At 43.0% G+C, this 576,716-nt stretch overlaps 11 protein-coding genes and 5 long non-coding RNA genes across 38 annotated transcripts in view; 5 read left to right on the top strand and 11 right to left on the bottom strand.

The window, feature by feature from the left end:
- LOC101158509 (nectin-4) overlaps positions 1 to 986 on the top strand; it is a 13,382-nt gene extending 12,396 nt beyond the window's left edge. The window contains exon 7 of the mRNA XM_004066619.5: positions 280 to 986. Within this exon, the coding sequence (XP_004066667.1) occupies positions 280 to 284 (5 nt within the window). The 3' untranslated portion in view covers positions 285 to 986. The remainder of the gene's footprint in view (positions 1 to 279) is intronic.
- Positions 987 to 16,359: 15,373 nt separating this feature from the next.
- Positions 16,360 to 22,940, bottom strand: btla (B and T lymphocyte associated). 2 transcript variants are annotated; one of them, XR_013647627.1, is made up of 6 exons: positions 22,528 to 22,940; positions 18,430 to 18,750; positions 18,294 to 18,347; positions 16,928 to 16,981; positions 16,726 to 16,830; positions 16,360 to 16,647 (listed from the first exon to the last, which is right to left on the bottom strand). XR_013647627.1 is itself a non-coding variant. In XM_078931206.1 (6 exons), the coding sequence occupies exons 1-6, from the start codon at positions 22,601 to 22,603 to the stop codon at positions 16,604 to 16,606; spliced, it is 654 nt and encodes a 217-aa protein (XP_078787332.1). In that variant the 5' UTR covers positions 22,604 to 22,940; the 3' UTR covers positions 16,360 to 16,603. The 2 variants fall into 2 exon arrangements, 1 of the variants encoding a protein (XP_078787332.1); XM_078931206.1 differs by lacking the exon at positions 16,928 to 16,981 and adding an exon at positions 17,432 to 17,485.
- Positions 22,941 to 24,995: 2,055 nt separating this feature from the next.
- Positions 24,996 to 29,869, bottom strand: LOC144990040 (uncharacterized). The gene is made up of 3 exons (XR_013653973.1): positions 29,559 to 29,869; positions 25,301 to 25,432; positions 24,996 to 25,222 (listed from the first exon to the last, which is right to left on the bottom strand). It is a non-coding gene; the product is annotated as an uncharacterized LOC144990040 (long non-coding RNA).
- Positions 29,870 to 30,571: 702 nt separating this feature from the next.
- LOC144983805 (uncharacterized) lies at positions 30,572 to 36,889 on the bottom strand. The gene is made up of 9 exons (XR_013647626.1): positions 36,569 to 36,889; positions 36,442 to 36,489; positions 35,251 to 35,304; positions 35,047 to 35,151; positions 34,089 to 34,968; positions 32,073 to 32,393; positions 31,946 to 31,993; positions 30,776 to 30,829; positions 30,572 to 30,676 (listed from the first exon to the last, which is right to left on the bottom strand). It is a non-coding gene; the product is annotated as an uncharacterized LOC144983805 (long non-coding RNA).
- A 4,608-nt stretch (positions 36,890 to 41,497) lies between these two features.
- On the bottom strand, positions 41,498 to 44,731 carry LOC110016498 (uncharacterized). Its single transcript, XM_020709342.3, has 4 exons — positions 44,610 to 44,731; positions 44,423 to 44,536; positions 44,305 to 44,336; positions 41,498 to 44,232 (listed from the first exon to the last, which is right to left on the bottom strand). Exons 2-4 carry the CDS (start codon positions 44,463 to 44,465, stop codon positions 43,930 to 43,932), a joined length of 378 nt encoding a protein of 125 aa, XP_020565001.2. The 5' UTR covers positions 44,466 to 44,536; positions 44,610 to 44,731; the 3' UTR covers positions 41,498 to 43,929.
- A 4,979-nt stretch (positions 44,732 to 49,710) lies between these two features.
- Positions 49,711 to 56,793, top strand: LOC101158751 (splicing factor U2AF 35 kDa subunit). Of its 2 annotated transcripts, none has more exons than XM_011485614.4 (8): positions 49,711 to 49,862; positions 51,584 to 51,671; positions 52,083 to 52,146; positions 53,225 to 53,274; positions 53,586 to 53,684; positions 53,756 to 53,889; positions 56,338 to 56,430; positions 56,502 to 56,793. In XM_011485614.4, the coding sequence occupies exons 1-8, from the start codon at positions 49,819 to 49,821 to the stop codon at positions 56,611 to 56,613; spliced, it is 684 nt and encodes a 227-aa protein (XP_011483916.1). In that variant the 5' UTR covers positions 49,711 to 49,818; the 3' UTR covers positions 56,614 to 56,793. The 2 variants fall into 2 exon arrangements, with proteins under 2 accessions (XP_011483916.1, XP_004066668.1); XM_004066620.5 differs by having other exon boundaries at positions 52,083 to 52,149.
- A 1,073-nt stretch (positions 56,794 to 57,866) lies between these two features.
- On the top strand, positions 57,867 to 66,528 carry LOC101158999 (cystathionine beta-synthase). The gene is made up of 15 exons (XM_004066621.4): positions 57,867 to 58,026; positions 61,138 to 61,423; positions 61,496 to 61,602; positions 61,711 to 61,845; positions 61,922 to 62,001; positions 62,678 to 62,882; positions 62,957 to 63,048; positions 63,123 to 63,248; positions 63,330 to 63,414; positions 63,487 to 63,592; positions 63,666 to 63,743; positions 63,821 to 63,955; positions 64,027 to 64,135; positions 64,340 to 64,424; positions 65,976 to 66,528. Exons 2-15 carry the CDS (start codon positions 61,146 to 61,148, stop codon positions 66,104 to 66,106), a joined length of 1,752 nt encoding a protein of 583 aa, XP_004066669.1. The 5' UTR covers positions 57,867 to 58,026; positions 61,138 to 61,145; the 3' UTR covers positions 66,107 to 66,528.
- On the bottom strand, positions 65,054 to 65,593 carry LOC144983800 (uncharacterized). The gene is made up of 3 exons (XR_013647614.1): positions 65,490 to 65,593; positions 65,420 to 65,439; positions 65,054 to 65,169 (listed from the first exon to the last, which is right to left on the bottom strand). It is a non-coding gene; the product is annotated as an uncharacterized LOC144983800 (long non-coding RNA).
- Positions 66,529 to 67,381: 853 nt separating the features above from the next.
- Positions 67,382 to 79,129, top strand: LOC101168526 (uncharacterized). Of its 2 annotated transcripts, none has more exons than XM_023948850.2 (10): positions 67,382 to 67,761; positions 70,664 to 70,809; positions 71,113 to 71,194; positions 71,415 to 71,550; positions 71,665 to 71,867; positions 71,940 to 72,076; positions 72,148 to 72,289; positions 72,365 to 72,646; positions 73,222 to 77,734; positions 77,974 to 79,129. In XM_023948850.2, the coding sequence occupies exons 1-10, from the start codon at positions 67,588 to 67,590 to the stop codon at positions 77,982 to 77,984; spliced, it is 5,826 nt and encodes a 1,941-aa protein (XP_023804618.1). In that variant the 5' UTR covers positions 67,382 to 67,587; the 3' UTR covers positions 77,985 to 79,129. The 2 variants fall into 2 exon arrangements, with proteins under 2 accessions (XP_023804618.1, XP_078787216.1); XM_078931090.1 differs by lacking the exon at positions 67,382 to 67,761 and adding an exon at positions 67,819 to 68,145.
- Positions 79,130 to 79,287: 158 nt separating this feature from the next.
- Positions 79,288 to 94,653, bottom strand: LOC101168772 (vascular endothelial growth factor C). The gene is made up of 8 exons (XM_004066737.5): positions 92,911 to 94,653; positions 89,146 to 89,392; positions 88,813 to 89,003; positions 88,484 to 88,614; positions 88,309 to 88,412; positions 83,820 to 83,954; positions 83,006 to 83,207; positions 79,288 to 80,262 (listed from the first exon to the last, which is right to left on the bottom strand). The coding sequence occupies exons 1-8, from the start codon at positions 93,010 to 93,012 to the stop codon at positions 80,157 to 80,159; spliced, it is 1,218 nt and encodes a 405-aa protein (XP_004066785.1). The 5' UTR covers positions 93,013 to 94,653; the 3' UTR covers positions 79,288 to 80,156.
- Positions 94,654 to 98,285: 3,632 nt separating this feature from the next.
- Positions 98,286 to 99,983, bottom strand: LOC101169023 (trace amine-associated receptor 13c). Its single transcript, XM_004066738.3, has one exon. The coding sequence runs from the start codon at positions 99,981 to 99,983 to the stop codon at positions 99,012 to 99,014; it is 972 nt and encodes a 323-aa protein (XP_004066786.1). The 3' UTR covers positions 98,286 to 99,011.
- Positions 99,984 to 124,152: 24,169 nt separating this feature from the next.
- Positions 124,153 to 133,739, bottom strand: gart (phosphoribosylglycinamide formyltransferase). Of its 2 annotated transcripts, XM_020709377.3 has the most exons (22): positions 133,437 to 133,737; positions 132,116 to 132,298; positions 131,172 to 131,267; positions 130,924 to 131,098; positions 130,745 to 130,856; positions 130,207 to 130,275; positions 130,017 to 130,142; positions 129,863 to 129,950; positions 129,708 to 129,793; positions 127,095 to 127,263; positions 126,796 to 127,027; positions 126,637 to 126,731; positions 126,460 to 126,569; positions 126,200 to 126,398; positions 125,879 to 126,130; positions 125,577 to 125,729; positions 125,305 to 125,505; positions 125,098 to 125,238; positions 124,894 to 125,024; positions 124,686 to 124,827; positions 124,507 to 124,622; positions 124,153 to 124,430 (listed from the first exon to the last, which is right to left on the bottom strand). In XM_020709377.3, exons 2-22 carry the CDS (start codon positions 132,258 to 132,260, stop codon positions 124,245 to 124,247), a joined length of 3,024 nt encoding a protein of 1,007 aa, XP_020565036.2. In that variant the 5' UTR covers positions 132,261 to 132,298; positions 133,437 to 133,737; the 3' UTR covers positions 124,153 to 124,244. The 2 variants fall into 2 exon arrangements, with proteins under 2 accessions (XP_020565036.2, XP_023804630.1); XM_023948862.2 differs by having other exon boundaries at positions 125,098 to 125,505; positions 132,116 to 132,296; positions 133,437 to 133,739.
- A 216-nt stretch (positions 133,740 to 133,955) lies between these two features.
- LOC101159248 (uncharacterized) lies at positions 133,956 to 219,646 on the bottom strand. 7 transcript variants are annotated; one of them, XM_078931177.1, is made up of 8 exons: positions 219,321 to 219,624; positions 218,890 to 218,959; positions 169,013 to 169,175; positions 168,783 to 168,867; positions 135,091 to 135,340; positions 134,757 to 135,023; positions 134,534 to 134,686; positions 133,956 to 134,445 (listed from the first exon to the last, which is right to left on the bottom strand). In XM_078931177.1, exons 5-8 carry the CDS (start codon positions 135,332 to 135,334, stop codon positions 134,291 to 134,293), a joined length of 819 nt encoding a protein of 272 aa, XP_078787303.1. In that variant the 5' UTR covers positions 135,335 to 135,340; positions 168,783 to 168,867; positions 169,013 to 169,175; positions 218,890 to 218,959; positions 219,321 to 219,624; the 3' UTR covers positions 133,956 to 134,290. The 7 variants fall into 7 exon arrangements, with proteins under 7 accessions (XP_078787303.1, XP_078787298.1, XP_078787290.1 ...); XM_078931172.1 differs by lacking the exon at positions 169,013 to 169,175 and adding an exon at positions 147,748 to 147,930; XM_078931164.1 differs by lacking the exon at positions 169,013 to 169,175 and having other exon boundaries at positions 219,321 to 219,646.
- Positions 219,647 to 219,667: 21 nt separating this feature from the next.
- On the top strand, positions 219,668 to 220,220 carry LOC144983801 (uncharacterized). Its single transcript, XR_013647615.1, has 2 exons — positions 219,668 to 219,769; positions 219,869 to 220,220. It is a non-coding gene; the product is annotated as an uncharacterized LOC144983801 (long non-coding RNA).
- A 10,873-nt stretch (positions 220,221 to 231,093) lies between these two features.
- On the bottom strand, positions 231,094 to 552,524 carry ncam2a (neural cell adhesion molecule 2a). 13 transcript variants are annotated; one of them, XM_078931083.1, is made up of 21 exons: positions 551,474 to 552,524; positions 551,330 to 551,352; positions 551,017 to 551,085; positions 511,735 to 511,782; positions 330,307 to 330,381; positions 323,779 to 323,985; positions 317,128 to 317,271; positions 314,983 to 315,120; positions 295,071 to 295,188; positions 286,538 to 286,707; positions 276,976 to 277,121; positions 271,912 to 272,062; positions 269,943 to 270,127; positions 267,737 to 267,833; positions 265,505 to 265,678; positions 262,130 to 262,249; positions 261,170 to 261,291; positions 257,784 to 257,958; positions 240,938 to 241,142; positions 240,693 to 240,732; positions 231,094 to 232,664 (listed from the first exon to the last, which is right to left on the bottom strand). In XM_078931083.1, the coding sequence occupies exons 6-21, from the start codon at positions 323,915 to 323,917 to the stop codon at positions 232,608 to 232,610; spliced, it is 2,181 nt and encodes a 726-aa protein (XP_078787209.1). In that variant the 5' UTR covers positions 323,918 to 323,985; positions 330,307 to 330,381; positions 511,735 to 511,782; positions 551,017 to 551,085; positions 551,330 to 551,352; positions 551,474 to 552,524; the 3' UTR covers positions 231,094 to 232,607. The 13 variants fall into 13 exon arrangements, with proteins under 13 accessions (XP_078787209.1, XP_078787200.1, XP_078787205.1 ...); XM_078931074.1 differs by lacking the exon at positions 240,693 to 240,732 and having other exon boundaries at positions 240,938 to 241,145; XM_078931079.1 differs by lacking the exon at positions 240,693 to 240,732.
- On the bottom strand, positions 357,348 to 363,478 carry LOC144983783 (uncharacterized). Its single transcript, XR_013647593.1, has 2 exons — positions 363,243 to 363,478; positions 357,348 to 359,832 (listed from the first exon to the last, which is right to left on the bottom strand). It is a non-coding gene; the product is annotated as an uncharacterized LOC144983783 (long non-coding RNA).
- Positions 552,525 to 576,716: the final 24,192 nt, after the last annotated feature.

The raw sequence follows: 576,716 nt of genomic DNA, 5'->3' as shown, positions 1-576,716 counted from the left end.
GGCCGGATTTTTCTTTTCTTTTTTTTTTTTTTTAATTATCTCCAGAATCTTAAATTTTTGCCTCTGTTTGTCACTTATAGATGTTTGTTTGTTTTGACCAAATAAGATTTATCCCCAAAACTAAATCATCCAAAAGAACAAATTCCAATGAATCAATAAAATCGATAATCGCCCAGCCCTACTGGAAAGACTGATGAACCACTATTTTCTTCACATTGTATTTGAGTTCAGGCTAGAATCTTCCAGACTGACCCTCCGTGTCCTTCTGTTTCTGTCCAGACTGATCGGTTCTGCCTCCATGAAGGTCTGGTGGAGATGTGACCCGGCTGCTCAGAACCGTCCCCTCAGCAGGATTGGCTCTGTGGAGACTTCTGGACACTTAAAAACACATTTTTAATGCTAGAAACCCCACCGTGTGAAGACTAGACACTGTGACATCACTCTGTGAGAGGCGTGGCCAAACTCCTCACAGGTGAGTGGAAATGTGGACTGATCTCCTCCAGAAGCACACCGAGAAGAACCAAAGTGCTCCTCTGACGGAGCAGAGACTCTCTGGAGACACTTGAGGTGTTGACGCTAAAGCAGACTCACCTGAGAACGCACCTATGGTCACTCGGAGGAGAAGGAATCCAACAAATGATAGTTTTCCTTTTGAAAGAGGAAAACCCGATTCGGGTTCAGTTCACCATTACTGTAAGTCACTGTACGTGGAAACAGCGTTATGTTTATTTTAGTGAGTGGGACTCAGCGGGGCGGGCGGGCGGGGGTCTTTGTGGTTTCCACCAGCGTAGGAAAGGTTTTCTACGTGCTGAAAGGCGAACACGTCTGTAGAAACGCCTGTTTGTGCAGCTGCTGCAGACTTGCCGCCACACCGTCACTGCACTGAAGAACACGTTTTAGACTTTAACCGCCTCCAGCTCCTGCTGCACTCATGTGTATGTGTGTGTAAATATAAAGGTATTTTTAAAGTAAAATTATTAATAAATAATCCTAAGAAATGAATTTTTTTTATGTGCTTTTGTTGTTTTAAGGGCTCAAAGGGTTGCATGTCATTACATTTTTAAGCTAGCTAATCAGCTAAAAGTTTTTTAACTTTTAAATAAATCTTTATTTAAAAATTGGTTTCAGGTTCACAGGTTTGTGTTTCTTTAAAAGTGTAGTTGCAGTGTGATAATATGATCACATAAAGTCTCTTTTGTTTTTTTTTCCCCTAAAGAACTTGGCTTTTATAGTTAGTTTGACCATTTTTTGTTGCAAAAATTAACAGCAGCTTAAAAAATAGAAACGAGACATATAAATACAAAACAGCGGCCAAATTGGTTAAATCCTTGAATTGTAATAAAGGAGTTGCTCAGATTTTTAGCTTTTATTGAGTAAACCCTATGTGCTATGATATATTTTTGTTTTGGTTTATTTTATCTTAATTGAAGCTAACATTTTGGCTTGATGCTGAAAAATGATAAACTTCCTTGCATCACCACTAGGTGGCAGCCTCGTCCAACCGTCGCCTCCGCCTCTGCACTCATAAAAATGCACCCTTCTCCTTCAACTCGACTAAAACCACAGATTACAGCAGATTACAGTTGAGGCTGATAATTTGGCTCACGTGGGTTATATATTACCACGGGGGGGTTTGAGTGTCTGAAGCTGCGTTTTGTTGCGGCCCATGAGCCAGGCAGGATCTGCTCTGACTTCTTTAAAGTTGGCCTTAAAATACTTTTTTTTTGGCAGCAAATTTTTCTAAAATGTAGTGTTTTTATTTCCTTTTACAAAATAAAAGTTGGTTTGTTTCCTTTGTGAAACTTACCCTCAGATTTTTTCCTTTTTTTGCTTTCAGAGTCGGATGGTTTCAGTCTTCATTAACCGCTGCTTCCTTAATCTGAAAAGAGATCTAATCATCTAATCAGTGCAGAAGAGGGGTTTCTAACCCACAAACATCCCTGAAAGCCGCTACAGTTCACTCTAGCACCCCCCCACCCCATTCACTTTTTTAATTTAGCTAGTAGGAATATAAAACAAACATAAATAGCTGCAGCTTTTCAGGATGGGGTGAATCCTGCATCACACTAACGGGAATCTGGCAGCGGATTGGACGAGTCACATGACCAGCCCTGCATCATCAGGTGATGTAGGGCTGATGGAATCGACTAAAAGTTGGTGGGGGATAAATGAAGATCTTCGAATAATTTCTGAGCGAAGCCTGCAAAGAATTAAGACTACTTCTAGCTGGTGGTTCCCAAAGGAAAATCCAACCAAATAATTAACTCTTTACGACTTGTTAAGTTCTAGAAACATCCAACTCACACCTGTTGTGGTGACAAAAATAAAAGCCTGCAGAGTTTCTGCTAATCTTTTTTCTTTTAGCAGTTTGTGACAGAAAACCATCCCTCAGATGCTTCATTTACTCTTCAGGGCTAAGTAACAATATATCTACGTCACTGATTCCCAAAATCCTCACAGAGACCGTGACACTGCAGGTGATGTGCAAAGGCTGAATGTTATGGAGAAAACTGAGATGAACTGCAGTGTTTAAATAAAGATTTGGAGTTTCCGATACAGTGGCGACCATCCTGACCTTCGCCGTTGGCGTTTGGCCCTCCTGCTGCTCAGAGACTGCAGAAGGTGACCAACACCTCACGCCTCAACCTGCTCCCTTCTGGAAGATGGTATCTCTTTTTTTTACATTATATTTAATTAGTCATGTGTGCATTTTAACAGGAACGGTTTTCCAGATTTAAATAAACTATGTCTATTGGGGATTTCTATTCTATTTGTCTAAATCGATCCGTCTTGTTTTTTCTCACTCTGGTTTAATTTTTGCTCATTTGTACCAAAAAACCTTTAATATACATTGCAGAGTATTCTAGTAGTATTACTTGTATTTTTAAAACACATTCAGCTCCAGCAAAAACTCACATTTTACACTAAACAGGAAAATCTGTACACCAACTGTTGCAGTTCTTCAAATGACCACTAGAGGCGGATGTCAGAAAGGAGCGATTTCCTATTGGCTAAATTTAAGGTGTTTTTTTAACATATATGTAAAGCAGTAGCCTAAATGAGTCAGCAGGGGTGCTATTGTGGTGCATGAGCTCTCTGGGTTCAGGTTTGTTTTCTATTGTATCCCTCGCGGGACACCGTATTTGGAGTTCTTGACTACTCTGTGTGGCGCGAATTCCCTCAGTGTTCGTTTATGGTTTGGAAGGTGGAATTGTCAGCATCAATACCAAATAAACGGCGCAGTCTGAGCCACGACCTTGATCACCGTGTGTCCGACTCCTGCCTCACTGGGTACCCCTAATCAACTACAAATAACACAACGCAGAGTCTTCGGGGTAGAGAGGTGTGAATCCTGCACGGAGTGGGTTACATCTTTGGTGCCATGACCCGGATCGTGGTGTTTCAAGACCGAAGAAGTTTACGCTTTAACAACGCCACGGTATTGAAAAGTCACCATCAAAGTGTGTTCTGTGATAAATTAATTTTTGTTTTGTTGTAAGAACGTGGATTTATCAGCAGTTTTATAGCAAATTCAATGGTACACTTTTATTTTTTTATTATTTTCCTGTGTGAAATATTGTGCTGATGACGTCATTTAAGCAAACATAACTAATCTCTCGTTTTTTTTTTGTGCTAAACATACAGCTGTGTAATAACATTTTGAGTGAATTTTATTTTTGAGGGAATTATTATGTAAGAATCATCACACATTTATCTAATTTTCTGAATTTTGTGCTGGCACACAGCTTGGGGTACGTTAGGCTACCCATAGTTGAAGGTACATACATTTTTATTCTTCTAACCAAATCGAAGGGAGAGAGACTTGAAGATGATGAGTGACCGTGTAGTCTCCCCACAGGAGACTGGTTCTCCTGCAGCCATATCAGGCTCCCTACCCATTCCAGGGCAGGTGATAAATCGCAGTTACAGCTCGCCAAGGACAACACACACCCCTCCCCTCAGTGAAGGAGCAATGGCGGGCACCAACAGATCATCGGTGAGGTCAAAGCTAACCACCCAATTCCTCCCTACCCAGCCATTGCAGTTCCAAACTCCAGTTCGGCAGCCCACAGAATCCACACTTTGTACACAGTTCACCCCAGCAACCCCCATTTTGTCACCCTATACTGATCTGGGTGCAGCTTCAGCTCAAGGATCCACCATGACACTGGCTGTAACCTCAAATGCAACACACCCAGTGCCCCAGACCAGCATGCACAGCTTTCCAGCATGCACAGCTTTCCTTCCACCTCCGGCCCCCCCATGTCTTAACTTCCCAGACTCAAAGAGTATACAGCAGCCCACCAGGAACCACTCAACAATCTATCCTTTCCCAACACAAGTTTATCAGCCCAGATCCCAGGTACCCACTAGCTATGATGACTTCCCTCAAGCTGAGCTGACATACCAAGGTGCAGAGCTGGGGCAAACCTCCCAGTTTAACATGTCCCAAGCAGCAGGCCACAACCCCCAAGTCCCCCCGTATTCTTTTGCCAACAATGCACAGGGGCCCACTGCAGCTATGCCCAATTCTCTGAATGTGACCCATGGATTTGGATCTCCCCACGCAGTCCCTCCCCACATCCAAACTCCAGTCCATTTGCACCCGTCTTATGCCCCCCAGGCTAGTGTACCTCCTGATGCTGTCACTCAGCCCACCCTGGTGTCCACACCCTCCGCTCATATGCCTACACCGCTATATGATCCAGTAAGAGCCACAGGGCCATCAAGTCTCCCTCCAGCCGCTTATGGTGGTTTCTTGCAAACTCATCAGGTAAAAAATGTCCAAGTCTTCAATGGTAATGCTGATAGTAGGATGCTTGTAGAAGACTGGATTCGTGACATGCAATATCTCCTGGAAGCAATAGAGCTCCCCCTTCATCTGCGCTTTTCCACGGTGGTACGTCATTTCAGTGGTGAAGCCAGGAAGTTGATTTTGAATCTACCCCCCATGACCAATATGGCGACACACAAGGGTCTTTGGACCCACTGGCCGACTTCTATGAACGTAGCCAGCGATCAGGGGAGTCTGCTTGCTCCTATGCCATATCGTTGGAGGCAACTTTGAGGGCGGTGGAGGAGAGTCAAAGAGGCGGTAAGCCATTCCCAGATCGGGATTGTAAACTCACTAGACAGTTCCTAAGGGGACTGAATGATGAAGATGTGTACATGAGAATTGCTCCAATGAAACCCAGGCTTTTGAGCTTCCGGGAGCTGCAAGCTGAGCTCAGAAATCTGACAAAAGAAACAAAAAAATTCCAGTCACTACACAAGTCAAAGAGGACCTACACTCAGGTCCAGGTGACACCCGACTGTAATTAAAAACTGATGAAAGGAAAGACTAATCCAACATCAGAGTGGTCAGAGATAACAGAGATGATAAAGAAACTAGCTCTCTGTCAAGAGGAGCAGATGACCAGATTGACCAACCTTGAAGCAAGAATTACTCCTCCACCCCGTGTCACCTTGCCAAGAGCCCATCCACCTCCAGTATCAACAACTCAGGCCCCAATTGTCACATGCTACCGTTGTGGAAAACAAGGACACATAGCCCGGGTTTGCAGAGCAGTGCTGCAAGACCACAATCAGACATGGGCTCACTACCCTCAGCTCACAACTCATGCAGAGGAGAGCACATCTCACTCAGCTCATAGTTTAAAAGAGTAGAGCCCATCGTCACGGGGGTGACGATGGGCAAGCCAAAAGACCCCATTTTGCAGGTGAACAGGGATGGTGCTACAGGAGAGACCACCCCCCTGGTGGGCCCAAGAAATGAGGGGGAGGTAGAAGTCAATGGAATGAAGTGCAGGGCGCTCATTGATTCTGGCTCCCAAATAACTAGCATAACCCACAACTACTGGTGCAACCACCCCACCCTTCAGAAACAGAAGCTGCAGCCCTCTAAGATACTCATAGTAGGTGCAGCTGGTCAGAATGTAACCTACCATGGTGTCATACACCTTAACTTGAAGGTGTTGGGAAAAGAATTTGAGAAAGTGCCAGCTTTTGTTGTCAGTGATTCTGAGTATCGCGCCTCTGTTCCTCTGCTTGTGGGAACCAATGTTCTCCGTGCCTCCAGAAGCCATCTCCAAGCAACTTATGGCCAGCAGTTCATTTACCAGGTGAAAGAGAGCCACCCAGAGTGGTACACCTCCCTGTTGGAGATTGGAAACACTGAGCGCTGTGATATTGATGACGTGGTGGGGTCTGCCATATACACTGGCCGTAAAATACACATTCCTGGGGGAAAAGAAATGGATCTTAAATGCAGGATCAAAAGAGGCCCACAAAGAAAAACCTACACAGCCCTGATTGACTGCCACTCTTCTATACAGCTTCCCCAAAACCTCTTGGTTGCCAAAGTTCTTGCAGATGTAAAGAGGGGATGTGTCCCTGTCAGAGTGATGAACCTATCCTCACATCCCATCACCATCAGATCCCACACACACCTGGCCAATGTCTCCCTGGTGGCCAGTGTTGTAGACTTTTCAAAAAAAAATGTAAGGATGGGTGCAGAGAAACATGCTTGTGTCTGGACCAGGTGGTGTCAAGCTGTGCAGTAGACCTAAGCAAAGCAGCAGTTGAGAATGAGAACCAGCGTGCCCTCCTCAGAGAGCTGGTAGAGAAGAATGTTGGTGTGTTCTCCCAGCATCCCATGGACTATGGCCATACAAAAACTGTGCAACACGATATCCTACTGGTTGATCCTAAGCCTTTTCGACTCCCCTATTGTAAAATTCCTCCATCCCAGTGGCAAGATGTGAGAAAGTTGTTGGTAGACATGGAGGCAGCAGGAGTCATCAGGCCTAGTAAGAGTCCATATGCTTCACCAGTGGTGGTGGTGACCAAGAAAGATGGCTCAATGAGATTATGTGTTGATTACCAGAAACTAAATTCCTACAGCACGAGGGACGCATTCCCTTTGCCTAGAATAGAGGAGGCTTTGGAAGCTCTGGGACAGGCAAAATTCTTTTCCACACTTGACCTCACCTCTGGATATTGGCAGGTGGAAGTGGCAGAGCACGACAATCACAAGACTGCATTCAGCACCCCTATGGGGCTGTTTGAGGCCAACCGAATGCCGTTTGGGTTGCAGAATGCCCCCTCCACCTTCCAGAGACTGATGACCTGCTGCTTTGGAGATCTGAATTTTACTCATCTATTGATTTATCTCGATGACCTCATCATATTTTCTAAAACATTTGAGGAGCATCTGGAGAGGCTGCAGCTGGTGTTCAGTCGACTCCTAGAGCATGGCCTTAAGCTCAAACCCTCAAAATGCCAGCTCATGAGAAAGGAAGTGCACTATTTGGGTCACTTAGTGTCTTCTGAAGGGGTCCGGACAGACCCAGAAAAGATTAGCCGCGTTAAGGACTGGGTAACGCCAACAAACCGCAAAGAGGTGTTGCAATTCCTTGGCTTTGCTGGCTATTATAGGCGATATGTATGTGGATACTCTGCTCTGGCCGCGCTCTTATATCGCCTCACATCCGGGGATCCCAGAATGAGAAAACGAAGAAATAAGCAAAGCCTGGCACCTGACCCACCATTCATATGGACTGATGAGTGTGAGGTGGCATTTCAGGCCCTGAAAGAAAAACTCACAAGTGCTCCAGTACTTGGCTATCCAGATTACAGCTTACCATTTGTCCTTCAGACAGATGCCTCAGGGGAGGGGCTTGGCGCTGTGTTGGTTCAGGTCCAAGCTGGGACTCAAAGGGTCATAGCCTTTGCAAGTAGAGGTTTAAGCCCAGCTGAAACTAGGTATCCTGCACACAAACTAGAGTTCCTTGCGCTGAAATGGGCGATCACAGACAAATTCCATGACCACCTCTATGGACGTAGATTCTCAGTCCAGACAGACAATAACCCTCTGAAGTACGTCATGTCCAGTGCAAAGCTGGATGCAACAGGCCAGCGGTGGGTGTCTCGACTGGCTGCCTTTGACTTTGATGTCCAGTACAGGCGGGGGCAGAACAATACCAATGCTGATGCCCTCTCTCGGATGTCCCACCAGGAGGTCACTCAGGCTCTGCAAACATGCCCCCACCAGGTGAGACCTAGTGAGCCCGGACATGGCATGGAAGAACCTACACAGGGCCCACGTGACCCCACACATCAGAGTATGCCGGTCTCTGAGAAACCTAAATGTGAATCTCGTGAACCTAATGAGGCCTACGGGGACGTGGGGATGGAGTCATTGCCTGCCATTACAAGACAAGAGATCCGTGCAGGGCAGAAGGAGGATCCTGTTATTGGTCCTGTTCTGCACTATAAGAGCCTGAACCAGAAACCAAGCCGCAATGAGAGGCTCAGTGGCGGTGGACAGGTTGTTCCTTCTCTTAAAAGAGTGGAAGAGGTTAGTTATAAGAGATGGTATTATGTACCGCCGCATCCGGGACCACCAAAGGGGAGTCGTGGAGCAATTAGTATTGCCAGAGAAGCTTCGTGAATTTGTCAAGAAGGCTCTCCATGACGACTCTGGACATCTGGGTCTTGAGAGGACGGTGCAGATGGTCAGGGAGAGATTTCACTGGCCACAGATGTTTCAAGAAATCAAGGCTTGGTGTGAGAAGTGTGAGAGGTGCTGCCTTCGAAAGACACCAACTACAGGAGTCAGGGCCACCTTAGTCAGCATTCACAGCAGCGCCCCAATGGAGCTCATATGCGTAGATTTTTTGGCTCTGGAAAAGTCAAAGGGGGGCATAGACAGACCACTTCTCACGCTACGCACAAGCATATCCAACCAAAGATCAAAAGGCCACCACGGTGGCCAGAGTACTGTGGAGAAATTTCTTCTGTCGGTTTGGTTTCCCTGCAAAATTACACACAGACTAAGGGCGCAATTTTGAAAGCGCTGTGGTGAAGGAGCTGTGTAAGTGCACGGGCATCACTAAGACCCATACAACCCCCTACCACCCTCAGGGCAATGGCGTCACGGAAAGGTTCAACCGCACTCTCATGGACATGCTTGGGACATTAGAGCCTCACCTGAAACCAAGGTGGCACGAGTATTTGGATGCAATGACGCATGCCTACAATTGCACACGACATGACTCTACTGGGTACACACCATACTACCTAATGTTTGGCCGGCATCCCAGACTCCCTGTTGATCTGATCTTTGGGTTCCAGACCACCAATGAGACAAGTGAATATAGTGAGTATGTCCAGACTCTGCATGACTGTCTGTTACAGGCATATACCCAGGCTAATCAGACCTCTCGCCATGCCAAGGGTCGACAAAAAAAATACTATGACCAGAGGGCAACGGACCAAGTCTTTTTGCCAGGCGACAGAGTTCTTGTTAAAGTGTGCCATGTGGATGGACGACAGAAACTAAGAGACAAATGGGAGCCCCAGCCATACACTGTAATAAAGAAGCAGCCCAGCATTCCTGTGTATGTGGTGCGATCAGAAAATGGCGAGACAGAAAGAGTGGTCCACCGAAATCTGCTTACGCAGTGCATGTTTTTCCCCATGAAACCAACTAATGAGGCGACAAGCAAGGAGCCAGAACCAACCACTGAAGTGGACGAGATGGAGGACGTAGAGGACATGAGGGAACGGCCCAATGAAGTGAAAAGACAGGGGGTAGAACAAGAAGGGGGGCAAGAGGTGGAGGAGGAAGAAGCAGAGGAACAAGTTATCGTCTGGGGAAATAACCTGCCGCCAGCATCCAGTGGTCCAAGGAGGAACGTACCAAGAAATCGACATCCCCCCAAGAAACTTTCCTATGACACTCGAACTATGGAGACAGAGAACATTCAACAGAAGATACGAGGATGGCTGGTCTGGCAAAGGGCCAAAGCAAGAAAGGCAGCTACACACATGTAGTCTAGTAAAGCTGTATGACTCACCTTGACTGAAAGTAAAATACTAAAAACCTTTACATGGTTCTATACTGGACTATCGTCTATGGTTCTGGGTGTTTCATTTCTTAGAGTGTCCTCCATTGGTGTTTTATTTGTCTTATTTCATTTGATCCGATGGCTGTGACGCCATCTCGTAAAGAAAAGGTTGATGTAAAGCAGTAGCCTAAATGAGTCAGCAGGGGGTGCTATTGTGGTGCATGAGCTCTCTGGGTTCAGGTTTGTTTTCTATTTTATCCCTCGCGGGACACCGTATTTGGAGTTCTTGACTACTCAACAACGCAGAGTCTTCGGGGTAGAGAGGTGTGGATCCTGCACGGAGAGGGTTACATATATATATATATATAATCTGTTATTTATGACATTCTAAAATGGCTTAAGAGTTTTTTATTATGTGAAAGTTCAAATGTGTGAATATTTTAGGGAGATGTTTTGATTGGCAGCTGGATCACGAGGGTCAAACTTTTATTTTGAAATCATATTGTTTTAATCAGTGACTGTAACATCAAATGATATTAGAACACAGAATTAAAAGGAAGGAATGCAGCAATGCATGGTGGGAAACTGCAGAAATGAAGCACTGAAAATGTTTGCATGAGTGATGTTTTTATCAGAAAACCTCTAGAACATCTGCAGAGATGGATCGGCTCTGGTTCTGGTTCTGGATCGTCCTGCACAGTCGGCACAAAATGAGACCTTTTCAGAAATCCACAAACACACCGGTCACCTGTCGGTAAAAACACTCTCACCTTTATAACATCGCTTTGATGTGAAACAAACCGCTGTCAGGACGAGGAAAAATGCCAGAACCCCCAAGGTTCTATAAAAGTTCTGACAGCAAAGGTCCAAACATGCTGGAAGACAGGAAACCAGATCTGAGCTTTTCACAATTAAAGCAGCGTCTGACATGATTATTCAGAGAGTTTAGAGTGAACCTGAAGGTGTTTAGTTACCGGGTTCAGACAAAGGTCCGTTCCTAGTTGTGACCGTAGAAAGTTCTGGGTTTTCTGAAAATCAGATCCAGGTCAGTTTCTAAATTAAAGATCCAGTTTGGCTCTTTAGTTGAAGAAAAATACGTTTTTTAATTTTGCCGTCTGTGAATCAATTATAAAGTTTACATTTTTTATAACTTTTTTACTTTTTACATTACAGTCACTTCATAAAAGTAAAAGCTTTTCTTTAATCAGAGAGCCACAAGGGAGGGGTCAAGGATTCACACGGGGCTTCAGGTTGCAGACCCCCCTCATCTAGGCGCTTCATCCTGAGTTTCATTTAAACAACAAGGCCATTAAAGGCAGGAAGTGACTGTTTCCTGAAAATTGTCAGAGTAAAAGCTTCATCTGAGCTGGTGAACATCAGATATGAAATCCCCTGTGGATTCTCTGGACTCCAAATGCATACTTAGCAGAGTTAAGGAGGTCTAAATTTAGGGAAACATGTTTTTTTAAGATTTCCCTCAGTTCTAAGGACGTTTTCAAAGATCTGTGAGAAAAGTCCTTCATTCAAATAAATGTTTTTTAACTTTCTGCTGCTGAGGTTGATGATAAGAAAGTTTTGTCAGCTTAATACCAAACATTCGTTTCAGTGATGACATCAGAGCCACATTAGGATTCTATTTGTTAATGACAATTATGTTAATCTCCTCTTTATTCTATTTATTTTTCTGTACTGACTGCGTACCATAAAGACAGCTGTTCCTGAATTTCAGTAAACAATGTAAAATAAAGGTGATCTATTCTAAGTAACTGAAACTTTTCAAAAGATAAAATCTCTTTCAAGATTCGCTAATATCTTCTGTTTTATTTGTAGTTTTTGTTGTGATGGTTTCATTTTGTCCTGTTAAAAATGAGAGTTTAGCAGCTCAAAGACTGAATGACAAGAACATTTATGAACTTCTGGTCAGACTCACCATAGACTTGAACTCTGATGTGATGTCCAATGGTGCCTTTCATTGCACATTGATACAGACCTGAATTATTTCTGTGGATCCTTTCAAAAACCAAAAAGGAGGTTCCCACAGACTCATTAGTCTGTTCCCAGACTATTTTAATTCCTCTGCTGCTGCTGGGGTTGATCTGAATCTGAGCTTCATCAACTTTATACCAAACAACTGTTGGTGGTGTTTGGCTGCAGAAAACAACAGGACATCCAATCCTGAGTTCTTCTCCTTGGAAAACGTCATATTTTGTGTTACGGGGAACTCTAACTTCACCAGAACAACCATCTTCTCCTACAGAAGGAAGCAGACAAACACAAAAATAGTAATAACTCATGTTTAGGATAAAACCTAAACAACCAAAAATGAGAGGAAAAAATGTTTTTTTTGTTGATGTTGGTATTTTCAGCAAAAGAAATATACATAATTTTAGACTACAAATTCTCCAACATGACCAAAGAGCTGTCGAAGGACACCAGGGACAAAATTGTAAAAATGACTGATTGATTGATTTTAAGCTTTGCAGTTGTAATTTACAGTTGCCAATTGACCTATGAACCATGATTTTGGACGGTGAGAGGAAGCCGGTGAAAACCCACGCATGCACGGGGAGAACATGCAAACTCCACACAGAAAGGCCCCCCATTGATGTTCTAGTTCAGGTCCCCCAGCTGGAACTTGAACCGGAGGCTTTCTTGCTGTGAGGCAAGAGCGCTAGTTTTCCTTCTGGGTTACAGAGTTTTTAGAGTCATCAATGCTGTAATATTTACAGTCCATATTAACAGTGGAAAAGAATTGATCAGGGTTGATGTCTTGCAGGTTGTTGTCATCATCACTGAATATTTTAAGGTCGGTTTGTTCACCATTCAGATCTCTCTGAAAGCCGCTTTGGCAGGTGAATGTTGAAGAAAAAGTGTTTTTTCTAGAAGCCATGGATAATAGAGCTCATCTCGTTAGACCAGCATCTTTACATATCTCTTGTTCAGACTGCAGTGGGTAAATATTTTTCCAAAACTTGCATGCTCCTGAGAGTTTGGCATAAATTTTACAGTCTTTCACCCGGGTTCTTTGAATTTTTCCCAGCTTTTTCCAATAACGTGCTCTTCTGCCGATGTCTGCATTCCTTACAGTGAGGTTCTCATTCATAAAAACCTTGGTTTCCTTCGGATTTCTTCTTTGCTTTAATAAAGCTGCTTTGTGTTTCCGACTGTCAAACTTAAAGAGCATAGCTGGTTTGTCGGTGTCTCTTCTCCTGGGGAGCGGTCTGCAGATCTCCACATTGTTTGTGTCCACAGAAATTCCTATGGACTTTAGGAACTCCTCCACTTGTTTCTCCACAGAACTCGTCTCCTGGTCGTCGGATTCCTCTCTGTATCCCGTCGTTAGATCTGGAGATGTGGTCTTGGTCATCCATTCGTTTTTCAATTATGTCCATCCTGTTGAAACACTGCTCCTCTAGCACCTCTCTGAGCGCGTCCAGAATTTGTCTGTGAACAATCTTCATAGCTCTGATCTCCTCCAGTAACAAAATCAAGCATCTTCTTCATGTCCTCGGATTCCTCCGAGACTGGGTTTTTTTGGAGGCATATTTAGGAATTTCTTTTCTCGATGTTATTGCTTTGATGCAGTAAATAGAGTTGAGAAAGGCTGGAACAAGACTGGAATGAACCGATCTACAATAGGAACTCTGGTTGAAGCACCACTCGCCACATTCTAGGAGGAAGAACATCATACCCATGGGGCAGCCATAGTGCAGCAGTATGGCGGATGACCTCTGATTGGAGGATTGCAGCCTCAATTCCCGCCTTGCTCAACCATGTGTCCGTGGACAAGACACTGAACCCCACCTGAAAGGTTGGCGCCAGTGTTCGGCAGCACAGTCGCCGTTGGAGTGTGAATGTAAATGGGACTGTGACTGTAAAGCGCTTTGGTCCTTAGATCAGTGTTTTTTGATCAGTGTGCCGCGGCTCACTAGTGTGCCGTTGGGAAATTGCCCTCATTAACTGATCTACAAACATTTTCCATCTCCAGTATATCAGCTCTTTGTTCATCAAAGCAAACCCTGATAAAACACTGAGTAGTTAGAAATATGAAAGATCATATAATACTTTTTTCTTTGTCTTTAATTGATTCTATTAAAGACAATATGATTAGAATGAGGGCACCGCGATTTAGCCTTTCCCTAAGCTCTGTTTTTGGAAAAGTCCCGCCCCTTTAACTGTCTCCTCCAATCATTCTAGGAGTCTTAATCACACGTCATCAGTCTGACCAATCAGAAGTGGTTAAATTCTTCACTTCCTTGTTCTGATTTAGCTCCTAAAGTCTCTCAGTTCCAACAAAAATACCAGCTAAAGCTCGTCTTTAGCGGTGTAGCTTTCAACAAAATCCGGTGTCAGACTGTGGAACAATTGAACAAAACAATGAAGCTCAGAGACGAGAGTCTGTCTGACATCACTACATCTCCCATGATGCCTTGGGTTAAAGTGATAGCGTACAATGAGTTTCTCCTCTTAACGTCTTAAAACAACATCGAACACAAATAAAATAGTTTTTAAATCTTCTAACTTAACTTTTATTTCATCTTTTAGAAAGAATAACTGCAGCTTCCAGCTTTTTCTGCCACAATTATCACAAAAAAGCATGTGAGTTTGTGGAGGGACTGTAGCTCAATACAGACTATGAGCGCTTGCTTTTTTTTATTTTATTTTGGATGCTGGTGTGCCGCGGGATTTTTGTCAAGGTTAAAGTGAGCCGTGGCTCATAAAAGGTTGAAAAACACTGCCTCAGAGGAAGGTAGAAAAGCGGTTTACACGTATGCGCCATTTACCACATCCACTGTGAAGCATGGGGGTAGAAACATCATGGTTTGGGTCTGGTTTTCTGCAAAGGGGAAAGGACGACTGGTCCGTATGAATGAAAGGATGAATAGATCCATGTATAGGAGGAAACCTTTGGACAGAAACTTCCTTCCATCCGTCTGTGAGAACATTGAGGATGAGGCAGGTCCGGATCTTCCATCAGGACAGGGATCCCAAACACATCGCCATGGCAACAAAGGAGTGGGTATGTAAAAAGGTATTTCTAAGTTCTAGAGTGTTCTGACCAGTTTCTGGACCTGAATCCAAAAAGAGAATCAGTGGAGGGAGTTAAAACCTGAAAAACATCACAGCTCTGGAGAAGATCTGCATGGAGGAATGGACCAAAACAGCATTTGTTTAAGAACCCAGCAACCCAGCAAATACATTTTTAAATGGATTCTTTATTTGCATTATGATTTACAGACCAAACTCAGGATTTAAAACTCTCAGTCGATACCTGACAAATGCTAATTTACTGTTTGTATTTATAGAATCAAATATCTGTAAATGTTTTCCATAGAAAAAGCATAAATACAAATTTAAAGGCATTTATAATGTTTTTTTTTAGCTAATTTAATTACAAAAATAAAGTCAGAAAAAGGAACCACGTTGGGTTTCATGTGAAAACAGACGAGTGGATGTGGAACATGAAAACTGAGCGCGGTCTCAGTCAGAGGCCTCAACCCAAACACTTCAACTCCGTCACTTTACTAACCATCAAGTAGCTGCAAACTGTGATCAACTTGAATGTTTGAAACACACAATTAAGATAAAACATGAGCTATGACACACATTTTATACTATGAATATAAAACAGCTTTTTTATTAACACCAAAGTTATTTTTTTATCGTCTGATTTGATGCTGAACTGTTGGTTCTTCAGGTTCACGTTTGTATAAATCTGTTTAAATGACTTCAATAATTTAATTTATTAGTGTTGCAGATTTTTACAGAATTAGAACGACGCAAAGCCTTCTCATATGTTCCATACAGGAAGTAGCTCTAGTACAGTGTAGTATAAATGTAGTAAAGTACTGTAAGTAACTTACTGTCTGCATTCAGACTGAGGAGGAGCGCTGCAGAAACCAGAAGGTGGATCATGGTCCGGTTCTTGCAGAACATCATGTTAGAACTGGAGCGATGGTTGGGTGAAGTGTGCGTTCTGTCTTCTCCTGTCAGCTTCTGTGGTCAACGTTACTTCCTGCTAATGATTGCAGGGGTCTGTGACCCCCCCATCTTCACTCTGTGAGCACTGGCATAGAGTAGGAAATGTTCTGATTGGTAGAAAACCCCTGCAGCTCTTTGCAGTCAGTCTGTAGGAGAACCTGTGAGTTTTGAGCTGAAAGCTGATTTGTGGGGTTTGATCTTCTCTCCTGGTGGTGGATGGAGATTTTGGAGGAAGGTCTCACCTCCATGAAGGTCTGCCACCTCCTCTTGAGGAGGTTCTACGAATGTGAACCTCCCAGATGATGCCGACGTAACCATGACGACTCAACAAAGTTTGAATTTTCCTTGTACGAAAGCAACTTTCAGTTGTTTTAAACATTACAGGCTGGTGTCAGAAGGGAGGGGTTTACAATTCACTCTTATGTTAAAAACTACAATTTTATACCAAAAATAATAAATGTCTAAAGTTTTTTTAGATATAAATTTCATTTGTTATTTATGACATTCTAATATTTGTTATAAAAGTTTTTTTTTATTATATGAAAGCTCAAATGTGTGAATATTTTAGGGAGATGTTTTGATTGGCAGCTGGATCACGAGGATCAAACTTTTATTTTGAAATCACATCATTTTAATCAGTGACTGTAACATCAAATGACATTAGAACACAGAAGGAAAAGGAAGGAATGCAGCAATGCATGGTGGGAAACTGCAGAACTGAAGCACTTTAATAAAATGTTTGCATGAGTGAGGATTCTATCAGAGAACTTCTAGAACATCTGCAGAGATGGATCGGTTCTGGTTCTGGATCTTCCTGCACAGTCGACACAAAATGAGACCTTTTCAGAAATCCACAAACACACCGGTCACCTGTCGGTAAAAACACTCTCACCTTTATAACATCGCTTTGATGTGAAACAAACCGCTGTCAGGACGAGGAAAAATGCCAGAACCCCCAAGGTTCTGTAAAAGTTCTGACAGCAAAGGTCCGAACACGCTGGAAGACAGGAAACCAGATCTGAGCTTTTCACAATTAAAGCAGTGTCTGACATGATTATTCAGAGTTTAGAGTGAACCTGAAGGTGTTTAGTTACCGGGTTCAGTCAAAGGTCTGTTCCAAGTTGTGACCGTAGAAAGTTCTGGGTTTTCTGAAAATCAGATCCAGGTCAGTTTCTGAATTAAAGATTTTGTTTTCTGTCACTCAGCAGATCAGCAAAAAAAAAATCATGAAATCGCTTGTGGATTCTGTGCTTATCAACATTTTTAAACAAATAAATAGTTTAAAGTTTAAATAAAAGGAATGACATAAATGCAAATCCAAATCCTGTCAATGTTCCTAAGTTAATTTTCTTATATTATTTTTTTAAACAAAACCAATGAGTTTGCTGCCTTTTGATGAGAAGTTTCTCCACTTTGAGGCTGTAAATCAGCATCACATTCCAACTTTCATATTAACTTCTTAGAAACTTAGAAAAGTTCTGACAGCAAAGGTCCAAACACGCTGGAAGACAGGAAGCCAGATCTGAGCTTTTCACAATTAAATCAGCGTCTGACATGATTATTCAGAGTTTAGAGTGAACCTGAAGGTGTTTAGTTACCGGGTTCAGTCAAAGGTCCGTTCCTAGTTGTGACCGTAGAAAGTTCTGGGTTTTCTGAAAATCAGATCCAGGTCAGTTTCTGAATTAAAGATCCAGTTTGGCTCTTTGGTCGAAGAAAAATAAGTTTTTGCTTTTTGCCGTCTGTAAATCAATTATAAAGTTTACATTTTTTATAACTTTCTTGCTTTTTACATTACAGTCACTTCATAAAAGTAAAAGCTTTTCTTTAATCAGAGAGCCACAAGGGAGGGGTCAAGGATTCACACGGGGCCTCAGGTTGCAGACCCCCCTCATCTAGGCGCTTCATCCTGAGTTTCATTTAAACAACAAGGCCTTTATAGACAGGAAGTGGTTGTTTCCTGAAATTGTCAGAGTAAAAGCTTCATCTGAGCTGGTGAACTTCAGATCTGAAATCTTCTGTGGATTCTCTGAACTCATGAACATATTTATCTAAATATATGCTAAGCAGATTTAAGTAGGTCTAATTTTAAGGAAGCAAACATCTTTTTTTATAGGTTTCGATCATTTCTAAGGACGTTCTCAAAGATCTGTGAGAGAAGTCCTTCATTCAGATAAATGTTTTATAACTTTCTGCCGCTGAGGTTGATAATAAGGAAAAAAAGTTTTCTCAGCTTAATTCCAAACATTCGTTTCAGTGATGACATCAGAGCCACATTAGGATTCTAATTGATGATGACAATTATTTCAATCTCCTTTTTATTCTATTTATTTGTCTGTGCTGACTGCGTACTATGAAGACAGCTGTTCTTGGATTTGAGTAAACAATGAAAAATAAAAGCAATCTATTCTGCGTAACTGAAACATTTCAAAAGATAAAATCTGTTTCAAGATTCACTGATACCTTCAGGTGTTTGATTTGTAGTTTTTGTCGTGATGGTTTTGGGTCCGTTTGGACCTGTAAAAAATGAAAGTTTAGCCTCAGCAGCTCAAAGACTGAATGACAGTCTGTCATTCTGTGAACTTCTGGTTACACTCACCATAGACTTGAACTCTGATGCTATGTCCAACGGTGCCTTTCATCCCACATCGATACAGACCTGAATTATTTCTGTGGATCTTTTCAAAAACCAAAAAGGAGGTTCCCACAGACTCATTAGTTGGTACCCAGACTATTTTAATTCCTCTGCTGCTGCTGGGGTTGATCTGAATCTGAGCTTCCTCAACTTTATACCAAAAAACTGTTGGTGGTGTTTGGCTGCAGAAAACAACAGGACATCCAATTCTGAGTTCTTCTCCTTGGAAAACTTCATATTTTGTGTTACGGGGAACTCTAACTTCATCAGAACAACCATCTTCACCTACAGAAGGAAGCAGACAAACACAAAAATATTAATAACTCATGTTTAGAATAAAACCTTTTTATCATCACTGCACATTTTAAACTATGAGATAAAAATATGTAATCTATATACATGTATAGAATCACATTTATTCTCCACAAGAATCAGATCTTTAAAAGGCACATGGTAATAGTTTTTATTTTCACCTTTAAAAAGCCAAAAAAAAAATTTAAGAGGAAAAAATGTTTTTTTTTTTGTTGATGTGGGTATTTCCAGCAAAAGAAATGTGCATAATTTTAGACTACAAATTCTCAAACGTGACCAAAGAGCTGTCGAAGGACACCAGGGACAAAATTGTAAAAATGACTGATTGACTTCAAGCTTTGCAGTTGTAATTTAGAGTTGCCAATTGACCTATGAAGCATGTTTTTGGACGGTGAGAGGAAGTCGGAGAAAACCCACGCATGCACAGGGAGAACATCCAAACTCCCCACAGAAAGGCCCCCCATTGATGTTCTAGTTCAGGTCCCCCAGCTGGAACTTGAACCGGGGGCCTTCTTGCTGTGAGGCAAGAGCGCTAGTTTTCCTTCTGGGTTAACAGAGTTTTTAAAGTAATCAAAGCGGTTATATTTACAGTCCATATTAACCGTGCAAAAGAATTGATCAGGGTTGACGTCTTGCAGGTTGTTGTCATTATCACTGAATATTTTAAGGTCGGTTTGTTCACCATTCAGATCTCTCTGAAAGCCGCTTTGGCAGGTGACTGTTGAAGAAAAAGTGTTGATTTTCTAGAAGCCATGGATAGTAGAGTTCATCTCCTCATCTGGTTAGACCAGCATCTTCAATTAACGCTTGTTTAGACTGTAGTGGGTAAATATTTTTCCAAAACTTGCATGCTCCTGAGAGTTTGGCATAAATTTTACAGTCTTTCACCCGGGTTCTTTGAATTTTTCCCAGCTTTTTCCAATAACGTGCTCTTCTGCCGATGTCGGCATTCCTTACAGTGAGGTTCCTTATTCATGAAAACGTTGGTTTCCATCAGATTTTTTACTTGCTTTAATAAAGCTGCTTTGTGTTTCCGACTGACAAACTTAAAGAGCATAGCTGGTTTGCTGGTCTGTCTTCTCCTGGGGAGCGGTCTGCAGATCTCCTCATTGTTTGTGTCCACAGAAATTCCTTTGGACTTTAGGAACTCCTCCACCTGTTTCTCCACAGAGCTCGTCTCCTGGTCGTCGGATTCCTCACTGTTCCCGGCGGTCACTGCATCCCGTCGTTAGATCTGGAGATGTGGTCTTGGTCATCCATTCGTTTTTCAATTATGTCCATCCTGTTGAAACACTGCTCCTCTAGCACCTCTCTGAGCGCGTCCAGAATTTGTCTGTGAACAATCTTCATAGCTCTGATCTCCTCCAGTAACGAAATCAAGCATCTTCTTCATGTCCTCTGATTCCTCCAAGACTGGGTTTTTTCGGAGGCATGTTTAGGAATTTCTTTTCTCAATGTTGTTGCTTTGATGCAGTAAATAGAGTTGAGAAGTGCTGGAACAAGACTGGAATGAACCGATCTACAATAGGAACTCTGGTTGAAGCACCACTCGCCACATTCTAGGAGGAAGAACATCATACCCGTGGGGCGGACGTGGTGCAACAGTATGGCGGATGACCTCTGATTGGAGGATTGCAGCTTCAATTCCCGCCTTGCTCATCCATGTGTCCTTGGGCAAGACACTGAACCCCACCTGAAAGGTTGGCGCCAGTGTTCGGCAGCGGAGTCGCCATCGGTGTGTGAATGTAAATGGGACTGTGACTGTAAAGCGCTTTGGTCCTTAGAGCAGTGTTTTTCAACCAGTGTGCCGCGGCTCACTGGTGTGCCGTGGGAAATTGCCCTCATCCACTAATTTAAAAACATTTTCCATCTCCAAGATTTCAGCTCTTTGTTCATCCAGACAGGTCCTGATAAAACACTGAATAGTTAGGAATATGAAAGATCATAAAATACTTTTTTCTTTGTCTTTATTTGATTCTATTAAAGACATGTTGATCAGAATGTCGGTACCGCGATTTAGCTGCAGCTTCAGTTGTTTTCAGAATAGTCCCGCCCCTTTAACTGTCTCCTCCAATCATTCTTGGAGTCTTAATCACACGTCATCAGTCTGACCAATCAGAAGTGGTTAAATTCTTCACTTCCTTGTTCTGATTTAGCTCCTAAAGTCTCTCAGTTCTAACAAAAATACCCGCTAAAGCTCGTCTTTAGCGGTGTAGCTTTCAACAAAATCCGGTGTCAGACTGTGGAACAAGTGAACAAAACCATGAAGCTCAGAGAAGAGAGTCTGTCTGGCATCACTACATCTCCCATGATGCCTTGGGTTAAAGTGATAGCGTACAATGAGTTTCTCCTCTTAACGTCTTAAAACAACATCGAACACAAATAAAATAGTTTTTAAATCTTCTAACTTAACTTTTATTTCATCTTTTAGAAAGAATAACTGCAGCTTCCAGCTTTTTCTGCCACAATTATCACAAAAAAGCATGTGAGTTTGTGGAGGGACTGTAGCTCAATACAGACTATGAGCGCTTGCTTTTTTTATTTTATTTTGGATGCTGGTGTGCCGCGGGATTTTTGTCAAGGTTAAAGTGTGCCGTGGCTCATAAAAGGTTGAAAAACACTGCCTCAGAGGAAGGTAGAAAAGCGGTTTACACGTATGCGCCATTTACCACATCCACTGTGAAGCATGGGGGTAGAAACATCATGTTTTGGGTCTGGTTTTCTGCAAAGGGGAAAGGACGACTGGTCCGTATGAATGAAAGGATGAATAGATCCATGTATGGGAGGAAACCTTTGGACAGAAACCTCCTTCCATCCATCTGTGAGAACACTGAGGATGTGACATGTCCTGATATTCCATCAGGACAGGGATCCCAAACGCATCGCCATGGCAACAAAGGAGTGGGTATGTAAAAAAACATTTCTAAGTTCTAGAGTGTTCTGACCAGTTTCTGGACCTGAATCCAAAAAGAGAATCAGTGGAGGGAGTTAAAACCTGAAAAACATCACAGCTCTGGAGAAGATCTGCATGGAGGAATGGACCAAAACAGCATTTGTTTAAGAACCCAGCAACCCAGCAAATACATTTTTAAATGGATTCTTTATTTGCATTATGATTTACAGACCAAACTCAGGATTTAAAACTCTCAGTCGATACCTGACAAATGCTAATTTACTGTTTTGTATTTATAAAATCAAATATCTGTAAATGTTTTCCATAGAAAAAGCATAAATACAAATTTAAAGGCATTTATAATGTTTTTTTTTAGCTAATTTAATTACAAAAATAAAGTCAGAATAAGGAACCACGTTGGGTTTCATGTGAAAACAGACGAGTGGATGTGGAACATGAAAACTGAGCGCGGTCTCAGTCAGAGGCCTCAACCCAAACACTTCAACTCCGTCACTTTACTAACCATCAAGTAGCTGCAAACTGTGATCAACTTGAATGTTTGAAACACACAATTAAGATAAAACATGAGCTATGACACACATTTTATACTATGAATATAAAACAGCTTTTTTATTAACACCAAAGTTATTTTTTTATCGTCTGATTTGATGCTGAACTGTTGGTTCTTCAGGTTCACGTTTGTATAAATCTGTTTAAATGACTTCAATAATTTAATTTATTAGTGTTGCAGATTTTTACAGAATTAGAACGACGCAAAGCCTTCTCATATGTTCGATACAGGAAGTAGCTCTAGTACAGTGTAGTATAAATGTAGTAAAGTACTGTAAGTAACTTACTGTCTGCATTCAGACTGAGGAGGAGCGCTGCAGAAACCAGAAGGTGGATCGTGGTCCGGTTCTTGCAGAACATCATGTTAGAACTGGAGCGATGGTTGGGTGAAGTGTGCGTTCTGTCTTCTCCTGTCAGCTTCTGTGGTCAACGTTACTTCCTGCTAATGATTGCAGGGGTCTGTGACCCCCCCATCTTCACTCTGTGAGCACTGGCATAGAGTAGGAAATGTTCTGATTGGTAGAAAACCCCTGCAGCTCTTTGCAGTCAGTCTGTAGGAGACCCTGTGAGTTTTGAGCTGAAAGCTGATTTGTGGGTTTGATCTTCTCTCCTGGTGGTGGATGGAAGAATCAGACATAGTTGAGAAGCAGCAGCATCAACAGCTTAACCATGGTAACCATGACGACTCAACAAGGTTTGAATTTTCCTTGTAAAAAAGTAATTTTCAGTTGTTTTCAACATTAGAGGCTGGTGTCAGAAGGGAGGGGTTTCCCATTCACTCCCATGTTAAAAACAACAGTTTTATACCAAAAATAATAAATGTCAAAGGTTTTTTTATAGACATATAATTCATTTGTTATTTATGACATTCTAATATGGGTTATAAAATGTTTGTTTATTATATGAAAGCTCAAATGTGTGAATATTTTAGGGAGATGTTTTGATTGGCAGCTGGATCACGAGGATCAAACTTTTATTTAGAAATCACATCATTTTAATCAGTGACTGTAACATCAAATGACATTAGAACACAGAAGGAAAAGGAAGGAATGCAGCAATGCATGGTGGGAAACTGCAGAACTGAAGCACTTTAATAAAATATTTGCATGAGGGAGGATTCTATCAGAGAACTTCTAGAACATCTGCAGAGATGGATCGGTTCTGGTTCTGGATCGTCCTGCACAGTCGACACAAAATGAGACCATTTCAGAAATCCACAAACACACCGGTCACCTGTCGGTAAAAACACTCTCACCTTTATAACATCGCTTTGATGTGAAACAAACCGCTGTCAGGACGAGGAAAAACGCCAGAACCCCCAAGGTTCTGTAAAAGTTCTGACAGCAAAGGTCCAAACACGCTGGAAGACAGGAAACCAGATCTGAGCTTTTCACAATTAAAGCAGCATCTGACATGATTATTCAGAGAGTTTAGAGTGAACCTGAAGGTGTTTAGTTACCGGGTTCAGTCAAAGGTCCGTTCCATGTTGTGACCGTAGAAAGTTCTGGGTTTTCTGAAAATCAGATCCAGGTCAATTTCTGAATTAAAGATCCAGTTTGGCTCTTTGGTCGAAGAAAAATAAGTTTTTCCTTTTTGCCGTCTGTAAATCAATTATAAAGTTTACATTTTTTTATAACTTTCTTACTTTTTACATTACAGTCACTATATAAAAGTCAAAGCTTTTCTTTAATCAGAGAGCCACAAGGGAGGGGTCAAGGATTCACACGGGGCCTCAGGTTGCAGACCCCCCTCATCTAGGCGCTTCATCCTGAGTTTCATTTAACCCTTGTGCTATCTTAGATGACCCCACCCTTACATTGACATGTTCTCCCTACCATGACAAAGGTGGATAAAGGTGGAAAGATTTCATGTAATCCATGGACACCAGTGAAGATCACAAATCATTGAAGAAAAAAGGTTCAGCGCACTGTCTAGTGGGTCTAGATGACCCAACTACCAATGGTAAAGTGCCTAGGATAGCACAAGGGTTACACAACAAGGCCTTTATAGGCAGGAAGTGATTGTTTCCTGAAATTGTCAGAGTAAAAGCTTCATCTGAGCTGGTGAACTTCAGATCTGAAATCTTCTGGGGATTCTCTGAACTCATGAACATATTTATCTAAATATATACTTAGCAGATTTAAGTAGGTCTAATTTTAAGGAAACAAACATTTTTTTATAGGTTATCCTCAGTTCTAAGGACGTTCTCAAAGATCTGTTAGAGAAGTCCTTCATTCAGATAAATGTTTTATAACTTTCTGCTGCTGAAGTTGATAATAAAAAAAAGTTTTCTCAGCTTAATTCCAAATATTCGTTTCAGTGATGACATCAGAGCCACATTAGGATTCTAATTGAAGATGACAATTATTTCAATCTCCTTTTTATTTTATGTATTTTTCGTACTGACTGCGTATTATAAAGACAGCTGTTCCTGGATTTCACTAAACAATGTAAAATAAAAGCGATCTATTCAAAGTAACTAAAACATTTCAAAAGATAAAATCTGTTCCAAGATTCACTGATACCTTCAGGGGTTTGATTTGTAGTTTTTGTCGTGATGGTTTTGGGTCCGTTTGGACCTGTAAAAAATGAGAGTTTAGCCTCAGCCGCACAAAGACTGAATGATGATCAGAACTCTTGTGAACTTCTGGTCAGACTCACCATGGACTTGAACTCTGATGTTATGTCCAAAGCCGTCTTTCATTGCACATCCATACAGACCTGAATTATATCTGTGGATCTTTTCAAAAACCAAAAAGGAGGTCCCCAGAGACTCATTAGTTGGTACCCAGACTATTTTAATTCCTCTGCTGCTGCTGGAGTTGATCTGAATCTGAGCTTCATCAACTTTATACCAAAAAACTGTTGGTGGTGTTTGGCTGCAGAAAACAACAGGACATCCAATTCTGAGTTCTTCTCCTTGAAAAACTTCATATTTTGTGTTACGTTGAACTCTAACTTCATCAGAACAACCATCTTCACCTACAGAAAGAAAGCAGACAAACGTTGATATACATTTACTTGTGTTCAGAATTAAAACTAGTGGGATCTCTTCTGCACCTGACTGGGTGGGTGGGTGGCCCCCCTCACTTCTGCTGTGTGAGTCCTTTCGCCAGGGGTGCCCCTGGTCCGGTGGTCTCGTGCCCCCTCTTTCCTGGTTTGGCCGGTTGGGCTGGGGAGGATCTGGTTTCCCTAATGAACACACGGTTCACTTTGACAGCATGCATGCATCTCCACGTGCACATACACGTGCACACTGCTCCCTGTCTGCTTTATCCCTTTATAACCTACAGCGCATTGATGGACAAATGCAAGAATAGTAATAACTCATGTTTAGAATAAAACCTTTTTATCATTACTGCACATTTTAACCTATGAGATAAAAATATGTTATTTGGGGCGACAGTGACACAGGCGGTTGAGCGAGTCATCCAATGATCGAAGGGTTGGCGGTTCGATCCCCGCTCCCACCAGCCAGAATGTCGTTGTGTCCTTGGGCAAGACATTCACCCTCCTTGCCTCCAGTGTGGCTCCACTGGTGTGTGAATGTGCATGAATGATCCCGGTGATGGTCAGAGGGGCCGTAGGCGCGAACTGGCAGCCACGCCTCTGTCAGTCTGCCCCAGGGCAGCTGTGGCTACACCAGTAGCTTACCATCACCAAGTATGAATGAGGAGTGAATGAATAATGGACACAATGTAAGCGCTTTGAGCGTCTGGAAAAGCGCAGAAAAATCCAATCCATTATTATTATTATTATTATTATACACATGTATGGGATCACATTTATTCTCCACAAGAATCAGATCTTTATAAGGCACATGGTAATAGTTTTTATTTTCACCTTTAAAAAGCCAAAAAAAAAATTAAGAGGAAAAAATGGGGTTTTTGTGGATGTTGGTATTTTCAGCAAAAGAAATGTACATAATTTTAGACTACAAATTCTCCAACATGACCAAAGAGTTGTCGAAGGACACCAGGGACAAAATTGTAAAAATGACTGATTGACTTCAAGCTTTGCAGTTGTAATTTAGAGTTGCCAATTGACCTATGAAGCATGTTTTTGGACGGTGAGAGGAAGTCGGAGAAAACCCATGGGGAGAACATCCAAACTCCACACAGAAAGGGCCCCCATTGATGTTCTGGTTCAGGTCCCCCAGCCAGGACTTGAACCAGGGGGCCTTCTTTCTGTGAGGCAAGAGTGCTAGTTTTCCTTCTGGGTTAACAGAGTTTTTAAAGTCATCTATGCTGTAATATTTGCAGTCCATATTAACAGTGGAAAAGAATTGATCAGGGTTGACGTCTTGCAGGTTGTTGTCATTATCACTGAATATTTTAAGGTCGGTTTGTTCACCATTCAGATCTCTCTGAAAGCCGTAGTTGCAGGTGACTGTTGAAGAAAAAGTGTTGATTTTCTAGAAGCCATGGATAGTAGAGTTCATCTCCTCATCTGGTTAGACCAGCATCTTCAATTAACGCTTGTTTAGACTGCAGTGGGTAAATATTTTTCCAAATCTTGCATGCTCCTGAGTGTTTGCTATGCATTTTACAGCCTTTCACCCAGGTTCCTTGAAATGTTCCCATCTTTTTCCAATAACTTGCTCTTCTGGCGATGTCGGCATTCCTTACAGTGAGGTTCCTTATTCATGAAAACGTTGGTTTCCATCAGATTTTTTACTTGCTTTAATAAAGCTGCTTTGTGTTTCCGACTGACAAACTTAAAGAGCATAGCTGGTTTGCTGGTCTGTCTTCTCCTGGGGAGCGGTCTGCAGATCTCCACATTGTTGGTGTCCACAGAAATTCATTTGGACTTTAGGAACTCCTCCACCTGTTTCTCCACAGAACTCCTCTCCTGGTCATCGAATTCCTCACTGCATCCCGGGGTTTGATTTTCAATCTGGTGATAATCACGTCGTTAGATCTGGAGATGTGGTCTTGGTGATCCATTCGTTTTTCGATTATGTCCATCCTGTTGAAGCACTGCTCCTGTAGAGCCAGAACCTGCTTCAGCTCTCTGAGCGCGTCCAGAATATGTCCGGGAACAATCTTCATAGCTCTGATCACCTCCACCACGAAATCACGCATCATCTTCATGTCCTCAGATTCATCTGAGACTGTTTTTTTTTTCAGGGGCATCTTTAGGAATTGCTTTTCTCAATGTTTACACTTTTAAGGCCTGTTCACACCGGGACGAATTTCGCCGGCGATTTTCGCCGACGTTTAACGCCTCGTGACTAAACAAAGGGCACCAACGAGAGTGTGCACACCGACGCGAAAAAACGCGACGCGTTAAAGCGTCAAAAAAAAAAAACGCCTCGGGTTCGTTTTTTTTTTTCGACGCGTCGCGTCGAAATCTACTCGACCAATGAGAATGGCGCTTTTGCTCACGTGTCTGGAGCTTCTGAAGTTACAGTAAAACACAACTTGGGGGCGCTCAAACACAAAACTGCCTTGCTGAGCACACATACCAGCGAAGAAGATAGACGCCAAGTAGCGTCTACACTGCCGCGAAGCAATAATGACGGACATTCTAAAATATCCCCGAACCAAGCACCAGTTGGACCTACTGGTGCTTGAAATATTCATGTTTTCGTTGTTTGATTCTGACAAGCGTGTAAATACTTGCTCTCTTCTTCTGAGTGAAAAGCGACTTTAAGAAGCGTAAAGTTGCGCAGCGCCACCTTGTGTACAGGAGTATTTCTGTTTTACATTAAGCGCCATCTAATGTCAGGGAATGAAATTGCATGTTCAATCCACTCATCGTCAGCGAAAATCGCCTGGGTGTGAACACAAAAAACGTGGCGAAAAACGCTGGCGAATAACGCCTGGCGAATATTCGTCCCGGTGTGTACGGGCCTTTATTCAGTAAATAGAGTTGAGAAGTGCTGGAATAAGACTGGAATGAACCGATCTACAATAGGAACTCTGGTTGAAACACCACTCGCCACATTCTAGGAGGAAGAACGCTGAAGAACATCATACCCGTGGGGCGGCCGTGGTGCAGCAGTATGGTGGGCGACCTCTGATTGGAGGATTGCAGCTTCAATTCCCGCCTTGCCCATCCATGTGTCAAAGTGTCCTTGAGCAAGACACTAAACCCCACCTGAAAGGTTGGCACAGGTGTTCGGCAGCGGAGTCGCCGTCGGTGTGTGACTGTAAATGGGTGAATGGGACTGTGACAGTAAAGCGCTTTGGTCCCTAGAGGAAGGTAGAAAAGCGGTTTACACGTATACGCCATTTACCACATCCACTGTGAAGCATGGGGGCAGAAACATCATGGTTTGGGTCTGGTTTTCTGCAAAGGGGAAAGGACGACTGATCCGTATGAATGAAAGGATGAATAGATCCATGTATAGGAGGAAACCTTTGGACAGAAACCTCCTTCCATCCATCTGTGAGAACACTGAGGATGTGACATGTCCTGATATTCCATCAGGACAGGGATCCCAAACGCATCGCCATGGCAACAAAGGAGTGGGTATGTAAAAAACCATTTCTAAGTTCTAGAGTGTTCTGACCAGTTTCTGGACCTGAATCCAAAAAGAAAAATCTGTGGAGGAAGTTAAAACCTGAAAAACATCACAGCTCTGGAGAAGATCTGCATGGAGGAATGGACCAAAACAGCATTTGTTTAAGAACCCAGCAACCCAGCAAATACATTTTTAAATGGATTCTTTATTTGCATTATGATTTACAGACCAAACTCAGGATTTAAAACTCTCAGTCGATACCTGACAAATGCTATTTTACTGTTTTGTATTTATAAAAACAAATGCATGTAAATGTTTACCATAGAAAAAGCATAAATACAAATTTAAGGACATTTATAATGTTTTTTTAGCTTATTTAATTAGAAGCATAAAGTCAGAATAAGGAACCACGTTGGTTTTTAGGTGAGAACAGACGAGTGGATGTGGAACATGAAAATTGAGCGTGGTCTCAGTCAGAGGCCTCAACTCAAATGTTTGAACTCCGTCACTTTACTAACCATCAAGTAGCTGCAAACTGTGATCAACTTGAATGTTTGAAACACACAATTAAGCTAAAACATGAGCTATGACACACATTTTATACTATGAACATAAAACAGCTATTTTATTAACACCAAAGTTATTTTTTTATCGTCTGATTTGATGAACTGTTGGTTATTCAGGTTCACGTTTGTATAAATCTGTTTAAATGACTTCAATAATTATATTTATTAGTGTTGCAGATTTTTACAGAATTAGAACAACGCAAAGCCTTCTCATATGTTCCATACAGGAAGTAGCTCTAGTACAGTGTAGTATAAATGTAGTAAAGTACTGTAAGTAACTTACTGTCTGCATTCAGACTGAGGAGGAGCGCTGCAGAAACCAGAAGGTGGATCGTGGTCCGGTTCTTGCAGAACATCATGTTAGAACTGGAGCGATGGTTGGGTGAAGTGTGCGTTCTGTCTTCTCCTGTCATCTTCTGTGGTCAACATTACTTCCTGCTAATGATTGCAGGGGTCTGTGACCCCCCCATCTTCACTCTGTGAGCACTGGCATAGAGTAGGAAATGTTCTGATTGGTAGAAAACCCCTGCAGCTCTTTGCAGTCAGTCTGTAGGAGACCCTGTGAGTTTTGAGCTGAAAGCTGATTTGTGGGGTTTGATCTTCTCTCCTGGTGGTGGATGGAGATTTTGGAGGAAGGTCTCACCTCCATGAAGGTCTGCCACCTCCTCTTGAGGAGGTTCTACGAATGTGAACCTCCCAGATGATGCCGACGTAACCATGACGACTCAACAAAGTTTGAATTTTCCTTGTACGAAAGCAACTTTCAGTTGTTTTAAACATTACAGGCTGGTGTCAGAAGGGAGGGGTTTCCCATTCACTCTTATGTTAAAAACTACAATTTTATACCAAAAATAATAAATGTCTAAAGTTTTTTTAGATATAAATTTCATTTGTTATTTATGACATTCTAATATTTGTTATAAAAGTTTTTTTAAATTGTACGAAAGCTCAAATGTGTGAATATTTTAGGGAGATGTTTTGATTGGCAGCTGGATCACGAGGATCAAACTTTTATTTTGAAATCACATCATTTTAATCAGTGACTGTAACATCAAATGACATTAAAACACAGAAGGAAAAGGAAGGAATGCAGCAATGCATGATGGGAAACTGCAGAACTGAAGCACTTTAATAAAATGTTTGCATGAGTGAAGATTCTATCCGAGAACTTCTAGAACATCTGCAGAGATGGATCGGTTCTGGTTCTGGATCTTCCTGCACAACAATCGACACAAAATGAGACCATTTCAGAAATCCACAAAGACACAGGTCACCTGTCGGTAAAAACACTCTCACCTTTATAACATCGCCTTGATGTGAAACAAACAGCTGTCAGGACTAGGAAAAACGCCAGAACCCCCAAGGTTCTGTAAAAGTTCTGACAGCAAAGGTCCAAACACGCTGGAAGACAGGAAACCAGATCTGAGCTTTTCACAATTAAAGCAGCATCTGACATGATTATTCAGAGAGTTTAGAGTGAACCTGAAGGCGTTTAGTTACCGGGTTCAGTCAAAGGTCTGTTCCAAGTTGTGACCGTAGAAAGTTCTGGGTTTTCTGAAAATCAGATCCAGGTCAGTTTCTGAATTAAAGATTTTGTTTTCTGTCACTCAGCAGCTCAGCAAAAAAAAATCACGAAATCGTTTGTGGATTCTGTGCTTATCAACATTTTTAAACAAATAAATAGTTTAAAGTTTAAATAAAAGGAATGACATAAATGCAAATCCAAATCCTGTCAATGTTTCTAAGTGAATTTTCTCATATTATTTTTTAAACAAAACCAATGAGTTTGCTGCCTTTGATGAGAAGTTTTCTCCACTTTGAGGCTGTAAATCAGCATCACATTCCAACTTTCACTTTAACTTCTTAGAAACTAAACAAAATGTGTCTGTTATTGTAAAACTGAATTATTAAAATAGATAAATCTCTTTTTTTTTTAAACCTGAGGCCAAATGTGGCTCTTTAACCCCTCCATTGAACACAAATGTGGAAAAAACATTTGGGACTTCAATTTTAGTTTTAAAATTGTGCGTTCAACAACAAAATCCAGCCTTAAACGCACTTAAAATGCGTTTGGGGAACGCAGCAGTGTGCCGTCTTCTCTTCTGCCCCACCTGAACGGATGTGCACGCTGGATGGGGCAGAGCCTAAATAACGTGCATGCGCTTCTGGGCCGTTGTGACATTGCAGCAGCTCATTCATTCATAACCATGGCATCTTTGCCACAGTTTGATTGACAGCAGTTTAATAAGGAGAAATACTCAGAAATGCAAAAATGAAATGATTTCTTATTACAATTGGTCTCTTTCATAATGAAAAAGACAATCGTACATGCCAAAACTCATCGCAGGGGACTTTAAAGGTTAATGTAAAGAAACAAACAACAGCTAAACCTTTGAAATCAGGAAGTGATTGTTTCCTGGTTAAGAGTTTCAGAGTAAAAGCTTGGACTTCAGATCTGAAATGTTCTGTGGAATCTGTGACCTAATGATAATATTTATCAGAATGAATATTTAACTGTTTAGTTTGTTTTTTAATATCAGGAACACAAAAATGTTTCTTTGAAATGTCCCTCACACTGGAATCACTTCTAAGGATGTTCTCAAAGATCCAGTTATTCATTTCTGATTTGAGATTTCTCAGCTTTATACCAAACAGTTGATTCACTGATACCTTCAGGTGTTTGACTTGTAGTTTTTGTTGTGATGGTTTCGCTTTGATCTGTAAAAAATGAGAGTTTAGTCTCAGCAGCTCAAAGACTGAAGGACAAGAACATCTATGAACCTCTGGTCACACTCACCATAGACTTGAACTCTGATGTGATGTCCAAGTGTACTTTCCACTGCACATCGATACAGACCTGAATTATTTCTATGGATCCTTTCAAAAACCAAAAAGGAGGTTCCCTCCAACTTTTTAGTTTGTTCCCAGACTATTTTAATTCCTCTGCTGCTGCTGGAGTTGATCTGAATCTGAGCTTCATCAACTTTATACCAAACAACTGTTGTTGGTGTTTGGCTGCAGAAAACAACAGAACATCCAATTCTGAGTTCTTCTCCTTGAGAAACGTCATATTTTGTGCTACGTTGAACTCAAACTTCAACAGAACAACCATCTTCACCTTCAGAAAGAAAGTCGACAAACACAAAATAATAATTACTCAAGGTTTGTGATAAAACACATTTTGATGAATGTACATTTTAACCTATTAGATAAAAACTATTTAATCTATACACATGTAGAGGATCACGAGCGGGGGCATCATGATTTGGGTCTGGCTTTCGGCAAAGTAGACAAGACGATTCGTCCATGTGAAGGAAAGGATAAATGGAACCACGTGTAACCCTGGTCTATCCTAGGCACTTTATCATTGGGAGTTGGGTCATCTAGACCCACTAGACAGTGCTCTGAACCTTTTTTCTTCAATGATTTGTGATCTTCACTGGTGTCCATGGATTACATGAAATCTTTCCACCTTTATCCACCTTTGTCATGGTAGAGAGAACACGTCAATGGGAGGGGGGGGGGGGGGTATCTGAGATAGCACAAGGAGTTAATGCATTTTGAGGTTCTGGTGTAAGAAGTCAGATCTCTATTTCCCCCTCTGGTCACCAGTGGAAACTGTCTCCTGGGTTCTAGCCACACTACAGTTCCCAGCATCCCCAGCGCACAGTTCCTGGATGCCGCACACCTGACTTTCTTTCACTCGATCAACCACAGCCTATTTAAGCACTGAGTGACGCTCAGTGCGTGATATTGTCTGTGCCACTCTACCTTTCATATGTTTTGGATCTGATCTGCTGACCCTGTATCTGACTCTGTTTGCCTGCCGCCTGCCCCGCCTCTCACCTGGATTTTGAGCAGCCAGTCTCTTCCTTGATGCTCTCATGCCTGTTATCGTATCCAGCCTGCCTGATCGTGATTTAGCTTAGTGGACTTTCAACTGAGCTAACAAACCTGCTGCATTTGGATCTGCCTGTTCTCATGACATCTGGAGTGTTTTAGCCAGTTTCTGAACCTGAATCCAAAAAGAGAATCTGTGGAGGGAGTTGAAACCCGAAAAACATCACAGCTCTGGAGAAGATCTGCATGGAGGAATGGACCAAAACAACAGTTGCTGTGTTTCAGAACCTGCTGAAGACCAACAGGAAACCTCTGACCAACCTCATTTCAAAGTACTGAGGTGAACTTTTGCCATCGTTTTTATACAAATCAATTCTTAAATTGATCTTTTGTTTACATTATGACTTCATGATGAACCTCACCGACCAAACTCAGCAATGCTGTTTTACAGCTGCGTATTAATAAAAACAAACGTATGTAAATGTTTTCCATAGAAAAAACATAAATCAAAATGTTGTTTTTTTTCAAACCTAAAGTTAGAATAAGGAACCACGTTGGTTTTTATGTGAGAACAGACAAGTGGATCTGAAACATGAAAACTGAGAGCGGTCTCAGTCAGAGACCTCCACGCAAACACTTCAACACCGTCACTTCACTAACCATCATGCAATGGTGCAAACTGTGATCAACTTTAATGTTTGAAACACACAATTAGGATAAAATATGACCCGTGACTTAAAACACCTACTATTTTAACATTAAAATGTTTTTATCATCCTACTTGATGCTGAACTGTTGGTTATTCAGGTTCACGTTTGTATAAATCCGTTTAAATTACTTAAATAATTAAATTTATTAGTGGTGCAGATTTTTACAGAATTAGAACGACGCAAATCCTTCTCATATGTTCAATACAGGAAGTAGCTCTAGTACAGTGTAGTATAAATGTAGTAAAGTACTGTTAGTAACTTACTGTCTGCATTCAGACTGAGGAGGAGCGCTGCAGAAACCAGAAGGTGGATCATGGGCCGGTTCTTGCAGAACATCATGTTAGAACTGGAGCGATGGTTGGGTGAAGTGTGCGTTCTGTCTTCTCCTGTCAGCTTCTGTGGTCAACGTTACTTCCTGCTAATGATTGCAGGGGTCTGTGACCCCCCCATCTTCACTCTGTGAGCACTGGCATAGAGTAGGAAATGTTCTGATTGGTAGAAAACCCCTGCAGCTCTTTGCAGTCAGTCTGTAGGAGAATTTGTGAGTTTTGAGCTGAAAGCTGATTTGTGGGGTTTGATCTTCTCTCCTGGTGGTGGATGGAAGAATCAGACACAGTTGAGAAACAGCAGCATCAACAGCTTAACCATGGTAACCATGACGACTCAACAAGGTTTGAATTTTCCTTATAAAAAAGTAATTTTCAGTTGTTTTCAACATTAGAGGCTGGTGTCAGAAGGGAGGGGTTTCCCATTCACTCCCATGTTAAAAACTACAGTTTAATACCAAAAATAATAAATGTCAAAAGTTTATTTATAGATATATATTTCATTTGTTATTCACGACATTCTAATAAGGGTCATAATATGTTTTTTTTAATTGTACGAAAGCTCAAACGTGTGAATATTTTAGGGAGATGTTTTAATTGGCAGCTGGATCACGAGGGTCAAACTTTTATTTAGAAATCACATCATTTTGATCAATGACTGTAACATTAAATGACATTAGAAGGAAAAGGAAGGAACGCAGCAATGCATGGTGGGAAGCTGCAGAACTGAAGCGCTTTAATAAAATGTTTGCATGAGTGACGTTTTTATCCAAGAACTTCTAGAACATCTGCGGAGATGGATTGGTTCTGGATCGTCCTGCACAGTCGACACAAAGTGAGACCTTTTCAGAAATCCACAAACACACAGGTCACCTGTCGGTAAAAACACTCTCACCTTTATAACATCGCTTTGATGTGAGACAAACAGCTGTCAGGACGAGGAAAAACGCCAGAACCCCCAAGGTTCTGTAAAAGTTCTGACAGCAAAGGTCCGAACACGCTGGAAGACAGGAAACCAGATCTGAGCTTTTCACAATTAAAGCAGCGTCTGACATGATTATTCAGAGAGTTTAGAGTGAACCTGAAGGCGTTTAGTTACCGGGTTCAGTCAAAGGCCCGTTCCAAGTTGTGACCGTAGAAAGTTCTGGGTTTTCTGAAAATCAGATCCAGGTCAGTTTCTGAATTAAAGATTTTGTTTTCTGTCACTCAGCAGCTCAGCAAAAAAAAAAAATCACAAAATCGTCTGTGGATTCTGTGCTTATCAATATTTTTAAACAAATAAATAGTTCAAAGTTTACATTTTTCTTTAAATAAAAGGAATGACATAAATGCAAATCCAAATCCTGTCAATGTTTCTAAGTGAATTTTCTCATATTATTTTTTAAACAAAACCAATGAGTTTGCTGCCTTTGATGAGAAGTTTTCTCCACTTTGAGGCTGTCAATCAGCATCACATTCCAACTTTCACTTTAACTTCTTAGAAACAGAACAAAATGTGTCTGTGATTGTAAAACTGAATTATTAAAATAGATAAATCTCTTTTTTTTTAAACCTGAGGCCAAATGTGGCTCTTTAACCCCTCCATTGAACACAAATGTGGAAAAAACATTTGGGACTTTAACTTTAGTTATAAATACGTACAATTAAAAACAAAATCCAGCCTTAAACGCACTTAAAATGCGTTTGGGGAACGCAGCAGTGTGCCGTCTTCTCTTCTGCCCCACCTGAACGGATGTGCAGGCTGGATGGGGCAGATCAGGGAGCTTAGATAACGCGCATGCGCTTCTGGGCCGTTGTGACATTGCAGCAGCTCATTCATTCATAACCATGGCATCTTTGCCACAGTTTGATTGACAGCAGTTTAATAAGGAGAAATACTCAGAAATGCAAAAATGAAATGATTTCTTATTACAATTGGTCTCTTTCATAATGAAAAAGACAATCGAACATGCTAAAACTCATCGCAGGGGACTTTAAAGGTTAATGTAAAGAATCAAACAACAGCTAAACCTTTGAAATCAGGAAGTGATTGTTTCCTGGTTAGGAGTTTCAGAGTAAAAGCTTGGACTTCAGATCTGAAATGTTCTGTGGAATCTGTGACCTAATGATAATATTTATCAGAATGAATATTTAACTGTTTAGTTTGTTTTTTAATATCAGGAACACAAAAATGTTTCTTTGAAATGTCCCTCACACTGGAATCACTTCTAAGGATGTTCTCAAAGATCTAGTTATTCATTTCTGATTTGAGATTTCTCAGCTTTATACCAAACAGTTGATTCACTGATACCTTCAGGTGTTTGACTTGTAGTTTTTGTTGTGATGGTTTCGCTTTGATCTGTAAAAAATGAGAGTTTAGTCTCAGCAGCACAAAGACTGAATGACAAGAACATCTATGAACCTCTGGTCACACTCACCATGGACTTGAACTCTGATGTGATGTCCAAGTGTACTTTCCACTGCACATCGATACAGACCTGAATTATTTCTATGGATCCTTTCAAAAACCAAAAAGGAGGTTCCCTCCAACTTTTTAGTCTGTCCCCAGACTATTTTAATTCCTCTGCTGCTGCTGGGGTTGATCTGAATCTGAGCTTCCTCAACTTTATACCAAACAACTGTTGGTGGTGTTTGGCTGCAGAAAACAACAGGACATCCAATTCTGAGTTCTTCTCCTTGAGAAACGTCATATTTTGTGCTACGTTGAACTCTAACTTCATCAGAACAACCATCTTCACCTTCAGAAAGAAAGACGACAAACACAAAATAATAATTACTCAAGGTTTGTGATAAAACACATTTTGATGAATGTACATTTTAACCTATTAGATAAAAACTATTTAATCTATACACATGTAGAGGATCACGAGCGGGGGCATCATGATTTGGGTCTGGTTTTTGGCAAAGTAGACAAGACAGTTCGTCCATGTGAAGGAAAGGATAAATGGAACCACGTGTAACCCTGGTCTATCCTAGGCACTTTATCATTGGGAGTTGGGTCATCTAGACCCACTAGACAGTGCTCTGAACCTTTTTTCTTCAATGATTTGTGATCTTCAATGGTGTCCATGGATTACATGAAATCTTTCCACCTTTATCCACCTTTGTCATGGTAGGGAGAACACGTCAATGGGAGGGGGGGGGGGGGGTATCTGAGATAGCACAAGGAGTTAATGCATTTTGAGGTTCTGGTGTAAGAAGTCAGATCTCTATTTCCCCCTCTGGTCACCAGTGGAAACTGTCTCCTGGGTTCTAGCCACACTACAGTTCCCAGCATCCCCAGCGCACAGTTCCTGGATGCCGCACACCTGACTTTCTTTCACTCGATCAACCACAGCCTATTTAAGCACTGAGTGACGCTCAGTGCGTGATATTGTCTGTGCCACTCTACCTTTCATATGTTTTGGATCTGATCTGCTGACCCTGTATCTGACTCTGTTTGCCTGCCGCCTGCCCCGCCTCTCACCTGGATTTTGAGCAGCCAGTCTCTTCCTTGATGCTCTCATGCCTGTTATCGTATCCAGCCTGCCTGATCGTGATTTAGCTTAGTGGACTTTCAACTGAGCTAACAAACCTGCTGCATTTGGATCTGCCTGTTCTCATGACATCTGGAGTGTTTTAGCCAGTTTCTGAACCTGAATCCAAAAAGAGAATCTGTGGAGGGAGTTGAAACCTGAAAACATCACAGCTCTGGAGAAGATCTGCATGGAGGAATGGACCAAAACAACAGTTGCTGTGTTTCAGAACCTGCTGAAGACCAACAGGAAACCTCTGACCAACCTCATTTCAAAGTACTGAGGTGAACTTTTGCCATCGTTTTTATACAAATCAATTCTTAAATTGATCTTTTGTTTACATTATGACTTCATGATGAACCTCACCGACCAAACTCAGCAATGCTGTTTTACAGCTGCGTATTAATAAAAACAAACGTATGTAAATGTTTTCCATAGAAAAAACATAAATCAAAATGTTGTTTTTTTTCAAACCTAAAGTTAGAATAAGGAACCACGTTGGTTTTTATGTGAGAACAGACAAGTGGATCTGAAACATGAAAACTGAGAGCGGTCTCAGTCAGAGACCTCCACGCAAACACTTCAACACCGTCACTTCACTAACCATCATGCAATGGTGCAAACTGTGATCAACTTTAATGTTTGAAACACACAATTAGGATAAAATATGACCCGTGACTTAAAACACCTACTATTTTAACATTAAAATGTTTTTATCATCCTACTTGATGCTGAACTGTTGGTTCTTCAGGTTCACGTTTGTATAAATCAGTTTATACGACTTCACTAATTTAATTTATAAGTGGCGCAGATTTTTGACAAATCCTAACGACGCAAAGCTTTCCCATATGTTCAATACAGGAAGTAGCTCTAGTACAGTGTAGTATAAATGTAGTAAAGTACTGTTAGTAACTTACTGTCTGCATTCAGACTGAGGAGGAGCGCTGCAGAAACCAGAAGGTGGATCATGGTCCGGTTCTTGCAGAACATCATGTTAGAACTGGAGCGATGGTTGGGTGAAGTGTGCGTTCTGTCTTCTCCTGTCAGCTTCTGTGGTCAACGTTACTTCCTGCTAATGATTGCAGGGGTCTGTGACCCCCCCATCTTCACTCTGTGAGCACTGGCATAGAGTAGGAAATGTTCTGATTGGTAGAAAACCCCTGCAGCTCTTTGCAGTCAGTCTGTAGGAGAACCTGTGAGTTTTGAGCTGAAAGCTGATTTGTGGGGTTTGATCTTCTCTCCTGGTGGTGGATGGAAGAATCAGACATAGTTGAGAAACAGCAGCTTTAGGAGGAAGGACTCACCTCCACGAAGGTCTGCCACCTCCTCTTGAGAAGTTCCATGAATGTGATTCTCCCAGATGATGCTGTCGTAACCATGACGACTCAACAAGGGTTACATTTTCTTTGTACGAAAGCAACTTTCAGTTGTCATCCCCATTTATGGTGAAAGTAAGGAGTTTCTTAATTGTTCCTTAATCTACTGTTCCTTCTTCCTGATGTTTCCATCCCATCACACAACGGCTTTCCTCTGTTCTTTGTCCACCACTACGATGTCTGGTTGGTTCTCCATTGCCATCCTATCAGTCTTTACTCATGAACATGTGTGCAGAATATGGACTTCATGCATATCCATTTGGTAATTTTGCTAAACTGGAATTTTCTAGAGGACTGCTTTAACACTTGTTCTTTGTTCCCATTGGCCTTGGCAACACATGTTCAAGCAACCACTTCCAATGAAAAGACTCAGTAAAAAAACACATACAAGCACGTTTCGGGCCTCCACATTCCAATTTTTAGGTCGGCTTTCAGGCTCTAGACACAAATCACGCAGCCAGTGAAGACCAGTTTGACCAATCAGGGACTCAGGTATGGTGGTGACATATGGGTAGCGTTTGGAAATTGATCATGAAGGATAAAATAATAGTTGAGTCTTTCAGATATCAGAAAAATTCAGGAAATTTTCTCCACTTTGCACCAGGATTCCTCTGACTGTAGGTGGCGGACATGCGCTAGTAAACATAAGTAAGCGCGTTTAGCTCGTTCTTGAACTTGTGTTGCATGTCCGCTGTGTCCGTAGCAGAAGATTTGCTTCAGTCCCATCCATGACCACCTCTTTGGTTTGTTTACCGTTTGCTGCTAAACAAACTAACAGCTACACAAACCTCTAAACTTAAAAGTGTCAGAAATGTGTTTTTTTCTTTTGTTAAAATGTATTGTTTAAAATAATTAAAGATCAGACTTATTTGAAATCACGGAGACAGATTCTGGAAACAGTGACTCATTTTTTTGAAAGGTGTTTTCACAAAGGAAGTATGCAAAGGTGTCGCCTGTGCAGAAAACAGTTTTTACCCGACCAGGATTTTTAAAAAGGACTCCTGTGTTTTCTCTCTTTATTTTACAGAAGTAAAAAAACACAAAGAGGCTTAAAATGTTCCTGCAAAAACCACAAAATGAAGCCACACCCCTGGTCTAGACTCTAAAACCAGGATGGCGAAAAGTATTTAAAGCATAAAAAAGCAAAAGCATGAAAGCAGAAGGCTGTTCTTCTTTGTGAAACATCTGTTCACAGCTGTCATGACTGATCTGATCGTTGAGCTGCAATCTTTCAGCCTGTTTTAAAAATCCTGAGGAACAAAAATGTCCCTGGCGGAAGGAGGAACCAAGTACCAGGATCTGCAGCCTTATACCCATGACAACCTATCTGCCAGAAAAGAGCTTTAAGCTGCAAGGGATGCTGGGAAAAGTGAAGGTGGAGAAGAGTTTTATCTCTAAGATTTTAACTGCAATAGCCCCGAAAGGCTAGGGTTCTGTTTTCTGCTTGAGACGGTGGAGGTGGTACCATCATGATGTGGGATTTCTGTTACTTCAGTGGAGCTTTAAGGTTGGACGGGGGGGGGGGGGGGGGGTTTCTGACAGCAGCTTTCAGCTTTTCCATTTCTTCTTTTTTTTTAAAGAAATTGTAAGATTTTGATCCAAAAATATATATATATATATTTATTTTAAATTCAAATTATTTCAATGAAAAGGTAAGGAAAACAACAGCATATTTATTGTCAAGCACACGCACACACATAAAATCACTGAGGTTGAGCACATGACCCCTTTATAAAAACCCTTATAAAAGGAAAATGTGGTCAAAACTCTTAAAGGTTGGCATGTCTCGTGTGGAGGCTGCAGCCGGGGATGATCTCGGGTTCTGCTTTCTTCTGTGCATCAATGACATCTTCAGATGACTATTTTCTCTCACAGTCAAAGAAACATAAAGTCTGCACCTGAAGGGTCTCTAAAGTGTCTCAACCTACAGAAAATCTTCTCTGAAGCCTTATCAATTATTTGTGGATTCACTCCAAGGGTCTCCTCCTGCAGCTGGATACGATTCATAAGTTATAAACAATAAATAATAAAAAAGACAAATATTTGAAGGTTCATGTCATCTCATTTGAGCTGTTTTTATGTGAAAATATAACCAAAAAAAAAAACTCTTGGGTTCCTAAAACTACGGGAGTTTATGTCAGAACCTACATTTATGTTCCAGCTTGAGAATTAGTTGACATATTTTCACATTTTTGTGCTAAACGGGAGCAGAAAACATCTTTATTTCCTCTCAGCATCCGCATCAGCATCGCTGCTGCCTCCAGAAAGGCTGCAGGACTTCAGGTCAGGCTCTGGAGAAGCCAGAAAAAATCAGGTACTCAAGGCGTTTGGCGTGCGGTTTACTTCACTTCCTGTTTTTGACGGGGTGGAGTCTGAGGTTTATGAAAGAAGATCATCCTGTGTGTGAACAGAAACCCCTCAGTGAAGATGCATTTTATTTAGCTGCTGCAACAACGAACTCTGGGAATAGTTTATTTTCAAGGCGTCGCTTCTGCTTCCACATTTTCAAACTTGGTTTCACTTCAAGGAACACAAGAGGCAGTTTAATTTAAAAAGAAAAATCAACTTTAGATGCTTGATTGCACAGAATGGTAAATGGCGTATACTTATATAAAATGACTAATCACACGTTCCCTATTCATCTATTTATCAGATAAGGTTGTAAAAAATAAAGAAGTTCTGCGTATTCTAGTCAGAGATGTGCAAAAGCATGAAATCACAGAAGGAAAATTAATCATCACCAGTTTCCAAAGTTAAAAAAAAAAAGCTTCATATAAGCTTAATATTCACATTTTTAAGCCTGATTTCACAGTTTTTCCACGTCTGGGTGTGAAAGTCTGAACCTTGTCTGGAAACACGGAGTTCTGCAGGGTCCTGTCCGCGCCCCGCTGAGTTCAGGGGTTGTCGTTTTTCTGCAGGTGACTCATGCAGGAAAATGTAAGTGATGCTGGAACCGTCAGCACGGTTTCACTTCAAAAAAAAACACAAACCGAAATGTCTCGATTCCTGTTTGTGAGAGTGAAGGGTAAAATACCAAAATATTAAGAAATGACTCAAATATTGGTCATATTCCCACGCACCAGTGTGGGATTTACAGTAACATTTATCTTTACAGGTACCTTAGCAGGAGATTTGCATAAACCTGAAATTCTTCTGACTTCCCCAGATATGAGAAATATTTTCTTAAAGATCCAGAGATGTGTGATGACATTTTATACTTTCTCCCATGAATGACATTTGAATCCCCTTTGGAGCTTCTATTCAGTTTCTTCTGATTTATGAATAAATCCTGACAGATTTGAGAAACATATGACTAAATATTTCTCACTTTTGTGGCACAAATCTGAGTCTCAAAGGCCAGAATTTTAATTTAAAGCATTTGGAGCAGAAATCTTGTCTGAAAAAGGGAATTATGTTGGCAATTTGTAATGTTTGATGCTAAAAAAGGGCCTGGAAGGCAGTTTTGCGACTTAAAGGGAACAAAAATATGAATCAAGTGCAACATAAATACTGGGAAATTCTAGTCCAAAGATTGTGATCCTTTAGTGGTAAAACTTTATGTGTTTCCTAACATTTATCTTCTCAGATCACTGAGACAGAATCTTTTTTGTTGCTGCGTGTTCAGTAGTTTGTTCTAAAAACACGTTGTAGTCTTTCAGGATGGGTTCACACCAGGACCGCCTGTCCTCAGCTGGTTCTGGCTCTAGTTCTGTTAGGGCAGGTGTGAGAGCTCACCTGAACTCTGATACACACCAAACTAGCCAATTAGGATGTCTGAAATTCAGGATTTTGCTCGGATGCAAGTGAACCCTGGTGTGGCTCGACTGCAGTGCGGCTGTAACCGGACCATAAAAGAGGAACTCACTTAAGCTGCTGTTCAAGAGAAATAAGAAGAGCTAATGTTATGTTTTGGTTTTTTGGTTCTGGGTTTCTCCTGTAGGCCCCACCCCCCTAATTTCTTTGGGAGTTGCTCCCAGCTGCCTGAAATTGTCCCATTTGTGCTCCTTTTTTAAAGCGGTTCTGTTCTATGTTGGACTGTCTTTTGTATTTGGCCTATGTGCTTTGGTTCTCTGTTATTAAATCTTTCAAATGTCTTCCAGCTCCTGGGTTAATCTCCACCAGCGACCCGTAACAGTTAAGAGATAAAATGTTGAAATAAGCGTTGTTGGCGAGCATTAGGACAACAGCATTGGGATCACAAGGATCCTGAGGAGCAGAAAGATTGTGAGGATCAGGTAATGAAGATAAAAAGGATCACAAGGAGTGTGAGGATCAAAGAGATCATCAGGGTCTATGATTGTGAGAATTATCAGGCTCAAAGGGGGTACTGAGGTTTATGAGAATTTTCAGGATCTTGTGGGGATCTTGAGGGTCATAAGGGTCAGGGGGTTTTAAAAGACTTGGAGGATCTTGCATTTATTGTTTCTTCATCTTCTTCAACATTTTTCCTCTTGTTTCCTGTTATTTGTGCTCGACTTTGTCCAGAAACATTGGTCCACCTTCAGAAGTGTAATGTGAAACCGAACCAAAGAAAGGTGTGGAAATTGTTTTTCATTCTTGCCCCAGTCAAACAAGTTGGTCAGACTCTGTTATAAAAACACCCGTTTGCCGACATGACGTGTTAACCACAACAGCAACATCTCAGCCTCAAGCCAAAGAATTATCATCAAATTTTTGGGTTTTTAAAAAAATGTCTGTGGTTTACTTTGTATCTGATGGTGGGTTAGCTTCAACTAGAAATGAACTTCCTGTGAGCTAATTTTGATCTCGTTTGAGGTGACGCACAGGACGTGTTGATCAGAAAAACGCTGCCTCCTCGTCCGTCGGCAGCGTTCAGATTTTCGGTATCCCTGCTGTGAGACGGTCCTCCAGAACAATCCCAGCTCCTCATTTCACTCGGATAGCGGCGTATTCCGACGGCGGCTCTTCTGTCCTCGCTGTGCGACCTCCAGGCCTCTGCTGCAGGTTGAGAGTCACATAAAGAACACCAGAGGTGTTGTCTTCTGTGTCCACACCCCTTTGTCTGTTCCTGTCCTGACTCATGGGGGGATGAAGCTGCTGGTTGTTTCCTGACGGGGTTGACTCCCCTGGCCGCCTCTTTGTCAACCTTCGACCCGGCGGCACAACGGGGCTTCCTCTCGCCGAGAGCTGGAGGTGTCCGGATAGTTCCACCATTGGGACGGATGCGTACTGTAAGAATTTAAAAATGTTAAACAGAGATAATAGAAGAAGATCGCAAGGTTTGAGTGTTTGTTGTCTCACCTGGTTTTCAGGTTGAGTCTCCTTTGGTTTGACTGCAGCAACAAGAACAGGAACGTTAACAAAAACTAACGAAGCTATCGCTTTTGCTATTAACAAGCAAAAGACAGAAATGTCTCACCTCTACAGCCCCTCATGGAGACGATGGATATGATTATGACCATGACGACAAACAGAACAATCCCAGGAACAAAGTACAGATAAGTCCAGAATTTTTCAGCATCTTTATTAGGTGCTGAAAAAAAGATGAAAGAAGAAAAGTTAAAAAAATCCAAAAAGATAAAATCTGTTTCAAGATTCACTGATACCTTCAGTTGTGTGATTTGCAGTTTTTGTTGTGATGGTTTTGGTTTCATTTTGACCTGTAAAAAATGAGAGTTTAGCCTCAGCAGCTCAAAGACTGAATGACAAGAACATCTATGAACTTCTGGTCAGACTCACCATAGAGTTGAACTGTAATGCTATGTCCAATGGTGCCTTTCAGTGCACATCGATACAGACCTGAATTATTTCTATGGATCCTTTCAAAAACCAAAAAGGAGGTTCCCTCCAACTTTTTAGTTTGTTCCCAGACTATTTTCATTCCTCTGCTGCTGCTGGTGTTGATCTGAATCTGAGGTTCATCAACTTTATACCAAACAACTGTTGGTGGTGTTTGGCTGCAGAAAACAACAGGACATCTAATCCTGAGTTCTTCTCCTTGGACAACGTCATGTTTTGTGTTACGTTGAACTCTAACTTCATCAGAACAACCATCTTCACCTACAGAAAGAAGCAGACAAACATTGATATGCATTTACTTGTGTTCAGAATTAAAACTATTTGGGCCTCCTCTTCACCTGACTGGGTGGATGGGTGCCCCCCCTCACTCTTGCTGTGTTGGTCCTTTCGCCAGGGGTGCCCCTGGTCCGGTGGTCTTGTGCCCCCTCTCTCCTGGTCTGGCTGGTTGGGCTGGGAAGGATCTGGTCTCCCTGATAAACACAGAGTTCACTTGAACAGCATGCATGCATCTCCAAGGTTGCACTGCTCCGTCTGCTTCATCCCTCCTCCTAACCCACAGTGTAGTGATGGAAAGAAGTCTCCCGCTTTTCTTAGTGTCAGAATTTCCCTTTTGGATGTAACATTTGTCCACCAGATCTGGCATAAATGTTATGAAAATCATAATCGTTCAAATTAGCAGCTTGTATCCCCTTACTTTCTCCCCATCTCTCTTTTTTCTGTCTTTTTCACACTCTCTCCCCTGTGCAAAAAGAAAACACATATTAAAAACATAAAATGTATTAAAAAAAATAAATTAAAAAAAGTAATAGCAACAAGTATACTCCTTGGCAATCAGAAGATGCATAACTCCTTACGTGGAGGGAAAACGTTTTAGTCAGATTGTTCCATAGAAAAAGTTGAGTTTGGTCCGTTCTCTTCATCATAGAAACACGTTAACTCTGAGAGTGCAGAGAATAGGTGACTGTACCTCCAAACATTTACAAATTCAGTCCTCACAGACCTGTTTCTTCTCCTTAAAGAAGCTCTTCTCTCCTCCACTGGTTACCTGTATTAATGTCACCTGTTCAAACTGGTTATCTGTGTAAAAGACACCAGTCTTCACCCTTAAGCAGTCTGATTGAAACCTCTTCACCGTGACTTAGACCAAAGAGCTGTCAAAGGACACCAGGGACAAACTTTTAGACCAGAACCAGACTAAAATGAGCTACAATAAGAACTGTTGGAGCAATTTTTAGACAATAGCAGAAAACTTTCAATCTTCCTCCACCTGGAGCTCCATGAAGATTTCACAGCGTGAGGACACCGGTCAGAGCAACACGGGGGAACTGGTCTATGACCTGAGGAAAGCTGAGACCACAGTGACAGAGGTTACTATGGTAACAGACTGTGTTGTCATGGATTCATATCCTGCAGAGCTCCAAAGGTTTCCCTGCTTCAAGCAGTGTGTGTCTGGACTTCTCCAAAGACTATCTGGATGATCCAGAGGAGGATTCGGAGAAGGTCATGAGGTCAGTGGGACCAAAATGGAACTCTGTGATATAAACGCCACTCTTCAAGTTTGGAGGAGGAAAAACACTGAAGAACAGCAAACCCACTGTGAAGCATGAGGACAGGATAACTGATCCGTACGAAGGAAAGGATGAGTGGATCCATGTGTGGAGAGATTCTGGACAAAAATCTCCTTTCATTAGTGAGTGCATGGAGGATGAGACGTGTTCTAGATTTTTAGGGGGTTCTAGCTGGTCCCTGAACCTCAATCCAATAGAGAATCTGTGAATGGAGTCCAACGTCACAAAACATCACAGCTGTGGAGAAGATCTGCATGGCGGAATGGACCAGAACAGCAATTACTGTCTGAAAACCTGCTGAAGATCTACAGGAAACCTTTGACCAACCAGGGTTACATTAAAAAGTACTGAGGTGAACCTTTGTTGTATTTGAAATCATTTTTAAACTATTTAAAAATCAAACAATATGATTTCTCTGATTATTTTTTACGTTCTGTCTCCGACAGTTGAAGTGATTCTTTGATGAACCTGACAGAACAAACTCAGAGTTTTCATTTGCAGAATCTGTGACTGACAAATACTTTTATCTCTCCGCTGCGGTTAGTTAATGACACATTTAATGACACTAAGATCAAACAAACAAACAAAACAAGAAGAACTCATTAAACAGTGAGAAAATTCTTATTGTCATCCTTAGTTTAGGGGACACTGCATGCAAATGATTGAGATTGAGGAACTCCAACCAAACGTCCTGAAGGTTTGTTTCAGAAGCTGAGTTCGTCTTTCCCCTACATCTGTACATCAGCCATCTGTATCTATCAAAGTCTGTGTTTCCATGGCAACCAGCTTCAATCCTCTGAAAATCTCAAACAAAAGGAGAAACATTTTCTCATTTTTGGAATTTGAAACCGCAACAATTTAAAAAGAAATTATTAAAATCTTTTATTGCAATCATATAAAGCAATTTGCCGGAACTGAATATATGCAGTTTAACTTCCACCTCCTAAAACCATCATTACAGATGTGTAAAAATATCAGAACATATAGAATTTCACTTTTGTAGGGATTTTGAAAAGCAGTGACTAAAAAATTGGACATATTTTAACACATTTAATGTTGTCGTTAAGGTTTGTGATTTAAAAAAAATACATTTTTATCAGAAAAAATACTTTTATAGGTCATTAAAAATACTTAAATATATTCAGTCATAAAAAAATATCATCATTTTAACATTAACATTACATCTGTTGACACAGTATTTATTGCTCAATCCCATTTTTTGTATATTTAAGTGTAAAAAAAGGAAACGGCTTAAGAAACTGACTGCCGGACGTCGTAGTTAACTTTGATTTTATTAAGATATTTTACATTTTATCTAATCCGATTCTATCAGGTTCCCTTTTTGCAGAGCATCCTAGAACATGTCTGAATTTATTTGACTCCAAATCCTAAAAACTAAACAACAAACATCACTGCAGCACAAACAAGAACATTTATTGTTGCTGTCACTCATAAGAGCAAGGTGAAAACTTTCTAATAAGATGCAAAAAGGTTCTTTCCTGAAAGTTTCCTGTAGGGTGACTGATAAAGAGACTCTGGTGGGGTCTTCCAACTTTTTAAAACCGTTTAAAACGTTTCAGGTCCTAATTTTTATACCTCAAACATGCGTACAAATCTTTTTGAAGGTTTTTTCGCAGTCAAATTCACAACCAATTCAAGGATTTTGAGACTATTTTGCTTTTAAAAACAGTTTTTTTTAGTTAAATTTATATTAGTATTTGAGAACATATTGTTCTTGATTAATTTTACACAGCGTTTTAGGAAAATAATGTCTTTTAAGGATAAAAATTACGTTGAAATTTTTGAAGGAAATGTTTGCTTTTTGATTGGAGGATGTGTTTTTTATAAATATAATTGTTTCCATGCAGTGCCTCCCACACACATGACAGAAAACACTGAGACTGTGAAAAATAGTACCTGCAGAAACCACATTTGTTGAATTTGACAGGTTTGGTGACGTTTTGAAAGCTGCCCTTGTTTCAGAAAGACTCCCGATCGCAATCTACCCCTCTGAAACACTCAAAAGTGTGATTTAGTAGGTGGTTTTGCTCAAAAACGAGAAAAAATGTATATTTCTTTGAGTTTCCAACTTCATCTAGATCTGAGGTTTTACATTTTCTGAAAATTTTTTGGGCTAAACTATAATTTAACGAGGCTGAGAGTCTACAAATCAATGGAAGCAATCACTTCACAAAACAGTGAGTGACACTTACCATCAGCTTTCAGGGGCAGAAGAAGCCCTGCCAGAATAAAGCCCCCCAGGACGGTCAGCCAGGGATCAGGCCTCATGGTTCAAACGTCCAGTCCTAACCAGCTTCAGTGAGAAATGCTCCATCAAACACGTTTTAGGTTAAACGGCACAGAAATAGCTAACCAGAAGTGGCTGCTTCCTCTTTCAGGTGTGAGCTCATGTAACAGAACATCACTACCCCCTTGAAAGTGGAGGGAGGGGGCGACAGCAGTACAGGTGAGCAGGTGGGTGGTCGTCTCTTACACTAATTTTCCAGATTCAGAACTCAGTGTCTCCAATCAGGGGGGGGGGGTCCCCCATGATCCAGCAGTGGCAGACATCTTACGCTGCTCTTAAATCCTCCATCACTTCTTGGCAGGGTCTGTGGTTCTTTGAAATGACTTCCTCTCCTCTCGTGCTTTCATCTTCATCGCCTGCAACTCCTGCAGAGCTGAGCGGCTTCATGCAAAGCACTGTGGTTTCTGCCGTGGAGGACATGCACTTATCTGATGAGAAGATGAAAAGGCCGTACCCTTACAAACGGCTTCCATTACCATCCCTTCCTATGCGGTTGCCTCATTACCTGTCAAGGAAATGGCTTCATTCATCTTTTTTTAGACATCTTTTTTGGCCCCTTTTTTCTTTAGATTGAAACATAAAGATGCTCTACTTTTTGCATCTGTTTAAATAGTTTAAATGTCTTGAATTGACTCATTTGTTCCTCGATGAGTCAAAATTGTCACAATAAAGTGATAAATTTAGCAACAGCTGATAAATACTTACATCATTGAGTTAGTTAATAGTATCCATTTGGTATCTGGCTTTTTGGACATTATAAACATGTTTAAAAAAACAATTTTTCTAGTATTTGTACCCTAAAATTAAATCCTAAACAAACTTCTTTAAAATATACTTTTATTTTGAAATCTTTTTGTGTTTTTCTTTTAAAGTTTTGACTAAAATATTTTTTATTTCAATTTTTTTAAATAAGACTAATTTTATCGTTAAAAATATTAAGAGCATTTAAAGTACGGATAACTATTAATATTTATTAATGTGCATATATTTCTACATTTTATATTTTCTGAAACAACAGCGCCACTGTGTGGTTTTGTCAGTGACTGCAAGGCGGGAGAAGACCGTCACTGCGCATGCGCTCTGCGAAAACTTTCAACTTTACGTTTTGACGTCATTGAAAGCGTCCACGACTGGGCGAAAATGGCGGAGTATCTGGCGTCCATTTTCGGCACAGAGAAAGACAAGTAAGTTTTATTCCACATTTTTCTCTTTTAGCGCCTAAACTCCGAACCGTATTATAGTTTTTCTTGCAGCGGGCGTTTTTGTATCATTGCTGGAGGCTTTTTTTCTTTCGCCCCGGCTCTTTTTAACGCCCCCAGCGAGGGTGCGTTAGCAAAAGGAAGCTAACAGGCAGCTAACACACATTGAATGAAACTCGTGAAGTATATTTCGGGCGTACACGAAGATGCCGTTTGTGGCCCACTCATGCCTACAAAGTTAAACAGGCCTTCAAAAAACATATTTATACTTGATGTGTGCTAGCTTGTAATTTAAGCAGATATTTGTGGACAAACATGGGTCGAGAAACATGCAGCTGATAATGCTGTTAGCATTGTGTGCTAGCTAAAAGCGCTGTTAGCATCGACGCGTTTTTGCACAAGCGGAGTGTTTTGTTCCGTTCCGCCGGTGGGGAGCAGCAATATCCTTCATTTTCCGCCAACAAGACTACTAACTTGAGCGGTGAACTAGCGGTTGTTTAGCTAACTCGACTACCAAATTAACCATCCGACGTAAGAACTAGTTTTTTGTTAATTGATTAGACGTAATAAAACCACAGACAGAGGTCTCTTATTTGGTTAAATTGTTTTTTTTTACGTCATTGTTATTTAATTAAAATTTAATTAAGGGCAGCTAGTTGTTCTGAGTCATACATCGATTCGATATAGAAGTTATTTTTTGTTTTTTCCTAAAGATTTTTTTAATGAAATGCAATGTTTTTTCCTAAATAGATAAAAAGAAATAACAAAATCCCTTTTAATAAAAAAAGGTTATATTTCTTGTGACATTCTGTTTTAATAACTTTATAATGACTAAATGATTACTTACAAACATCTTCAAACTCACTTTAGATGACTCAATAGATGCTTGATTATACAGTATTTAGCTGATTATTTAGATAAATATGCCAATATTAATGGAGTTTTTGCTGCAGAAAGACTTTTAATTTTAAGAAATGTTTGTTTTAGGTTTAGGAAAAGATTGGGCTCCTTTTTTTTTTTGGATGTTTTCCAGACAACTTCTGATTTAAATATATATAAGCTGATCCCCCAAACTAATCAGTTTTAAAGGGGTTTACTAATACTTTTTAAAATCAGAATAAACTACAGTTTGATTATAAATCTTTTATTTTCCTAAATTTTTATTCCCAAACCAATTTTGTTAGGCTTCAGAATTACTTTTCACATAAATACTGTGCACAGTTTTTTGTAGATATTTTTTTCTCCACCTACTTTTCTTTGTGATTTATGAACACTGTTACCCCACTACAGAGTTTTAATGAAGCCATTATACCCCATGGACTGAGTTACAGCTGCTTTCTTGTCGAAACAAGAACAAAAACAGCCATTAAAGAAACAGTTTTAGTGTTTAAATCTTGTGATATTAGGTGAGAGGTGAATTATTTATCTGCTGTATATATTTCTATCCTAAAAACCTACCCACCCATCAACTACTTAAGAAGCTAACTGACTAATAAAATGATCTAAACAAGAGTTTAAAGTGACTGTTTTATTTACCAGCAGCTGATTAGCCAAGAAATGCAGAAAATGTTTCTTTTGAAGCTAAACTAAGTCAGTCATTATGCTGAAGCACTTTGTGAAAGTCCTGATTGTTGTTAAATATGTCATAAATTATCATCCTAGTGTAACAAATTCTTTCTCGCATTAAAAATGAAATTTCTTTTCAGGGTCAACTGCTCCTTCTATTTCAAAATTGGAGCTTGCAGACATGGAGATCGCTGCTCGAGATTGCATAACAAACCGACCTTTAGTCAGGTGAGAATTTCCTTCACACAAACAAACAAACCCGGCTGCAGATGGACGTTTCTCTCACCATAGGATCTTTTTCTGAAGCATTTATAGTACAGTTATGGTTCATGTGCAACGTAAACCAGTGGAAAAATCCGCACCAGCTGATCCTAGAATTAAGAAATCGCAGTGTTTAGGTGTGGAATGTTATTTCGATTTTCTAAGCTGAAGCAGACTCTGTCTTTTCCTGAACTTTTCCTGCTCTGGTGAAGTTCATTCCTCCAGTTTTCTATTTATCAACGTTTGAAAGCGTTCAAGGCCTCAGCGTTCTCTGCATGCTTAATGAACAAACGCACGAGTTTAACAGTCCGGATGCAGCTGTAGAACGTCGTCTGATTATGTTCATGTTCTAAAAACTGTCTCTGGTTTCCTCTGCAGACCATCCTGATCCAGAACATCTACCGTAATCCTCAAAACAGCGCTCAAACGGCTGATGCTTCTCGTTGTAAGCCGAAGACTTGTCAGAGGGCTTCTCTGATTTCCTGCAAACCACTTTCCTTGTTTTTTAGCTTCTGTTTCATTATTATAGAACTTTCAAACTAAATATTCAGGTCTTGTTTACCGTTTTTAACCTGTTCTTGTGTCGTTTTTTTCTGGTGGAGAACATTTATGAAGAAAATTAGGCTTAAATAGCATTTCTGAGTGTTTCTTTATTCAAATCATTGTGAATCTGGGGAAGATGGTGATTGGAGAGAAAAAGTACTAAAACAAGTCAGATCTTCTACATTTGTTGCAAATCCAGGAATAAAATTCCTAGAGAGGCTTCAAGTGATCTCAATTTAGTGAAAAACACTTGTTTCAGTCTTTTGGAACATTTTCTCTTCTGTGTTGATCTTTGGAAAAGCTTTTGTTTATCCTCCACCTTCACCAGCACCACATGCCGTCAACACAGGTTCTCCTTTTCTCACAGCGGTTTTCTGTGAAATGATGATTTAAACTCACGCTTGGTGTCCAAAACAAACATTTTCCCATGTTTTTTTTTCTCTCTGCTCCCACTCCTCCGATCCTATTCTGATCTATTTTCAAATCGTTTCCAGCCGTCTTTTACTGATGATGCTGTTTTTAGCCACAATCTAAGAACCTGTGTCGTTTTCTAGGATATAGTTTCTGCAGAGCGGCAGGAGATCCATTCACCCTATTGAGTTGTGGAGTTCCCCCTGCTAGCTTACAGCCCCTCAAACGCCCAACCTCACATTAGCGGTGCAGCAAAATGGCGATCCGTATCAGATCTGTCCAGCCGTACAGTTTAGATCCAGATTCCAGCTCAGACGAGGAAAAACAAAGACGTTCATGGATCTATTTTCTATTTTTACGTCTGCTCCAGATTCACAGAAATGCCAATTTAAAGCTGACTTCTCTTTATTTAAATTCTCCATCTGAGTGGGTCTGTATCGAGTTTGTCATTTTCACTGCAGTCCTACATGCACATTTTCTGAATAGTCGTGATAGTGAAGCATGATTGTTGCTGTGTGTGCAGCGTCGCATCAACTGCTGTCCTCTGGTGTCGTTTCTCTTTGCAGGTGCCGTCAGCGATGTGGAAATGCAGGAACATTACGACGAGTTCTTTGAGGTGAGTGACCCGGGCGTCTTATCTGCCTTCAGAGGCCAAAACGCCGGCGCCTTTGAAACCTGTGATTACACCACAATAAGTGTGTGTGTGTTTGTGTTTGTGATGCCGTCTGTTCTGACCACGTTTGCTCGGGATTTTCTGTTTTTAGGTTGGAAATGTGAGGTTCAAATTTAAGATCCTTTCATTTTTGTCTGGGAAAAAAAAGTTCTGTCCAACTTTCACGCTCGACATCCCATAATTAACCATGTCACAGGGTATAACAAATGCTTTCTGCACAGGAAGTGACACTTTTTTGCTCGCTCTCCCCGCAGGAAGTCTTTACGGAGATGGAGGAGAAGTACGGAGAGGTGGAGGAGATGAACGTGTGCGATAACTTGGGCGACCACCTCGTCGGCAACGTCTACGTGAAGGTGGGTGGTCCGCTCGGATCCCCATTAGGGGGCGCCGCTACCGCTGAGTAACGTAACGTCCTGCTGTGCAGTTCCGCCGTGAGGAGGATGCGGAGAAGGCGGTCATGGACCTGAACAACCGCTGGTTCAACGGCCAGCCCATCCATGCAGAGCTGTCGCCCGTCACCGACTTCAGGGAAGCCTGCTGCCGTCAGTACGAAATGGGGTGAGTGTGACGTCCAGCCGCCAGCGTCAGGCATCAAACCCTGATTCTCTGAAGAATCTAGATCTATTTATCTGTAAATGTTCAATTAGATTTTAGTGTTGGTAAAACGCAGTGCTGCCCTCTAGTGGTAGATCTGTTTAAACTGTTTAAATCTCAGACAAAAAATCTTTAAGAATAAATAAAAGTGTATAAGTTTCATTAAAACTGGGAAATAAATATTTCAATCCATTTAAATGAGCCTTTTTGCTTGTGAATAACATGAAATGTACAAAAAAATCATGTCCGCTGTTATTGTCTATGCTTCCAGCCATTTAACACAAGCGCTTAAGTTGTATTTGAGTTTGTAATTATATTAACAGTAGGATGCAATAAAAAACATTTCTAAATGGTAAAGTCAAGATTTTCTGTTAAAGTTAGTTTATTGTTTTCTTTTTTGAATTTCCCTCATGTCGTTTAGTAGCTGAAACACCTTTTTAACTCAAATAAACAGGGTTTTTGTTAGGAATTAAACTTTTTTTATAGGTCAAAATTTAACATTAGTTGAATTAAATGTTTCCTAACGCAATTGTATGTATTTATTTGCATAAATGTCACGTCTATCGTATTCCCAGATCCCTGATTGGGTTGTACCAATCAGGTTGTTTTGTGCCGACGCTTCTGTAAAAAAGGAAAAAAAGAACAAATATAATAAAGATCCAGGTTTTCCTAGGTTTTTATCATATTAACCCTTGTTTCTTTTTTAAAACTAAAAATAAACACCTCTAGGAAGTTGCTTTAAAAACAGATCATAAGTTATGATAGAAAGTTTGTTAATTCTTCTAAACTGTTGAACATTTTTGATCAAATGTGATTCATTTCTCCATTAAAATTCCAAAAAACACATCTTTCTTTTTAAATCACAGTTGTTGCATAAACATGAAGACTCGCTCAGATCAATGAAACGTTTTAGTAGTTTTGGTTGTTTTTCAGACATTATTGATTTTTATTTTAAATTACTTTTTCCCACTTTGTCCCTTAGCAACCGTCTCACTGTTGTTTATCTGTTTAATTCTCATTTTAAAGAATCAAATGTCCAATTTTGTTTCTTTAAATGCCTTTGGCTATGTTTGTGTTAAGATAAACATAAAAAACACACTTTCTTGTCAGTTTTATACGCTTATTAAAAGTTATTGATCCCAAAAGTCTACATTTGTGAACTGTTTTTGGTTCGCCTCCTGCTCCAACTGGTGCCGCCTTCTGCTGCACTTAAAGGGAAAAAATAAGATGCGTTGATACGATATGCAGACTTCTGCTAAAGCATTGATCTGTAATAAAAAAACTTAAAATTATAAAGTGCTGATTATAATAATGAGAATAAAAGAAATATCACGGCCCTGATCAGGATACATCATCTCAAACAATGTGATCGATGTCCCACCACATGATTTGATCCAGACATTCCTGATAACCGGGAACTCAAGACCCTCTCCGATAAAAATGGTGTTTTTGCCGTTTTTGACATGTTCTTGTAGCTTTTTTTATCATAATGGAGGATATATATATATAAAGGAATTTAAGATCAAAGCTGCGTTTTCTAAGTATTTCTTTATTCAAATCGCTTAGATCAGAAGCAAATCAAAACATTTGAAAAAGCTCGGACTTATGTAGCAGGTACTGCCGTGGGCGGAACAAAGTCTTGTTTTTTACGCTGAGCTACGCTTGCAGACAAATAGATGCACATACGATTTCATTTTCTGAGCTGGATAGCTCCGATGTTGCTCGGCGTTTTTATTGTTTTGCTAACATTAGCATGGGCTTGTGAGGCACCTGTCGCTAGCGGAAAAGAGTGTAAACAAAGGCATGCTGGGAAATTAGCTTGGCTAACCTTTCTCACAAACAGCCGAAAATCTATTTTCTGATGAACTCCTGCCGATGTGCTGAAAATATGTCTTAAAAACAACAGTTTAAAAAAAAAGAAGCTGCATAATCATAATGAAAAGGAACGATTTTACAATAGAAAAATATATAGTTGGAGAATATAAATGATTATAAAAATGATAAATCTTCATTAGTATAAACATGCAGGTGCTGTCAAACTCATAAATCTACTGTTTAAATGGATTTGATTCATACATTTTTATGTAAATACAGGTGATTTGTGACCCTCTGTGGTGTTTCAGTGCAGGGAACCTCACCTGTACGGTTTTTCACCTTAAACCTGATCTAAAGCTTGCAGACCTCTAACCTGTTAAAGCATGCAGAGTCAGATCATGTTTACATTCAGAGTTTAGGTGAAACGTTTGTTGAATGTGGAGCCGCTCTTCCAAAGCTGAGGGTGTGCAGACGCATCATGAACGTGTGTCCTCGTCTGTCACCAAACCTGCTGTTTTTCCACTTTGTTACATCAGAAAAAGATAAAAACTGGGTTCTCTGGCCAAATTAACCCCTTCCTGCTTCGTTTCCTCCCAGAGAGTGCACCCGTGGGGGCTTCTGCAACTTCATGCATCTGAAACCCATATCCAGGGAACTTCGGAGGGAGCTGTACGGCCGCCGCAGGAAAAGGTGCCGCCGCGCTGCAGACGCCGCCGCCGCCCCCGATCCAGAGGATAACCGCTGTCCTTTTTTCCCGCCAGGCACCGCTCTCGCTCACGCTCCCGCGAACGGCGCTCCCGTTCCAGGGATCGACGACGAGGGGACCGCGAGAGGAGGAGGTCGAGGGACCGAGAACGCTCTGGAAGGTTCTAGGAGAAAACCGGATAGATCCACCAACACCCCCACCCCACCCCTCCTCCCCCCCAACACGGCAGTGACAACAAAATTTTCATTTGTTTTTCTTGGTGAATTGTTGGAAGTGTTTGTTTCTTTTATTCCCTTTTTTAAGACGAGCTTGTGTCGCTTTCTCAATAAAACAGATTTGCAACTCTGCACTGAGCATCAAAGTCATTTTACTGAAGCTGAAGGTAGTTCTGAGGAGGAGGTGACGACATTTAGGTCTAAAGTCCCACGCCGTCTTTTCATCTACACGCTTTTTCAAGCTGCTTTTTTTCATCTGCTCCTGATTCACATTGATTTGAATAAAGAAACACTCAGAAATTAAACCTTAAGCTTAAATTTCCTCGTGTGTCATCAATCAGAACAGAAACGTGTTAAAAATTAGTGTTACTTATTAATTAATTTTAATTTGAATGTGAACAATGATAAAATTTTATTTTTCTATCTTTTCTCTGTGATGTTTAGAGAAGCAACAAACTTTTCAGTTTAGATTATTTGAACTTGACTAAACTGAGACAAATTAATCCATAAAATTAAACTACTAATTTTTGTAGTTTAGTACTAGTTTAGTTTAGTACTAACTACTAAACTAAAATCTCCAAAAATAAAAATACATGGGAAAATTGATGCTTTTTGGAGAAAGAAAGGGTTTTCTTCATTTTTAGAAATACCATTATGTGTTAATCCTAATTTGGAATAGTATTTTCAAGCAATTAAAGACAAGAATTATAGATCTATACTTAGATATAGTATGATTAGTCAATTGTAAAACTAAAATAAAAAATTACCCTAAATAAAAAATAAGATACATTTCCATATATAAACATCCCCAAAGACGTAAATGATTCCATTATAATAACGTCATTATCAACAGACATATTTAATACATGTCACAATAAATGCAGTTTTCCCAAAATTGATAGCTTGAAAAGAATAAATTTGGTTAATTAAACGGTAGAAAGTTTTATTTTGAAGGGGAGGACCGAAAGTCTTCATCTGTGTTGGACATAGACGCGTCTTTTTCAGAGACTGCTGCGTCATCATTATTCGCTCAGGTACCGGAAGGTCACATGCTACACGTGCACTCACGTCCGCGCGCTGCGTGTCCGGTCGGTAAAAGGTAAACAGCTGCACCCTCTCCTTTCCCCTACCCAAAAAAAACCCTATCTGGAGAAATCTCTGCTCTGATTGGTCAAGCGCTCCAAACAGACGCCCTCGCTGCAGCCAATCACGTGCCGCCTTTCCGTTCGTCCTCTCCGAGTGGCACACGTGGGTTGTACGAAAACCACTAGCTTTCCGAAGCTGCTCATTCCTCCGCGAGCGCTGTCCTCCGCGACCCCCGACCGAAAACTCCGTGAAGGTTTCTGGGTATTTTAGGATCTACAGGTGAGTAAATGCATAAAAAAAGGGAAAAGAAAAAAATATTAAGAAAAACGAAAAGAAACGTAACGTTTATTTCATTGTGGAATTAGTTCAATGAAAGCCGCTTCCACAGTGGAGCTGATGCAACACCTGAACGCGTCCAGGTTTTGGTTGGAATGACTGTCCGCTCATTAGATGCTCAAAAATATTTATTGCAAACGTTTTTTTTGTGTGTAAAAGTTTAGGTCTCATTCATAGTTTCCTCTGTCAATCATCCCCACATTTACTGTTATCTCAAATTTGTCAAGAGTTCATAAAAAACTGAAGTAACCACGTTCAAACGCAGTTTTTTCTCTCCTTAAAACGTTCATAAATTATCTTTTATAGTTATTCTATTATCTTTTTATGTTTTTACATAATTTATTTTGGTTAAAACGTTTTTATGTGCAAATATATGCAACAAATTCTGCTTGCGTTGGGCACCTTGGTGCGTTCAAGGACCGTTTGAAAGTCCTCCATCGTGCCTCTGAGCTGGAACATCTCCGTGTTTCTGGTGCCCGGATGCGAACATGCACGAGCTCTTTACAGCCAGCATTCCTGCTGCTGTTGACCAAACGTTTGCCATGCTTCACTGGACCTCCATCAAACCGCCTTTGAGTTGTTCTAAAACCAAGCTGGCACCTGGCATTCCATTTGTTTCTTTTCTAAATCCCTTTAAATTGGACATACCATTGAGGATTATGAATAATCTGATTGAATAAGAATAAAAAAAAAGAGATAATCTTTTTCAAATACTAGAAAGAATGTGCCTTTTGAATCTTGCTTGTTTTTCTTATGGGACTTAAATTAGCTGGTTTAAAGCGGATCCGCCCCCTTTTCCCTGCCCTGGCCCTGGGGGTCACGTTGCCTCGCTGACCCCTGAAAGGCCACTGCATGGCCCTTTTCCCACGTTCAAAGCGGTTGTCGGCGCTGTAACCCAAGGCGTCGGTGTGTAAATAGCATCCTATTTGGACAGGCAAGGGGAGGCGACGCCTTTCTGTGGACCCTTATGGACGGCAGCACATGGAGCGCCGGCCGCCGTGCGTCCTCGCCTGTTGCTTTAGCGTCTGCGGCGAGGCGTGTGAACATCAGTTCCACCGTGGATCCGCATTAGTGAAGCTCGTTGCATTCGGGAGCTGGATTCAGCCAATCAGTACAAAGTACACGCATTTGAAATGTGCAGCTTATCATTAAATCTACATACGTCAGCAAACAAACAACCGATTTCTCTGAATGAAATCAACTTATAAATCAAAACAAGAATATACGAGATTAATTTGCTAATAATTAATAAAAGTCCAGTAAAAAAGGGATTAATCAGTTTGATAGATCAAGAGCGATAAACTTTATCTCCAAATCCACGTAGATTAATAGTAACATAACAGACTGTTACATAACGTTTACAGCCTTCCTGGCGCTTTGCAGGTGAGTCATGAGAACTTCCTGTAAACAATCACCGTTGTTTGGCCGTAGACGGACCTGTGGATAAGTGACTCTACATCCACCGTTTGCATTTTCCCTGGAAGTCAAAAGTCTTTCAGAAACTCGGATCCGTCTCCTGGATCTGCTTTGTTCAGAGCCAGACTTTCCCTCGGGCTCACATGAAGCCCGTTACGCAACCAGAACTTTATTCGCCTGAAAACTTGTCAGCACACGATGACCCCAATGTGAGGAAGATTAAATGTGTGTGGGAGGACCAGACTTCTCTGGCAAGTGTATGTAGAAACTATGACTTTGCATTATTTCTCAACTCAGACATGACTCAGCATTATGAGGAAAGATGTTGACTTAAGTCGTGTTTTTTGTATTCTGTTCTGCAGGAGTTTTGTACGGTATTTTGTATAGTATTTTGAGGGAACGCAATAGTATCTTGTGGGAACGGAATAGTATTTCGTGCGAACGACATAATAATCTGTGGGAACAAGATATATTTTTATATCTTAATGTCAGGACACGGGCTCAGTAGTTTTGCGCCAAAAGGACCAGATGGTTTTTCCAATTCTTCTTTTCTACGGTGACTTTGAGCCAAAATGAATTTGGAGCAGAGCGAACCCCTACCCCCCCCCAAAAAAAAAGTTAAAATGGTGACAAACCATGTCTGCTGGAGCGGGAGAAACCATGAAAGACATGAATGGGGGGTCCAAAAAATAATGTCAAAATCCAATAACGAAACCAAAACACAATGGTCAGGGATATCCAAAGGAAGTTTTAATGTTATTATGGGATGGCCACTGGACCTACGGCTTGCAGGCCAATTATGCAAATTGGGAGATTTTCACATTTTCCTGTAATATGGAAAAAGAAAACTTTTGTTTGAGGAATCTTCGCGAAGTTTCAATTACACGCCGCCACTTTACAACCACAACAGAATTTTCATTGACCTTTGACCTTTGAGAAGATTAAAACTTCAATCTAACCCCTCCTAACTCATTCAGCATCATAGGGAAACTACTTGGGGGCAGGGGGTTGATTTTTAAAGTTTATAGATCTTGAAATAACCCTTATTGCTCACACATTCTTTACTGGAATATTGTGAAAATGTAATGCATGAATCGTTGGCTCAAGCTGAATGAAACGATATCACATATGATATGACTAAATTAGTAATGCAGGCGTGGTGAACAAAAAAACCCTTGTTGCTAAGGAAATCCAAAAGTTTACTTTTGCCAATTCTTCTAAAAATGACATCGACCTGTTCGTCACCACCAGACTACTAAAATATATAATGGTTGCTATGGAGATAAAACCATTAGAAAAGCTGCCATCTTGGAAAAGGTCTTTTTTTCCCCAAGGACTTATCACATGCAGTTCAGAACAGGGTGCGGGCCAACCTGAAGGGGGGGGGGAAAGGGGGCAGCAAGGGCGGGGCCGAGTTCCGCCCACAAGACATATAATACTTTAATGTTGTTTTTATCTTTTAAGTTATCAAGTGACTTTATTTACTCTTATTTAGTTTAGTAGACAGTCTTGACTGTTTTTAATTAAAAATGGTCAATTTCTACTTTTTTGTCATCATTTTTTTGTCTAAAAGCTTTCCACTGCAGGGCAGGTGCTGCTTACTCTCTGTTACGTAATGCGGGATCCTGTGTTTTGCAGGCTGAACCATGCCGTCAGTTCCCTCCACCAAAGAAAAGACCCCCTTGTGCCCGCACGCTGGCAAGCTGCTGGGCCACGCCAATGGGGAGGCCAAGCTCCGCGACGCCTCCTTTCAGCTGAATGTTGCCGAGAAGCTGAGCGACCCGGAGGAGTCCGGCAGGACCATTCAGATCAACACAAAGAACAGCGTCCCCGAGAGGAAATGGATCCGGCCCGACCTCCCCAGCCGCTGCAAATGGAGCCTGGGGGCCTCACAGGCCGACTCTCCTCATCTGCAAATTCCGAGGTTGGTCTGGAGTTTAGACTTTTCGTTTCAGAAGCTGCCTTAGCCTTTAACAAACCCCCCTTTCCCTGCCAGGGCCCCCACTCCAACCGTCCTTCCCAACATCCTGCACAGGATTGGTGACACCCCCATGGTGCGCATCAACAAGATCCCCAAAGCCTTTGGACTCAAGTGTGAACTATGTGAGTCACTCGGCACTGGTTAGGGCCGGTCTTGGGTGCTGTACCCCTGCGTCTCCCGTTTTGATATCCTCCGTCCACCTGAAACGTGTCCTTTGTCTGATTTTAAAGTGGCCAAGTGTGAGTTCTTCAACGCCGGCGGCAGCGTGAAGGACAGGATCAGTCTGCGTATGGTGGAGGACGCCGAGCGGGCCGGGATTCTCAAACCCGGAGACACCATCATCGAGCCCACGTCCGGAAACACCGGTGAGTCTGCAGACTCTTCCCAAAAAGAAGATCTCTCCTAAAGCTGTGAATTACAAGGTCTGGTCCACATCCTCAGGGATCGGGCTGGCTCTGGCTGCTGCCGTTAAGGGATACCGCTGCATCATAGTCATGCCGGAGAAGATGAGCATGGAGAAGGCGAGTTCCCTGCAACTCAGAAATCACAACAAGAGCTTTCTGGCTGTTTTACAACCCGTCCAGGCTGGTTTTTCTAGTTAGAATTCCCTGTTGACTTGAATTGAGACCATACGGGAAGACTAGCTTTGCAACGGTTAAAGCTGGAATTCCTTTTCATGTCAAGTCCTTAACACACTCCTTGAATTGCCCTTTGACCATTTGCGCAATTAACATAATTCCAGTGGATTCCGAAAGCCGAGAAAAGTAGTTTTGCGCTGATATGCAAGACTACTATAGAATCTGCTGGAGTTACGTCAATAGCTTGTCAGAGAGTTGCGGTAATTTGAAGAGCGCGTGTCATTTCCTGTCCGCCGGTGACAGCTCCGCTATTTAACGATAAGTTTACTGCAAAACTGCAGAACAGGGATCTATGAAGATCCTTCATCAAACCTTCAGCTACGGGATTTTTTTTTATGCAGACGATGATGGATTGTTTGAGAGGGAACATAAATCAAAGGATGGAGGTTTTCCAAAACATCCAAAAATGTTTTCCCCTCAGTGGAGTTTAAACAATCACATGAAACTCCCTAAAAGTGTCAAATTGTTTAAGTACATCAAGGGGAAAAAAGTACTTCACATAGAGTAGGTGCATTTAGCTGTAAATGTTACCAAGCTTAAGTCGTTGTGGTCCCTGCAGGTGGATGTCCTCCGAGCTCTTGGAGCTGAGATCGTCCGCACCCCTACCAGCGCTCGTTTCGATTCGCCAGAGTCTCATGTGGGCGTGGCCTGGCGCCTCAAGAACGAGATCCCCAATTCGCACATCCTGGATCAGTACCGCAACCCAAGCAACCCCCTGGCTCACTATGACTCTACCGCAGAGGAGATCCTGGAGCAGTGTGATGGTACGGCAGGCACCGACCACGCCCCCAAACTTCTGAGAACCTGTCACGGAGCTCTCCTGTGTTCCCCCTGACAGGTAAAGTGGACATGCTGGTGGCTGGCGCAGGTACCGGCGGCACCATCACAGGCATCGCTCGCAAGCTGAAGGAAAAATGCCCAAACGTCAAGGTGCACTGCTGTTTGAACCACAGGGACCTTTACTCTGAAGGCTTGTCATCTGATCTGCAGAACTTTGTGCACAGATTGTCGCTGTTGACCCTGAAGGCTCCATCTTGGCTGAGCCTGAACACTTGAACAAAACCGATAAGACCCAGTATGAGGTGGAGGGCATCGGCTATGATTTTATTCCTACCGTGCTCGACAGATCAGTGAGTCCAGAGCTGATTTTTTTAGGAGTTTCCTCTTTCTCCCTTCATGAAACCTTGTGGTATGATTCTTCTTACCTTCAGGTTGTTGATACTTGGTACAAATCTAACGACGAGGAGTCCTTCAACATGTCCCGGATGCTCATCAGAGAGGAAGGCCTGCTGTGCGGTGAGTTCAGGACCAATCGTCACAGTTGTCCCTCTTGAGCTCCGGTTAAAATTGGCATTCTCTTTATAACAGGAGGCAGCTCTGGGACCGCCATGGCCGCCGCCGTTGCGGTCGCCAAAGAGCTGAAGGAGGGCCAGCGCTGCGTGGTCATCCTGCCAGACTCCATCCGCAACTACATGTGAGAAGCTTTCCATTCCAGCCGATCCTCTTCATGCTGCAGGAGTTTGATCCGAGGTTTTTACCGGTTTCAGGTCTAAGTTCTTGAGCGACAAGTGGATGTTTGAGAAAGGTTTCCTGAGCGAGGAGGTTTTGATGGTGAAGAAGCCCTGGTACGTGTCACACGGGGATGGGAGCCGCCGGTTCTTTTCATTTTCCAAACAAGCCGTCACTCGTTTGTCCCTCCCAGGTGGTGGAACTTGAAGCTGCAGGGTTTGAACATGTCGGCCCCCTTAACCGTCCTGCCAACCGTCAGCTGCCAGAACACCATCAAAATCCTGAAGGAGAAGGGGTTCGACCAGGCGCCTGTAGTGGACGATGCGGGGTGAGGCCCTCCCTGCCAGAGCAAAGTTCCATGTGAGAGAAGGATGCACTGACTCCTCCCACCTGTTGCAGGTTAATCCTGGGCATGGTGACTCTTGGGAACATGTTGTCGTCCATCCTTGCAGGAAAGATCCGACTGTCCGACCCCGTCAGTAAAGTCCTCTACAAGCAGTTCCGACAGGTAAGAATGCTAATGCAGTCCGTCCTAATGTTGAAAACTTCCAGATCCTTTATGATTTGGTCAGACAGTGACCTCACTGCATCAAACCTGATCTTTCAGGCGTTTTAGGTGGTTAAAAAAAATCAATAAAACACATTTATTCCTTGAAATGTGTGTGAAAGACGAATGAAGGCCCCTTCTTTTTGTGTCTTTTTCCTGTTTCAGATTCGCCTGACTGACAACCTGGGAAAGCTTTCCCGAATCCTTGAGACCGACCACTTTGCTCTGGTGGTTCACGAACAGATTCAGTGTAAGTCTGCAGACACACCTGTACGCATCTGTTTACAAAGGCATGGACCTGTATGCGCCTTTATGGGTCAGTACACACCTGAACCCACCTGTTTGCACCTACACACTCGGGGTGTAGGTCGGTTCAGAATTTCATAGGTCTTGGTTCGATACATTTTTTGTATTTTTTTTGTACAAAAAAGGAAGAAAAAAATTACTTGCAGAAGGCATTTATTGGTTTTATATAACGATAATAAAATTAACCTATGTAAGTGATCTACTCACTAAAATAAGAAAAACTATTATTCCTCACCTCTTCAGCCAAGCATATCCACCCTAATTAATTTTATGATTCCATTGTTTTGTTTGTTTTTAACTAATATGTCTTTCTTTTAATTGTATTTGATTGTTTTCTATCTGTAAGGCGACCTTGGGTGTCTAGAAAGGTGCCATATAAATAAAATTCATTATTATTAGCTGTCAGGAACCAAACCATTTGTAAACTTAACACTGGCCTGAATTTTTCTTAACTTGCACTTTTTTTTCTTGTAAACCGTTTTTATTACTGTTTTCCGGCGAACTGAGCAGCACACCCTGAACGTGCGCTCACACACACACACTCTTGCGCTGCGCGCTGTCCCCCCCCTCCTTCCTAAACGCGCACGAGCGCAGACACCATTGAGCATCTCGGTTGAAACTCGCGGAACTTGCCGTACCGAAACGGTTCTGTCTAACTATGTTTACCATTACACCCCTACTATACACACCTGTATGCACTTCTACGTACCTGTTTGCACCTTATAGCACCTGTACACACCTGTATGCACCGCTACGTACCTGTTTGCACCTTATAGCACCTGTACACACCTGTATGCACTGCTACGTACCTTTTTGCACCTTATAGCACCTGTACACACCTGTATGCACCGCTACGTACCTGTTTGCACCTTATAGCACCTGTACACACCTGTATGCACCGCTACGTACCTGTTTGCACCTTATAGCACCTGTACACACCTGTATGCACTGCTACGTACCTTTTTGCACCTTATAGCACCTGTACACACCTGTATGCACCGCTACGTACCTGTTTGCACCTGCTTACACCTGTACCTATATACCTCTCTGCACGTTTACACACATGTATGTGCTTTTATGCAGCCATTTACACCTGTACATACCTGTTTACACATCTGTTGTATGTTACTTTATAAGCTTTCTATTTGCTTTTATTCTAGTGTCAGAAATCCAGCTACAGACATTTTACCCCCTCCATTTTACTTTAACATCCCTGGTGGAGTTTTTTATTATTATTTTTTTTTTTTGGTCAATCAACTGCCGTCATTACTAGAAAGCGCCAAATATGATCAGACAACTTAAATATTTTCTTTTTGGTGTCCGGTAAACATTTACAAACACCGCTTCTGTTTACAGTTTGTTCACATATACTATCTCAGTTTTGTTACACTTTCCCATAATTCCCTCCAAGTGGCCAGAGAGTGAAATCTGTTTTTCTTTGTGGTTTTTGAGGCCTAATTTTGACCTTTTTTTTTTTTTTTTTGTCATCCCTCAGATCTGACAGATGGATCCGCCGTCCTGAAGCAGATGGTGTTCGGCGTGGTGACCGCCGTGGACCTGCTCAACTTTGTCACGGGCCGAGAAAGGAGGGAGCGCTCCATATCGGAGTCCACAGATGAACTGTGATCAGCTGACTCAAACGCAGCGCTCAGCTGTACAATTTTCCTTAAAGATTTGTTGTTTTTTAGGGGTTAATTCCTTTTTTTCTAGCTTGCATTCTGTGGTTGAACAGACCGCATCGTGCCACAGTCGCCTTCTTTTACAGTTGCTTTTTTTGTTGTTGTGTAGGTGATTTCTTATTTGTTATTGGTAGAACAACAAAATCAGGTGTAAGCTTGTAATTTATGAGCAGCTTTTTGTTTCAGATTTAAGAAATGAGACTTTGAAGGTTGTTGCTGTATATAGACTTATCCTCTGTGTTTTTTCTGTTATAGTCTGAATCTCGAGATGGAACTGTGAAAGGTTTGGAGTATTTTATCCTAGCGATGGCTGGAAAAATATTTTGTACTTTTTTTTTCTTCTTGAATAAATGTAAACAATTAAAGAAACTTTTCTTGAAAGCAATGTATTTTTTCTATCTTCAAATATCTAATTGCATCCTAAGAGGATTGTGAGCATAAAAACATTTTTTTATAAAAAAAATGTATCCGGTTAAGTAAAATGAGTAAAACTTGCTATAAATATTAAAAGTAGGATAGTTAAAGAAAAATCTGAATTTTAAAAAATATTTCATATCTACAGTTAAATGTATTGCAGGAAACATGTTTTATTTCTGTTTTATTCATGACTTTTTGTGAATATATATTGAAACTTAAGGATATAGAAGTGTTTTTTATATCGGAGACAAAAACTACACAAAATTGTTATAATTTATTATATATGATAAAACTGATAAAATAAGTGAAAAAAGTGTAATAAAAATATCCTCTAATTAATGGTTTGGCAGTTATTCTAATAAGCTAACAATAGTTAAAAGTTACCACAATTTTTAGGGTGGAATCCCTCAGGGACCACTGCAAAGCCCGCAGATGAGATAAGTTTTTTTATTTTGTTGTTTTATGCTATTCAGAGGTTTTGTTGGTTTTTATTCTTTTTATTATGAATTAATTTTTGCAGTTGAATTATTTGATGATAAAAAGGTTTTTAACATATCTTTTAAATTAACTTATTTGAAAATATATATAAATTTACATACATTGTACATTTTAAATAAACCAATCCCCTTAATTATCAAGGAAGGAGCAGTACTAGTAAATATTTTGAAAGAAATTCCAGAAATTTATTAAGATTATTTTATTGTGGAACTACGATTTCATGTTAATTTTTACCCTTTTAATGTGTAAATTTGTCATTTTGGCGATGAGAACGATGTAAGGTGAACGTAATTATTAGCTCGTTAAAGCGCTATGTTTGTGTTTGCCATGTGGTTTGAGGCGCATGTGATGAACCTCTGGGAACACCGACGTCGGCGGTGCTTCAGTGTATAACTGCATATCACGCTATCACGCCCCCGCCCCTCTGTCAGCCTCCAGCGGAGCGCCTATGTGATTCAAAGAAGCGCACCCCATCGTCCGCGCAGCAGCCAATCAGCGCCTCCAATAGTGAGGATGTATGTGTTGTGCGGTAGCGGCTACGAGCAAGCCTCGGTGGGCAGTATGGCGGAGGAGAGAACAGTGTGCGACTTAAAGGGGCTGAAAAAACAACTAGAGGGTCTGCTGGGCCGCTATTCTCGTGACGAGCTCTGCTCCGACACTGAACGGTTCTGTTCGGACTTTTGCACGGTAAGGAGCCGCCGCAGGAGCCCGCACTCGGCTTGTTTACGACGGCGAGAACGAATATGTTAGCCGACTCCCCTCCCCCAGAACTTACATGGCTAGCTGGGGAGCTCGTTAGCAACTAGCCTGCCACTTGATGGCTCTTTACAGACAAGTGTACCAACGTATATTTATTTAATAGTTCCCATAGTGACACCGAACCACACCCAGACCGTGACATTGACATATTCGACTTAAAAATAACGTCGCAGTTTGTCAAAAAATGGCTAACTGACAAGCTAAAAAACGGCTAGTCGCCATACCATCATCATGTAGCTAGCTTTTAAAGTTTACTCTGTTTACCAAACTGAACTGAGGCTTACTTGAGGAGGCTAATGCTAAAATATCCCAGTGAGTAATTTACGTGCAGCTATCTAACATCTCGTTGCCTGTTACAGGTTTTTCTCAACCCTAAAACCTGGTTTCGATATTATTTATTTCGGTCACAAGATGTTTGCCACCACCACCACACGAATATATGTCTAATCACGAAGGAGGCTCAAACATATTTACGTACTTTATTAGAGTAAATTAGAGCAGCTACACGACTTTTGAATGCATACATACATTCAACAGACTCGATCTAAATCACGGGTTTAATCTAAAGTCACGATTAAACCAATATTAATGGCTTAAATTTAGGCTTGAATTTATGTTTGAAATTGATGGTTAAATTTTTAACGTTTTTTAATAGATAAAATTAAATAAACATCATTCATATCTTTCTTTCCCCCCCCCTGTCATTTCCAGATGTTTCTACATTTTTGTTTCTTTAAAATGATGATTATTACTTTGGTTTTATTTTGAAAGCTCAAATATTATACACTATTACTGTTTAACAAGAGTTACATTTTAATAATTTGCTTGAGTTTTGTTCCCCCAAGCTTTCTTTTCTTATCAGTTGTCAGGTATTTTTAATAAATGCTCCCAAACTCTACATGAATAAGGGACCGTCTACAAAGTGCAAGCCCTGGGAAAAGAACAATAACAAAAACAAAATAGGGTTCCATTATTCTAAGCTACTCATATTGATCCTACAACAACAATTTAGCTAGAAAGTTTTTTTTAATTGTTAGGAATTAGGAAGGAGGGTCTAAGGGCAGGGATGCCCAGTTTAGTTTAGCCATTACCTATTGAATTCTATGACTTTATGTTCTTTATGATTCATGTTTATTACACAATCACTGGCATGAAGCCCATTGATATGACATGGCTATATAAATAAATTTAAATTGAATTAGGAATCACGTCTGACCAAAAATGTTTCAATCGTTCTAAAAGATCCTAAAACTACAGTCCCCAAATTTTCTTACATGATTCATTATCACTTATTTTTACCAGTTGATGGTTAACTATTTTTTCTAGTTGATAGTTGTTGATTGTTGAAGCTACTTTGTGCTCTTTTAAAGTCTTAAAGGGGGAATAAACCTAAATCTGGTCATTACATTTCTTCATCTTTAAAAAAAACAAAACAAAAAAAAAAAAACATTGTATCGGGACTCGGCACCGGCAGTTACTAAAAAAAAAAAAGTAAATGACTCGGAATCAGATCGGTGCCACAAAAGCTTGATTGGGACATCCCTAAGGCACACGCCTGTTAAATTCACACACATAAACGAGGAATTCCACATATTTTTGGACAGAACTTACCGCCACATTCAACGTTTGTTTCAGGGTTGAGAACTTCTTGATAGCCGTTAGCCTTTTTTTTTTTTTTTGTCAAACAAGGAAAACAAAACAATTTAGCGAATATTTCAAACTTTTGAGCGCAATCTTTAGCTGGTATTTCCACATCGGCCTGAGGAATTGAGGATTTTCTGTTGGTTAGAACGAAGAACGTTTATGATTGTGCCTCTGAACTCGTTTGGTGGAGACGTTTTGATTGTTTATAAATGAGAGAATTGAGTTGAGGTGATGGAACGAAGGGTCGGTCGGCGAAACTGTGCAACCTTTGATGCAATCACTGACTGATGATAAATCCTGGAGGGATCAGTGTTGGTTTCCTCATCTCTAATTATTAAATGATGTATGATTATGTTTAATACATTTATGAATACTTATGTCACTCACATCGGATTTGTGGGTTATTTTTATTTTATGGATGTCAGTTTATAATAAGTTTTTCAAAGTGGTTTAAAATGTCATTTTTTGGTGGGGCTTTTGTTGTGCAGCTAAATCCATTCAAAATGGATTTAGTCCTCTGGAAAAATACAAGAAAACTTCTTTTTTTTTTAATTGAAATTGTTTCAGTCAAAAAGTGGACGATGTCCATCTTGTTTTGATCACTGGTTTGTCCTATTTATGGGCATTTACTCTTGGATTTAGATGATTTAGATGAAATGTTTGATCCGTTTTTGGCTTTCAGGTAATTGCCCTCATTGGGTTGGTGTTTAAAGTTGCTGCACAGCTGTAGTTTATTACAGTAGTAAAGTAGATATTTTACAATCTCTCTGTTTTATCGCCAGCAAATCTCCAGCGTTAAAAGGTTGTCCTGGATGTTTTTAATTCACTCAATGGTTGTTATTATTAAGCAGCAGCACATTTAGGCTCCCCAGACAAATGTTTTCTGTCTCTGTGTTGAATTTTTATCTTCATATTCATATTTGAAGGAATATGATGAATCTTTGTAAAACCATAACAGCTTGAGTTTCTGTAAAAGTGTTTAGTTTACACCTTGACATGTGATGAAAAGCTAGAATTGCTTGATAAGAATGAGGGACGGTTATATTGATCTTATCTGTACTTGGTTTTTATATTTGATAGGGCAATGATTCAAATGATACCATTGTACCCCGTGCTGCGTAGACGCAGCGTCGTCTCTTCTCTGTCGACGGTGTCTCGGTCCTGAAGTGTTTGTTTGCATCTACAGTTGGTGGAGGAGCACGCCGCTCGCTGGCAGCTGCCGCTGCCGCAGCTCACGGTCCTTGAGATCGCTCTCTGCTACTTCGCTCGGGCCTCCAGCTGCTTCCCTTCAAACTGTGATCCCGCTCTCCAAACAATCAGTAGTCTGGCCTTGTAAGTACAGACCTCAACTCAGGGGGGCGCTCTCGGCCCTTCCTGCCATTTAAAGGTCTTCTTTTTAACTCCAGGGGAGCTCAGTTGTGTAGAATCAGTCAGAGGTGGTTGAGCACAGTTGACTTTGTGAAGATGGATTTTAAATCTACAACCACCAGGAACTCCTTCAAAGTTTAGCTTTTACTGTTTGATTTTTACAGGAAAGTCCTTGTTCAGATAAAATATTTCCGGATTCTTCTCTTTCCGAGTTCAGTTTGTCCACAAATAACATCATTTCAATTGTGTTTGATGTTTTTATCAAAGGAGTGTTTTCGAGTTGCTGCTGTTTTTCGACCACAATGACTTCAGTCAGGAGCCGCTGGAGCGCTTCGCCGCCACATTCCAGGTGAGAGTCGAAACGGAGACCCTGTAACGCACCTGTAACTGATCTGTCAGGCTACGTTGACCCCGCCCTCTGTAACGTGCGTTCACACAACCACTTCTGATGATTGAGCTATATAAACGCACGTTCATGCGGAAAACTAATCAACCAAACCAGACGGACTCTTCTGTTCACTGAAAAAAGCGTTTCTTTCTTTGAGGTTCTCCTCCTTCTCCTCTTTTAGGAATGTCATCTGGTCTTAGGAAGGCACCAGAACCTTCACCTCCTTCAGGTGGAGCGTTTGGTTGGGAGTGGGGGGCCGTGGGCCAGCCCGGTCCTACAAGCAATCCTCAGCCAGTCCAGTTTGCCTCAACATGAAGGTCAGAGGTCGCTGTCATGCGACAGCTTGAACGTCTTCTCCAGACCAGTTGAAGTCATTTTAGGGTCAAACTAAACCCTTCTCTTTTTTTTTTTTTTTTTTGACCCCTCCTCAGTGGATGCGTACATCGGCTCTGAGCTGCCCATATTTTTCGAGCTTCGGGTTCGCTTCCTTCTGTCCCGTTCTCGCTTCGGCGAGGCGGCGGCTCTGGCCAAACACTGCATCCGCCATCCCGGCGCCGGGCAGCACTTGTTCTTTCTCCAGGTCTACCTCACATGGCTTCACAAAACCTCCCAGCAGGACTGCCTGCACAAAGAGGTGAGACTCCTCCTTCAGTCTTTGGGGGGGCACTTATGATCAAAGCCAAACAGGAAGTGACTGTCCCTCCAGGTGGCGGACGTCAGCGGTAAAGATGCCGTTCACGTCCTCTGCAGTCTGGAGTCGGACGAGAAAGACGAGCTGCTGTTGGCTCTCGGCACAGCCTTCCTGTCCCAGCAGCTCCGCAGGGGAGACATGTATTACCTGTGGTCAGTACCGGAACACGCCTGGTTTTCGCGTTTTGCTCTGAAATGATTCTGAAAGTCCTCTTCATTTTCAGCGACCTCGTCCTGGTCTGGACGAACCTTCACGGTCGCCTAAAGACGTCCCCGCAGGTCTTCCTGGCAGAATGCCGACAGCTGATGAAATCCGCCACAAACGTCAAGTCCATATTCCCCTTCATCAGAGCCGTTCTGCAGACCGTAAGACGAGAACGCCACGGTTTTGTTCTGCCCAAAGGTCAATTAAAGGTCTGAATATGTCTTCCTGCCCCTCAGGTGGGGGAGGCGGGCGTCCAGTTCTGCATCGAGCTCTGCGCCAACGCCCTGCAGGCCCGACTCCCGTGTGACGTCACCACCAAGTCCCTCATCTACAAAACCGTCGCAGCGCTGCTGCCCAACGACCTGGAAGTCTGCCGGGCCTGCGCTCTGCTCGTCTTCTTCCAGGAGCGAACGGTGGAGTCCTACAAGATGGTGTACCTGCTCTACATGCTGCCGGATCAGGAGTACCACGCCGAGGACAGTCCCATCGGGAACCACGTCCGCTTTGAGACCCTGCAGGTATGGAAAGACCCCCCCCCCCCCCCCCCCCCCCCCCCCGTTACTAAAATGAATAAAAATCAGGCGAAATCGCTAATCGGGAATTACATACCTAACAAATTTTTTTGGGAACTGTTCGCAAAAAAACAATATTGGTTCAGTGTCTGAACGTCATCAGTTTTAAACAAGCGTGGGAAAACTCCAGCGCCCTCATAGATAGATAGATATAAACTTTATTAATCTCCCAAAGGAGAAATTCAGGTGTCTGATAGCAAAACACACAACCACACACAATAAACAACAGTAAAATGACAGAAAGTTAGCAAAGCCTAAAATAATTTCACTCAAGAAATTGCAGCGCTATTCTAATATCATGTTTTGGGGGAAAAGAGGAGGAGCTAAACATTTCTTTGATACTTTGTGCAGAATTTGTTGCGTTTTTCCGATTGATTTCATTATAAAACCTCTATTTATGCTCCATTTAATTGCTCAGCACGGCAATAGTAGCATCATGGTTTGGGCTCATTTGGATCCCATTAAAACAGATGAAATAAAATCACACGAGCTTGATTTTAAAGGGGTCTTTGTCTCCTCAGGTCTTGAAGAAGGATCTGCACTTCGATCCAGAGTTCTGGAACCTCATCGCTCTGCGGACAAACTGTCTGAAGCTGATGAACAAGAAGGTGGTCAGCCCGGTTCTGGAGGAAATCATGGAGGACAGGTGGATCTCAAAGTACTGCGCCAAAGACCCGGCTCCCAGATCCGTCTGCCGCGCTAAAGACAAGAGCAATGTTCTGTCCGTGGCCAAGAAGCGTCACCAGAACCAAACCAGTACCGACGCCGCGTCCAAACGGCTGAAGACGAGCGCAGGGAAAACGCGGCACGACGACCGCGCCACCAAGAGGAGAGGGGCGCGGGCTCTGCAGGAGTCCTCTGCTAGATCTTTGCGCCGCTCGTTTTGGCAGCTGGACAGAATACACGGCGGCGTGGCGCTGCGGTATGACGAGCAGAGACGCACGACCCGGCTGTCGGAGAAGAACCCCCCGAAACGACGGATCAGGAAGCCCAGGTGGCTCCTGGAGGACTCGGGGGCTCTGGAGGAAAACGTTCCCGTCAGGATCAAAAGGAATGGTTTGAAACGGGGGAAGTGCCTTCCATCGTGTGTCATGAAGAGGTCCAAAATGGGTCCAATGAAGAACGCCAAACCGTTGGTGGCCTCCCAACTCAAGGCGAACCACGGGAACCAGAATGGGTTCCCATCGGACGCCGTCTCCCCGCCGAGCCCGCCGCAGGTCATCCTGGAGCTTTCCCTGCCGGACAACGAGCTGATGGCCACGTTCACGGAGGACGCCTACACCCGTCCCAGAGGCTTCCCGCAGGTGCTCTTCTACAAATCCACCGTGAAGCGTGCCGCAGCGCCGTCCCCCGAGAAGACCGCCCACGGAAAAGAGGTGGTCCTCAGAGCGCGGGATCCCAGCATGTTTGTGCAGCAGCTGCACTGCTATGGCCGCCGCCAGAAGGACAAAGGCACTTCCTCCCAGGTTCACGCGTCCGTATCTACCATCACGCGGTCCTCGCTGCAGGGAAGTCCCCCTAAGGATTCCCCGAGAGACCAAACGGCAGAAACGGGGGCCGTCAAAGCTCAAAGTACAAAACCGCCAACGCGGAAAGGAGGTGCAACTGGGGAACCAACGGAAGAGCCCAAACTCATCCAAGAAAAAGGACTCTTTCGAGCTTCAAGAGATCTTCAGAACTGCTCTAAGGTGGAGACTTTACCTACCCCAAAGCCTCAGGATGCTCCTCAGAGTTCACCGGCAAAGCCGTGTGAAGAATTGGCGATGAACTCCACCGTCGCCTCTCTGCCTCCACTTTCAGACCGAGTCTCTGAGCCTCAGAATGTGGAGAACCGACCACAAACGACCAAAGTTTCTGAAGTGAACCATCCCATCGGGATCAACGTCCCCAACGCAGAAGACCAGGTTCTCTGTCAAGATGGAGAGGAACCGCTCAGGACTTTATCCTCTCAGGTTGGAAATCCTTCAGAACAGGAGCAGGATGACAGAAGCTCCAGAAGAAAGCAGTCTGACCCAGAGGTATCCCATGATGCTTCACAGCAGGACGGAACAGGTGACATGTCTGTGCAGCCTGAAGGAGAACAGGCGGTGCCGGAGCGAGTCCCTCAGGAGGACAAACGTGGACCTCCGGAGGACAGCGCCTCAGGAAAACCCCGACCGGAAACGGAGCTCAGCCGTCCAGAAGAAATGAGAACTCCTTTCTTGGCGCCACAGCTCCATAACATCAAAGAAGAGGCAATGGCCCACGAAATCGGCTTCGACGCTCCAGAAGGCAGCGAGTTCAAGGAGACCTTCCCCGAGTCAGAGGAGTCCAGGCTGGAGTACTGCTGCATCTTTTGTGAGAAGGACTTCCACGGGTGCCGGGTCGTGGCCCACGCCATGTTCCATTACCGCAGAGACGAGTGCATGTTCTGCGGGACCGTCTTCACCGACGACCTGCTGGCCATGATCCACCTGTCCGACCACATTGAGAAGCTGAAGAGACTGAAGGCGCCTGCAGCGCCGGACGACGACGCCAAAGATTCACCCGCCGAAGCCAAACCCTCCAACGCATCCCTCGCCTCTGGAAAGCGCGGGAGACCAAGGAAATCCTCAACCCCGCAGAAACTGACAGATTCCGGTCCGTCGGAACCCAGAACTCTCAGGTCTGATCACAAACAATCCCAAAAACCTCAAACGCCTCACAGGGTCAATGGACACATGAGCAAAAAGTTCAGCAGATCAAGACGCTCCGTGGACACCAAGGAGGAGCCCGTTCAGCAAGAGATCTCACTAGAACAGCCGGGTTCTGAAGAGGGTTCTTCAACGTCCATGCGGGCCGCCAGAAAGTCGGCGTGTTTCAAGGAAGAAGAGAAGACGGAACCTCCAAAGGTCCCAAAGAAAACGCAGAAGGAAAAGAAAACTGTGGATCCTCTGGAGAGGGCGCGCTGCGCCGTGGTCGGCTGCTCTTGGTCCGCGGACATTTCCAAGAACCGGGTCGCCCCTCTGTACCACGCTCTGGAGGAACACTACGGCGACACCACGGCACTGCAGCTGGCTTTCCGCGTGGCAAACGGCAAATGCGGCATTTGCTCCAGGGTCATGTTCAGCTTCGAGCACTTTCTGCACCACGTCGGAAGACACAGAGACTCTCCCCGGCACCCGTGCCTCCACCAGGGCTGCGGTGCCAGGTTCAAATCCGGCATGGAAATGAGGCGGCACGCCCGGAGGCACAGCCCTCTGCAGGCCGTGTGCTGCCTGCCCGGATGCTCCCAGCTCTTCATCTGCCTCTGGGCGCTCAACCTCCACGAGAAGGAGCACTTCTCCGCCAGGCCCGGAAAGCCCACAAAGAAGGCGAACGTTCAAACCGGCGACAAAACGCCGGCGGGAAGGACGCGCCGCAGCTCAGGAGACTCTTCTGGAGATCCAGCCGCCAGCGAAGAACCTGCTGTGAAGATCAAAGAAGAAGGAGCACCCGAGTCGCCTTTGAGGGAAAACGTCAAAGCTCAGAAAGACGACAAAGATCCGAAGGTGCTGAAGAACCTCTGCAGCCAGGAGGAGCCCGAACAGCCTTCTGCTCCCCGCCTGAGGCTGAGAAGAAGCTCGTCTGAAGCTCACAGAGCTCCTCCGTCGCTGATGTCTAAACACAGAAGCAAAGCCAGGAACAGGCTCAAGAAACTTCAGGTCAGAGCAAAGTCCAAAAGAAGAAGAGGGCGTCCTCTAAAAGTGAGCACAGCCACCACCGTCGAAAACATCCACGCAGCCAGAAACCCGTCTAAGGTCAAAACCACGAAGACTTCAGCGGGTGATTCCAACGCCAACCTCCGGAGGGTCACGAAGCTCCGAGATCGCAGGAAACCTCTGTCCAACGCGCTGAAGCTGGAAAAGCCGCAGACGAAACTCCACAAGATCAGAGACCGCCACACGCTTTCCAAGACCAAGAAGAAGAAGACGACCAGATCTGATGACGGATCATCTGCAAAGAAACCCAGCGGATCTGCAGCCCCTCGCAGTGACGCTGAAGCTTCCAGCGTTGATGCTCCCCCCAGCCCGACGCCAAGGACCACCGCGGCGGAGAAGCAGCCTGAGGGGATCGCTCCTACAACGGAGAAGAAATCTGGTTTGAAAGAATCCAGTGAGGTCCAGAAGGAGCAGGAGAAAACATCTGCCCCCCAAAAAATGAAACTCAAGCGCCGCCACCAGGCAGACTCTACGGAAGCTGCAGTGGTCCAAAAAGGAGGCGTTGGAGAGTCCAGGACTCCCCCGTCTGCAGACGCCCTGCCCTCTGCAGACGCCCTGCCCTCTGCAGACGCCCTGCCCTCTGCAGACGCCCTGCCCTCTGCAGACGCCCTGCCCTCTGCAGACGCCCTCCCCACTGCAGAAGCCCTCCCCACTGCAGAAGCCCTCCCCTGTGCAGACGCCCTCCCTTCTGCCTCCGCCCTCCTTTCTGCCTCCGCCCTCCCTTCTGCCTCCGCCCTCCCCTCTGCCGACGCCCTCCCCTCTGCCGACGCCCTCCCCTCTGCCGACGCCCTCCCTTCTGCAGACACTTCCACGTCTTCTGCTCCTCCAGACATCCAGCAGAAGAAAAAGAAAAAATCAGCAACACGTGAGAAGCAAACGGAGACTAAGTTGAAGAAAAAGGGCAGAGGTGGCGCCGCCTCCACCGCAGTTCAGACAGAGAGCTCTGCAGGCCACGCCCCCGAGACAGACGCTCCGGCCTCCGCCCACACCATGAACGGGAAAGCGTCAGCCCAGCTGCAGAAGACCTCGGTGTGCAACGAAACCCTCGCTCTGTACAGCAAGAAGCCGTACCTGCGGGTGCCGCCCACGGCGTACCTGGACGAGAAGTACACCGCCATGCCAAAGCGACGGAAGACGTCTTTCCCGCCGCCGCCTGACAATGCGGCTTCCCCAGAGCAGACGGCCGCGGCGCCGCCGCAGAGACAGCGATGTGCCAAGTGTTTCGCCACCTTCACCTGCAGCGAGGAGCTGCGGGGTCACCTGCAGCGGCAGAACTGCTCCAAACTGTTCGGGTTCGATTCCGACGAGGAGGAGGGTGAGTTTGAGGCGTTCCGCTAGCAAATCAGGAACAGCTGCATTCCTCACAACAGAAAATAAAGAAAACTATTTTTACAGGAGTAAAATGTTAATTTATTTGAAAAAGTTGTAATAATGCTAAGAAAAAGTTTTTTTTTTCTTCTTCAAATTTTCGAATTTTGGAATTATTGTCTTCTTTTTGAAACTTTTTATCGTAAAATTTAGACTTTTTCTGATTCTGGTTTTGTTCTGTTGCAGCCCACAGCTGAGCCTGAACGACTAAAGGGAAAAAAGTTCTGGATTCTGAACAGACCCCAGTTCTGCCTGCGGATCGGACCGGAGCAAAGACTCGTGACCCAGAGCTGCAGGGTCATCCGACTCTCTTTGGGGGGAAAAAACAACCTTTAAAGGTCTGGAAAACTACTGACATGAACGGAACCAGGTCCGGTTGTTTGTGGGACGGTCCGTATTGAAGTGCCTGTTCTGGAACCGCCGTGCTGTTCTCCACCTGACGCTGTGGCTCACAGACCGGACGTATGGAAACTGTGAGATTAAAAAAAACAAAAAAACTACTAGCAACCAAGCCATACGGTGATGTTTGCTTTTTGCACTCGTGATGCTTTGAGTTCTGGTCGGGGACAGAACCGGTCCTGGAGGTTAGGTGATCCTCCTTAAGGTCTAAACTCTGAGATTGCTGTTCTACGGTCTTCTTTAAGAAGTTTTTAATGTATAGTCCTTGTTTAAATACTAATTGTATTTCTTGTATACAAAGACTATGTTCCCTATGGGTCTCATTAGAGCTACGCTGCCTGTTCTCACAGTGAGTAACCAATAGGGGGCAGTGTGCACCAATTTTAATATTTTCAATATTATTTCCTGTCTGCAAAAAAAGTTGATGTGGATTTTTTTCATTTCATCAGAATGCAGAGCAGCCGTATTTTATTTTATTTAGGGGGGTAACGGATTCATTTCACTTGTTTTTTTCCCTATTAATAATTACATTTTCATCTGAAATTCTCACTTTTATCGTTCCTCCTCTTCCTCACAAATATCGATTTTTGCCGTCGGTGCAAACGGGCTAATTATCAGTTTGAATGTCGATGAAAGAAAAGACGAGGAGGCCGCACGAGTCTTTAGAGAGCAGCAGGTTCTATTTATTTATGTTCTGTTTTCTATCTTTTGTAAATAATTAAACCGTTTCAATGACTTAATTGTATACTGGGGGGAGGGGGGTGTTTATATTTTTTTTCTTGGAAAAAATAATAAATGTTTGAAAAATCAAAATTGTTTTGGGGTGGAGGAGTTTTTTTTTTTTTACTTTTTTGTTTTGTTTTTTAAAGATAAGCAAACGGAGAGATTAATGCGTGGAAAGATGGGTCGAGACTTTCAAAATAAAAGCTGACCTTCGAGTGTTTCTGCGTGTCATTGTTGCAGTTTTTTAAGATTTGAAAGTTGTCACAAAGGCCAGACGGAAATGAGGAGGAGGAGGAAGGAGATCCGACCCAAAGGGAACCTCGCCCGTGCAGGAATTCATCCAGCGGCTCCAACGGAAGAATTCACTCAAAGACCAGGAAGTGCGACAGATTTTAATGCATAATAATTTAAGCATGGTTGGAGGTATTAAAGATTTTCACTACATAAATCACAAACATCAAAAGTCTTCATCTGTGTGACGGGAAGTAGTCGGAACGGCACAAGCAGTCGGGGTTTCAGTAAAAACGTACAAGGATAGAAGTTATACTTCAAAATAATACCCTTTAGAGTGACAAATACAGTATTTGTGCAATAATCGAGATTTTAAATATGAAATCTATATGTACAAATAATGTTAGCTGATTGTTGAAGGATAAATAAGATGCTCAGCTGTGACTGGCCTGGTGATTTCAACGTTGAGCTTTCTTTGTCCAAAAAAAAACCCACCTTTTTTTTCTAGATCTAAAGATCTACGCCACCTCCACATGGCATGATTTATTTAAATGAATACCTCCAGGCTCTTTTATTTCAAAAGGGGGGGGAGGCTGGTCTGTCATTATCTTATTCCACATTCCAGTTTGCACAGACGTGTGTGTGTGGGTGTGTGCGCCGCCTCCGCTGCAGGTCAGAGGTCGACCTGCTTGCTGCAACACGCCGCAGAGGGGAACTCAGGCCCATCCAGACCATCTCCAGGTGTGATTGGTTCTTCCCCGTTGTAATTATGATCAGGCATTCCCAGAGAGTAAATGATCCCATTTTCTGGCCTTTTTTCTTTTTTAAGACGGCTTTTTACCCTCCGGAGAAGTACTCTGATCCTCCTTGGGAGAAGTGTGTCGGCTCCTGTGCCAGACGGTTAACCACCTTCTTGTCAGACAGAACACTCTATTGTCTCATGATCCAGTCCCAAAAAAATGGTAGATGTCCGGGTGAACTGAAGGAAAGCATCCGCCTCCGTCCACTTCTGCTGGCTAGTTCCACTTCATGAAGTTGGGGATGCACTGACACACTCGGTAGTTGTAGTAATATTCGGGCTGGCAGGCGCGTTTGGGGCTTCTGCAGGGCCGCCTGTAACAGCTACACAAAGAAGAGACGTGGTTAGGCGAAAGGAAAGCTGCAAAAGGAAGACTTGAAAGGAGAGATCCAGCACTATGAATTATTCACGTCACAGCTCTTGTGGATCCAAATGTCATCCGGGCTTCATTTGCATGAGCATCAATAGATTCTGTGTGTGAGCAAAAAGGGGGCGTTTGTCAGGGGGGACTGTGCAGGTGAGCTGCTGCCTGTGGACTCATCCCTGTGACCAGATGTTGAAGGAAACAGACTAAAAAGGGATTATAAATGTCTTCTGTTGTGAAAAGAACAATACCAAAAGCTGGCTTCAAAAGGCTTTTTTTTTTAAATCGTAACAAGAAATCACCATTTCTCCTGCTCCTCATGCTCGAATTTTGTTCAAAATTAGGTCAAAATCCACTTTCTACTCTTAAATTTTCTGCTCTGTTTTCAATTTTTACTGAAGTTCTAGAGAAAATCTTTGAAACTGATTTTAGAAAAACCAAAGCAATTGTGATTAAGAAAACCAAAAACATATTTAATGTGTAATTTATTGTGACACTAGATCAGGGTTCTGCAACTTGAGGCCCCGGAGTCACTTATGTCTCTGAAGAAAAATGCAAACATTTTGAATAAGTATTGTAGTTTTGGTGAATAAAGTTAGTTTTTATAGATGTCAGATAATAGAGCAAAGTGATGATTGACGGTTAAGTCTATTGTAATTAGAATAAACTAGACCTCTGCTGCACAACAGTGTCTAGGTGTAGCTCAGAGGGAAAGTATAGATTTTAAATGTAGGACGTCATTAAAAAAACTGTTGTCATGTTTATATTCAATAAATGAAGGTGCACCCAAATCAAAATGATAAAAAATATTTTTGATCTTTCTTGCATTTTTAACTGAATTAAATCTGCTGCAACAGCGAGATCCTATTTGTGTCTTATTTTGAAAGGAACTGCTGTCAAAGTAAAATAAGTTATTTATTAAAATAAAAAATAAATATATATATATATATATTTATAAAAATAAAATAAAATAAGTTATTAATTAATTAATTGACAGAATAAACTGTAGCTTGGTCATTTTCCCAGAATCCTGTTCATTTGGTTAGCTTGTTAAGCAGATTTAGCTTGTTGAACGTGATCTTCAAACCACATAATAAAAATAAAAATATTGTAATGTCTTTTTAACGTTGTCTTTAGTTTTCGTTTCAGGTTGATAAGAATGTTTTTGTGAACTTTACATGTTCTTTTTTTTTTCACTAGACCATGACTATGCAACTTTCTCTGGATATAGAAATACCTCCTAAATCATTAGCTCATTCCCGCTTAAATATTTAAACTGTAACACAGAGAGAAACATTTTGCTAGCTAACTCTGCGATACCTGGTAGTTTGTAATTGAAGGTAATTCTAAATATCCTCTTCAATAGAGGTGAGTAATGTTGAAGTTTCTGTAAATATATACCATTTGGGCTTTTTATTTTATACTTTTGGAGCAAACAATATAAAATTGTTTAGGCTGTGACATAGTATGCTAACCTAGCAAGGCACGTTAGGCTTTTTATTTTAATTTTTTTAGCTGTGGTAAAGTCTGAAAATGTTAGTCTATTACTTTCCTTAACAGCAGATTTACACAACTTCATGTTTCTCTTTTGACATCAATGTTTGGTTTAACCTTATACCTGTGCTGCTAGTAAACCGTCTTTAGTTTAGCAGAGCTGTTGTTGGTTTGTTAAGTTTTCTACAAACTTGTTAGGAGTGTCTGATTGTTTAGGTCTAAACGGTTTGTATTAACGTTTGACTTTTTCCCCCCAACCCAATTAGACACAAATAGACCTAATTGGGTTTTAGACTAAATTAGCTTGTTTGTCCTTTATTTTGAAAGGAGATCTGGAGCTACAAGGGTCTTTTAGTGACTTTATACTTTTCTTTTTTGGGATCAAATTGTTTTTATTTTCTCTGTTTGGTCAGATCAAGAACTGCATTCATGCATGTTTGACAGGGATAAAGAAGAAAGCAGATTTTTGGCAACAATCACATCTCCTTGTGGGACAAACATCCACTTCATCATAGTAAATAATTAAGGATTAAGAATATAAACAAAAAGGTAAACTCTATTTTGACTCTTTTTGTGCAGGTTGTAATTGATGTAAATAACATTTAGGGTAATGCCAGGCATTACAAGGGTTACCTTAAAAAAATATAGGATTTATTAACATTTTCTTATGCTGAGAAAGTTTAGGAAACCACAGTTAGAGGTCACTCAATTGTATATTCTAGTTTTTTCTCATGTCTGAAGTTAAAGTTAAACATTTATTCTCTTGTCTGCTAAAACGTTTTCATACTGCGTGTTGCTCCATCCGTCTCTGAAACCGTCTGCTTTGCCAAAAGTCATGAAGTTCACGCAGTCTCCCCTCTCTGTCTCTGTTGGCCTCTGGGGGCAGGAGAAGGTTGATCTTTCCTCGCCCTCTAACTGTGGGAACCATGACACACATGCTAAATGCTTCGGATGCCTGACGTCCATAAAAGGTTGGATGGAAACATTCAGCTGAAATGACATGGATGGAGAACTTTTTCTCATGTGGAATGCTTGGCGTTCTTGATGTGATGACTCCTTGGAGACCCCACTTGCACAACCCTTTCAGTATAATCCAGTGGTTTGTGTATATGTAGTTATGTTGGCACATTTGCTTGCTTTTAAGCCTAAAGGAAGCTGAAGATCTATTGGAGGTGATTTGATTGTTTTTGCCCCTTCTTAATTCCCACCTGCAGGTACTGGAGTTGAACCTCATGCCCTGCCGTAGACAGGACTGTGGACTCTCCCTGCATTCGCACAGGCAGGTGTCTGGGTTCAGCGGCTGGTTTCGGGGGCAGTCCGCCGCGCACACGCAGCCGCACAGCTCATCGTCCCACCGCTGGCCTGCAGGACAGAACTTCCCCTCGCCTCGTCCTTCACACTGGCACTCACCTGACGGAAAACCAGCAGGTATGACGTCCGTGTTAAAGACAAACAGTGGATTTGATAGTCATGTTCGTGCGTGTTTCAAATTTGCATAAGGAGAGATTTCACAGAGCTTCTTTCATCTTTAGATTCGATTCTGTCAGACTGAAAATTGACTCGAGGCTGTTTAGAGTCAAAAAAGTCTAAATGAAAGCAGAGACAAAGAGCCATTCTCTGTTTTTTGTCTGTGCTGAGATGGACCGGCTGAATGTTGGTAGGAAGTATAGTTTTCCTCAGTTACCATGGTAACAGATGACCACATTAAATCAATTTAAGGGGTCAACCATGTGGGTGACCTTCAAGGATTACTCCAGGATCGTGTCATCAGACTTGAAATGAGAAGTTACACCTTTAAATGAAAGCGATCAATAATTTTGGAGACGTATGATGTCCGTCTGTGGAGCAGCAAGCTCCTTCGTTAAACCCAAATGGGTTCATGACTCCACTGAACCTGCATGGTTCTTATTTGCTGAAGCTCCTCAGATATTTAGTGGCTCTTCTGTTTATATTGGTTCTTAAACAAATGTAAGTTGTAATTTGTTTTTGCAGAATAGTCCATATTTTGGAAAAGCTCCTTACAGCTGTCGCGGTCCAGTTTCCAGCCTGGATCACAGCTTTGTTCCGTGAGTCCGTTTTGACAGATGCAGTCACAGGTGGATTCATCCAGAACCCTGTTTGGCCCGCAAAGAGCCAGGAGGCTAGAGTCCAGCATCTCTGCAACAGACAAAAAGTGGAATCTTAAAGGTTCTGGTGAATAACTTTTTTGCAAATATGTAAACAGCTCATTTCATGGTTGTAATGTGAACAGACTCTAAAGAAAAAGTCAATTTTTTGGTGCTTTAGTCAGCTTCAGTTAGCTTTTAACAGGAGTAGGTAACGGACTACCCTCGTAATTAGTTTATGTAAAAATCTGGTCCAGGGAAATCTTTTAATTAAAAAATGTATGAAAGGATGTTTGTCCATCAGGGTTTTTTAAAAGCAGAAAACTGATCAAATGTTGGTGAAACCTACCCTGAAACCCTTGAATGATCTCATAGAACGCTGAAGAGCAGTTATCGTTCATCTGTTCAGCTGATAACAACTGACCTATTGGTTGGAGTTATTCCAAAGAGCGATAGCCTCAGATTTAGTCTCATACCAGGTTACAGCAACGCTCATCATTTTACAATAAGTGGAAGCTATTCACTTTGAAATGCGATCAAAAAAAAAGATAGAAAAAACAGAATCTAAATCTCAGACTTTAGAGGCTTCAGGTGGCATGTTGAAAGTCAAAGCATCAGTTTGGTTTGGATTGGTTACCCGGAAGGTTTTGTGTGGCTCAGCTGAGCTTTGCAAAGCCCCTACAACCCGTTGAGACCTTCAGGAAGCAAAGTGTAATGTTGGTATAGTTCTTTGATTTGTATTTTAGTTGGTTTTTGGTGTTTTGGCAGAATGGTACACCTGAGTTTTGACCTATCTAAAGTGGGTAAATATATGCTGTATATATATTTTTAACTTGTCCTCCTGTCCAGGAGCTGGGCAGACAGATAAGGGCTGAAGGCATCTTGTGTTGGAAAGATGTTATAATAGAGGATTATAAATCTTTGGTCACACGAGGTGTATATTTGGATAAACCCCTTTTGTATTTGAGGCTAAACTTACCACTGTAGCTCTAAAATAAACAACATGGTAAAGAACTGCAGAAATATACCATAACATTTTATCAACATATTTAGAAAATGTTTATTTTATTTATTTTTCCATAAATTAGCATCAAACTTAAAATTCAAATTCAAAAAACCCTTTATTTGGATCGTGTGATGAAGTCTTGAACAATGATGGATTTTTAAAAATCTTTTTATTTACTTGTTTATGTAATCTGGTATTTGTATTGTTACTTGTTTTTCTCTTAAACTGCCATGAAGCGTGAATTTCAGTTAAATTAAAAAGATCCCGAGTTCGGTTGTGGCGAATATCGTAAACTTGCATCTTTTTACATCGCACACGTGGTATAAAGGAACAAACCATTCCCAGAATTCCCACTAAAATCAAACGAAAACAAAGGCAGGTTGTGTCTAAATGAAGCATGAGATCTGCTATACTTTCTGTTCTACATACATGTTTGTATTTGTTGTTCACCGGGGTTCCCAAAACAATGCAGAAATTCACAGAAATGCTCATATTTTTTCTGTAACATCAATTTCCTTGTTTAGTTTTTGAAAATGTAGTTATTTAGAGAGCTGTGGTGAAACAGCTTTCATCAGAACAGTTTCTCCATCCAGAATGTTATTTAAAGTAGCGAGCAGACAAGTAGGCTGGAGAGTTGACTCTAGTAGACGCTGTGCATGACAGTACAAGCTAAATGCCACAAAAACATTCCTGCCACAATTAAACCAACATTGCGTCAGGGGCTTTTATTTCAAGTCATCGGAATCACCTGATTGGTGGAGTCGGAAAAATCTGGGGTCCGTTCCAAAAAGTCTCTGCCTTCTCTGTAATTACACTCTGACTGGCACTCAGGACAATTGCGTTTGCCCGAGGGTCGTTTGACAAGTTCAGGAATTGAACCACCCCTTTTCCAACTAATTGAGGTCTGTGACGACTAATCTTAATCACGAGAGTTCCTTCTCATGACACGGCAGACCTGCCTGCTGCCCAAACAGGACGCAGAAACCACAGAATCTAACCTCAAAACCTGAAACCCTATTGGCTGTCAGATCGCTTCCCAAAATCTAAAGTAAAGATTTTCAGTACATAAGAACCTCTGAAAGTCAGATTAGACAGACAGACAGATAAATAGATAGATAGGTAGATAGATAGATGCAAACAATAAATAACAATAAAAAGAATAAAATTATAAATTAAATAAATGGTGATTATAGGAATAAAAGCTAATTCCAGCTAAAAACTGGAGGACAGGATGTGTTGGTATGTTAAAATGTTTTTTTCTTCTGAACCACCTGCCATATTGTATGAGTTATCATGTGTATTACATGTAGCCACAAAAAGGGTTTCCTTCATGGCTCTTTTAAAATAGAAGTGAATAGTTACTGGCTTGATAACCTGTGTCAAGCTAAAGATACTTTCGTTTTATTTCCACCAGTTTAGATGTGGAAAAGACTGAAACTGGGATGGACAGAGAGTAATGTTTGTCGTTGGCTTGTTTTGGACACAATTGAAGTTTCTGTTTTTATCAATGTATGGATGGAACTTCAATGAACCTCTAAGTCAACAGGACAAGAAAAAGTTTAAAGAAAAGTTATGCCCAGAGGTTCTATTTTGACCGTAAATATCCGTAAAATGAGGTTTGTTCTGTGTTATAACAGAATAAAAGTCATGGACTTTTTACAGACCAAACATGTTTTTAGTTCACTGTAAGTATTGCCCCCTCTTTTTTGGAAGTGTCCATTCACTATTTGAGTGAATAGGATCCAACTTGCTTGTATTTGAGGCCTCCTGGTGGTTACTCAGTGAATTGACTTGGCTCCAGTTCATTTGGTTTCTGTTTAGTCTGCATTTTGCTGAGATGCCTGAGCTCTGTTCTCTGCATAACAATCACTCGTTTAGTACATTGTCTTCTCTGCAGTAAAGGTTTCCTACAACACAAAGCAATGTACGGTTAAGTCGTAGTCACACGCACATGTATGGGGGGTTATCAAGGTCTGTGGAGGGTCATAGAGAGGAGCGGTGGCATCTTAAGGGGGGGGGCACAGTTCCCCTGGGGCTCGTACGGCCACCTCGAGGGACGTCATGAAAATGGAACGTACCTTTGTTGTGCGTGTGGTTAGTGTATCGTGAAGTACTTGCAAGGCTGATGGGTTACAATGAAGTTACAATCACTTTTGACACATGGGAATCCGCAAATAAACGGCAAACAAAAACCCTTCAGTGCTGAGCCACGAGATCGTCATCCAGAACCATCCAGATATTGTTTCTTTTGTGGTGTCCTTACACCACAATCTGTACAACACGCCTGCGTCTCACTTACTTCACCCTTACGAGTTGTATAAGTGTTCCCTACGATGTGTTGCATGTCCATAGAAAGACATAAGTATTAACATGTTCTCTCTACGGGTTCCTCAAGTGGTGTACGACCTTGATATTTCGTGCAGACCACCTGTGTACAGGTTTGATCATTTTTGAGACCCTCCCCTTACCGACCCAAAAGGGCAGTTGGAACTAAGGGCCGTGTCACACAGCCGCTATGTACATTTTGTGGATATTGCACGGGGGAAAATTGGTCATACGTGGAAAAAATGACAAAGAAAAGTGGTCTTTACGTGAAATTTTCACAGATGTATCAAGAATTAACGTTAAAATCACAGTAGAAGTACGAATAAACCACACAAAGAACACGTAAGTCAACGTACAACATAAACCATTGCGCTGTTTATATCCAATTCATCACTGATTCATGAGTCAATTTTGTGATTTTATCGTGATATGTGCGCCGTATATGCGATATAAAAGTCATCCATGCGTGAAAAGTCCATTAGACAAATGTGGAACAGGCGTGGAAAGACACACATTTGTGTATGCATTTTGCAAAAATTACGCACAATTGTGTAAGATTTATTATTATTGAGAATTATTGCATAATTCTCAATCAGCCAAAATTTTGACCAGCTCAAAACCAAATTCGCGCCAAAACCCTTGACTGACATCTACGCACGACAAATGACAAACACAAGACATACTTATAAATTATGTATACCACGCGTGTATCGCCAAATACAGAAATTTCATAAGGGGACAATGCCCAATATGTAGTTGTGTGACACGGGCTTTAAGATTCTTGCCAACGGACACAATGAATGTCAAACTTGAGATTTGAACCTCCAACCAATGAGCAGAGAGCAGCTCAGGCTCTTTTACCAGTTTGATGTTTTTTTTACCTGGAGTATCAGAAAAGCACTTCTCCAGTTTTCAGCTGTAGTGTGTGTACAGTGTATCAGATGAAGCTGTTCCATGTAGATGTTTGTGATTTTACAGAATATTAGATCACAGATTTATCTGCAGAAAATGTGAGGAAAACTTTCAGGCGTTTTCCAAGTTCAAGAATGCCCGAGTTCATTCACGAAGCACTCACCCATTTCTCTCTGAGAAAAGCCGATTGCGTCCACGGAGACGCACATGCAGTTCAGCGGGTCCCACAGCGACCCGGACGCGCACGGCCGCTCAGGTGGGGAGCACCTGCACACACCTGGAGGTCACTAAGCCGCACACACAAGAGGCGGAGATTCAGACATAACGCTGCAACTCACAGGTGATCCGGCGCCGAACGCCTGATGATGGAGTGGAGCGGCCGCTTGGAGAGGCACTCGCACGACGTGTGGTTGACGAAGGTTACCATGGCGACGGATCGGTCCATCCTGGGCGGAGACAGTTCCATCAGCTGTTGTAGAGAGGTGAAGGTCAGACTGTATTTTCCTTTTCCTTCTCTGGGCGTTGTTGCGTGCGTTGATGTCATCGCTCAGCAGTTGTGCAACATGTGTCTGACTGCTTAAAGCGTGGGTTTTGGTCACAGCCTCGCCCCCGGGGATGGGGTGGCGTGATCCACATCCACATGAGCACACTCATGGGTTTGACTCACCGTCTTGTTGACCAGAGTGAAACTGGTGTTGGTGCAGTAAAACGCCTCGTTGGTGCAGCAGCCGCCGCAGCGGTGCAGTGACACGCAGCGAGGGAGGTAGAACTGGCTGGTGGATTGTGGGTACTCTTTGGCGACCTCCACGCACACTTCCCTGGGCAGGCACGACGTCCTCTGGATCTCCTCGAGGATGACTGACAAAGGCAGACACAGTTTTGTTTACTGACCTTCTTCACACAATGTGACCTTTTGAATCATAGGACTTTTTTTCTGCCCCGCCCTCTTTTATGCGTCCCCGCTGCCATAAAGCCAAATCCATAAAAACGTCAAGATTACCTCCCAAAGTCCCATCCACCCTGTAAAGAGCCTCCTCCCGCAGAGGAACCCAGAAATCCTCGGAGCCGGGGCGGCTTAAGGGGCTGGTGGAGGAGGTGGAGAAGGAAGGGGAAGAGGAGGAGGCGCGCCATGACTTCTTCCTCATGCAGTGCTGTACCAGGCTGTGTTGGGGGTAGAAGAGCTGGATGAGCTGGTCCATGCTCGTCACCGTCTCCAGGCTGGGCTGGTCATCTGACAGATCTGGAGCCTGAAACACATTTTAGTTGGACATAATAACAATAATAACAATAATGGATTGGATTTATCTGCGCTTTTCCAGATGCTCAAAGCGCATAAAGTCTGCATCAAATATTCAGAGGTGAAATTCATGATAAAAAAGCTCAGATATTCAAACCATTGAGATAAAGTTCTACAGTAAATGGACCCAACGTCTACAAAGGACGCTTTTTCTGGTGTCAGAAATTGGAGAATGGACGGTGTGGGCTTTATTGCTTTGTTTCTTTGTGCTGCGTAAACAGTGAATACCTCTGCCCCCAATGTGTTGTAACACGCCGCTCTTGGCTACTGGTAGTTGTGGAGGGCACACGTGTCTCAGAATGCTCAAAGACTCAGCAAAAGGAAGAGCTTTCTTTGCTGCTGATTTTATCTTTTTACTTTTGTGAGCACCTGCGTGAAAAACTGAGAAATGACAGATTTTCCCCCCAAAAAAGTCCTGTTTCAGTGAATGCAGTGAGGCTGAAGCTAACACTGTAATTATACAGGCCCACATGGGTTGGCACACAGCATGTTTATTGTCCTTTTTTCCTCCTTGAAAGGGAAAGATGCTAACTGTGTATAAAGCCGGTCAGCAGAAGAAGCTGCTGTATAATGTATGAACGTCAGCTGAGACTTGTTATTGTGTCCTGAGTGGCACTTGTAAATTCTTCCTTGGGGAAGCGGGGCGGGGGGGTTCAGTTTCCCAGGCCTGAGGCGGGCACAGCTGGCATTACCTAAACAGAAACCAGATCCCAGAGCTCTTATCGTTCTCTCTGGTGGTCTCTGCACACGTCTGTCTGCTGCTCTCCTGCTATGGGGCGACATTTTTCCCCCAGAATACCAAAGACCGAAAGCTCTACATACAAATTCACCAATTAACTTAAAAAAAAAAATCATATTAACCGGTCACTGTTCAGCTAGTGTGACGGCCTTAAAAAACACGAGCCCAAACCATAATCAGTCCTCTTCTGTGTTTCACAATTAGACAAAGACCAATAATGTGCTTAAGGACCCTCTCCGATAAAAATTGTGTTTTTGGATTTTTTTAACACGTTTTTTCTGCATTTTTCTGATGATGGAGAACGCATACAAGAAAAATGTAGGCTAAAAAAAATTCCAAGTATTTTTTTGTTCAATGAATCGGGAGCAGACGAAAAAATGCAGCATGAAAAAGATTATGTGGGCGGGGCCACAAGCTCCATTCGGATGCGTCCACCTGCAGACAAATGGATCAGAGTACATTTCTGTTTTCCTCGTCTGAACTGGAACCTGGATCTAAACTCCAACATTGCTCACCATTTCTGGTGCACCGGTGACGTTAGCTTGGGGGTGTCAGGGGCTGTAAGTGCGCAAACAGAGAGCTCTCTTGTTTACACACTCTGCACAAACGGTCCCGTCCACAACTCAGAGGCAAATTTCCAAATAAACTCCTGCCGCTCTGCAGAAGGTATGTCTCAGAAAACGACACAGGTTTTTTACATTTTGGCTCAAAAAAAGCATAATCAGAATTAAAGAAAAAAAAAATCTGGAACGTTTTAAAAACAGATCAAAAGAGGTTTGGAGACGAAACTAAATGTTCAGCAGATTTTAGTATCTTTAGGATCTTAAAGGACAAGGAACTTCCATGAAATCACAACTGCAGATCATTTACCAGTTTCTGAGTAAAAATGAAATCATTTCAGTTTAACAAAGACCAACTTTGGAGGTTTTTCGGTAAAAATTCACTGCCAGACAATTTCCCTCTGAGATAAGAAGCAGCAGACGGATCGGAGGCAATTTCTGTTTATGGACCATTTTGAAGCCTAAAAGAGGAGCATGAACCTGATGTTCCAACTGAAAAACTCAAACTTGAATGTTGAGTTTATGCTTCAAAGTTAAAAAAACAAAACGAGAATAAAGCTGAAAGTGAACTTAAAATGCCAACAATAAGAATTAAAAATGGAAAATCAATTTGGAGTAAATTGCTGAAAGATCAAGCTAAAATGTGAATTTTAATAGAAGAAAAAAAAGCTTGTTTTAGAATTTGGTTAAAAAAATGTCAACAAAAATGTAGGAAGGTCATGAAATAAACATGTGAAGATCACAGTGGGAAAACACATGGACATAAGCTGAATTGACCAAATATTTTACAGCAATCTTAAGAGAAAACTCAAACTGATAAGAACTAAACCGATATTGGACCAAATTTTCTGTCATTTTGAGTTTTTTATTTAGATTTATTGGATTTGAGATGTGAGTTGTGATTCTGGTTCAAAGACACTCTTGGCAGACCTTCTTGTCATTGCAGGATGACTCTACATGTGTCAAGATTCAGCTGCCTGAATGTCTGTTAAAGATAGGCGTTGAACCCGCAACCGTCCATTTTCTCAGTCCAATGTTTTTGGCAGCAGTATGGGCTGTTATTGCGTAACATTTACCCCCCACTCAGGAGAAGCTGGTACCAGGAAAAACAGCTGATTCCTGGGAGTAAACTGATCCCACTATCTGTGCATCGCTCCTTTGACCCGCTGCTGATGCTTTCCTTTTTGTTAACAGATACCCGTTAAGGTAAGGGGCATTATGCAACAGGAAGTTACAAAAAAGTCCTCATTAACGAGCATATACAGCTGTACATGTATTTAAGCAAGTTTGACTTTACGCAAACTGTCATTTTTCTGCCATGCATACTCCAGGAGGTCAAAGGTGTTCTTCAGTGCTCAGTTGCGGGTCCACATTATGAAACTTCCACCTCTGTGCTTCACAGCAGGATTTCTAAACAAGCTTTGGAACTAATTTCAAAGATTTTCACACAATCCTCTAGCAGGAGTTGTTTTTTCCTGATATTTCTTCACTTTCAACCCTTATTTGTGATTGTTGATGTTGCCAGTTTCCAGAGTTTTTTTGTGGTAATAGTAGGTGCTCACAGTCTAAATTTCAGGGATGCCATAAGTCTTTCCACCTGCATGTCTGCTGATCAAAAGTTGGATCTGTGTCAAACCACAGACGACCTTCTCAAATCAAATCCAGCTTTAGTTGGTAATCTCTTCATGGCTGTACGATCTTGAACGTCACCCAGGATCAAACTGTTCCCGTCCTTCTGACGCCATATCTGCTGGTTGAACCTTCGCTGAAACATAGCAGATCCTCTAAAACCTCCATCACTTTATGGATGCTTTATTTTATTGACGCCATGGCAACATCCACTGAAGCCTTTTCTACAATTGTTTTGAATGCAGGTCACATTTGTGCGGAAACATGGAGGAAAACATCAATTAGAGGTGGCAGAAGTGCTTAAGGACTCGGGTCATAATGACTACCCTGCATGCAGTAATTTGTTTGTCTTGTAATAGAGCTTATCTGCTCCACGTAAGTGAGGAAGGACACCCATCATTTGGGTTAAATCCCTCTTTAAGGACAAACATCACTTTAAATCTCTGTTCCTTCACTCATTCACTCATCTTTTCTGCTGGGGTTTCTCACCGGCGCGTTGTTGGCTGTAAACATTTGGGGGCGACTCTTTGCTAGCCTTACCTGCGTGCCCACGTCTCCAGTTTGGTAATAGTCTGTGTAGTCCTGTCCTGAGCACAAGCTGCTGAGATTAAGCATCCATAGGAGAGCAGCTGGTATCCACATAGTGAGGGGATGGGGAGTTGGGGGGAGAGGAGAGACCAGGGAGGAAGTTCTCAAGCGCAGGAAGTCTGAGGAGGTGCAGAAAGGTTCTCACAGGTATCTCTGCGCTCCTCTCTTCATTCTATCCGGGGACAAAGTTGCTCTTCCCACGGGGGTTACTGGAAACTGGGAGGTCTGCTGAATAAATCATGATGAGAAGTCTTCTCCTCTCCTTCAAAGGCGACTCCTTCGTCTTCAGAAGAGACAGCTCTGTTGTTGCCGGACCTCCATTCCTGCACTTAAAGTCATGTCAGGTGTCTCTGTTTGGGTTTCACCTCCCTGGCCTTCGACTGGGATTGCTCCCTTTTATCGCCTCCCCCAGCCTTCGTCAGTCTCCTTTTGTCGCCCTTCACACTTGTGCGCCTCCTCTCTGTGTGTTTTTCTTCTCCTTGTGGAACAGCTGTGCAGATTATCTCTGCCTCTCGTTTCTTTTCTCTATTTCTTTTTTCTTTTTTTGAAGGAACCCCCTTCAGGGCGAAGCTCTCCTTCTCCTGGATTCGTCACAACTTTCTGCGTTTTATCCTGTCAGAGAGAAAAGAAAATCCCGTCTCCGAGTAGACTTTTTCTTTTTGCAGTTCCTGTCCGAAGGTTCTGCTCGCAGTCGTCCCGCTGGAGTGAATGAGAAAGAAAAAAAAATCCAAGAATGGAGGGTTTGTATCTGGTGGGCGGAGTCAGGAAGCTGACGGGAGATGGTTGGTGCGTTTCAGCTGATTTTACTGGCTGGCGTTTAGTTTTGCTCTGAAATTGCAGGCTGCAGAGGCACTGGCACACTCCTTCCCGTCACGGTGGACCACCTTCCTCTTTCTGGAGGATTTCTATTCCTTTTTGAATTTGGGCTGCCTGCAGGTCAGCGCTCGCCTCTGTGGCAGGGCAGAAATTCGGCCTCACACCTGCAGCTCAGCGCCTTTTCAGGCCTGTTTCCTCTCACACTTCATCTTTGTCTTCCTCCCTCCCCCCCTCCACTTTCTTCCTCTGGTCCTAAAAAAAGACAAAATACCTCATTAACTATTCTGCCCCCAAGGCAGAAGAGGAGGAGGTGCTCACATCTTTGTTTAAACTACATAAAAAAAGCCTCCTTTCTCCTCAAGGCAAATGGCAAATGTGAAGCCAGCGATAAGGAAGAGGAGGGAGAAGGAGGTGTGTCCGGGAAACGCTCGGATGAGAAAACATCCGATTTTTGGGCCAGTCACTGCCAGCCCTTTTTTTGGGGGGATTAAAGACGCACAAATGCATGCATGCACACACACGCTGGCAAGTGTCTGCATGCAAGTGCGCTTTATGTGTCGAAATCTGCACCGCCAAATCCCACATTCCACGCTTCGCTTTCCCCATTTCATCCGGGAAAGGAGTCGGAGTTTATCGATACTCGCAGGAAGAATCGTCCTCATACCTGTCGCTTTCAGATGAATTCAGTTCCCCGTAAAACTGTGAGGAAAAGGCAAAATCTGTCACCTTAAAGCGGGCACGTTTAAAATAAACAAATGAGAACTTTTTCATACTTTATTCATGAAAACTAGAGCGAAAACAAAGTCAATACTTCATAGGAAATTGATTGATTAATTGATTGATTTCAAGCATTGCAGTCTAAGCAATAAAAAAATGTAAACAGATTTATCAAACTCATTACAGAAATGATGAAATTCATAGATTGAAACAGAAAATAAAAGACACTTAAATAACATTTGCTTCGTTAAATCTAGTGATCATTAAAGTTAAGTAAAACTTGAAAAGGAGAGGGAAGAAGCGAGCCTGTATAATCCCACCCCTACTGAGTTATTTCATTTAACAGTTTTGCATAGTTTTTGTAATCCGGTTCTGATTCCAGAGAACCGGATTTAAACATGATGGAGGAAACCAAGGAAACCACAGCAGTTACTCGAGACCCACTCCAATTGGATGTTTTTAACATGTTCTTGTAGCGTTAATGAAGCTCAAAATTACATTTATGGGCATTTCTTTTCTCTATATGTTGTCAAAAAATGTATTTGTGATGTACAAAATAGCTCCCTGCTCTGCCCCTTTCTAATGCATCCACCTGTAGAAAAATAGATCATGAACGTCTTTGTTTTCCTGGTCTGAGCTGAAAAGCTGGATCTAAACTGGACGGATGGATAGATCTGATATTGATCGCCATTTCTGGTGTACCGCTAATGTAAACTAGTAGGAGAGACTGTAACAAAGACCTCTCAGGAATGGGGAGGGGAAGAGGGGATGGGGTTGCTCCGCTCAGAACTCAGAGGTGGATTTCTAACTCCTGCCGCTCTGCAGAAACTATGTCCGGGATGTCTATGTCACAGATTTTTAAATTTCGGCTAAAAACGGCATCATCGTCATTTCAAGCTTTGCAAATAGATCAAAAGATGATCGGAGTTTGAAGTACTCCGTTTACAGAATGAAATGCAGGATAAAAAAAAGGCAGGCCTGCTCAACAAAAATGGATGAATTCCTACTTTCCTTCGGTTGATAAAGAATCAGGTCTTAAGTCCCATCTGTCAATCGGAGGATCTTTTCCCAGCTGTCCTTGTCCACCGTCGGCTCTTTCCATCAAGTCTCCTGTGACTTCCTGTCCTCAGTAGCAGATAGAGCGCCCTTTGAACCGGGGAGTCCACACAACACAGCTATTGTGCTCCATTGAGGCGGCTTCCTCTATTTTCAGCAGCTGCTGTGGCAGGAATGATGATGGTGCTGATCAGACGCCACAGAACTATTTTCTCTGCTGCGGTGGAAGTTTGATAAGGATTTAAAGCAACCTTCTGCATCAAAACACACATTGAAATAGAGTGGATGTACAGGGAGGAGTTTATTTAAATGTAGCAGCAGCCTGACAAAAACTATCGACTAGGACATTATAGGAAACATGTGAAACCAAAGAAAATAAAAAAGTATCCACATTTTGACGGGAAGTGAAGGTCACAGTAAAAAGGTAGACTTCTAAAAGCAGAGGTGATACAAATGGACGTCACAGTGGTCCCTCACTAAACCGCGGTTCCTCTTTCATGGTCTTTTGCTGTTTCATGGATTAATTTCTTTCCGTGCAGGTCTGGATTTTTGGATCCTGTGCAGAATGCCCTCAGTTTGCTTAATTCACATGAATCTTCGATCACATCACATTTTTTTCATACTACAATACCAGACTCATTTCTGTGAGGGTTTAAAGTTTAAGAGTTTAAACAAGACAGAAAAGTGTGACAATGTTCATGTCTGTCTGAGAAAAGTCTATATAGTGTGAAGTGAGGAGTTTTACAGCCTCAAAACGTCTAGAATAATTGTGAAAAAATGAAGTTGACATCTTATTGCAAGTTTTTTTAGAACGTTAATCCCGCAATAAACAAGGAAACTCCGTACTCTGAAAAGAAATTATTTTCCTGCTTTTCTTTCTCCCTATACATTTGCATCTGTGATCTTGAGGGTTACTTATAAGTTGACTGTATCAAAGACCTGGAGTGAGTGAGACTGACGTCACCCATACATGATGATTTACTTCTGGCTCCAACCAAGAGAGGTGAATTGAGTCGCCATTTTTTTTTCGTGATACGTACACCGCCATGTTGGAGCCAGGCGTCGTCAGTAAGAGGTGAATGGTCTGAGTGAGGCTGAGTCAACGTTTCTATGCCAACCACTCTCACCAATCAGGTTTGAGTTTGTTAAAAGATCACACCCCTACTTGAAAGTGAGTTACACAAAATCAGTCAAACGTTTGGAACATTGGACATTGGGACCAGCAGGCTCCACCTACTTTTTATTAAGGCATCTAATTGGTCAGTTTATTATTTGAACTACAGAAAAAAAATGTTATCAAGAACGCATTGAAAAAAATGGTTATTCTGACCAATAAAATGAGTAACAGCTGTTTATTTTTCTATAGAAGTCTATGGGATTTTTGGCTTCTTGGAGCCACTTTTTGTTTGGAAAGCCAGGGGGGAGGGGCCACCCAATCCAGTTCTCATATACAGTCAATGTTTAGAACCTATAACTGCATAGTTCCCAGGATATACTTGTTTGGAGTTGGGATGCAATTGTTTCAGCAGAAAAAGCTGAAATAGTAATTTAATACAACTGTTGTGGGACCTGTAAATAGCTCAGGTGGGGGGAGTGGGACCACAACGCCAGGGTCTTTATTGATGCTTTTGTCCCTAAAATGAAATCCATTTGGTGGTAGAGATGAAACATTTGAATTCAAGTCTTTTTGACCCCTCCCCTCTGTCCAAACGGATTTTTTATGTATTCCCGGCCTCACCTGGATACAAATAAATGAACAACACAAACAGACGGGTTCTGGATTTAGACTCATTCAAGCTGTAAATGTTCTTTTCAACATCCTTCAGGTTGTGCTGAACCATTAATGATGTTGTGGGAGTGTAGTGGTGCTGAAACAGTGTACTCTGTGGATTAGGGTTAAGTCTTACATTAATGCGGGTAGACTCCTCGTTCAGGTTTTCCCTCAGCAGAATGTGGTCTTGTTTGTCCCAGCAGATTTCTCTGAATTAAGGATTAGGACACTCGTGACCTCCTAGGACTCTGCTCTGCTCCTGTTCCCATCTTCCGAAGAAAACTTCATTTTCTCCTCACGTTTCTCCCACATTCACACAGACATTTGTGTAACCTCCGAGTGTTCATTAGCTCACTTTAAATCTATTTGCACAGGCGTGTATGTGGTAACATAAGCTGCTGCCACTCATGTGAAGGAGGAACCAGCACGGCCTTTGATTTGGAAACACGGTCGGATCATGAAGGATTTCTGTCGTAGAGACTCTGCAGTTTTTTCATGGGGAGTCCGTCTCAGACCAGATGGTGGTTTGTACAAGTTCAGCCGTCAGAAATGACCTGGAAAGATTCCTGATGAGACCTCAAAAAGCAGATTTGATCTAGAAAATTAGGTTCTAGTGCCACCTAGTGGCTCAGGAGCAAACTGAAAAGAGGAGACTTTGACGTGATACTCCAAAGCAGATTTTGGTATAACGTTTATATTTCTTAATATTTCAGTGTTTATAAGTTCTCTTTTATTCTCAAACATAGTAAGTGTTATTTTAATAAACCACACAAGCCTTCTAAAGCTAAAACATAAAGGAAAATACACACCATGATAGCACCACCACCATGCTTTCACAGAGAATGCTTCTGAAAAGAGACGAGGAAGCTTCTCCTTCGTCCCGTTGAGTCATGGCAACTTCTGAAACATTTCTCATCCAAGTGATGGAGATGAGTGATGATCTTCACTTCCTGAAATGACTCCAAACTCACCTCCTTATCTTTTGCTTTTTTTTTTGGGATACTTCTTTTTTGTAAGGATGATTTAATGTAGGTTCTCTATACTTTCAATTTTCATTTGGTTTATGAATATTTGGAGCCTAATAGCATTTTTTGTGTTTGCTTAACTTAACTTGCTTAACTGCTTAACTACATGCAGATAAACTGTTAAAGTACATCGATAATTAAGCTTCTCTTGACATTTTATCGTTGTTATCCCAGGATTTATAGTATAGCTCCTAATATTTAAAGTTTGTGGAGATAAAACATTTTAAAATAGTTTAGAGATGTGGAAGTTTTAGTTGACTTGGTTGATTAAATACTTTGATATTTTTTCAATTTAAAACAGAACATCATGTGTACAGAAATGCCAAATGTTCTTCCACATTTCCTCATATTGTAAAAAAACTTACGACTAGTGTTCTGGGTAAATCAGTGTTTTCTATGTTAATGGTTGTTAACTGTTTACTGTTTGAACATTGATCACAAACAAGCGAAGGAGTAAATCTGAGCGTTATTGGGGCTAAAGGCATGGACTTAAAAATTCTGTGTAGTTCATCACTAACCAAAAAACAATAATGATGCAGCAGTCATCTGTATACATAGGGTTATTTGCGCATTGCCTTGTGGGTAAACATTTATCATTTGTTTGTCTTTTCTCTGAATGAACGCTGACTTTAACAGGTTGGAGGAGCTTGGTTTGTGGTAAATTTCACCTACAGGATCTTGGTCTCGCTGGAGCGAAGCTGCAGTATTTTAAGGGTGAAGATCAGTCTGGTGGTCTTCCTGAACCAGGGATAGAACAAGGCATAGATGAGGGGATTCATGCAGGAGTTCAGCAGCATGACCCAAGATAAGACGGCATAATACGACAGCTTTGTGGTGGTGTCTTCGCCTGCAAGGGAAGGGTAGTAGTACGGGCAGAAGCACATGAGAAACACTGCGATCACGATGCCCAGAGTCCGGGCTGCTTTCCACTCCGACCTTTTCACCATCGAAACGGAAGGGACCGTCTGCAGGCGCGAGACCTGAGACACGGCCGCCACGAACACCCGGGCGTACAGCACCAGCATGACAGAGCAGGGGCCGACTAACGAGAAAAACAGGTCGACAGTTCCTGATGTGTGGCTGATGACCACCACGCACTCGCCGTGGCAGGTGTGGACCCTGTGCGGCCGCTGCAGGTGTCCTATCAGAATGCAGCCGTTGTAGAGGGCTGAGCAGCCCCAGCACAGGCAGATCAGGAACACCACCCGGCTCAGGGTGACCCTGCTGGGGTACAGCAGCGGCTGGCAGATGGCCAGGTACCGGTCGACGGATATGAGCACCATGTGGCCCAGGGAGCCGGACAGCAGGCAGTAGGAGAGGAAAGGCGTCAGGGTGCACATGAGCCGGCCCAGCAGCCAGCACGTCTCCAGGTAGCGCACCCCCTCGATGGGCATCACCAGCAGCCCCACCACCAGGTCTGACCCGGCCAGGGACAGCAGCAGGGCGTTGGTGGGGGTGTGCAGCTGCCTGAAGTGGGAGATGGAGATGATAACCAGCAGGTTGAGGGTCACGGTGAGCAGAGAGACAAAGGCCAGCAGGACGTAGAGGAGCGCCGTCTTAAAGCTAGGCAGCAGCAGCCGCCTGCAGGAGGAGTTCAGGTTGGGAAAGCAGAGAGAGGAGCCCCCGCCGCTGTCGTCCATCAGAGTTGAAGTGGGTCAAATATTCCAGCAGGAGGGTTTTTATCCTCCTTCAGCGACACCCACAGGGGTGATGCAATTCCCCCTTCTGACCATCATCTTCATCAGACCCCCACGTCTCCCCTGGTTTCTTCCAAACCAAACAAAACAAAAAACACGAGAAAATATATATATATGTATTTTTAAAAAACAAACACATAAAAAAACGTCTAAGCAACAAATGAATCAGTATTACTCTGTGGGCATATTGGAGATGTGATGGGAAAAAGGGTTAGAAGAAATCCACTTTGAGCAGCAAAAAAGGTTTTATTTTATTTGTCTTATTATTGAATTTTCCTGTTTGAAACCTCCTTTAGTAAACTCAATACAAGCACGCCGAAAAAATACCCCTAAGTCAATCAAAGCTGTTGTGAAGGAATGCGGTTGTCTCCTGGAAGACAAACAAAATAAAAGAAAAATCCTCTCATCAAGAAAGTCTTCAATAGAAAAATAATCTTAGTTTAGGAAATAGTGACTGGAATTTTTCATCTTGAAGTAAGAATTCTTGGTTAGACCATTTTTCTTATCTCATTCGCAGGTTTTTCTTTTACTTATGTAAGGAAAATCTGCCAATGCGGTAAGAATTTTTTTTTTTTTAATTACTTTATTTTTATTAGTTTTTGTTACATGTAAACAAAACCCAAACCACAACAATCAAAAACAAGGGTCAATTCTAGGTGCTTCTTGTGTCTATTTGTTGTAAAGTGTCCATTTTTCCCATTTTCGGTGTAATTGTGCCTCTTGCAATCTCAGCCTGTATCTTATTTTTTCCGTTGAATAGATGTTGTTAATTGTTGATGGGATGGACGTAGTGCCCTAATTCCTGGTCAATGATTTTTTTAGCGGCTAGTGACATAACTTCAGATAAGTATTTGTCGCTTTGGTGGACAGAGTTTCCTGAGAACATGTACAAATAAAACAGTTCTGGTTCCAGAGGGATTGTATATCCCAGCACTTTGCTTGTTATAATAATAATAATAATACATTTTATTTATAAGGCGCCTTTCTGGGCACTCAAGGTCGCCGCACAGCATGTATACAGTATAAAATACAATAAACACTTAAAACAACAACAACAATTTAAATAAGTACAAAATTAAATAAAAAATATATAAAAAAGTGAAAAGGTTAATGTTAAAGTGAATAGGCCATTTGGAAAAGGTGAGTTTTTAGCTTTGATTTGAAATGTGGGAGTGTGTCAGTGTTGCGGAGGTCAGGGGGGAGTGAGTTCCAAAGCCGGGGAGCAGAGCAACTGAATGCCCGGCTCCCCATGGTGACAAGACGGGCAGAAGGGACAGAAAACTGAATAGAGGAAGAGGAGCAGAGGGAGCGAGCAGGAATGGAGACATGAAGGAGGTCAGAGAGATATGGAGGTGCAAGGTTGTGAAAGGCTTTGAATGTGTAGACCAAGATTTTGTATCGAATGCGGTATGGAATGGGTAGCCAGTGAAGCTGTTGAAGGATAGGTGTGATATGGATGATGGAGGGAGTGCGTGTGATGATACGAGCAGCTGAATTCTGAACCATTTGAAGTTTATGGAGGGTTTTTTGTGGGAGACCAAATAGAAGAGAGTTACAATAGTCCAGGCGGGAAGTAACAAGACTATGTACCAGTACAGCAGTGGACTGAGTAGTGAGGGAGGGACGTAGACGTTGGATGTTGCGTAGATGGAAGTAAGCTGATCTGGTGACGCTGTTCATGTGAGAAGTGAAAGAGAGACTACTATCGAGGATGACACCCAAACTCTTTACCTGAGGCGAGGGAGAGATGGTGGAGCCGTCAATGGAAAGAGAGAAATGGTTGGTCTTGCTCAGGGTGGATTTGGTGCCTATCAGAAGAAGTTCAGTTTTATTGCTATTGAGTTTTAAAAAGTTTGAGGTGAACCAGGATTTGACTTCATTGATGCAGTCAACCAGTGCTAATGGAGGCAGTGTGGAGTTGGGTTGGCTGGAAAGATAGAGCTGGGTGTCATCCGCATAGCAGTGAAAATGGATGTGGTGTTTTTGGAAAATATGACCAAGCGGGAGAAAGTAGATAATAAAGAGGAGTGGACCGAGGACAGAACCCTGAGGGACACCAGTTGTGATGGGGACAGAATGAGAAGTGAAAGATTTCAGTTGGATAAACTGAGTACGGTCAGACAGGTAGGAATGGAACCAGGAGAGGACTGTGCCAGAGATGCCAATGGAAGAGAGTCTGTTCAAGAGGATAGAATGAGAAATGGTGTCAAAAGCTGAACTGAGATCAAGTAAAAAAAGGATGGATAATAAACCAGTCAGCAGAGAGGAGAAGGTCATTAGTAATTTTTAGAAGAGCAGTTTCAGTGCTATGAAGGGGACGGAAGGCAGATTGGAAAAGTTCATACAGATATCTCACACACCACCTTCCAAAATCCTGTTACATTCGAATACTTCCAAAATACATGTCAACATTTATTTCTCCACATCCACGCCAACAGCTCTGATTTGTTTTTAACTGTTTGTTCTTCAGTTTCGGTGTTATAAACAATCTGATCGATAAGAATTTTTGACTTATTTCTGAGCGGCCTGTTTTTTCCAGACTCCAACATCCTATGATGTGATAGAATCAGGACTCGTAAACGGGTCAAGTTTGAAAGGATTGGACCATTTCTTTCATCTTTAGTGGTTTTTAGAGATCAGGGGTTTCCAACTCAGTTTACCAGGGGCTCCAAGAAGCCAAAAATGCCATAGACGTCTATGGATAAATAAACAGCTTTTACTCAGTTCTTCTATATGTCAGAAGAACCATTTTTTTCTATTTTGTTTTAAATAATCTTGATAATTCTGTGCAAAGCTATTCAAGTTATAAACTGACCAATCAGATGCTTCAATAAAAATAGGTGGAGCCTGCGTCTAACATTTAAAAATGTTTGACAAATTTCGAGTTGCCCGCTTTCAAGTGGTAGGGGCGTGGCCTTCCAACAAGCTCACTCCTGATTGGCAAAAAAGTAGTAGCCTTGACTCAGACCGACTCGGACCAATCACTGCTATGACTTGGAGCAGGAAGTGAACCATCTTCTATGGGTGATGTCTCACTCTTAAAGGTCTTCATGAACAGTTCAAATCATTTCTTGTATGAAACATTGAATATCATGATCATTTCTCCCAAACATGGCTCTTCTTGCCTCCTTTCTATCAGAGAATTGGCAGCACTCCTCCTCCTCCTCCATTGCTTGAAGATCCTCACCAGTAAATCTGGACCTAAACTTGGGACTCGTTGGATTTCAAGGAGAAGTAGAACCTTTAGCACAAGTATGTGCTCCCAAAAAAAGGCCCATGGCTTCAATATTTAGGAAAGCAGAAGCTTACCTGAGCTTGACTCCTTTTCCTGTCACTGCCCTGAGGTCAGAGCTGCATTTGAAGCACAGGAGGAGCATCTTGCTCCAGGCTCCTCAGGACATGTGCAGATGAACTATGCAGCGTTATGCTGTACATGTTTAGTCTGAGCCTGAAGCTGGGGAAGGTGCCACAGCTGTGGAAGACATCCTGCGTGGTCCCGGTTCCGAAGACATCCCGGCCGACTGACTTCGAGGACTACAGACCGGTGGCGCTGACCTCTCACCTGATGAAGACGATGGAGAGGCTGGTGCTCACACATCTTCGTCCCATGGTCAGCCAGTCGATGGACCCGCTGCAGTTCGCCTACCAGCCCTGTATCGAAGTTGAGGATGCTGTCATATTCCTCCTGGACAGAGCTCTGTCACACCTGGACCAGACTGGTAGCTCTGTGAGAGTCATGTTTTTCGACTTCTCCAGCGCTTTCAGCACCATTCAACCGCTGCTGCTGAGGAACAAGTTGGTGCACATGGGCGTGGACCAGCATCTGTCTGCATGGATGCTGGACTATCTCTCAAACCGACTGCAGTATGTGAGGTCTCGCCACTGTGAGTCAGATATGATTGTCTGTAACATAGGAGCACCGCAGGGAACAGTTCTGGCTCCGTTCCTGTTTACTGTCTACACCGCAGACTTCATGTCCAGCTCAGCATCTTGTCACCTGCAGAAGTTCTCGGATGACTCTGCCGTTGTCGGACTAATCATGGATGACAATGACAGAGAGTATAGAGAACTGATTCAGAGCTTTGTGGACTGGTGCCAACGGAACTACCTCCAGATTAATGCAGGGAAAACCAAGGAGCTGGTGGTAGACTTTCGCAGGCACACTCACTCTACATTTACACCAGTGAACATCCAAGGAAGGGACATTGAGAGAGTGGATTCATACAAGTACTTGGGTGTTCACCTCAACAATAAACTGGACTGGTCACACAATACAGAAGCACTGTACAAAAAAGGACAGAGCAGGCTTTATCTGCTGAGGAGACTGAGGTCTTTTGGAGTGCAGGGACCACTCCTAAAGACCTTTTACGACTCTGCGGTGGCATCAGCCATCTTTTATGGATTGGTCTGCTGGTGCAGCGGCATCTCGGCAGCAGACAGGAAGCGACTGGAGAAGCTGGTGAAGAAGGCCAGCTCCGTTCTGGGGCTGCCTTTGGACTCAATACAGGAGGTGGGAGAGAGGAGGATGATAGCTAAGTTATCATCCTTGATGCAGAACGACGCCCACCCCATGTATGAGTAGCTCCGTCAGCGTCAGACTGAGACATCCTAAGTGTCTGAAGGAGCGACACTGCAGGTCGTTTCTACCTTCTGCCATCAGACTTTACAACCTTAGCTGCTCCCAGTGAACAACGTCAAACAACATCATCGACTCGATCTTATCTTACCCTGTGCAATAACCGATCATATGATCATTCTGTGCAATATTTTGGAATGTATGTGTGTATATTGTGTATATAGGTGTTTATACTTATTCCATAGTCTTTTTCTTTTATATACTGCTCTCTGCCGCAGTAAGGAAATTTCCCCATCGTGGGACTAATAAAGGAATATCTATCTATCTATCTAAAGGTCAAGAGGTCAGGGATGACAAACAGCTGTCCTGCTGTTGTTGCAAAGAATGCACACAAATCTTTCTTTTTTTTTACACTTAAGGCTCCTTTCCTGTGTTTCTCTGGCTGTAGCTCAACAGATTGGGGCCCAGATCCATTTTATACGGCCTGAACATAAAAACATTGAAATACTTTTTCAATAAATCGGCTTTAAACTCCCAACACTGCAAAAACAAGCCTCCTAGAAATGAGTCAAAAATTCTTAACATTTAAATTTAATTCTTTAAATAAGAAATTTTCAAATATTTTTCTGTCAGTTATTGTCTATTATTGGTTCAATACTATAAATCCTTCAACCTATTCTTTTCCTGTTTCTCTTTCTTTATTCTAGTATTTTCCTCCATTTTTTGCCGCTTAACTCCTCCAATGTTTCAGCTATTTCAACCATTCAACTATTCAAATGTTTCAGCTCTTTCAGATTTTTCCAGCTATGACTTTTGCTCCTTCAAATCCTTGAACTTTTCGAGATATTCCAGGATTTCCGTTTGCCTCCATTGAAATAAATGGGGAATCCTTGGTGCAGAAGCTCGCTGGTTTGATACCCGGCTCTGGCTTTTTTCTCAAAAATATCTGATTATTAGTTATTGTGCTGTTTTCACTTTATTTATGGTCAATATTTATTTATGCATTCCAATTATTATCCTTTAAGTTTCCTTTTCATTCAGCAATCTACCATTCAACCCTACAGTTTATTCTAGAAATTCAGCTCATTCTAGTTTAAATCTACAATCCTGTTTCTGATCCGGATTTGACTCCACATACAGTGGATTTTCTTAATACTTGAGCAGAAGTTTTCTTGATCTATAGATAGCGACGGACACACCGATGAACCTGTTTACTGATCAACATGTTTACTGTACAGCTGCAGATTCTCCTCTAATATTGCATCATGGAAGTTTTTCACACCTCAGATTGGTCCGGGACCGGAGGAGTTCCAGACCAACTAACGGGTTTTTCCTAATGAGGAGCTCCTCTCAGCCGCTGAGCATCATGGGAGTCCTTCCTGTTGGGTGATGAGCAATAATTTGATCTCAAAGGGATCACTGTTTAGTTTTAGGACAATGTCTGCGTTCTTTCTGACAATAATAACAGTCATTCAGAGATGAATGAATCTTTTTCTGAATCAGAATAAACAAAATTAAATTGTTAGTTTGACGTTAGTTTAGATTTATGGTAATTAATTAATATAGCCTTAGAAAAGGCAAATTTTTAAGACTGTACAATTAATATTCATGGACTATACTATACAATTCATAAAACTAAAATCTAATTATTTTTCCATCATACAGATTATTTTGCAGTTCAACTTTGAACTTTTTTGAACTTTTCATTTGTCACAGCTCAGCTGCTCTGGTTCTCCTTTTTTCCCCTGTTTTACTTTAAATAACAGCTGATTCAGTTTGAAAACATTATTTATTGTGTTTAGGCTTTGGATTAATACAAAATAGAAAGCTTTATTGAAATCATGTTTGGAACATTTTAATGGAACAAAAGGGAAACTCTCCCTGAAACTGTTTATCGTAAGAAAATAATTATTAATTTAATTTATCAACTTTAATGATTGGTGTTATTCATTTAATTTATATTTTTATTTTATTATTTTTCTGTGATAAAATGTATTTTCTTCTGTCATTGTTAGTTTTTTTACCACGTTTTTATCTGTCTCTTAAAATGTTTTCATTTATAGAATGTTTTCTATAAATTAACCTCTAGTCGTGTCTGATAAACATCTGTTAAAAATTGATATTTTTCAAAAATATATTTATTTGATTTAATTCCTGGTTTGAAATGGTGTAAATCCTGAATATTGATGTTTTCAAGCATGTCAGTGATGGCTGAGCGGGTTTTTTCTCTTTAATGCTTTTGATTGACAGGCTTCCAAACACAAAGAACTTTGATCAACAGCCGCTTGATGAGAGTTCATAGAGAAAGAAACAAAAATGTGACATCACAAAGGGAAACCCGTTTAAAAAAGGTGTTTTTTTACTACATTACAAAAATCTATACCATTTGTTGTAAAAGGGAAAAAAACATGAAAAAAATCTGTTTTTCTGGATGAAAAATGTGCTGAATATGAAGATGAATAAACCAAAATCTCATGTTTTCTGAATGATTCTTCTTGCTTGGTAGATGCTTCTACTGGCTGTGTCTCTTTTGCCTTTGGGTCAAAGCAGAAATCCTTTTCTGTCAGAAACATTGAACCAGCTAGGGTTAAGTTTCCATTGACTTGAGACTTTTTCCAGATCCTGAGATCAGTGAACTGATCCATGTCCTTTGGTTGATGTTTCTCCAAATGTTGAACTGTTGTCTTCACAGCTTTCATTTTAGACCCAAGGCTTTCAATGAAAACAACTGTTGTTGGAAACATTTTAGGAAGTTGGTTACCGTTTTCATTACAGACTGTGACATCAGCAAGTCGCTTTCATTGAATTCTTTTAGATTTTCTAAATGACATTTTTGAAACAAACCTACTTTATTCCTTTCTTAACTGGGAATCTTAGGGACGTTCTTTGTGGAAGGACGGTACTATTGGGAACAAAAACCAAAACAGAAACTGAATTCATTCTATTATTAAATGTTTACCAAATCCCAGAAACTCTAATGTACCAAATAGAAACTCCTGTTCAATCAGATCAAAGGCTCAATAGAGTAAATGACCCCCCCTTCTTTCAATTCTATTCCATTTGATTGATGTAGTCCAATATTCCAACAATAGTCGTCTCAATTCTACCGGTAATTGTAAAATAAACACAAAATCCTAAAGAACATGAAGTCATCAATTCAATAGGTAATGGCTAAACTAAATGGAACAGACTAAAGTGACCTTTGACCCTCCTTCTCATCCAGTCCCAAACCAGTTCCCCTCTGGAGATCCAGGATGTAGACGAGTCGGCTCAGGACGCGTTCACCAGGTTCCACTCAGTTTTTGGAACCATCTGATGTCAAGTGTTCTCTAAAAACCAACAGTGGAATTTACCAATTCATTCAGACCAAAGGGAGTAGAGAAATTGCTGCCTTTTATTGTCTGGATGCATTTTTTTTTCAAATGTCTTCTGTTTTTACCGTCTCTATGTTGTTTTTTCTCTTCAATTGGTGGTGACTCATCACCATGGAAACACGTTGCTGTATTTGTGCATCAATACAAAGTGTCGTCTGGTTCAAATCCCATCAGTGTCTCCAATGTTCATCCAAAAAGCCTTTACTAGGGTTTGAACACTGATTTAGCAATGGTTTTCCATAAGCTGCCACTGAATTTCCCAATCTAAAAAGAAACTCATTTCATGCAGACTGTTGGAGACGCTGCTGCTAATTCAAACCACATATTGATACTAGTGCTGTCATGCCATCCATTTATTAATCAGGACCTAGAATGATTTCATCTGTTTGGAATCTAACCTCATATTTGCTGTGAAAAGCCTCATTTGTAGATATTTTTGTTCAGATTTGTGAGATTGTTCCAAATACAACAAAAAAGTGGCTTTATGAAGTTTTCATTGTATCACTCTACCAACCTATAATTTTATAGCAAGTTCAGAAAAAAATATAACAAAAATCAGAAAGAATACAGTGACAATTAGAAAAAAACTTGTAGCAGAAAAAAATCAAAGAAAAATGGCAAAATGTAGAAAAAGAATACAGTGAAAATTAAAAAAAATGTCACCAAAATTAGAAAGACATTGCAGAGAAAAATCTTTGATAAACTCTGGTTGACCACACTTAGAACGTGAGCATCCAGCAGGTCACCCACACACTTTGCTGCTTTGTGCTCAATATTGTTGTGGGGGTTGACTCCCAAACAAAAATGAAGAATAAAACTGCTCCTAATTGTCAATATTGAAGACTTTCCCAACATTTTGCTGTGTCATGTTTGTGGATAAAGTGAGGAAGAAGAACCAAACAGACTGCTGATAGTTGGAAATGAGTTTTTGGGATTCTGCACAGGAGCGTGGTTCCTCTTCCTCACCACCTCCCGCTGGTTTGCCGTCCGGCTCCATGGGATCTGCGTCATCTTCATCCCCATCACCACCTTTGGCGTCCTGCTGCTCCCAAACCCTGAGAAACACTGCTGGTCTCCACCAGGGGGCGCCACAACTTCTCCTGAACGCCGCCTTTCTGTTTCCTCCTCAGAACTGGACGTGCCACTGACCTACGCCGTCACGCTGATGGGCGTGTTCCAGTGGGGCGTGAGGCAGAGCGCCCAGATGGAGAACATGGTGAGGAGCAGCGCAGACGGCTGCACAAGCATCTGCAGCTGCAGACGTTTGGCTCCGCCTGTGTTTGCAGATGACCTCTGTGTAAAGAGGACACCCATCTCCAGAGCCAGCCCCCCCTGGAAACCCAGAAGCAAAGGTTTGGTGACCTTTGACCAGGTCAGCTTCACCTACAGTGAGGACAGCCGGCCGGTGCTGGTTTCTTTTGGATTTCATTGGTAATCTGAGATTAGAAGAATAATCTGGCCCAATAAAACAGAGCTGCTGTTTTACAAAAAGAAGAGGTTTTTCATGGTGGCGTTAATCCACTGAAGATGCAGATTGACACCTGGGAGGATCCAACATGTGGAAAGGCTTTGAATGACATTTCTGTAGAAGAAATTCCAAAATAAAAGCTTCTGTCTCCACGGGAACTATGAGGAAGAACCTGGATCCTTTCCACCAACACTCAGATGAAGCTCTGTGGAACGCTCTAGACCAGGTCAGAGGTCAGAGGCAGCTGCTGTGTTTGAGGAAGAACCGCATCGTCATCATGGGCGAGGCCGCTGCCAACGTGGACCCGAGGTGCAGCGGGACTCCGGGTCCATTTGTCCAAAGGCGGCCCACCTGCTCCTAACCGTAAGCGCTCTGTGTCCCCGCAGGACGGACCAGCTGATCCAGAAAACGATGCTCGCCATCACTCACTTGTCTGTGTGTGAACATTTCTGGAGCCAACGGGTATGTTTATAATGTTTGAGTGTGTGTGGAAAGACAGGCCCCGCCCCTTCTAGATCCGTATTACATCTGAACCTGTAAACATGCTGCTGCTTCATAGTTTAACCCCACTTCTACAACCACCCTCCAACTACCCCCCCTTTAACATCCCTCTGTCTTCTTCCCTCCTTTTCTTTTCCATCCGGTCCAACAGAAAAATGTTCCAAATAGAAGTCAGATGAATAAAGTTGAGTCTAAATTCCAAAAGGAGTTTCTTCAAATCTCCACCTAGTGTGTCTAAAGATTCCTGACCCAGATTCATCTGTTTGCTCAGCTGTTGGACAAGTTCACAAACAGAAACTAGGAGTCCATCTGCTGCTGTGCTGCAGACACAACGGCTCAGTGGAGGCACGGCTGACCTTTAAATCAAAGAGAGAGGGTTCAAATCCCACAAAGTATGGTCCAAAAAACTGTTTTTTGAATAGAGTGTGGAACATCTTCACTTCAAAACAGAGACCAGCTGCTGATCTGCTGCAGACAGATCAGCTCAGTGGTAACCACTTGATCCTGGGAGCAGAAGACTGAGGGTTCAATTCCCTCCTAATGTCTTTCTAAATCCATCAACAGTTTTTTCAGAGTCTGGAACGTCTTCACCTCATCAGAACGAGGAGCTGCAGCTCCAGTCTAGGTAGAATAGCTCAGTGGTAGAGAACAGGTTATTAACTAGGAAAAGGGTTCAATTCCCAGCTTGAGACAGAGGCAGTAACTTATCTCTGTCATCTAGAAACAAGAACTGAAGAGAATTCAACAGGAAGAAACAAATGATAGGATTCATTGGTAAGTCAGTGTAGGGGGGGATTAGTGGAGGGGGGGTGGAAACTGGCCACAAAGGAGGAAATGAGAGAAAGACCATAAATGTGGCCAGTTTCCAAAGGGAGCATGGGGGAGAAGATGGGATGGGAGAGTGAAGGAGGGAAAGGAATAAGTGGAGATAGAGGAAGATGTATTGTAAAAGTTTATAGCTTTTGTGAAAAACTGTTACCAACCTTCCTCCCCCACCCTGATATGTCATTGGTTTAATATAGATGCCTTATTAGCTCCTATTTATTCTACATACCCCAGTATCCCCCTTCTCTTCTTACCTCCTTCCCCAGAGGGGCTGGTCACATGTTTCTGTTGTTTTCCATGTTTCTTTTCTGTGACCAGCCCCTCATCCTTCCTCCATCTGTGCTGCTCTTCTCTATCCTCCAACCTTTTCTAGCATCTGCTGCTGCTTTCTCCCATTTCCTTGACCTTTGCCAACCAGACAAACTCCACTGACCTTGATTGACCTTCAGTCTGACAGAGGGAAGTTACTGCCTCTGTCCCAAGTTTGGAATTGAACCCTGCACTCCCACCCATAATAGCCTCTTCTCTACCACTGTGCTATACTTCCTAGACCAGAACTGCAGCTCCTCGTTCTGATGAGGTGAAGATGTTAGACTCTCTGAAAAAACTTGGAGAGTTTCTTTCCAAATCCATGCGGTGGGATTTGAACCCTCACTCATCTGCTTGTTAGATCAACTCTACAACGCTGAGCTGTTCTGCTTGTGTCAAATCAGGTGCTGGTCTCTCATTTAAGGTGAAGATGTTCTCCACTTTGAAGAAAATGACAGAGATACTCAGTGGGATTTGAACCCTCACAGTTGGGAATTGAGGTCAGGCATCATTTCCCTGAAGCCATCAGTCTGTCTTAGAGGAGCGGCTGGTGGTTCTGATGAGAGAAGATGTTCCACACTCTGAGAAATGTTTTAGATGAATTACTAAGATGAAAGTTGGGATTTGAACCATCAACCTCATGCGTACTGGCCAGGTGTGTATTTACTGAAAACTATCATCTGTACCAGACTTGCAGCTCGTAGTTCTTATGAAGATGTTCCATACTCTGAAAAACTGTTATATAATTTACTAATATCAAAGGCTGGATTTGAACCCTCACTCTTCTGCTCACTCTGCCTCCAATTCTTCTGATCAAGCCAAGAACACTAAGCTGTTCTGGCTGCATCAGAGCTGCAGGTCATCTAGATTATGAGAAAAACTACACTGAAACCAGAAAGTCTCTTGATTATTAATCAAGAGACTTAGCGGGACTTGAACCATCAAAGTTTGAAATAATGTCAGGCATGATTTCCTTGAACTCTTCTGTCTGCGTTAGAGCAGCAGCTCTTTGCTCTCATGAGGTGAAGATGTTCCATACTCTGAAAAATGTTTTAGATGAATTACTAAGATGAAAGTTGGGATTTGAACCCTCACCCTTCTGCCTGTAGATCAAGTCACTAACACTGAGCTGTTCTGTCTGCATCACATCACTGCAGAAAAAGCAGCAATGATCATTTTAGAGTCCAGAAAAGCACATTTACTGATTCATAGCTGAGAAAAAAACTTCTACTGTCAAAAATACCAACAGAATCAAAACATGAAGTCTGTGACAGAGATGAAAATATTTGGGTCTAAAACAAACAAAAATACTCCAAGTTTCTACTTTACAGAGTTTTTGGGGCTCACTACAAACTTGTGCAGGTTGGTGGATATTTTGACATCTTTTCTTTCCAAAGCTTCATATTTGGAAAAAATAAGAAATAAAAAAGGATTTGGATAAATTATTAACACATAGAAGCAGAAATAGAAGGTAATCTTTGAGTAGGTCATAAAAAAACTTTAATTTCCAGCTTTTTAAAATAAGGAAATCTTTGGACTCATTTAGAAGTTATAAAAAATGTCCTAAATTTAAGGTGTAAAGAAGAAAATTCCTAATAAATATTGTATTTCTGCCATTTGAAATGTCATATTTATGTCTCAAAGTGAATCAAATGTTTGCTGATAGAAAGGAAATGGTTTGAAAACATTGGTCTGCTTCACAAAGTGGAACGACCTTCTTTACCTGGGGCCTGTTTCAGAAAGGAGGTTCAACCAACTCTGAGGTTGAACTTGAACTCTGAGTTGGTTAATCGGGAGATTAACAACTCTGAGTTTTCTGTTTCAGAGAAGCTGATCAGAGTTAGATCAATCAACTCTGAGTGGACTGATTCGGAGTTTAGCGTGAGCACCGCGACTATAAGAAGCCATTATCAATGGAGCGCAGATATCACGAGTCACCATGGCAACCGTGAAAAAAAGAGGCCTGCGTATTTTTCGCCAGCTGAACTTGACGTGCTGCTGCAGAGTTACAGTGAATATGAGCACATATTCCAGAAGAAAAGCAACACCGCTGCATCTGCAAAACAGAGACAGTTAGCGTGGAAAACATAGCTGCTCAAGTTAATGCCTAAGTTTGCATTTAAATCATTGTTATAAAATATTGACTGTAATAACTTTTTAAATAGCGTAAGGTGTGAAATAAAAAATGGCGATATTTTGGTGTACTTTTGAAGTGTTATTCCTGGTGTAATTTTATGAAATGCTGCATAGTGAACAGAACCAATCTGGGGAAAAATGCATTTAACGTTGATAATGTTTAGAGGACTTTTTTGTTAACCTTCCCCTCTTGCAAACGTTGGTCAGTTTAATATTAATACATGCAATTGTGTTTTTAAAAGTGAACTTTTGTCTACTGTTGAACCTTTCGCTGCGCGAAGACTTCTCCTTTCTTTTCTCTCTTCTTTCCTTCAGGGCCGAAGCGAATTCTCCTTCGGGGTTCACTTCCCGTTGGAAACCCTCAACCTCCAGAGCGGATTAAGAATGACTCCAAAACAGTTATTCTGGGAATGACACCTTCTCTTTATTTAACTAAGTGCTCCGTCCTCCGAACACACAATAATTACCACGCACACACCTCTGCTCCGCCCCCCCCCCCCATCTGCACCTGCACTCGCCCCTCCCCTTGTCTCTCGTGGATCGCACCCCGCTCAGCACACACACACTGCAACACTACCCTTGTATTGATCAAGTGGTGTAGGTTTATATGGGATTAAGAAATTAAGCAGTGCTAGCAAATTGTGTTTCCAATAAGTAATTGTTACATTAATCTAATTCAATGTCCCTGATTTCATTTTCATGTAGATGCAATCCTGCAGGAATTAAAAGAACATGGCAGCAGCTAAAAGTGAAAAAGAAATCGAGTCTAGGTCTCAAAATCCTCGTACGAGGTAAATATAATTCTCTAGGAATTAATGCAGCCTCCTCGTCTATTGGGTCCTCCAAAAAAGAACAAGCCATTCTTGTCACTTGTCTCTGTGTGACGGAAATGTGGGCAATGAAGGTTAAAGCGAAAAATACGTCGTTCGTCTTTAAAAAGGGGAGGGGACCAGCAGAAACTTCGAGTTTGGAGAATAAAACCTGCTCCCGACCAGGTTAGGTTCACAGCATAAGTAACCATGGACACTGACTCCGAGTATAAGTTACCTCTCTTTCAGAAACGGGTTTGACTTACTCTGCTTTCTCTGGTTTAACAAACCTCCCATTCTGAAACGGTAAACCCAGGGTTTCCCTGATTTCAGGGTTAACGCACTCAGAGTTTACACTTAACCTCCTTTCTGAAACAGGCCCCTGAACTCACCTGGCAGAGCAATTATCACAGGTGTTTGAGATTGATGTCAGTGGTTCAGAGAGACACAATATCATCCATCAGTTTAACGGAAAAAGAATGTTTTTCATCTCACACAGAGGTTGGAAATGGAATTACTTTATATTTTTCTATATAAAGTGAATTACTGCTGCAAGCTGGGAATTGAACCTTCACTCCCACTCTTATCATAAGTTGAATTGTACCACTGTGCTATTCTGACCAGACTAGACTTGAACATCAGCTTTTTGCTCTTGTAACCCTTGTGCTATCCTAGGGACTTTAACATTGGGAGTAGGGTCATCTAGACCCACTAGACAGTGCTCTGAACCTTTTTTCTTCAATGATTTGTGAACCTCACTGGTGTCCATGGATTACATGAAATCTTTCCACCTTTATCCACCTTTGTCATGGTAGGGAGAACACGCCAATCTAAGGGTGGGGTCATCTGGACCCCATAGGATAGCACAATGTGAAAATGTGCCACAATCTGAAAAAAAATATTTGTTTACAAAGATCAATGCTGGGATTTGAACCCTCACCCTTCTGATCAAGGCAATAACACTAAACTGTTCTGGCTGCTTCAGAGCCAATCGCGGCACGACAAACCCTTTTCCCTTTTTTAGCTTCTATTGTTTTTCATTGAACAATTGGAACTTTCAAAAAAACATGACTGAACATCAAACATTTGAACAAAAGAAGGTTTTTTTTGGCTCCTCTACCAGTTTGAATGATTCCAACTGGATTTGAAATTCACTAATAACTATTGTAAATTGGGGGTGGGGTGGGGGGGCTATACATTAATATTTATGCATATTGAATTTGGCATAGAAAATAGTTTTATTATATTGTGTTTTTCATTATGAGACCAAAGATGATGATGAAAAGAGTAAATGTTGGTCATGACGGGTTTCTATTTTTCTACTTATGTTTATTTTTGTCCTAAATATTTGTGTTTGGGGACATGACCCCCCCCCCCCCTAAATCCTAACCAATGTCATTTAGTTTGGGGGGAAACAGAATCTTTCATTGGTTTGTTTTTGATGAACTTCTTTGCATCGGCAGCAGAACAGACTAAACTCTGGACAAACATTTCACTTTAGTCCAATAAATAGACTGAAAAATCTCAAGTTGAGATGAATATGAACTAGTTTGGATTTGATCCTTTACAGAGATGGATTCCTAAATCAATTCTTTCTGATTTGAAAAGGATACGACTATTTCATTCAAAATGGATTGACTTAGTTTGAACTTGAAATCTAAGGTGTTAGAGATTCATTTGACTTTCTAAAACCTGGAGTGCCACACTAAACCCCTCACGCCTGAGACTTTCCTTGAAGTGTCCAGTTCAATCCTTGAAGTGTCAAAGATTTGGGCTTTGACAGCAGTCTGAGCTATTCTTCTGTTATCTTGAATTGTCTTCTTGACACTTTTCTGTTTGTTCTCTGAGTTCCTAGAAGAAAAGCTGTTTGTCTCTAGAAGACGTGAGCAACAGATGGGATTTGAACCTTAGAGCTTCACACTAACCCACTACACCATCAGGGCCACTCACACTGAAACGTCTTCTCGTGGTGCTTTGAACTTGACATTTTTGTCTGTCAACTTTCAAATGTTGCTATAGGAGAATTGAACCAGCAACCTCTGAGTTAGATGACAGTTCACCAACAGTCTGAGTTATTGCACCACGTTATCTTCAGCACTTCAAAGAGTTTCTGTTTCTACTTTGACTGAGTTCCTTTGAAGCTGAAATGAATCCTGAGCAACAGACGGGAATTGAACCTTTCACGGTAGAACTTCACAGTGCAACACTAACCCACTGCACCACAGAGCCCTTCAGCAGCTCTGTTCTCATGGAGCTTTTGACTGAACATCTGGAAGAGATCCATCAGCTAAATGACAGAAACAGAGTCGAGGACATGATGGAGCTCCTCCTCCTCCTCCTCCTCCTCCTCATCATCAGTAGAGCTCCTCCTTCTGTCAGAAATTGAAGTTGCTCTTTCATCCCATGGTCCCACACAATGAATAATGTAAACATGAAATAAAAAGTCCAGGTGATCAAATCTTCTCCCTTCATAAAGTTCTTGAAGGTTCCAATCTGCTCCCAGAAACTAGTGATGTTGACACAGAAGCGTCTCCACATGGTTACAATGAAATGTCCTTCCACACCATATGAGGAAAACTTGCGATATGCGATATTAGTGATCAATATTGCGATAACGATATAACTTGAGGTATATGAACAAATAACAAAACTTTTATTTAATAAAACATTTATATAAAACATTTTGTTGCAACAGCAATAAAACTTATATTCCAAATGACCCTCGTCGACACAAGAGACGAACATCTGAGATAAAAAGGCTCCATCCGATTGGTCAAATGCATAAATGGATTTATTTGATCCGTTAAATAATTCAAGGTGCCATAAAATCGTTTTAGCACATTTAAAGTAACCATTTATTGTGATTTTCACTGTCTTTAGCGATATGCATATTGCACAGCTTTGTGTCGCGATATCAATAAATGTGAGATACATTCTGCAGACCTATTCCACACAAATCTCACTACAATGAAATAAAAAAGCCCAAACATTCTATTTTATTGACTTTAGCATTTTTGAAAACAGGTTTTTAGCCATTAGATGTCACTGTGGTCCAATGAGATCAAACCATTTAGAACAACAACAAAAAGACTCAATCTCCCAGTAGTTTCATTATTGCCATCACTATTCACACACTTTCACATGATATTGTTGAAGAAATGTGAGGAAGCTGTTTTTGTTTTTGCTCTTCAATCACATTTATTTGCTGATTTTGTTTACACCTATACAGATGAAGTGACTGTTCACTCAAACCGGACCGCGACTCTTCTGGTCCTTGTTTGCAACTAGCAAAGCCCTTCGTTGGTAAAGAACTTCTCTGTGAATGATCATCATCATGAGCATCGTCTCGGTCCAGCAAGCTTAGCAGTCCCGGAGCAGCTGAAGCGAAAGGAAATTTTAGAATTTGAATAATTAAAAACACATTTTATTTTGACAACCAGAAAGCTTCGTTTGGTTTTAGATGCTGTTGATTTTTATTGTTTATAAAACGTTTACAGAGTTTTTTCCAATGAGTTATATCACTAGAGGAGACATCACGTGGTTCCTCATGGGAGGAGAGCACCGCCATCTTGGTGAGGTCAAGTTACTGCTGCAGTGAATGCATGTGAACACATTTTTTGCATAATACCAATTCATTGTTTGGGTTTCAACTGACAAAATTAGAAAAATTAGTCCATGAAGGAGGAAGGTATATCATTTCACAGGTAAGTATTTTATTTTTATTTTTTTTAAGGCTGCAGGGGCTTCATTAATCATACACATGTTGACATGCATGATGCTGCAGGGGTATTATCAACATGCTGCATGATGTACATTTATTTTGCTATCAATATAAATGTACATTTTATTTTGCTAAACCTGTATACAGCATACTAGGCTATTTATACAGATTTATACATTTCTGACTCAGTGACTGAACTTTTTTTGCAGGTATCCAATGGATTCAGACTTAAGGAAAAAGTGGATCTTGGCTATCAAAAGAGTTAACCCAGATGGATCACTGTGGTACCAACTAGTAATACAGTCTGGCTGTTCAAAACATTTGTGGAAACAGATTTTGATAAGAGGCCAGACTGTTTTTTTAGGGTAAATCTATTGTTCACTTTTGGACTTCTTTTGATTATTATTATTATTATTATTATTATTATTATTATTATTATTATTATTATTATTATTGTTATTATTAATAATAATAATAATATAATTATTTTTATTATTATTTATTGACTTATTTTTTATTTATTATTTATTGTTTGTATTGACTTACTATTGATTTATTAATACTATTATTATTATTATTATTATTATTGACTTATTGTTGGGTTTTTCTAAATAATTTAAATTGCATGTCAAAGAGGTCTAAAACTTCTAAATGTTTAGAAATTAATTTTAAAAATTCTTTCTAATGATTTTTTTATTTGTAAGAAGTCCTGCAACAATGCATTTTCATTCGAGTTTGAGCTTTTAAGGTTGACTGTTTCTATTCTTTAACAACAACAAATGATGTATCTATATATATATTATATACATAAAATATAATATATTTATATATATGTATAAATATATTTAAATCTAAAAATATATACAGTTTATAAAAGCTACTTAGACACCACTAAAATCAATGGAAATCAATGTCATGTGGGCGTCGTCGACCTCACCAAGATGGCGTCGCGCTCCGCCACCGTCGGCCAGGCTTCTAAAGCGGGCGTGTCTCCTCTAGTGATATAACTCTTCGGTTTTTTCCCCCACATCAGTTCACAAATATTCCATATTTAAAATTAATTTATTTTTTCAATATTTCATCCAAACCGTTTGTATAAAACATATATTTATAATTTAAATTATTCATAAATTGTATAATTATATAATGATGTCCTCGTTTTGAAATACTGTATCGATTTTTTTTTGTTTCAGAAGTTTTTGTTGCGGATCAGGAAATGACGCAATGACGTCGACGCAAACACGGAAGTTGTGGAGCACCTTGGTGAGTTAAGCTACGCGTTTAGCTGCACGAGCTCTGGTATTAGCTGAGAAAAACAAATAAACTGTTCTTTTTTCTCTTTTACCGCTTTAAGGGGAGCGAACGCGAAATGTGCAGCAATTACCCCAAACCATTCCCCAGGCTGGATTTCCAGGATGTAGACGGGTCTACGGAGGACTCGTTCACGCTAAATAACGCGCTAGAGGGCGGCCAGGCATCAGGTTAGACATTTTTAACCATTAGAAATCAAGTTTCCTCTGAGTTATTACGTAAATTCAACTTTTTATGCAGCCTTAACGTCTGTTTGGAGGCGAGGTCTGTCGTCATTTCCGGTATGAGGGATCCTTCCATCTGCGCCGTAAGTAACAGTTAAATCTGTATTTGGTGTAATGCTGTAGAACCAACTACAGAGCTAATGTACAGTTTTGTAGTTCGTGTTAGTTTCGTCTTTGTCGCTACCATACCTATTATAAACGTAGTCGCCTCACGGACGGTCTGACAATAAAAAAAAATAAATAAATAAAAAAATAAAAATAAAAAAAAAATAAAAAAAAATGTACCTGCGCGGCCGCCATCTTGGATGGGTCGCTGCGCGCGCACCTCCAGTGCCTTGATTTTTTTTTTTTTTTTTTTTTTTTTTTTAACTTGTCCTGTCCAACAGCTAGGCAGGCAGATGAGAGCTGAGGGCCTCTTGTGTTGGACATATTTTACTTTAACAATAGGGGTTATTAATCTTCAGACAAACCAAAGGTATGACTGAACAAACCCCTTTTGTAATTGAGGCCAAACTTTATTCATTTCAACCATGATTGAAAATCTTCGGTGTTGGACCGGACGGAAAAGGAAAGAAGGGAAGAAGAGGGAGGGATGTCGGGGGGGGGGGGGTGATAGTGAAAGGGGGGGTAAGGCCATGAAGCAGCATAGAGCAGACAGGTTTACTGGTTGTTTATCGTTACGGTACTGTTCAAATGTAGTACAAAAAGGGCGGGGCCTGTTCACACACACTCAAATATTATCAACACACCTGCTAGCTGCAAAAAATGTTCACATGTCAACATGTACACAAAACAGATAGTGTTCACACACGCATACTTATGCCTTTAAACCAACTAGTGTGAAATCTTTCATTCATTCAATCATGCAAACTATAAGTGCAAAGGTGAGCTAACACCTGTGCTCAGGTGAGTGTTTATGTTCTTCTAAAATGGATGGTGGAATGTGAAAAGAAGGAGGAGGAGCGCCCAGCCATCCCCACACCCAGACCCCCGCCGCAGCAGCAGCGGCAGCCGGAATTCCCCCAACGCCACACGGGAACAGGCAGGGAACAACCGCCCCCCGGGCGACCAAGACCGCCACCCAGGCCAGGGCCAGCAGGACTGCCGCGAGGCCCCCAGAGCCAGAGAGCAGGGAGGCGCGTAGCGAAAGAGAGCGACGCCCCAGCCCAGCCAGGAAAGCAGCCCCCCCGCCGCGCCGGAAGAGCCCAACGCAGGGCCCCACCGGAGAAGGACGCCCACAGCCCCAGACGAGCACCCCACCATCACCCAGGAGTTCCGGGCATCCCCCCGCCCCAACCCCAGGTACGAGCCAGGACCCCCCAAGGGAGACCCGCTCCGCACTCCAGGCAGCCACCCACCCGGCCCATGGTTGGTCCAGGGAGGAGCAAGGCAGGGGCCCGCCGCCCCCGCCCAGGAGGGGGGAACCCCGGGGAAAAAAGGGTAGCCCACAAGGGGTGTTATAAATATGGCCCGACCAGGCTCGGCCATGTTGGAAGTTTGGCGGGGACAAGTGCTCAGGGGCAAGGACCAGGACCCACCCCCCAGGGACACGAACACCCCCGGCTCAGGTGTAATATGAACCCCCCCACCGTGCGGAGAGAGCACCGCCGGGCCCAGGGAGCCGGCACCCAAGGGACACGGCCGCCATCGCCAAGGGGCCCGCACCCCCCACCAGGGAAGGGGTAGGGGACAGATGGACCCAGGTCCCACCTTCCTTGCAAAATGTGTGTGTGTGTATGTGTGTTTGAGAGGGTGTGTGTGTGCATGTGTGTGTGTTTATGTTGGAATGTATATATTGAAGGGGGAGGGGTGTGTGTACTAAGGAGGGTGCAGTTAAAATTGGCGAATAGGGCACTAAGGGGACATCTCCTGATTACTCACAGTGATGTCCCCTCACCCTCCCCACCAAGGGGCCCTAAATGTCTAAGGTGCGGTTAAAATTGGCGGGTAGGGTGCTAGGAGGACATCTGCTGCTTGCTGGCAGTGATGTCCAAGCACCCCCCCTACCAACGACCCTACATGTCTAAGGTGCAAATAAAACCGAAAGAGGGGGGGCCCACTCCATACGGCAACCATAGGAGGGGCCCCCCCAAGGCGCATCACATGCTAGACCCCCCACCCCCTCACCCTAATATGAGGTTATATGAGGAAGGGGGTAAGTTGGGGACAGCTGGTAGACTGTCCCCCGGTGGTCAAACAGCTGTCCTTGATTGCTTTTGATGACAGTGTAAACTCAACTACAAAAATGTATATTATTAAACATAAGCTGACATGTGGTGTGGCGTTTTATAAAAAAATAATTTTATATTGTAATAAACAAAACAAGTTTGTTGGTATAGTTTATTTTATTTTTTATATTTTTTAACAAAATCAGACATGAGTGATTTGGCATCTTCTTAAAAAAGGATTTTAAAATTTGTAATAAACAAAACAGATCATGTCTTCCCCTCTATTAAACTTTTAATTTTTTTAAAAGCTTTAGCATATTGATTTGATGTCCACTGATTTAAACAGCAAACGGTTAGTGTCCTAAAACTAAAAGCCTTCACAAAGACATTTTCTGTCATCCTGGGACTTTATGAAATACAGAAACAACACAAACATAAAACGATGTTCCCTTAAAGAATAGACATCTTTTGGACTAATTTCACCTCAAACAACATAATCATCTTGCTCTGAAACGTAGACCAGGCAGAAATATTCATTTCAATTCTTATTTATTCCTCAGAACTCGTCTGCAGATGACAGGAGCGTCTCTTCTCGTGCCGCCATGCGCCCACCTGGTAAGAGATCAGTTCCCTTCATAGAACCTGACCGAGTGTCAACAAAAATTCATTCATCTCACCCGAGTAGAAGTTCAGTCTTTCATTCAACTCCTGACATATGTGTTTATTTATAACTGGTCAAAGTAAAGTTATGCTAAAGTAAATCATAGCATAACCAGAGTATAAAAACGAGTTATAGTCGAGGTCCATATTCAGCTAAATAATGCCAAATGTCCACCAGAGGGCGCTCTTCTGCTTCCATTGCAGTTTTGGTTTCTGGCTAAGATGTAAGAAATAACATTTTAAAATAACTACAAACAATATTTACTCGAGTAATTTGGGGGAAAATTTATACAAACTTTAAAAACACTTTTAGGAATGCCATTTAACTAAAAATATTCATTTCCATTAACAGGTTTTAATTTAATAAACATTAAAACTTGCTGGAATCAACATAAAACATCACGATTCTGCAATATGGATTTAAACATTTTCTTTAATGTTAATCTCAGCTTAAACTTCTTAAAACCAGAGTCTTTAGTTTGATGTTTAACTGACGAACAGCTGGTTTAAATCTAATAGATTTTCTAAAACAAATATCATTAGTTTTTTTCTGTCATTTAAAAAGTTAAATATGATACTTTTTTTTTAACGAAATTATGTTATTTTAAGTCAAACACTGGTCTTTTTTATATATAGAAACTATATTTTCTACTTATTTAAAAAAAATCTAATTAAAAATTTAAAGGCTTTTAAGAAGTTGGTGATATTTTAAATTAAACTAACTTTTTTAGACCTTTTTTTAATTACAAAGAGCAATTTATATGTTTTATATATCTTTTTAGTCTTTCAGGCAAAACAAAAACAAACTAATTTTATGCTTTAAATAAAAGAATTTCTGTGGCTTTCATTCTTTAAAACGTCCTAAACAACCACTTCAAAATCCGAAAAATGCCTCCATCTGGTGGACATTTCATAGAATTACATCAGACTTATTAATTTCCATCTAAAGTAGGACTTTGTGCGAAACGTTTTCTACCTAATTTAATAAGATAAAAATGAGAATTGAAAAAAATGTAAAACTTAAAAATGTAAACTCTAAAAACTTTGTCTTCTAAACCTTGTTAAGGAATGATGGGATTTAGCTTTAGTTGCATTTATCATACTTTTAAATGAATCAAACGTCAAATATGGTTTAAAAATAAAAATTCTTCATTTAAGTAGAAAATATCGGTTTGGCCTATTAAATAACAATCTTGGGTCACAGATTAGGTGTCAGTCACCCAAATCAGTCTTTTCAGGTTTATTCAGCCGCGTTTTGCTTCCTAGTAGTGAAAAAAACCTACTTTTTCTGGGAGTTTACACCCAATCTGCAAAAAATAAACCATAATATAATGCATAGCGTTTGAACGATTTATTTAAAAAAAAGTTATATAATTAAATAAAATAAACTGTCCAATCATCAGAGTGCAATAGATTCATAAAGTTTTTGTAAAATGTTCCTATGAGATTTTGATTTCAGTTTGGTCACATGTGGCGTTTAAAATAAATCTAAACGTGTCTGTGAGGCGTTAAGTTACAGCGCCAGTGTTCACGTTCTTCAGTTACTCTTTAACCGTTTTCTCCAGTGGATTTTCTCCCAGAGAAAAGCAGCTTTGATGGAACGTAAAGTGTCAGAAGCTGCTGCATCCACTGGGTCATTGAATAAAACGGTTCAAGACTTACAGAATGTGAACACTGGAACTGAAGTTATTCAGTATAAAGTGATGCATCTTTGTCATTTTCCTACAGTTTTTAGACACTTTCAGGTCATGTTGTCTTTCTTTGAACCACAACTAACCTTCTGCTCCGGTTCTCAGGTATAAAGACGGCGTCTCTGCGGTCGGTGAGTTTCTTAAAGCTGGCGCTCCATCACACCTGTCTATTATCAGCGTAAACAGGTGATTATGCTGATTAAAGGCTGGTGTGATGGAGCCACCAGGGTTGGAAAATCCAGATGTGGCTCAAGGTAAACATCTGACCTGGAAGGTCCTTAAGGTGAGATTTGTCTTCCAGGACTGTAGCTTCGTACAGAATCCACACAAACATCTCCATCATCCTCAGCAGGATCTTTATTGGGAATGTTACAGTCAAGTCTATCAGGTAAACTACACGGTTCACATTAAAGGACCGTCCGTCCAGGTCTTCAGCTTTTCCAGAGGATTTGTCCATCTCCTCCTAACTTCACAGAACCACTGGACACCAGCTCCATGGCAGCAGGAAAGGCTCTATGCTCCGCCTCCCTGATCCTCTCTGACAGCGTCTCCTCTGTGTCTCCAGGAAGGACAGGGACCGCCTCCTGGACGACGATGGCGCCGGCGTCCACCTCCTCCTGCAGGACACACGGTCAGTCTTTGTCCTCATCACAGGTTTACTTAGAGTTCAGTGATAAATAAATATGTACTTACAGCCACAAAGTGCACCGTGCATCCCGCCACGCGGACGCCAGCCTCCAGCGCCTGTTTCTGAGCGTTCACTCCTTTGAAGGACGGCAGCAGCGACGGGTGGATGTTCAGGAGTTTACCTGCAGCAGAAGCAGAAGTAAGTAGACTGTGACAGCTCCATCCAAGACGTCAGTGATCATCACCTGTCCACTTCTTCACAAAGGTTCCAGTGAGGATCCTCATGAATCCGGCCAGACACACCAACTCCACGCCAAACTCCTCCAGGACGCGGTCGATGGTCCCGTCAAACTCTGCACGGCTGCCAAACAGTTTGTGGTCGACCACCTGGAGGACAACAACCAGTGACATCACAACATTCACATGTTAAATATACTTTATACATGAACGTACCCGTGTCTGGATGCCAGCAAGCCCCGCCCTCTTCAGTCCCTGGACGCCTGGTCTGTTAGAAATAACGACCACGATCTGCGCCGAGCTGGACGCACGTCTGGTCTGTTCGATGAGCGCCTGAAGGTTGGTTCCTGCGCCGCACAACAACAACCGTCATCTTCTAGAAACCTTCCACCAAGAAAGACGCTTAGTGGCCGGACTCACCTGTGCCGGAAATGAGAACGCCGACTCTGGTCTTCTTCTGTGGCGGGGCGCTGCTGTTGCCGTGGTAACCATCGTTTTGTTCTGCTGGTCCCGCCTTCGTCAGGCTTTGGTTCAGGTTGCGGACCAGCACAGGTTGAGAACCTGCAACCCAGAATCTTTTAGGAAAAGCGAAGCTGTGGGCTGAAGTCACAAAGTTCTCCGTCTCACCTGGCTGCCTGTCAATCAGAGACCCCACGATCCAGGCCGCCTCCCCCTGGAGCTGTCGCAGCACCTGCTGAGCATCCGGGGGCGCCACAACCAGCACCGCCCCCAAGCCACAGTTAAACGTGCGGGCCATCTCCTCCTCGCTCAGGCCCCCCTCTTTGTAAAGCCACGAGAAAACGGCGGGGATGCTCCACCTGGTGGCGTCTGAGGAAGAGGAGGAGGAAGAAGAAGTGAGCTCCTGACTCCAAACCGCGGGAAAACCTCAGCTTCCTCACCTAGATCCGCCGCCAGCTTCTCAGGCAGAACCCGGGGGAGGTTCTCCAGCAGCCCCCCACCAGTGATGTGGGCGTAGGCTTTGACGGCGCCGCTGCGGAGGACGGGGAGGAGGAGGCGGCTGTAGATCTTTGTGGGGGTCAGAAGAACATCTCCTGGAAGCAGAAGACCGTCCACAAGACGACTTTAAATAAAGTTTTTCTGACATGTGTTTGAATAAAAACTTGATTTGAACTTTGAACTGGAAAATACTTCCGTTGTATTTTTTAGCCTGACCTTTGAACCTTAACAAACCAGAACTCACCGACGGTCTGACCCGGTTCTCCAAACGGGGCGGGGCAGCTGTAGCCGAGGTCGGCCCTCTCCAGAACTTTGCGGACCAGACTGAAGCCGTTGCTGTGGACCCCGGAGGACGACACCCCGATCAGCAGGTCTCCCTCTGCGATCTCCTGCAGCCGCGGCAGCAGAGCGCCACGCTCCACGGCGCCCACGCAGAACCCGGCCAGGTCATACTCTCCCTCAGCGTACACGCCCGGCATTTCCGCCGTCTCCCCGCCTAGGACGGAACAGCGTTAGAACCCCAAACCAGAACCTAGAGCGGTGCGATCAACCCGGGCCTTCTCACCCAGCAGAGCGCAGCCGGCCAGCTCGCACGCTTTGGCGATGCCGCCCACTACGGCGGCGGCCGCGTCCACGTCCAGGTGGCCACAGGAGAAGTAGTCCAGGAAGAAGAGCGGCTCGGCGCCCTGAGCCAGGACGTCGTTCACACACATGGCCACCAGGTCCTGACCCAAACTTCCATGCTTCCCACACGCCTGTGCCACCTGAACACACCAAACGGTTAGACCGCCGCCAAAATGCCAGGATGGCGCTCCAGCGACGGACCTTCAGCTTAGTCCCGACTCCGTCCGTCCCAGAAACCAGGATCGGGTCCACAAAGCCGGCGGCCTTCAGGTCAAAGAGCCCGGCGAAGCCTCCGAGTTCTGCGTCACATCCTGAAAAGACACAGGGGTCAGTCGTCCACGCAGACGCGGTCTGAAGTGGCGGCTCCTCCTGCGTTACCGGGGCGCGCCGTGGCTTTGGCCAGAGGCTTGATAGCGTCCACCAGCCGGTTTCCTGCGGAGACGTCCACCCCGCTGTCCCTGTAGGTCAGGCCTCTGTGGGAGAGCAGAGCTGTAGACGGACCGCCTGATGCGCAGACGCCACATGGCGCTCGCTCACCTGCGCCGCTTCAGGAAAGCGATGGCCCGGTGGCCGATGTCGCGCCGGTACACGCCGCCCTGGAAGCCGATGGTCGCCACGCCCTGGCTGGCCGCCTGCAGAGCCGCCTCGAGGGTTGGGCGCACAGCCGTGACAGTCAGGACCCGTCCGCCACTGGAGACCACGCCCCCTTCCTTCAAAGCGGTGCCGGCGTGGAAAACCTGCAGCCCCATGTCCTGAAGCAGAGACAAACCTGCAGGACGGACGCGCCGTGAGGAGCCTGCAGACACCTGAGAGCAGACCCCGGACGCCGGCCTCACCTGAGATCTCCACGCCCTTCCTGTAGGAACCGGGGTATCCAGCGCTGGCCAGGACCACCGTCACCGCAGAGGCGTCCTGCCGCCACACGGGGGCGTTAGAGGCCAGCTTCCCCTTGACGGTGTTCATGATGACCTGATAAAGGTCGCTGTGCAGCAGCGGCAGCAGCACCTGGAAAGGTGAAGGTCAGAGGTCGGCAGGCTGTTGAGTTCAAATGATCAAACGCTAAAGAGATAAATAATTAAACTATTATAGTTTATTCTAGAAGACAATCATTTTTCTGTTCCTTCATTAATGCTTCTACCTAGGAGAAACGGTTCAGTTTTTTCCGTCACTTGTTTCAGCAAATATATTTTTACGTACAGTAATTCAACTTTTTAAAATGTTTTTTTAGCTTTAACATTTTTACCTTAAAAAAATTTCTCGACCTTTAAGGCAAGTAGAAAAAAAACAGCATTTTTTAAGCTATTATAAAGTGACATCTAAAAAATTGGCTCCATCTAGTGGGCATTTCTTAGAATTACATCAGACCCCAGCGCTCATATATTCCATTTAAATTCAAACTCTAGTCTGTACTGTGACTTTTTATTTTCATAAACTTAATATTTTATACCTTATTTAATAAAAATATATTGTCAAACTTTTAAGTTTTAATAATAGACATTGATATATTATTACAAATAAAATTAGACAATTTTATAAAATGTTTTTAAGTCTAAATATTTAAATAACATACAAAATGAGGATTTTAGGACATTTTAACTCCCCTTTATCTGGACTCCATCACAAAATGATACAAAGACTTTAACTGCCCCGAAACTGCCCTTCCGGATCAGAAAAGCCCCTCCAGCCTTCACATCACACCGGTCCTGGAGGAGCTGCCTCTTCAGATCAACCCTTGATCTGACCCTCAAAGCCCTCCATATCCGTCTGACCTTTTCCATGTTGCTCCACCCACCCCGCTCCCTCAGGTCTGCCTCCCCCCATCGCTCAGGCCATCTCCATTGGGGGCCGAGCAGATGCCCCTCAGCTCTGGAACTCACTCATTTGATAAAAAAATCTCAACACCCTCTTCTTGAGTCAAGCATAACCACCAGGATTATTTCTGTTGTTTTTTTTAAATTATTTGATGAATTTAAATCCTGCTTTATTCCTGAAACTGTGTTTTATGATTGGTTTGTACCTGAAAGGCGACCTTGGGAGCCCAAAAACGCGCCATATAAATAAAATGTATCATTATTGTAATAATAATAATGATCATTACCACAGCTACAATTAAAAAGTATTTTGAAAATTAACAACAGCAGTTTGGAGATTTTCTTTTTATCTTTTGGCAAAAAAAAACATAAGTTCTTATGCAAGACTTAAAATCTTTTATATGGCCATTAGATCCAAAAATATCTCCATCTGGTGGACATTTTAAGGAATTACATCAGTCACCAGCGCTCCAGTTTATTTAAACACTGGTCTTTTTTATGTAACCCTTGTGCTATCCTAGGCACTTTAACATTGGGAGTGGGGTCATCTAGACCCACTAGACAGTGCCCTCAACCTTTTTTCTTCAATGATTTGTGATCTTCAATGGTGTCCATGATTTACATGAAATCTTTCCACCTTTATCCACCTTCGTCATGGTAGGAATGACACGTCAATGGAAGGGGGGGTCATCTAAGATAGCACAAGGGTTAAGAAACTTTAAATTTTTTACTTAATTTAGTTTTTTTAAATTACTAGTAGTTTATACTTATTTGTGCCAAAAAAAAGTTTTTATGGTTTGAAAACCAGTTAAAACGTTTCTTTTTATAGCTTTTAGATGTCTCACTATTTAATGGAACTACATCCGTTCATAACAAAATTATTTTATTTTAAGTCAAACACTGGTCTTTTTTTTATATTTAGAAAATGTATATTTTCTACTTATTTTAATAAAATAAATATACTTAAACTTTTAAAGAATTTCAATAAGTAGTACATATTTTAAATTAAAAATAACTTTTTTAGACCGTTTTTTAATTACAAACAGCAATTTATATATTTTATATATCTTGTGGTATTTCAGGCAAAAAAACAAAACAAAAAACAAACTAATATTTGCTATAAATAAAACAAATTCTTTGGCTTTGATTGTTTATAACGCTAAAAACAACCACTTTAAAATCCGAACAATGCCTCCATCTAGTGGACATTTCATAGAATTACATCAGACCCCTCAACACATTTATTCCTTTTAAATTCTAACTCTTCTTATTTTTTTGCTAATTTAATTGAATAAAAAGTGTTATAATAAAAATTTAAGGGGCTATGAATAATATATATTTTTCTTCTCAAAGTGAGTTAAAGCTTTTAAGTCCTAAATAAAAAATGTAAATAAACTTATTCCTTTTTCCAATTCATGATCTGTTGACAAAAATAATCAATGTTTATGCTTTTTATTTAAGTTGGATCTGTTTTAATGGCTTTTATTGTTTCTAGTTAAGTAAAAATCCCATCAGAGCCTGGTGCTCCTCTTTTTTAGCTTAATATATTTTAATTGACTGAATAAAATGTGTTTTTGTTGCCATTTTAATTTAAGAAGACTAACACACTAAAACTGGTTTCCATTTTTCCAAACTCACCTGACATTCAGGGTCTCCAAAGCGGCAGTTGAACTCCAGCACCTTGGGCCCCTGCTTGGTGAGCATCAGCCCCGCGTACAGCACACCTGTGCAGCAGGTGAGTGAGCACATGCAGCGTTTGCACACGTGCAGATGCGACAGGAAGCAGGTCTCACCCACGTACGGAGCTCCCTCCTCCCGCATCCCGTCAACGGTCTTCTGCAGGACGGACTCCGTGATCTGCTGCAGCAGCTCCTGGCTCACCTGCAGAGGACAACGCTCGTGATTGTCTGTCGTCCTGAGGGCCAAAACCCACCTGCTCTACGGCACCTGGGGGGTGGGGCAGTAGGCGCCCATGCCGCCGGTGTTCGGACCCAGATCCCCGTCCTGCAGCCGCTTGTGATCCTGAGCCGGAGGCATCGGCGAGACGGACGTGCCGTCGCTGAAGCACAGGCACTGCAGGAACACGGAGGATGAGCGCGCTCCAGCACAACCGGACGCCGCCGTCACGAAAACTCACCGACACCTCCTCCCCCTCCAGGAGCTCTTCCACCACCACCGTCTCTCCTGCCGATCCGAAGGCTCTGTCCTTTAAGGAGAAACTGCAGCCGTAACTTTTCTGCTCCAACCCGTTACGAAGCCTCTGAAAGGCTTTCCTTTATAATTTTATAAATTACATTAAATATTTTAGTCCTTTATTTCAAAGTGGATCAAATGTTCATTTTCAGATTTTATTTTGTAGGAATGACTGTACTAGAAGTTAAAATGTTTGTGATCTGGCTACTAGAGTGCCCCCTTGTGGACACATCTGGTACTTGCAGGTCGGAAATTTGTCCAACATCCAGAAATAATAAATCAATAACGTGTGAAATTTTATAATAAAAATGTACATTAATTTATGTTTTTACAATGCATTTTATTTGTTTTCATTTTGTTTTTCTGTATTATAAACATTTTATTAAAAAAATTGTAATCAATAAAAATCTTTTTATGTGCATTTTTTAGACAAAACACCATTTTTTTTACATTAACTTAAAGCAGAGTGGGCGGTTCTGTACCTTCATGATGTCCATCACAGCCTGACACGCCTCCTCCTGGTCTTTGGCCACGATCACGCCCTTTCCTGCCGCCAGGCCGCTGGCCTTCACCACCAGAGCGGGAAAGTCCGCCCTGCAAACGACCGGGAGAGTCACGGCCTGCGGAGCGTGGTTGCCATAACAACAGAGGGGCTGAGGACCTGCGGATGAAGCTGCAGGCCTCCTGCGGGTCGCTGAAGGAGCCGTAGCGAGCCGTGGGGACGCCGTGGCGCTCCATGAAGGCTTTGGCGAAGCTCTTGCTGGCCTCCAGCTGAGCCGCTTTGGCCGAAGGTCCGAAACACGGAACCCCCGCCGCCGTCAGGTCGTCCACGATTCCTGCCAGGCGACCCGTAGCTCAAGATCCGAGGTCCGACGAAAGAAGAGGAGCAAACGAAGCGGCGCCACTCACCTGCCGCCAGCGGCGCCTCGGGCCCCACCACCACCAGACCCACGTGGTGATCCTTGCAGAACTGAGCCAGGATGGCGTGGTTGCTCACAGAGACCTCTGCCGGCGCCGAAGAGCGACAACAATTCAGAACAAACGGAAAACAATTTCCCCTCAGCAGCAAATATTAACCCTGGTTTGCTCCGCCCACTTTCTATTCCAAAGCAGTGAAATTGGGCAAATAGAAGACATTCTGATATGTCCTATAAAGCTGCGAGCAGCACTGTATGGCCCCCCAGGTACTACCCACCCCCCTGCCCTCCGCCATCTTCTGACTCACCTTCCCCTTCTGCCCCCACAGTCAGAGCAGACGGGACAATTTCTGTTTTAAAAACAAAACAGACCTTTTGTTTGAAATGGCAGCTTTTCTGTTGGTTTTATCACCATAGCAACCATTTTATTTTTTGGTCGCCTGAGGGTGACGAACAGGTCGATGTCATTTTTAGCGGAATCTGCAAAAGTTAACTTTTGAATTTCCTTGGCAACGGAGTTTTTTTTTATTAACCACGCCCACATTCCTAATATTTTTATATTTTCTTGAAAAAAAATTTCAGAAAAAGTGAGAGTGACAGGGGAAGACCACGATTGTGAATGACTTTACATTCATAGAGGGGACAAAAAGTGACCTTTCCTGAGGTCAAAGGTCAAACAAATTCAGTTCTGGTTGCAGATTTAAAATCTCATGAAAAATCGCTCAAATATTTGGGAAAACGTGGAAGAGGGAAATAAATTTGCCAAATTGTTCACTTTGCCATAAAAATGGCCGCCAATTTGTAGGTCCTGTGGCCATCCCATAAAAATTTCATCAGATCCTTTGTCAGCAGCCCTTCGTTCTTCATAGGAACCAACACGACTCATCCTTCAAAATAAGAGCAGCTGGCGTTTGGGACCTTTGGCCTCAGATTTACCAGAGTTGCTGATCTTGCCGCAGGCGGCCGTCCCCGCGTTCCCCGGCGCCACCAGGACCTGCTGAGTCTGCGGCGACTGCGCCAGCTTCCAGGCCAGCGCGTGCTCCCGTCCGCCGCCGCCGACCACCAGCACCCGCTCTGCCATGGCTGTGTTGATCCGGCCTGTGTTGTCACGGAGACGCTCTGTCAGAATAAATCGCGTGAAGATTGTTAAGAGACGATTTAAAGGGAAAACAATTTCCCATCATTCCTTTTGACTGCACATAAAGTCAGCAAGTGACCTTTTTCTCAGATGCAATCACGTCCGGCGTGGAGCCGGCTCCATAAAGGCGTTTGATCTACAGTAAAGGAGCCGCCGCTTCATCCAGAAAAATCACTTTATACCTGAGAAACGTCTGTTTACGTTTAAAACATCCAGCGTGTTTATTTACACTAAACAGAGGATGCCTGTGGGGGGGGAGGGGCCTACATTCATCAATGTAATCAGAGTAAAACAGAGATAAATGCAGCTCTGCAGATAAACACTTCAGGAGTTAGACGGATCCCAATCATTTTATGTCTCACAGGGCCAGAGCGAAAGAATGAAGGAGGAAAAACTAAACCTGGTTATGAACTTATGTAAGTTAATGCATGTAAAATTAGAATACTTCTGTTAAATTATTCAACTAAAGTTTAAATCAAAAGGCTGATGAATGGGACAAGGGTTACAGCGGCTCACATGTCTGTGATTAGTCTCATCCCTCTGATCATGTGACTCACATTTCAAAGACAGACGATCAATCTTTAGAAAAATCAAACACGGATAAACTTTACCTGCAAGAAAGTTATTAGGAATAAATCTGCACTGAAATATATGAATACCCCACTTTGGCAAAAGTTATGGTTTAATTGAATTCAAAGTTCAAAAGAAAAAGAAAACTCTACTTGCAGATTGATTCATTTTTGATGTGTAACCATGACGACTCGACAAAAGAACTCAGCAATAACTTTAAACTGATTTTAACAAAGCATACATTTTTATGTGAAAAATGTTATCAGTCATAACAGCAAACATAAATATTACAAAAATGTTTTAAAATAAATAAAACTTCTTGTTTAAAATCTCTCTAAAAAAAAGGCAATAATTGCAAATTGTTGTTAAAAAACAAATAAGTTCCCTACAGATTTTAAAATACACTACATTAGAAAATGCGTTTATTTCTACGGTTATTACAAAAAAAACACATCTAAAGTAATTTAACACAAACCTCTGTTTACAAACAAATGTAAAACACAAACAACTAAACAATCTTTGTCAGCGTCTCATCACTCCAACACCAACCTGAATGTATTCCTGTCCAGGAAATAGTCGGAGCTCAGTAGTGGATCCTCTGCTCACCGTCTGCAGACTGAAGCTGCTGCAGACAAACGTCAAGTCTCCTCGCGAGCACAAAGCACGTGAGCTCGGAGCGACACAGCGCGGGAAAAGAGAACCAAGTGAAACGCGAACTTTGATGAAACCGCGACAAACAAGAGAAAGAATTAACGTGAAACTCTGCGAGGCTTCGAACCTCACGTGCACAACGTTTTGGGATAACTTTTTTGGAAAACTTCCTTGGGGCGTGGCGGTCGATTTGCATCATGGGAGTTGTAGTTACGGTTCACGCTAGAGCTAGCAAATATGCTAAAAAAAACAGATAAAAACGTTCATTTCAGTTTCAACGTTCTACTAAAAAAACGTACAGTATATTATTAAAAGATAAATTACCAATAAAAACATATTTAAAGATTGAAATGAAGCCACTTTTATGTACTTATTAAATTATTAGTTTTATTATAAAAAGTTACACAAACAATGAGACCACGTTTAAAATTTTATTAAAATAGATTTATAAATTATAGACAAACACAGTTTCTATTCATTTAAATCATATCCCTATATTGATAAGGGTTTCTCCTTAATTGAGTCGTTCTTACAGTATGAAATAACTCAGTTAATTTAATTTAATCACATAATAAATAGATAACTTGTCACATCACAATAAAGTGATTTCATATGTTGAGAGTGAACCCGAATCACCGAAAGATTATTTTATTTGTTTAACCTGAAAAATGACGTAGAACCAAAAGACACAGATCCAACCACACATGTTCTGGTTCTACGGGCTTGTTGGAGAACCTATCACAGTTCCTGCTTTAGAGCAACGGCAGCTCTGCGGCGGCGAGGAGCTCCTGGGCCAGTTGTGACTCGTGGAGGACGAAGAGCGTCACCCCGGAGCTGTAGGCTGCAGGGATGCGGATGTGGCTCTGCTTTGGTTCCTCGTCCTCCTGGATCATCTTCCTCACCTGACCTGAAGACGGGAGAGGAAGTTTTAGGGGGGGGGGGGGGGGGGGGGGGGGAAGAGTTTGTCACGGGAGACGGAGGTGCAGCCGCCTCACCTTCCACATCCAGGTGTCGCCAGCGCTGGTCTGACGGGTGATGGGAGAGGCCGGACAGGCAGCAGTCGGGGGTGAATCTCTGCAGGACGTCTTCACGGCGGATCAGGAGGACCGACTCGCTGCAGAGCCTCTGCTGCAGCTCCTCCTCACTCACTGGAAGAAACTAGAGCGATGAAGACGTCCCACCCCAGAAACTGCCTCCTCCTCTTCTTCAGAGACTCACCCACATCCAGGGGATTCGTCATGAAAACAGCGTTTGGAGCAACTCCGAATATGAGCTGGTGGTGCCAGGCGTCGGGGACCTCCTCGCCCTCAGGAACGCCCACCTGCATGTTCATGGTTGCCACGGGGACGGCGCCTCTGCGGATCCAGCGTGCGAGCCAGGGGACCAGCCTGACCTTCCTGGGAGGATGGAAGTGGAAGAATCTGCCCCTCACCCTGCCGCCGCTGGCCTGCTGCGCGCCCGTGATCAGCTGCTCGTGCGTCGCTCCTGTCGGAGAACCGCAGACTCTTCAGTTTCTGCCTTCGGCTCGGCGGGAGCCGGGGACTCTTCTTACCAGCTTCGCTGCGAGACAGCAGGTAGTCGGGCAGCGGCGCCTCGTTCCTCCTCAGACGGGTTTGAACGCAGCGGTCAGCCTCCTCCGGAGCCACGTCCAGACCGAGGGCCCTCAGGACGTCCACCACAGCCGTGGCCCCACAGACGGAGGCCCCGATCTGCAATGTCTGCTTCTCCACAGCCTCCTGGATGGACCACAGCATGGCTGCAGCTCCTTCTTCCTCTTCCTCCTCTTCACACTCCATCTGACACTGACAGGTCAGAGAAACGTTTTCAGAACAAACACAAAACTCAGATTTAACATTTACTCATCAATAGAGTCTAATCTGGGCTCAGATTCACTCAAGTTGTCAGTTTCAGTTCACAGTTCACTGAAAAAAACGGAAGATTTGCCCCTTTTCTGTCCCAAAAGAGGCGATTCAGTCCGTATACAACTAGAGGCAGCAGTGCGCATGCTCAGACAACACGTGGTTGTGTTTTGTTGCTTCCTTAGCATGCAGAGAAAGAGACACGACGCGGGAATAGCGCCCCTACTGGCAACAACCGGAAGTTTTAAAAAATGCATTACAAAAGACAATTTTCTTATTTTATATAAAAAAGAAGAAAAAAATAGTATATTTTTTATTTTATTAACTTCAGTTTAAGTTAAATATTTAATGTTTTGGAGATCTGCAGGTTTATTTGATGCAAGTTTTTAATATATTCATGATCAAAGACACTTGATTATGTTATTGTGTTTTATCAGTTGTTTTCATGATCAGTTAATCAATTGTTGGTTCAATTAAAACTTTTTTTCCCTTAAGTGTTTCTACTTTAAACCTAAATGTAGTTTTCATCAAATTTATATATAATAAAATCCTAAAGTTGATAAAAGTAATGATTATATTGAAAAATAAATTAAAAGAAAGTTTTGTTAAATTTCAATTTGTCACCTTTAAAAGCCTAACGTCGTTAAAGCTGACTGGCATTATTTAGGTTAAATAAAGTTGTGACTAACTGGAAAAAAATTCTAAATAAACTTTAGAAATAGAATATTTAAACTGATTTTAAAAAATGATTTTCATTAAAAACGTTATCACCGAAAAACTCAAAAGAATTAACTAAACTGATCATATTCAACAACACATATTTAAGAATATTTAAAAATAATATTTATACTGTTGTGTGTTGGTTAAATCAGTTTCATTTACCAAATCGTGTTGCAGTTCCTCATTCCACCAGCAGATGTCAGTGTTGCCGCATGGAACTGAATCTCCATCATGGGGCTAAAAAAGCCTGAAGGCCTCTTTGTTTCTGTCCTGCTCAGTTATCAGACGATCGTGTGCAACGCAAGCAGAGAGGCTGAACTCGTGAACCCCTCCTGCCGTCACAGAGACAACAACTCCTCCATGTTTCCACATTTATTTTGTAAAACGATCAACAAAAAGCTTCCTGCAGCCCAAACATGCTTTAAAGGAGTCCAGCTGCTGCAGGACAGACTTGACAAAAACAGGACATCTCAGAGCAGAGTAGGTTCTGGATCCTTCTCTAAAAGTGCTGTCAACATTCTCCTTATGTCAAGCCAAACCTAAACTCCGCCCCCTCCCGTTCACCTCGACTGACTGGATCCCTGGCGATCGTCGTGAACTTCCAGCAGGCTGGTTTGTATTCCCCTCAGCTCTGCTTCTCCCTGCTTTTTTTTACCCTCAGTAACAGTGATGGTGGCTGAAGCACAGAGTGATTAGAACTGACTGGACTCTGAGGCGCGTGATCAGGCAGCCGATATGAGGGGGGACGGCTTCACCTGTCTGCCATGAAAGACAGAAGCAGTGGAGGTGTCTTCTCACCGCCAGCCTTCACCTCAGCATCACCTTTAGCATTTACAGAGGCCAGGAGGCTGAAAAGAAATCCTTTGACTAAAGTCACCCGACGATGGAGACGTCCACAGGTCTCATCATCGCCTCTAATGGTCGTCAGCAAACACACCGATCAATATCAGCCACAGAGGGCTGTGAATATTATGATAGAGTTATAGCAAAAGATCATTTTTCTTGATAAATAAATTAGTCTCCAGCTGAACACAAATGACCACATTTATTTCACAATAAAAGGACTTCCCTGAATCCTTCAAAGGTTTTTTTTCCTTCAATTGTCATTTTTGAAGCTGGTATCTTTTCATTCTGCTCTCTGCTCTCTTGCAGTTGATTTAAGTGCGCCTTGGGTGTAAATGTGTTAAATTCCTCTTTCATGTGTAAGCCGACACAGACACAACGCCTATACATACAGACATGCTCTCCATTATTAATAAGGCGCTCCCATTGGTGTTAACTTTACTTAAATCGATCAACAAAAGCCGGGAGAGGGAACGCCGACAGTTTAACGCAAGAAAAACAAAGACATGTAAGATGACAGAATGGAAAAAAATTAAAAATTGATCTTTGTGCAGCATTTGATGGCTTCTTTGATTGAGGAACTCACTGCAGGATTCTGTATTATTTCTGTGCATTTATGCTAAATGTGTCATATTCTTTATAATAAAGCTGCACAATTCACCACTTTGAGTAGAATTTGTGTTAATACTCCATTGTGGCTCTATGACCCTCCATTGTGGCTCTATGACCCTCCATTGTGGCTCTATGACCCTCCATTGTGGCTCTATGACCCTCCATTGTGGCTCTTTGACCCTCCATTGTGGCTCTTTGACCCTCCATTGTGGCTCTTTGACCCCTCCATTGTGGCTCTATGACCCTCTTTTGTGGCTCTGTGACCCCTCCATTGTGGCTCTATGACCCTCCATTGTGGCTCTTTGACCCTCCATTGTGGCTCTTTGACCCCTCCATTGTGGCTCTATGACCCTCTTTTGTGGCTCTGTGACCCCTCCATTGTGGCTCTTTGACCCCTACATTGTGGCTCTTTGACCCCTCCAATGTGGCTCTATGACCCTCCATTGTGGCTCTTTGACCCCTCCATTGTGGCTCTATGACCCCTACATTGTGGCTCTTTGACCCCTCCATTGTGGCTCTATGACCCCTCCATTGTGGCTCTATGACCCCTCCATTGTGGCTCTATGACCCCTACATTGTAGCTCTTTGACCCTCCATTGTGGCTCTATGACCCCTACATTGTGGCTCTTTGACCCTCCATTGTGGCTCTTTGACCCCTCCATTGTGGCTCTATGACCCTCTATTGTGGCTCTCTGACCCCTCCATTGTGGCTCTATGACCCTCCATTGTGGCTCTTTGACCCCTCCATTGTAGCTCTTTGACCCTCCATTGTGGCTCTTTGACCCCTCCATTGTGGCTCTATGACCCCTCCATTGTGGCTCTTTGACCCCTCCATTGTGGCTCTATGACCCTCCATTGTGGCTCTTTGACCCCTCCATTGTGGCTCTATGACCCCTCCATTGTGGCTCTTTGACCCCTCCATTGTCGCTCTCTGACCCCTCCATTGTGGCTCTTTGACCCCTCCATTGTGGCTCTATGATCCCTCCATTGTGGCTCTTTGACCCCTCCATTGTGGCTCTCTGACCCCTCCATTGTGGCTCTTTGACCCCTCCATTGTGGCTCTTTGACCCCTCCATTGTGGCTCTATGACCCCTCCATTGTGGCTCTTTGACCCCTCCATTGTGGCTCTATGACCCCTCCATTGTGGCTCTTTGACCCTCCATTGTGGCTCTATGACCCCTCCATTGTGGCTCTTTGACCCCTCCATTGTGGCTCTATTACCCCTCCATTGTGGCTCTTTGACCCCTCCATTGTGGCTCTTTGACCCCTCCATTGTGGCTCTATGACCCCTCCATTGTGGCTCTATGACCCCTCCATTGTGGCTCTTTGACCCCTCCATTGTGGCTCTATGACCCCTCCATTGTGGCTCTATGACCCCTCCATTGTGGCTCTTTGACCCCTCCATTGTGGCTCTTTGACCCCTCCATTGTGGCTCTATGATCCCTCCATTGTGGCTCTTTGACCCCTCCATTGTGGCTCTCTGACCCCTCCATTGTGGCTCTTTGACCCCTCCATTGTGGCTCTATGACCCCTCCATTGTGGCTCTTTGACCCCTCCATTGTGGCTCTTTGACCCCTCCATTGTGGCTCTTTGACCCCTACATTGTGGCTCTTTGACCCTCCATTGTGGCTCTTTGACCCCTCCATTGTGGCTCTATGACCCTCTATTGTGGCTCTCTGACACCTTCATTGTGGCTCTCTGACCCTCCATTGTGGCTCTTTGACCCTCCATTGTGGCTCTTTGACCCCTCCATTGTGGCTCTATGACCCTCCATTGTGGCTCTTTGACCCTCCATTGTGGCTCTTTGACCCCTCCATTGTGGCTCTATGACCCTCTTTTGTGGCTCTGTGACCCCTCCATTGTGGCTCTTTGACCCCTACATTGTGGCTCTTTGACCCCTCCAATGTGGCTCTATGACCCTCCATTGTGGCTCTTTGACCCCTCCATTGTGGCTCTATGACCCCTACATTGTGGCTCTTTGACCCTCCATTGTGGCTCTATGACCCCTACATTGTAGCTCTTTGACCCTCCATTGTGGCTCTATGACCCCTACATTGTGGCTCTTTGACCCTCCATTGTGGCTCTTTGACCCCTCCATTGTGGCTCTATGACCCTCTATTGTGGCTCTCTGACCCCTCCATTGTGGCTCTATGACCCTCCATTGTGGCTCTTTGACCCCTCCATTGTAGCTCTTTGATCCTCCATTGTGGCTCTTTGACCCCTCCATTGTGGCTCTATGACCCTCCATTGTGGCTCTATGACCCTCCATTGTGGCTCTTTGACCCCTCCATTGTGGCTCTATGACCCCTCCATTGTGGCTCTTTGACCCCTCCATTGTCGCTCTCTGACCCCTCCATTGTGGCTCTTTGACCCCTCCATTGTGGCTCTATGATCCCTCCATTGTGGCTCTTTGACCCCTCCATTGTGGCTCTCTGACCCCTCCATTGTGGCTCTTTGACCCCTCCATTGTGGCTCTATGACCCCTCCATTGTGGCTCTTTGACCCCTCCATTGTGGCTCTTTGACCCCTACATTGTGGCTCTTCGACCCTCCATTGTGGCTCTTCGACCCTCCATTGTGGCTCTATGACCCCTCCATTGTGGCTCTTTGACCCCTCCATTGTGGCTCTCTGACCCCTCCATTGTGGCTCTTTGACCCCTCCATTGTGGCTCTATGATCCCTCCATTGTGGCTCTTTGACCCCTCCATTGTGGCTCTTTGACCCCTCCATTGTGGCTCTTTGACCCCTCCATTGTGGCTCTATGACCCCTCCATTGTGGCTCTTTGACCCCTCCATTGTGGCTCTTTGACCCCTCCATTGTGGCTCTATGACCCCTCCATTGTGGCTCTATGACCCCTCCATTGTGGCTCTTTGACCCCTCCATTGTGGCTCTATGACCCCTCCATTGTGGCTCTTTGACCCCTCCATTGTGGCTCTTTGACCCCTCCATTGTGGCTCTTTGACCCCTCCATTGTGGCTCTATGACCCCTCCATTGTGGATCTTTGACCCCTCCATTGTGGCTCTCTTACCCCTCCATTGTGGCTCTTTGACCCCTCCATTGTGGCTCTCTTACCCCTCCATTGTGGCTCTTTGACCCCTCCATTGTGGCTCTCTGACCCCTCCATTGTGGCTCTTTGACCCCTCCATTGTGGCTCTATGATCCCTCCATTGTGGCTCTCTGACCCCTCCATTGTGGCTCTTTGACCCCTCCATTGTGGCTCTCTGACCCCTCCATTGTGGCTCTTTGACCCCTCCATTGTGGCTCTATGACCCCTCCATTGTGGCTCTTTGACCCCTCCATTGTGGCTCTATGACCCCTCCATTGTGGTTCTTTAACCCCTACATTGTGGCTCTTTGACCCCTCCATTGTGGCTCTATGACCCTCTATTGTGGCTCTCTGACCCCTCCATTGTGGCTCTATGACCCTCCATTGTGGCTCTTTGACCCTCCATTGTGGCTCTTTGACCCCTCCATTGTGGCTCTATGACCCCTCCATTGTGGCTCTATGACCCCTCCATTGTGGCTCTTTGACCCCTCCATTGTGGCTCTATGACCCCTCCATTGTGGCTCTCTGACCCCTCCATTGTGGCTCTTTGACCCCTCCATTGTGGCTCTATGATCCCTCCATTGTGGCTCTTTGACCCCTCCATTGTGGCTCTTTGACCCCTCCATTGTGGCTCTTTGACCCCTCCATTGTGGCTCTATGACCCCTCCATTGTGGCTCTTTGACCCCTCCATTGTGGCTCTTTGACCCCTCCATTGTGGCTCTATGACCCCTCCATTGTGGCTCTTTGACCCCTCCATTGTGGCTCTATGACCCCTCCATTGTGGCTCTTTGACCCCTCCATTGTGGCTCTTTGACCCCTCCATTGTGGCTCTTTGACCCCTCCATTGTGGCTCTATGACCCCTCCATTGTGGATCTTTGACCCCTCCATTGTGGCTCTCTTACCCCTCCATTGTGGCTCTCTGACCCCTCCATTGTGGCTCTATGACCCCTCCATTGTGGCTCTTTGACCCTCCATTGTGGCTCTTTGACCCTCCATTGTGGCTCTATGACCCCTCCATTGTGGCTCTTTGACCCCTCCATTGTGGCTCTCTGACCCCTCCATTGTGGCTCTTTGACCCCTCCATTGTGGCTCTATGATCCCTCCATTGTGGCTCTTTGACCCCTCCATTGTGGCTCTTTGACCCCTCCATTGTGGCTCTCTGACCCCTCCATTGTGGCTCTTTGACCCCTCCATTGTGGCTCTATGACCCCTCCATTGTGGCTCTTTGACCCCTCCATTGTGGCTCTCTGACCCCTCCATTGTGGCTCTTTGACCCCTCCATTGTGGCTCTATGATCCCTCCATTGTGGCTCTTTGACCCCTCCATTGTGGCTCTTTGACCCCTCCATTGTGGCTCTCTGACCCCTCCATTGTGGCTCTTTGACCCCTCCATTGTGGCTCTATGACCCCTCCATTGTGGCTCTTTGACCCCTCCATTGTGGCTCTATGACCCCTCCATTGTGGCTCTTTAACCCCTACATTGTGGCTCTTTGACCCCTCCATTGTGGCTCTATGACCCTCTATTGTGGCTCTCTGACCCCTCCATTGTGGCTCTATGACCCTCCATTGTGGCTCTTTGACCCTCCATTGTGGCTCTATGACCCCTCCATTGTGGCTCTTTGACCCCTCCATTGTGGCTCTATGACCCCTCCATTGTGGCTCTTTGACCCCTCCATTGTGGCTCTCTGACCCCTCCAGTGCAGGGGGGGGGGGGGGTGTTAAACAGTCAGTTCAATATAGTACATCTGCTGCCCATCCTCCAAATGTTTATAGATCCAACTCCAAGAAGTTAAGCGCAAACAAAGCTCATATCATAAATCCACCAAATCGACATATGGAGGTGTAGGTGTATATGCCTATGCCTAGTTCAATGTTACAAAGTTTTCAGCTTGGGTAGACCTGAAATCAACAAACAGCATCCATCCTCGATAGAACCTGGCCTGCACAGAACCAGCAATAACTAATTCTTATAATGGAAGAGGACATTAAAGTGGAACTGAAGTTCAAAAGAGTACTCTAAAACAAGCATAATTAATAAATTCATTGAACATCAACCAAGAGGTGCATCAAATCCCATACAACAGCGGCAACACTCTAAATCCATTGTGTAAACAAAACACCATATAACCCGTTTACCCAGAGGAGCTCAGCTAACGCCAGCATCAGCTGATCTGTCTGGACACATCACTGAGTGTTTAGTAAAAATAACCCCCTGATAGCGCTTTTCACCGCCGTGCCGTGTCTCATGAATGCAGTGACATCTCGTCTGACCTCCCTAAAACAAACCCCCTGAGCTTGCCCCTTTACAAAGCCCAAGTCTCGCGATAATCACACAGAATCTGGCGAGAGCTTTACGACATAGCATTGGATGGGGCGAAGCTACAAAGCATGTCAGGGTTACAGTTTCCACATGGTGGCGCCTGTTTCAGGAAGCACTGGTACTTCCTGTTTGGGAACACGAGAAGGGAGGGGGTTCTTCCAGTCAATGGTACCATCACACTTCTCCAGCAGCATCTCACCACCATAAACATTTAAATTTACTGTTTTTTTAAATTGTTTTCTAAATGTGAGCTTAATAAACACAAACATCAATTTTTATGGTTCTACATTAAAATAATATTCCTTTTTTCCCTCACAAAACACACATCAACACCGTCGTATCACCCGAGACGCCATCATCGTTTGGATCAAGTCTTTATGGCTTGGAAGCAGATTTTTCTAAACTGACATTTTTGAATTGTTCTAGATGAAAAGTCTGTCTAGGCATTTCTTTTGGACAACTGTTTATAGATGTAAAGTAAAATAAAAAAAAATCCACTTTTTATTTGCTGCCATCGTAAAAAAAATCTGGTTTAGGAGACGTCATACCATTAGAAATGAATGGTTATCCCTCCTGAGAAGGACACATCTGGAGTTGGATTCACAATTTTCTTAGCGTTTGAGTAAAAACAAACCTGAAAACTTCCAGCGGAGTCACAAAGCTGGAGTTGGTCTCCCTGCTGACGCTAAATGACGTCCATGTCCTCCTCCTCTGTTGTCCTGTTTGGAGTCATTTTCCAGCAGCCAAACACCATTTTCCGTAAACAGCTGGAGGCCCTTTGAGATTGTTCCACATTTCTAATACATTTCATTTGGCTGTTATCTATTCAGGGCCAGAAAAAGACGCCGTTCCTGGTGATAGCTCGGCGTGCACCTCGAAGGTTGAGAGTTCACGAAGACGCAACGACGCCCGCCGTTTAATCCCCCGTTCTCCAGCATATGTGCGGAAGGAGATCAAGAAACTGTCATCCGTTTACATCCCTGTGGTCGTCCCCTCGGAATAATACCGGAGTCTATTTAAACATTATCTCCATGACCTCTGGGCGCGCAGACGCTCCGCAGGGATCTGCAGGATTAACCGCAGCCTCTAAGGTAACCAGAATCATTATGAGCAGCAGCGGCGGCGCTTTGAAAACAGCCATGACAACACATTAGCATTGAAATGAGGTAGCACTTTGTCAGAAGGTAGTTCTGGGTCACAGACACCAATGCTGAAAGCTGCCGGGGGGGGGGGACTTGAGCGCACGCGGCTCGGCGACATCACGGATATCAGTGGTGGCGATGCCGCCACGAACGCCGCAAACATCTTCAGCTGTTCATCCTTCACAAACATGTTCTAACCGACTGTGGAGGCTGTGAAACGGCTACAGGAGGCAAAAACAAACACGAAAACCACGAAAAAGGTTTGGAATTCAATGGAGAAAAAGAATAAATGAAATGATAACATTTAACTACTGTAGTTTGTTAAGCTCCCGCTAGCAGATCGACGCTAAAGACAGCTGCATCATAGATCTGCAAAAAACAAAAGTCATGGCTCCAAAGAAAAGCCCCACTACTTTATTATTATTCAGTAATCAAGCAGAAAAAGTTGAAATAACTTTAAACAGATATTAAGAACTGGCTTATGGAAAAGTTCTATGCAAAAGGAAATAGCTCAACACAATAAGGGTGGGATTATTTACGTTTGATTTGTCCCATTCCTTTGTTAACAAATTAATAAAACTCAAATCACAATTTGAATCTCTAGGAAATGAAAAGACTTTTAAAAACTAATTTAAGAACCAATTGATTTACTTGTATTCATATTTTCTAAACACATTTTTAAAATAGAATATGAAACTAATAAAGAATGCAAGTATATTTATTATTATTACTCTAGTTTTAACAATTGGAACAACAATTGTTGCAGCATTACTTGTTTATTTGAACATGAATACTTGGATAAAATATGAAACTTATCTATATTTGTATTTTACAGTCTTAACAGTCATTCCTGCTTCTCCGTAGGATGCAGGATTCCTGCAGGGAAAACCTGCTGAATTGGTGATTCTCTCAGAATCAGGATTTGAACGTCTCCCTGTGAGCCACTCCAGTCCTGGTTCACTCAAAGGAAAATGATAGAGGGGCGTCTTGTACCTGCTAACCAAATAAAACCAGATTTATTAAAAAGCAGCATCCAAACCTGCCAAGGACGGGTTGCTGTTCTGTTGTGCTAACAACAGGCCGACTCCGTTTGCTGTTCTTTTGTTTGGGAACCTGTCATTGTGCGTTCAAGCAGATGGAGCATCTGGAGTCCCAATGCTGTGAGTGAAATTTAATCACTCAAGGCAATTGAGGCCTTCATTTTCTGTATTTACTGCATTCATGCGGAATCAAATTAATTCAACCGCTTCATCTGAAGATTGTTGACTCGTCTCTGGATGACGTCCTAATGAGCTGATTATGCTGCATGCAGTCGCTTCCTGTCGTCCGGTCAAACACTTCAAGTGAACTCTGCAGGAGCGGGAGCAGCAGCAGCAGCTTGCGACGCGCTCGGAAAGCAGCTGCACAACTCCTGCATGAATGCTAATCCCAACCGTGCGCCACTTCCAATTACGTCTGGGAGGAATTCTTCACAGAGGAAAAGGGGGTTTTGTTCCCGGTGAGTCAGGAGCAGCAGCAGCAGCAGTCGTCGTCTGTAAAGGTGTTAAACAGACGTTTGTGTCGCTGAAAACAAGATTAGATCTGCTCGATGACCACCATAAACAAACGATGAACACCACCACAACAACCCGTCTGAGGCAGATAACGCTCCGCCAGGCCTCTGGACCCGACTTCCTTCCCGGCCGACTTCCTTCCCGGCTCGCACGTGGCGCCCTAAGGGTGATGAGTTCGTCCGTGAGGCTGACAGCGCTAAATAGCCGCGGTGACATTCCAAATCATACATGACATTCAAAGAGCGACACGGAGCGCTGCCGCCGTTTCCGACACGGCCGGCTGGCTGGCGCGCCGCCGCGGCAGATGGGATTGAAAGATGCTCTTTAGGTTCAGACACCTGCATCGACGCCGGTAATGATGCTTTCTGTGCAGCCCCCCCTCCCTGTGGAAAAACTGCACCCCCCACCATTAAACAGCAGCAACTTTACTTGAACGAGAAAACAAAAAAAAAACAGGACGGTACTTATGTATACTTCTATAAAAGTTATTTTTTAAATGAATGCTTGTCTTTAGCAGAGGAGGGGCATCAGTAGGTTCTAAAACTGTAAAACATAACTTTTCCTTTGTTGTTGTCGATTCCTCACTACTTTACTCGGCTTAGATTAGCGTTATGTTAAGATACAATATGGAAATGACCTTTTTTTAGCTTTTCCTTTCTTTAGTTTCATGTTTTTCAGGCATGTTTTTCTGGAAAAGTAGTAATTAATCAAGAAAGAACCCAATTAAAAACCCAATATTTGGAGAATATGTAGATGCCATCCAACAATCATATTTAAAGTCCCCTTATAACACATTTTTTATTTTTATAAAAACGTTTCCAGTTGTGTTTTAATTATGATTCTGAGGTTTTAACCTAAATGTCTGAAAAAGCAACATTTCATGTTTATCTGAAGACGTTGGTGTTAAGCTGAGTAGCCCCGCCCTTGGAACCCCCCCCTTTCTGCATGACACAAGACGGGGGAGGGACACCAACGACTGACAGTCTCGATTCTCCAAAGTTTCTATTTAGCAATAAAGAAACGGAGAAAACAGACATTTTGTGTTGCTGTATGATTAAACTACACACTTTCATTTAGGCGACATTGCAGCAGCAACTGTTGCTCAGAACTGATGCGATGCTACATGCAGATTGTTGAATTAGTTTGAACAGCAAACGGAAGGAAACGACAGAAAAGAGAGTGACAATTAGCATGTAACTTTCCAAATCTCAGAACTGGACTGATGTGGTTCTACTTTTTTGGCACTTGTGAGATTAGTTTTAACCATGAATGTTGTGAGAGTTTTCTCTTTTTTTCTGTGTGTTTTGATTTCCGTAATCCTGTGGAAGCAGTAAGGCAGGGGTTCTCAAGGTTTTTGTAGTGGAGGGCCAAATTAGGAACTCGACATTGGACTGGGGGCCAATTTTGGTGAAAATAAATGGGTAAACAGAAAAAGTTGTTTTTGATAACTTTAATGACCAAGTGTCATTTATACTGTTAACCAGGCCCTCCAGATGTTTTCCCAGATGCTGTTGGAGGTTGCTGTCCAGATCTTCTACACGTCTAGTATTTGTATCATTTGACAGACTTATTTCTTCAAACTTTTTCTTATGCTCTGGACAAACAGTGTCAGCTACTTTCAGCATTTATTGTTTTACAAACTCCCCGTCACTGAAGGACTTGCTTTGCCGGGCCGTTTCCAAAGCCACAACGTAGCTACTAGCTTCTGTCAAACATTATCTGCTGTGCAGCTTAGCCTCGTTGTAGTTGTTGGACCTTATTATTGCGCTCCTCGCTGGTAAATTTTTCATAGTTTTTATGATTTGTAACTTTGTGACGATTTTTATTGAGCTCTTTGTGCATTGCATTTACCTGCTTACAAACAAGGCACATGAATTTATCCATGAGGTACGACAAAGGAAGCATTTGTGCACTTAGCTAGAAAGCGCTAACGCCAACACAACCTTTTGCCTTAAAGGAGCTGTCTGGGTCTCTTTTACTGAAAATCTCTCCACGGGCCGCACTTTGAGAACCCCTGCAGTAAGGTAATGTTTATTATTGTACATCAAATGCTGGTAATCTACTTTTGCATTTGTTTATTAGAAAAAGCAGAAGGAAAGACAGTAGTACATACCTGCAGACGATGACCTTTCTTCTAATAAAAGCAGCACACTGAGGAGGAGTTCCTACACAGCATGGATTTCTTCACCATCTCCGTAAACATGATGCCGCTGATCTGGTTTTCCTCTGGAAGATGGTTCGCGGTTCTGATCCGACCGGGTCTTAAAGGAACACTTTATTTGGCGTTTGTTCGACACTGAGAGGCAGAGGCGAAGAGAGCGGGTTTTCATTTTCACAACCAGAACCAATTTCTATGCAAATGCTGTGAAGGCAACGTTGTTCGGCGCGGACAAAGAGTTTGCACGGCGCTGTCTGATCACAGCCGGTGCTTTACACGGCCTCGACATAACCACTACATCAGAACTCAGTGATGGAATAAAAACAACACAGAACACTGATGGTGAGATGTTCCTCCTGCAGATAATTTCATCTGCATGTTTGAACAGAAAACCAACCTGAAGAAAGCGGAGAAGTTACTGGCAGGTGAAAAGAAGAAGCAGAAACGCTTCATTTCTAGGAAGCCTTGAAGGCTAAGAAAACAAATCAGTTCCAGTAATTTGCTGGGGTTTTTTTCACCTGCTGCCTTTATTCACTGAGAGCGCATGGCCCCCGTGTTCCTGGAAGATTTCTAAACATAAAAGGTTTCGTGCTTTTAGCTCGGATTTCAGTTCAAACCGTCTGCGTCATTTGAGGTAAAAGCTGCATCTCACCTTCAAAAGTACATTTCTTATCAGCATGAAAACAACTATAATTAAGACCAAGAAAAGGGAGGGGGGGGCTTCTCCTCCAGCTAATTACCTGCTCAGAAGTCCTCATGGATGCAAGCTGCTATAGATCAGTGGGGCTCAAAATCCCGCTCGGGGGGCCACTGGCAGCCTGCAAAAGGCATCTGAGTGGCCCTTGAACATTTTCCAACATAAAACACTCCTATCCTGAGCTGCTGATACACCCCCCCCCCCCCCCCCCCAACTTTCATTACATCCATTATTAATGTCTAACAACTCCATCTACTCCATAATTATTTCAACAAATTTCTGTTTTTCTTCACTCTAATGATGATTGCACCAAGAAGCCAATTAGACTTGCTGTTTTAAGAGCTCTCCAGTCTGCATGGATGGATTTCCTCAGAGGAGCTGAGCCTCAAAGGGAGGTGTGCATTTGCAATGACGGCGGCGTAAACCTGAACCAGGAAGCATCAACTGTGATCTGCAAGTGTTGCTTTGCTGGAAAAAAAAAAGAATGAATGAATGGAACTGATTTGGATGGAAACTCTCCAGGCGATTAAAGTCAGAGACGTTCGTCTGCACATAGCAGATCAAAGTTAAAGTTGATAAAAGCAGATAAAAGTTGATTTTAAAAAAGTGGGGGGAAAAAAATCAATTTAGTTGTTTGAACTCTGAGGAACACAGGTCCAAATCTGAGAAGAAGAAAAAAAACAAGCTTCACGGATTAACAGTAAAACTGAGCGTAACAATGGACACAAGACTGTACCTATCGTTTTATCTCTGTTTCTTCGGTCCCAACATGTTTACAGCTTATTTGAAACAAACTCAACTGACTTTATTTTATTTAAAGAAACCTCCATCTCCTTTCTTCCTGCACCAGGTTGTGGGGGCAAAAACGCCCAGACGTCCCTTTAAGACATCTATTGTTAGGTATCTTTTAGGTAGATCCTGGACGGGTCGCCAGATACAACAGATTAGATTGTTTTTTTACATAGAATGGATGAAAGTAACATCAGAACTGATTAAAATAATTAAAAGCTTGCAATATAATCTTTGAAACAGTTTGATCTTACTGACTCACATTTTTTAACCAGGCAGCAGTGGATGCAGTTTATTTTTCACAAACAGTTTCCCTCACAAAACTGCCACTGAGGTCAGGTGATGTTTTAACAAAACAGCAGTTTCTGCATTTGTTGTATCACTTGGACTCAAGGCTTAACACAAAAACCACTCATAATAGCTTAAAATATATCAACAAAACAACAACTGACCACACAATATTTTTGTCTTTCATGAACTAAAGTAAAAGATTTACAACTTTTTCTGTACCATATTGTCCACACTATAGGGCGCACCGTCAACAAATGGTCTATTTTCAAACTTGTATCATATACTATAGGGCGCACAGAACTACAAGGCGCATTAAGCGAGACAAAAGTCTGAGACACGTCTGTCGGTCAGATTTTAAAACTCAAAACTTGTTTGTAACCCGCTACCGGTTAGTCCCATTAGCCGCGTTAGCACATTCACAATACCTGTAACTCCTAAACTAGTTAGCAACACGTCAAAAAACAGAAAACCCAGAACAACTGTTACTGTTGCAATGCCAACTCCCAGCCTTGGTAGTGTTACGTAAATATTAGCATATTTATAATAACAGCCAACCTTGTTTGAAACTCGTAAAAAACAAAAAAACAGAGATATTTGATATTTGAGCGCCGTGTGCCTCTCAAAATCGCTTCGACATCTGTAAACACAACCAGACTGAATCCATATACAAGCCGCTCTGGATTATTAGTCATTTTTGAACAACTACAGTGCGGAAAAAACTTAATGCTCCAAGTTTCTATAAATCCGTCATACCAAGAACTAAAAAATAAAGCAAGAGCTGGTTCAAGAATTACCTGTCAAGGCCGTGCCACAAAGCAGCTACACACTGTTGGGCATTTACCAGGTACAACATTTCAGTCTTTCGTGATCCATGCATGATTTACGTAATTCAAAAGGGTTTCTTGCATTTGTCATTCATAGTTGTGCGCAAATGTCAGACTAGGGTTTCGGCTAACGGGTCTTTACATAAATTGGGTTTGGAGCTGTTCAAAATTTTTGGTCGGTTGAGAATTACGCAGTTTGAGCAATTTTTACGTAGTTTATACGCAATTATTATGTAAATCTTTTGTGTGATTTTTGTGAGATGCATGCGCAAAGTTGTGTCTTTCCACAAACGTTTCACACATTTACCACCAATGTTTAGGTTTTTTTATTACGTATGCGGCGCACATATCACGTTCAAGTTACGTAATTGAAGCACAAATCACCAATGAGTTGCATATAAACAATAATCACACACAGAGTTCTTTGCATGGTTTACTCATACTAATTCTGTGGTTTTCACGTGGTTCATTCGTGATACATCTGTGAAAGTTTAACGTAAAAACCACAATTTTCTCCCTTTTTTCTCGTACATTCACATGTGACCAGTTTGAATCTGTGCACGTGTGGGACACGGCCTTAACAGACTAAACAGACTGAGGAAAATACTTTTAATCAGGACAAAACGGCAATATAAAACGAAATAGGAAATAAATTATCTTTAGCTGTACCAGTACTTCAGTGACAAAGGATTAGGAAGGAACGTAAATGATGCAAAAAGACCCTCGGAAATGGTTGGATTCCACCAATCAACAGGATGGAGAATTACAACAGTTACAACACAAAAGCAGCAGAGAACAAAACTGATTTGATCCATAATCATTTACAATATATTGGCTTTTTATTCAGACGGAGGGGAATTCTCTTAGACAGACCGTAAACCCCTTGAGAAATCTATACAGTCTGCTCCTCATAGAGACAAGACTGAAAGGAAATACAAACAAAAGGTTCTCAAAACACTTCAAATACTTTACACTTGCAGCTTTAACCTTCATGTTGTTTTTCTGTTTCAGTCTATTGTTGACTGTAACTGCCAGACTTTTTGATGATGTGAGCTTTTCCTTCTAAAGGATTTACCTTCAAGTGTTTTTGTTGCCGCCTAATGAGACAGAATAAATCTGATGTGAATTTCAGATGAGAAACATTGAAATTCATGGCTTCTGCAGCTGCTGTGCCTCGTGTTGCACGCACCATATTTCTATTTACTCAGGGGCTTAGTTAATGTAATTACACGTATTGGTTACAGGTGTTGGTGATTTCAGAAATTAATTTCAATGTTGTGTTTCGCATTTTCTCACATTACCATTGATTGCCTCACAATGATTTATTCAGAGAGAGAGTTGCTCAGACCCAAAACTCCACGTTTGCTTTCATTGTGGGGAACCTTAACTTTGAAGGAACACTACAGGAAGAGCTTCTCTTTAAAGACGATGATTGGAGTTTACTAAAACTTTAGAAAGGAACTGAATATAACGGAATATGTGTCAGAAGAACAGGCAGACTGCTGGAGCCAAATGCAGCAGGTTTATTAGCTCAGCTGAAAGTCCACAAAGATAAATCAGGATCAGGCAGGCAGGCAGGAGTCGATAACAGGCATGAGAGCATCAGAGGAGAGACAGGATGGTCAGGATCCAGGCGAGAGGCGGGGCAGGCAAACAGAGTCAGAAACAGGGTCAGGAGACAGAAGATCAGGTCCAGATGTAACGCTAATGAGGGTAAAGTGGGACAAACAATACTTCACACTGAGTGAGGCTCAGTGCAGTGTTTAAGTCTGCTGTGGTTGATTGAATAAATGAGAGTCAGATGTGCGGCATCCAGGAAGTGTGCACTGAGGGTTGCTGGGAGTTGTAGTGTGGCTAGAACTCTGGCTCCCGCCGGTGACCAGAGGGGGAGACAGAGATCCACATCAGCCTAAAAGATTCATCTTTATTTTTAAAGCAGGAGGTAGTTTCATGGTTTGGTGCATTTTGGCTCATGATTGTAATTTGACCAAATTGTTTTTTGCTTTTTTTAAGGAAAACCCACAAGAGAACTATTTTAAACAAAAGTGATTTAAATTTAATGTAAGGGAAAGTTGGTTTCATTTACATTTGTAAATATCAAACATATAAGATTCCACCTAATTTGTTGAAAAGTATCCATCTGCGTCTAAAGCCTGTTGTGCTTGTAAAAACCTGCTACTGCATTCAATAACTCTAAAGTTCCTCCCAAACGGGCCTTCATTCGAACCGACGCTCTCGACAAACTTCATCTTTCTGTCACACAGTAGTTCTAGAGGCATAAAAGGCGAACTGATGAGCGACTCGCCCGCGCTCCACTGGATATCAGGCGTTAAATAAAAACAAATAACCGAGACGCATTAGAGCATTAAAGAAAAGCGTGAAACGTATTCTGACACTTTGAAAATGAATTTTACTCTTAAACCCTGAGTCGTCCATGACAAGAAGATTGGATTAACGGAGACAATTATAGGGGGGAGGATGAGCGCTTGTGACGCATCTGGAACACAACGTGTAATATTGAATTCATATTTCAAACCCTGAAGATGGAAACTGGCCTTTAACTTTGCCCTGGTTTGACCGTTTCTTAGGCAACACGACAGACAGAGTAAAAAGGGAATAAGGTACATAAACACATAAATACTGTCCAATGACAAAACTATTCTAAAAACAATCCAAAGGAGAAACCATCACAGGTATTAGCAAATGAAAATACACCATACTGTCCTTATAATGCAGAAAACAGTTATCATTGTAATAAAAATGTTTATCCCTACTCTGATGAAAATAATTTTTTGGTAGTTTTTGGCATTTATCCAACGATGGAGGACATATAAAGAGAAAATTAAGATTAAAACTGCATTTCTTATTTCAAATCCTTGTGAATCAGGAGCAGATGAAAGAAATGCAGCTTGAAAAAAGATCGCATTTCATTTGATTTGGCCTAAAAAGGGAATAATTATAATTTAAAAGACCAGAGGGAGGGATTTTAAATAAAGCTCCATAATGTTTTTTTAAACCTGAAATGTCACCAATTAATAGTTATAAATACTCTGTGTAGGTTTTTGTGAAAAAAGGTCAATAGAAAAACATGAATGTAGACTGAAGCCTGCATTTATTTACATTCAGATCCCAACAAAAAGTTTTCAGGTTGACGAAACCACAAAGCCTGCAGCCGTTATTATTATTCTGTTTTTATTTCTGTTGGTGCTTTCAGATAACTTCATCTTACATCCCATCATACAGGTGCAGGTGTCCCAAAGGTATAGGGTTTTTGTTTTAGGGACAGTTTCTCTAAAGCTTATAAAGGCGTTTGCTCCCTTTTCAGACAGAAAGAAGGACTAAGGACTCCTCGCACTGTTGCTGGTGTTTAGTGGAAAAGCTGCGTCCTGGAACCGCCTCAGGCCCGCCGTCTCACCGCGATGCCACTCCGACTGGAATCTCGTTCATCGTCTGTGACTCTTTTTAGAAACGTCTTGATAATTAGCGGCGGCAGGTGAAGCTGGATTTGTCAGACTGAAAATAGCTTCAAGCGAGGACGAAGCCCTTTTAACATTAAGCTGTTAATCAGGAACAAACAAACAGATCAATATTTGTTTGGAGAGAGCGATAACGACGGAACGTGTGGGTTTACACGCTTTACAGGATCAGTTCAATCAAAACCAAAGTATGCAGATCAGAAACACAAGTATAGGAATCTAAGACGTGATTAACACTACAGAAGATTGTCAAACCCATAAGAAGGGTTTTGAACAGACAAAGCTATCTATTTCACATGTTCACTTTTATATCCGTAACCTAAAAAGTATGACAAGTCATTTTCATTAATCCATGTAAAAAAATAATATGAAACAGAAGCCTAACAAAATAAAAGCTCTTAAGGCCACTATGTACATTTTGTGGATATCGCACAGATGTAAATTGGTCATTCGTGATTAAAGGTGGAAAAAGTGTGAAAAGTTGTGGTCTTTTCGTGAAATTTTCTCAGATGTATCAGGAATAAACCACTGAAGAAGTCTGAATAAACAAAGAGCATGTAAATCAATGTAGATCACGACGTGATTGTTGTGCTGTTTATATGCAGTTCATTAGTGATTTGTGCGTCAATTACGTAACTTGAAGGTGATCTGTGCGCCGTATACGTGGAATAAAAGTTATACATCAGTGGTTCATGCATGAAAGTCTGTTAGACAAACGTGGAACGGTCGTGGAAAGACACAAATCTGCATCTCGCAAAAATTACGCACAATTGCGTAAGATCTATGTGATAATTGTGAATAAACTACGTAAAATACACCTAAACTGGGTAATTCTCAACCAACCAAAAGTTTAAGCAGCTCAATACTGACTTCACGTAAAGACCTGTCGGCTGAAACCCTCGACGGACATCTGTGCACATCAACAAATGACGAACGAAAGAAACACTTATGAAAATGACACAAATCACGCATGGATCACTAAAGACAGACATTTCGTACACGAAGAATGTATAAAATGTACGTAGCGGCTGTGTGATAAAGCCTAACAGCTTAGCATGAAAACTAAAATCTAGAATTCTCTAAATTATCAAGCAGCATGGAATTTCTAAATCTATCTTTACATGTTGCAATTTGATGAAATACTAAATTGAATATTTTTCACAGCTGCCACTGGATGTTTTACCAACGCTGTTTCTTTGTTTTTTCTCTGATTTATTTGCTTGCAAATATCAAAAACTACATTTTCAAACCACTGCAACATCCACGGTGGAGCCCAGCAGGTTGTTTTCACGCAGAACACTTGTTATTTGAAGACAGATTCAGGAAAATCCTGAAAGGCCTCCTTCTGAATCTGGTAAATACCGGTGAAGAGCTTCCATCTGAAAAGCCTGCAGCTGCTGCCACGAGAGCTGCTTAGCCGACTCGGTAATTCGTTTCTCTCTGCTGGACTCCTGTGGGACTCATTCTGCACATGGATGTGTCCGCAGCCAAAAAGGGAGCCCAGGACAAGAAACGGGGATAAAAAATGAGTTTATGATTCACTCTGGAAGGTCACGCGTTTAATTAGCTGTCATCCAGTTCAGTGTGATTGGAGTCAAAGTCTCCAGAAGTGCGTAAATTGTTTTATTTGGGTCCCTGGGAACCGCCTTTTTCGGTTATTTTTCTTCAGTTGTTGACATTTTACAAGTCTGCTCCAGATTAAACATTATTATTATTAATGCTGAAGCCTGTACAGGAACAATGTGCAGGAGGAGAGGCTTCCAGAGACTCCGAGGGATAAACGGGGTTTATTTACTGTGTGCTGATGTGGGGAAACAGGGACGGCTGGGTTCCAAACTCACAGCGCTCACTTCTGGGAGAAACTAATGAGGTTTCGCCTCTGCTGATAAACTTTATGGTTCTGTGGCAACAAAGAAGTTGTCCCTCTGGGAAATCATCTCCCCTCTTCCTCTGAGCACTAATTATCATGTCACTCATGTCTCTGTGCAGCACCTACAAGCTATAGATTGGCCAGAATATGCCCAAACTTCTATATATTTAAGTATAATCTACATTTTTCCAAACACAGTCCCTCCTGGCAGTAGCTATGTGAGACTTCCTGTATATCTGATCAAATCAAGGTGATTGAACTAACTAACTTGTACCCAGAGTTTCTAGAAGACGTGGAGCCTTTAGAAAACAGACGAGAAACAGAACTGAGTTTTTCTTTCTCCCTTACCAAGTCAAGAACCAGCTCAGCGGCCTTGTTGCAGAGTGTCCGCCCTGTAGCTGCAAAGTTTTGAGTTCAAATCCAAGCTTAGTCATACCAAAGACTAAAAATGGGATCCAATGCCTCCCTGCTTGACACTCTGCATGAAGGGGTTGGATTGGGGGGTTATACCACCAAATGGTTCCTTAGCGTGGCTGCAGCTCAGCACTCCCCCAGGGGATGGGTCAAATGCGGAGAACAAATTTCACACACCTAGGTGTGATAATAGGACTTTAACAGTTTGATCCAGAGTCCTACAGAGTCCAAGAGAATCGTTCGGTTCAGTCTCAGACCCAAGGACACTTCACACACACACAAGGGGGAAACGGAACCTGTGATGTCCTGATAAAAGGTCGACCGCTCTACCTCTGCACCACGACCGCAACATGACGGCCGCCATGTTGAAAAAGTAAAAGACATTGTCCAGTATAACTCCAAGAAACTTTAAGAAGTGCACAAGGAGCCTGTTCGTGCCGTAAGTACTAACAAGAAATGAGGAAATTCAACATCACTTGGGTATCACGTGCACACCCCGTGCATGCATGTGTGTCGCCAGTAAGGAGCTAGTGCTCACACCTTAGTGTGGCGTGAGGACACCATACGACTGCATGACCAGTTCGCCATAAGTTTGTGTAGCTTCCATTATCCTAAAGAATACTTTGATACTCTTAACACACACGACAATAATACGTTCCATTTTCGTGACATAACTGCGCTCCCCCAAGATGCAGCCACTCCTCTCCGTGACCAACCACGGACCCGGACAACCTAAAAACCCGCAGAACCCCTTCGAGTCAAGAGAACATGTGTCTAAGACTATAAATGTTTTGCTTATCTCATGAAAAGAAGAGGAAAAACACAACTCTCACCTCCATACCAGCCACTGGCCCCTCCCACAAAAAATCCACTGGGTAGCGGTTTGCATGGACACTTCCTGTTTGTAGAGGGTGTGCCTAATGGCCCCCCAAACACCTCTGCCAATTAAGCCTCAAGCTGACACCGAATGCAATTCGTGCTTCAAATCCACTTCAGGTGACTCTATTTGGACACGTGGAAAATTCGTTGCTGTCCAAAAATGTGTTCATAAACTTCACACCCCAGATGCCTGTGGGAGGAGCCAAATGTTTATAGCCTGATTGCTACATAGAGCATATACTGTATGTCTCATTTACAATGAAAGGAAGACACGGGATCAGGTTGATTTGCTTTGAAGAGCTCTACAGAAACATCGGTTAACACGTCTCCGTGTCTGGGTCCATGCAGGAGCTGTGTCGGACTGACGGCGCTCTCAGCCGTATGTACGTCTCTCTGTGACACAGTTTGGCGACTTTCTGTCCCACTTTAGTCCGAGGAGGGACTGAAGTGTGTTGACGGGGTAATGGACTCCAAGCGCATGGGGTGAACGATTCTTTGTACAAGATTTCTAGCACAGCGCCTGACTAAACACTAAAACTTGACGGCTGTGATGCGCAAATCGCGTTCGGTGTGAACATACCTTAAAGCTTCAAATGCTTTGTTCTGTCATGACACGTCGAGTGTGTCGACAGTGGTAAACTGGAGTGAGGGGGGGGGGGGTAAAGATCTATGCATTAGCTCCGGGGGAAGGTACCAATACCAAGTGGCTTGACCCCCAGCGTGAGCCCTAGGCTGACCCCATCAAACATGACCTGACGGACTGTTGCATCAGAAAGGAGGGCAGTTTGATAACAGCCCGCAGACTGTTTCCAGAGCTTGAAGCCCCTCCCTCTTAAAGCCCTTCCACACAAGGAGCACCAGGCCTTCCAGCAGGCGACTCAGACATTTTTTGTTCTTTTCTTTGGGTCGTGTTGACTCCGTAGCCGGTTTTGATTCCTCTGGTGGTTCATCTATCCGGGAATCATTTCAGGTGCATCAGAAACACTTTGCCAACAATTTCCATCAATGACACCAAACATCTGGCACTTCAGGCTCCCTCCAAACGCTGGGTTATTATTCAGAGCATCCATTGGCAACAGAACAAATGCTGCCACAATGATGGCCGTTTTGGATGTAATGCTGATGACAGCAGTGTCAAAAGTGTTCGTTTATTCCTGCTAATTACATTTATGTTATGCTTTCCTTCCAGTTTGACTCACCTACAGGTTCCCCTCATGTTCAGGCTGCTCCACCCGCAGGGTTTGATTAATGTGCCTCAGCGTGGCTTTTGGTTTTTAACAGCACGCCTCAGCAAACAATAGCGAACGGCTTCAATCAACACGCATCACCGCCGCGGCGCTGACACACCCCCCTGGAAAGGCTTCAATCAGTTCTGCATGATTTTTGAAACGGCGAGATAACAGATTTGCAAGCAAATGACGTTTTTAGTGGAAAAACAAAAACGCTTAAAGGATTTCTGTTCCCCAAACAGGAGATTTACAGCAGCCAGATCATTTTCCACCATCAACAAACAAGTCCTTCTGCTCCGCCTCCACGCGCTCTGATCTACACCAGAAAACAAACTTTGCAGATGAAATATTTAACAAGATCTTTGGGTTCTGAACATGAAATAAGAAATTCTGCATCCAAAGCACCAGGAGGCAGGTTGCCGTGGTCACCGTGGCGTACAGTTTTGCTTGACCGATTGTCACTTTCCTCCCAAAATCCAAAGAGAACCCTTAGTTATGGATCCTAATAAGGTTATATATTTTATTACTGATAACATTTAAAGATTTCCTTTAAAGAAAGTCAGACTTTTTAAAAACAGTCTTTCAAAATAAAGACTCATTTTAAATTGATTGATTGATTCAAACACCTAAAGTCTTGCTCTGAAACCCTGAATCCACAGCTTTTTTCCCTAAAAGAGAGGCTCTTGGAGTGGATGTACAGAAGCCGGATTTTCCGAGCCATCCACCCGAGTAACAGACTGTTCACCGCAGACATAACTTTGTGTTAGTATTTACTCCCAGCTGATGGGAGATAAATAAAACAAGACAGAGAAAAAATCCATGTGTAGTGATTCCTAGAACAGCATGGCAATTGCTCATCCACAATAGAGGACGGAGAGGGAGAGGAGAACTGACAGAGGTTTGCTGTTCTTGCTGAAAGACGGAAGCCAAAGGTCCGGATTAAAGCCTTAGGGACAACTGGGTGGATACGGGCGAAGATGCCAAGACCATCTTTACCATGGAAAACCTGTTCCTGATCTGCTCGGACCACCGAAGCCTCGTCTACCTCAGGGATCCCCCACCTCACAGGACTGGAGACCAGTACTGATACCAGAGGAAAAAAATGATGTCGGAAAAATGTCTTAAATAAAGCGGATGATCGGGCTAATAAAGTGAAACCTCCAGTGAGTAAGGTTAATAGGTCAAACAAGAAGAACCTTTGGAGAGTCGAGAAAGAAAAGAGTCAAAGAGGAAACAGAAAAAAACCTTTTAAAATAAAAGAAATCTGCCTTTACAGTGAATATCAGGAGTCTTTACTCTGGATCTTTTGGGACGAGTGTTCCCGCACATCAAACCCTGTCATGCTGCCTCATCACACTATTTTGAAGCCAGTGTTCAAGCGTCCGCTCAGGCTCCTGAACTGTATAAAAGTACTGGAGAAGCTCCGTTTAGCACTGAATATTTCTTGGTTATGGAGCATTCATTCTATGCTTTTTCCTGATACATAAAATAGTTATTTTGTCGTGGAAATCAGACAATATTGACTGTTCTCTTTAAGAACAAATATAATAGTAATAATAATTAATAATTGATACTTTATTTATCCCACAATGGGGAAACTCTTCTCTGCATTTGACCCATCCCCTGGGGCAGCGGTGAGCTGCAGACAAGCCCCCCCAGCAGGCAGTAGTGTTAAGGGTCTTGCCCTCACTGGGTGATGTTAATTGCTCGCCATTGATATGGTAATTGCCCCATTACCATTATTTATCCCCTCCGGGAATCGAACCCTGGATTCCTGGCTTCCCACCTTACCAACCGAGCTACCCAGCCATTTTGTAAAATATAACATTTTAAGTTACTAAAATTAGAGGAAAACTCACAAATGCATGAATGGTGTTTAGGGTTAAAACTCCCTGTAGATATTTTACAAAGGATAAAGATGAACTTTTCTTCTAAGAGTTAAAGGAAAGCGGAGTCTTCAAAGACGTCGGCCTCAAACAGGGCGGTCTGTGATAAAACACTTTTACACACTTCAAAGGATTCCCTTCCAATCTCGTTCAATTGTGTATTCTGTTGTTTGTTGGCATAAATCATGCATGATCACTAACTCCATTTCTTGTTTTTTTTTTTTCTCTGATCAGCCGACTTTTAAAGGTTTTCCTCCAAGAAGACTGTTTTTTTTAATGTTAGTGCTGTTCTCTAACCCTATCGGAGGAAAGCTCCCCTTTGTCCTTTTAAACGAATGTTCTTACTGCTTTACCAGCGTCGGCGCCGCCCGCCTCTGGTTACTGTGACACCGCGATCTGGAGGTGAAGTACCACAGTGAGGACTCTCCGCCTGAGCCACGCATGAGGAGGTTGTTGACTCTGCAACAATCCGCCGATCCAACAAGGCCAGCGTTGTGAGCGGTGGCTCGGGTTTGTGCGTGCGCGCTCGTGTCCGTCATTGACCTGTGACTCGCGGCGTGGGACGATGTGGACACAGCTGAAGAGGCTAAAGCGACGGCGAGGACGTCCCACTGGGAAAGTGTGATAGTGAAGTCTATTACAGAAGGAGCAGAGGGAAATGAAAAGGAGCCAAGAAGAGCGGGAACAGGAAAGATGAATGTATACGTGAGCATTATGAAAGTAATAGGGTGTCTATATGGATATATGAAGTGGAGAAGGGAGACTTCTGCTCAGTATTAATGGCTTTTGTCACGAGCAAATTACAAAAGGCAAACAAGCCACAACTAAGAACATAATTCAGTTTTTACTCGGTCTGCCAGAGAGCCACGTTTGGGTTTGAGGGGAACAGATAAGCTCCATCACTTCTCTCTCCAGAAACTCTTCATTTCCAGCTTTGGATTTGTATCACTTTTGCTTTTATTCTTCTCAAGAATTAATTCAGAAATGCTAAGTTGAAGCCCACCTGCACGATGACAAGCTCATTTTTCACATGGAAACGGTTTCATTCCAACTTGTTTCAGATTATCTAAATTATTTTTTGCAAAACTGCAACGGTTGAACTCCTTTTTCTTCACTTACTTTAATTAAATATTTACATAAAAGTCTTAAGTACTCTCAAGACCCTTTTTAGCGTGATTGTAGGTGGTTAAATACACTTAACCTAACCACTGCCAAACAGCGCCTGCAATTACAGAGGAGCAGAAACTGTATTTTTTTTCTTTACTTCACTGCAGGAAGCTGATGAACCAGGTCTGAATCTTTGAAATGCTCTTAAAGAAGCATATAGTATAATGACAGAGTGAAGAAATGAGAGAAAGTGTTTCTCTGCAGGGATTCAGGCCCACCTCATCTCAAGCTGTTATGCTGCAAAACCACTTTTGATGCTGCTATTCTATTTAAAACTCTTCACCCTAAAGCAAGAACATAACATCGCTTTAGAAACATATAACATATAAACATATAAATTATTGTTTCTGTTTTATAGCAGCATAAACTCTTCCACAAGAGCAGCATGACATGTTCTACTGTCGAACAGCTTTATGCATAAAGGGAAATTCTATCAAATCAAACTATTTTCAGGTAAGAGCAAACATTCAATGAAAAATGTAATCTGGGTGTCAGAGTAACCATCAACTAAAGATCCAAAAAAAAGCCTCTGGACAAACAGAAGGCGGTGATGTTTGTAACAATACGTAAATACAAGACAGGACAGGATGGCAAAAACACAAAATTATGTAATATATATATATATATGTATAAACAATTTAAAGAGATTTGTATGTCAAAACATTTTCAGCTGTCTTAAATGTCCACATTTTTGAGCTTTTAAGTGTTTTATAATCATTTCTAACAAAAAAAAACCCTCTCTGAGCACCAGCCCCTCCCATCCCATAAAAATGAGTGGGTTCTCACATTGTGACATCACAAAGTGAGGAACCGCCCCTTCCAGGAAGATTCTGCACTGCCAGCCCCACCCACAGGCTAACAAACACACCCACTTTCTCAGTGGAGCTAGTGCTGATTGGCTAAAAGCTTTCCTTTTATATGAACAACATGCTCATCCATGTTTGCAAAAGTTCCAATGTTTTTTTGTTTTGGTGGGCGAAACGCAGACATGCTGGTACGACCGACTCTAGGATGACATCATGAAATGGGCGGAGCCTCAGTCAGAGATCGAGGCATCTTGGTTCCAGGTAAAAAACTGAAAATAACCTATATTTTATAAAAATATTTCTTTAGTGTGCCAAAATCATATATATGGATATATTTCTCTTCCTGTTTAGAACACCAGGAGGGAAAAATCCTTCATCAAGCGTCTGAATCCAGTGGTTATTTCAGAAATTACAACATATGGGGTGTTCTTTATTTTTTTTTAAGTTTCTGAACATTTACCAGAAACGGACCAAACTATGAGTTGATTTATGCTTCTATTTTCAGCTGATCTCCATTAACCGCTGGACAAACTGAGTTCTGTAATTACTCAATTGCACAATGACAGTCTGGGTGTCCTCCACTGTGCAGCCCTAACAAAAACATAATTGAGGAGTCTGTTGTGTTATGTAAATGATGACAATTTCACCTGGCGCGAAACCATTAAAACCCATCTTTAGCCGCCCATTTGACATTTAAAGGGACACAGTTACCACAGCTTTTGCTGTCCACATAAATGGAGTTACAAACTAAGCCTGGAACACATTTTTCTAGACTTTCGGTGGACTTTTCACCTGTTAAATGATAGACGGCGACTGGATGGAAAGCTGAAGTAGTGAGGGGAGCAAGCAGCTGCTCAGCCAATGTGGCGGAAAGAATGTGGAGCATCGACTGGAAAAGTTCATGTTGTGGATTTTGCACAAACCGGGTTTATCACAGCTGAAAAGTGCATTGACATTACGGGTCAATACGGCGCGTTGTGCCAATTTTCTGCCAGGCTGCACGGCCAAAGTTCAGCTAAACGGGCTTCGACTCCACCGCTGTGTCCAGTCAGACTGCACCGCAGTGGCAGCGGAGAAAAAATGACCAAAGTTGTCATTTCTGCACAGAAACTTTTCAGAGGCTTCAAAGAACTTTGTTCAGCTGAGAGGAGACATAAATGAACTTGTAGGCAGAAGGTTTTTCCCTCTGAAATGTCCCGACTCACGCTTGGAAAGCTTTCTGAAGCAGCAATAACTTCTGTGCTGCCTCACAGTCATCTTTGGGACATAAAAGGCTTCCTCATAGGTATTTAATAAATGTTAGATTTAGAAAGAAAACTCTCCACGATGGGTTATTTTCTCAACAGGGGAGACTTTTTCCCCACAAAAGCTGCCAAAACCTACAAATTATTACGTCGTAGAGATTCTGACTTAGACAAGACCAAAAGAATGAAAGATTTGAAAAAAGCAGCTCTGGGTCTGTAAGAACAAAGCCTGTATTTAAACCAAAAAGATTTAAAAACTATAATAAGTCCTACAGTTGTCGTCATCAGCAAGACAATCTAAATCTTAAACAGTGTAAAAGTGAACTATTTTACAATAATAAGTACAAGCTGGTTTATTGAGAATTTCAATTTGGTGTCAGACATTTTGAATTTCTCTGTTTTTGGAAAAAGCTGTCCTCCAAAGTTTTGTTTATTGTTATTCCAGTGGTTAAGAAAAATCTACATTTTTTTTTTTACTTAGGTGTCAACATGCGCTCTTCTTGTGTGGTTCAGGTGCAAAATACATTTTTTGGACAGAAGTGGGGTATTTATTAGCCAAAATCTGGAAGCCTTGATATCACTGAGTGGTACGGTCCAGTCTGGTCCAGTATTTTTGAGCATTTGCATTATAAAAATAGACCCATTAAACAGGACCGAACCATTTTTGGACCCTCGTTGCTTGTAGGTCCATAGAAAAATGGAACTGGAGCGACTGTTGTCACACGACGGAAGGTCATTACGGCAAAAGAAAGTGCAACACCAGCGAATTCCTCTTTGCCGTCCGGTTCTTGAATATTCGAAGAACCAAAAGCCAAGCGGGAAAAAAGGATCTGCTGGATGACTGCCATTGTTGTTGAGAACTTCCTTTTTGCTGTAGTCACACTACTATTACGCAAAGCTACACAATCGGTCTACACCCTGTATGCTCCGTGACGGTCCAACTTTGAGTAAAAACACCTGAATTGCCTGGACCATTCTAAACTGGACTGGACCGGACCATACCGTAGTGTAATGCTTAGTGGAAACAAGACTAAAGCGAATTCTCTGGATTGACAGTGTGCCCCTAAAACCCACTTTAAAAGCAAAGATCCCAGCCAACAGAATGAGTAAAACCTTAGTTCCAACTGTCCTTACGGGTGGATGCAGGCTTTCTGCAGGTGAAAAATGGTCAAACCTGTGCGGCTCATGTAGATGGCCCCCAGAAGATATCGAGGTAGTAGTAGGCCGTTCTGGGAACCAGAGCTAAAGTGTTCATGCACATTTTTACTACAGGTATGATGCAGGCGATAGGTCGTACTGAACACTTCTACAACACGTAAGAGTAAGAGTGAAGTATGTGAGACGCAGGCCTTCCAGAAGCAAGCGGGCTGGGACTGATGCATTACTATCGTCAGCCGAACGTCTTAAATGCGAGCAACAAATACTTCACGTACCACACGTACAAGAATGGTACATTCCATGCTCTACAGAACTGCTAAACACACCTACGCTTCCCTTAAGATGTACCTTAAGCAACCGCTCTTCTTTAGGACCCTTTACGGGTCCTGACAACCCAAAAACCCTCTCAGACCTGTCCAGGTCAGTCCCCATACGGGTGCATGCAACCTCAAGTCACTATAGGCCTACGACAAGAAAACATTAAATGTACTCTTTAAGAATCCATGTCCTTATTGACAGTGATGGCAGCACAAGCCAAGTCCTCCACAGATTTGTTGTTTACTTAACTTTAATCTGATAACCAATGTGCACCTGACGCAGGGATGCCTGTGCTGTCGTTTGTCATGTGTTGGTGTGCGGTCAGGTTCCCTGTCAGCTCCATACATCAGCTCCACGTCTATACATCATGTCGGGGCACCTCGTCTTGTTTGGAAATCAAATTCTTTAATATTGATCTTGGCTCGGGCCGTACATCCGTCTCCAATTTGAACCCCATCACTCCTTCACTGAAGCATCAAGCCAAAAAGGTGTCTCTAAACTTCACCCGTGTGCTTTTCTTTTGGATTTAAAGCCCCTTTTAAAAATAGATTTAAGTACTAAGCAAGCTGTTCATGAAAAAGCTCATTTATTAAACATCCTTAAATTGGCATGTCCACTTATGTATACGGTCTTAAGGCCGTGTCACACAGCCTCTACGTAACTTTTGCGCACATTGAAGGGATGAAAACTGGTCATACGTGAAGATTTGTGGAAAAAGTGAGTAAAGTTGTGGTTTTTACGTGACATTTTCACAGATGTACCAGGAATAAACTATGTCAAAACCACAGAAGAAGTGCGAATAAACTACGCAAAGAACCTGTACACCCGAGCTTTATCAGCACCATGGACAGCACCCGCCATGCCACACACGTATAGAAACATAGAAAATGAACCGTGTGTGATATTTGCACGTTTTTTATGCAATTCGTTAGTGATTTGTGCGTCAATTACGTAATTGTAACGTGATATGTGTGCTGTAGACATGATATAAAAGTTATACATCGGTGGTACAAGCGTGAAAAGTACATCAGACGTGCGTGAAAAAGACACAAATCTATGTCTGCATCTCACAAAAATAAAATCACACAATTCCGCAAGATTTATGTAATAATAACGTATAAATTCTGGAAGAAAAATACAAACCTTAAGACTGAATTTACGTAAAGACCCAACGGGTAAAACATAAATTGGAAAAATTATTTGAGATAATTATTAATAGTTTGATATTTATCTTCACAGTAACTTTATTTGCTGCCTTGAGGAGATGATTTCATACTTTAACAGAATTTATAAAATCTTTATAATTGTGTTCAACACAGGACCCATTCATCTCAATAAAACCAGAGATAATTTAGTTTTTTAACTCCCCCAGAAGAACAAATCCAGTTGTTTTCAACCTTCATCCGATAATTCATATAATGCATACAAGTATAAGTAACTTGATCTTAATCACAGAGGGTCTCAGCTTGTTTAACAAACACCTGTACACTGGTGGGTTGGTTTCCACGGTGATTTCACACTGAAGATGATTACTGTGACAGACGCAAACAGGTGTGAAGAATCCACTGGGCTTTCCAGACGCTGCACGCTCTTATCACTACTTGATGGGGTCATTTCATTCATGTCAATGCTTTACTGATTATTATGCTACGGTTTCTGTTGCAAGTCGATGGGTGCAGAAGACAAACAGGTAGGTTTGGCTGGTCTGACTGAACTTTGTTCTTCTGGACACATCTTCTAGCTCCAATGAATCTGTTTCCAACAAACCCTAATCTGTCTTTTTGGAAGGAAATAGACCCAACATGTTTTTATTTATTACTGAACTCATGCTTGGTGGAGTTGGAGAGCAGCTTATTAATCAGACATCACTAAGATTGCATTAAATTTAGATCACAAATGAGTGCACTTAATTGAGCTTTAATGCAGCATCATAGTTTTGCAAAGGAGGAGAATACTCTGCATGCATACGTTACAAATGGAGACATATGGGGTGTGAGTTTGGCTCTTTCTCTGTTTTTCTGCTGCTCCCTTTAGGGGGCGCCACAGTAAGTCAGCCGTCTCCATCCAACGATATCCTCTGCATTCTCACATTAGTCACATGCAGCTCTGTACTCAGGCTGCTGTAGGTTTTTTGGGTTGGAGGGTCGTAGAGAAGAGCCACCCCAATGAAAATACTGTTTTTGGTGTTTTTTTTACCATTTTTCTCTCAATTTATTTCTTTATTCAAACCGCGTTGGATCGGGAGCATGAAAACGGATGTTTGAAAAAAATCGGACTTTTGGCGCAGGCACTGGCCCGGGCGGCTAAAGTCTGTTTTTTTCCCTCTCCAATTCTAAATCCTCCACTTGCAGACAAATAGATCCATGTACAATTTCCTTTTGTTTTCATCTGAGCTGGAATCTGGCTGTAAACTGTGCGGCTGGATGTTGCTTAAATATTTTTACAATACTAAAATATTCAGTTGGACTGGAACCTTAAGGGGGGGTGCAGGTGTGTTCTGCAGTTCCTTTGTGGCTCGTACGGCTGCCTAGAAGGACATCATAAAAATGGAACGTACCATTGCAGTGCGTGTAGATGTTTTCGTAAGGTTAAAGCAAGTTAGACACACTTATGATGTACGACTGATGCTGTGGGTTGATGTTGTGCAACGCTTTACATCAGTGAGTGTTAACTTTGTAAACTATTGTACAAAACGTCTTTTCTCCGCGTCAGAATCAGCTGATTCCCATGGATTGTGTAAACGGTCCAGGAGTTTCTTTGGGTGACTTCTCTGGTATGAAATGGTAAAATTCCACCCAGTCACCTTGTAGTTTTAGAAACGTTTCCCCCGTTATTTCAAACGCATTGCTACGCCCCGGTTCGGTGCGTCTGCACAGTCAGGAGTCCTGTGTAGAAACATGCATCATGTTTACTCTGAGAGCCTCTTCCTGATCACAAACCCTGACGGTAATTTGTCAGGAGATTCCATCAGCGTTCGGAGCGTTGCGGCCATAATTGGTCCCGTCTTCCAATCAACTTCTTCTTTTCCCCTCATCTGAACACTCCCCGGGCTGTAAGCTTACTCTAATTACTTCCCATGTGGTTTTTTACTTTACACTTCACCATCTTGTGGTGGAAGTTAGCTGGTGCCAAGGGCACGGAGAAAAAAAAAAAATTTATACGACAAAGGAGGGAGAAGGCTGGAACACAGACCCAATCTGCGATGGCATTTCCCATAAAGCACTGCTGCGCTAATGGCTTTGAGGGATTAACCTCTTCAGATGTTTCCTCCAAACAATCGAATGGCATCATCTTTTGTTTATGAAGGCACCCCACTTGTCCTTTCTTATTTCTGCTTTATTTAACGCTGAGGGAGTTAATGGAATTGTTGTGATGATGATGTATGGGGGATTGTGTGAGGAGACAGATGGGGAAATGTAATTATGGACGTTTCAGGGCTTTGGGAGGAAACAAAACGTGTCACAAAGGAGAGCTCGAGAAGCAAAGACGGCCCCATTCGTCATGTGGAACTATCATCAGGCAAAATTCAATCAGAATTTTTACATAAACCACTTAGTTTTCCATCCAGCATGTGTCACTTTAAGTCTATATTAAAACGTAGGATTGATTTATACTAATTCAGATGTAAAGAGTTAACATTTTCCTTTTTTCCCTCCAAATAATTTAAAGCTTCACTCTGATTTAAAGTTTTTGTCCAGGTTCTACTAACTTTCTTATTGGTTCTTAAAGTTAACTGTGGAACCAGCCACGGCTGCAGCTTGAAATATCATAAATCGCATTAAAAAAAATGAATTTGTAATTGGAAAAAATATTTTTTTGTACAAATCTCAGCAATAAAATGATTTTTTTTTGGTTTTGCTAATATAAGAACAAACGGACAGTAACTACAATACATGACCTCTGGACCCCTGACACCCCCACACAACCATTCACAGCGTTCACCTCCTCCTCCAGCCGCTCAGTCTGCCCGCCGTGTCCTCTTCACCTTCCACCGTGTTTCGTGGCGCCCGGAAGGAGCCGTCAGAAGCTGCAGGGGAGCAGAGGAGCTGTCAGGTTGCTTCCAGGGCAAACGGGTTTTACTGTGGTTTTCTGGGAACGTCATGCTGAGCTGAACACAGATGTTAGGACAGGAGCAGGTGAAGGTGAAGCAGAGGGAGGATCCAGGAACTGACCTTCAACTGATTAATAATCATCACACCGAGGGCTTCAGGACAAAACAGCCGATTCTGTTTTGGTGAGCAACACTTTTTAAATGACCCAAATTGAACTTCAGCTTTAGTGCTACGCGACCTTACGGGTGGATCAGGGCTGTCTGCTGAGGAACAGCAGTCAAACCTGCACGGGGCAAGAAATATTTAGGTTGTAGACCGTGAAGAGAGAAAATGTTCAAAGTACAAAACATGTTTTTAAAACAGTTGATTTATAAAATAAAAGTGTCAATATCACACATCGGTATCTTCCAATGTTAATTTGAAAATATCTGCATGTCCATAATTAACAAAAATGGAATATTTGGTATTCCTTCAAGAAAGACATTTTATGGACTGGATTTCCTGTGGAAAACTTTTATTCCATTAAAAAACAGATTTTTCAGAAATTCAGTTTTTAGGAAAAAGCTATGTTGTTTGATGCACATTAAACCTTTATATGTATGCAGGTTGTTCCAGGACACCAAAGAAGCTCAGATATGGAATATTTCCACAGTATGTTAGCTTTATTTCTTTTTCTAAATGTGTTCCATGTGGAGAAACTGTAGTTGTAGGTTTTTCTGACCTGTCTTTTTATGTATGTCCCTCCTGACTACTCTATCCGTAAACCTGCTGATGTTTGATGTCTTTGCTGAAGGCCGTGTCACACAGCCGCTTCATACGATTTGAGCATATTGCATGGAGGAAAATTGGTCATACGTCTTTACGCGCAATTTTTACAGATGTATTAGGAATGAACCACGTACGAAACACGAATACACCACGCAAAGACCACGCAAACCCGTGCTTCCCTGAGTTTTTTTTTCATTTTGACATTCAGTAACACGGAGCAGAAATCGCATCGCGTCAGCACCATGGTCAGCTACCGACGCGTGTTGTTTTGATTAAACAGCTGGATTCTGTTGGTTCGCACCAATACTCAGGCCCCTCCCATGACCCGCCTTCCGCTGGACACCGCCCCGTGAAAGACATGGCCCCCGTCCAGTGATTCGTGTGTCAATTAAGTGATTTTAACGTCTTCTGTGCACGGTATATGCGATATAAAAGTTATGCATTGGAGGCACGTGCGTGAAAAGTCTGTTAGACCAACGTGGAACGATCGAGGAAAGACACATATTTGCATCTCACAAAAATCCCACACAATTGTGTTTGACTTGTGTAGTAATTTCCTACAAACTACGTAAATTACGCATAAACTTTATTCTCAACCGACCAGAAATACAGTAACATTCATGTAAATACCAATTTGCCAAAACCCTCGATGGACGTCTGCACACATCGACGAGTAAAGAACGCAAGAAACACTTGAACATGTATATCATGCATGGATCACGAGAGACGTTGAAAACGCACAAAATGTACGTAGTGGCTGCATGACACGGCCTTAAAATCAAAGCAAGGTGCTAAAGTCACATTTGAAACTCATCCTAGAGGGTAAGAATCAGGGCTCCAGACTAACTTTTTTCACTAGGAGCACAGTGGCCCCTAACTGAAAATTTTAGGGGCGCAACCAGAAAATTTAGGGGCGCATACCGTAAATCAACATGCTAACCAGATCTACTAATTTCTACTGTATTACTAATAAATACTTTAATAATAGATGCAGAAATTACAATGTGCTGTTTCAAATTCAGTGTCACATTTTATTCTGCACTTTTGAAGATGCAACAAAAGGGTAAACTGACAAAAGCATCGCTGTCATGACAGCACAAATAGTAAAGAAAACGGATGGAAATTCATGTTGGCGACACCAAATATGTGCAGCCAAGATGGACAATAAGTGTGTTTGAGATCACCCAGGTGAACACAACGCTGCGCAGATCACCTGGTGTGTGACATATATTTTTGTTTTTGCTCCAACATCAACTGTCAATCATCACAAAAATATCACGAGAAAGGGGTGGGAGCAAGGGGCAAACCTACCCGGACACAGCTGAAAATTTAGCACTGAACTGAATGAAAGCTGCCCTACAGACTACAAAACAATGCATTATGGGACATGTGTCCTGATGGGTTTTTGTAGTTGAGTGATTAATTAAAATAATTTAAAATACCAATTCATTAAAAAAGGCTACATACATTACAAAACATTAAAATAATCAAAAAATATATAATAACACAGATCATACTGAGGGGGGAGAGGAAGATTAAAACTAAATTGAATGTTAAGGACAACTCCAACTTCCTGTTCTCCTTTAGTCTTGCTGCAGGTTCGCCTCCCCCCCGGTCTCCCCAACGATCCAGGCTGGTTCATCTCAAACACGTCTATCGTTGCATTTTCCCCACGTATTTTCAGTGTGTCTAGGCTAATCTTGTTGTTGCTCGCACGTGTTTAAAGTTCAAGCCCCGTTAGCTGTCACGCATGTAGGTGCGGGACATTTATTCTCCTCAGCTGACCCGACTCCCGCGGGAGCGGTGTGCTGCCGTAACAGCTGTGGATGAGAACAGTTTGGTTAGGGGTGATGCGACGCCGTAACCGTAACCAAAACCTAAACCTTCCTCCGGGTCTGTGTGACCCAGAGAAAAGTTTAGCACGGACTGCATGTATTTAGAAAATTACGAGCGAATAAATACGTTCTAAAAAAGAAAGTAAGGAACTCCTTCATGTGGTCCGGGGAGGGGGCTGTCAGGTTTCCTGCTTTCAAGCCCGGTCATTGTCACGCCCCCAAGAGTAATTTACCCCACTGTGATTGGTTGGTCAGCTCAGCGCACGACAATGTAAAAGTTAAGCCCCCGGCTTAACTTTTACATTAAGCCGGGGGCTGCAAAATATCATCTTGGGGGCCGCAATTAGCCCTATGCCGCGAGTTTGAGACCCCCGCTGTAGACTCGGGCACTGGTACACTAGCCGCAGGTCGGAAGAATAGTTCACTTACTCATAGTTCAGACGCACATATCAGGTTGTGATATTTGTCTCCGTTTCCTTCCCACAGATGTTTACGCGCGCGCGATTATCTCTAGGCCCCTCCCCCTACACAGATTTTAGCCACTTACAGTGACTTTCCCTATTCTTCTCACACGCATTGGCCGCCTCACAGACAGGTATCACGCGAGTGTGTGCTCGCGTTTCATGAATACGTGCATCAGTGTGTGTGTCTGCCTGCGTGCGTGTGCGCTCGCGTCTCATTGATTATTTCATTGATCATTGACGTGCCCCTTTCACGTTTAATGTATAAAAAATACATAGGGTAGGGGAGGCAAATTTACTGGTCGCACATGTGCGACTGGATGTAAAATTCAGTCGCACACTCTCAAATTTTGGTCGCAAAATGCGACCATTTGGTCGCAGTCTGGAGCCCTGGTTAGAATTGTCCTATATTTATGATTTTTGGAGTACATTTTGATCAATTAAGTCATCATTTGTTGGCTGCCTTGCATATTTCTGTGGCAGTCGCACCGTCCCCAGACAAGCCCCCTTTTCTGCAGTGCTGACTGCAGTCCATCTGACAAAACAAGATTATTATGCACCATAAAAAGGTATTAAATAAAAACATGATTTATTTATGATACTGAGAATGGTATGTAGTGTTTCTCTGTGCTTTATAGTTGGGGGGGAAAAAAGAACTTATACCCTATATATATATACCAGGAGACGATGTCTTCAAAGAAGTACAAGGTATGAAATATAGAAGTGTTTTTTCTGAGCAATATTTTGACACATTCATAAAGAATTTATTGAAAATGCTCTGAACGCTGTGAATAGCAAAACTGCAGCTGTGTGGGACTCAGCAGGAGCAGGTTCTGTCCTTTTTAGCAGGATGATCTGGGCTCGGTTCCTCCTGCTGACAGCTCAAGTGTCTCTGAGCGAATCGTAGCCGCCGACTTCAGTCTGCCAACAACATCCCCGGAGGAAATGTGGAAACAAGCCACTGGCGGTTTACTGCTGATTGTCTGAGGGATGAGTCTTTGTCGACATTCAGCAAAGGCCCCTCAGGATGCATCTGCGTCTCACCTTGTTGGGACGGTTTATCTTCTCAAACACTTGTAGATGCTCCACTGGCCGGTTGGACAAACAAAGCTGCTGCTCTCAAGCACAGCAGGACAGACGAGGAAGGAAGTCACTCGCCGCCGTTTCAGCTTCATCATCCTCAGCACTTGGTCACAGGGCCAAAAAGCAGAGCGGAACGTGACTTTAGCCTCTAAGCAGCTCCACTGGCGCTGCGGGAACAGAGCGGCTTTAGCAAAGCCCAGAGTCAGTGAACTTATGGGGGCAAATACGCCTCTGCACTCATCCTGACAGTTTAAAGAAGCCACGCACTGCAGTCCAGATAAAGGAGCTGGCGCGCTGAGGTGTATTTTTATCTCGTACGGACCCCAGGTGATCCAGTGGAGAGTTAGAAAGGCCATCAGATGAAACTGATTTGTAACTTTCACCTCAAAGCTCCAGAAATAAGGATTTGAGACTGAATTCTGCCCACAAGCACTGCAGAGGAGGAGTCTGATTGGAATTCAGAGACTTGGTTCAGGCCTGCTGCATTTATTTATGAACAGGAGTTCTGAGGTGTGCCGAGAGAAACAGGGCATCAGTGAGGACAGAGTGCAATTTAGAGAGCTGCCCTCCTCCTGCAGCTGTCCAGCCGCCGCCAAGCCGGCCCGACTCCTCTCAGCGGGCCGATGCGGTGCAAACCAGCAGTTCTTATGTCCGGCTAATCCTCCTTCAAATGCACAGACGGTTCACAGGAGAATAAGCTTCTCCTTTGAGTGGTAAAAACGGCACTGGGGTGTTTGGAGATGCAGTAGAAAGGAGCAATAATTCTTAACCCAGTGGGAGGGGCGAGGTGCAGGACTGCAAAATCCATCTCTGTCTTGTCCCCCTTGAGAGCTGAAAGGTCGCTCAGCTGTCAGGAAGTAAAATTCAATACCTCAACCTTTCAAATGTGTCTCTATCGTCTGTGTCGCCGTCCGAGCCGCACAATCCCTGCCTGACGCGGCTCTGACAGGCCGGCTTCTGGCGCTCGCCGCTGCGAAAAGCCACATGCTCGCTGACAGCGGCCGTCACTGCTGACAGCCCCAAACACACAGCCTGTAATGAGCTGCGTTACCACAGGAAGCTGCATCCAGGAGCCACTTCTCCAAAAAAAAAAACCACAAGGTTTAGACCTTTCTGGCAACAAATCTCTTCTAAAAGCTCCAGTTTAAATCATGCCAACTAAACATTAAACGTAAACACCTTCATGCCAACATTTATGTTTAGGTTCACAGGCTCAGATTTTGTTCAGGAGTCGCTGGGTTGATGCTACGTTCACAACAGGCTTGGCAAAACACGTTAAAGCAACAACTTACAAAGAAAAGTCAATGTAAAAGCGTGTATATGTTTTTGAAAACTGAAGGCAAAAGGAGATCCTCATAACTCATTGATTATAGATTTATATTAAATGACATATAACAAAAAGAATTAAATGGAACGATTTCCTCAAATGAAAAATCAGCTGGTGAACACGCTTTCACTCTGCAGGATCCTGCACTCAGGTTCTCAGACGACTTCTTTTTCTCAGAAACCAGACCGGAAAGCGCCGACCCGTCAGCCGGGAAAAGTGCGGTCATGTCGAGCAGCCGGGAAGTCGCTTGTTGGGCGGCTCTAAAGAGCAAAAATGACAGCAGCCCAGCAGAGAGCCGCCCTCTTTGATCAGCAGCCGTGAAAGGTGCGACTTTAGAGGAAGGTTAGGAAGAAAAACACAAAGACGCACAAAAAGACACAACACCTCCAGTCTGCTGTGACAGGAAGCCACTGTGTCGCCCAAAGGTTTTCCCAGAAACCTGCAGAGAATTAGTCTTTTACCTCAAACACCTGATTACAATGATTCATTCATTCTTCACTTTGATCAGAGGTTAGTGGTAAAATCTGGAGGAAATTAGAAATTAATTAAACAACCTACAGTTATGTAAAGAACGGATTAGAAATAAAATTAAGTTGCAAAAAATATTTCCAATTTAAAAAAAACATTATACCATAATACCAGTCTAGTTTTTTGTGGACTTTATGAAGCTTTTGATCCTCTCTTTACAAATTATGGCCATAAATAAGCAGAGTCTCCAGTTTTTCATGTGAGAAACAGTATTTAGTTCAAAAAGAATATTAATAAAAGCCGAACCACTGTGGGTCTTAGATACATAAAGTTTTAAATAGTTGGTTTTACATTCAGTAGAATGTGATAAAATTATTTTGACTTCAAAACAGGTTTTTAGTGAGAGCAAGATTCTCTTTTGTCCACATCAGTGTTCAGATTAACTTCTGCTGCACAAATGAAAGGAAGAATCCAACAAAAGGTTTTGTAGCCCAAAAGAGTCCCTGTCTAAACGTGGCAGTCAACTAGAATAGCCATTCCATTAAAGAATCTGCATCTGATTGCAGATAAAAATGCTTTCAATACTCAGTCAAAAGCTACTGGTACTAGAGTGCTGACTGGTGAACAAGAAATGCAAAAAGGAGGATGATAACATCATATGAAAATGTGTGAACCTATTCTAAAAGACTCAACAAGTTCCTTAGGTAAAAGATGAAAGGTTTGGAACATTTATATAGAAGTCATTGCTTCTCTACCCCTCTGGCTCCTCCCCATTGCTCCAATTGTAGTGGTATTTAGAGCTGTAGTGGTGTCCAAAACTATTTTTTTAAGGAGACGTAGCGACTTAGGACAGGCTATCCCTCTGATCTGTGTGGGTGTGGTCTGAAGAACAGAAGTTTAAAATTAAATGTAAGTAATGACTTTTTGTTTGTGCGTGACCTTTTAAAGTTATAAAAAACAATGTTATGTGTTTTCCAGGCACTGGCAGCTACACACTCACATTGATGACCAGCAACTATTGATTGCATTGCGGTAGTAACATCCAGATTTAAAGACACTTTTTTCCATAACTCTCAGCTTGGAGGATTAAATGTAGGAGTAGGGAGAACCCGAATGGTTAGGGAACAATTTTGGATTTGGCCATAGAGTTAAACAGGTAAAATGGGAAATTCTCTAGAAGTTACCACCAGGTGGCGCTGGAGCTGGAGTTTATATATGCTATGCAAGACCTCAAAAGCTTTATGTCCAATTCTGAACCTCTAGCTACAATAGTTGTAGAAATATGGCAACAACATCAATTGCAGGAACACCTATAGGTCAATTGGTATCAAACTTGTTGAGACCATTCATCACCCATACATGAACTACTGTCCAAACTTTTATGAAGTTGAGTTGATCTGTTGAAGAGTTGGAGGATTGCCAAAATGACGCACACACACCGCTTATTTTAATCTATCGGCAACGACACGGTTTGCAGCTCCATCTATGAGTCAATTAGTATCCAACCTTATCAAGTTTTTTGATCAAAGCAACTTTGGGCTCTTTTGTTTGGGAACAAAATATAAAATCAATATATAAAAAATCTCAAATGTTCACTACTCTTCCGTTTGCAGCAGACAGTAAAGTTCTGAAGTTCTGAAATGTTCACCCTGGATATTTCCTAGATGTCTGTGAAAAACAAGTGTGCATCGATGCTCACTAGATTGGCAAAGGCAAATTCCAAAGGCAATAACCATCCTCAATTCCCAAATGCACAGATGAAAAAAAAAACATTCCTGTTTACTCCAACTATCTACCTCATTGCCACCTCTGCACTTTTGACATGTCTACGCACAGTTTTTTTTTTTTTTTCATACGCAATTTTTGCACAATTATCTCTGCACTCTTCAATACAGTTTACAGCTTATATTGCACACTTGTATATACTGTTTGTTCGCTTTTTTGATTTTATTATATTACAATGTTTTATTTACTACCTTTCCCTCCCTTACTGTTCTTGCACTGATGGTGAAGCTTAAATCTCATTGTACTATGCACAATGACAATAAAGCCATTCTATTCTATTCTTCTTCTATCTATTCAAATATAGACCACAATGCATTGCATTTGAGAAATGTCATTTAAAAAGCTGTATGTGAATTCGTTGTAGATAAATCCTCCAAATTTTTACCATTAGATCACAGTGGATTCATGAACAGTCATTGTAAAATGCTCACATTTATTTGGTTTTTACTTAGCAAAATAGGTGAGCTCATATTTGCTATAAAGTCTTTCAGGGTTTAAGGAGTAGTGAGTGAATTCGGACATAGCCTTAAGGTTCACGTTTTTCTTCTTCCCAGAATGCCCTGAAGTCAGGCCCTCATCCCTCTGATCTGAGACTGTGTTGGAGCAGCGTCTCGACAGACAGGCTGAGCATCAAACCTCAGAGTCTTTGCGGACTCGGGGGGGGGGATGTCTGTTCAAAATCAAGACTTTTCCTATTGTTGCTGTGACCATGGAGGGAGGCGTTTAGCTTTAGCACTCTGAGCTGTGCTTACATCGATATTAGTTTGTGAAAGCCACAAACTGAAGGACAGAGAGAGAGAGAGAAAAAAGGCGAGATTGAAGAAGAAAGGGCAGCGATGAGGTGGAGTGAACATTACAGGAAATGAGGAAATCATGCATCAGATGAGAGAGCCAGATGGGGAGGATTGATCCTGAGGTTTCATGCTGAAGACGAGGGAGGGAATACGGTGGAGTTAGCAGCAGGAAAGGAAAGAGAACGTGGAGATGAAAGGCAAAGAAGACACGAGGACTTGACTGTTGGGGGGGCACTAAGAGGCACTGACAGAAATCCTCCAGGAAGTGAGCCAGCTCCACCAAACAATGGGAGCATAGAGGTTCTGATTAGTGTGGTGAGGTGGGAGATGAGAAAACGCTTGCCGCTGTTCTTTATCCAGACGTGAGCTGAAGGCACTCCACACTCAGCGAGACTCTATATCTCCAACGTGCACCATGGGCAATTAACCAACCACCTGCTGCTCTACAACAAACTGCCTCCCTATTCTGCTGCTCCTGCTGCAGTGAGGAAGAGGAGCAGCAGAGCTGAAACATTAAGACTGAGCAGCAGAGGCCCTGAATGCAGGCGAACACGGCCGCCATCTCTTTATTACACCAAGTTTGGAAGGATCTCTGAGGATCTGGGAAAACCACTCCATCCATCTTTGAGTCAGAATGTGGACAGAGCCATCCGCTGTAATTGATGGGGGCAGATATGAGGTTAGGAAGGGGAACTGAGGAAAAAGAATCCAGCTGGCAGCTCAGCCATGTGTTCTCTGATAGCTGATAAAGTGAAGAAACGACCAATGTGCTGAGCTTTTCTGCTAAGATATCAAAGTCTGGATAGAGCTGCATTTGGAAATAAAACTCAACATTCTGCTTTACTCAACAGAGGTTGAGTGGAACCACTGCGTATTGTCTGACAAGGAGGTTTAGATGTAAATCAGTTTTCAAGATTGTTAAAAAAAACAGTAAACAACACGGTTGGTTTGTCCGGGTCCGTAGAAGGTCATAGAGAGGAGCTGCCGCAGCTTAAGAGGAGCGTAGATTTGTCTTAAAGTTCCCTTAAGGCTCATACAGCCACGTCATGGGACGTCATGAAAATGGATCATACTATTGTCATGTGTGTTGTAAGTGTATCTTTAAGTATTTGTAAGGCTTAAGGAAGTTACACGCACTTATGTGATACATGTGATGTCCTTACGCAACACTCGTTAGTAAAGTGTGAGTACTGGCTCTTCACTGACCGCCCACGAATGCAGTTCACACGGTGCGTACAGGTGGTACATAAGTGCCTATATGACACCCAGAGGGTATCCACACAAACTACAATGTGAGTATTTAATTACCTAATTTCTTACAGTCAGGCTGCAGCAAGGAGCACATGCTTACCACCAAGGTTATTATAGTTAACGAAAACAAACGAAAAAACTAAAACTAGAACTGAAAAAACATTTTCGTTAACTGAAATAAAAATAAAAACGAGAGTTTTAAAAAAAACGAAAACTAACTAAAACTGTTTGTTGTGTGTATAAAACTAACTGAAACTAACTAATATTAACCCCAAAAAATACTTCGTTTTCGTCTTTGTTAATACATAAGTCTTTTGGATTGAAATAAAGTCTATTTACTTCACCCTGCTAGTTTTACTGTGTATCTTCTGAACCTTACGGCATCACGTAGTCTGTGACGTCACATGATGTCTGTCGGACACTGCCGGCTAGCGTGGTCATAGACATTTACATGAGCGTGATGGCTGCATTAGAAGTTGGGAGAAAGCGGGAGAGTCCTATTTGGGACTTTTTTGAATATAACAGCGTCGAAAACTAAAGTAAGTGCCTTGTAGTCGAAGCAGGAGACAAAATTTGTGGAACGCTCCTCAAAGGGAAAAACCCTACGAAAACTACATTTAAAAAGCGCACACAACAACGCAAATCAACAGTACCTAGACAAGCTAGCCTGTCGCCCGCCCTCCCCTGAAAAAGAAGCGAGAGCAGGGAACGTAATGCTGTTATCGGCTGTAGTATTTTAATTTAAGGATGCTTGTCCTCCATAAGTGTTTCAAAATGTATCTTTGCGTTTTTATCATACAATACTTATTCTGGTGATTTTGAATCATGCACCTGACAAATATCCTAATTTACAAAAAAAAAAAGAAGAAAAAACTAAAACTAACACTAAAACTAATAAAAACTAAACTAAAACGAATCAATTTCAAAAAATAAAAACTAATAAAAACTAGTAAAGCAGCCTCTAAAAACTAATTAAAACTAAATAAATTTAAAAACAAAAATTCAAAACTAAATAAAAACTAAAACTAATAAAAAATCCGAAACTATTATAACCTTGCTTACCACGTGAACAGCACTATCAGACTCCTTCAATAGGTTTTGGATAAAAGATCCATACAACATACCCCTACTATCCCTATGTGTTGTTTAATGCTACTTTAACACCAACCTTGGCAACGCGCATTCAAGCGACCATTTCCAATGAAATGTCTACGCAAACGCTCATACACGCACATTTCTAGATTCTACGTCCAAAACTCGTATAACCAGAGCTCTTGCTAGGGTGGTGCTTGGGGGGGGGGGGGGCTGCCCCCCTGGGACTAGCTTTGTCTTAGCCATCTCTGTATGTATGGGGTGGAGGTGGCTGCGTCTCTTAGGGATGGGGAGACTTTAAGCCCTATGCTAGGGGGTCTGGGGGAAAGTTGTTTTAAACATTGAGGGTCAGTCAGGAAACTGTCCCCAAACTACCCTCCTTCCTCAAACAACAACTCTTTATTATCTTATTATAATTATCTTATCTTGCTATGATCTTTATTTATTATCTTATTAAAGTCAGTTTGTTTATTTATCTGGTTATGTACCTGTTTAAACTATTTTATTCCTTGGGGCATTGTATGGGTTTTAGACAAAATATTTGTGTCATGTGACATTTGTCTCTAGAATTACATGTGTTTATGTAAAGCGCTGTGAGTAGCACGGGTTGGAAAAGTGCTATACAGATATGCGGTGGTATCGGATAGCGACAGTCCAGTGTGACCGTATGCTAGAAGCACATTCAAGAGTCCGTGTTCGGCGTGTTCTTGAAAGCGCCACACGTGCACATAGAATAACTGTTCACTACGACCTGTTGCCAGTAGCCTGGCTATAAAAACAATGTGCATGAACACTTTCTCTCTACGGGTCTACAGAGCGGTCTACAACCCAAATATTTCCTGTGATCCCCGTACAGGTTTGAGCATTTTTTTGCTCGCAGACGTCATGTCTGTATCCACCTGTAAGGGCAGTTGTGACTAAGACTTAAAGTGTTGACCACCTCCTTCAGGCTGTAGAGAAATGGCTTTCATGGCTCTCCTGTGGCCTTTGACACCTCCTCGCCTGTTCAGTTCCACCCGCTGATGAAACATAAACCGATCTCTATCTCTGCTCAGCTCTCTTTCACACCAACTCAAAATGTTCCGATCCAATTTCCTCTTTCTTGCTGGAACATATATTTTCTCTTTTTTCTCTCCTGCCCTCTGCACTTCAGCTTCCTCAGTCCCAGAATTTCTTATTCCATGTAAAAACAAGTAGAAGCTCACCTTAAAAAGACTTTTTGCTTACTTGTGTTCATCTTTACTTCTTGTCATTTGAAATGTAACATATTTCAATCTACATGTCAGGGTCCTATGCATACTCCCTCCACACCTTTGAGATTTTATGGCCAACCTCATGACTGATTGGCACTGGTCCGTCTGCAGTGCGTCTCCCTTAACGTTGCGTGGGTCTCACGCATTCAGCTTGCGTTGAGGGACGGATGTCAGATGCAGACATGACGGAGGTGATGTCAACATTCTGATTCATGTACGTTCTACTTTTTTTGTCGCATCGCAGATGGACCAGTGGAAATCAGTCTTTAGCGGCTAAATCCAAAACTTACAATAACTTCCTTTGAATAAATCTGTCAGAAACAAAGGTAAACATGCTGATCAAGATCTCAGGTCCACCCATTTGCCTCCATTGACAGATAGTCAAAACCGGAATCTGGAGACAGCTATAAATCATACGGAAAAAGTGAAAATGTTCATGCACATTTTTTCTATGGATGTCTTCAAACGACATGCAAGTGGATGTTAGGTAGGAAAGATAAAGATGTGACGTACAATTCCGTCTGAGTGCACAAGAAGTCCATAGGAGCTGTACATGTGTTACAAGTGACGTCCAATGGTGACTTCTGTATCACGTGCACATCCCAAGTGTATAACATTCATGCGCGGTCAGTAAAGAGCCAATACTCAAACCTCACTAACGACTAGAGGGTGGCGTAAGGACGACATCATCACCATGTGTCATAACTTCAATTATCCTTACAAATACTTTACAATACCCTTAAATGGTAAATGGCGTATACTTATATAGAGCTTTTCTACCAACAAGGACAAAGTGCTTTACAGTCACAGACCCATTCACCCAGTCACACACTCATTCACACACTGGTGCGCTGCCAAACACAGGCGCCCGCCTACCACCAGAGGCAAGGTGGGGTTCAGTGTCTTGCCCAAGGATGCTTCGACTCATGGGTGTGAAAGGCGGGAGTTGAACCTGCAATGATACAATTGTGGGTCACCCGCCCTACCGCTGCACCACGGCCGCCCCCAAAACTTACAGCACACACGACAATGGTATGTTCCATTTCTGTGACGTCCCTTCAGGTGGACGCAAAAGCCTCAAGAGATCTGCAACACACATCTGTGCTCCCCTTAACCCTTGTGTTATCCACTAGACAGTGCGCTGAATCTTTTTTCTTCAATGATTTATGATCTTCACTGGTGTCCATGGATTACATGAAATCCTCTTCACCTTTAACTAGTCAATGTAAGGGTGGGGTCATTTTGACCCCATAAGACAGCACAAGGGTTAAGATGCTCCTCTGTACGACCCTCCACTGACCTGGAAAACCCAAAAACCTGCAGCACCTGTACAGATCAACCCCCCTCCCTCCTTACAGGAATCAGATATTGTCAGCCTGGGAACAAATGCATCCCAGCACCCAATGAGTTATATCACTAGAGGAGACACGCCCGCTTTAGAAGCCTGGCCGACGGTGGCGGAGCGCAACGCCATCTTGGTGAGGTCAACGACGCCCACTTGACATTGATTTCTGTTGATTTTAGTGGTGTCTAAGTAGCTTTTATAAACTGTATATATTTTTAGATTTAAATATATTTATACATATATATAAATATATTATATTGTATGTATATAATATATATATATATACACATCATTTGTTGTTAAAGAAGAGAAACAGTCAGCCTTAAAAGCTCAAACTTGAATGAAAATGCATTGTTGCAGGACTTCTTACAAATGAAAAAATTATTAGAAATAATTTTTAAAATTAATTTCTAAACATTTAGAAGTTTTAGACCTCTTTGACATGTAATTTAAATTATTTAGAAAAACCCAACAATAAGTCAATAATAATAATAATAATAATAATAATAAATCAATAGTAAGTCAATACAAACAATAAATAACAATAAATAAATAATAAGTCAATAAATAATAAAATAAATAATGATATTATTGTTATTATTATTATTATTATTACTATTAATAATAATAATAATAATAATAATAATAATAATAATAATAATAATAATAATAATAATAATAATAATAATAATAATATTCAAAAGAAGTCCAAAAGTGAACAACAGATTTACCCAAAAAAAACAGTCTGGCCTCTCATCAAAATCTGTTTCCACAAATGTTTTGAACAGCCAGACTGTATTACTAGTTGGTACCACAGTGATCCATCTGGGTTAACTCTTTTGATAGATAAGGCCCACTTTTTCCCTAAGTCTGAATCCATTGGATACCTGCAAAAAAAGTTCAGTCACTGAGTCAGAAATGTATAAATCTATATTACTATAATAGCCTAGTATGATGTATACAGGTTTAGCAAAATAAAATGTACATTTATATTGACAGCAAAATAAATGTACATCATGCAGCATGTTGATAACAGCCCTGCAGCATCATGCATGTCAACATGTGTTCTATTAATGAAGCCCTTGCAGCCTTAAAAGAAAAATAATTAAAATACTTACCTGTGAAATGATACACCTACCTCCTTATTAGACTCATTTATCTGATTTTGGCAGATGAAACCCGCACAATGAACTGGCATTTTGCAAAAAATGTGTTCAAATGCATTCACTGCAACAGTAACTTGACCTCACCAAGATGGCGGTGCTCTCCTCCCATGAGGAACCACGTGATGTCTCCTCTAGTAATATAACTCATTGCCAGCACCCTTCAAGGGTTTAGGAAAGTTTATGCAGCTTTCACCACAGTGAGAAGTTTTAAGTTGTTTTCATCGGTAAAACCGGCTCGGCTGGCATCAGAAACTGCTGAAATAAAAAGTTGAATAGATCCTAAGAGTGAAGTTCTGGAATCCATTACCAGCTCCATCCTGCCATTAGCCCGCCCATCCACATGGCTGTTCATTTTTGGTAGTGACTCAAATCTGCACCTCACACCTCCCGGCCCTGAATTCCCTCCTGCGTCACTGACGCAGCTCTTTGACTGGGATCTGAATGGCGTTGACGAGCTTGCTGACTGTTCGATGGAGTGATTTGCCTGAGCGAAGGCGCACACATAAAACCTCACATCTGGCCTGTTAATCCGCTCCACGGCTTTTGGCTTGAAGCGTGTCAGTATGTAGAGTTTGAAGGAGGCTGTCAGCAAACCGCTCTTTCAGGCTCCTGAAAATGTGGTTCTGCTTTGCTGAATTGGCTCGCCATGGCGCTGAAGACGCGTCAAAACAGCTCGCCCGTTTCTCTGCAGCTCTTTATCTCCATCGTGCAGTTTGCAGAATCGTCCCTGACAGACGTCGTCCACACCTAAGGCCATACATGAGTGGACAGCAGAAGAAAGGAGGGAATTTTTATCCAATATTTCCAGCACAGTGGCACTGCAGTGGAAAATTACTGGGCCTTTTTATTTATTTTTTTTGCATGAGGGAGATCAAAGTCGTTGGCCTTTTTCCGCCTTTGGTGCTTTGGATTAAAGCTACCCTGTTTCCACGGACTCTTGATCGCACAGTAACATTAAAGCAAAAACACACACGGCATCTGATTTTCAAAGACAGAAAAATCAATAACTTTTCTCTGAAAATCCTCCAAACAAGAAGGATGGGGGTTTCAGGAATCAGGAAGTGGTCGAATAAATGGCGAGATAAGAATAAAAACTTTCAGGAAGTTGGCAGCGGCTACTGTTCAGTCAGCTCCTCCAAAGGCTTAGCAAAGATCCAGTTGGCAGCAGACTGTCTCTGCAGAGCACAGATGGATTAGAAACCAACAGCCCAGACCATGCTAGCAGACGTCAGAATGACAGATGTGTTGCTAAGGCCCAACACATGCTTTATGAAGGTCTTGGATTAGCCAGAACTCCTCGATGTGGCGGGGAGAAGCCAGCGTTTCCCAGGGATCCCATGGCTTTTGTCCGGATGAGGCCGGAATGCTGAGAAGCGTGACTTAATGGTCAGCGCTCTGCATCACCGTGAGCCCACTCCTCATTTGGAAGCCCAATTTGGAGCAGCAGCAGCAGCCAGCCTCGTGCTTTTACACAAACATTTACAGGCAATTTCATGTAATTCTTGCATCAGTTTTCTAATGCACACTAGCAAAACAGCAGAAATGTTGCTGCTGTAAAAAGAAAAAAAGTGATTTCGTTCTGATGAGTGTGAAAGGTGAAATTAGTTTTTCCACCCGTCACATCCAGCAGGGAGACAGCTACAAGTAGAAACTAATATACAAGGAAAAAATGTATTAAAAGTACAAAAATATGATCAACTCTGGGGGGGTAAAAATTACAGCACCTGGTGGAATAAACAATAATGGAGACAAATAAATAGCCGAGGCTGAGTAACACGGGTGTAATCTCAGAAACTCAGACGCCAGTCATGGCACACATGTGGCTCGGCCAGCTGTGACCCATTGGATTTCACATCGCTCATTAGCGGCGTCCCCCCTCATTAACCCACATGTGAATCTTAATTAGGTGGAAGAAGAAAAGAGCAGATGCAGGTTGGTATGTGGGGGGGGGGGGGGGGGGGGGTCCAGGCTGGGCTTCAAAATCACCTTTTATTTTAGGATTTCTTGTATCTTTTGCTTCGCTTCTTCTTATCAAGATACAGTGAAGTAGAGAAGATGATCTGATAACAATTTACAATAACTATCCATTATAGCTGGTAATTAATCATTAGTAAACTGTTAGTTAATGAGTTAAATAACAGGTGTTTAACGGATGTGCCTTATATCTACACAGCCAGTAGATAACTAACAAACTGTTAGCCAGTTTTACATGATAAGTGATGCTAATGACACACACGACAAATAGAGAGAAAAATCTAAAATTCTGCAGAAATTGTGTGTCTGAGCACAGTCAGAATTGGTTGATATGAAGACGAATGGTAAAATCTCCATCCTCTTGATGCTGCATTCGTTACAAGACAGCTTTCATCCCTTCTCCAACCTGTTAGTTTACTGTCCGTGTCCACAATGTCCAATTTATAGATAATATAACAACTAAAAACTGAAAAGTTTGGCCAAAATTTCCCATAAAGTCAACTGATGGAAGATCATGATCCTATAAGGACAAAAAGAATCACTCCTGCGCCTCTTATTGTGAAAAGGTGTTAGATGCTGGATCCATTTTATTGTGAAAAGGTGTTCCATGTGTTTACACGGCAGGACTTTATGTAGTTAGAATAGCTGTGGATCCATACGATCTGCATTGGCCTCTATAAAAAGGACTGAGCTTAAAGGCTCCTGTTGAATTATTTAAACTTTATTTTTTCTTTGAGTCCACCAAATATTTAAAGGGATTTAAAGGGTGCTCTCTTCCAGGAACACAGCAGAAGTTTCTGCACAGAGAGCATCTGAGGTGCTAATCAGGCAGTCCAGTTTGTGAAGTACTAGGTTATCTGTTCTGTTTTGGTCCTTCTATTATTTATAACATGAATGCAGTTTTCAGGAAAGCAGAAAAACCAAAAGCAGTTTGCTGAACAAACAGACGCAGATTCACCTCTTCTTTTGAATCTAAAAAGCAGCAGAAGTAACTTCTGATCCAAACGCCTTCAACTTTCTAACCCAGAAAACACAAATACAAAGTTGTTCTTTGTATGTTTGTTTTATTTTGAGACTGGGGGGTGATATGTAATCTTGGTGATGCTCCTCTTCCTCAGTGGATGATTTTAACCATCTTCCCCACTAAAGTGTCCCTTCTTCTGCTAATAATTCACAGAAACGCAGCCTCCTTTGTGTAGAGGGAAACTGCTAAAGGCCCAGCCAATTATGAGCTTACCATTTATCTATTATGCATAAGCAATTAGGGTTATTAATTATGCAAGCAGTTGGAGAGCAGGGAAGCAGGTCGTGCTGATGTTGGGCAGTGTGGTCTCCATCCACAGGTCTCTTCATTTGGACGGTTGGAAATTGGTTTTGTGACATTTATTTTGGGCAGTTTGACCAAAGGAATTTACTGAATAAAGAGGCGTAAAGTCAGGCGCGTGGGTTTATAATTGGAGACAGACGCAGCAGCCTGGAGGACAGTTTGTACTCGGGCAGATGGGCTCACTGTTGTTCCGGCTTTAACAGCATCGTAACAAATACTGTCATTTCTTTTTTAATGACATTTTTTCAGCTTTTTTAAATGTTTTTAATGACTAAGTGTAATAGTTCACTGAAAATAAACACATAAAATAGATGGTTTAGAGCCTCTGGCTGACATGTATGCTTTTAAATGTTGAATTCTGAATAGCTCAGGGTCAATTTGACCTTCCCAGTGCTTTGTGACCATTGCCAATTCTCCAACAAATACTTTGAGTTTGGTGGTTTTTATCATCCTTCTCATAAAGGAAATTTAAATCCTCTAACTTTCCTGTTTTAGTGAATTAATTAAGTTTCATTTTCATGAGGTTCCTCCAGGTAATACACAAAGACACACCTCCTGCTTTGTAATCGCTAATACACACAATCATGTCGCTTGAAAAGTATAAACGCCACTCAGAGATTTATCGCAGTTCTTGTGGAGAGCTGCAAGCAAAACCAGCCGACAAGATTATGAACCAGACCTTCTGCATACGACAGATGCGATGGCCGATCGCTATGGAGTATAAACCGCTCTTTAACATGCAGGCGCTCCTCTCTACCATCCTCCACGGACCCGGACAGCCCAAAAACCCTCAGAACCGGTATGGGTGCGTGTCACTACGTTAACATCGGGCTCGGTGAAGCTTGTTTAAGTGACCAATTCCAATTAAAAGTCTATGTAGACTGTCCCTACCGGTAGGGACATATGGATGGCGTCCCTTACAAACCAGTCTTTCATATATCGGAACAGAGCTGTCAAAGAAATAGCCTGGACCAAGGTTCGCATTGCTTCCACATTTTGCACCAAACCTCTTCCACCTTCAGGTAGACGTGCCCTAGAATCTAGCAGCAGCGTGAACAACAGCGTGTTCTTGAACGTACCACACATGCCCGATGTGAGTGTAACATGGTTTCTAAGTAAAAGGAATTTGTAGTTTGATTGTCCTCGTGGAGATTCTTCTGTAAAACCACGTCTCTAGTTTAGGTATTGTTGGATAACAGATATTTGTTAACCCGGATCCTCACACGTCCGTCTGAACGTTTGCAGCTTCTGTGTTGCAGAAAATGGATGAAGTCTGTGTGTTTTTGTCTCCTGCAGCTGAGTGACGCTGATCAGATGGAGATGACGCTCTGCTCATCTCTCATCAGTCCTGGCCGGATCTGCAACCCCCCCCCTCGTTCCTGCAGTACGGCTCTATCGACATTCAGTCATCCTGACAGATGCTTCAGTCACCTGGGATTAAAAATGAGGCCAAGGTGATAGATCGCCATCGTTGTGAGGGATAGGCTTTTAAAACGGCTCAAGATATTATACATGGCAACCAAACCACAATAAAATTTACTGTGAATTGAAATCAGCTGGAGACATTTTATGCTGTGTAGCTTTTAGTGGGAGTTAAACTGAACTGATGAGCCTGACTTATGGAGTCCTACATGAAGCTGTTTCTCTGAGCATCTTCAGAGACGCCGGACCGTCCCGTCATCTCACTGAAGGGACGTAAATCAGGTTCTTCACCTGGAAGGATCTTCTCTGCACAACACCTTAGTCTTTTCACTGGAACTTGGTAATAAAAGTGAAAGCAGCATGAATAAAGACTTTAAGGAGTCATCTGCAGAGACATGGTTCCCTTTAAAAGGAATCTATAACTCGCTAAGATGAAAATTTATTATGAAATTAAACTTTAAAAGCAGTTTCTTATCATTAAGCATGTTGTAATCTGCATTTCAGGGCATTTTGATAGTTTAAAACAAACGAAAGTTTCGGTTTTTGTAATATTTTATCAAAGTCATGACCTTTAATATACTAGAACAATTGTATGTAATGGTCTTTTCTTGTTTGGGATCACAGAGCAGCTCTACTGACCTAAATGTTTACTGAACGTGATTTGTGCAGCAGCAGTTCCAATGTTGAGTCTATGGACACACACGATCTGAGGTCCTGCTGCGCCTTGTGATTGTCCAGTGCAGTGAGATCTACTGGCTACAGCGCATTCTGAGAGGTGCGGCAACCCAGCACAGCAAAGAATTCTGAAGTGATGTTCCAAATTTTAAATTTGGGTCATGTCAACCAAACAGGCCCATGACGTGTTAATGATGTGGTCAGCGGGTGGAGTCCAAAATAAATGCAGGAGAATCTGATTATTCTCCTGAACTTTAAATATTTTTTTATTTGCATCAAGACAATAACACAAAGACTGTCCTATTTATTCTTATTTTTTCCCTCCTCTGACTAATGCGTGACAGCCAGTCGTCAAACTGGGTCACAGAGACGGAAGTACCGCTGAAAGCGTCCGTCATTCAGACGTGGCTCCTGCAGTAAACGGTGACACTCACGGTACCGGGAGAATCTCAGAATGATGTCATGAATCCAGACATGGAGACGGGTTTTACAAATCTTTTGTAGAGCTCTTTATAATACATCTGATCTCTGAAGTTTGGAACTTGAGTCTGAACGGAGGGCATCATGGGAAACAAAGTGAACAGAAGAAAAAAAAATTAAAAAAGGTTTTTCATAAACTTTACCCTATGTAATCCATAGGGATCAAAACGGCTTCATTTTAGGGCGGCAGGGGTTTCATAACGTTAGGAGGGTTCTTAATCTTATTCATGGTTTAGATAACACCACAGATAAAGCCTTTTTATCTTTGGATGCCGAAAAAGCGTTTGACAAGGTTGAATGGCCTTATCTTTTTGACGTTTTACATCGATTTGGGTATGGCAAAAACTTCCTAAAATGGGTGCGCTTACTATATTTCAGTGATGAAAGTCAGGCAAGGAAAAAATCCCTGAACTTTTCTTTGAGCGATATGGCGGGCACAGAGCGAAATTTTGGAAAAATACGTGGTCTTAGATGCATTCTGGTGCATTCTGGCAGCTAGTTATTCACTTCTTTATCAAGAAACTAAGACTAATTGGAGCATCATGATTTGTCATTCAAACCCCTAGTTTGACTCTCCATTAAGGACTTGCTGGTCCTAAAAAAGAATTTGGAAAATTGCTCAAAGTAACACAATCCTACAATCTACGCTTTTCCTTAAAGCTGCAAAACATACAATTGCTAAAATATAGTAACATCAAAGCCCCAAATGGCAAAAAGAACACCAGTAACTATGATATTCTATGAAAATACCTCAGTTATTTATACATTATTTCTGCTTTAGAAATGACTGATGTACAACATCCACTTGCACTGTTTTCTCAAACTATAACTACATCAAAATATGGGATCTGCTTTAAACTATAATTCTATAACATAATACATCAATTCTTTAACACCAATACTAAGTAATCTGGGAAATATCAAAACAAACATACAAACTAAACTAAACATTGTAAACATTATTTTTTAAGGGAGTGCGGGTCCAAACCATCAAATACTTATAATTAATGTCAACTATACTGAACTAAATCATGGTAATTAGGAAATACAAATAAATTAGATAGAGAAATGTATTCAAAATAAAAACTGAAACTCAAAACATAAAATTGAATTTTTTCAAAATGTGGTTTTGAGATTATTTTACACAAAAAAGTATTTGACCTACACTACCTTAAAAATCTTTTTTTTCCAGCCAAGACCACTTCAATTTGTTTTTTATCGTCTTCTCACAACTGAGGTCGTGACCACGCTCAATAATGACGATGCCTGCCATTATTTTAACACAAATTTGATCGCAAACTCTTCAGATGTGTTTGTGAAAGTTTAGCGTGGGTCCGCTAGTTTTGGTCTCTAGGGAAGCGAGTCACGCTGACCATGTGGTGCAGACAGAGCCAATCAGACCCGTCGACGCATCCGAAAGCAACTAAAACGTCCCGTCATTGGTCAATTAGGCCGGGAAGACGAGAGATGGCCACGACCATAGAGGAAGCGATCTGCGGAGAAATATAGAAAATAAAGCTAAAATTAGCTGATTTCAGACCATTTTTTAATCCGGAAAGCGATTTGTCCGTAGAGATCAGGTCTTTATTTCCCGGAAAGTACGTTCGGTTTGCTCAAAAACCCGGATTTCCGGGAATTCCCGGAAGACTTTCATCACTGAAATGCTACTGCTGAGGTGGTGACAAACAAAAATGTCTCGCAGCCGATTACGATAAAGAGAGGATGTAGACAAGGTTGCCCTTTGTCGCCCCTCCTTTTTACATTGGCAATAGAACCTTTTGCAATTGCCATAAGGAAAAATAAGGATATAGCAGGAATAACAATCGGGCACGAAGAACACAAAATTGCATTGTATGCAGATGATGTTATCCTATTCATCTCAAACATGAGTAAAACAATTCCAATTATCTTAAAATTGATAGAAATTTATTTGCATCAAGACAATAACACAAAGACTGTCCTATTTATTCTTATTTTTTCCCTCCTCTGACTAATGCGTGACAGCCAGTCGTCAAACTGGGTCACAGAGACGGAAGTACCGCTGAAAGCGTCCGTCATTCAGACGTGGCTCCTGCAGTAAACGGTGACACTCACGGTACCGGGAGAATCTCAGAATGATGTCATGAATCCAGACATGGAGACGGGTTTTACAAATCTTTTGTAGAGCTCTTTATAATACATCTGATCTCTGAAGTTTGGAACTTGAGTCTGAACGGAGGGCATCATGGGAAACAAAGTGAACAGAAGAAAAAAAAATTAAAAAAGGTTTTTCATAAACTTTACCCTATGTAATCCATAGGGATCAAAACGGCTTCATTTTAGGGCGGCAGGGGTTTCATAACGTTAGGAGGGTTCTTAATCTTATTCATGGTTTAGATAACACCACAGTTTTGGTCTCTAGGGAAGCGAGTCACGCTGACCATGTGGTGCAGACAGAGCCAATCAGACCCGTCGACGCATCCGAAAGCAACTAAAACGTCCCGTCATTGGTCAATTAGGCCGGGAAGACGAGAGATGGCCACGACCATAGAGGAAGCGATCTGCGGAGAAATATAGAAAATAAAGCTAAAATTAGCTGATTTCAGACCATTTTTTAATCCGGAAAGCGATTTGTCCGTAGAGATCAGGTCTTTATTTCCCGGAAAGTACGTTCGGTTTGCTCAAAAACCCGGATTTCCGGGAATTCCCGGAAGACTTTCATCACTGAAATGCTACTGCTGAGGTGGTGACAAACAAAAATGTCTCGCAGCCGATTACGATAAAGAGAGGATGTAGACAAGGTTGCCCTTTGTCGCCCCTCCTTTTTACATTGGCAATAGAACCTTTTGCAATTGCCATAAGGAAAAATAAGGATATAGCAGGAATAACAATCGGGCACGAAGAACACAAAATTGCATTGTATGCAGATGATGTTATCCTATTCATCTCAAACATGAGTAAAACAATTCCAATTATCTTAAAATTGATAGAAAACTTTGGCAAGATCTCTGGTTATACAGTCAATAATACAAAATCTGCCATTTTAGTACTTGATGAAAAACAAGCTAGCAATCCTAACTCGCGGGCTTTATCATTCAAACTTGTGGATCATTTTACATATTTAGGTATAGAAATCAGACGTAAACTAAACGACGTTGTTAGGGTTAACTATGAATCTTTGATAAATGAAACTACAGTGTCTGTTGATAGGTGGATGTCCTTACCTCTGTCCTTGATGGGAAGAATTAATGCTATAAAAATGAATATTCTCCCCAAAATGTTGTACGTGTTTCAGAATTTACCATTGCCCCCACCTGATGATTTCTTTTCAAAAATCAAAAAACAATTTCTTGCATTTATTTGGAAAAATGATAAAGCACGAATTCGGTTATCCATGATGCAACTGCCATATAACCAGGGCGGGTTAAAATGTCCAAATATAATTTGGTATCATTGGGCTACACAATTAAGATCAATAAAATTTTATTTTGAAATTATTGATGCCCCCCAGTGGAAAGAAATGGAATCTGTTGGTCTAGATTTACCACTGCCATATTATCTTTATTCAGATACGATTTTTAATTTGATTAAGAAAACTTCAAATCCAATTGTTAAATACATGATAAAAATCTGGTCTAGGGTATACAAGCATACTAATGAAACTAATAACTTATCTTTGTACACCCCAATTTGTGGAAACCAGTATTTTATCCCAGGGAGGGCAGATATTATCTTTCAAGACTGGTCTTCGAGAGGATTAAAATCAATACAGGATCTATATTTACCAAATTCAGAATCACTAATGTCCTTTGACGAACTGACATGCAAGTATAACATTGATAGGAAATGTTTCTTTAAATTCCTTCAGTTACGGAGTTTTATTAGAGAAAGGCAGGGTAATCAATTAGCTAAGCCAAAAAAAACATCACTTGAAAGAATGCTTACTAAAAATAGTCGGAATAAAGGTGCCATATCCGAATTTTATGATCTTTTGTTGTCCAACTCTAAGGAAAACTCTGATTTTAAATTTAAGGCCTGGAATGAGGATCTCAAAACAACCTTGTCAAAGGAAGATTGGGAGTTAGCTTGTAGCAAAGTTCACAAACAGATAATCAGTACTCGGTTTAGGCTTCTGCAATACAAGTGGCTTATGAGAACATATATAACACCAGCGCAACTGAACCGATATGACAGTCATATCCCAGATATCTGTTGTAAGTGTGCTGAGGCTAAAGGGACTCTCTTCCACTGCATGTGGCAATGCCCTGAGATAAGACTTTTTTGGGAGGAGGTTAGAAAAGCAGTGGAGATGATTGTTTCAAAAACTGTTCCAACAAATCCTGTTATGTTTATTCTAGGTATATATCCTTCAAATCCCAAGTTTAGTAAAAGCGAACAAATTATGATTGACATGTGTTTTTTACAAGCAAAAAGAACCATTGCAATGTTTTGGAGAAGAACCTGTAGGCCCAAATTGACTCACTGGGTGAAACAGATGCTCGTAGTTTTTCCATTAGAAAGGATGACATGTATTAGGAAAGGAAAGTTGGAACTGTTTGCAGAAATGTGGGGTCCTCTAAAAAGTTTTGTGAGGAGTCTTAATTTGGAGAATGGATCTGTGGATGACCAAGACTAACTAAGAATACTCTGTAAACCTTCAGTATTTAAAAAAAAAAAAAAAATGTATTTGAAAAATGTATCAAAAGATGGCTTTTTTTTAATTTCCTGATTAGTAAAGGTTGATCTGTTTTTTGTTCTTCTTGTTATTGTTTAGTTGTTTTTTTCTCTGTTCTATTTTGTTTATTCTATTTTAGTTCACATATACAAATTGGATGTAAAGCTTGTGATTATGGTTGATAATGTACCAAAAATCAAAATAAAAACAATATTACAAAAAAAAAAAAGGTTTTCATTCTCTGTCATAAAAAGGTTTGTTTCCCTAAAAATTTAAAGTAGAAAAAAAGTTTGTAGTCAAAAAACTCAACAGAACAGTTGAGGACATTTTCAAGGACAAAATCAATGTGAATTTTCTATTTCTGCTTCTGAACACAAACCTCACAGACAGTTTCTTGGTCTTAAACTGAGTAAATGTTCCAGCCCTCTGTCAGCAAAAGTCCATAAACTCTGAACAAACTTGTTACCTTCAATGTTCTCCACCGTTCTGCTTTGAAAGCAGCGAGTTAGTAGAGAAAAGAACCGTGGCAGACATGAATGCAGCATCGCTCAGTATCGTTTTTGCTCTCTGCTAGTAGAAAAAGCCGTTTAACCAAGTTGCACCAAAGTGCTGCTTGTGGATCCATGAGAAGGGAATTCTTTCCTTGGTTTGTGGAAATGAGCTCTCCGCTCTTGAAGGAAACCGTCATAAAAGGCAAACGCGTGATGGGCAGATCTCTGGCAGCAACAACATGCGCCTCTGTTTACAGACATGAGTGTAATAGACCTCTATGTCATTAACCACTCCATTGAACTGGCTAATAATATGACTTACATCAGGGAGACCAAACACGGAGAGCCAGTTAGGTTTTCTGTCGGAATCAATTTCACAGTATGAGTTGTCGGAAGCTATACCCCCCGCCCCAAAATATAAGTTATTTTAGTGGCACACATGACTATATTTGCTCAAGAAAACCTCCAAGATTCAGATTCTTTATAAACAGAAGTGTGTCTTTGATTGGCAGGCGGCTTTAGCTTAGTCCAAGCAGTCCTCACGGGTGGATACGGGCTGTCTGAGGGTAAAAAATGGTCAAATCTGTACGAGGCCAGGACTCCAAACCTTAGTGTGGCGTAAGGGCTTCACACGCCAGCATCACTCAGACGCGATAAACTCTGCAGGAACTGCAAGAATGTAAGGTTCAAAAGGAGCACGTGACAAGAAATGTATTCAGACTGTAAAGTCCACTGATCCGGACAGCGACCGCTTTATTTGGTCCGAATTGAGTCCTTAAATTTGTGTGTTCTGTTTTCAGAGGCTGTGTCTGAATTCCCACCCTAACCCCTAACTACTAAACAACTATATAGTGTGGCACTATGTTGTGCACTGGATTTTAAAACAATTTGGACACCATGCTCACTACTTTTTTTTTATAACATCATCCAATTCAAGAAGTTAAAATCTAATTGATATGAGCATTTTGTGACTCATTTATGAGTCTTATGAAGATGAAAATGTTGATGGTTTACTTAAAAATAAATTTAAATACATTTTTTGGCAAAATCTGTTCCGACACAATCCATTGTGGTCTATAATCGCCAATCTAGTGAGCATCTATGCACACTGGTTTTTCACAGAAACTTCTGGGAAATTTCCAGGGCATTCGGTTTTATAATTGTAGATTCGGACGGCATTTTAGTGTCTTTAACCAGACTATTCAGTTACAAACCAAAGCTTGAAAACAAAACCTACTCTATTTGCATCCCATAATTCCCTCAGAGCCTATTCAGACTGAGGAATCTCAGAGCAAACCGGAGCTCAGTCTGATTGGAAACGCACCGAGACCACCTTAAAAGTTTGAGCGGTTCCTGGTCCTGGACCAGGGTCTGCTTGGGTGAATGAACATTTGTTCCGGATTATCCCGGGAAACAAACTCTGGTTCCCGATAGGCCAACCAAACGTGTGCTGTCTGAATACACGCTAAGACTTTTAACGTGAAGCAACTGACCTGCTGTAGACTGACAATCAAATGAAGCTAAAAGGCACTTCTAAAAAGACTGAAACAGACCTAAATTCTGTTTTGGAATCCGTTTTTCTCCTCTAGCCCTTTCAGCCACGGAAACACAGTAAGTGACTCTCTGCTAATTGAAGCTTTGTAGACCAGAAACACCAGAAAAAAATTCATCTGAACAAACCGAGTCCACCGCTCTGATAGGAGTCTATTGGTTCTTATTTCACTTAAAACATCGACAAGTCCCAGACGCAAGAACTAAAGAATCAAGGAAGCCAATATATCTCAGACTGAGGAGTTTGGGGGACGAAAACAAAAAGGCTTGTTCCACTGTGATGCATCATCTTCTCACATCTTCCCTTCTCCACTCAAAATTGTATTTAAACTAAACACCGCAAAGCATTGGATCATAAAACGTCATTTTCTGCTCGGCTTGGCGAAAAATCACGGATTAACAAAAAAGTAGATGAAAACAGAGGATAATTCTTTTAATCCTGAAGAGATCTGGAGGCCTGGCTCCAGATCTGAAGCTACAGGATTTCAAATCTTTAACCATTATCCTTCCACAAGGCGTGCCGTTTGGAAGAACCCAGGACGACTCAGGAATCATTTGGCACTCACTGAGATTCGTCAAATACTGTACACCCATGCTGGCTTTGAAGCTTATCAGGATGCTTCACAGCAGAAGAAGCTAAAAAGTGATTCATTTTACGCTCTGCAGTGAAGAACTATGAGTCCACTCACTGTAAGGACTGACGCTTAAGAGGAGAAATGTCTCTCCTAACCTCAGTGATCCATCTGGTCCACAGCTGAGAAGCACAAATACATCTGGAGCACCAATGTAACAGACAAGACTCAAGCTTTTAAGAGCGCATGCAGGTTCCTGAAGATCCACACGTCCAGTCTGATCAGGAGAGTCAGCAGTTCCTCCTCTTCTTCAGAGTCTTTTTCTAAGAGCGTTGAAAGCTCGTATCTCAGCATTTGCAACAAAGTCTTTGGAGTCCAGAAAGATTCTAATGCTGAGACACTAAACAAACCAAATACACCATTAAAGTGATTCTTATTTTCAAAGTGTTCAAGTGTTTTTTTGTGGATAAAAAATGAGTCGGAAAAACTGATTTTGTTTCAAATATAGTCGACAATTTGAATAGAAAAGTTAAGAACATGACCAAAATGTGGTGATCAACTACATGACGAAGAAGGAGAAACCATATCGGAACGCGTCTGTAAAATAGTTTTAAGGGGACATTTTGGTTTTTCCACTAAAGATGAAGAGTAGGGTTGGGCGATGTCCCTTAAATTGGCAGTTGACAAAGTTTGCAGTAAACCATCGGGATGGACGATGATATCGGGGGGGGGGGGGGGGGTTATTTTTAATTTTTTGCTATTATATAATCATTATTCGTTATTTCGCTTTCTTACTTTATTTTATTTTACAACTAATGAATCATCCGCAATGATCCAGTATAAACTCAGGGAAAAAAATAGAAAAGGAGTAGTACGCTCCTGCACTTAATCAGTCAAGTGGACCGAGCGACCGTGTCTCTGAGCAGAGCAGACGGACTTTGTGTTTGAGGGGAAGGGAGGATGCTTTGTTACGTGTGTGCTATGTGTGGGAGACTTCGGACTGCGATCCGTCCCAAAGCTCTAGGTGAACGAGCTACCGAACTCAGGAGAACTGGGTCTCCCGGTTAAAGTGTGTCTCCGGGAAGAGCTCGGACTGCCGGCTCACACAGCGGCTTTGGGGCAGTGTGTAGCAGAAATGTGGCTCAGTCCTTAGAAACCGTTCAAACAATCACGTGGAATTTTGTTTCCAGTCGTGTCCCGACAAAATAAAGGCTGATGTTATTCCCACAAATTAACGTTCAGCCAAGCTGCAGATTGCAGCATTTCCCGCATGGATTTATGATCATCAAAGGCTAAATATTGTTAGCGAGTGTTAGCCTCTCTTAGTCCTGGCTTCTTCTGGCTCCGTTCTTCCACAGAAAAAGTACTGACCACACAGATTAAAATAAAATGATGAGCTAACAGGCCCTTCATAATAACCGTAACATTAATAAAAGCACATTTAGAAGATCATCTCGTATATTATGGAGATGCCAGATATCTTTGGATGTAGCCTCTCAGCAGAACTCATTTCCTCTTCCTGTATTTCACACACTACTGCGCATGTGCGAATGATTTATTCAGACTCAAAGTGTGACCCATGTGAACGTTTGTTATAAAAACGTTTTTCTGGGCCCATGTACACGGTTGAATTCTAATCTGATCATTGGTACGATCAAGATTTTTTGCACATGTAACCGCGGGTTATGGTGTCGACTTGAAGCGTGGCGGGGGCGTGGCATCATGATGGTGTCTGTCCATGGTGATGTCAGTCAGCCATCGTCCATCGGCACAACCCTACTGTGGAGAACATTTTCACCACTTGTTCTAAAATCCAAAACCGAAGTGATGTTTGTGTTTTGTTTCCTGTTGGAGTTAACCAGGAAGTTGACAGAAAAAATGTTGTCTAAAGTGATGACTCTCATTTCTTTTTAAGTCTTTTCACTTGTTTTGTTGATTCTAATCTTCTGTTCTAAATAAACGTTTAAACGATGGTTTTTGAATTAATGTTATTTTATTTTTCTTAAACAATCATAGCGCCGCAATCAAGTGCCACTCAAGTAATGATCCTGCGAAATAACAAAACATCTGAAGTGACAAATGTACCACACAGTTTACACACGAGGTCATTGCTGTTTAATAATGATCACATTTATATAGTTCATTTTGGAGAAAATAAAGTACAGGAAGAAGAATTCCAGGAGCTACCTCTGCTTCAGTCACTTCATTACCGTTATTAAACCTTTATTTAGAATTACCTCTTGAGACTCGGGCTTTCATTTACTGAAATGGCAAAAGCAATAAAGAACTCACTGTGACTTACAACAATACAGGCTTTTACTTTGAAAAATAAAAATAGACTAAAGAAACAAAGCTGCTCTCTAGACGTTAACCTCCAACAGGACAGACATCAATTCTGTAAAAAACAACTTTAACAAACACAAAGATGATATTAATTATCTATGAAGCCAAGCAGGAATTTTTTTTAATCTCAGTCTGTTGGGGGGGTAAATCTGTTTCTGAACAAATAAAATATTACTCGAAAAAAAAGAAAAACAACAACACAAAAAACGAAATATTGAACACTGACCACAAAAGACACAACACTAAGGTCAGACAAATGGAGAAATAAGCAAATCAATCAGACAAGTATAAATTCCTGCAGTCGTTTTTCACCTGCGTTTGTGCTGATGCGCCTCACAGCTGCCCTTTCTTCACAGCACATGACAGGAGGCTCTGACATTTCTCATCATATCTGCTGTGAAGGCTGCTCGCTGTAGCTTGGCGACTTAAATGATTACAGGAGTGAATCCACTGCTGGGAAATGGACTCCAGAAGGTCACTGAGCATTGTTCACGCCCCCTGGCCAGAGGTGGCGGAGGGCGCGGCGGGATGTCCCTCACGCCATGCCTGGCAACGGTGAGATTAGCAGCAATGTCATCGGATCGCCAATTTTTCCAGTAATAGAAGCCGGAAAGAAGCAATCCATACGGGTCACACAGAACCAGAACATTTGTCTCATTTGAAGCTAGTTATGGCCTTTCTGACGGCGTGCTCACAGGAAGTTGTGATGCCATTTTAATTGTCATGTAGTCTTTTCTGAAGCAGTTCCAGATAAATTGAGACATTTGGTTCTGGAAAGCAGGAAACAAATCCTCCGCTGATGAGAACCTGATAGTCCTGCAACCACTTCATCTCTCTGCCCTTTTAGAGATGCAACTCCAGCTTAAAGTCACTGTGCCCAGCTGTCACCTGTCTGCACAGTTGCCATGGCAACGGTACCGGACTCCTCTAATAGAGATGCGCCGAAGTTGGAGGAGCTGAAGACGCGGCGCTGAGCTTCCTTGAGGTGTCGCGGGAGGACAAAGCGCTGGAAATGAAATGAAAGCCGCCGAAAACAAACACCACGGACAAACAGAGCGGGCATCAAAAGTCTGCAGCGGCGCCGCTTGGGTTTGGGGGGGGGGTAATGATACAGCAGAGGAAAAAGTCTAACAATTCAACTCGCAGTGTTTGGAGCAAAGGGGATGAAGGGCTTAAAGCCGGAAACCTGAGATGAGGTGTGAGGATGAGGAGCGGCAGAAGGGAGCGCCATCGCCCAGAAACCGTCTCCAGTCGACCCACAGATTTGTTTTTAGCCGTTTGGTTTTAAACCACAGAGAAATGAACGAAGACCCACGACTAAGAAGATCTCACAGTGGTAACAGCACACAGACCAAAACCTCACTGAGACGATTCGACCCAACAACAAACAGGATTTGTTTTTCCTTATCAAACATTTTTGGGCTGCATTTGTGTTCAGTGGTTTCACAGTACATGAACTTTTCTGATATCATGCTAATCGTAGGGATCCTGTGAAAACGTTTTTTTTAAATCAATTTTTGTCAGTTTGATTAAAGACGGGAATACGGCAAAGATAAGTAAAGTAAATTAACATTAGGATGTCTTTTTATTTACCTTAGAAAGAGAGAAAATGCGAGTGCTGTGGTGGTAGTGTAGTGGTCTGGGGTATCAGCTTTAGGACAGTAAATATAAGCTCGTCTTAGCCCAGATTCTTTTTGGGAGGAAGCGTAGTGACTTAGGCTATCCCTCTGCTGGTAGGTGACCTACGTCGTGCTCTGTGTTCATCCAAACAGGCCCTGATAAAACACTGAGTACTTAGGAATATGAAAGATCATAAAATACTTTTTTCTTTGTGTTTATTTGATTCTAATGTCGGTACCGCGATTTTGCCGTAGCTTCAGTTGTTTTCAGAAAAGTCCCGCCCCTTTAACTGTCTCCGCCAATCATTCTTGGAGGCTTAATCACATGTCATCAGTCTGACCAATCAGAAGTGCTTAAAGTCTTCACTTCCTTGTTCTGATTCTGCTCATAAAGTCTCTCAGTTCCAACAAAAATACCAGCTAAAGCTCGTCTTTAGCGGTGTAGCTTTCCACAGAATCCGGTGTCAGACCGTGGAACAAGTTAACAAAACACTGCGTTCGGCGGATGTTTGCACTACATCTCCCATGATGCATTGAGTTATACTGACAGCGTCTCAACGTACAATGAGTCTTCCCTGTTAAACGTCTTAAACCACAATGAACACACATCAACCAGTTTTTAAATCTTCTTGGTGAAATCAGAGGTCAGAGGTCAACAGTTTAGTTGTCCTTCAAGGTTTGTGTTTCTTAACAGCCAAACATCCCAGAGTTTGGTCCAGTCATCTTTACAACTGAAACACTTTTGTAATAATGTCTGGATTATTTTATATGTTAAACTTAAGAAGAAATAATAACATTTAAGAAAGAGGATTAAGGTGAAGTGGCCGACAGACACGATTAAACTAAACTGAAACAATTTAATCATCTAAAAAGAAATAAAACATTTTTGTTAAAGTTTTCAAGACTTCATCTTTGATTAAGACAAAAGAAAAACTAATTTTGATCATATAATTGTTCAAAAATTACAGTTGCCTTTGCACCAACATTGAAATAAAGATTTAAAAATAAATCACTATTTAGAAAGAATTTATTTGTTTTTTTGTGAGGTTACATCAAATTTCATGTTAATAAACTGGAGGGAAAAACAACTACCAGGGTAAAATGTCAAATATTTTAGTTGAAAATTATTACTGAAAACTAACTTAACTTTTATTACAACTTTTAGAAAAAACAGCTGCAACTTCCAGCTTTTTCTGCCACAATTACCATAAAAATGCAGGTGAGATCATGGAGGGACTGAACATCAATACAGACTATAGAGTTTCTACTTTTTTCATTTTTGGATGCTGGTGTGCCGCGGGATTTTTGTCTAGATTTTAGTGTGCCTTGGCTCAGAAAAGGTTGAAAAACACTGATCTAAAGCACAGAAATGTACACTTCTATGTAGTGGTGCATGATCATGACTTTTTACAACCGATACCAGATATTTTCCTGCCTCTTGAAGTCGATACCGATACTCAACCGATGTATTTTTTTAAACTTAAGAAAAAAATATTAGTAAGTACTAGGGCTGCACGATATGAGGAAAACTTGTGATACAATAACTTGCAATTCTTGAATAAATAGAAAAACAACAAAAAAGATTTCCATTTCACTGCAACAGTTACATTTAAATAAGAGTAAAAATATCTTAAATTATTCTCCAAATGGCCCTCGTCTACACAGGAAGCACCATCTGATTGGTCAAATGCATAAATGGATTTATTCGATTAGTTAAATAGTTCAAGCTGCCATAAGATTATTTTAGCACATTCAAGGTTTACCATTTATTGCGATTTTCGCCAACTGTTGCGATATGGATATTAAACAGCTTGAAATCGCGATAACGATAAATTTGCGGTTTGTTGTGCAGGCCTAGTATGTACAAAGTAACAACGGATGGCTCTCATGAATTCAACACATTTGCAGAACCAGTTTTACCCACCAATAAATTGAACAACTGATTGTACAAACATTTTGTTTCATCTTAAAGTGCAGAAATCTTGGCTTTGTTTGAAACTAAGGTGCTAAATAATAACAAAACTTTTTTAACTGATATGCAACATAACTGGTTGCTCATAGAAATAAACTTTTCAAAAACACAAGTATTCAAGCATTTTACGAACCAGAAAGACAAAAATAAATAAATGAACCTCCACAACTAAATTTCGTTTTTTGTTTTTAACCGTGGTTGGATTTTTCCTGACAAGTAGCATATCTGCTTTCCAAGCGGTTAGCTGTTTATTTTTTCATCCAGCACATTTGCAGCAATGACAGCAGCTTCGTGTTCTTTCTACACATTGCGGTGGTGAATTTTTAAATGGCTTGTGAGATTTGTGACGTTAAAGCTCGACCATTTTTCCCTCTTTGTGACCCTTCTGTGGAACAGCGAGTGGTCTCAGACACGGTCAAACAAGCCCACGTGGGTGAGAGCTGCGCCATGTTGCAGACAGAGCTCTCTAGGGGAGGCGCCAAGAGATGACGTCACTTACATGCGACAGAAGCTTGCAGGATGGGCGGGGTGAGCAGACACCTTGCTGACACAAGTAAATACAGAGTGGTTGAGTGAGGAAACGACGGCAGTTTAATCTGTTAGTTATCTGTGAATTTGTTTTCTTATCTGCATTATCAGCATGACGTCCCACTGTGCACTATTGGCCAATAATTATCGGTAACTGATAATTATTATGCAACCCCCTACTTCTATGCAAGTAATGAGTTTTTCTTCTTGCATGACTCTTTAAAGTTATAAAACTGTTGTTGTGTATTTTACAAGCGCTGGCAGCGACGCGCCAACATGTACGACCAGCGACTGTTGATGACGTCATCAAGCGCTAGTCACGTCTACTTGGGAGGGATAAATGTAGAGGTAGCGAGAAGCCAGAGGGGCAAGGAAGCGATTCCTATTCAAGCTTGGTTTTAACCCATTAATATCAGAGCTGTGGATTCAGTGTCGACATCCTTTGAACTATCGTAACCGATTATGCAGATACGGTTATTCCAATCGATTCTGAAGCGGAGAAAAGCAGCTTTACGACACTTTACAGTAGCACAGCTTTTACGCAATTGACGTAATTCCAACAGACCCACAGAAAAGTGGAGAAGCAGCTTCGTGCCGACACCCTTTGCATTTCAGGACAAAGCTGCTCAACTATGGGTCAGAATCCGTTGGAATTTAGGGATATTGTGTAAGCATTGGAGAAGTTCCAGTAGTTCAAAGAGTGTGTGCTATCAGGTTTTCTTTTAGTAAACACAAAACTATGATAGAAAATAAAAGTTAAAACTTCTGTTTATTGATGGGAGATTTTTAAAATGCAAAATAAACATAACCGATGCTTCGTCTAAGAAGTAAAAAAAATATCTCAAAGGTTATTAAAAGGTCACCATCAAGGCTGCTTGTGTTGTTTCGATTTTATTCTTCTTCCTCGACTCCTCATTTAACCAAATGCAGGCGGTGGAGCAGAAAGTCCAAACCAACCATAAGGAGGGAGAAGAGAAAAAAGCAGGTTTGGGCGGAGATGAGGAGGTTGGGAGCTGTGGAGAAGGGAGCTCGCACCGGGGAGCTCAGTCTTCCAAAAATGCTTGTTGACCTCCATCTTAGCGGGTGTGAGTGAGTAACGAGGCCTCCAGAGAGGAGAGCCTGAACACGGCATCTGTTTCCTGTTCCTTCACAGGAGGAAGGATTTGCACGGTTTTTATGAAGAGCGCTGAAATAGCTGCACCCGCTGACCTGCTAGCATTTACAAATGCAGAAATTATCATAAACAATCCCGGTTTCTCTCACAATTGTGTTTTTGCTATGCAAGAATACAAAATGTACCTTTTCAAAAAAAACTAAAATATACTCAAAGTACAGGGGAGTCTAAGAGGAATGAAAAGTAGAGAAGCAGAAGGAAAAACTAAGCAGACAAAAACAACCCCATACCATGAAACTCACCCAGCCATGCTTCAGCTTCAAACTGAACCTATGAAAGTGTGAACTTTCCTTCAATCAAGAGATCCCTGGAAAAGTGCAGCGTGTGTAAAGTGTAGCTTAAGTTCGTAAATTCAAACGCCGTCCGATGTGCAAAAAGGTTCTGCATCCAAAATAATCTACATCGATGACAGAAAAACTAACATTTCATTGAAATTTAAAAAAATAAACAAATCAGCTCAAATCCACATCACGGAAGAACTTTTGATGTGATCTTTATTAGAGCTTTTGGAGTAATTTCAAAAGTAACCTTTTGGGTTTTGTTTTTTTTAGAGCTGGGTGTTACTTTCAGTCTTTTTGTCCATCTCTAGTTGCCGTAGATCCAGAACACAGGCTGGGTTGAATCCATCCTGTAGACTTTTCTTCTTTTAAACATAGTTTGGCATGAAACTGGACTGGATTACAAAGCGACACAGCTGTAAAAGGATCCGTTAATCAAAAAAGCAGGAACTGCGTTCACTCAGAACTGAAAGGGCTTTTTGCCTGTTAATTTAATTTCAGACAGCGTCAGCAGCTGCATTCATTGTGTGATCCGGGTTAATGATCTGACGATGTAAAGCGGCGAAGGTAACTCATTTGTTTAGCGTGATTACAATAATTATCAGAGGATTCATGTTTCTCGTGTGCAGCTTCACAGTAATTCTGCTTTGGGGAAGAAGATGTGGGTCATAAACACATGTGACATTATGCCATCGACACCGATGCTTAGATTAAAGCCAAATGAACAAATCAGAGGCTGCTTTTCAGGCATTTACTTAACCTCATTTACAGAAATTACACATTAGCTTCACTTTTACTTAAATGATTTGTGAAACCGATCTTTTCATCCTCAGATATCTGGAAAAGTTCATTTAAGCTTTCATCAGCAAACAAACAAAAAAATACTAACATTAAATGCAATGATTGGTTTGTTTGTCCAGATAAAAGAACAGCTTTCTCAATAATTTAAGAGAAAACTGAAGGGCTGAACGGTCAAATCTGATGCGGTACGCAGGTCAGAGCTCGCTCTGTGACAAAACGTTCATGCATATTTTTTCTACGGGTGTGCTGTGGACGACAGGTCATAGTGAACGCTTGAACCACACGTAAGGGAAGTAATAGAGGGGCGCAGGCGCGGCGTATGGATGTTTTTTTTAATATCCTTTAAAACCAAGTCCTGCAGACTCTTTACAGAACCCGTTGGTGCTGTTCACGTGAAAGTGGACGGGTCAATGTTCTGTACTGACTAAGACTTTATATCAGGAGCTTTCTAATAAAGGAGCAACTTCAGATTTACAGGAGTCATTCAAAATAAAGTTGATAACACATTTCTCTCAAAGTCATTGTTCAGACTGATTCTAACCTCTAACCTAATCCCTCAGATACATCAGAGTCATAATTATTCCCACTTCCCGCTCATATTTCTGGATAACATATTTTCAAACTATTCCTATATTTTGCTGCACGCTTTTTTCCAGCCCTCAATCGGTGGAACCACGGGTGGATGTCCCGGTTCGGCGGCGCCCTGGCACACGTTACAAGCGCATAGGTGGCATTTTGTGGGTCTTTAAGGCAGAATAATATGTGTTTCTATGTATTGTGATGTTATTGTGTTTGTAAAATAAAAAAATACACAATTTCTTTGACATTACATCTTCTATTGAGTCGGTTCTCCTAAAGTTCCGCTTTCTATTCCAATGCGGTTCTATCTTTACAGAAAGTATTTGGTTCTTGTTTTCTTAGTTCTATCATAAAAAATTGATTCAGTTATTTTCTTCAAAAACAGGTAAAAATATCCAAACAGCTGCTGTGGAAAAAAGGATAAAGATTAAAAGAGTATTTCCTGATTTCTTCCACATTTTTTTGGTGCATCCTATTTAAAAAAAAAAAAAAAAGTTCAAAGGATATGAAACCTTCCATGATAATGTGATAGAAGTGGCATGTTATGCAGCTTACAGTGACGCAGAAATACTAGAATCTATTTCTTATTTACTGGCTGAAAAAGTGCTCTGGAATTTGATTATTTTAACAGCGTTCCAAGGCTGTTTTGGAAAATCTCATTAATGCAAAACTGCAATCTCCCGCCGCGCAGCATTAGGAGGAAATATTTGAACACGAGGCTGATAAACACATAATATGAATATCGGGGGCTTTTAAAACTCCAAGCGACCCAAGGCGGCTGATGCGAAAACCGATGCTAACCTAATTTTGTAAACGGCTACCTGAGAAACGCTTTAATTTGGAATATCAGAGGGGAAGGGAGCCCAACACTCCAAAGACGCACAGATTGCATCGGACGTTCAGTCCACAGTGAAGCTCTGACATTGCCATATAAAATCTATTTGATTTGACAAGTCCCCCCCCCACCCCCCAGCCATTTGTAACAACAGCGGTGGGAAGTTCAAACAGCAACGTGAGATTGGAGCCGCGGGGCACAAACTCCATCTCCACAGGAGCAAATTGGGAACTAAATGAAAGAAAAATAAATTATGCTGAAACCTCTTCTCAACAATTAGTGCCGGTGAGGGGCGTTTCTGCTGCGACTGATTGTTTGGGAAATGCAACCCGGGCGCCTGTGCTTGTTTGTTTCCCGGCTCTGTGGTCTCCGTCTCGTAAGGAGTGATGTCTGGGTCTGCAGGGTTTATACGGACAAACTACCGGTGATGCATCCACACATCCAGGGACTTAACCCCCTTTTTTTCTGCAATGTTTGACTCTGCAGCTGCAATATTTCAGTTTACTCAGGTTGGAAAAGAAAATCTTTAACTAACAATTGCTTAAAGAAAAGACTAACTGAGAAATAATTGGTTCTGTAATTTCAGAGTTATTTAATAAACACACTAAGTTTGCTTTTTATTTTCTGTATTTTCTTCATCTATAACATTTTACCAGGAACAACAGTCTCCAGCTAAAGCCCATAGGGAGCAGCAGTGAGTCATATCTTCATGGTAACGCTGCTGCTTCCGGATTGAAACTTGTTTGAAAACAAAAGTCATATAACTACAGAAGAGGATTAGTGTATTGTTGGAAAAAAGGGCATAGAAAAATTCTGACTTGTGAGAAATAACTCAGATTTCTGAGATTAAAGTCAGGATTCTTAGAATTCTGGTTCTCTGTTCCGCAAAGAAGAAACTTGCTCGACTTGACCATCATGCCAGCCAACTTGATGTTCTTCTGAAGCTTTCCCAACAGCCCTACTGTGCAAGTCTTGGTCGTAAGTCAGTGTGGTGAGGTCGTGTGGCGAGTCCCTGACCAGTGGAAGCCTCAGCCCAGGTCTTCTTCGCTGTCCACCAACCACGCATAAAAAAGCCTGAAGGATGACGTCTACAACCAGAGTGAATGCCAGTGGAAAGACGGCCATGATTCCCACTTCCAGACGTTGCACATCTGGTTTTTAGACATCAAAACTACTCAGTTTTTCTCCCTTCCTCTGTCATTTATGTATTTCATGCTCTGCCACCAATAAAATAAACGTAAAAAAAATTAAGGAATGTCACTATGGTACAGACCATAAGTCAGTTGCCAATTTGTTGTTTGTCTACACTTACAACAATAAATAAATAGAAGTAAAAAAAACCTTAATTGATTTATGGAATCCTTTTACAGGTCCTCCTTAAATCAACAGTGATTTCTGTCTGTAGTTTAACGTAAAAAATGACGCATCAGATAAAAACCTTTAAACATGTCTTTGGCAGACGAGTATCTGTTGGACTTGTCATTTAATTCAGTTAAGAATGAGGTTTTTTGAAATTATGTATTTAATTTAGTTAATTAAAAGATTTTTTTTTAATTGAAAGGCAGTTAAAGGAGTGAATATGACCAAGGATCTAACTGGAATAATGTGAAAACACATAAAAGGTAGTGTTTCACTTTCCTGGTGTTTTTTTAAACCTACACTGACATGCTGGTCAATGATAAACAGATAGAATGTAACTTTGCAAAGAAAAAACCTGGAATAAAGCACGTCCTCTTAATATTGTTTCCATTCAAAGATGCTCTTCTTCTTCTTCTTCTTCTTATTCCTTTTGCGTCTCTGACCTTCACTGTCATGAACTGCTCTGTTCCTGACTAACACAATAAGACTGTGATCGCCCATTTCAGCACTGAAGCGTCTTCAGTTCAGCTCGCCTATTAGTGTCAAAGCCATGGCTGATCTGCCCCCAGGCCCCTGCAGACCTGTTTGGCGACCCCTTACATCCAATCACAGCTGGTTAGGCAGCGGCGAGCATCTGGCTGTGTCACATTAGCAGGAAACAAGTGTGACCCAAAGGTGGCGTGGCTGCCTGCTGTCCTACCAAGAGAGCTGAGGAGAAGTGAAGGGGAGAGGGCTGATTTCACGGCAGGGACGCTGCTGGACAGCGAGGACAGGCAGGTGAACCTCCTGGGCGCTGGACGGCGGCCAGCTGAAGCAGATGTTTCAGATCAGCAGTTAAGGTGTTAACGTTGTCAAACCACAGAGAAGGAGTTTGCTTTATGGCTGTTGGAGCACGAGGTTCAGCTGTTTCAAGAAACTGAGATCTGATGAAGATGTTTGAATCCCAGGAATAAGTAGAAATAACCTCTGAGCTGCTCTGATCTACGTACAAAGGACAAGAGCCAGAAACAGCCGGACCTAAACCTGCTGAAAGCTGTGGAGATGACTGTGGACTTCAGAAGGAGCCTCCCTTCATGTCCTTCACTTCCAGAAGTGTCCCTTCAATGGACGTTCAAGAAGTTCAACCTGCCTCAGGAGCTGCTGATGACCCTCTACTCTGCAATAATGCGGTCGGTTCCAACCACGTCCATCACGGTCTGGTTTGGATCAGCAACCAGACACGACAGGGCCCGACCGCACAGAACCATCCGGCCTGCAGAGAGGACTCTTGATCCCAACCTTCCCTCCATCCAGGACCTGGACCGGTACCGGTACAGGGTTAAACACAACCTGTTTAGACTCCTCCCCCCTAGACGCCACAAAGGCAGCTTCCTGTCTCTCTGATGAACTCTCAACATTCACAGTATTCTAACTTTTTGTTCATCAAAAGTCTCTGTTGTATAAAACAATGATAATATTCTCAGCTATAATTTGGCTTATGAAAAACAGCAATGAAGTATTATGGTCTGGGCTTTCACTGCTGCCTCATGGACCTCTTCAACAGCTAAACTCTCATACATTCAGGTTTCTCCCTCAGAGAAAAATCACAGAGTTCAAAACAGTTTTGATATTAAGCTAAACTTTGAGTCAATTAAACATCTTGTTACAGTTTAGGCTTTTCAGTAGAAAATGAAACGGTCTTTAAAAGATTTTACCTTCCTAAGCTCTGTCTATCTGAACAGTAAACGCCTTTAAGTTTCAAAAACACATCTGACTTCAACCATATGGAGTTGGACGTCTTAAGTGGTTCTTTCAATTAAAGTCAAGCTCCCACAGGAAACAGAACAAAAGGGAAAAGAGTGAGACTTCATCACAACAACAGAGACGCCCGACAAATCCTTCAGTGCAGAAAAGCTCAGATTAAATCAGAGAGCTTCAGGTGGGATTTCACACTGAGAGGAGAAATAAAAGCATAACTCTGAATGTAAATGATTACATTAAGAGTCAAAATTAAATAAAACATAGTTATTATGAATCTTTGCTCAAACAAAACATTCATCTTCTTTTCCTCCAGCTCCAGCCAGCTGTTATTCAGAGAACATGTTTCCTGAAACGTCAAACTGCGCCTTTCTCCATCCCCACAAAAGGGCGAGCCTTTTATCTATGTATCACGCAGGATTTATGTAGCGACGGCTGCAAGCGGACCAGCTGTACTTACGAGTAAAGACGGGCTTTACCTGCACGAATCAAGCTTATATTAACATTTCAAAAGGGGCAGCAGCTCTGACAAAGCACCAGGATGGAGGGAGTGACCAAGAAACAGCAAGAATTCTTGTTGGATAACAGAAAAGAAGAGTCATGAATTATAAAGCTTGACGGGACGGCGAGGCAGTAAAGGAAAGGATGGACTTCTGATGAAAGCGAAGCCATAAAACCGCTGCAGCGAGAACACAACGTGCCAACATGTCTGAGGATGCTTTTTCCCAGGTGAACCTCAGAGTGGAGAGCACCCATCAGCCATTTTTACTTTACTTCAAGTCATTTATTTTCAGTCTGACATAAGGCGTAGTCTTACGTGGATTGTAAATGAGATATACAGTCAATGCTTCCATGTAGCGATGATGTGAAAACCTTGGCGATCGCTTCGTCCACACGTGACGGGAGCGTCTAGTTTATGAAGACATTTTTGGGGCTAGCGTTGAGGATCAAATTTGAATGCAGTATTACGCCGAGACTTGGCGTTTTTGTTCAGAAGCTTGGCAGAGTTATACTTCGGAACGGCTCGTTTATGTTTATTTCTTCTTAATTATACATTTTCTTTGCTCTTGCGACTTATTCTATGGAAAATACTAGAGGAACACGTTGGGCATTTTGGCAAAGTTAAAGGGACTGACTTGGTTGTGTCTGTACGACTGATCTGCCCTCCAATGACCTGTATCAGCAATTACTCGTAACCAGCACCCGTCACCTCCTCTTCAGAGGACGGGAACGTCTTCTTTAAGGTACCGGGCGAAGCAGCAGACCAGTGTGTGCGCTTCTGCTTCAATGGGTTCTAAACTACAGCTAAGCTCCTTTACAGCTTTATCCAGCAGTCCATTGCATTTCCCATCACATCTCAAGGTGACAGCGCGATACTCCATAATACACTTTGGTGTTTCTTTCAGACTGGAGGGGGGGCAAAGATGCAGCATCTGTGTTTGCTTTGTCCTCTGCTAATACTCAGTAGTGCTTTATTTGACACAACCAGCTATCACAGCCTCTCTAATCAGATCTGCTGAGCGTGGCAGAACGCTGGGCTCCTATCTCCACCGCCACGACTCCATGAAAGGGGTAAGCCATCAGAACCCTATTTGGATAGGCAGCTGGAATAACAGTGATCAGTCCTGACAGCGCTGTGTGAGTGCAGACCGCACTCCCATTTGGCACAGCACTCCAAAGTCATTTCATCCATCTTGCCACCTGCGCAGGTTGGCCGTGCGGGTGCACAAAAAGCCGACGGCGTGCCGCAGAAGCAGAGCCGATATGGTAATGACACACAGTAAGTGTTGCTTTATTGGCAAGGCGGCGCCGGAGAATTTCGGGACGCTAAACTGCCGTGTTGATGGGATAATGTGACTGAAAAAAGACAGCAATAACAGGTCTGATAACAGGTTAAGTATCACCTGGAAAATGACAAAAAGCCGTTCTGCTTTTTGAGAAAGTCACCGTGCTGCCAGAAATGATTTATAAATACCAGAGACTCACAGAGTTTGCAGAACCATTTATCAACTAGCAGCAGGTTTTCGTCTGTTAATGTTTTTGTTCATTCCTCTTGTTTTTCTCTGCATCTTGTCAGACTTGTTTTTCCTGCCAGCTAGGGTTTCACGATATGAGGAAAACTTGCGATATGCAATATGATCAATATTGCGATGACGATATAACTTGCAGTATATGAACAAATAACAAAACAACCGAAAACACAATTTATATTTCACTGCAACAGTTTAAAAATTATACTCCAAATGACCCTCGTCAGAACCCTGAGCGTCTACAGGTGGGGGTACCACAGGGCTGGATACTGGGGTTCCTTTTGTTTCCTTTGTATAAAAACTTTTCAGCTTTCCTCTACAACACATGAATGAAGGAAGAACTGGAACTACACTCATGCAATGCACTCCGACGTCTAGCAAAGTCAGGTCTTCTAAATCCAATGAACACTACTAAACATCACGGCCGTGTCACACGACCACTATGTACATTTTGCGCATATTGCACAGAGGAAAACTGGTTATATGTGAATATTCGTGGAAAATGAGAAAAGCTGTAGTCTTTACGTGAAAATTTCACAGATGTGTCACAAAGGAATCATGTTAAAACCACAGAAGAAGTACGAATAAACCACACAAAGAACACGTAAGTCAACGTACAACATAAACTGTGCGTGATTATTTTGCTGTTCATATGTAATTCATTAGTGATTCGTGCGTCAAATAAGTCATTTGAAGGTGACGTGCGCCAAATACGCGATAGAAAGTGGAAAGCCACAAATATGCGTATGCACCTCGCAAAAGTCACGCACAATTGCGTACGATTTACGTTACAATTGCGTACAAACTACGTAAAATATGTGTATAAGACGTCATTCTCAACCGACCAAGTATTTTAAACAACTCAAAACTGAATTCAAGTAAAGCTAAAACCCTCGACGGACATCTGCGCACGTTGACGAATGACGAACGCCAGAAATACGTATGAAATGCATCTATCACGCATCACTACAGACCGAAAATGTCATACGTGGAAAATGCGCAAAATGTACTTAGTGGTTGCCGGACACGGCCTTTAACGATTGCTCCTTGTTGTGTCTGTATTATCTACCGTTTGAAATGTTTTTCTGTGAGGTTATTATCTGAAATTCTAAGAAAAGCTTGGTTCACAAAAAGGTTTTTTGTACTATCCCAATGTTTACATATAGATTACATATGTTTGAACAGATCATGAAGGGCCACTTTCCCTTCAGGTGTCCTTGCACTGCTTTCTGCTCATTACCTGGATGGCCTGTTTTCACAGAGAACTGCAGGACTCAATAGTAACAGGCAGATTCTTGAGATCTTATGCTGTTATTTCTAAACATCTGAGTCATTCTCCAGCCAGAATAAATGTGATGCGTTTAGAGACAACAGTTCCTGTTTACATTTTAGAGACATCGTTGAAAGTTCTGCCCTGAATTGAAATATTTTACACTCAAATGCAGATTTATTCAGCTGCAAGTCAAAACTGTGTTCAGATGCTTCTTCCTGCACGTTTGCTGGGCGCTCTGCTTGCTTAAGGACCCAGGATTCCTGTCAGAATTCCCCTAAACTGGGGTAGAAATGTTGCTAAATGAAGTGTCGACCTGTTTCACCTTCTAGGAGCTTCTGGCACAGAAGGAGCTTGATGCCGCTCCGACAGGGAAGCAGTCAAGTCCAATAATACTCCCATTTGGTAACAACGTTTTACAAAGGCATTCTAACTTGTTGGCAGAAAAGTACCTTAAAAAAAACCTTTAGAGCACATGTGTCAAACTCAAGGCCTGGGGGCCAAATGTGGCCCTCCATGTCATTTTATGTGGCCCTCGAGAGCATAAAAGTTTTTAATTTCTTAAGATAAAAAATAAAATTGGTTTGTATTTGTTCATATCTAGGGGGAATTGGACTTTTTGGGCAACTATACATTAGGATTTAAACACTGTCCATATAACCTAACCTGACAGAATCAAATGTCAAAGGATTTATGCTAAAGTAACAAGCAAACATATGTTTTCAATGCAACTGGAATTGTCACTTTAAAAAGTTATAATAAATAAATAATGAGTTATTTCACATTAAGTGACATTTATTTTTCATTACATTTACTTACATGTATAAGTTATATCAGGCCCTTTGAGGACAGCCGCTATGCTGATGTGGCCCTCAGTCAAAGTGAGTTTGACCCCCCTGCTTTAGAATAATTCTTTAGAATCTTAACAGTATATTTGTTCCCAAAACTAAAAGATTTAATTAAACTAAATGCTTGTGAAGTGGGACTGTTCTTGTGAAATGTACCATTTCAACCTAAAAGTCCCAGAATGGTCCAAAGTTTTTAACTTATGCCTAAATAAAAACAATAGAAAAATAAATGTAAAAGCTAAACAGTAGCAGAACGAAGGCTTTAGCTTTCATATTTAAGAAAAACTCACTTTTAAGTGAGGTAAATCAGAAAATCTGCAGATAATAAACGTAACAAATTGAAACAAAAAAGATCCTGGATGGTGATTTTTAACACGAATGTACATCATCCAGAGCTGAACCGCTTAACTGAATATTAAATATGTTTAACCTTCTGCTGCTCCCATTAATGTTCAGCCGTGGAATTTAGTTCAGACCCGTTTAACACGGGAAGATAATAAACCCTCACACCTGCAGTCAGGAGCATTTCTACGCTCTTATCTCCCATCTGCTGCTTGATAACGTCTGTGTGGCTATTTATGGTGTTTTAAACACACCATAGTCTTTTAATAGGCTGAGTTCTCTTATAGCTTACATCCAAACATAGAAAGGGTCGCTCTGCTGCGCACATGTTAGAGTCAGAACTAATCCCAATAAAAACGCAGATTTCAAAAATTACCTTAAATATTACACAAAACACAAAGGTAACCTGCGCTGTCGAGAGGCAACACTACACACATTTCTCAACTTCTCTGTCATTTCCTGCTCCTGTTTATTCTGAACACAGTTTGAAGATGATGGATTTAAACTGCAGAACAGTTCTGGATAGACTACAGCTGGAACCTGGAGACCTCTGGCCCCTGAAGTTTACCTTTATCGCTCCTGTCTTTGTCAAATGAAAGACATGTGGGGCTGGAATACGACGTTTAAGACCCACTCGGATGAAAATGGTGAGTTTGGTGTTTTTAACATGTGGCATTTTATAAAAGAAATTCAGATTATAACTGCAAGTCTGAGTATTTTTGTATCCAAGTCATTTTAGTCACCTAAAAACAGAAATGGGCGGGGCCAAAGTCTCCCTGCTCCGCTCCATTCTGATGCATACGTTGTAGAAAAATGGATTTCCTGGTCTGAGCTAGAATCTGGATTTGAACTGTACGACTGGATAGATATAATATTGCTTTTAGTTGCACCTCCAACGTTAGCTTGGAGGATGGGAGGGGCTGTAAATTAGTGGGAGATCCCATAAACAATGGTAAAAGGGGGGACAGGCTCACTCTGCCCCCACAGTTCTGCCCAAAGTGGGAACGCTTTGAAAAACAGTTAAGAAGATGAACGGAGCGGGATTTTGAGAGATGCAAATAACATTTGTAAATAAATCCAGGTCTTTTATTGTGAAATCTTCAAAGCTGCATGGATCTGAAAGTCGCAGCATAAAGCAGGTGAGGCAGACCTGATTCAGAGGCATAACTACATTTAATCCCAAATCCTCCTGCCGGCTGCTTACCATACAGACCCCCCCCCCCCACACACACACACACTTCTTCTAAATGTGCAGATTTATCTGCAACAAGCTGCACCCGTCCACACACGGCGCCGTTCGCTCTTCCTACAGTATCATCTGGTGTATTTTGCTGTGAGTCTGCGGCTCTGCGGCGAGCATCCGTCATTAATCATCCCTGAACTACTTCTCCACACGGGAGTAAGAGCTGCAGCAGGAACAGGTCAGTTCAGCTGGAAACATCAGTGAAAACATCAATGCTGCAAAAGGCCGATAAGCAGCTGATCCAGACGGCGGGGCAGCGACTCCATCACGGATCTGAATATAGATATTTCACGTTGGCTGGATGCTTCCTCTTTGATAGTCTTATGCATATTCATTAGCCGCGATACCAACCAGAAGGTTATTATCCATAAATGTCACTCCATAATTAATTAATCCTGTCTGCTGGTTCCTCTCCCTGCCTCATTAATGAGCCAAGTCGAGCTGATTGTATTCATATTCATGTGTCCAAACATACAGCTCTATTTCAGAGTCAAGACGCCAGGATATTTCGCTTCATTAGCAGCCGGCAACGCCGCAGGCGCGTTTGACAGGCGGGATCTGCATTCCCCGCTGCGCGTCGGCGCGGGAATCCCGCCCGCCGGCTTGGGGCTGTTACAGTAAGGGGCAAACAGGCGGCTCCGAGCTCGGAGAGGACACGTTTCCACCAGTTTTCCAAAGACGAAGGCCTTCCAAGGAGACAATCACGGCACGGATTCTGCGCTGTTTAGCAAATTGATTTTTAAAGCTACTCCAGAGGTGCTGACGTCTGTTACCTTTGCTTTGAATAGAAGCCCCGCTCTGAATTAGCACAACGCCAAGAGGAGTAACGCCGCCGCATTAGGCTAATAGAGAACGGCGGCTCCAGAAAGAGAACGGTTGACATTTAGCCCACCGCGCACTCTATTAAGGGCCGGGAATTTCCTCCTCCGGCTGCGCTCAGCTATGCGAGGTGCGTTCTGGAAATGGTGATATTTAAACAGGCTTTAAGGGAAACACCGTGATATGAGCACAAAACGCAGTCTTAGCAGAATATGTTAGCGCCGCACAAGATACCATCATAATTGGACAAGCCTCCAAACAATGTTGAAGTAGAAGTGCTCTTGACTAAAACATGAATCCCTTCTTGCCCTCCTGATCTGAGTAAATGTATTTTGCTGTGTGTCCTATAAATGTTAGACTTTGGTGACAGTTTGTCTGACATTTAACTGCAGCCGCTGCAGTTCATGCAGCTGCAGGCGCAGCTGGGGAACTAGTTTGACCGGTTTCTAGTCTGAACTGCGACACGGTGCGCCTCAGCAGATATGTTATTAATTGAAACATGTCGAAAGCTCATTTTTCAATGTAAGATAACGCAGACAAATACAAAAATATATAAACATCCAAAGAGGCCGGTTTAACGTCTTCTTTAGTTTAACTTTAAACATAACACTTAACCACAAAACTGACTTTCTGACAAACAGAGCGTCAAAAAAGCGGTCAAAGATCCGATGTTTAGTCAGAAGTGTGACATTAAATCCTTAACTTCACATTCCCTCTCTGGAAAAAGAGTTTTTTCTGACGCTGAACCTGCTGAGAAGCTAGCAACAATTAGCTTTGAAGCTAAGCTAATGTTGATCTCTGTGACTTTTAGTAAACGTTGTAAAATATCAGCTGACTGACTCAAAACTGGAATTAGGTTGTGTTTCCGATGGGCCAATGAGAACATTTAGAAATAAATATTTAATCAAAACAAGAAATCTTTCAGTTTCAATGAAAACTTGTTTTGTTTAAAGTGAATTGAGAAAAATTTACTTATTTAAAAATTGAGATGAAGCATGAATCTTCCTCATCCTCATTTTAAGCCATAGAAGTCTCTGAACGTACCGGTGCGTTTGCCAAAACCACATCAGCTCTCAGTATTAATACACTTCTCATTTCAAATATAAAAGTTTCAAAAAGGTTTTTAACTTATATATTTTTTTGTTTTAAATAACCACAACAGGAGTTTTGACACATAATTAACAAGGATCTTTAACTTAAGATGTTTGTAAATGTGCGACTGTCTACTTTTGACTTTACGGGCCGTAAAAGACGCCGCCGTTCTCGTTTGTGTTGTTATTATCAGCCAATAGGAAGCAGGGATTCAAATAAATACAAACACTTTCATCACCACCTTGTAAGCGAGCAAGAACGGCGAGCAATGTTTCAGTTTTTCTGTGTTTGCTCAGACCAGAGCCACTAGAATGTGGATAAGAAAAAATGACTTATGAATGACTTTTTTATATTTTGTTATGGATTTTTTTTGTGTCTTTTTTATGTATCTCTACACTTTTGAAGTTTGTTGTAAGACAAAGACATTTTGTGCAGTGAAAAATTTGAAATTCTTCTACTCTGAATTAGGTTTTTTGTATAGTTTTTGGTTCATTGTGTAACATAAGGAAAAAATATCTAAAAGTAAAAAATAAATCAAGGGTTGTCCTAAAAAAAGGATGTCAACCATTCCCACAAAAACTGCATTAAATTTAAATTATTGAAGCTAATTGTAAAATAGAAAAAAACGCTCAAGAACTACTGATTCAGGCTATGAGAGTTTTTAACTGTCTACAGTAACAACAAACAATTATTATTATTATTAAGTACAGTTGTTCACCAGACCAGCTGTCAGAATATTTAAATCAGATTCATTTCATTTGGTCAACAGAATTCCACTTGATGTTATTCACATTTTTCCTTTTGAAGTGCCGTATTTCTAGAGTATAAGTCGCACCAGTGGCCAAACTGCGACTTATACTCCAAAAACAATACAGTAAATAAAGTATTTTAAAGATTATATAAGAGTACATGTCTATTCACCTCGATTCAACTGAAAACTGATCAGAAATGTCCATATTTTGACACACAGCAACTTTTTCCCAGTAATTAAACTAGTTGCTTTTCCAGGTAACAAGTTACTTTTATCAAACAATAAATATGTTATTTTTTTTGGGCAAAATCCTAAACATTGTCATATACATTTTAGTAATACAGACATCATAATCACCTTCATTTCACGTTAGACCACCACCTATAGGTAGATTTTAGGATAAATAATAACATTTTTATAAAAAAAATAAAATAAATTAATATACAAAATAATATGCAAAACGATATTGTGTGGATCAATAAATTTTTTTTTTTTAAAAACATATATTGCACGACATCTTATTTTAACAAAATAAGTGTAAAATCAACTAAAAAAGGGGGGGGAAAAAAACCTGCCTGTTTTTTAAGGAGCCAACTCTTTTACCTGCTCCATCCAGGTGAGGACGTGAAGCTCCTTCAGACCTTTGCAGAAGTCCCTTCAGGCTGAAGTTCTCCTAAAAACAAATCCATGTGGAGAACATCGTGTCATTAGATTTTAAGTCAGATCACAGACTTCATTTATGTTGATCCTATTAGAGCAGAAAGCCATGCATGCTCAGGATTAGCGGTGATTATCCATCTTTAATTAGGCTTGGCATTTCATTTACTTTTAAACAGCTCCATGTAAGGTCTTTGGAAACATAGCTGACCTTCACATTTCTAAAGTCACCACTGAAAAGTGTGTTTTAAACGGTTAGAACATTCTGGAATGAATGTAGCAGCTAGTTTAGCCTTAGCTTCCCGCTAGCTTGTTGGCTAGCAAGCGAACATTAAAAATAAAAAGCTAAAATTGGACAAAATATGACAAAAACTCACCTGGGAAAAATCAGAACATGCGATTATCATCAAAATATCCTAAAACATAGAATTATCCTGCTCGTGTACATTTTTTCCGGTTCTTTATGAGTTTGTTGAAACTTGAAACTCTATGGAGCCGTCCATCGACGCTCGTGTCTGTCTGTGTGCACGCGCGCGCTAAACTCTCTTAACAGTTGGTCCAAAAATGAAACTTTACTTTAAGTTTAAATGAAGCACAAAACCAGATTTTTGAAAAGGGCTTTTCTACGACGGAGTATTAGGGCCACCAAAAAAAAAAAAAAAAGTAAAATTACGAGATTTTATCTCGTAAATTTAGGAGATAAAAACTCGTTAATTTAGGAGATAAAAACTCGTAATTTTAGGAGATTACAGTGGAAGTGAGCAAGCAGAGCAGCAGGTGAACGCCGTGCAGCCGCAGAGAAGACCGACTAAACTTTGTTGAACAGGTGAGCTGAATGTTAATTGATAACTTTCCAAATGTCTGGAGGCTCATTTGTTTGATTTACGATTCATTAAAGTTTTATTTATTGATGGTTGGTTTGCAGGATCTCTGCAGCCCGACGAAGCCGTCGTCGGTGTCCCTGCAGCTGTTCGCTTTAATCCTTTCTCCACCAAAGACAAGACTCTACGTCTGTGTGACGCTTCCGTCACACAAAAGGAGGAGCACTTTTTTTGGCATGTTCAACGTTCCAAAGCTAATAAAAAACACTATTTTCATTCCTCTTTATTGTTTTATGCTGAAACGGGACATTTCATCTGCAGGAGGGGGCGTTTGTAACACTGTTTACTTCCGCATTGGTGTTCGGATGACAGGTTCATGACGTAATGAGACAAATGAACTTCAGAAAATGTGAATGAAAAGGAGAATAAAGGCTGCAGCGATCATCTGCACCCAAACGTGTCTCTGAGCTCCTTATTTTACATATTAAACTCCGCTTTACTGACACTGAACCCCGGAAAGACTGCTACACGGAAAATAATCTGATTTTAAGTCGCCAAAAGGTTCAGAATCTCTTTGTTTTAAACCTATAATAATCCGGAAATGAAGCTTCACAAAAGGCTCCACATACTTCATCTTCAAGACGACGCTGAAGTTAGCTTCCGATTCACAGCTTCCGATTCGCGAAGGCACTAAAGAAACATTCCGCTGCATTTTTCGCATTAAGATTACCCAAAACCGGGTCCTGTTCAAAAACCGCTGGACCTGGACTGCTCAAACCTGGATTAAATTATGCATTAGATACTAAAGAATACATTAAATACAGTTTCTGATTTGTGAAACCTTCCTCTGATTTGTGAAAATGTGAAATGGGTTGATTTTTATAGCATTTTACGCACTGAGTCTCAAAATCTCAACATACAAAAGAAACTGGGAAACAGATGTCAGATTGGACAAATAGTTATGGTCATGGTTAGCATGTACCACTGACTTAAGTTTTGTTTTTTTGTTCAATATTTCTTGGTTTGTTTTCTGATTTACTTTACAGTTCCTGTTATAGTGTTTTCCTTTAAGTTGTCCTTCCCTTGTCCCCATTATCCTTAAATTGCATAAAATTCGATGAAATGATACCATTTCACACAGCGGTTTTTGAACAGGAGCTGGTCTGACGTGGACTCAGTGCGTAAAATGCAATAAAAAAATCAACCTATTTCACATTTTCACAAATCAAAAACTGTATTTAATATGTTCTTTACTATCTAAATTATTATTTAATCCAGGTTTGAGCAGTCCAGGTCCAGCGGTTTTGGAACAGGACCTGGTCTAAGGTGGACTCAGTGCGTAAAATGCGATAAAAATCAACCTATTTGACATTTTCACAAATCAGAGGAAGGTTTCACAAATCAGAAACTGTATTTAATGTATTCTTTAGTATCTAATGCATAATTTAATCCAGGTTTGAGCAGTCCAGGTCCAGCGGTTTTTGAACAGGACCTAATCTGAAGTGGACTCAGTGCGTAAAATGCGATAAAAAAATCAACCTATTTCACATCTTCACAAATCAGAGGAAGGTTTCACAAATCAGAAACTATGTTTAACGTGTTCTTTACTATCTTAATTATAATTTAATCCAGGTTTGAGCAGTCCAGGTCCTGCGGTTTTTGAACAGGACCTGGTCTAAGGTGGACTCAGTGCGTAAAATGCGATAAAAATCAACCTATTTGACATTTTCACAAATCAGAGGAAGGTTTCATAAATCAGAAACTGTATTTAATGTGTTCTTTAGTATCTAATGTATAATTTAATCCAGGTTTGAGCAGTCCAGGTCCAGCGGTTTTTGAACAGGACCTAATCTGAAGTGGACTCAGTGCGTAAAATGCGATAAAAAAATCAACCTATTTCACATCTTCACAAATCAGAGGAAGGTTTCACAAATCAGAAACTGTATTTAATGTGTTCTTTAGTATCTAATGTATAATTTAATCCAGGTTTGAGCAGTCCAGGTCCAGCGGTTTTTGAACAGGACCCGGTTTTAGGGTGGTCTTAGTGCGAAAACTGCAGCGGAATGTTTCTTTAGTGCCCTCGCGAATCGGAAGCTGTGAATCGGAAGCTAACTTCAGCGTCGTATCTTCAAGCTAGGTTCCGATAAACGGACAACTTCGGTGTTTTTTCCTTAATCTACGACTTTTTTCTTGTAAATTTATGAGATTTTAAGTCGTAAATTTATGAGATAAAAAGTCGTAAATTTACGAGTTTTTATCTCCTAAATTTACGAGATAAAATCTCGTAATTTTACTTTTTTTTTTTGGTGGCTCTATTTTTTTTTTTTTTTGGGTGTCCCTAATACTCCGTCGTAGTTTCAGTCCAAAATGTAAGTATTAAAAATGTCCTGAAGAAAAGGAGAAAAGCTAAACAGAAAAAGCTAAATGCAATCTGAAAAATTAAAGATTCAAAGGGTTTGTTGTCATGTTTGCCTTCAATGAGATGCTTACCTTGCTGTTTGCTCTGAATGCCATAAGGTTCAAGGTTACAGAATATTTTTAAGGTTAAATAAAAAACAAACAAAGGGAATATTTACAGAATCTCTGAAACATTCAGACAAAATTTAAAACATAAATATGCACCACTAAGGGTCAAAGCATCAGTTCAGAGTCATTTCTATAATAATAAAAAATAATAATAAAAAGAAAGTGTCTTTTTGAAATGCAGGCGTCCGACCATAAACCTTTTTCTTTGCAGCAAATATGTGCAAAACATTAGACACACAAAAAATAAATAATAATACAATATTGTTTTCTTATTATCAATATTTTGCAAAAAATTTGTTTAAATATCTTTTTAATTTGAGCAAACAAAGACAAATATTTTCTTTTAAGCATCTCAGGGGTTTTGCTTTACTTTGATTAGTGATAAAGTTCTATAGTGTTTTAAAGAAATATTTAAAAAACATTTTTAATCAATATATAAATGTTAAAACTTAAGCCACAGAGAAATATTTAGCTGGATGCTTCCTCTTTGATAGTCCTATGCACATACATTAGCCTTGATGCAAAGAAAAACTTTATTTTCCACATTTCCATAGCTTCAGGTGAGTAATCCTCACAATCCTGTTAAAGTTTTTTTTTAAAGTATTTCTTTGTAGGAAAAAAATTTTTTTGTGTGTGTTTGTAGAAAAATTACTTATAATCTTCCATAGAATTCTGTTATTTTTCTAATGGAGGGTTGAAATACTATTTTGTGTCAAGAATTAGTTAATTAGGTTACAAAAAGTTTTGTTTCTGAAACAAAAATTGTAATTTGCATCACAAAATGTACTTTATTTAAATTAAAAATACTACTCAGGTATGATATTCTGTTATGCAGTTTTGTGGCATTTATGTAACAGCAACAATTCATTTGTATAAACTTCTAGAACAAGAAAACTTTCACCTAAAAGAAAAAACTTGGAAGATATTCAATAAAATATGGTTGAAGGTTTAAATGCAGCCATGTTAGTTATTTCAGTTTGGAACAGTTGAATGTAGATTTTTACCTGTGATTATGGGATGTCGGCTGAATCGATGCACAGAGAAGATCTCAGGACGGAATCAGAGAAGACTGAGAACGGATGAGGAGATCCCTAAAGTTAAGAAAGGCTGCTAACACGAAAAGGACACACAATTCAGAGATGTCTAGATAAATTCCGTAATCTTTATGAAGTTTAGTGAAAGCAAAGAATATTATTGCCGGAAATTGTTCCAAGAGTTTGTTTTATTATCGACTCCGACAGCTGAAAAACTCAACATCCACTCAAAGTTGAATACTTTGGAGTCACAGCATCTCAGTTGATCTACACAAACTTCCTGGTTAATGGCGTCAGAGGTTGGCGTTCTCACAGGCGGAGATGCTTCTGGAAGCAAAGGGGGTCCAGAAGAAGGTTTTAGAAAGAGGTCCGAGATGGCAGGAGACCCCCGATGATGATGAGGAGGGTGAGGAGAGCTTCATCCCTCCACACGGAAAGGATCAGAAATGATGTCTACACGTGACACTTTTCCTCCATCAGGTGTGAGTCATTTAAGGATCGGACTATAAACGCTGCCAACGTTTGTTTCCTTATCACGAGTGGGGACAGAACGACCCGACTTGTTTGTTTCTTGTAAAAAAGAAGTCCAGTTCTGTTCCTTTCTGGTTCTGCGTTCCTCTCGTCTTTCTGGCAGCGGTCTTCTTGTTTCATATGATCAAGGAATGTCATGATAATGGAGCGTACCATTGTCATGCGTGTAGTAAGTGTATTGTGAAGCATTCGTAAGGATAATGGAAGTTCCACGCACGTATGACGTACGGGTGAAGCTGTCCTATGGCGTCCTAGTCGTTAATAGGGCGCGAGTACCGCCTCCCTACTGACCGCACACACGAGTTGTGCACGTGATACTGAAGTGCACGTAGGATGTCCACTCAAACTACACTCTCACTGTCTAGTTGTCTAATTTGCGTCTCACCTACTTCACCCTTACGTGTTGTGCAAGTGTTCACTACGACCTGTCGCCTGCAGGTCTACGACCGGGATACTTCATGGCGGTCACCTGCGAGCCCTGTTCAGGGTTTGACCATTTTTCACCTGAAAACGAACCCGCATCCAGTCTTGGGACCAAGACTTTAGGATCAGAAAAGACTTCACCCACCCTGAGTACACTGAGTAGAGTGTCCGCCCTGTGACTGGAAGGTCTCGAGTTCAAATCCAGGCCGAGTCAAACCAAAGATTCTAAAAATCTCTTCCTGCTTGACATTCAGCATTAAGGTTTGGGGGGTTAAACCACCAAATGGTTCCCGAGGACTGCTGTGTCCGCAGCTCACTGCTCCCCCAGGGAAGGGGTCAAATGTGGAGGACCAATGACACACACCTAGGTGTGTGTCGGATAATGGGACTTTAACTCTACCCCTCCATTTTATAACTAACCAACCCCTTTCCTCGGGCAGGAGGTTGAGGAGCAACGGGAGCAAAACTACCAGGCTCAGGAACTAGTCTGAAGCGGTCAGACGGTTGAACCTGGTCATTCTCCATAGATAGCAGCTCCATGGGTGTTCTCTGTAGAACATGGCGCCTCCTCAGAAAGCTAGCGTTGGTACCTGGGTCCAAACTCTCTCCATCGATGAAGTCTCTGCCGCTTTCAGAGCACCAAACGTCCACTTCTGCAGCTCCTCTTCCTCCCTCACAGGGATGTTCAAAATAAAGCGTCTATATCGTACGATGAGTTCTCCGTCATCCACCCTGTAAAGCTTTTTCTCGCCGCAGACTTCAATTATGTCTCCCGTGGCGGTGAGATTTGTCATGAATAAGCCCTGGGAGAGATGAAGCGACCGGCGTGTCCGACGCCTTCACTCAGGATTCCCATTCCGGTTTGTCCGAGCTGCATATCAAACAGGCTTTTATTTTCCTAACGCTTTGTGTGATTCTCCGTTCAGACGCTCTGAAAGGCTTCTGCAGAGGTAATTTAGGACCATTTCACTGGAATCCCTCCTGATGTGTCCTTCGTTCTCACCTCACGCCTGAATTCTTTTTTGTGGGGACACAGACGGGACTCGGGACGTGCTGAATGACCTCGCAGTAAAAGGGCGCCCTTTATCGAAACTTCTACATCTGGGTGTCCAGAATAAAGCCTTTCCTAGTTTAAACATAAACTACTCTCAGTAAGTTAAAGATGTTGTGAAAACTCTCCCTCACCTTTCCTCGCTCGTCCCTGCGCTCCGTCTACGGCGGCGGCGCCATGTTCCTATCTGAGCGGCCTGCCTGTTTAAAAACAAATAACCCGTAGAAACCTACACTAATTGTTACTTTGCTGCTCAGATAGAAAAGCTTTCATGTTTGCTCCTCTAAAGGGAGAATTCATCTTCTGTTCAGGATTAAAGGAGGCAAAAAGTTTCTTTTAGAGAGCAGGAAAAGATGGAGGCGGTCTCTGTGCTCAGAGGAATGGGCCGCGGCGGTCTTTGTGACGGAGAGATGAAAGACGCCGCCGTGTGAGGATCGTTACGGAGCGGGAAACCAAAGTGAAGAACTCATCAAGAAAATAACCCACAACGTTAATGTAAGGAAACCCAGGAAACCGATAAAAGAGGAACAACAGACACTTTAGAGCAGAGGTCTGCAGCCTTCAGCACTGAAGGAGCCATTCAGGTCCATCTATCAGCGACGACAACCCAGTAGGAGGAGCCACAGAGTCCTCTATAGGAAAATGAGGACACAGATTTGTGTTTGTGTTCATGTCATTGTGATAAATATAAATGAACTGGTTTTATTTGCTAAATAAAACATAAACTTTAAGAAAAAACAGCCTTTTATCAACACATGAAATAGTTTATGTTTGATAGAGGTTCATGATTTCCTTTCAAAATAAAAGACACCCTGTGTCCTCTTGTTGCATCAAAAGGTTATGTGACGTCAGCAGTTATTTTACTGTTTGTGGTGCATCACACCCACAAATTCCAAGATCTAACTAATCAAAATTAAATTAGAGCTAATTAAATTACTGTTTATCGTTTTTTTTTTTCATTCAAAAAAGCGCATTTAAAACCCTAGAATTTGTTCAAAAATAGAAAACTTATAATCCTTTCTCTTAAATCTGGATCTGATTTACTGTGAGTCATAATGGAGGGGTAAAAGAGCCGTAAAGGAGGGGTAAAAAAGCCATAATGGAGGTATAAAAGAGCCGTAAAGGAGGGGTAAGAAGAGCCATAATGGAGGGGTAGAAGAGCCATTATGGAGGGGTAAGAAGAGCCATAATGGAGGGGTAGAAGAGCCATTATGGAGGGGTAAGAAGAGCCATAATGGAGGGGTAGAAGAGCCATTATGGAGGGGTAAGAAGATCCATAATGGAGGTATAAAAGAGCCGTAAAGGAGGGGTAAGAAGAGCCATAATGGAGGGGTAGAAGAGCCATAATGGAGGGGTAGAAGAGCCATAATGGAGGGGTAGAAGAGCCATAATGGAGGGGTAGAAGAGCCATAATGGAGGGGTAGAAGAGCCATAATGGAGGGGTAAAAGAGCCATAATGGAGGGGTAAAAGAGCCATAATGGAGGGGTAAAAGAGCCATAATGGAGGGGTAAAAGAGCCATAATGGAGGGGTAAAAGAGCCATAATGGAGGGGTAAGGGGGCCATAATGGAGGTAAAGTTGCCATAATGAAGGGGTAAGGGGGCCATAATGGAGTGGCAAAGGGGCCATATGTGGCTCTGGACCTGCAGGTTCATGACCCCTGCTTTAGCTTTAGAGCCTAAACGGTTAAAAACAAACCCAATATGACTTAGGACCCAATGAGCCCTAAGTTACTCTCAAATGGCTTGAAAATGTGAAGCTGAAGTCTTTTACCCCTAACAGGGGGGGCAGTGCCATGAAGACTGAACTGATTAGTAAAAACAGTCCCTTTCTTTGATTTGGTATGCTGCTAATGACACAGGAGTTGCATCACGTCTCTTCCTGCAGAGCAGACCTTCTCCTGGGAGAGCCTGGAATGAAGCAGATTAAGGCCTGAAAGCTTCCTGCCGGCTTCACCTGCGCCGTCTGGAGGAGGAGCTTAAAGTTTTGCTGGAAAACTTCAGCGGAGAGATTGATCCTCAGACTTCCCAGAAGCCGTCTCACAGCTGGGATTAAGGTGCTGTCGGTGTCCTGGGAGTCTCTGCAAATGGAAAGATTAGTGGAGAAATATCACCTGAGAGCTTCGTCTGCCGCCCCCCCCCCGTTGGTGTGGGGACGTGGACGTCCACCGCCCCTCCTGTTCTCTGTCCGCCATTGTTTCAGGCCTCCTCCCAACCCCCAGAGCCCGGATGGCGCTCCTCCTCACCCCGACGAGACGCTGCGTTTGATGTGCAGCCCTCCTTTAAGCCCCTGAGGGGATGAAGCTGAAGTTTGTTCCTCTTGTTAGCGCTGGCAGGCGGGGTCCTGATGCCGGAGGGATTCGTCTGAGGATCGTTATCTGCTGGCTCGGACTGAAGGCCGCAGACAGGACGGATTTGTTAGGAACCGCTCCTTCCCTTTTTTAGCTCCTCTTCTTTAATCAGCAAAGTGTTTCAGAGAACTGAGTCGAACATTAAAAGCTGGAGTAATGACGGTTTGCCAGTGACCTTGATGAAAACAGGAGAGCGTCCTCTGGAAAAATGAGCTGTGTCAACTTTAGCCGAGACGGAAAATTAGAGGCTATTAAAGCAGGATCTTTGTGGATGGACACGGCTTTTATCTCGCCACGCCGCCGCAGCGTGGCCTGGACGAGCTAACGGTCATCCTGATACTTCCTACTCATGGACTTCTGACAAAATGAGTGTAATTTTAAAAAAATGTATTTAAAAAATGTAATTAAGGGAGAATTATGAAATAATATTTCTGAAAACGTCAAAGATGCTCTTGAATCAAATATTTGCACGACTTCCAGCAATTTAACAATTTAAATATAAAATAATTTTGAAAGAAATCTGTCAGTGATTACAGTAAAAAGCTACAACCTCTGGATCAGAAATGATGGCATCATACTACCACCACCATGCCTAACAGCTGGAAGATGAATACTCATAATTCTGTTTTGCATTTAAAATTGTAACTTTTGAGCTAAATGAACGTCTGGTTAAACTGTAATAGATGGAGGACTGGTAAACAGTAGAAAAAGAAAAGAAAGAAGAAGTAGCCCCTCCCTGCTTGTCCAATGTGAACCCCAGGGGCGTTCAAAAACCTACACGCTAAGAACACTTGGTGTCAACCTAGCTTGAAAGTGAATTAAACCACTGAGTTTGTCAGTATTTCTGAAGGAACTGAAACATGTGACCTGTGAAGGGTTACTTCTCATGACACTAGTGCTGTCCTAGGCAGGTTAACAGTGGGAGGTGGGTCATCTAGACCCACTAGACAGAGCTCTGAACCTTTTTTCTTCAATGATTTGTGATCTTCACTGGTGTCCATGGATTACATGAAATCTTTCCACCTTTATCCACCTTTGTCATGGTAGGGAGAACACGCCAATGGAAGGGGGGGTCATCTAAGATAGCACAAGGGTTAAATGAACCCCAAGGAACACATGGAGCTGCAAACTAAATGAAATCAGCCTTCAAACCCTACATCAGTACTTTTCCACTGAAAACCATCAGTTATCTTTCTGGCAGCAGCAGAGGAAGAGGCCATGTACAACGCACATAATGAAGGGTTTCTGCTGTCCTGCCAGACATTGTCCTGAAGCCCCCACAGGGATCCCCCCCGAGTATGTGGGCAGTGTGTGCATCTCTGTACGACTTTGATCCAACCTTTCCTTTAAAAGCACTAAAGTCCGGTTTTTCTCTTTACTCATCAACGTGTAACGAGCTGTTTCATTGACACTCTTTTTACAGAAACTAGGGTTGTACTCATTTACCTTTTTAATCAATACGAACTAAAGTCAAACCTCTAACACATTCCTCCAAAACAAAACAAAAACAAGTCCCCTCATTCTCTTCTGTCTCTTTAGTCCCTCTTCCAATGTGCACAAGATGTAAATCCACAAAGAAATGTAAGTTAAAAAGAAAATGGATTGATCTCACCAACATGTGTTTGTTTGTAGCTTCCATCCTCAATCCGGTTTTCTTAGGTAGATCATATCTTATTTCTTCCTGGGGTCCCTTGTAGCCTTCCCCAGCCGTTTTTCCTTATTTCCTCCTCTGTGTCCTTTTCTTCCCTCACTGATGACTCCACCCACTTCCTCCAGAATTCACATAATCCAACAAACAGCATTCATACAAACAAACAAAGTGTTTCTACTTGTGTTAGAGCACATGTTTTCTCCAACCCTTGTGGACGTTATTCATTTCTGAGTTCAGCTGTCATTAAGATTTTCTTTTTGTCCACTGGATACCTTTTGTGGCACTGCTACAAACGCACACGCAGAGGTTAGCAGGGGCGACCGCACACCTGCCGGGACTTTCTTTGAGCTTAAAGCTGGTTTTAAGATAACGCCGCCTCCACTTGATGTTAGAGAAGTGAAACACACCCACTTTCCTGGTTCCTGACCCTCCAAATTGTCCACAACTGCAGATCCCAGACTCCGTTTTTCTCGCAGACCCAAGGAAAGTCGGTGTTCTTCCAGGTCGATGAACGTCTGTCGAGCAGCTGTGGTCAGTTAACACTGGAGACGTCGCCGGCGCCGCCTGAACAACGGGGGCTCTTCAGCCGCTCACCTCAAACATTTCTAACGTAAAGAGACACAAAACTGCTTTTCTCCACAAATGCGATGAAGAGTCAGAAGGATGCCAACACCAGAGCCAGGGTTAAAGGGTTCAAGAATTCAGCAGGTCTGGAACGTCTACAATCCTCTGCAAGGACTAAGACAGTAGTTTCAGACCAAAAAGGATCCAAGTTGCTTTTTTTTTTGGGACGTTGGGACCACATGAGGTCAAAGCGGGTTGATTCTATGGTGACAGTTGGTGATGCAGGTACAGAAATTGTGTGGTGGAAGTTTCATGGTATGGGTTTCCATCGCTCAGTTACTCAAAATACTCAACCTGTTGAGAAAATAAAAAATAAAAAAGCCAAGAAATCTTCTGGATCAGGAGAAACACTACTTTAAACTTCTGGGTATGTCTATGAATACTCTCATTCATCCAGGCTGATTCCATCATAGTAGTAGGTTTAGGGGCTGTCATCTGGACTTAGTTTGTAAAGTTAGAAGACGTTTCACCTCTTATCCAAGAGGCTTTGTCAATTCTGATTTAGCTGGTAAAAGAGCTGGTATATATGCGCTCATGGGGGAGGAGTCAGACCTGAAACTGGATGGTATTGCCCACTTAGCCTTCATGGTTTCGGGTCGTTAAGACCAAGGATGGTGGTCTCAGCTTATTCTTCCATCCATCTATGGCAGTGTTCTGAAACCCAAACAAACCGAACCGGTTCCACCTGGGGCGTTAACAGCTGAAAGAGATGACCAGTTTGGGGAGGGAGTCACCGGCTCCCCAACCCCCAGCTGATGACAAAGGACTCTTAACGACCCAAAACCATATATACCATATATACCATACGTACCAGCTCTTTTACCAGCCAATTCAGAATTGACAAAGAGGTGAAACGTCTTCTAACTTTAAAAAACTAAGTCCAGATGACAGCCCCTAAACCTACTACTATGAACTTTTGGTTATGTTTTGACGCCAGCGTGAACTTAAAGAACGCTTCAGAAAGACGAGGCATGGGATCAAAAACCGGCGTCTGAACTTCTGGAACTTCCTGTGAGCAAAACTTTAAAGGATAAAAGCAGCGAAGTGGGGGAAAGGGAGGCGGGGCTGAATTCCAATTAAAGTCTCCTGTTTTGGACGAAAAACACCCACCGCCACGAAAAAAGACGACGACGTGTCACTGGCTTCTACAGGACATGTTTTTATTTACAGCGGCAAATGGGAGGAGTCACGATAGTCCACAGGTAACGTACAGACATCAATAGATCCCACCTCCTGCACAAAGCACATCCAGCGGGGGGACAGTCTGAAGGGCAGGGGGGGGGGCAGAGAGGACACACACTGTACACTGAGCTCAAACATTTGGTTTTGCACCCCACCCCCCTCCCGTACAGGAAAAAAACAGGACTGTAGGAAAGAGGGGCGGGGCTTTATAGACATATATCCAAATACAAAAAAACATGTACAATTTGTTTGGCCTCCAGGCACTGTGTTCCCCTATTTACAGGAAGGGGGGGCTCCACGGCACGACCGTTCTCTTCTGAATGTGGGGGGTGGGGGGTTTGCAACACATGCACAGAGGAGCAGGCCCCGCATGTAGGCGTCCCCCCCAAAGACGCGAGGAGGAGGGAACAACGAGGAAAAACAAACATGAAGATACATTCAACACACGGCGCAGTGTCACAAAGCTGCAGTCATCCAGCGGCGGCGGCTTCAAGACTACATTTCCCAGAATTCACCATCAACGTAGGAACGACACAAAAAAAAAATCAAAGATGAGGAGATGGAGGGGGGGGGGGGCTGCTGGAGGAGTGCAGTAATTACTGCCTCCAATGAGATGTGAGGACGCCTCAGGGTCGGGTGGGGGGGGGGGGGGTCTTAAGGAAAAGCAAATGAGTGGAAAAGCAATTTTACACCATCACTGAACTTTAGACCAAAACACAACGGGGGGAAAAAAACAACAAAAGGAGGAGAAACGCTGACAAAAGAAGCTGTTTGCATCAGGAAGGAGAGACATCCTTTAGAGTATATTTACATAAAAGCTCTGTAAAATATTCTTCTTTTTTTCCCACCTATGTACAACACACAACACCAGAGAGAAGAGAGTGTTTCCCAAATCAAAACGAAGGAGTGTTGCCGTATCTCGTGCTCTTCGGCGCCATCGTCCTCCAACCTCCGTCTCCGTGACAACAACATAAAAGTTTGTTTAATTATTTTTTCCCCGCTCCTCCAAGAAAAGCAGGTCTGCTTGACCTGCCGCTCACATTCAGTCCGGCTGTTGAAGGCAGACGTTTTTGTTGCATCGGGCGTGGAACCTTCACCCTTAAAGGGCTTTATGGGGGGGGAGGGGGTTCACAGACATCAACTGGAAATCTTCTATGGGCAAAAACAAAAGCAGAACTGGAGAATTCACCCTCAACAGACGAATAAAGGCGAAGAAATAATGTACAATCATCCATCAATAAGCTCCTCCCACTGACCCCATGAGAACAACGTAAACACTTCCTATTTTCTCTGTAGAACTTCTTATTTACACGTCCGTTCCTCCAGTGTGGTAGCTTCTCTCGGTTTTGGTCTCGTGGTCCGAAGGTTCTTTTAGTGGCACCGGCAGGACTGACTCCTCCCCCCCCTTTTTTTTTACGCTTTGCTGTCGTCTGGCTTTATGTGGAGGCTGTTGTCGCCGTGCACCTTGATTTCAATGGTATCTGGCTTGAGAGACTCTTTTCCATTCTCTTCCTTCAGCGGTAGCTTCCTGCAGCAACAGAAGAAGCAGAGCACACGGCGTTGGCGGACGCGCGGCGCTTTCACGGCGAGCACAATCACGCGACAAAGACACAGAGTGACGCTGGCTAAGGTGGGCCTGAAGTGTGGCCCTGACAGAGTGTGGACTAATGGTTTCTCCACAGAATGTGCTCTCTCTTGCTTTAGTGCCCACCGATTATCACCTCTTTAGACCTTTGGGCGCATGAATCCGTCGCCTCCAGTGGGATTCATAAAGCAGGATCTAATTGAAGAGGCAAAGCGGCGGGATATTAAAGGAAAGGGCTTTTACTGGGCCACACAAAAGCCCCACAGAAGAGGGGAAAGGTTGGTGTGGGGGCCGGTCTGGGGTCTGAATGGTTGCAGAGCAGGTCAGCTGATGTTCTGTGGATGTCTGATGGGGACACAGCTCTAACGATGACTTGTGTTGGCGTTTCTCCGTCTGTCCGTCCAGTGAACGACGGCGTTGATGACGGTGAGTCTACAGTAAATCTGGTCTCGGCGCAGACAGAGAGCTGCTACTGACAACGTCAGAGTGAAGTTCACAGGTTCAATCCCTAAATATTATCACTGCTCATCTGTTCGAGCTCAGAACGTCAGCGCGATGCTGGACGACGAGGTTCTAGTCTACAACGTTCTGTGATTCAGGTGTAAATTCAACACATCTTTTCATGACTAGATGACGACACGAGACTCCTCCTCCTTTTGTGGATGACCCGTCCGCGGCACGAACCTCCTAACGTGGTTCAATCTACAAACATCCTTCCCTTACAGGGTCCTGACTTGGGACTGAACGGGTATTGGACGGACGTCTGATCAATCCAGGTTCCTTTTTTTTTTAGATCCGGTTGCTTTGAGCCATCAGCTGATCTTGTCCGTGCTAAACCGTTTCATTGACCCTATATCATAACTGGACTGAGTGAGTGCGACGTCACCCATGGAAGATGGTTTGTTCTAGCTCCAACCAAATATAGTCATTTCTGCCGCCATTTTTTCAGGATGTGGGCGCCGCCATGTTGGAGCCTGTAAGCAGTGATTGGTCTGACAAAACGTTTCCATGGCACCAATCCGTAGTGAGCTTATTGGAAGGCCACGCCCCTACCGCCTAAAAACAGGTTGTTCAATATTTGTCAAACATTCTGAAGGTTAAACGTAGGGTCAGCAGACTCCACCTACTTTTATTGAGGCCTCTGATTGGTCAGTTGACTGAGGAACAGCTGAGTAGACCTGTGGGTCGGAGAATGCCGATACATCTCAGAACTTCGTCTGGTTTCACACATAGCAACCCTCGAGAACGAACCGAACACGGAAGCGGAGCAAACTTCAGGAAGTAACCAGTTCCAAAGGATCTTCCATCAGTGGTGGTCTCAGCCTACCAAGAACAAACCCAACTAATCCTCTGAGCATCACGTAGGATGCTTCAGCGTCTTTATAGCTTCACCAAGAGTCCTCGCTGTTTTTTTATTTGCTGCACTAACATCGTTTACTGCAATACTTCCACACCCAAGTGGACACTAGGAGCCTAACTTACAAATGGACTGGGGTTCGTTCGTTTGGTCCCTACCTGAGAACAGAAAATGTGGAACGACTTTGATCGTTTTTTTAGACTCGATTTTGAACCGGTTTCAAAATTGGAACAACGACCAAAGCCCAGCAGCTGGATGTAGAGTAGAATCCATGCAGACGATTCAAGACATTCAGTGGAAAACGAAGACCTTCTGAAGTGAGGGGTGACGACACATGAGGTTTGGTAACTCATGCACACCTGGACCATGACGGACGGCGGGTTACCGATGGAAACAGGGACTCCTCGTGAGCTCATGCAGATGTTTAGTCAACATAAATATGGTTGGAAAACTGAAACTCCATGTTTCCTTAAAGGACCACGATGAGGGATTTACCTGTCAAAGCAAACGCAGCCTCGCACCACAAACTTACCGTAACCCCTCCCCACCCCCAACACTCTTTAGTCTAATAGAAACAGCGACTCATTACGGCTCTCAGTTGTTTTCCTCAGAGCCAGCAGACCTACTCTTCTGTCCGTGTGGTTCATCAGAGGAAGAAAACGGGCCGCTTTCACGCCTCCGTGTTCCCTGATGGGTTCTGGGAATCCTCCAGAGTTTCTCTGAACCATCTGACAGAAGGCCGTTGGAGCTTCAGCTCCACGTTAACGTCATCCAAATGAGAAAAACAAGGTTTGATACAACTAAGACTAAAAGAGGGGAGGGAGCCGTAATGTTTGGCGTCAAAACAAAAGCCTTTAAATCGATGCAGCTGGATGTTTTTCTTTTATAGCGACGACCAACAACGGCACTAATAAAGAGGCTCATGATTAGAGGAAGCATTCGACAGAGATCCCGGGAGTCATGTGTGACCTTTAGAAAACGATACAGGTGTAATAAAGGAAATCGATGAGGACCTCTGGCTTTTATCCGCATTCACACCATGACTTCAGTCACTTTGTCTTTATTAGAAAATCATTTAATGAGATCTGAGTAGCAAGCAGACGAAAAGCTGCTTCCTTTCCTGATGAGGATTTTGGATTTTTTGCAGGAAAACACCAGCAGGTCTACAGCAAAGCACATACAGACCATAATACTCTGTATGTGAATCGTGATGCTGTGTTTGGAATCACGGATGCAGAAAAATCACACAAGGTAACGACAGACAATAGTCTAATTCGATGTATGTGTTTGTAAGTCTTGATTTGTAACTAACTTGAATGCGGTTTTGTGTGTGTGTGTGTATCAGGTGATTGGTGTGTACTTTTTTTATAAAGATTTGTATGTGTAGTAAGTTTCAAGCTGGTATAATTTTAAGTTCTATTTTGTAAATGTGATTACACAACTGCAGGTGCACACACTTAGAAATCAAGAATAACACACACACCAATTGCATGAGACTATTTTCTCTCCTATTTCAAAATAGCTGCTTTTCTCTAGGTTTATCTCCATAGCAACCATTTTATTTTTTGGTCTCCTGGTGGTGACAAACACGTCTATGTCATTTTTAGAAGAATTGGCAAAAGTAAATTTTGGGATTTCCATAGCAACTGAGGTTTTTAGTCAACTGCGCCCACATTTTTAATGTAGTCATATTGTAAAAAATATTGTTTTGTTTATGTTGAGCCAATGAATAATGTATTACATTTACACTATATCCCGTTAAAGAAATGTGGGAAAAAACACAGAAATGCTACTTTTGTTTCCACGCAAATGTCGTTCCAAATTGACAAACATTTTTCCCCCAAACAGCTTCCCCATGATGCTCAGGGAGTCAGGAAGTGATAAATAAAAAGATCTCCAGGAGTTTACATGTGAATATTAAAGATGGCCGCTCTGGCTGATAAGCACTGGCCCGTACTGACCACGTAACCATGGAGATTGTTGTCCCAAACAGTTCTGAATTAATGAGCTTCTTTGCCAGAGGCTTTAGGAAACTGCGGCAGGAGCGCGTCTGTTGGCGTTAGCGCTGATCCGGTCAATAGGAAGACGTATACAAACATCAGCTGCCCCCCCCCCCCCCCCCCATCCCCACCAGTGGCGGTTTTCTTTCTCCAAGGGCAGACCAGCCCTCCAGGAGGAAGGCTCAGATGTTTTATCAGGGAAACGGCAAACATCCACGCACGCCGTGGTCGACTTTCACCCAAACATAAACACGCGCAGTTTCTTCCACTGTTGATGTGGCTTCAAGAAAAATCAGGACTGTGGCGGGAGATAAACCCACGAGTGGGCTGGCGCCGATAAACATCCATCAGGATCTTGGGATTGATGTTAAGGCCGTTTTACTACGCCTTAATGCGGTGCAGACACGCAGAAGGAGTAAATAAACAACAATGGTGTTTCTGGGGGGATTTTCTTCTTGCTTTTGTTTACTGAAGTTGTTTTTATGTCTTAAATGCTGATATTTCACTCAAACATTTAAGGGAAAACCTCAGATTGGTGAAACATTTAGATTAGAAACATGTTTGTACAACAAATCCAAGAGTAATTGAACTCAATTCTAAATTCAAAGCTGTTCAAAGGCGCCTGACCATGATTCCTGGCAGATGTGGAACCTGTTTGAAAACCTGTTTTCCTTCAAACATCAACAAACTCCTTTAATGGGATATTCAGAATCCTTGCTTCAGGGAAGCAACGTTGGTTGCCATGTTGGGCTGACAGAAAGCAGGTTATGCTAGCTCCCATGGTAAGTTTGAGGCTAAGGAAGTTGATAACCTCAGCTTTCGGTTCCAGAAATGGAGGTATGTTTCAGGGTAGGTCAAGTTGCCATAGCAACTCATGCTCTGAACATAACCTGGTCTGGTGCAGGTTTAGTTGAAGGTTAGTTTGTTTACAGAGAGGTGAAGCAGCATGGCGTGTCCATTTGAAGATGATTTAGTGGATGAAGAAGCTCAGATAATACTTTTTCCAGCGTGACAGGGTGATAAGACCACATATGGATGTTGGAAAGATAAACTTTATTACACTGGTCCAAAAAGCTCCAGCTCAAACAGACCAATAAGAACACAGTAAAGGTTTTGGTTTGGTCGGGTCAAAGTCGGGTTTGGATCAACCCAAAAAAACCACTGATTTACGAAGTTAAAGATGAAAAACCCCTTAGTGCGGCTGCATTCTAGCTCCTCCATGGACGGTTCGGTTGGAGGTAAAAGGACAAATGGTGGCACTATGGGTCAGGGTGCAATAACCTTTTGGTCAGGAATGCTTGGCAGCTTTTCTCTATTTGGAAACAAACCCGTCGTTTAAAAAACTTCAGACATTTTGTCCTTAACCACAAGATACTCAGGAAAGGGGGCAAATACTTTCTTGCTCATTCAAACATACTTTCTGTTTGAAATAGGAGCAAAAATTAGATGTACTAACAGAGTCGTTAAAAGTAAAAATCATCCAAACTCGCTGGTTAGCTTTGGCGCGAGGATGAGCAGAAAGTTCCAGTCTTCCGTTTGAAACCTCGACCCTTTGCAAAGTCACCGTGAAAGATCCATTTGGGACTTTTATCAAACTCCCGGAGAGTTTTCCAGCGACTCAGATTCAGCAACATAAAGCAGCGGGCCGGCGTGACGCTGTAAATACTAAAGCTACTACATTACCGCAGACCGGAGGGGGCTGATTGGTGGATCCTAAAGTGCCGGCACAGCCGAGCCAATTTCATGTCTCATTAGCCGCATGCAAACCCCGCAGATTGGAGTCATACTCCGATGGGGAGGTTGTCCTAACTTCTTGCGAGATGCCACTGGCATCCGTAGACGGAGGCATCTAAACACGCCCACACCCCCATCAGACGGGGGTTTCATGGAGATTGGTCAAATGAGGTCATTTGCTGGTTCTTGCACGCAAAAAACTGCAGTTCAGGTAAATTTATGGCTCACTTTTGTCAGAAGTTTTTTATGGCAGAAACTGTAGTTCTGTCTGAATTTAACCCCTGAACGGCTGGAGAGTGTGGGATTATCCAGTGTTTAGAGTCATTCAGGGAAATTCCCACTACTTTTTAAGTGTAAACGCCAATTTTGACCTGCTGAAGTAAAAACCAAATACATTTTACAAAGACTTTTTTATGAATCTACGACAGAGTTTTAGGGCCACCAAAAACAAAAAAAAAGTAAAATTACGAGATTTTAAGTCATAGATTTATGAGAAAAAAACTTGTAAATTTACGAGATAAAGTGGAAGTGAACATACAGAGCAGCAGCAGGTGAACGCCGCGCAGCAGCAGAGCAGACCGACTAAACTTGTTGATAACGTTCCAAATGTTTGGAAGCTCATTTGTTTGATTTACGATTCATCAATGTTTTATTTATTGATGGTTGGTTTGCAGGATCTCTGCAGCCGTTGATGAAGACGTCGGTGTCCCTGCAGATGTCCGATTGAATCCTTTCTTCCTCCACCAAAGACCAGATCTCTACGTCTGCGTGATGCTTCCGTCTGAGGAGGAGCACGTTTTGGCTTTTTCAACGTTCTAATGCTAATGTAACAGACTATTTTCATTCCTCTTTATTGGTTTATGTTGGATCGGGACGTTTCATCTGCAGGAGGGGGCGTTTGTAACACTGTTTACTTCCGCATTGGTGATCGTTGACAGGTTCCTGACGTAATTAGACAAATGTACTTAAGGGTGTGTGAATGAAAAGGAGAATAAAGGCTGCAGCGATCCTCTGAGCTCCTTATTTTTTATTTTACAGATGACACTCCGCTTTACTGACACCGAACCCCGGAAAAAGACAGCTACACGGAAAATAATCTGATTTTGAGTCGCCAAAGGTTCAGAATCTCATTGTTTTTTAAACCTAACCTAAATAAAGCCTCACAATAGGCTCCACATATTTCATCTTCAAGCTAAGCTCCGATAAACGGAAGACTTTGGTGTTTTTCCTCGTTAATCTAGGACTTCTTTTCTTGTAAATTTACAACTTAAAAGTCGTACTTAATTTTTTCATTTATTTAATGTAAACTGGCCCTAAAACTCCGTTGTATGAATCCACTCTGTTCTGATGATAAATAAACGATTCCTAAAAGACAAATGGTTCAAACACAATGCATTGTGGTCTATATTTGTGACCATAGATGAACACTAGCGTTTCATAGAGACTTCTGGGCGCTGGATTTTGGAATTCTAGATTTAGACACGCTGAAAGTATAGTGCAATGTGGACACGTCATGTCACTGAAGCTGAAGAGTGCTTGACGGGACGCACCAAGGCGTTTGGAGGAAGTCCCGCCCCCAGGTGGAGGACTTTCCAACGCTGTGGGGAAAGCTGGCTGGACGTGAGGATAACCTCGGACTAACTCTGAAAGACGGGTCATCGCTGTGGCGATTGCACCCCTCTGGCTCCTCCCTATTGCTCCACCTGTAGGGGCATCTGGAGATGTAGCGGCGTCCGGAAGAATTTTTTTAAGGAGGGGCCGTAGTGACTTAGGGTTGGCCAGTAGAAAAAAGAATCATATTTCTTCACATGGGAAAATGCAAGTATTGACTTTTTTTTGTTTTAGCGTCACCTTTTAAAGATGTATGTTCCTCCTTGATGACATCATCAAGTGGTAGTAACGTCCCAACTCGAAGACACTATTTTTCCATAACTATCCATTTGGAGAAGCTGGAAGGGGAAGGGAAGAAGTCGGATTTGGCTTCACACTTAATTTCTGAATTTTCTCTAATGAGTTGATTTAAATCTGCTTTTTTTTATTTTTTTGTGAAGAAAAGCTTTGGTGATTTGGTTTGGGATGGTGGGGGGTTCCTGACCCAAGTAGGTTTTAAATGGGGACCAACTTATTTCTGGGTTATTTTAATTAAAACCCCAGGGATAAAACCATCACTTGGGTGAAAATGAAACAAAAAGAACCCAGAAAATGAGTATTTCTCCAAAAAGTGAAATTCTAAAAATATATCCTCATATGCTTGAAGAGTTGAGCTGCTGAATGAGGAAAGTTAGAGCGATTAAAACAAGACAACACACTAAAGTAAAGAAAGCAGGCCAAACAAAACAACAATAAACACAAGATAATAAACCAAACATGTCTGAATAGACACTGAAGAAGAAACCCTTTATATGAAATATTTTTGGTTATTTTATCGACTTCCTGTTCTGTTTGCTCCCCTGTGGACTTTTTAAATGTTGCTGTTGATTTATTTTTGTCTTTTTTCTTCACATCTTTGTCTTATTTCCTTTGTATTTCATGTAAATATATTTAATGTTTACAGTTTTTAAACAAAAACAATGACTTTTATTCCCAGACATGTCCTGCGGCGACGTTTCCGCTGCAGATTTGGACGCTGGGCGGCGGTGGAGCGGGCTCAGAACGGAGGGCTCCAGCCCCCCACAGGGTCTGCAGCTCGGTGGGTTTTAGCGACTCCGCACAGGTCGAGGCTCCTGGAATGGATCGGGATCACCCGTGTTTGTGCAGGGAGGGGGGGGGGCTTCAGTGAGACATGCATGCTCACAAACACACGTGCACGAGCATGCAGATGGACACGGCGGACACTGCATGGAAGCTGGTCGCGGTGAAAAGACGTAATCAGAGACATACTGTGGTCGAAAGGGCGGTGGGGCGGCTGTTGAAGGTGTACCTACGGTAGACGCAGACACAAGTCGCCTTTTCTCATCCAAACACACAGAAATCACTTCAGAGAGGCGGCGTGTGGCGCCGTCCTCCGCTGCTTTCAGGCGTGGAGGAGCTCCTGACTTATGAGCGACGATGCTCCAACCACACAAATCCGTCCAGCAGGGATTCAGCCCACTGAAAATCAATAGGTAATAACAGAGGATACTCACAGGTAGGCGGCCTTGCCCTCCTCCATCTCCTTGCCCTTGCTGCTGGTGGCGGTCTTCTTGCTGCACAGCGAGCGCGTGATGCACATCAGCAGGCCGCAGTGGCGCAGGAAGAAGCAGCTGACGTCCACCAGCACCAGGAGCAGCAGCAGCGCGCCCAGGCCCAGCCCAACCACAGCGCCGTAGCCCAGGCCGCTGAACAGGGATTCTGCTAAGGCGCCGCACAGATCAAACAGGCACGGATTAGAGCGGGGGCCGGGAAGCTCCTCCCACTATCGGGGTTAGCAGTTTGGATCCTTATTTATTAGTCCGTTCAAAAAAACGTTTTTGGTAAAACAGAAGGTCAGAAAACAAACACAGACGTTAACACATGTTTACATCAGTTCACAAACTTTCAAGAAACTAGAAAATGGCTTTTTTTCATTTTCCAAATCTTTTCCAGGTTTATCAGGAAAAACTCTGCTATTACCAGATCAAAGGCATTAATAAGACATGTGGACATGCTATCCCATGTCTTTATAAGTAATATATAAAGCCTTCTGAGGCTAAAACAATTACTTCTAAAAGGTTATGAACACATTACTAATGTTTGACTATGTCTACATTTGGGAATCCTTTTAAAATACATTTGAATATGTAACATAAAACGCTAAATTCTTTTTATTTGTTCTAAAAGGTTCTGACTAAAGTGCAAAGCGGTTTCGTTCGACCATCACTCCAGTAAAAAAAGGCCTGGCTAAGGTGGCTGAACTCCTGCAGGAGGATGGATGCTTCCCAAACTAATCCTGGATCCTCAGCGGAGCTCGGAATAATCTCACTTCTACGCCGAAATCTCCTCCTTCACAAATCCATTCTTCCTCTTTCTAGACTGGCGTGAAACGCAGAAGGGATCTACAGAATTCCTCGTGCAGAGGTGAGGTAGGCCTGCACGATGGGAGGAACACTTGTGATATTAGTGATCAATAGTGCGATGACATCATAACTTGCGACACACGAACCAATAGCAACACAACTAAATACAGTTTAATTCAAATAAGAGTCAACAAAACTTCAATTCTTCCATCTTTTAGACTCAAACTCAAACTTTATTTATTTAGCGCCTTTCATTTCAGTTAAAAAAAACAGAAACATAAAAGCAGATGAAATAATCATAAAAACTGAAAATGATTAAAAACAGAAACCACAGGACAATCACACACAGATGGGACCCCTCCCTCACCAGATTCCTCCCTCCACCCACCCGGTTCCCCCAGTAGAACCCCGAACACACAAAGAACTGCAGCTAAAAGAGGGTCTGGCTCGGTTCTCGGACCACGGGGGTCACTACCACAGCGCCCCCCAACACAGAGCAGCCCAGGGCCCCCTCCATGGCTGTTAGACCACAGGTTAAGCTGCTGGTGTCCAGGGAGTAAAAAACATCAGAATAAAAATTATAATAAAATGACAACAAAAAAAAAAAAAATAGGAAATAGCAATATTAGTTATCAAAAAATAAGATGCGTAAGATGATTAAAACATAAGTATAATAACAATAAAGAGAGTAGGATATTAAAAACATAAAGATAATAATAATAGTCCTTAAAAATAAATAAATAAATTATATAAATGAATAAATAGATAAATATTAAAAGAGCTCCATCTGATTGGTCAAATGCATAAAGGGATTTAATTGGTTCCTTAAATACTTCAAGCTGCCATTAGATTGTTTGAACACATTGAAGATGACCATTTATCTCAATTTTTGCCGACTTTTGTGCGACGCTTATTGCACACTTGATATCGCAATGACAATAAATTTGCAATATCTTGTGCAGGCCTAACCCTTGTGCTATCCTATGGGGTCCAGATGACCCGATCCTTACATTGAGGTGTCCTCCCTACCATGACAAAGGTGGATAAAGGTGGAAAGATTTCATGTAATCCATGGACACCAGTGAAGATCACAAATCATTGAAGAAAAAAGGTTCAGAGCACTGTCTAGTGGGTCTAGATGACCCCACTCCCAACGCTAAAGTGCCTAGGATAGAACAAGGGTTAATGTGAGGCTTCAGTTCAGCAGAAGTTTGTGAACCCGCTCACTTTTCTGCCGTTGTCGCTCACACAGGCCGCATTAGCATATTCCTGAGTGGTTTTTTTTTTTGTCTTTCTCTAAATTTAACGGAATCATGCAGGAAAGAAATGGAGGATTTTTCCAGCCAGAGGTTGAAATGTTTCCCCCCTTGGAACAGAAACCCGCTGGGCTCCGAGCGCCGTCCAGAACAAGCGACCCCAGGTTGAATTAATGAGAAAATGACGGCGGCGGCGGCGGCGCGGTGAAGTGTGGGTCCCCGGTGGGCGCGGCTGAATAGAGTCCTGGCCATAAGTGATCCTGGGGTTGAGCAAATTGAACATCCACGCTGTCCAATCAGTGCTGACAGCTGGAGGTCAGAGCTCGTCAGGAATAATCAGCGACGCAGGAGCGGACGCACCTCCCTGCTCCCGCATGTGGAGGAGGTGGAGCGCTCCGAGTGGAAGTCGCCACCGGCTCTCTCCCGGTTCCACCTCGCTTCAACGTGCAGCAGCTCTTCCCGCGCTGCTTTTTCTACACTTTCTGCCAAGAAATTCCACATTTATTACAAAAAAAAACAACCTCATTACGAGGGTTGGATTTCATCCAAATGAATCCTCCCAGGACAGACGACCGTCGGAGTCGTAATCGGCGTTAAAGTATTCACGCTGCTGACTCAACAAGAGGAAACACAAAGGTCAACATTTGACCTACAGAGGAGACGTTTGCCAGCAGATGCTGACTTGACCGGGGCTGAATTTCACTTGTAGGAATGAGAATCGAACTACAAACTGACCAAAAAATGAGGCTAAAAACCCAACCGAAACACTTCAATCACATTCATCAGGACTTTTTCCAATGCTCCAACGTTTTGACACACACTGAATGTTGGTCGCTAGCAGCTGTTAGCATCTGTAAAACACTAAATGTATCTGACGGAACAGCTTTACTGGTTTTAGCGGCATCAATCTGGGTTTTTACGGGTTGTAAACAAGTTTAGGAGTTGCAGCTAACCTGGCTGACATGTAGCGGTCATAACAGCTTCTAGAAGAACTCTGAACACAGTAAATGAAGGCTTGATCCCAGACTCATAGTGCCTGGAAGTTCACATAATAAGTTCAAAAACAGACCATTCGTCCTGTTTCTCACTTGAAATATTAACACAAAGTACAACTTCTTACATTTTGAGAATTGTAAACACTAGTTCCATGTGCAAGAAGTAGTGCAGTTAAAAAGTTTAAAAGCTATGGATTTAAATTAGGATTATTGCTATAATCTGGCATATTTACATATCCTGATAGAGGCTCATTAATGTGCATTTTTCCTTTATATAAATACATGAATACAATAAATCAGAAAGAATCACTAATGTTTGCACAAAAACAGAACAATGAGGAAATTCCTTCAGTTCAATGAGAAGCAATGAAAGAGGAGTCAACAGACGAAACAACAAATGAGGAGCAAAAAGGATCAGAAATAGCAAATAAAACCTGCAGGAAGGAAAGAAACACACAACCACAAAGAAGTGTTACGAGTATCGAAATAAAATGAACAAAATGTTGACATGTGGAATCAATCACAATGAAAAAAGGTCAAAACTGTCTAAAGGCTATTTAAATGATTAAATAAATAAATTATGATAATTACAAAAAAGTTTTACAATTAAACACAACGGTTTGAAGAAAAGTAAAATAAAAAAATTAAATAAAAAACCAATTCTGACAGAGCTTTAAAAAAAGCCTCATTGAATGTGAATTTTTAAATGGTTTGGGGGGGATTTTATTGTGTTAGATTTTAATTTTTGAATATTTTATTGATTCATTATATTTATAATTAATATTCCTAATAATTTGAATGAATAGATTTAAGACTTTGGTCGTTTTTATTTTTTTTATGGTTTATTTTTTCAGATGCTCCTTAGTGGTTATGAATGTCAGCAGCTGGACACTTGAATTTCTATCAGGATTAGAAAAGCTTCTATTCTATTCTATTCTATTCTATTCTATTCTATTCTATTCTATTCTATTCTATTCTAAATGAACACAGATGTGTGACATAACTTTAAAAAGCCAGAAAGATGCCAAAAAGACCAAAAAACGTCTGTTGAAAGTGGTAAAAAACCAATTTTGAACTCAAAATGACCAGAAGCGGATGTTTTATAGACAATGCTAGATGATCATGGAGCTGTGCGGCAACGTCCCGCCCACCGAAGCCACAGACGTACTGATCCGACAGTTGCTTCACGTTCAGCCTGGACAACGCCGGCGAGTTTCCACGTACTTCAGCAACGGCGAGGACGCCGCCTCTTTTGCCGCAGACTTTGTTCTTGGAGCGGTCCAGAGCGCCGCAGCTCATGGCAGACTTAATTAAAACACTTTTTCTGTGTGTGTAAAAGTGGGATTTAAAAAGCTGCTCGACTGGATCAATATCCGCCAAAGGCGACTGTTCTCCGTCTTACCTTTAGAAAGCTCATTTGGCTGCTGAAAGCACAGATTGGAAGGCAGTAAACAACAGCTCCCCCCCCCCGGAGCACTCACCGGGAACGCCGAACCCTTCCCATCCACTCTGCCTCTTTAGTGTTTGTGCCGGTTTCAGAAACCAACCAGAACGCCGCTGATCCGCTAATGCCTCCAACAGAAAAGTAATAAAGTGCAGGCATTTGCTGGTGAACCCAAAACAAGCAGAAACCCTGTTTCCACTCGCGGCGCATCGGAGCGTATGGATGGAGATTTCATTAAAGTGGCGTTCCGGAAAAAATAAACCTCCAGAAATCCATAAACATCCAGCTTTCATCCGAAAAGTCGTCACTGACAGGAGCTGTGCAGCCGCCGGCGCCACGCCTGTTTACTCGCAGCTACTTTGAGGAGCGTCTTACCAGATCTATCTTCAGGTTCGGCCCGTTTAGGAAAAGTTCAGAGGAGCGTCGGGTTGTGCAGCAGTGTTAGCCTGGAGGTGGAAACACTTAAAGGAAAAGAATATTTTACAAGATTCTCTGCTCTGACTGAAGGTCTGAGGAGTCACTTGTGTCTTTTTCTGACCTGTGAGGTCAGGTCTGCACTTTATCACACATTACATCATGGAAACTTTAGATTCTTAGTGTAGCATAAGAATCTTTGATTAAAAAATATCCTTCAATCATAAAAATTACAGTTAGCTAACACTGGTGGAAATGTTTGGAGGGTCGCCGTCATGCTAAAGGCCGTGTCACACAATTGGCGCATATTGCACGGAAGAAAACTGGTCCTACGTGGATTTGGACAGGAAACCAGAGAGAAGTTGTGGTCTTTACATGAAATGTCCACAGATGTTTCACAAATGAACCCCGTTAAAACAGAGCCATGAGCAGAGACTACATCCCGACAGCACCATGGTCAGCTCCCGCTGCTTTGTTTTAATTAAACAGTCCGATTCCCCGTCACACAATATCCTAATCCTAATTAATGTCAAATTATCCTTAGTCTATACGTCTTTGTATGAATGTGTTACTACTGATTCTATTGTCTTGTGCATTATTCTTGCTGTGATTGCTTGAAATAGTCGCACGTTTTGTACGCAGAGCCCAAAAACGGACTTTAAAACTTGCGAAGTGACGCGTTAACGCAAGAGTTCTGAACTCGGAAACCTGAAACACACATAAATATTATTTCATGACTGAACTCTTAGGTTTTTTTTTTTATAACTTTGGACCGTCAAACATCTGTTTTTTCCTAAATGACCTGGTTTAGAGAAGTGTGTTTAGTGAAAATACAGTTTTTGTTCTCACTAAGTTTCAACCAGGCATAAAGAAAACGGCACACACAGCGGTTTACAAACTTCCTAAACGTTTTCAATGCTTTTCATGCAAACTGTAGAGGAAAAGGAAAAAAAAAACATTTTCCTGTCAAATCGTCTTTTAAGGAGATCAAAGGAGTGATTTTTTTTTACTTCTCAGACTAATTTGATATCAGAAGAGATGCAGCAGCTCGGGACAAGTTGGAAAAAAATGAATAAATGAGTGACAGATTTCATTAAAGCTGTTTTAAAACTACTGTCAGCTGTCATTTATGGCTGCAGGTGAGTTTTTTCATATATTTATTCATCGTTTTATTAAAAGATACGAACGAAAACAGGTTTGATGACAGAAACCTGAAGGTTAGCAGAAGTGAACCACCTGCTTGGAGGGAAAAAACGCTTAACTTTATGTAAATCTCGCCGTTTGTTTCCCTTTTTTCCTCAAAAGCTAGTTTTGCAGTGACAAACAGTAAATGTTGAACATTATTTTGAATCCATCCAGAAGGGGTGTGAGTGAAACGCTCAGCAGCTGCTTTCCCATTTCATGCTCTCCGCCTGGATGTCAGTCTGGCGGAAACATCGCTCACAGCGGCCGGATCGTTCATCCGCTTCCCGACATACGCTGCTGTTGAAGGACGTGGACGCTTCCCAGCGGACTGAGGTTCCTGGTACGGGCCGTCCTGAAGGAGGACGCTGGCGGTCTCTGTTCAAGTCGCCTGTTGGCTGATCTCCAACGGAGAATTGTACAAGGTGCCGTAGCGACAAACAGAAACAAAGCACACTTTGTTCCAACTCAGTCAGATAGGTGAGATTTTTGTGGAGTATCTGAAACTCTGGCACACTTAGTGATTCAGTTTACAGTCTAGGAAAACTGTTGTCACGGGTTAGGGGAGGTGTTCTCCTTCCCAGTGTTTGTTTTTAGCTCCACGTATACTGTTTAAAAGAAACACTTAATTTTGCTTTTGTAATGGCTATACTTGTAATTGGGTTAACGAGAAAGAATTGGCTCTGTGCTGGTTGTGTGGATGTTCCCTTCATGTTTTTGTCTCTTCTCTGTCTCTATTTTAAGTCCACTAAAAGGCCAACTTTCTCATAGAAATAAACATGCAAATATATAAATCAAAGTACATGTTTGCATTTTATGACAGCGGACTTTTTGCAGTTTGCTTCACTGCACATTATATTTAAACTTTTGTTTGCTATGTTTTGCAGGTTTTACACCTGGAAACATCTGGATCAAAGTTAAATAAACACAAAAATGAAAAGGGTCCTAAAATCGACCCTTGTGGAACTCCTAAGTGAACGACGTTGAAGGAAAAGGACATCAGCATGGTGATGCAACATCCTGATAAAACGAATTGGAAAATATCAAAATATATCTGCAGATAATTCTAAAAAAAGGAACCATAAATGTAGTTTACTGTCCAAATATAGAAAAACATTCAACCTTTTTGAAGCATTTGTCAGACACACTGTGCTCCCTCCTCAGATCAAAACCCTGTTGAACCTCACTGACATGTTTTCCTGAAGGCGTTCTGACAGTAACTGACTGCCTCTGCAACTTTCCATGAAGTCGGCCTCATTTATTCCCTTTTCCCTGCTCTATTAACCCTCATCCGACTGTCCGATCCCTTGTTGATGTATGAGGCCATTAGTGGTATTATTTAGTGGCTTGTGATCCAACCTGAAACGCTTCGTATACATCTTTGACGACAAAAACTCGTTAGACCTGACCAGTGATTGACCACCACCTAGATTGGATCCGCGAGGGAGGGGCTCATTTAGCGATAAGCAGACGGCGCTCATTGATCGGAACATTAGCGGGGGGAGGAAGGTGATCATTTGTGGACACGAGGCTCCACATTTGGAGGACTCGAGTGAAAACTTTTAGATAAAGTTCTTGATTCAAATGAATGTTTTTCATGCCGGTTTCCTGGCTGAAAGCAGACAATCCCTGATAGGTCAGGTGCACTCTAGGGCCAACAAAGGGGTGAGAAAAAACCCATGGGAAATGACTAAGTTAGGAGAATTTGGCATTCTTATAAATCTACATCAAAAGACATCAAAGAGAAGTGGCCTACTTTGGTCTGGTAATTGCTTCGGTACGAGGCTGCGACCTATTCAAGGGTAATTTTGGTGTCTCCCCCTTGATCTTCGTAGTTAGTATTCATGTTTGGGACTGGAGAAAAGTAGAGATTTGAAAGTACGATAAGCCTTTATAGGACTTTAGTTCACCTGAATCACAGAAAATAACCTAAGAAGTCTTGTTGGAACACATCTGACTTAGGGAATGAAAATGATACCAAGAGTATAGATTAAAGATGGTGGAAGAGTTTGTGTTTGCCAAAGTTTCATCCGTCTTGCTGAGTTAAAAAATGAAGTTCTCTTGAGGTGGGTCTGAAATCAAACTCACACCTGACATGTTAGAGTCGTACCTCTCATTAGAAACATCGACACAAATATCCTTAGGGGATGTTTTTTTACAGAAAATGACGGATTTGCTCTTAAAGGTTGTGTCACACAGCTGCTTCGTACATTTAGAGCATATTGCACGGATACAAATTGGTTTATACGTGAATTTAAGAGACAAACGTGAAAAAAGTTGTGGTTCTTTACGTGAAATTTTCACAGATGGAGTTAAAACCACGGAGGAAGTACGAATAAATCACGCAAAGAACACGTTAACCAACATAAAACTTGAACCATGCTGGATTATTAACCTGTTTATATGCAATTCATTAGAGACTCATGGGTCAATTATGTCATTTGAAAGTCATATACACGACATAAAAGTTATACATTGGTGGTTCCTGTGTGAAATGTCTGTTACTTGTGCGTGAACGGCAGTGGAAAAACACAAACTCATGTATGCATTTGGCAAAAATCCCAACCAAACGTGTAAGATTCATGTCATCAAAAAAACCTTGGCGAGTGACGAGCGCAAGAGACACTTCTGAATGACGTCCATCACGCATGGACCACAAAAGAACAACATTTCATCCAAGAAAACTGCACAAAATGAGCGCAGCGGCAGTGTGACACGGGCAGCAACGGCTTAATGACTTTGTTTCGTAGTGTGCAGGTTCCAATCCGTTTCTATAGAAACCAATGGGTCTGTTGGTAGCAACCCAAACTTTTGGATGTTGGCTTAAACAAAAGAACCTTTTCCTGACGTAAACAGACTTGAACACAAGTTTCTGATCCTCTTCCAACACAGAAATCTTTGCTTTAATCCCGGCTAAACAGAACAGGAAGCTGTTTAATCCATAAAACTAAGCCGCGGCGTTTGCGGACTGGCAGGACGGACTGTCCCATGGGGAGCGTTGCCGCGGCGTTAGTGGGCTCCACGTGAAGCGCTGGGCTCTGGAGGAGCGACATTCCAACTCAGGACGTTTATTCCTCAGAATGCAATCACTGGGACAGGTTGCATTCCCGTCTGGTGCATTCAGGGCCTGCGTGTACAGCTGGCGCTTGGTGTTGCGTGGCGTGGATGTGTCCACCGTCTGTTGAAGAAGCGTGTCCCCACTCTCCCCGCATGGCGTCGGTAATCTATCGTCAGATCTCTTTGCTCCATAAATAAATAGAGGAGGAAAAGCAGCAGCAGAGATCCCGTAGGAGGAGAATTACAGCGGCGGGTAATCCAGCAGGTATTATGTTGACTTTGCTCCAGAGAATTTTCACAGAGAGCAAACGAAGGAAGGATTTGCGTGTTTACATTCATTGAGCCGTCATTCGAATGACTGAAGGAGAAATGTTTACCTTCTTCCCCAACAATGACAATAAAGCAAACAGGAAAAAGCAACAGAGCAAATTAGGCTTTTGTTGTCATTACCTGCGTTAAAAATGATGACTTTCATTTGGAAAATTGACTGGTGAGTTGACTGATGTAATGGGGGGGGGGTCATAAAAGTGTTTAGATTGGTCTTCCAGGAAACAGGAAGAAGTTTTATTGGCCGAGAACAGACGTCAGCGTTACTCTGCCAAGTGCTTAGATGAGATCATGACGATTGCGGACTATAGGCTTGAATCAAAGCGCAGGGAGATACTCAGCTTAGCTCCTGTCTGAGACTGTTTGTGTCCACAGAGTGAAAAGCCTCAGGACCAACTGTCCTTACAGGGGGGGGGGGGTTGGGGGGGGACACGAGGGGTCTGTGTGGGTGAAATGGGCAAACCTGTACACGACAAAAATATCCACAATATACTGTGTAAACATACGAATACGACATTCACCACGCTGTCAGCATTTAGGGGCCAGTACTAGTCACTACAGTACTAGTACGCCAGTACAGTACCCTAACTCTTTTCACCAGTACAGTACTAGTCACTACTACTGACTGGAGTGTGATGTAAGGTTGCCGTACGCCGTGTCATGGCTGCGTACAACTTATATACCTTTAAAAAACGTCGCGATAAGGCCGTGTCACACAGCCCCTAACTGCATTTTGCGCATATTGCACAGATAAAGAATTGGTCAGACCTGAATATCCGTGGAAAAAGTGAGAAACGTTTTCACAGATGTATCACCAATGACACTAGAAGGAGCTGCATTTCCAGAAGAAACTGCAGGGTTGAAGGTTTTAGTGCTGAATGAAAAGGAAACTTAATGGTACTAATTGGCAAAGAATAAAAATAAAATAAAGAAATGATCAAAGTTGACCATAAATAAAGTGAAAACAGCCCAATAACAAAAAAGATATGTTTGTGAAAAATGTCAGAGCCGGGTATCGAACCAGCGAGATTCTGCACCAAGACTTCCCCATGGATTTCAATGGATCCTGGAAATTCAGGAATATCTTGAAAAGTTCAAGGATTTGAAGGACCAAAAGTCACAGCTGGAAAAAGCTGAAAGAGCTGAACATTTGGATAGTTGAATGGTTGAAAGAGCTGAAATATTGTAGGAGGAGTTAAGCGCAAAAAAAATGGTGGAAAATACTAGAATAAAGAAAAAAGAAACAGGAAAACAATGGGTTGAAGGATTTATAGTATTCCACCGATTATGTTAAAACCCCAGATTCACGATATAATAGTTATAGATCGGTGGTTGATGCGTGAAAAGTCTGTTAGACATACGTGGAACGGTCTAGGAGAGACTCAAATCTGCGTGTCGCAAAAAGCATGGACACTTGCTTAAGATTTACAGAATGCTTGTGTATGAACTTTGTAAAATGCTCGTAAACTGCGTTATTCTCAAACGACCAAAACTTTTGAACCGATTTCACGTAAAGACCCGTTTCATGCGTGGCAAATACGCTAAACGTACGTAGTGACACGACCTATCCTCTTACCACCCCCACGACAATGGTTCGCTCCATTTTCATGGTAACTGAAAAACACATCTGTGCTCCACTTAGGGTTAGGGAGGGGAACCGAAAGTACCAAGGTGGTCCTATAAGAATCTGAAAACAGAGATGCAGCGCTGCAGGGCCTACGGGAAGAAGGAAAGACAGCGTCTTAGACACATTCAAGAGCTGTCCTTCACCCTGCCACGCTGCTTCATCACACTTGAATGCTTTTGAAAGAAATTGGCGCTTTCTTACATTCTTGGAGCGACGGTTCGAGCACAGGAACCGTTTCCAAACCTACCGGTTTGGCTCTGGACAAAATTCAAACGGTACCCATCCCTACATCTGCTCCTCACTATGACCTTCCATGGGCCAGGACAACCCTCATGGATCAACCCCTCATCGACTAAGTCTTAACGTCTTAAGAATTTTCACGATTCTGTTGTGCTACAACTAAAATGAGGAGCAAACTTTTTTGTCTATCCGTCACTGAACCACTGATAAAACTCATAAGAATGGTTCATGCGCGTTTTAGCAATTATTCATTTGTGGTCTAAACAAAATGGTCATTAATTTGATGATTATTTTCCACAACATCCTGTCTTTGAAGAACAAGACGCTGAGGTGAATGATGGGCAGAGTCGACATTAGACCTTTTATTGGCAGCAGATCCGGCAGAGGGAGAGTAAAAACAGAATTCTGCCTTTTTTATTGGAAAACGAAGACGAGTGAATCGAAAGGGAAATAAGGACGGCGTTCCAATCAATGAGTTGTTCATAATAAAAGCTTTTCTGTGAGCGGGAGGCGGAAAAGGTTATGCACCCTGTTAGGAAGTGAAATAAGATGGAGAAAGGAGAAGGGAAGGTGTCAATTCAACTCTCTGCAGATGCATAACACACACAGAGGGAGAGGAACCGGGCTGCTGACAGACCGACGGCTCCTGTATCCATTTCAGGAAGAAAAATACGTTAAAGCCTGAGAGGAGAGCGCTGCAGTTGGAGTGGAGCTCATAATTGGGACGGACAGTTATTTCACATTCAATAGTTTTGATTGAGCCAAACTGGTTCCAATCTCAGGTTCCAGCAGGAGCTGCAAAAAAATGGTTAAAGAAAAAGGATGGCGTTCATAAATGTGATGCTTCAGCTCAAAGAAAAGGTGATGTGTTTAGAGTGGAGATGGGTTTTAGGCTGCTATTAGCCAAAGTTGGTCACAGGAGTTTGACGATGTTCTTAATATTAGTGACACAGCTTTACCTAAACAAGGACAAAATCCCTTTCTTTACATTTCCCAGAGATTCTTAGCTTTTGGTTCCGGCCATGCGCTGAAGCCTCCTTCATGATCCTTTATGGCAGGGGTCGGGAACCTTTTTGGCCAAGAGAGCCATAAACGCCACATATTTTTAAATGTAATTTCCAAAGAGCCATACAATAATGTAGTGTCTCTTTCCCACACTGAGGCACGGAGACTTAACCTCTTTTAAGGTTCTTTATTCCGATTACTGCAGACCGCAACAAAGGCCGTTCATTCAATTAATTCAGCAACTCCTGAATCTCTCCCGCCGAGACGAGAGCGCGTCTCCCAACTTTATATTCACCTGTTCCCGCTCCAGCCCTCCCATTTCCCTTATTCGGCCCATAGCTGAACCCCATTGGTCCAAACTACCTAACAACAGGCTGAGCGACAGAACTGAGGGCCAATCAGATCTCTGCTTGACGCGTTCAATGAACTCCAGAACTTTTAACGCGGCCCAACAGCCATCCAACTCAGTCCGCGACAATTTGTTTAAAACTAAATATACAAGTGAATGTGTGCATTTGATGTAATTTCAACATTTTTAAAGTACAATAAGTCTGTGGATCCTTTTTAATAACATTGTTATGCTGTTGCTAATAAATGATGAGTATTTCTCGTGGTAGTTTTGCTGATGGTCTAATCTGGTTGATACGTGGTGAGTTTCTGCTTCATGCAGGCGTTGAGACTTTAAACGTGATCTTAGGTCTGAATGTTCTGTATATGTGAGACAGACTGATCACATGCAGACGGGGAGCCAAACACACACTCACACGCTGCAGTGAGTGACGGGCAGCGGGTTTTACGTTTTTACAATCCCTGCGCGATTCACCTGCTGCCTGTCCACCCCACCCCCACCCTCTGCTTTCTTCCTCTAACATCCCGTCCCCGCATCTGCGCGCTCTTTCTCAGAGACGGGAGCGCGTAGTTTTAGGCACGGCAATTCACAGGTTTCCAGCTGGTACAAACTCTGTGAAATAATAGATAATAGTAACTGATAGCGCTGGCGCAGATTTCTCTCTCCAAGCACCGCTACTACTGCGCGCCTCTGGCATCGCATCGCGCCCGAGAAGGACTGGTCTAATGAAAAAAAAAAACTATAATTTAAGATTTGTCTGCGAGCCACATGTGACCATCAAAAGAGCCATATATGGCTCGCGAGCCATAGGTTCCCGACCCCTGCTTTATGGCAAAGGAAAAAGGGTGAACGACTGATTTCCCATTTTATCTCATCCCAAAAATCGAGTTAAAGTGATGAAAATTGTCATTATGAGTGACATTATTGTGGATTTGCTTCAGTAATCATCTTAAATAGAAATGCATTTTGAAGACGCGACAAAAAGAGGATCAAAAACTGAGTAAGACTGAGGTCAGAAGATGTATTTTATAATAAATGAAACAAGATTTTTTTGTTTTTTATCCAGAGGAAAAAATCTAAACCTTCAAGACTGAACATGAAACAGCTAAAGGCTCAATATTTGCTGGAGCCTCCAAAAACTGTCAGCAATTTGGAGGAACTTTGGCTATTTTTCTTCTGATCTGTCATATTTGAAGGTTGTGACAGCAAAACCGCTCCAGATCATCACAGTCCCACCACCGTGTTTGGCTATGGGCGGATGTACTTCTCTCAAAATGCAGCTTTTTTTTCCCAAAGTGTCAGAACTGAACAGACGTACGTTAAATCCTCTAAAAAAAAGAAAGAAGAACAAAATCTATAAAAGAAAAAGTTCTAAAATGTTGGTAAACAAAGCAGCAAGTTAAAAGAACTGTGAGATTAGAAATGTTAAAAATGCCGTTTTCATGTTTCAGAAACATTTGAGGCTAGAAGGAGCTGCGTCTCCTGAAGAAACTGCAGGGTTGAAGGTTTTAATGCTGAATGAAAATGAAACTTTAAGGGTCATTATTGGAAAAATATAAAGAAATGATCAAAGTTGAGCATAAATAAAGTGAAAACAGCAAAATAACAAAAGAGATATTTTTGTGAGAAGTGCCAGAGCCGGGTATCGAACCAGCGAGCTTCTGCCCCAAGGATTTCCCATGTATTTCAATGGATTCTGGAAATCCTGGAATATCTGGAATATCTTGAAAATTTCAAGGGTTTGAAGGACCAAAAGTCATAGCTGGAAAAAGCTGAAAGAGCAGAACATTTAAATAGTTGAATGGTTGAAAGAGCTGAAACATTGTAGGAGTTAAGCTGCAAAAAATGGAGGAAGATACTAGAATAAAGTAAGAGAAACAGGAAAACAATGTAATAAACTCAAATTTACTGATGACATTGGAGGTTTGACCACCCAGCCAACAAAATGTTCAAGACTGAAGAAGTGTTGCTAACAAATTCACTGTCAGACCAAGAAACTGAAGATTGTCATTCATAGTAAACATACAGGTAAGCATGGTGGTGGTAGTACCATGATTATAAGCAGATAGAAGAAGAAGAAGAAGAAGACAACTAAAATCAGAAGTTCCATCTGAACGTTTGCTTCGCTGCAAAAAGAAATACTAAAAAGCAGCTAAAGAAACTTCACTTTTATAATGTTTTCTGATTAAGCCAAAAAAGCTTTTACGTTATTCTACAGTAAAACATAAAACATTTCTTGGTTGGGGTTTCTAAGAATTTAGAGAGAGATGCATCCATCAAAAGTCTGAAATGTGGGTCTGAAGGCAGTTTAGCTCAAGGCCCTGGTTTGCATTTCTGCAGGTGTTTGCATGTTTACGAAACCAGCCGTGACAAGCTGGATATGAGATTCTGCAGAACCTTCAGTGCAATGTTAAACCCCGACTGAACAACAGGAGGGAACGGCGAGAGCTGGAGAAGACACAACGTAACACTAACCACGACCTGAGGCCGTGAAAACACTCACACAAACAATGGAGCTGTTCTTTCAAAATAAAACCAGACCTTGGTGTCCTGCACTGGATTTGTGTTCCTGTTCTTAACCACATTTTTTTTAATGACTTTGTTTTTAAAATGTTACAGCATCTTTAATCTTTTAGGATTTGAAGTCCCACACCTTCCTTTATCTGTCACGTCTGCTATATTTAGAATCTGACGTACAACAGGAACCAGATTCTTCTGCTCTAAAATATGACATTTAAATGGGAGACGGTTGTTTAGAAATTCAATTAAAATCTTCTTTCAACCATCTAAATATCCAAAGTTAAACATTTGTTGCCGTCTATTTCTGTAACAAATAATGAACCGTTAAATAATTGTATTAGTTTAAAAAAAACATAAAAAGGTTCTATTTACTTTCATTTAATAAGAAGATCCGTGTTTTGTGTTAAATATTTGTAAAAAGGTGGTAAAAACAGCATTTGAAGTAAGTACTGTAATCATTTGTACAATCCCTGTAAAAGCTGTTGGATAAGTTGAGATTTAAATAAACAGCAACAACTTTAGATCTAATGAGATCCAGGAGATCCAGCTCTACACCATCCCAGACCACGTCTTTGGTGCTTAAGGCGTTTTAGGTGATGCCCTTTATTTAAGAGTCCATCTGCACCTCTTCCAGTCACACAAAGGACTCTGAAGGTTAAACCTCGAAAACCAAGTGTAAAGTCCTAAAAGCAAGAAAAGTGCAGGAATCTTTAGAAATAGTAAACCAAGTTTCTATTTCAAAATAATTATAAATGCTCCTTTTCGATAGTAGTCTAAATAATAAGGAATAAATCTTCTAAAGTGTTGTGGATGATTCGCATGGTTATTTTGGCAATTTTTACGCCGGATGCCCTTCCTGACGCAACCCTCTCTATTTATCCGGGCTTGGGACCGGCACAGAGGCAACTGGCTTGCAACCCCTGTGGCTAGATTAAATAATAAGGAATAAATGTGACTCGAAAACTGTCCTTAAATGTCTGCTTTTATGCAGATGACACTGTGATGTGCAGCTCGGCTCATTATTCCCATTTGTTGTACTTCATGTAACTTTTAAAATCCGAAAGGCAAAGAGAAGAACTGGTGCTCTAAGCTTGTAACTGTTTCATTAATTCCAAAAGCTTTAATAAAACACGAAGGAACTCACTTCAGAGAGTCACTTCAATTCCAATCTTTTTAGATGTAAATATTTCATAAAAAAAAAGGCTTGTTCTGGATGCACTTTGACCTTGACTTAATGCTCTTTTCTCTAATATTTTTCTGCCCAAACAGATTTGGAAACCAAGGTTTCCAAACGTCTCCAGAAAAGCTTTAGGGCAGAATTTCATGAGAACAGAAGATGTTTGATTTCAGGAGAAAAAAAGGTACTTTCTCTAAATGTGAACAAAAAACTGTAGTATAGAAATGCATTCTTCACAACCTACTGGTCTCTTTTATGAGTCATCAAATAACAGCCAGACTAGTGTATACTATCACTATCTACTACTATTGTGGAATAAATACATCCCATTAAGTTGGATTCATTTTTGTGTTGAGCAGCTGACTCCAACAGGTCACGCGTGTTTTCCTCTATCACGTTTTTACCTGTAACGTCCGGCTTCTGCGGCATGAAGAACTGGTAGAAGGTGGGCTCCGACAGGCCCTTGACGTTGCGCGCTGTGATTTCCACTTCATATCTGGTGTTCCACTGCAGCGACTGCAGCATGGCGAAGTCGTTGGCGCCGGGAACCAGCTTGGTCATCCACTGCTCCTCTTTGTCCTGAAGGGGACAGGGAGACAGTCAGAACTACGCTGCCAGGAGGGGTTCTAGGACGTGATGTTCTAGGACGTGATGTTCTAGGACGTGATGTTCTACATGTCTGCATTTTTTATCACGCGACACCTGTGCACAAACTCCTGCTCTGCTAGAAGCCCGAACAATCCTGTTTCTGAGTTTCTGAGGACTGAAGGACCAGATGGTTTCCACGTTCTTTCTGTGCCTCTGAGCAACAACTTCACCTCCCGCCACAACGTCGGGCGAAAATCTATTTTAGGGCTGAAAATTGCATTTCAAAATCCAAACCAAAACACACGTGTCAGGGATATCCAAAGGAAGTTTTTGAAATTATTATGGGATGGGCGACTCACCCACGTCCAAAAACATGCTTCATAGGTTCATGGGTTGCTCTCAATTGTCCATAGATGTGAGTGATTGTGGTCGTGCGACAGACTGGTGACCTGACCTGCCTTGCTTAAGATTTCACATAATACTTGTGTATAAACTACGTAAAACACCTCTCTACATAGCTCTACGCTTTCATTTCTCTTGATCTTCTGATGAAAATGATAAGTGAATGTTGGTTTCTGTGCTCACTTTTTGGAAAAACTAACACACTGACTCATGAAATGTGAGGAGTCAGACTGGGAAGAGTTGAATGCTTCTGTGAAGTGCATTCTGTCGGAGGAAATGGTTAAAACAGGAGCATTGTGTTTGTTTTGTCATCGGCTCAATGTCAGAAGAGACTCATCATAAATGCAAATGCGTCTCCTTGAGGTAAACGCCGCTGTCAGCTGTACGAGCACCTACCTGAATAATAACACAAGCGACTCCAGCTGCTAAAAAGGGCTGTGGCAGGTGAAAGCATCAAGAAGGGCTTTCATTACAATCCCTGCAGGCCTCCGGTTCACTTTCAGTAAAACTATGAAATAATTAGGATTTATGAAAGGCCACAGAGACATTTCAAGTAGTATGAGGTTTTAAACAAAGGAAAATCTCCTTTTCTAGAGTGGATTCCTCTTTTTTTGTGTCCTCAGCAGATGTTTACTGATGAAAATGTGATGTTCAGCAGCATGTTCGACAGCTCCTTCATGTTCAAACAAGTCCAGAATCCCAACAGGACTCGGCTCCGGGCCCAGCGGTCCCTCATTAAGACGCCAGGCTTTGAAAACAGCCACAGAAGCACAGTCTCTTCTTTAAAAATTGAGAACTTTCCTCAAACAGCCCCACGGTCTAGTAAATATTCATCAGTGTTTGCAGCACTTCCACGGCCAACGTGGTTTCAGACGGATGCGCTGCTCAAAGTTTGTTTGACGTCAGAAGAAGGTGAAGAGATTTCCAGAACTCTGCATCAAAGACACTGGGAGGGATGACAGGATTTGGGAGGAATCTGGATTTTTGGAAAGAATTTTGACTTCATATGACAATGAATCAAGTACTATATTTAGAAAACACACATTAAAGTAGCGCTTTGTTAAAGATTCTGCCCCTGAAGTTGTTTCACCAAGAAGACAAACAAAAGGGGGAAAGTAAAAAATGTTAAACAATAACAAATATGTTTAAAAAAAAAGGAAATCTTTGTATAGATCAAAAAAATTGAAAAGCCTAATTGGAAAAGGTACAGACAATCACGAACTGGAAGTTTTCTTGGTACCTAGATACTTTTTGTTACAGCTTAGTCGTTTTTTTCCTTTATTCTTTTGTGTTAATGCAAATTATTATGTAACTAATTATATATATATAATTAATTCCACTCCTCTTTTGAGCACTTTATTGTTTTATGTTTGTTTGTTATATGTAACTACTTTATTTCTATTGGAAAATCAAATCAAATCAAACCAAATCGAACCAAACCAACTCAAACCCAACCCAGTCAAACCTAAACAAAATAAATCAAACCAAACCAAATCAAGTTAAACTAAGTGAAACCAAACCAAACCAATCCAAATCAAACTAAAACAAATTAATCGAAATCAAACCAAATCAAACCAGATCAAGATTTCTTAGATTCTTAGTATACAAATCTCCTCTCCACTGTCAATGCTTTATTCCAGTGTTTTTCAACCTTTTCTGAGCCAAGGCACACTTTATTCTTGACAAATCCCGCTGCAGACCAATGAAAAAAGTGGAAACTCTATAGTCTGTATTGATGTTCAGTCCCTCCATGATCTCACCTGCATTTTTATGGTAATTGTGGCAGAAAAAGCTGGAAGTTGCAGCTGTTTTTTCTAAAAGTTGTAATAAAAGTTAAGTTAGTTTTCAGTAATAATTTTCAACTACATTATTTGACATTTTACCCTGGTAGTTGTTTTTCCCTCCAGTTTATTAACATGAAATTGGATGTAACCTCACAAAAATCAAATATATTCTTTCTAAATAGTGATTTATTTTTAAATATTTATTTCAATGTTGGTGCAAAGGCAACTGTAATGTTTGAACAATTATATGATCAAAATATGTTTGATACATTTTCCATAAAAAGATTAACATTATATTTCTATTTTCTGTTGCTACACAAAAAGTGAAAATGTTGAAGTTTTTAGTTATTATCTTGTCTTAATCAAAGATGAAATCTTTGAAAACTTTAACAAAAATGTTTTATTTCTTTTTAGATGATTAAATGGTTTCAATTTAGTTTAATTGTGTCTGTTGGCCACTTCACCTTAATCCTCTTTCTTAAATCTTGTTATTACTTCTTCTTCTTCTTGTGTGTTCGTTGTGGTTTCAAGACGTTTAACAGTTTAACAGGGAAGACTCATTGTACGTTGAGACGCTGTCACTTTAACCCAATGCATCATGGGAGATGTAGTGATGTCAGACAGACCCTCTTCTCTGAGCTTCATTGTTTTGTTCACTTGTTCCACAGTCTGACACTGATTTTGTTGAAAGCTACACCGCTAAAGACGAGCTTTAGCTGGTATTTTTGTTAGAACTGACAGACTTTATGAGCAGAATCAGAACAAGGAAGTGAAGACTTTAACCACTTCTGATTGGTCAGACTGATGACGTATGATTAAGCCTCCAAGAAAGGTGGAGACAGTTTTTCCAAAAACAGAGCTGAAGCTGCGGCTAAATGGCGGTACCGTCATTCTTATCAAAGTGTCTTTAAGTGAGAAACAACAAACATGCCTCCTTCATGTCCCGTACAAGTTTGAGCCTTTTTCAAGCAGCTCGCATCCACCCGTATAGACAGCTGGGCCTCATCAGCACTCACCGTTTTGTACTTGACTATATATTCCAGGATGGGCATCCCGCCATCATCCTGCTTGACCAGACCCAGCCGGTATGTCTTCCCAATCCCTTTCTGGCCGTGGACCGCCGGTGGACTCGGTTCTCCTGAGGACAGAAATGAGGGAGGGTTAATAGAGATTCTGTGATTCTATCTTTGTTTTCTGTGAGCAAATAGGCAAAAGATGCAAAGAACGAAAGGAGGACGGAGCTTGAAGATGACTCAAATCAACCTGCTTTTAATCCATGTTTAATTTCGGCCTCTATTATTCACAATGTGATCTAATTGGGTTGTCTTTCCAACACCGTGTTCTCGGCTGCACAGCAGGAAAACTTTCAGTCAGAACACTTCCTTCATGGCCTTGCCTGGCTTTCCTGCAGAGTCAGATTGCAGGAGCAAGTAAGATGCTCATCACGAAGGCCCAGCGTTACGCGATTATTAATGCAACAGTTTTACGCAGTTTGACAGAATCTATTCTCAGCAGAAGTAATCTAAATTCATATCACTGAAAGGGGAAAAGGTTTAATCACGCTCAGAGGAGAAGTGCCGGGGTTGCACAGGACGGCAAATATGACTCATTTTGCTCAGATGCTGAGACTTTTAATAGATTTTGGAGAAACTTTTGCAACTTTTCCATAAATTCAGAGTTTAAATTTAATCAGATATTTTTCTGTTGCATCTTTTTTTAGTTGCTTTAACTTGGTTTCTGTCTTAGTTTACAATAAATGACATTTTTTATTGGACACTTGATAAAAACTGATCCCAATATTTGTTTTTTTAGTAGTACAGCACTAGAAATCCAAATAGAGGTTCTGTTTTTTGTTGCTCATGGACACTTTGATGTGTGACTGGGATATGCACCCTCGTTTTTCCGGCTAATACTTCCCCCTCAGGACTTCTCTATTGAAGGATGAACTTTTCAAAGATAACAGGCAGAAAGCTTACGGATGGCTAAAGTCTGGAAGCTCTCGGTGTGGCTGAACTCGCCCTGACCCTTCCCGTTGACGGCGGCCACCCGGACCTCATAGGTGGTGTTGGGCTCCAGTCCCGTGAGCACCACCGTGGCTGCAGAGGAACAGAGGTTAAGGACACCAGAACACACACAGGCGCTGCTCCTGGACCGCTAGAACACAAACAACAACGTCTTGCAGGGAGACTACAAGAAGAACAGCAAGAAGCTGTTTCTCTGATCAGCATTTAATGCATGAAACGTAGTTCCGGTTAAGCACGGCACAGCAGCACAACCACAGTCACAGCTGGAAAGCTCTTTGGCGTTTCTTTTAGTCGTGTTTTTGTGTCGGAACAAAAGGAGAACTAACAATAAAGATGATTACAGGAGGCACGCAAACCCAACATTCATAAAAATCAGCCTCATTAGGGTTGAAAGGACTTAATGAAGCACAGACTCTGTTAGAGACCGCTACCAGAAAGCAGTCAGGAGTGTGTTCATTAAAAAATTAGGATAAATGAGAAAAATGACACCAATTTTCATGATCAACATTTAATCAGTCGATGTTTTGGTCCAAAATGTGGAAACGAGAAAAAGCTGCTTAAAATGCGATAGAAAAACTCCCAAAATACCCACTTTTTACTTCCATTTCTATTCTGTCCTAATGTGTTGTTTCCTGTTGAGGCTTCTTTAGCATTTATTTTGAAAAAAACATTTCAAATGAAAACCCGAACGAGAAACAAACCTTTGTAGAGGCGCCAAAATGAAGATTAAAAACAATAAAAGAAAACTAGAAGGAGCTGCATTTCCAGAGGAAAATATGGGTTGAATGGGGTTATAATTGGCAAAGAGTAAAAATAAAATAAAGAAATGATGATAAATAACGTGAAAACGGCACAATCACAAGAGATATTTTTGTGGAAAAATGCCAGAGCCATATGGAACCAGTGACCTTCTGCACCAAGAATTCCCCATTTATTTCAATGGAGGCAAAAATCCTGGAAATCCTGGAATATCTGGAAAAGTTCAAGGATTTGAAGGAACAAAAGTCACAGCTGAAAAAAGCTGAAAGAGCTGAACATTTGAATAGTGATTAAAATCATTGAATGATTAAAATAGCTGAAAAATTGTAGAAGGAGTTAAGCTTTAAAACATTCATTAAAATAAACCCACCCTCTGCCCCAATACCCTGGTCAGAGGGCAATCTTCTGTCAAAGAGTGTGAGAGGCACGGAGAAACGCCACATCTACAAATGATAGAACCAACTTTTTTCTATTTTTGATTTTTACATTTACGATGGCAGCCTGTTCCTGAGGTGAAAGGTTAACAATCTTTGGTCGTGGTTGTAGACCTAAGCTGGTGGTGTCTATATCAAATTTGCTTAAACAAAGGTATTGGTCTTTTCCCATATGGTGGTTAAAAGTAAAAAGCGTCAAATTTCACACTGTGGCATGAAACTGGCCTTCAAGCCTTAGGTCATTCGGCCATCCCAAAGAGGAAAGGTGAAGACAATCTGGTAGCTAAAGTTAGGGGAAGCCACGCCCCCTTTATCCAATAATAATGAAAAGAGAATATGTTGTACAAACTCAGCTCCGTTAAGATGATACTGAACAATGTTTAAAGAACATGAATCCCACTTTAGTTCTGACTTCCTCCACAGTCGTTACTGAAATTGTTCTTTTTTTCCACAAAAACCGTAAATGACTTCCCTTACTGACACAAACTGGATGTCCTTATTAAACAGCCCCCATTCCAGGATCCTAATTAGAAAAGTACAGAAACCAGAGCCTCCTCCATTCCTCCAAAAAGTCAACAGAGTAATAAACCCGAGTGAAAGTTGTTGTTTTTGTCAGTCTGCGCAGATTAAACCCTTGAATGGTGATAAGGTGGTTTGGCAGTCCTGCGGTTTAAGAACGGAGAACAGATTCGGTCATTTGCAGTCGCGTGCCGGGTCCGTTTCTGTCAACAAGCAGACTTTTCAATTTGGCCGAAAGCGTTCGCACAAAACGACTCCATGCATCTCATTACAATGGAGAGTTTGTGGTGGGAGGAGGTTCTGCTGAGGGGCATCTAAGTGGCTCTGATGGTTATATGCGCTGCCACTTAGTGCTCTGAGCGCCACACAATTTTCTCTCCATAAGTCCTAATTCTACCAAAGAGAATCCCTTCATCCGAATGATCTGTACTTTGCTGCTTTGTTCTTTTCTAGCCTTTGTGTGTTGCTGTGTTTTACTTTGAAAGCACCGCCTCCTGTTTGGTATTCACCTCACTGCACCTCCATACTGTAATTGACTCTGAAATGAGGGATATTAGCGATAAGCCCTTCAGGTTTGTTGGAGCTGCTTATCAGCCGACCATTCGTCCTTTGGCTTTCATTTTCCACCATCCATCCTTCAGCCCGCGCTGTACTTTCCAACAGGCTCAGAAATCAATTTGGAGTCGTAAAGCATTGGAGGAGGAGGAGGAGCGCGCTCCTTCGGCTCAGACCGGTCCTGGCACTCTCCCCCGTAAGGAGCATTGGTTACGCTGGGACCCAACAGCACCTGGGGGCCAAAGCTTTGAAGGATCGCACGGCAGATCATGCAATTAGGTGTGTGCTACATGCTTGATTGGAGTCAGGGCGGGTGTGTGCGAGGGTCAACACATAGATATGATTGGGTAAATGCCACGGGGAATGCTATTCTGATGGGGAAAAACTTTCTCTGTGGTCTAGACAGAAGGCATAAAGGCAAAAAGTGTGACAATGTACACAAAAATGGGCTTTTTGTTGTTGAGCCAACAGTCTTTATCGTATGCCGACTGATGAAATCTTTGGAAGGATTTAGGTGTTTTATCTAAATCGACTTTTTTAACCACTTTTTTGGGACCTCCAGAGACTTTTGTTGACAGGAATCGTGACCAACCTAAAATAACAGCAACACGCCGTCAGACTGACGATTCAAAAAACAATTAAATGCGCCGATACAAATCACTAAACGCTAGTTTGGCGTACTTAAACGATGGGGAGCTTGTTGTCCTTATCCCCTTCTTTCGAATTACCATAACTCTTTGCCCGTTTGCGCAAATAACGCAGTTTCAACGGGCTCTAAAAGCTGAAAAAATTGCCTTGCATCTTTAAAGTGTTACACGGACATGCAACACTTTACTGCGATAACGTGTTGCATGTCAGATCAAAGCTGCTTTTCTTTGTTCGAAAATCTGCTGAAATTATCAGTGCAAACAATGGGATTTGGCTCCAACCAGTGGGTTAAGTACCGGGTGTGTGCATTTTTGCTGATGACACTCTGCTGTTTCAATGAGGTCTGTGTAACTTCTTCTAATGTAGATTTGTAAGACCTAGTAAAAAAAAGGCTAATCAACTTCACACTTACTCTGAACACTGTGTGACTTCACGTCCCTCCAGTCCTGAGAACCCACTTCTTTATACTGGACCAGGTAGTAACTGATAGGCACTCCACCGTGAGAGTCTGGCTTCAAGAACGTGACCGTCGCCAAGCGCTGTGAGACGGCCGACAGACGCACTGAGTATGGATTTGAAGGGACATCTATGGGTAAAGAAACACACACACTGTAGACAGTTCAAGAGCATATTGTTTTCATTTCATTCATAAAATGTCAACTTTTCCTCTACGGTAGTACAGAAAAAGTTCAAATGATGAGTATGGACTAAACCATCAGATGTTACCATTAAACCATTTCAGCCCTTAAGCAATAAGCAGTAAACGGCCACTTCGCATCAACAGAAAAGTCATGACTTTCGTCCCCGTTCTGATTACCGATGAGGTTCCATCCACTGACGGCCAAAAGACATTTTCTGTGATTCGGCACAGAGACGGATGTAAACTTTACCAATTCTAGTGTGTGAATTCATCTTTCGCTGGGCTTCGGGCTGTGGGAGAAAATGTTTAAATACAAAACAGTTGTACTTCTACTGTCAACCAAAGTGCCACCTGGGGGAACAATAAATCATGTTTATGTGGAATAAGCTATAATGTCAATAATCTTTAGAAAATGTGGGTTTGAAACAAAATCATCTAAAAACCTTTGATAAACGTAAAACAGTACAGGCTGCTAAAGAGTTAAAAAAGCAAAACAAACTTCAAATTTCCTATTTAAATAAAAGAAACCATTAGAAACAAGCCAGTTCTCTGCCTCGATTTCACCTTTATTCTCCTTAAACCCTTCGGCCTTTACAGCTTTCCACTTTGAACTGGTGATGGGATAAATGTCTCTATTCCACTTCCTGTCCTGGTTCCACCTTCTACGCCGGAATACAGGAAGGATTATCCCAACAACTTCAGCAATGACAGCAGACAGTAAGTTATAAGTAAGGTAAGGTAAACTTTGCCGTCCTCAGAGAGGACATTTGTTCTGGGCCACAGAGCTACTTCCATCATTCACACATCACATACATAGAGTGAGAATATTAAAAGTACATGAAACAAATACATAATAAATAATTAAAAACCAGAGTATTAAGAGTTTCCCCCAGACCTGACCCTCACAGTTAAGAGTAATAAAATATCGAATTGAAACCTCAAAACCACAGGACTGACAATAATTTCAGTAAAATGCATTATCAATTCACAAAGGAAAGCATAAAAAATACCTTCTCAATAAATATAAAGCAAGTATTAAATCTAGGGACTAGTACCCAAAATAAAAAATACATACATATAATTATGTTTCTTAAAGCAAGTAAGAAGAACGCCGATTTTGGAGCTCAACCGCTGCAGGAAATACAAACTGTTCTGTCTGAGGCTTGAACAAAAACAAATTACCACTACAGTTTTAATGGAGTTAATGCAAAACCCACTTTAACTGCCTCCTGTACTGGTATTTAGAGCCAGTCAGTTGATAAATGCAAAAACATTTTTTCATAACAGCCTTTATTCCTTCTTTTAATGTTAACATGAGGAAAAAAAGTGAGAGATTTTAAGGTTGCTGGGAAACTCACGGAACAGAAACATACTTCAGAGGTTGACGTCATAAATGACAGCAGGTTCTTAATGGACTTACCTGCTTAAAACAAACTGAAACTGAAATGCTAAACACTTTCTTTTAAACTCTTTGGACCGTGAACCCATAAACTGCCACCATGACTTTAGCAGCCCTCGAGAATCTACATTCCATCTAAAGGAAAGCAGAAGAACCCGAAGTTCTCTGTAAGTTCTTGACACGATCGGCTTCATTCACGGTTACTTCAAAAGCCAGATTGTTTTCTGTAAGACTTCATGTTCGGTCAGCTTTTTCGCAAACTACTCCTCTACTCGCCAGAGCAATTCCATCTGCACTAAAGTTAATTGGACTGCGCTATTGTGTAGCAGACTGGGCTTCAGTAAATTAGGGGGCACTTCAGTAAATAGTGAGGGGTATGGTAAATCAGCCAGCACTATTTGAGATTAGGCCATTCTGAACAGGAGATGGGAATTGGAGTAGAATTTATATTCCTGTGAATTGCTAATAAGGCTATTACCATTAGGACCGAAGTAGAGGGTTACAGTCTCTGAATGCTCGGGGTCGCTGTGAGGAGAGAAGAAGCACTTTTTCCTGGACATTAGAGTGGAAGTCATCAGTGGGGTTTTGAACTGTTGTGGACTCACCTGCCTGGGCCAGAATGAACTCTTGGTATCGAACTCCGATGTTGTTCCGGGCTGTGCAGTTGTAGCGGCCAAAGTCTCTGTCGGACATGGGAGTCACCTGAGAAAAATACCAGGAAAGAAACGCTAAAAAATCTTTTTCTCTTCAAGAACCATCCTGGTTTTGCTCTACCAGGAACAGAACTCAACCTAATCCAGACCGTGATTGAGGTGAGACGAAGATTTGAGTTTGACCGAAACAGAAAATAATTTCAGCTGCAGAACCATGCACGTCCACCATTAAAAACCTGGCGTAGTCCCACGTGCCCGTATGGGGGGGGGTTGACCTATGGAGGGTCGTAGAGAAGAACGGCTGCTGTCTTCCAGTCACCTTGAGACTCATATGGCCACCTTAAGGGACGTCATATAAATGGAACGTACCATTGTTGTGCGTGTGGTAAATGTATCTTGAAGTATTCGTAATAATGATGGAAGTTACACGCATTTATGACATAAGTAGTGCTGTCATACGGTGTCCTTACGCTACACTCTAGTCATTAGTGAGGTGCAAGTACTGGCGCCTTGTTGCAAATGCTGCCTGTACGACGTTGATGTTTTGTGCAGGTCACCGGCGTTCCCCGACTGGTTTGTCCATTTGGCACCCCAAAACACCCCATATCCCCCCATAGTGGCTGATTTACACTGGTCCGTCTGTGATGCGCCTCCCTTACGTAACGTGGAGAGTCGGGCTCCCGACCGTCAACTTGTCTATGTAGTCTCCATTGCATCTCCGGTCCGTCCGTCCCCCCCCCTGCCTTCCAGAGGAGTGGTTTGTCCTGCTATCCCCGTGTCATCAACATCCAAAACGTGGTCAATCAGGCTCAATGCACGCTTGTGTCATAAAGGACGCTTTTGTGTTGTTATCGCAGTGTTAACCTGCGTTACTGTGTAGGCGCATCACCCTTAATTTAAGACAAAATTTAACAGATTTTTATAAAACAAAGATGTTATAAAGTTTTATTTTGAAAGTACAATGAAAGTTTACATTTCAAAACCATAACCCGTCTCCCGCTTGCCTTGGGTTGCAGAGGGACGGACGTCAGACACAGCTATGACCGAGGGGATGTCAACATTCCGATTGATCAACTATTGAACGATCTACTTTTTGTGTCAACGCAACAAAGACGCACCGCAGACAGAGCATTGGAAATCAGACGTAAGCAACAATCGGACAAACAGACTTACGTCTATACGTGTGAAGTTACTGCAGTTAAGGACGCTTGTGATAAACTCTGTCTATTCAAAGTTCTGTGTTTCGTCTGAAGTTGTGTTTGTCCATTTTCACACCCGATCAAGGTGACTTTTTTTTCTAATAATGTCAATTAAAAAAACTTGAATTTTTACTTTTAGCATTTTTAATAGTCAACAGATCTGATGTGGAATCCCAGGCTAACAATAAATCAGCTTTAAAGTGAAGAATTCTAGTTTTCTTTGTTTTTATTTGGTCAGTTTATGTTGTAGATAAGTTTAAAAGTAAACTAAAGGCCGTGTCACATCGCCACTATGTACATTTTCCACTGATGAAATGTCGGTCTACCGTGATCCATGTGTGATCTATATGTCATTTGTTCACGTTTCTTGCGTTTGTCGATGTGCGCAGATGTCTGTCTGGGGTTTCAGTGTGAGTTTTGGTTTTCAGCTGTTCAAGATATTTGGTCGGTTGAGAATTAGGCAGTTTAAGCGCCGTTATTACGTATATTTTACACAATTGTGCATCATTTATGCGAGATGCAAATTTATGTCTTTCCACGACCGTTCCACGTTTGTCAAACAGACTTTTAATGCTCGAACCACCGATGTATAACGGCGCACATATCAGGTTTAAATTACGTAATTGACCCACTAATCACTAATGAATTGAAAAGAAATCAGCGCATTTAGGTGTTCTGTGCGTGGTTTATTCGTACTTAGTCCGTGGTTTTAACGCGGCTCATTTGTGATACAATATAAGGACCAGAACCTTTCTCACTTTTTGTATGAGCAATGTTCATCTGTGTAACATAAGCGGCTGTGCGACACGGCCTTGAATTACAAGGTTCCTAAAAATGGAACCTTAGCGGAACAGAGACGTGGCTAACAATTGCGTCGTGAAAACACGGATTGGAGAAGACTTCTTCTCTTTGGCCACGCCAAACAAAAGCATGTGGACAGCAGACGGCCAGCTGCTCACCTCCAGCACCGAGCGGCCCTCCGCTCTGTGAATCTGCATGTTGGGGGTGACCTCAGAGATGGTGAAGCGTTCCCTCCTCCACAGCATGGTGGCAGGCGGGTTGGACATCACGTCGCAGCTGATGTTCACCGGATTTCCCTCCCAGGAGTAAAAAATGCTCTGGTTGGTCAGGAATTTGGGAACATCTGTTCAAAACAAAAACATGTTTTTTATTTATGAATTTGACCAAAACTGGTACAAAAAATGTGTTTGAGACATCAAACAAAACACTCCGAAGAATTTCTGGATAAAGGCAGAACAGTTGGTTGCGTCTGCAATGGGAAACAGGGGAACTTAATTAAATGTTGCGTTCAGACGAAGGCGTCAGAAGTCTCTTTGCTGCGGTAAACAGGAAGGACAATAATGAAGCGATCCGCCGCTCAGATGCTCTGCGGTCCGGTCCGCCGGGCTCAGCCTCAGAAGCATTATGGTTGTTTTATGCTCTCTTGCAGGATTCCATTAAAGAGATTGATGGCCGGCTCTCTGTCACAGCCCAGACGTGCCATCGTCCATGCAGCCCGCAGTGACTTACTAAATGAGTTCATTAGTTTGGCCCAGACGAAGAGCGCGCTGTCAACCTGGGCTCCACCAAGTTTAGAATCAACATTAGAGGCGGAAAGGGACAAATGCTCTGCCGTGCTTCGCCTGGCCTCTCATCTTTGTTCCACCCGCTTTTTTAAAGGCGGACACTGAGGTGGCGGCGGCCGTCTGCTAATGAACCTCATCATTCCACGGCCAGAATGAAGATTTTTGCTTCAGAGCTCATTAAGCAAAGGAAGAGGCGCCCCTTCCAAATAAGCCCCGACCAGTGGCGCTGAGGGATGGCCGCGCTCGGCGGGAAGCAGCGGCGCTGTCACCAAAGGCGATGCATGATCTCCACTCTCTAATTGACCCTTCAGGAGTCCGTGTGTGGTGGAGTGGGTGTCGGGGCGCTAAAGGAAGATGATTTGTTTATAATAATCTAATGTTCTGCAGGAACAGAGAGCATGAAGCTCCCTGGACTGTGAACTTTTGAACTGTCACAACATCTGTGGACTGTTTTTGCTTTTGGCCATAAAACGGTTACGATTTCTCATGCTTCTTATAGAAAGATCTGGAAATAAAATGCAGAACAGGAGTGAAAAATGTGTTTGTATAGGATTCCAGGACAATTGTCCCAAAAAGAGTTTAGGATTAAAAAGGAGTTGCCGGTCCTTTGACTCCAGCTTCATGTGGTGTTTGGCATCACAGCCTGGAAGGAAGCCAGGTTTGGAGCCAGAACTTAAGACTGAAGAATCTTTTTAAAAATATTCCCAGAAAAGCTACAGAGGGGTCAGAAGTAAGCCTGGATCCAGGTTTGGATGAATTACAGAGTCTCAATGTTTCATTCAGAGAAGGTAGAACTAATCCATTTGACTTTATCTGCTGTGTAGTTCCATCGTGGTGACGATGAACTACAGGAGACCACACTGATGAGAAACGGAACACTTACTGTAAGAGCAAAACATGGGAGTAAATGCAGCTACAGCCAGAAAAGACTGCAGCACAGATGTGAGCCCCAGCAGGACAAACGTTTTTTTTAGGTTAAATGTTTGTCCCTGTAGAGCTTTAGGGTTGACCGGGACGAGCTCTGAGGGTCTTTGGGTGGTCGGGTCCGTGGAGGTTCATAGAGGGGAGGGGCAGGTGTGTCTCGCAGTACATTTGAGGCTCCACCTTAACCCTTGTGCTATCTTAGATGACCCCCCCCCCCCCTTCCATTGACGTGTTCTCCCTACCATGACAAAGGTGGATAAAGGTGGAAAGATTTCATGTAATCCATGGACACCAGTGAAGATCACAAATCATTGAAGAAAAAAGGTTCAGAGCACTGTCTAGTGGGTCTAGATGACCCACCTCCCAACGTTAATGTCATTTTAGGCTTTTTCAGTAGATGGAAGACCTCGATACTTACATTCAATGTCCAGAAACATGCTCTTCTGATGACCTCCTATCCTGCTCTGCGCCTCGCAGTCAAACCGACCCAAGTCCGTGAGCCGCACGCCGCTGATGGTCAGCACCGATTTACCGTGACGACCTCGAACCTCAAAGCGCCCGTCTCGGTTCTGAAACACAAACAACAGTCCTGTCTTTGGAACCGAGCTCCCAACTTGTAGAGATTTTGGTTTGTGGCTGAAACCTCAAACCCTGAGAACCTGAAAAGAAAAGAGAATTTTCAAGAGGAAAGGTCTTCAAACCGTTTCACTTCCTTCTAGCAGCCAGCCCCTTCATCTGTTTGGAACTTCCTTGGGAGCATCTGTCACGCATCCCGAGCTGTCACAGTTAATATAATAAAGAGTTCATAAACGACAAAGTCATTCCGTCTGCATGAAGACAGATGTCTCACTCTGAAACAGCGGGTCAATTACCGCAGGCCGGCCTATCCTTCTGTAATCGACAAGCTCTGGTAATTAGAAAACAACATCTCAGCTGCATCCCGGTGAGCGGATATGATACTGCTGCCACCCCCCCATCCGATGACCCCTGTGACCCCATGAAGCGGCTTATTACCACGCCGTCTGGATGCTCCGGCAATACCAAGAAGGTTGACGGTCACACGGCAGTCTGAAGGCGTTAGAGACGCTTCAGTGATCTACTCACAGTCAGAGGTTAGTGTGAAACCAAAAACCCTTTCCATCACGGACGGGGTTGCTCTTCCCACACGTGTGTGTCTTCTGGACCGCCACACGGATGATAAGATCCACTTCAACAGTTGATGTCAGATTACTTAACGACTGCAGGATGTTAATTAAGTTAAAGTGAATCCAGATACACCTTGGTGTTCATGTTTATCCCACTTATCTGCTTCAGACTGATGCCAGTGCATAAATGACTCACTGTACAGGTGCTTATTGATCACTAGATTTCAATAGTTTGTCCTAAAACATTTCCTTTCATCTCAGTTCTCTGGAATTGCTGTAACTTTGCCGACACACCTGAGCCGATCCTTTTCTCTCTGGAAACGCGTCCTCTAAAGTGCAGTTTTTCATAGTAAACGTTAAATATTCATCGGCGTTTGGCGGGAGCTGCTCGTCTGTTATGGAGGTGTGATAAACAAACGACTGAAGCGCTGCTTTGTTTTTAATGCACTGCGTTAGTCCTCACTCGCGCTCTGAACTGCTGGCCTCTCCGCTCAAACGGCGTCTCTGTGTGCACGCCTTGAATACTTTCTGCAAAGATTTGCCCCATAAATCAGCTCCCTCTACAGCACCCCCCCCCCTCCTCCAAAGTCGGCTAACCCTCATTATGTGTGTCTACACCTGGGCTGTGGAGCTCGCACTACTCAAACAGACACTTTATTCTTGTTGCTTGTAGACTGCCCACGCATTCTACTCCTGAAAATGGCTAATCTTTCATCTTACTGTCACGGGGTTATCAGCTAACGAGGTGAAGCAGCGTATTAAGGCCCCGCCTCTTTGTGCTGCTGCAGCAGGCTGGGCTCCTTTGCTTCCCGGTGAGGTCAGGTTGTTTGGGGAAACACCGAGCATGCTGGGAAGACACAAGGTCAGCTTTTGAGGAGTCTTTTTGGGACTTTTTTGCAGACCGAACAAGTCAAACTCCTGGATGAGAAAACATAAATATTTATGACTGCAAATCAAAGGTGGTGAAAAGCCAGATTGTTTTTTCTTTTGCAGATGGTAGCTGATTGTTCTCAGCCTGGAGAAAGCTGCTCCTCTGATGTCCAAGAGCTTCAAACATTGATCAAAGCAGGACTGCTCCCATCATGATTTCAGTCATAGACTGTATCAGAGAACTGGACTGAGTGAGTGTGAAGTCATCCATAGGAAATGGTTTCCTTCCAGCTTCAACCAAATGAAGATGATTCAGTGGACATTTCTTTATGGGGCAGATGCTGCCATGTTGGAGCCAGATATCGGCAGTAAGCAGTGGGTGGTCTGGTCAGTTTGAGTCATCGTTTATATCAGGAGTGAGCTTGTTGGAAGGCCACACCCCTACCACTTGAAAGCAAAATCTGTCAAACATTTTGAACGTTGAACATGGGGGCAGCAGGCTCCACCTACTTTTATCAGGGGATCGTATTGGTCAGTTTATAACCTGAATAACTTGAGCTACAGAAAAAATATAATGTAAAAAAATGGGAAAGATGGATGAAAACATGGATGGATGGATGGTTAAATAAATAATTAGATTGGTAGATAGTTGGATGGCTTGACGGTTAGATAGATGGATGGATGGATGAAAGGATTTATGGATTGAAGGATGGAAAGATGGATGTTGAACAGTTCAATAGATGATTAGATAATAGATGGATGAAGGAGGGATACATTGATAATTAGATGGACAAATGGATGGAAGGATGAATGGATAATTAGGTGGATGGACGATTAGATGGATTAATGTATTGATGGACTAAAGGATGGAAAGATTGATGTTGGATGGTTCAATGGATGATTAGATAATACACAGATGGACGGATGGATGGAAGGATGGATGGACGGATACATTGATGATTAGGACAGATGGATGGATGGATGGATAGGTGGAAGGTTTTATGGGTGGAAGAATGGATGGATGAAAGGTTGGATGTTTACCCACCAATCATAAGAGAAATCTACACAGTGACTACAGCATTCAGGCTTTAATGTTAGAACTGCAAACATTAACCAAACTAAAAATCCCAGACTGGGGTTCTAACCCTCCAACCTTCCGCCTCCTTGTTCACCTCTGGGGGGGTTGGGGCGTGGTACCGGGGGACGTCTTAGCGGTGGATGAGTGCGTGCAGACCGGATACGCAGGTTGGAGGGCAAATTGAGAGAAGAACCCTAAACGGCTTAAAACCACATGACTGTTGCTATCCATCACGCCACACAAGTCGCGTTTGTCTCTGCAAAAGGCGAGGTGTGTTGGTTTGCATTTCCATAATTGCATTTGGTGAGGGAAGAGACGCACTTACTCCTATTTCCAGCTGCGATTTATCAAAGCGAGCGACTCGAGTCGACGCACACACTCATTTATCTCTGCGATGACCTTTATCTGGGCAGAAGAACGACTGCCATCTTTGTTTTCCACCTTTAGCTGCCTTAGATCTCCTTTAGTGACGTTGTGCTTATGTGATCTGACAACAATAGCATATTTATGGAAACAGTTGATTTTTCTGGTAAACAGCAGCCAGCGTCATATTTTTGAGTTGTTAAACGGTTCAAACAAGAAAATTGACGAAAGCAAAACCATAAACTCTTTTCTTTAGCTTCTGCAGCTGAGGATGGGGAAAAATCTCCACCTGGAACTTCAAGGTTCCTCCTGCTTCATCATGGAAACAAAAAAAAAAATACACACTCTGGAAACATACATAATTATGTCAATTCTACACAAAGAGACAAAACACAACCTTTTCACTCTTACTCTGATGTGATCTATTAACTCTCTTGGAGATTTGTTTTAAAACCAAAAATATTTGCACTACAAAAATATTGATAGCTTAAAAGTACATCGAAAATATTGCGTTCTTTTAAAATAGCAGCATTTAGACATAACTACGATATTCACAGAAAAAAACAAAAAAAGTACAAAAATATATTTTCTTAGTTTTAGCACAAAGGTATTTTTAACAATAGGACATATTAAAAGGCACTTTTATTAGATGGAAGTCCGTCTTGTTAGTGTATTTAAACTTTTTTTTTATAGGTTTGATTATGAAAATGAAAATCACTTCTGATTTTTTGTTACTTCAAATATTGATTACTTTTAAAAAAAAAACCTGAATCAAATATTTCTAGAAATTTAGATTTCTGCTTCACTATTTAATAATAAAAAAAAGATTCTAAAGAACAAAAATGATAAATAAAAAGCAAAAAAAATTAAGATTGTATATATAATTCATTTTTAAATATTCACTAAAGGTAGTGAAAAAATATACAAGTACATAAATAGATGATAATTAGTCTACATTAGTTTAAAAAAATAAAAATAAATTGCACGCAAAAGGAAAGGTTGTTTATATGAATAAAGTTTATGCAATGTCATGTCACAGTAGAAAAAAGTGGGCGGAGCCACCAGTGAGTGGACAAGGGGAAATGACCCTAAAAGGGGGCGGAGAAAGTAGGAAAGTCTAGAGCGGGGGTGCTCATTACATCGATCGCAATCGACCAGTCGATCTTCAAGGACATGAGGGAAGATCGCAGGCTAGCAAAGATAAATAACCCCAAAATGTATACATATATATTTATGTGTATAGATATAAAAAATCCGTCAGCAAATCAAAATCCTTACAGAAAAGTACGGGACTTGATTGACATACAGTACGGCCAATCGAACATCCTCTGATTCCTACGTCACTGCACATGCATGTTCAAATAAAATGAGCATAAATTCTGTCTATCATCAGAGTGGCTTCCTGCCCCGCGGCACGTCAATGCGTATAATATCAACTTAAAAAAAAAACATTGCTAAAAATGTTAATTATGCGAGCTACGCTACAGCGAATAAAAGTGCTAGCATTGCGTTCAATGTCATCAACTGTCTCAGTAAAACAATGCTAATTATGTCAACTATGCTAATGCTCTGTGCACACAGAGACGCTAGCATCAGGTTCCACATCATTGACGTCTCAGAAAAGCCCATTGCTTAAGATGGTTACTATGCCGTAACAATGGCCGTCGTTCACCTTTTCGGCATTTCGCATCAGGGGTCGCCACAGCAAATCAGCTTCCAATGCTAATGTTGCTAAAAGTGCTAGCTTCATCGCCTATCTCAGAGGAACTCACAGCTAAAGATGTTAATTATGGTAGCTATGCTAACCTTATCGTATTTTGCTGCTTAGATAAAGTCGATCGTTTTGGGAGTCAGTTTGAGATGTGACAGTCATTCAAAACTATTTTTTTTCCCAGGAACCCCTTTGAGTCAGATTTCATCCAAGAAAAAAAAAAAAAGCTTTAGACAAACTGACTTTCTGCTTTTTGACAAACAGGACACGGCACACGCCGACGCGGAAACAGATGGACAAGCTGGCAGTTTGTACCTTGACTCCATCCATGAAGCTCTGCCCGTCGCTGGCCCGTCTCCAGGAAATATCCGGCAGAGGCTCGCCCTCAGCCACGCAGGAGATCATGGCGGCGCTGCCCTCCACCGCCGTCACGTTCTTCAGCTGGGTGATGTGCGGCTGGACTGCAGGCCACAGAGCAGACAGATCGTGAGCAACAGGTGGAAAATGAAAGGCCGTCGGTGCGCATTTGAAGCCCGGACACGTGGAAAAGGCCTCGGCTGGAGCCTTTAGGGGCAAAACTGCTCCCTCTTTTTGTTCTGAATAAAAACAGATTTTGTCAGGGAAGGTGCCTCTCCAGGATGCTGATTTGCTTTGGACGCAGAGCGAGCACTAAAAGCAGATAAGTGCTGTGCCGAGGCCCCCGTCCCCGCTGATAAGATGCTCCAAGCTAGCCCTGACACCCGGTGCATGTCAAGGCTACAGAGCATGCAACATGAATCATGGATTACTTTTTCAATAACACACACTGCTCGTGACAGGAGGCAGAAAGGGGGACTTCTGTACCAAGGGTGTACTGACCACCGTCAGTAAACATCCATACCAAAGCAGAGAGGTTACACTCAACCCAACGTTTGTTTAGGACAACATTTTTTTATCTCTTCTTTAAATAAAATACATGAAAATACGAAAGTCATGTGTGGAAATTCCCTGAGTCTCAAATGCTAAAAGAGTTTGCTTTTGTTGCAACCATCAGGTGAACGGTTAAACGTCCTCAGAACAGAAAAAACAACAAGTACAAATGCAAAAAGTTTTGCCTGATGGCAGATTTGGAAGCAAAACTGACACTAAAGACATCGCAGCTTTCAATCCATCGATGAAGGTTTCAACTTCAAGCTCATTGCAGGAAGTTAAGTTCTAGTTATCCACCTAACAGGGAGTTTTCTGAAGAGACATCAGAGTCTGGGAGGAGAAAAGAGGAATTCTACTGTTAGAAACAAATTGATGACAAAGGCTGTGAAAGTAAAACCAGAAACACTAAAAAGATCAAGAGATTGTCTCTAAATGAGCTAGAATAAAGTCTATTTATCTCAATATTGTTTTTATTTAACAAGGCAATTGTGCATTGATGTTTGTTTCCAAGTTTATGAGTCAAAAAACCCCAAACTTAACACTTAATCTGGGTTCAGAACAGAACAGGATGAAGGACATCAAAAACGGTCGTCAAAAGCCGTGTCCATGACTTTTGAACGCAGACAGTATAGACTTTTGTTGGAAGTGGCCTCTTGAACAGACGTTGCAGAGGCCGTTCTGAACGTAGCATCAAACAAAAATTACAAATTAAAAGGAAAAAACAAGAAAAATAGTTTCATTTTTGATTCAAGGTTTTGCTAAAACATTTAAGTTATTTAAAGTTTGCAAATAATTTTTATAAAATCCACTGTTTCAAGACAAATCTTTTCAGAATTTTCTTTTTCTGAATAAGTGAATTTACGTTTCTGCGTGCTGGATCCTCTCAATAATCAATACTGATCAAGATCAGCAAACATCCGAATCTTGTGTGGAATTTTTGAAAAAGGAGCTTTGTTTGATGCTCAGACATGGAGACCTGCAGTTAGCATCAGAAGCTGTATGGAGATGAATGTTTATGCAGTAACTGAAGGTTGTCTTCAGCGGCTCTTCATCACCACCTTATCTGTGGCAGCTGCGCCCCAGGTACCCTTCATCACGCGGACTGCTAAATGGAAAACGTCTCATTTTTCAACGGCGGCACCATTTGCAGCGAACATTATTAATAAGGGATTATCCGAAACATTCTGAGTCTAAATGAGAAATGGTGAAGAAACATTTGTGTGACAAAAGATTACATCTGGAATTAATTCAACCTTCCAGGTCTCTTCTATGAGCCAATTACATAAACTTTAATGTTTTTTTTAATGAAATCGTTTAGTAAAGGGGTTTTTATCACACTTGATGATCGTTGTTACTACACATTAAGAATTAAACTAAGGTATAAGAAAGGATTTAGTGGTAAATGTTCCACTTAGAAACCTCCAATCTTAGATTTTCTTTCAGGGACATTTTTGTTCCTAAAATAAATAGAAGAAGGGATAAAAATCGTTTAGCCAAAGCTCTCAGCTTTGCTAAGACCCAACATTTTACATGTCAGTTCAGCGAGAGCTTATTTCCTAAAAGAAACATGACTGATGAATTATTGTGATGAACAGCAGAGTCGGCATATAAAAGTTAAAAGACTGGGTAACAGTAAACTGAATAGTAGCTTTTATTTTGGGGCAATGTGACCGCGTTAGCTTTAGTCCCAGCCGTCCTTACAGGTGGATACAGGTGAAGAAGGGTCAAACCTGTCCGGGGCACACAGGTGACCCACACCAAAAACCAAGGTGGTAGACGGCGGCAGGTCATAGAGAACACTTTTACAACACATTAGGGTGCAGTGGATGAGACGCAGGCGTGTTTTACTAAAGATAAGGTTGTTTTCTCCGCCTCAGAATCAGTCGGTTTATGTTAATTGCATAAGCACTTTACTACTGTGAAGTGCTGCATATCAGAAACCGCTAATAGCGTCAGCGGTGGGAAAGCTACAGTATCTCAAAGAACACTGGTGTTAATCCAACCAGCTGATGCGTTGCAGCCTCAACATCCTTTAACCGTACACTTTATTGCTGGACTATTCTAGGAAAACTCATTTTAAGAAGAAAATAAGGCCTTGAGGTTTTCTAGTCCAAACTGAAGAGTAAGTTCTGATCTTCGGCCTTCCCGCTCCGTCAGACGGGGAAAATAAAGCGCCGGGGTCAGACAGGTAACCGTTAAGCCGATTGTCAGCGTAGCCCCTCTTCTGACGGTGAAATACGAAGCATTAATGGCTTCATCGATCTGGTAAAGCGACAGTCATCAGTCATTTAGACGTTGCAGAGTTTTCCATTAATGGTCCTCAAGGCTTCCTTAGTTGGAGTCGGGGAAACAGTTACAGATCAGCTGCTGACTGATCGAGGACTCTAATACGCGTTTGAAATGAAATAAACTCAACTGATCGAATCGACTTGAAGAGAAAACTAAAAACCAAAGCAGCCATCAAAGATAGAAATTGGATTTCCGATCTTTATGAGACACAAAGCATTAGGCATCAGCTCATTAAGAAAATTCTGACAGTCCAACATGGTAATGGGAGCGTCCTGCTGTGAGGATGCTCTTTAGGAATGGCATGAGCATGGAGGACAGAAGGAAGGAAGGAAGCGTGCAGGAAATGCTGGATTAATGAGTGTAAATCTTCCAGCGTGCACACGGCTGAAGGCTGACATTTTAGCACAATAATAGACGGAAGAAAAAAAAAAAACCATTCCTGCTGCCAAAAAGACTCAGGTGGTCTTTCAAGAAGAAACACCCAGACAGATTATCGACCCAAAACTCGCAGAGCGTTTCTGAATAAACCTAAAAATATTTGCTCCACAAACAGCCTTTGATGACGACTGCAGAAAAACACAAACAAGAAATCATTTGGGTAGGAACTGGAAACTCCTTTGATTATCAGGCTTCATTTTAGTATTGATTAAAACCATAACACTGTTATGTGTGCCGAACACAGGTCATTTATTTTTGGTTTGTTCTTTAAAAACCATTATGTTGGGTTTGTCTTTATTTAGATAAATCTGGGAATTGTGTTGTTGTTGTGATTCGCAGCTTGGAGTGGGCTGGGACGGCAATAACACTAAACGTAGGGAAGGAAGGATTGTATGCAACACAACGGAGGATCAACAAAAACAGCCGTTTATTTACATCCAACATTCAGGAGAGCTCAATAACACACCTATGGAGTTAACTAAGACTCGATAATCACAAAAAGGAACACAACCTGTTACACAAATACACACGCTCTGATTCACAACTGTATTTCATGCAAACGTGCATTATAAGGGGCCATTCCATTGGCTGAAAGCGAACACCCCTGCTTTGCTGATGAGTTTGGGGACTTTATTAACTTTAGGAGTGCAGAATTATACTGCATACATGCTTTATGTTCCTAGCCTAGTTAAAAACCTTAAAATAAAAAGGTGATTTAACATATTTTTATAATTATAGCTGACGGGGCTGCATGACCATTGGTTACCTTCAACATCATTTGTTTTAGTTCTTGGGAAGAATTAATGTCTTCCAGCAGAAACTAAACTAAATGGTATTCTGTTTTCTCCATTGACATGAATGGATTTAAAATAACTTGTTGTGTTTCTTTAACAGGGTAAACTAAAATAGTGTCGTTGTGCTACAACTCCATATTAGCAGCTGCAGACTGTGGGTCTGTATTGTTTTTTTGTTTTTTTTTTGCATCAGTAGCTCCATTTTCCAAATGACCTCATTCCATAAGTGAACACCAAGAAGGGACACGCCTAAAGACGGGTCCTTTGCAATAACCGCTCCACACAGGGACATTAAAGATGAAGAACCGCTGTGGGTCATCTGCATACGCGGGGGAACTCGATATAAGCTTTTAAGCAAATCTCATCCAACCTACAGTAAAAACAGGCATGTTTTCCCGCTTTTTGCCCCCTGGGGTAGTAAAACTGACTTACTACTGGCGTCAGAGGCAGAGCTCCTCCCTTCCTCTGATCATCTTCATCTAAATGTGCATTTTGAAGAACAAGTGCTTGTCAAAAGGAGCTCAATGACTAGAGAGCTCACGTCTATATATTTTCATGAGCAGAATATCAAAGTGATCTGTGAGGAAATAGCCAGCAGGTTTATGAAAATATAAATTGAATTTTTTTTTATGAGCAGAGCAGCGATTGAAATAGGAAGCAATAAATGATTTTTCTTTTTTTTTCCAGGACAAATTTATCACAGAGATGCAGCTGTTATTGGTTTGGGCCGGAGGCCATATTTGGACGTTTATGCTTTTTTAAAATGTTTTTAAAGTGAGAATAGAATTTGTAATGTCCTCTCGATAAAAAGTTTATGGATCAACATAAAAGACTGTACAGAGTCAGGAAATACACGGTTACAGCAGCAATCTCTAAAGGTAAACAAAAGAAAAGATCGCTGGTGGAGTTATATGGCTCATTTGGAAGCTGTGGGTGGAGTCTGTAGGTGAAAGGGGTGGGATCCAGAAGGTTTGAGACATTCTTGGGGGTGTGGCCCTAACTCGTATGTCATTCAAAGTGTCTCCTGCTCAAAGGATGGAGAGATGTTGTCAAACTGAACGCCCCACTAGAAGATGGCGAGAAGACCGGGGTAACAGAGGGAGCTGGTGTTCATGGCAGTTTGGAATTTGGGGACAAACACTGTGATCATGACTTATGAAAGCAGGACTGAACGCGCCGTGTGTGGACTGAGGTACAAGTCTTGGGTGTGTTCGGTTGGAAAAATCATTTCGTCCAGATCCAGTCCTGAAACCTGCGTTTGGTCTGTATTCAGACTGTCGTCAAGCAGACTTTCCTGTTTCTAACCCAAACTTGTAAACACAACCACGTGACTAAAGATCTTGTCAGTCATTGGAATTATGAGGGCGGGGCAAAGCACCAACAGACAGAAATTATGGAAGTCCTGCACTTTGCAGTCCTTGTCGGGATAGTTTTCTTATTCAAACTTTATATTTCGTTGATCGATTTTGAACGTCTGTATCAACGTCAGGTACAAACCTTGTTACTTTGGTCCGGTGGAGTCGCGCTGCAAGGTGGTTACTGAGGAGACGACGGTTAAGAAGGTACACTGCTAAGTGTTTATGACCTTTAGATTGTCGGGAAAAACGGTCAGAAGCCTAGTGTGTCACTTTAATAGTTGTTTTAGTGAGCCTGCATTCATCTAACCACATTTCAGTGAGTTGCTGTTTCTCATTGTTGCTTTAGATTTATCCGTGGCTCTCTTTACGGGCTACAGTGACCGTTTCTGTTTGTTTGTTTCGCTCAGAGGACGGATTGCATTCAGACGGAGGAATCTCCGACTGAAATGAAGGGTCAGTCCGACTGGAAACGAACCGAAACTACCTCCAAAGATGGGTCTAAGAGTGGTTCCTGGTCCGCTTGGGTGGGTTTTCTTCATGAATTATCAGGGAAATTAACTCTGGTTCAATTTTAGCAAATCAAATGCGTCCAGTCCGGATACAACCCAAGTAAATGCAGAGGTATGCCCACACTTTTTATTTTAGTCTCATGCACCTATATGGGGGTTGATCTATCTGCATGCTGCAGGTTTTTGGGTTGTCTGGGTCCGTAGAGGGTCGTAGAGATGTGAGGCTGCGTCTTAAGAGGAGTGCAGGTGTGTCTTGCAGTTCTCTTGAGGTTCGTATGGCCACCTCAACAGACGTCATGAAATTGGAACGTGCCATTGTCCTGCATGTGGTAAGTGTAATGTGAAGTATTTGTAAGGCTAATGGAAGTTACACGCACTTATGACGTACGGGGGTGATGCTGTCATACACTGTCCTCACACCACACACTAGTCGTTAGTAAGGTAAGAGCACCGGCTCCTTACCAGTGATGAAAGTCAGGCAAGGAAAAATCCCTGAACTTTTCTTTGAGCAATATGACGGGTGCGGAGCGTCATTTTTGAAAAATACATGGTCTTAGATGCATTCTGGTACATTCTGGCAGCTAGTTATTCACTTAATCAAGAAACTTTAACTAATTGGAGCATCATGATTTGTCGTTCAAACCCCTAGTTTGACTTGCCATTAAGGACTTGCTGGTACTAAAAAATAATTTGGATAATTGCTAAAAGTAACACAATCCTACAATCTAAGCTTTTCCTAAAAGCTGCAAAACATACAATTGCTAAAATATAGTAACATCAAAGCCCCAAATGGCAAAAAGAACACCAGTAACTATGACATCCTATGAAAGTACCTCATTTATTTGAATGATTTCTGCTTTAGAAATACTGTTTTCTCAAACTATAATTACATCAAAATAAGGGATCTGCTTTAAACTACCTTTCTATAACATAATACATCAATTCCTTAACACCAATACTTAGTAATCTGGGAAATATCAAAACAAACATACAAACAAAATTAAACATTATAAACATTCTTTTTTAAAGGAGTGTGGGTCCAAACCACCAAATACTTATAATTATAATTAATGTCAATGTTTTGAGCAAAACTGAACTAAATCGTGGTAATTAGGAAATACAAATAAATTAGATAGAGAAATGCATTCAAAATAAGAAAACTGAAATAATTTCAAAATTTGGTTTTGAGATTATGACCTACACTACCTTAAAAATCTTCTTCCTCCACCCAAGACCACTTAAATTTGTTTTTTATCTTCTTCTCACAACTGAGGTCGTGACCACGTTCAATAATGACGATGCCCGCCATTATTTTAACACAAATTTATTTTTTTTAAATTTTTTTATACACTGTATTTTATCCCACAAAGGGAAATTCTTTCTCCGCATTTGACCCATCCGCTTGGGGAGTGGTGAGCTGCAGCCGAAGCCGCGCTCGGGAGGCAGTAGCGTTAAGGGTCTTGCCTAAGGACCCTCACTGGGTGATGTTAACTGCTCGCCATTGATATGGTAATTGTCCCCAGTGCCATTGCTCATTCCCCTCTGGGAATCGAACCCTGGTTTCCTGCATGGTAGCTTCCCACCTTGCCAACCGAGCTACCCAGCCGCTAATCGCTAATCGCAAACTCTTCAGATTTGTTTGTGAACGTTTAGCGTAGGTCCGCCGGTTTTGGTCTCTAGGGAATCTGTCACGCTGACCAAGTGGTACACACAGATACAGTGGTACACACCAATCAGAGCTGTCGACGCATCCGAAAGCAATTAAAATGGCCCGTCATTGGTCAATTAGGATGGGAAGACCAGAGATGGCCACGCCCATAGAGAAAGCGATCCATGGAAAAATATAAAGCTAAAATTTGCCAATTTCAGACAATTTTTTCATCCAGAAAGCGATTTGTCCGTAGAGATCAGGTCTTTATTTCCCGGAAGGTACGATCGGTTTGCTCAAAAACCCGGATTTCCGGGAATTCCCGAAAGACTTTCATCACTGCTTACTGATGGTGTACCAAGGCTGCATCCATGTGCACATGATACAAAGCGTCCAGAGGATCTCCTCACAAACTACGCTTTGAGTGTCAAATGTCCTCATTTCTAACAGTCATTTAACACAGGCGTCTCTAGTCTAGTTTATCGGCTAGCTGGAAGTGGCTAGTTTAGCGCCATACATACATACGTATAAAAACAGCAATGTGATGGGTATTTTTTTGGTTTAAATTAGATTTGAATACAAACAGACAGTTTTAAGTAGAAAACCTCACATGTTGGTTTTGATGTTTCCCACAGAGGTTTTTTTTGCTGTAAAATGCAGATACATTTCTACTCCAAATATGCATTATTGTTATTACCGTGTCTAATAGCATTATATCATCTATAAAGAAGACATTTACATTCACTGTTCAACAAAATTCTAAATCTTTAGGATGTTTTGGCTACGATACATGAAATTGTTTTTACACTTTTATTTATCAGGATTTCTTCATGTTTTATGGTCAAATGAATACAACTAGAAGATGAGATCAAAGCTGTTGTTAGTGTGTGTGTGCATTGTGCTTGCTTTGACATGTCTCCATGTGGGTAGATCAAACGAGGATCATCAAGAATTTCTCCCTGAACATTCATTTGTGAATCAGACCATCACCATAGTCCCAACACGCTTATGGAAATGTTTAATCTTTAAAGATCTGAAGCTTTGAGACGTTTGATCATGTTTACCAAAGATTTCATTTCAGTTAGGTACCTACAGACGGTTGTCCAAACCATTTAGTGGGTGAGCCACATCTGCAAACATGAAGATGTTTGAGGGTCGGCTCTTCAAAATGCAAATACGAACTTTATGTTTTCACATAGAAACTCAGGGTTACCTTTTTTTAATCCAATATTTTTACTTTTCTACTTGAAGGCCATGTTAACCCTCTAACACTGGAGCTTGCACACCTTTGCTAACTACCATTGTTACATGCCCTTGTTAGGTAGCATTGTTGCCCACCTTTGCTAGCTAGCATTATTGCACACCTTTGCTAGCTACCATTGTTACATGCCCTTGTTAGGTAGCATTGTTGCCCACCTTTGCTAGCTAGCATTATTGCACACCTTTGCTAGCTACCATTGTTACATGCCCTTGTTAGGTAGCATTGTTGCCCACCTTTGCTAGCTAGCATTATTGCACACCTTTGCTAGCTACCATTGTTACATGCCCTTGTTAGGTAGCATTGTTGCCCACCTTTGCTAGCTAGCATTATTGCACACCTTTGCTAGCTACCATTGTTACATGCCCTTGTTAGGTAGCATTGTTGCCCACCTTTGCTAGCTAGCATTGTTGCCCACCTTTGCTAGCTAGCATTGTTGCCCACCTTTGCTAGCTAGCATTATTGCACACCTTTGCTAGCTAGAATTGTTGCACACCTTTGCTAGCTAGGATTGTTGCACAGTAGACCAGAAATAGCGGGAAAGGACTCTGGCCACACCTTCAGGTGTTTTAGTGTGGTCCACACTTTGGACATGCTGAAAAGACATAACAGATCCCACATTTATCCAGCATTGGAGTTTGTAATCCTGGTAGAAATGCCTGAGGGATACTCACCAAACACTTTGAGGAAGAGCTCCCTTTCCTGGGATCCCGCCTTGTTGGTGGCCTTGCAGGCGTAGGCTCCTCCATCGGTCTGGCGGATGTTGCGGATGGTTAACGTACTCCGACCGCCCTCCTTCTTGTCGAAAGTGTACTGCTCTGATGGCTCTAGCTGCTGACCTTTTCTGCTCAAATAAAAAGCAGAGGAAGGCGACATAGATGAGCGAGGAAAAGTAATCACACATGACAATGACCTATGCAAAGGTCATGCTGTAGCACATGCTACAGTTGCAACTTCTTCACTCTTGGTGCCATACGCTCTTGTACCAGAACAGCTGGATTGATAAAGACAACCTCATGAGGAATGATCCAGCTCACTGCCTAAAACTACTCAAACTTTGTTCTCAGTCGGTGCTTGAGAACCGTCAAAGACCGTCAGAGTACATTTCCTCACACACTGCAGCATTTCCCACATGACTCGGCGGTGGATTTGAATGTATTGTTCTCTTTATGTCTCACCATATTTCAATTTGTGGGGAAACTGATCAAACACAAATGCAACAGCTACACTAATCCATCTTCATATTTAGGCTTGAGAGCAGAGAATTATGAGTAGATCAGGTTTCTTGCCTCCCCAGGCAGGTTTATTTGCAGCTTGCTAACCTGCTGTGTTTTCGCTTCAACTGCTGCCTACTGAATCTGCCAGAGAACAGATTTAGACAAACTCAATGAGGCTTTTTCTGCCAACGGTAAGTTTTTTTTAAACGAGATCAGTTACTTGACTGAACTGGATTAAAACTGCTTTCAATAGTCGGACAGGGGTTGACGTGTACGGCTTCTCCGATTTTTGGGTTGTTAGGTCCGTGGAGGGTCGTGGAGGGGAGCACAGGTGTGTTTTGCAATTCCTTTAATGTTTGTACGGCTACCTCAAGGGTCGTCATAAAGAAGGAACATACCATTGTCGAGTGCGGCTAGTGTATGGTGAAGCATTTGTGGCTATAAGGGAAGTTACAAACACTTATGATGTCGTACCAGGAGCTTTCACTTATTACGTGAACAGCACCTGCGGAATGCGTACGATTTGGGGGAAGGTCAAAACAATCTGTAAGACACACCTGCATCTCACCTACTTTGATTCCTTATGCACGTTCAAGAACGCACGTACTTAAACATGCATGGTGTGAATGTAGCTTTACAGTTAGGCTGCACAAAAGGAGAGCGCAGTTATGAGGTGACCAGAACTAACACGCAATCAGCAGGATTTGGGGGCTTGGAAAAGTGTAACATCTGTACGACACACCTGTTTCTCACCTACTTCACCCTTACCTACCAGCGTTTGAAATAAGCGGTTATCCTGTTGTCAGAGACAACCAGATTTCACGGAGGACAACCAAAAATGAACCTGATGGTTGTCCGTGTGACAACCTGGTCTTTTATTCAACATTTTGGTATTTTTTGACTATTTTTCATAGTTTTTGGGAAACCGACCTCCGACTTTTTAAGATAAAACGAGTGTACACGAATGATGTCACATGACTTCCGAACGAACCGAGTACCGTACGCCCGAAGACGTGAGCGGCATCAGCCTCAGCAGACTGAGTCGGACGTTGATGATGATGATGACATATCCCTTGAGGAACTTGTCTGAAATTACTTGTCAAAAATGACAACATTGCACCTGCATGTCTTGTTTAGGAGATCAGGGATATTAGTCTTTACTGCTACTGCAGCGCACAATGGAAACATGGTATCATTTACACATGTGTTTATTTGAAATAGATGTTATATCATATTATAACTTTTCATCACATATAAATATTACTTTATATTTGGAATTCTGTACTAGTCCCAGTCCATACAAGTGTTCTAAATTATAAAAATACTCATTAGGTTACAGTGTTGGTTAATGTAATCAATTTTCTGATAGATTATAGGGTAAGATAAAGTATTTTCATTTGACCGTAACAGTATTTGATTTACATGGCATTTACTTTGTGTAACCAAATGCTTTAATGTTTAGCAAAATATTTGTTTTTAATATTTAAAGAGTGTTTTAAATATCCATCATAAGAGGCAGTTGATATTAGATGTATAGAAGAATTAAAGATGTAAGTACTGACATCTGAGTAGGTTTCGTTGCTGTTGAATGCTGGTATCGAAGGACAACCAAAAATTGGGGAGGACAACCAAATGTTCCTTGCCGGACAACCATTTTTTTCCCCTTATTTCTAACGCTGCCTACCCTTATGCGTTCTGTAAGTGTTCACTAAACATTTTGGGTCTACCTTGCAGTCTACAACAAATTGTGCACAGTACAGGTTTTGCCCCTTTTTTTTTAACCTGCAAACAGCCCGTATCCACCCTTAAGGACAGGTGGTACTAAGGCTATAGAGCAACCATCTTGACAAGAAAGGGCTCCATTTGTTTCAGATTGACAGGATGACAACATTTAAAGGCATCAATAGAAGGACTCCGATCTTTTGACGGTTAAACGGTTAAAGAAAATTTCTGGATTCATTCAATCCAGATAGTTAGCAGCAACAAGAGCAGGGACGGCTGGAAACAAGCAGGTGGTACATCTGAAGGAATGGGGTCGCTGCACACCCTTTACATAGTGACCACGAACACCAACCTAAGATTAATATAAATTTGACTAAGCAGAAGTACGTTACTAAATAAAACGAAGAGGTGCATCAGGACCATTCTCCCCAAGGAGCTGGAGAAGGCTGATATGAGAGACGGGATGGGAGGGCGATACATCAGCACAAAAACAGGCCTTGAGAACAGAAGCAACAAAAACAAAAAACACCATGAATCAGATGAAGGCCATAAAAAAAAGATGTCTCAGCAGATACAAGAAATCCTGCAGACATGAAGGAGTTGAAGGGGAGAGTTACTCCCAAAGATGGAGGCTGATGAAAGAACGTGGGACTGTTCCCATTCATCCAACAACACCAATGGATGACAAGGAATGTCCAATCTGGTAGATTCCTTGTAAAATCATAGTAAAAGGTGGAAAACAAAGTATAAACATACATTTATATGCATATATTTGAGACTTTCAAGGATGTTTCTCTTTCCACTGAGAGTCAATCTTGTAAATTGTTGTAAACACTCATTTAAGTCTCTTACAAAAGTCTTTTTTCCCAGATAATTTTCACTGATGGCTTTTGAAAAACAAAAACTTTTTTTGCTTAATAACTTTAATAAATCAAACTAAAAACACAACAACTTCTGAGTCGTCTCCAGCTGGAACATTAAAATGGAATCCATTAAGTCGTCTGTTCTTGTTTTGGTAGCTTCCTTCAGCAGATAACTGCTTCATAATTTGAAGGATACGTTAGTAGATTTGGAGATTTAGGAGGCAGACGGAGACACACGGGCGTATTGTCTCATTCTACTGTAGCTTAGAAAAACAGGCAGGAAGGATAATTGAAAGTCGTCACAGGAAACTCTAAAGCCGAGTAATAACTTCAGCGAGCCGAAGAGGAAATGAAGAGAGGCCTCGTCTTCTGGTCCAGGATGTGCTGCAGCACTGAATGTCATTATGCTGACTGACTGGCGGCAGCGAGTCCATTACCAAAGATGCACCGTGGGTGAGGTGAAACCTCACGTTGACAGCAAAGGCGGCCGGAACACACTGCGAGGTGTGAGATCAAAGCAAAAACCAAATTGGATTGTGATTTGTTGTTTACGTCTCGGATGACTTCTCTGCTGATAGGTGTGCAATTTAATTCTGGAGAATCTCAAAAAATCTAGTAGAGACACAGATGGTGTCCCTGTGTCTCCTAGAAGTGAGAAGCCTGTTAATGTTTTTATAGAGATTTTTAGAGGTCTGACCTTTGAAAGTTTCTCATAAAGACCCTGAACATCAGCAGGACCTATTCACCAAATTCCCCAAAACGCCTCCAAACCTCCAGAAGCAGACCTAAAGGGCAAAATTGGATTATTGTAACACTGTTTTTTCTTCTATACGATGAGCAAGAAACCACGAACAATCACCAAGACCCAGCATTCTGTTTCTGGATTTAAAACATTCCTCAAAAACACCACTTATTGACGGAAGGGAATGATCAGGAACCACAGATGCGATGACTGGATGACTAATGGTCTCCAAACCACTGATGATTGCTTTTGCTACTTTTAGACCCCAGAGGCCACAGAGGCTCATCCATGGACTTAGATTGTCCCAACCATTGACTGTATATACAGCACTGGACTGAGCCAGTGCGACGTCATCCATAGGAAATGCTTTGCATCTGGTTTCCAACAAATGAAGTCACTTCAGTCGGCATTTTTTCACCACGTGTCAGTCGCTATGTTGGAACCAGATGTCCTCAGTATGCTGTAACTGGTCCATGTTGATCTTAGTCTACGTATCTATGGGAACCACTCTCTCTAATCCGGAGTGAGCATGTTGGAAGGCCAAAGCCGGACACAAACAACAATTATTCATTTCTTCCCCGTGAGGAATTTACAAACACTTGGTACTTCTGTAAATTTAAGAGGACGCTAACCATACATCACTACCAAATCCGAGTCCCTAATTGGTCAAAGTTCAACTGGTTCAACGGTGGCGCCTTTTGGAAGTAGAGTCCGAAAACGCTCTTAAAAAACTTGGGTAGTGTAGAGTGTAGTTTGTGTAAACATCATCCGGGCACGTTCGTATCACGTGCACATACTGTGTGTGCAGCACTAGTCATTAAGGGGCGGGTACTCTTACCTTACTAACGACTAGAGCGTGGGGACACCGTAGGACAGCATCACCTGAACGTCATAAGCGCGTGTACCTTACATTACCCGTACGAATACTTCATGACACACTTACCACACGCATGACAATAGTACGTTCTATTTTCATGACATCGCTTGAGGTGTCCGTACCACACCTGTGCTCGCCTTAACCCTTATGCTGTCCTAGGCACTTTACCATTGGGAGTGGGGTCATTTAGACCCACTAGACAGTGCTCTGAAACTTTTTTCTTCAATGATTTGTGATCTTCACTGGTGTCCATGGATTACATGAAATCTTTCCATCTTTATTCACCTTTATCATGGTAGGGGGAACACGTCAATGTGAGGGGGGGGGGGTCATCTAAGATAGCACAAGGGTTAAGAGTGCATGTGACAAAGACCTAAAGTGATCATACTTCTAGTCTAACAGAGGCTGATTACAACAGAAATCTAAAAAATAAATCATCTAAACTGTAAAGTGTAGCTAGCTAGTTTAAAAAGTTTTATCGACTCAAGCTGGTTTAAAGAACAGATTTAATTATTTTTTCTATTGCAATTTAGTCTCTTAGATTTAACAATCAGGCCATGTTGATAAAAAAAAAAAAGCCCAAATCAAGATTTCTTTTTCTTCAAGATTAACAAGCTGCTCGTTTCTGTTGCTTTCCCGTAAAATTACCATATCAATCACACCGCGGCTTCCCATTACCGCAAAAAACAGAGACAGGTTCCAAAGTAGTTAAACCTGGAAAGTCAAAATCTGAAATTACAAATGAATTGGCTCTCCTTTATTATCACTGCGCATTTTACAGCCCAACATCAGCCATCAAATCATTAAAACTCTATTTTCCTGCTCTGCTGGGAGGTGAAAAAGGAGGTGAGACACACAGGAGTAAACACAATTCCTTTTGTTGGGCCTGAAAAGTAAAGAGGAAGATGAATGGGGTTTATAAAGTTGAGGTTTCTCCCTGCTGTGCGGCATCTTCACTGCTTCTGCGTACGTCTTTCTTCCCCTCCTCGCCACGATCGACTTCCCTTTCAACGCCTCAGCTCTCATTATCAGACGGAGACCAACAGAATAATGGAGCGATGCGTTCCTCTCCCCGTAATCAGGCTGCCCACATCCAGGCAGAGCTGCAAACCTTTTGTTATTCAGAGTCGTTCGACGGCACTTCGTTAATGCGCTCTTTGCACGGCGACCTGCTGAGTAACTCTGACCGGAATCCACGGCGCGTGGAAAAGACGCATCAGGAAATATCAGCTGTTAAACACGAGGAACGGGAATCTAGCAATAAAAACGACAAACGTCTGACCGTTACTTGTTAAAAATCACTCTGATACTTAAAGAATTGGACAATGTGGGTGTTTGAAACCTCACACTACGGCTGAAAGCTGTTTTCAAAGCTCACTTTGACTTTTGAAAGCTTTGTGGGGCTCATTTCTCCAAGGAAATGATTGATTTCTATTCAACTCCAGACAAAGAAAACAGAAAAAAAAACAGGGAAGGAGACTGTAGCACGGCTACAACTGTGTCTGACATTTTTTTATTGCCAGTTGTGCTTCATTGATCTGATTTAAATTGATTAAAACACAAGAGCGCACGTGAAGGCGCTCCACAAACAAAGACTCAAGGAATTCTGTTGGCAACGGAACGAACAAAACAGTGCAGCAGATGCCAATAAAGTGCAACCGAGGGAAGGACGGACGGACGGCGAGGTGCAAAGAGCTCGTCATCATTGCCGGGTGGGTGTGAGCTAATTACCTCATGTTGAGAGCGTACAGGTGTCAAATGCTCTTCAGGTGCACATTCCTGCTCTTTTTTCAGTGAGTTTTGTGAACTGATTGTGCAGTTTCCATGTCAATTCATTGACTTTCTGCTACGCAGCACTTTAGCTAACATCTGTCTAACTTGCTGAAACTATAGGAGTAGCTTTAACACAAACAAAGACCCAACCAGACCCCACAGAGCAGAGCAGGTCTGACTTTGACTATTTGTTGAGGCTGTTATTGATTACAAATGCTGCCAAAGTAATTATTTATTTAACAATAATTATTTATTCATTTAAGCAAACATGAAGTTTTGTGCCCCCCTTAATTAAAATAGATATAATAAACATTATTTATAAAGTACCTAAATAATCCATGCAGGCCCAAAGTGCTGTAAAGAGACAGAATGAAAACATAAAGAAATGGATCAAAATAGAGTACACGATGTGTTTCACAAACGCACACGATGTGTTTCACACATGGACAATAATTGTTTCTCACAAATGTGCACCCTGTGTTTCACAAAAACACAGTAGATGCTTCCCAAACATAATTTTTAGGCGCACTTGTAACTTGAACTCACAGATCATGTGAATTATGGTTGTGAAGCATCTTTTGTTCATTTCTGATCATTGAGACTGAATTAGCTCCATAGCACACTAAGGCTCTTCCACCAGCTCTGCACCAAAACCCATCTGTTGGTAGATGTTCACTCCTCACGGTTGTCGTTCCAGAGCTCAGTGAGGCATTTACAACTCAGTTTTAAAGAGGGACGGGCGCCAAAACTCACTGAAAAGGTGGCATCTTTACCGTTGTATATGGAACGGAGTGTGGAGCTTCGTTTCAGACACGTCAACACGTCGTGACCTGTATTCTAGTCAGTTTTGCTGGGCATTTCTAGCCAATTTGACCTTTTCGCTGTGATAGGGGGCGGGCTCATATAGGAATAGGTGGGCGGAGCTTCAGTCAAAATCCCAAAGGCAAATCAAGCAACTTCAGCAAAAGACTCTAATTCACCGACCAGAGCGATGTGCACAAGTACCGTCGTCATGGCGATGAGCCGCCTGTTTACACCAGCGTGAGTGCAAACGGACACATTCAAGCGCTCTCCTTCACCCTGCCATTGTTTACCTTCCTTCAACATCCGTCACTTTCCAACCCTCAACGTCATCAGGAATCAGCGTATTCTGTCGCGGAGAAAAGCAGCTTTGTGCCGGAGTGCAACACTTCAAACGCATATCGGTGAAAAGCTGCTTGAAAGTGTTGCTGACTGTAGCAAAGCTGCTTTTCTCTGCCGATCAGCTGATTCACGTCGATCGCTTAAGGAGTTACGGTGGTGGAGCAGTTTTAACGCTTCAAACTGTTAGGGTCGCCAGTTAAGTTTGTGTTTTAGGGACCAAAAACGATAGTATTTTCCACAAAAATGGGGATTTAGACCCAAACAAAGGGTGTTTTTTTGACCAAAGTGGAGGTGGGGGTCGTAAACCTTCGGTTCCGGACAACAAACGGTCCTGGCTAATGAAGTCTGAGTGCCATGTTGTTGTCTGCAGCCAGGTTTTGTCATTTTTTAATCCTCGGTTTAAGTATCGTTCAGGCACCAGAACCGTTTTAGGATCAGTCCAAACGGTTCCCATCCCTGGTTTGAACTGAAATGATGTTGGAGATGGTTCGATGTTTTGGACTTTTAGCCATTTTGCTAAATTCATAAAGTACATACAGGCAGTGTTGGAAATACATAATTAACCCAACTTACTTCACTTTATTGGTTAAAGCTATTTTTTTTATACAAACAATATTTTATTGTGAAAAGCAGACAATTTAGAGATTTAAAAAAATGTTTCTTAATTTACCAAAATAAAAGCACAATGATTTTGCTTCGGTAAAAGTGACTATTAGTGCTTAATGCTGATCATGACCTGATCATGTGAAAAGCGTATTCAAAGTCATCCTCTGCTATTGCCTTTGGACATACATGGTATATACACAGCCGTAGTCTGAATTGTTGGGGCTCGGGTTGGGGTGTGAAGCGTTTCAGGAGTGTTGGGACTACCTGTGCCACGTGACGGCCGGTTCAGGAGAACCTGAAGTGATGCAGGTGAAGGTGACTGACTCCTGGTAGTCCGCCGTGGCGTTAAAGGACTGCTGGAACACCGACAGCACCGGAGGCACTGCAATCACAAACACAGGAGAAACAATAACACAGATGCAACGAAACTAAACGCTAAACCTAATACAGACTGTAGGAAAAAGCCTGTTTTTAATACAGCCGGATGGACGGCAACACCTTCACCAGGATGAACTGCTTCTGAGAGCAAACCAAAAGAGAGGCTCCTGTCCAGAAGGACTTCAGACCACACTTTGATCCTTCTGTGGTGGAGATCGACACAATCTAAAACTAATTATACAATTCACAGATACTGAAGTGCTCCGCTGGGTCCGCAAAAACAAGGACGAAAGGGAAAGAAAATGCCTCCACATCAGAAAAACCTGCAGCGTCAGGGAAAACCAGCCGACAGTCGTGACATGTGAAGCGCTTTAACCGTTTTACTGCTGAAGTCACAAACAATTCCATCACAGGACTTGGAATCAAATAGAGATTTGAAAGACTCAGTTGTCAGTTGGAGGAGGGTTTTTCTCTCCAATATACACACAGAAAGAACAAAACGGAAAATCAAATTTAGAGACTTTTCCGAAGTAAAAACCAGCCTGGAAGCTGGATATTGTTTGGAAACCATCTAATGAACCCCTTAAACTGCAGACGCAGCTTCTCTGATCTGTTGTAACTCTTTATTCTTTGGCGCATTTAACCTAATTCCATTGGATTCTGAAAGCAGAGAATCGGTTTTGTAGGATTTGCAACACTTTGAAAGCTGTTTTATTTGTCCAAATAGTTGATGAACTGCAGCAGTTCACAGAGCGTGTTTTCATTTCCTGTTGGTGTTAAACTAAAACATACACAACAATAATTCTAGGACCCATCTTTGGTTTTTCAATCTAATGACCAGGCTACTGCAGGTTTATTTTTTAATCATTAAGTCAATTATTTTTACTTTAGCTATACATATACTTTCATTTTAGTCTAACTAGGTTTGTGTTTCACTTCCAGTGAAATGAAAATGAATTTTATTTTTTCTTATAATTGGACCACAGAAAAAAATAACATTGAAAAAATATATAGGTTCCAAAATTGTGCCCTGAGGTACTCCACAATAAATTGGTTCATAGTAACATAGTTTATACCTAATAAAATCTGGATCATAAACGTAATGTAAGTCTGAACTGCTTCCAGCTTTATATGACTTTCGTTGATTGGAGCTTTTATAAACATGATCGACTATTTTTTTGTAAAAGACTTTTAGTAGACAGCAAGATTTAGGATTATACCTTAAATCAGATCCTACACCATTCTTTCTAATTTAGTTTCCGTACATTACCACAGTAAATTTGAAATAAAACAACTCAGATGCCATTGAAGTGCAGACATTCAGGTTTTATTCCATGGGTTGAACAAAAAGATTGTATAAAAATGTTTAAAACTGAAGCATTTTTTAAACACAATCCCTTCATTTCATGGTAAGTAATTGGACAATTGACTTCCATGCTATTGCATGGGCAGGTGTGGGCAATTCCCTTGTTATGTCATTATGAGTGAAGCAGATAAAAGGCTTGGAGTTGATTAGAGGACTCGTGCTGCATTTAGAAGATTTTGCTGTGAACAGACAACATGCGGTCAAAGGAGCTCTCCATGCAGGTGAAAGGAGCCATCATTAAGCTGAGAAAACATTTAAAAAAAACATGCCAGAAATTGCTACAGTATTAGGAGTGGCAAAATCAACAGTGTGGTACATCCTGAGAGAGAAAGAAAGAAAGCTCTGGTGAACTCATTAACACAAAAAGACCTGGACGTCCACGGAAGACAACAGTGGTGGATGATGGCAGAATCATTTCCATGGTGAAGAGGAACCCGTTCACAACAGCCAACCAAGTGAACAACCCTGTCCAGGAGGTAGTCGGATCAATATCCAAGTCTACCATAAAAAGAAGACTGCATGAAAGTAGATACAGAGGCTACACTGCAAGATGCAAGCCACTCATAAGCCTCAAGGATAGGAAGGCTAGAAATCAAAATCAACCTCTACCAGAACGATGACAAGAGAAAAGTATGGAGAAGAAGTAAAACACGGTGGAGGCAGTGTGATGGTCTGGGCCTGCATGGCTGCTAGTGGCACTAGTGTTTATTGATGACGTGACACGGGACAGAAGCAGCCCAATGAATTCTGAGGTGTTCAGAGACAGACTGTCTGCGCAGATCCAGGTGAATGCAGCCCTGTCTGCGCAGATCCAGGTGAATGCAGCCAAACTGATTGGACGGCGTCTCATAATCCAGATGGACAACAACCCAAAACATACAGCCAAAGCAACTCAGGAGTTTATTAAAGCAAAGAATGGAATATTCTTGAATGGCCAAGTCAGTCACCTGATCTGAACCCAGTTGAGCAGCATTTCACTTGTTGAAGACTAAACTTCAGACGGAAAGGCCCACAAACAAACAGCAACTGAAAGCTGCTGCAGTAAAGGCCTGGCTGAGCATTCAGAAGGAGAAAACCCAGCATCTGGTGATGTCCATGAGTTCAAGACTTCAGGCTGTCATCGCCAACAAAGGCTTTTCAACCAAATATTAGGAATGACCATTTGGTTTTCAGTTATTTCATTTGTTCAATTACTGATGAGCCCATGAAATGAAGGGATTGTGTTTAAAAATGCTTTGGTTTTTCCCATTTTTATACAATCTTTTTGTTCAACCCATGGAATAAAATCTGAAAGTCTGCACTTCAATGGCATCTGAGTTGTTTTGTTTCAAATTTACCGTGATAATGTACAGAAACTAAATTAGAAAGAATGTGTCTCTGTCCAAATATGTATGGTCCTGACTGTATTTATTAGCCCGCTGTCAGTATTTTCCTGTTTCTGTTTTACTTTAGCTCCAAAATGGGATTTTTATTTTGATTGGCAGGTGGGTTGAAACTGTCTAAATACAACTTTTCAGCACATTCTTGGGTTTTGAGCGAACAGGTCCAACTTTCTTTGCGGTATCGCAGCACAGATGTATTTAAATAAGCTTGATGATTTGGCAAACTCAACAGAATTTAGTAAAGTGGTATATTTATGATGTCTGAGTTGAATCATTTATATATATCTATGCAGAAATAAATGGTTACACTTCACCTTTGATGTTGACAATTTAATTGTTGACTTGTGTGTTTTAGATCTTTGTGAATTTTAAAATTGAAAACATGTTTTTCTTTCAGTAAAATTCTATCGGTGTGTGGCCATGTAGAAAAAACCTAGACGGGTTTCTGTCACACACCGTCAAATCATTTTATTTTTTCTGCTTTGATTATTTTGGTGGGCAACAATGTTCTTTATAAATGTGTAAATCAAATCAAACTATATGTGGGTGGAGTCAACGTGCAACAACCTGGAAGTAGAACTAGACATGATTCTAAAAATCACCTCCTTTTGGTCCCTTTGACTAAAATATTGCCACCGTTTTTAAAGGTCATCCTGTGCTTGTCTCATCTTTACTTGATGATGTCTAAATATTAGGTTTAATTATTTCCATAATGACTTATGAAAAGCATAGAGGATGGAATTTGACGGTGATTCAGTTTGTCTCAGAGCTTCCAAAGTAAGAACGGATCGGTTCCATCTGAAATTACTTGTGCATAAATGCATAACGTTATGTCCATATACCCTAAATAAAGCCTCCTTCTGCCTAAAACGGTGCAGGTCTGCATAGGTTTATCAGAAGAATCCAGCCAGCGTTGTCAGCAGCGTTCAGCGTGTCTCTGTCAGCAGCAAACGGAGGCCTGTCACTTTATTATTCAGAACGACAGCAAAGGCAGAGCAGGGACACCCCATCTTCATCCACCCTTCAAACTGACGAGGGAGTGACAGCTTCACGGCACAAACATGTTTATGAAGCAGCTCAAGGCCGTTCCTCAGAGCTCTCTGCCTCCAGAGCTCCCATAAGGCGGGCTGTCCACTCTGAGGAAGCCATGGCGGGCTTTGGAGAGCCCGTCTGGAGCTGTGGGGGCTTTGGTTGCTCAAACATCAACACTAGAGAGTCTGATCTTAAACTGAGGCAGCAACTGACCTATTTTCTACTCTTCACATCCAACTGAAAAGGGTTTGGAAGTCAGAAATATACGCAGCTGAATAAATATTCCTTATTCTACAACAAAGCACCCCTGTTATTTGTTTGTCAGAACTCCAAGCTTGTCCAGTTTTTTTAACCAATGATCTTAAAGTCCCGTGAATATCAGAAGATGTTCTATTTTGGTAGCTAATGGCCGTGAACCAGTTCAGGTCCCATTGGGGAGCTTTGCAGCAGAGCAGCATCCGTGCAGCAGGTCCTCTGCTTCATCATCGCTTTATATTCAGAACAGAAGTGGAAGCTTGTTTTGATGAACGCACGTTTGCTGTGGCAATGAACCAGAACACTTTAACCATCAAGCAAGAGCACTAAACCTCTGGGTCTTTTTGCAACTTGAATAATAAATATATATAAAAAAAAAAGAAACCAAAGCCTGGTCAACTCACCAAATAACCACTTAGTAAGACAATCATGTTGGTTATTAGTTAATGCTAAGTAACTAAGAACTCTTAAATTTACAGGCTCAATTTTTTTAAGTGGGGGATCAGACATGCCTTCAAAGGGGATGTGGTCTTGTGATTGACAGGTAATCATGTATCAACTGGCGGCTGGCGAGCTTGCGTCGCCTTTTGGTCTATTTTTGTTCCCTGCCATGGTGGCGCTGACCGTGGTGCTGAAAAGTTACAGAAGGTTTTGTTTTATAAACATGTTTTTTGTAAACCAATTGTTAAAAAAAAAGAAGAAAGAAAAAACAAACGAAGGAAAAATGTTTCAAACATGGCAGGATATGACATCACAGGACATATTTTGACAGAAGCACAGCTGAAAGCGGCCGTCATTCAGACGCAGATCACCGTACTGGGAGAGTCTTTGAATGGTCTCAGACATGGAGACGTGATAGAGCTCTAAAAAATAAATCCACCTGATCTCTAAACATCATCCGTGCCTTCCATGATATGGCGACGAGGCGTAAACGTGCCGCGATGGGCATTCGGTGGAAATGCATCATGAAAGTTGACGTTCATAGTCGGGTTTGCGATTCTCCTTTCAATCCGAAAAGCAAGGAAACCATCTTTTTGCTGAACTTCCAGCTCAAATACGTTAAATAAAGATGAAATCAACTTTAATAGTTTTTTAAACTCAAAGACAGACTTGATTTAGTGCGAAACAGACCCCTAGTGGCAAAGTGTTGGCTCAACCTGCTTTTGTTTTTACAAAAACTATGAACAGAAACCAAAGATTTGTTTTTTGAAGTTAAGAAAAATGTGTTTCTTTAACAAAAGATTGATCAGCCAGTATTATGGCTTAGTGTTTTAACCCAAGTTAAAACTGCTGTTGGTCAGTCTGTAGTCTAAACAGTCATCAGTGACGTTGTTTCAAGAATCATCAAAACAACGCGTGGTCATTTCTAGCTGGAATCAGCATAAAGGCTGTAAGAAATGACTCAACATCAGTCGCCTTGTTGGCTCTCTGCTCTCGCATAGAGAAAGGTAACGTCACACCCTCCTTCCTTTGTTTCTAAGAGTTTCCTTCTCAAAACACTGCATCTGTACGTGCTGAATTTGTCAACTAGTCAATCAGCTCCACCTTCCACATTTGCATAATAATATCTGATTACAGTTTGAGCAGAATCTGGAGAATATAAAGGCTTATTAATGCCAGCTGCCAGAGCTGAAGCCTGTGATCAGATGTCATTATCTAAATAATGCATCTTAGTGCACAGCAAACCATTACAAGCTATTAGAGCAAATGAGATTCCAACCTGAAGGAAATGAAATGCCATTGTGGTAATTCCACAACAGTGTACTAAAACAAGGAGGCTTTTGTTAACAAGGAACAGTTTGCTGGTAATTACAGTCACAAATCCAAACAGATGATGGACGACGTCTCCCCTTCAGGTTAAATTTAGGTTTGATTGGTTTAAAGTCTCCTCTGAATCTGTTCATCAGGAGTTAAATCCATCCATGAGATCAGAAGTTCCCACACTGGCTACCGTCAGCGGGGAACTCCTTCAAATCTCATCTAAGAATTCCAAATCTTCCCGTCCTCGCAGGTGTTGATGTGACCGGACGCTGCATTTGTTTTCCTCCCACCAAACGCTATAAAAGCCAATATGGAAAACAGTTGGAAGAAGCTGGACTGCTTTGTATTCAACAGATCAGCCAGTTCCTCTTCTGATTTTTAAAACATACTTAACCCTTCAACACCAGTGCCGTCGCCCCCAACAGGATATGACACGCGCTCTTTGAAGTACTGTAACGCTCCGCCCATTTACACATTTAACCTGGTTCCTACCGATTCTGAGGCTTTGCATCGATATGTAGCTCCGTACTAACGTGAAGCTTCTACGCAATTCACTTTCATCGACGATACAGTAATTTGTAAGGTGTTTATAGCAGTAAAGTGTAGAAAAAAAGTATTCAGTCAAATGTTATTAGTAGTAAAGTATTGTGATTAAGTATTTAGTCAAGTGTTTATAGTAGTAAAGTATTGTGATGAAGTATTTAGTCAAGTATTTATAGTAGTAGAGTATTGTGATAAAGTATTTAGTCAAGTGTTTATAGTAGTAAAGTATTGTGATAAAGTATTTAGTCAAGTGTTTATAGCAGTAAAGTATTGTGATGAAGTATTTAGTCAAGTATTTATAGTAGTAGAGTATTGTGATAAAGTATTTAGTCAAGTCTTAATAGAGGTAAAGTATTGTGATAAAGTATTTAGTCAAGTGTTTATAGTAGTAAAGTATTGTGATGAAGTATTTAGTCAAGTATTTATAGTAGTAGAGTATTGTGATAAAGTATTTAGTCAAGTCTTAATAGAGGTAAAGTATTGTGATAAAGTATTTAGTCAAGTGTTTATAGTAGTAAAGTATTGTGATGAAGTATTTAGTCAAGTATTTATAGTAGTAAAGTATTGTGATAAAGTATTTAGTCAAGTGTTTATAGCAGTAAAGTATTGTGATGAAGTATTTAGTCAAGTATTTATAGTAGTAGAGTATTGTGATAAAGTATTTAGTCAAGTGTTTATAGTAGTAAAGTATTTGGTCAAGTCTTAATAGAGGTAAGTCAAGTGTTATTAGTAGTAAAGTATTGTGATGAAGTATTTAGTCAAGTATTTATAGTAGTAGAGTATTGTGATAAAGTATTTAGTCAAGTCTCAATAGAGGTAAAGTATTGTGATAAAGTATTTAGTCAAGTGTTTATAGCAGTAAAGTATTGTGATGAAGTATTTAGTCAAGTATTTATAGTAGTAAAGTATTGTGATAAAGTATTTAGTCAAGTGTTTATAGTAGTAAAGTATTTGGTCAAGTCTTAATAGAGGTAAGTCAAGTGTTATTAGTAGTAAAGTATTGTGATAAAGTACTTAGTCAAGTGTTTATTGTAGTAAAGTATTTAGTCAAGTGTTTATAGTAGTAAAGTATTTAGTCAAGTCTTAATAGAGGTAAAGTATTGTGATAAAGTATTTAGTCAAGTGTTTATAGTAGTAAAGTATTGTGATGAAGTATTTAGTCAAGTATTTATAGTAGTAGAGTATTGTGATAAAGTATTTAGTCAAGTCTTAATAGAGGTAAAGTATTGTGATAAAGTATTTAGTCAAGTGTTTATAGTAGTAAAGTATTGTGATGAAGTATTTAGTCAAGTATTTATAGTAGTAAAGTATTGTGATAAAGTATTTAGTCAAGTGTTTATAGCAGTAAAGTATTGTGATGAAGTATTTAGTCAAGTATTTATAGTAGTAGAGTATTGTGATAAAGTATTTAGTCAAGTGTTTATAGTAGTAAAGTATTTGGTCAAGTCTTAATTGAGGTAAGTCAAGTGTTATTAGTAGTAAAGTATTGTGATGAAGTATTTAGTCAAGTATTTATAGTAGTAGAGTATTGTGATAAAGTATTTAGTCAAGTCTCAATAGAGGTAAAGTATTGTGATAAAGTATTTAGTCAAGTGTTTATAGCAGTAAAGTATTGTGATGAAGTATTTAGTCAAGTATTTATAGTAGTAGAGTATTGTGATAAAGTATTTAGTCAAGTGTTTATAGTAGTAAAGTATTTGGTCAAGTCTTAATAGAGGTAAGTCAAGTGTTATTAGTAGTAAAGTATTGTGATGAAGTATTTAGTCAAGTATTTATAGTAGTAGAGTATTGTGATAAAGTATTTAGTCAAGTCTCAATAGAGGTAAAGTATTGTGATAAAGTATTTAGTCAAGTGTTTATAGCAGTAAAGTATTGTGATGAAGTATTTAGTCAAGTATTTATAGTAGTAGAGTATTGTGATAAAGTATTTAGTCAAGTGTTTATAGTAGTAAAGTATTTAGTCAAGTCTTAATAGAGGTAAAGTATTGTGATAAAGTATTTAGTCAAGTGTTTATAGTAGTAAAGTATTGTGATGAAGTATTTAGTCAAGTATTTATAGTAGTAGAGTATTGTGATAAAGTATTTAGTCAAGTCTTAATAGAGGTAAAGTATTGTGATAAAGTATTTAGTCAAGTGTTTATAGTAGTAAAGTATTGTGATGAAGTATTTAGTCAAGTATTTATAGTAGTAAAGTATTGTGATAAAGTATTTAGTCAAGTGTTTATAGCAGTAAAGTATTGTGATGAAGTATTTAGTCAAGTATTTATAGTAGTAGAGTATTGTGATAAAGTATTTAGTCAAGTGTTTATAGTAGTAAAGTATTTGGTCAAGTCTTAATAGAGGTAAGTCAAGTGTTATTAGTAGTAAAGTATTGTGATGAAGTATTTAGTCAAGTATTTATAGTAGTAGAGTATTGTGATAAAGTATTTAGTCAAGTCTCAATAGAGGTAAAGTATTGTGATAAAGTATTTAGTCAAGTGTTTATAGCAGTAAAGTATTGTGATGAAGTATTTAGTCAAGTATTTATAGTAGTAGAGTATTGTGATAAAGTATTTAGTCAAGTGTTTATAGTAGTAAAGTATTTGGTCAAGTCTTAATAGAGGTAAGTCAAGTGTTATTAGTAGTAAAGTATTGTGATAAAGTACTTAGTCAAGTGTTTATTGTAGTAAAGTATTTAGTCAAGTGTTTATAGTAGTAAAGTATTTAGTCAAGTCTTAATAGAGGTAAAGTATTGTGATAAAGTATTTAGTCAAGTGTTTATAGTAGTAAAGTATTGTGATAAAGTATTTAGTCAAGTTTTTAGTCAACTCGTTGCATATTGGGGCAAAGTAGCTTTTCTCCACATCAGAATCCATTGGAATAATTGATGTTAGGGTTCATGTGTCCTCCAGGTGAGATCATCTGAAGGAGAACTAAGCCTAACTTAATAAAGTTCAGTAAAGCCTTTAATGAAGAGTAATCCGAACTCCACGGAGTCTAATCTGTGAGCGATCTATTGTTTTGGGATCCATTTATTAAACACAATGAATTACTTTTTGCTTTTTGGCTTCAAAGTCGGGGCAGCCCAACCCTGGTTCCTTAGAGTTACCGCCTTGTAGTTCTTGGCTGATGCCGATTACCTGAGCCAGGTATGTCCAGTTACCGTTAATCAAACCCTCAAATTCTCCAACAGGTCTGTTCAGCACAGATTCAGAGTCCAGCAGGTCCAGATCTTTGCAGAGTAAACCCACATGAGCTCTCCATGCTAGACCCCATAATGAGACTTCACGGGCTTTGAGTCTGTCGAGTTCCATGAATGTCTAATGCATGAGTCACATCCTTCAGAGTGGAGATAATGTCAGCTAACTTGAGTCTTTGTGCAGTAAACATATTTAAGGTGTAATAGCTTGGACTGACCTTAAAGCATCCCTAAGGAGCTAAAGAACTTGTTTTGTGTTCCCCGCTAATGGGCTTCAATGAAGCGGAGATCAGCCGTGAGAAACATTCTCGGTAAATGTCATAACCGCATTATGCCTACTGGAAACTCGGCAAGTAAATATTTGGAGACAAGACCTTTGCTGGGGAGCTTGTTAAGGGTTTGTTTTGCCTTTTGGATTTGTGCGTGAGCTGGAATGAAACCGGCTGCTGTTTACAGCGGGGAACGTAGTGTAACTGAGAGGAGTGTTTACGCTCCGTTCTCCGGTTGTTGTGAGGGAGGAATGATTGTAGAAATCCTGACGGACACATCCTGTGATTTGGACTGACGGCTGAAGGGAGGAAAATTGCAGGTCTGAGGTGTGAGCGACTGAACCAGCAATTAAGTGCAAATTGAGCAAGGATTTCGGCTAAATTAAGAAGCAGTTTCTTTTCTGCATAATGCCAAGGATTCAGAATAAAAACGGTGGTGGGGTTGTGATGGTGGCCTGTTTAATAAGTAATAGATTAAAAAGACAGTTAACATCTTTAATTTGATCAAATGAGTAGTCAGAAACACTGTAACGTTGCAGAGATTGTAATCCGTTTGGACGGTTCTTTAATAACCAATTAATGAAAGGCGAACGCCAGAACCCATTTTTCATTGCAGTTCCTCAAAAGACCACTAGAGGAAGGGTTCAGAAAGGAAGCATTTCCCAAAGACTCAAAAGGGTTTTGATTTATTTCAAGCAATTTTAGGCATAAAAACAAAGAAAAAGAGGACAAAAATATAAAATAAAAAAGTGTTTCATATCTATTTAAAGACCCACTCTACCAAGAATTGTTTTTTTGGTTTTTTAACATTTTTCTGATGATGATGTCCTTTTATAAAGATACTTGGGATTAAAATTGCATTTCTGACTATTTTTTTATTCAAATCATCTTAAATCAGGAACAGTTGGAGAACAATGCAGATCGTATTTGTGACACACAAGACATTCCGGGCTTAAACAGAGAGCTCTTAGCAATGAGGAGGAAAGGGGGGTTGTGACATCACAATGTGAGGACCCACTCGTTTTTCTGGATCGGGAGGGGCTCAGAGGTTAAAACCTTTGGTTAAAACCAAGATTAAAAGTGTGTACAGACTTTTTTATGCTTCTTTCTGAATTTAAGACAACTGTTGGTGAATTTCAAACATCTGTTGTTTTGGATTTGATCGGAGCTCAAGTGTGTCTATTATTAGAGCCGTGTCCTTTTGAATGGTGGTGGACTTTATCCACTACAATAAATGGTAAACTAAGTGTAATAAAAAACCTGATGGTTAAATGACAGAGGTGACTCCAAAGGATTTGGCTTTCAATAAATGTCAAAATCATGAATTAAACTTCAAGTAATGGTTAATAGCTAAGTGGGCAAATGTACTTTTTATTACAAGGAAGAAATATTTTTAAAAAGGAGATTATTTGTGAAACCTAAACACGTCTTTCTGCTTTTGGAAATAAAACTCTGTTCTTTATAAATCACATCAACAACCTACACTGGAATTCCAGCCCAACTGACGGTCAAAAACACCCAGAAGAACAGAAAAAGTATGAATGTAAAGATTCTTTTTTTTGACTATGACAGAAGAATGATTTTTTTCCAATAGAATCCACTTTCTTACTAAACTCAAGTCCTTGAAATAAATGCAATTTAAGCATCAACCTGAGGAAAAAGGTGGAGATGCTCCACTTCAATGAAACCAACTCTGTTTTAGATGGAGAGTTGACTGAATTCAATGCTTTGTGTTTCGTTACTGAGCCTGCAGCTGAAACTCCACCACGGTCATTGGTTGGAATCAGAGAAGACAGGAACCTTTTTTCCTCTGATATTTACGAAGAGCGTAAACATGTATGTTTTCTGTAAGTCAGACATCGGGAGGCGATGTGGACTCCGTACAGCATCGGTCCCAGCTTTGACATGAAAGCGGCGAGCATCTTCTCCGGCGCACTCAGCATCATCCCAGGCTTTTCTTTTAAGCGATCTGGAGAGCCGCGTTGGTGTCGGGGAGTTTGAGTCTATCTGCTCTGCATACGCCTTCGGGGAGTATCTGAAATACGTCTCGTTTTATTAGATAACACTAAGGGATGAAAAGTCGCTGCGCGCCGGGAGGGGGTGGTGTGCTAAGAAGCGTCACCAAGCTGGAACTGGAACTACTGTGCGACGGCTGCAGAGAGCACGATTAAATTTGCCAATTACCTAGATATGTCAGCTTTCCAGCGTGTCAAATCGCTTCTCCTCTCCCCGCAGAGCGCTAACATGCGGCAGATGAAAGGCCTTCACCGCCAACTTTTGAGGCCTGAACTCTTGAGCATTCTCTCAGACATCAATCTGTTTGGCCCTCGGGTTTATTAGCCAATCGGTGGGTGGCTCCTTCACCTGATCATTCTCATCCACCGTCCGCTTTGATGCCCCCCTGAAGACACTGCAAAGCTCCTGGGCTCCAGAGGGTCAGTGGAGCCGCTGCCTGCTTACCAAAACATCCTTTTATGGAGTGTCTCATGAATATTGATGACTTCACGGTGGGAAAAAATATACAGTAAGCCATTTCAGCCTCGCTCCCAGACAAAATGAAGTTCTGCATGACTGGTTAAAGCATAAATAGGCACAAGTGACGCTCCCTGCTCTGTATCAAAGGAACAGCGTGAGTTGGCAACGCTACAAGCTGAATATAACTGTCGAACACGCAACTCAGATATGGAGATCAAGGGAATTTGCAGGCCTCAATGAAAGTGCTGTCATAAAGACCTCACAGCGTTCCGACAGGCAATCAAGTCAGACGGTAGCTGGCTTTGCAGACACCAAACAATCTCAGGTTTAGCCGCTTTGGACGTTCCTCATGCAAACACACAACATAATTAAAGCCGCGAGCGGTGTTGTACGGCCTGCAGGCGCTACTCGCACTCGCCACCCACCCATTACCCCCCCCTTTACCTGCCCTCACTGGCTGAGTGGCTACTACACACCCCTCACCCTCTGCCTCTGCCACCTTGGCTAGAGCTGCATTTGACAAATTAATCAAAGAAAAAGACTTTTTTCCAACATGGCAGCCTTTCTGTTGGTTTTATCTCCATAGCAACCATCTTATTTTTTGGCCGTCCGAAGGTGACCAACAGGTCTATGTCATTTTTAGAAGAATCTGTAAAAGTAAAATCTTTTTATATCCTTGACAACAGAGGTTTTTAGCTAACCCCGACCACATTCCTGTTCCGGTTCATGCATTGAACTATTACAAAGTTCAAGTAAAAATGTGCGAGCAACAGGGAAATAGCCCTTTTGCTAGCTCGCCATGCTAGTGCCCCTAAAAATCTACAACTACGAATTCCAACATTTTTCCATAACTACCTTACCAATGATGCTCGGAGTTAGGAGGAGTTAGATCAAAATCCTTAGGAGGAGATTAAATCTGTAGTTGGTACTAAAGATGAGGCTTTTTTGTTATTTTTTGTTGTTGTTGTTGTAATTCAAGATGGCCGACTCTTCCCGAGGTCAAAGGTAAACAGAACTTCAGCTGTGGTTGTAGACTTAACCTGATGGCGTGTTTGTGATATTTCGTGACGATCGCCAGATTTCACACTCTGCCATAAAATGGCCACCAAGCCACAGGTACTGTGGCTTTCCCATACTAACGTTTAAACCTCCTTTGGATATCCCCGACTCGTGTGTTTTGGTTTTTTTAGTGGTTTTTAAAATATTTTGGATTAAGCACCATAAGAAATTTTGGAACCAATCATGTTTTAATCAATTGCAAAAATATTCTCGCCGTCCAGGACCGCTGTGGCACAGAATAAAAGAGTTAAAAGGTTAAAAGAAAGAACTTAACCTTAAACTGGTTCAGGCTCCGCCCACCAACTATAGCTCAGTGTATACCAAACTTAAGACCGGTCTATTTGAAGGAGTGCTTAGCTACAGCTAAAATTTGTTTAGCAATGTTGAACTGATTGTCGTTTGGTCATTGAATGTAAATTGTTGTCCTTCAAATCAAACTACTTGTGAACTTTGTTTCATTGAGACAATCTGTAGCTTCATCGTCTGGACAATAACAAATGGATAGAGGTGAACTTTCTCCCTAAAATGTTGCTTTGGATCACTTTTCATGACGTTCAGCACACTTTCTTCCACTGGTTGCAGCACAGCAAGCTGCAGGTTACCTTGACAACGCATCACGCAGTGTATCGGAGTACACACATGTAAATAACAGCGTTCAAAATGAACACGGTTAAGGCACTAAGTAGTGTGTTTCTTATGGTATAAGTGGGATAAAGCCAATGGAGATGTACATTATCAGATTGGACGGTTTACGTTTTTGCATCGTCCATTCATTTCCGATAATGGACACGTCCATTATCCCTTACTAGTCTTAAGATGAAAACGTCTTTAATCTATGGGTCAAGGAAAGTCTACAAATTAAAAGCTGAATCGTGGAAAGTGTTGGAAAGACTCATCTACCAAACGACCACTTATCCAGAAACCAGCCTCATTTTTCCCAACATCGGTTAAGAGTTTCAACTGGACCGTCTCCAGAAAAACATTACCTTGGAGAAAACCTGAGATGGAACGCTTTAGGCCGTTGGAGGTGAATAATGTGGAATAATCAGAAGGTCTGACTGCGCTTGTTGACGTAAAAATCAATACCTGATCTAATTTCCCCTCAAACAGAAGTTTGAGTGGCATATTTAACACCGGGAGACAAAAGATCCACCAAGGCTTCATCGCTCCACTTCTAGTTTTCAGTCCTTTGGGGTCCAACAACAGAGGAAAAAAAAGGTAATTGTGTTTGTTTCCGTGTCGGCTTGTTTATCTTGCTGGGCTCTGCCGTGGCCCCGAGCGTCTGCAGCTGACTGATAAAACACGTAGCCGGTGGTGCCGGTCGACACACCTTCTGCCAATCCGTTCCATCTCCATCTGCTTGAGCTGTTCGACCATCAGAGGCTCGATACTGCTTGTGGTCGCTCTCCGGGAACGCATCAGACGTTTTCTGTTTGTGCCCGTGGCGGGAAGGGGAACGACCCCGGTGACCTGCTGTGTTCATGAAAGTCCGTTTGAGAACAGGAAAGGGATCCGGCTCCAGGGCTGAAGCCGGGAACGCTTTGCTCGTGGAAATGTCGGATTTCATGGTTGAAGCTCACCAGCAGACAGAGGTGTTGGTGCTTTATTGAAGCTGCAGGGGATTTCTGCGGGCGCATGTTTCTGCAGACAGGGAGGTTATGTGGCAGCAGGTGACATTTACCTGAATGTCCCTCCCCATCTGTGAAACCTTCAGCTCAGTTCTGCTGAATGCCACAGACAGAAGTGAAAGTTTCTCATCATAAACCTGCAACAGAACACTGTAGTAAGGTGGTTTTATTTGGTCTGATGCCATTAAAATGAGAATTTCTCTGAGCATTTCTTTGAGCTACAATTTTTAAAAACGTTTTGGAGGAGAGGAAATGCTTTTTTAGTCTAAAGCAGTAATATGTGGTTTAGTGTTGATTTCATAGCTTAATCAAAATCAGAATAAACCAGGAAAAACACTAAAGCTGCGGATCGTTTCTTTTATTTTTGCTGTTTAATGAAAAGTTAAGGTATTCCCACTGGCCTCAGCAACACGTGTTTAAGCAACCACTTCCAATGAAAAGTCTATGCAAACGGGTTTCCACGTCCAAAACTCTGGCGTTCCAGCATCGCCACACAAGTTTTCCGTCTGCTGTCAGGCTCTATGTGGCCATTGAACGCATTTCAACATGTAAACCAGTTGAACTTGGGGACTTGGATTTGTTAGTGACTTATGGATGGCCTCCGTTTTTTCACAGAAGTTCTAACCATTTGAAAAATGGTCATGAAGGAGACATTGATAGATTTATTCTACATGTCCAAATAGAGCTGTTAAGAAAAAGGCTGAAGGAAGATTTCCCAGATTTACATCGCTCCAGCTCCGACCAAATGAAGTCAATTCAGTCGTCATTTTTTTCAAGGTACGGGGTCCGCCATGTTGAAACCAGACGGCATCAGAAGAGCAGAGAGTGGTCCGAGTCGGTCTGAGGCAACGTTTCTATGGTAACCGCTCTCGTCAATCGGGAGTGAGCTTGTTGCAAGGTCACATGAAACGTTTTAAACGTTGGACGTGGCATGCCAGCTGGCTCCACCTACTTTTATTGAGGCATCTGTTTGGTCAGTTTAGAACTTGAACTACAGAAAAAATATCAAAGATTATTAAGAAACACGTTAAAAAAAGGTATCGGAGCAAAAACGGTTGTTCTGACCAATAGAACGACTGAGTAACTGCTGTTTATTTCCCAATAGAAGTCAATTGAGTCAAAAGGATTGGAAACGGGGCCCTTTACAAACCCTTTAGGACAACAGGCAGTGAAAAGTGGGTCTTTAGTGAATTAGGCTCCAAAACCGGAACCATGAGTCTGGCGGCCTTCTCTGTGTGTGGACTTCTTAAAGAGTCTCCCCGTAGGGACGCCGCCCCCCAGAAAGGCGCCACATGGCGAAGGTTGTGTTGCGGAAATAATAGGTTGCGGCTCATTGAGCAAGCTTATTGGATCTTCCACAGAGGTGAGCTAAGTGGTTTGCTAAATTTACTGCGATTCATACTTTTTTGGGTGGAAGCGCGTTCTCCTATTACGTTAAATGTGAGGGAATTACACAGACAACGGCGTTCTCGCTGAAAACGAGCTTCAATCGAGCTTCAATCGAAGTCTCGGGTGACGCCCTATAAATTAGGACAAATAAAGAAAACTAAAAAGCCGTTCTGCAGATTTGGAGCAAAACCTTAGTTTGTAACGGAACATTTCAATCTAACTGGAAAACAAATGGAAGCAGAAAGAGCAGACAGCCCAGTAATCATTAGTATATTGGAGTCGGTAAAGCCGGAGCTGTCAAAGCTGACAAATCTGATGTGATTCTACAAGCGGAGGTTTGTAGCTTTGACATGAATTTCAAGCTCGGTTTGTGCGCATCAGAGTCAGAATCGCTGCGCCGACTGCAAATGATCCGAGCGCCGCAAACAAGCTTTGAGACGTGTCAACCTTATGTTACGGGCTCAACAAGCCCTTAAGGAGCCGCTCCAAACCGACAGCTTACAAACGTGCAGCTATTGTAGTGAGCGACGGCAGCGGGCTGCTTGTTGGGGGGAAGAAAGCTTCTTTTGAAGCGCCAACATTTCAAGCTAAAAGGTCAAGGAGCTGCTTTTAATTGAGAGACTTATTGCAGTTTTAACCCTGGGATGTGCGCTTCCACGTCAGCTGCGGTGCAAACGGAAAAAACAACAAGTTGTGTATGCAGAGGAAGTTCAATCCCTCATGCATGCTAATCTGTTGACACTGTGCAAGATGAGTGTGTGGGGAATCAGAATGAGGATGTTTGAGGGGGAAGTCTGCAGCTGGTTGGGAGTTTTGGTTAAAAAAAATAAAATAAAAAATATCCCAGATGTAAAATATCCCAGATTTATAAAATAGATCTTTTCTTGGCCAGTATTTCCATTTAGGGTTAAAAATTCTATCTAAAGAAGAGTTTGATGTATTTATTTAGGATCCAAGAACATTTTAGAAAAAGTGTGATAAACTGATTTATGATCAAACAAAATAAAAAGTTGGGATGTCCTGATCCAATCACATAGTATCAATCGAGATCCTATGTTCCATCCCGTCCAGGGATCGGATAGTGTGATCACCGCTGTATATTTTCAGCTTAATATTAACGATAAATAATCTAGTAGAAGTCTTCCCATCGTGAACAGATTGCAACATTTTATTGCCGTAAAGCAGCGGAATACGACAACAGATGTTTACAGGATTCCCACTCAATAACTCTTAATAAATGTTTCAAACTGACTCTCTATTGGTTTGTCTTAACTCAAACAACAAACGTTAAACGACCCATGAAATGTAAAATCAACTTTATGAGCTGTTAGGGTATTATAATGTTTATTACTCACAAAAACAACCCCAAAGTGGTATTTTGATCCATTCATGCATTTATGAGTATTCCTCTAGGAAACTGCTCCCTGATCACCAGACCTTTCCAACCCATAAAAATGAGTGGGTTCTCACATTGTGACATCACAAAGTGAGGAACAGCCCCTTCCAGGAAGAGTCTGAGCTGTCAGCTCCGCCCTCAGGCTAACAGACACACCCACTTTATCTGTGTAGCTAGCGGTGATCAGCTTTCCTTTGGCCGACGCAGACTCAAGGTTGACGTTATGAAAGGCGGAGCCTCAGAGATCAAGTCGTTTTACTTCCGGGTAGGAAAATAACTAATGCGTAATAAAAAGATGTATTCTTGAGTGTGCCAAAGGTAATATCATATATTTGGATGTAGTGTACTCTGAAAGGCTTAAGAATAGCATGATGTACAGAATGCAAAAATACAAAATAAAATAAAAAAAATCAATGATGTCTCAAAATAAATGAAATCATGAAAACTCATCACCGTCTTTATGCTACAACCATGTTTGGAAGAAAGCCATTGACTATTTTTCAGACATCATTCAAATCGTATTTGATCCAAAATGTTCAATAGTTTTAAAGATGCTAAAGCTACAATTATCTCACATTACTATCGCCTACAATACAGACCAAAGGTTTGGACACACCTTCTCATTCAAATGAATGGGAAAGTGTATGTTACTAGTTGATAGTTGCACCAATATTACTTATGCCAGAGAAGGGCTCTGTTTAAGTATCAGTGAAGGTTAATACAATAATAAAGGGGGAAAATCTAGATTTGTTCAGTTTTTGAATGGGTTACAAAAGTATCGTATCAGTACCAAGAAATATATCAAATGTAATATAACAAATGAAGGACTTGTGATCTTTTGACAAATTTATTTATTTATTTTGCCGTCATTTCCAAAATGACAAAAAAATGAAATTATGATATTTTTTGCTTTTATTTTAAAGTTTTATTTTTCTATTTAGGTTTTCCTCGTTTATTTAGAGGAGAACTGAAGGGCTCTTATTTTGGTGGGATTTTAGATCCCTCCTAATCACCTGTTTTTTAAACTATTTTAATTCCGTTTTATGTGATCCTTTTTCATAAAGTACTGGAATTTCAGTGGCTGAGGCACAGAAAACTTCTGTAAATTTTAAGTGAAGCCCAAAGGACTTTTTGTCTAAATGTAGCAGTGAATCAAATAGAAATGGTCCTTCCGACTCAAAATTAAAAATTCACCTAATTTGTGTTTATTTGACGGTTTGGATGTGAGAGAAGAAAATCTGATCTGGATTTACACCAAAAACAAGAGCAATTCTTCCTGTTTGAGGTTTAAAGATAGTTATACCATGGTCTGGGTGCATACTCGATTCTGACTGGCTGCTGGGTGTGCATTAAAAAGTGATATACCACAGGATAACCGCACAGTGAAAAAAGAAGTTCCGGTCACCTAGCTTAAATGTTTTGTGTCACTGCGGCAGCTTCTTTAAAACAACCTTTTGCTTCACCACGTAACAAATAGTCCGCGATCCAAATTGGAAAAAAAACAAGAATTAAGGACTATAAACTGGTTACTATTTATTTCTTTTGTAAGTGACCATGGTATAAGTGGGTTAATGGCCTTTGAAGTGTGCATTATCACTTTTTAATGCACTTCCCGTGAACCGTCCTCCGGTTCAGGCTTCCACAGTGTGCGTTATAAAGTGATAATGCGTACTTCGTTTGCCATTAACCCTTACGTAATCACTCACTAACAGAGATAAACGCAATTAACAAAACTGAGGTTAGACAGCAGTAAATGGTTGTGAAGCGTATTGTGCTCTAATGCTCTAATAATTCACGCGTTGCCAATAAATATTCAGCTCTACATTGGTGCTATTAAGAGTAAAATGTCTCGTTTGTGCCGCCTCCAAACCAACTGTAGCACAGCGAAAACCTAAAAACAGTGGCTTGATGATGTCATATTCAGCCAAGATGGCCGACTCCGTGAAGAAGAGCTACCTTTCCCTCAACCCGATACAACCCAGCGGGTGAAATCAGTCACAGACATTGAGAAAATAACAACATACGAGGATATCTGCATCATTAAGCCAAAAAAGTATGAACCCACCGTTGACCACCACGGCGATGTCCACGAAGTCGATCTCGCCACGGGCCTCCACACTAGCTTCGCAGCGGTACACGCCCTCATCGGCCTTGGTCACCTGATGGATCTGCAGGTTGTTGTTTGGCAAAACCTGAAACCTGCCTTCAAAACACGGAGGAAGGACAAAGAGGAAACCGTCAGGAAAACGGCGGGAACCTCCACATTAGGGCTTTAGATCGTTACTTAGGCTGCCATCCGATTCACAGGTCAAATTCTAACCGTCCCATGTATTATGTCTGAATCTGTTTGTCTTTTTTATTGAATCAATGAAAATGAATCTGATATGTATTTAATCCCCTTCATTTATACGTGTATTTAGAACAGGAGATCAGAATCAACAATGTCACGTTGCTGCATTCCTGCACATCCTAGATCTATGTATGTTTGGGAACTGAATGCAACCTGTACTGCAGAGACAGCATTGGGTAGACTGACTGACAATGGTCTACAACCAATCAGGACGCAGAACACAGTTGGCTGTGACACCCGTTATAGCTGTACTCCACATGGAGAACAGAGACCTACTGACTGTATTGGCTCTCAGGTTGAGGCCTGCATCTCTGAAGTTACAGGGAGGTGATTAAAGAAGCAAAGGAGAATCTCTGCTTGCACGCTCCACGTCTGAATTTCAATGACCAAACGAGAAGGATTCCAGGATTCAGGGCGACTCTAGTCTAATCAGTGCACAGCCACGCGTTTGTTCTGAAAGGACGGAGAGGAAGCCGTGCAGAGACGCTGTAAATCAAGGAGCAGGGCCGATAAAATGAGCCTCATGCAGGAACATGGAGTATCTCTCCTCTGAGTGCCTCCCTGTCTTTTCTCTGCAAATTAAGTCGACTATCCTCCAGATATTCAATACTATTAAAGCTGAAAAGAGTGAGATTACCAGAGAGAACTCCATAAATGGTATAAAACACCCGTGCACACAGGGAATGGAAGGTGATCGACAATAAAAGTGGAATTCTTGTTGGGAGCATTTGATGGCGAGTATAAAAACAGCCATTTGTCGGGCCTGTTTTTCTCTCTCTTCCTGAGAGGCTGGTTTGTCTTCTCGTCTCAGGGGAGGCAGCGTTTTCCAATGCCACCATCCAGCCGCTCTATAATCCATCCTCTCGATGGCTTGTTAGCGTGGTTTCTGTCCAAATTAGGTGCCTCCTCCAGAGCTGATGGGGTTTCTATTCATAGGTTTTTGTCTTACGGTGAATCCTAACAAAAGCAGGAAAAAAATGCTTCCCAGAGAACTGTGATACTGGCACATGAGAAGTCCAGCCCTGGAGCCAACCTCCGCCAATAAACCACAACTGCTTTCATGGAAAAGAATGTTTTCCTCTGAGATTGTTTCTGCTTTTAATACATTCATGGAAGTATGAGACTAAAATGCATCATGTTGTGTGTTGATCTTTTCCTTGCTGCTACACAACAGAATGCTGTGAAGGATCCCACGTTCTCTAGCATTTCACCGTGACGTCTGGATGTCTTGAAGGCCGTGACAAGCACCTTTCAACGCTGGCTCGTCTGACTTTAGGCTCATAAGTCAAAGGCTCATCAGGTGTCACACACCTGGGTGTGTACATTTTGTTCTTGGGATTTGACCAATCCCCTCGTGGAGCGGTGGGCTGCTTTGTTTGCCAGTGCGACCATGGATTTCTGTTTTCAGGCACACCTGCCGACATAAAGTATCGTAACGTAAATCAGCAAAAAGTGACGTTTTGTTGCAATGCAGGACTGTACCAACACCTCATTATGTGTCGCCGGGGACGGCTCTGGTTGTTAAAGGTTTAAAGCTTGAAATTGGGTCACATTAGTCGACTTTTTATGAAGTTTATGCAAAAAAAAGGATGTTCATAACGTTCCTGAAAAATGACAGAAGCAGCAAGACAACTGCACTGATATTTCAGAATAAGAGCTGGAGGCGACAGGCAGCAAATTCCCACTGAAAGGTTGGTTGACTTTGGAGTCGGCTGTGACCTGCTGCTAGCAGCCCAGTGCGGCGCCGCAGATCACAGGTTCCCACAGATGGATGCTGGGTAAAGGTCAAAGTCCAACCCAAAACATCCAGTTCTCCTTATCAGCACAGCAGCAAAACCTGAAGACGGTGCGTTCACTTACTGTGGTATTGGTCTGTGATTTCTCGGTCCTGGCGGTACCACACCACCACTGGCACAGGGGAACTGATGACATCGCACACCACCTCCGCCGTGTCGCCGTGGCGAAACTCCTGCGGCGACTCGACGTCCCGGAAAGTCAGCCTCTCTGTGGCATCAAACAGAACGGAGGTTTAAACGCTTTTCACTCGCTGCTTCTCCGTCAGGCAGTTTGTGGGCATTTGAAGATCAAAGAGAAAAGCAGGAGGAACTGCTGAGCGTCTACTGTAAACCATCGAAGCTTTGAGAAAGGCGTTAAGGCGGGAAAAAGACCCTTTAAAAAACCTGCATCATTCAGAGGAGCTGTTACATTCTAAAAGCAGTTTGCAGACTGGACAAAATCACTGGATAGCTGATTGGACGTTTTTCAAACCTCAACTGAAAATCAACAAAACGTCTGAAAAACAAAGACAACACAATCCTCATGATAAGCTCCTGTGTTGTGAGGTGCATCAAAACACAAAGATTCAGCACAGAAGAACAAATAACTGCTGTGTACTTTGTTTTTCTATTGGAAAAGGCTTTGTGTTGAACGTTCTGGCAGACTTTGTTGTTTCTGCAACAACACACTATCTGGTAACGCAACACACTGTCTGGTAACGCAACACACTGTCTGGTAATGCAACACACTATCTGGTAACACAACACACTGTCTGGTAACGCAACACACTGTCTGGTAATGCAACACACTGTCTGGAAACACATCACACTGTCTGGTAACGCAACACACTGTCTGGTAACGCAACACACTGTCTGGTAACACAACACACTGTCTGGTAACGCAACACACTGTCTGGTAACACAACACACTGTTTGGTAACGCAACACACTGTCTGGTAACGCAACACACTGTCTGGTAACGCAACACACTGTCTGGTAACGCAACACACTGTCTGGTAATGCAACACACTATCTGGTAACACAACACACTGTCTGGTAACGCAACACACTGTCTGGTAACGCAACACACTGTCTGGTAACGCAACACACTGTCTGGTAATGCAACACACTATCTGGTAACACAACACACTGTCTGGTAACGCAACACACTGTCTGGTAATGCAACACACTGTCTGGTAACACAACACACTGTCTGGTAACGCAACACACTGTCTGGTGACGCAACACACTGTCTGGTAACGCAACACACTGTCTGGTAACGCAACACACTGTCTGGTAACGCAACACACTGTCTGGTAATGCAACACACTGTCTGGTAACGCAACACACTGTCTGGTAATGCAACACACTGTCTGGTAACACAACACACTGTCTGGTAACACAACACACTGTCTGGTAACGCAACACACTGTCTGGTAACGCAACACTGTCTGGTGACGCAACACACTGTCTGGTAACGCAACACACTGTCTGGTAACGCAACACACTGTCTGGTAATGCAACACACTGTCTGGTAACACAACACACTGTCTGGTAACACAACACACTGTCTGGTAACGCAACACACTGTCTGGTAACGCAACACTGTCTGGTGACGCAACACACTGTCTGGTAACGCAACACACTGTCTGGTAATGCAACACACTATCTGGTAACACAACACACTGTCTGGTAACGCGACACACTGTCTGGTAACGCAACACACTGTCTGGTAACGCAACACACTGTCTGGTAACGCAACACACTGTCTGGTAATGCAACACACTATCTGGTAACACAACACACTGTCTGGTAACGCAACACACTGTCTGGTAACGCAACACACTGTCTGGTAACGCAACACACTGTCTGGTAACGCAACACACTGTCTGGTAACGCAACACACTGTCTGGTAACGCAACACACTGTCTGGTAACACAACACACTGTCTGGTAACGCAACACACTGTCTGGTAACGCAACTATCTGGTAACGCTACACACTGGCTGCTAAGCGCTGGTTGAAGAATCTTAAACATGACAGAAAGGTGTCACCTGTGTGGTAACCAGACGTTCCTCTTGTTCGTGAATTCACTTGATTGTTTGACTTTCATAAAGGAATCAGCATTAATGGAGCCAACTGGCAACTGGAATTTTAATAAATATTTATTTGTATTTATTGGATGAAAATGGATCAAGTTTCACTTAAATATCAGAATTACCAAAACATGTAGAAAGAATTTATAGAGAATCCTCGAATAGTTGAAATTATATAAAAGAGTTCAGTTCTAAGATATTTAAAGGAGGTTAGAGGTGACACCATATCATTGCAAAAACTACATCATAAAAACATGTAGGTTACATACAAAATAACAGAATTAAAGCCATTATTGTTTATTTAATGAAAAATAATTGAGATTAGAGCCACAGCACCCTAACCCTAGAAATGAAAGATATTGAAGGCAAATAAATAAACACAGCTATAGACAAGTACATACTCATCTCGATACATTCACACACATACATATTTATAGGTATATGCACAACATGAACACATCAGCATAGAGCGTAATTGGGATAGTTTTCCCAGAGCTTTAGACATTAGCCATAACTTTAGACTACAGCTCCACCATCATTCTAAATATTCTACATTTACTCTCATAAATAAGCAGAAAAACAACTAATTCTGTAATATTTATGCTCAGTTGTTTCAAACGGCAAATATTCAGTCAACCGCTCCTTTTTCCCCGAGCTTTGTACTGTCGAACCCTTTTGAGAGGCGGATTTTTTGGTGAGGAAAACTCACAAACTCAAACAAACTCCGGCTAATTTTCAGGCTGTATTGCAGGACGGACACCAGCGTGATGAAAGAACCTGCCGCATTTATGAACTCAGCAAGAATAAATGAGCAGAATTATTCCACAGTCTTTCTTCCTCCTGCACAATTATGACAGGAAGCTTTTGATTCCTCTGCAGTTCAACCGCTGGTTTCACGCGGGGCGACCCGACCCCCCCCCCCCCCCCCCGACCTACATCTTTATTTATTTACTGGACGCCGGTTTCAGATTGGCCCTCCTAAAGAGGCAGCACGCCACCTCCCGTTCTCCATCACATCCTTTGACGTGTGCCAACACCGGCTACGCCAAACTCCGCTATAACCACCTTAACATCAAACCTTGACGGATTTGCCCCCCCAAAACAAGCTTTCAGCCCCGTCGTCATGGAAACGTGCCGGGCATAGCAGAGTCCACATGGCGCTGGGATGTCCTTGCATGGTTTTCTCCATCTCTCTGTAGCTTTATTGTAGTTCAAACGATTGTTTGTGTTCTTGTTATTTCTGAAATTCCCACTCCCTGAGCTTTTAATACTTCTGCTGTCAGCTGTTTGTTCGGTTGGTATCCATTCCCCGCTCCGCCGCTCGCTCTCTACCAGAGAGTCGCTGAGGGAAACGGCGTCTCTGGGGTAACACTCTGCCGCACACTTGACACCAGCAAATTGAGAACAGAGTCGGCGCTGCAGTTTGTGCCGGCTTGTCGCAGATACACACTAACCTCCTGCGTCTCACATGAGCCAATTTCCACGGGTCTCTCTCCGGCACAATGGCGAGGAAGGCCGGGGCGTCATGCGTGGATGTAATGGGCTCTGATTCCTTCAGAAATCTGACCTTAATGGAAAAGTATGTAGGGGTTTTTTGGTGCTGTTTTCAGCTCTGCAACATGATGTTGAGGACTCTGACTTATCTGTGTGGTGTTTGGGTTAAATTTTAATGGGGACTATTCCTAACATTCCCATATTAGGGGATTCCCATCCGTGTTGTCCATTGTACCGCCGTTGTGTCACACAACCAACCGCAAACGTTTATTTTGTATTGGTTCAGCACGATATTGGCTCAGGTGAGCATTTCCACGCAAATGGTACCGTCACGGCGCATGCGGGGTGTAGACCGATTGTGTAGCTTTGCATAACAGTCATACGACTACAGCAAAAGCGGAGCTATTGACGCTATTGACGCTTTTGGTTCTTTGTTTACACAAAGTATTTAATGTTGTTTGAGAGAAGATTGTGGGTGGTAAAGACGTGGCGCTTTCTTTTCTTGTAACGACCTTCCGCCATTCAACGAGTTTCATTGTGGGGCAACAGTAGCTTCGCCCTAATCGTTCCGTTCCAATTTTTTCTATGGACCTACAACCAACGGGGGCGGATCGGTCCTGTTTGATTTGAAATATAATAAACACATTCATCTTTGCTAATAATTTACTTATTCTGTGTTCAAACTTCCAGGGCCTCTGGGGGAAAAGCCTGCATCCTCCTGCGCAAGGAAGGGACAGTCCATTCTACATATTATAGGGGACTTTTTGTGTGTGTCTGATTTTAATTAACTGCTTGCCATGTTTCAGTACTTGTATTGTTTAAAGATAATGTCAAATTAAATACACACAAACACAGGCATAAAAGACAATAGCGTAATTCAAATAGTTGGAGTTAGTTATATTTTAATTGCAGGTATGCATACTGGTAGCTACATATGGTACTGGCAACATAACCGTTAGCGGCGCTCGAGAAAAATGGCCACGAATTTAGTGTCTAAACCAAATACTGTGTTGGCTATTTGGGCACACTTTGGCTTTGAGGCAGATGACAAGACACAGCTGATGAATTTGGACAAGGAAGTATTGAACCTTTCCTGCGCTGACTTTTCTCTTCCTGACCGTGGTCGGAAAGACGCAGGGGAGATCCCCTAAGGAGGACGGATCTTCACTTCACTTCGTTCACTTCCTCGTTCGGACCCTCAGACCCTCCAGAGCGGGCCAACAAAGAATCATTCACCATTTTTCTGCGGGAAAACTTCTTTCATTACCGTTCTTCTTCCCTGTAACATCAAACATGAACGCGCACCCCCAAGGACTTTGTGTTGGGGGGGGGGGGTTAAGTGTCCCGACACCGCGACTCCTGCTGCTTCATCACTGTGGTGATCAAAAATCCCACACCGTCACAGCTCTAGTTTGATGGGTCCATTTTATAATAGAAATGCTCAAAATAACAGATCCACAGCTCAGTGGAAATGAAGCCTTTGTTTCTGTGAACCCGATAGCACCGTGTCTACCTGCCGTAGCCGACCGCCGTCTCACACTAGCTATAGTCTACGTTGACCCGAGTGGAAGGGGACTGGTTTCGGGCTTTTCGGGCTTGTAGTACCTTTTCAGTGAGTCTGTGAAATGGTTGTTACATGCTCTCAGTGACCTAACAAGGGTCTGTAAAGATACTAATTAACATTTAAAAACCGCTAAGAAAACCGGCAAAGACCGACTTGGACATTTAAGACTCCAGGAGCCCCGGAGAGGTTAACTCTGAGATTATGCTGGTATTTGTTCAGTGGATGTCAGATGTACTCCCTGAAGATGAAGTACTGTAACACGAGTGAGCTGCAGGTCTAGCAAGATAATATGCAGAATCTGCACCAGTACTCCACGTTGACATTCCTTTTTAAAATCTGAAATTAAACTGAAATGAAATGAATACTAATTATTTACAGCAAAGATGCGATGGTTCCATCTCCATCACCTCTACCTGCATGTCTGTCTTCCTGCTGCTTGAGGAAGATTGCCATCTCTATGCTGCTCATGTAACCCACACTGCAGAGAGCGGCAGTGGTCGTCATGGTAACAATGGTTTACGAAAGCTGGTTATGTGTGCAATGAATGAAGGGATGGAGGGGGGCAGGTGTAACTGAGGCCAAGATGACTCTGTTTAAAGACAGTGGAAGGATAAAAAAAAGAGGTTTTGCAGCAAAGAAGGCCTCCTGTGTGTCTTAGTGTGTCTGCTTAGGTGTGTGTGTTTCTTGTAAAACCTTAAATTTGAGATTATACTGTAATAACTTGCTTACAAACTTATAAACTCGAATAAATCATTGCTTTTCATGCTGGAAATTCAAAGTACTGTTTTTTTTTTAAAGAACTGTTATTTTAAAGTACTGTTGTATTTTTCCCCCTTTATTTTGATACGATAAATTTAAGATTGTTTTTTAAATTTTGCTGCAAACCAAATCCTGCAGATCCTCAAACGACCACTGGAGGCAGTGTTCTGAAGGCATTTTGTCACACTGGGACTGTAAAATACTGCTTACTGATTCATTTTCTATTTATGAAAACTGTTGTTTCTTAACATGTGTCGGTAGAGGAATGAATACTTTTGGAATTTAGTGTCGATCTAAAGGTTTCTGATTCAAAAGGGGAAATAGTCGAATAATTTCTGATTTTAAAAATGCTAAAATCACGGGTTTTTTTTTTTCTTTCTTGCTGGTTTCACTTATTGCAGGATGGAGGTGGTGAAGTAAGCGGAGTGTCTTGCTCAAGGACACGTTGTCGGGGCAAATAGCAGTTAATTTAGTGCTAGCTGTCAGATCCAACAGTGATGGGACTCTCTCTGAGCGCCGCGCCTCCAGACATTAGTCTTTACCCAGAAGATGGCCCGGGTCAGTGAGGCGGGTTAGCTCGGTGCCAGTCTGCTCATTAACCGTGGCAGGATGGGAGCGCGGCCGTCATTATCCTTCAACAGTCTGGATGAGTGGAACGAACACACACTCACCCAGACTGAGGGAAAGTCAAAGGGTCACGTGCGCTTCAGGGGCGTGAACTCACAGATGGAGGCGGCGGTTCTCGCGGCCGGTCAGACGCTAACGAGAGACTTCGATTCCCCCTAAATCTGTAGGTAGAACCGTGTTTTTCAGGCAAAGCTTACGGTAAATCTCCAACACCACTGAGGCCTCGGCCGTGAGCCCGCTGGCCTCTGTGGCCTGGCAGCGGTAGATGCCCGCGTCCTCGATGATGGCGTTGTAGATGACCAGCTTGGACCGTGACGGCTCCGTGTGGAGCATCATGCGCTTGGACGCCACGATGCGTTCGCCCTGGGGGTTGAACCACTCCAGCCTTACCGGCTCACCGATGGCTGGAAGAGAAACAGAAGTCCATTCAGCATAACCACAGACACAGGAAGTACTATACCTTCAAAATAAAATACAACCTTCCTGAATCACACATTTAATCATTAAACTTTAAACAAATATCAAGAAAAACAAATAAAAAGACTCTAAAGCAATAAAAAAAAACTGTTTTCCATTTACCATCAAACAGTTTTCTATTTGTGGTTGATTATTTTTGTCGAATACCCACAAGTTTGCCAAATATTATGGAAGAATTTTTAGCAAATACTGTTTCCATCCCATCACTTGAGTGATGTTACAGTGAGAAGTGGACAAAAACAGAGACGGAGGACAGAGGTTTAAATAACGCTGAGGTTCTTTTAGTGCCACCAAACTGGGGTCTTTTATTTTGAAAGGGATCCCCACATGTACCAGGCGTTTCTGTCCCGCTTGTTTGCACATATTTGGAAAAGCAGAGCTGTTGTGTGATTTAAAGACCAAATATATGAAAGCTTGAAATTAAAAACTAAAATTAAAATAGAAAATTTAACAGAAAAGTCAAATCTCTAAATCTTTAGATTTAGTATTTTTGTTGTTGTAAAAATGTAAGAAAGTCTGAAGGTTTTTCAGTAAAAAATCATTTACATCTAAGTTTAACTCAAAGAGTCAAACTACATCCAAAATGAATAGTCGCTTTAGTTCCCTTTAGTTAACTGAAACCTCTTTAAGTGGCTGACAGTTTACATCAAAGGTTGTTGGTGAAATCCCTCAATCCAGGCAGGAACAGAAACGGCCAAGAGTCGGGCTATGGATTAAAAATTAAAATTAAAACCATATGCGTTATATCACCATCATTTATACTCAACAAAACTGATAAAAACACAAGGATGTAGATAGAAAGAAATGGGGTTTGTCACTTTAAACTAGTTCTTTGTCCCATCAACCGTCTGTTTAAGTTTAGCAGGAACATAAACAACCATCTCTAGCTGTGTTTCCGTTAAACAAGAATGTGCACCAATTGGATTTGCGATAATACATTTGCCAAATGAAAGCATGACCATATTTGGAAAAAAACAAACGCATATATAGAAAACAGGCACATTAAATCGTAAATTTAGTGTCATCGCGATATCAAGATGTGCAATATCGCGAAAATGGCAATAGATGGTTACTTTGATGTGCTAAAACAATCTTACGGCAGCTTGAAGTATTTAGTGAATCAAAAACATCCCTTTATGCATTGGACCAATCAGATTGAGCTCTAGTATGTTAGATGTTCACCTCCTATGTAGACGAGGGTCATTTAGAGTATAATTGAAGTTATATTGACTCTTATTTCAATCACACTGCAGTGAAACAGAAATGATGTATTTAGTGGTTTAGCTATTTGTTCATATATCGCAAGTTATGCCAGTTTTTGCACTTGGAGGAGGTGATATTTGAGGCGTTATTTTGCAAACTGCAATGGAAACACTTTTCAAGAATGAAATGAGTCACGTGACCAACAACCGGATGGCGATGCGCCTCTTGGTAGGAACTGGCGGCCTTGGTCGCTGCACGGCGGGCGCCACCAGAGGTCCCACAGCGTATCAAAGGTTGAGCGTGTCATGTGGGAGTGTTGGATCCACAGCTCCTCTGGAAAACCACCAACCACCATTTCCCACTATGGTTTCATCCGTAGCCCCTTCCACATTTAAGGAGCTCGCCGCTCCACGGCCTGAAGAAGACGCCGACGTCTCCTTTGATCGATGATGAAGAGCGCTAGAGCCGTAGCAGAAATCTGAATGTATCTGCTGTCAATCAAAGTATTGATCACATCCACCGCCGTGTTCCTGAATGCGTCAGTTGGTTTGTGTTTATTCGCATAATTGTGTTTTTAAGGAAATAATGTAAATTGTGTATTTTCGACATTTTCAGAAGTTTTTCGCTTCGTTTGAACGGACGTTTGCTGTTTTGGGTCATTTAACAACAAATCCTGAAAATGTTCTCCACAGTTCCCTCATCCTCAAAGTCCTACAACACCTTCATTCCAAAACGTTTCACGTCGGTGCAAAACCGCCATGAGAAGCGGCTTCTCTCTGCTGCAGACTCTGCGTCATCGGTTGGAGAGTTATCGTAGTTAAAAGAATGTAAGCTCTGGTGTTTAAGGGTTGAAGCAAATTCCTTTTTTCTCCAGAACTCTTATCAGTAAACAGAACTTAAGTGGCATTTTTTCAACTACAAAAAATAAAATAAAAACACTCAATAGTTTTACTTTGAAAATGGGAATCTTCCCCAACACTTTATTTTGAAGGTTTGTTAACTTGCGCTGACAATAGCGCCAGTTTTTTTTAGTTTATTGACTGAAAGTTAAAAAACAATGTGTACCTGCCAAAATACTGAGTTTGTTCGAAATAAAAGTTGATAATTATGATTTTCGAGGTAAAGATATGTTTAAAAAGAAAGTGGTCAGAACTAACGCATTAAGAAATAGTGTTTTTGTTCAGGGGGTCAACATGTGGAATTTATTATCAGACGAACTGAAAAATGCAAAATCCATACTGCACTTTAAGAAAATGTATAAAGTTAAAATGTTTCAAAAATACCTTCTGGACTGAGAGACTTTGGTGGTTGTGAGGTCATTTTGAGAAGTGTTTGTTTTGTTTTTGGTTTTTGGTTTTTTCATCTTTTTTCTTTTCTGATTTAAGGTTCTAACAGTTTGTAGGTAGATGTAATGTTTGTATTCAGGGTTGGGGAAATAAGCCTTGGCTTCACCCAACACCTTTTTCGGTTAATTTTGTTCAATGTTTATGTTATGTTTATTTATTATTATTATTATTATTATTATTTTCAATGTTTATGTTGACATTGATCAGTGTCAATGTTTATGTTGATGTTTTTAAGTTTGTTTGTTTAACTTAACCGAAATAAAGTTTCTCACAAAATCCAACATTATTCTACATTTCAGAGGAATAAATAACAAAAGGTATTTCTCCTACACTATACTATATTTAAAAAAAAAAACAAATCTGTAATCTGCTAATATTCCGGCTTGAATTTTTCGGCGAGTGTTAAGCTAAGTGTGATTTTTACCAGAGAACTGTGTCTGAGGTGAGTGGAAGGTAAAGGTCATGACCGTTGGGAGTTTTCCGTGAGCTCAGATACAGAAAGCGGGCGCTCTGGCATTTTACGAGGCCCCCCTTCTGGTTGTAGAGGAGGACGCAGCCATCTGGAAGCAGCAGGCGAGTCCTGGCGGCGCCTACGCCTCGCCATGAGGTGGGATCCATCAGCTGCAGCCGTAAACGAAGGGAAACCGTGAATGGGGGCTTGTCCGGTTACCCACAGACCCCCAAACTGGAGAAGACTTCAGCAGCACAAAAGTCAAATCAGGCAGAGCAGCAGTAACTAGAGGCATAAAAACGCTGCTAACTTGAAAAAACGTGCCCTTGAGCAAAGCTTTTAACCTCAGCAGCAGAACCCTGCAGTGAGCAGCAGAAGGCTGAGCTCAAAAGCTTCCAGGTGAAGCTACGAGTCGATGGCGTCTGAGATGAATAGCAGCGCAGGCGGGCGGATGGTAGCGCCTCCTGACGCGCCAACTCTGATCATCTGGCGGGTTTGAAAAGAAGGCTCTGCGCTTCACGTGGGCACCAAATTGATAAGAGGCCTTCGGGCACATCCTCTGACAATGTTATCTCCTCTTTGCATTGTATATGGGCTGACAGCGCCGGCGCTTGTTGGTGGGAGCTAACGCAGCTAGCATGGTGACAGGCCGCTGGGTGCGCAGATGATGTGAGAAGACAGCGATGTGCTGCGAGCTGGCCTGCTTTCCACGCTCAAGCCAGCCTCTCTCTTTGTGTTCTTCTATCTGCATGAAAGCCTGGTCTGAAAATCTGCATAAGCTCCAGCTTTATGGAAAATTCTCCAAAAGAAAGGAGTCACCTTGCCTTTTCAGAGGCTGAATTGTGAGAAAAAATCACTTCTGCAGGAGCAGAGGGCGACCACAACTGTCGACTTAGTTTTAAGGCGGAAGGCTGGATTAAACTTCTTAATTTGAATCATTTATACCTTTACCCTAGCTTTCATTTTTCTTCAGGAGCTCATACATGACGGTGTTCGTACCAAAACTCTTCAGCCTGACACTAATGATGGCGTCACACTACGGTGACCCCACAGAACCGCTTGGGCTCTACATATTTTCCTTTAGTAGCCCAAAGTCTGACATTATCCTTTGCAATGTTTATGGAGAGATTTTGCCACAACCCACTTAGTAAAAAAGATCTGTGGCTGTTAGAATGAAAAAAAAAAAAGTTTACAACGCCCCTTCGTCTCACCTACGTCACCCTTAAGGGTTGTATTAGCGTTAGCTACAGGCCGTAGAAAATCTGAACATGAACAATTTCTCCCTACACGTTTGATATGTCGCCCGTATCCACGCGGTAACACCGTTGGGACTAAGATTACTTTTTGTCACAAGCCTGTCTTACTAATACTTTGAAAACCAAAGGACAAACTGGGAATAGTAAACTGCATCCACTGCAGCTACTCAGTAAAAGGAACAGCCGCTGTCAATTTTTTAGCTAAAAACAAATACGTTTTACTGTAGGATCACATTTAGCAAAAGAAATGTGGTACATCAAAGACACCTAACTTTAGTGAGGGGGGGGGGGGTCGCCAAATTAATAAGTACAACATTTATATGAGACTATATGGCTCCAAAGAATCAATGCTCCTCATATAAAGGGCACAGGTGACCCAGTCTGATCTGTTCAGGAAGCGTCAGGTCATGTGTGCTCTGCAGACGACAGTCAACATAGAATTAGATCCAAACTCTGAGGCACGGAACGGAACCTCAGGGGAGCAACGGAGAAAAGTGGGGCGATCAACGGGTCGGTTATATTTAGGACCCTTCCCAACGTTGATAAGGGGCGTCGTCCTGAACAGTTTGGTGGAAAGACGCCAAAAAGATCCTAACGAGGACACCAAGTACTGGCCTCTACCGGAGCCTTGTCTGTAGTTAGCCTTAAATCTCAGGGGGGGTAATCTGTGCAGGCGGAGGATCTCACCAGCCAGGACGTCCAATCCCTCCGTCCATTCTGTCTGGCTCGTGGACAGAATGGACGGCGGTCGCAACCTTCCAACAGTTTCCGTCACAAACGCCTTTAAAGCCAAAGCTGCTGTATTTCATGTTTCCCGCTTCAGCCAACACTTGTTCTGGGTTCCCTCACACACTTCACTCACACGGGGGGGAGGGTTAAACACACACCTTTTACCCCGCCTCCTCATTTGTCACGGTGCTGGGGGGTCGTACCACCACACGGAAACCCTGCGCCCCGTTTTGTTTGTGTCTGAATCAGCCCTAATGGCACATTTTCAAAAACAGAACACAACTGCTCCTGAAGTCCTGCCTGTTTTGCTGCCATTGCCCAGATTGGCGGGGAGGTTTCTGGGGACTCGGTTGCCATGGCGACTGCATTTCTTCTTTTTTTTTTTTTTTTTGCCTAATACAGGGGTACTGGGTGAGCAGAAGAGCAGAAGTAGTTTTTAAAACACTGTAGTTTCAGGACAAATTGAGAAAAACAAGTCTGTGGTCTAAACAAGAATGAACTGGAGATGTGTTGTTTAACATACTGCTGAGATGATGAAATACCAATGCAGAGGTTGGTTTAAATGTTCAAGCATCCACATGAGCGGGTGGAAGGTATTTTATTTGGGGGGGGGGGGGGGGGGTTATCCTTTCATCTACCTTTGCCACAGCTCCTCTGTAAATCAGAAAAACTGCCGTACCGCATTAAATATTCCAGCAGGACCGCACTCCTAATTAGTCATTAAGATGAAACATGACTCAGAGCCTCATATTTTACCTTTGAAGATCCAATTTAATTTTTCTGCTGCATCCTCACAGTTGTGGCCTCATTGAAATGAATGGGAGGGCTGCATGATGACTATTAGTCACACCAGAGGTGAGAGGGAAGACATATGAAGCCCACAGGAAGCCGGTGGCCTTTTCTGCTTTTAGGAAAAGGAAATCATACTAAGACGGTAGAAATAAGAAGTTATAAGGTGTTCCATGTCCATAAAGAAACACAACTTTTTCCACGTTTATTCACGTATAACCATTTTTCATCCATAAAATCTACGATAAACGGATGTAGTGACTGTGTGACACGGCGCTCAGCTTTATCATTTTGTATAAACTGTGTTAACTTGGATGAATTTAACCTAAAAAAAGTAAAAACTCTTTTCATTTTTAACTTTTTACGTGGATTTTGTTCGTCTTTGCACTCCGGAACATGTATGTTCCTTCTGCCACGCAGACACCTGGACATAGATCTGCAGCTAAAGGAAGACAGAAGAAGAAGCCATCGTACCTGTGCAGATGAAGAACTTGGACTCTCCAACACTTAACTCCACTTTCTTCAGGGATATGGAGACTTGCAGGGCAGCTGGAAGAGAAACGAAACAGAGGAGAAGGTTGTAAATGCATCCATTTTATCACAAACGCTTCAGCGAAGAATCACGAAATTAATTACGACCTCCTCGGGTCGCCATCTCTAAGCTTTCCCTAAACATCCGTTAGACTGAAGCCTGTTTGAGACCAGCTCTTCATCTTCCTCAGCGTTCGTCTTCCTCCTGATCACTGTCAATACAGGTGATTAGATGGAACAGGAAGCGAGGAGGCTCAAACAGGAAGTCAAAGTGGAGAAAAAAAGTGTCCTTCTGCTCAGGTCAAGCTCCGCCCCCTCTCTGTCAGACTCCAGCGAAAGGAGACGTTCGGAGGAGACTTCAAAGGGAAAAAAAGGAGAAGAGGACAAGTGCAGATTTCTAATTTGACGAGTAATTATTGGCAGCTGGGGGGAAGTGGGAGGGGCTTGGAGGCCGCAGCCTCCTAACGCCGCGCTGCTCGCTGCTGACTGAAGCAGCATTTTTGATGAGCCCGTCACATCTCTGCTCGTCACCCGCCGGAGCTGTCACTCTCGTTAGGATCAACATCCCGCCGTGCGCACACATGCGCGCACACACACACACACTAAGACGAGCTGGGAATGAATATTCTAATGGATGTTAATTTGCATTACAACACCGGGAAGCTGATAGCTGAGCTCAGGGCTTCCGTCAATAACGGAGGAAATGATGAAATCATCATCTGTGGTTTCTTAGGGGGGGCGAAGTTGCATCCCTAAAACGGCGTCACACCCCCTCCAGCCGCCTCTAGTCCCCCAACGCAGCCTGTAGATGGCGGTAGAGGGGCACAGGGAGGGGGGAGCTGGATTCCCTCCACTGATGGTCAGCAGATGGGAAGGGTGGAGACTAGCAGCAGAGATGTTGTCACACAACCGCATATGCAGCACATGGCTGTGTAGACATATGGTAATTAGATCTGTAAAAATATCAAGTGTAAGAGCCGCCTTAAGGCGCCTTCTCACCATCTTTAGGTTTCTACGACGTCGTCGTAACACACAGGAGTCAGTGAACACCATACAGGAATAAAATCAATATTCAGCGTTCTTAAGAGGAGGCGCTGAAGTTCCACGCCAATCCTCTTTTGATCTGCTGTCAGTCTTTTTATGAGGATGATGCCGTTTTCTAAGACATAGTTGCTGCAGAGTGGCAGGAGTCTTGTGAACGCGACCACTGAGATGGGGCAACCCCGCCCCCCTCCCTGTTGCTGAGAACTCAGGGCAGGGTAGCTTGCGGCCCCGTCCAGCGTCTTTTCTACGACCTTTTCAAACAGCATTTTTTTTAATCAGCCTCTGATTCACAACGATTTGAATAAAGACAAAACACATTTTCCGCTCTTTAAATGACGACTTTTCAAGATTGTGTCAAATCAGGGCGGAGCTAAAAGGGGCCCAGCTAAAAGCTTTGCCCCACACTGGCCCCTCCCCCGGTTTTTACATCAATAATAATATCATTTTCGACAAAGATTCATAAATCATCAATACAGACTTCTTCAAGCACTGCAAAAATGAGAAAAGCAACCTTTTAAAATAAAATAAAAACACTATTGATGGCAAAACCGTTAGAAATACACATTTTTAATCCTTTTATTTGTTTTGGCCTTCCATAAAAAAATTTCTATCTCCCCCCCCTGTCCCGTATAAGACGCACTGAGCTATAAGGGAGACAATAACTCTTGCACGTTAGCATATTCCGACGTTGTTTGCTAACGGATTCTAGCGCATGTCCGCCACCTACAGTAGAAAGACGCCCAGGAAAAGACGTCTCCTAAATTTCTCAGCTCTATTCCGACAAATGAAAGACTTGAAGTCGTAAAATTCAGCCGGACACAAAACGATTCATTTCTCCTTCATGATCCATTTTCAAACACTTCCGAGAATTAAACCTCACTACCAAATCTGAGTCCCTGACTGGTCAAAGTTCTACTGGTTTCATTTTTCCGTGGCTGCACGTTTTGTACGTCGAGCCTGAAAACAAACATAGAAACTTGAGAAGCGACAAGTGACGGCGGGAGTTTGTAGCGTGGAAGCCAGTCGAAGCGGCGCCTTGATTTTGTTTCCTAGCCTGGTGTGATCGCGGCATTACTGTGACTATGGTAGCCCTTTACCATGTTAGGAACACGTAAAAAACAAAAATATGTTAGCTCCATTGGCGTGTTCACAATTACACCCAACCAAACGTGTTGATAGAGCGCCGTGTTTCTCTCAAAATCGCTTCATCGTCAGTAAGCACAACCAGAATTGAGTCTTTCTGGAAACAAAATATTTTTAAGAACACGTTATAGTGTGGAAAATACTCAAATTTTGACCTTACTTTTCTTTATATACGTCCCCCATCATCCCAAAAATGCCACAAAACATGTTAAACACGCCAAAAACACAATTTTTAAACAGAACAGCCTCTTACAAATGCCCCCAAATGAATGCAAATGCTGCTCTTGATTAATCATGTCTGTTTAACCCAGTGCCCTTCCACACTACCTGCAAACTCCAATCACAGCTTCAAGTAGTTTAATGGTTTTCAATTATTAATTGATCCCAGAGTGATTGATCGCGTAATAAGATGCTGAGAAAACATGGCAGGAAGGAGAAAAATGGCCGTAGTCGGGTCTGTGTTGCCCAAAGCGTCCGCGTGCATCATGTAATTAAGTTCACCCAAGTGGGTTCGTTTAGGCTAACATGCACGTCAGCCAAGGGTAAATAAGAGTAGGTGTGTGAGGGTTGGTCTGTCTGGCCTGCAGGGGGACAAAGAGACCCGCTCATTAGATGCCTTTCCAGCTGCAAACTCTTTGGATGTGGACAAGCAGCTTATTATGGAGCTGATGTCGATATGTTAGGAGCCGGGAAGCAATTATCAGCTTCGGTTTTTAGCCCCTTTAGGAAACATTGAGAGAAAGCAACAACCAGACAAAAAGCGGGCGAACAAACAAAACTATTGATCAAGTGTCAGGGATGGTGGATGACCGAATGGCAGCTTTTCATGAGGCATAAATATTCCAGCAGCAGTCAGAGAAAAAGGAGAACAGCCGTCAAAACCAAAATAGAACCATAACAAAGCTTAAATTTACACTTATAGGTAACTTCATTTTTATAATATCATTTTATTCATACCTCAATTTTATATAAAAACAAAATTATGTGTTACAACCGGAAATGACGTATTATTCTATAAATATTTTAGTTGAAAATAAAATTATGTAACGGGTAGAAAAATATTATTTAAATACAGCTAATTAGTTCTTAGTTTATCCTGGTATGTATTTAGGGCTAATGCTAGCACTAGCAAAGAAAGCTACAGTGTTAACGTGTTAGCATGCTAACTAAGACAACCGGATATTACGTATTATCATATACATATTTTAGTTAGAAATAAAATTATGTAACATATTTTTTAAAAAGCATTTTTATGGCTATTTTCTGATATATTTTAAGTTTTTTTAAATTAAAACTAATATAAGCGTTAGCTAAGACAAGCTATTTTTAGTAGAGTGTAAGGTAATGTCTGGACAAAAAAACTTCTGCGTTCAAATCAGTTTCTATTTAAATTTATCAAAAATAAAAATTACTTTTTTTAGTCCTCAAAGGGAAATTTGAAGTTACGGCCAGCTGTGGAGATAAGGATTTCCTGCAGTCTGAAGTCTCTGACAGAAGAACTCTTCTTAATTTTATACATTGACGATAAATGAAATTTGACTGATTGACTCCGCCCCGTTCCAAACAGGAAGTATTCCAAAAGCCAAAATCCCATAGAAGTCTATAGAGAAATAAATAGCAGTTACTCAGTCCTCTATTGGTCAGAAGAACCATTCTGGATCTGATACCTTTTTTTAAACATCTTTAGAATCCTTTTTTTTTTTATGATTTCTTTTCTGCAGTTAATCATTTTACAGATATGATGATTGGCTACAGTGGTTGGCTTAGAAACTTGGATAAATTACTGCTTAATGATGTTGTCTGGCTCCAGCATGATTTGAATCATGTTCATTGTAGCTGCAGGTGAACCACTTTCTACGCATTACGTCACATTCACAAAAAACAAATTATTGGTTGTTTAAAGCCCCACACTAATGATAATCATGTTGAAGTTGTTTTGGTGATTTTAACATGTTCAAGTAGCATTTTTCTGATGATGAAGGACATATATTAAGAAAACTAAGATTAGATTAAGATTTCAAACATACTTTAAAGGATAGATTGGACAAATAAAAAAATTTAAATATCCAAAAGGACATGTCCATGGTGTCCCACAGGGATCAATACTGGGACTTCAATTATTTATTCTGTGATTTATTTAAGGAATCCAGTTAGTATGTTATTTATATATAATTGAAAGTGGGTCTTTTTTTTTTAAATGTGGCACTGAAAAATCAAAATGGTGTTGCTGGTTTGACATACAGGAAGCTCCATTTTCTCATGACTATCACAACCAAACTGCACCTATTTGTCATTGTTGGTTCTTTGTTTTCTTGTTGTTTCATCTGCTGCCTCCTGAACCTGACTCTGTCAGCAAATATTCTTAGAAGTAGGTCTGACTAATGAATCACAATTTAGGCAAGAAATTACATTTTTTGTTAGAAATGCTGACTTCTACCCTTTGATAAGAGCCGCTGAAGGAGAAGAATACCAATGAGAGTTTAACAATTCTGCACTACTTTCTGTTTCTTTGCTCTGTATCTGTAATTGTGATGAAAACCCGATACGCTTCCATCCTCGTCCTTTATTAATTGAAGGCCAAGTTAATAACAAACACAGAGTGCTTTGCATCTAAAGACCAATTTAATGGCAGAGACCCAAACTGACCTAAAACACTGAAGGAATCCATTAGGAGCAGAGAGACTGAAGGCTCAGGAATCCATATAAGTGACTATAAATCCATCTAACAGTGTCGAAATGTTCATTTGACTCCTAAAACCGTCAGCAGAGCCCGTTACATTCTCAGAGTTAAGTTGGTGTGACTAAACGCCTCGACATGCCAATGCTTTTAGCGGCAGCCATAATCAAAACGTTTGATTGGCAGCGAGTGCAGCGTCCAATAAACACACAGGAAGAGAATAATGCAATCCCATAATCCTGTATTCCATAAAAAGCTCCATTAAAGCCACAGCCACATCCAACACAGCCAACAGAAAGTGGCTTTTGTGTTTGCACATGTAAGAGTGTGGGAAGGTGTGTGTGTGTGTGTGTGTGATCTTTGTGTTTATGAGTGTGTGGGCGGGAGGAGGTTGCATGTAAATGTTTTATCGTGTGTGTGTAAATGTTTTAAGCACACAGAAGCACCTAGGCCTGCAGGCCAAAAACGCTCTTCTTTAATTGTGTTTGATTTTCCGGGGGAATTAAAGGGAATTATTCCCCTGAACCACAAAGACGAGCAGAAACACGAGAGGCGAACGAGAGCGCCAGATAAAATACTAATTACTGCGTTTTGTATTTTGCACAACCTGAGTGTTACACCTTTTTTTTTTTTCTTTTCTTCAAAGATGGCAACAAACTTCACCAAAACACGTTTGCTTAAAAAAAACACAGCACCCCTTCAAGCAGCAACAGTCCTTCATTCGGCGTGGAGCGGCGTGCCGCTTCAGGATAAATAAGCTGGTTGTATTAAGATGGAAATCCTCAAATGCGGTTTACATTTACAACTGGGATTCTGATTTCTGCCGGAAGAACACAGTTCTCCTGTTCTTTCTGCGTTTGGGCAGAACTTCTTCAGAGTTTGAATTTAATAAAAAACCTGAGACGCACTCCAAACATCTCTAAAACAACTGGAAGCAGCTGCATTTCCAGAAAAAACTGCCGGGTTGAATGTTGCTGAATGAAAATGAAACTTAAAGGGGAATAATTGGAACAAAAATAGATAAATAAATGATCAAAGTTGAGCATTAATAAAGTGAAAAAAGCACAAAACCAAAAAGTTGAAAAATGCCAGAGCCGGTTATCAAACCAGCGAGCTTCTGCACCAAGGATTCCCCATTTATTTCAATGGAGGCAGAAATCCTGGAATATCTTGAAAAGTTCAAGGATTTGAACCCTCGTCTACATAGAGACCAACATCAAACGTAAAAGGGCTCCATCCAATTGGTCAACAACGTGAAGGGATTTATTTGATTCACTAAATACTTCAAGCTGCCATAAGATTGTTTTGGCACATTTATTGTAACCCTTTATTGCCATTTTCACCGACTTTTGCGATATGCATAATCCACAGCTTGATTTTGCGATAATGATTAATTTGCGACTTATTGTGCCGGCCAAGTTTACGTCCAGTTTTTCAGGATACGGATGCCGCCATGTTGGAGCCAGACGTCATCCGTAAGCAGCGATTGCTCCGGATTGGTCGGATTCCCTCCATCTGCTATAACCATGCCAGTGTCGGCCGGGGGGGGGGGACATCCTACCGCCGCGGCTTACATGTCAGCCCTATGAAATGATGTTACTTGCATGAGTTACGGTAACAGCAACGGCGTGGCTCCGGCTCCAGTGTTAAAGGATTTCAAGCATTAAAAGAAACCCAACGAGTATTTTTCATAGATTTCAATATTTCTTACAAGAGCTGCCAGATGTTTGTCCCTGAAATGTTTGGAAAAAACAAATAAAGATTCGTGACCATCAAAGAAAGAACATTTGACAAAAAGAAGAAAAACTCCAATGTACGGCCACAAAGGCAGGTAGAAATGAAAATGTGGGCATTAGGAGAATCTGTCAAACGTGTTTTGCGATCTGCCTCTGAAAGCCCACATGTGTTCTTTCCTCCATTTGTCCCTGAAAACAGCAGGCGTGCTTTCATGCTGGCAAACAGAGGCTCCTGTCAGCCAAGCGTGTCCAATCGTGCCGACGTACAATATCCGTCCACGTGGACCATCTCAGCGTTAATCCACGGCTCCTGCATTATCTTCCCGCTCTCCCGCACACCTTCCCCCGTATCTCTGCCTCCTCCAGCCTCCGTGACGGACCTCTGCAGGCGCATTAATGCAGCCACATGCAAACACACAGATGCTTGTGTTCACACAGATGTGGAAGCTGTCAGGAATTAGCATGAAGAGGCGACTCGATCTTATCCAGCAGGTGGCTGAGATGGCATATTTGCTCATTTCTTGCTGTCGCTCACATCCTTTGGAGACAAAGAGCACTTCCATGTAAAAACGAAAACAGCCAGAAGCTCGTTCTAGGAAAACCAAAGCAGTCAAAGTCATTCTCTCGTACAGGTTCATTTCTGCAGCACTAAATGCCAAATTACAGCTCATGCAGGATGGAACGGCTCTGAAATACCAGAGCGTGATCCAGTGGGACTCAGGCTGCAGTAACACACGTCTATTTCTGATGGAAGGACCCACAACCCTGCTGATCCTGAGCCAACAAGGGCCTCTTTATTTACCCTTTAGTGCTGGTGACGGCAAAAAAAACCCACACGCTCTGTAAACTAGAGATACTCTAACGCAGTTAACGTAATTCCAACCGATTCTGATGTGGAGAAAAATATATATAAAGTATTACATACTGACACAAAGTAGGGGATGTGTATTGACCAGAGTCTGGCGATACGATACGTTCAAGATTCTAGTTTCAAGATTTATTCATGTCCTGACATCGTACCAGAATACATTTTCTTTTTTTTTTAAAGTATGACTTAGAAAAAACTACCATCTTCCATTGTAATAAAATTGTAAAATTCAGTTCATTTAATGATCACAATGTTAAGCACTGCAACTGTATCTCACATATACGTTGCTTTTACCCAAATTCATAGTGCTTTTATTTTGGTAACTTAAAAGATAGGAAGGGAACAGTCAACATTGTTTGATTTCCACAATAAAATATTTTTCAGTATATGAAAAATAAAAATAGAATGAATGTTTCTTAACCAATAATGTTCTAAAGTGTGATTGAGGGAATAAAGTTCTGTTTCTTCAACATAAGGTAGATTCTCCAGAACTTTTAAACGGTTCAGGAGTCTGAACGCTGCTTCACAAATAACGGGAAAAAAAAACTCCAATTCTTTCCAGAATAAATAAAGTGATGATGATGAGGATGACTGGATGAAGAGCTTTAATATGGCAGCTCCACTTTCTCACACGTGGAAGTAAACACGGATTTCACCGCTCATCGCCACGGCGTTGGCCTTTTTTCAGAGCGTTGGACACATCAATCTGATCCATCAGAACTAGAATCTGTTGCTGGGACGTTCTGCAGAACTTTGGCCCACTTTGCAGACAGCATTTTGTCTCTGTGCATTAGCTGCTGTGCAGCTGCAGAGCTTCACTGGTTCTGATCTGAGCTACAAAGAACCACAATCCGTGTTTTTATGTGATACTGGCAGCAACACGGAACAGAGTTTCTGTTCTGTACCATCCCAGTAAATCTAAGTAGTTTATGTCTCACAAAACAGAACAAGCTGCTTCTCTGAGATCTTCTTGTTGTTTTGTAGAGCTGTTCGAAGAGGCTCTGTGTTCTCTGCTGCCACCTAGTGGTCAGAGGGTAAAGTAGAAAACAAGAGTCAGCCGCTGAAGAACGCTCAGAAATAATTAGATAAATATCGTCCTGACAGCATTTGGAATCCATACAAGTATCGCGATATATCGCCGAATCGATTTTTTTCCCAACACCTGTAACACACGATTCAAGAGTTACAAAAATTCGGTATGGTAAAGATAATGTTTTTCCTCGTTTTTAACCATCAGCTAACATTGCAGCGGTGACTCCGCCCCTCCCACACCAGCTAAACCCTGTATTTCTGCTGTGGCCTTTGGGAGACACTGGTTTAGCATAACCACGGTTTTTTTTATTGACAGAATGTCAAAGTGACAGAGTCAGACGACACTTGAACACAACCTGAAACTGCATAAATGCATTCAAGAAGAACCTGATGTGGGGTTGGAGAGCACTGGGCGGTGATGCCATCATGCTAAAACGCAAACCGGGACAAAGTATGGAGCCGCAATTATGTCAATGCTACAGAGTAATCCTCCTCTGGCAGCTGTTAGTCCAGAAACGCACCACTCCAGGCGATTGAAGCCGAATGGGAGGGCAGATGAGTTACCCGCCGGAGGAGAGCGGAGCTCCAAGTGTCAGTGCAATCATGGGCCGTGATGGAGGTGAAGGGCGTAAACAGAGCGGCTCGGCTTCTCTATTGCGGCGGCACAATCAGAGCTTCTGGAGATGGGAGGTGATGGAAGGAGCACAGACGGCTTTGGCTGAATGAAATCTAGAGGTGGGGGCACACAAATATTCACCCACATCCCTGTTTTACAGTGCAGCTGTGATGTCTGCGCAGAAACTTTGTCATCTTGTGTCGTCAATCAGACGTTGTTGTCGGGTTTTGCTTTGTGTGTTCACAAATGTACACAACCTCATCATCTGCTCACATTGATGGAAAATAAAAGAGGAAAATAGAAACTGGACAGAAGACTCCGCTGCCTCGACCACAAACATTTTCCAGCTTTTATCAGGTTTCTCAAGCTTGTCACTAATCTTTCTTATCCTCCTGCAGCCTGAGGTCTGCCGTTTCTTCATTCTTTCCCTCTTTTTTTATCCTGTTTTTTTTTTTAGCCTCTTTTCCGCTGTGAAGATCGAAGGTTCATACCTGACAAAGAGGGAGAACCGAGGCGGTTTTATCGCGTCTTTCCGGGCTGAACGTCGGTGATGACATCATCGGGGATGACGAGTGAGGCAGCTAGTCGGCCTCTCACGGACGATCAGACAAACAGCCGCCGCCTCTTCACCCGACCGAGTACCGGTTCAACAGCAGACTCTGGAATGACGGGATTCTTGTTTATTGAAGGTTTTTCCTCACGTAGGTCAGCCTCACTGCTATTCCGGCTTCCCTTCTCAGGTCAGACGGCATCAGAGGTCAACAGGCAGTGGAAGCTGCAGCTGATTTCAGAGGAGAAGCAGCTGCAGGCGGTTTATTGATGTGCGGCTGCAGCCCAGTCATTTTCAGTAAACGGTCGGAGACTACCGTCTCGTGTCAATAACTTTCCTGGAGATTCTCCAGCGGGCCGGGGACAGATTTTCTTCTGATGATGTCAGAGAAGCTCCAAATTTCCCCCAATTCTGTCTGCACAGACGACTGGCTCTCTGAAAGCAGAGCCGGGGCCTCCTGCCTCTGCGGGAGGGGTGACTCCAGGAGAGACGGGGAGGTAAATCCTTCAGGCTTTGAAGGCGGGATCTTGTTTTCTGCTTAGACGACTCGTGGGCCGACGGGACAGACGAGCAGAGCGGCGAGCGCCGGGACAAAACACAGAACAGCCGCCGTGTCTAAGAATGAGCCCATAACTGGCCTCATTTCACCACCTTTGTGGTTTAATGGCAGCCGTGGCATGTGTGTGTGTGTGTGGGGGGTGGGGGTGGGGGTGCATACAGAGGATTGTGTCATGAGGAGTCATCGCAGCCCCGAACAGCAGGAATGAGGCTGAGCTGCTGTCAGCAGAGGGAGCGTGGGCGTTCAGCCTGTCTGCCGTCATCTGGCTCTCCCCCATCCCTGTCAGGGCAGCCCAGCCGCTCTCCCCCATCTGCAATTATACCCCCATTAAGCATCTTTAACCCTCGGAGCCCAAATCTGCCAGGAGGGTTGGAACCGAGAGGATAAATCACCAAGTTTGAGAAGAATTCCACTTCAATGGAAGCTGCAAGAAGCCCTTGCGGGGTCATCCGGACCCCACAAAACAGCACAAGGGTTAAGGTTGTGTAGCAGTGACCCGCCCAGTAGCCTGGCGGTGTCTAAAAACCTGCACACATTATACATTTTTGGACAACACGACTTCCAAGAAACATAGCAAGGGAAAAGCATTAAGCCCCCAAAACGAAGGTCCAAGTGATCCAACCACAGCTGGAGTCTTCGTCGGATGAAGAGCATCACCGGCGTCTCCACATTTGGACCCAAGGTGGCCGGGATCGCTAAGGTGGCGCCCAGTAATCCTCATCAGAGTTCCCACGCTGCTACCGTACAATTTCCAGCAATCGGACGGGGGCGTGGCTGGAGGTCTGAAAGACTTAAATCGATGATCAGGCGATTTCGGGGACCTGAGAGACCCGCCTAGTGGTCAATCGTCGCGCTGTTGCCTTCCTGCCACCGGACCGCCACTGCGCGACCTCCAACTGTGGCCAGGCGGTCGCTGACCGACGTCAAACAAACCATCGGGTCGCCGTAACTATGTAGACATTCACTGCCTTTACTCCACACCCGTTTGACCTCAGTCTCTATGTGGGAGCACCCCCCCCCCTTTTTTTTTTTACTGTGTCACATTGTCTATGAATCTCAACCTATGTTTAGCTCAGGACAGAGACGGCAGCAGATTCAGCTGCTTCCTGGTAAAAGATGTTCATCAGTTTAGCTTTCAGCCTGTCAGAATCGCTCTGACAAGGTGCAATTCTGCCAGTCAGATCACCAAAAAGACTGAAAATGCAGCTTCTGTTTCACTGTTTTCACTTCCTCTGTTGTTTGAGTGGAGTTGCCAGAGAAAAAAAGAAAGAATAACAACAACAAATCTGTGAGAAGAGGGAAAAAACCCAGAAGAGTTGATCACTTTTCTCCCTAATCGCTGAAACTTTGTCAAAGTCATCTTCAGCGTTCCCAGTGGTCTTTTAAATGTGATTGTGCGTTTTTTTATTCCAAAAATCCCCAAAAAAACTGTTCTTTTTTTAGGACAAAGTTTCTGCAGAGCGGCAGGAGTTCATCAGGAATTCACCTCAGAGTTGGGTTGTGGCCATCTTTTAATCTAAATCACAACAATTGGAACAAAGAAATACTCAGAATTTTTAACTCAATTTTCCTAATAAATGTCCATCATCAGAAAAAAAGCCACAAGAACAAGTTAAGAACAAAAATCGGGTCCTTAAAGTTTGGGTCCATCACCTTTTTCTCTTAAACTTTGAAACAACTGCAAAAAACGTAGGAGGGACTATCATGGTCTGGGAGTGTGTTGGCAGATTTGTGACAAAGATTTTTCTGTCATTTTCTGAAAAGTTTCTTGCTACTTTGTTTGAGAAAGAATTACCGTGAAATTATGAGATAAACAGTCTGCTATTATTGTGTCGTATGGGTTTGTGCAAGTTATTAGTTCTTGGTCTTAGATTTTGTCAAATAAATTTCCCGTCAAAATGCGACTTATAGTCCAGTGCGACTTATCTGTGTTTTTTTCTACTTTATAATGCATTTTTGGGCTGGTGCGACTTATACTCCGCAGCGACTTATAGTCCAGAAAATACGGTATGTGTACAGACTTTTCTGTCATGTATCCGGCGCACACATCACGTTAAAGTTACGTAATTGACGCACAAATCAGTAATGAACTGCGTAAAAAAACAGCCCAATAATCACACGGTTCATGTTCTACGTTAGTTCTGTAACATGATTACAAATGTTGTCATTTTATTCTACTTCTACACTTCTTGCATCCACTTGGTTCTTTATAGACATGAACATTCTGTGAAGTAGGTGCTGAAACCTGTTATTTACACGTCATTTGCACATCTGCACATCTGCCTTGTGATGTCCTTAACCATCCGACCTGGGAAGGCCTCACGCGCCCGCAACCATTTCCGTGTTCTTTGCGTGGTTTATTCCTACTTCCTCTGTGGTTTTGAGGTGGTTCTTTCCTGATACATCTGTGAACGTTTCACGAATGACCAATTTTCATCCTCTAAATGGACGTAGAGGCTGTTTTTATGCGGCCTTTAAAAGCTACAGACAGACCGGGCATTTAACGCGTGTTCCTGAACGCACGTCTAGGTCATTGTGTTCACACTGGGCGAGCAGGGAGGGGCTTCTTCTGCTTCTACCGTTAGTGCTGGTGTGAAATGTCGACGCGGTGTAGATTTTGTCAATGTTACGCGTGAACGCGAGAGTTTTGAACATGGAAGGCCCAAACGATCGTTTCACCCTCCTATTTCATCTTAGTTCAGAGTCAGAGAGTCTTGTCAGTCGGAAACATTCAAATCCTCTCAGGCCCCGCCTCTTTTCTCAATGTTTTCCTGCATTTGGATGTTTTACTCTGAGCCGACTTTCAGAGCAGGACGTTCCCAAATTTACCAACTGTACTAAATTCTCCTCGTTCATCGGAATGCCGTGCAAATGGAGGATGGATGACGACTCCGTGCTGCGTTCCTGTAATGCCGAACGGAATGTCGTTGTTCTGACAAAAGCAGACGGATGAAAGAATTCCTCGTCTTCTTCTTCTGTCGTTCTCTGATCTGCAGATCAGTCGTTCCGAGCGTTCATTATTCCCTTTTCTCCCATTCCTCCCACTCCACCACCTTTGTCTTTCCGTGCCTCCTTTTGGCACTCGCTTTTTATTTTCCTCAAGTCTGCCTTTCATCCCACCCCATTGTGCTGTGCGTCAGCGGCCCACCTCTGCCGTCTGATCCCTCGTATCTCCAGCTGCGGTGCTCCAGAATGAGCGTGTGACGTGACGGGGGCAGCGGCTGCTGCTCCGACCTCGGCCCACCGGCGGCTGCCGATGCCGGTGCTGATATCGGTTTTCTCTGATCCCAATTTCCTCATAAGCATCAGAGGTGGTGGGGGTCTCACATCCATGTGGATTAAAGAAAAAGACCCACATGAAACCCGTGTGAGGTTTAAAGTCTCTAGTCATTACTAAGGTGTGAGTACTGTCTCCTTGCAGACCACGCCCAAATGCTGCACGCACGGGGCGTGCACGTGACCCGTCCGTGCTCGTAGGACACTGTAGGGGGTCCACACACTCTGTCTAACTTTCTCATTTCCAACAGGCTGCAGCGAGCAAGGAGCCAACAGGACTAACGGGCTCCCGGTCCAGTCCGCAGGATTTGGGGGGTTGAAAAAATGACAAATCTGTACAAATATAGTGTTCTCGCCGAACACGATTCTCGTGGCGTCCAGTTTCAATGTTAGGTCAACGTGCAGACGGGCGTGACCCGTTGTTGGCGGTGTGATTCTAGTGTGTTGTGTGTTTACAGTAAAAAAAAAAGATGATGATGTTGATGATGTCATCAGTGGGTGGAGTCCAAAACCTACCAAGAGGAGAATGTGATTTTTCTTTTCTTGGAGACAATAAAAAAATGTTCCTCTAATTTTATTTTCTTCTATGGACTAATGCGGGACAGCAAGTCGTCAAACTGGGTCACAGAGGGACGGAAGTCCCGCTGAAAGTGTCTGTTGCTCCTCCCACACAGTTTGCCCCTCCTACACAGTTTGCTCCTCCCACACGTCTGGCGGAGTTTCTAGATGCATTTTGGGGCGGATGGCGTTTGGTTTGAACGCTGCATTGCCAAATGTGAGAAAACTCTGGGTCTTTCTGAAGATCCAACTTCCAAGCAGCCCAAACAATCGATGATGCCATCGCGACCTCTGACCCCCTGCAGGAGGCCAGTGGCTTCTTCAGAAAGAGGGCAAAGGTCGCTCCGCCATGCTGGACAGACCAGCAAACGCGCTCAGACTTAATGCAGCTCTATTAAATATTCATCGTTTTCGACCAGCGTTCGTTGAGTTTGTTGGATCGGGAAAACCTTGGTCGCCGTGTACAGCGGGCTGCCTGTGCGGCATTGAACGGGGCAGAAAACTCCATGTCATGAACTTTTATTGGGAATTGATGAATGGATCCATTAGATAATGGATTATTTACAACAGCTACAGGAACTGCTTATGTGACTGTAGCAAGCAGAAGCCCAAACCTGATCAATAGACACTTGTACATTGAACAGAGCAGCAGTGTTCAGTCCATTTTGAAAAAGCCCTCCGTTAGCATCCATCGATTCGCTCCTTTATTTATTCAAACGTTGTTTTTGTGGGGGTGGGGGGGGCCTCCCTGCAGAAACCCGTATCGAGCATCGGCTCAGCCATCAGTGCTCCACGCCGCATCCATCCCAGCAGCTTATAAAGGAGCGCCGTGACGCCCCCGAAAGGGCACGACAGACGCCACACACCAATCATCTCACTTTCAGGCCTTTCTGGAAATATTGACCTTGATTGTGGCTACAGATTCCAGCTGGTTGCCACGGGAGACGGGCATCTCCTGCAGCGCCGGCTGAAGGTCAAGTCATTATCTAACATGAACTGTATTCATAAACAAACAGACTTTGTTGAAAGTCAGGGAGCAGAAGGCGCCGGGGAACGGCGGCGGACTGGATCGGGGGTGGGGGGAGCGCCACTGAGCGGCTTTTTGCTGACACATGCAGTAATCAGGACGCCGTTCGATGGGTTAATTAATAGGCTGTCATGATGTTGTATGTGACGCCGCCGTACACGACGCTCTGGAACGCTGAGGTAAGCGCATTTTGGAGGAATCTGTCTGCTGGCGCGGGCTGACGGATGATAGTGGCGAACTGACATGCACGAGCCGCCGCCGCCGCTCTGCACGGCTCAACAACAGCTGTCAGGGCCTGCAACAGATAAGGGTCTGCCAACACGTATGTTTGGGAATGCTCAGCTCTGGATATGGATCTGCACTCCTGAGGTGTAGGAACCAAAACAATCAGACTGATTAGGGGCGTGTCGCACAGCCGCTACGTACATTTAGCGCCTATTGCACGGATGAAAACTGGTCATAGGTGAAATTTTCACAGATGTATCACGAATAACCACGTTAAAAACCACAGAAGTACGAATAAACCACGCAAAAAACACGTAAACCAACATAGATCATGAACCGTGTCATTATTCTGCCGTTTATTTGCAAAATCAAAGATTTGAAACGGTTTCCTCCTTTCTGGATGGAGAATGGAGGCACAAAGGAGACGGTGAGCTAAACTAGGACTAGTTAGCAGGTTAACGGTGACGGTTCTGCTCTGCAGCAATGACTTCATGGTCACTGATGTAACAGAACCGACAGATTCAGGAACCACGTTCTCCAAACAGAGACGGCTGTCATCACTTCCTGTCTGAACGCAGAAGGGCGGCAGATTGTGACGGAGCGGGAGCTGAGACTCGTCAGCGTTCTACATCACACGGTGTGAGATGTGCTCGCCATTCTGCTGTCATGTGGTTCAGGCTGATGACACCCTGTCAGGGCGTAAGTCTGGCTCTGCTTGATCCGGGTTGGGGGTGTAAAACCTGCGTCGGCTCTCTTTTCACAGGGGAAGACGCAGGATGGGCTAAAGACGTGGAAAAATGACTCAAACGCAGGGAAAAACCAGGCCGACACGACCTCGACGCGGTTCCTGTCTGGTGTTTTTTTTTGCTGATTGATGTCAACGTGAAAAGAGGGGCGTTTAACTGCAGGAAATGGGAGGGAGGGGGGGCTGTCACCAGGCATCAACCAGCAGCGTGCTAAGTGTTCCCCCCACTGTGTTCTCCAAAGCGCTGCTCACAGAAAACCGCTGGAGTGGTGAAGTGACAGCTGACCGGCCGTAAAGAGCCGGCGTGCTGCTGTGACGCCAAACGCCGCCAACCCTCCACTCAAACAGAACTTGAGCGTTCTGCAGCTTCTTGATGTTTCATAAAAAAAAAGATTCTATGAGTCCGTTTGGAATGACACGCTTCTAGACTCACCGGTATTTAATCCAAGCAGAAAAACTTCTAAAAGCCCCCCCTCTAATCGTCTTTAGATCTATTTTCAAAGCGCTTCCAGTAAATTTCCAGTAAAACTGTAGCGGCTGGGTTGGTAAGGGGAGAGGCTACAATGCAGGAATCCAGGGTTCGATTCCCGGAGCGGGACAAACAATGGTACTGGGTCAATTACCATATCAATGGCGAGCAATGAACATCACCCAGTGAGGGCCCTTAGGCAACGCCCTTAACGCTACTGCCTCCCGAGCGCGGTTAGGCTGCAGCTCACCCCTCCCCCAGGGGATGGGTCAAAATTGTGGGATCAATAAAGTATCAATTAAATATGATGGCACCGTTTTGAGCCAAAATCAAAAAACCCGCAACATGGCATTAAAAAGCCCCACGCCTCACCTCACTGTCGCCGAGAGCTCTCCGTTTACACTCTCTCCTGCTAGCTTACAGCCCCTCACACCACCAACCCCCCCATCAGCGGTGTAACAGATATCAGATCTGTCCAGCCGTCCAGGTTAGATCCAGACTCAGTTCAGACGAGGAAAACAAAGATGTTCATGGATCTGTCAGGATCTTTTTCAAACAGCATTTTTTTATTCATGTAAGTAAAGAAATGCTCAGAAATACGGTTGAAATCTTAATTTTCTTTCTATCTGTCCTCCGTCGTCAGAAAATGCCACAATAATATTTTGTGTCTTTAAAATAGATCACAATGTGTTCTTATTTATTAAAACTTTCACATATATTTGTTTTCATTACTTTTTAAATCCAAAATTCTAGTTTCCTGAAAGTGTAACTTCAGGACCCATAGGGGGCGTCACTGAGCTGTACTTTGGCCTGGCGTTGACGTTTTGCTAAATCAGTTAGCTTACCCATAATTCACAGTACGTGTGTAGCGTTATTTTATTTTGAAAATGAAGCCGATCGTCATTCTTAGTCTTTTTTTGGTGAAGCTTGCCGAGAGAAATGCCATTTAAATCTGAATTTTCTTTATAAATGTCGCAGAAAAACATGTTAGATCGAGCTTTTTCATCGGATCTTGGAAAATCCCAGAGGCCAAGGACAGCTTGATTCAACTCGGACACCCGATTCCAAACACAAACCGATTCCATCGGATTGTGTTTGGAACCGGGTGTCCGAGGCTGTTGACACTTGACCGACCCAGACCCACAATGATGAGGGGCGGGGTTTGCTCAGACAGTTTCAACTGCACTAAAACTACTGCTGCAGGGGGTAAAACTGTCCTATCCAGTCCTCCCCCCACAGTTCTTTAGCAACGGTCCACATATTCGGAGACCCTGTTGAAACGCATGGCAGGAACGTGGTGGTAGGTTCATGGTGTGGGTTCAACTCCTTGCTTTGGGTTGAATAAAGGACATTCTGGTATTAATAGGCCAAACGTGTAACTTCAGGGGCTGCATTTCCCAATCTAAAGGCTGAATCTATCGGATTTTGACGCACGACCAACAGAGGATTCAACACGATTAAAATCGGTCAAATATTGACGAGTAAATGAAACGGTAATAAAGAGGAAATTGGACTAAAGCCCATGTATTTATATACCTACATTTTGCACCTTTTTTGTGTATGAAATGTCGGTCTGTCATGATCCAGGAGTGATATTCGTCATACGTGTTTCTTGCGTTCGTCAAATTGTGTCGACGTCCGTCGAGGGTTTCAGCCATTTTAAACGTTAAAAAATTTCGTTCGATGGAGAATTACGCATTTTACACATAGTTATATACGTATACACAATTATTACGTAAATGTTGTGCAGTTGTGCTTGATTTTAGCAAGATGCAAATGTGTGTCTTTCCACGACCGTTGCGCGTTCGTCTAAAGGACTTTTCATGCATGAACCACTGATGTTTATCTTTTAAATCACGTATCGGTGTGTTAAAATGACATCATTGAGAATTGCATATCAACAGGTTAATACTCTCACGGTTCATGTTCTACGTTGGTGTACGTGTACTTTGAGTGGTTTATTCGTACTTCCGTGGTTTTAACGCGGTTCGTTCCTTATACATCTGTAGAAAATTCACGTGGAGACCCCAACTTTTCTCATTTTCCCCGTATATTCAAATATGACCGATTTTCCTCAGTGCAATATGCGCTAAATGTACGTAGCGGCTGTGCAACACGGAGTTTAAGCTACAGACAGACCCGGCGTTTGACGCATCTGAACACACATCTAGGTCGTGTCATTCACAGTGTGCGAGCAGGGAGGGGCTTCTTCCGCTTCTACTGTTTACCAGCTCATATCTGCCACCTACAGTTGGAACGTGTTAAATATGATGTGTTTTTTCCCCACGTAGATTCACGTATGACCAGTTTTCATCTGTGCAATAGACGCTATATGTATGTAGCGGCTGTGCGACATGGCCTTAAGGAAACAAACTAATTTCATTCAAAAACATCTCTGTTTAAAGCCTGGATGATAAACAGGAAGAAGCGTGAAAAGCCTCGCCGTCTTTCCCTGCTGGCTGAGGAGGAGATGAAGATGCCTCTGTGGAGGCTCTGTTCGCCGTTGATCGTCGTGTTTGGTGTTTGGTCGGGGCGGAGGGGTATAAAGCAGGCTCACACAGCTGCTGTGCTGCAGTGGTTTGACGGTAACGAGCATCCGGGGCGTCCGAGTCGGAGAGAAGGGACGACAACCTTTGAGTTTACAGAACGGCGTCTGACTCCAGCAGGTCAGACAGCTGACACGCCCGCTGCATCAATTAGACGGCGGACTTCCAGGTCTCCGGCCGTCTCACCTGTGTGCGTTGATGAGCTGCCGGTTCTATTGCCGTTGCAGCGCTCCTTCCATCTCTGTTGCTCTTTTTCCGCCTTTAGTCGTTGTCTAGCTGCAGCCTGGAGGCGTACGATGTCTGTCTTGCTAGCAAAGCAGCAGCACCCGCTTGCTGAGCGGCTAACGCTCTTGATCCGGCGGTGGAGCGCGGCTCTTTGACGCCAAATCCTTGCATTTAGTGACAGGAGGGTGTGGGTTCCTGCAAGCCGGCGTCACAGCCACGAATACATAAGAATGGCTGATCAGTTTCATGATCTATCGTTCCATCCCACCCCCTCTGTTTCTGTCATCCCTCTTTCTTCACCCTCAACACCTCCTTGAGGTTTCTTTCTTTTGTTTCCATAGAAACTAGGTCTCGTCCCGTTCCTTCTCTCATTGCTGCTCGCTTTCCCCGCTGGATAGACTTCTGGAAAAGTGTTATTGCTTCAGAAACACCAGAAGCTGCTGCTCGCAGTTTCAAATGCGTCTCAAAAACACAGCAGTCAGACGGGAGGAAGACGTGGAGATGAAGAGGACCCAGAAAGACGCGCTAAGCAGCTCGTTAGGGATGTTTGAGAGGCGCCGAGTCGTCAATCAAGATTTCCTCTTTGTTTTTTACTGATCAAATGTAGATTCTTCTGCAGATTTCTTTCTTCCACTAATGTTCCTGCTTCATTCACTTTTTGGCATTGAACCCTAAAAGTGTTTCTTTGTTGATCGTTTAACTATTGCAAACTGAGAAATAGATATAAATGACCCAACCGGGGGTCAAATGTCTGCAAGCGGGTCATATTCAGAAAAATCTCTGCATTCTTCATTAAGAAAACGAAGGACGAGAAACAAATCCATTAAAAAAAAAATCATGATGCACTGTGAATTATGGGTAAACTCAAAATGATCATGCTAGATTAATGTGTCGCCCCCTATGGGTTCTGGAGTGACACTGCAATAAGCAAAAAAGCTCCAAATGTGTTTGTGCTTTAGGGCTAAATGGTGAAAAATGTGCACAAAAAATGTTGAATTTTGGAAGGGATGAATATAAATAGAGTATTTTGTGGAGTTTGAGTCAGGGGTGCGACTTATACTCTGAAAAATGCTGCATATATTTCATAAAATGTGGCAGTTTTACTTGGTGAAAGACCCACTGGAGTGAAGTGAAAACTGCGTTTCTGAGTTTTTCTTGAGGGCTGTAAGCTAGCGGGACAGCTTATAACCAGGGAAATAGGGGCGGGGTTGCTGCATGCAAATGGTCCCCCCCACCTCACAGGTGATTTTCTAAGTGTTTGTTTTAGATCTTCCTGAAAAGCTAAAGGGAAATCATCGTTTATCGTCGTCTCACGGTATCAGCGTTGATGTTGAAGAGCGTCTCTCCACACATGCAGAAGCTCTGATTCATTAGCAAAGTCTTATTTACAATCATGCCCTTTACCCAAAAAGGCCAAGGCTGAAAGGGAAAGCTAACGGATGAGGTGGAGGATCTGCTTTCAGGCCAAAATGGAATCAGGAGTCTAGTTTGTGCATGGAACTGGATCTGCACTGGAAAACTCCTGTCTTTATAAAGAAAACAGCAGAAATACAGACAAAGGTTTGGACTCTACGAGTTCACTACATGACCACGCATTTCCATCACATGTACAGAAGATCTTTGGATGCAAACGTTTAACCAGCCGTCAGCAGCCATTGGACAACACTTCAGGGCCAACGACCCTGAAATATTATTTATCTGTCAAAATTAAGAAAAAAGCAGAAAAACTCGCGGCTGATGTACGAACTAACGGTCCACTTCAGTCAGACAACTCATGCAGTAATAATATTATTTATTGTCACATCTTTGTTTTGCTTTCAAATTCTTTGTTTGAATTTAGATTCCTTTAACTTTGCATTTCACATTCCTCCAGTTGGCATTTCACATTCCTTTAGTCAGCATTTCACATTTTTTTAGTTTTGGCATAAGACTCCGTGCAATTCCATGAGACAAATTTCCATAAACTTTTGGGTAATAACTACCCCTAACGGAGCTCACAGATGGAAGCCGGGGAGGAGGGTGGGGCGACAAACGCAGCGCTTCAATAAAGACGGATGAACAGCTTACACACGCTGGACAGGTGAGTTGATTAACTGAACCGCCCTAGGGGAAACTGAAGTAAATGCCTGCCTGAGTTGCCTGCCCGAAATTGCTCCCAAGGTCGCTCACTTTTGACACCAAATGCTGATGGAGACAACATGCAACACTACGATGTTTACACAATAAACGTCACTTAAGACTCAAAGACGTGTGTCCTAAGTCTATTAAACCAGCAGAGGCCGATGCGCAGAAAAGCAGCCGATAGAATTTCGTTCACTGCGTAAAAACGGTTAAAGAGTTACGGGAGTTCAAAGAGCGTTTGTCGTTTTGCCGTCACCTGTGACTGCTATGGTGTTAAAGGGTTAAAGGGTCAATTTAACAGAACTAAATCATTTCAAAGCCAATCAGGCGCTCGTACCAAACAATATAAGATAATTCAGTCCCTAAAACGCTGCTCCACAGCGGGATTTGTCTGAAAGAAAGAGCATAAAAAATAAAACACAATCAAACGGAAGGAAAAGTTCTAGTTACTGACATCCAGTGAAGCTGAAGAATCAAAGCCGTGTCTCTGTACAATGATCTATCAGTGACGGATGACTTTGAAGAACTTTAGAAGAACTCTGCAGGAAGTTGGTCGACTGTGGAGAGACGAACTTCTTCAAACTGATGTAAAGGAGGAAATGATCCAAAGCGGAGTGTCAAACACTCAGAACAGAGCCGCCGTGCACGCAGTCATCATTTCATCATCATCGAGCGCTACGTCTGGTGGCAACAACGGCGTCCGTCCATGGGGAGCATCAGAAAGGTCAAAGGAGCAGAGTCACAGACAAGCCAGTAAGGACGCTAAATGCCCAAGCACGGTGGTGGCAGCACTGTTATTAGGGGAATCTGTTAGCTGAGGATCCTAAATTAAATTCTTATGACTGAAACCACAGATGCAGGCAGAAGGGGTGTGTCTTAAGTCCAGGTCACGCCGCCAAACCCAGAGAGACATCTCTGGAAAGATCTGAACTCGTCTGAACGTTCATGTCTCCTCTATGCAGATGACTTCAAACATTTCTGCAAAGAACCGAAACAAACGTCTCTAAAGAAACGGAGACGAAGGTTTAAGGGATGCTAATAAAACACCTGCAGACTCAGATAACAGAGGTTTTTTTTTTATCTTTTAGTAATAAATGACGCGACGTAACAGATCCAACATTTTCTGTTTGGCTCCTCCTGTTTGGTGGTCTCCAGAGAAGTTTGGAGGCCGCTTGACGTGGATTATTTGCTTAAATGACACTCGTCAAAACACAAGCCTGCTGGCAGCGCGGAGCTGCAATTTAACCAGGTTATTAAAGCTTTCATCCATTTCACTTCTGTTTATACTAAATGGATAACAGCCAAAAAGACGGATTTCCATTTTATTCTAATTCACTGGCTCATTCCGACGCACTCATTTTCTCTGACGCTCCTCATTCCACAACATCCATCTGCATCAAGCGCTTCTCTTTCATCCTCTGTTAGCTTCATTTCATCTCCCTCTCTCTCTCTGAGGACCGGCAGAAAACAGGAGGCTGCTTTTTGAGTCGCAGCGCCGTTCATGTTTGCAGCAAAGTGGAGAGTAATGGGGAAACATTCACGTAATTAAGGGAAAAAAATTAATTACTGCCTGCAAACCGGGTTACTCTGCAGGATTCGACGTGCAACGACGCTCGTCAACGAGGGACCAAACGGGTTTTCGTTGGTTGAAGGATTCGGCCTGTTGAGCTTTCGACTAAAACTGATATTGCTCGCCATTTTTGTTGCACTGCTGATGTTAGCTGGGTGTGTGGGGGGGCTGTAAGCTAGCAGGAGAGAGTGTAAGCAGAGGAATGATGGGAAATAACTCGCCTACAACTCAGAGGTGCGTTTCCAATGAACTGCCGCTCTGCAGGAAAAGGGTCACATTGGGGGCGGGAGGGGCCACTCAGTCCAGTTCCCATATACAGCCATTGATTGAAACAGTCATAGGTCCTGATTAATGCAGGTTGAGTTCTATGAGTTGAGTTACTGGTTCCAATCCTCACAAAGAGTATGACAGAGTTCAGGATTCCTGACACGCCACGCCCACCAGGTGCCCCCAAACCAAAGATCACGCAGCGGCAGCGCGGCGTTCCTCGCCTCCGTCAGACGACAGCAAATGTTTGCCTCTCCCTGGAATGTCTAAAGCCGTGGGATTATTGATCGCCTCTGCCACCTCACACCAGCCGTTGAGCTCAACTCCACACATCTCCCCACCTCCAGCGGCTCCTTAGGAATTCCCCGCGCTCCCCACTGCAGTACCTCCACCTCCAACAACACTGACCCCACATGCCCGGCGACCCCGGCTGCCGCCGCACTCCTCTCATTACGCTCCCGGTTCCTCGGCAGAGCCCTGAGCTCCTTCATTACGGGCTTGGCCGGCGCTCCCCGGAGAGCCCGGCAGGACTTGTTACCGACGGCGCCAAGCGGTGCATGGAAAAGACTACCTGCACAGGAGCAGCAGGAAGTCATGAGGACCCCCAAAGAGGAGGCAGGAAGTGGACATGTTTACTGGAAATCAGCCTTTTCCCTTTCTACGGAGTTAAAAACACCGTTTTCATCTTTAAGAAAGTGGCAGATGAAGCCAAGTCATGTGACCGAGGTGAGCATCTCTACACCCACCAAGAGAGTTTCTCTAAATAAAACAAACAGAATTATTTAAAAAGAAAATTGTTTGTGTGGTTTGGTTTCACGTGGATCGGAGCCAGTCTGAGGTTTGAGGTCTGAAACTCCCTGAAAAAGGCTCAGCAGAGGTCAACCTGCAATAGTCTGGTCTGTCCGGACCACATCCATCCGTCATGGTCTGGTTTGGATCAGCAACCAGACACGACACGAACAGACTGAAGAGAACCATCAGATGTGCTGAGAGGATTACTGGTTCCAGCCTTCCCTCCATTCAGGACCTGGACCTGGACCGGTCCGGGGTCAGGAAGCGGGCTGGGAGAATCACAAAAGACCCCTCTCATCCCGGAAACGACCTTTTCAGCCTCCTCCCGTCAGGGCGGCGTTTTAGGACAACGTGCACCACAACCACTCACCACAAAGTCAGCTCCTTCCCCTCAAGCCGTCACTCTGATGACCTCCTGACCAATCACAGAGCACGGAACACAAACACGAGAACGGTCACACCGGAACCACTGTTGCATTTTTATTTAGTCATGTTATGTATCCTTATATCTATCTTTCTTAAAAGCACGAGAGCACAAGACTCCAAAGCCAAGTTCCTTGTGTATGAACTGTACTTGGCCAATAAAGCTGATTCGGAAGTCACTAAACAGTCAAAGTGTTTGTGTTTCCACAGAAAGCTCAGCTGATGGATCAATACAGAACTCAGAGTCCTCTCTGACGCCGTGCCTTTAAACCCGGCATCGGCGTTTCCATGCGTTCCTCTCTCAGCTCTGTTGTTGTGTACGATCGGACTTGTTAAGCCTTCCTGGTGACGTTTACTGCTGCGTTTGTGCGACTGAAGCCGGGCTTTGACCCAAGGACAAAGGACACCGTGTCTCTGTTTAAGGCTGCTCTGCTCTGTGACAGCCCCCCACCCCCACCCCCCAGCGAGCACAGGCAGCGTCTTCAGCGCCGGCCTTGAATGTGTCCTCTGGCTGAAAGGCCTATAGAGCTTTTGCTGGGGTGAAAGGCAACAATAGGCGTGCGACTGTGCAGCGCCGCGGCCCTTATGAAGTTATAAGAGGAGCCGCGTGCACGGACACACTCCGTGCACGGACACACAAGCAAGCAAGCAAGCGGCTTGCCCCCTTCACCCCAATTTCTGTCACCGGACTGGCTTTCCGTGCAGAATCTCTTCCATCGATCCGTCCGGCCCCACTACAGTAAATGTACTATTCACAATCTGTCTCCTCGCCGCTCATTTCCATTTGAGCAATTGGCTGGAGCTCGGCCCGGAGGCTGACGCTCATGGGGAGTGACTCTATTGTCTGCTGCTTTATTTATTCTTCTCCGGGCCAGAGAATGCCCCCCCACAGGTCAGAAAGAGTGGATGCTGCAGTGCAGGGTGCTATCTGCATGAATTCTGCTAACAGAGAGCTGCATTCCTCTGGTCTTCTGGGCATTCAAGTGGAAGAAGAGGTCGGGATGAAACGACGCGGATCCAACCGTCTCAGATGTTTGGCTAAAAACTTTTTCACGTTTTTATATGAACTAATACAAATATGCCTTTTTTGGTTTGTTGTCGTTAGTGTTCGTCTAAAAGATACTAGTCGCACACAAGTCCCACACATGTGCTGTGTCGTACGGCGTCCTTACGCCTCACTCTAGTCGGTGGTAAAGTGTGAGTACTGACTCACATCAAAATGTCCCCAAAAGGGGGCGTGGTTTTGTGACTGACAGACTTATGTTCTAACAACTGGTCAGGTTCTTTGTAGCAAAGATGGAGAACAGGCCTGGAAACCATGTGGTGACCCATCAACAAGCGCTCACTGACTTCACCGTTTAGACCTACAGAGGGGATCCAGACCGGTGTTCCTGACCGTCAACATGCTGACGCCTCATTTCTGCTCACAGATCAGGGATCACGTCAACTGAGAGTCCAACCTGGTTTGCTGACCTGACTCTGGTCCAGACTTGCAGAGGCCCCCGCGCTCCAAACTGCTGGTTCCGATGCCACGGAACGACCAGGGTGATGGGATCCACGCTGGATTGGGTGGAGTGACCACCAGCTAAAGACGGAGGCGGCAGCTGCTGCTCGTACAGACGTGACGGGGCCCCTTATGTGGCCCCATGCTGCTTTGCTCCAGGGACGCATTACCATTTAGAGTGGGGGTCCAGCAGAGCCGGGCAAAGATGGGGCTCATGTGGGGGCCGCTCCCTCCCCAGCCTCCGCCTGCTGTTGCCCTCCATTCTGGTGACAACAAACCATTAGCTGCAGGACGATCCATCATGACGGCTTTGCTGCTGCAGACAGGAAATTCATCTCCTCCATCTCTGTCTACAGGTTCTGGCGGCGGCTCACATGAGCCCGGTTTGGACTGCAGGAACACACCTGACCCGTTACAACAGAAAGGCAAATCCTCCAGACAGACCCGGGAGATAGAAATCAGAAAGCAAACAGATACGAACACAGTGAAACAAATCAGGTTGAAGAAGGGTAAGTTTGTCCCTCTCACAGGAGTGGATCCTGTAAACTAAGAAATGATTCAAACCAAAGGCGGAGTTGTTTGGCCCACCGGCCCCACTGCCCCCCGCTCTGCCCCCCGCTCTGCCCCCTGCCACCCTGGTCAGAGCTGTACCTTTTTTCAAAGCTGCTGCTTTTCTGTTGGTTTTATCTCCATAGCAACCCAGGGCTCGACATAGCCATTTGTCCGCTGGCCCGGTCCTGTTTTTCCAGCAGTACGGACCACAAGACTTTATTTTTTACTTGTCCGCTCGGGCCACTAAAATATCTAACAATTAATAAATTTTTCACCTTTTACAATAAAGTATATTTTGCGAAAACGTGTAGATTTACCTCGTCTTTATAATTCACTTTTTCTGCTAGTCCTGTGTTCAGACTTCAAGGGTTTCTATGGGAAACCTTTTATCACTCTTCTCCTCCTCTCCCGCCTGTGCGCGCGGCTGTCACTGCCGAGCACCACGCGGCACGCGCTCACTCAATTTTTTTTTTCAAACTTTATTGAATGTAACAATTCAATACTAAACAATGTTAAACAGCAACAACGAAGGAACAAGCCAGTGGGTTATTATTACATTTTAGGCAGATATATTTAAACTGACACACATATCAGCGCCCCCTGGTGGTTTTTCACCGCGATGATCATAAATCCAACACCGTCACTGAAGAGAGACTGAAGCATGTCAGAGATGTGGAAGACATGGCAGGAATAGATAGGAATATGTTAGTAGTTATTAATTAGTAGTATGGACAGCAAGATATTTAATGAATGCATTGAAGATGAAACTGTATGCACTAAGCTTTAAGCTGAATGTCAAAGAATCAAAGGCAACTCCAAATACCTGAATCTCAGACTCAAATGGAGTATAAGGTCAAACTACTTCATTTTGTTTTTCTTTACAACACTGTAAGCAGTAAGTATTTCTAGTTAACTGAATGATCTCAGTAATGTAATTGTATTTAATTTTTCAATTATTTAATTTAATTAGGTAACTAAAGTAACTAAAAAGTAAATGTAACTTTGCAACAGTAACAAAAAGCAGAACCTTAAGGCAGTCAGGGCAAAAAAGTCAATAAAACTTCTTAACTATTGATTAGGAACAAATGTGAAATAGCAGTGATTAGAAGCAGCATGAAAACTTCTTAACTAGTGTTTCCTACTACACTGCAGCGCTCTCTTCAAAACATCTGAAACAGACTAGAGCAGATTTAAGTTTGATATGCTCTATTTTTAGTCATTGAAAAGTGTATAAATAAGTGCTAGATGTCACCAGAATGCACCAAGTTGCACCATATTAAAATTTTCCGGGGGGGCATGCCCCCGGACCCCCCTAAAGTTGCAAGCACCTGCGGAGCGGCGGGTCTCGCTGTGCGTGGTGTCGGGCCAGTAACTTTCAAAAACTACTGGCCCTATGGGCCAGTGCAAATTTCTGGGCTATGTCAACCCCTGCAACCATATTGATTTTTACTCGCCTGGGAGTGACGAACACGTCGATGTCATTTTTTTGAAGAATCAGCAAACGTGAATGTTTGGATCTCCTTGGCAACGCAGGTTTTTTGTCAACCACGCCCACATTCCCACTATATTCATATCGTATGTTATATTGTTTTGTTCAGCTTGAGCCAGCGATTCATGCAGTAAATGTTCACAATATTCTGATGAAAAATATGCGACCAACAGGGGAACGCCACTTTTGCCATGTCGCAATGCTAACGCCGTTCAAAAGCAACGACTTCTAATTCCAACATTTTTACCAAGTAGCTTCCCATTGTTGCTCAAGGGGATCGATGGAAACTTTGTAGAATGCACTAACGGGGATTTTTTCTTTTTTTTTTTTTTATTCAAAGCGCTGCCCCTCCCCAAAAGGTCAAAGATCAACTGAACTTTGGCTTTGGATGGTTTGGGTTTAAAGTTTTCTCCAACAAAACTTTTCTTTATTCCATATCATGCAAAAATGTGAAAAATATCCACCGCTTCACTATTAGCTAAATTCATTTGGGTCAGAAAGCGTCTATCTTTTGATGCAAATCAGGATCAGTGAAGTGAACGTACAGCATCACATCGTCCATCAAAGCTGAAACTTTAGGTTCTTCTCCCATAATGTCTCTTCTTTTGATTGATGTTTGCTCAAAGAGCTCAGGCATTCTCTGTAAACCTTTCAAGTTGATGATCATAAACAGAGATTGTGACGGAAAGTAGGGGCGGGCTCACTCCACTCCAATGGTTCCTGCCCACTACTCAGACGATACGTTTCTGCTGACCTACGGCACATGTTTTTAATATTCCTAATTAAAAGCTGTGAAAACAGATCAAAGATGATCGCGGTTTGTTTGTTCATGCAACTCTGTTTTTCCAGTTAATGTCTGAAGCAGAAGAAAAGATCTAAATTACTGAAACTTTGTGACAAATCAGACCCAAAAAGATGAAACGTTTGAATCCAGGAGAGTGGTTGTTGGTTGAAAGCCTGTCCGTGCTGACGGTTAGACTGTTGCTTATCCTGTAAACTCCGCCCCCTTTTCCCGTAAAAAAAATTCCCCCAAAAATGGAAATAAAACTAAAAAATCTCAAAGCTTCCAGACAAACACAGACGTTCCTCCACTTCCTTTCTCGGCTCCTTCCAGCCGGCGTGAGGAGACGAGGCCCCCGCCTGCATCCTTATCGGGGGCCGGCAGCGGAGGACCGTCACGCCTCCTCGAGCTGCCAGGAGAGCGCCATTATCACCAGCACGCCACGGCCGCCTGAGCCCCTATCTGCGCTCCACACGCCGCCTCTCATGTGTTCGGGGGGCATTTGTGTGCAGGGGGGGGGCAGAGGGGAGAGGCATCAAAGCTGGCGTCAGAAGAGGTTCTTGATACGGAGATCAATACTGATCCGGGGTCTTTGAGGTCCTCCGGCTCATGCCCCCCCCCCTCAAACATGAACACAGCAGGCTGACGGGGGTCAAAGCCCCCCTCCTGGTTTCCTGTCGACGGAATCAAAGATTCAGCTTTCAGAATAAGAGCTTATGAATCTGAAAATATTCAGTCCTGCTTTATTTTATCTTGTTTAACCTGGAAAAGCTGAAATGTTTCCGTTCTATTCAACTGTTCAAAACTATTTCTTTAGCGTTTCTGAGGATTTGAACCCAGATGCCTCCAAACAAACTCCCTTCATCCCATGTTCTCGTCTAAAACAAACTTTCTCGATTAAAAACCCATTTCTGTCTCTTTCCCTCATCAGTCAGACAGAAGCGTGTTCTGACACGACGTCCGTGTGACATCGCATCATTCCCGTCACGCCTCCGTCTTCAGGCGAGGAGATAATTAAAAGCAGAGTTCGCCGCTGAACACGGATGTGGCACAAACAAAAAAAAACAAAAACAAGAAAATGAAGGAGTTGAGAGAATCGGGGTCCAGATAGAGTTTTGTTTACGATCAGCCGCAGAACTTTTGTCCGTACGCCGCCGTTTAAATTCCAAAGGATTCCCAAACTTCCATTCTGACTAAATGAGCCTCATTTCCTGTAATCCGGTTGGTTAAAAACAGATTTGACCTTCAGTGGTGTCCAAAAAAAGGTGTTTGCTTGTTTGTTGTCAAGTTCCCAACAGCAGGGCGGAGCCAGAGCATCAAGCCACTCCCCCTCATGCTGATGTTTCCTCACAGCTTTGGGGGTTTGTCACCGGCAGGCTAATCTCTGTGAAATGGAACAGAAAGTGTCGTAGGAGCGCCTGGTTTTCTTGCTTGGTGTTTTTTCTTCCCACGCTGTTGTTTATTCGTTGCATTAACTTTGCATAAACTCCTCATTTTGCTCACCTTCGCTGCAGTGAGACTCCAGAGTTGATATTCCAGCCATAAATCTCCGATGGTCTCCAGCAGCCATTAAGCGCGTAAAGGAGGTTTCCTGCATGGGCGTGCACGCACGTGCACGCTCAAAGCCATCCATCCTCCTCCAGAGTCCAGGAGCTGCTGGGCTTTCTGCCACCAGGGTGACAGACAGGTGGACGACTCGCCAGTCAGACACCGTTTAGATCCTCTGACTCATTTTCATCATTCTCAGCTTTATGAAAGTCTCATCCCTTAGTTTACATTAAATATATGTGAAAATGTTTCTTCAGTTTCACGGTCAAGCAGGTTGCTCCATGAAACTATCCAGGTTCGTCTCTGGCTGCTGTGAGGAACAGGAGCAGATGAAGGGTGGAGACTATCAGATTTCCTTTTCCACACAGTGGAGCTTCCCAAATGTTCTGTAGTATCAGCTGTTGCTGCCGCTCTGTCAGATGACTTGATGCTGACTAAGATGCTGCGGCTCCTGCGACTCCTGCAGCTCCTCCTTCATGCTTCCTTTGTCATCTTTGCAGCTCCCTTCTATAACCAAACACTGGAGGGAATATTGAGCAGCTCCACAGAAGTCTGGTCCTTATGGGAGCAGTAAAGTGGTTGACCAGGCCGATAGTTGCAGCTCAATTCCCCCCCAGAAGGTGGATTTTTCTCTTTAAGGAGGTTTGAATCAGACAAACGGATTCAGAACTGACATGTGGTGACTTTGGGGGAGGAAGGTGCGCTCGTACGGACGGAGCGGCGGCACGCGCCCGGCTGTGCAGACAGAAGGCCAGCTTTGATGACGGTGGCGCCGCCCGCCACCTGACAGCCATCGGGATGTGAGAGGAGAAGACAGCAGAAAACCCAAACGCTCAGCAACCGAAAGGAGTCATCAGTCTGAGCATGCTCAGTGGGTCCTACGACCATTTAGGCCAATAAACATTGGAGACAAAACCGGCACAACCACGCCGCTATGACATCACAGCAACAACCAGGAACCAACCAGACACCAACCTGCTGCAGCCAGGACTCAGATGGACGCCAACAGAAAGGCGTGTCTGTACTCTGTTTGGTCAGACACGCCCCTTTTTTCAGGTCAGTTCCAGAACAACAGAATATCCGGCTTTTCTCTTCGTCTGATTCCGCCTCAAATATTGAATGACTAAGCGATTCAACGGCGCCCTGAAATAACCGTAGGTCCGCCGCAGACGGATGAACGCTGGAGGAGCGGGAAGTGCAATAAGTGCATTTCCTGTTTGTCACACAACACCTCAGAAGGTGAAAATGGTTGTTTTCTCACTTCCTGTGAGGAAACGGTTTCCTAATCCTTCTCATTTAAACCTAGTCCGCATCGAAAAATTGACTTTTGTTGGTGGTAACCATGGAGACGAGACGGTAAACATTTTAAATCAAGTTTCAGGGGGGCCATAAACCAGTGACCTTTCACAATAAAGGAGTTGAACATCTTAGGACTCAACGAGGCCAAAAAACATGCAGAGCACAGAGGTTGTTAGTAGTGTTTTAAGATTTTACTGAAAGCTGAGGTCAAACCACAGAGGATCTCACTTCCAGTCAAAATGTGGTTATGAATGAAAACCCACATTTTGACGTATTTGACCAAATTCTTTTCAAAATCATTTAAACTTCCGATCTTTTTAGCCGAGCTTGACCAACCGATGGCTTCATTACGTTAAATGTTAAAAACGATTGAAGAAGTTTGATGTTTCTAGCTTCAAAATGCAGTTTTCAGCTCAGTAAGATGTTTTTTTTTTGCTGAAACAAACCCTTTTTTTCCAAACAACCTTTGAGTTTAAAGCCAAACAAAAGAAATATTGACTTTTTCAGAAACAAACTCCACCAAAAAAACATTTTTCTGTTCCACTTTTTCCACCCAAAAGCTTCTGAATGTCAAGAAAAGACATTCTGACAGAATCAATCCATATTTTTATGTGTTTCATGACTTCATGTCTGTGAGGCAGAACCTAAAAAAAGACTTTTTATTAATATTTTAAACGACATCCATTGGGATTTTTCCTGTTAAGCTGTTGTTGTCCCAGTTCCCTCTGCTAATTTACATAACTTTAGAATATTCTGGTAATTATAAACAAAGAAAAATCCAACTCTGATGGAAAAATCCAGTAAAAATCCAACTTTCTGCTATTTTCTGTCCATCCTATCTCCATAATGTCATGTCGTGGTCAGATCTCCTCACAGGGGGGCAAACTCCTCCTTCCAGGCGTGAAAATGCCAAACAGCATCCATTTAGTCCTCCGAACAGCAGAAGTTGGACGTGGAGAATTATCCGAGCATCTGAGGAGAATCCGCTCTCATAGATCTCGTCTCTCCGATAGCGATCTGGTAAACCGCCTTAATTAAATTGTGTCAACCAGACTTGGAGCACTTTCATGTGCCGCGGCGTTGAAAATGGATTAGGGCCGACCGTGATGGATCCTCCCGGCAGCGGCCGGGGTTTGCACCGGGACGGCGTTGGGGGAGCGGGGCAGACTCTCTGATTAATCTGCCCCGCTGGCTGAAGTGTTAATTAAATCTTTCCAATTGGAGGCTGCGATCTAACCTGGAAGTGTCGGCGCCGTCCAGCATATCGAGCGCCGCAGACCGTCGTCTTACAGGCCGACGGGTCGACTCCTGCAGTCAAACTACAGAAAAAATGCCACCGTTTGGATTTTTGGCTCCTCTAAAGTCTTACAAGACTTTCTGTTGGTTTTATCTCCATAGCAACCATTTCACTGTTGGGACGAACAGATCGATGAACGTTTTAGAACACAAGTACATTTTTGGATTTCCTTGGCCACAGAGGTTCTTTGTTAGCCACGCCCACATTCCTATCATGTTCATATCGTATGTCATGTCTTTTTGGTCAGCTTGAACCAATGATTCATGTACTTATTTATCACGATATGCGAGGGGAACGCCACTTTTGCAAGCTCGCCATGCTAACGCCGTTCAAACTTCTTTAACCTTTTTTTGATGCTCAAGAAGACGATAACTAGAATTTCCCCAGTAATGGGGAACTATCACTAAAATAGTCGTGCATTTTGTGGTCCAGGCACCAAACGTGGCTATGATGTACCGTGTAGTTCTAAACTACACGTAATATACATCCCATAGTATTCTGTAGGTACTGCTCCATTTTAGAGCATCAACTGCTCATATTGTTGGGACTGGAGCAAACAGACTTTGAATATTTTTGTAACAAGTGATTGTATGGCCGCCATCTTTAAAAATGGCGGATCTGAAAACTCAACCAAACTGGCTCCACTATAGGAGGAGATTCTTTGTTTTTGTTTTTTCTACGGTAATATTTGAGATGGCAGCCTGTTCCAGGGGTCAAAGTTCAATGAACTTGGGTTGTGGACTTAACCTGATGGCGTGCGTGAAAAGTCTGCTATTGTAGGAAAATGTGAAAAACGTTAAATTTCACACAGGCTCCTCGGCCATCCCATAATAATTTTAAAACTTCCTCTTGATACATGTAAATACTTAATGATAGTTTGTTTTCTTGGGAATCCGTGAATCCAAAGGAACGTCCGGACGCCTTTAAACCGCCGCCACACGTCGATGAGAGCTCCTCTGCGCTCCAGAATTTGTTTAAAGACCGGAAAGTCGTGGTGAAAGCGCGCTGTGGACACCGGCGTTCAAAAGCCCCACTGCCTTTGAACGCAACGCTGTGTTGTCACTGCTGGAAAAACAAACTTGAGACGGTTAATGGCGGTTCTGTACGAGAAGACGCCGACCTCAGAGAATAACAGAAACGCTGGTCATTCACGCCTAAATGCTGAAGGTTCATTATGGGATGGATTACGTCAATCAAAGCCTTCACTTTCATTCTTAAACAACCCACATTTACATTCTGTTTCTCCCATGGTCAATAAAAAACCAGCTAAAGGTTGATTTACATGGCAGCAGGTGTCAGGGATCCTCCCATCCAGCCTCCCAGATCCTGAATCTTAGAGATCTGGCAGAGTTATGGACTGGCGATGTGCATTATTTGTGGGTCGGGCCCGTAAATGCGGCAAAGGCCTGATTAAATCTGGCATAAGCCGCTGCACAAACAGAAGCGTCCCATTGTGAGATATTGTACATCCTGCAGATTCCTGCTGACAGCTTTATGCGGCGGTGGAGCCGAGGCGCCTGCAGGTACGGAAACTCATTTATGCTCTGTGCATATTTACTCATGTTTGCAATAAGTCATGTTTGATGCAGAGTAAACCTTTTGTTGGTCTCATTACTGAACAATCATTTTAAGCGCGTCTCACACAGCCGATCTGTACACTTTATGCATTTGTTGGACTTTGGTGGTCCATGCGTGGCATTTCACGAGTGTTTCTTGTGTTCGCCATTCGTCAATGTGCACAGATGTCCATCGAGGGTTTCGGCTGAGGGGTCTGTAAGCCGTCAAACTTTTGGTCGGTTGAGAATTACACATGTTTTTCGTAGTTTATACCCAATTTTTTACATAAATCGTACACGATTTTGTAGAAATTTTACTTTGTGCCCTTCCACAAGCGATCCACTTACGCCTAACAGACTTTACACGCGTGAACCACTGATGGATGACTTTTATTTCGCGCATACGGCGCCCAGATCTGGTTCAAATTACTTGCACCATGGTCCAGGTACATACTCCATTCTGATTCTGATCAAAAGTGATAATGTACACCAAAAAAAGTAGTTCCGGTCACATAGCTTAAATGTTCTGTATCACTGCTCTGGCTTCTTTAAAAAAAACTATCTTCATCCTCTGGACAAGAACCAGCGGTAGGAGGAGAACTTTCTCTCTGATCTGATGCTTTATTTATTTTAGGTCAAACTTTTCTCATTTTCTCCCTGTCTTCCTGTAAGAACTCTGTCTATTAGTACTCCGTCTAATAGAACTCCGTCTTTTAGTACTCTGTCTACTAGTACTCTGTCTAATAGTACTCCGTCTTTTAGAACTCCGTCTACTAGTACTTCGCCTTTAGTACTCTGTCTTTTAGTACTCAGTCTAATAGTACTCCGTCTTTTGGTACTCAGTCTAATAGAACTCTGTCTAATAGTACTCTGTCTGTTAGAACTCCGTCTAATAGTACTCTGTCCACTAGTACTCTGTCTAATAGTACTCTGTCTCTTAGAACTCCGTCTACTAGTACTCTGTCTAATAGTACTCCGTCTTTTAGAACTCCGTCTACTAGTACTTCGCCTTTAGTACTCTGTCTTTTAGTACTCAGTTTAATAGAACTCTGTCTAATAGTACTCTGTCTGTTAGAACTCCGTCTACTAGTAGTCTGTCTATTGGGTGTTAGGTTTAGTTTTTTTTTGTTTAGATTTTTGAGTTGTCAAAAATAATATTTTTGTGTTTTTGTGGTAGTTTTTTTCCTGAAAATATTACTCCAATATTTTATATCTGGGAAAAAGGGGCGGCAGCGGCTCAGGCGGTTGAGCAGCTCTTCCAGTGCTACCGAAGGGTCGGTAGTTCGATCCCCGCTCCCCCCAGTCAACTGTTGTTGTGTCCTTGGGTGAGACACTTCACCATCCCTGCCCCTGGCACGGCTCCATCAGTGTGTGAACGTCCCAAACACCCAAAGCCCTCACTGCCTATTTGTTATGAACTTTTCAAGGTTTTTTCTAGTCGTTTTTTGCACATTTGTTAAATATTGATATATCTTTTTGTTCTTTTTTTATCCAGATATTTGTTTTTTGCTTTTTGACAGTTTAATTTTAAAAATAACAAAAGCCTTCCACGGAAAACTATTTTGTTTCGACAACTAAAAAAATAGTAAAATTAAAACACCCAAGACCCGCATTTTCAAATCAAGACCTGGAACTGAAATGAAATGAAAAATAATTAGTGTCTCGTTTTAAAATAAAAATCTTTTTTGGGAAATCACAAAAAAATATTCCAAAAAGCAAAAAAAAAATAAAATAAAAAAAATTCAAAACAACCAAAATAATTTTCTGGGGAAAAACTAAAAACTAAACGGTTTGAAAAAACAAAACACTGAAGGGAATATTTGAAAAAAAGCATAAATAAACAAACACCAGATTTTTAGGGATTTAATTCAATAAACGTTCACAGCTTGACATAACTGGTCCTTTGAGTCCTAACCTTTGCTCTCATAGCCTCTCTTGTCTTTTCAGGATAACATTCCAGGTTTTTGTACATCAGAAATATTTTTACTGCTGAAATGTGAAAAGTTCTACATCTGGACGTCTGAAAGCATCCAGAGGAGGGCCGGAGCATTCCCAGACCAGCCAGAGGGTAAAAGAAGCTTGTGAGGGTAATTACATCATCACCCGTCTGTTCAGAGTCTCAGGACCCTTTAAATGCCCCTGCTGGACCCTGTGACCCCGACCTGTCTAAATGTTACTGCAAACGCCTTCCATTCAATTTGTTCTGCAGCAGCAGGCTGGTCTGAGGAGGAAGAAAAGCCCTTTTACCCTCAGTCAAGCGTTTTGATCAAACTCGTCGTGTTATTGATTATTCGCCGGCGCCCGGCGGTTTGATTCCGCTGTCGGTTGAACGTTTCACCACAGGAGGTTGCAGGGAGATTCGGAGATCCGGGACGTCAGACCAACAGGCGATGAGCTCGTGAGGTGAGCGGAGGAGCACACAACTCGGTTGCTGCAGACAGAGTCAGCGCCTGAACGGTCCAACGCCACATAAAAAAGGGGGGAGGGCGGCGGTCATTCACGGCCCTCGTTTGCTCCCCTACCTTCCCACACCTGCAATTAGCCGCCGCGGCGCTTCATTTGTTTCAGCTAATTTCAGGGAAATGCATCACGGTTGTGCAACCCGAGGATTTCTGCCCGGGACTAATGAAATCTGGTGCCAGTTGGAACCGGTCACGTGTGTTGCCATGGAGACGGCCAGCCTGCCACAGATCTGTCCTTTTGTTTCAAGGCATCATTCAGACACAGTTTCCTCTCCGGTCCTGAAAAAAGAGAAAAGAATCCTCCTTTTTCCTTCGGTCGCTCCTAGGGCCGGCCGACACTAATGCATCTGTTTACCCAGCATGCCTTGTTGCACGGCAACATCAGATAATCAGATAAGAGGCCGCATTGATTCCACACAAGCGATGAGGACACTGGCGTGGGAGCTCTCCTCGCGCCGCCATAAAAGAGCGTCTTCTGGTGTGCGTCGGCGCCATTTATCAAGTGTGGCGGCGTTGTGAATGCCCCCCCACCCCCCACAAGGCTTTGTGGATCGATCGTGGTCAGCTGATGTACCGCGGCCGTCTGCGGCAAAAAGGTCCCCGTCGTCCATCAGGTCCGACCTGTAAACGAACCGGACGCCAAACGACACAAAGAACAGATCTATGGACCAGAATCGGTTCTAAGGTCGTAAGGTCAGGAAAAGTGCTGGACGCTTTCATCAGTGTCTGATAGAAACCCCATTTCTGGTTTCAGACGGCTTCTGACGGTCGGTACGGGACTCCAGGAAGGACAAAAATAGAAATCAAATGTTTTTAGTATTTTCCTCCTTTATACACAAAAAAGTAGAATTATGGGAAGAAGATGATTCTGGTTCTAGTGCAGAACTTGCAGAACTTTGAGTCTGTTCTTTACACAACACACTCGCACAGTCGACATTCACAACACAAGAGACAAAATGTGAACACAAAACACAAACTCTGTTCCAACACAACAACCGTTATCGACACACAACGGATCAAAACTGACGACACTTCCCTGCAGTGAACAGAGGAGCAGTTCTAGAACAACGGGACGGGCCTGTCAAGGATGGACAACAGAGCAAGGCTATTCAGACCAAGACCCGGACCTTCAACAAGACCCGGACCTTCAACAAGACCCGGACCTGAACAGAGATGCGGACCTGCACCAAGACCCGAACCTTCTCCAAAACCTGGACCTGTAACAAAACCCGGACTTACGACAAGATCATGACCTTCACCAAAATCCACACATTTTCCAAGACCTGATCCTGCACCAAGACCCAAACACGCTCTAAGCACCAGACCAGCACCAAGTTCCAAAACCAGACCTTGACTGAGAACCTTACCAAGACCCAGACCCATGGTCCAAATGTGGCCCGTTTAAAAATTCCTGTCATCAAGTTAATAATATGTGGCCCTGGACACCCCAGTACTAGAAACAGACCTGAACTCGTGACCAACACCGGGGCCACACTTCCTGACCATGTGTTGGCTCATGGAATGACCCTGGGACGCAGGTCAAAGGTCAGTGCATGTACCGTGGCGTCAGTCATACCAACATTCATTCAGTTCCTGTTGTTTTCTGGGTCCGTTTTCAGTAAAGTGCACTTTTTTTCTTACACCTTGGTCTCCATCCGTCCTGCTTGGCGTCGGAGTTTGTGTGTAGTGTGTTGCGTTTGTCGTGTGTAATAGTGTATCAGCCAAAACTGAAACCAAACTCCAATGTGCTTTCATTAAGCAGGACAGAGAAAACATCCCATAATATGACGCTGTAGCTTAGCGAGATAGGCAAATGAGAGCAAATGAATTGCTGCTCGCCTAATTAACACAGAATCCGTCTGTCTTCGGGCTCTGACCGGGCCAGTTTGTGGGCGTTCAGCCGAAAATGTGGGGAAATGATTAATTAGGGCGGCCGGAATGGAAGGAAAAGTCAACGTTTGACCCCCGGAAGGGAAAGTAACGGCCTCTGCGCCTCAGCCTGGAAGAGCGGCGCAGCGGGGATGAAGAGCGTCCGACTTTTGGGGCAAAGGGGGGGGAAACGATTGATGGTGTAGTCCCTTTTTAAATGACTGAGACCAAAGGCCAGGCTATAACAGCTCTAATTACACTCTGGAAATTGCAGTCATTGTGCAGTAAATAAAAGAGGCAACAAGGTCAGACGACGGCGATGTGTGCCGGGATCCGGCACGCCAGCTCCCCGTGCATCACATTTTCTGTGAATTAGGCACAAATTAAAAGCCGAGCAAAGAGAGGAGCACGACAACGATCTGTGGGGGACATGGAACCCCGTAGTTAGGAGCCAGCAAATAGACTCGTCCCGTCCGGAGCTCATTGACGGCGAGGCGGTCTATTTGCTGCATGTCAAACGCCTGAATGCGCTTTGATTTTCCCGTGATGAGCTGCTTGGTTGGGAAGTGGATGTTAGAGAAATTTGACAGATGCAAAGGGGAGATTGATGCAGCTTCAAAGATGCTTTGGAAGCTGTTTGTTGGAGTGGGAGATGCTTTGAAGTCGTGAGTGCAGGTAAACGCCTCGTCTGCGTGTGTTTGAATGTGCCGGGGAGGGAAAAGGGGCCTCGTTATGTGGCCTTTTGAAGAAGAAGGTCAAACCATCATATCTCAGCGTTATTACAAATGCAGTCTGCAGAACACGGCCAACAAATCTGGAGCCGACGATTGGCTAAACACCGCCGGCGGTTTCCTTCACACTTTGTTGATGCTCCACCCCGGACAGAACGGTGCTGTCGGTGTGGACGCCACGTTTAGATTTGGTTTTGGTCGTGTTTTGCTCCAATGATCAAAAAGATTGTCGGTTCTTGAGTCCATTTTCTAATAAAAGCAGCAAAGCAACGTCCCTGGATCTTTTAAACTAGCATCTAAAATAATAAAAGTAACTCATTTTGTTCTCACTTTTGCAGAAATCTTTTATCAGTTGGGATAAATACACTAAACATGGCCAAAAAATGCAGTAAATGTCACTAAAACTGGACAGAAGATGTATTTTTTTAACTTATTTTCTGTCTATAGTAATCAATGTAACCATGACGACAACCAAACCTGACCTGTTTGTCGTCATGAGTTTTCTTTGGCAACCACTCTGCCCAATCAGGAGTCAGCTTGTTGGAAGGCCACACCCCTACCACCTGAAAGTGAGCTACATGAAATCTGTCAAATGTTTTGAACGTTGGATGTGGGGGGCCTAGGCTCCGCCTACTTCTTTTGAGACGTCTGATTGGTCAGTTTTTAACTTGCACTATGGAAAACGTGTCACGGGAAGGAAAAAAAAAGGTATCAAATAAAAAAAATGGTTCTTCTGACCAATAGAACGACTGAGGAACAGCTTTTTATTTCTCCATAGACGTCTACGGGATTCACTTCCTGTTTGGAACGCCATGGGGGAGGAGCCACTGTGAGCTCAATCTTTGACCGGCACTGAAATAGTGATAAGTATTAAGAAAGTATTGATCTGAAATCAGCATCCGAACTGGAACCTGCCGGATGACTGGACATCTCTGATTTTGCTCACTGTTTTTTGTTGTACCGCTAATGCTAGCTTGAAGGTTGTGATGGGCTGTAAGCTAGCAGGAGAGTGTAAACGGTGAGCTCTCAGCAACAGGGATGGGAAGGGGAGGCGGTGATTTTCTAATGAACTCCTGCTGCCAGTAAAAACATACCAACCTGGTGTGAAAACCTTTTTTTACTCTCCTCAAAAGCTTCTGGGCTTTTAAAAAATTATTTATTGTAATATTGGTCCAAAATCTGATAATTGATGAAATATTCTTCTGTGGGAAATACTATCGTGATTAAAGCGGGTGAATCCTTCAGTATGAACTTGTCAAACATTCAAAACCTTTTCCATTACAGCAATTTCCCAGATTACGCGCTGAGATTGATCTTTTTTATCAGGCTAAAAGAGCCCGGAGCAGCCGGCACATCTATTTACCGAATAAGCGGTTGGACAAGCTGTTCTTTCACCGGCCGGCCGCCCAACAACGGCCCGTCTAATCGCTCCAGTTTGTCTCAGTTAAGGACAACACCTTCCTCCCTCTCCTCAGACGACAAGCACAAAAACCCATTTCTGCTCGTCGCCGCGTTCACAGGAAAACAGGCTCGCTTGTCTGGCGGTGGTGCCATTTTATTCTGTGTTTTAGTCCAACAACGACACAAAGAAATTCCCAGAACCAACGCTTCATTTCATGCTGGGGTTCTAATCCATGAACGAGGAGCGAGCAAAACTATTATTTCTCTCATTACAAGAAAGCCATGAAGCATGAAGGTTGATGACTCCACAACCACTGTACTTTACATTTTATGTCCATGGCTATCAATGTTTGTTTACTGCAGCGAAAATGTATTAAAAGTATCTTTAAACTGATGGTTTTTGGTTTATAGCCTTCAAAAATGAACATTTTTACACATTTAGTGGTTAAATACTACAAGAAAATTGAATGATGGGTAATTTCTCGGTTTAGTCCCACATGTATCAGTGTCATTTTCTGGTCCCTGAGGACGGAAACATGGAAAACAAACTAAAAAAGAACAGAATTAACCCATAAAAAAAGAGACATTTTCAAAAATAATTACACCCAGAGGGATTTGAAATCTTTGTACAAAAAGTCCTGACGCCGTGATTGGTCCTCATCGGTTTGAGTCGATGTTTCTATGGCAACTAGTCCCACTAAGCAGGAGTGAGTTTGTTGGAAGGCCCACTTGAAAGGGAGCTACACCCAATCTGTGAAACGTTTTGAACGTTCAACATGGAGGCCAGCAGGCTCCACCTACTTCTGTTGGTTAACAACTAGTAACGACGAATTATTTCAGAAAAAAAATCCACATTAAACTATCTGCTCCCCAAGACGGAAGAATAGAAAATAAAAGGACAGAACTAATCTATATAGAAGGGGAGCACCTAAAGTAAATAAATAAAGAAGTTCTCAGGTCTTATTGATGCTTTTTCTGTCTTATAAGTCTGTGATCCGGATAAAATAAAGGGTTTGTGTCTAGAAAACGGGCTAAAATGTGTTAGTTTGGGTCCCTGACGCCGACATGAAGCTCGTCTTTGATCAGAAGTCATTATTGATCGGCGCTCAGGAAGCTTGGAGGCTCCACCAAGAGCCCACAGTGGGTCTAGCTGCTTTGGTGGAAACAGAGTTTGACATTTCCAGGCTGCAGCAGAACAACTGCTGGATGCAGACTAATTGACAGACAGCAGCACTCCCCCCCCCCCCCAGCACCACACACCCCCAGCCTGCAGAGTTTCAGGCGGCTTTAGCAAAGGTGAGTGAAAAGTAGGACGCAGCCGACGTGACAGGCAGAGGAACGCAGGGAAGAGACAAACCAATTACGCGTTTCAAGAAGCAGCAGCCGCTAAAAGTCAACGTATCCGTGCTGTTTGGAGGAAACTACACCGGGAATCTGGATCCCACCCAAATATTCAGGATATCTGAAGTGAGAAGGCATCAAAAATGAAAAAAAGAATGTGATGGTGATTCATGCCTCAGCCTGAACTGTCCTTACAGATGGGTTTGGGCTTTCTGGGAGTAAAGGTGACAAATGTTCTACCATCGTAGACCAATCGGTGAACCCGTAGAGTAAAAAATGTTCAGGCACGTACTTTTTGTTTGAGTCCGCCGTAGGTGACATTCTCTGTCAGTAAGGCTCCAGCACCTTACAACTACTAGAGCAAGCATGTCCAAAGTCTGGCTACTGGGCCAAATGTGTTGAAAGTTTCCACGGACCAAAGGCTACTGTCATGAAATCAACACTATGTGGCCCCATCACCTTCTAAGAACTGTCCTGATTGGGATTGGCTACTTTACGCTACAGACCATGTGGCTACTTGACCTTCAGAGCCCAAAGGTCTTCATTTGTTCCTGTGATTAAACTCTTTTGCTCTTGTGAACTAGATAACTATTTTCCTTATCTTCCTGTTTACATGATTCACATTTAGAAGAACGAGTGAGCATTTAATCGTCAATAATGTGTAACATTTATTGTCGGGTTGACAAACTTTTTATTATTTCTGATCTACAAATATTCTCAGTAGTTTTGGTAAAAATGTATTTCTGTTTTTTACGAAGAAATAAAAAACATCAAAGTTTGAACATTTATTGATTAAATGGTTCATTTCTATACCGTGTTATCATAAGGCTACATGTAAACACATCTTTAGTGTAAGGCGTTCTCACTGGACGGTCACTACTCCATTTTTATTTACATCTGTATTTACATTTAATTCATAATTTGCCTTTCATGATCACTTTTCAAACGGACAGTTTTAAATGTTTTAAAACGGACGCCACCCATATGTCGCCACTGCTTTAACGTTAATATTTTGCTCATATAGCCCAAAAACGATCGTAGAATCTCGCGACACGTGACCAAAAGAGCTTGAAACATGCAAGCCTGAAACACGTACATACGTGCGTTTACATGGACTTTTCTTTGAAAGTGGTCCCTTGAACGTAGCCGAGGGCGGTGTGAGTGCGTGTAACTCCCATTATCCTTACGAATACGTCACACTACACTGACCACACACACGACAATGGTACGTTCCATTTTCATGAAATCCCTTGAGGTGGCCGTACGACTATGCGTCCAACTCATAATGATGTCTGCAGCCTCTATGGACGTCCACACGGATGAAGACGTTGTCTGCAGAGATTTTCAGGCCGGGCTTTTATTGACGCTGAATTTGCTTCTTTGATCTCTCTGATCCACTGTGAGCAATCTGGGTGTCAGTAAGCCGCTGTGCTTCAGTGGATGAGCTCAGGCCGCCTTCATCGCTCAATACCTTGATGAAGACAGCACCCTAAAGGTGTCCCGTCACAACCTGATGGAGGTTTCCTTTGCACGTTTGGTTCATTTGAAGATGTTTTATCTGAGAAATGTACATACATGTGTTTTCTGGTGAAACTACCAGCATCCTTCACACTCATGTGTTTGGGCTGCAATGATATACAGCTGGTTGGTTTAGATCTGGTTTTAGTGAAATCCATTATTCATGGATGATTTGGCTTCAAGTTGTAGAGCCAGCGGTCTCAACAAGGACGTCCGGGGCTGATCCGACCTGTGGGCGGAGCTCCAGGTGTTCCCAGGCCCTCAACGCCTCACGCGACATTAGGAAATGATACAACTTAAGAAAGAGAAACACCTTAAAGAAATAACACAACTTAAAAAAATTACTCAACTTAAGGAAGTGACACAACTTAAGGAAATAAAACACCTTAAGGAAATGACACAAATTAAGAAAATTACACAATTTAAGGAAGTGACACAACTTAAGGAAATGACAACTTAAGGAAATGACACAACTTAAGGAAATGACACAACTTAAGGAAATTACACAAATTGAGAAAATGACACAACTTAAGGAAGTGACACAACTTAAGAAAGTGAAACAACTTAAGGAAATGACACAAATTAAAAAAAATGACACAATTTAAGGAAATGTCACAACTTAAGGAAATGACACAAAATAAAAAAAATGACACAATTTGAGGAAATGTCACAACTTAAGGAAATGACACAAATTAAGAAAATGACAACTTAAGGAAATGACACAAATTAAGAAAATGACACATCTTAAGGAAGTGACACAACTTAAAAAGTGAAACAACTTAAGGAAATGACACAAATTAAAAAAATAACACAATTTAAGGAAATGTCACAACTTAAGGAAATGCCAAAGCTTAAGGAAATTACACAACTTAAGGAAATGTCACAACTTAAGGAAATGACACAACTTAAAGAAATTACACAAATTGAGAAAATGACACAACTTAAGGAAGTGACACAACTTAAGAAAGTGAAACAACTTAAGTAAATGACACAAATTAAGAAAATTACACAATTTAAGGAAGTGACACAACTTAAGGAAATGACAACTTAAGAAAATGACACAACTTAAGGAAATGACACAACTTAAGGAAATTACACAAATTGAGAAAATGACACAACTTAAGGAAGTGACACAACTTAAGAAAGTGAAACAACTTAAGGAAATGACACAAATTAAAAAAAATGACACAATTTAAGGAAATGTCACAACTTAAAGAAATGACACAAAATAAAAAAAATGACACAATTTGAGGAAATGTCACAACTTAAGGAAATGACACAAATTAAGAAAATGACAACTTAAGGAAATGACACAAATTAAGAAAATGACACATCTTAAGGAAGTGACACAACTTAAAAAGTGAAACAACTTAAGGAAATGACACAAATTAAAAAAATGACACAATTTAAGGAAATGTCACAACTTAAGGAAATGCCAAAGCTTAAGGAAATTACACAACTTAAGGAAATGTCACAACTTAAGGAAATGACACAACTTAAAGAAATTACACAAATTGAGAAAATGACACAACTTAAGGAAGTGACACAACTTAAGAAAGTGAAACAACTTAAGGAAATGACACAAATTAAAAAAAACGACACAATTTAAGGAAATGTCACAACTTAAGGAAATGACACAAAATAAAAAAAATGACAATTTGAGGAAATGTCACAACTTAAGGAAATGACACAAATTAAAAAAATGACACAATTTAAGGAAATGTCACAACTTAAGGAAATTACACAACTTAAGGAAGTGACACAACTTAAGGAAACTAAACCACTTAAAGAATTTTCAAGACTTCCACCTTGTTTACCAAAATGGGCAATAAAACCAACTAAAGATGACTAAGCTGGTGATGTTTCTGTTTCTGTAACAGCAAGCGAGCAAAAGGCAGGCTCTTTCAAAATAAGAGCGTCATCTGGGGAAGAATCGTGCAATTAACGAGCCCGTTCAATCAGTGGAGTCAGATGACCAGCGAGAAATATGCAGTCGTCCCTGGGCGCCGCAGCTGATTGCAAAGACGCAAATCCATCTGAAAACTTGCTTAGACTATGTTTTGGGGAAATGGGAGACCCTAAAGCAAGGCATTTGCAATTTGAAGTTAATGGACTAGAAAGTGCTGGCATGCACATTCCCATAACTTTATCACACACAGACTGAGGGTTCTGCTGGTACTTGTGAAGACTGGATGTTTGGACGATCTGCTTCCAAGTTTGAAGCTTTCCTTTCTTGAGGATGAAACGGTTTCATTCCTGTCTCTGCAGATCCAGATGAAGAGTTTTACGTGATTATTTCTACTAATGGACGTCTTCTGATACGATGGAGGTCACCAGCAAAGACATTTTAGGTTATAAAACCTTGAATTTAAAATAAAAAGTCTTGGCATGTACCAAAACCTTCTAAAGAGAGGGGGTTACTTTAAAAACAGTCATGTTGGCCTTTGGGAAAACATGTCACATGAAACGCGACTAACAGGTTTTAGACTGATCCGCTCTATTGACGTACAAGGGCGTCTCTGCTACCGAGATACGTGACGGGAACAAGCCAACAAAGGACAATCCAGCTGTAATCCTGTTAAAGGATTGGGGCTCGGCTGCACAAGCACGCGCTCGTGCACGCGTTTGGGCACCCTTTGACTTAACAGTTGTTCAATAACCCCCCCCACACACACTCTCTGGCTTAAATGCTTTTAAGGCTAACAGCCCTTCACCTGACGATGACCCACAACCACACAAAGACGATTCCAAAGAGTCAAGTTTCCTGTGACCTGGGTGTAAGACGCCTTCAGGTCACTGAGGTCACTTCTCTCACAGAACATCCCGGAGCTCAAAGCGCTAGTACCTGCTCTACATTCTGAAAGTTTGGAGAAGCAGTTCCTCCCTCTGCGCTCCTGCAACGCCACCGATGGAAAACCGCGGAGCGGCGGACGCCTCAGGCGTCAAAAAAACTATCCTCTGAGGAGCTGCAAAGCCGTCTTATGGAGAGAAACGGCTTCTGGATCCTGAACTGCACCTCCAATCGGCGCCAAGCAGGGTTTGTCGGCCCGTTTGCCAGAGGTGATGGGATTGTGTTGTAGCCCAAAGCAGTACACAACGTCGCATTGAAGAAGCCTTATGCTGTGTAAATACAGAAGTGAGAGTCATTTACCCTCACTGAGGTTGTTCATGTGATAAGTGGGTAGTTAATAATTCATGTTAGAGCGGTTCAACAGCCTCCGATCCCTGCAGCCAGTGACGTCTTTTAAGGTGGCTCATCTTCTATATATTTACTTTAAAAACGTTTCTTTTCATCTCACTTTTGTTGTTTTTCTGCCTCTCCTGCTTCTGTTTGATATTTCACGAAGACAAACAGTGTCGTGTCGAGAGAAAACGACAGCAAAGCAAATCATCTGAGCTCCTCAGAGCTCCACCACAAGCTGCACAAACGCCACAGCAACTCCCCAAAAGTGGAAATCTGACCGCCAGCGGGCGGGTCAGTGTTTGTCTGTCTTACCTGTTGATGCCAGACGATGCAGAGGAAGCAACGGAGACACCGGATTGGTCACATGTGAAGAGAAGGAGACAGAGGAGAGGGATGCACGTTAGAGACTTTACCTTAAAGAATTCAAAGAACAAAAGCAACAAAACGAGGAGCTTTAGAACCGCAGGTTCTGTCAATAGGAGTCAGGAAAGAACCTGTATGTCGGGGAAGAAAAAGTATCTACCTTTCTGGTCGTACCAAAACTAACATGGGCAGCAATCAAGAACAGTGTTGGTGGTGAGCGCTTGGACTTTTTTAAAGACGCTCTTTTCCACTATGCGTATCACACCAGCTGATATCGCAGAGTCAATACATTTAGGATAGGGCTGCACGATATGAGGAAAACTCGCGATATGCGATATTGGTGATTAATATTGCGATAACGATATAATTTGCGGTATATAAACAAACAGCAAAACAACCAAAAACATCATTTCCATTTCACTGCAACAGTTTAAAAATTCTACTCCAAATGACCCTTGTCGACGTAGGAGGCAAACATCAAACATAAAAGGGCTCATCTGATTGATCAACAACGTAAACGGGTCCTTCCGATTGGTTAAATGCATAAAGGGATTTATTTCATTTGTTCAATATTTCAAGCTGCCATGAGTTTGTTTTAGCAAACTTAAGGTAATCATTTATTGCGATTTTTGACGTCTTTTGCGGTATGCATATTGCACAGCTTGATGTTGCGATAACGATAAATTTGCGGTATATTATGCAGGTCTAATTTAGGATTTATCCTGCAAGCCTAGACAATGGTACGGTCCAATTTTCAATTGACTGCAAGACACACCTGTGCTCCCCTAAAGATGCCGACGCTCCTCTATGACCGTCCACGGACACGGCCTACCCTTCACACGGGTACATGTGGCTAAAAGCTGCCCAAACACCTTAACGCGGTGAAGAGGAGTTGAAATGAAAAACAGGCGAGGAGCTGAGTCAAAGACACCCTAGGCAGAACAGAAATCTCACCAAAGGCCTTGCAGTCTTTTTCTTTGCTTTTGAAATGACACCAAATCAAAGTTCCCATGAATTTGTGTTAAAAAACCGAAAACGCAGACTGACATTTACGGCGGCGTCTTGATGAACGAGGGCTTTTTTTTGCAGAGTCATTTGGAAAAATGGCAGGTTTGGGGTCCCGGGGGGGAGTGGCATGCTTTCATTGGAGGTGTTTGATATTCCAGAGCAATAACCTCTGATTATCCTGCATTGAAGTTTCAGCCTTTCAGCATCTCAGCTTCAATAGAAATTCTGTCACTGTTTGCAAATCAGACTGGAACGTGGATTACAGCTTTAGACGCGGATGACAGCAAAAACACAAAGGACAGGATTTTTGTTTATTTACCAAATGAAGTTTTTACAAAGCTACCACCCTTCCAAACCTGCATTATTTGATGAAATAATGCAACTGGAGGCTGAGCTGCATTTTATTTGGTTGAATCCAAACAGGAAGCTGCGTGAGACGCGCCATAGCTCGGTGTCACCATCAGCAGACCAACGCGCCAGAAGAAAGGCGGCGAAATGAGCTTCCTGTCAGCATCACTTCCACTTCTCGACAGCACAAAGCAGAAGATGTAAGCCGCACTTCAAAGCCAGCTTCACATCCAGCTAATCCGACGCTTCAGCCACTCGCTCTCATCCTAATCCTGTGACTGATGCCAATCCATCGCCCGGCGCCTCGCGTCCGGCCGTCAAAGCCACGCCGGAACCGCTCCGACGTCGCTCGTTTCCTCAGGATGTAATTGGGGCCAGCTTCACGTTTCAGACTGTCACCACCACACCACGTGAAGAGAGAGGGATAATGCCCCACGAGGTGCTTACACATGCCAACACCTCGGCCACTTACGAAATTTATGGACCAATTTATAGCACTTTATACCATAGTCCGGGTAAATCCTCAATTCTGAATGGCTGCATTAAAAAGTGATAACACACGCCTAACACACAAGTTCTGGTCACATATCTTAAATGTTCTGTATCAATGCGCTGGCTTCTTTAAAACAAACGTTCGCTTCATCATCTGGACAGAAACAAGCAGTTAGAGGTGAACTTTCTCTCTGAACTGATGCTTTATTTAACACATCATGATCATCAGCATAGATATCGTTTTCCTTTGCCGCTGCAGTCCAGGTACGAGCACCACGTAACAAATAGTCCGCTTTTTATGGAAAAAAGTAATCCAAACCGAAAGAAAAACAACAGTAAAGGACTAAAAACTGGCTGAATATTTATTTATTTTGTGAGTGACCATGATATCAGCGAGATAATGGCTGACGAAGTGTCCAGTTTTTAGATTAACATACTTCCACAGTGTGCGTTAATTTCTGACAACGGACTCTTCGTCGGCCATTATCCCTTTCTGAATCTTGTTCTTCTTTTTCACAGCAAGTGGACTTTCTGGTGTACACCGTTGTCTTGGTAACGGCGGTTTAAAAACAAAAAACAAAACAAAAAAAGTCAGTTCAGAGAGAAAGTTGACGTCTTACTGCTCGTCTTTAATCCAGGTGATGAAGTAAAAGTTGGTTTCAAAGTCTAAATGGTAACCAATCAGATTAAACTATAAAAATCACTCGTCTTTACTATCGTCTAGCTCAGTGTTTTTCAATTTTTTTTGAGCCACGGCACACTTTAACCTTGACAAAAATCCCGCGGCACACCAGCATCCAAAAAAATAGATAAATAAAGAAAAAGCTCAGTCTGTATTGATCTACAGCCGCTCTGCAATCTCACATGCATTTTTGTGATAATTGTTGCAGAAAACGCTGGAAGCTGCAGCTGTTTTTTCTAAAAGATGTATTAAAAATTAAGTCAAAAGATTCAAAAACTGTTTGATGTGTGTTCGTTGTTTTAAGACGTTCAGAGGAGAGACTCATTGTGCGCTAAGACAGTCACTTTACTGCATCATGGGAGATGTAGTGCCGATAATCCGCCGACCGCAGAAAGACCAGCGTCTTTGAGCTTCATGGTCTTGTTCACTTGTTCCACAGTCTAATACCAGATTCTGTGGAAAGCTACACCGCTAAAGACGAGCTTTAGCTGGTATTTTTGTTAGAACAGAGAGACTTTTTGCGCTAAATCGAAACAAGGAAGTGAATACTTTAACCACTTCTGATTGGTCAGACTGATGACATGTGATTAAGCCTTCAAGAATGATTGGTGGAGACAGTTAAAGGGGCGGGACTTTTCCTTACACAGTTATAGCTGCAGCTAAATCGCGGTACGGTTATTCTTATCAAAATGTCTTTAATAGAATCATATAAACACAAAGAAAAAATAATTTTATTATATTTCATATTCTTAACTTCTCAGTGTTTTATCAGGGCCTGTTTGGATGAACAAAGAGCTGATTTCCTGGAGATGGAAAATGTTTTTAGATCAGTTAATGAGGGCAATTTCCCACGGCACACTTGACCATCTCCCACGGCACACTAGTGTGCCGCGGCACACTGGTTGAAAAACACTGACCTAGCTGTTGTAAAAAACTGTGGAGTAAGCAATGATAACCCATGATGTTTTTGTCTAAAAGAAATTGGAATACATCAGCCAATTAGAATCGAATATTCCCCCAGACAGACATTATTATTATTTTTAATTGCTATAATGGTCTTTCAGAGAGTAATCTGGTCGTTCATAATAATAATAATAATAATAATAATAGATATTTTATTTTTCCCACAATGGGGAAATTGTCCTCCACATTTTGACCGCTCCCCGCAGGTGGCGACAGCTGGATGGGGAGAGCTGGGATCGATCCGCCAATCCTTCGGATGTTGGACGACCTGCCATAGCGCCTGAGCTAAACCGCCGCCCTATAAACGAAGCTGCGAGTTCCACCAACAACAGTCGCAGAGTTTTGTCGGTAAACGTGGCATTTTCTGCAAACATTTATCACCTGAATGACAATGAGTCAGAGTGTAGCGGCTGTTGGGGAACCGAAGCCAACCATTCACTCCTGATAAGAGCTTTGCACACTAGGAACACCCACAAACACACCTCCCTTTGAATATTAGGGCTGGAAGCCGCTTGTTGTCAGCAAATAAGCTCTGGATGGAGGTAGACAGAGGTGCTCCGGCTTATTTAGCACAATGGCTTTCTCTGACGGCTGCGCGCCCACACACGGTGCTCCCACTAAGGCTCCTGTCACTGTTAGTCGCCCTGAAGACGCTGAACTGCAGTCAAAAGTACCACGGAAGAGGGAAACGTGGTGGCGTGATCCGTTTCTATCGACAGCAGAGATAATAGCAGCTAATGAGAAAGCCGTCCGCCGCGGTGTTCTTCAGTGTGACTCCAGGAGTGACACCAAGGTCAGGGAGGCGTTGGCGCCAACTGAAGTGCTTGGAAACTTTGTCCATTCCACAAAAAGTCGATTTTACTTTGAAAGGATGTGGATGAGTCGTGTTTTGAAGCACCGCTGATGAGCGTTTTATGGCTGAATTCTTGTGCAGGCAGCAGACACAATGTGTTCACTTAGGCGGATGAAAGAGTAAATCATTGGCGTGTTAGCAATGATGCTACGTCTGCAGGAACATTACAGCCTTTTGAGCCAACCTGATACCAGTCAAAGCCAAAAAAAAGAAATAAAGGAAACCGGATCCAAAAATAAGGTCTTCTGAAGGCCGTGTCCCACCGCCACTACACTACATACGCATGAAATGTCCGTCTCTCGTGATCCATGCGGGATTTCCGTCATTCTTAAGTGATTCCTGCGTTCCTCATTCGTCGATGTGCGCAGATGTTCGTCGAGGGTTTCTGCTTACGTGAATTCAGATGTGAGCTGTTCGGAATTTTTGGTCAGGTGAGAGTTCAGCAGTTCAGGCGTATTTTACGTACTTTATATGCTATTATTATGTAAATCTTACGTGATTGTGTGTGATTTTTACAAGAAGACACACGTCAATTTCCATGACCGTTCCACGTATGTCTCTAACGGACTTTTAACACAACAATGTATAACTTTTATATCACGTAATTGATGCACAAATAACTAATGAGTTGCGCAATAGTCACGCACGGTTCATTTACGTGTTCGTTGCGTGGTTTATTCATCCTTCTTCTGTGGTTTAACATCGTTTATTTGATATAAATCTGTACACCTGACCGTTTACCTCGTCTCTGCTCCTGCCCCTACACTTGTTGTGGACCTCGCCTCTGGCTCGTCTGGTGCCCCCAGCCGTCTCCCCACTCGTCCATCTGCTGGACTATTTAAACACGAAGTTGTAGCGTTAGATAAGCTAATTCTTCTCTAAGAGTTCTGGTCCTTAGGTGTTAAAGGGTTAAGGGCAGCAATTTGTTGCATTTGCTTCTTGTAAAGAAAGTGGGTGTGTCTGAATTCCTTCCCTACTCACTATGAAGTGCGTTTTCCGTTTTCTAGTGCTGTTCGAATCTACAATTCCACAAAATTTCCCACAAGTCTCTGGGAAAAACCAGTGTGCATCGATGTTCACTAGATCGCCGAATATAGACCACAATGCATTGCGTCTGAACAATTTTTGCCAGAAAATTGTATTTAAATGCATTTTTTTAATAAGCCATCAACGTTTTTTTTTCTTCAGAAGACAGTGGATTCACAAATAATCATTGCAAAACCCTCATTTCAATTGAATTTTACTTTGTGAAATCGATGACATCATATCCGCCGGTAAAAAAAAATTGTCAGCAAGGCGTCTGAATTGCTTTGAAAATTCAGGGCCACACTATATAGTTTTATAGTAGTTAGGGGATAGGCCGGGAATTCATGCACAGCCAGTGTCAACTACAAACTAGCATTAGCGACCAACTAGCCAAAAACTAAAAAAAGGTGTTCATACGTGAACTAAATAAATCAACTTCCACGTGAAGAGTGACTGGACAAGCAGGGTAAACTGAGGACGCTCAACACTTTTGAAGTATCACCGCACCTCTGTAGTACTTGTCTTGTTACGCATTACCATCACACATCGCTGCTGTCTGGTCCCGCCCCCCTGTAGCTGCCGCTTATGGAGCCTGTGGCGGCGTGCTCGGTCGCTGCGCCCCTGCCTCTGATTCTAAAACAATGACATTTCCTGAGCATTTAAACCGATGCATTTATTGACGTTTTTATATTTTTCCCCGCTTTTCAACAGACTATCTGTGGATGTGATCCTCATTTCAATCCTCGTCTGATCTTCGTGACCGCATAGAGGCGGGAGTGGCATCAGCATGCAGAGGGTGACGCCGCCTGCGCTGCCGCCGCCGCCGCATGCATTTGGAGGTTCCTCTTCGGGCCACTGCAGCTGTGCAGGCTTATCGATGTTTGAAAGCCACAGCCACATAATTACAGCATGTTTTGATTATCTTGGAAGTCGTAATGGAAGTTGCATTTTAAAGAAGAGGCCAGCTTGAATAGTAATAGCCTGAGTCTAATGGCTTCTGCAGAGAACACAGTCCATTAATTAGTTTCCTCGCTTTGTAACCGAAAGAAGAGGCACCAGTGAAAGATCAGAGGCTCTGAACACGGGCTCCGTTCATCTATCAGCTTTTAGTTTTTAGGATGGTAATACGATTCAGGGACAGTACGGGCCGTTTGAGGAGTCTAACCAGACCATGCAAAACACCTGATTCTGCTCCATGTTTATTTGGCTCCAGCTGCCACGGCGGCTCTCAGGAACCCCAAACCGTCAGATCACAGGCGGCGGCGCGGAGCAGCAGCTGCTATTTTTAAAGCACCTGGTCTATAAGGACGATTTTCCTCCACCAGGAAAGGTGGAGTCGAAAAAAGTGTGGCCTGTTCCTGCCTTAAAGAATCTGAAACTAAAGGTCAAAAATAACTAAATACGCTTTATTTTTTTACTGATTGTTACATAAATCAAACGCACCTACTTTATTAATTTGAGTTCTATGGTTTAACATTGGAAAGTATGTTGATGTACGTCTGGATTGTAAAATGTTTGGTCTGCAAACATAACAGGTGACAGAAGTATGCCCCTTTGCATGATGGGTAGAAAGGTTTTGTATTTGGAAATGGTTTTGAGCAATCAAAACAAAAACTAAACTAAACAAAAAGCAGAAACATGAATCTTTAAGCAGAGATACGAGTCTTAGGATAGTCGTGATATTGATGTCCAATAGTAAATAATTCAGTTGTTAGACACATTAGCTCTTATGCATACGAAATATGACACACGAGACTCTTAAATATTACGTTTCTCTAAAGGAATTTTATTAATTGACCATTGTAAACCAGACCGGACCGTACCACTCAGTGGAAACGAGGCTATAGTCGAGTTTGCTCCATCCTATTAGCGCCTGTCCAGCCATGACAGTACTAAATAAACCCAATCCTTTCCTGATTTTTAATTTAAATAGTTTCGCTGGGGGAACACAATTTACCTAAAGCGCTTCTTAAAGCACTTTGAGCGTCTGGAAAAGCGCAGATAAATCCCATCCATTATCATTAATAATCAATGTATTTACAGAAGAAGTACCCTAGTAAATATGTAGCTTCTACCTTTAGAATTCGAGTTAAGACCATAAGGCCATAATTTGGTTTGTTCCATTAACCTAAACAAATCTATTAAGTGCTCTTCATGTCAAAGCAACATATTTACAGTAAAAAACTTTATTGCTATATCAAAACATTTGACTTTCCAACAAACCGTGTAATTTCAGTGTAGCGGTGCATTCACATCGCCCTTGGAAACGTGCTTCCAATGAAAGTCTATGGAAACGTGCGTGAATGCCCGTTGCTGCACATTTTTTTTAAGTCCATTTTTCCGAGCCTCTTCCAACTGTCTTGAACGTGCATCACATGCGGACATAGCTGAAGAGGAGGGTCGCTTTTGAAAAAAAAATGTCAGAGACGGAGTGGCGGTACCGGCATTCCCCTCCGTGTTGGCAGAATCTAAAGCACCTCTGCAGGGTTGACAGAAAAATTCCCATCAGTTTTGCTCAAAAGCCGGGCCGTCTGTTCTTCTGGAGACTGTTTAACATAATGGGTCATTTTCCCCGTCACAGCGGGGAAAGCTGATAACTCTGCAGTACTGAGAGGCATTTGAAGGTTAAAGGAGACTGGCAGTGATGTACTTCTCTGGCCCGTAGAAAGGACAAGGGGTCCCTGGAGTGTGGGGGGGGGGGCAATGTTCTGCTTTAATAAGTTGAGCTTGGACTGACAGGCAGAGAGGCTTCAAGAAGGGAATTAGGATATTTCTGGAGAAGTGGAATAAAAAAATCCAAAGCTTAAGGTACAGGAGCGGCTGAATAATTGATGTGGGAGGGGGGAAATTAGACAAAAGGCAGGCGGGACAAACAAGAGAGCAGAAGAAAGGTTGAAGGCAAAGAGGCGAGGCAGAGATAATATTAGAAACAGGTCAGTAAACAGCGGCTCCGTCTTCACCTTCCCTTCCTGGCCTTTCCACCAAAGACTGTCAAACCTCACCAGCGAAGACCTTTGTCCTCCCCTTCCTGCTTTGTTTTCACCTCCCTGTCCATCAAGTCATTCCCTTTTTCTCATTTCCTCTGATTCCTCTGATATCACTTTTTTTTTCCAGTTTCCGCTGTTTTGGTCATCTTTTCTTATTTTTCACCCTCATCAAATACTGTCGGTTAATAACCTTTTTTTCTTTCCTCTGGTCAGGTTTGGCCTAAAGATTTTATGTTTTTGCAATAATGTCATCAAAAAGAAATGTATTATTAAAAATATGTTGTTTTTTTTGTGGCTTTAATAGAACATATTCTGAATTAAGTTGACATTTATGGAGCTAAAAATGTTCACTGAAAACACTTTTTTCCCTCACCAAGCCCCCCTATGAGAATCCCCATCCCACTCTAAAAAGGACATTTTCACCACTTTGATTAAAAAAAAACTTCACAATAAAGGTGTCAGCCCATAGCAACCATCCTGTTTTTTGCTCGTCTAAAGCTCCTAAACAAATTTCATAAATTTGTATAACTCCAGGTAAATCTAATCTGATCATTTCCGTGGTACCCAGAGGTTTAGGCAGCCTGGGCCTGTTTGTTAAAAGGCTTTTTTTGCTTTTTTTTTGCTTTTTATACTAATGTCAGCAGCCTCACGCTAATGTTAAAAGCCACATGCTAATGTCAGCAGCCTCACGCTAATGTCTGCAGCCTCACGCTAATGTCAGCAGCCTCATGCTAATGTCTGCAGCCTCATGCTAATGTCTGCAGCCTCATGCTAATGTCTGCAGCCTCATGCTAATGTTAAAAGCCACATGCTAATGTCAGCAGCCTCACACTAATGTCTGCAGCCTCATGCTTAGGTCTGCAGCCTCATGCTAATTTCAGTAGCCTTACGCTAATGTTAGCAGCCTCATGCTAATGTTAGCAGCCTCATGCTAATGTTAGCTGCCTCACGCTTAGGTCTGCAGCCTCATGCTAATTTCAGTAGCCTTACGGTAATGTTAGCAGCCTCATGCTAATGTCAGCAGCCTCACACTAATGTCAGCAGCCTCACGCTTAGGTCTGCAGCCTCATGCTAATTTCAGTAGCCTTACGCTAATGTTAGCAGCCTCATGCTAATTTTAGCAGCCTCACGCTAATGTCAGCAGCCTCATGCTAATTTCAGTAGCCTTACGCTAATGTTAGCAGCCTCATGCTAATTTTAGCAGCCTCACACTAATGTCAGCAGCCTCACGCTTAGGTCTGCAGCCTCATGCTAATTTCAGTAGCCTTACGCTAATGTTAGCAGCCTCATGCTAATTTTAGCAGCCTCATGCTAATGTCAGCAGCCTCACACTAATGTCAGCAGCCTCACGCTTAGGTCTGCAGCCTCATGCTAATTTCAGTAGCCTTACGCTAATGTTAGCAGCCTCATGCTAATGTTAGCAGCCTCATGCTAATGTTAGCAGCCTCATGCTAATGTCAGCAGCCTCACACTAATGTCAGCAGCCTCATGCTTAGGTCTGCAGCCTCATGCTAATTTCAGTAGCCTTACGGTAATGTTAGCAGCCTCATGCTAATGTTGGCATCATCATGCTAATGTATCTTGAGTTTGTTTGCATTTAGAGGCGAGAACTACACCAAAACAAATAAAGTTTAAAATGTTTGGCTTTACATCAGGACCACCTGCAGCCCTCATGCCCCCCCCCCCCTTTTCGCCCCAAGGTCGCCTTTTTCGCCCCCAAAGGTCGCCTTTTCACTGTAACATACGAAGGCGCTGTTTGTGTAACAAGAACCTGAATCACCTTCACACAAGCTTCACAATCAATTACGGACTTCCTCAGTGTGACGACTCCAGCCGGTGACCGTCACGTCTGCTTTAGCGGCGGATGAAAAACACGCCACGATGAGGTAAAGGGTCACAGGTGAGCGCGTCGCACTTTATCTTCACTTGGCCTCTGCAACCCGTTTCACTTTGGAACTTCATCACCGTCTCAGACAATAAGTGACAAATGTATTAGTTATTCTCTCTCCATACTTTCCTACATTACCCAGAATGCCTTACTGGAACTCTTCTTGCTCTGTGAGGCTCTGGGGCAAAAGGATGTCTCTTTCAGTTAAACTGTCGGCTGGTGTTTACCACCTCACCTGAATCAGAGAGACGTCTTTAGGGAGTTAAGGACGCTAGACTGGACAGAGAGACGAGTCCATCATGGCCACTTCACAAACACGTTGTGGCGTGGCGAAAACGTTTTGGCAATTTAACAATTCTGCGCTTCAGTGGCTCAGCACAAAACATTCAATTTACAAGTGACTTTATCAAACAGTAAATTATACTTACTCTCTCTCTCTCTCTGAAAGCCTCTTATTTTGAAGGAATTATTGAGTTGTCTTCTTTTTGTTTTTGTTTTTATTAGAAACGTTTTAATTTCTCCTAAAAATCCAGAGTTCTGTAAAGATTTATTCTTTAAAACCATGATAATTTGGTGAGACTTTTGTCCTCCCGCTCCATTTTCGATCGTAGATGATTGTTCCTCCCTCAATCTAAGGCCGTTTTTTCCTCCAACAAGACGAGAAAAAATGCAGGAATTCTGTGAAAGTCTGGCACAAAGGACAGCTGAGGTGGGAGTTGGTAAATTTTAATCAACCCTTCGGCAGCAGCAGCAGCCCAAAAGGAGCTTCTCAAACCAAGATAAAACTCAATAGAGCGAGGAGCAGAAATCCATTCCAGCTCCATTCTCCCGCCTCCATTTGTTGATGTTTCTCCAATCTCATCAAGTGTCGTGTCAATGATGGAGGTCACAAACCCACTGACAAGCTAAAGGTTATTTTGGTCCTTCCAACAATCAGCCGCCCCACGCTCTGACCCCCCCGTTGCGCCGCTGCTGGCCGGCCGTCGATCGCGCCGCCAGCTGCGGCAGGTGTCCTCCTCCTCATCCATTGTCACACTGACCCCCTAGAGAAAGGCCAGGGCGAAAATTGCCATTCTGTGGGTGCAGGTGGCATTTTGAGGTTACATATGTTCTAGGCTCCTCTTTCTGGGCTCTGATTGTTTGGTCAGTTTGGAGCTGATTGGGAAGATTTCTGATTTTAGAAGCGACCTTCAGCATCTCTCTCTACTGCAGCTCCAAAAGTTTGACTTCTCCTAAAGAACAGGAAAACTCCTCGAACTGAAATACTTTTTTAGAATGACATAACTTGAGCAAAACCTTAGGCCAAATTCCAAACCCCTCGGCTCCTTCTTATTGTAGGGGCATTTGAAGCTGTAAGTCGTGTCCGAAAGGTTTTTTTTTTAAGGAACCGTAGCGACTTAGGGCTAGCTACCCTCCACCGGTGGTGTGATCCATGTTTTCCGCATATGGGAGGAGCGCATATGTTCACGCTGAGTTTTTGTTTTACCATGACAGCATAAAGCGATCCTTCTACTAGACACTATTTTTCCGTATCTCTCTGCTTGGGGGGTAAATGTAGGGGTATGGAAAAGCTGTAGAGGCAGGGAAGCAATCCGGACAAATTCTTAACGGCTAGCTATAGGCGGCCTACAAAGGCAAAAGGGTCAGACTTGCGTGTGACACGAAGGTAACCCACTCAAAATATCAAGGTCATAGATCGCTCAGTGAAGCTGTAGAGAGAAAATGTTTGTTGTTTTCTACGGGCTTGCCACGGCGGACAGGTCGTAGTAGACGCTTGCACAGCACCCAATGGTAAGTAGCATTACGTGTGCATTACTGTAAAGCAGCGTTGGAGCCGCCCTCCATAGCACATGTTCAAGTGACCACTACAGATAAAAAGTCTACGTAAAGGTGTGTAAAAACAGGTTTCTGCATTTAAAACTCTCGCATTGACACGCGGATACACAAGTTTCTGCAAACATTTTTGGATTCTAAAGCCAGGTACAAAACACACGTTGAAAGTTAAACCAACTTGGTTTTGGTAGTTTTGGTAGTGATGTATGGATGGCATCCCTAACGATTCACGGAAGCACCAACTATTTGGAAATTAGTGATAAAGGAGAGATTAATAATTGTGGTTTGTTGCCGGCTGGAATTCTATAACACCAAGTCTTTCATTTATCTGAAACGAGCTTCCACCACTTTGATATTTCACAATAAGACTCTTCCGACTGTTTGTGGCCGCCACATTAATATCTTCTTTCTCTTTCGGCTTTTCCCATCAGGGGTCGCCACAGCGAATCATCCTTTTCCACCTCACTCTATCATGAACATCTTCTACCCTAACGTTAGCCAACTTCATGTCCTCTGTTAAGACATCCATATATCTCCTCTTTGGCCGTCCTCTTGCCCTCCGGCCAGGCAGCTCCATCTCCAACATCCTTCTACCAATATATCCACCGCCACATTAATATACAGTAGAAAAAGTAAAAGCGTGTTTCAGTATGCTTGTTTAGCACGTTCAAGAACGTGCGTCACATTAGCCATTTAAAGTGTAGTGTGTGTGGACATCCTACGGTGCACACCCTGTGTGTGTACAGTAAATTGCAGTCCGTACTCACTAGAATGTGGTGTAAGGACACCGTATGATATCACCACCAGTACATCCTGAGTGTGAGTAACTTCCATTCTCTTTACAAACAATTCACAATACAGTTACGACACGCACGACAATGGTATGTTCCGTTCTCACGGATTCTCTTGAGGCGGCCGTACGAGCAAGACACACCCCTGCTCCCCTTAAGATGCAGCCACGCCTCCATGGGCCCAACCCAAAAACCCACAGCACCAATCCGGGTCACATGCACATACAGGTGCATGTGAACAACGCTTGAGGAAACGTGTTCATTTCCCCCAAAATCAAATGTTTTTACCATCATCCACTGCGCTTCAGAGCTTCATCTCCAAAGTGTTTTGTGTGCAGAATGATTAATGGCATTACTGCAACCGTTATTATTTTGCCTGTGAGAACAAATCTATCTCCAGACTAATCCCATTCAGGATCTTCAATTCAGGCGGCAGAAATTACATCCATAATTATTCCTCGGCTGCTTGAATACAGATTGTGAGAAGCTGTTGAGCCTGTTGTGGTACAGAAGGAAAGAATAGATGAAATTATGAACAGCGTATCGATCTGAAAGGACAATCCGATGACGTGTGCATGTCGGTCTTTTTGTCACCAAATCCCACAAAGCAGACATGGAAAACAGGGAATTGTTGGGAGTAAATCTGAGAGGGAAGACATTTATCGGCTCCATTTGGGGATTCTTCCGCAGAGACAACCAGACATGGTGCTGTAGGGAAATCAGTTTTCTTTTGCATTTCTTTTGATTTCTTTTGGCTCCAACACAAAGTGTAGAGTTGTAACAATATCAAAACAGTGAATCCATTCACAGCCGAGCCTAAGAGCACGCTTACATAAAAGAAGAGCTTTTGATCCAAACGCTGCCATAGAAGTCCTAATTCCAAAGATCTGCTTTGGTTTTCTCCACAGCTGTAGAGCGAACGCCACACTCCTGTGGAGTTCATTCAGTCTCAATAATCAGAAATGCACACGTGTTTCACAGATGAACACCAAATGTTTCACAAATGCACAATAGATGCTTCACAAACATAACTTTTAGGTACGCTTGTAATATGAACTCCCAGATCATGCGAAATGTGCATTTACAAACCCCCCCACATTTGTGAGAGAAATCCCTGCAGTGAAATTTGAGACTCTCCTGACGCAGCGGGTCAACTAATGTCACCATTGGCTAATGAATCTGTCAATCACACTCATCAGCAAAGTGGGCGTGTTCGCTTTCAGCCAATCCAATGGCCCATTAGACTTTCTCTACCGTTGGAGAAGTTTTTTTCCTGAGAAAGTTTGACCTTCAAAGGTTTTGGTGAATAGCTTCCAGTCTAAAATAGAATTTCACCTCATTTTTATCCAGTCATTTTCTTGTTTCACTAGAACTAAGGTTTAAGACGATGGTTATAAAATTGATCCTGGACCTATCCATAGCTGTACTTCCGTCTGATTGGCTCCAGACAAGCCAGTTCTCACATTGAATCAACTTTTCCTAACCCTTTAACACCAGGGGCGTCGGCAAAATAACACACTCTCTTGGAATTACCGAAATCCTTTGACATCTTAGGCAAAATTCCAACTGATACTGACAATAGGTTGGTTGCTAAAACATTGTCACTAACGTGTTCCACATCAGCGCAAAGCTGCTTTTCTCTGCTTTAGAATCTGGTGGAATTCTTGCGTAAACGGTAGAAGAGTTCCAGTCGTTCAAAGAACATCAGCGGGCAACAGTTTTGGTGTGAAAGAGTTAACCCCACAAGGGATCCAATCCTTTTTTATTGATCCGTCACACTTGTTTGGAGGATCAGAACAACAGAAAGAACCTTTGAAGGAGAACAGCTGCTGTATGCAGACATGGACAAACGGTAAAAGGCGTACGTAGCGGTTTTCTACCCTCCTTTAGGCCGGAAGCACTTAACAGTCTTAGTCCCATTCACACACTGATGGCGCCAACCTAGAACCACCAACAACGGGGTTCAGCTTCTTCCCCAAGGACACTTCCACACCAGGGCAGGAACCAAACCTGCAATGTTCCGATCAGTGGTCGACCGATCCAGTGCCCACCACGACAAACTGAGGGCACCTGACCAACAACCTTGGGCTCTTTTGTGTAAGATATACATGAAACAGACATAGCCATGTCCTCATTGTCCAAATTTCCTTTAATGTTTTGTTTTTGTGTCAATTTTTATCGGATTACGTTGTTTCTAATCGAAGTCTGTAGGAGTTCAACAAACAGCGCTAAATTATATGGCACATTAGTCTACAGATTACACAAAAATTAGCAAAAAAAACAAAAAGAAATGTGTAGAATTAGCACCAAATATGAAAAATGTTTGGCTTGGTTAAAGTAAGCTAACATATTTGTTTGACAGCGATCTAGCATTTATTTGAACGTTGCTAATTCAACGAGCCACCCAGAGATTCCTGTGCCATTTCTGTGTTTGTAAACCTCTATCAAGCAGGAAGTACAAACTTTGGCCCTTTTTTGGAGTTCATTAACAAAATAAAAGCATCAACAAGCCTTGAATTTCCACCATGACACTTCCACTGCCAGCTAAACATTTTAAAGGCTAATTGTACAGCCAACGACAACATTTTTAAATTTGTCAATCACAGACAACATTATCCCTGATGGGTGGCACTTTTAAAAATCTTTCACAATAAAAGCCTCCTGTGTTTTTCACACGGAAGCACAGAGGATAAAGGGTAAAGACACGTCACTTTCTAATGTTTGGGAGGAGTTAGCTGCTTTGAAGACACTTCAGCATCTCTGGTTCCACCGTTGCTACGCCTCTAAATCTTCCCGCCTCGCATACAAAGGAGCCCCCCCCACACACACACACTCCATTATCCTCCAAGGTTGAACCATGAAAGAAGTGACATAGTATCACTACTGAAAGCTAATCATTTATTTGTCGACAGCCTGTTAGAAGATGTAATTACATTGTACACCAAGACAGTCCTCGGCTTTGGCGTCAACAAAGCCGGGAGTTTTCCCGGTGGAGCGGCTCCTGCGGCGGATTTGGGGCGTCGCTCTCTCGGGTTGCATTGTTCTGTCTCCTGAGTAATTTATGACGGTGTCACACAAACAAATTCCAGTCAAAAGGCAGAGTGGCTTTTTTCTTTTTTCCTGCACCAACTGACACCTCAATTTTACAGCTCAGACTCAACGTGGTGAATGTTGGCGGCAGACAAACTCCTGCAGGCGGCGGTTTCTGATACCTTGAACTGTCATGAAAAACCCATGGTAACGGTGTTTTTGACGATTGAGGACATAGATAAAGAAAAATGAGCTCAAAACTGCCTTTCTGAATCTCTCTTTATTCAAAACAATCAGGAGAAGCCAAAGATTGTTTTCTTCGTCTGAGCTGGACTCTGGATCAGAACCGTACAGCTCACCATGTTTTTCTTGCATTGCTAACGTCAGGCTACGTTCACGCCAGCGTCGCCTTGGCGTTCAAGTGGCAAAACTCTTTGCAAATATGCTTCTGCGTTCAAAACTGCTGCATTCACGTGTAGCCACGCGAGTTTGTACGACCTTTTTTAGGCTTTTGAACATGACAGTTAAACCAGTTGAACCAATCAGGGACTCCGATTCGGTAGTGACTTATGGATGGCATCCGTTTTAATTCACAGAAGTGCCACCTGTTTGAAAATTGATCATAAAGAAGAAATAATGCTTCTGGTTTGTTACCAGCTGGAATTCTATGACACCGAATTCCTACCCTAGCCCTCCTGCTCCTCCCTATTGCTTCAGTTGTAGGGGCATTTGGAGCTGTAGCGGTGTCCAGAATTATTATTATTATATTTTTAACGATGGAGCCGCAGTAACTTGGGGCTGGGTATTCCTCTGGCAGTTTAAGTTTATGGTCAAATGTAAGAAATTACTTTTTGTTACTGCGAGACTTTTTAAAGCTATAAAATTGTTACGTATTTTCCGAGTGCTAGCAGCTACACGTTAGCGTAGATGACTGGCGAGTTGCGACTGTTGACGATGTCCACACGCGCTAGTAACTTCCGGAGTTTCCATAAGTCTGCACTTGGAAGACTAAATGTAGGAGAACAGAATGAAAGTTATATTTCGCAGACTTTTCCAACTGTTGGTGGCGGACATGTGCTAGTACACAGTAGAAGAAGAAGCCCCTCCCTGCTCGTCCAGTGTGAACGCCGTGCACTAAACGCCTCTTCAGGAATTAACGCATTTCTGAACATGCGTTAAATTCCCGGTGTATTTGTAGTTTTAGACTGGGTGTTTGGGGGGGGTTTGTCAGCTAGCAGGACAAAATGTGTGTGTGTGTGTGTGTGTGTGTGTGTGCGCGTTTGCTCCACAACTCAGAGGTCTAGTGAGCTGCTGCCGCTCTGCAGGAACTATGACCAGGACTGTTGATTTGGTCTGAAATCCTAATTAAAGGAGACACTCTGGAAACGGATCCGGAGACCCTCGGAGTGGGACTTTGAAGTCTCGGGGACGCGCTTAGGAAAGCCTCCACCTACACGGCGCTTAAAGAATGAACAGCATCTGCAGGCTATTATGGAACCGACAGAAGCAAAGCGGGAAATGGAAGGAAGAGGAGCGCGTGTGGGCGAGGGGGGGGACAAAAGCAAAGAGGATCCGGGGGGGGGGGGCATTCTTTGTTGGGTCCTGCAGGCGCCTGATTTAAGGCTTTGTGGGAAAAGTGCGGAGGGTGTTTGGCATCCGGAAGACGCTCACTTTCCCCTCACGGTGCTCGTCGCCCGCCTTTATTTATCACAGTCCCCCCCCCTCCCCTCCAGCAGGGCTTTTTGGCTGTAAACCTGAGCTCGCCGTCCCCCCCCGCAGGTATTACACGAGATCTGTGCAGACAGACCAAAGACGGCAGAAAGCCGGCAGCAGAACCGAGCCCAGCGGAGGAAGGAAAGAGGTTTTCAGGCGGCAGATCCTCCTCTGATGCCAGACGTGGAGATTACAGCCTCAGAGGAGACCCCCAAATCTCTGAAATCCTTTACGTTCTCGATCCAATCCGCATTTCAAACTCCTGTCTGTGAGCACGGGTAATTCTTCTGGGAGGCCTTCACAGTGTCGTCTGGGATCCAGCTGAAGGAAAGCGGATATTTGGGATTTCACCTGGAAGAATTCTTTCTAAAATGAAGGATTCTTTTTCTTCTATAGGTGCTGTAACATCCTGAAAATGTAGCCGAAGCACTAACTTTTGGAAAACTTTTGTTTTGCCGGTCTCATCGATCTGTTTATTGGGGTTTTTTGGCAGATGATCAGAGTGAGAGCGTCAGCTGAAGGTTCCTCACTGTCCGGTCCCGACAAATCCGTCTGATTGGATCTTTGATCCCCAAACAACAACCTACAAGGACACATTTTGCCGTTATTGTATTTTTTATTTTAAAATGTTATTTTTTTCTTTCTATTTTTTTATTTAAATATTTTAAAATGTTGCCTCATTTTTCAATTTTTTGTTCCCATTGATTTTATTTTATTAATTCACTTTTTCCAGGTTTTTTGGGTTGGCCTGTTTATTTTAATTTTTTTTCTTCAATTTAATTTTATTATTTTGGCCAATTTTTAAACTATAGATTTAATTAATTTTTTGCTTTTGCTCAGTTTTTTTTCTCTGGTGTTTCCTCAAATTGTTTTTTAAATTTTGTTTATTTTTCTGAATTTTTTGGCAGGTTTTTTTTTGGTCACTGTTAATTGCTGCCACTTAAACTAAATAAACAATAATTATTATAATTTTCAAAGCCTAGAAGAAAATTAATTTATATTTATTTTTATTTTTTTGGAAAATGTTTTTTAATTTTTACTTTTATTTTTGTGGTCACTGTTATTTGCTGAAACTAAAAAAAATAAAAGCCCAGAAGAAAATTGTTCTTAGATCTTTCAGGTCTAAAATAATCTTTCAGCTTCATAAACGTCTCTCCACAGATCCTCTAATCACTCTGATCAGCAAAGAATTGTGGGAAGGCGCTGGACTCCTGGAGATACGATCAATTCATGGAGCTTTTTTTCTTGTTGCTACTTTGATGCTTAAATGAGATTTTAAGGTTAAATTGGCTGAAAACAGACTACAGAAAAAATGTAAAAAACGGAATAAATTGATACCAAATTTGTTTCTAATTGGAAACAAATATTTAATTAAATCCATAAAATTAGTTTTCTTTAAAGAACGTTTATTCCTTTTAGGTCAAAATCTGTTTTCAGTTTGCTAAAATCTTAAAATTTCTTTTATTTTGTGCTTTTGTTTGTGTGTAAAAACAGAAAAAGGATTTCTTCACGTCGGTGAGTTTTAAGCCGTTTACTCGTCTCCTAGTCAAGTCCAGACAGGAAGTTCTGGACGTTTGTATTTCTTACTAATTCAGACTCACATTAAGACCATTTGCACAAAATATCTCAACATCAGAAATCAGTTTCATGTAATCTGACCATCAGATTCACCTTCAGGTCCGTTTCAGACTCTAATGAGGTTAAACCGGCGTTCTCAGCATCGCTGCTGCATCTTGAAGTGGTTGATGTTTTCCGTCTTCGTCTTGTTCTTCGTGCGTCAGCGCTGACGCAGAGTCTTTCCAACAATAGCATGAATCAGCGGCCGTGTTGAGAAGAACGGTCTGATGTTTGTCGGCGTGCGCGCAGGTGAACGTCGGCGCCAAGTAGACGGCAAAGGCGCCACCGGTCGGGAACGTTTCGGGGCCCGATCCCACCTCGCCATTGAATTCCTTTGTGTTTGTTCCTCCCTTTGTGCCCGATGTCACCGTGGCGACGGAGTAGAAAGCCCCCCCAATAGATCAGTCCATAAGGACTTCTTTCACCAAGTGAGTTCTGGGATGCCGCAGGACTGCGGCGGCTGACAGAACGGGGACAGGCGGCCGGCGCTTGGCGTCCTGTAAATCATCCGCGTGACAAACCGGGAGGTAAAAAATCTCTGCAGCAAACCGTGTTGGTGGCGATCAGGAACACACCTCTGCGTGGTGTTAGCCGGATCTAAACGCGTCTTACACGTCTGACTCCAAAAGTTGCTGGATTTGGCGTTTGGAGACCGGATGACAGAAAGGGCGTCCATCACCACGAACGTCCGGGAACGGCGGCTTTAAGCCCGATGAGCTGAAAAGTGTCTGCAGACGGGGACATACACCCATCGAGCATCTCCCCTACTTCAGTGCCCTTCAGCAAACCTGGAGGCAGGGTGTGAAACCCTGGTTTTCCCTGCCGTGTGGTGACCCCCCCCGGAGCGTGGCACCCCGGGCCGGCCTCACATTCATTCTGAAGGCTCGTCACAAACCCATCAGCAGCTATTCTGCATTAGTGCACCAAAAAGAAGGAGCGGCCCGCCAGGCTGCACGAGCCAGGCTGCACGGATCCCATAAATACTCCCAGATAAGACGGGCCGAGGCCCCCGTGCATCATCCCCACACGGAGAAGTCAGCGGAGAAGACGGAGCAGAGAGCGACAAACCGCCGGAACTCTGCAGGAAACTCATCACAGCCCGTTTTTAAACCCACAACCTCACCTCCAAACCAGAGCGACACCGATCCCAACATCCTTTTTGGATTCCAGACAGCAGCATTCACAGCTGGAACCTGGAGATTCTTGTGTTTTGGTTCCAACATTTCACCATGAAACATATGGACTGATGCTGGTGACCCCCCCTCCCCTTTCCTCCTATAAATATAGTTATTTACTCATTTTTATCTCCTTTTTTGGTAACATATTTGTGGTTAGTCACTATAAAGTCTGACTCACCCCTCCTCATTTGTTATCCGGGTCAAATTGACCCCAGAGGAACACTAATGTTGTGTTCAGCACATTGACAAAATATCATTAGGATAACATTATGGTTGATCAGTTGTGCCAATCAAATTAGAAAAAGTTATGACACATGAAGCAAAAAAACAAAAAAGTCAAATATTTTTTGAAAAATAATCACTGAGTGGGGTCAAATTGACCCCATCGAGAATAGGAGGGTTAATCGCATGTTAGAAGTGAAATCAGGTTGAACTTTGACCTATCAGGGACTTGGATTTGGTGGTAACCGGTAGGAGAAATCAATACTGACGGGTCTTTCATATATTGGAATCATTAGTACCTGAACTACATCCAACCATCCATACTTTCTATTGGTCACAAAGCGGCGCTTCGATGATCACAGCCATCCTCACTGCGGACCAGAACCCGTCCAACAGAACACAGTCTGAAAAGTGCCAGAGGGCTTCCCAACCGGATCGACGTCTCTCTGGGAGGAGAACGTCCCTCTGGGTTCCACAGACGTCCAGCAGCGGTTCTGCCAATCACTTCTTTGGGAGACTGACCCAAACTGTGGGGCAGAGGAGGACGACCACTGATGAAGCAGCAGACAAACCAGCTTTCCAGGCTCTCCAACAGAAAGCACAGGAGAAATGAGAGGAGGAGCAGAGCCCCCGCCTCCCCCGTCCCCCCAACGCTAATGAACTTAACCAAATGAAATTCCCTTTGTCTCGGTTGGAGTCTTAGCGCTCCACACTGATTCCTTGAAGGGATTGATTCTCAGAGGAGCTGCTGATGAGTTTGTGTGGATTGGCAAAGATGTGTAACCTCCAGCTATCAAAACTCGTGTTGTCTTTTTCACACAAAAAAACTTTGTGTTGTATTGGAAAAGCCAAGGCCGCGTGGCGTTTTGACAGCAGAGGCGAGGCAACAGACCCTGACGGAGACGGAGCCGCGGAAAAACACCGGCAGGACGTTGGAGCAGATGCCGAACCGAAGCCACGGAAGGAATCAGGATTCAAGGTCGTCTGGCAGCATCATCATCGTTCACAACCGAAGGAACGGAATTCTGTTCTGAGGTCAACCCCACAGAATGAAAGGACCCCACTTGAAGCTTTCAAAGGCAAACCATGAAAGATGGAGTCATAAAGAGGCTCCTGCGGGACAATAATGTCGGATTTAAATACCCGACGTTGATGACGAGCCATAAAAAGCTGTAAACAAAGACATAAAACTCCCCAAAAAAGCAAGTCATCTTCCTCTAACCAAGTTTCTAGTTCTGGTTTGTTTCAGTGACAATCACAGGAAACTGATTTTGCCTCAACACGGACAAGCCCCCAAGGTTACACGGTTAGCTGAGAAAACAGGCGGTTGGTTTTAGGGATCCATCTTTCTAGCTGTGTCTGACAACAAGTTTCTCCAGGAACCGATGGGAATGCTGTTTGTGAACATGAACACAGACAAAAGCTTTCCTTCCCTCACCGTCTCTCCTTCTCTACACTCTCCTCCTGAACTCTCGCTCCTCCGGCAGCAGGAGGACGCAATCAGCAGATAAACACGGAGGCGGCTGTTCTGCCCTGTTGGCCTCGAAACCAAAGGGCTGCTGGTTTCAAGAGCGGCGTGGAACCAACAGCCCGGCAACACAGTCAGGAGGTGGTGGGTGGTCCGCGCGGCCGCGTCCCCCAACCCTCCAGCTCGTCAACTCAGCGCCTTCAAAGAGGCTTCAGCGGCAAACGTCTGGACCTTGACCCGCCGCCTTTCATTCAGCGCAACAAAAATATGAAAGTAGCAGCATTTCCAGAAGAAACTGCAGGGTTGATGCTATAATACTGAATGAGCATACAACTTAAAGGGTTATAATTGGTAAAAAATAAATAAAGAAATGATCAAAGTTGACCATAAGTCACAAAAAAATATGTTCCAGAGCCGAAAATGAATGGAAGAAGGCGGCCTGCTGAAGAAATATTCAATATTGTACACATTTTATTATTAGTCTGAACTATCTTTTATTTAGAAAAATCTTTTATTTTATCAGTCCAGTATGAAAAAAACATCAACAAAAGCTGTGTTGGGCGGTGACTCTATCTGGCAACACTGGCGCGAACTCTCTGTCTGTCATCAGCGAGTTGGCCTCTGCCCCGCGGTACGTCAAGTTCCGCCAGAAGATCGGAGTGTTTATTGAAGCCGCCCCGCGTGTCTCCTCCTGCTATCAGCTCTGCAGGTCTCGCCCGATAAATACGAGCTCATTACCAAGCTGTTTTTTACGCGCTTCGTGCGGAGCCAGCAGCGTCTTTTTTTTTTTTTTTTTTTTTTTTTTTTTTTTTTCAACTTGTCCTGTCCAACAGCTAGGCAAACAGATGAGAGCTGAGGGCCTCTTGTGTTGGACATATTTTATTCTAACAAGAGGGGTTATTCATCTTCAGACAAACCAAAGGTATGTCTGAATAAACCCCTTTTGTAATTGAGGCCAAACTTTATTAATTTCAATCATGTTTGAAAATCTTTGGTGTTGGACCGGACGGAAAAGGAAAGAGGGGAACAAGAGAGAGGGACGTTAGAGAGAGGGGGGGGTAGGAGGGTGATAATAGGAGGGGAAGGGGGGTAAGACCATGAAGCAGCATAGAGCAGACAGGTTTACTGGTTGTTTATCGTTACGGTACGGTTCAAATGTAGTACAAAAAGGGCGGGGCCTGTTCACACACACTCAAATATTATCAACACACCTGCTAGCCGCAGAAATGTCCACATGTCAACATGCACACAAAACAGATAGTGTTCACGAACGCATACCTATGCCTTTAAACCAACTAGTGTGAAATCTTTCATTCATTCAATCATGCAAACTATTAGTGCAAAGGTGAGCTAACACCTGTGCTCAGGTGAGTGTTTATGTTCTTCTAAAATGGATGGTGGAATGTGGAAAGAAGGAGGAGGAGCGCCCAGCCACCCCCACACCCATACCCCCGCCGCAGCAGCAGCGGCAGCCGGAATTCCCCCAGCGCCACACGGGAACAGGCAGGGAACAACCGCCCCCCGGGCGACCAAGACCGCCACCCAGGCCAGGGCCAGCAGGACCGCCGCGAGGCCCCCAGAGCCAGAGAGCAGGGAGGCGCAGAGGGAAAGAGAGCGCCGCCCCAGCCCAGCCAGGAAAGCAGCCCCCCGCCGCGCCGGAAGAGCCCAACGCAGGGCCCCACCGGAGAGGGACGCCCACAGCCCCAGACGAGCACCCCACCACCACCCAGGAGTTCCGGGCATCCCCCCGCCCCGACCCCAGGTACGAGCCAGGACCCCCCAAGGGAGACCCGCTCCGCACTCCAGGCAGCCACCCACCCGGCCCACGGTTGGTCCAGGTAGGAGCAAGGCAGGGGCCCGCCGCCCCCGCCCAGGAGGGGGGAACCCCGGGGAAAAAAGGGCGGCCCATAAGGGATGTTATAAATATGGCCCGACCAGGCTCGGCCATGTTGGAAGTTTGGCGGGGCCCAGCGCCCAGGGGCAAGGACCAGGACCCACCCCCCAGGGACACGAACACCCCCGGCTCAGGTGTAATATGAACCCCCCCACCGCGCGGAGAGAGCACCGCCGGGCCCAGGGAGCCGGCACCCAAGGGACACGGCCGCCATCGCCAAGAGGCCCGCACCCCCCACCAGGGACGGGGTAGGGGACAGATGGACCCAGGTCCCACCTTCCTTGTAAAATGTGTGTGCGTGTATGGGTGTTTGAGAGGGTGTTTGTGTGCATGTGTGTGTGTTTATGTTTGAATGTATATATTGAAGGGGGAGGGGTGTGTGTACTAAGGGGGGTGCAGTTAAAATTGGCGAGTAGGGCACTAAGGGGACATCTCCTGATTACTCACAGTGATGTCCCCTCACCCTCCACACCAAGGGGCCCTAAATGTCTAAGGTGCGGTTAAAATTGGCGGGTAGGGTGCCAGGAGGACATCTGCTGCTTGCTTGCAGTGATGTCCAAGCACCCCCCCTACCAAGGACCCTACGTGTCTAAGGTGCAAATAAAACCGAAAGAGGGGGGGCCCACTCCATACGGCAACCATAGGAGGGGGGCCACTCCCAAGTAGCCCCCCCCCCAAGGCGCATCGCAGGCTAAACCCCCCACCCCCTCACCCTAATATGAGGTTATATAAGGAAGGGGGTAAGTTGGGGACAGCTGGTAGACTGTCCCCCGGTGGTCAAACAGCCGTCCCCCAGCCCACCCCCAGCAAAGGGGCCAGGGCCACCCAGCCCAGGGGCCCACCCCCGGAGGCGCCGACACCCCAGGCCCGGCACCACCCACCCCACACAGAGAGAGAGGAGCCAGAAAGCGTCGCCCCCCCCCGGAGCAAGCCCAGGCCCCCACCCCCAGACGCCGGCCCTAGAAGAGCTCTGGTCAGGCCTCGACGGGACCGAGGAGGCCAACCGGCCGAGGCAACCACTGATTGCCTCAGCGGAGACCCCGACCCGCTAGCCCCCCCGACCCGTACTAATAATGGGCCCCCCCTCCCCCCCAGAACGCCCCCCCACAGGACAGGGCCGACAAGCCCCCCACCCCACCCCACCCCAGACCCCGCAGCCGAAGCGGGTGATACCCAGAGCGACCGGGGGCCCCGAGAGGGTTGTCCCGTCCCGTCCCAGAGCCAGGGAAGGGCCGATCCCAGCCCCAGGTGCAGATGGGCAGCCCATCCGGCGCCGCTGGGCCCCCCCCACCCGAGCAGGGCCCCCCGCCAACCCCCCCCAGCACAGGCAAAGGGACCACCCCCCCAAGCCAAGCCAGACCACCACCCCACCCCCCACCACGCACCCCCACACCCAAGCCCAGAGGACCACGCAGCGCCCCAGCCCGCCCCACCCAGGCACCGGACCCGACCCCCCGACCAACGGAGCCCCCCACCGCCCCCGCCAGGCACCGGAAGCCCCGACCCCCACCCCAAACCACGGCAGAAGGGCAAGGAGCAGCGACGACCAAGCCCTCCACCCCCTAAGTCATGGAGTCAACCACAGGAGACCAGAGAGACTGAATTCTTTCAAAGTTACTTGAGCTTTGGGCTGACATTTTTTCCAAGCTGATATGATCAAACAGCAGATTTCTGTGTTGACTTATGTTTATATTTTTCTTGTTTTTCCAATTTATTAAAATAGTTTTTTTGGCAATACAAAGAGTTATGAAAATGATAGATGCTAATCCTTCTTCTATATCGATGGCACTCATGTCACCAAGCACACAAAGTGACGGTGAGGCAGTGATTGAAACCTTAAGCCAGACTGATAAATCGGCACATACCTGCTGCCAGAGAGCCCTGACAGGAGTGCAGAACCACAGTGCGTGCATGTAGCTGTCGGGTAGATTATTATCACAGTGCTCGCAAATGTCTGAGTTACTGAGACCCATCTTGAACATCCTCTGTCCAGTGTAGTAAATTCTGTGAAGAGTTTTGAGATGGATTAGCTGCAGATTTGAACTTTTTGTCAGTTTAAAGGTGTTTAGACAAAGTTCTGACCAGAAGCTTTCATCTGTGCTGATGCTCAAATCTGCATCCCATTTTTTTGTTGGAAGGGCAATATTGTTATCTAAATTGCATAAAAGTTTGTATATTTTGGAGAGAGTTCTATTCATTGAAAAATTAATCAGAGTGGTAACTACATCTGGTAGCTTTAAATCGTCGTCTTTAATTTTATACTTTTTAGTAATACTTGATTTAAGTTGCTGATATTCCAAGAAGTTATTTATTCCATGTTTGTCTTGAAGTTCCTGGGGGGTTATGAATCTTCTATCAATAATTACGTGCTCTAGTTGTTTTATGCCCCCTGCTTGCCAAGCTGGGAAGTGAATCATTTTTTTGTTAATAAGGATGTCCGGGTTGTTCCAGATGGGTGTCATTTTGCACGGTTGAATTGATGATTTTGATATTTTGAGAAATTCCCACCAGGCTGTTAAGGTGGCATTTATATTAATGCTTTTGAAACAATCCTGTTTTTTAACTATTTGGCTAATAAATGGTAGCTGTGACAGGTTGATCTTTCCACATAACACCTGTTCCAAGTCTAACCATGAGTTGGTTTCTGGATTATTTTTTAACCATTTTAAGATATATTGTAATCTATTTGCAAGAAAGTATTTGTGGAAATTAGGTAGTTCTAATCCTCCACAGCTTTTTGCAGATTTTAAAGTTTTTAGACTAATTCTTGCAGGTTTGTTGTTCCATAGAAAGCTTGATATGGATGAGTCTAATGTTTTGAACCATTTTAATGGCGGTTGTGTGGGAATCATTGAGAAGAGATAATTAACTTTGGGTAAGATTTTCATTTTAACCGTGGCTACCTTGCCCATAAGGGACAGAGGCAGGTTGGTCCAGCGTGTTAGATCGTCCTGTATGCTTTTCAGTAATGGGGTGTGGTTTAGCTGCACCAGTTCTGATAGTTTGGGGGAAAAGTAGATACCCAGATATTTGATATTTCCTGTTTTAACTGGAATTGTGAGTCTTTGTTCCATATTCCTGTTGAGTGGTAATAAAACAGACTTATTCCAATTAATGGAATAGTCTGATATGGAGGAGAATTCATTTATGATCATTGCTGTTTCATTTACAGAATGTAAATTCCTTAAAAACAGTAATATGTCATCCGCATAAAGACTAATTTTATGATGGCTGTGTTTGGTTTTTATTCCTATAATGCTCTCATTCTGTCTTATTGCTGCAGCTAAAGGCTCAATGAATATAGCAAAAAGAGAAGGAGAGAGTGGGCAGCCCTGTCTGGTTCCTCTTCCAAGAAAAAACCTGTTTGAAGTCTGTTTATTAGTTCTAACTGATGCATTGGGGTTGTGATATAATATTTTGATCCAATTGATGAATGCTTCTCCAAAACCAAACTTATGGAGGGCAGCAATAAGGAACTTCCAATTAACTCTGTCAAAGGCTTTTTCAGCATCCAGCGATAGTACCGTCATTTCCTGGTTTTTAATGGTGGCAAAGTCTATTATATTAACTAGTCTACGGACATTATCATCCGAGTGTCTGCCTTTGATGAATCCAGTCTGGTCGAAGTGGATTATGTGAGGAGTGATTTTTTCTATTCTCTGTGCTAGTGCTTTGCAGATAATTTTTACATCTGCATTGATTAAAGAAATGGGGCGATAGCTTGAAGGACTAGTGGGATCTTTGTCTGGTTTTAGAAGAAGAATTATGTTGGCTGAGTTCATGTTATGTGGCATTGATTGGCTCTCATTAATAGATGTGACAGTTTTATAAAATGTTGGTGCCAGTTGTTCCCAGAATTCTTTATAAAACTCAGCAGGAAAGCCGTCAGGCCCTGGTGCTTTACCATTAGGCATTAGTAATAGAGCTTCATGAAGTTCAGACGGCGAGAGCGGAGAATCTAAGTTTGTGATTTGATCCTCATTTAGCCTGGGTAGGTTTACATTATTAAGAAATGAGTCAATACTTTGCTCTGACGGATTGATCTGCGGTGTGTACAGGTTTTTATAAAAGTTTTCAAATTCGTTATTAATTTTGACCGGGTCATGGGTGACATTTCCTGTTTGGTCCATAATAGAGGTGATTGATGATTTTTCTCTGTTAATTTTAAGCTGATTAGCCAGAAATTTGCCAGATTTATTAGAGTTTTCAAATCTTTCAAGTCGCAGCCTTTGTATTTGAAATTGTGTTTGTTTATTGATGATGTCATTTAACTGCAGCCAGCAGCGTCTTTGAAATGCCATGAAAAATGAACAAACTCAAATAAAATTTAATTATTATAAAATACTCATTATTTTCTAAAGTCACAGGGAGCAACAAGAGATGGATGAAAGAGCCACATGTGACTCCGGAGCCATGGGTTGCCGACCCCCTGGTCTAGACACACGTTTACGCAGAGGGAAGCCTACTGACTTCCGTATCGAAGCCTTTCCAAACTCAATCACAAACAGACTACATTCAAGTGCAGTCGCTTTGGTTCCAACTCTCAAACTTTACGACCTTTCTAAACCTTCCTTAGAGCAGACACAAAGCATGATGCTTCCACCCCCGTGCTTCACAGTGGGTACCTCTATTCCTTCTCCTCCAGACTCCATTATACAACTTAGTTCTTTTCAAATCAATAATTTGTTTATATTCCATCTCACACAGGCGGCGTCATGACGAACGTTACAGAGCAAACTCAACGTCTGAACTCTCAGAATCTCTGGAATAGCATTTTTTTAGCAGAATTTGAGTTGGAACTGAACTTCAGAGGCTTGCTCATGATCATCTCTTCCCGCTTGGCGTGGACTCTGATGCGACTGAGCGTGTGCAGACATGTCAGGCAGATGGGAGCTACAGAGGTCCGCGTACAGTCGCCGCGGAGACGCTACCTGACGCTCACAAGCTCCCAAAGACCAGTTCTGCTGTTCTTTCCCGACTCTGCATTGAGGTTCAGTCTGTTATTAGAAAAGAGCCTTTTGGTTTATAAAAACATCTCTCCTAAATGTGCAGAATTAGCCAGCTGTTCAGTCTAATAACAGAAAGTGACTCCATTAGGCTGAGAGCTGCGGCGCCCGTAAATCACGCCGTTCCTGCTCCGCGCGGGTCCGCCTTTGTTCAGCGGACGGCCATCAAACTGCAGAGACGCAGCGCCGTGATTTCAGGTTCCATCGCCGTCATTGGCACCTGCCCACACAGTTTCAGGCGTTTACGGCGAGAAGTGGAACATTAGACGGTAATTATTCCAGATATATACATTTATGAGAGCCCAAGCACTCGTTTGATTGGCATTTACCCGCCGGGCGGTTTGAAACCTTTATTTAAATGCTGGCGTTTCTGCAGATCAGATGGTTTATTGGTGAAAAAGTGTCCATCAATCAGAATCAGGTTTACTTTGCTCAGACTTTCATTTTATGAGTCATAAAAACAAATGACGTTTTTTTATTTAGGCTTTAGATAAATCTTCTGAAGTCTTAAGTTTTGATACTTTCTCTTTGCAGCAGTTTCCCAGCATCCAACCGGCTTTTCTGCTTCTGCAGCTTCATTAAATTAATATTCATAATGTCTTGAGGGGAAGAAGTGGGGTACAGAGTCCCCCCGTAAGGTCCTGGTTCTCCTTTGGCGGTCTCGCTGCTCCACAGATTTACTTCGGTGAAGTTTTTAGAAATGCCTTACAGTTCATTGTGTACTAATTGGCCGTGGACCACGTCTATCAATCTTCTTGTACACGTGTATATGAATTTAACTCATCACGTCATCATCGTGTAGAATTCTTTGATCACATCCTGGTTTTTATTCTCTAGAATGGCTCCTATTTTTCTCCAAAGGTTTGAACTCAGAGTTTAAAGACTGACGCTGATGAAAAAAACGACATTTTGGGTGACAGTGACAGACGTGGTAGGGATGAGAAGGAGCGCCGGCAGGGTGGCGAGGACGGGACGAGGGCAGAGGGACGGGCTGAACGTCTCTGTCCAGTCGGACCATTATCGCCGGTGTTAGCAGGAAGCCTTTCTGACAGTTTTATCGACGTGGAATACAACACCTCGTCCTCGCCGAGCAAACGCGGCAGACGTCTTTGTGAGAAACGTGCGTCATATAAAAATAAAAATAGAGCCAATTAAAGGCGTCCCGGTACAGTCTGTGCCCAAAGACCGATAACTGGAAAAGCCTGTTTTGTGTTTGCAGTAAACTCATTTCACATTAGCTTTTCCAATTATTTGAGTGGATTGCTTTGAACTGATTGCCTCCAAAAATGTTCTGATAATAATAAATCACAGTGAAAAGAGGTTTTTGTTCCTCCAGCAGAGCGGCGTTTAGGCCCAAAGCAGATAGTAGATCATGGTTCAGGTGGCCTGTTGAACTCCACCCAGACTGTAGCAGCGTCTTCTCCTTCCAGGAGCTTCATTCCAGGCACCAGCTGCATGCTTCTCCCTGACAAATGAACATTTCACCTCCTGAATTAGATCAACGCAAGATAAATCGCTGCCATTGCAATTCTCTACCCACAATGCCCTGTGCACTCCACAGTGCAGGTGTGGACAGACTCCTGATGCGGTGGCGATTTCCGAGAGAGGACCGTGTTTGCAGCACCGCCGCTGAGGTTAAGCTGGTGAGAGGCGGCGTGAGACGCATCCGCCATCGCTCGTCTGATCACGACCAGGCGTGCGGAGCGGGAGTCATGGAAACCGGACGTGTTTATATTCCACTGCCTTCACTTCCTGTTCCTCAGCTCTGACGGAGAAAAGGAAACCACAGAGTTTCAAACGTGGAAGAAAAAACGAAAAGTCAGTTAGGGCTGGGCTGATCAAATTGATTAATGGATCCGAATTGATCCAAGGTTGATAAATCAAAAAATCCATAAAAGTTGAGATGGATCTTTTATGCTTTTCCTTTTCCGGTGACCTAATGCATAACGGCAGAAAAGCCAAAGTCTGCTAGCTTGATGCTAACGCATAATGGAATTTCCCATAGGGCGGCTAATGCTAAAAGTCTGTCGACCTGAACATACGTTGCTGACTAAATGAACAACTTTATAGACTCACAGGCAGGAAATTACCAAACTATTTTAAGGAAAGATTTTATTAAAAGTAACCATTTGTGGTTTAAAGCACCAATCTTTGCTCAAAACTTCTGGAATAACTTTTATCGCTTTAGCGCCAGCTCCACCTAGTGGCCAAACTTACCAACAGGAGAGGCAGAACAGAATCATGGTAAATGGTAAATGGCGTATACTTGTATAGCGCCTTTCTTCCTACAAGGACAAAGCGCTTTACAGTCACAGACCCATTCACCCAGTCACACACACATTCACACACACATTCACACACTGGTGGCGGCTCCGCTGCCAAACACAGGCGCCCGCCTCCCACCAGAGGCAAGGTGGGGTTCAGTGTCTTGCCCAAGGACACCTGCAATCTTACGATCATGGGTCGCACCACGGCCCCACGGCCGCAGAATCATTTGCACATTTTTGTTGGAGCTTCTCCAATTAAAAAACCATGGAACGCTGTATGGTGTTGACGATCTGATTTAGGGTTGGGCGATGTCCCTTAAATTGGCCGTTGACGATGTTTGCCGTCAACCATCGGGATGGACGAGGACATCGTCGGGGGGGGGGGGGGGGGGGGGGGGGTATTTTTACATTTTTCGTCCTTATATAATTGCTATTCGTTATTTTGCTTTTTTCATTTTATTTCCCAACTAATGACTAATCCGCGATGATCCAGTATAAACTGAGGGAAGGGACTTTAACAAAAAAAGTAACAAACAAAATAGAAAAGAAGTAGTCCGCTCCCGCACTGAACTAGCAAAGTGGACCGGCGGAGCGCGGATAACAGCTTTGTGTTTGATGGGAAGGGGGGGGGTGCTTTGTTACATGAGCGGTATGTGTGGGAGATTTAAGACTGCGATCCGTCCCGCAGCTCTAGGGGTACAAGCAACCGAACTCAGAACCGGGTCTAAAAGTGTGTGTCTGAGCACAGCTCGGATCGTCAGCAGACACACAGCGGTTTGAGCTTCAAAGCAGAAATGTCGCTCAGTCCTTAGAAAACATTCAAACAATCACGTGGATTTGTGTTTCCAGTCGTGTCCCGACTAAATAAAGGCTGATGTTATTCCCACATGTTTACGTGCAGCCAGCAATCAGCACCACCACCCAAAGCTAATGTTGTTAGCCCGTGTTAGCATACTGCTCCTGGCTTCGTTCAGAAAAAGCACTGACCACACGGATTAAAATTCAAATGATGAGCGAACAGGTTTTTCATAATAACCGTAACATTATTAAAAGCACGTTTAGAAGATCATCTCGTATTTTACCGAGCTGACATGTCAATATATATAGTCGCTCGGCGCTGTTTAACATTGTTTTGTATTGAATTGTTACATTCAATAAAGTTTGAAAAAAAAGCCGCTCGGCGGAGTTTATATCCTTCCGGTTTTCAAACCCTACAGCGCATGTGCGAATGATTTATTCCGACGGAAAGTGTGACCTTAGTGAACGTTTTTATATTCTGAAAACATTTTTCTGGGCCCATTTACATGGTTGGATTCTAATCCGACCATTGATCCCATCAAGATATTTTGTACATGTAACCGCGGCTTATGGTGTCGACTCGCAACGTGGCGGGGGCGTGGCATCACGATGGTGGTCTCTCCATCGGGATGTCAGTCACCCATCACGATGGACGATGATATCAGTGCCATCGGCACAACCCTAATCTGATTGGTTTATTATTTAAGTGAAACACCATTGCGTCGCCTTTGACCCTCACGTTGAAGGCCATCTTTGCTGGTGACAACGTCACCTTTGACCCTCACGTTGGAGGCCATCTTTGCTGATGACAACGTCACCTTTGACCCTCACGTTGGAGGCCATCTTTGCTGATGACAGCGTCACCTTTGACCCTCACGTTGGAGGCCATCTTTGCTGATGACAACGTCACCTTTGACCCTCACGTTGGAGGCCATCTTTGCTGATGACAACGTCGCCTTTGACCCTCACGTTGGACGCCATCTTTGCTGACGACAACGTCACCTTTGACCCTCACGTTGGAGGCCATCTTTGCTGATGACAACGTCACCTTTGACCCTCACGTTGGACGCCATCTTTGCTGACGACAACGTCACCTTTGACCCTCACGTTGGAGGCCATCTTTGCTGATGACAACGTCACCTTTGACCCTCACGTTGGACGCCATCTTTGCTGACGACAACGTCACCTTTGACCCTCACGTTGGAGGCCATCTTTGCTGATGACAACGTCACCTTTGACCCTCACGTTGGACGCCATCTTTGCTGACGACAACGTCACCTTTGACCCTCACGTTGGAGGCCATCTTTGCTGATGACAACGTCACCTTTGACCCTCACGTTGGAGGCCATCTTTGCTGATGACAGCGTCACCTTTGACCCTCACGTTGGAGGCCATCTTTGCTGATGACAACGTCACCTTTGACCCTCACGTTGGAGGCCATCTTTGCTGATGACAGCGTCACCTTTGACCCTCACGTTGGAGGCCATCTTTGCTGATGACAACGTCGCCTTTGACCCTCACGTTGGACGCCATCTTTGCTGACGACAACGTCACCTTTGACCCTCACGTTGGAGGCCATCTTTGCTGATGACAACGTCACCTTTGACCCTCACGTTGGACGCCATCTTTGCTGACGACAACGTCACCTTTGACCCTCACGTTGGAGGCCATCTTTGCTGATGACAGCGTCACTTTTGACCCTCACGTTGGAGGCCATCTTTGCTGGTGACAACGTCACCTTTGACCCTCACGTTGGACGCCATCTTTGCTGACGACAACGTCACCTTTGACCCTCACGTTGGAGGCCATCTTTGCTGATGACAACGTCACCTTTGACCCTCACGTTGGACGCCATCTTTGCTGACGACAACGTCACCTTTGACCCTCACGTTGGAGGCCATCTTTGCTGATGACAACGTCACCTTTGACCCTCACGTTGGAGGCCATCTTTGCTGGTGACAACGTCACCTTTGACCCTCACGTTGGACGCCATCTTTGTTGGTGACAGCGTCACCTTTGACCCTCACGTTCGACACCATCTTTGCTGATGACAGCGTCACCTTTGACCCTCACGTTGGAGGCCATCTTTGCTGATGACAACGTCACCTTTGACCCTCACGTTGGAGGCCATCTTTGCTGATGACAGCGTCACCTTTGACCCTCACGTTGGAGGCCATCTTTGCTGATGACAACGTCGCCTTTGACCCTCACGTTGGAGGCCATCTTTGCTGGTGACAACGTCACCTTTGACCCTCACGTTGGAGGCCATCTTTGCTGACGGCGTAACGCCTTTTAAAAACTCAGTTTAGTCGTGAAGTTTCACAGCCGCATCGGCGTCTATCGGGATCACATCCATGCTCTCCGGTCCGTCCCAGAACAAGGTCACTGGCAAAACACAGGCGCACCAGAGAACCAGGTCCAACCGACCACCACAACGACAGATCCACATAAGGTCCGCCCACCAGACAGACCACGCCGGCCGACTCAGAACCCAGACCACAGGCAGACGTGGCGTTCTCCACCCGACGACATTTCAGAAGACCAAACCGATAAAAGCAGGAAGTGTCAGTCTGTGATGACTGGACTCCCTGGAGCTGGTCGGCGTGACACAAGTCTCCAGGTCCAGATGTGATGCTGCTTTTGACTTTAGAAAGAAAACTCCACATGCCTCCCCTCCAATAATACTTTCACCAACAAAAGGATTTCAGATGTATTTTACGTTTTCAAGCACTTCTTTCACAGTTATCTCCCCGTCATTGCTAATGTGGAATTATTTATAGTTTTGTCCATCTTTAATGAGGCAGAAATATGTGTTGCAAAGTAATTAAAAGCAAAAACAGACATAGATCTGCAGCGTTTGTGCAGAAAAGAAAACACTGCAGCTGTTCTCAGGCTTATTAAAGTCAGTGGGCGCAGCGTGAACACATCTTCCCAAATAATCTATTCTGGACTTAATTGGAGTAAATGCAGCCTTTGTGGATTTATAAATTAGCCAAGTGATGCAAAAAATATGTTAATTAAAATGTATAAATAAAACAGAGCATGAGATTTAGTCAAAAAAAATCCTGTAACTAATCCCACAGACGTTCTCACTTTAGGAACAGAAACTAGACGGGATGTTTGTTAGACACGAATGTTGTTTTATTATACACTGACCAAAAATATAAACGCAACACTTTTGTTATTGCTCCCATTTTTTATGGTATGAACTCAAAGATGTGAAACATTTTCCACATACACAAAATAACCAGTTCTCTGAAATATTGTTCACAAATCTGTCTAAATCTGTGATAGTGAGCACTTCTCCTTTGCCAAGACAATCCATCCCACCTCACAGGCGTGCCATATCAAGATGCTGATTAGACAGCATGATTATTGCTCAGGTGTGCCTTAGACTGGCCACAAGAAAAGGCCACTCTGTAACCTTCAGTTGTATCACACAGCACAATGCCACAGATGTCGCAAGTTTTGAGGGAGCGTGCAATTGGCATGCTGATAGCAGGATTGTCCACCAGAGCTGTTGCTAGGGAATTGAATGTCCATTTATCCACCATAAGCCATCTCCAAAGGCCTTTCCGAGAATTTGGCAGCACATCCAACCGCACACCAAGTGTAACCACACCAGCCCAAGACCTCCACATCCAGCATGTCCACCTCCAAGATCGTCTGAGACCAGCCACTCGGACAGCTGCTGAAACAATCGGTTTGCATAACCACAGGATTTCTGCAAAAACTGTCAGAAACCGTCTCAGGGAAGCTCATCTGCATGCTCGTCGTCCTCATCGAGGTCTCGACCTCACTCCAGTTCGTCGTCGTAACCGACTTGAATGGGCAAATGCTCACATGCGATGGCGTCTGGCACGTTGGAGAGGTGTTCTCTCCCGGTTTACACGGTTCAGGGCAGATGGCAGACAGCGTGTGTGGCGTCGTGTGGGTGAGCGGTTTTCTGATGTCAATGTTGTGGATCGAGTGGCCCATGGTGGTGGTGGGGTTATGGTATGGGCTAAGAAGACAGGTGCATTTCATTGATGGCATTTTGAATGCACAGAGATACCGAGACGAGATCCTGGGGCCCATTGTTGTGCCGTACATCCAACAACATCACCTCATGTTGCAGCATGATAATGCACGGCCCCATGTTGCAAGGATCTGTACACAATTTGGAAGCTGAAAACATCCCAGTTCTGGCATGGCCAGCATACTCACCGGACATGTCACCCATTGAGCATGTTTGGGATGCTCTGGATCGGCCATTGAAGAAGAGTGGACCAACATTCCACAGGCCACAATAGACAACCTGATCATCTCTATGCGAAGGAGATGTGTCGCACTTCATGAGGCGATTGGTGGTCACACCAGATACTGACTGGTTTTACTGAGTCCCCTGACCCCCTCAATAAAACAAAACTGAAGATTTCAGAGTGGCCTTTTCTTGTGGCCAGTCTAAGGCACACCTGTGCAATAATCATGCTGTCTAATCAGCATCTTGATATGGCACACCTGTGAGGTGGGATGGATTGTCTTGGCAAAGGACAAGCGCTCACTATCACAGGTTTAGACAGATTTGTGAACAATATTTCAGAGAACTGGTTATTTTGTGTATGTGGAAAATGTTTCACATCTTTGAGTTATACCATAAAAAATGGGAGCAATAACAAAAGTGTTGCGTTTATATTTTTGGTCAGTGTAATTATGCTTCTTCATGGACTTTTAATGTGTCTTTGTTTATATTGTTTAAATGTTCAGTCATAAGTTTGTCCACATGTATATGTAAACATGGAATTCTGCACTAACGCTAGGATTTATTTACTGTCAAAAGTGATATTAGTGACTCTGCCTAGGATATGATGACATCACTGAAAGTCCCCTACGTTTTATATTTAAAATTAAAAAAGAAATGACATTTAAAAAATCCATTACTTTCAGATATATAGATGAATGAATATGAGAAAAGATTCAAATCTTCTGTACGTTTATTAACCTATTTGTAATGTATAACAAAAAATGTTGTATAATACAAAAAACTAATAAAATGTATTAATTTACTAAAACATAATGTACTACTTCACAATAATATAATGTTCTACTTTACAAAACTATAATGTACAACTTTACAAAAATATAATTTACTTTTTACAAAAATATAACGTATTAGTTTACAAAATATAATGTACTACTTTACTAAAAATATTTTACTACTATACAAAAAATATAATGTACTTTTTTATAGGAAATAAATATTAAATCAATATATACAATGTAAATATGTACAATTTTCCCAAAATAACTTCTAAATATAATATAATGTACTACTGTACTAAAAATACAATGTTCTACTTTACAAAATATAATGTACTACTTTACTACAAATATAATGTACTTCATAAGAACTAAATTACTTCTTTACTAAATTCTAATCTGCTACTGTACGAAACATAATGAAGTACTACTATACTTATATAATGTAGTGCTTTGAACAAATATAACATACTTATATATATTTATTTATATAATATGTTAGTATTTTTCTGTATAAATAGAAATGACCAGCAAAAGCATTTTTGACACCTGGATGAAAAACATTTTTAAAATTTTTAACATCGCCTCTTTTGAAACCATTTGAGGACCATTAGCTTCCAGTTCAGGAATGGAAAGGGGGCGGGGTTTAGTGCCCCCCCTTAACCAGCCGTGGGTTTAAAGTTTCAGCGTCGCAGCCATGATGGCGTCTTACGGTTTAGCTTGTAGCTGACGGATAGTTTATGTAACCGACGACCCAACAATCTTAAACCTGGACGCAGACTTCCACACAGCACGACCACATGTTTAAGGTGGAATCACAAAAGTCTTTCCATCAGACTCGTGGAGCCACTTCCCGCTAAAAAGGGGGATTCCCCTTCACCTCCTCAGCGCCAGCCAGACATGGAGCTGGGATGTTTTCCACAGACACAAGGGGGGCTAGAGGGGTGCAGCCTCACGCCTGCCTGCCCTTTGCTCTGTTTCTTTAGGTTTCTTTATTTCCCCTGGAGGTCAGAGAGTCTGGTTTCCCTGTCAGGACGTACCTGCAGAGGAATGAGTGCATGTTGGGGATTCGATCAGATGCTCCCACACTTCTGTGGCTCCTGCGTCGTGGTGCTGTTTGCATTTCGCCCTATTAGAGCTAAAAGGCCACCTTTTGTCTGCGCAATTTCAAAAAGCAATTTGTTCTCGTGGTCTGTTTGCACTGGCGGCGTTCTGGCCCGCCGCGCTGGGACCCCGGCTTACATAAATTACTCCACTGCCTATGAAAATGTCAACAACACGAGGCCTCCTCGATGAAGAGGGCGGCTGAGGGTGTCGGCGGCGTGGGGAGGAGCGCCGCGGCGGCTGACGAGGACGGATGGATGAATGTGAACATCTCTTTCACGCTCCTTTCCCAGCAGCCCCGGCTGATGCATGTGTCAAAGGGGCCTTTGTCATTTTGCTTGTCTGACGCGACTCCCACCACTCGCTCTGATGGATCAGCCGCTCCGCTCAGCGCCACGACGGCCCGGTGCATCCGTCAACGGCGCCGCACGTCCAGCCTCCCCTCCTAAAACGGCTGTGGCTTTTAAAGGCAGAGCCTTGGAAAACAACAGGCAGCGTTCTCCCATGCTGCTCTCGTCCTTAACCAACGGTTCCTCTCTACAGGCGGGAACTCTCTCTGCCTCCCGCCTGCTGTTCGTCCCACAAACTGCCTCTTAAGCACCTTTTCTGTAGAGCTTCCTGCTCTCCTCGGTTCACTTTCCTACGAAGAGCCACCGAAACAACAGCCGCTGGGATCTCCACCAAAAAGCTGAGGCCGTCTTTGGACAGAGCTGCTGCGATGGAGTCAGCTGCAGATGTTTCAATCTTCTCTGTTTAAGTCTGAAAACATCTCATTTTATTATCAAATTCAAGTCCTTTAGAAACATTCTTCCAGTGTTTTCCTCTCACAGGGAAAAGTGACAACCCTGCATATTTTATTCATGAAAGCATTTTTGCAAAGACGACATTAAAAAAAATAAAGAAAAATCCAGATTTAAATCAGCTAAAGCGGCTTCATAAAGCCAGCATAACCTTTGCAGGTTGTGTCCTCAATTAACTGCACATCTTCATATTTATGAGGCAGCTTTCAGGTGACATTTGTGCTGAGGTTTTACCACAATATACAGAGGAATTCAGGAGCTTTTCTTTCAAATTCTAACACTTTATGTTGAGTTTTAAATGGACAGAAGCTTCACAGATCAACACAAAACCTATTCTGAAGCAGCACAAATAGTTATGACGCATTTCCAACATAGCAACTGATAAAGATAATGACATATCCCGCATTTGTTTTTCTATTGTTTCCAGATTTGAAGTTCTTTCCACTATTTCAGTGTCAGACCTTCTAGGTTTTTAGTACAAAAAGACGGCAAAACCACGTAAAAGTAGAAAGTTGTGCGTCTCCTTTGTGTGCTAAATACCCGTGAGTCACACTGGAACATGAATGTATTCAGCTCACGCCGCCCTGAAATAACCGTCTCGGCGGAGTGACGGCTGGAGTTTTGACAGGTGCCAAACGCCGACGTGGCCACAGACAGTAAGGCTCTTTATCCAAGACGAGTTCAGGAGGAAAAACTCCGTTAATGCGGCCTGCGTGTTATCCGACATGAAGCTTTAGGTAAAGGTAAGACACTTCAGCACCACGGACAGCTCTCAAGGACGCTGATGGGCCCCATTTAGGAGGATTTAAAGGAAATTTAGTGGAGGCGGGAAGTTGATCGCATTTTCAACGCGTTACGTAATCTGCACAGGTGCTTGAGGATGAATATCCTTGATGGTCTTTGAGGGGATTCTTTTCTGCCCAGAAGGAGGAGAGGACAGAAACGGCCAAAGTTGCAGGTAGGAAGCAGTTTTGGTTTAAAGCTAGAACAGATTCTGGATCATCACCTGCACAGGAACTCCTAATGACACAGAGGAGCAAAGAACAAGGTCTGTAAGTAAGCCCCCCCCCCCCCCCCCCCTCCCCAACACACACACACACACACACACACACACACACACACACGTTGAAGCATCATGAACGTAAGCGCCGGGGGGGGTCAGGGACACTTCGTCTGTCTGCAACTGGATTGGATTGATTTAATGCAGCAGCTCAGTCTAAACAAACAAAAAAAGCCCATCCGTCTGGTTGAAGGTCCAGAGGGAGGGGGTCCAGAAAACAGCCTCCCAGAAACACCAGACATCAATGATTAATGAGTGAAAAGCAGATCAGCTGCAAACCAGAGCGGATTCTGTTTCTCACTTCAACATCAGGGACGCAGGAAGAAGCGCAGAGATTTCTGGTGGTCACTGGCGCTCTGGCTGAACCTGGTCTGATCAGAACCTGAGCGGAAACGAGCCGGACCGCCGGTGAGGCGCCAATTCTGAGCCCATTCCTCGCCGAAGCAGAAGCAGCGTCACGCCAGACACGGGGGACTTAAGTCAGCAGAGGACAGGAAAGCACAGCTCTGAAGGAAGAGGTTCAGCCTTCAACACGGAGCTTTGGCTCCAAGCTTTAACCTTCTTTCCATTACCGCCACGTTTTAACTCAGACGACCAATTCCAGCAGATTCTGATATGCAACACTTTACAGAAGTGAAGTCAAAAGTTTGGCCAAGCAGTCCACAGTCTTTACCACAGAAAACGATTAACGTGACAAAAGTGTAGTTTAACTTCACATTAGTAAAAGAGCTCCCAATCAGAATCAGCTGATTCTAGTAGACTGTGGAAACAGTTGAGTTACGGCACATCAAAGGTCTAGAAAAGGGGTTAATGTCCTGTTTTTAGCGTCATCCTGCCTATTTTTCTAAAGAAGGGCTTCAACCAGGAAGTCAAAAGTTTGATCCTTTCTTTTGGCATTTATGAAGTTCAAGCTTAAAAATGAACCAAGCGTCCTGGTTGGTCCCTGAATCTGGTAAACAGCTGTTTTTGTAACAATCCAACGGTGGCAAACATTCCTGCTAACGGTACGGCCTCTTTCGTGGTCGTGACCGCCCCTCCGTATATTCTGACATTCATTCATTGGCCTTGCAACAAGCAAAAAATCTGCCTGAGGATTTCAAGAATAATTATATAAGAAGGCTTTAAGTTCAGAAGAAGTTCTAAAGAATAAAGGAATTGAATCAGCAGCCCCTCCGTTTGTAATTCTGACGCAATGGAAGCTGGGAAAGCGCCGTTAGCAGTGAACCAAAGCTTCCAAAGAACTGGATGCCCCTCAAGTTTACCAGCACACAATCAAAGACCCTTCTAGCCCCCTCAGTGGGGCCCGTCATGAGAAGATCCACATGCCTCCATCCCCGCCGCCCCGCCAGCTTTTAAGAGGAGAAAATGAAGCAAAGGCGAACAAAGGGAAGTGCACAAAGACTCCATCAATGGCAGCCTCCAGTGGAGCCACATCAGAACAAGAGCTGGAGGAGTCTGCAGGAGATCAATCACAGCGGTCCGATCGGAGCTGGAGGAGGCTCGGCTAAACGGACACTGATGAACATCTGCAGTGGCGGCGACCTGCTGCTGCTGAAGACCACTGCAAGCCGTCTTTGTTCGCTGCCAGACAATCCACCACAAAGAGGAGTTCAGGTCATAAAGATGTTAGCTGTCAGATGGGAGACTCTTTTTCCACTGTTAGTCTGGTTTTCGCTGCTTCCTCCTCTTTTAAGCACAAGTTTTAGGCGACCGCATTCTGCAGTTGCTGCAGTCCATCATTGGCGCTAACAAGCCAACAATTCTCTGAATGTTTCTCTCTTAGAAAACACAAAAGGAGCGTGAAAGCCGTCAGATGGATGACACGTGCTAATTGGCCGGCTCGTCTCTGCTTTGCTACAGTTAGCTAGAAATGAAGGTGTGACTTTCAGCAACTTCCTCTTCCTCGCCTGAAAGTTTCTGACATTCAGAGGAAGCGCGCACACACACACACACACACACACAGACACACACACAGGTGCTCGCTGACGGCCAGCAGGGACTTTCAGGTCGGCTGAGCAGGTGCATAAATGATCCGGAGCTCTGCATGGAACAGTGTCAAAATGCGAGCAGGGGAAAGAGCCGAGGCGCCAGTGTGTGCCTCTGCCTTTGGTGGCATTTCATTCGCCGCTCAGGTAATTGCATTCCCCCCGCTGAGCGGACGGCGTCCTCCTGCGACTCCGATGAGTGTGTTTACGTCGCCCCACGTCGGTCAGTCGGGAGGTCTTCAACGCCGTGTTTGCGCCGTTTCCCAGAACTCAGCGGAGCGTGGAGATGATTGCTCGCACTGATAGCGGCTCGACCTCACAATACAAGGGAGGAAGTGGCCGACCGCCAAGCCAAAGCCGAGCCGTGGATAAGACTGTGAGGTCCACACCTCTGACTGCTCTGTGCATCCAACACTACACTCTCACCTGAGAAAGGCAGGCTTCAATAATTCCAAAAATGCTTGTTTGACATCAAAACGTTTAAAAAAAAAATTGAATTGTAAACAAAATATAAAGCAAAAGCTTCAGTTATAAATGACTATTTTTTTTGGCATTTTTGAAGCAAAGTCAAAAGACTTAAGATAAACTTTAACAAGAACAAAGATTCAATTCCCAACATTTATTCCTATATCTCAATTAGGCCTGCACAATATACCGCAAATTTATCGTTATCGCAAAATCCAGCTCTGCAATAAGCATATCGCAAAAGACGGTAAATATCGCAATAAATCGTAAACCTTAAATGTGCTAAAACAATCTTATGTCAGCTTGAACCATTTAACGAATCAAATAAATCCCTTTATGCATTTGACCAATCGGATGGAGGCCTATTATGTTTTGCCACCTATGTCCACGAGTGACATTTGGAGTATAATTTTTAAACTGTTGCAGTGTAATGGGAATGGTTATTTAGTTATTTTGCTATTTGTTTATATACCGCAAATTATATTGTTATCGCAATTTTAATCTCTAATATCGCATATCGCAAGTTTTCCTCATATCGTGCAGCCCTAATCTCAATTATCTCTGTCTATATGCAGATGACTGCCTGTTTTTCTCACATAAACAGACAAATCCTTCTGGAAATCTAAAAGAACGGCACTGAAACTTAGAGAACTAGCAAAAAAAAAACTGGTTATGGGGACATGCTGTCCTTTAAAACTCAGAGGCTTTTACAGTTTGGACAGAAAAAAAAAGACATCAACAGCAGAGCTGTTTGGCGAAAAGACGAACCTCCGTGACTTTTTGTTGTTTCGCGCGTCATCATTTCCAGTTGAGGAAGCTCCAGACCCACAAAATAAAAGAATAAAAACTGAGCGCAGTCCACAACAGTAATTATCTCTCAGTGGAACTCTTTAATATATTTAGTTCAGAACAAATGACTGCTTTTAATTGAAATGCTGCTCTTTTCTCCGAAATGAAAAAAACAAGAAAAACCATTTTCAGCGCAGAACAATATCAGCAGATTCATTAAGCATTTATTGTTGGCTGAATAATTGATAAGGCTGCCCCCACAGAGCTTTTCCACCAGCAGAAACATATCGATCGAGGACGTAGGAGCATGTAGTATGTTGGATTCTGTCTCAGGTACGCACACTTCATGTCCAAAGTGTGGCGCCTTCAACAGCAAATGGAAAACATCTGCTTCTCGTTCACCGCTGATGGGCTGGAATCGCATTTTATGACAGACTGTGGACTTTCTGTGTAATTAAGTGTTAAATAGTTTTTAATTTAAAAAAAATTGATGGTGCTGTAGCGGAAACGGTGCCACAAACTATTACAACCGCTATTATTCCAAGTTGGAGGGCCGCATGACGAGAAACACGCCGCTCTGCCAACATGTGGAAGCCTCAGAGGCGAGAATCCTCGTGGAAATGGCGGTTTGGGCCTGCAGCCACAAAACAAAGAGTCACTTTTCTGAATGACTGCGATGGAAACGGAATAAAAACAAAACACACACAAAGCTACGCAGAACAAAAGCTGCCGCCAGCTCAAAGCTAATCACTGGGAATATCAGACACTAAAGCCATTCTGGCGACAGCCTCTGAATACAAACCCAGATCACCTCCTGAATGTGAGTGAGGAGCTTCAAAAGGCCAATCAGCTGGATACCCACAATGCCCTTCCTGCTCCTAATTAACCACCAGAAGAGGTCGTTTTAGGAAAAAATCCCCCTGATGAAAAGCAAACGCCTCCTCCAGAACAGGCAGAACCGTGTGGACCAACATTGTTCCGTCATGAACAGACGCCCCCAAAGGAAACCCACAGAGAGGAACCGGCACAGCAGCCGGCACAGCCCTGGGCTCCGGGGCCCCCGCGGCTCCAGGCTCTGTGCTTAAAACTCAACGCCTGGGGGCTCGGCTGAAAGCACCTGTCACTCAAAGCCGCAGGGGAGGGGCTAATTGACCTGAGGGAGATGATGTCACAGATTCAGACTCTCTTCAGGGGAGCGGGGCACCCAAGCCCACGATGATGCTGTGTTCAGGTCAAATAAAAAAGCACCAAGTTCAAGAAGAACCCGTCCCTGATTCTGCAGAATCCAGCTGCATGAGAGCCGGTGCTGGTCCATGCTGGAGGTGTCTGCATCATGTGAAGCGACTGTAATGCAGCTTTCACAGCCATCGAACAACAAACATTTTAACCCCGAGCACGACTTCATGAGATTCCTCACAGACGGAAAAGTGGAGCTTCGGTCACTCAGGACCCAAATCAGGAAGGAAAAGTCCTCCTGCTCAGTTTCTCTGTAACTGTAGATTCACCCAAAACTAACTAGCATTTCAACTTTTTAATCCTGTTGAACTTTATTATAATTCTGTGTTTTTTTTCCAGAAACTCGAACTTCAACTTTTTCCAACGTAGCTTTGTTTTTATTTCACGTTGCTGTTTTTCAGAATGCCTTCTTTATTTCGTAAGAAAAACGTCTTAAAAATCTTTTGTGCCTCAACATTCAGTTTACCTCTTTAACACCTAAGCTGTCGCCGGCGACGGCAAATAACACACTACTGTAACTCTCCGACGATTGGCGCAATTCCAACAGAGAAAAGCAGCTTTGGAGAATTAATATTAATATTAATATTATTTTATAAACTAGCTTTTAGCTTCATGATCTGTCAGAATTACGGTTGAAGAGTTTTGATGATCTACATCAACACCGGAGCTTCAGATTAAAGCTGGTCAAACAGATTCCTCCACACAAACCAGAAAAACCTCTGAAACCTTCACCAGAATTAGCGGCGTGAGTGACGGCGCCGATCTGCAAACACGCTGTACGCTAAAATTAGGCGTCACGTTTCATTATCGTCATGACGGATGTCCCCCCCCCCTCCTTTAAACCCCCACTGGGAACAAGAAGCAGGAATAATGAGCCACTGCAGCGAACCTCCGAGGTCCGTCAGCCTCGTCTCTCCACAGACGTCACAGGCACACCGACATTTCCCACGAGACTTTACGGCCAATCAGAGATCTAGGATTACAGCCTTCCTAAAACAGAGTGTTATTTCTGTCTCCATCCCAGAATAGTTTCTTTTAAAGGCAGATGTACGGGACCAAAGCTGGTCAAGTTGTCCATCACCTGGTCAGCAGGTGCTGCTAACCTTGCTTCAGGAGTGTGAAGGTCGCCCCGCCTCCCCGAGGGGCCCCGACACCCCCGTGGGGCGCTTTGATTCATCACCAGCCTAATTAGGTCACATGAGGCTGCGATTCATCTGACAGGAAGCAGAATCAAAACTGCATCTTTCACTGGCCTCCATCTCTGCAAGTCAGTCACTCGCCGCCGCCGCCTCCTCAGCCCCGTGCTCATAACTCCTATTAGCCCTGGGTGCTCCGGCCTCTTTGTGAGACGAGGAGATCCCCTCCATACATATGGAAAGCTATGCTAATTGGAGTCTAAAGCCGCACAATTACATTGGTAAAGCTGGTGGCGCAGAATGTGCTACAAATCAGCGTGTCGCAGCGACACTAATGACCCCCGCCGGGGGGGCGGTTGGAGGAGAGCTGCAGGAACCACAGCGGCAGCCTCTGAGGTGTATCTGGCAATCTTGTTTATTTATGTTTTTACTCACAGTGGCATCCGTTAAAAGAGAAGCGTGCTGCTAATCTGCCAGCTGACACGCATGGCGTTTGTCGCTGAAGTGGTGTGACGAGTGCAGACCAATGCAGCCGGCTGCTGAAATCTGCACCAAGTGCAGCCTGGATGGACTCTCTTATTCTGCATGTGTGGGTGATGCAAGCTCGCCGCTCGGTCCCCGCCTCCTGCTCTGCGATGATTCTGTCACTGCTCGAGCCGCCGCTCATCAATAACCCTCCCCGAGGCTGCGGTGGCGCCTCTGCTCCTACCTGCCCTCCTGACCGACAGGCTTGGACATCTGTAGCCTCTGCAGGAGTTTCCTGCTGCATGTCTGACCCAGACCAGGCTTCGTTCTGTAGTCACCGTCTCCAGAACACGGATGCTTTCCATGTTGGCAGCTCCAGCCGTTCCCTTCAACACCCTGGAGATGCTTCATATGGTGGCGATGAATGTTTACTGATAAAACAGAGAGGCTGTTTTATCACCAAAGACGAGCGACGAAGAGACAAAGCTCGCCTCTTTTCTCACCGTCTCTAAGGTGTTAGTCAGACGTACTGATATGGAAGGCTGACCCGTACGGGTTCTGTACGTCTTTGGGTTGTTTGGGTCCCTGGAGGGTCGTAGAGGGGAGGGGCTACCTCTTAAGGAAGCACATGTGTTTATTGCAGTTCCCTTGAGACTTGTACAGCCATGTCATGAAGAGGGAAGTGTATCATGACGTTTTTGTTAGGATATTGGGAGTTCCACCCACTTGTGAGGTACGTGCCACAATCTAGTCGTTTGTTAGGTACCAGGACTGCGAGTACCAGTGACTGCATGCATGCTGCACGCACAGAGTGTGCACGTGGTCCGTAATGCCCGTAGGATGTCCACACAAACTACACTCTACCGTCTCAACACTTCGACTAATTCTAGGGAGCAACATATCTGTTTTAAAAAAAGTATTAGCTCATAAATTTGTTATACTTTGCCCATTAGCGGTTGTTTCCTGCTAGCAAGCGCTAGAGGGCGCTGTAGTTCTAACAGTATTTGCTACAGACAACAACGCAGAAGAAGAAGCGCTTTTCAAAGCAAACATGGAAGAGAATCTGAACCTTATGATATTTTTCTTATTAGCATTGAGACGTTTTTATTCTTATCCTTGCTCTGACTAACACGGGACAGCCAGTCGTCAAACTGGGTCACAGATAGACAGAGGTACCGCCGAAAGTGTCCGTCGTTCAGATGCAGTAGACGGTAGACGGCTGAGCTCACGGTACCGGGAGACTCTCTGAATGATGTCATGAACCCAGACACGGATCACTGAGGTCTTTGTAAAGCTCTTCAAAATCAACAAACCTGATCTCTAAACATCATTCGTGTCTTCAATCTTTGAAAATGAGAAATGTACTCAATGCCGTCATTTGGCTGTAGCTCCTCCCACATGAATTTGCCACGTAAATCACGTTCGGTGTGTAGGCAGCATTACGCCGGGTTACGCAAATTTGTCTGGAAGTTGAGCCTTTTTCTCCCTAAACTGTGACTTCTAGTCCAGAACGACTTATAGTCAGAAAAATATGATCAATGTTGGTTTCTAAGAAGAAAAAATGTGCATGAACGTTTTCTCTCTACGGTTTTACCGAGCGGTTTATAACTTTGATGTTTCCTGCGGGTCACCTGCGTGACCTGTACAGGTTGGACCGTTTTCCACCTGTAGACAGTCGGGGCTACGGCGTGAAATGGGTTGATCAACAAAGATCCTCTGTGAGGACGGACGCTCCAGCAGCTGCTTTTCTGCTTCATTTCAGCCGACTGAAAAGGAACAAGACACAGACATTAACCGCAGGTGTTGAGGAGTAGAGGGTTATTGACCTCGTAATTAGACGGCAGAGAAATACAAGCCCAGATCAGCTCAACACTTCCCCAACGCAGAGTCCAAACGCAGAGATTGTGACCCATCAAAGCATAGATAGAGCTTAAAGAGGTGAAATCAGGAGAGGACGTCCCATCCTTCCATTATGAAGCACTTCAGACCAAAAGCATCCCAGTGACCCCAGCAGGAAGTGACAAAGCAAAAGCGAGGAGCCATTCATGGCACGGTGGCCTGCAGGTCAAGAGGAAAATGTGATTTTTTCCTGAAGGAGACTCAAACCAGCATGTCTGTATTTAACAAAAGAGAAAAGAAACGCAAAGGAGATGTCGAGGAAAAACCGTACAGACACGTTTCCGTTTCATTTAGTGAACACAAAATCCTTCATTCACTCCTTTAAATCCCCACCTCTGCACAGGAAACATCCCTGACGGAAGGGAAATAACTGCATTCCAGAGCCGCAAAGTGCTGAACACGGCACCAAATGTTTAAACATTTACCAAGACCTCCACTGTATGTGTAGTATTTACTCAGGATGCACTGAACTGAACATTTGTGGCCAAATAATAAAACGCCGCGCCGCATACAGAATAGTTATCAAATATGAATGTTGAGTGATTCATAGTGTCTTAAAATACATTTCAGACGTGTTTTTGGAAGACAGTAAATGTTTTGATCGCATCACAACATCTATTCAGACAGTGACAGCAAACATGTATCCATGTACACAACACAACCCAGGACCGGTCTGTCAATAACAGTGAATTAGCTCCATGATAAAAAGAAAGGAAACTATAACTGAAAAAAACATCTGCTTGGTATCGTGGAACAGGGTTCAGTACTCCCCAAGCCGCCAAAAGGCCAATGTCTTCCACAACACTAAACTCCAAGACCTTATTTGTGATTCCGTTCGCTTTGGCACCATTATATGCCAACTTTTTTGTTTTTTCAAACAGGTCAGCCACAGACTGAGTGCTGCTAGCTTTCCTTGTAGCTGCGGGAGGCTCTCCGTCTTTGTATTGGTTCCGCCGTTCCGGGTGTTTGGCTTTTAAATAAAGCAGCGGCGCTAAACCTTTCAGCAGACGCAGCCCCTCTTGACAATTTAGACCACGGCCACATTGTGAACACCATGAAAGACTTTGAAAAGTGTTTGATCACGGTCGTCTGAAACAACATGGAGTAATAAACCAAAGAACTAAATAATTTGAAGAAATATGACACCTGGAATCATCACTTTCTCTGTATGTCTGACGTCACCTGAATAACAGCAGAGTTCTGACCTGCAGACAACTTGACCTCAACTTTCAACGTCGCTGATATCAGCTGAAGAAGGACATAGACCTGAATCTAATGTCTGCAGACATAACATGGAAGAAAACTATTAACTCTGTTTTGAACCCAGGAGATCAGCTGTTATCAGTAAAAGAAGAAATACCAACCTTGGACAATCGACAGTTATGGACCCTTTTTATTTTTCCCCTACAGCATTACTTTATTATAAAAAAATAAAATAAAAATAAAAATAAAATATTAAAATAAGTAAAACAAATGATTAATCACTTATTGAAAATTGTTAAATTGATTGACTTTTAATGATATTACTTCACTTTCTCCAAAACTTGATAAATTGATTCAAAAATCTTTCCTAATGTAGCATAATTTTGGACGTTTTTAACTTTTGATACTTGATGAAATTTTTTGCTATGAAAATTCCTGAAACAGTGTTGTCTGCTTTAATAATATAGTATTATGTTTTATTCATATGAATGGCTTTTATAAGTAACATAATCTGCATATATTTCAGATGACTGATCTGCATTTGCCATGTTGATTTCTAAAATAGTTATTTTTGACGTAATACTTAAGTAATTCATCTTTGTCATGTGCTTTATCGATATCTTATGATTTTTAATTCTGTCTGATGAAAACTGGGAACCGGATATTGATAAATCATGAAATAAAATGGTTATAGTATAACGGGGTGGGATTATATAAGGTCGCTTCCTTCCACTCCCTTTCAAGCAATATTTATTAATTATGTCTAATTATCCTAAGTTTGATTAGTTACTGTATGAATGTATAACTGATGTTTATATTGCTGTTGTGTATTATTTCTACTTCATTGCTTGAAATAAACCATTTCAAATCAAATCAAATCAAAAATATGCCACAATGCCACTGCGTGCCAAGATTTTTAGCAAATTCTGCATGTGGAGGTTGTAATCAGGTGGTGGCAGGTTCAATTTTCACAAGCCGCATGGTGGTCGCAGAGGTTTTTAGTAGTTGCAGCGTGCACCAGAGGCCTAAAGGAGGCTGTTGTGGTGATGTCTGACTACAAAGGGGTTCCGTCTTTTAGTGGCGGTTCGTCTCAATCGTCAGCGAAGAAACCAGCCGAACCCAACATCCATTTGAACTTGGATCTTTGAAGTGACCCTGCAACCTAGCAGCATGGAAGCCCCACTGCTGGGAGACCGCAGCAGGTGGGCGCGGAGCTGCGCTGTGACTGTAGCATGTCTTCTAGTCGCACTGACTTTCCTAGCAATGGAGAAACCGGGAGAAGGTGGTATCAACCTAGCTCGCCGCTCATGGGATCTGTATGAAAAGACAACTCACCTCAATATTGCCACCCACGATCATTCCTACAGTACCAATCTCTGGTGGCAACTGATGAACAGAACTGCACACGACAGCAACATCACCAGCTGTTATGTGTGTACTTTCATGCCGTATGCTTCCCACAATACAGGTCTCCGTCCAGGCAATATCACCAAAAGACAACAAGATTGCCTGTATGAACTTAACACACACCCTGGCTACAACCGAACTAACAGGAGGACATTCAACTCCTGGAGCAAAAGGAATTACTCTGAGCGGTTTTGGGTTCCTCCCAATAACCCCCCGTGGACCATGTGGCCCGATGAGAGACCTGTTGCCACTACCACAAGACCCCATTAAGCTCCCGGAGGTGATATCTTTGTTCGATCTAACTACTCAGCTTGTATGCAGAAAACCAACAGGATCAGAGGAAGCTGTGGATTATTCCTGATCAAACGGACATTTGACATAACAAACCAGACCAAAGGTAGGCAAAACCTAGCAGGTTGCAGTACCATAGTGCCTGGGGACCGAGGATCCAGGGTCCTGGCTGATTGGTACTTCCTGTGCGGACACACTGCCTATGCATCCCTTCCTCCAAACTGGGGAGGCCTTTGTGCTCTGGTCCCTCTGGTTCCACCTGTGTTCTTCATGAACAGAACCGTCCGAACACCCCACCCCGCACGACGGAAACGTGCTGCACCAGAGTTCCACATGAACGTCCTACAAATGACTACCACTACTGGAGTCCCATGGGAGTTCCGCACCTGGGGTGGAGGAGCAAAATTCGGACAGTCACTCTTTCCATGGATCGGAGTGGGAGAAGTAAGAGACCACATTGAGATCAACAGGAGGTGTGTGCAGAATGGTTGGAGACACCTGCTGCACTTTCATCCTGGACAGCACCAGTGATGGACAGGACATTTCTACCGCACTGCATGACTTAACAGAGCTGCAAGCCTACGTTAAGTCTGCAACTCCTGGCGCCAGTCCCACCAGTGACATCTGGTCCTGGCTGACCACAGGCCCATGGTGGCACCTCCTGCTGAAGTTGTTGACCCCTATACTCATCGTTTTGTGCCTATTTTGTCTTTTTACAACATGCGCTCTGCCTTGTGTCATGTCCATGATCGCAAAGGCTACCACGCAGGCTTTCATTCGTTACCAGCTTGTCCAACAAGCTGAAGAGGACCCCTCCCCATGTGAATACTCCTACGTCAGAGGCATTGTATGAATCTCTCACCGAAAGTGCCAAAAGCAAGTGGTGAAATGATGTTTGATGCTCTGTTCTTAAAATTAAAAACCCAACAAAATAAAAATAAAAATAAAAAAAATAACATTTTTCACGTTTGTACCTTCCCCTTATAGTGTTTATGATGTGTTTGAAATGATAAAAAGGGAGGGATGTTAGACTTATATAATTATCATTTGCTTGCATACTATAATCTCCATAATATGTTTGTCTCATTTCTATCTTTCAGTAAGAAAACAATGACTGAAAAGCTCTGATTATACGAGAATAGGATGTTCTTGTTGTTTCTGATTAAATGACCCACATTCATGTCTGCAACCTTCAGTTTTCAATAAAAGAAGGCTCCATGCACTAGGATGGCAGAACTCCTCTGTGACAGTTCGCGCTGTGACAGACTGATTCTCCTTCTGCAGAAATCTAGCAAAAGTTCTCATCTCCTGTGTGGTTCTTCTCTTTATTAAGGAAAAAGTCAAAACCCTGACATAAACGGTGACCGTAACATTTGTTTGGCATCGTCAGTGGTCGTCCAGACACATTTGGAGGTCGCGTGGTGGTAGTCCAGTGGCAGGAGGGCAACAGCGGGATAATTGACTGATAGGAGGGTCTCCAAGGTCCCCAAAATCGTCTGATGATCTGCCGATTTCAGTTGACTGGAAGACAATCTGGTGTTCCAAATGGACCCACTGATGCTCTTCATCCGATGATGACACCTGCTGCGGTTGGATCACTTCATCTTTGGTGGTGGGGCTTTGCCCTTGCTGGGTTTCTTGTAAGACGTGTCTAGAAACATGTTTTTTTTTTTTCATATACCCCCTGGCTACCTGGCGGCTGGTAACCGTTGGGGTACTTGATATGGACAGCCAGCGTCCGGTAACATTTACACATCGTCCAGTGGGCCAACCAATTTTGTAATGGCGTCATCCCTGCCTGACTCCCGCAATCTACATTCCTGACCGTGCCAAAGATTTTTTAAAATATCGAGCGGCGGCACCTAATCTGGAGGATTGTAGCAGTTGTAGCTATGACCATGCCATTAGTTCCACATTTGATGCAAAGTGTAGTTCTTTTGTGGCTCTCCCTGACTTTAAACTACGGTGCTGGATCATCGATGCACGCTGATTAACCAACGATCCGTTAGTGTGTCACTATTCCGTCTTACTTCAACCGAAGGCTGAATGTGATTTTCTTTGGCAATATTCAGCCAAATATATACGGTGGCCAAATATTCCGTGCATTCCTAATATTTACCGAACATGAAAGTGTTTTTAAAGTCAGGATGTGTAGGAACTACTTCTGTCTCTTGTTCTGCTGATTCATCCAATATTTATATATATATTCTAACTAGGAGAATTATCTTTTTATTTGAATTTTATACATTCTACAAAATGATCAAATAAAACCTGCATCTCTAAAAAAGACCTTCCAGTCGGGCATGAATGGGGTTGGAGGGTTAAGTGGAGATCTTCATCCCTGCTGCTCCATTTGTCTGCTCAGCATCATTTCTCTGTTTCATCAAAAACCTTCAGCCTTGTGTTTGCTAAACGCGTCTGTAGGTTGGGACTCAAACCTCCGTCTGAGGCCTTCGGCTGGATTTCATGTCTCAGAAACACAAAGGCGTAAATGTTCTGCTAAAGCCTGACTTTTCCCAGGAGGGTCCAGGCAGCAGAGTGTTGCACCGAGCTGCGGTAAACAGGCATATCCCATCTTTCAAGCTGCCCCTCAGGACTGCAGCCTGGCTTGGCGGTTGGCGGTGTGTGTGGTGGTGGGGGGGCTCTGAGGAGCTGCTAAAGCAACAATACAGTCCTGACTGGAGGTCCCTCGCTAGCCTCACTCCTCCATTTTTCTTCCCCTTTCCTCTAATCACCACCCTCTGACTCCCACCTCCTGCCATTGGGCTTAAGCCCCGGGTGGGGGAGCTTTGCTTACCCCTCCCAAAGGGGAGGGGGCGAATGAGGCAAGGTGGACCCCCACTGTAAGGATGGGGGGGGCATCACCTTCCCCTCTCCGGGGAATGGACAGGAGGAGAGCGACACACCAGTATCCCTGTCAGAAACAGAGCCTGTTCATTCTTCCCCACTGCAAAGCATGCTGGGAGGCGCAGAGGCGGAGCACATCTGATTACACTTGTTGTGACCGTTTGATTGTGATTCCGCTTTAGTCAGCCCCGGAGGACAGAGACGCAGAGGAACAAACTGCTGAGCGTCGTCATGCATTATTCACCAGCTTGCCTAATGGACATTTACAGAGCTGTGAAGTCTGGCTCAAAGGCACCGCCAGAGCTGGGCTTCACTCCCACAGCGCCTCCGCCGTGCACAAGTTATTCATGCCACCACAAACCACTTCAGGACGGCGCTCTCTGCACGTTTGTTGATGGCTTGAAAGATAGCTGTTGTGAATCTGAGAACTTGGTATCTGCAGTCTGATTTACAGATTTATTCATTAAGAGACAGAGTGATCCAGGTCCCTGATTGGTGTTCAAGTCCATGATGGGTGTTCGGGTCCCTGAAGGGTGTTCAGGTCCAGGATGGGTGTTCAGGTCCAGGATGGGTGTTCAGGTCCAGGATGGGTGTTCAGGCCCAGGATGGGTGTTCAGGTCCAGGATGGGTGTTCAGGTCCCTGAAGGGTGTTCAGGTCCCTGAAGGGTGTTCAGGTCCCTGAAGGGTGTTCAGGTCCAGGATGGGTGTTCAGGTCCAGGATGGGTGTTCAGGTCCCTGATGGGTGTTCAGGTCCAGGATGGGTGTTCAGGTCCAGGATGGGTGTTCAGGTCCAGGATGGGTGTTCCGGTCCAGGATGGGTGTTCCGGTCCAGGATGGGTGTTCCGGTCCAGGATGGGTGTTCAGGTCCAGGATGGGTGTTCAGGTCCAGGATGGGTGTTCAGGTCCAGGATGGGTGTTCAGGTCCAGGATGGGTGTTCAGGTCCAGGATGGGTGTTCAGGTCCCTGAAGGGTGTTCAGGTCCCTGATGGGTGTTCAGGTCCAGGATGGGTGTTCAGGTCCAGGATGGGTGTTCAGGTCCAGGATGGTTGTTCAGGCCCCTGATGGGTGTTCAGGTCCAGGATGGGTGTTCAGGTCCAGGATGGGTGTTCAGGTCCAGGATGGGTGTTCAGGTCCAGGATGGGTGTTCAGGTCCAGGATGGGTGTTCAGGTCCAGGATGGGTGTTCAGGTCCAGGATGGGTGTTCAGGTCCCTGAAGGGTGTTCAGGTCCCTGAAGGGTGTTCAGGTCCCTGAAGGGTGTTCAGGTCCAGGATGGGTGTTCAGGTCCAGGATGGGTGTTCAGGTCCAGGATGGGTGTTCAGGTCCCTGATGGGTGTTCAGGTCCAGGATGGGTGTTCAGGTCCAGGATGGGTGTTCAGGTCCCTGATGGGTGTTCAGGTCCAGGATGGATGTTCAGGTCCCTGATGGGTGTTCAGGTCCAGGATAGGTGTTCAGGTCCAGGATGGGTGTTCAGGTCCAGGATGGGTGTTCAGGTCCAGGATGGGTGTTCAGGTCCCTGATGGGTGTTCAGGTCCAGGATGGGTGTTCAGGTCCAGGATGGGTGTACAGGTCCAGGATGGGTGTTCATGTCCAGGATGGGTCTTCAGGTCCCTGATCGGTCTTCAGGTCCCTGATCGGTCTTCAGGTCCCTGATGGGTGTTCAGGTCCAGGATGGGTGTTCAGGTCCCTGATGGTTGTTCAGGTCCCTGAAGGGTGTTCAGGTCCCTGATGGGTGTTCAGGTCCCTGAAGGGTGTTCAGGTCCCTGAAGGGTGTTCAGGTCCCTGATGGGTGTTCAGGTCCAGGATGGGTGTTCAGGTCCAGGATTCTTGTTTCTATTCTTCAAAGGCGGGTACATAACTCAAGATCCCTCAGTGTTTTTTTGTTAAATTGGTTTTGGTAAACACATGTTTTACCAAATATAAACCACATAAAACTCATGTAGTGTCCACTAAAGCAGACAAAGTTAAAGTTCCATCTCAGAGGTTCCTAAGCTGACCTGCAGGGTCTCATAGTACATTTGGAATAGTTCCCACTTCTTCAATTACACAGCAACAACTCTAGAACCGATCCTCTGAAGGAGCGAATGTGCGTCTGGAAGAATTTCAGCTGAAACTGAAGAAAATACAAACTTTTGGCAACCAGATCAGTGACCTAAAGACCTCTGACACTGGAACCTGATGTCCTCCCTGTTCGGCCTTAAGGGCTGAGTTGGAGGGGGTCTACACGTCAGCTCAGGGGTCGAATGAGTCCAATCATAGGAAAACAATGGGGACTTGAACTTTGTAAAATATTCCAGCTTTTTAGAGGATTTGGTGATGTCATTTCCTGTTTAGACAGTGAAAACCACCTGGTTCAGGACCGTCAGTGTGACCAGAGTAACTCTCCATGTAAATGCATTTTTCCTTTGTCGCAAATGTGGCGACCAACAGCTCCAGAGACTCTGGACTAATCAAGATCCATTACCCGGCAGAAAAGCAACGGCGCATAGCGCTGGAGGCTCGATACTGCAGGTATCGACACCATGACTGCTCATTTATAGTCCTCAAAGGCTTTTCTCTGTTAGCAGTCTGGATTAGCTTCCCATTTAGCCACGCTCCACCGATCTACTGGATAGACCACGGCCCACGTCAGTAGAGTAAGTCCTGCATCAACTTATCAAAAAACACCTTCCTTCCTGCGAAGACAGAGTGGGGTGTCAACCAATCAATATTAATATTCCCAGTTCAAACTGCTAAAAATTACCATCACTAATCTTTGACGCTCCTCTTCCAACTCTTGGCCTTTTGTTGAAATAGATTTTCCATCTGCTCGCTCCAACATCCCATTTTTCACATTAACGGTGCGACACCCCTGTAGTTAAACCTAATAGGAGCGAATCAGTTGATTGATATGGTCCTGTCACGAGGAGGACTTCCAATGTGACAGAGATGATGGCTAATTCCACAGAACAGCACTGCAGGAGTCAGCCGAGAGGCTGGAAGAGCCCCCAGAATGCAGAAAGGGGGGCTTCCGTTTGCGGCGAATTCCCGGCCACCAGTGGGACTTTGTCACACGTCTGACTTTGTGGCGTCCTTTGTGCGGTCTGCAGCTGTCAGGGAAAACAGGCGCCTTATCTTCGCTCGTCTGCCGCCTTATCTACTGCTCACCTACACATCGATGGAAAATCAATGGGAAGCCTTCAGAGCGCAGTCAATGTAACAAATGGCCAATTCAGAGTGGCACTTACAGCACTCCTGGAGCAGCCGCAGAGCCTATGAGCAGTGGCAAGAGCAGGTTCACACTCTGACTCTGAGGGGGGGTGGGGGGGTTGCAGACAGAAAAGGCTGAAAAGCTGCTACAGGAGCATGGAGTCCACAGAAGGCCTGAGGCTTCAGCCGTTCATCATTTCCATCATTAAGGGCTTCAAATACGAGAAAAAGCAACCAAACCTGGATTTAAGCTACAGAGAACAACAACGAATGACGACACTGAAGCTACCTGCACACCGCCCTCGGGAGCGCGCGTTCAAGTGACCACTGAGAACCAAAAGTGCTTGCACGTTCAAAACTGTTGCTCTCACGCGTCGCTACACAAGTTTCAACGATTGCTTTCAGGCTCTACACATGAAACGTGCGTTTAAGGAAGAACGTTTTTAGTCACCGAAGTACCAACCGTTTGGAAGCTGATCATGAAGGAGAAATGACAAATTGTACTTTGTGTCCGGCTGGAATTCTACGGCATTTATCAGAATAGAGCTGGTAAAAACAAAAAGCTTGGAGCGAGATTTGCACCAACATTTCACAGTGAAAGTCTGCTAGTAGACAGTAGAAAAAGAAAAGAAAAAGAAGAATAAGAAGAAGCCCCTCCCCACTTGTCCAATGTGAACACCACAGGTTAAACATGCACCTTTATTGTGAATACGTTAATATGGCTAATGTTGTAGTCCAGTGTGAACACAACAAGCTAAATGAGCGTTCAGGAACGCTCGTCAAATGCCTGGCGTGAACGTAGCATTAAAGATTACAGAGGTTGTTTAGTATCCTTTGTCACATGCACTAGTGCACGTTCTCCAGGCTTTTGGGTTGTCCGGGTCCGGGGAAGATCGTAGACAGGAGCGGCCACATCTTAACGGGATGGGGGGGGGGGGTCTAGTTGCTCCTATGAGTTATTTTCTTTGATAATGGAACGTATCATTGTCCTGTATGTAGGTAGTGTATTGTGAAGTATTTGTTAGGCCAATGGAACGTCCACGCACTTGTGACGTACGGGTGACGTCATCATACGGTTTCCTTGAGAACTGGGGGGGTGGGGCTTGACAATTCCTACAACACGCCTTACTTACCCTTGTTTCATATATCAGCGTTCACTACAACCTGTCGCCACTCTACAAGATCCACGACTGATCATTTCATGCGACCCAGGTTCAGGTTTGACCATTTTACCCCCGAAAACACGGCATATCCACCTGTAGGGACAGTTGGGACTAGAACCTCAGACAAAACCGGACAGAGCATGGATGTGCGATAGGTCTGATTAGGTCAGAGTAAAGGAGGTTTCCTTCGCTGACGTTCATTTTCTAACAGAAACGCCATTGTCTGAGTGTCACGCCAACAATGAGAGAATTTGCAGCTCAAAGCACTTTCAAAGAAATGTCACAGACCCTGAGGGGCCCGTCAATTTCCAGAAGCTTCCGCGGTGAAATGTGCCCTTCATTAAACCCTCTCCAGCTCGCCGCCACGTCTCCCAAGCCTTCCGTTTTTGTCACGGACGGCTTTTCTTTCTCCTAACGTGGCGAGGGGGAGATGTGTCAGAAATTGCTTGTTTCAATCCGTCCATCTCTGTCCTGAAACATTCCTCAAATAAACGTGGCGGATTCAGAAAGTCAGGCGCCATCGCGGTTGACCTTCAGAGGAAAAAAAGAGAGGCCCACACTCAAGCTGAGAGTGTGTGGGAATAAAGAGGAGGAGGCGGTTTTACTGTCTCAGAGGTGAGCGTCTCGACAAGACGCCGCGGACGCTTTCACTCACACGCTGAGCGGCGCCCAACAGTTGACGCGGTTTCCAAGCTTGCAATTACACTCAAGATTGCAAAGGAGGTCAAGAAATGCTTCTGGCCAACTTTTGAGTCGTGTTTTTCAGGTGTTTTTGGTGAAAGAACGTTCCCACGGATCCAGATTCCAAAAAAAGGCGAGTTTGTATTCGGAGCTCGGTGATCGAGTCCACCTTTAACCTGATCAAAGCTGACGACTGGGGTCATCTATGCATCAACCAACACTGACGGTTCAATCCAATCCATGTGGGATTATATTATTCCCCAAATTACTCCACATTTACTTAAATGGGATTTCCCATTTTTAGGATGCTCTGATCTCTGGAGACTTTTCCCTCTCTAGAAACCAGAAAAGACGGCGTGTTCTGATGACATCAGCTACTATAAATGTTTAAATCCTAAACAGAGAAACTATAAAAGTACCGGACCTTTCTTCTTGTAAACCCTCATCCATGGAGCCAAAGCCTGAAGCTACGTTCCCACTAGGCTTTGAATCGTGCGTTTAAACCACCACTTCTAATGAAAAGTCCTCTAAAAACACGTGCTTGTGTGTGTTTTGGCCCGTATCCACCTGTACAGCGGTTGTCACTGAGACTTTAGAGTCTCCCTCTAACTCAAAGAAGTGACTGAAAACCCAGAATAGAGGAGAACAAACAGCATCAACGATGGAGAAAACGCTGCACAGTACAATAAAACATGTCTGCCCTGTAGAAAAAAAGATAGATAGATAGATAGATAGATAGATAGATAGATAGATAGATAGATAGATAGATAGATAGATAGATAGATAGATAGATAGATAGATAGATAGATAGATAGATAGATAGATAGATAGATAGATAGATAGATAGATAGATAGATAGATAGATAGATAGATAGATAGATAGATAGATAGATAGATAGATAGATAGATAGATAGATAGATAGATAGATAGATAGATAGATAGATAGATAGATAGATAGATAGATAGATAGATAGATAGATAGATAGATAGATAGATAGATAGATAGATAGATAGATAGATAGATAGATAGATAGATAGATAGATAGATAGATAGATAGATAGATAGATAGATAGATAGATAGATAGATAGATAGATAGATAGATAGATAGATAGATAGATAGATAGATAGATAGATAGATAGATAGATAGATAGATAGATATATGAACATACATTTTTTCCTTCTTTTTACTGTAGTCTACAACAAACGGATTTGATCCATCAGTTTCTCCCTCGGTACTATAATCAAAGTATCTTTAACACAACAATAAATGCAAAGATGAAACAGGAATAGTCGCTTCTGAACAAACACTGATTCAAAAATGGAGTTTATCTTTTATTTCTGCATGTGGGAGTAAAAACGATGAGCAAAAGTATATTTCACTGGTTAGGACGTCGAGGTTTCACCAGCATTTCTGTTGCGTTTGCCTGACATGTTTATTTTATCCCGTGTGTGCAAAAACAGGCGTAAAAACGGTCACAACTTCAGCTTTGAGACTAAAGACCAAGAACTGAAGAGGAGCTTCTAAAACTCATGGATGAACAAATACTGTGGTTCAAAAGCATCACTTTTGGCTTTCATCGTCCATCTGAAGCCTTTAGCGTTTCCCTATTAATGCTACCTTCACACCGGGCTCGAAAAAGTGCGTTTCAGATTGATTTGTGCCTCCGAGGTCAAAGCTTTTGCTTGTCCCAATGCAAGATTTTGAGTCTACGTACCAAAGGTTCGTAGGTAACAAAAGTCCATTTTAGGAACCGCCGTTCAGCGGAACGCACATCCATGACCGGATGGTAAGTATGGCATCATGCAAACTGAAATTCAAGCTGTGATTGTTCACCAAAGAGCAGATTTATTCCAATCCTGGTTGATTTTTTGTTGTGAGGGAGGCGGCCTTGAAAATGTTAAAGTGTCGTTCTTCGTAAAAACGCCTTGAAGACGCCTTCAAATGGTTAAATGGCGTATACTTACATAGCGCCTCTCTTCCTACAAGGACAAAGCGCTTTACAGCCACACACACATTCACACACTGGTGGCCGCTCCGCTGCCAAACACAGGCGACCGCCTACCACCAGAGGCAAGGTGGGGTTCAGTGTCTTGCCCAAGGACACTTCGACTCATGGGCGTGCAAGGCGGGAATCGAACCTGCAATATTACGATCATGGGTCGACCGCCCTACCGCTGCACCACGGCCGCCCTGAACATACAGTTCACTGTACTACTATAAAAGAACGCCAACCTTTTCTACACTGTGGCGACAGTGATCTATTTTTTCAGGTAGAATACGTTGGCTTGACCGTTGAAGTTCACAGCAGATTGGCACTTGAATCCAACAAGCAAACTGGTCACCTTTTCCAAGGAAACTCCAGGAAAACAATGGAAGCCCAGGATCGACGGGATCGAGGGTCGTCAGGGCGGAAGGCCGGGTTTCTACCCGACGTCGCCATCAAAATGTATTTGCTCGTGGAGGATCCGCCGCTTGGCTTTGACAGATGGGCTAATGAAGGACGAGGAGCGTCTCTGCCGACCCCAGAGGAAAAAACAGCTGAAGTGCAAAGAGAAGCGGCTTCTCTAAAGACCTTTGCATCATAACACTTAAAGAGCTCGTAATATCTCAACGCTGGTTTTAGCCCGAATGATAGCATGTGGCAGTAAAAAAAAAAAAAAGCACTTAGCAGTGTAATGTGCGATCTTGGAGGATAAAAGGTAACCTCTCCTACTCCTGGGGGAAGGAAATTACAGCCCCGACGATAAATTGTAGCCTTGTAGGATTAGACTGCCTGTTTGAGTGAGATATGGCACCATAGAAATGGAAAGAAGACAATAGGAGATTCCACTGAGGACGTCTCAGTCCTTTAGACGCTTTCTCTGCTGCTCTTTGTGTCCCTAAAGACACCGATGTGGACCTCATGCTACCAGAACAGCTCCTAGGCTCCACCGACTGCATCTATGCACCCATTTTTGATCCTAAAGTGGGAAAAACTCCAACAAATTCCAGAGAGCCTGGCTCCTCCTCGCCGCTCCACTCCAGGCGTCTCTCCACGCTGTGAGTGAGATCATGACACCACTGATGTGGGTAACTGCTGGCTGGTAGCTCGTTTGGCAAAAAGCGTCGAGGCATCGTGTGCAGCTGCTCCGCGCTTTTGAACAGAAATGAAGGAGACGGCCGCCCTAACAGTTGCAGGCGAAATGAGACGAGGTCGGGCGAGCGGCGCTCGGAAAAACATGGAGATGTGTGCTCCGTGATTAACACATTAAAAAGACTTTCTTATGGGAAAATCCATTCATTCTAAAATATCCAATTAAGTAAAAATGTTTGTCTACTAAAAGCCAAATTCTGAAAGTGGACAAACATTCAAACTGGTGTGAATTAACATTATCTAAATGTCTGCCATATTTCATCAATAGAAACTCTTTTTCAAACACATCAGTTGGATTTTTCCTCTTTTCCTCACAATGCTGCAGTCAGTGACTCGGCCCCTCCCACAGGTAAACCTGCCTTCCATTATTGCAATTTCTGCTTTACGTGCTTTTTACCCACTTATTTGTCTTAGATTATTAAACTATTGTGTATGTTCTCACTTTTAAAACAAGATATTTAAATAAAAATCATCAATTTTATGTTTTATGTCTGATGACTTCATCAAACAAGAAAAAACAAAAATTTCTTCAACTAAGACTGCCAAAAATGAAAAGTTGGGTTTACACTGAAGCCTCTCTCCCACAGCCATAGGAAAGTTTTATATTTCTAGCGGTCAGTGCAGTCAGTGACTTGGCCCCTCCCACCGCAGTGGCACAGCTAAATCTGCCTTGTTTTTTTTTTTCAAAATTCCAGCTTCAGGTCAATTAAATCACTTGACTCCTCTGTTACCCGACCCGCCATTTTAACCGCCTATGTGCTACATGATTAATTAGCGTGTTCAACAGGCTCTGGCTGTTTGAGGTTCATGTGTTGGATTTATAAGTCAGTGTGTCATCAGCAGAAAAACTCAGAACATGCTAAAAGTTTCTGTCGATATTTAAGATTTACAGACAACAGGGTTCAATCGTGTTGAGCTAATTATATTTGTAATGGACTAATCTTTTATTTTTTACTTGTTCTGTCCAACTATGGAGCGAACAGATGAGCTGAAGGCCTTTTGTGTTGGACAGGTTGTACTGTTACAAAAAGAGGTTATGATTCTTCGTCTCGTTTTAGTTATTATTTGTTAAATGTTTGTTTTCCTTAAAGCTTTCTTTGGTTTGGACGTAGGTAAAAACCCTCCTTACACATTAGCAGAGTCTCTCAGAGACGCTTTATGGAGACGTCAACTGAAGCGCCAAAAGCACAAAAAGACAAACGTTTTCATGGATTCGACCACATCCGTAGGCTGCTGGACCTGTGAGGGGCAGAGCAGCGTTTGTTTCTGACCCGCAGCTCTCCGCTGGGTTTGTGAACATCAGTGATGAAAAACAACTGCAAGGTTATAAACTAGCAGATTTAAAATGAATCCTATACTTATTGGCAGGGAGTGGAAGGGACCTGAGAACAGACAGTTCTCCTGGTTCTGGTCCAAACTCCATTAGCAGAAGTTCTGAATGAGCTGCAGCTTCAAGTCCAAGTCTTTTTAACTTGGATACACAATTCCAAACTGGGACGATGTTTTGCCTTTGTCGTGCCGAACCAAACATACGCTTCAATAAAGCGGAGTGTCATCTGCAAATTATAACATACTGTCATTGTCCTGCATAATCTGACCTGAATAGATTTTTTTTAAACTTCTTTATCTGCATCTTTTTAAAACAAAACTTCCAATTTTGTCCATTTTTCTACTTAAACATGAAAGGAAACATCTGTGTGGCTCAACAGTACAGACTGCTACAACTCCCTCCTATCACTACAGACATAAACCTATAAAAAGACGCAGCTGTAAAGTTCCAGGGAGTTTCTTTCTGGGCTGTTTGAGCTCTTTTTGTGAGACAGATGATAAAGAAAACATCTTTTCTCTCTGCTTTCCTGGTTATGAGTACGTGTTTGAAGACCAGCTATATGTGCAAACGCCCTCCGTACATCATCATCCCTACTCTGACTGCTGAAGGATTAAGGAAAGATGTGCTTCTGAAGCCTTTATCAATAAAGCTTTTTTTTTTATTTTTGTAGCAGAGCCCTCCCTGGAAACCGAACAAAAATAGCTTCAGCCGTCTTCCCTCCTCGCTTGTGTTTGTATCTGCAGAAAAACACTTCATTCCCGCCGTCTGAAGCGGCATTAAACGGGAACGCAAACATCACAGCGGCAGCTGATTTGTCGATAAACTCTCCTCCGCCCGCCTGCCTCTAGACTCCGAACACATCCCAGCTCCTGCGGACCCTTTCTACCGGAGAACAGAGAGCGACCACGTCAGCAGCTTCAGTCAAAGCCGAGCGCGGCGGCAGACGCCGGCTTTGAAGCCACGCGTGGCGGGGAAGGCATCAGCTGGGAAATGCAGATGTTTGCAGAGCTGACAGCTGCTTGATCCCGTTAGCACAGGGACAAACAACAGCTTTATGAGGAGGGGGGGGCAGGCTTACCTGTGGGGGGGAAGGAGGCGGGACCAATCCAGAGGAAGCATGAAAGAAAAAAAACAAGAATTAATTCTGATTTAAAGCTATTATTAATCGATTTCTGCTCATCTTCAATTGAAATAAGTCAAATAAATAATAAAGCACCCCCCCCCCCCCCGGTCATGATAGATGGAGGTGGGGGGGTGTGTGTGCACGAATGCTAATGAGAAAGCTTGTAAAATAAAGCCTGGCAGACGGCGTAATGATTGTTGATGTGCTTCTGCTGACAGATGGAGGACAGCAGCGGCGATGCTCAGAGAAACAGCCGTTATCAATCAAAAGTATTCAATCACTTAAGACGGTTTGGGAAGAAGCTCTTCACATGAATGAAGACACTTAAAGAAAAAAGAAACAGGAAGAAAGGAGAAAACAACAAATATAATAGGACTTTTCTATTTTAGCATCATACAAGGAGGCTTTTATTTTGGAAACAGATCATGTTTTGGGTGTTTTTAACGTGTTCCTGTGGCGTCTACATGATGATGAAGGACAGGTATAAAGAATTTCTGAGTATTTATTTTATTCAAATTATTGTGAATCAGGAGCAGAAAAAAAACCCAGGAAGTTGGAATAAGATCATAGAAAATAAACTGGGCGGGGCCACCGGCTTCCTGCTCCGCCCCTTTCTGATACAAGATTGTAAACAGAAGGATGTCGGGAAGCAGGGGCGGGATTACTCCAGGCCAACGACCCCGCCCACAATTTACAGAGACAGATTTCTAATGATGCACTGCTGCTCTGCAGAAACTATGTCCTAGAATACAGTTTTATTTAGTTTTTTTTTATAAGAACCTCAGAATTGTAATTAAAAAGAAAAACAATGAAACGCTTTCAATATAGAGCAAAAGAGATCTTTAGGACAAATAATATCGTAACAGGACAAAATAAAAAAGTAACAGGACAAAAAAAGTATATTTGTAATGTTTCTATGCAAAAGAAGGACTTTTACATATTTAAAACTAGAGATGAAAGAGAAAAAAATCTAAAGTTATAGCCCCACTATCAGATGATAGTTTCTTTTTTTAACAACAGGATCCTGTTAGACTTTTTTATTAATCTCTATAACAGGAAATCCCTGAAGCCGGAATTTAAACCAGAATCATCTAATATTCAGACGGTTTTCTGTGCTGCTGAACGTCTCTGGAGGAACTGATGTTTCTGTGAGTTTATAGAAGCTCCTCAGTTTTGATTAAAAACTTTCAAAATAAGAAGGTAAAGAAGCTGCACCCTTCTGTCTCTACTCAAAACCCAAATTCAGCTTTTATTATAGCTCTACATGCTGGTGATGTGGGGACACGGCGGAGGAAGGAAAGGCGGCCTCCCCTCAGCCCCGCCCCCCGTCTGAGGTCCAGTCAGACCGCCGGCCTTTAAATCACCGACATGACTGACAGGCCGAAGACGAACGGCGACCATCACGACGCGGGGAGCAGGGATTATTGCGGGACGCGTGCGGTCACGGTCGGGACGCCATGGACACGTGCAGCGGCTACGCCTCACTTTGATCGTATGTGAAAGGGTCAAGAACACCCCCCCCCCCCCCAGACCCTTTCTGTCAACCATTTCACCTGGAGGCTTTTAGTTTCCACAAACAAACAAAGATATTTTTAATACAACTATGTTCACTCCATTTATTTCCTTGGAAAGAAGTTTTAGCACCAATTTAGCTGTCATGTTGGATGCATAGCATTAACCACATCAAACCATGATACCACCGCCACCGTTTTTAATTTTTAAAAAGAAATAAATATTTCAGTTTTCAACGTTTTATTTTATCTTTTCCCGAATGGCCGAAAGACTCATCAACAAAAACTAAACGTTTGAATCCACCGAGACTGAATGAAAATAAATTTTCCCAGGATGCACCTCATTAGTAAATACCCGACAGGATTATTTCAACACAAACTCTGGTTGGCTCCTCCGGACCGGATCCACTAATCACTGCAGGAGCAGACGGGTCAGATGAAGAGCAAACACCCAGAAGCCTCTCTGCTCCGTAGACGTCTCACCTAATGGGGCCGCAGAGCAAACCGTGTCTCCGCCGTCGGCCGTGTTTGCTTCCCCAAAGCACCGAAGGGTTATTACAAGACGAGCGCTAACCGATCTGCGAGGACGCGGACGTCCTCCAGAGGGAATTCTAAATGAAACCACTGACAACATCTCATTCCCTCGCAAGCATCTCGTTAGGCGCCATCGATCGGCGGCGGATAATTGGGGCCATAATGGAAACGGCGCCGCAGGTGCCGCTCTGCTGGGACCTGGCGGACGATGACGTCCTTTCAGTCCTCCTAGAACAAAGTCTGAAAAGATGGAAATGCTCAACCAAGGCGGCTTTCAATCAGCTGAAGGACGACATCATTGTGTCAGGAACAATCCTCCTGATTACTGGGAAGCACCATCTTCCTCATCATTATCATCATCATGAGCAGAAAATCTGACAGGTTGACAGGTTCAGCTAAGAAAAGCTCCACCTGCAGCACCTCTGGACATAACCTCACTTCTTTAAGAACGTTGCTGTTTTTTTGTTTGTTGTTTTTTATCGTCTGAAGTTCAGAACAAACAGGAACCAGAGTTTGACGATGTTTTGCCTCCATTTGGACCCGTGATGGATATTCATTTCTCCTCCATGATCTATGGGCACTAAATGAAAAGGAGGATTGGTCAAAGTTCAACTGGTTTTCGTTTCAACATGAGCCAGACGATGGTCATGAAATCGTGGGTGAACGTGACAGTTTTGAACATATTTTTGCACGCGTTTCATTGGTAGAGGCGTTTCCAGGGGCGGTGTGAATTTCACTTTATCCTTCATTTAGACGACTATTCCTCTTCTCAGTTGGACAAACATGTTTATCTTTATGTTTTGGAGTTTAAGCTCTTTACTTTACTTTTAAAAGTGAACATTTGACTGTAAAAAGGCGCTCAAGTCTTTTTCTGAAGCGGAGAAAAGCAGCTTTGAGCCGACATGCAACACTTTCCGTTAGTACTAATCCACCAGAGTCTTGTTTCGTGTCACTGCCGGAAAGTCACCTGGATTTCTTCCTCTTAAACACATCAACACATACAATCAAATCAATGTTAAAGTTTTTGGCAGCGCAAAATGAAATGTTTAGATTTTTGGAGCAAATTTATTCCTTTTCCTTGAGTTTTTACCCTAAAAATGGTTTTAATTTTCTCCTGTTTTACGGACGCATCTCTGGTGTTTTTCAGAGGAAATTAAACGTTTTTCTGCATCTGTCGTCCATCAGCAGAAGAAAAGCGAACCACAAAGAAATCGAGCAGAGGCGTCATTTCTGCGGAATTCAGGCAGCAAAAACAAAACCGGCCTTTCTTCTGCAGCTGCTAGATGTTTCAAGCTTGAAGGTCTTTTCACTGAAAAACCTTTAACTTTCACAAAACCTTCAATCACAAAAACAAATGTGTTATTTACTAGAGTGAGTCGATGCAGAAAGCTTTCTACAAATAACCTTCCACAAATATTCAAACCTTTCATTTCACGTCTTTCTATTCATTCCAGAAAAACGTATAAAAGGATGGACAGAATATGTGGTCACATGACCTCAGGGCGAGACGAGTCCCTAGATTCTGCTCTCCAGGAAACCAGGACAAAAGTTGCAGTTCTTCAATTGGACACCAGGGGGCCGGTTCCGAAGAGGAGCAATGCCCAAAAAAACCCAAAATGCAATAAAAACATAGTATCCTGTGTATTCAAACAGGAAGTACACCCACTACAGTACACTAAAAAAAGGCTGTATCATAATACCCATGATGTCATCGAATTCACGAAGTTCAAATCTAATGAGAATTAGCATTTTGTGATGATCATTTGTGTCCACGGTCTTCTGAAGAGAATACCATTGATAGTTTATTAAAATAAATACATGTAAGTACATTTTTTTTGGCAGCAATTGTTCAGATGCAATGCATTGTGGTCTATATTCACCGATCTAGTGGGCATCAATGCACACTGGTTTTTCGCAGAGACTTCTGGGAAATTTGGACGCAGTTGTTCCCACTTTTCTAACTAATTAACTATGGTTAATTATTGCTTAATCGATGCGTTAATAAGGCTATTTTTTTTAAGAAGTAGGTCAAAAAATGTGTTAAGCTTACTTATTACTTCTATTTGTAGTAAATGATTACTTCACATATTGTTAGCCTTTATAGGTATATCAACTAATTTGTAATTAATGCACACGTTCTTCTAAACAATCACTTTTTAATGTGACATAATGCTTTGAGAAACATTAACCACAAACTGATGCACTGAGATGGATGTTAACGTTAGTTAAAAGGTTATTAATGCTTAATTAACAAACCTCAACAATGTGTCTGTTGGACTTAAAGATCGTTTGTCACCCATCAATCAAACCCGGACCCCAGTCGAATCAAATTATTTTAAAAACCAGTTTGTAACAACTGCAGCAAAAGATGAACTGTGATTCCGGAACCAGACCAAACGTATTTCTGTTGCACTGTAACTAGTATCCACTAGGTGGCCTGTTCCTGCAGTGGATTCTCAACGTTAGCGTAAACGGTCGTTTGAAGTATTTGTATGTTTCGACTAAATGTGACATCACATCTGGTCAGGATCAAGCCAACGAAGATCCAATGAGAGCCTTGACAAACGGCTGGCTCCGCCCACTCGCATGCAGTCGCCGAGTCATCATGACTTCAGCTCCCATCGGGTTTTGTACCAACATGCAGGAGCGTCGCCTGTTAGGACCCCAAGACACTGATGGAGATCAGGTGAACATGTCGTGTTCATGCTAAACAGCCGCCAGAGGCCGGCCTCGACCTTTCAAAGGCCCAATCCTCAAAATTGGTTCGCTTGCCTTCAGAGCGTGAGCGCTCTTTTAAGAGAGTCACTTAAGTATGACTCAGCAGCCCGGAGGGGCTGAAGCAGCGGACTCAGAGGGGGACGAGGAAGAGGAGGGTCCTTCGGGAGACTCTGCACCTCACACAGACGGATGAAGACTTGGGCTACGTTCACACTGCAGGGCTTAATGCTCAATTCGGATTTTTTCAAAAAATCCGAATTGTTTGCTAGACCGTTCACATTTCCAAGTAAATCCGAACTTTTGTGATCTCCAGTGTGACCGTGACACAACCCAAACGAGACCCGCATGCGCAGAAGCCAGAAGAATACTCAACGGTGAACGACGTCACTTGTTTGCGGAGCAGATGTCAACAACAGTGTTGTCAAAAGCGGAGCTCTTTTTGTAATATTAAATTTATTTTCACGAAGGAGCAGCACAATTACAATCTTCTCATTTTAAGAAGGCAATGGAGTCTGGATCGTCTGTACCCACTGTTGTGGAATGGAAATGTGTATGTGTTGGAGCCGCTCGCCCGCGTGTGTGCAAGCGCGTGCCGCGATAGAGAATAGGGGGGGGGCAGTGTGGGCGCGCATTCATGTTGTGTGTTACGGAGGACGGTAATAAAAGAAGGTTTCCCCCAGAATAAATGCTATGGACTCTTTATTTACCCGTTCTGGAGAATCTAAGGATCAGAACAGGGAGGACGAGGAGGAGGATCGCCTCGGGTCCCCCGCGCTTCTGAGCACGGTCAAAGGGGAGAAAGAAAAAAAGTTATCGCGGTAAAGGTTCAACACCACGCTCTGCCATTTAGCTGGAATCTTTTTCAAAAACCCCCCAGTTGCGATCAGAGCCCTGGAGTTTGGCCTGAATAGAGCGATCACCCCAAATATTAATCCAATCGGGGATCTCGCTTCCCGTCCACTGACTGATCTCAGCAGCATCGTCCACCATGGTTAATGTTTACGTTCTCGTTCCCGCCTACTTTAACGCAAAATGATGACGTTTGTTGCGTGTCGATGACGTACGGTTCGGAATCAAGTCGCCTGGCCGGTCAGACGGCGGTCGCAATTGAAAAGAACGGCTACAATTCGGAATCAGGACGGCAAACCCACGGGGCCTGGGTCGCAATTGAAAAGATCGGATCTGTGTCATTCAGACTGTCATGAAAAGATCGGAATTGGGCCGCTTAGGGGCAAAAAATTCGGAATTGGGTCGTTTCAGCCTGCAGTGTGAACGTAACCTTGGAAGACACAAAACAAATCTCTCGATTCAGGAATGGCAAAGTGAGAAAAAAGTGTGTGTGTGTGTGGGGGGGGGGGGGGGGGGCACAAACAGCCATCAAAAGCTTCAAAGCTCCGCCCCCTCAAAGGCCTTTGAAGCATCAATGGATGAGAGACGGCTTTGTATGCAGATGTGGGGGGGGGGGGGGGGGGTGTTAAGTTAATTACAGCCCCCGCCTGCCAAGAGTCCGACTGTGAGTCCAGCAGGGCTTTGGCTCTTGGATTCGGGCCTGACGCTGAATCAGAACCAGAAGCTTCTGCACAATTCTGGAGAACAGCTCTGCCAAATGTGGATTAAAAAAAACAAAAACAAACGACGGATGTGGATTATTCATCTGGATTGTTACTTTTAGGATTAAATTGTGAGAATTTTGTGTAGAAAAGACACTAATGGAACAAAGTGAACTATCATTTACATGGTTGGCAACACTTTTAATGTGAATTTAATTCAGATTTTCTCTTTATTTCCCACAAGCCTCACAGTTCCTCTGCAGGGAGAACTAAAGTCTTCAGTCAACCATCAGTCATTTCAGTGGAACAGAGGACTGAGATGAAGATTAAAAAGAGTCTGCTTTAATAAAGCTAAGGACTTATTAAGACAATTATTTAATTTTAGACATTACTTCACACCGTATTAGATTTTTATTTTAAAAAGTTTTATTGATATAAAAGTCATTTTATCAAACGTATTTAAATTGTGTAATTCTGTCGAAGCAGTTACGATGGTAGAAACAATAATATCAGTTCAAAGTAACATTCAAAACTAACAAAATTTAAAGAAAAGAAGAGACAACGAAGAAAATACTGATGCAAAGGTTCCAAAGAGGTTCAGACCAGTTTGGATTTGCAGGCAGGAAGTGAGGCTGAGTTTGTGATGGCTGATGGGAAGAAAAATCTGCTCTCCGTGGTGCTGAAGCAGACAGAGGAGCATGCAGAGTTGATGACGACACCTAACCCCATCAAAGGGTTTCAGGAGGTCGTGGAGCCACGGAGCCGAGCTTCATCGCGGTTTAACTCGAGGAAAACTTGAGGCAAGTCAAGACGGAAACTCAAGTCAACAGCTGATGAGACAGGAAGTGACGCTGCTGGTAGACAGAGCTGGGCAGCATCAGCAAACCAGTACAAAAAAAATAAGGTAAAAAAGTGGAGAAGCCCCAGGATCGCGCCTTGAGGCACACCTGAGGTGTTAAAGGAGGCTTTTAGGTGGAGAAACTCAGAACAATCTGAACTTGAGGCAGGATGGTGGTTTGTGGGTGGAGATCCAGCTCTGTCGGTGGAGGACCACAGGAGCTCCACAGCTGGGAAACGTTGTTGGTGAGAGAAAATAATACCAGGGGTTTTCTTTATCTCCAGACGGCCCAATCCTGGTCCTGAAAGTCTACCTCCCTGCCTCCTTTCTCATTTTATTTTCCCGATTCAGGCCAGAACAGAAAATCTGACCAAAACTAGAATCAGGAAACGTTACAGGAAGATCTGAGAGGACCAACGGTTGGTCATCAAGGCGGGTCAAACCAACTCAAAGGTTGATCCTCCATGAAGATTAAAAATCTACATCGTTTGTTCAAGGGGTTCCTTTTTTATTTTAAATTTAAAAAAGAGAATAAATGTGGCAAAATAAATAATCTGCTTGAAAATTCCTAATCTTTAAATATTGATGGTCCTCTCTGTTGGTTTGAGGCGGTTTTTTGCTTTTTCCCTGCAGGTGGCTCCACCTGGAATCAGGTGAGATTCAGAGCGACGGTTCTGCCCTCAGCTGACTTTCATACAGGAGGGGGGAAGAGATCTTCACGACGGGAACTTTACAGGGAAACTCCCCGTGGAGTCAGAGCCACTTCCCTTTTTACAAATACTCTAAACTCTCACTGCACCTTCACAGACGTTGGGCCGTAAAAAATGAAAGTTTTTCCCGTTAAAAAAATGTTTTTTTCATTTTCCCTTTGGCTTTCCGTGGAGGGTTGGAGTTTGTGGGGCAGGAAAAGTTTGACGTTCTTTGAAGTGAAGTTTAAGTAAAAGCTTGGTGAATAAAGATGGAAAATATCGACTGCAGTTCTGCTCCAATTCTTCCTGCAGTCAAAGAAGTGAAATCTTGGGTAAATGTGTCAGAAGGAAACTAGAGGAACCTCCAGCTCATCTCAGGAGCTTTTCGCCTTTAAAACCTTGAAGAAGGAAAAAAAGAAAAAAATCTGTTTTCCCCTAAAAAGTTTTTCCGTTTCGTTTTTTTCTCCTGCAGATCTGGTAAATGCGCCTGTCCTCCTGCTTTGTGGGAGACGTTTACAATTTTTACTGATTTCACTCATAGAAGAGTTGACGAATGACTGGAGTCCAGAATTATCATCCAGGAAGCTGAACGTTTGCCTCTCGTGGACTAAAATAAGACAAAAAGCTTCAATCTTTTTCACCTTTGGACCTGATCAGCTTTTAGCTACTGTAAACTCCTCTAAGGCATCATGGGAAATTTCAAGAGGAGGGCTAAAGGGGGGGCCCAGGGTTCACCATCTGTGGGGGAGACGGTGGGAACTGAACCTCTGCAGTTTCCTGGTAGAACCAGAGGGATGCTGGGTATTTCTCTCCGCTATATTGACGTTTTGTTACAGGAAAACTTATTAAAAATGCTCATCTATAAAGTTGCAAGAACAACAAGCCGCAAATTACCAGGAACTACCCCCCCCATCCCCCCCCACCCCCTTTGGACCCGCCCACACTGACTGAGTGGCTGCTATGCGGCCCTAACTCTCCCCTCAGTGCTGCACTTTTTTCAAAATGGCAGCTTTTCTTCCGGTTTATCTCCATGGCAACCATTTCATTTTTTGGTTGCCGTGGTGTGACGAACAGATCAAAGTCACTTTTAGAAGAATTGGCCAAAGTACATTTTTGGATCTCCTTGGCAACGGAGGTTTTTTTTGTAAACCACGCCCGTATTCCCTCATATAGTCACATCGTACGATGTATCATTTCATTAAGCTTGAATTAGGGATTCATATATTGAATTCTCACAATCTTCCCAGAAAATATGCAAGCAACAGAGGAAAGCAACTATTGTGAACCCCACAAACTTTACAACTTCTAGTTCCAAGAGTTAGGAGCCAATAGATCAACATCCTCAATGTGATCATGTCTGGGATGCTTGCAGAGTCACCTGAGCCAATCTGCAGCCCCCAGCCTTCCTCTCACATGGTCAGAGTTTCAGAAAAAGGATTATTTGTTCAGAATATAATTCACAAAAACACACGCAGATTCATACTAGGACTAAGATAAGTCAGTTTAGAGTGTAGAAAGGTTTGATGCATCAAATAAGTAGAATTTAGGTTAAGAAAATGTGATTAACAAAGATTAATAATCCTGGGGCTTAAATAGAAAAGATATTCATGTTACCCTAATAAACAAGCTATATGTGCTTCACTACGTCTTTGCTTTAATTAAGTAGTACTGACAAGAACGGCTAATCCTGCTGGAATAAAAGCAAACGTAGGTATAAATAGAGAGACCGCTTCTCTTCAGAGTAAAATGAGGTTTTTATTCCCTAAAAAGGTCAAATGTTTGTAGGAACTCAAGGTCATTTGAAGGTCAGCAGCTGTTTGTTTGTTTGAAGTGATCCGGAGTCCGTCTCTGCATCCGACGTAGTTCCTGATGTTTCCACACAGAAATCCATGACAGGAGCTGCGGTTACAGAGGAACCGACACGCAACTTCCTGTTACATCACCCAACCGCAGGGGGGGCCGCCACGACGGCGGCGACCGCCGCCGGACAGAAACAACCTTTGCTGCATCAGAACTTAGAAAGATGCGCAGAAGAAGCATTTTATAGGTTCTGTTTAGGAGCAGAATCAGGACAACCTCCTAATTTCATGTTTTTCAGGTGACCTGCTCCGACTAACCAACACCTTCATCAGCATGAACTCTTCCTTTTTGTGTGACGTTTGTGTCCGGCTGGAATTCTGTGAACGAATGACGGGTCATTTCCCTCCATCACTTCCATCACCTGCAGCCGGTAGCAGCGCCTCAAACATCTCCTGACGCTCCGCTGCTAACCTGGAGCCGAGAGGCGCCGTGTGGAACCACAAGCAGGGCAGCATCGCCCACTCAGGACGGCCCGCATGCGTGCAGCAGAATATTTCAGGACAAATATAGCCGATATCTGATTCTATGGCCGTGCAGGAGAAAACACATCATCTATTCTGACAGAGAAGATAGGAAATGACAAAGACGAGCCGCAGAAAGAAATCAATCTTTGGTTTCCTTGGCGGGGTGGAATTGGGTTTTGGCGGAGAAATACAGAAACAAAGAAAAGACCTTTTCGGATCTCACCTTTAATGCTGGGGTTATTGTGGAAGTGGCAGCTCGTCAGGCTGCTCTGTTGTTATTACAGGAGCGTGCGCGCGGCGTGCGTGCGGCGTGCAGAAACTAAAGGGATTACGTATATTACAACACGCGCCGTGTGAGCGAGGAGCCGGCATGAAAAGGAAATATTCCTCAAAAGCTTCTCTGCAACGCCACAGCGGTGGCGAGGAACGCTCCAGCTCCCATGATGCACTTTGAGTTAACTTTGTTCTGACATTAATGCCTCACTCCCCCTCGTCTCTCTCTCTCTCTCTCTGGGGTGGGGGGGGGGGTTGTTTACAGCAGCAGCGATGCTTTTCTGCCTCCAAGTTTACCCAAACCAGAGAAGTTTGGGAGACAGCAAAGCCGTTTCCATGGAAACCTACAGGTTTGAAGCCCTCTTTTGTATCAGGGCTGCTCCACGGGGGGGGGGCTTTGGGGACCCCCGTCATCCATGCATCCATCTCTGTCTTCCTCATGGAGGCTTTAGACTCTGGGAGCCACCAGGACTCATCTCAGGGCTCAACGGAGAAACCTGAAGAGCTCCAGTCTGGACTGATCCACTCGCCTTAGGATCAAAAATCCAAACAACTACGAGAAATAAAAGATCGTCAAGTCCAACAATTTAATCAAGTAAAAGCGGATTTGTGATTTAAAGACTGCGCTCCACCTTTTTTCAGGATTTACATTTGTTGTTCCTCGTTTAGTCTGCTGGAAATGCTAATTCACAAACCAAACAACTGACTGTATGTGACTACTAGGAGTGGCCCCGCCCCCCTGGCGTTCCAGACAGGAAGTACTTGCAAGGTTGCAGAAAACCAATATCCCTGTAGTTCTGACTAATCAGATGCCGCCATAAAAGTAGGCGGAGCCTGTGGGCCGCCACGTCCAATGTTTAGAGTAGCCCGCTTTTAAGCGGTAGGGGTGTGGCCTTCCCACAACTCAGCCCTGACTGGTGAGAGTGGTTGCCATGGAAACTCACACCCACTCAGGCCAATCCCTGCTCCCCGACAGCTACAGCTACAAAAAGTCCAGGTGGTCTGGACCAAACAGCTCAGTGTGAAAGTGCTGCCGACATCAGCATCAGAGAAGACAGAAGTATTTAAAAAAATCTTTATTTAAAATATCAAAGATAACAGACGGCAAAGTCTTCTGTAGTACAGGGATCTGAAACCCTAAAAGAGCCGTTTGGTCCAGTTTCTAACCGACCAAAACCGCTAAGACCCGCTTAGCCTTCAGCCCAACATACTTTTTTTATGTTCATGTGGAAATATATGTAACAATAGACAATGGTTGAGTTATAAAGGTTTAAATCAATATTAACTTGAACTTCTTTACATTTGAAAGCAGCACACACAAGTTCCTTTCAAAATAAAGTACAGCCTGTGTCAAATGCAGCACACTTAATATAAGAAAGCCAGATCAAACGGGACATTTTCCGTCTTTTTCTCCGTCTACTATCAAAACACACAGGACAGCATCTGTGTCAATGCAACTCTGGGCTTTAAAAACGTTATCTCTAAACAATTGGACGCTGTTGAGCATAGATTAAGATCATTTCACTCTCAAACTTCCTTCTTTTGTTTTTATAGAGGGACAGATGAGCTGCATGTGGCTCCAGATTCTCCTGGTTTAGAGGAAAAGAGAAAGGGGGGAAAAAGTGGCTTGAGACGCTTTTTAATGCATATTTTAGGGAAAAAATGAGCAACATCCCAGGCATCTGAACTGGAAGAAACAAATGCGACTGTGGTAACTAAAAGGTACCAAACGTCTGCACAAAAACAAGTAAGAACAGCAGGTTTTTGCTGAACAAATCCAAAGATATTATATATTTAAAAATGCGTCTAATAAAATCTGGTTTAAACTTTAAAAAAAAGGACTTTTTTGGACCAACTTCACATGTTTTTCCCGCCACAATCGTCAGCTCTTCCTGCAGCTTTGTCATCACTTCCTTCCTAGGAATCAGGATGGAATTGAATCTTTCCATTTCCTTTTGATTAAAACTGGCTGCTTTTTTACAATGCTACCAATACTGTCACTATCCTGTGGTTAAAATGTTATTTCCTAAAACGTTTCTGTTGTTTTCTATGGTCCTCATTACCACAAAGAGGTTCTCTTCCTGGTCAGACGTTCCACCTCCATGACCGTTAACGGGACGTGAAAGCCACCATCACAGTAGGAACGGCGACGTTCCGGCGTCTCCCGTTGAGTCCTTCAGCACGTCTAAAAATCTGTGATTACAAGGGTCCTCGTCTCCTGCTGATTCCTGATCAAATCATGGCGCCGCCCTCTCAGCGCTCTCCTTCAGAGCGGCGCCCTAAGTTTCCTGAAGGGCTTTCCAGGCCGTCCCGGCGGCATCAGCCGCTCTTCTTCCCTCCGCCTTCATCACGCGCCGCAGCCCTCAACCAGGAGGTGATCATCCCCAATCAGGCCCATTGTGCGGCCGCCATCAGACGGGGACGCTCACGACAGAGCGGGGGCTCCGGAGGGTTCTCAGGAACCAACAACATCCCACATCTCAGCTGGGGGTGCAATAACCCCCCCACCCCCCCAAACAGACACAGTCCCTGCTATAGGAAGAGTCCATGTTCTCAAAAATCTTTAGGAATAGTCTTTAAAGACCTTTTGTACTAGTTACTCTCAACAAACAAGTAATTTAGTTACTAACTTGGTTTCTTTTTATCAGTTAATTACTATGTCTTACTTTTTTAAAGTAACATTCCAAAAGCTATTGACAAAAACCAAAAACTATGCTAAAGGAAAATGTGTTTGTTTAATGGTTTTATACTAATAAAGTTTTTCTTTTTTCATGAATCCGTTTTATTTATTAGACAAATGTTTAAATTTTTTTCTTTGTTCTAGGAAAACTCCTAAAAAGTTTATTTTACAAAAATAAATTATAAAAAAACTCAAGTATTCTTCCGAACTAAACTATTCTACTTGTCTTTACTCCGTTACAGAAAGTAACCAGAGCAGCAGGAAGTTCAAGTCTGAAAACTGAAAGCTGTAAACATTCAGTTCGACAGTTTAGATCCGTTTCCTGGAACGTCCAGAACTCGAAAAAGAAGAAAAACCATCTGAGCTTCTGGAGGAACATAGCAAAGTTTCTGTGACACTGAAGATTCTAAGAAGAAATGAGAAAATCTCCAACGTTTCAGCAAAAATCGGATGTAAAAAATGCTAAAAGAAATCCCAGAATGACACCTCTAAGCCGTTCAGATCAACAGTTCTCAAGTCTTCATGAAGAAGTAGGAATAAATCAACGTTAAACCACCACAGAAATCCTCTCCTCCATCCACCTGCATGTCGACTGTAAACCTTTAAATGAAACTCTTTGCTGGAGTTCTTCTGATCCCGTTTCTACGTTTGGCCTCTTCCTTCTGAGGGCAAACGAAACCCCCACCAGCAAAAGCCCCCCCCCCATCACAACAGACCTGCTTCCTAAAGCTTTCCTGAAGACTGAGCTTCATCTCTGACACTGTGTCTACTTTCATCTTTGAACCACAAAGACTCCTGTTCTTTCCTGATGTAGGGCATGCTGTCAGCACAACTTTAGATGAGTTGGGACTTTTCTTTCCAACAATCAAAGCTGCAAACATTCAGCTCTATAAAGGAATAAAAACACATTTTTCTTTATTTAAAAAAATTCCCTTATCTGCTCAGAGACAGCTGAGCAATTAAAGGCGATGACCTCTAATATTGGAGATGTTTTATTGTTACAATCAGGAGTATATTTGTATAAACCCCTTTTGTATTTTAGGGTTAAACTTTAGTTCTATTAGGCTTGTGTGTATTTTCTTTTAACCAGATGGAACATATTAGGGATGGAAAACAACTATACAAACAAAGGAAAATGTAGGTGGAGAATCTGAAGAATGATCAGTGTAGGGTACAAAAACTTCTCAAGTCTAGCAACCGAGTACAGAGAAAATAAGGTGAGGACGTCTAGTGTTACCCTAGATGGTTTTGTCACTTTGGACAGACAAGGGGTATATTTGTACAAACCCCTTTTGTACTTATTTATGTTTGTATACAGACAGAAGACAGATAGAGAGAGTGGGTTATTAGAGATGGGGCATAAGGGTACATGAAGGGGAAAAGGGGGTAAAGGGGTTGGAGGACAAAGGTTGGGTGCAGACAGTGTTTTTTACTTGTCTTGTCCAGCAGCCAAGCAAACAGATCAGAGCTTGTGGCCTGTTGTGTCTGAGAGATTTTACTTCTACAACATGAAGTCTTTGGACACACAGGGAGTATATTTGTATAAACTCTTTTTGTATTTGAGATTAAACTTTATTTAAAATGCATTTATGCTTTTTTCTTTTTGCACCTGATGGAAGAGAGATTGAGATAAGAGACGGAGGGTCTATGGGTACATGATTACAATCGGGTCCAAAAACTTTTTGGGGCCCTTTTTTCGAAGACCCCTCTGGGGGCGGAGATCCAACGGTTTCAGGAGCTTAACGGTTCTGGTTAACGGGCAGCACAGTATAAATGTGGGTCAGCAGTGAAGATGGAAAGGTGGCGTTCTGATTATAAACTTGGCGCCGCTTGCCGGCTCCATTCACATCACTGCTGGGACTTTCACATGGGGGGGCACAGCCATCAGAGATTGGTCGTCTTGACTAAAAACAGTGATTTTGTCCCCGTGAGGCTAACGGAGGGCCAGGTGAGGAAACTCCTCAGTTGCTGCACGCCAGCGTTTTGGTCCTTTCGCCGCTCCGTGCACCAAGCACGCATCCCGCCGCCTTTGATGGTTCACACATCCGACTGTTTGCCATCTCGTGGGCTACTGCGTGCCTAACAAGGATTTTCCTGTGAACATTTATAGCAGTGGCAGGCCTGTCAGAGCGGCACGGAGGAGCTGATCTATCCGTCCTCGCCGCAAACTCCCCATCACAGCCTTCAATCACACGGCGGCGGCGGCGTGCCACCGAAATGGAGCAGAGCCCTGCAGCTCACAGCTGGAGCGCCTCCCTTCAAGACTGAGCGCCGTGCTGACAGCGTTGTCAACATGTGGCACTAATAAGGTTATTTAAAACATGGCTTCACACAGACGACGCTCCCATATGGAGAAATCCTCGCCGTTCTAACCGGCAAAGCAGGGGAAATCTCCCCCCCACACCAGGTTTATTATGGAAAATATGTTAAACATTGACTTATGTCAATTACTGTCTTTACTAGCCACTTTTACAGGAAATAATTAGATTTAAAGGGTTAAGAGAACCAAGAGTCCAATGAAAAGCCTCCATTTAGCTGAATGTAACTTTGCTGAAATGGTCGTTGTGGTCTGGATCATCGTCTTCATGCTGACGACTTTCTACTGTCCTTTTAAAGATGATGGAGTCTCTTAATGTTTGAATATTTTTCAATGAGGACAATCATTCAATCATCACACTTAAGGCTAACGATGATGTGGATGTGTGGCCAACCTTTGGAGTCGGACAATGTTTTTATTTACCAAATCAGATTTAAGTATAAATTAACCAACTTAACCCATAAGAACCCGCAATGACATCTGGGAATGATGGAGACATTGGAAGAGCTTTGAGCGTCTGGAAAAGCACAGATAAATCCAATCCATTATTATTAATTTATTATTAAAAAAGATCAGAAATTTGTTCTGTGGTCCACTTGGTTCTGTGGTTCTTATGGGTTAATCTCCTGTTTATTCCTTTAATAGTTCGGCACTAAACTGTTTTTATGGAAGTAAAGCGCTGACTATGCATTCCTATTACATATTTAAAAAAAACAAAATCATTTCATTCATTGAGTCAAATGCTAGAAAAGGTGATGCTGTTTTTATTACTGTTATTTTAATATATCTTTAATATTAAAGCAGTTGAAGTTTTAATGCAGAGTAGGATGACGTTCCTTCTTCTCCGTTTCAGTTTATTAACTGTTTTTTGTTTTGATTTGTTTGTTTGCTGCTATTTTTTTTTTAAATCTTCCACATTTTCCACCGGAGAACCAAAAACGGAAAAAAAACGAAGAAGTTTTTCCCGCTGACGGACAGAACGAACGGAAGCAAAGTCAGACCAAGAAGAATGGAAGCAAACGGAACTGAAACTCCAAACCAACAAACACCGATAGCAAACCACCTCCATCCGCTGCTGATTGAATATTTCAGATCGCGCCACAAACAGAGGTGATCAAGATCCAACCCTGTTTCCATGGAAACCATGGAAAATACATTGGAGTTTTGTTGTTTTTTATCTGTAAACGATTTTATAAATCTGATGGGAGGTGGTTTCCCCGAGTCCAGAGTCCTTCATATGATCTGGTTTTTGGGGTCTGGCTTCCTCCCTTCAGGGTCATTGGGGATGAAACGTCAACGTTTCCCTGCGCTGAACATCTCCCATCCCAGTTCTGATGGAAAAACGTGTAGTAGAGAAAAAAATATAGAAACTTTTCAGCTTCATTAGTGTCTCCGAGCTTCAACTTCAACAATGTGACGAGTTTTTCCAGCAGAAATAAGGAAAAGAATCAGAGAAAACAGAGTAAAAGAAACTTCAAAAACAACCGCAAACACGCAGAGAAAGAATAAAAATAAACAAATAGAGGCAAACATTTTTGAAGATTTGAGGATATTAAAAAAAAAAAGAATGCAGACAAAGAAAAGGATGGATGGATGGAAAGAAAGGAAGGAAGAACATCTTTAATCATCACACTATATCCCAAACAAACAAACTAAATTCAGCACTGAACAGTCTCTGCTGACAGAATGGGAGACACTTTGCACACAGTTTGAGGAAAAACATCAGAAACGTGTAAAAACCCAACCGAACCACCAAACGTCTTCAAACGCCACGTTTCCTCGTCCTCCAAACCGTCAACTTAGCCTGAAGAAAGTTCAACAGCAAAGCGTCCGGTCCATGAATGAAGAAATGAAAACCGTTCCCCAAAAAGTCCACAGCACAAATCAATGCTCAACCCATGTACTCAGCACCCCCTCCCCCGCACCAGGGTTAAGGTGAACCAGAGAGAGAGAGAGTGATGGATAAAGAGAGAGAGAGAGAGTGATGGATAGAGAGAGAGAGAGAGAGTGATGGATAGAGAGAGAGAGAGAGAGAATAATTTCTGGTAAAACTAAAAAAAAACATCCATCCGAAAATGTTTAAATATTATTTCCATTTTCTATACTATTTCATTTTCCTTAAGTCTAAGCTCTACTGCTATGTTTTCCTTCTATCCAGTAGCAGTTTATCTCCATGAAACTCTGATGTTTTTGACCCTTTGACTCTTAAATAAATCACCGTTTTCTAAATTACAGGAGCAGAAAATGAGCTTCACAGAAGTGAGTGAAGACGACGATTCCATGGCAGTTAATCACTGAGAAGAAATGTCCTCCACAGAGGCCGTGAAAAACGGCGTTCGTGCCGCCGTGTCACGGCGCCGCCTTGGAAGAAGAAGCAAAAATAAATAATCAGCCGGTTAGGATCTCTTTGGAAAACAGGAGGCCGGATCGGGAACGTCAGAGGAACGTCCAGGACCAGGTCTCAGCGCCGGGGAGGAATGAAAAATAAAATAAAATATATAGAGGATGCTGAGGTGGAAAAGGAAAACCAAAGAGATTTAGAAAAAAAATAAAAAAAACAATGTCAGCACACAGAGAGGGCGGGGCTTAAAGAACATGTAGAAAGTTTTCATATGAATGTTCATGGTTGACATCTTGTTCTACATTAAAATGGTAAATGTGTTCATGATGCGGCCATAACGCTGAAAACAAAAACAAGGATCCAAACCGGAAAACTCAAACATTCCTGAACTACAATAGTCTGAAGTTCCTGGAGATCTGCTTCCTTTCAGACGCTCACCAACACCACTCCTGCCATCAACACGAACCACAACCGGTAATTGCGGTCACAGATGGGATTTTGGAGCTCCGCCCCCTCCCCCCCCCAGCTCGTCTGCGTTCTCTCTGGGTTAATTTAGAATCTGAACCCTCCTCTTGGTGGGTCAGGACATAAACTGCCCCGCCGTCAGCATCAGCGGGTAAATATGCACACAGCTTCACCCGCCTCCATATTTGTTTATGCTAATGACGGTGGGAGGGGGGGGGGGGGGGGGGGTTGACTCCACACTACAGCAGCTTTCCAGGAGGAGGAGGAGGAGGAGGAGGGGGTCCTGTGTGTCCAGGGCTCGTCTGTGTTTGCAGAGAGGAGAGAGAAATGGATGGAGGTCAAGTCCGTCTGAGAGCGGATTCCATGTGTTTGTTCTTCAAAGCGAGCGGATGGAGGCCGGGAAAAGACGCCAGGAAATGAGCGGCGGCGTTCCAGCAAAGGAAAACTCCGTCCACACAAAAAAACAAGACAATAAAATCACACAAAGAAGGTTTGAGGACATCTGACAGATTCACACAGCTCTGGCTCCTGCATGGAGGACCTCTGATTTGGGATCAAAGTGATCGACGAGTTGGGGGAGTTTAGGGCCACGTTCGTTCCCCTCACCAGGGGGGGCGGGGGTGCATCGCTTCCAGAACATCCGTCTGGAGCTTCAGACGCACTGAAGTAATGGTGGAGATGATTGAAGGAAGCGTAAAAATCACTTTCAGACGATCCACATGGTTCCCGTCATCCTGTTTTTCCATTTATAGTGTAGATCATGAGATGCTGTTAGGCTGTTTGGAACATGTCACAACAGTAAAGTCCATTCTACTCTATTCTTTCGTGGAAAATGTATGTAGCTAATTAAATGAATGAAAGCTCAAAAATAGAAAAGAAAAAAAATTAATCACATTTTTTTTCTTTTTCCAAATGGTAGTTTTTCTATCGATTTATCCCCATAGCAACCATGGGATAATTCTGTCTCCTGGTGGTGACAAACAGGTTGATGTAGTTTTTAGAAGAATTGGCAAAAGTAAATTTTTAGATTTCCTTAGCGACGAAGGTTTTTTGATTAACCACGCCCACATTCTTAACATCTTTATATCATATAATATATCGCTTCATTCAGCTTGAGCCAGGGATTCATGTGACACATTTTCACAATATTCTGGTAAAAAAAAAAAAGTGGGAGCAACAGTGGAACGCCACTTTTCCAAGCTCGCCACACCAACGGCGTTCAACAGCTTTAAAATTGACGTTTTTCCCCCCAAGTAGCTTCCCGATGATGCTCAAGGTGTTAGGAGGTGATGGATCGAAACCCCCTCGTTTACATTTGTAAAAATGTTCACACCTTGCCACAAAATAGCTCCTGCTGCCATCCCATAATAGTTTTAAACCTTCCTTTGGTTTCGTTAGTGGATTTAAAACTTTTGAGCCCCTTAAGAGATGTTGACCCGATTCCATTCTTTTTGATGGTTTCTCCCGCTGTGATGTCATCATTTATTTGGGGGGGGGGGGGGGGGGGTGCTCACAATGCCCCAAAATCACAGAATTTTGTGGTTTTTTTGAGTTTGCAGCATGAAAGAAAGGCGTAGAAAGACAAAAACATTCTGCTCCTCGAGTCCAGGACGGCTGCAGGACGTGAAGGAACCCGGTTCTACAGCCAAGTCCGGAAGAGTTCTGACTCACTCATCCAAGACACTCCTGAGCTTCATCTGCAGAAGAATGGAGCAAAAGGTGATGAAGATGAAGATGAGTGGAATCTCACAGACAGCGTTTGGAACCTCGTCCTCACATGAACCGTGGAACATCCACACCAGGGGCCTCATTTATAAACGTTGCGTACGCACAAAAGAAGGCGTACGCCACTCTCTACGCAATTGTTGAGATTTATAAAAAGCAAACTTGACGGGAAAATGTGCGGTCCTCCACGCAAGCTCTGACCCAGGCGTACGCACAAAAACGGGAGAAATGAGAAACGGCGACACCGTCGGCAGATGGAAGAAACACGTGAAAGTGTTTCCCAAATCGTGCTGGCATGTGCTGTGCTACACAATGTGGCACAGCTTAAAAACGTGCCTCTACCCCCTGGCGCTGATTGCTGTGTTGGCCCCGACCCTGAACCCCATCCCCACGCATTTGAGCCATTTGCTGCTGCTGTGCGCCAGCGTTTGGAAGTGATGCGTCGCTTGTAAAGAAAAAGAGGTGTGGAAAATATTATTTATTTAAGAATTCCCTCATCGTGCAGTTTAGTTCAGTCAGGGCGATCTTGATTTCGCCCAACTCCTTGGCCACCTCTCTGATTGAACTACTGACTTCCCTCTGCATTTCAAGGACTGCATCGGTGAGGACACGTCCACTGCTGGAGGGTTGAGAGCAGCGTGTCATGGAGACGCTGGGGCCAGACGGCTGCTCAGCTGCAGCATCGTAACCACTGGAACACCCAGCAGCTAAAATAAAATTGTTCTATATTAATAATCTGTAATTGTGTAGCCTGCATACATGTGACTTGACTGCATTCATTTGAATTATTTCTCTTACCTGTGTCACCCTGACCCTGGCGCGTCGGCGTCCCCTCCGTCTCAGTCAGGTGACTGAGGCGGAGGAGGACGCCGATAAGGGGGACTTAATAGGGATTCCCCAATAATAGCGGCCAGTTTCTCATCAAGAGGGGTCAGCTCCGGTCCCCCCCACCCCCCCACCCCCCCCACCCCCCCCGTGGCGGACACACTCTGCCGATGCAGCGCTAGACGTTTTTTTGCCTCGACTTTGATGTCCGATCATTTCTTTCATTTCTTTTTTATTTCGGCCACGGTCCGAGGTTGTGAGGCTGCAGCATTTACGGCGTCTGCCACCGTTTGCCGCTCACGTGCCTTTTTGGCATTAGTAATGTCCACACTGTGCCCTCCAAACAACACTTTTCTCCTCTTTTCCACCTCGCCAACGATAACTTCTACTTCACATTGAGTGAAGTTACGTTTTTTTCATTTCCTCTGTGTTTGCCATGGTTTCGCAATCAATGAATATTCATTTGTGGGTGTTTCACGGACTATTTATGGGCAACTATGGGCGTGTCATGTAGCCGCAAAAAGCTGCGCTGCATTTAGAATTGGTTGTGATTTATTAAGGGAAAGATGCGTAGGATGTGCGTGCGCACGGTTTTATAAATCCGAATATTTCTGTGCGTACGCACGTCCTATGTTTCATCCGTACGCCACTTCTGACGCAAATCCTAGGCAAAGTTTTATAAATGAGGCCCCTGAACACTAATCTCCTCTCTGCTTGATCTTGATTAAACAACTTGTCACACTCGTGCGATTATGTTAATCGCGGCGACTTTTGATTACAGCGCGAGGAGCCGAGCACACAAATAAAGAAAAGTGACGGTTTCCTTGAAGACGGAAACACATCCAGATCTGGCAGACGACACAAGACGCTGCAGATCTGAGAGGAGCGGTTATTAAAAATAACAGATTCCTGCTAAAACGGCTGATGGAGCCTGAAAGGAAAATCAAAGTCTCTGCTAATGACGTCCTGGGAGCTTGAAAGGTTTGATTTCCAGCAGGGTGCTGATCTGTTGCTCTCAAATCTACGTTCAAACGGCGTCTCCACTGAACTGAAAGTCAGACGTTAGTCAGAAACTGACCAGCAGCGGCTGCTTGTCCTCTAAGGCAGCCAGGAAGCGGACGTTAAACCTCCAAAATAAAGCGCTTCCCTTTCAGGATGAAGCTGCCAGATGAGTGGCCTGTTCTCCACCTGCCGCTCTCCTGTCAAACCTTTGAGCCTCTCCTCCCACGTTTGATTCCTCCTGTTCTACTGAGAGGGAAATCAGAGGAGGACACAGACTGTGCCAGGGTTCCTGGTGTGATGCGCCCGCCCCCGCCCCCATCACCCCATCTGCCGTCATCTTTGACAGGAGCTGGAGTTGGGAAGGCTGTTTCAGCACCACAGACAGCGCCAGGGACACACACATGGGGTGTCTCAGCACCTCCCAGCTCGCTGACAGCAGTGGTAGAAGCCCGTCTGGGGCCAGAATGTGAGTTGTTCCACCTGCCGGGGGCCCCAGCAGGAGCCCACGGATGAAAAGACGGATCAAAGATGGACAACAAATCCAAAAAAAAAAACCATCACCCTTCCTCTGAACTTCCTCTTCCTGAAAGATGAACCAGAAAAAAACTTTTTCTCCTCCAATTCTTTTCTTTGAAAATTATTATATTTTGGAAGAATCCATTCAAACTGGTTTGGCGTTTTATTTTGGTGCTAAAACCAAATCCTGTTTTTGTTTTGATCCAAACAGATTCAGTTTGACTTTAGAAAAAGATTCATTCACGATTTATAAAAGAACTAAACTGTTTCTTCTTCTTATTTTATCATTTTCTGCTCTTAAATGTCAAGCAGTGAGTCAGGGGTTATTTTGATTGTTTTATTTGACCCCTTTTAATAAAATGTTAGAGTTTTACTATAGAAATCTATGTATGAGCTTGCTGTGGGAGGGGTCGAGTTACCAAGTTACCTAAATAAGGGCCCCCTGCTGTTTTACTCTTTTTTTGGGGGGATGTTTGAAACCCTGACCTGTAGGCTGTAGGATTAACTACGGTGGCCTGAAGGTTCAAAAAACAGCAGTTTGTTTATAGGGTGGGTTGTGGCTCTGCTGACTGGACTCTAAGCGAAAACATTTAAGGGAAAAAAATGAACTAAAGTGTCTTTTCTACATTTTTATTGCCGATAAAGATAAAAGTCTCAAAGCTAACGATGTATTAAAAGACGGCTTTAGAGTTCAAAGTATTTTACTATTAAGCAGCATCTCAGGCAGAAATGTGTAAATCTAACCAAACAAAATTAAATCCTAGCTAATTTAGTGATTTTCCTAATCTGTTCATTCTCAAAAATAGAAAATCAGCTCCATGAGGAATTCTGGTTTTGCTTACGGACCTTCAGCTGACCTTCTGTGATGTCAAACATCCGTTAAAGTGCTTTGGTACAACGTTGGAAATCTACGATGGATTGTTAGAGGATTATGGGTACTGTAGTCAGGAAGCATGCAGAGTGATTTCTATGAAACGACAACTGTTTGTAAATGAGTTAAATAAAGTTTGTGTTGGTTTATTTTATTTTAGGGTGCAGCTACGTTCACACCAAGCTCCAATAAGCGAGTTCAAGCCACCGCTTGCAGTGAAAAATCTGTGTAGACGCGCCTAAACCTGCGTTTGGGGTTCAAGTCTTGCGTTGCTATGCCAGTTTTTAAGACTCTACGTAGAAAAAGACTAAAGCAGGGAGTGAGATTTGGAAGTGCCGTGTGGACGGTGACTCTTTGAAATCAGATTTTTAAAGACCGCTCCATCGTCCAGACTGTCGTACTAAATTAATAAACCTTTTTTTAAGGGACAATTCTGTCTTGACTGTGTTCTTAGTCCAGATTCCTCAGCTGCAGTCCTGGTTAGAGCAGAACCTTAAAGCCGGTTCCCGATTCCATGCAGTGAACAAACCGACGGCTTCGTTTTCCTGCAGGAATCTGGTTCACAGCTTCTGGAACCACAGTCTGCACACTCGCTTCTCCACGCAGGACGAGTGTCCTCCCTGTGAACCCCGCCGTTCCACTCTGGGGAGGGGGCCCGCAGGTTCAACAGCGAGCTTGTTACTCCGCCGCCGCCCCCCTCCTCCCCCAGCTCCCAGACCGGGCCGGCTAATCTGTGAGGAGGAAATTGGGTGAGAAAGGTTTTCCCGCTTCCTTCAGATCCTCCGCAGAGGTGCCCTTGAGCAAGACGTGGAACTGCTCCTCTCTCTGGGGGGGGGGCAGCAGACAGACGCTCTACACTGTTGAGATGCATTAAGGCTAGCGGTTGTTTTTTCTGATCACAGTCGGCCAATGAGATGAAGGCGTAGAGCCTCGGAGTGACTTCCTTCAGCCAGCTAAGACGGACAGGAAGACGGACACCAGAGAGCCCCGCAGAAATAAAAGCTCAGGGTAAAACTGCAGGAATAAAGAGGAAATGAGGGTCCTGCTTCATTAGTTGCATCAGATCTGATCCTTCCCGTTGTTGTGGTTATTCGGTATAAAAATGTATTTTTCTGCCCCCCCGCACAGGATCCAACAAGTCGTTGTGAACGGGTGAAATTGAGCGGAGCAGACTAATCACCAGAGGCAGTTGGACAACGGGAGGCCGTGCACGCCTTGATGCGAGCAGACAGGGCCGTCCCCGAGGCTTTCACATGAATTAGGCTCAAAGTGAGTCTCGTGGTGAGCTGGCACGCCGCCTCCTTCTCGACTGCCGACGCCCCCCAGAGCGCAGTCAGCGACTGAATGCAGGTGCAGCCAGAGTCAACACAAACACCAGATTGACGAGGTTTTAGGGCGTTTTTATCTGGTTTAACCCTTTGATGCTCTTTGGACTACCGGAACGCTAACAGTTGACACAATTAACGGACTTCCAACTAATTATGTGAAACCGCTTAAGTCAGAATTCACTGTAATTACGTCGGTTGCACAAATGGTCGTAGAGCTACGGGGGTTCAAAGATCACGCGGAGATCCTTAAATGACCATTTCTCTTCAACCGTTTACGCCATCAGCATGATTCCAGCGGATTCTGAAAGCTGAGAAAAGCAGCTTTGTGTTGATATGAAACACTTTACAGTTGTCGTGTGGTTACACAATCAACGCAAATCATTCTGACATGGAGAAAATCGGCAACAATTTACGTCCGAATCCGTTGGAATGATTTCATTTAGGTCGTTAGATCAAAGACTTTTATTTTGTTACAACAGCTCCGGTGTCAAAGAGTTATCATCTTTTTCTCCGACTTAACCCTTCAGACGACTTCAGTTCTTCTAACAACCATAACTCTTCAATCGTTTACGTGACTAACGTCGTTCCAGCCGATTTGGAACTAATTAGCCTCGTTTTTGTCTTTTCCCCCCATGTCAAAAATCCTGTTGATCGCGTGTCAAAGAGTTGGCAATACCTCAAACGTGTTATTTAGGTAGTTTTTATAAAACGTTGCAGTTATTCTTCGTCAAACGTTCGTCTGAGTTTAAACCACTAAACTCGTGACTCTATATTTGTCCAATGGTCCTGACGGGTGTTGGAGGCAAATGTTTATGATATTTACCTTAATCTGGGAAAACGATTATTAATAATACTTTTGTACTTTGGGTTAGTAGTAAAAGAAAAAGTGGTTGTTAAAAAGAAAAAACATTATTGCACCAACTTTGGGGGAAAAAGGAAATTATTTACTTAGACAAAATTACTGAAATAAAGATTTCTGTTTTCAGCTTTTCTAAACACATGGGGGCATTTCCTCGTCCACTGGAACCCCTAGGGGCATCATGATGCCCAAAAGGGAAGAATTTGGCGACACTGAGCGCATCATCTGTGTGTTCCTGCTTTGACGTCAGAACATCCCATCAAGCAGCAGGCGGCCGCCGCCTCCCAGCATGTCCGACCCTCAAACGGCTTATTTACGAGCCAAATCTGCTGCTGATGTGATCTGACCAGCACACTGTACTGGTTAAATGTAAGATTTCCTCCCAACACACGACAGCAGGGAGATCCAACAGACGACGTGGGGGAAAAAACGTAGAAAGAAAAGCTACAAGGTCAGGAGCTCTAAATAGACCAGTTCATGAGGAAATCCTTTCCCAACATCATAATTTACTCTGTTTTTATTAGAGATCATCAAATTGGGACATTTAGGGGTTTAAACCAGCAGAGTGTCTGAAAGTTCATCAACTCTCAAAGGAAAGACTTCCTCTTTGTGTTTAGACGGCGACAAAACAAGCAGCTCCCACTCTTCCCTTTTATCACTTCAGTGCTTCAGATTCATGCAAATGTTGGCAAATATAAGAATCCAGGGAAAACAATAGACACTTGCAGCTTTGACGAGTCTTTTCTGCTTTTTATGTCTTAATTGCGTTGAGATAGATGCTGCTGAAGGCTCTTAATGAAGCACAAAGCAAGGCGTTTTATTCATCTGTGCTTAAAAATGTGACGGCGTTAAAATGAAACCACTTAAGACACAATGCAGGTCCAGAAATAACAAACAGGTGAGATAAAACCCAGACAGGAAGTGGAACGGTTAGCGCTTAGGCTACGTCTACACCGACAACGGTAATTTGCGGTAAATGGGCGTGTGTGTGTGTGTATTCAAGGCTTCAGCGTTCAAAACTCTTGCATTCGTGTGTCGCTGCGCACGAACAAAACACGCCGTCTGTGAAGGCATGCTGAAAGTCTAATCAGATCAAACTCTGATCAATCGGAGCCTTGAATCCAGTAGTGACGTATAGATTTGGTCTATCGCCGTCGAGCTCGACGTTTGATTTTCAGATGAAGATAAGCCGGGGCCACTTCCTTGACATGATAGTTATGTGCGCTATCGGGATGACGCTAGCAGTGAACCCAACCGTTTTGTGACCAAATCGCAAAACGTTTGCACCAAGCCTCTCCCCAGTAAACGAAGAGGAAGCCCCTCCCTGCTCGTCCATTGTGAACACCAGTGGCTAAACGTGCGTTAAAATACCCGGCGTGAACGCAGCTTTAGTCCCGGCTGTCTTTACGGAAGGACACGGGCCATCTGCGGGGGACATTTGGTCAAACCAGTACAGGGTTCGCAGGGGTCATGGACCGCTCAGTGAACCGTAGAGCCCCCCTGGAGTACGACACCATCATTGCTCAATGTTCTTACAAATACTTCACGATACACTTACCACGCGCACGCCAATGGTACAAGCATCGAGGGAACTCGAAGGCACACCTGTGCTCCCCTTAAGATGTGACTGCCCCCCCTTCATGGACATCCTAAAAACCTACTGCCCACGTGCGCGCTACAACCATGACACAACGTTACACAAGTCTGCAGTAGCGCCCTATCCTATCATAATGTAACCTGTAGCTGGTGGACAACGATGGTTTGTTGCAGAAACACAAGAGAACTTCATGGAGAGTGAGCAGCGTCACATCAGTCTGTGGTTTTAAAATGGAGAGACTATAACCACAATTTACCGTTCTTTTACTGCAAACAGCAAAAGTTCTTCAATCTACATTAAAAGTATATGGAAACTTGAGCTCAATCAAAAAAGTCTCACACAGTGCTCTTCTACCGGAATCTGGAAGGAATTAGCATGAAGGAATATTACACTGTACTTAATAAGAAAAGGCAACGGTCTGGTTGGAGACACTGTGGGAGTCAGGAAGGGAATCATCCACACATATGTTGGTCATGTCCTTTTTGGAATGTTGTAAACAACTGTTATAAAGAATGTTTTGGGATTCACAACTCTGTTCCTAGGGAATACTGAAGACTCTGTACTGGATGAAGATCTTTACCTGGTAAGAATATTACTTATGGAAAGCAAAAAAGTAGTGCCAAAAAAAGAAAAGGCACAAGGTGGACGGACCGCTCTGTGTCCAAATAAAAGTGGGAAAATGGTGCCAATGTGGAAAACCACTCAAATTCTAAGAATGATTGTGTGTTATGTCTATTTTTGTTATTTGTTGTAGTTGCTGACTCGTGTTTGTAAAGACTGACAACTGGAAAAAAAAACCTATCCATCAAATGAAGTCGTCCTGAGAGTTTTCCAGGATTTCCAGAGGTCTAACTTTTTCACTCGTCTTCGTCCTCCTGCCGGTTTGTTTTGCTTGTTAAACCACAAAAATAGCTCAAACACACTAAAAGCATCTGAATGAATGCATGGAGAAGCGTCTCCATCACTTTTGAGGCCTGCTGCTCGTTTTGGGCTCCAGTTTCTTTTTTTAAGGACGACTCTCCATAACAGGCTGACAAACAGACCGCTCATCTAATGCTTCTCTGTGAAGAACCTTGTTAGCGCCAAAACGATATTTCATGCCTGTAAGGATGGGCTCCAGGGTATTTCTCAAAAAAGATGCAACAAAATTGGAACAAATTGCACATTTTTGCAACGAGCTGCTTGTGAAATGCCGAAAACACAATTTCAAAAATAGCTTTTTGCCAACTTGAATAGCACTGTTGTGTTTGCTTTTGGATGATTAAAAAAGGACAATCTAAGGTCTTAACTGTCTCCTGACACCCAAAGGTCACCTCTGACCTCAGCCAAACGATTCTGAGGAGCAAACCGGGACCTGAATTTGCTCCGACAACGTCTACTAAAGGCTAACCGGGCGGGACAAAGCAAATCACAAAAGTGTCCACTGACGGAGGCTGTGACGAGGGATGGGTACTGTTAGAAGTTAATCAGATCCAAACCAGTACTTTCAAAGTGGTACCGGTGCCTAAACGGTCTTTGAACCGGTGCTTCAAAGACTAAAGAGGCACAATTTTCTCACAAAAACATTCAAGATTTATTTCCTTCCTTCTGACAATCTGCTCTGCAGCGCTGCATCTTTGTTTCCTCACCGCTCATCGCCACGACAACAGCCTTTTTTCCCAGCGGTGTGCAGATACGTCACTTTGGATCTCCAGCCACGGCAGTTATATGAATTTAGCCCTTGTGTTCACAGTGGGCAAGCAGGGAGGGGCTTCTTCTTCTTCTACTGGTTCCTAGCGCATGTCTGCGACCTACAGTTGGAAGAGTCCGTGGTTGGTCAAAATTTGACCTCCTTGAACTTTCAGCGCTTGTTCAAAGGCCGTGCGGTTTGTGCGTAGCGCCCGAAAACGCTCGTAGAAACTTGAGAAGCTACGCGTGAACGGCATTTACAGAGACTTCATTGAACGAGTGTTGCCGAGGTTCCACCCTCACAGCCACACCCATTAAAAAAGCCCGCCCACATTTGCTAGACAGGGAAATTGATTGGCTAGATGACAGGAAAACTAAATAGAATCCAAGCGATCGATACGTCTGAAGCCAAGCAGAGAAATCAGCATTTTTATACAACACCGGTCGCTCTGCAAAGACCGGTACCGGTACCATTTTTCAAGCCCAAAACAATCCGAACAGGATTCATTTCCCATCATGCATTTCTTTGGGACTGTTTCCGTGGTGCTGGTTAGCATGCTGGAATCTCCATTCGGAACTGCAGATGCCCCCGATAATGAGAAACAGAAATCCCGCCTCGGAGCAGGAAAACACAATATTAATCTACTGCTGGACCACCAGCGGAATGGAGGATTAGATTTGGGGATTAAATGTTTTTGCTCAAGGGCACGTGCACCAAAAGTTGCTGAAGGAGAGCAAAATCTTCTTCCCGTGACCGGATCTCCTCATCCTCTCTGGGGTTTATCCCATGCCTCCAAATGCAGGCGGGAAATGGAAATTTCTGTTTACAGCGGCCAGGTTCTGCCCCCCTGGAGAACTGCTTGAATATCAATGTCGGATCCGCATCTGTTGGAACCGCAGTCTTCGAGAACAACGGAACGCGGCGCGTTTGGAGGGAACGTGGAGATAAGAGCGCCGTACACGAGTCACATGAGTACATAAGATAGAGGCGGATCCGAGGAAACCCGATTAGGAGCAAGACGGTGGGGAAAGGTTGAGCTCTGACAGCAGAGCGAAGGCTCGCTGTGAAGCTCGTGGTTAGCGCCGTCACTCCCCGCCGCCTCCTCCTCCTCCTCTTCGTCACTCACATCTGCATCCGAGCATCTAAACGATATCGAGCGGCCCTGGGAGCTGTGAAGCAGAGAGGACGGCGGGAATTGCTTTCTAACGCCTCCGATTAAGATGATCAATAACAGGGGGGGGGATCCTCCTGAAACATGGCAGAGATGGGGGGAGGGGGGTGGTGAGACTGAGCATGGGGGGAGTAAAAGGAATGGTGTTAGAAACAGCCAGACGAAGAAAAGGGCAAAAAGGAGGAGAGTGTGATTAAGGCAGAGGGGCAATTATTATTGTGCAGCAACAGGGGGCTGCCGGGGGGGGGGGGGGGGGGGGGGGGGGGGGGGGGGGGAGACAGGTGGACAGGAGACGGAACGGCACTCGAGTGAAAAAAGAACCAAAACAACAACATCCCTCCTCTTCCCTCCCTCCAGCCGTTGATTTCCCCGGAGAGCGCTGGCGAGCGGCGAGCGGTGACGAGGAAGGAACTCGTCTGCCTAACTTCCTCCATCACAAGTTTTCCACAAGTTCTAAAAACACATCAGATCAGTTTCTGCTTGGAATAAATGATAACTTTCAAGACTAAACTAACTTCCTGGTAGCTTTCAGTCGGATGGAACGACCTGTTTTACGACAAAAGTTCTCAAATATTCTCGATCCTGAAAACATCTGATTTTAAACGAAATATCTAACAATACGACCTGTTTCTATTTAATTACAGCTTGTGGTGGAAAAACACAAAAATGTGTGTTTTTTAACCCCGGAGAACCCATGGGGTCTACTTTATATTTTTATTTTTCATGAGGACAGTTGAGGCCGTTAAAATAGAAAGAATTGTTTAAATTAATCCATTTCGGTGAAATCAGACAGTTTTTGAGAAGTACTTTTCTGGTAAAGACAATATGTTTATTTACCAGAGGAGTATACTTAAATATGCGTCTTTTTAGCCAATTTTAAGATTTTTTTTTTTTAATGTTTAGTTAATGTTTTTATGGTCTTCTTTTCAGTTTCAGTTGTTCCTAAGGTGAGAACCAAAACAACGGTCCTCTGGACGGACCGGCCTGCCGGAGAACCTCAGGGCTGCAGACGCTTTCAGGAACCCACCTTTTTAATTTATCCAGTCATTTATTTCAAGGATTTAGTCGTTATTTAATTATGATTTTTTTTTGTATTTAACTTTTTTCTTATAATTACTTAAATCTTTTGAATTTCGGCATGAAAATTTTTGTTTAAATAAAGTTTGAATTTATTTGATATTAAATGAGCTGAAGATCAAAACTTATTTCCACAAATATTCAAAAACTAATTCTTCTGCAGTTTTTCACTCGATACAAGAGAAAAACATTTACGCTGAACTTGCTCTGAGAAGAACATTTATTTTCAGACATTCCCGGCTTTTTGTTTGTTTAGTTCGAGGACCGTGGGATAAAACCAGAACAAACACGGGGAAAAGGCGTGGAGGATAAATGACAGGGAGCTGGCAGCGAACGCCTCGCCACGGATCCCTGTTTGTAGAGTGATAGGCGCCGCTCACAGAACGTGCACGGCGCCTCATGCATCCCCAGTGCAAGTCTGCCTGCATGAGTAAACGCACCACGCCAGCGACAGGTGTCGGGCTGAATATGCATGAAGGCGCGCTTCCGTGTCGCATGCATAAATCAGGAGGAACCAAACCCTAAATTAGTGGTTGCAGCTCGTGACGGAAGCGTGGGAACCGTCAGAGCTGCTGTGTTTAACAGAGGAGGTGGAGAAAGTGCTGCATCAGCTGCACGGTCGCTCTTTAGGGAGTATCATTATGTGGGCTACGTTTGGGGGAAAAGCTGCTCCTGTTTGTGATTGTTTGGGCAAATTACATTGATGTTCGTTTGATTGTCGGGTGACTTTTAAAGATTTAACCTTTGTTTTTAGAAATAAATGGTTACATTTACGTTTCATTTCACACGATTTTTGCCTTCGTCAAGTCAACTCGTGTTTCTGTCACTGGATTTAATCCAAGCTCAAAGCATGATGGGAGAATCACGTGTCACAGACGGATCTGCTACAGTACCTAAAAGTAATGGTTTAACAAATGTCAAATATGTACGTAAAGGTTCCAAGAATGGCTCCATCGTTTCTTCTAGCCCTTGTGCTGTCCTATGGGGTCCAGATGACCCCACCCTTCCATTGACGTGTTCTCCCTACCCGACCAGTGAAGATCACAAATCATTGAAGAAAAAAGGTTCAGAGCACTGTCTAGTGGGTCTAAATGACCCCACTCCCAATGTTAAAGTGTCTAGGATAGCACAACTAGCAGTTCTGAAAGTTCAACTCATGGAGGTTTTCAGGTTTTCTAAACTGCCTTTAACTCTTTTGAATGTAGTGATTATCTATTGCCATAAGTGCTAGAAGGACACATTTTATCACCAACTGCCCCATGCTTTGTCTCTGTTCATTCTTTTTCGCCATGAAGGACAGCAGAAACTGTTCCCGTTTCAGTGAAAATAAACTCCAGCCAGCAGTGGATGCAGTTTATTTTTCACAGAAACACACCAGTGAAGGTTTGAGTTGGATCACATGACCAAACAAGCCGTCTATCTTTATAACCCTTGGTGGTAAAAACTGATGGAACTCGTCGCAGAACCTGTTTTACAGTTTCCCATCTCTAGGCCTCTCCTTATGGTTCTGGATAGTTCGCGGCAAGGAGGCTTGTGTGAACCGATGACCCAGGGAGTGATCTCGTCTGGAGCTTGCTCCTGTTAGGGTCACCCTTGGCAGCCGATTCACCTAGCGAGGTTACAGACAAACCCGCAGCTTGTCAGAATGCTGTAAGGCGGCAGCCCCACTATCCGACTGTCCTGCGGAGGGCCAACAACCCAACCAGGAGAAAGGTATTTGTTACAAAACCGATCCGTCGGCTCCACGCAAGAGCCTTGATGATGCTGACACAGTGCGGACAGTAGTTTGTGCGGACATCCTACAGGTCATTCTACGGGCACTTGGGTTCCTAGAGAGCCATTACTCACACTAGTGACTAGAGTGTCGTGTCAGGACGCTGTACCACAGCATCACCCGTACATCATAAGAGCATGTATCCATTATCCGTACGAATACTTCAGGATACATGTACCACACACATGACAATGGGTGCACGTGACTAGACTTATGAGGAGTTATGAGGAACTTTCATAGAGGAGGACTTCAAATTAAGGGTATGAATACGTCAAAGGACGTTTTATCCTGAAGGACGTTTCCCAGGAAGGTTCCCATTTATGGACTTTAGCAACACAGATGACTGAACACGATGCTAATGAATACTTTGGAGACAAACATAGACTGGAACAGATCTAATCCCAGCAGGATTTACTGGAGTTGCAGATCAGTACAGGTTCCCTTTATGCTCTAGATGAGTGTAAATCCATTAAACGCATGCGTTCCACCTGGATTCTGGCTCCGATCACCGCTGTTCTGCTGCTTTCATCAAAGCGGGGTCCTCTGGAGAACTCAGAAATGTTGTTTTTCTCTGCAGGTTTGTTGAAGTAAAAGCGCTAAAATTAGGATAAACCTGTAAAAAGTCTTTGGAATCGTCGACGCTCTGCGAGGAAACACGCCGTAGGTCAAAACGTCAATCCAGAGCGCCAACACAAAACCTTCTATAAGTATTTATACATTTCTGCTTCGGCTTCACAGATCACCTTCCAAACATCTAAATATTTGGCTCCCCCATGGCTGCTTTGGGTCTGTACATAATCTGTAAGCTGCTCTCCTTAAATCCTTTTCTGTTATTTTTGAAAGACATGCTTGGAAAAAGCTATCAAAGTCAGATTCAGAGTTGTAGGAAAATAAAACCCATTTTCCAAACACGGTTTACAGGTCTCTCGGACTCCTGCTGACAGAAGAGCGCGGGCCGGTCGATGAAACGCGTTTGCAGGACTCGTGGCTCTCCTCCATTTATTCCATGCTAAGGACTCTGCAAAGTAAATCTGGAGATTTTTATTTATTTATTTATTTATTTCCAAGGCTGATATGCTTCAGTGAATAAGAACAAGCTTTCAAAGCGCAGCAGGCGGCGGCAGCCGCTGCAGATGGCTTTTTCAGCAGCGGCCTCCATCACGCTCCTTTAGAAACTCTGATGCCGTCAAGAAAACGAACATTTCTGCTCCGTCTGTCCAAAGCTCTGACAGTTATTTATTCCCTACAAAGTGATTTAATGCATCGGTTCTACAGTGTTGTCCATTATGCTTCCTTAAACGTGAGCTGTTGTCATGGCAGCCGGGGATCAAATAAAGACATGACTTTCTCCTATTTTGATCCATTTTACTTTGTTTTTTTATGTTTGGAAGAAACTATAAAGCTTTTGTCAAACTAATTTATCTTTGTCAAGAAACGACGGCACAAACGAGAAATCTTTTCACCCAGAAAACAACCTTTCAAACTTCAGATTAAATCGTTTTTAGCTGGAACCACCAGGTTTTGGGGTCTTCAGACCAGAATAAGTTACTTAAATCACATTAATGAGGTTCAGAAGTGTTTGCTTTCACACTGCACTTTTGAGAGAGGAGCAAACCCGCATGAAAAAATCCTCTAGTTACAATAAAAGCTGACAAAATGAGAACAAACTAGAACTTTTCAAAAGCTGCAGTTCCTGCTAAAAACCATTGGAGGTAGCAAGGAGCAATTCTTCATTGACTGGTCTTTTTTTTAATGATGATTATGCAAATTCTAGGCTAAAGCCCAAAAAATCTGTCGTTTTCTAGGACAACGTTTTGCAGGAGTTCATCTGAAACTTCACCTCTGAGTTGTGGGCAGGACTGTGGAGCAACCCCGCCCCCGTTCCCCTCTCTGAATCCAAGAGCAGAGAGCTCATCTCCCACCCAGAGCATTTATGACGTCACAAATACGATCTTTTACAAACGATGTTATTCTTCCTCTCCATATTCAGAGATTTGTTAAAAAAAATACTCTGAAATTCAGATTTATGCTTATTTCTTTTAGAAAAATGCCCCAAGAACATGTTAAAAACACTATTTTTATGGGCGTGGTCTACTTATAAAATAAACCAATAGACGTTCTCCTGTCTGACGCTTTTAAATGTATTGTTTTTATGACAACGTTAACATAACATATTAGAAATCTGGCCTTCAGGGCTTTTAATTGTCTCTTATATGTTTTTTCATGCATGTTCATTTTTGAAGTGACCCGTTTACTCTTCAAACAACGGTAGACGACATTGTTATCCCTGACCTTCTGCTAACCCTTAAATTCTAAGACTTTTGTTTTTAAAAACGGGCGTCCGAACCATTTAAGGCAATGTGGTGTATTTAACACTCGTATTTTTGAATGTTGTTGTCGGCCGTGGTGCAGCGGTAGGGCGGTCGACCCATGATCGTAATATTGCAGGTTCGATTCCCGCCTTGCACGCCCATGTGTCGAAGTGTCCTTGGGCAAGACACTGAACCCCACCTTGCCTCTGGTGGGAGGTTGGCGCCAGTGGTCGGCAGCGGAGCGGCCACCAGTGTGTGAATGTGTGTGTGCATGGGTGAATGGGACTGTGACTGTAAAGCGCTTTGGGCCTTCGAAAGAAGGTAGAAAGCGCTAAATAAGTATACGCCATTTACTATTTATTTACCATTTAAAGGCTAAATGATGCAGTTTTTGGTGTTCGTACGTTAGGGATACGAGGAAAACTCGCGATATTAGTGATCAATATTGCGATGCCATAAGATTGATTTAGCACAATTTTTTCCGTCTTTTCCGATATGTGTATTCCACAGCTTTATATCGCGATAACAATAAATTTGCGATTTCTTGTGGCGGCCTCTCGTAGGTGAGGCCGCCACAAGTCTCGTGCATTAAAAGCCCTTTTTATAACGATCAGAGAGTTAAAGTTTCGACTGCAACAAATTTCTTCAATCTTACGATTTCACGTCAGTTTTCGTGCTAGCCTTGGGCTAGTTCTGCTTTGCTAAAAATATTAGTCAGAGAGACAAAAGTATTAAATTAGTTTTTCCTCTAGTTTTTCATAAAGTTTTAATGTAAAAAACGACACTTCCTGCTCTAAAACACTAATTAAATCTAGTTTTTTTGAGGCACAAAAAGAAAGAAAAAGTTATTTTATGCTTTCTTTATGGCTAAATGCATGTTTATCTTTGAACATCAACTGCCAAAAGCATCAATCTTGGAGTAATACCTGCACGGCGGCGTCTCGTTTACTCTTGGAATGGTATTTTATGGCTCCTACATGTGATTGTTCTTCTATAAATTGATTTCTCTTTCACTGCTGAACTTTCAAGCATCATTACTGTATTAATTTTTTACAAGAACCTCTCCGCATTTCCTCTTTTCTGCTCCAGCGACGAGGCTGCCTCATTTGCGCAGAGATGCCTGAGCGATGATACGGTCTGTTAATCACCAGACGGCCGCCACCGGGGACGCCGTCTGAGTCAGACGGAGAAAGAGAGATTTTAAAGTCAAGTGGGAGGAAGTGAACAAGCAGAGGAGCAATCATGGAGAAATTTCTGAGAAAAAGACTTGTGTAAAAGGCGTTCAAGGGTGAGACGGATGACACCTTCCAGCTGCTGGATCAACCTGCTGAGGAGAAATTCACATGTTCTTCAAGAATCTGGAGAGAGGAAGAAGCACCAAGTAAGCAGAACAAATGTTTGGTTTTTAATCCAAAAGGGGGATTTCGTGGTGAAAGGATAGAGAGGCTCAGGGATGAACATAAAGATGTTGAATTTCAGGAGCCAAGTTTGCTTCTTTTATTTACAAGTTGATGTAAGAATCCAGCAAGAACGGAGACAAGAGCTGCAGCTCAGCTGTGACGGAGAAACAGAGAGACGAGCAGGAAAACGCCGACACCGACACCGACAGCGGTTTAATGCAAACGCCGGGCAGAATCCGCAGTGCTTGAATATTTCAGAAGGCTTTCACCGGCCTGTCAGGAGACGTCTACGGCAGCTTGTTAGGTCCAGATTTAACCCGCAGACACGAACACAGAGAGCCTGGGGTCTCATCAGGAGGAGCGAGTTGGAAGGTGAGCAGATGGAAGCAGGACGGATGAGCGAGGTGTGATTTCATTTGACTGTTGATATTTACCGTTGGTGTTCAAAAGTCGGGTGTAACTGTCGATTTAGTTCACTATTTGAATTGTTTATTTCCACTTCAAAGCATTTTTACAGGCCTAATGTATTTATTTCGGACTATAAGTCGCTCTGGAGTCAAAGTCGCACCAGCCAAGTAAATGCACAGTAACGAAAAAGTGTCAAAAAAAATCAACGTTTTTTTGTGTTGCTCTTCTTCTGCATTGTCAGTGACTCACCTACAGTGCCCTCTAGTGGCTGTTGCTATATTTAAAAAAATGAAAAATCATATACAACCATCAGGTGGGAGGCATTCATCTGGGATGACTAAAATATAATAATATAAGAAAAAACTTAGAACTTTTCAGAGGGAAATATGGAAACGATTGAAGTTGGGAACATATTGGAGGGAACGTCTGTTCCTTTGCTCCATCCTTTCTCTAATTGATTCCCTGCTAACACAACCCATTTGATGGGTCCTGGTCATCACCAGGAGGAAACATCAGAGTTCCACTTGGTGAGCTGCAGTAACCAGACTGAACCAAAACCAACAGAGTGTAGACGTCCATCATCATTCCAGTTTCTGACAGAGGAACCACCACTTAGGGCTAAAACTGGTCTGCTGCTGCGGGTTCAAGAGTATAGAGGAAGTGAGGGGAATCCACCCAACTTTCAAAATAAAACCCAAAGACATTAAGCTTCAGTCACATGAACCAGTTCAGGTTCTGCAGGTTTGTTTTGGTTTTCTGGGTCCGTGGAGGGTCATGAAAATGGAACGTACCATTGTTGTGTGTGTGGTAAGGGTATTGTGAAGTATTCATAAATGTAATGTTAGTTTCACCCACTTATGTCGTAATGGCTCCACACATGGGGTGTGTACGTGACACACAAGTGCCTGTAGGATGAAAAACTGAACAATCTGTACGACACGCCTGCGTCTCATCTACTTCCCCCTTATGTGTTGCATAAGTGTTCACCACGCCCGCAGCATGACAGTAGAAAAACCGTACACGAACCTTTTCCCTCTACGGACTCACTTTGCAGGCTACAACCTTGATGTTTTGTGCGAGTCACCTGCGTTCCCCAAACAGGTTTGACCATTTTTCACCCACTAAACAATCAGCATCACAAGGACTTCTGGGACTTTAGCTATGTATGTATGACACACTTTGGGAACGCACGTTCAACCGGCCACTTTTGATGAAAAGTCCATGTGAACATGCATGAAGCCTGTTTTCAGGACTCTACCTTCAATACCTCGTTTGAGCACACAAGTTTCTACAACCGCTTTTGGGTTCTACGGACAAAAAGTCCAGCTGAACCAGGTTGAACTTTGACCAATCAGGAACTCAGAGTCTAGCTGGTTTATCTGGTGAACTAGATGGGTAAGCTTATCAGTCTCCTGACACGACGGTAATCAGTATCCGCCACAGAAAGGACACTAGCAATAAACCCAGCTGGACTTGCACTCCTTCCACATTTCACATCAACCCTCTTCCAGCTGTAAAGGCGGACATGCGCTACTGTCAAGGGTTTCCTTACTTTAATAGGACTGAGCCTCCAATCATTTTTCCAATCTTTAATTAGTTTCCATTTGATCAGTCAGCAGCCGATAGGTAAAAACCTTAAACACACAATAGCAATAAATATTAACAAATTCCACATTACCAACAAAACCTTTATGTAATGTGAAGTGTTTCAGTTAATTAGCAACCTCACTCATTTAATTTAATTAAATTTGTATATCAAATCCATATTCATTCAAGAATTACTTTAAAATATAAAATTAAATGACTTAGAGTCCGATCACATCCATAAAAAAACTTCACCCTCTAAATTTACAGAAGTTACACCACCTGCCGTGACGCAGTCAGACGCTCAGAGCAACAGCTAGTGAAGAAGAAGAAGCCCCTCCCTGATTGACCAGTGTGAACACCATTAGATGAATGAGCATCAAGGAGGGTCCACAGAGGAGTTGAGTCTGGTTTTTCACAGTCAAACATGAGTCAGCAGTTTCCGCCTCCAAGAGCTTCAGATCATCAGGAGGTTCTGGATCCAGAGGGTTCAGATCATCACACGTCTCCTGATCCACTTCTCTGTCTTTGCTTGTAACAGTTGAGTTCCCAGAACTAATTAGAGTCGGTGCGGTCAGGGGGTGCAGCGGAGACCGGCTTTAGAACGCTGTCTACCAACCTAACCTAAATACAAACGCAGCATCCATCACAAACACACAGACGGACCTCCTAAAGTCCGGTCCAGGAGCAGCACGGGCCGCCAAACAACGCAGCCGTGGGTTTGAGTCCGTCCACACGTGCGCAGAGAATCCCTTGATTTTTCATTTGCACTTGCATGATGAGGCAATAAAAATGCAAAGAGGAAGGCGTAATGACCTGCACTCCAGGAGTTTGAACAAAGGGAAATGAAGAAATTGATTTGATGATGAGCGCAGAGGCCATTAATGACCCCCCACCCCCCACGCCACATTCACATGCTCGCCGTGGATGAGGCGTGTCTGGATTCTTGATGTGTCTGAAGTGGAGAATAAAGACGGATGGACGACGGAACGAAGACAAAGATTTTTTTTTGGAGTCTTTTGCATTCTTTTAATCCATAATTTATCAAATGTTCCTCTTTATTTAAACTTGAAATGTGAAAGAAGAAACTTAAAAACTGGTTTTTATTCCATCATAAAACTCTGAATGTGGAATATTTGGGCACAAATGCAGGAAAAGCTGTTATAAATACGGGGCAACATGGTGTCGAATCGAAGCTGCAGTCTAAGGTTTGAATAAATCTGTCTCAGTTTTTGTTTTTCTTGCGAAACGGAGAAGAGCCGCTTGAAGGCAACATCTGCTTTTTAGGAACTTTTACACAATAAAAGTCGTGCCACGCAGGGCACATCAGCACATGACCCCCTCCTACTCACTCTTTTCCCTTCCTGTGATGCTCCCTTTTGAATGATAAGCCCCTCCTACTGGGCGTTGCTCTTCATTACCTTACAGGTTACATCCCAGGAAACATAATATAAACAGTGTGAGTACCACCACCAGCTGACGGTGCCGCACCGTCACAAACCATCAAACCAGAACCGATTCGCTCCGAACAGTGAAAGTCATGTGACAAATCGCACCCTTGTCATTGGCTCTCTAAGGTCGTCATCAATGGAGGTCAAGTGACCCTCAGACTGACACAGAACCAGCCTCTTCTGGAGGACAGCAGCCTTCGCTGAAATGTGAGGCTGGCGCTCGTCCCTCTGTGCGTCTACGGTGGCCCAGAAAGGACAAAAAGAGACAAACGGGGCTGAATTACTCTTTAAAACGGCCCCTTGTGTGGCGTTTGGGTCAGAGCGACCCCCACTTTGTTTTTTGTGGGCGGCCGTGGTGCAGCGGTAGGGCGGTCGTCCCATGATCGTAAGGTTGCAGGTTCGATTCCCGCCTTGCACGCCCATGAGTCGAAGTGTCCTTGGGCAAGACACTGAACCCCACCTTGCCTCTGGTGGTAGGCGGGCGCCTGTGTTTGGCAGCGGAGCGACCACCAGTGTGTGACTGTGTGTGTGAATGTGTGTGTGACTGGGTGTGTGACTGGGTGAATGGGTCTGTGACTGTAAAGCGCTTTGTCCTTGTAGGAAGAAAGGCGCTATATAAGTATACGCCATTTACCATTTTGTTTTCAACATAAAACATCTTTAACGGATATGAGGAGACTCCGCCCACCGTTGGCTTTCTGCTGGCCTCGTTGTCGTGCGACGTCACACACAGAAAATGGTTTATTCCGACTCCAACCAAATGGGATCATTTTGGTCGCAGCGATGGGTTTGAGTCGGTTTGTGTTACCATGGCAACCACTCCCTCCAATCAGGAGTGAGCTTGTTATGAGGGCCACGCCCCCTGCCACTTGAATAGTTAGGATAAAGGTATCAGAGCCAGAACGGTTCTTCTGACCAACAGAAACAGTAACAGCTGTTAATTTCTCTGCACAAGTCTGTGGGATTTTGGCACTTCCTGTTTGGAACGCCAGGGAGGCGGAGTCCAGTTCTCATGTAGAGCCAGCAGACGGGTGTGTGGACCCCTCCCCCATCCCCCTAACAGTGAGATTCATCTGCTGCGGCGCCGTTGCTTCTGGCAGCAGTGACTGTGCGAGCAGCGACAAACAATGGCGGCTGTGTCTCCACGGCGATGCGGGGCATTTGCATGAGCCTCGCTGGCTCCTCTAAAGCCCCGAGGAGCTTCTGACGGGGCAGGGGGGGGGGTCGTTGTGGTGAAAGCACGAGCTGCAGAGAAGGGAGGACGGGAACTTTCTCGACTTCACACATCCTGGAGGCTTCAAAGTGGAAGATGCGGAGCTTCTGTCAGACGCCGTCCTCGCCGCCAAACGCAGCGGGTGATGGAGCGTTCCACCAGGAGCGCCGCCAGAGTGAAACCTGCAGCGACTTATGTCGGAGCTCCAGCAGAGGGGGGGGGGTACGGCTCAGGTGTCAGCTGCTTTGAGAGGACGCATGGCGAGCCAGGCTTCCGCCGCCGCAGAGCTCGCCGCAGATCAAATCCCTCGGCCTGCTTTTCAGGGATAACTCTGGGGTTTGGCCGAGGCCTCACTAGCATTTAGCGTGTAATCCCGCCCCCATTGCCGGCAGGTTAGCCCCTCGCAGCTCCGTCTGTCGAGCAGATGGAGAACCACTTCCTGGAGGGGGAAACCCCGCCCACACAGGACAGCCATGACCACTTCCTGGTAGAAGTCGCACTTCAGGAATGGGTGACTCCAGGATCTGCGAGGCCTCGTCAGACACTTCCTGCTTTGTGCATTGAAGTTTGCTGACGCAGGAAAAAAACGGCGTCTTCTCTTCTGAGCCTCCAGCTAGAGAGAGGCCGACACCAAAACAAGGAAAAGCGGCGCGTAAGCAGAATCCTGAAATAAATATGCTCCACAAACACATGTGGGAAGCGTTCTCCAGTCTCTGCAGACACCGATTGGTTCTGGTCTGAGTGACCCTCCAGAACCCTCAGAGTCTCCGCCTCCTCACCTGAGAGGCAGAGACTTCATCCGACCCTCGTGAAATATTCCCGGTGGTCAGACGTGTAACAAACACGTCGTTTATTTATCTATTTTATTTATTCAGTCGTTTATTTATCCGGCTGAAACGTCACGTTCCGTTTTTCGTCACAAACAGGAAGTGAGCGCTCCTCTTTCATCAAGTCCGGCTCATTTCCAGGACGGCGGTCTGCAGCGCCGCAACGACACACACGAGCGTTTCTGTGGCAACAACACACCTCTGGGGGGGGGGACAAAGAGGAGACCAGGAAAGACGCACGACAACCTAAAGCTACAGCAGTGTGTGTGTTTGTGTCGATTCGGTCCATTTTTGTTTTGCAAAACAGTATATTCAAACGTCACAACCAACTTTCTTTATAATTGAATGAACACAAAAAGAAAAACCTAGTTCCATGTGATGAAACAATCAATAATCAAAGCAATCGATCGATCCTTCCTCCACAAGTGATTGACACTTTGAGTGTCAACAGTGGTCTGCAGGAGACGTTCAACCCCGCTAGCATCCCTGCTGTTTGTGTGTCTGTGTGTGTCTGTTCATCGAGGTGTGTGTTTGTGTGTTTGTGTCTCATTATAATCAATAAAATTGTTTAATTAATATCAGATTTATTTACAAATAAAGTCCATCAAGAGAACTTTCAATGTCAATGTACATAAGACTAAGAAATATCCATCCGTCCATTTATCCGTTTGTCCGTCCGTCGTTGAATCCAGAGTTATATCAAGTAACAGACATATTTTTAAGTTCCGTTTAATAATTTCTATTGTTCGATTTTAACTTTTTAAACTTTTCTAGAGCCTTGACTGAAGTTTTTTTTGTTTTTTTTAATGCCGATAAAGTTTCTCTTTGTTTCCTCTGAAGTGTGTGTGAATTGTCGTATCTGCATGTTTGTTTTTCTTTTTAACAAATGTTTGAATCCGTCTCACCAGGATCTCGGTTCTGGTCCAGGTTCTCCTAAAACAAGCGTCTGAAAAGATAAATATCCTATAAAGTTACTGAGAGTTAAATAAGTTTGAATAAAAAATTAGTGAAGCTCTGAAAACAACAAACTGTGGAGTTTTCCTGAAAATATGTAAAGAATGTAGTTGTGAGCACAAAAAGCCCCAGCGTCTGCGTCGGCCTGAACTCCTGATGGCCACATGTTGGGATTACCGATTTCCATCTCGAGGAGCTCAGACACGTCACGTTTAGACGGCGTCTGCGTCTGATTCCAGGCCGGTCTGAATGTGCATCAGGGTTTGGCGTCCGGAGAGTCCGACTGATTAGTCTGAGCTAATCTGGGCTCCGAGGCACACTGGCGATCCAGAGCTGGTCTGTTGTCACTGACAATTTCACGCCGTCGTCAAAGAGTACATGAAAAAAAAACAACCTGATAGAACGCCGCACTCCCAACATTTAAAAAGCCGACGCCCCGTCAGAGACGTTCAGGAGCTTCACAGGAGCTGCAAAGGTGAGGAGCTCACAGGTTCAATCCCGCAGGTTGTGTTTGGACTCTCGGGGAAGCGGAACGGCTCATTTCTGAGCCGCTTTATGTACCATGACGGTTCCAAATGAAACTCCACCATCACGCGGGAGCACTCTATTAATTTGTGGCTTGGGAGGGGAGCGGGCCGCTGGCAGCACAGCTTCTCCTGGCTTATTGACTGTGGGGACGCGCCGCAATGTTTCTCCACGTCTGCGGCTTTCGCCTCCAGTGCCGAGACGATCCATCATTCCCTCGGCTGACCACTCCAGACGCAGCCGGATGGATGAAAAGCAGCGTGAAATAAAAGCAATCTCGGCTCTCGGAGCAATATACGGGTTTAAGCTAGCAGGAATTCAGCCCGTCCCCGCAACAAGGCACGCTGGGAAAAATCTAATCAAGGCCTGTTGCAGGAGTCCTGGGAGCCTTGCTGAAGTATGACCGGACATTTCAGGCCAAACAGATGACAGAGGAGCCATTCCTTTGGAGGAATCCAACTAGCGGGCAGCTTTAAAGGCCCCCTCCCCCCTACTGTCGTAGGTTCTGAGAGGCCCACTAGCTTCCCGTCGCGCTGGCGTTTGTTAGAACACAAACAGCCTCTTTCAACGAGAACCTGGCTGCTGAGGCATGTGTGAAATCACAAGGTCGTCCTGAGACTGGCGCCCCGGAGCCAACGCCGCCATGAAAGAAGGACACTTCTCCTACGGCGCCTCGCTCTGCGTCAGCGCTCATCTGCTCCCGGCTTTGATCCCGCCTAGAACGCGCGCCGCCGAGGTCAGGGCGATGAAGAGGATTCGTTTGACAAAAGGGAGAAAGCGCGTCTGGTGGAGTGTGCATCCTCTGAAGGGAGTGAGGAGAAAAGGCGGGAGGGCAGTGAGGTCCATCCCATAATATCCTCTGCTATGTGGGACAAAGTCGACCAAAGAGACGGAGGAAACTGAAGTGACCTGGAAGGCAGAGGAACATCCAGGATACGGATCCAAACCGTCTTTCTTCTGCACACCAGAGGATTATGATGAACTTGTCAAACACGTTTAGAGCTAAACGTGTGGATTTATTATTTCATGTTTTGTTACATCACACCACACCTTAGTATAAGGCTGGGGGGGTCATAAAACATCAAATTACATTTGTACCAAACTTTCTGGGAATTTTTATATTCTGTTAACATTAAATCTGGGGTCACTAGAAAGGTTACACATAATTCACCGTTAAAGGTTCCTTTCACTGTCAGAAGTACAGACTACTGCGGTTCTTGATGAGTTTTGGATGACACCGACAGACACATCTGTGTCCGTCCAGGAGAAAACAACCACAAAGGGGCCGACTCCACGTGACAAACTGGACGCCAAGAGGATCAGGAACAGCCTTGATTCAAGAGCTGACATCTTCTGTACAGCAAGAACAGACTGAAATGATCGGTGTGCTGGTTCAAACGCCAAGACAAAAACAAAGGGATTGGAATCTTGGCCAAACGTAAAAAAGGTCAGAGAGACGCCGACCCAGCCACGGCCATGGTCGGAGTCCACAGCTCCGTACGAAACCACAACCTTACTGTTCTGAAGAGACAAAATCTGTAAATCAACACTACCAAGGTCCAACCCCTAACTAAAATAAAACCCAGCAGTGGAAGACGAAGGACAAAGAGGTGAACAGGAGACAGAAACCAACCAGCACAGGCCCAGCCTCCTATTGACAATGACACTGTTCAAATTGGATTTGCGATCATAAATTTGCCTGATGGAAACACGACACAATTTTGGAAAAAAACGTATATATTCAACAAGAAAAAAGTGTTTTTGAGGTGTATCCAAATTGATGTTTTTTCATAAAACTGCAAAGGAAACACTGATTTCCAATTAACCGAGTCATGTGACCAACAACCGGATGGCGATGCGCTTCTTGGTAGGAACTGGCGGCCTAGGCGGGCGCCACCAGAGGACCCACAGCATATCAAAGGTCGAGCGTGTCATGCGGGAGTGTTTTATCCACAGATCCTCTGGAAAACCACCAACCACCATTTCCCACAATGGCTTCATCCGTAGTGGTTTGTGTTTATTCACATTATTAGGATTTCATGGAAACACCAACTGTAAAAATGTGTTTTTCACTTTGACATTTCAAGAACTTCCATAAAGTATATTGGCAGATGTGTAGTGGAAACGCAGCGGATGGTTTTATGACAAGGTTGGTGGGAATTTGAACGCAGGCTGCATTTGGCCTTTGTGCCGGACGTTGGACACCAGTACGTTTATGTCAAACATGTTTTACTACATCACACCAACTGGAAGGTTTTTCCTGTTACTCTTATTATTCTTTGTGCTTTATTTTCAAAAACCCTTGTGCTATTCTAGACACTTTAACGTTGGGAGTAGGGTCATCTAGACCCACTAGTGCTCTGAACCTTTTTTCTTCAACGATTTGTGATCTTCACTGGTGTCCATGGATTACATGAAATCTTTCCACCTTTGTCATGGTAGGGAGAACACGTCAGTGGTCATCTGGACCCCATAGGAAAACATAAGGGTTAAGTAAATTTCCTCACAGGTTTCTTCTGTCATCTTTCTTAAATTAAAACCCAAAATCGTCGGGGAAAGTGAATCGTTTCGGCCCAAATAAACAAACGTTTTTTTCTCCTCTAGACTCTCTGGAAGTTTTCACATCTTGGCCGAGGGAGCAGCAAACCCAGAGTTTCAGGCTTTGAGAGTCGTCCAAATGTTGAATAATTAAGAACACGCCTACAGTTTTCCTGCAATCAGAAGTTTGAGAGATAATAACACGCCTGACGGAGCAACACTGACACGGCGAAGCTTAAAAAGTCCTGTTGTTGTTTCACGGAGGCCCGGAGGAACAAAAATCCATAGGTGTTCAGAACTCCACGGAGCGGCAGAGCAACAAACACGTAATTAGCTTTCCCTGAAAATAACATTAAAGCTGCTGGAAGAGCTTCCCACATCGGGGAGAAGAGGAGATCTCCCCCCCCCACACAGACACCTCCAGTGAGACTAGTGTGGGAGGTCCACGAAAATAGAGCGGAGGAAATGAAAGGCAGGAGGAGGGAAAAGAAAAAAAAATGTTTTTAAAAAAAGGGTCGGAACAAAAATACAGGCTGGCCTACATCCCCAAAAGAAGAGGAATTCTGTTTGAAGGTTGTGGGGGGGTTCACAAGCTCCACAGTTCTGCTGCATCACGACCACATGGGCAGACCCCCCGCCCCCCACCCGCTCATCCATTTCTCATCAAACACTCGTCCGTCCACCAACAGCAGCTGCAGCACACAAGACGTCCGACCCAAACACCCCCACCGACGTCTGAACTCTGGGAGGAAGAGGAGTCTGCAGAGGAGAAGCTCTCAGCAGGAGCTGACGCCTGATTGACAGGCGGCTGGGCGGGGCTCCCTCTAAAGGTCACACGCTGATATTCAAGTCGCTTTTTGATTTCATTGACCAGCTGGAATGACGAGCCAAAGGCCCATGAGGGCGACGACAGACGTCCCTCAAAGCACGTCGGAACAAGGCTAAAAAAACGTGGCGTAGCCCCTCCCACACGCGTCTATGACCATGTTTGTCATCCGACTGAAGGCTACGTCCACACAAAACCATTTCCTCCTTTCTAACAGCCCGGCTGCAGGGATTACGTGAACGGCACACGTGGCGGTCGGGTCTGAGGCTTTACTGTGACGAGTTCTGGCCGCTCTGGCGTGACAGTCCAGGATGTGGGGTGAGAACAAAGACCACGTTTCGACTAAAACCGTCCTAAACAGAACTGAACTGGCAGACAACGCTGTGGAGCCCCTCCCTCGGCAGCGCTTCCAGCAGCCTGAGCTGGTCTCTCGTTAGTGTCTACACCCTCACATTAAGCCCTTCTCCATTAGGGGGGAGGGACTCGGTGCTGTCGCTCCCACTAACCAAAGCTGGATTGAGGATCCAGCAGCGGCAGAAACTGCTCGTCAGCTCTTCATTAGACTCCTGCGACTCGCCGTTTTAACTGTCGGTTCACTGTCACGCAGACGGCCCCCTTTTTGCCATCCGTCTGCCCGTCTCGCTTTCTTCTGTCCAAATGTCAGCCGTCAGGATGCCTCTTCTTCCTCACCTGCCACCCGTTCCTCTTCCGTTCCTTGTGTGTTTTTAATAAGCAGGAATTCCAGTCAGGAGCCGTTCCGGCTCTGCTTCAGGAAAACAAGGAAAGAGATTTATCCAGCAAACCTGGGATTTTAGGATGTTTGCTTCTGTCTCATCAACAGGATGTGATGTCACTCCTACAACGCTCAGACAAACGAGGATGAAGGATCACCGAGTCCTGCTTTTCCCGCTCTGGTCCCCGTCAGACCAGCTTCCATCCGTTTTCTCTACAGACCTTCTGCCGACTCGGCACATTTATCATAACGACAGATCAAATTAACAATGAAATCAAAAGGCTGTGTGAACACATTGTAAGGTGGAAAGTACTACTATAAGGTGCAAAGTACTACTGCAAGGTGGAATGTACTAATGGAAGACGGAAAGTACTACTATAAGGTGCAAAGTACTACTGCAAGGTGGAATGTACTAATGGAAGACGGAAAGTACTACTATAAGGTGCAAAGTACTACTGCAAGGTGGAATGTACTAATGGAAGACGGAAAGTACTACTATAAGGTGCAAAGTACTACTGCAAGGTGGAAAGTACTACTGGAAGGCGGAAAGTACTACTATAAGGTGCAAAGTACTACTGCAAGGTGGAATGTACTAATGGAAGACGGAAAGTACTACTATAAGGTGCAAAGTACTACTGCAAGGTGGAATGTACTAATGGAAGACGGAAAGTACTACTATAAGGTGCAAAGTACTACTGCAAGGTGGAATGTACTAATGGAAGACGGAAAGTACTACTATAAGGTGCAAAGTACTACTGCAAGGTGGAAAGTACTACTGGAAGGCGGAAAGTACTACTATAAGGTGCAAAGTACTACTGCAAGGTGGAATGTACTAATGGAAGACGGAAAGTACTACTATAAGGTGCAAAGTACTACTGCAAGGTGGAATGTACTAATGGAAGACGGAAAGTACTACTATAAGGTGCAAAGTACTACTGCAAGGTGGAATGTACTAATGGAAGACGGAAAGTACTACTATAAGGTGCAAAGTACTGCTGCAAGGTGGAAAGTACTACTGGAAGGCGGAAAGTACTACTATAAGGTGCAAAGTACTGCTGCAAGGTGGAAAGTACTACTGGAAGGCGGAAAGTACTACTATAAGGTGCAAAGCACTACTGCAAGGTGGAAAGTACTACTATAAGGTGCAAAGTACAACTGCAAGGTGAAAAGTACACCCATACAGTTTAAGGTAGTACTGCAAACTGTTGAATATCAGCATAAACCTATTACCAATGTGCAACACTTTACAGTGGTACTTTACACTTTGTAAAGTGTAAAGTAAGTGTAAGTACTACTGGAAGGTGGACAGTGGTACTGCAAAGTGCTGTGAATTGGCAAAGCTGTTACTATTGCAGTAGTACTATGCTCTTCGTAGTAGCACTTTACACGTAAAGAATAAAGTACTACAGTGAAGTGTAAAGTACTACTATAAGGTGTAAAGTACCACTGAAAGGAGGTACTGCAAGGTGCAGTGTATTGGCAAAGCTGTTGCCTTTGCAGTAGTACTATACACTTTTTGATAGTACTTTACACATAAAGTATAAAGTACTACTGTTACGTGTAAAGTACACCCATACAGTGTAAAGTACTATCGCCAAAGTGTTGTATTTTGGCACAAACCAGTTTTTAGTTGTGTTGGTAGTTTGCACTAAGAAAAGTGCAAAGTACCACTGTTACTTGTCAAGTATTACTGTTACTTGTAAAGTACTACTGTTACTTGTAAAGTACTACTGTAAAGTGTTGCCTATCGCTTCAGTATCGGTTGGGATTAGGTTCATTGCTTACATGGTCAGTGAGTTAAAGTAGTTCAAAGTACATTTCAGGAGAAAGGTCAAGTTTCTCCCTTGGAGCCACTTCAGCTCCTTTGTTGCTGTTTTTTTTTTAAATTTCTCTCCCGGTCCCAGACTTGGTGGGGAGTTCGAGTCACAGTGACTTGTGGGTCGGGGTTCCTGATCAACTGCAGCTTCTGATCAGAACACGAAGAACGTTGGATAAGAACGATGATGCGTGCAGAACGACTGAACTAGGAAGTAAAACAGATTGTAGGATTTTTAGACAAAAACATGTTTTCTCACAAATGTTTGGGACTCAGCAGAGATCAGAGAACGCTTTTAAAAAAAAAACAATAACAGTCCGAACCCTCGTGGTTCAGAGGCCCACGCAAATCCTCCCGTTCATTCACTCATGGCGGCCCAAAGAGGAAGCTCTCCAGGGCAGAGAGCGAGCTGGCGGCGCTGCCGCCGCCCTGGCATCCTGGTGCCGCGCGTCAGCCGGCTCGTTAGTCTGGCAGGACAGACGCACGCCGCAGCCAAGGGGTTTCCCGCCCAGCTCGACAGGGTCTAATGTCAAACAGTGTTTGAGTCCAGAAGAGCGCAGGAAGCTGCCTCCTCCAATCACATCCCTCCGCTCTAATTTGATTCCAACTCGACAGGATTCGATTGCTTTTTATTAATTTTGGCACAGCGCGGCGGCGTGGAGCGCCGTTCGATTTCTGGCAACACGATTTAACTCCATGCAATCAGATTGACTGGGAGTGGATGAATTTTTAAACATAATCTGCATCTCTCTCCATACAAGTCCTCCCATCGCTCCCATTTTCCTCTTTCAGGGGCTTCAGAACGCAGAATTAATGAGCGATGCCAAACTCCGTCTGCCGGGTCCCAAAGTGCACCGCAGATCCAGATTCCTTTGGCTTCTGCTCGGGAAAAAAAAAAAAAACAAAGCTCCCTGAAGATCACATTAGTCATTATGAAGATAAAAATGAGCAATTGAAGGGAAAAATGAGCTTTTTGTGCATCACAAGTGCAGAAAAAGATAAATGAGGCGCGCTTATGTAGCACCCGTCAAGCCGCGTTTAACAATCCACACTCATCCGAGAGAATTCCCTTTTCACTCCGTTCATCTCCGCACAAAAGCAGAGGCTGCTAAAGAGGAAAATGAAAAGGTTCACGCGCTGTTCAGGGGTGCTGCCGAGGCCAGAGACGGAGAGGCAGCAGCGTCACGCTCGCCACAAACCCGCTGATCCACGGAGAAAACACGCCTACCTGCAGATGAACCCTGCTGAGCTTCACTACAGTCGGACTGAGGGGGGAACGCCACCAGAAGCTCCAGCGCCGAAACGTGAATTCCCAGACACGTTTGGTGATCCAACCAAAAGGTCTGAACTCCCACGAGGCTGAAGTTGGCGTCTGATTTGTACCTTTCTTCCAGTTTTCCTCACCTTTTGAGGCTGAAGTTCCATCTTGGTCGTCTGTCAATCACCTGCAGCCGCTTTAAATCTCGTTTGTTCACCAGATTTAACGGAGGAACCGTTTAGAATGCCGTCTAGATTTGAACCCACAACTGTCAAAGTGGAAGACACAAAATCAGACGTCGACTTCAGCCTCGTCCGACTTCTACGTTGCAACAAATAAATGCAATAAAGAAAAGCAACCAGTCTGGTATTTTTGTAAATATCAGAAACGTGAACAACTTTATTAGCAGCATCCTGGTATCATTACACAGCCGGGTTGCTGAATAATCTCCATGATTGTCACAATAAATCCATATTTGGAGGGAAGACTCCAGGTTTTGTTAACTTTGCTAGCTTGAGGGCTTCAGTTTGGCGGATTTTGGACACTAGAGATTCATCAAGAATGAGTCGGACGTGGAGGAAAGAATCCAACGGATTTCCAAAATAAAACCATCGTCTCATCTCAGGCTCAACAGCTGCTAAACTCACTACAGTTGCATTTAAAAGCACAACAAAAGCAGGTTTAGACACAAAAGTATTATGGGATGGACATCAGCTAGCTGAAAGAAACAAGTTTCAAAAGTTTTATTATTATTATTTGTTTTCCAGCAGCAGTTTTCACTAACTTGCTCCATGACAACAATCCTTTGTTGTTAATCACCATGGATACCGTGGCTAGTAGAAACTGGAAAACTTTGATGTTCTAAGATGGGATGGGGGGGGGGGGGGCGGGTCAATAATCCCAGTTCCACAGAGCCGGATGTTCTCCAGACATTAGTGTCCTGAATCGCAGCCGAATACCTGGATCAGGTATGACCACAGAAAGAAAGCAGGGACGACCTCTGACCCCACAACACTCCTACACTGCAGAAAATTATACAATAAAAAAATGGCATTGTTTCAAGAGAAATTGTCTTGCAGAAAAGAAATTATATTAAATGTCATTTAAATAAGAACTGAGATCATTTTTTTAATGTCAGATTGTTTTTTGACTTATTTCGACAGGACTTGTTTTTACAGTGTACAGAAGAATGTGTCCATCACCCGGAACAACTGAGACCTTCTTGTCCTTCGTGCTGAAGCGTCTCCCAGAAGTTCAGACAAACTAAACCTGACCCCTCCCAATATTGACGTAATGGTTTAGCCTCAGGGTCGTCAGCTAAAAATGACAACTCCTGTTCTCCTGACGAACAGATGTTTGGAGAACTTCTGCCGTCAGATGTCATCAGGAGGAACCCAACATGGAGAACCAATGAAGCTTCACATCCGACTCAGCAGTTTCCGTTTGCAGGGAAGGAAACTTCTGACTTCTCCTCACCCATCTCCCCCAGTCTGGATCAAGTCCGTGTTCCAGAACTTTAACAGGAACCACAAATCCTTTGGAAACCCTGGAGATCTGCCGAAACATCTCAATTACACCACTTAATGTCCCACTGCAGAGCCTAAGCAGGCGTGTAATCCACCGTACGCGTGCGTCGCAGCCGAGCACAGGAACCGGCGACCCCGTGATGACAGAGCAGTTGTGCTGCGGAGGTTCTCCAGACCTGACGGAACCCTGAACGGGTGAAGTGATGCAGCGCTGCAGCAAGCAGCCTCCGTTCTGACCCGTGTCTTTGTTTGCAGCTGTAGTTGTCTGCTGCACCTCCTCCGTGTCAGAATTTTTTATGCGCCATAAAAAAAGTGGAAAAGTCACCATCGGAGCAATAAAAAGCGCTGCTGCCCCCGTAGGAGCAGCGAGCAGCGGCTGTTCGCAGCGCAATACCCCCACCTGCCGATGTGCGCCAGGACGCCCTCCATCAGATCCTCTACAAGTCCATGTTTGCGCTTTAATGACCGGGGGGGGGGGGGGGGGGGGGGGGGGGGGGGTAATTTATATTTTCTAAATGCCCCCCTTTGATGTAGATGGGATTGGAAAATACAAATTAAAACACGTGAAGCGCGCACGCGCGCGCGGCTCCAACAGCTGATTGGGTCTAAACTGACGGACATTTATTTGGACGCTGCTTTTCTCATCAGGGGCTCTGCGCTCACGCGCAACTACCCCCCCCCCCCCCCCCCCCCCCCATGTCAACTGTCACCGCACGCGCCCCAACTTCAGGATGCATCATTTGAGAAATGTTCTCGCGCTCCGGACACGGCGAGGAGGAGGAGGATGAAGGCGGGGGTCTAAGTTTTAAACAGTTCTGTAAATGACGATGGAGAAAACGTTACCACCCCCCCCCCACCCCCCCAGCAGCTGCGGGAGAACCGGGCTCGGAGAGGGGAGTTCATGGGGCCGGCCGCCCCTTTAAAGAGGGGACCCCCCCCATCATACTGCCCCCCTTTTTTCCAGGGGAGAAGCGCGCGGGACGTGCCTCCACTACCAATAGAAGTCCGCTCCAGCCCCCCCAGCCCTCCTTGCGCGTCCGCACACAACTTCACCACAAAGTCGCCGCGCCTCCGCCCGTGCGCGCGCGCGAAGGAGCGCTCACCTTGGCCGCTGCAGACCAGCACCCCGAGCAGGTACAGCAGTCGGAGCATCATCGTCTCGCAGGTGAGGGGCCGCGTTCCGCTGCTGGGGGGGAGGGAGGGAGGTAAGCGACGAGCGCGACGCCGCTCCGTTCATCCACCGTCCGGGGCTCCGCTGGCGACTGAGCTGCCTCCGCTCCTTCCCTCCGCTTCCTGCCTATGCGCGCGCTCCCGCGGAAGGCTCGTGCCCGCGCAGAGATGAGGACCCCCCCCCCCCTTCCAGCTTTCTCTGTGCTGCTGGAGGCTGTCAGCGATCAGACTGGAGACGGAAGAAGAAGACAAACTGCTTCTGACTAGATATTTACACCCAACCCTCAGATTTCAGGGCTTTGGGGCTGTAGAACCTCCACCTCCTCCCCCAACCTCCACCTCCACCACCAACCTCCACGTTCTCCTCCAACCTCCACCATCCCGTTCTCCACCAACCTCCACGTTTTTTGATTCCTGAATCAGTTTTTTTTAACCTAGAAGGCGGGTCAAAGGGCAGAGATCCCCAGTTTAGTTGTGTTTCACATAGCAGCAACTTTAAATAAGATAAACTGTATTTACATCCAAAAACCGTTTAAATCTTTCTAAAAGGAGCATCTGATGGTCCAGTGAAGCTCCGCCCCCATTACAGAAGATGCATTGAAAGGTGAACAAAACGTCTAACTGACTGTTTTCCATCAGGAACCTCCATCCTTTAGACTCTTGGGATGTTCAGACCGTCCTCTCACTGGTCACAGCCTCCAGGATCAAGCCCCTCCAGAAGATCACGGTTCTCCTGTGTGTTGGAGGTCTTCCTCCTGCCAGAGCCTTCTCAGTTTGTAGGGATGTTCAACGTGGAGGTCAGGCTGCTTCCATCCATCCATCCATGAAGGTTTCATGGAAAGGACTATCACTGATCACGCAGACATTCTCATTTCCACCTTAAATAGTTACAATGAATCCAACCGTTGGTACAAGTTTCTGACCACGTTCAACTTTGGTTGAATTTAATCATGCAGGAATCCTGGTTGGCATCTAAACATGTCGGGTTCTCCAGATCAAAGTCCTGGGGATAAAACGAGATTTCCTAGATCTTGATGGATTTATGTGAACCTCAGAAGAGACAAAAACAAAACAGAAACCCAGCAGGACTGGAAATATGTCATTTCCAGGTTTCAACAAACAGACACGTTACACGTATGATCAGAGTTTTGCTTCTAATGAAGGTTCTGGTTCTGTTCATTTCTCAGGCAAAGCAAAGACACAAAACCATAAGTGTCCTAAAAATCATCTACTGAAACTGCTTTCATTCCACCCATGTGCTTCTGGTTCATGTGTCCGGACGGTTCTGGGCTGTAGATCCCAAAGAAGGCTCAGGCAGACGGATGCAGGCGGGATAACCGATGCTCCTCCCATTCCTAGTTCTGCAGGTGAGCTGCAGAACTAGGAATGGGCTCCTTTTGTCCCGGTTGATCCCTGAACCTGTAGAGAAGCTCCTGGTTTTTGCTAACTGGCTCTCTTCAGCCATCCTCACCGTAAGGATGCCTCCTCCTTCCTCACAGAGCCCTTGATAAATGCACGTTTTTTATGCCATAAATGACGTTTTTGTCTTTCCCCACATTAAACTTCACGGTGATGTGGTGCCTCAAGTCAACTTTAATATAAGTTAACATTTTGACCCGTTTCCAGTCCTCTGGCTTTGTCCGCGTCAGACACAGAGCTCCTGCTGAAGCTCGCCGTACGGAGAAACACATGTCAGACACAGATGTCAGACGCTGCCATGGATGTAATGAACATTGTGTTTCATGTCGTTGTGAACTTTGTGGGTTTGTGTCAACCGCAAACGGACCAGATCAGGACTAACTAGTGAGGCGCTTGGTCACTTTCTCAGTCCAAATTCCAGCCAACTGAAAGGTATCTTTGAAATGACTAAATTCAGTTTCATACATGTATTAATATTTGGCTTTTAACAGCAGAGTAGATGAGAATCAGGCCAGCTCTATCAGTGTTTTTATTAGGGCCCGAGCACGGAGTGCAAGGACCCTATTGTAATTCGAATGTTTATTAGGGCCCGAGCACGGAGTGCAAGGACCCTATTGTATCTGTTAGGTTTATTATTATTAGGGCCCGAGCACGGAGTGCAAGGACCCTATTGTATCTGTAAGAGTTATTATTATTATTCTTTTTCTTCCGACGGAAGAGTCGCCTTTTTGAGGCCTTTAACATACCCCAAAACTCACCAAATTTGGCACACACATCAGGAGTCGCGAAAAATTTCGTATTTTACAGGAGATTGGCATGGGCGCACAAAAACGGCTCGACAGCGCCACCTACAGTGACATTTGTCCCGAGCCCCCGCATATGCTTTGACATACAAGCTTGATTTTTTCAGGACATGTTCATCAGATGGAAACCTACAAAAAAGTCTCTTGGGACCAAGCTGTCAGTCGCACAGGAAGTCTGCTATATTGGTGTCAATATGTCATTTTTGCTCTATTTTGGACATTTGTAGGCCTCGTTCTAGAACGAACTCCTCCTAGAGATTTATGAATAATGACTCCAAACTTTGGTTTTGTAAACTAAACACATGTCCGATGTTAAATTGCGAAGCTTTAAAGGTATTACGGATGTTTGTGACCGTGGCGGCGCGTCGAACTTGGAGGTCATTTTGAAAACACGCCATGAAAAGAAAAATGGCCATTACTCAGCCATGCAAAATCCAATCTGATCCAAAGTTGATATGCATGATTGTAGTCTGACTTTGAACACATCTGCAGTGGAAGAATCTGGAACAAGTGTAGCGCCACCTGCTGGCAGCAGGAAATGACATGTTTGACTTGGAGCATCACTGCTCCAAGTAGGATGAGCCGACACACCTCAAAATGACGTCCACCTGTTGAAAAGCCATTGAAGTTTACTCTGATAAAAAGCCATAACTTTCAACGCAGGGGTGTGGTCGTGACAGAGCGGCGAAGTTGGGCGTCTCGCCGTGCACACAAAAGTTGCTCTCACGTGCACATTCCTTGTCCAATCTCACTGAAATTCAATGGAGGTAATGAGGCTTCCATTCTGAACCCATGGATATGACAATCTTGGACGAGCTCTATAGCGCCACCTAGTTATTGCATTGGGCACATTCTGCCCTGTATTTTCTCTTTGCTTTGTCCGATGTGCATGAAATTAAAACTGGAGATACTCAGAAGGGTCCTCTCTCATAATCTGAAGTTTCATGGGTGTACACCTGACGGTGCCTGCGTAACAGGAAGTGGTCGATTATGTGCACCCAAATAATAGAAATTTATTATAAATCAGCCGTTTGTCTCAGGAAGCTGAGATTTCAGAATTAGATGCCTTTAATAACCTCCAGCTTTGATATGTAACACTATAGGGTCTACGAGAAACTTCATCACTTGATTTTTTTAATGAAATTTTGGACTGAACAAAGATTTTTAGCATAAATTCTGTTTAGGTTATCAGCACCAAGAATTCAACTTTCATAGGCATTTATGTGCTACTGCTTCCTAAAAAAATTCAGAATGATTGAAGTTACAGGTGAACTTTTAGACATCATTTCATCCAAAAAGGTCCGAAAACGTCTTTTTAGGCAAAACTGCAAACACCTATTTTTTTGCATAACTTATCTTTCAAATATCAGCACAAAAAAATTAAAAACGGTAGGGATCTGTGTTTGCTGCCTTCCATATTTTTTTCAGACTTAAAAGTGTAACAGATGATTTATAAAAAATCCTTTTTCATCCAAAAACCTGTGTTAAATCTGTCTAGACTCCAAACAAACATTTTTTATGGTAACTTATGTTTCAACAATCGACACCAATTTTCACAGACCTTTAGCTGAAGATGTCCCATAGCTACCTGAATATTTTCATAGATATAAAATGAACTGGTCATTCTAACATCTGGCATTCTAACATCTAACATCTTACATGTCAAAGCCTCTCTCAGCCTGGCTCTGCTGAAGGAGTCGTGTTACAACCCCGCCCCCTCCTGCTGGGACCCCTGCTATGTAAATTAGCAAGCAGTGAACAGAGAGATGAGAAGTAAGAATGGCCATTATTCAGGCATGCATAATCCAAAGACAGCCAGTTAAACACTGAAAGACATATTTTTTCGGTATGTCTTTCATACATCTTTAGTATTAAAAACTCTCCAAGATGAATGTGCCTGACTCCACCTGCAGGTGGATCACAGACTTCCTGACGGACAGACAGCAGTATGTGAGGCTGGGGAAGCTCGTCTCAGATACTCGGACCACAAGCACCGGATCCCCCCAGGGCTGTGTCCTTTCACCCCTGTTACTCTCCCTGTACACAAACAGCTGCACAGCTGGTCACCTGTCTGTCAAACTCCTGAAGTTTGCTGACGACACCACACTCATCGGCCTCATCTCTGACGGAGATGAGTCGGCCTACAGGAGTGAAATAGCCAGGCTGGTGTCATAGTGCAGCGCTAACAACCTGGAGCTTAATGCTCTGAAGACAGTGGAGATGACAGTGGACTTCAGGAAGGCCCCAGCCCCCTCCCCCCTGTCATCCTCTGTGACTCCCCGGTGACCTCTGTGGAGTCCTTCTGCTTCCTGGGAACCATCATCAGCCAGGACCTCAAGTGGGAGCAGAACATCAGCTCCATCACTAAGAAGGTCCAGCAGAGGATGTACTTCCTGAGGCAGCTGAAGAAGTTTCACCTCCCTGAAAAGATGCTGGTAGACTTTTACACCGCCATCATCGAATCCACCCTCACGTCCTCCATCACAGTCTGGTTCGCTGCGGCCACGGCCAGAGACAAGGCCAAGCTGCAACGCGTCATCCACTCAGCAGAGAAGGTGATCGGCTGCCACCTCCCGTCTCTCCAGGAGCTGCACATCTCCAGGACCTGGAGGCGGGCAGCCAGGATTGTAGCCAACCCCTCTCATCCAGGACATAATCTCTTTCGGCCCCTCCCTTCTGGCAAGAGGCTCCGGTCCATCAGGACCAGGACCTCGCGCCACAAGAACAGCTTCTTCCCCACTGCAGTCAGCCTGCTGAACAGTACCCCAACTCCCCCAGGTGACCCCCCCTCCCGCCCACCAAAGGACTGTCGGTGCCACTTTACAGGCCCCACCATCCCAGCCCATCTGTGCTCCCACTTTAATTCACCTTACTCTACTATATATAGTGTGTTGTTGTTGTTAACTTAATTTTTAACTTATTCTTAATTGCACTATACACCAAGTCAAATTCCTCGTTTTGTAAAGTGCGCTCTACTGAACCTGGCAATAAAACTTTTTCTGATTTCTGATTCTGATTCTATTAATCATTGTTTTTTATTCATTCAAAATGCAATTAAATCAATATTTTATCTTTTTTCTTTTCCTTTTTCTTTTTTTTTATCTCTTATATCCTTTTTTATAATCAATGTTTGAACTTCTTTTCCTTTCTATTGTCATGGTTTCAGTTTGTTGTCTTGTTTTTCGCTTTAGTTCTTGTTCTGTCTTGTTTGGTTCCGTTTCCTGTTTTATTTTGAAAGGTTTCCTGTCTTGTCATGTTTCTTGAGTTTTACTTCCTTTGGTCCCCATCTGCCCTAATCGTGTTCACCTGTGTCTTGTCTGCCCTGTCTGTATATAAGTCTTGTCTCTGCCTTCCTCCTGTGCTGGTCCATTAACTTCTGCTCATGTTGATCACGTCTTCTTGTCTGGCGTCCATGTCCCTTGCCATGCCACAGTAAGTTTTTGTTTTTAGTTTTGTCATCCTGCTCTGCAGCGCTTTTTGTTAGTTAAATAAACCCACTTGCCCTGAACCCGTTTGCCTCCCGTCTCTGCGCCTGGGTCCTACCTGCTCTCGAGCCTCCCCCCCACACGACATCTATACATCCAATGAAATTAAACTACAAATCAACAAACACAACTGATAACAAATGTCTCTAAAAAATGATGTGTATATTTGCAGAACCTTAAAAACACCAAACAAATAACAAATGCTTCCCAAATAAAGCACAAAAAATGGAACACAAAATGTAAAACCCAAGTTAGAAATTGCAATTTGAAAAAGATACTTTTTTCAGCAGCTTTTCAAAATCAATCACCAATTCTACTCTTCTGTGGATGAAACAAAGAACTCCAGAACAATGAAGCCATTTCTCTAAGTCTCTCTCACCTTCAGTTTTAAACAAGGTCTGTGAAAATCCACCATACATTGGTCACATGAACTCAGAGACCTGCTAAAAGTGCACAATTGTAAAAGCTCTTTTATATAGACAACTGTTTGTTTGCTTAGAGCTCTAAATATAAAAAAAAATGCTTTTCTATCACCTAGACACAGATGGAGAACCATATCAACTGGATTAATAACAGGGTGGCATGTTTAGACAACATGAAGCTGTCCATCACATTTTTGACCTAAACATGTAAACACATCCTTGGCTCTGCGGTTAGGAAATGGTATTTGGGAATCTCTTTATACCAGGAGCCAGCCTGGCCATTGGAACATTACCACAGTGCCCATCCAGACTGGGACAGCAACGGGGTCCACTTCAGAGCCGTGAGCTGCTGTGTTTAACTCCAGCTGTCCCAGCAAGGGAGACAACTGCAGCAACATCCACTGACCAAGCTGACAAGCCCTGGCAGAAAAGATCCCCACAAGAAAAACACTGGCTCAGGCAGGCTGGTCAAAAAAAAATAGTTTTGCCATTGTCTTGCAGCTCGCAGATCAAGTGGTTTAGTTTTCCAGTAATGTCAGTCAAGAATGCAAGTTCAGATTCACAATGTTCATATTCACCATATTCAACAGACATCTCCTCCAATAGCACCTTAAAAATCCTGTGCTGTTGTTTACGATTTTCAGAATAAGAGTCATTATATGTCCAGAGCCAATCACTTCTGCACATAAGGCCTGCTGGTGAATGACGCAGCAGTAATGCAGACATTTTGGAAAGTCTGGGTCAGCTTTACAGTGAGTGATGAAACCTGTTTGTCTATTGATCATAGCAGGAGCCCCATCTGCAGTCACTGCTACCAGCTTTTCTAATTGTACCTTTTTCTGCACAAAAACTCCTTCACCGTGTTATACATTTCAACTCCTCTTGTAGTTGTCTGTTAGGGCAGATGTGTCAGGAGTTCTTCTCTTGTGGAAACCAAAAGCTATGCTGTACTGTTGCCGTTCACAGACTCATCACACTGGACGTTAACCACCTGCACTTTGCAAGATCCCGGTCCAGCTAATTGGCCAAGTTATCAGACATAGCTGACACTCATCTAGACATTGTAGTGGAAATTGAATGAGTTCTATTGTTCTCATCCTTAGGGACAGTGATAGCAATTATCATCATTGCTTGAATTTTTTTCATGCTATATGCAAAAGTCTTTGTCCCTTAAGGCAACAGATTACAGCCCCCCCCCCCCCCCCCCCCAGGCTGCTGTCGTATTAACATTAGCTTGGAGCTCCAGAATGGACAAGAAAAAACGACGAGAATGGCTCGAGCAGGGCGTTGCTCACGGGGCGGTCGCTCGTGCCAGGCGGTCGTACGTGCTCGGGCCCGCTAAATGCTACTTGTAGCTTTAATTATTATTATTATTATTATTCTACCGGAAGAGTCGCCTTTTTGAGGCCTTTAACATACCCCAAAACTCACCAAATTTGGCACACACATCAGGAGTCGCGAAAAATTTCGTATTTTATAGGAGATTGGCATGGGCGCACAAAAACGGCTCGATAGCGCCACCTACAGTGACGTTTGTCCCGACGCCCCGCATACGCTTTAACGTACAAGCTTGATTTTTACAGGGCATGTTCTTCAGATGGAGACTTACAAAAAAGTCTGAAAGGACCCACCTGTCACTCGCACAGGAAGTCTGATATATTGAGGTCAATATGTCATTTTTGCTCTATTTTGGACATTTGCAGGCCTCCTTCTAGAACGAACTCCTCCTAGAGATTTGTGAATAATGACTCCAAACTTTGGTTTTGTAAACTAGACACATGTCCGATGTTAAATTGCGAAGCTTTTAAGTTTTTACGGTTGTTTGTGACCGTGGCGGCGCGTAGAAATTCGACGTTGTTTCGAAAACACGCCATGAAAAGAAAAATGGCCATTACTCAGCCATGCATAATCCAATCTGATCCAAAATTGACATGCATGATTGTAGTCTGACTCTGAACACATCTGCAGTGAAAGAATCTGGAAAAAGTGTAGCGCCACCTGCTGGCAAGAGGAAATGACATGTTAGACTTGGAGCATCACTGCTCCAAGTAGGATGAGCCGACACACCTCAAAATGATGTCCACCTGTTGAAAAGCCATTGAAGTTTACTCTGATAAAAAGCCATAACTTTCAATGCGGGGGTGTGGTCGTGACAGAGCGGCGAAGTTGGGCATCTCGCCGTGCACACAAAAGTTGCTCTCACGTGCACATTCCTTGTCCAATCTCACTGAAAATCAATTGATATGATGAAGCTTCCATTCTGAACCAATGGATATGACAATCTTGGACGAGCTCCATAGCGCCACCTAGATAGTGACAAATCCATTTTTTGTCACATTCTGACCTATCTTTTCTCTGTGCTTTGTCCGATGTTCATAAAATTTCAACAGGAGATACTCACAAGGGTTTTCTGTCATCGTTTAAAGTTTCATGGGTGTACACCTGACGGTGCCTGTGCAAGCCACCGCCAAACAGGAAGTGGTTGATTGCGTTGCAGTCAGATAATTAAAAATTCATAAAAAATCAGCCGTTTGTATCACAAGGCTGAGATTTCAGAATGAGATTCCCCCATACATATCTCCAACTTAGATATACAGCACTCCCACGGGTGCACAAAAACGGCTCAATAGCGCCACCTACAATGTTTGTTTTCGCAAGCCCCGCCATGTTCTTTAACATACAAGCTTGATTTTTCACAGGACATGTTCATCAAATGAAAACCTACAAAAAAGTCTCTTGGTACCAAGCTGTCAGTTGAACAGGAAGTCTGCTATATTGGTGTCAATATGTCGTTTTTGCTGTATTTTGGTCATTTGCAGGCCTCATTCTAGAACGAACTCCTCCTAGAGATTTGTGAATAATGACTCCAAACATTGGTTTTGTAAACTAAACACATGTCCGATGTTAAATTGCGAAGCTTTTAAGTTTTTACGGTTGTTTGTGACCGTGGCGGCACGTCAAACTTGGAGGTCGTTTCGAAAACACGCCATGAAAAGAAAAATGGCCATTACTCAGCCATGCATAATCTAATCTGAACAAAAATTGATGTGCATTATTGTAGTCTGACTTTGAACAAATCTGCAGTGGAAAAATCTGGAAAAGGTGTAGCGCCACCTGCTGGCAACAGGAAATGACATGTTTTACTTGGAGCATCACTGCTCCAAGTAGGATGAGCCGACACACCTCAAAATGATGTCCACCTGTTAAAAAGCCATTGAAGTTTACTCTGATAAAAAGCCATAACTTTCAATGCGGGTGTGTGGTCGTGACAGAGCGGCAAAGTTGGGCGTCTCGCCATGCACATAAAAGTTGCTCTCACGTGCACATTCCTTGTCCAATCTCACTGAAATTCAATGGATATGATGAGGCTTCCATTTTGAACCAATGGATATGACAACTTTGGACGAGCTCTATAGCGCCACCTAGTTATTGCATAGGGCACATTCTCCCCTGTATTTTCTATGTGCTTTTTCCGATGTGCATGAAATTAAAACTGGAGATACTCAGAAGGCTCTTCTCTCATCATCTCAAGTTTCATGGCTGTACATCTGACGGTGCCTGCGTAAGGCACTGCCAAACAGGAAGTGGTCGATTCCGTTGCAGTCATATAATCAAGCTTCATAGGAAATCAGCCCTTTGTCTCAGGAAGCTGAGATTTCAGAATTAGATGCGTCTTACAAAGCTCCACGTTTGAAAAGCAGCACTATACGTACGAGAAACATTTACCCACCTTAATCACCCTATTGTGCTAAAAGCAAATTTTTGGACATTTTGACTCAAGCAAATATTTTTATCATAACTTCTGTTTAGTTTATCAGCACCAAAATAAAAAATATTTACATTTAGAAAAAGGAACTGGTCAACTTCAATCTTACATCCTCAAGCTTTTCATCAGTCTCCCCTGCTGCAGGAGTGGAGTTAGCCCCCCCCCCCCACCCCCCGGCTGTGTGCTCACATGTAAATTAGCCAGGAGTGGAAGACAGAAAGTAAAACAGTTAGAAAGCCTGGTTCAACACTAAAATACAGCAATTTCCTTTGTTTTGTTTGTCTTTTATACATCCTTAGCACTAATCATTGCTTTTTTATTCATCCAAAATACAATTAACTTTATATTTTATCTTTTTTTTTTTAACAAACAAAACATATGAATGTGCTCCAAAACAAAACCCAGCCTCAGTACACTCCTACAGATGTAACATCAGACAGTAAATGTCTCTTTTATGCTTTTTTAATCAATGCTGCAACTTCTTTTCATTTCCTTTCAATACATCCAATAAAATTAAACTACAATGACAACAAACACAACATATAGCAAATGTCTCTAAGAAGATTGTGTATATACAATATGTACCACCTTTAAACACCAAATAAAACACAAATCTTTCTAATAAAATCACAAAAAATGGAACACAAAATGTAAAACCTAAATTAGAATTGCAATTTTCAAAAAGATACATTTTTCAGCAGCTTTTCAAAATCAATCACATATTTTACTCTTCTGTGGATGAAACAAAGAAGTCCAGAGCAATGTAGCCACTTCTCCAAAGTCTCTGTCACCTTCAGTTTTAAACAAAGTCTGTAAAAATCCATTATACATTGGTCACATGTACTCAAAGTCCTGCTAAAAGTGCACAATTGTAAAAGCTCTTTTATATAGACAACTGTTTGTTTGCTTAGAGCTCTAAATATAAAAAAATGCTTTTCTATCACCTAGACACAGATGGAGAACCACATCAACTGGATTAGTAACAGGATGGCATGTTTAGGTGTAAACTTACATCAATAGACAACATGAAGCTGTCCATCACATTTTTGACCTAAACATGTAAACACATCCTTGGCTCTGCGGTTAGGAAATGGTAATTGGGAATCTCCTCATACCAGGAGCCAGCCTGAACATTGGAACATTACCACAGTGCCCATCCAGACTGGGACAGCAACGGGGTCCACTTCACAGCCGTGAGGCTGCTATGTTTAACTCCAGCTGTCCCAGCAAGGGAGACAACTGCAGCAACATCCACTGACCAAGCTGGCAAGCCCTGGCAGAAAAGATCCCCACAAGAAAAACACTGGCTCAGGCAGGCTGGTCAATAAAAAAATATAGTTTTGCCAATGTCTTGCAGCTCGCAGATCAAGTGGTTTAGTTTTCCAGTAATGTCAGTCAAGAATACAAGTTCAGATTCACCATATTCATATTCACCATATTCAGCAGATATCTCCACCAATAGCACCTTAAAAACCCTGTGCTGTTTTGCTTTGCAGCTGAGGTTTTTTTATGATTTTCACAATAGGAGTCATTATGTGTCCAGAGCCAATCACTTCTGCACATAAGGCCTACTGGTGAAAGAAGCAGCAGTAATGCAGACATTTTGGAAAGTCTTGGTCAGCTTTACAGTTAGTTATGAAACCTGTTTGTCGGTCAATCATAGCAGGAGCCCCGTCTGCTGATATGGCTTCCAGCTTTTCTAATGGTACCTTTTTCTGCACAAAAACTCCTTCACCGTGTTATACATTTCAACTCCTCTTGTAGTTGTCTGTTAGGGCAGATGTGTCAGGAATTCTTCTCTTGTGGAAACCAAAAGCTATGCTGTACTGTTGCCGTCCACAGACTCATCACACTGGACGTTAACCACCTGCACTTTGCAAGATCCCGGTCCAGCTAATTCGCCAAGTTATCAGACATAGCTGACACTCTGACATTGTAGTGGAAATTGAATGAGTTCTATTCTTCTCATTCTTAGGAACAGTAATAGCAATTATCATCATTAATTGTTTCTTAATCTGATAAAAAACCTTCTTCTCCTTAATGAGAAAATGAGCAGGTCTAAACGAGGCTTAGATTTAAGAATTTTTTTCATGCTATATGCAAAAGTCTTTGTCCCTTAAGGCAACAGATTACAGCCCCCCCCCCCCCCACCCCCCACAGGCTGTTGTCATATTAACATTAGCTTGGAGCTCCAGAATGGACAAGAAAGAACGACGAGAATGGCTCGAGCAGGGCGTTGCTCACGGGGTGGTCGCTCGTGCCAGGCGGTCGCACGTGCTCGGGCCCGCTAAATGCTACTTGTAGCTTTAATTAATGTTTATTTTACTGTTACTGTTAAATTTAATGATCTCTACTTGTAAATGTATTTTATCCACCTCTGCAGCACTTTGGATCTCTAGTGGATGTTAAAGGGCTTTACACATAAAGTTTGGATTGATTATTTGATTGATTGACAGTTTGTTTGAATCATTTCCGGCATGAAACGACTTTCACTACAAGGATGGTCATTTAAATGACCCAATTTTTCTTTTTTTAACTTTTATCAGTATTCATTGTTTGTGGGGTCATGGGTCACGTGTGTTAACGGAGGGGGGTGGGACGGGCAAAGGGTGGGGTTGGGTTTTTATTGTAATATTGTGAAGTGTGAAAGCGCTTCGAGTTGCGCACCGTTTTATAAATAAAGTTTTATTTGGTAGTATCAATGAGATTGTAGAGGTAGAGTAGTACGGTGTTGTCCACGGATAGAAAAATGACCCCAAGGCGTTCGGAGAAGCCCAAACGTGATGTAGCCAAAACGGCGTGAACGCCTGGAGCGGCGCCGTTTCTCACATGATGGAGTCGTCAGGTTTTCATCTCCGGCTAGCTGCAGGATGACACGTTAACCTCCTGCACGGACCTCCACAATAGATTATGTGTGCTTGTAATTCCACCGTCAGGGCTGCTTTCAATACAGCCATTTACCGGGGTTTCCACGGTAACCGGGCCGGCTGTGACAGCAGCGATGACGGACCGATCGCTGACAAGGTTGACTTAAAGGCTGCGCGTCGCTAGGATGGTGCAGACGGAGCTGCAGCAGACATCATTAACACGGGCTAAAAAGTGGTTTCTTTTCATGCCTCACCCCCCACCCCCCACCCTCTACACGCCACGGTCGCATCACGCCATTTAAAGCATTATTGGAATAGAAATACCAGCATGTTTTCCATTTCAGGGTTTGTCTTGGAAGCTTTAGTTTGTGTTCTATGAACATGAACCATCCAGAATTCAATCCGCCTCTTTTGTCGGCTTTCAGTGGAAATAAAGAGGAAAATAGCTTTTGAATGGAATAATTAAATGTAATAGCAGTCTTTGGCCGTGAAGATTTGAAGTTGGAGCGAGCGAGGGTTAAGAGATCAGCAGAAGCAGATAAAACCCGAAAACAAACCGCCATTCAGGGGTTGACCTTAGTCCGAGTACACATGACCTCCCAAATTTCCCAGAATCCAGGTTGCCCAGGTTTAAACAGTCAGTCTCCACTGAGACCAAAGAGCTGTCGAAGGACACCAGGCACCGGACTGGGATGAACTAATCTACAATCGACTTGGAGAGAAGACTTCAACTGTTGGAGCAATGATTAAAAAGAAAAGGCAGATCACTGAGAATCTCCTTCCACCTGGAGCTCCGTGGTCCATGTGGAGAACGCCGGAACGGACCACAACTATAATGTGGGGAACTGCTCAATGACCCGAAAAGAGCTGGGACCACAGGTTACCACGGTAAGACGCCACAACGTGCGCTCCCGTTTAAGCCAGAACGTGCCCGGAGCCGTCTGAACGTCTCCCTCTGGAAGATCCAGAGGAGGATCAACGTGGTCAGATGAAACCAAAGCGGAACTCTTTGGCAGAGAAAGCTCCTCGCCGTGCTTTGAGTTAGAAACTTAGAAGAACGCCACTGTGCAGCACGGGGGTGTAAACATCATGATTTGGGAAAGGAAGCCTCATCTGTATGAATGGATCCATGCATGGAGAGACCTTGAACAAGAAAAACCTCCTTCCATCGGCAAGAACGTCGAGGACGATACGTGTCTGGATCTCCCCGTGAAAAAGGACCCCAAACACGTCGTCATGGCAACCGAGGAGCGTCTACATAAGAAGCATTTCGAGGTTTTCTGGGGTGTTCTAGTCATTCTCTGGACCGCAACCCCAAAAAGAGAATCGGTGAAGGGAGCAGAAAGTCCCAGGGGAGAAGATCTGCATGGAGGAATGGACCAAACCTGCTGACCTTTGACCTCTGTCATTGAAACCAGGGTCACACATTTGGGTGCATTTTCTGCTCCGTTATACAAATAAATTAGTGTTTCTACGATGAGCCTTGCAAACCAAACTCAGGGTTTAACTGGGATTCTGTCTAAAACCTTTTTACTTTTCTAGAGATCTTGGCGAGATCTCTAGAAAATACTTCTTAGGTTTCAATTCAAGCAAAACAGTTTCACGTTTAAACTTTTTATCTGCAAACAATTATAGAAACGTCTCTTTCCCTTTCGTTCCATTCGTTTCCCGTTATTTCCTTTGTTTTCTGAAACACGTTGACGAGTCCTCGGAGATGAGATGAAATGTTTAAAGCCACTTTTTTCCATCATCAGTGGGGAGGAGGAACGGTGATTCTGCTCTGTTTTCCATTCCACTCAAGTCCATGTCAGAAAAATAACACGCCGTTTCTCCTGGGATGTGGAGCCTTGACCTGCAGACACGGTGATACGGAGAACCATAACCACCATCCCCGTCCTCAGAGCGTCAGCTCTCCTGACGATGTGACATCATGAAGGCAGGGATGGAGGTGACCCACGCCTGTAAAAGCCAGCGCTCTGCGCTCCGGCGAGGCGGCACACGGCGAGATGGAAACGTGCAGACCTTCTGGTTCTCCAGCGTTAGGACGAGTGACGGGAGCGAGCGTGGCTGCATATGCATGTCAGCGTTTACACAGGTATGAATCCCAACAACTGGAAGGGCTTTTCCACACACACACACACACACACACACACACACACACACACACACATGCGGTCACACACACACCCCACATTTCACTGCTTCTCCATCCCACAATCCTTAAACCAGACTGGAGCGTTGCAGCGATTCTTTTGAATTCAAAACCAACCACCACAGTTTATTCTGCTGACTTTTCTGTGACGTTTCTATTTTTTCGGCCTTCAAGTAAAACTAAAATTGTTTTAAAGATACAGAGAGGTGGGGAGGATTGGTTTACCCATGAGCCTTTGCTCCTTATTCAAGGTCTAAATGGAAGCTATAACCCCACCCAATGGTTCTTGAACAGCTTGAGAGAGTCCAAAAGACTCCTCTAAACCAAAGATCAAGTGTACTTCAACCTTCAACACCAGAGAGAGGAGGAAAGACAAAGTACTGTAACTCTGATGATTAAGTAACGTAGGTCCATTGGGCTCGGATGTAGAGAAAAGAGGCTGGCTCTTCGCTAACTTTGCTAGTAAACTTTACGTTTATAAAGTTAGTGACCTTTACGTTGGTAAAATTACCCAACTTAACCTGGGTAACTTTATCAGCATGAAGTTAGAACGTCACTAACGTTGCTAATGTAAAGTTTATCAATGTAGAGTTAGTCAGGTGACTTTAACAAGGTAGATTTTACCAATATTTAGTTTGTGATGTTACCAACTTGTATATGATTATATATGACCTTTTTTATGAATTATTTTCACATGCTGTTCTCCTACCCAGAAAGTAAAGCGACTCGACCTCTGAGGCTCCGCCTTTCTATCCTTGTGGCTGGAGCCCATTTCATCATGTCATCCTAGAGTCTAAAGATGGATAAACATTTTGTGATTATAAAATTAAAGCGTTTAGCCAATCATCGCTAGCTCCACCGAGAAAGTGGGTGTGTCTGTTAGCCTGGGGGCGTGGCTGGCAGCACGGAATCTTCCTGAAAGGGGCGGTTCCGCACTTTGTAAATGGATCAGAATACCACTTTGGGGCTGTTTTTTGTGAGTTATGAACATCATAATTCACATAAAAGCTCAGAAATTGGGTTTTGCACGGTATAGACCCTGTATCTAGATGTGTCTAGAACAAGGACACTTCAACACCTGAGCAGGCAAGGCAGGGACCAAACCTGAGGTCAGTCTTACCTCTGTACCACAGACGCCCATGAAACCCTTGTAGCCCTTAAACTCTGTCAGAGAGAGAATGTGGAGAACACATTTGGGACTTTAAGGGTGTATTCAGACGGAAACAATGTTTTGTTTCAGATCGAGTCCTGAATCTTGTATTCAGACCGCCATCAAGCGGCCCATTCGTTTCCGGACAAAAGCTTGTAAACAAAACCAGTGACTAAAGAGCACTTCAGTCATTGGTCAAAACTACAAGAGAAAGACAGACGTGCTGCTCTTTACGATTCTTATCAGGACAGGTAACTTATTAAATGTTAATGTTGGTTGCATAGAATGTTTGTCTAAAGAAAACCTTGGCTGTGAACAGGTGATTCAGAAATGTATGGAACTGTTGACATTCTTACCGTGGATCAGAAGCGTAGCGTCAGGGTGGAGCGCCAAGTCCAAACCGTCTGATTGAAAGAAGAAAAAACAATTCTCAGTTTCTGACTATATTAGATTAAAATGATGTGCTTCCAAAGCGACTCCCAAAGTGGAGACACTGTTGCCAACGTCTCAATAAGAAGTCAGGATTGGTTGAATTAAAAGTCACTAAACGTCCCTAAATTATGTCATCGTCTGGTTAGTAAATTATTTAAATGGAATTTCTAAACAAACAAAAATGAATGAAAACAGTAAAAAAAAAACTCTTTTTCCAAGTGTCCAAGAGATCCAAAAATACACTTTAGCAGATTTGTTTTTTTACATTTCGAAGGAAATTTATTTATAAAAATTTAATTATAAAGAATTTCCTGTGAACTAAGTCTGATTTGAACTAAGTCCCCACTCCGGGACCGCCCTGTCCCGGAGTGGGGGGAAAACCACTTCATAGAAGAACATAAACACTCACCTGAGCACAGGTGTTAGCTCAACAGACTGAATGACTGAAATATTTCACACTAGTTGGTTTTAAGGCATAGGTATGCGTGTGAACACTATCTGTTTTGTGTACATGTCGACAGGTGGACATTTTTGCAACTAACAGGTGTGTTTATAACATTTGAGTGTGTGTGTGGACAGGCTCCGCCCTTTTTTTTTTTTTTTTTTTACATTTGAACCTTACCATAATGATTAACAACCAGTAAACTTGTTGCTTTATGCTGCTTCATGGTCTTATCCCCCTTCCCCTTCTATTATCACCCCCTACCCCCCCTCCCTCTCTCTATCGTCCCTCTCTCTTCTTCCCCTCTTTCCTTTTCCGTCCGGTCCAACACCAAAGATTTTCAGACATGATTGAAATTAATAAAGTTTGGCCTCAATTACAAAAGGGGTTTATTCAGACATACCTTTGGTTTGTCTGAAGATTAATAACCCCTCTTGTTAAAGTAAAATATGTCCAACCCAAGAGGCCCTCAGCTCTCATCTGACTGCCCAGCTGTTGGACAGGACAAGTTAGAAGAAAGAAAAAAAAAAAAAAAAAAAAAACAGTGAGAGGAGACGTCAAAATAAAGAAAAACAGTAAAAATGTAAGGAAATTCTTTGGGTGCGTAACTCACTTGAACATGCTAAACCTTAAAGCAGCTAACTTCCCGTCTGCAGGCTGCTGCTAATCGTTGCTCATTACAGGACTTTAGTCGTGTGCGGCGGCTGTTTTTGAAGCTCAGTCTGCAGGTGTGAGAGTGGGTGGGCAGGAGTGCAGGTTAGGAGTTGGTTGAGATTGCGGAGGAGTCAAAGAAAATAATCCCCCACCGTGGAGTGAGTCTCTCGGTGGTCAGAGGCTTTCTGTCAGCCCCCTCATTAAAGCCCCCATATCTCCTCCGCTCTCTGCTTCAAATTGCCTTTCCAGCCTCATACTGAGTCGAGGCCAGAGGGTCAACAGATTATCTTCTTAATCCCGTTAATCCCTCCTCACATCAGCCGGGGATGATTCTCACCATAATTGTGCTCGCTGCCGCCTCAATTAAAAAAAGGCAGGGGTCTGAGGAAATGAGGTGGAATGAGGCGTCACTGTGGATCAACGGCGGGCGGGGGGGGGGGTTTGAGCGCCGTGTGCTGAAGGGAACGCGAGGACGAGAACAAAAGTTCAAGTCTTTGGAAAGCAGAGGAGTTTAATTCGTCGGTGAGAGTCTGAGGGCAAAGACAGTTCAGGGGGTGAAATCACATCACGACCAGTTTGTGCCCCCGTCATCCACGGTGGCGTAGACCGGGACGGACCGCCGAGGCGCCGTGAGCGGCCGTGTCAAAGAAGGGTCCTTCACGGAGCCAAAAAGTGACTGTTATCCATAAATAATGTGCATGTTTCTGCTTTATTATCACTGTCAGCGTGAAGGGTCAAAGGCTAACCTCTCCTAATGGGGGGGGGACATTAACTTAATTACACGATTTATTAGCATCCTGTCAGATCAGGCTCAACGAACGCCGTACACAGTCAGAGGTCAAGAGACCCTTCAGAAACGATGGGTTTGTAGAGAGGGAGGATTTTTTATTCATCATGCTGGGAGAAGCTGGAGGTAATGATCAGGAACTTCTGAGCTGTTTTTGTTCCTCTCAAAAGGCGCTTTAATACCTCTGAGATGAAAATGGTCATTTCAGTCGTTTAACTGGGTTTTAAGAGTCTAGAATTTGGCTTTCTTGATGGAGGGCACCCATCCGTCTGTATCAGATAGAATATGGTTGGTGGTTCTAGTGTGCAAACTCCTTTAAGCTGATCTACAGAACTGGGTTTTTCTTTTTGTTGATTCATCAGATGTTTTTAGGAGGCAGATGGGACCTGATGAGCACCACGTCAAAACTAAAAGGCGATGTACACACTGGGCATTTGGCGTGCGATCATGAACACGGCAATCGTGGGTTCTTGAATGCGCGTCAAGTCCATGGTGTTCACACTAGACGAGCAGGTGGTGCATGTCCGCCACCTAAAGTTGGAAGAAGCTTGGTGGGAAATGTCAAATCACTACCATATCCGAGTCTGATTGGTCAAAGTTCACTTGCTCGTGGGTGTTGTACACAGAGCCTGAAAACGGTCGTAGTTACTTGCATTGCTATGCGTGAATGCGAGAGTTTTGAACGTGGAAGTCCCCAATGCGTGTTCATGTAGACTTTTCTTTGAGTAGCTGCTTGAGGCACCGGTCCAAAACTGGAAACTCACCATGGTAGGAAAACCCTGTTAACCAGCTCTGTTAGTGAAATATGAGCCAAAACAAGAACAATACATGTAGTACTTCTATTGTAAAGCCCCAGGCAACAGGAACTGCTGGAGATCAAACATTTAGTCCCTTAGGAATAACTGGGATTGGGTTTTACACCGACTGACTGGACCAGAACATACTGGGAGGAACCCTGAAAACACATCAACTGTTCTACTCCATGATATCTGACAAAGGTTTAATACAATAGGAGGAAATGGAAAAGTGAACAACAATTAAAGGCATCAAGTTTTGTTTTCGACTTGCTCAAACTGCCAATTTCCCATCAAAAAACACAGTAAAACGGCAGACAGCAGCAGGAACGGGAAATTAAGAAATAAATAAAAGTTAATGGTTCATGTTTGTCCCAAAAGTTACATAATTTGACACAAACCTCAGACCAGGTGAGTTTTAATCATTTGGCCATCGGTGCAACTTTGGCTTTCCGTTACCATGGCTACCACCCGACATACGACTATTGACTGCATGTGAGAACTAGACCAAGTGACCCCCTTCCTCATGGTGTTCCAAACAGGAAGTACCAGCAAACTTCCACGGACTTCTGTAGACAAATTAACTGCTGTTCCTCAGTTATTCCATTGGTCAGAAGAACCATTCTTGATCTGACACATTTTTTAACATTCAACTCAATTTCGACGTTTTTCAGTTTCAGTGGTTTGAAGCCCATTGAGATGACTGCTGTTGTAATATTGGGCTATATAAATACTATTGAAATTGAAGTGACGGGGGTGTGGCCTGCCAACAAGCTCACTTCTGAGTGGATTCCACAGAAACGATAACTTGGAGAAACCGACCAATCATGTGACGAGGAAAAAGAATGCCGACTTCATTTGTTGTGTGACGTCACACTCAGTCCAGTTTTTTTTTATACAGTCAGTGGATAAACCTCAAAAGGCTTTACTGGATTCGTCATTCCACGCCGACGTGTTCCGTCAATCAGAACCTCAAACTGAGGATCCAGCTAACTCATCTCCAGGATACAAACTGGACAACCAAGAGGAAAGCCTTCGTGGACGTGTTCTGGTACTAGAACCCAGAACAATGGTCTAAAAATGGAGTCTTAACCCTTGTGCTATCTTAGATGACCCCACCCTTCCATTGACGTGTTCTCCCTACCATGACAAAGGTGGATAAAGGTGGAAAGATTTCATTTAATCCATGGACACCAGTGAAGATCACAAATCATTGAAGAAAAAAGGTTCAGAGCACTGTCCAGTGGGTCTAGATGACCCCACTCCCAACGTTAAAGTGCCTAGGATAACACAAGGGCTACAAACGCCAAAGTGTTCAGGCTGCGGTCCTAATGAACAAAGAGCTGACTGAAGCTCTTCCCCTCCTCTAGTCCCTGGTCAGTTCTTTCCGCTGGATTGTTAATATCCATTTCACTGCTCCGTGTTATTTTATTACATTATTGAATGCAGAGTCTCCATAATCATATTTAGGGAAGTACCCAGGGGCCCCACTTATCCGGAGCAGTGAGCGAGGATGCAGAAGGAGCGTGACGGTAGCTCCTCCTCGCCACTGAGTGTCCACGCCTCTCGTGAAGCGTTAGAACACGTCCTCCCGTCATCAGTCTGCTTTGACCAGGACAAAGGAGAGCATTAAACGCTGTGATTTCCATCTGTAGCTCTTGAATTTCTTTGACCTTCACTGTCTCCATGTCTGACGGGCGTAAAGTCAAGCTCAGATGACCTTTGGATTTTTTTCTCTCTCCTCTAGACTCCTGGCCCACCAGCGTAACTTATCTTCCGTGTGGGCTGATAATGCCTTTCTTGCCCCCGCTGATCTTGATGTGGAAAAGTCAGCTTGCCCATATCTCCAGATGCAGGAGGAAAGATTACCTCGGTAAGGAGCCCTGCATGACTGAGGGAAAAAGCAACAGGAAATTGGCTCAATTGTTGCTTTAATGATTCCTATTTTTTGCAGGGCTTTCACATTTGAATGCGCGTCCTCTAATGACCTCTCAGCGGTGCAAATATATGCATGACAGAGCAGCAGCACTGTTTCTCTGTACGAATCAGAGCAACTTTCTGAACCTGTCATTTGGTTCCATATGGTTCACTTCAAACCCCCATCAGCTCATCAGCCTCACTGTTACACCATGAACAGTTTTAAAGATCCACAAGTTTTAGACAAATCAGACATTTTTGAATGTAGAGGCCTTTAGTTCCTACAAACCGATGGAAAAACTTAACATGTTTCTTCTCTTCTGTCATCTGTCCTCGTGGCTCTGAACGAACAGCCTTCACGCCAACTCGTTTTTGACGTCTGAACGGTTCTGAAGAAGGAAAATAGCCGAACTTCTAAGTCTTGAAATGTGCGATTAGACCTGGTTAAAGCTGTTTCGCTTGTCTACACGTTTACATTTATTGATCCCACAGAACAGAAGAATATGTAAAAATAGATATAAAAGATGTAAAAATTCTGGTCCTTCCAAACCGCCACGCCTCAGTGGAATCAAGTCTGGATGTTTATAGTTTTAAATCCTTTAAAAAGGATGGCTATTCCACGTCAGTTACGTTATTCTAAGACTCCAGAGTCATTCTGAGGTTATAACATTTTCAAATCTAAGCTTTATTCTGAGATTCAAATTTTAGTCCGAGGCTCTAACGTCTAATCTAATATTCAAGTGTAATACCAAGGTCCAATTGGCCTTCCAGGACCGCACTAGCCTTCAGGGGTCCCAACGGCCTTCAGGGGTCCAAATGCTCTTCATGGTCCCAACGGTCATAAGGGGTCCTAGTAGCCTTCAGGGGTCCCAACGCCCATCCAGGGTAGCAGTAGCATTCAGGGGTCCCAATGCTCTTCCAGGGTCCCAACGATCTCCGGGGTCCCAACGGCCTTCCAGGGTCCCAACGGCCTTCCAGGGTCCCAACGCTCTTATGCAGTCCCAACGTCCATCCAGAGTCGCAGTAGCCTTCAGGGGTCCCAACGCTCTTACGGGGTCCCAACGATCTCCGGGGTCCCAACGGCCTTCAGGGGTCCCAACGGCCTTCCGGGGTCCCAACGCTATTATGGGGTCCCAGCGATCTCCGGGGTCCCAACGCCCTTCAGGGGTCCCAACGGTTTTCCAGGGTCGCAGTAGCCTTCAGGGGTCACAACGCTCTTACGTGGTCCCAACGATTCCCGGGGTCCCAATGGCCTTCAGGGGTCACAACGGCCTTCAGGGGTCCCAACGGTCATAAGGGGTCCTAGTAGCCTTCAGGGGTCCCAATGGTCATAAGGGGTCCTAGTAGCCTTCAGGGGTCCCAACGGTCATAAGAGGTCCTAGTAGCCTTCAGGGGTCCCAACGGCCTTCCGGGGTCCCAACGCTATTATGGGGTCCCAGCGATCTCCGGGCTCCCAACGGCCTTCAGGGGTCCCAACGGTCATAAGGGGTCCTAGTAGCCTTCAGGGGTCCCAACGGTCATAAGGGGTCCTAGTAGCCTTCAGGGGTCCCAACGGTCATAAGGGGTCCTAGTAGCCTTCAGGGGTCCCAACGGTCATAAGAGGTCCTAGTAGCCTTCAGGGGTCCCAACGGCCTTCAGGGGTCCCAACGGCCTTCAGGGGTCCCAACGGCCTTCCGGGGTCCCAACGGCCTTTAGGGGTCCCAACGGCCTTCCGGGGTCCCAACGGCCTTCCGGGGTCCCAGTTGCCTTCAGGGGTCCCAACAGCCTTCTTTTTTTTCTTTTAAAAAAAGTTCCATCTTTCAAGGTTCCAACTTTGTTCTGAGATTCCAACATTTCTCCGAGGCTTAAACGTTCCAAGGTTCTGTTTTATTTCCCACTGCTGTGGTTCAGATTGTTCTATAAATTGGGCGTGGTAATTTGAGTGACAGGTCTCATCTGCTCAGAGACATTTATGGGCATGTCCTTTAACCAATAAGGCTTATAGCCCCGCCCTTTATAAGACACAACAGGGCTTGATGATGTCATATCTTGCTGGGATGTCGATACAAAATAAATTGGTAACTTTTTTTTTTTCATTCACAGTCAAAACCTGTAAACAAAATTTAGAAAATCAAAGTATTTTATATCATTAAAGAAAAATTTCACTAAAATCCAAATATTATTTTTGAAATGTATTTTCCTCAGTAGGAAAAAACTAATTTTCCCATGGAAACATCCATCCGTCCACGGATTTTCCCGCTTATCTGGAACATTGGTAGAGAACCACCGTTCAGTTGAACAGCTGTCGGTTCTATTTAAACGGAAAAGCACCTGTTCCAATAAAAGAGCATCATCATGTGGTCCAAACAGCTCATGGACATAAATATGATGTTCTCTAAGGGAAACACGTTTCATCTCAGTCGTAGGAAGGCAGCCGCTCGCAGGTTATCGACTGAAAGTCAACAGAAAATACGACACGGTGTGCTTTTCACCAACAACCCTACCCGCAAGGCCGTGGTAACAAATGTAGGAAACCCACACTGCGCCCCCTGGAGCCGAATTAAAGCTTCACACCAAACTTTGACTGATCCTCAGCCCCCGAGCGGCAAACATGCCAGCCGAACAGCAGAGGAGATCAATAAACCTTTGAGCAGGCTGCGGCGAGGCTCTTCTGGGGCCGGCGAACACGACTCCATCACTGCAGCATCAACCCGCCGCGCAGACCATGGAAGCTACCAGGGATCCACGCCACGCCCCAGTCCCTCCCACATTTCCGGAACAGATGAGCCAAGAGGGACACGACTATCAGGGTTGATCCCCACCAATCATCCCCACCGTTCACTCATGTGGGTTCACTGTCACTTGGAAAGTCCTCAAAAGGTTTTTCAAAAAATAGTCAAAGATCCAATAATGTTCTGGTCAAACTGTTGACATTTATGGGATTGAGAGCTTTGCTGAAAATGACACCGTCTTACATTTTGGAACTTCATTTCATTTCACTTGGGTTAATATTTATAGTTAGTTTAAAGATTTCTGGGGGAAAACAAGCAAACAATTGAACCTTTTTCACATTTTTTTAATGCAAAGGAGTTGTTGGTTTTCACTAAAGCTGAAGATATTATGAACAGTTTTTGCTCCAGCTGATGCTAATTTTGATGGAATTTTCTTTTGTTTTAGAACACAAACTCAAAAAAAAACCTCAACTGTTTGTCGTATCTCAACGTCCGCTGATGTGAAGATGGGTTGGTCTTAAAAAATAAATAAAATGAAAAGGTGTGTTTGGCAGATAAATGAGGAGAATAAATGCACGCTGCACTTTGACCCTTCAGTTCTGCTGAGGTGACCTCCAGAAGAATAAAGGAGGACGCTGCAGTGTCCATGAGGACAAAAACGTTTCCACAGGAACCTCAAGTTTACTGGTAGTTTATTCATGAGCTCGAAAAATAAAGTGAAACATATAAAAAAAAAGACAAAAAAACTCAGCTGGCTTTGGGAAATCTGGATTGTTATTCTGCGTTAAATCTTTCAAAAACAAAAACGACTCTTTGTCTCAATGTGTTTTTGTAAATATTGGGATTATGTGGCATTTGGTAAACTCCCATCATGGATTTCCATAGAAACTACTCATATTGCATTTTTGCCACTAGAGGAGCACTTAAGCCTTAAAAGAAACCAACAGTGTGCCTGATAACCCGGAGCTCCTCATATGTGGATTAATTCTGTTGCAAACGAGGTTGGCTTTTGAGCTACGTTCACTCCACGCTGGGGAATTCACGTTCAAGCGGCCGCTTCGATGCGTTCACGCATCTCTACGCAGGTTATTAAGTCCATTCTCTACATACAAAACACACGGCCATCGAACACAGATAACAGACTTGTTGAACTTTGACCAATGTGGGACTCTGATTTGGTATCGACGTATGGATGGTGTCCTTTTTTAATTTCCGTTAGTACCAACCGTATGACATCAAATGTTTCACGTGAAAGTGAAAATGTGAAAGAGTTTGGAAAAAGATTCACCAGATTGACAACGCGACAACATTTCACACCAGGACTCTTCCAACTGTAGGTACATGTGCTAGTAGACGGTAGAAAGGTTTTTAATGTAGCCCCTTCCTGGTTGTCCAATGTGAACACCGTGGGCTAAACTCCAGTTCAAGACTTGAACACGCTTCAAATGCCTGGTGTGAACATGTGAATCCGGCTAACATGTAGTGGTATTGGACTGGGCTTATATGTATGTATTATTATTATGGGTTTAAAAACAAAATTCATGGGTCAAAATGCCCCGTGAGACAATCTTTGTACCGTAGTGGTGCACAGCCCAAATAAAGTCCTGTAAGTAAAAGTGGTGTCCTTTCAAGTAGGAAAAGTACAGGTTAGGGTATTTTTCCTACAACTACACATTGTAGTTAGTGGGTCACTTCTACCCCCAAGACAAGACTAGGGTTAAATCTCAGCTGAAACTGCTAAAACTTGATGATCCGTCTTTATCCGACTTCCCATCAACAAGCCAAACGGCTCCTCTCCTGTTTAAACTCAGTGGATCTTTACGAGACGGTGCGGTATTGATCCGTTTGGAGCGGCGCTCCGTATAGAAACAAACACACGCATGATCTTATTTTTTATATATTCTTTACAGTCTTCTGTTCCTCTTGTTAACGTTTATTGGAGGTTAGTCAATTGAAGCCGTTTTACACATTCTGGCTCCATTTAATCTCTAATGTTTAGACGCAAGCAAAGACCGGAAGAGAGAAAAAAAAACAAAAACGGCACGTCTGATATCAGGAAACAAACTCAAAAAGTTCCTGCTTATATTTGAAAAACTGACGTTTCTGTAGGTTTTTACTTTCTTTATTAACAAACACACACTGGTAGATAAAAAAAAAGCGTAATAAAGGTGCACTAATCAGCTGGGGTTGATGGGAAAATCTATCAAGTGGGTAATATGTGAAATGAACACAGAGTTAGCCATGTTTGCGAGGTGAAAGTTTTGCGTTTTGAGCATGCAGGAAGTCTGTTTTTGAAACGTAGAGGTACTTTCAAAATAAAATGCATGATGGAATCCACAAATCTCCTTTGGGTGAAGTCCCAAACTGCTGCCAGCACTGATAGATCTCCGACTGATCCAAGTTCCTTCAGTGTTGAACACCTGATCTTATTTTTAACATTTTTCCGATCAAATTTGAAACATTGACGCTTCATAAACGGCAATAACTTTAGCTTCAGGTTTTAGTTTCCTCACTGCTTCATCACCAGAGTCGTCTGCTGTCACAACAGAGCTCGCTCTGATTAAAAGGAGCCGTTTGCTTTCATCAACACAAACGTCGCAGCTCAAGGCGTTAATGAAGACTTTAGCGACGCCTAATTCATCCAGACGCTCTCATCCCGACTTTCAGGATGCAGCTGAAGCTCAGTGACATCAACAGAACCTAAAGCTCAGAGAAGAAAATGTTCCTCATTAAAGCGGATTTCCGCTTCAGCTACGACTAAAACAACCCTTCACAACTGAACGAGTGCAACCGAAGAGACGGGAAACAAGCAGATTCAGTGAAATATGGTCGTTTTAAACAGCAAATTGAGCTTTTTTCACTGCTTTTTTGGTAAAGTACATTTGAGGAAATGAGTTTAACCAAAAATCGAATAAATCAAAGCCCAGCCTGACTCTTCTGTTCTGCCCCAACTCAAATGGTCAGAGCTGCACGTGTCACATTAAATCAGGACGTAAAGTAACGCTCCTTCTTCCTGTTGCACTTATTCGCCTCCCGCAGCCGTTTTTTTTTTTGGAAGAAGGTTGGGCTGCTGAAAGGGTTAACGTGGAGATGCCTCCTCCACGCAGATGTTTAATGAAAGGTTCCCACTTTTAGGAGCGTGTCGTTACAAATGCCGCTGACAGATCGGACGGCTTCTTTATACGCAAATTATATGTTAAGGGACTCAAAAGGGCACTCAGGCTGATAAAAGCTTCAGTCACAGCGGCGTGGCTGTGAAACGCAGACGCTTTTAACTCGGCGGGAGACCGGCGGCGGGAAAAGTCACCAGACTTTGATGAAGATGAAGGGTTTCCGAAGGGAAACTTTGGCGCTGAAGGTCAGGAGCGGTCTGACCACACAGCTCACACTCATCTCAGAGGAGAGGATCTGGAATCTTTGCGTTCGTCACTTCAGGCTGTGGTGTTTTCTTTTTTTTTTAGCAGGAGAAAGCTCCATCTCCAGAGGGGAACTCAGAAAAGTTCAGGGGCCTCATTTCTAAAACTTTGCGTAGGATTTGCGTCAGAAGTGGCGTACGGATGAAACATAGGATGTGCGTACGCACAGAAATATTTGGATTTATAAAACCGTGCGCACGCACATCCTACGCATCTTTCCCTTAATAAATCACAACCAATTCTAAATGCAGCGCAGCTTTTGTGGCCTCATCACACGGCCATAGTTGCCCATAAATAGTCCGTGAAACGCCCACAAATTAATATTCATGTCTTGCGAGATCATGGCAAACACCGAGAGGAAATCAAAAAAACGTAACTTTACTCAATGTGAAGTAGAAGTTATCGTTGGCGAGGTGGAAAAGAGGAGAATAATGTTGTTTGGAGGGCACAGTGTGGGCATAACTAATGCCAAAAAGCCACGTGAGCGGCAAACGCCGTAAATGCTGTAGCCTCACAACCTCGGACCGTGGCCGAAATAAAAAAGAAATGGGCGGACATCAAAGTCAAAGCAAAAAAACGTCTGGCGCTGCATCGCCAGAGTGTGTTTGCCACGGGGGGGACGACACCGGAGCTGACCCCTCTTGAGAGACAAGCGGCAAGAATTGGGGAATCCCTTTGTGGAGTGGTGACTGAGGCGCAGGGGGACGCCGACGCACCAAATGCACCGGGTGACACACCCCCAAAAGCCCGCAGAGGAAGTCTGAACCGGCTCATAAGCCAGTCGTCCTCTTTTGCCAGCACGTCTTCTTGCTGTCTAAAGATGCGTTCACTCCGAATTCTTCCATTTGCCACATCTTCTAAGAGCGTAAGATCAGCCATTGTGCGTCATTACGCATTGTGATGGGGCATTTTATTTCCATCAATTTAATTACATCTGACAAGCTACAGATGTCGGGAATAATCCACGTGGAAATGGGAAATTGTTCAGCGCAAATGTAATTTCTTGTTGCTTTCTGAATGGTTGAGACATATGCCATACATTGTTTCATCAAAAATAAAACAAACTAAAGGCATATGCATGAATACCATAATTCCATAGCTTATGAAGAAATGTTTTACTATGAAAACAACTTTCCCCAGTGGACAATTAATACATCCGTCCGTCCGCACGCCCGCACCTATATCTGCTCCTCCAGACGGACACATTGACGGGAATATCAGTTTTGTACATTATTTCGTTCTGTTAACTATATTATTTATGAGGATGAATTGCACAACATGCCAATATTGCAGAACATGTTTCACTTTTCTTTCTGCAAATAAGTGTTCATTTGAATTTCTGTTGTAATTTTCGTTTGATCTTTTTTGTTTGTTTCACTGCTGATCGATCAAACGGGTGTTCGTGTAGGCTGTCAATTTTGAGACTTGCTTTGTGAAGTCTTCATGTTATTTCTGAGAGGCAGTATTGTCATTTTCACTTTCACGTGTTTCTTCCATCTGCCGACGGCGTCGCCGTTTCTCATTTCAGCCGTTTTTGTGCGTACGCCTGGGTCAGAGCTTGCGTGAAGGACCGCACATTTTCCCGTCAAGTTTGCTTTTTATAAATCTCAACTATTGCGTAGAGAGTGGCGTACGCCTTCTTTTGTGCGTACGCAACCTTTATAAATGAGGCCCCTGGAGTCTGAATGGAATCAAACATTGATCGGCATTCAGACGTGTAGACGTCCAGCCCCTCCCAGCATCATCATTTGGACACACGTCGCCATGGCAGCCGCCCGTCGAGCCTCCTTCCAAGCGCTTGACGTGACCTTGTTATTACGTTTTGTTTTTTTAACAAATGAACCCTGAATTGGGGTAGAGCAACACCTGCGTTTGGCTTCTACTGCCCCACATGCAGCGTCCCAGCTGGGCAGCAGCGACACACCTGAACAGGTGCAGCTCTGAAAAGTGACCAGAAATGGAGGCTCTGATGCCGCTGGAAAAGAAACACCAGACTTCCTCCTTCCTCTGAAGAAGAAAAGATCTCATTTCCCAGTAACTGTAAAACTTTGACAGCAGCTGAACCACTACAAACGACAGTCAGTCAAAATGCTGTCAAGGGTGGGGGGGATGACTCCGCCCCCCTGGCGCTCCAATCCCAGACTTCTATAGAGAAATAAGTTAGTCAGCTAATGGCCAGAATGATCTTTTTTTTCAAGAAACAAAACGTTCTTGTTAATCAAGGTATAAACTGACCAATCAGATGCCTCAGCAAAAGTAGGTGGAGCCTGCAACATTCAAAACATTTCATGTAGCTCGCTTACAGTGGTGGGGGGGGTGTGGCCTTCCAACAAGCTCCCTGTTGACTGGTGAGAGTGGTTGTCAAAGAAACAGTGACTAACTGACCAATCGCTGCCCACTCACAACGTCTGGCTGCAACACGGCGGCATCCATTTTGCAAAAACAAAGTGTCGCATGAATTGATTTCATTGGGTTGGAGCTGGAAGAAACCATTTTCTTTTGACTATGTCACATTCAGTCATTGGTCCCAGCCCTCTCGTCACTTCTGGTGTACCTCAGGGTTCCCCCCCTCTTCATCCACCACCTTTACGTCATATTTTTCCATTGATTTCATGTCAATGTTTACTCTTTTGCAGATGACACCCAACTGTTTGCCTACTAAACCTGACGCTCCATTCACATCGGCACGGCAACTCGCATTCAAGCGGCCACTTCCAAACGAAAAGTCTATGTAAAAACCTGAAAAACCCGCATTTTCAGGTTCTAAACTCACATTCATGATACACAATTTTTTCTGCTTAAAAATTCCGGGGATTCTTCGACAGCAGGTCTTTCATTTATCGGAATAGAGTCGTGAAAGAAAAAAGTCTCCAGTGAGATTCACCAGATTCACACCGCCATGACATTTCACACCAAGACTCGTCCAACTGTGGGTGGAAAACATGAACTAGGAAACAGGAAAAGAAAAAGAAGAAGCCCCTCCCTGCTTGCGCGGTGTGAACATAGCTCGACACTTCTCCTCCATCCTTTCCTCTAGTCTTTCTGAAATCTAATACTGGCTCATGTTCAGCCGTCTTCAGCTCAAAAGTAATAAAACACAGTTACCATCGGCTCCAAATCCACCCCATGTCAGAGGTTTCACACACTGGAAGTGAGGTTGCTATGACGACACCATCAGTCAGTCGACAGAACAAGACACAGAAAGACTGAAATCTCCAGAAGCTCCTGACGCTAAATCAGAGAAATCTGCTGCCTCCAGACGGTACGCAGTGATTTATCCTTTACAGGTGTATGAATCCTTATTTTCCACAAGTTACAACAGTCTTTATGGTTTAAATTCCCACTCGATCATCTTTGCATCGTTTGTCCAGTTCTGACCCAGATTACAGCTGGAAAACAAAGACATTCATGGATCTATTTGTCTGCAGGTGGACGCATCAGAAAGGGGCGGAGCAGAGAGACTTTGGCCCCGCCCAGCATATTTTTTCTACGTCACGAATAGAATTTTTTTTCCGTCTGCTCCTGATTCACCACAACTTAGAGAAATAAATCCAGTCTTAAGTTTTTCTTCCTTCATAAATGTCCACTATTATCATAAAAATGCGACAAGAATGTTAGAAACAACATTTTGATCAGAGAAAAAGAAAAAGATAAAAATCTCTGGTTTAGCTTTTCAAAATAAAAGTCCTGAAGTCATTCAACAAAAGTCACAGACTTTTACGTTTACGTTCCAGTTTTTGTGTTGGATTATTTGTTTTGGAATTTCATGCTTGGGAATTGACCACGGCGTGCAGGTTCATCTGAAAACCGCCCTGAAGTGGCACAGCACGCCAATACCATCGGTCTTATCTGTAATTGCCCCCCCCCCCAAACGGGCTCCATTAGGTTTCCAATAATCGCTCCAGATTGACGCGTTGCATCTAGAAATCTGTGCTTTTCTTAATCCGGTTATCGCGTGGCAGACGAGTGGACGCCACGCTGAAGAAAGTTTATAAAGCAATGGACGCTTAAATCACTATGGCGATGCCAGAAATGACTTTTTCTGACTCTAAAAACCAGCAAACAAGTGAGTGAAGGACTTCCCCCCCCGCCTGCATCGCCTGGACACCTTTTTTCTCCGATTCCATTCAGGGTTTGGGCCTTGAAAAAGCCGCCGTGATGAAATCCTCCTCTTCGTCGGCGACATTGGAGTCCATCTGAAGGGCGTGAACATAATCTCCTCCAATCCATCACAGCGGTTTTTTTCTGCAACCTTCAACGTGAAAATGGCTTTTTGTTCCCCGACGCAGAGAAAAAACCTTGATTTGTTTCCCATCAGATAAAAAATGATAATGGAGGAAAGAGAGAGACATGGAAACGGGCAGAAGGGGGTTTGGGGTTCAGTTCCTTTAAAGGATCCGACGTCACTGGACGCTCCGACTGTTTTAGGATTAGCAGATTAAAGAGTGGGCCTGAAATGTCTGACTGTCCGTGGAGTCGGCGAGCGCTGCGTTGAGATAAACAGGAAGTGATGAGAGAGCCGGAAGTGGAGACGCTTTCACGTTTTCCAGCGGCTGAAAGTCATCAGCTCCTTTCCATCCACACTCCGATTAGGAGGGAGATTTTAATCTGAAGGCCTGTTAAACTAATGTTTGAATCTTCATCAGCGCTTAAATCCTGTCATCAGGTCGTCGTCAAATCCCTCAAATCGCTTCAATCTGACGTTTCAGAGCTGCTTCAGATCCAGTTTCTCTTATTGTTTGGAGGTGGAGCATCAGATGGAATCAACCTTTCCTGAGGAACGCCACTGGAAAACACATGACCAGGCTTTGATTGGTTGAATACTATAAACCACTGTTTTCCTGTTGCTGCTTAGCTCCTTCAGTTTTTTTTTTTTTTTTTTTTTTTTTTTTTAACTTGTCCTGTCCAACAGCTAGGCAAACAGATGAGAGCTGAGGGCCTCTTGTGTTGGACATATTTTATTTTAACAAGAGGGGTTATTAATCTTCAGACAAACCAAAAGTATGTCTGAATAAACCCCTTTTGTAATTGAGGCCAAACTTTATTAATTTCAATCATGTTTGAAAATCTTTGGTGTTGGACCGGACGGAAAAGGAAAGAGGGGAAGAAGAGAGAGGGACGTTAGAGAGAGGGGGGGGTAGGAGGGTGATAATAGGAGGGGAAGGGGGGTAACACCATGAAGCAGCATAGAGCAGACAGGTTTACTGGTTGTTTATCGTTACGGTTCAAATGTAGTACAGAAAGGGCGGGGCCTGTTCACACACACTCAAATATTATCAACACACCTGCTAGCCGCAAAAATGTCCACATGTCAACATGCACACAAAACAGATAGTGTTCACGAACGCATACCTATGCCTTTAAACCAACTAGTGTGAAATCTTTCATTCATTCAATCATGCAAACTATTAGTGCAAAGGTGAGCTAACACCTGTGCTCAGGTGAGTGTTTATGTTCTTCTAAAATGGATGGTGGAACGTGAAAAGAAGGAGGACGAGCGCCCAGCCACCCCCACACCCACACCCCCGCCGCAGCAGCAGCGGCAGCCGGAATTCCCCCAACGCCACACGGGAACAGGCCGGGAACAACCGCCTCCCGGGCGACCAAGACCGCCACCCAGGCCAGGGCCAGCAGGACCGCCGCGAGGCCCCCAGAGCCAGAGAGCAGGGAGGCGCAGAGGGAAAGAGAGCGCCGCCCCAGCCCAGCCAGGAAAGCAGCCCCCCGCCGCGCCGGAAGAGCCCAACGCAGGGCCCCACCGGAGAGGGACGCCCACAGCCCCAGACGAGCACCCCACCACCACCCAGGAGTTCCGGGCATCCCCCCGCCCCAACCCCAGGTACGAGCCAGGACCCCCCAAGGGAGACCCGCTCCGCACTCCAGGCAGCCACCCACCCGGCCCACGGTTGGTCCAGGTAGGAGCAAGGCAGGGGCCCGCCGCCCCCGCCCAGGAGGGGGGAACCCCGGGGGAAAAAGGGCGGCCCACAAGGGATGTTATAAATATGGCCCGACCAGGCTCGGCCATGTTGGAAGTTTGGCAGCCCAGCGCCCAGGGGCAAGGACCAGGACCCACCCCCCAGGGACACGAACACCCCCGGCTCAGGTGTAATATGAACCCCCCCACCGTGCGGAGAGAGCACCGCCGGGCCCAGGGAGCCGGCACCCAAGGGACACGGCCGCCATCGCCAAGGGGCCCGCAGCCCCCACCAGGGAAGGGGTAGGGGACAGATGGACCCAGGTCCCACCTTCCTTGTAAAATGTGTGTGCGTGTATGGGTGTTTGTGTGCATGTGTGTTTATGTTTGAATGTATATATTGAAGGGGGAAGGGTGTGTGTACTAAGGGGGGTGCAGTTAAAATTGGCGAATAGGGCACTAAGGGGACATCTCCTGATTACTCACAGTGATGTCCCCTCACCCTCCCCACCAAGGGGCCCTAAATGTCTAAGGTGCGGTTAAAATTGGCGGGTAGGGTGCCAGGAGGACATCTGCTGCTTGCTTGCAGTGATGTCCAAGCACCCCCCCTACCAAGGACCCTACATGTCTAAGGTGCAAATAAAACCGAAAGAGGGGGGGCCCACTCCATACGGCAACCATAGGAGGGGGGCCACTCCCAAGTAGCTTTGATTGGTTGAATACTATAAACCACTGTTTTCCTGTTGCTGCTTAGCTCCTTCAGTTTTTTCCAGCTGTGACTTTTGCTCCTTCAAATCCTTGAACTTTTCCAGATATTCCAGGATTCTTCATTTATTAATGTTTCATTTTTTGCCAATTATCACCCTTTTTATTCAGCAATACAGCATTCAACCCCTGCATTTTCTTCTGGAAAGGAAACGCCCCTCGTTCAAGTTCTTTTAGCAATAATCCTTATTTGAGTCCGATTTATCCACTTGTTTCCATCTGAAACCCTCAGACTAAAGGATCCACATCTCCGTCCAGGACCTGACGGGTGGAGAAGCTGCTGTTGGTGAGAAGTTTCAGTTTCTTTTCCTTTTGTGTGTCACTGACGGCAGAACTGGGCCAAAGCATGACTCATCCGTCTCCTCACAGCTCCACAGATGTTCTTGGAATGGTGGCCGGGGTTTTTAAACGCCTGCAGCTCGTTGGAGGAGCAAAGGTGGAGCTGCACGCTCAAACACAAAACCTCAAGCTGGACGGTCACTCTTACTGTAAATCTGAAGCAGAGCGCCAAAACCCGAAAGAGAAGCAGCAGCAGAGATGACTCTTAGCTATTTTTATCTGGTAGCACATGTTCCTCACACGACCTAAAAGGTCAGAACCAGACAAGAACCTGGTTCCGACATGACCGAGCCCGAATAATCGGCTGCTGAACAGGCTGGTTTAGGTGACATCATCACTCAGAGGTGGCTCATGGGTAGAAATGAGTCTCTGTACTCCTGCCGCCAGCGGGCTCGGGTGGCAAATGACTGCGGCTGGCAGACGCTCATATTTTACCTTCTCATTAGCAGTAAAAGGAGGACGAGGCAATTACCCCGCTGGAGTGGCAGCTCGCTCCATGCTGGAGGGAGGGAGGGAGGGAGGAAGCTGAAAATGATGAGACGTCTGCTGCTGCTGCCGCCACGGCGACCGGCTGACAGGACTGTCTCACCGCTAAAAGGCCAGGCCGCACGCCGGCGAGACAGAAATACTACAAAAGCGTATTTTATGTAAACAGCCAGGAGGCTCAAACCAACCAATTATTTAGAAAGAGACGCCGAAACCTGGGGGGAGAAACGCGTTTAAAAACAGACAGGAAGCAGTGACCCAGTCTGAACATGACACTTCCTGCGTCCCGACGCCGCGTCTGCGACAAACCAGAGGGGTTTCCGGCCAACGTCTGGTCCTGAAATCTGCTCAATTAAGTCTCGGCGAGGACGGCGATCCGACATCAAAGGGAGAAAAACGACGCCGTTCCACCGGGAGAACATTTACAAAACGCACTCCTGAGTTTGTTCTGCGACTTCGTTTCACCTGCTGGGGGGGATCTTCAGGTTTCTATAGAACAACAAGACGTTTTATAAGTAATGTTGGAAATAAAACACCATCTATGAAACAGTGTCTGCTCTACGGCTGCACAGTATGAGGAAAACTCACGATATCAGGGATCAATGCTGTGATGACGATGACATCCAAAAACATCATTTATTTCACTGCAACAGTTTAATTTAAATGAGAGTCGACTTAAATTATCCTTCAAATGACTCGTCTACATAGCATCTAACGTAAAACCCATTGGTCAAATCCATAATACTTCATCATCATTGTTGTCAAGGCTCTTGGACGGGGGGGGGGGGGGGGCTAAGCCCTCTCCCGGTGCATAGAGCCATCCAGAAAAACAGGGTTTCCCCATTTTTTCCCGCTCTAGTGCCAGGAGCTCAGCATCGACGTCTCCTGCTTGGACGTCTGTCCACAGAGAACGGGGTTTGCCTCGAGGTCGCTTCCAGCCTGCAGCCTCTGGATAGGAGGGTAGGAGGGAAGACGGGGAACGTGGCCGAAGCGCGTGGCGTTGCGCAACAAAGCTGGAGGCTGGCAAGTTCTGGCTCTAAAGGTTCTGTTAGAGACACTTGATGTTGTCATTGGTCCTGAGAGCCCGGCTGTCGAAGGCGTCTATTCGCTCCTTTTTAAAGGCCATGTCTCTGAACCTTAAAGCTGGATGGAGACTACGGCTAAGTTGTTTGGCGACTCCAGACTTGATGCCGCCAGCGCCCTTCCTCTCTGGTTTTATGTCACCGTTAGCCGTCATTATAGATCCCAGGAATGCATATGCAAATACTTCAAGCAACCAGGAGACGGTTTTAGCACCATTTATCGCAGTTTTCACCGACTTGCTGCATGACGACACATTTGCGATTTATGTCTCCTTCTGTCTTTGATCTTCAACGTTTGCTGGACGATAATCTAACGGGGAACGAAAAGTCGGATCTTAAAAGTTGTTTTTCAAAACAGTCCAACGTGAAACCAAATGCTAGATTGAGTTTTTTGTTTTTTTTTACATGTGAAGAACTGGAAAAAGCGACGCGTCCACGGAGAAGAAGCCGTTTCCCAGGCAGAAAAGACGGATGACAGACTTTGGAGGATAAGTGTTTCCACACAAACTGGTTTTTTACAGCCTCACGTTTACATTGTGAAAGCAAATTATGAAAAGGTCTAAACCCTAATAAAGCAGAACACATGTATTTAATGTGCAGGAAAAGGAATAAGAGCAATTTTCTGGTGTTTTTATCGTCATAATTTAAGTTTGTTTCTAAAGGTGGAGGCGCTTTTCTGGATTTAAATAATTACCTCGGGTGTCCCCGATAATTGGAACCCCTTTGCAAACCACATCTCATTACCCACAATGCCTGGCAGCAGCCCGTCGCCGTTTCGGTCACCGGAGAGGAGGCGGAGTTCAAGCTCCCGAGAAGAGTGGAGCGGAGCAACGTCTCTCCTGCAGCCGGGTTCCAAAATCCGGCGTAAGATGCAGGAATATCAACGGATACCCAGCTGCCCCCTCCCGTTCATGCCGATCACAACTTTTCCCAAACAAAGTCCAGAAACGCCTGAAGCTAGCGAGGCTTTAATTCTAATGACTTCCACTCTGCTGCATGCAACCAAAGTCTGGATGATGAAATGCAGGCGGCTGCATTAAGATGCTGATCTGACCTTTTGGTTCCTGCGGAGCAGCCGCAGAACCATTAGGATGCAACTATAACGAGGCAAACACAACCCCTCCCTCATCGTTCATCCGCCCACCCCCTTCCTCAGACTCCTGACCGGCCTTCAGGCAGAACTTTGGCGTCTCGACCAACACAAGGATGGAGATGCTCTGCAGGAACAGACGGGACTACAAAAGACAGAAAAATGGTTTCTAGAAAGTCACCCAAACGTGGAGGGAGGGGCCACTATTAAACTTTTAACAGGGTGGGGGGGGGGGGGCAAGTTAGAGAAAGATTCTGGGGTCTGAAGTTAGATCGTCCATCTGTAAAATTTTCTACTTGTAGACAGAAATTGTAAAAAGTTTAGCAGGTTGGACGCCTCTCTTCAAATTTGCTGCTCGACACCCCAGATGCTTGTGGGAGGAGCTACCACTTGACGCTTTCCCTATATGGAGCGGTGTCCGAGCATCTCTCATGGAAGACACTGAGGATGTGTAGAGATGGGATTTACTTTAAGCAGCCCTAGAAAAGCACCGGTAATCACGTCTCCATGTCTGGGTTCATGAGGTCAGAGTCTCTCCCGCCGACGGCCGCTTTCCGCCGCTACCTACGCTTTCCTGTGACCCGGTCTGACGACTCGCTGTTCCACGTTAGTTTGACGGGGAATAATAAGAACACGAATCCAAATAGCGGATCTTTTTATCATCGTCTTGTTGAAAAATATACAATCTAGAAGGCCAGCTCCGATTGGTCCAATCCATAGGCCACGCCCCTAAGTTAAACCCTAATTGATTTAAAAATCACATTTTTATTCTTTTATGCTGTAAATGTTTTGCAGCAGCGCCAATGAGGTGAGCACAAACTTTTCCAGTTTATTGGAAATTAAATGTGATTAATCAGAAATTTTCAAATAGTTGGAGATTTTATTTAAGTAAAAAACAAAATGTTCCTTTGGCTGTAAATGTTTTTTTTAAATACACACATATAATGTATTCCACCTCTCAGGTGTGGAACAATGCCGTATTGAATCTCCTACATAATTTAAATACAATAAGCAATGATTCACAGCCGCGCCAAACACGCCCCGCAGAGATATAGAGGCCTGAACGGCCTGGGATGAATTTCAGCACCGCGGACAGCGACACCTTCTCCATCAGGCTCCAGAGAATGTTGGTGAAGCTGATCCGCCTGAAACAAATTACAGACGGGAGCGTTTAATTCACCGCCGCACGCCCACACACGGAATTGGATTCATCGCTCGTGTGACACATCCTCTGCAACGGCGCCGCATTGTTAGGCATGCGGGCCGGGTAGCACGCCGTTATTTGACTCGCCGATACGGCAACAGAGAATCTGCTGGCGTCACATCAGAAAGAAGACATTACTCCTCGGCGGGGAGACTTATGTGCGGCTGCGACGGCTGTCATGTACCATTAATAATGGTAATGACGGCATTAGGAGGGCGCAATGGGACGGGTTTCACTGATCTGCCGAGCCTGAGAGACAAGGTCATTCCAAATGGCGGTAAGCGGGTCTGCCGGTTCATCACGGAGAACTGTGTCTGTTCACATCCGTCACTCCAGCATAGCCCGCTGAGTGACATCATCTCCATGTCTGTCTGAGCTCATGGATGCTGTGGCTTCACTTGGGCCTCAAGTCCAACCCGTCCGTCTGGATCTGGAGGCGGTTCACACCTCTGACTGCTGCTAAGGGCCACCATGTCCTAAAGGTCGGCTTCACCGTTCAAAGTTTAGCCCCCAGTTCTCTTAAAATAGAACTAACACAACCTTTCATTTCAAAATGGTTATTGTAAAAATGTCTGGTTTTCTAAAATCAAACATGATATGAAATGTTACCAACAACCCCGTTAGAATTTAGAATTAAAAACACATTTGTCATAAACCTTAGAAATCCTTGTAACATTTCATATTTCAGTGGAGCTCCGCCTAGGTTTTAAGTAATAGTTTTGACTTTGTCTTTGCTTTATTTTTGGAATTACACATTCTTATTTTGTCTACACGTTTATTAAACAACATTAAGGTCGCCTCACACAGCCGCTACCCACATTTTACGCATTTTCCACGTACGAGGTGTCGGCCTTCCGTGACACAGGCGTGATACATTCATGAGTGTCTCTGGCGTTCGTTTTTCATCGATGTGCGCAGATGTTCGTCGAGGGATTCGGCTGACGGGTCTTCACGTAAATTCAGCTTTAACCTTTTATCATTTTTGGTCGGTTAAGAATTCTGCAGAAAATGCTTATTTTACGTAGTTTATACGCAATCGTGTGTGATTTTTGTGTATGCAAATGGGTCTTTCCATGACCGTTCCACATCTGTCTAATAGACTTTTCATGCATGTGCCACCGATGTCTACCTTTCATATTACGCATATGGCGCACGTCTCACGATAAATTACACAATTGAAGCCTGAATTTTGAGCCACATTAGGCTTTTACGTTAATTTAGGTGTTCGTTGCGTGCCTCATTCGTAATTTCGTGGTTTTCACGTGGTTCATACGTGATCCATCTGAAAATTTCACGTAAAGACCACAACGTTTCACACTTTTTCCGCGCATGTTCCCGCCTGTCCAGTTTTCATCCGTGCATGATGCACTAAATGTATATAGTGGCTGTGGGACATGGCCTTAAAAATAATGTTTAATGAGTTTTTGACATTGTGTTCTTGTGGCATTTTTCCAAGTCCCAAATGTGTTCCCCCTATGACCAAGTTTAAAGGTTTCCCGCATGAACCCTGTTGGGGGATTTGCTTCAGACGGGTCTCTAATGGACCTCAGCTGTACTATTGACTTAACATCGAATCACGTTGGGTGTGAACGCAGATAAACCGTAACACAGAATCCTAAACGTAACCCTTCTTCTGGGTCCGTGTGGCCAGGAAAAAAGTTCAGGATTTGGAAAACTACATGCTAATAGTTACTTTTCTTTTTCTCTGGTGATTCATTTTATTTGCTGTTCAAGCTAATTCAACAATCTGCATGTAGCATCGCATCAGTTCTGAGCAACAGTTGCTGCTGCGATGTCGCCTAAATCTCGGTGTGTAGTCTGATCAAACAGCAGCGTCTGGTTCACACTTTCGTTTTGTCGTTCTGTTCAAGAAGGGTCGATTTGGAAAATGTCACCGTTTTATTTATCACTAAAGGGAAACTTTGGAGAATCGAGACTGTCAGTTGGTGTCGTTGGAGGCTTCAGACAAACATGAAATATTTTGGTAAAATAATTTAGTTAAAAACTTCCGAATCATAATTAAAACCACCACTGGAAACGTTTTTTATTTTATTTTAATGTCATGGGGTTAAACACTAAATTTGTGATCGTTGAATTGTAAAAAGAAAAACAAACTGAATTGGTTTATTGTGGAATTATTGTGTAGTATAAATATGTGGTTGGACTAAAGAGATGTGTATCAAGGATTACCACAAAAACAGTTTAATAGATAAATTATTTGAGTGGGGGGGGAACCCTAAAAACTGCCCCGGACTACTTTAGGTTTAGGAGGATAAACTTTTCTCCGCAGTAATGTGCAATATTTATTTACGCATTTTTGCATTTATTTTGCTCTATTGAACATGAACAAAACCAACGGACGCCTCCAAACCCTAGAGTCGTGGTTTCACTCAAAAGGCCCAAACCCCCCCCCCATAAAAAAAGAAAATCCAACTGAGGAGAAGCAGCTCCAGAGACGATGAAGCTCCTCACAGATCGCTTATCTGTGGGAAGGAAATGCGCCCGCTGAGCATCCTCTGACGGGTTTGTTTGTTTGCTTTCAGCCCAAACCGCCGCTCTCTGAATGCGGGTTTGATTCCAGAGAACCCAGAGACGGCAAAACGCTCCACCAGCCAGTCATCAGACGGTGATTGAACGCCGCAGCTGTCGGGCCTTTTCACGTCTCAGAAACATAATTAGTCATCTCAACGGTGTCCTTGAAAAAACACTCGATCATAGTAATTAAGAAGATAAATCTATTTCTGTAGCCCCCCCTCCTTGTGTTAGACAAGTTGTTTTTAGGAAATAGACGTCAATTTACATCTTTATGAAACTCATCATTTGAACTTTTTAATGCTGGTTTTCTACTGTGGAGCAGAAGTTTCTGTCAAACTACGCAGTTTCTAAGAGTTCTGGAAAACACAAAAGTCCACGCTGCACCTGAAAGCATCTTTCCCATAGAAAACGAGGGTTCTGAGAGAACCTGGATGATGATGATGATGATGGATGAAGGTGGGTTTTGTCACACCCATCGACTGCATCCCAGAACTGGACTGAGTGACGTCACCAACAGAAATCTCTTTATACGGACACCCCTGGCCTATGACAAGCACTCTGCCGCGTCTGAACTGGTTTGATCCGAGTTCTAACTAAATCTGGATCGGTCCGTTCACCGTCGTGTGCGTCTGTGACAGAAGAGCGTATCCGTCTTGGTGTTCGTTTCTCCGAATAGCTTCTCTTTCTCCAATATCTGCTCTTCCGGCTGAAAGCAGCAGTTTGTCTTGGTGTCCAGCGGGCCGGCATCCTTTCCTCCCACCGGCTGCCAGAGCTCCTGATTGAGTGAGGGCGCCATTGACCTTCAGCCATTTTACTGAGACTGTATTAAAAAGGCTCAGCCGGAGAGCGCCGCTTTTATGGCCGAGCCGTCCCAAGGTCCCGCTGACCCGATGGATGGATATTAGGGGGATAAATCAGACCTCCGTGCCAGCGTTGGGGATGAGGACCGGAGCATCGCCACTGCCATTGTTGGGATTTACAGGAACTTATTTACAGCTTGGGAACGGCGCCGCCGTCTGTCGCTGTTGGTGTCTTTCATGCTGTCAAACGGGCTCTTTCCCGCCGGATTGACCGGCGGAGCTTCAGCCTCACTAATGATGGAAGGGAACGCCATAATGCCGCGTTCGTCACCGATTATCACCTCTCAGTGCGTCCAATCTCCACTGAGGGACGGTTTCTAACATGAATAATGAATAACTGCAGGAGAAAGCCTTTACTGTGCTGGAAAACTGGAAAACTGTCAGATTCCCAAAAACATTCCTGCTGAAAAGGAAATTCTGAGGACCTCCTTAATTAAACGTATTTTCACTTTCCTTTAAGTCTAATTAATGGTGGTGGGGGGGGGTCATTAATTAAACCACATCAAGTCTGCGTTTCAGACGCCGCCTCAGCTAATGAGCCTTCAGAGAGTCAGCTCAGACCCGGATTTGAACCTGCAGCAGACGACAGTACGGCAGCGTCCAAACCGATTCAGAGAAACTGGAAAGTGGGACGAAAAAATAAACTATAACCAGAAAATTAAAAGTCTAAGATTCAGTTAAGTTCCTTAACTTCCTCATTTCCAACAGAATTCTCCCGTTTTTTTAAATAAATGGATTTTAAAGCCGTTTCTCTGTCGTCGCTCGATGGGACGTTTATAAAAAAACGTACAAAAATGGAGCCTCTGGCCAGTTTCCATTCACTCATCTCTGCTGCTGTGAGGAGATGTTAACACATTTAAAGCACCTGAGAATGTGTGAGATCAGCACCACGGAGAGCACAAGTGTGGCAACATCATTTCACTAAAGTCGGGTTTCTGTTACTAGAAAACATCGGGAGTTTTCAGATCACCTTCCGCAAACTCCCCCAATTCCGTTTGAACCACCAGGAAAGCAAACGGAAAGACGAAATGAAAGCAGAAGAGACTCCGTTTCTGCTCAGAATCATCTGGAGAACATCAGACTTCAAGAGGAGATAAAACATTTCAGTCCATTAGAGGCCCAGCAGACACTGAAAGACAACACTGTGATCCAGAATCAGAGATTCATCTGTGAGTTTTTCCTGATAATCTGCATCATTTTCCATCCTCACACTGCAGAATAACCGCTGTGGCGGATATGACGACGCAAGCAGGTGACTGGGACCTTCAGGTGAATGACATCCTGGACTTTATGCAACTTGCTATTAGAAAAACTTCAGCAGCAACGTTTCCAATTCCAGATATTTATGTCATTCTCAAAGCTTTCAGGCTCCTCCCTTTGATCTGTAACTACATGAGCAGTTTACCCCAAACCCCCCCACACCCATGTCCATTCTGTCCGTCAGAGTCAGGACGCTAGAGCCCGTGGCGTCCAACCACACGGCCATGAATCCATCCACAGAATGGCTCCGGTCAGTCAGAAGCCGACAAACTTCCAGCCAAAATTAAAAGAAAACAGGCAGCACATCATCATGGGCGGCGGCGGCGAGGTGAAAGCGTCCTCACCTCGCCGTGTGGGCAGAGGAGCAAACATGGCACAAACACCAAAGCGGGGAAAATGGCGATAAAGAGAGCGGCCAGCCCCATCATGCTTAAAGTTTCACAGGCTGGAAATGAATTTGTTTCGCCTTCTGCTGCCAGGAAAGGCTCTCACTGAAGCTGGATGGCAGGTTCCTAAATTCTGCCTGATGGAACCAGAGCGTTGAGAGCGAATCTGAGGCTCTTTGGCTGATTATCGCCCATCAACGTCTATGACGAGTCTGAGAGTTTCAAAGAGAAAAGCCAAAACAATAAAGCTGAATGTCCCAGGAGAGCAGGATCACACTCGTTTGGTTTTGGAGGCTGAATTCCTGAAGGCCGGACTGGCGGGACGCTTTGGCCCTCGGAACTCACGGCGCCATCAACGCCAACTTGAGCGCCAAGTTAGCTAAAAACAAAAACGGCCTGAGAAGAAGAGAAAACTACACGACTGTATTTGGTCGGCTGGTTCCGTTTGATCCATCAGTCACGTTGATCTGAAGTGAAATGTCACCGAGATGAACGACTCCATTCCCATGAGCGTTTCCAGGTCATGATGGATGTGTTTACGCCGCAGCAAACGACCTTGACAACGAACGCCGATCATATCGCCACTCATGTTTGGTTTTAGCCTCTGATTTTCTATCCAGTCAGGCGGAACGGTTAGCGCTTTTCTTCACGTCCCTTTTTTTATGACCGCTGACGGCTTCATGCCGTCCATCTTCCTCCTGAACGGATCCATGGAATCCAAGTGGAGATACTAGAAGTTCCTGGATTCTCCTCCATTGATGCCGTTCCTGTCGTTGTTGAGGAACAGCCTAGGAAAACCGGGAAAACCGGGATTCAATTCAAAGACGGGCAGTTTTCTGCAGCTCCTACCCACATTTTTACAGAAAAAAGAAAAGAAAAAAAACGGTGAAGCTGCGGTTTCACTGTAAATAATTAAAGTAAGGTCAGTTTAAAAACTGTTTAAAATACAAAATGATTGACAGTTTAAAATGGAGGGTTAAGCAGAAACCACGAAGGAGTATTAGGGCACTAAAAAAGAAAAACACAATAAATAAGAAGAAACTTATGAGAAAAAGTCAGAATTTAATGACAAAGTAGTAAAACTAAAAAGAAAAGTGGTCAGTCGACAAGAATAAAGTCATATTTATGAGAAAAGAGCCTCAATTTTATGAGAATAAAGTTGTATAATTGTATGAAAAAGATTTAAAGAGAATAATGTAAAATGACAAAGTCATAATAAAGTTGCAAAACTGAAAAAAATAATTTTAGAAGAATTTATACACTTATTAGAAATTAGTCATAATTTTTCCAATCGTAGAATTATGAAAAAAACAGAAGACAAATGTCGTAATTTTCTGAGAATAAAGTAGAGCAATTATTTTAAATTAAATTTGAGTCCTTGAATTAAAGTTGTAAAATTGAGAAAGAATACAATTTTACAAGAATAAAGTTGTAAAATTATGAGACAAAAAGTCAAAATCTTATTAGAATAATAAAAGTCACAAAACTATGAGAATTAGGTAACAACTTTAGGGAAAAAAACAAAGACAAAGTGAAAATAATTTTGAGAATAAAGTCGTAATTTTATGTGAAGGATTAAGAAAAAAAGTTGTAATTTTACGAAAAAGAAAAAACAAAAGATATCAAAATATTGGTAAAAAGAGGTTAAATTGAAATATTTCAAGCTTTTTAGTCTCAATGTTTTTCCAAAACCGTCATTTGGAGAAGCCTCAAAGGGTCACTGCTAAACAAACTGGCTGTTCAGAGTCCTGCATCCGAGAACATCATCAGAACAGAACCGGGAAGAACCGCAGACCAGCCGGTCCAAAGACAGAGGCTGGAACCAGAACAGCATGTCAGGGTTCTGTACGGTGTCACCTGAGTCATTAAGCTCTTAATGACACATTAATTAAGAGAAGATTCCCTCAAACTGAACTCAAAGTTCACTTTCCTACATTTCCAAAGGAATTTTCAATGGATTTCTGAAGTGGCTTTCTCCCCCGCAGAGTCGATATCCTGGGAGTTAAGCAGCTGAGCGGCGGCAGAACAATGGTGGGGGTGGGTGGGTGGGGGGTGGGGGCTGTTTCTCGCCAGCAGGACAATAGCGGTCGGTTCTGCAGCACGCTCAACAAATTTGCCAATAACACATAATGAGCTTCCTCTGTGCCACAAGTTCAAACACGCAGTTGTTCAAACGATAACGCTTAGGGGCTTATTGAATGAGAGGCAACTGATTTGAGTGGGGCAGGAGCTCCACGCGCTGATGCCCCACGTCCATAAAAAACCCCTCCATCCAGGAAATTCTACCTCCGCCAAGCAAACAACAACATGATTAGGAGGATATTAATGAAACTCAGACACCACACTTCAAATTAATTCACTTGTTTAGGATTCTAGAGCCAACCTAGTTGAGGGTGCAGTTCCTCAAACGACCACTTGAGCCTGGCTTTCTAAAGCGGGGGGGCAATTATCCATTTACAGCTTTGTTGAAGTGGGCGGGGCTAACTAAAGTCACTCTGATCCACCCACTCCGAGCTCCGATATCTTCTAAAGGTCGTGTCGCACAACTACTACGTACATTTAGCACATGTGCACGAATGAACATTGGTCAAGAACATACATGGAAAAAGTGAGAGAAGTTGTGGCCTTTGTGTGAAATTTTCACAGATGTGTCATGAATGAATCACATTAAAACCACAGAAGAAGTACGGATAGATCATGCAACAAACGTGTAGACCGACTTAAGCCAAATCCGGCCCAAACTCACCCATCAACTGTGTTATTTTAACAGGATGTGTGTGCCGTTTACGTGTCCGAGTCATGTCAAGACCAAACTACAAGGTCATCACAATTGTGTGAAGTATTTATTCAAGGAAGGACCACAATCTGATCACTTTGGTGCCGTGTCGCCATTCTGACTGAGGTTCCTCACTGTTCAAGGCCACATTTAGAGATTTAGTTCCAAGTTTAAAGTTCTAGGTTCTAAATTTAAAGTTTGACAAGACTCAACTTCAAGGAGGCGTCATCTGCATAAAACAGGACTTTAAACTAAAGTTCCCTTCCCTCTCAGTGAGGCAACACCGACCGCCTGTCCACATTTTGGTGATAAAATGTTGGATCGTCCGTCACCAGTGGGTAGGAAACTTAATATTTTGGCCAACAAATTATATTATTCGCACTCTGTTCCATCTGGAAGCAGAACCTGGTTTTGGTGAAAGAACAATTGCATGAACGGATGTTTGTAGAACAGCGTCAAGAGCTTTGGTTTCACTAAGAGTCACAAAGAGTTAGCGATAACATTTGCCATCATTTTGTCTTCTTTAGGTTATTAGATCAAGATGGTTTTGGATGCCAACCAAATTTAAGGCTGGATTTTAGGATTTTAGAAACCAAGTTTGTCCAAATTTAGAACAATGAAGGACAAAATGTATCAAGAAAACAGACGTGGATTGACTTTCTATCCAAAAGGGCTGCTAATCGGAACTTTACTAATCATTTTGTCCAATAATGCCTTCTAATACCAAACCACATCAGTACATCTGATTGATGCTGCATTCAAGGACTATAAGGACATTTATTAACTCCGCCATTTTTAAAGCGTTTGTCTTTTCTGTTTTTTTAAATATTGACACTTCAATGCACAAACTGAAAATATGCATTAAAAAACGGAATTAATATTCTATAACAGGAAACAGCAAAAGAAAACTGAAAAGCTTTTACATTTTTGAACTTTTGCATTTTAAACCCAATAGAACGTTAACTAATTTAGAAAAATAGCTACATCTTAAACCCCCCCCCCCCCCCCCCTCTTTCCTGCTGCAGCTTCAATAAAGACTGATGGAAACATTCAGATTAAAACTGGAGTCATTGAGAGTACTTCTGAAATATTCAGCTTAAATACATTCTATAATAAAGCCTCTTTGCCCAAAGAAAATCTCTTCTTTTCAAACAGAAGGTCACTTCAGGAATAAGTGGATCATCAACATGCAGAACAATTCTGTCTCCTCCAGCATCCACCCACCGTCTGATACCAGACTCTGATGGAAGCCTCCATCTGATGGTCCTGATGGACACGGAGAAGCATCTGGTTTAAGGAAAAGTCGCAGTTTGGATCGGTTCGGTTTTGCTTAAGGGGCGGTGACGCCCCCACCAGGGCACAAAGAAAAAAACTATATGTGACAGCACAAACTAAACAGAGAACAATGGAAGCATCACAGCAAACACAAAAAACCCCAATGTATAAAAAAAACAACAACACAGGCCTCCCTCAAATCCTACAAAATAAAAGCCACAATCTGACATCCTGGAATTAACCGGAGAGGAAGATTCCAAAGAAAATGTCATTTCTTTCCTCCAAGCTCCAAGAAGAACGACCGTGCAAACTCCGCCCCCAACTCCGCCCAAACCGTCGCCGCCCATCGCCAACCTTTCTTCAAGTCTTTCAGATGTCGTCGTTTTCAGCTCCTCTAAATGAACCAAATCTGGATACATGTTCCAAGGACACACCCCCTACCCGACTTGGGACACGCCTGAAAGCGTGACATCATAAGATGAGACTAAAAGGTCTGCAAACATCTTCAATGAGTCAAAAAAAAAAACAGAAAAGACCAGGAGAACTGATCTGCTGATCTTCTCCTGACACAGCAGAAGCAGCCTGGCTGATCATGTGACCCGTCTTCCATCGGCGTCGTGCGACCACCTTCACCCGCGTGCAGTTGAAACTGTCCCTGCAGGAGTTTAAATGCCACACGGGTCCTTTGGCAGCACGCTTCCCGCTGCAGCGCCGACTATAATTAGATGCCATTCATAATGATGGGAATCTTTGTACTGGTATTTGAATTTGATTAAGGCGGCGCGAGACTCCGATCTTTAGATAGGCCGGTGTGGGAGAACGTCGCTCGTGAAGCCCTCAGCGTCTCCATTAACGTGTTTTCTAATTAATTTAGAGATGTGTGCTCCGAGTGTAAATATGTGAAATGAAAGGGGGAGGGGGGGCTGATGATATATTCTCACTGGATTTTCCGTCAGACGCCACAAAGCCGCTGGAGGACACAGGAGAGCAGCATCTGTCTTTATTAGAGCTCATTAGGTTTGTATCTCTTGTTCGGTTTGCTCCCTTCCACTGATCCACAGCTGCAGGATAAATCGTAGACACGAGTTCCTTGAAGCTGCTCGGCGGACGACCCACGCCGTTTTGGCTTGCATACATGTAAAGGAAAATACCTGCTTAGCATAAAAACGGTGCAGCCGTCCTCATCCATCACCTCAAGTCTGAGCTGGCAGGAGCCGGCTTATTACCACCCGCCGACGCCAAACATTTGTTTCCGTGATTTACATACGCAGCCGTGTTTACATAAACCATTACATGACATTTGGTTCCTGTCTTTTTTTGGGATGTGGGAACTCCAAACGTTTTTTGCAGGAAATTAAGTCTTCAAAAAGGCGATTCTTTCAGAATAAAAGACCGTCCAGCACAGAGACTCATTAATCCCAAAGGAGGTCTGGATGGACCGAGATTCAGAGCAGCAACTGCTGACGTTGAAGGAAACCCAGGAGATCCTTTTTACCCTTAAGGGGGTAAAAACCCGGTCAGTTCAGAGGAAGACTGAAGGTACGAGTCACCTGTGGAGCTCAGGAGGCGGACGACACCAGGTGCTTTTAGCATACGGTCGCTACCCGATACTAAGTACAATTGGAAGAGTCTTGGTGTGAAATGTCATAGTGGTGGACATCTGGTGAATCTTGTTCACAGCTCTATTCTGATAAGACTTGGTGTGGAATCATTTTGTCCAGCGACAAACTGATGGTTGGTACTTCCATGAAGTAAAAAGGATACCATCAAATACGTCGCTACCAAATCTGAGTCCCTGATTGGTCAAAGTTCAACTGGTTTGACTTGAAAAGCACGTTTAATGACTTTTGCAAACGGTTGTAGAAACCAGCGAAGCACCAAACTAGAGATGTCGCCAGCAAGAACAAAACAACACACTGAAACTATAACTCTTCAACAAGTTAGCAAACACATTTGAACTGTTTGACGTGGAAAAAAACAGCTTTGCGCTAGTCGTGTTACGTTCATAAAAGCTGCTATTAGAATTTGCTGCAATTCTGTAAAAGTTACGGGAGTCAAAAACGGTGTGTCTTTGTTTGCTCTCGCTGGCGTAACGAAAAAGAACCCCTGGTGGCCAAAGGCAGCCAGCGTGAGCACAGACGTGTTAAATCTGCCGCGATTTTAGCTTCATCTACACAAAAACCAGAACTACTGGAGATATTTTCCCAATAGATCATTTTTTAATAAAAAAAAAAACGCACTCAGCAGTCATTTCTATGACCACAAACATCACGTTTTTGTTTGACGGTTAGGCCCGTGTCATTGGTACATTGTGTATTTTCCGCGTATCAAATATCGGTCTTCCTGATCCATCTCTGATAGAAGTAATTCAAGAGTGTTTCTCACGTCCGTCTTTCATCGATGTGCGATTTCTGTCGAGGTTTTTTATCGTAAATTAGGTTTTGAGCTGTTCAAACTATTTAGTCCGTTGAGAATTACGCAATTCACGCATAGTTTACAAAGTTTAAACGCAATTATTACGTAAATCTTTCACAATTGTGAGTAATTTTTGCGAGATTCCACGTGCGTCGGAAGGACTTTTGACGCGCGACCTACCGATGTGACTTTTTTTTTAGATCGCGTATCCGGCGGACATATCTCGTTTTAATTACGTAATTGACGCATGAATCACTGATGAAGTGCCGATAAAACACAAGAATCGCGGACGGCTCATGTTTTATGTTGATTCAGGTGTTCTTTGCGTGGTTTTAACGAGGTTACGTTTTAACGTGAAAATTTCACGTTAAGAACCACAACCTTTCTCCCTTTTTCCACATAGATTGACATGAGGTCAACTTTAATCCGTGCAATGTGCGCTAAATGTCCGTAGCGACTGTGGGACACGGCTTAATAAAGCAAATCTGACCCTGAAGCCGTTACTAATGGAGGAAAAAGCATGTAGTCGGTTTGAATCTCGGTTTCAATCAGTGACGTTTGCTCATCTGGACAAGAGGTGCTTCAGCTTCATGATCTCTCGTGGCAATTAGATTAAAAAAGCTAATAAGCAAAGACTGTCAGATATCTCAGTTTCAAGAGAATTTTATTACAGATTCATTTCTAATCTGAAGTTATTGTGGAATCAGAACTACATCCAGATACGCATCAGTGATTTAAAGCATTAGATCAACACTGGAGCTCTAAAGAAAAAGAAAAACAAAAACAAAAACTTTTTTCTTCTCTTTATCTTTAATTAAAAAAAGTCCTTTGAGGTTTCTGACAGAAACAAATGGAAGCAAACAAAGGTTCTGCCTGAAACGTCCCGTCTGCAGAACTAACTTGATAAATTGTGGCTCCAAACCGATCAATGGGAATCAAACCAAAGGGGGACAAAGGTGCAGACAATTACCAACTCTTAACCAATGCATTAATTGCCCTCCTGCCCCCTCACAGCCCGCTCCGTTTGGGCATCAGGGGCGTGTTCGCAGCGGCATCCATCAGCCCGGATAAGGTGATCCGTCTGCAGCCATGAATGCAAATGATTAACGTGCAGCTTTAAGGCAAATCACTTTATGAAAAGGCGGGAAAAAAAACAACTAAAAAACTGTTTTTAATGTTGGTTAAACAGTAGAAGTTTCCAAACCTCCCACAGTGAAATTAAGCTAATTTTTAGGGATCAAAAGCTAACATGACTAATCTAATGTGCTCGTGACGCAGCAGGGAGTCTTCGTGTTCGGCTTCCTGCTGCTTTACAGGAAAAGTGATGAAACTGCAGCTCAGAGAGGAACTCCACCAACGACATCACAGACGGGAGCAGATCTGTCTGATCATTTATGTCAATCACAGAAAAAAAGGAAAAATATCAAGTTGAATTGCAAAATAAACTTTTTTCCCCTTTTATTACTTTAGAACGGCAGATTCTTCTATTGGATTTTGATCTATTAAACTGATAGAAGTGAAATAATTCTTTATTTCTAATAAAAATGTAATTTACTTTTTAAGTTTTGGGTTTTAATTTTGCTCAATTGAATGACTGAAAAATCAAACTGCATCCATTTTTTTCCAACACATTAAAGCAGCTGCTGCTTTAAAGTCAGAAAATATAATATTTCTTAGGTTTTTTTGAATGATTTTGTTTGATCTTTTTCATGTTTTCACACAAAAAAAAACAATCATCCACATTTCTTAAATTATCAAAATGTTCCTTTGTATTGAAATGTAGGGAAACAAAAGATACAAAATAAGTTTAAGTAGCAATAAGAACAAAGTACAGGAAGTAACTAGAGAACCCATCTGCTAGATTTTTAAAAGGTTTAAATTGACAGATTTAGTAGAACAGTGTTTTAAACTGAACAAGTGAATCAGAAATTTTTGCCTCTGTGAACAAAATATGATTTATAAAAAAGAAATTCCAGTAATTTTTAAATTGTTTCAATGAAAAGCATCAGCTTATGGTATATGGAGTCCTATACTGTTCATAATTAAATAAATAAATATTTAATTCAATAAATAAATATGACGTCATGCAAATACACAACCAACCAATAAATCTCTCATAAATATATAGAAAGATCATGAAATTGTGAAAAACCTGCACACTGATTTTAAATTAGCCATTGTATTATTCAATATATTTAATTTTGCTTTAAAAACATGTTCATTATTTTAAAACAGCATTTTCAAAATATTCATTTTTAATCATGTGGAATATATTATACGACTTTTTTCAGAACCTCGGATTTCAAAATCAATATTTTCCAAAGTAGCTTTGTTTTTATTTCATGTTGCTGTTTTTCACAATGGCGTATTTATTTCATGAAGAGCTTTTTCAGGACAATGAGTCTGTCTGTCAATCAAACTGGACAAGGCGGAGACACTTTTGTGATTGGCTATTCCTTTACCCAGACATGAGCAGCAGCACCCTAACTCCCCTGACTATATCGATCGAAGATGCTTCAGCAAACGTGATGGCGCAATGCACACCCCTCAACACTAGGGGGAGTATGCACCTCAACACATCCACAGTGTTACAAGAAATTGGGCAGTTTTGGTTCTAAATTTAAGGATAAAAGTGGCTTTAGGCGAGTGTGCATAATTCAGGTGATTTTGTGGTCGGTTTGGCAATTTTCATCTTCTCATGAACATTTAGTAGTGGTCTAAGTTAGGCTGGGTGGTTGTTGGAGTTCCACTAAGCTTCTATGAACTGGAGTTTCCATGAACGCACCATGCCGCGTGTGGGAGGGGCAACAAGCTAATGTTTTTAGCCTTATAGCCACATGGAGCGGTTGCTTGTGCTTATCTCAGTAACAATGCATGGATGCACAATGTACATGGAGAGTGTTAAGATGTCAGAATCGTCATCGCACGAAAGGTTCAACATTTTCCTTGAGAGGGAAAAATAAAACCAGAGGACCTGATTATAATCATAGAAAATAGAAAAATATCATAAGGTTCAGGAGGCCCGAGCAGGCTTGTCCCGCTTTGCACAGCTGCCTGGTCTCACTCTGTCGATCCTCCTGCGAGCCGACATATGTCACGATGTGAGCTGTGAGTGAATGGCGTTAGAATGAGGAGTGTGAAAGATGTTGACGACCGGAGCTCCTTTGTGGTTTGGTCCACACAAACCCTCAAACTACAAAAACAGAGTTGTGGATGTTTGCATCTTCTGCAGCAGACAGATAGTTTGTCTCTATTTGATCCTCTAATGTCAGCAAAGCCTCGCGGATATCGCTGAAATATGTCATCTCTCTGGCACACCGCTGAGCGGGTATCGAGGAATATGAGTCGATTTCCATGGATCAGCCAATGAGCGTTTAGACCCCGCCCACTTTCACTGATTGACAGAAAGACCCATTCTCCTGAAAAAGCTCTTCATGAAATAAATCAGCCATTGTGAAAAACAGCAACATGAAATAAAAACAAAGCTACTTTGGAAAATATTCGATTTTGAAATATGAGCTTCTGAAAAAAGACAGAATTATAGTAAAATTCAACATGATTAAAAATGAATATTTTAAAATGCTGTTTTAAAATAATGAACATGTTTTTAAAGCAAAATGAAATATATTGAATAATACAATGGCTAATTTAAAATCAGTATGCAGGTTTTTCACAATTTCATGATCTTTTTATATATTTATGAGAGATTTATTGGTTGATTGTGTATTTGCATGACGTCATATTTATTTATTGAATTAAATATTTATTTATTTAATTATGAACAGTATAGGACTCCATAATGGTATAGAGGCAAAGTGAATAAACATATTTAAAAAGTTAGAGTAAGAAGTGGTTCTTTTGTCTATGATGCGTTTAAGGACATGGGTGGGTGTTCGCCATCTGAGTTTGGGGCAGAAATAACGTTTTTCTTCTTTTTGAATCGTTTCGTTGTAACAAAAAAAAAACTGGGGGTTGTTCTGTTTTGTTCTTGTAATTATTTTGTGGTAATAAATAAAATATTGAGAGTTCATTTTGGAATTTTCACACATTTTGAGGATTCAGTATATTCCCATTTCACTAAAGCTCTGAAATATTTTAAAATCAATCACCAAATTCTAAAGTTGTGTCTGACATTTAAACATATTCCTGTGATTTGATAAAGTCTGTGATCCGGGTTCTGATCCATCAGGGGGGAGGACCTCCATCAGAACCAGACCCGGTTCCTGCGTCCTTAGCGGATCATCGGTGCCGTTTTTTCTTCACATTTTAATTCACATTTTACTGCTGCTCCAGTCGACTTCTGCGGTAAACTTTGGGGAGAATGTGTCGGTTAAAAGGATGGAAATGATTGTAGTGTCCTGGACATTTTACGGTTTAGTCCACGAGGCGGTAAAAAGGTTAAAGGGGTCCAGGTTTTGTTTTATACCACTTCTATGGTGGGAGGGAGGGGGGGCATGAGCAGAGCCTGGAGGGGCAAAAACAAAAGTGTCCATGCTCTTCAAAAGCTAACTGAGGATCGTGGAAAGACCTGTGGTTTCCATGAAATCAGACCCGAGGCTCTGAACCAACCCCCCCCCACCCACTAACACACACAGACATGACCCCCCCCATCAGAGGGTGAGTGATGCAGCAGCGAGGGGCCGTTCATTCTGCGGCTGCCTTCAGGGTAAGAGGTCCAAACAGCTCTCAGGACGCCATCATCATCATCCATTCGGAGCATGATGGGAAACGACTCTTCAGACGGAACGAAGAGTCCCGACCGAAGAGATGCTGAGTGGTTAAAATTCAAAATCCCCCCCCCCCCAGCAGCATTCAGTGGGTGGAGGGGGCAGGAGGAGGAAACCAACTTTCAGAAAAAAAACATAATATTTTCAAAAAGTCGTCTATCCGACAGACACGCTTGTTCCACATTTCACTGAAAACGTCTCCACTTGTCCGCTAAGCATCGAGCCTCACTAGCAACTTTTTTCACTTACTGTTGACGTTCTAGAAATTAACTAGGAAGAGACAACAAAAGGGTCGTGCGACAGTGTTGCCACGGGCTTATAATGGATTGTAGCTGACCACAATTTAGGAAAATGTAAACAGTTTATAAGAAAATGCTGGCAGGCGCATGTTTATGATTTTATGGTGGAAATTTTAAGGGGCCAAATGAAGCCCACGGGTTGGACTTTGGACACGCCTGCTCTACATGCTCCCACTGTCCCAGGTTATAAAGAACGACAACATTAGTTCCATATCTATGCAGACGACACACAGCTATTTGTTACATTGAGACAGAGGCCCTGTAGAGGCTCTTGGTACACATGTATTTGTCTAAAACCGCCAACCGGACCAGAAACGTGGGTGTAGTCTATGAAAAAGACCTACATTTCACTAAACAAGCCAACATAAAAATAGTTCAAGGATCAAAGATCTGATGTCCAACCAGGACCTGCAGAAACTGGTCCCTACAGCGATCTTTAGTCCCCTTGACATTTAAATTCCAAATGGTAGATTTAATATTTATTTGTAAGTGATTATTAGTGATGGGTCCGGCATTGGGTGTGTTTAATTTTGATATTGAGGAGAAAATTAGCTTTTATTATGAGTCTAAGCTATCTTATTTTAAAATATATTTTATTTTGAAAAATTACCGGATCTCCTTGGTTACATTTCTGTCACTTGGATTTGCTAAATCAGTCCAGCGGTGATTTTAACAGAGTAGGAAAAAAAATACATATATTTTTGATGCCTCGGATGCGCGTCCAGCTTCCAGCCGTTAAAGATCCTCGCGCTCGTGCGCCCCTGTTTTCCCCGCCCACCTGTGTTTGACATTTTATTTTAATCTTTACGTAAGGTGTTAAATGTGGTGTTTCAATGAAGTTCGTGGAATTTTTCTTGTTTAAATTTAATATCAGAGGAGTTTCTTTTCTTGGTTGCCTGCAATGACATTGTCGGTCCAGCAGGAGTCAGTATTAAGTGACACAGCATCGACACAGTATCAATACAGTTTGGGCAATGTGCCGAAACGCTTCACGAGGCTTCATCTACCCATCAATAGCGACCATGTTAGAGGCAGGATAATGTTGTCCCTCATTTCCCGTCTGAGCAGGTCTTACCTGTAAGGAGGAAGCGTGGACGCCGTCCTCAGGATCCAAAAGGAAGCTGGGCAGGAATCCAGAGAATGCCTACAAAATAAAAGTCTAATGAAATCCACAATGTCCAGAGATCCCAGCCAGAAAGATCTGCCTTCATTCAGTAATCTGTCATTTCAATAAAATAATCTCAGTTTCAGAGCTTTAAGCTTTAATTTATTCTTTAAATTATTGCAATATTAAAAAAATTACGAAAGTGGCGGTAAATACAACGCCACACAGCGATTTTAGAGTGTCAATCACACCACGGATAACGTTTTGAGAAGCAGAGCCTCACCTGAGAGCAGCCACACCTCCACGCTGATGTGTGCAGGGAGTAAAAATAGCTAATTTTTAATTTATTTCTTCACACAAACTTAAAGAAATTAAAGGAGGGTCTTCTTTAAGTGGGAAAAATAAAGATAATCGTCACTAAACTCACCAGATAAACTGAAGTTTTGGAGGAAAAGGAAGTAAAAAGAATGACAATGACAAAGGTTCAGAGCACAGGTGAACCCAATCAGCCAATTAAAGCTCAGGCACTAAACAGGAAACAGACCAACTCTTTCAAATTAAAACAGGAAACCTACAGAAGTTCCAGTATTTTTTAGGTCTAACCTTGAATAGTGAAATAACTTTTTAAACAGAGAACGTCTAGTTTCTCCTTTTCACGGTAGAAATGGAGGTTTTAAGCTTTAAGATATTTGAATTTTCCTTTTAACTCATCTTCACATGGAGTTAAAATAAGACACATTTATGAAGTATGCATGACAAGAAATCACTTTAACTGTTAGGTTGTTTTCTTGTGCCTCTTTCCTTTTTATAGTATCTTCTGCCATTATTTCCCGCTTGACTCCTACAATTTTTATTTTTCAACTACAATTTTACACCTATTTCCAGGATTTGTGCCTCCATTTTTTCACAAATGGACTTCAAACTTTGATTGCTTTTCAACAACTGATCATTTCTTTCTTTATTTTACTAATTATGACCCTTTAAGTTTCATCTTCATTCAGTAATCAAACATTCAAGCCTGCACTTTCTTCTGGAACTGCAGCTCCTTCTAGTTTTTCTTTTTTTTTAAATTGCATAAAAACGTTTTTAAAATTCTCCAAACTTTATCTTTGACATACACAGAAGTTTTATGTTTTATATTTTTGTTCATTAACGTTTACTCTAATATTTACAAAGCAGTGAAAACACAAAAATGTATTTGGTTACCAAGTTTTCATACTTAATCTGAAGAAACTTTTATTTTGAAATAAAACAAAAACAGCTGGTTCTGGTCTCCATGAGTCATAAATCTTTGGAAGAATTTGCTTTCCTCAGGCTTCTGTCTAAAACAGAACTGATAAAAAGTTCTGCCGTGGACCCGAAAGCTTTTACTTTGCTGCCCCTGAGACGTCTTCTGTTGGCTGCTCCTAACATGAAACGGATCAGAACCATTCTGATCCGTTTCATGTGAGGAGCAGCTCGGATCAGAACAAGCAAGTAGGCGACCGGTCGGAAAAACCTGTTACTTTGTTATTTTTTCCTTTTTTCTACTTGTCACCTGAATACTGATGACCCGGTTCACCTGGTTCAGGTGTGTCAACGTGGAACCTCTTCACCTGTGGACAGGAAGTCCAGCATGTGGAGTCGAGGAAGCTTTTCCTCGGAAAGAAGAGAAACTAAATGAAGGCGGGGGGAGGGGGGGGGGGCTCTGAAACATCCTTTCATCCTGGGGTCACAGGCTGAAAGCCCCAGGATTTAAGGTTTTAATAACATGTGAAGTCACACGCTGACTCCTCCCCTCCACCTGATCGGTTCTCTCCTGGCGCCCCCCGCCTGCATCCATCCACACGCTGGGGGAGAAATCTCTTGCCTTAATTCTGCTTTTCCTCCCATGGAAACGTTTGAAAGGATGAAGGAACCGGTTCTGGAAGGAGAACACAAAAACCAAACTTGAATCTAAAAGGCAGAAAAGTGAGACTTTTCCAGCGAGGTGGGCGTGGCCTAACATGCTAATGACTATTGATGAGGCTCATTACCGGATCCAAACCCGGGTGGGTCCTTCTGATCCTTCTCATCTGTCAGACGACAGCATGAAGACATTTGATTTTTTCCTAGCAGAAAAGCTTTTATTGATTGTTTTAATATTCATTTTTTTTTTTTTTAACTTTATTAATTTCAATCATGTCTGAAAATCTTTGGTGTTGGACCGGACGGAAAAGGAAAGAGGGGAAGAAGAGAGAGGGACGTTAGAGAGAGGGGGGGTAGGGGGTGATAATAGGAGGGGAAGGGGTATAAGACCATGAAGCAGCATAAAGCAACAAGTTTACTGGTTGTTAATCATTACGGTAAGGTTCAAATGTAGTACAAAAAGGGCGGAGCCTGTCCACACACACACACTCAAATGTTATAAACACACCTGCTAGCTGCAAAAATGTCCACCTGTCGACATGTACACAAAACAGATAGTGTTCACACGCATACTTATGCCTTAAAACCAACTAGTGTGACTTATTTCAGTCATTCAGTCATTCAAACTATAAGTGCAAAGGTGAGCTAACACCTGTGCTCAGGTGAGTGTTTATGTTCTTCTAAAATGGATGGTGGAACGTGAAAAGAAGGAGGGAGAGTGCCCAGCCATCCCCACCCCAAGACCCCCACCGCAGCAGCAGCGGCAGCCGGAATCCCCCCAACGCCACACGGGAACAGGCAGGGAACAACCGCCGCCCGGGCGACCAAGCCACCCAGGCCAGGGCCAGCAGGGCCGCCGCAAGGCCCCCAGAGCCAGAGAGCAGGGAGGCACGGAGGGAAAGAGAGCGCCGCCCCAGCCCAACCAGGAGAGCAGCCCCCCCGCCGCGCCGGGAGAACCCAACGCAGGGCCCCACCGGAAAAGGACGCCCACAGCCCCAAACGAGCACCCCACCACCACCCAGGAGTTCCGGGCATCCCCCCGCCCCAACCCCAGGTACGAGCCAGGACCCCCCAAGGGAGACCCGCTCCGCACTCCAGGCAGCCATCCGCCCGGCCCACGGTTGGTCCAGGGAGGAGCGAGGCAGGGGGCCTGCCGCCCCCGCCCAGGAGGGGGGAACCCCGGGGAAAAAAAGAGGGCCCACAAGGGGTGTTGTAAATATGGCCCGACCAGGCTCGGCCACAGTTGGAAATTTGGCGGGGCCCAGCACTCAGGAGCAAGGACCAGAACCCACCCCCCAGGGACCAGACACCCCCGGCTCAGATGTAATGTGTAATATTCAAATGTGTTTTTATTTATTCCCAAAGTTAAAGTGAAAGTTTGATTTTATTTATAAATCAGAGATTTGCATGATTTTTAGCCTTCAAATAAACAGATTTTTTCTGATGAATTTTTGATCAAAGAACAAACAAAAAAACATGTTTTTTGGACTGAACTGATCTGCATGGAAGCGCCTGGCTCAGTCACAGGTCTGCCTCCACTTTTCACAATAAAAGCTGTGTTTGTTCCTGAACGACCGTTTGCGTGTTTGGCAGATGTTTGCAGACAAACGGCGTCTGAGCGGTTTCCATCTCCTCCTGCCATTTATTTGAGCAGGTCGGAAGACGCAGACGCAAAGTTCAGAGGGAGCAGGAAGCCGTTTGGATGGAGGAGAAAACAAAAGCGGGCTGGAAAAAAAAGAAAAACTCGGAAATGGTCTTAGATGGAAACAGATTTTAAAAAAAAGAGAGACTGTTTGTCACAAAACCAGCTGAGAAAATAGGAAGAGAAGCATGAAAATAGAAAAGATTAAATCAGTTCAATAAGGTAAAATCATTACAGATAAGACTGGAAATGCCAACAGCAAAAAGGAAAACAAACAGGGAAAACTTAAATATGACACTTTCTCTTTAATTCTCAGTCCACCTTAAATGACAAAAACACATTTTATGAAGTCGCTTTCATGTCTTAGTTTTAAGCATCAAAGGTTAAGAAGGAAATTAGAGCAAAGAGTGATTTCACTGAGGACTACTGCCCCCTACAGGAACCTCACGACTCGCTTTGTTTGGCTGAAAAAAACCCAAAACAGGAAGCAGCTCTGAACTGATTTTTATTTTCTTTTTAAAAAAAAGAAAAGATGAAATCAGAGATTATTAGCGTTTCCTCTCACTAGTCCTCCTGCAACCACTTTGCGGTTGAACCACATCAGGGTTCGCTTTCAAGTGAGCTCCGGCTCTTATTTTGAAACGCATCCGACCTTTCCTGTTTATTCTGCATCAACAAAGTCAGACTTGGACCCAGCGACCAAAAGCGTCCGTCCAGACTCCAACACGATTTCAGTGTAAGGAAACACACACCAACCAACACAAAGAGAGGGAGACGCTGCCGCTCAGCATCGGGGGAAGTTGAGGTCATTTTGACTGCTGATTATTAATGTTCGCTTATTTCCAAGGAAACAGGATTCCTGGAAATAAAACACGATTTGAAAATTAGTCTCGCCGTGGATTTGAGCTGGACAGACGCTGTACCACAGCCGGGTGAATAAAAAGGTGTTTTCCAATCGTTTTGTGTTTGTGTGATGCATCAGCAAACAGAAAGACGTTAGAATGGGGTCTTTTTGCAGATTCCACATCTTTTAATCTCGTTCTAATCCTGTTTACCTCAGACTGGAGTCAGAGATACTTCCATCCTAAATAAAATGAACTCATGGGAACATCCAGAAAAGCCCTAAAACTCCACTTTTGATCATCTCCTCCTCAAATATTGATTCCGATTAGTCGAAGTCACTCAGATTAAAACAATACGCACCGGTTTACAGGAAGCAGGTTTAACAAATTAAGAGCCTTTGGTTTAAATATGATAAAGATAGCTCATTTATAAGAAGTGATAATATGGATTATACAGTAATATTCAATAAAAACAGCTCCTTGTGCTTCTGAAACCCAAAACAGGAGGATTTTTTTTTCTGCTTTGAACACAGAGAAACGTTTGTTGTTCTTTTGTCACATCCTAAAACATTTCCTGTCAATCAAAAGTCGGTCTTTTGCAGCTGGATGTCTGTGTTTTAAAGCTGCAATCAAAATGTTAGTTTAAAAGATCAATAAAGAGTGTTGGGACAAAAAAATATAAACAAATATGTGAGAAAAAAAGACCAAAATTTATGAGAAATAATCCACATTATATGAGAATAAAGTTGTGAGATTATGGGACAAAATTCGTACAAAAATTAAAAGAATGAAGTGGATAAAGTCGGATTTTTTTCAATAGTTAAGTCGAAAATGTCTAAGAAAAAATGATTCTGAAAAATAATTAAATATTTTGTAGAATATTGTAAGAATATGGAAATAAAGTCAACATTTTATGATAAAAACATCATAAATCTACAAGAAAAAACAAGATTATAAAATAATAAAAACTTTAGATTATAAGAAAAACATATAATAACGAAAGAAATGTTTAAATAACTGAGAATAAAGTCATACAATATTTTTCTAGTCCCTTTAAAAAAATGCTTAAAAGAAAGTCGTAAAATTATGAGAAAAATGTAAATATTTATGAAAACTATTCAATAGTTTACTTGCATAAAGGCCAACAATTATTTCAATTGTAGAGAATAAAATCAAAACATAATAGGAAAAAAAATCAATAATTTACAAGAACAAAGTCATCAAATTATGGGGAAAAATGAAAATGTTATGAGAATAAAATTGTACGATCATTAAAGGATTATGATAATATTATTTAATAGCATAAAGTTGTACGATTTTATCAGAATAAAGTTGTAACAGAAGGAAAAACATTATATAATTATGAAAAATATTAAATACTTTACAAGAAAAAAGACGAAAAAATGAAGAAAAAATTATGCCCTTATGAAAAATCTATGAGAATAAAGTTGTAACTTTACAAAAAGTCAAGTTTTATTAAAATAAAATGTAATATGTAGCTTTAAAACTTTCGAAAGTCCAAATCTTGTTATATTGAGGTAGCAGACGATTTAGAGAAATCAGAAATCAGATCAACATCATTTGAATGAATCTGCTTCACTTTTCTGTAAATGTAGGACTTTAGTTCTGAAAGGGCCTGGATCTTCCGTGTAAAGTTATCACTTTTTGGAGCCCTTTTTGAGACTTTTGTTTCCTGTTTTTATGTATTTTTCCTCATAACGTCACAACTTTATGATCCTAATTGAAGGATTTAGTTCTTCATATATTTGTGCATTTCCTCTAATTGATTTGGTTTGTCGTTGCTTCCATGTGTGGATCAGAGGTCGGGCACAAACCCTGAAGGACCCAAACGTTGTAACCGGAGGAGGCCGCCGGGGATCAAACCCTCTCCACTGGCGATTCCTCTCCACCTTCAGGGAGTCGAGGCGCCGCGCTGCAGTGTGAACCAGATGGATGCAGATAAACTCATTTAGCGCCTTTGTGATGCAGAGGATGCTGGGACGTCTCATTTAAGGGAGAACTGCTCTGAAAGAGAGCGATTACCACAGACTAATTCCTGGCCTGGGTTATAAAGTGTTGGCGGGGCGATGATACGGCCGGCCGCGGCGTTTCATTTAAATGTAAATGAGGAAGTAGCCCTCAGAAACGTTCAGCCAAAAGGCTGGTGAGAGCAAACAGAGGGACGTCTGCCGGGCTTTTCCTGCAGGACGCGTCTCTCTGTGGAGACCTGCTCGGTCATGAGTCTTCACGATGGCGTCACTCCGGGCATATCTGTGGGTTTATTGTCTCTCCGTCTCGCCGCACGGATGACCCGAGGTCACAGGTAAGAGAGGAGGAGCTCGCAGTGATTTCACCAAAGTAGTGCTTTAAACACTTTTTCAATGTGTTTGTTGTAACATTTTTGTTTCTTTTCAGATCAGATCGGGATTTTTCCTCCGTCTTTCACATTTTTTTCTGTCTGGTATCAGTGGATGCGGACGCCTTTGACCTTCCAACCTCAGACTCTACATGTTCCGTTCCCATTTTTAGTTAAAGAAATGACCAAGTGTGTAGACCCTCTGAGGAAAATGTTGTTCTTGCAGCATCTCTCTGATGATCTGAGGACATTTATACAGAAAATTAAGCTTAAAAAATGAAATTTCTCAGGATTTCTTTAGGCGCAGAAGAAAAATGGGGAGGGGGAACGGGGGGCGGGGTTGCTCTAACAGTCTGAACCACAACTTTAGAGGTGAGTTTGTTAGAAATAACCACACAGGTTTTCAGAGTTGATTTGAAACAGATGTTCAACCTCTGATTAGAAATATTTATTTATATTGGTTGAATTTATTTAAGCAGACTAAACGTCATTTTATTTTATTTTGTTTCTATTTTGGTTTCATGGGACATTCTCCCAATCCTCTTCTGGATCCTCCAAATGCTCTCTAGCAGACTGTAGACGGGCCTGCACATGCACTGGCTTTAGCAGGGGGACACGTCTGGCCCTGAAGGGTTTGAGTCCCTGGCGGCGTTGTGTGTTCCTGATGGTAGCCTTTGATCCTTTGATCTTCCATTTCCCAATAATTAATTTCTTCACACTAAGCTGCTTTCCTGTAGCAGATCCAGTCTTCCAGCCTGGTGCAGGTCAACCATTTGGTTTCTGGTGTCCTTAGACAGCTCTTTGGTTTGGACTGTGACCGTTTGAGGTTGTGGACAGGTGTCTTTCTATAGATAACCAGTTCAAACAGGTGTCATCAATACAGGTAACAGTGGAGGACAGATGATCCTCTACAGAAGACGTTACAGGTCTGTGAGAGACAGAACTCTTTGTTTGTAGATGATGAAATACTTATTGTTCTACCATAATTTATAAATAAATACTTTAAAATCAGACTTTCTGGATTTATTTTTCTTATTTAGTCTCTCATAGTTGAGGTTTACCTATATTAAAATTACAGCCACTCTCATTTTTTTTTAAGTTGGAGAACATCCTCTATGGTGGCTGACTGAATATCTTTTTAGCCCCACTGAATAAAATGTCTCCACAGAAAACTTTCAATTCAATTTGAGCTCTTTGTTTGAAAAAAAAAATCCAGATTTGTGTTTTAAAATTCCTCATCCTATTTTCTCCTTGAATGTATCATATTTTTATAGTTTAAAGTGTCAAACGGTTTGACACGTTTAGAAAAGGTCAATCAAACTGATCGGAACGCTCCGAACCTCAGCGGGTCGACAAAGGTGGGCGTCAGAATCTGAATGGCTGTTTAATGGCTTCTGTCCTCATAAAACCGCCGCCCTGTGCAGAGAATCATATTAAGGTTCGGGTGCCTACCACTTTTTCCCCTGGGGGGCCTTTTTTTCTAAGCTCGGCATCCCCAAGGTGAACATCCTATTAACCTCTCAATGTTTGTGCACAGACAGCTTGGTTCATTGGAGTGCCAATGGACCAGGGGGCTTCTGGGAAGTCACATCAACATGTACATTCGTTCTGTCTCCCGACTATTCAAACACTCCGCCGCGGCGTTCCGGCGGCTTAAGGCGGCAGCCTGTCCTCCAAATGGCTCTGAAAAGGCCTGTATTCACATTAAATGCAGATAATTGACTTCTTCTTGCGGATAAACGGCTATTTCCCAGAGGGGAGTGCCAAATGGAGTGCTAATGTTAACACAAGGACCTCGCCGCCATAGTTTGGTCCCGGTTCTTCTGGGATTTTCTCGCTCCTTTTCTTGCTGATAAGTCGACTTGTATTTTATGCAGCATTGGTGGTAAAAAGTTTAGCTGAAGGTTTGATCGTCTGTCGACGTGGAAACACTTTTAGGAGCTCCAAACTAAAGGGCGTGGTCACTACGAGGTGCTTGAACCTTTAAAGTTTGGGGTTTTATCACCAATGTGGTCGTCTAATGATACTCAGCAAGATGAGTCACGATTGGCTGGCCTACTAGAATGGACTCTGACGCAGAACCAGATTCATAGGACGCGTCTTTGGCTCTGTGAAAGTTTTTGATCAAAGGCTCATCCGTGGAGGGGAACAGTGCGTTTATCCTCATCACTGCATGAACTATTATAGAAACCAGAGCGTGTTTTCTTTGGGCGACGCCTCGCGGTTTTGTTTTGTTTTTCAGCTCGGCACTCATCAGGATGGAGAAACAAGCTGCAGGCGTCCCCGGCCTCCATGTTGAGGAGTTGTCACAGCGCGCACGCCGGCACATTCTCTGCCACGGCCAAACACTTCTCGCTTTGGGAACTGGAGGGTGAGAGGCCGGTAATGAGCGTGGAGCTGCAGGTTTGCTGCCATCTCTAACCTCGGCTGTCTGTCATGAGCCTAGTTATGTCAGCTTTCTACTTCTGGCTGGCCTTGTTATCTCCACGTCCTGTCTACTGTCTTATTACCTCTAAAGAAAAGGAACCAGGGTCATATTAAAGGAATGGACAGTTTCTATTCATAGCGGGGAGGTTTGGCTTCCTTCCTCGCACGGCGAAAGGCATTTGTTCCATTACAGCGAAGAAGCATTGATGGAGAATCGCTAAAGCTGAGAAGCCGGAAACTACGTCAAATACGCGTACACTGCGTAATTTCCAATCGACCAAAACCAAATTCACATTGAGATCCGTCAGCTGAAAGCCTCGACGGACGTCTGCGCACATTGACGAATGCAAGACACACCTGTGTACATCACACATGGATCACAAAAGACAGAAAAATTTCATGCGTGGAAAATGCGCAAAATGTTCGTAGTGGTTGTGGGACACGGACTTTACACTCTGGGTTCTGTTGGTTGTAAAGGTTGAAGGGGTGAAGTTATTCTTTCAGGCATCCTTCAACGATGAGGTCAACGGGTTGCCCCTCTGGTCTGAAGCGCCTCCTCGTCGTTGACGAGTTTTCTGTACATTAGCCGACCAACCGGGTTTTTGTAAAGTTGATAAATGAAACGACAAACACTGTTGAAGCCCCGAAAGCAGAGTATTTGTGAGTTTTTTTTGCCTGATAACGTTACATGGCACAAGACTACAACCAGCATAAGACACCCTGACAACGGATACCTGTGACTCTACATGGTTCTAGAATTCCAAACATTCTACTCGTAAATGCCTGTTTTATGCATAATTTTATTTTCTTTCATAGCTTTTGGATCATTTGTCTTCTTTTTACAGTCCAACCGTTGTCTTTTTTTTCTGTGTGTGGGCTGGTGACGTCCTGGACAGGTTGTTCTTGACAAACAGATTTGGATCTAAATGATTCGATAAAGGTGGTAATAAAGTAGAAAAGGATTTAGAAAAAGGTCATCTGGAGTTAGTTTTTGAAGTTGAGGACGTTTTGCAGAGCCACTGACCGTTTTTTTTTGTTGGATCCATCCGGGTTGAGCGAGACTTCACAGCCATAAAAAAAATCCTTAAACTTGTCCTTTTATGAGAACAAAAGCTGCTTTTAAAGTGCTCTCACTAAGACCATACGTAGGTACTATTAACCTACCATTTTTTTAAAGACTTGGGCTCATCCTCTAATAAAGTCAAATTCCATTTTCACAATTTGATTGAAATTGATCGGCGCCGCTTTTCTTGGTTCTCCTTTGGCCATTTTCATTTCTCCAAACCATAAAACCCACAAAACTTCCGGCTTAATTTTTCTTCCGCGATGGTCGTTTGTGATTTAAATTCCACCGATCAACCTTAAAACACGTTTGCTGAGATGAATCTGGAGCTATAAATGAAGCTGATAGTTCTCACAGGTCGGGGTGTCTTCTCATTTGACGTTTCCCGCTATACTACCCAACGTTCAACCGGTTTTATGTCTTTTGCGAGCCGCAATTTCCATTTAAGAGCCGATTGTCGGCACTAATATCGGCGCCAGACGCTTCAAAAGAGAAAGACTTCCTTCTGACTGAACACAGTCATTTAGAAAAAGACTCACACAGTTGATGAATCCTTTTGACAAACAGATTTACCTGTCAGGAAGTAAACTCAATCGATTGGATTTTTCTTAGTAAAATTGTCACATTGAAGTAGGCTCCAGTTCTTCCACGTTCTTTGGTGTCAAAAGGGGGTTTATCGAAACAAAAAGGTGAAATCCCAGGTCTAAGCTCCTTTATCTCCTCATTGTTTGCAGACTTCCGGGGTTATCAGAGTTGCTTGCTTTATGCACGTCAGAGGCGATCAGGTGTGAAAAGCCATCCAGACGTCTGAAGTTGACATTTCGACCTTTTCTCGGATCAAAGAGCGCACAGGCTCACTTAAGGGAACACGCCGGGGCTGCACAGCTCCTCATCCATTCAAGGATAACTTGGGAGATCGGAGCGCCGCTGATCCATGGATAATCCCGCAGCTTCCAGTCCCATTAAGAAACACATTAATTACCCGTCACCGTATCATTTACCCCGTCACCCTCCTTGTCCATGTCTCTCAAACCATCGTGTCACAAACAATTAGGCCAACAAAGATGGAAGTTAATTCAATTAATGGTAGTGTCATTTCTCACAAAGTCACAACAGTTCCTCAGACTGCAGAAACCAACATTTAGTTAAAGGAGGTAAGTTTGTATGGAGACCGTGAAGACAATAGATGTTCTCTGTCCTTCATGCCTCCATGAACGTCCATGACTATTTCACCAAGAATTATTCATTTTTATTTGACATTGAAACTGTTTTCAATGAAATGACTGCTAAAAGGTTTGCCTTTTGAACAGATTTAAAAGGGGTTGCAACCATTGACAGTAAATGATAACTGGACTGAGTACCCGCTACTTCCTGTCCCCAGCACTGTGTAGGGAAATAAACATCTGTTACTCAGTCCTTCTATGGGTTTGAAGGACCATTCTTGGTCCGATACCTTTGTTAACATCCTCTATTTTTCCATTATATTTTTGCTTGAATTCAAGTTGTTCACGTTTTGCTTCACGTGGCGAACCTTGTTGGCGAGAAAATCATCAGTTTTTAGATAAAACAAGATTTTTTTTCAAATGTTCTTTAGTGTCTGCTGACAAGAGCTGAGTTTATTGACTTTGCTTTTTATTTCTTACGCAGAACGTTTTCCAACAGCAGGGGGTCAACGTTCAGAAAGAAATCAATACGATATATTTCAATGGGTCTGAAGATCCAAATAGAACTTTCTATTGAGGCTTTTATTTGTAAAGGCATACCAGTGAGATGGAGCAGTCTCACGTTTTCTGAGGAGACAAACTTGACACATATTTATTGATGAATAATCACTAAACCACAGTGAGATGCTTGTGAAACTCCAGTAGCCGAACATGTTCAGGGCTTTTTTCACATTGAGCTACATTTTCAGGGGAGTTTCTGCATTAATGTAGGAGGTGATGTTTAAGAAAAATCTATAGGCAATCCCGCCTTATAGTTACTGAAACACAAGGAGCCACGAAAGCAGCTGAAAGTTTGATTTCCTATGCTATTTAAAAAATGCCACCTTTGAGCACAATTCTAGGTCAGGTAGAAGAGGACATTCAAAAAAATATATCAACATTGAATAAGTTTTAATATTGATCTAACGTTAGATAAAAGACGGCTTTGAGTTCATGTGAAAGACAGTACGACTGTTTCTGAAAATCTACAAACTCAAAACATTCACGGTCAATTAAGCAGTTTGAAATGGAACTGAAGTAAAAACTGAGCTACCAGCGGTTAAAAAAGGGTAAAGTTTCCTAAAACGGAAACACAGAAGGACAAAAAGAGGCTTTTTTTTTCAGGAAACGGACGGACAATTTCTATCAGTTTCTATGAAACAAAAGTTTACTAGAAAATGCAGGTCGATGCTATAATACTGAATGGAAATGAAACTTAAAAAGTCATATTTGGCAAAAATTAATAAGTAAATGATCAAAGTTGACCATAATGAAAAAGTGAAAACAGCACAACAACAAAAAAGATATGTTTGTGAAAAATGCCAGAGCCGGGTATCAAACCAGCGAGCTTTTGCACCAAGGATTCCCCATTTATTTCAATGGAGGCAGAAATGCTGGAATATCTTGAAAAGTACCAAAGGACCAAAAGTCAAAGCTGGAAAAAGCTGAAAGAGCTGAACATTTGAATAGTTGAATGGTTGAAACAGCTGGAAAATGCAGAAAGAGTTAAGCGGCAAAACATGGAGGAAGATACTAGAATAAAGAAAAACAGGAAAACAATGGATTAAAGTCGTGATTTCATTTCAGAGAACAAGACATGATTCTTTAGACAGGTAGTTCTATGAACTGCGCCTGTTTTCAAGGAATCCGTTTGATTTTCTGTACATACAGCCTTTACCATACATATACTTTATTGTACTTTGATAGTAACTATAGCAACAAAAGTACCTTATCTAAATATACAGTCACGGAAATGGACATTTCTTTTGGACACCTGCTAAAATCGCTAAAAAAGCGAGTTTAATTCCTCTATGTTTACATTCTACGTGCAGCTTTTTCACTCCTAGAGAAGATTAGAACTGAAATGCTGATTTCTGCTAAACCCAAGGAAAACACGTGTGAACATTATCCTCCATGAATACAAGCCAAAAGCTCCATTGACAGCTATGGTAGTTTGGATTTAATCCCCAATAATCCGTCCGCTGAAGGATGTGAGAAAGGTTGAAGGTTTGGTCCGAGTGCAAACACGACGGTTTTTTTGGGATACTTGCACGTTTAACCTACTTATCACTCATAAACACACATTCATAATCAGAGAGGAGACGGATTCATGAATGAATTACATGCTTTAGTGATCGCTGCTGGGTCTTTTTTCCCTCGCCCCGCTCTGCAGGAAGGTCAAAGCAAAGGGTCACATACAGAAAAACACCCCAGGAGCTAATAGGGCCCCCTTTTTTCCAGGGGACAGTGAAGGAGGCTGGACGCCTGCCAGAGCGCCGCACTCACTTTTATTTATAGATGGATGGCCTCCTCCCTGTAAACGGTGAGTCCACGTTGGGCGGCGGGGGCTGAGGCTCCGGAATGGAAAAATTCAGCAAGTGTTGCATACATGTTGATACAGCAGTTAGTCGCCACTATTCCTGTTCCAGGACGAAACAGGAAGAGCCATCTGCCGCCTCTACAGGGGGTGGGACGCCTCCGTCCCACCCAGAAAAGCCGCCCGTTTGCCCGTGAGAGGGCATAATGAGGGTGCGGTCCCTCTTCGTCCCCCGCTGCCTGACTTCTGACACGCTCAAACGTCTGAACGCCCTCCTCTGAGTGCTGGGCTTAATCACAGGGTGAGGACTCTTGTTTTGGGTGATTACAGTCGCTTTTTCTGCTGTCATAATTGTCTGCGGCTCTTCTTGGGCATGGCAGGTAGGATTGTTTTCCCTCCCAGCACAAGTGATATTGCTGCTGGGGGGCCGTTAGAGGAGCCCCTCGCTGCTCTAATAGTGTGTCTCGGATTCCTCCCAGCAGGCGCTTCCTGCCTTTCTTTCTTCCTGGAACCAACAATTTCTGTTCTTCCAATAACCAGTCCTCTGTTTTTACAGGACTCAACGGGGAGAACTGCAATTTACCAGCAGCGCCTTCTCCTTTATTCACCAAAAATGTATCATATCTATAAGAAAAGTATGACTTAAAAAAACAGTGAATATTTTCCACGCAGTGTGGTAAATCAGCATGAACAGAGAGCGCTGGTTTCACAAGATGATGGCTGGTTTTTCATCTAAATCTGACTCTGCTCTGCATCCTCTAAGTGCTGAATGGACATTGATCAGTTTGGAGGAGCTTCAGTCAAAGGGAATCGTTTTTTTCTGTTGACTTTTGACTTCAAAAATCTACTTCAAACATTCTCAGAATCGACGCTTGAATTGAATTGACCTTAACTTCTATTACCTGCACATCTCTTTACATTTCACTGCTTGTGTTGAATATCAAATGTACATAAATATGAGCAGGACTACAAAGTACACATTACCAGCTTTACCGTTACTATCTTAATATTCGAAATGTACTTTCACTCTTTGCAAATTTGGAGTTTTTTGGCTTTTGATCGCTCTGTGACATTATTCTAATTATTATTTTTTTAAATACAGATTTAATGCAGGTTTCTGGATTCAGTCCAGAGTTGGATGAATGAGAATTTTCTCCAACTAAATGAAGCCAAAACTGAGGTTCTAGTCTGTGCTCCTGACAGTTGCCTCCCCCAGATCGTCCTGTGGTTCGGTCCACTCGCTTCCTCTATCAGGTCGTCTGTCAGGAACCTCCGGGTGACTCTAGACCCGGTTGACTCTCATGTCGGGTCGTTTGTTCGTTCTTGTTTTTATCATCTTGAACACATTTCCAAACTGAGTCCAATTGTGTCGTGTTCTGAGATGGAGATGCTCATTCACGCTTTTATATCTTCTCGTCTCGAATACTGCAACTCAATATTCTCATGTTTAAGCAGAAAGTCTCCAGAACGGCTCCAGGTTGTCCAGAACGCTGCTGCGAGACTTTTAACCGATTCATCTAAGTTTTCACACGTCTCCACATTGTTAATCCAGCTGCACTGACTCCCCATCCACTACCAAGTGCATTTAAAATCCTGGTTTTAACACACACAGCTCTTAATAACCAAGATCTAAGGTTATAGAAAAGACATTTTGCAGCCGTCCACTCCCAGCAGGTCCCTGAGGTCATGTGACCAGGGTCTGCTGGTCGTTAAAGACTAAAGGTCTTTGCAGCAGTGGCTCCATCCCCCTAGACCTCCATTCCTCTCAGCCTCAGATCTGCAGACTCAGTGTTTTCTTTAAAAAGCAGATAAAAACTATGTTTTCTGTGAAGCACTGTGTGATTTTTATCAAGAAAGGTGCTGTACAAATAAAGATTATTATTAATATTATTATTATTAGGCAAATTAGCAAAAACTAGAAGGAGCTGCATTTCCAGAAGAAAATATTACTGAAGGAAAATGAAACTTAAAGGGTAATAATTAGCAAAAAAGAAAAGAAAGAAATGATCAAAGTTGACAGTAAATAACAAAAAATGCATTTTCGTGAAAATGCCAGTATTGAACCAGCGAGCTTCTGCACCAAGGATTCCCCATGTATTTCAATGGAGGCAATCATCCTGGAAATCCTGGAATATCTTGAAAAGTTCAAGGATTTGAAGGAGCAAAAGTCATAGCTGGAAAAAGATGAAAGAGATGAACATTTGAATAGTTGAATAGTTAAAATAGCTGAAAAATTGTAGAAGGAGTTAAGCAGAAGAAAATGGTGGAAGATACTAGAATAAAGAAAGAAAAACAGGAAAACAATGGTTGAAGGATTTATAGTATTGAACCAATAAATCACCTAACTTCTCAACCGGGAACGGGTTAGTTTGGTTTAAAGTCACAACCTGAACCCTCAACGAACTCGGATAACCCGTAAAGATGCAGCTCCTGTACGGGTCAACCTCCACACGAGTGCCTGTGACCACAGGTGTTTCCTCAGTGAAGTGTTGAACGTGTCCATCCAGCAGGGACACCAGAAAAAAGCAAAACAACCTTCCGTGTGGTATCTGACAGTAAAGCTGAATATAACCAACAACAATGTTCACGTGGACCAAAGACCGACCCTCAAGTCCGGCTAAAAACCATCACCAGCAAGTCTGGACCTGAATGGAAAAACTGAAGAACCGATTCAACTCTGACTGTGGAAGAACCACCATCGAAAAACTGCATGAAAACCCACAAATACTCATTTATGCGACTAAAAACCTCCACTGGAACATCTACAGCAACAAAAATGTACCAACACAAAAGTCCTACCAGCCTGTTTCTACACACCGGGGAGGGGAGGGGGGGTAAAAACTGCTACCCAGCTTCATTGGGGCTTTTATCAAACCCAAAGTAACTTCTGGAACAAGACTTCATCAGGTTCATGAAGGCCGGGGGAGATAAACATTTCAAAGGTCTCAAGTTTAGAACTGTGAGGGAAAAAAGTTATCAGACAGTGAGGTTCCTGCTGCCGGCTGGAGTCACTTTCACTCTGTGCTATTTTTGATTTTTTTTTATTAAACGTCAAATGAAAATGTACAATTTTCAGATAAACTGTATTTACTCATTTCCGTATGCAAATGTGTCCATTAAAAGAGTCACGAGGGGGAAAATCCATTATTCTGTGGTGCCGCTGGCCGCCGCGCCCGTGGTCGTTGTTCGGGTCAAAGTTTCTGCCGCCGCCATTCCCTCCGCCGCGCTTTCATCACTCCCTCATTTACCAACTTACAACACTCACAATCACCCCATTTATTTCCATATAAATAAAGCACAGCAATTTAAAATGGGCAAGTTTCACGTGGACGCAGGGTAATCGGCAGAATTTCCACCACATATTTGGGGAAAAAGAAATCAGCAGCTGCCTGCTTGTTATTTTTTTCTACTATTCCGGACGTGTTTTGCATATTTTCTTTTCTTTGGAAGCTGTGACAAAGCTGAGACACATAGAATAGCTGTAATTACAGAACGCATGTTTGTGCAAGCAGTGACCAATTACATCTGATTATGGATTCACAAACTTGTTGTTTTTCCTGTTGGCCTTCATATGGGGGGGGGGCTCCTGAAACCCCCAACAGGAAGAGGGGGTGATTAAAAAAAAAGAACAGGCTCGTGTCCCATTAAGCTGCAGCCAAAAGGACCTCGCAAAGAACAAAGACGTCTTCTGTGGGGACTGGCTTATTCTAGTCCCTGTTTGCAAAGGCCGAGTCACGCATCTTCTGCAAATTGGACGAAGGAAAACGTGAATATACGTCAAAAATGTAAGTAAAAAGCTGTGGTTTTTTGATTTTCAAGGATGAATCAGGAATGAACCACGTTAAAACCACGGAAGAAGAATGAATAAACCACGCAAAGAACACGTAAACCAACATAGAACATGAACCGTGTGGGATGATTGTGCTGTTTAGATGCAATTCATCAGTGAATCGTGTCAATCACATGATTTGAACATGTGCCGTTTCTATACGTGATACATAAGTTATTCATTGGTGGTTCCTGCGTGAAAAGTCCCGTTAGACAAAACTGAATATACGTAAAGACCCGTCGTCCGAAACCCTCCACGGACATCTGCGGCCATCGACGAACGCAAGAAACACGTGTGCATTAACACGCGTGTATCACGAAAGACTGACATTTCATACTTGGACAAAATGTGAATAGTGGCTGTGAACGGTCTTTCATTAGATATCAGAGGCTGCTCCTCCGTGTCCCGTAGATGCGTATGGGGGATGTTTGGCCGGCACAATATATCGCAAATTTAAGCTGTGCAATATGCACATCGGAAAAGACGACAAAAATTGCAATACATGGTTATCCCAAATGTACTAAAACAGCGTTTGAAATAAGCGGCTATCCTGTTGTCTGAGACAACCAGATTTCACGGAGGACAACCAAAAATGAACCTGATGGTTGTCCGTGTGACAACCTGGTCTTTTATTCAATATTTTAGTATTTTTCGACTATTTTTCAAAGTTTTTGGGAAACCGACGTCCGACTTTTTAAGATGAAACCGAGTGTACACGAACGATGTCACATGACTTCCGAACGAACCGAGTACGCCCGAAGACATCGCAAAATGACAACATTGAACCTGCATGTCTTGTTTAAAAGATCAGGGATATTAGTCTTTACTGCTACTGCAGCGCAATGGAAACATGGTATCATTTACACATGTGTTTATTTGAAATAGATGTTATATCATATTATAACTTTTCATCACATATAAATATTACTTTATATTTGGAATACTCTACTAGTCCCAGTCCATACAAGTGTTCTAAATTATAAAAATACTCATTAGGTTACAGTGTTGGTTAATGTAATCAATTTTCTGATAGACTATAGGGTAAGATAAAGTATTTTCATTTGACCGTAACAGTATTTGATTTACATGTTAATACTTTGTGTAACCAGATGGTTCAATATTTAGTAAAATGTTTGTTTTAAATATTTAAAGAGTTTTTTAAATGTCCATCATAAGAGGCAGTTGATATTAGATGTATAGAAGAATTAAAGATGTAAGTACTGACATCTGAGTAGGTTTGGTTGCTGTTGAATGTTGGTATCGAAGGACAACCAAAAATTGGGGAGGACAACCAAATGTTACTTGCCATTTTTCCCCCCTTATTTCTAACGCTGCTAAAACAACCTTATGGCAGCTTGAATTGTTTAATGAATCAAATAAATCCCTTTATGCATTCGACCAATCGGATGGACGCCTTCACGTTGTTGACCAATCGGATGGAGCCCTTTTATGTCGGATGTTGGCTTCCCATGTAGACGAGGGTTAAGTCTTATTTAAATTGAACTGTTGCAGTGAAATGGATTTGATGTTTTTGGTAGTTTTTGCTATTTGTTCATGTATTGCAAGTTATATAGTCATCACAATACTGATCACTAATATTGCACATCACAAGTTTCCGTCATGTCGTGCAGCCCCTAGCAGACGTTTTTGTTGTCCAGAATGACAGAAACTCATCACAGCTCTGCAGAAACGATGGATCATCCAAGGAGGAGAGATGCCATCAACACACTTTGTCCTGTCTGCTTGTTGAATCAGGTGATTATCTCTGACAACCAAACAGGTCCTGATAGCTTCCCTCTTAGCTTCAGAGCCGCCGGATCACCTCTGGCAGCTCAATTTGTGGTTACTTTGAGAACGAGACAGTTTCTAGACGTGCGGAGCTCGGTTCTCCTTCTTCCTCTCCATCTTCTTCTTTGCAGCTGTCAGGAATAGGCTGTGCACGACTTTAGTTTTTGATGCTTTGTTGCTCGTCTTTGTGGAACTGGCAGCCTGTGCTGCATACAAATGTATCAGGTTTTTTGTCCAGACTACCTCAAAGGTAGCAAATGATTTGTCTGAGGCAGGAAAAGGGGATGTTATGACTCTCCTTAATGTAGTAAAACCTGCAGGACAGAATCAGAGGCAGTAATTGATAAACCTCAAGAAAGTTTTACTGGGAAGGTTAAAGAGAAAGAGAAAGATTCTTTTCTCTTCCTTCACCTGGTTTTAGGTGGACAGACGTGGTTAAGATTCTGCAGGACGGCAGAACGGACGGTTGCAAGTAGACGGGTGTCGTCCTCTGCTTCCAGGTTCCCTTACAAACGTGGAGGCGTGCGCTCAGTGTGAACTCACTCATTGAGTAGTAGGAAAAAGTGGGATTACTCTTCCTCTGAGAGGGCTTTTGGGATAATACCTGTTGCCTTTTTCCCAGCAGAAATTACTATTAGTCACAGAGTTGACGTAAACTCTCCGTTCCAAACGTGACGACCAAGAACATTCTGTAAGACTCAGGCTCAGATGCATTACATAGGCCCATCTTAAGCTCCTGGTATCCAGATCACTTCTACTGTCCACTGTGTTCTGACGACCCCGACCACACTGATCAGCAAAGTGACGGTTAACAGTTTGAATTGATTTGATTGGATTTGAAATGTTTTTGAAATGGCTAAAACAGTACAATCAGCAGTTATACATTCATACAAAGACGTATCAAATAGTTTGACATTAAATCAAAGATTGCTTGAAAGGGATGGGAAGGAAGTTAATTTATATAATCCCACCCCTGTTCTACTGTAACCATTTTATGACATGATTTATTATTATCTGGTTCATTACTTCTATCAGACAGAATTAAGAATCCTTAACTATCAATAAATCACATGGCAAAGACAAATTGCTTAGTTATTCATGTAAAATTTGACATAACTATTTTGGAAATCAGCATAGCAGATGCAGATCAGTTATCTAAAATATGTGTAAAATATATTTGCGTTCCTATTTCATTGGGATGTCTGAATCTACGGTTGAGTCTGAATTCCTGCCCTACTCACTCTATAGAGCGTTCACCATTTCGTAGTGCTGTCCAAATCTACAATTCCAAAATCCAGTGCCCTAGAAATTTCCCAGAAGTCTCTGCGAAAAACCAGTCTGCATCATTGCTCACTAGATCGGCGAATATAGACCACAATGCATTGCGTCTGAACAGGTGAGAAACTATTAGACATTAGATTTATTTCCACTTTTGAAGCCTGCATCCCACATTGACTGTTCAAGCATTCATGAAGGAACAACGTCATGATCTTTTTTTTTAATTTGATTCCATTGAAGACTTGGGAGGGCTTCACTGTTTTCTCCAGTTACCTTCAACCACCATCTGCTTGGCCGACCACCACTCCTCTTCCTGGCCTGTTGAGATTGAAGCTGGATGTCTCTGTTCCATTAAAAATACAGACGACACTTCACAGAGCCGGAACTCTAGGATAGCCCGGCTAACCTTCGCTAATTTGTCTCTGAGAGAGTCGACAGTCCGAATGCAGAAGGAAGTCCGACAGATTTCAGAACGGAGCAGCGGAGTCAAAGGCCCAGCAAGGGGTTTCACATTAGACGGGACTGCTATTAAAAGATATAAAACTTTTTTTTTTCCTTTGTTACTCCGTGGCCGTGAATTTGCAAAAGAACAGCGGACTCTCTGAAAAACAAATTCACCGCGTGAAAGAGGCTCTGAACCAGGTGAACAACAGAACAAATGGAAGCGATGGAGATAAAACTCAACAAGGACTACGACCATGTGGAGTTCAGTTAGTCCAGGGGTCTGCAACCGTCAACACCTGGGAGCCACAGAGACACAGACTTATGTTAATGCTACTACTATGAATAATATATATTTTTAAAAAGATTGTTTTTTAGTAAAAAATAAAACTGAGAAATGGCCTTTTTCCCTTACATGAAATAACTTTTGACAGAGGTTCACATGACTTTCTTTCTTAATAAAAGACATCCTGTACCACATAGGATCACCTCGATGCATTACTTCAGGGCTGGCCAAGCATGGTCCTCAAGAGGCTCAACCCTGTTTTCCAGCTCTCACTGGACTGCTTGATGCTTACTACTTAAATCAGTGTGTTCAGTCAATCAGTGTGTGGAATAACTTAAGTCAGCCAATCAGCAGCAAGCTGGTTAGTGAGAGCTGGAAAACAGGCAGGGTTGAGGCTCTTGAGGACCAGGTTTGACCAACCCTGCGATTAGTGTGATGCCATCAGAGAAAAAAAAAATAGTAAGAAGTTATTTTAACGGTGCATCTCAGCCCTGAAAATTGTAAATTAGAATATTTTTTTTAAACTATAAGTCGCTCTGGAGTATAAGTTGTTCTGGAGTATAAATAGCTCTGAACTATAAGTTGCTCTGGACTATAAATTGTTCTGGAGTATAAATCGCTCTGGAGTATAAGTCGCTCTGAACTATAAATTGTTCTGGAGTATAAGTTGTTCTGGAGTATAAATCGCTCTGGACTATGAGTTGTTCTGGAGTATAAGTTGTTCTGGAGTATAAATTGCTCTGGACTATAAGTTGTTCTGGAGTATAAGTCGCTCTGAACTATAAGTTGTTCAGGAGTATAAGTTGCTCTGGAGTATAAATCGCTCTGGACTATAAATTGTTCTGGAGTATAAGTCGCTCTGAACTATAAATTTTTCTGGAGTATAAGTTGCTCTGAACTATAAATTTTTCTAGAGTATAAGTCGCTCTGAACTATAAGTTGTTCTGGAGTATAAGTCGCTCTGAACTATAAGTTGTTCAGGAGTATAAGTTGCTCTGGAGTATAAATCGCTCTGGACTATAAATTGTTCTGGAGTATAAGTCGCTCTGGACTATAAGTTGTTCTGGAGTATAAGTCATTCTGGAGTATAAATCGCTCTGGAGTATAAGTCGCTCTGGAGTATAAATCGCTCTGGAGTATAAGTCGCTCTGGAGTATAAATCGCTCTGGAGTATAAGTCGCTCTGAACTATAAGTTGTTCCGGAGTATAAGTCATTCTGGAGTATAAATCGCTCTGGAGTATAAATCGCTCTGGAGTATAAATCGCTCTGGAGTATAAGTCGCTCTGGAGTATAAGTCGCTCTGAACTATAAGTTGTTCTGGAGTATAAGTTGCTCTGGACTATAAGATGTTCTGGAGTATAAGTCGCTCTGAACTATAAGTTGTTCTGGAGTATAAGTCGCTCTGAACTATAAGTTGTTCAGGAGTATAAGTTGCTCTGGAATATAAATCGCTCTGGAGTATAAATCGCTCTGGACTATAAATTGTTCTTGAGTATAAGTTGCTCTGAGCTATAAGTTGTTCTGGAGTATAAGTTGCTCTGGACTATAAGTTGTTCTGGAGTATAAGTTGCTCTGGACTACAAGTTGTTCTGGAGTATAAATCGCTCTGGAGTATAAATCACTCTGGACTATAAGTTGTTCTGGAGTATAAGTTGTTCTGGAGTATAAGTTGCTCTGGACTATAAGTTGTTCTGGAGTATAAGTCGCTCTGAACTATAAATTGTTCTGGAGTATAAGTTGCTCTGGACTATAAGATGTTCTGGAGTATAAGTCGCTCTGAACTATGAGTCGTTCAGGAGTATAAGTTGCTCTGGAGTATAAATCGCTCTGGACTACAAATTGTTCTGAAGTATAAGTCGCTCTGGACTATAAGTTGTTCTGGAGTATAAATCGCTCTGGAGTATAAGTCGCTTTGGAGTATAAGTCGCTCTGAACTATAAGTTGTTCTGGAGTATAAGTCGCTCTGAACTATAAGTTGTGCTGGAGTATAAGTCGCTTTTAACTATAAGTTGTTCTGGAGTATAATTCGCTCTAGAGTATAAATCACTCTGGAGTATAAGTCGCTCTAGACTATAAGTTGTTCTGGAGTATAAGTCGCTCTGGAGTATAAATCGCTCCGGAGTATAAGTCGCTCTGAACTATAAGTTGTTCTGGAGTATAAATTGCTCTGGACTATAAGTTGTTCTGGAGTATAAATCGCTCTGGAGTATAAATCGCTCTGGACTATAAGTTGTTCTGGAGTATAAGTCGCTCTGGAGTATAAATCGCTTCGGAGTATAAGTCGCTCTGAACTATAAGATGTTTCGGAGTATAAGTTGCTCTGGACTATAAGTTGTTCTGGAGTATAAGTCGCTTTGGAGCATAAATCGCTCTGGAGTATAAGTCGCTCTGAACTATAAGATGTTCCGGAGTATAAATCGCTCTGGACTATAAATCGCTTCGGAGTATAAGTCGCTCTGAACTATAAGTTGTTCTGGAGTATAAGTTGCTCTGGACTATAAGTTGTTCTGGAGTATAAGTCGCTCTGGAGCATAAATCGCTCTGGAGTATAAGTCGCTCTGAACTATAAGATGTTCCGGAGTATAAATCGCTCTGGACTATAAATTGTTCTGGAGTATAAGTCGCTCTGGACTATAAGTTGTTCTGGAGTATAAGTCGCTCTGGACTATAAGTTGTTCTGGAGTATAAGTCGCTCTGGAGCATAAATCGCTCTGGAGTATAAGTCGCTCTGAACTATAAGATGTTCCGGAGTATAAATCGCTCTGGACTATAAGTTGTTCTGGAGTATAAGTCGCTCTGGACTATAAGTTGTTCTGGAGTATAAGTCACTCTGGAGTATTAGTCCCAGCAGCCAAAAGAAGAAAAAGTCATACTTTCTGGACAAACATATTTTACAAAAAACGGGAACAAGGACCTTGCAATCTTGAAAAATACTCATTGGATAACAATAATAGACTGAATATACGCACAATTCGCTACCATAACTATATTCCATTTCATTAAACATCGGAGCAATCAAGTATAATGGCGCAACATCAGAGCCATTAAATAACTATAGCCTAAAGAACATGTTAACACAGGGAGGGGGGTATTTTTTTTACTTGTGGACCACAAAGGGTTCTAATATTTGTCAGGACCAAACCAGGAGCAGCTGTGTGGAGTCGGTGAGAGCTCAGGTGTTAAAGCGGTAAACAGGCTGCATATGCCCACCCCTGGGCTAATAGGTTCACTGAACTCTTTATATCACTTCAAAGCACTAAATTCCTTTAATTCTTCCTCCTCTGTGTTACATTGAAAAAAGTCTGCCATGCCCGCCATTAGACGGAACAATACCTGTTGTTCTTCTGTCTTGCTGTATGTAGCAAATACTGATACACACACCTACAGCGCCCTCTAGCACTTGTTGCTATTTTATTAAAAATGGCCCTTATCATATTTTTCGGACGATTGAGAAATCAATGGGAAATCCGCCTCATAATGTGGCGTGCCCTATGTTTGAATTCTGGTTAGGCTTACTGATCTCCAATTGGTTTTCTGTGGTACTCTGTCAATCTGTCAATCAAATCTGTCAAAATGTTTTATTTCAACTTCGAGGGATCTATGGACTTTTGGAGCATTATGGGTAGTGTAGTCAGGAGTGTTGCCTAAGATTCTTCAGGTCTGAATATAGAAAATAACATTTGACCTATCTGCTTTGTAGTCCAAATATTTGCTACTTTTTTTAAATTTAAAACATTTTTATTTGTCTTTTACCAGAGAGCGGTGTTGTAACTCCTGTGTCAGCTCGTGCTTTGGACTTCTGGAAGTCCGTTCTGATCAGATTCATGCTTTGATGCACAGAATCAAACCTATAGAGTTCTTTTTGGTTTTAAAGAAGTGACCGTTCACCACAAAGATACCGTCCTCACTTCCTTTGTCTTGTCCATGCCTAGATTTGCAGAAAATAAACTTAAAAGGAGATGTGAAGACATGGCCAGGTGGTGACAGCAGCTCATTGTAACATAATAGTAGGATAGCTTCTCATCGCTCCTGCTGAAATACCCGCCTGAACGCTGTCACAGTCCAACAAGTGATTATTTTCCTTCCCCTTCCAGCTCAGCACACAATGCCATCGCTTGTGATGAAACCATCAAACCTCCACAGACTCTTTGTTGTTAAAGGCCGAGGCGACATGAGAGGGGAGGCCGGTCCAGTCCTGCAGCCTTGTTGCGATTCTGGCAACACGCTCTTCCTCCTGTCTCTCTAATGAACCTGCCGCTTATTAGTCCCGTCACTAATGAGGCTATTCAGAATGATAAGCTTCCCCGGCAT

The sequence above is a fragment of the Oryzias latipes genome, chromosome 2, assembly GCF_053564925.1.
Source record: "Oryzias latipes strain Hd-rR chromosome 2, Olatipes_Hd-rR_3.1".
Lineage (NCBI taxonomy): Eukaryota > Metazoa > Chordata > Actinopteri > Beloniformes > Adrianichthyidae > Oryzias > Oryzias latipes.
The sequence above is the reverse complement of the archived record's forward strand: the minus strand, read 5'-3'. Positions and strand labels throughout refer to the sequence as shown.

Bases quoted from the DNA above. Each gene is read 5' to 3' on its own strand.
- LOC101168772 (XM_004066737.5), bottom strand. From the start codon at position 93,012: ATGTGGATACCAGCTGCTCTCCTATGGATGCTTAATCTCAGCAGCTTG. The intron at 88,413-88,483 runs GTGAGTTGCAGC...AGGTGTGTGCAG, and splicing joins CGTTCGGCGCCGGATCACCT to GTGCTCCCCACCTGAGCGGC. The intron at 80,263-83,005 runs GTGGGAATTAAG...TTCTTTGTGTAG, and splicing joins TTCAACTCCAGTACCTGCAG to CTGTTACAGGCGGCCCTGCA.
- LOC101158999 (XM_004066621.4), top strand. From the start codon at position 61,146: ATGCCGTCAGTTCCCTCCACCAAAGAAAAGACCCCCTTGTGCCCGCAC. The intron at 63,593-63,665 runs GTGAGAAGCTTT...TACCGGTTTCAG, and splicing joins GACTCCATCCGCAACTACAT to GTCTAAGTTCTTGAGCGACA. The intron at 64,425-65,975 runs GTAAGTCTGCAG...GTCATCCCTCAG, and splicing joins GGTTCACGAACAGATTCAGT to ATCTGACAGATGGATCCGCC.
- btla (XM_078931206.1), bottom strand. From the start codon at position 22,603: ATGATGTTCTGCAAGAACCGGACCACGATCCACCTTCTGGTTTCTGCA. The intron at 18,348-18,429 runs GTGAGTGTAACC...CATTTTTTACAG, and splicing joins CATCAGAGTTCAAGTCTATG to GTCCAAACGGACCCAAAACC. The intron at 16,831-17,431 runs GTAACTAAACAC...CCTGTCTTCCAG, and splicing joins CGGACCTTTGACTGAACCCG to CGTGTTCGGACCTTTGCTGT.
- gart (XM_023948862.2), bottom strand. From the start codon at position 132,260: ATGGCAGAGCGGGTGCTGGTGGTCGGCGGCGGCGGACGGGAGCACGCG. The intron at 130,143-130,206 runs GTGAGTTTTCGT...GTGTTCCTGCAG, and splicing joins TGGAGGGGGAGGAGGTGTCG to TGCCTGTGCTTCAGCGACGG. The intron at 124,828-124,893 runs GTACGTTCATGT...GTTGTCCTCCAG, and splicing joins TTGCTGGCATCCAGACACGG to GTGGTCGACCACAAACTGTT.
- LOC101158751 (XM_004066620.5), top strand. From the start codon at position 49,819: ATGGCGGAGTATCTGGCGTCCATTTTCGGCACAGAGAAAGACAA. The intron at 49,863-51,583 runs GTAAGTTTTATT...ATTTCTTTTCAG, and splicing joins TTCGGCACAGAGAAAGACAA to GGTCAACTGCTCCTTCTATT. The intron at 52,150-53,224 runs GTAAGCCGAAGA...TTCTCTTTGCAG, and splicing joins AACGGCTGATGCTTCTCGTT to GTGCCGTCAGCGATGTGGAA.
- LOC101159248 (XM_078931155.1), bottom strand. The intron at 135,024-135,090 runs GTAAGAAGAGTC...GTTCTCCGACAG, and splicing joins GCTGTCTCGCAGCGAAGCTG to GAGCGACGCACGAGCAGCTG. The intron at 134,687-134,756 runs GTGAGTCTCTGA...AGTTTCTTCCAG, and splicing joins GACGAATCCCCTGGATGTGG to TGAGTGAGGAGGAGCTGCAG.
- LOC101168526 (XM_023948850.2), top strand. From the start codon at position 67,588: ATGTATGTGTTGTGCGGTAGCGGCTACGAGCAAGCCTCGGTGGGCAGT. The intron at 71,551-71,664 runs GTCAGAGGTCGC...ACCCCTCCTCAG, and splicing joins CAGTTTGCCTCAACATGAAG to TGGATGCGTACATCGGCTCT. The intron at 72,290-72,364 runs GTAAGACGAGAA...CCTGCCCCTCAG, and splicing joins TCAGAGCCGTTCTGCAGACC to GTGGGGGAGGCGGGCGTCCA.
- LOC110016498 (XM_020709342.3), bottom strand. From the start codon at position 44,465: ATGGTCATAATCATATCCATCGTCTCCATGAGGGGCTGTAGAG. The intron at 44,337-44,422 runs GTGAGACATTTC...TTGTTGCTGCAG, and splicing joins CTCCATGAGGGGCTGTAGAG to TCAAACCAAAGGAGACTCAA. The intron at 44,233-44,304 runs GTGAGACAACAA...AAATTCTTACAG, and splicing joins AGACTCAACCTGAAAACCAG to TACGCATCCGTCCCAATGGT.
- LOC101169023 (XM_004066738.3), bottom strand. From the start codon at position 99,983: ATGGACGACAGCGGCGGGGGCTCCTCTCTCTGCTTTCCCAACCTGAAC.
- ncam2a (XM_078931046.1), bottom strand. From the start codon at position 334,203: ATGGTTCTTCTGACCAATAGAGGACTGAGTAACTGCTATTTATTTCTC. The intron at 323,986-330,306 runs GTACGATGGCTT...TTTCTCTTCCAG, and splicing joins CAAGTTCTTCATCTGCACAG to CCATCGGTGAGCCGGTAAGG. The intron at 257,959-261,169 runs GTGAGTGCTGAT...TGTCCCCTTCAG, and splicing joins ATATAGTCAAGTACAAAACG to GACAAAGAGGAGCAGTGGAT.